This window comes from Rhynchophorus ferrugineus, unplaced genomic scaffold (assembly GCF_030347505.1).
Source record: "Rhynchophorus ferrugineus isolate W39M unplaced genomic scaffold, kcgeb_rfMv2 rfM8, whole genome shotgun sequence".
In the NCBI taxonomy this organism is placed as follows: domain Eukaryota; kingdom Metazoa; phylum Arthropoda; class Insecta; order Coleoptera; family Curculionidae; genus Rhynchophorus; species Rhynchophorus ferrugineus.
Genome location: NW_027472587.1, coordinates 12,516,864 through 13,046,514, shown reverse-complemented (window position 1 = coordinate 13,046,514; position 529,651 = coordinate 12,516,864). Strand labels below are relative to the sequence as shown.

General features: G+C 31.9%; 19 protein-coding genes and 3 long non-coding RNA genes across 29 annotated transcripts; 9 read left to right on the top strand and 13 right to left on the bottom strand.

Moving 5' to 3' along the window:
- Window positions 1–16,763: 16,763 nt before the first annotated feature.
- Window positions 16,764–17,216, bottom strand: LOC143200495 (uncharacterized). The gene is made up of 2 exons (XR_013006735.1): window positions 16,950–17,216; window positions 16,764–16,862 (listed from the first exon to the last, which is right to left on the bottom strand). It is a non-coding gene; the product is annotated as an uncharacterized LOC143200495 (long non-coding RNA).
- Window positions 17,217–20,113: 2,897 nt separating this feature from the next.
- On the bottom strand, window positions 20,114–21,913 carry LOC143201783 (uncharacterized). Of its 2 annotated transcripts, XR_013006997.1 has the most exons (3): window positions 21,899–21,913; window positions 21,320–21,587; window positions 20,114–20,213 (listed from the first exon to the last, which is right to left on the bottom strand). It is a non-coding gene; the product is annotated as an uncharacterized LOC143201783 (long non-coding RNA). The 2 variants fall into 2 exon arrangements; XR_013006996.1 differs by lacking the exon at window positions 21,899–21,913 and having other exon boundaries at window positions 21,320–21,802.
- A 2,320-nt stretch (window positions 21,914–24,233) lies between these two features.
- LOC143200842 (serine protease ea) lies at window positions 24,234–52,166 on the bottom strand. The gene is made up of 7 exons (XM_076411581.1): window positions 51,897–52,166; window positions 35,475–35,711; window positions 29,964–30,095; window positions 27,847–27,955; window positions 25,638–25,840; window positions 25,299–25,432; window positions 24,234–24,573 (listed from the first exon to the last, which is right to left on the bottom strand). The coding sequence occupies exons 1-7, from the start codon at window positions 51,961–51,963 to the stop codon at window positions 24,283–24,285; spliced, it is 1,173 nt and encodes a 390-aa protein (XP_076267696.1). The 5' UTR covers window positions 51,964–52,166; the 3' UTR covers window positions 24,234–24,282.
- Window positions 47,800–51,469, bottom strand: LOC143200854 (uncharacterized). Its single transcript, XR_013006829.1, has 2 exons — window positions 51,182–51,469; window positions 47,800–47,901 (listed from the first exon to the last, which is right to left on the bottom strand). It is a non-coding gene; the product is annotated as an uncharacterized LOC143200854 (long non-coding RNA).
- Window positions 52,167–56,048: 3,882 nt separating the features above from the next.
- LOC143200845 (spaetzle-processing enzyme) lies at window positions 56,049–61,496 on the bottom strand. The gene is made up of 5 exons (XM_076411584.1): window positions 61,308–61,496; window positions 59,624–59,867; window positions 57,715–57,905; window positions 57,418–57,645; window positions 56,049–56,286 (listed from the first exon to the last, which is right to left on the bottom strand). Exons 1-5 carry the CDS (start codon window positions 61,378–61,380, stop codon window positions 56,096–56,098), a joined length of 927 nt encoding a protein of 308 aa, XP_076267699.1. The 5' UTR covers window positions 61,381–61,496; the 3' UTR covers window positions 56,049–56,095.
- Window positions 61,497–65,663: 4,167 nt separating this feature from the next.
- On the top strand, window positions 65,664–68,099 carry Tssk (Testis-specific serine/threonine kinase). Its single transcript, XM_076411583.1, has 2 exons — window positions 65,664–66,120; window positions 67,252–68,099. The coding sequence occupies exons 1-2, from the start codon at window positions 65,816–65,818 to the stop codon at window positions 67,991–67,993; spliced, it is 1,047 nt and encodes a 348-aa protein (XP_076267698.1). The 5' UTR covers window positions 65,664–65,815; the 3' UTR covers window positions 67,994–68,099.
- A 256-nt stretch (window positions 68,100–68,355) lies between these two features.
- On the top strand, window positions 68,356–69,586 carry LOC143200849 (splicing regulator SDE2). The gene is made up of 4 exons (XM_076411589.1): window positions 68,356–68,517; window positions 68,569–68,798; window positions 68,856–69,098; window positions 69,156–69,586. Exons 1-4 carry the CDS (start codon window positions 68,428–68,430, stop codon window positions 69,325–69,327), a joined length of 735 nt encoding a protein of 244 aa, XP_076267704.1. The 5' UTR covers window positions 68,356–68,427; the 3' UTR covers window positions 69,328–69,586.
- Window positions 69,587–69,708: 122 nt separating this feature from the next.
- Window positions 69,709–70,568, bottom strand: LOC143200851 (splicing regulator SDE2). The gene is made up of 2 exons (XM_076411592.1): window positions 70,187–70,568; window positions 69,709–70,127 (listed from the first exon to the last, which is right to left on the bottom strand). The coding sequence occupies exons 1-2, from the start codon at window positions 70,426–70,428 to the stop codon at window positions 69,812–69,814; spliced, it is 558 nt and encodes a 185-aa protein (XP_076267707.1). The 5' UTR covers window positions 70,429–70,568; the 3' UTR covers window positions 69,709–69,811.
- Window positions 70,569–72,414: 1,846 nt separating this feature from the next.
- LOC143200835 (RNA helicase aquarius) lies at window positions 72,415–100,966 on the bottom strand. The gene is made up of 22 exons (XM_076411568.1): window positions 100,769–100,966; window positions 100,616–100,716; window positions 100,406–100,559; window positions 99,951–100,346; window positions 99,731–99,889; window positions 80,999–81,112; window positions 80,840–80,943; window positions 79,410–79,521; window positions 79,126–79,339; window positions 78,599–78,647; window positions 77,345–77,580; window positions 77,156–77,293; window positions 76,602–77,097; window positions 76,265–76,544; window positions 76,010–76,210; window positions 75,657–75,942; window positions 74,640–74,907; window positions 73,393–73,735; window positions 73,143–73,340; window positions 72,910–73,086; window positions 72,647–72,853; window positions 72,415–72,583 (listed from the first exon to the last, which is right to left on the bottom strand). The coding sequence occupies exons 1-22, from the start codon at window positions 100,844–100,846 to the stop codon at window positions 72,497–72,499; spliced, it is 4,398 nt and encodes a 1,465-aa protein (XP_076267683.1). The 5' UTR covers window positions 100,847–100,966; the 3' UTR covers window positions 72,415–72,496.
- On the top strand, window positions 80,692–96,571 carry LOC143200840 (G-protein coupled receptor Mth2). Of its 3 annotated transcripts, none has more exons than XM_076411579.1 (8): window positions 80,692–80,713; window positions 87,305–87,558; window positions 87,613–87,805; window positions 92,959–93,140; window positions 93,195–93,364; window positions 93,425–93,560; window positions 95,726–95,833; window positions 96,260–96,571. In XM_076411579.1, exons 2-8 carry the CDS (start codon window positions 87,317–87,319, stop codon window positions 96,480–96,482), a joined length of 1,254 nt encoding a protein of 417 aa, XP_076267694.1. In that variant the 5' UTR covers window positions 80,692–80,713; window positions 87,305–87,316; the 3' UTR covers window positions 96,483–96,571. The 3 variants fall into 3 exon arrangements, with proteins under 3 accessions (XP_076267694.1, XP_076267692.1, XP_076267691.1); XM_076411577.1 differs by lacking the exon at window positions 80,692–80,713 and adding an exon at window positions 87,060–87,168; XM_076411576.1 differs by lacking the exon at window positions 80,692–80,713 and adding an exon at window positions 87,070–87,203.
- Window positions 97,236–99,659, top strand: mthl5 (G-protein coupled receptor Mth-like 5). Its single transcript, XM_076411580.1, has 7 exons — window positions 97,236–97,775; window positions 97,832–98,048; window positions 98,113–98,401; window positions 98,489–98,567; window positions 98,628–98,800; window positions 98,861–98,996; window positions 99,049–99,659. The coding sequence occupies exons 1-7, from the start codon at window positions 97,555–97,557 to the stop codon at window positions 99,326–99,328; spliced, it is 1,395 nt and encodes a 464-aa protein (XP_076267695.1). The 5' UTR covers window positions 97,236–97,554; the 3' UTR covers window positions 99,329–99,659.
- Window positions 100,967–101,043: 77 nt separating the features above from the next.
- Window positions 101,044–102,685, top strand: LOC143200846 (brachyurin). Its single transcript, XM_076411585.1, has 6 exons — window positions 101,044–101,203; window positions 101,255–101,425; window positions 101,543–101,640; window positions 101,776–101,948; window positions 102,026–102,297; window positions 102,410–102,685. The coding sequence occupies exons 1-6, from the start codon at window positions 101,141–101,143 to the stop codon at window positions 102,515–102,517; spliced, it is 885 nt and encodes a 294-aa protein (XP_076267700.1). The 5' UTR covers window positions 101,044–101,140; the 3' UTR covers window positions 102,518–102,685.
- Window positions 102,686–103,458: 773 nt separating this feature from the next.
- LOC143200485 (chymotrypsin) lies at window positions 103,459–108,028 on the top strand. Of its 2 annotated transcripts, none has more exons than XM_076410922.1 (6): window positions 103,459–103,622; window positions 103,701–103,775; window positions 103,855–103,952; window positions 104,012–104,178; window positions 106,290–106,570; window positions 107,605–107,775. In XM_076410922.1, exons 1-6 carry the CDS (start codon window positions 103,569–103,571, stop codon window positions 107,758–107,760), a joined length of 831 nt encoding a protein of 276 aa, XP_076267037.1. In that variant the 5' UTR covers window positions 103,459–103,568; the 3' UTR covers window positions 107,761–107,775. The 2 variants fall into 2 exon arrangements, with proteins under 2 accessions (XP_076267037.1, XP_076267038.1); XM_076410923.1 differs by lacking the exon at window positions 107,605–107,775 and adding an exon at window positions 107,876–108,028 and having other exon boundaries at window positions 103,460–103,622.
- Window positions 108,029–111,827: 3,799 nt separating this feature from the next.
- Window positions 111,828–120,881, top strand: Ir40a (Ionotropic receptor 40a). Its single transcript, XM_076411575.1, has 15 exons — window positions 111,828–111,935; window positions 112,534–112,628; window positions 113,476–113,571; window positions 113,642–113,778; window positions 113,834–113,999; window positions 115,045–115,160; window positions 115,214–115,307; window positions 115,359–115,517; window positions 117,651–117,810; window positions 117,913–118,041; window positions 119,549–119,649; window positions 119,756–119,918; window positions 120,115–120,211; window positions 120,268–120,497; window positions 120,550–120,881. Exons 1-15 carry the CDS (start codon window positions 111,884–111,886, stop codon window positions 120,747–120,749), a joined length of 1,995 nt encoding a protein of 664 aa, XP_076267690.1. The 5' UTR covers window positions 111,828–111,883; the 3' UTR covers window positions 120,750–120,881.
- Window positions 120,882–123,978: 3,097 nt separating this feature from the next.
- On the bottom strand, window positions 123,979–130,291 carry LOC143200733 (uncharacterized). Its single transcript, XM_076411338.1, has 6 exons — window positions 130,141–130,291; window positions 129,910–130,084; window positions 126,344–126,527; window positions 126,135–126,287; window positions 124,520–124,714; window positions 123,979–124,463 (listed from the first exon to the last, which is right to left on the bottom strand). Exons 2-6 carry the CDS (start codon window positions 130,012–130,014, stop codon window positions 124,273–124,275), a joined length of 828 nt encoding a protein of 275 aa, XP_076267453.1. The 5' UTR covers window positions 130,015–130,084; window positions 130,141–130,291; the 3' UTR covers window positions 123,979–124,272.
- Window positions 130,292–135,231: 4,940 nt separating this feature from the next.
- On the top strand, window positions 135,232–137,667 carry Gstcd (glutathione S-transferase, C-terminal domain containing). The gene is made up of 2 exons (XM_076412416.1): window positions 135,232–135,384; window positions 135,526–137,667. Exon 2 carries the CDS (start codon window positions 135,937–135,939, stop codon window positions 137,614–137,616), a length of 1,680 nt encoding a protein of 559 aa, XP_076268531.1. The 5' UTR covers window positions 135,232–135,384; window positions 135,526–135,936; the 3' UTR covers window positions 137,617–137,667.
- Window positions 137,668–151,035: 13,368 nt separating this feature from the next.
- On the top strand, window positions 151,036–490,794 carry loh (thrombospondin type 1 domain containing lonely heart). 2 transcript variants are annotated; one of them, XM_076411574.1, is made up of 15 exons: window positions 151,036–151,405; window positions 265,351–265,453; window positions 299,520–299,671; window positions 316,052–316,142; window positions 325,723–325,822; window positions 342,464–342,627; window positions 483,188–483,392; window positions 486,048–486,214; window positions 486,269–486,785; window positions 486,844–487,022; window positions 488,513–488,753; window positions 488,823–488,942; window positions 489,000–489,152; window positions 489,209–489,436; window positions 489,518–490,794. In XM_076411574.1, the coding sequence occupies exons 1-15, from the start codon at window positions 151,380–151,382 to the stop codon at window positions 489,622–489,624; spliced, it is 2,553 nt and encodes an 850-aa protein (XP_076267689.1). In that variant the 5' UTR covers window positions 151,036–151,379; the 3' UTR covers window positions 489,625–490,794. The 2 variants fall into 2 exon arrangements, with proteins under 2 accessions (XP_076267689.1, XP_076267688.1); XM_076411573.1 differs by having other exon boundaries at window positions 489,494–490,794.
- Window positions 246,063–260,247, bottom strand: LOC143200486 (gustatory and odorant receptor 22). 2 transcript variants are annotated; one of them, XM_076410925.1, is made up of 7 exons: window positions 260,097–260,247; window positions 259,803–260,043; window positions 258,854–259,091; window positions 257,414–257,759; window positions 255,730–255,943; window positions 252,774–252,918; window positions 246,063–246,676 (listed from the first exon to the last, which is right to left on the bottom strand). In XM_076410925.1, the coding sequence occupies exons 1-7, from the start codon at window positions 260,113–260,115 to the stop codon at window positions 246,548–246,550; spliced, it is 1,332 nt and encodes a 443-aa protein (XP_076267040.1). In that variant the 5' UTR covers window positions 260,116–260,247; the 3' UTR covers window positions 246,063–246,547. The 2 variants fall into 2 exon arrangements, with proteins under 2 accessions (XP_076267040.1, XP_076267039.1); XM_076410924.1 differs by lacking the exon at window positions 246,063–246,676 and adding an exon at window positions 249,965–250,184.
- A 790-nt stretch (window positions 490,795–491,584) lies between the features above and the next one.
- LOC143200848 (transmembrane reductase CYB561D2) lies at window positions 491,585–498,638 on the bottom strand. Of its 2 annotated transcripts, none has more exons than XM_076411588.1 (3): window positions 498,341–498,638; window positions 492,039–492,237; window positions 491,585–491,980 (listed from the first exon to the last, which is right to left on the bottom strand). In XM_076411588.1, exons 1-3 carry the CDS (start codon window positions 498,524–498,526, stop codon window positions 491,670–491,672), a joined length of 696 nt encoding a protein of 231 aa, XP_076267703.1. In that variant the 5' UTR covers window positions 498,527–498,638; the 3' UTR covers window positions 491,585–491,669. The 2 variants fall into 2 exon arrangements, with proteins under 2 accessions (XP_076267703.1, XP_076267702.1); XM_076411587.1 differs by lacking the exon at window positions 498,341–498,638 and adding an exon at window positions 495,200–495,454.
- A 1,226-nt stretch (window positions 498,639–499,864) lies between these two features.
- Window positions 499,865–503,293, bottom strand: LOC143200853 (transmembrane reductase CYB561D2). Its single transcript, XM_076411594.1, has 3 exons — window positions 503,066–503,293; window positions 502,801–503,005; window positions 499,865–500,271 (listed from the first exon to the last, which is right to left on the bottom strand). Exons 1-3 carry the CDS (start codon window positions 503,234–503,236, stop codon window positions 499,988–499,990), a joined length of 660 nt encoding a protein of 219 aa, XP_076267709.1. The 5' UTR covers window positions 503,237–503,293; the 3' UTR covers window positions 499,865–499,987.
- Window positions 503,294–507,095: 3,802 nt separating this feature from the next.
- Window positions 507,096–511,526, bottom strand: LOC143200850 (uncharacterized). Its single transcript, XM_076411591.1, has 3 exons — window positions 511,154–511,526; window positions 509,793–509,997; window positions 507,096–507,448 (listed from the first exon to the last, which is right to left on the bottom strand). Exons 1-3 carry the CDS (start codon window positions 511,352–511,354, stop codon window positions 507,150–507,152), a joined length of 705 nt encoding a protein of 234 aa, XP_076267706.1. The 5' UTR covers window positions 511,355–511,526; the 3' UTR covers window positions 507,096–507,149.
- Window positions 511,527–522,169: 10,643 nt separating this feature from the next.
- LOC143200491 (uncharacterized) lies at window positions 522,170–525,178 on the bottom strand. The gene is made up of 3 exons (XM_076410930.1): window positions 524,718–525,178; window positions 524,458–524,662; window positions 522,170–522,620 (listed from the first exon to the last, which is right to left on the bottom strand). The coding sequence occupies exons 1-3, from the start codon at window positions 524,913–524,915 to the stop codon at window positions 522,322–522,324; spliced, it is 702 nt and encodes a 233-aa protein (XP_076267045.1). The 5' UTR covers window positions 524,916–525,178; the 3' UTR covers window positions 522,170–522,321.
- Window positions 525,179–529,651: the final 4,473 nt, after the last annotated feature.

Here is a 529,651-nt window from a genome sequence, read left to right as displayed (position 1 = left end):
TGATCCAATAGGTGCAATATCACCATGGCGTTCTTTCATAGATTCATCAAAAAGAAAGACTATGCCGGCTTTTATACTTTCATTGTTATCTGTCGTTCCGTACACCCCAAAGAAACCTACAAAACTATGAAGAGCAGGATTGACAATGTGGCGATTTTAAAATTTTATGCATGTTGCTCGGATAATAACCTGGGTTTACCAATTTCCCGTAATTTTTCTGTCAATGTGAGAGTAGAGACCAAGCAAATCACTGAAACAAAAAAATTTCACTGTTAATAAATATAACGTCCTCCAAGAAACATTGGTACCAGACATTAGACGACTTATGACCGATCTACACTTCATGAGGACTATGACGGATTTTGTGAATGAAGCTGAACGGTACAAGGTGAACGATTTTACCAGGATATGAAAAAAATGGAGAGAATATACCAAAGAAAATGGAGTTACTCAATAATATGTTATGACTGTATGTATAATAATATTATATAATTGTATAATATATTATATATTGTAGAATAACATATATAAATACTGTATGTACAATAATATGTTATGACTGACTTAACTACTGTTGGAGGTTTCAGACAGCAAAATTGTACAATGAAGATCTCTACTGGGAAAAATAGAAGCTTTTAGTATGTGCTAGTGAAGGTATATTAGATAAAAAAATATGTATCGTTAAGGATTTGTAAAGGAAATAACATTTTTCAAGTATATTCTCTTTTATTTTAATGTAATGACTATTAATATTAATAGCTAATAATTTAACATAGTTACTAAAATATCAAGACACGATTCCTCATATGATTAAAAGATCGTTTTCATATTCAGAACAAACAAAAACATAAAAATTACGCCACAATACCTAAACAGTTCTTAGAACGTTTTTGTTTCAGACTTGTATAATTATATTGCTGTCATGATATTAACATTAATATATGAAATATATTTAAGAACGATTTCCATAACCACTGAGGTATTATAAATACATCTTTTAAACAAAAAATCTACTTCAATAAAACTGAGTTTATGTAATAACATTGAATATTTTGAAATCACTTGTTTTCCTTTAATTAGTTATGTATTTTAACAATATGAAAGAGTATGAAGATATTGTAAAGACACTAACTTTTAACAAAATACAATTTTAACAAGAGACAAAGTCTCTTTAAATATTCTCGCGTAATTTTCATGCAACGAAATGAAAATCAATCAGTTTACAAGACCTGTGATTTATTTAGCATACACATTATTTTGCTTGAAATGTATATCAATTTGGTAGAGAACAAACAACATAAATACACAAAAACATAAAAACGAAATATTTTTTTTTATATTTCTACACGCATAGGAGAATAACAGATAGTTTAATGTCCATTTCAACTAATTTTATGAATAGGTAAGTAAGTAAAACTCCAGTGTTAACAACTGAATAACAAATATTTAAGATATAATGGGCAAAAGTAAGTAAACTATTTTACGTATTTATATACATATTAAATTAGATATCGATAATTATCAATCTTCAATCTAAGAAGTATTAATGGTCAAATAAATTATACTGTTAACAAATAAAGTATACAGAACTGATCGCGAAAGGTGAGTAAGCTTAAAATAACGAGAATATTTTCTGGTAACTGATTAGTCAGACATACTTGAGCTACATTAAATAATGAGTCTTAAATAAAGACCTAATTAATTTCGATAAGCTTACAATTTAGATACACCTAGCAAACCAACGGGATCTGTAAATAGACAGAAATATTTAATTGTAAATAGTAACAGTTTATTTAAAAATATGTCTTCAGTTCTAAAATATATCAGTCAATGGCACAGTTTATACAAAAAAATCAGCTTCTCCAATAATACTTTACGCATTAGAAGCATTTAATTTACAGAATTGGAAGAAAAGATGTAAATATATAGTGTATTCAAAAATTTTTTGTACGTACGTCGTCAAAATGTTTAATGTATTGCCATGTATTTATGTAAATTCGTTTCAGAATCAGACAATATTTTCTTTCTCATTTTATTCTAGTTAAAAAAGAGATACAATGCTGTCAGATTAGTTCGAACACGTAAACGAATGAGCCTTTCAAAGTGGTCCTCTTGTCAGACGTATGCAACATTCTTGAAATCAATAGTTATAAGAGTTTGTAATTCTAACCTATAAGCTATTGTGGCTTTATAATTAACTGTAGTTATTAGATGTACTATAATATTAAAATAAATTATATTTTGTAACTTTTTCATTCAATTTTTTTATTTAGATTAGAATGTTGTTGTGTATCAAAGCCCAACTGAACTAAAACTCAGAGTGGATGCGGCAACATTGCGACGTTTTGACGTAAAAAAATTAGATGTACGTCATAACAATATAACTTTTATTAAACTATATATTAAAATTTATTTTAAAAAACTTTATATTTTGCTAAAGTTATTATTCTAACTTTTGACTTATAAGTAATGATAATAAAAAAGTATTAATTATTGTTTAATAAATTATCATTATTTTTTGTCAAAACATGCATTTCATATTTTAATCAAAAGAAAAAAGCCGATGAAAGGCGTCGTTTGTTGGTAGGAACTTATGGTGAACATGTCCTAACCTTAAAAACATGTGAGGTGTAGTTTCAAAAATTCAAATGTGGTGATTTAGACCGAAAAAGTTTGAATATGCGAAACTGCAAGAGTTATTCTACTATTTTCTACTAGTTTCCAAAATTCATGCGGTGATTTCGATGTGTAAGACAAAGAAAGTTCTGGTAGACCGAAAAAGTTTGAACATGCGAAACAGCAAGATTTATTGGATGAAGAATTCAAAAACAATTAGCAGAAGCGTTAAATGTGACCCAACAAACGATTAGCGATGACCGATTATGAGAAATGGAGAAAATCCAAAACATGGGAAGATGGGCGCCACATCAATTGAATGACAGGCAAATGGAAAATCGAAAAATCATCTATCGGTCATTTCAATCAAGTCACTTCTGCATCAAATAGTGACGGGTGATGAAAAGTAGATATATCTTGGAGACCTTAAGCGCAAAAAATCATGGCCGATTAGTCGCCAAGGAAAAATCGTTTTGTTCGCAAGACAATGCTCTGTGTTTGGTAGGACCAGAGTCGCGTGGTATATTACGAACTGTTGAAACCTGGTGGACAGTTAATAGTGATCGCTACCAATAACAAATGATTCATTGGAACATTGAAGGTCAAAGAAGCATTGAAACCACTTGCATTGGACATATTATAGCACCCGCCGTACCCTCCAGACTTTTCTACGTACAACTATCAACTTTTCGCATCAATGGGACACGCTCTTGTAGAGCAACACTTCACTAATCTCGAAGAAGTTAGTAAACGGCTCAATTAATGATTTTGCTCAAAGCACAAATAGTTTTTTTGGAATGGTATCCATAAATTGCCTGAAAGATGGCCAATATATATAGAACCATATGGCCAATACTTTGAATAAATACATTTTTTCCAGTTTCTTGAAAATCATGTAGTTTTTTCTGAAAAAAAAAACACTAATTGCTTTCCAATAAATCTGGTAAGTGTTTGAAATGTATATGTATATAATTTCCTTTTGAACAACACGAAGTAAATCGAAATTACTTTTTCTCCAACCCATTATTTATAGTTACAAGACAAAAAAACCAAAATGAACTATAGGTAATAGAAAATTAGCATTTCGTAATCATAATTCAATTTTGCAAATAACTTTTTTGTCTCGCTCATAACCTGCATCTAATTAAGAAAATAAATTAATTTCTAACGATTTCCAATTAATTTGTTTTTTTCTTTCACAGCTCTCTAGCGGTTATATTAGGAACGAGCAAACCCGCTCTAACAACTAATTTAATACATTATTGGTTATAAGCGACTGTCAGTGGCTAGTCCCAAGATAAATTTTCTTAGATATAGTTATGGTTTGGTACTGCCCACTATATAGATAGTTAATAGGCCCCGGTTCAATTAGCGATTCCTATTAAAAACAAAAATGCTATCGCGATGATTTGCGAATCGGTCACCGCCTTATACACGAGGGTCCAATAACTCATCTGACCCATTATAGTATGGAATTACTTAATTAATTATCGGTGGAAAATCATAGTCGGTCGTATCAATCAGTCAGATAGGTGAATGAACGCTAAGTTCGCCACAAATCGGCAGCTTGTGTTAATTGTAGCTAGTTAACAAGCCTACCAATATTTTTATGCAGTTCCCGCACTGATTCTGTTCTATATAATCCATATATGTTCCCAAACATGGTGGGGTGTTAATGTGATAATGATCGTTATTTAAAATATTAATTTTTGATCTTAATTTTGCCCATCTCTCAAGCTATTTATGGATGTCATTCTAAAAGAATAGTTTCTCATTTGGGCTAAACCATTGGAATCATCGAATCGAAGGGATGCTCCGCAGTGGGATGAAGCTAGGTCTGAAAAGTACGGCGGCTGCGATAAAACTTCTTATCCAAGTGATTTCAACACTTTTTTGATTGGTTTTATTATGCCTTTGAGTGGACGTTTTTCAATCAATTTACTTTTCGGATTAACCATTTTTGTCAGTAGCAATCAGTACCAGATTTCAACAAAGCGATTTCATGGCCTTATAGTTGATGGACCTTTGTTTTTTTAAGACATCACAAGATATTCCCATCAGTTTTTCATTATTTTATTGCTAAAAGCCATTTCTAACATAGAACAGGATCCCTAGGAAAGCTGTGCCTACTACTTGAAACGGTATTACGGTAATCCTGGGACGCAACACCTGAGATGTCTTCAGATTTAAATAAACCATTTTAACTAAGAAATGACCATAAAAACACAATTAAGAAAATAAAAATATTTAACAAGTAAGTTTATAGGTTTTTTTAAGTTTGCTTTGTCAGCAGCCATGTTGAAAAATGCATCCAATTCGAAAGACACACTTTCAAAAAAAGCTTTATCGAAAACAATTAAACCGAAATCCTTTGTATATAAGTCAAATTGTTTCTATATCAAGTATATAACTACCAAAAAAGTCCAAAATATCCAGTAATTTCTTGATTATTTCCACCAAATATACACGTACTCTACGACTTCTTATCTTCTAGACCGGTCCTCTTAAAGCTGAATATGTCAAATTTAACTTTGCTGTCAAATTTAAAGTACAAGCCACCTAGCCACAAATGAACAAACTAAAACACTGTTTCGCATACGCCCACACACTTCTAAATTCTCAATATTTTGTAGACTTTCTCTTGGACTCTTCGATCGCAAGTTTAGGTGGAACTTGCAGGTTCAAAGGTCCCTCCAGAAAGATCAAGGTATTGTCAATTTGCTGTTCCTGCTCATCGACCGGGTCAGCATGCTTCCTCTCTCAATAAAATCTCTCCTATACAAGATGCTGGTTCGATCAGTCATTCTATACGGCTCCAGTGTCTATCTAAAATACGTCTCGCCTAGACAGGTGGAACGTCTTCAAGTCTTCAAAACAAAATTCTCAGGAGAATAATCAATACCCCTGGTTAGTCAGGAAGAATCAAATTCATAGAGAAACAGGCGTCCCCCAAGTTCCGATTTTATATCCGAGCTCTACTGGAGATTTTTCTCCACTCTTCGTCTCTCAAACAATAGATGTATTACCGAGATAGAGGATATTTTAGGCCAATAAATGATTTGGCTCTTCGTGGCCTTATTCTATCACAGTCGACACTACCCGGTCATGCTCTAACTCCTAAATTGTTTCTAACTTCTCCGGCGAGCGATTAACTCATGTACCGCTACGTGGTGTGATAACAACGCCATGTCCTTGCCTGTCCCTTGTGTCTCTTAGCGGTGGTACCGGTTACGGGCACCCTCCTTACTAACAGTAAGAAGGATCAGTTAGGGTCATAAGACCATCTGATCGGGGTGGGGTTTAGTGGGTAGCCCAGAGGCAGCGTCCACATAACTAGTCTAACTCGCTTATTCCTGCGGGTCTGCCCAATCAGGTGTCCGTAACAGGATTCCCCTTCTCGGTGCTCCTATTTTCATATAAGAGAAACAATGTTTTCGCTAAGCCAATTAATATATAAATTATACCAATTTCTCTAGAAAAAAAGCCACTTTAAAATGGAAAAGTGAACATAATACATCCAAGCACCCAATAAAAACCCAAACCTTTCACAATACCCAATCGATACCATCGAAAACCCGAAACAATCGCCCTCCAGTCGCAAAACAGGTGCTTATTTCAGACGAAAAAAGCCAGATGATGCCCGTTAATAAGCTACATCGTCGAACAGGTCCTTAAATTGATTTAGCGTGATTTTTTTTTGTTGAAAAAAATCCGATTTAGTCCAAGGCGCTCTCCGGATCGGAGGAGAGCGAAAGAAAGAGACGGCAATTAATTTTTTATCCTGCGTCTTGAAAAAGTTATTGATTTTCGTAATATGACAGGCGGCGATTATTACCACAGCGGAACATTCTAACTACCGTTCAGCGTTCCTTTAATAAACTTAATTGATTTGTTTAACTAACTTTTACCAATAAATGAGGATGGACCGACGGTATTTTTCATTAGATGAGATTTAACGTCCAAGGGCAATTCTAAGGTAAGGTAAGGCTTGATATCTTACTGCTATTTAACGTTTTTCAATAAAATGAAGCTATTTGGAGATTTAATTTTGTTTATTTTTTCAAAAATTGGTCGATCCGGCCGAAGTTCATCTTTACCATTGAAATTTGCTGTGAATAAAAACGAACAAACCAGTTCTGATACTGCAGTTAACTTAAACATCATTACCATAGACACCTCACAATTCTTGATAAACCTGCGCTTAATTTTTTCATTTTTCTGAGTAAAAAAAGCCAAAGTGGAACGAAAAGTCGTTTCTAGAAACGCTCTTTTCAAAGTGCATTAAGTTTTGACTGTGTGGCCTAATAATTCTACCTTATACTCTAATATACAGAATATTTTATGGATTGATGGCTTACTAACGCGCTATAGCATGTCTTCATCAAATAATATTACATTCATACAAGGAAAACCGAAATTACTTTTACCTCGTTCTATATTTTTATTGTTTATGATTTGTTCTATGTATATTCTACAGAAAATCAGTAGATAATGCAGATTGTGGTAGTTGAAAACGTATAGCTCAACCTGTTGAACATTTTACGGCTTCTGAGATGGCCTATCATAGCTTAAGAGAAACCCATCAAAGTAATAGCTAATGGATGGAACACGATGCCCGTCTTTTAATCACAATCAAGCCTATTTGAAGCCCATAATTGATATAATCTTCAAAACATTGAATACTTAGAAATCCAAATTTTTTGAAATGGTCATACCTCAAGTTGGTTTGCAAACAATTTATGGATATGAAGGAGAATAGCTTTTTTTTATTTATATATTACATTTTTACTAGTCATTGCTGACTAACCTAAATAAATCTAGGTATATATCTAGCCGGACCCACCGGCCATATCTTAGTCTCTGGAGTAATAACATTTATGTATTAACACTGCTCTTTTTCTATTAAATGCACCTCACTATACTACACAAGATCAAATAGTCCCCAATCAAGTGATTCTTTTGAGTATGTTTCCTGTTCTGGTGTTATACGTGAATTGTATTGCTTCGATACTGACATGAGAATGAAGTCTCTCTTCATATTTCCTTGTAATTCTCTTGAATTTTTAAGTGGGAGTTGGTATCTGAAAGCCTTGCTGTAAGAATTCGGTCCTGTAGTATGTCGGTGCACCTACAACGCTTCTCAGGACTTTCTGGAAAACTTGTATTTTATTTATGTTAGTCTTCGCGAAACATCTCCATAAGTGAATTCCGTATGTCCATATAGGTTCCAATACTTGCTTGTATAATAGCAACTTATTATGTACTGATAATTGTGATTTTCTTCCAATTAACCAATATATATTCCTAAATTTGAACTCCAGTTCTTTCCTTTTCTTTCTTACATGTTCCTTCCAGCGAAGCTGTGCATAAACCGAATAATAACGAAAAATTCAAGACCTAGATTCTAAGAACCAAGATACAACCAGCTAATATGTTTTAATAACAACCATAATATAACATTTTGATAATTTACTACATAAGAATTATCTTTAATATTTAAAGTGACAGAAGAACACACAGAGTTTGGTTGGATTGTCATCGATACAGAGATGATATGGTTAGGTCCTATAAAGACAAACAAGATGTTTATGAAGGATTCACTATAAATATATAAAATATGTTGTAGCTGAAATGTTATACGATATACATTCGTTAATGCAGATCTTCTAAGGGCCTGTTTTCTTTATTATCAGAGTAAATTTAAGATTGGCAACCTCACAAAGTTGGTCAGGTCTTTTAAAATGACCACTGAAGGCTTGCCCAAAGATGGAAATGAAAAAAAGCAATAAATAATCATCGTTGACTAGCACATGATTCCTAAAAGAGGCCTATATGATTTTAATGAATCGAGAAATGAAATAAATAATGACAAATATGGCTAATTCCAAAATATAGGTAATGTAATGTATATTTTTGGACATGGACAAGAAGCTCTTGAAACAGAAAAGGTACTGAAAACTATGCTGTACCATTGTAATATATATTAGTAATAATAAAAAGTTCCGTAGGACTTCAGTAGGTATGGAAAAATTAACTATATTTTAGCAAAAGAATTGCATTTACTTGATGAAGTACAAAAGTTACAAAAATGTTAACTAGTCGAAGGTGACAAAACTTATACATGGGAAACAGTTTGATATTTCTATTTATAACAATCATTATAAAGAAGAGGGCATTTCTTAACCGTTCTCAAGCCAAACGCAGGAAAGATGAAATCATATTTATTGAAATATTATTAACAGAAGATTATTGTAATAATTTAAAATATTAAAAACCATTCTAAAGCCGTCATTACTAATCAAAATTAGTATCAAAATTTATAAGCAATTAGTGAGGAACTGTTGGTGATTTGTTTTTTTGTTTAAACGTTTACATTTTTACTTGTATAAACAATAATAACTATTGGAATTAATAGATTGTAGCGCAAAACCATACAAAATCAAAAAAATACTGAGGGGACCTTCGTCTATTAGTAAATAGAACTAGACATACTTTTGCTTCGCTAAAAATAAATTGCTGAAATGAAAAAAAAATGACAGTCGGTGTGTTGTTGCTGCGATATGCGCAACTAATTTAATATAATTAGCTTAATAACTAGTCTAATTGATGGACGTCTAGAATTCTTTCTCTATATTTGTACAAATGTAAACAAGCCGCACAAAACTAACCCAAATAGTTTTTTTTTCGAATCGTATGTTTTTGTTTACCGAAAATAACTTACACATGTATTAATTAATGTCTTTAATTAGATTATCGTAAATCATTTTAATTAGTAATACAAATTTGTTTACTGATACCTATTAATCAAGTAAATACATAGTTCAAGATGCATTTGTAGTAGTAATAATTTCCGTAAAAGGTAAATTTTTAATGGAAAGGCAACTAAACTAACAAAATATATAACATATTTTTTAATATAATGAACTGGTCAATTAATTAAATTGGAAGACACATATGACGTAAATAAAATCTTACTTAATAGTAGACTAATTAATCGAAACAGTCGTAAATAAATTACTAAATTGACTTATATTTAAAAAATTTAAATAAATGATACATTTATATAGTTTATATAACGGTTATGTAAATTTTATAAGTGTTTTTTTTGGTCTATTATATATTAGGTGATTTTGTAGGAACGTTCGTCGGGTCGGTCGAAATGTATGGCTGCCGCTGCGATTATTTGTCCGAACACTCACTACTATTTTTGGAAGGAATTTGCACGAGAACTGAAAACACTGGTTGAAGAAATACTGCTTATTTTAATACTAAATGATACATGTGGTCGACGGGAGAATTGACAGGATATTAGGTTAGGTAGAGGAAGTACGGTAGCGCTGTGGAAGTGGTACTATTACAAGGGGATGGAGAAAAGAAAAGAGAGCGAGACGTCGTCGTGATGGTCTTTTATAGTCTGGAACTGCATGGTACCAATCCACCGGCGTTGCCAACCTTTGTACTTGTTGTTGGTGAATTCGTGGTGGCCTAAAGGGTCGTGGCGGTGGCCACAATTTCATTTTGATGAGCGATATCTATTGGTGAAACTACGAAGTATCAACGTAAACAAGCACTAAATTCGGTCGTTTCGACATACCTCTCCATGAAATAATAGTATTCAATTTAGTATTATTGAGATATTCAATGTATATAGACGCTAATCATACAAATCTCATTAATTTTATTGTGTGATTAATTATTAGCTGTATAAAATTTCAATGGCCAGTTTTGAACGATTTATAAGTGGTGGTTTTGGTGTAAATGATATAGAATGACCTGGAGGCGTAAAAATGTTCGATTGCCGGACTTATTGGACAAAAACCCAAACTCTGAAACTCGACAAACTTTAAATCAACTTTTAAACACTTGACTCATCAACTGCTTCCTTCCTTCCAACAAAAGAGTCAAGTACAAGGCATGTACAGAAATGCAACCAAATAACTTGACATGATATTTGATGTTAAACTCAGGTGAAAACCATATGCTGAGAAAAAAATGTGAAGAACTCAAGATGGAGTATAAAAAATGTACTCTTTATTGGGTAAATAATTAGCTTTGTTAGTAGATAACCAGCTTTTACTTTACCAAAAAGTCTTAAAGTATTTAAAAAAATGTCTAAAAGTCTTAGAAATAAAATATTATAGAAAGATTCCAAAGCAAGTTATTGCACGATATTGTTGATGCTCCATGGTACATTCGTAATAACAATCTAGACCTGAAGGTAGAAATTATCGATAACGTTATCAAGAACTATGCCCAAAGCCATGAAGAGAAGCTCAACAGCACATCAAGATTCTCCAGCTCTTAGATACTAGTGGCAAAGAAGTTCAAAGCATTTGATCTAGCCCAGTGAAGTTATTAGTAAAACTCAGTGAATAGATGAAAATAGATAGAAACATAGATGGCATAGATATTAAGTCCAAAGTGTCTATAGTAGAATAAGTACTTCGTAATTTTAAAACCGTAGAGAATTTTAGTTTAAGTTACTAGATAGCTATAATACATAATTTAAAAAATATATTAATAACAAAATTTCAAAGGACGATATAACTGATGATTTTGTGGTTTTCTAATCTGCAAAACCAAAAAGGAAGTGTAAAACTAAAATGTAAATTATTTTGTATAAGGTTTGTTGTATAAGTACTTTTAGTGCACTACCTATACCACCTTATAAGTAGAGTACGATTGAACTATTCTTAGCTCAGAAATATACCCAAAAAATATTTATTATGTAATCTTCACTAAATCGTTGGTTATAAAAATAATATAGGAACTAACATAACGATCACATTCAAACCTATCAGGTCTATAAATTAATTTTTAACGATTTACAACATATGGTTTAATTTGGCTTTCTGGTCGGTTTCACTTTTCTGTGTCATTTTGTCGAAGTGTGAACAAAGCAATTTCTCAGTGTGTCGAAAATGTCTGAAATTGTACCAAGTAAATCGCACTTGCGGGAGGTTATTATTTCTTACTTCAATTTGACCTCAAGACAAACGCAGAGAAAAGGTCATGGCTCTGTCTATGTGAAGCATGGCAGCCATTCTCCATCGATCTCCAGATGCTAGTACCCGTTTCTATATTTTGAAAGTGGTGATTTTAACACCGAAGACATAAAGTATTCTGGAGAGCTAAATAAATTTGAAGACGAGTATCTGAAAACATTACACGATTATGCTGCTTCAAGGGCAAAATTGGAAAGACTTTTTAGATTTTCATTCATTATGATAATTTAAAGTAAAATAATTATGGGGACCACCTTTGTCAGGAATCAACATTAACGGCAAATGCTATGTATTTGATGAGATGGGCTTTGTGTGGTTGAACTAGTAAAACCTAATGAAACCATCAATATGAATTAATATTGACTACAATAAATACGACAAAATCGGTGAAATCAAACTTGAAAACATAAAAATGGGTAGTGCTTCACCACCCACCGTATTCTCCACACTTTGCCCCTTCTGATTACTACTAGCTCCAACATATGAGTCGTGACCTGTCTGAGCAACGTTTCACTTCTTATGAAGATACCGAAAATTAGATCGACTCCAAAAACTGGATGGAATCCTAAATTGTCTGAAAGATGGGAAAAAGTAGCGGAAAAAGTAACTTTGAATAAAATACATGTAAAAAAATCCTTTAAAACTAATTTATATGCCTGATATAACGGAAAAAAAGTTGATGTAATAAGGACGATTTCAAAAACGAGGACAGCATACTAGCAGAAAATGTATATATCCGCCACTGTGAAGCAATCATTGTAGATTGTTGTTCTGGGAACATTTGAAACTTGTCCGGTTTTCACAGAACAATATTTCCTGCTTTATTAAAAGGATCCAAAATCCAATACGCGTATTCCTTGTAGAAGAATACAGTTACGGTCAAGAAGATTCTTCTGCAGATTAATCTATGATTAGATTTTAACGAACTCGATCATACCAAGACAATCTCCGATCAAATTGTATCGCGGAAGATTCCGATGGTCATTTATTCTATTCGATTGTCGATAGATCGTCGATAAGCGCGATGCCGAGCCATATAACAAAATAGAACAGTTAATTATCAGTTCACCGGCAAACAGAAGGCATGAACTAATAAAAAATTAACTGGTTACCGTCGCCTTTGAAGAATTACCTTCTGATTATTGACGGACAAATAATCCTCGATATATTCAGTGTAATTGAGCGTATTGCTCAGACAATACATGAGACTTTTTTTGTTATGGCTTTTGAGAACATAAAAATATATTTTCTATGTGATCAATTACATTCCAATATCAATATTAGGAAGTACACAAATTATTGATATAGTTTTGAAACTCATTTAATCAATATTTACTTATTAGGAATTACTTGTTACTATTAACCATTATATTTATATCATTTATGCAGGAATAAGTTTAATTTCAATTACAATTTTCCATGAAATGAAATTCTTAGTTTTACACAGTAATAAAGATAAATTCAAAAGTTGAATTTATTGGTTGTATGATTTAGAAATAACCAAGCCGCCAACACTGCTGCGATAAGGTTTTCATCGTATTCATTATTTTTTCTAAGTTTTATTATTTGTGGGCCAACAAAAATACCTTCTTTTAATATAGCATCACTTAATTTAGAGAAAACAGTTTTCAAATACAAGCATAATTTACCATTTTTATCCATGATATTGACAAATTTTTTCATTAAACAAGATTTTATATGTAAGGGTGGAAAAATCACATTTTCTTGTGGAATAAGGGGTTCATATTTAATGCTTGATTAACCAAAAACAAAGTCAATTCTTTTTGGTGAATCTTTACTTCATAGTGGTTTTTGTTGTCTTTACTCTCCCATAAACAGAGGAAACAATAATATTTCCTGAAAAATTCCTTTTGTCCTAGCAACAACTTTGAAATCAACACAAAATTTCGTGTTGTATTTTTTTGTATTTGATTAAGTCTAAAACTCGTTTCATGTTTTCATATGTTTCTAAAATCATTGTATATGCAATAGGTATTGACTGACATTGTGGAGTAATATACATTTTAAGCCTAAATAGTATTCACACTATTACTAAGGAATGTGAAGTGTTAGACAACCATATCATAGACAACGTTTTTAACAACGGAATAAGAAATTCAATAAACGTAATCCTACTTAGAACACAGATTGTAATTAATCCTGATACAGGGCATAGACAAAATTAATAAGGTATTGAACCACGCTTTGCTTCTAAAATAGCTGAAATCCTTCGGGTAATATATTCGTATAGCTGGAAGTATGTTGAGATATGCATTCGCAATAATTCAGCCATTGATGCCAGTAAGAGGACAGTTCAATAGCACGACCTTTCCGACCTAATTATAACAGAACCTCTTCCATGCTTGTGTTGGAAGTAAGCAAAGCAGTAAATGTGTTACTAAAAATTGAGATTTTTGGCTATTTTCAGATTGTTGCTTTCAACTATGATTTAAACCAAGGTACATTGCTGAAAATGTCATAACTTATGTATAATATTATAATGTATTGCGTGGCATAATACATTTTTTTCCAAAGGAAATACTTTTCGGGATATCGCTGTCATGATTTTTCAGCTAAAATTTATTTGAAACTTCACTTTTGCCCATCATTCAAAAATAATAGGTTTTCACATAAAATAGGTACTATTTTTGTTTTCTTGCGATTTTTGACCATTTTCACAATTTTTCTTATAAGTTTAATTGAAACCAAGATACATTTTTTAAAATATCAGGACTTATGTATAATATAATGGTGAACTGCATCGTAAAATTAATTTTCTTCCAAAGGAAATAATTTTCGTGATATTTCTACCATGATTTTTCAGCCAAAACTTGATTAAACTCTACTCTACCGACTTGGCTGGCGCAGTGATCAAGGCGACAGGACAGTCCTCCCACTATGACAGTAAATTTATAATTGTGATTGTCCATAACTCATAGAACCGACCTTAAACAGTAAGTCCAGTCCAGATAAACCCTAGTTGGTAATAGAGGACTCTAAAATATACCAAAAAGAGCTTTTAATTCACAAAAACTCATCGAAATGGCGAACCGAATTTTATTAACATACTGATTTCTAATCTAATATTTTATTTACTTGATATGATTCTTGACAAAATAATGAATCTCGAAAAAAACATATTTCATAAAAAGGGAGTGTAAATATTTTGAACAACATATTTCTTTCTATATAATTTACGGTACATCAATACTTAATATCTCATGACATAATCTTGACATATATATGTCGACACTTAAATTTTAATATTATTGATATATCCTCTTGTAAATAAGGATAAGAGATCACTTGATATTTTATCGCTAAAAAATTTAAAATATTTTTAATATCACATTTTTGTTAATTATTAAAACAATTGATAATTTGATTAAATTCAATTTTATATATCAATCCAATAAATTATATTATAGAATATGTTTTAATATGATTATAATAAGTGTAAATCAACTGGTAGTTCGTAATATTCTTTTAATATAGTAATTAATATATGTATATATTTAAGTTTAAATAAGTTGTATATACAAATTACCAAATTCAAATATATATATATATATATATATATATATATATATATATTATTTTATAATATAGGTGTTAACAACCTGAAAATGACCGAATTGACGAATGGTAAGTGTTTCATAACCAAAATACTTTTTAGTATCAAAATATTACTATATCTGCTACTTTGTCATAGAGAATGTGTAATGAGAGACATCACCAACACTTTGGTGCTACGATTTGGTGAATGCAAGAGTTTTACATACAGCGTAATGATATTTTCAAACTTGTGTGCCTTAACCAGAAATATGTGAAATATTTTGCTATAATGTCTCTTTTATTATTTTTGAGTAATCCCAGCAGAACTCCAGTCGAAATAAGTTTTATTGTTCAAATTCCCTTCATGAAGAATTTTGGATTATCTTTCGAAAGGATACGACGCCAGCAATTGAAGGTAATCTTGTGGTAACAATTTGCTCATCTTGTGAATTAGTCCCAGGTGTAATAAAATGTCTGTTAGACGTCAAGCAATGTTGGTAGGGCAGTATTTATTTTCTTGAAACACCTTTTCAATAACCGCTGTTACTCTATGAACTTGGTCGATTGCTGAATGGCGATTTATCAGTTTGTCAGGTTGTATGAACTTTTTGTTTGACGGTTTGTTTTTCTTAGTTTTTTAAGCAGAATTATTTGTGCCAACTTAAAATACCCCAGAAAATAATCCAGTCTCAAACAGGCATCAAATATGTATATCACCAAGGCGTAGTTATTGATATTGTTTTAAATAAGACATAATTTTCCATTTTTCTTGCAAGTACATTTATTTAAAAATGTATTTAACTCCAAAGACTTATTTATACTCCCAATATTGCATTGTAAACCTTTAAATTCAGCAGTAACTATCATGTGTGAATATAAGCGCAACTGAGATGGTTATTCCTTAACAAATTTTAGAAATTAAAATGAATAATAAGACCACACTACTGATGAAGGTTAAAGGAAGAAATCAACTAGAAAATCCCAGAGTGTATATAAAACAAGGACAAGGACCTGAAGAAGCCAAAAGGTCGGAAAGATGTATGTAGGTTAATGAAGAGGTACAAATAAAGAAGGAACAAAAAAAACTGAACAAGATTGGGGACCAAAATAAAAACCTGAAAATTGAATAAAACCGAATAATAAAATTAAGATGGAAATTAAGTGAATTTGTTTACACATAAGTCTTTGGAAAAGTGGGAAAGACGGTTTATTTAACAAAGTATCACATATTATCAAATATACTTAGTTGCTTTTGCTGATGTTAGTTTAAAGAAGAACACACTCAGGCACACTTCAATAACAATGCAGGCGCTAACTATATAATAACATTAATGGTATTAAAATATAATATTGTCTAACTATGAAAAATATGCTAATCAAAATAATGTCAACCAATGTATTATATAGTAAGTTTATTGTTTGTGTCCTTCATTTATTTACCCAGAAGTATTCTGAAATAGTCAAAGAAGAGACCATCTATTCCCCATCTTGACAATGCAGGCCTATATATACTTACATAATACTCGCAAGCTTAACATTATCTATCTATGACATATATATAAAAAAATAATAATGAAACCCAATATATTATTTAGTAAATTTATGTTTATTATTAAATAAATACAATAATAACAAGTTTAAATAATCTTAGAGTAATTATTCCAACAAATTAATAGTGTGGAGGTCCTGTAACGAAATATAAATCCATCAATATCAAAATATATAGTTATACTTTATTAACAAAGTATGATCTAATTCAAAAATATACATTACCAGGTGGTGGTGGACCTCCTGGTGGGGGTGGTCCTCCATAAGGTCCATGATGGTGAGGAGGTGGTGGTCCCCCGTATGGATCAAAATGCGGGGGTGGTGGTCCGCCATGGGGGGCAAAATGGTGCGGTGGTGGCGGTTCCTCGAAGGGTGGAGGTCCACCGGGTGGTGGTGGGCCACCGAACGGTGGTGGAGGTCCACCGGGGGGACCGCCGTAGTAAGGTGGGGGTGCCGACATACTTGATAATGTCAGAGAATCGACTGAACTCGTCTATATATTAGCGTTATCGCGGCCATGACAGATAAGATTAGGTTTCCTTGGTATAGATGTTGTGAGTCACATTTCCTCTATTACCTAATAGGTTATTTGAAATGCTATGTTCCAACAAGAAAAAACAATTAAATATACTGGTTCTTTGAATTTTATGTTTATATTATATTCGAACAGAATGTGAATATTATTTTGGTTAACATATCCTGTATTACTTATTTTTCTCACAATCTCATACGAAATAGATACAAGTCAAGTTGTATATGCGTTACGCCAAGTAAATTATATACCGCGGGTTCAATAAGATCGCGAAAATTAACTGTATTAAATAAAATTTTAATTAGTTTAAAAAGTTCCACTAATAAATTGAACTTTTTTTACCAGTTTGGATGCATTTGATGACTCACTCTGTGTTATTGGTCGAATTTTTAACGCAAATTCGCCTTAGAGCAAAATATTATGATGACAAATTTGATCTACATGTCTGATTATATTGAACCGATGTACAAAATCCTTTTAATCCATTTTAAAGTATCATTCGAGTATGGATACTTATTATATCGCTAGATAATACAAACTTTCAAACTAAATTATATGAAATCATGATATTTTATTTATTGTACTTATAACATATATATACTGGTCATTGAATTTGTTCAACAAGCTGGTATTAACAAAATATTACTTTAAAATAACTTCAACAAAAGCAACTTATAGCAAGTATATTTGATATTATGTGATACTTTGTTAAGTAAATATTTCTTTTGGGAGACCGGGATAAAAACAATAAAATAATATAATATATGGGTAATAAAATATATTAAGCTCTTGACAGTAAAGTTAGTTCCAGAAATAAAATTATCTGATTATAAACGAAATTCCATTATCGTTAATCATATAAATGATATTTTCTATCATAAAATTTAGAAAATTTAACTATCTTTCAAGGAAAAATTATCTCATATTTCTATAAGAATAAGACATTTAAAAAAAATTAAAAAACTAACACTCAATCAAAAGTTAAGTTAGTATTAAGTTAACTTAAGTTAATATATGCAACAGGAACACTTGGAATGATATGCTTCTTATGCTTCAATATTCTGATTTATTGCACACTTTCTGTAATTATATTGATGTGATTTAGTAAACTTCTTTCATATTTTAGAGAAAAATCTTGCATAAATTCGCAATCCATTTAGGTCAATCTTCGAGGTCATCGTGCAGTTCTTCGTTAATTAGGTAGCGAATAGTATTGATAATGACTTATTGCAACTCCACATTTATACTCCAAAAAGCTTTATTATTGACTGATAAACCAATCTTGCTGATCATAGGTCAAATTGCGAGTCTTTTAGTCAGCCAGTATAATTATTTTGTTCTGAGTCTTATCTGCGCAGATTTTTGTCTAACATAATGTTCCCCAAAATAATGTAAAATATATCTTTAGGCAGAAGAGAATGAAGTTTTTGTAAATTAATAAACTTCAATTATCTTTTAAAGTAAGTGATAGATGATTCCCAATCTATAAGGATGCAAAGACCAAAAGAATCATATAAACTATCTCAATAATAATGGTAGGAAGAAACATGTGTTTTTTCAATAAGGCCTGTATTCGTCAATATTAACTAGTTACTCTTGATTTATATCTACATAATGTCGTATTATCATTTATCAATCAAATTTATTAAGATAAATTTAAGTAAATGTTTATTTTGCTTATTTAAGGCTAATGCCATAGTGTAAATCTTAAGTAATTGAACATATTTTCATCCATATCAATGCAATTAAATGATGTTAAATTACCATAACCATAGTAATAAATCTAAATATCATTTACTCCACAGCCTGATGAAATATAATTGATCAAACTGTTAGGTCTACAAGACAACATCTATTATGCGAGATTAATCTGTTATAACTTGCCCATGATAGAGCTTGACTGACAGTTTCTGGAAGTGTCTGTATTTAAATTATTTTTTTGAACATTTTGTCGTGTTGTAGAAGTTGATAGAGTTAGAAGCTTTTTTTCTGTCTTGACATTGCTAAAGCAGATAGGATTATATTTTGGCTTCATGCACACTCGTAAACTCATCACATGAGATGCTATTGAATATAATCTGCCATATAATTTGATAAATTCATATATAGAGAGAAAGTACTGATAACAATAGGCAGTCAATTGCAAATTTCCATAGTTATTAGTTAAAATGAAGAATTAGTGAAAAATGACTAATTATTATGACTAAAAATGTATAATTGATACACAGTATAGAAAACAAAAAGATCACACTTATGATTATAAATCTTAACCTTATTTCTTGTTTTTTTATACATAATTTCTTTAAAATATGATATTTAGCGGAAGACCATTTTTATTTCTATTTTCTATTTTGTATTTTTTATAATAGTGTTTAAATCCGAAGCTGGAGTCACAATCTAACAATATTTTTATTCTGTGATGGTAACGACGCAACTACCCAGATAATCGACTGTATTAAGCTCCTAAGTGCTTATAAAAAAATAGTATTAATGTCATCATATCATTCGAATGAGGTACTAAATGCTTTCTTGTAAAAACTACAGATGAAAGCTTTTGAAGTTCATAAAGCTTTCACTTTTATGTTACCAAGCACTGAAATTATCAAAACAGCCGAAAATATTAGAAAGTTTATAATTAATAAAAATTATTTTATTACTTTATCATTTTATAAATGTAATTTATGACATCTATCATTTTATGAATAATTATTTGATGTCTGAATGAGTTTAGTTTATAAATGTGTAAACAAATTAAGATAATAAACATTTATTACCCCATATTACGATAAACATATACTTATAAACAATAAGTACGATATAATATCACAAAACAACTTGAAGCAATTAAAATACCATATAGAAGAAAAAAAAGTTAATTTATTCAATCTATAAATAACAAACAAAATATATTAATACAGCGAAAATACTTCAGTGATGTGGTGGATGGGGTCCAGGTCCTACAACAGAAAGAAAACAACCGTAAAAATAAAAACCAAAAACTACTAAAACGATTCATACATTTTTATTATTAATTTCATTGGGATAAAAATAAGTGCTTTGTAATACTATCTGAAAATTGATTGAAAACCCTGTCTGAAATTAATCTTTTGTCAACACCTGTTATCTCAAATGTTATCATGCCAACATAAAACTAATTAATATTCGAAATATATTGGTGTAAACAAATTGATGATTATTGATAATAAAATTATAATATGAACAATCGTATATTTAGAAATTTCAGGTTACAATTACAATAATAATTAAAAAATATCAGAAATAATGCGCACGTTTTGTTATCTTTTATCTTAATTCATGCATTTTGTAATTAAATATTTGAAAATATTAGTCTGTATATTTAAGTGGCTGAAGAAATAAATATATACATTTTTTTATATTCGAATTTTGAACCGAAGAACAGTGATTTTCAGATAAAGTTTAGTTTTCTTTATTTAAGTAATTTTGCTAAATAAAATATTCGATTATCTTCGAAAATCTATAGCAACTTAAATGGAAATATTTAAATGAAAAATATTGTATAAAAATACCAACAATTGAGGCCACAAATGGATAAAGAAATGTTTCATTTTATCAATGTTTCAATTACTAGATGAAAATGAGACAGAAACTGATTTATACTAACATATAATTAATTAGTATACAGTTCTGCATGTACAACATGGATCTAATAGTTCATAAAAAGTGAAAATTAATTCTAAACTCTAATATTTATTAAATAAAAAATATCACTATAATTTCAATTAAATTATTATTTGAAATATATAATAAATATATAAATATATATTTATTGAAAATTATAAACATTGAAAAAATGTATTATTTGTGATTTTAAAGATAAGTTAGTAAAAGAAATACATTTTTATGAATGAGTTTTTGAAACAAAAACAAGTGATAGTCGAGGAGATAATTGAAAAATGTAATGTAGAAAGTATGCTTGGAGACAAATCTGTATGAATTGCATCTATTAGAGTGAGAGTATTTTCAAATAATAATGTTTAAATATAAATATATTTAAAATAAAATAATATAAATAAAAATATACCTTTAGGTCCTGGTGGTGGGGCTCCTGGTCCTCCATGTGGTCCCTCATGGGGTTTGGGTCCATGGGGTTGGGGGGCGTGGGGATCATGTGGTGGTGGTGGTGGTGCCATTTCGTTAACAGACGAGTAAACAGTGCCTCACTGGACCGATATTCCCGCCTTATATTGCCGTAACTAGACAACCTGGCCGGTAGAGATAAGATAAATATTTGCCAAATTCCGATTGCTGCACGTAACTTTGGGTTTATCTCGATCCGGTGTTGATATTTACTAGATTCGTGGAAACTTCAATTAAAACATAATTGATGATGGATTATTTAGTTGGCTAGTACATTACCTGTTATATTGGGCAATTGAGAGACTGTCATAAAAATATTTTCGCGGTTGTTCATAGTACTACCGCATTTCCTTTAATTTTAATTTAAACTATTTACTTGCTAAGAAATAGTTATGACGACAACAAAAAAATCATAAAAATACTTGCTTATAATAATACTACAAGATACAGATATTCTAAAAAAATAGAAATGATTTTTAAAGTTTTATTTATGAATAACTAAACAGAATTGTAAAACACTTACACAATATAAACCCTAGTCATCAATTTGTATTCCTAGATGATCATGGAATAATAAGTACATATACAAGTACACTTGTAGACGTCATTCGTAGATGCCTAGAGAATGGACAGTACTAGTCTGCTACCTTTTTGGACATAAGTCAAGTCTTTGACAAGTTCTCACATGATGAACTAACACACAAACTGAAAAAGGCGCTTCCACATTCATACTGCCACATACTCTCATGCTATCTCAATCGAAGAAGCTTTATGATTAGATGTAATGATGAATATTCCGCTTTGTACAAAATACGTTCGGGTGTCTCACAAGGAAACGTACTGAAACCAGTATTATACACTAAGAAACTTCCATCTAATGAGAACATACTGTCAATGCATTTTTACTCAAAATCTACTTCATTCCATCTTCAATGCCATCTAAATAAAATAGAGAAATGGTTTAGTCAATAAAGAATAAAGACAAACCAAACCAAGTCCACCAATATTACTTACATCTTGAGAAGAGAAACCTGTCCAGCGATAAAATTATCTTACGAAAACATAAAAGTACTTAGGCTTTTACGTGTATCTTATTAACCTGGAAGAAACACACTTGGACCAAGCATAAATAATTTAACCGCAAACTCTGTAGTGTCCATTAGTTAACAGGTTCAAGTAATGACAGCAAAATGGTGTTATACAGATCCATCATCAAGCCAATTTGGACATACGGAATTCAACTATATTAAAAATATATTAAAAAGTTTCCGGAGCAAATATATTAAGGTACATGCTCGATATTCTCCAAACTATTACATACAGCCCCTAAAATCAGTACCTAGATCTCAATATACAAGTACAAATAAGTCAGCATAGCACAAAATGTATATCAGATCAAACATGCAATCACCTAATAAATAACCCAAGATTAACTTGTAATACTCTATATCAACCACAATATTATATAATTTTGTCGACTGTAAATAATGGATTTTAGAGTTTTTTATTCACATTATATTTTAGTTGTTAATTTAGTTATTCTAGTGGACTCTAGTAACAATAAATAAATCACTGTTGTTTATTATTATGTTAGTGATACCAAACACGATAGAGCAACATGTCGAAATGACAAAACATTATTCAATTTTATAACCAAAATAAAATATTATTAGCCGGCTTGGTGGCGCAGTGGTAAAGGCAATAAGGTCCTCCTACTGTTGCGATAGCCGCGGGTTCGAATACTCCTGGGGAATGGTCGTAAATTTATGTTTGTAATTGTTTAATATTTGTGAATATTCTAGGCAAGAGTGTAAAAACCGACAAGGAAAATGATCCCAGTCACGCCAGTAACCAGGCTGGGTAAGACCGGATGTCTTTTGGGATGATTTCTAAAGTTGGTCACTCGCCAGTCGGTAGGCTTAATGCTGAGGACCGTGGTTCGGTTGGTAAAAAAAGACTTTAAAAAATATATATATATATAAAAAAAATATTGTTAAATCTCAAGCAATTCTGGCCGATTTTTGATTCTAACTTTCAGCATCATTTTTTGTATTTTTCTCAAAAAGACATCGACATCTTTGGCTCATATATCGATATATCGATATTTTTGTCAGCCGATATATTTCAATTTTTTTTTCAAAAAAAAAATATAAATAAAAAGAAACCTTTTAATTATTTTTAATATAACTCTAAAATCGGTACATAATTTTAAAAGTTAAATGTATTTTGGTACTTAGCTTTAAAAGTTTATTAAAAATATCGCTACTCTTACAATATTTATCGATATTTTTTGGGTCGATATATTAATGTTTTCATATTTTTTCTAATTGTTGCAAAAAAAATTTCGATATTTTTTAAAATATCGATATTATTCTCGACTGCCGGTATACTTAGGCAGGGTATCAAATCTATAGATATTTGAGGATACGCTCTTCATTGTTCTTCTTTCTTTTATTTCAGCATACTAAATAACCCTACATATAAGGAACTCTAAATGGTATATAAACACTAAATTAAATAGTACTAATATGGTGTATTAGAATAGAATTAGATATTGAATATGGCATGGTAAATAGTAATTAATACTGATGTAATAATTTCAAAATTATAAATAAGTTCGATTTGGATATTCTTTGGGTATACAGAGATTAAATAGAATTTAGAATTTAGAATAGAACAAAAATTAATAGATCGGCTGTATATTTTCTTGTTAGAGCCTTGGTGGATTCAATTTGTCTCCAGTTTATTTAAATAAAAATTTCCAAGTAGATCTAAACTGGATTTTCATTTCTATATGAACCAAAACTTATACACCCAAATAATATAAACAGGGTTCCGAAATATCAAAGATTATAATATAAAAATCATTCTTTATTACACATTATCTAAAATTAACATCAATAAAACTTATGGCTTCAGTTTCTGTACAATCCATGGCATGTAGTTTGCTACTTTCGTGTATACACCCGGCCAGTTCTCCATACCGCATGGTGAAGGTCCGAAAGAGACGACACCGATCGAATACCAGTTTATTTCAGAACCACCGCTCGTGTCTAAAGTCATCAGTGGACCACCGCTGTCACCTCGGCAGGAATCCTGACCGCTTCGGCCTCCGGCACATATCTGGTAATCGCCATTTAGCTGGACCCTGGCTCTTGTATATGTATTGGTACAAACAGAGTCACTCTTAACCGGGACCTGTAATCAAAAAGAAAATTAGATATGGTGTGGCTAGGATATATTTATAAAAAAATGTCTGAATCATCCAAAATATGAGTATTTTTTGATAAGTATATGGTCTTGACAAGGAGCACTTTTATTGTGCAAAATATATTTATTATAGACATATTGTATCTAAACAGGATTTGTGCTAGAGATACGAGATGTGGAAAGTTTGCAATTGTTATTTTTATTAATTTTCGCTCTGCTTTCGACTACGTACACCGAGCCTCCCTTTGAGTAGCTTTGGAAGTTCAACATATTCCCCAAAAAATTATTAAACTTCTTCAGGCATCATAGTGCAAAAAGTTGAAAACAGATAGTGCGCTCAATATAGTGCTACAAACTCCTTGGTCGTAATGTTAATGTTCGTATCATATGACCTGGGAAGTAATGAAGAAAAGGCCAAAATGTGGTTCATCTGGAAGAGGAGGAATATTACAATCAATATTAAAATTCGTCTTTTCCGAACGCTTATCCTACTAATACATCTGTATGACTCCAAGCTTTGGACATTGTTACACAGTCTAACTTGAGGTCTTTCAAAGGCGATGCTTAAATAAAATTCTACATGTTTTCCTCCTAGATCGTGAAAAAATGAAGATGCGACAATTGAAGTAAAAATTCAAAGACACAAATTACAATCATTCAGACATGTTTGTCAAATGAAAGGTGTGATAATAACTAATCACTAAGATACATACCTCCAATTTCAATTTAATGTTGCTCTCAGATCTATTTTCAGTCTTACCCCATCCGGCAACAATCAGGTTCTTGTTCACGTAGGATTTACTTAATAAAGTAGGTACTCTTGGCAAACAAATTGGTCTGATGTAATCTAAAAAAAAACAATGATTTAACATTAAAGTTTTTCTAAGTATCTTGTCACTCCAGAGCAACCAACAAAAGAGAAAGAAACAATGTCACTAAATACAATTATTTTTTATTTCAACCTTCTTGTTGGCCCTTGTTAATCTTGTAACATATTTTCTGCTACCTATTTATACCTACCTATATTTAATTCAATAATAAGATTTACGTACCTGAAAATTTAACTTCTCTTGCTAAACGCAGAAGAGCAATATCGTGATATTGATTGATATCTTGCGGTTGGTATTCTTCGTGGGCTATGCGATCCTCTACGGGTACATTAACGGCTGGAGGAGCACATAGTTGCCGATTGTTCTTTGTAACGACGCAATCTACATCTGTATCTGTGTTATATTCTCCTAATCTTACGCTGACACTAAAAGAAATTAGATGAATTAAGAAATGCAAAAATCATAAATGATCATAATGGAGATTTATTGTCAACGGCCATATTAATACTATTCCATTGTGTAATTCTTTCAAATTACTTTCACTGAAATGCTTGAATTTCCAAAAATAGTATTCTGCCTATATAGAACCACTTGGACTCTTAGGATATCAAGGTATGAGAGCTTATTTTATGATGCTAACAAACATAATTAATTATAAAGAGATCGACATCTTTCTGTCAGTCTAAATAATATCCAAGTGTTATCATATGATTTATTATCAATTAAGCTACACTGGAAAGCGCATATGAAGAAGAAAAAATAACTGGATTACAAAAATATGTTGGATAATTAGAAGAAAACCCTGTCGACATGGAATAACATTCTGTATAAAATAACTTTTTAACAAGCCAAAGTATTGAGGAGTATTGTTAACGCCCTGTAGTCCCTCAAAAATAATGATCTCTCTATAGAAACTTATAAATGGATACCATTAAAAAATATACTAAAAGTCATCGACAGAAATTTCTTTATTACGTCAATATCGAGGCACTTCAGCTCTATTACAACACGGATCTGATAAGACAACTCAAGAGGACCAAAGGTTTGGAGTTGGTGTATTGCGGTGTCAGTGCAAAAGCAGAAAACCGCGCTAGGATACACAACAGGTTAATTGAAAAGTTCCCGACCTACCATAGTAAAACATATTTTTTGGCAAAATTAGTTTTTTCTGTTCAACATAATTCCCTTCAAGGGTGATACACTGATAATAGCGACCCTCCAACTTTTCCATGCCATTTTTTTTAATAGGCCTCAGTTTCGGTGATCACCTCTTCATTCGACGAAAATTTCTTCCCAGCGAGCATTCTTTTGAGATCTAAGAACAGAAAATAATCGCTGGTTGCCAGATCTGTAGAATACGGTGGATGAGGAAACAATTCGAAGCCCAATTCATGGATTTTTGCCATCGTTTTCACTGAATTCTGACACGGTGCATTGTCTTGGTGAAGCAGCACTTTCTTTTTCTTCAAATGCGGCTGTTTTTGGGCGATTTCGTCCTTCAAACGGTCCAGTAACGTTATGTAATAGTCGCTGTTGATGGTCCTTCCTTTTTCAAGGTAGTCAATAAAAATTATTCGATGCGCTTCACAAAATACAGACGCCATAACCTTGCCAGCACTTGTGCAGTCCACTCGGATGACTGCCGATTTGACTTCGCAGTGAAATGCTGGAGCCATGTTTCATCCATTGTCACACATCGATGCAAAAACTCCGGTTTATTACGCTTGATCATCTTCAAACACTGCTTCGAATAATCAACTCGTCGTTATTTTAACGTCTAAACTTAGAATACCAATCCTTGATGGTTGACTTTCCTGGGGCAGTGTCTTAATATGATATAATTCACAAACTAATGATCCGACAGCTGTCAAATTTATACACGCATCTTTTGAGAGTTAGGGCTAACTAAAAAACATATGGATTTAATTCTAGTAGCGCCATCTATTTATAAGGCCGGGGACATTTCAATTGTTATGTTATCAATATTGATTAACAAGTTATTACAACTAATTTAAAAATTAATAAGGAAATACGACTATTTATAACAAAAATAGAACTTGATTTCTTCAATTATGACATTGTATAAGGTAGGGGAAAAGTCCCGCTACCATTTTGATTTAACACTTAGGTAAGGCAAAAGTAATGCTACCATTTTGATTGCGCGCCATCTTGGTTATGTGACGTTTAGCTCAGTTTCGCTTCAACCATTTTATAGTGTAGACGTTCAAATTCAATTACGGATAAATATACGCCACAAGAACGAGCAGAAATAGTGACAATATTTATTGAAAATAATCGTTAGATTATTGGCACTCAGCGGAAATTGCACCAATGGTAGCGGGACTTTTGCCCTACGTTGTACAAACAGAACGGAATTTTTAGATAAATAAAAATTATGTGTCCGATACTCTATATAAATAATTATACTTACATTTGCCAATTCTTGGGTAGATCTTTTCCTTTCAAACAATGAGCGGCAGTAAGTATATATTTAGAATTAATTAAAACTCCACCACAATAGAAACCCTTTTGACCATTAGCTAAAAAAAAATATAGATATATCATTACTATCAAGAAAGACAAATGACGGTCATTATTTTTTTCGTGATAAAATATTAAGATATACTATAACTAACATTGCATTCGAATAATTATTTTCATTACGATTTTTACTGATAAAAACATCAAATTCCACTACAATCATTCATAGATTAGTATTGCGTTGAATTGATTTTCTAAGAAAAATTACTATCAGAAGGTGTGGAATGCTTATTACAAGTATTACTCGAGATTGTGATAAATCTGAAAGAATGACCCTTGAAAGAAAATTTACCTCAAATGATTAATGAATATTATTTTTATTTAATGCGTAAAATGATATTGACTCTTTTACATATTTTACAGAAAGACTTACAAAAAGTAATCTTCTAGCTGTGAGTATAGCAAAATCGCGGCTTCAGATTCTACCAGTGATTATTATTCGGTGTAATTTACGAATTACTAAAGTCTAAAACCGATCAGAAGCTTTGATTTTTCAGCAAAGAAAATTTAACTTCATCGGAAATTTTGGAGAAAGGTTTCGCGACGTCTAATATCTAGATATCACTACTTTGAACTTATTTGACGTTTGAATTTCTATGTTAAGAGCCGTGAAGACCTTTGATTGGTTCTATGGTGTGTTTTTTTTTCTTTTGGGCGTTATTTTCTGCGTTCAGAAGTAAAGAACAGTGCTTTTAGCATTTTCTACGTTTTTGTGATTAAATAATAATCAAAATTAGTTCGTTATGATGCATACTCGTTTCATGAATTGTAACCTAGTGTACAGAAAGCAAAATAATGAGACATCCTTTTCCTTTCGTACTCTTCGAAAAATAGATAAGTCATGTAAAAAATCCCAAATTATCTGGATTATTATCATGTGTGGTGTGTGACTCAAAATTGTTTTTACCTGATATGTAAACAATTATATAAATAGAGCTTTTGTATATTTATAAACATATACTGTTATTTTTTAGAAAGTTAACTTGTTTTTTCATCTTGATACCAACAAATGGGCGATAATTGTAAAAATATTGGTCAAAGTATAAAGCCCAAAACGTAGTTGAATGTGACAATCAAGGTAGATGTGACTCAATGAATATTCGAATAGTGTCAAATTGCATAGTATTTTAAAAATATGCTTATTAAAGTAAAGTCTGTTCAAAGTTACTTTATACATGCGTCATCAAAATTCGTGACGTCAAAACGTCGGAATGTTGCCGCATCATATCTGAATTTTAGTTCAGTTTGGCCTTGACATACAACAAAATTGTAATCTAAATAAAGTAGTTGAACAAAAATTTTATCAAATATAATTTATTTTAACACAATAGTACATCCAAAAACTACAGTTAACTATACAGCCACAATAGTTTATAGGTTCGAGTTATAACCACTTATCACTATTGCTTACAAAAATTTTGCGTAAGTCTGGCAACCGGACGACTTTGACAGGCTCATTCTTTTGCGTGTCCGAACTAATCAGACAGCATTGTCTCTTTTTAACTAAAATAAAATGAGAAGAAAAATATTCTCTGATTCTAAAACGAATTTACAAATTGCGTCAGGCATTATATTAAACATCTTGATGACGTATGTACAAAAAAACTTTGAATAGACTATAGCATCAATTTTTTAAAGAGTTTTCAATTTATGTACACGCCTCAACAACTATATATAAAAGAAAAAAAAGTTAAGTGAAATTTCTGTTTATAATCTGTTATGGGTAGCTCTCTAGACCAAGATAAAATAAAGTTTATAGAGGTGAGGAAATATATCATGCCACACTTTGGAACTCCCTCAAGATGGCTTTATTATATTAGTATAGATCTTTATGTTATCTGCTTTATTTTATTCTTAGATCCTGTCATATCAACAGCCTTTTAGTTGTATATTACGTAATACGTCGTATCTAATCATTCAAATTAATACAATAACGATCACAGTACCATCTGGATATTGGACATTGCGAAACTTTTCTATTACCTCTTACTCCATAGAATTACTCACGTTTTAAATATTCAACTAATGCCATCCATGGGAATTCGTCGAGTTGGGCTTTTTGTCCCCCATAAATCTTGTCTTGCGTCCCCGTACCACAAACATTGGTAGGTGGAAGGAGATTTGATTCAATAAATTCGCCTAAGAACATACAAAAAAACGTAATATTAAAAATACAAACTTGCCTCAGAGAAATTAGTCATATCCATAAAATGTAATACTATTACAGATTATTTGTTTTATCTAATAAGCCAGTACCAAATTTGTCTTTATGTTGGCTTCCTCTTGGGTATCCGCTTCCAACCTAGATTAGACTTGAAGTGAATTATAGAATATAGGGTTTGATAGTACTTAAACTAACCAGTATGTCTCATTGTATTGTACTTGTTTGTTTTATATGTGGTAACTAAAATATTTTATAGCTTTTACATGTATTTTACACATTATTGTAACATTTTTTTTATTTAAAAGCACATGAAACACATTAGATTCCTTTGTGCAATCTCATAAATCCAAAGCATTCAGATTATCGTCCAAACAATCATCTCATTTTTTTAAACTCCTAAAAGTTCAGCTCGCTTCTTTTTAACGAGCTATTAAAACTATTGTAATTTATCAAGAAAACATTGCTATTAGACATTAAATTTTGACATTGCTATTAGGGTTGAAGTAACCAAAAATGTAGATAAATGAATTAGACAAGTGTCTACAAATAGGTTCGTAAGCTCAACAAAGGATGCGATCAACTATGTAATGAAAAAATTATCAGATTTAAGACTCTATATGATAAGACATGACAGATATCTTGTATTAGAATCTTAAGTCGGATAAATGTTATTTGCTAGAAACTTTTATTTTAAAATTACAGCAACATTCAATGTCGCCAATTCTATAGGGAGGTTAGAAGTGGCGAAAAATATCCATATATCATCATGTAAAATAATATACTTTAAGTATAGTAATCAAAAAAATATTTTTGATCTGGAAAATGTATCGGATTATTATAGAATATCATTCTCGATGCATTTTCTGTATTCGGAAAAAATATCGGAAGAATATATCTATTCTTAATCACTTAATAGATTCAACAATATTTTTTCAGTCTTTCAATACTTTCTGCCACTTTTGTACAAGACGACACACTAACGGATCAATTGAAAAGTCCCCGGCCTGACACATAGATGGCGCTACTAGAATTAAATCCATGTGTTTTTTAGTTAGCCCTAACCCTCAAAAGAAGCGTGTATAAATTTGACAGCTGTCGGATCATTAGTTGGTGAAATGAGCACCAAAAACGGTGAACACAGTGGACGCCCAAAAGAGGTTGTTACCGAAGAAAATATTTAAAAAATCCACAAAATGATTCTGAGAAACAGTAAATTGAAAATGAATGAAGTAGCAGACACTCTAAAGATATCAACTGAACATGTATAATATATATGAGTATTTGGGTATGAGAAAGCTCTGTGCAAAGTGGGTGCCGCGAAAGCTCGCTTTTGACTGAAAACAACGACGAGTTGATGATTCGGAGCAGTGTTTGAAGATGATCAAGCCAGTTTTTGCATCGATATGTGACAATGGATAAAAAATGGCTCCATCATTTCAATCCGAAGTCCAATCGACAGTCATCCGAGTGAACTGCACACGATAAACCCGCTCCAAAGCGTGAGAAAACGCAACAGTCGGATGGCAAGGTTATGACACGTGTATTTTGGGATGCGCATGGAATAATTTTCATTGACTGCCTTGAAAATGGAAGGACCTTCAACAGAGACTATTACATAGCGTTATTGGACCGTTTCAAGGACGAAATCGCACAAAAACGGCCGCATTTGAGGAAAAAGAAGGTGCTGCTTCACCAAGACAATGCACCATGTCACAAGTCAGTGAAAACGATGGCAAAAATCCATGTATTGGCCTTCGAATTGCTTCCTCATCCACCGTATTCTCCAGGTCTGGCCCCCAGCTACTATTTTCTGTTCTCAGATCTCAAAAGAATGCTCACTGAGAGGAAATTTTTGTCGAATGAAGAGGTGATGGCCGAAACTGAGGCCTATTTTGAAGCAAAGAACAAATCGTACTACAAAAATGGTAGGCCGTATGGTAGGCCGGGGACTTTTCAATTGACCTCTTATTTATATGCTTTAGAATTCATAATTACGAAAAGAAATATTATCGATGATCTCACGACCGACTTTACAGTTTGCTAACTGCATACTGACATCATGGTGAACGTTTGGCGCGATCTTCGGTCATAAAATACAAAATACCGATTTCCTCTGTTACTCTATGCAACTGAAAATACTTGAAATGACATTTTAACACGTGGCATTTAAAAATCACTATGTCTGTTTTAATAGTGATACTATTTTAACGTCAAGAGACATTTTCAGTCATGAGTTGTGTGTATCTTCAATGCAAGGAACGAAAATAAATAATATCTCAATATTTAATCCACATAGCCAATATCAAGACCTTCAAGTTTCGTTCGTAAATTTATTTTAATTCTTTAATAATTTTTTAAAAAATAAGAACCTTGACAATGTATCGTTACTCAATAACACGCAGATAATTACTTGTTATTCAAACTTATTACTTAATAGAATAATTGTTTTCACATACATGTTCATACGAATAGCGGGAAAACATATTTATGTTGATTTAATTAAAAATTCAGGATGCTAGTGGAATCGTTTGAGGAAATTCGCATTTAGCGATGTTTTGAGAATCGCCATAACATTGGAAAAATTAGCTCGTACGCAATTAATATCTATTATCAACAGAAAATCTGAAACATGCACTGGTGATTTTCATATTCTTATGAAATGCGATTCTTTGAATGCTCTGTTTGTTTATGATATCAGATTTGTTATAATTGTACGAAGGAAGTGACTAATTTATCTAAAAGTAAACTAATAAGATAATTACAGTGTAGATGTTCCCAGCATATGATTTATTTTATTAAATAATGTTGATTTATGAATATTTATACTTTCCTTATGTGCACTTCTATTTCCATAATATCAAAATATGTTTGTATCTTTACGGTTTACAAAAGTGAATAATAACATTAATAACAATATTTTATAAACATGAAATACACAAATGTTTAAGACCAGTTTGCAACAACAACAATAAAATTCTAAATCTATTCGAAAATGGAGAATGAATGTTATGGAGGCAAATATATACAAGATCCCAGTTTAAAAAAATGACACAAACTCTCACTAAACTGGCGTTAATCAATTCTAATTAGTGATTATTAATGATATAGGACGAATTTGTGTTTAATTAGTATCGAAGAGCACATAACAGGTCAATTTAAAAGTCCCCGGCCTGACACATAGATAGCGTTACTAGAATTAAATCCATATGTTTTTAAGTAGCCCTAACCCTCAAAAGATGCGTGTATAAATTTGACAGCATCAATAGTTTGTGAATTATAGCATTTTGAGTGAAGCAACTTATGTGAAAAAATGGATAAAAGGAATTTCGAGTGTTGCTAAATTTTGCTTTTTGAAGGGAAAAAATACAGTTGAAGCAAAAACTTGGTTTGATGTCAAACTTGTCCCAGGAAAATCAACCATCAAGGATTGGTATGCTAAGTTTAGACGTGGTGAAATGATGGTGAACGCAGTGAACGCCCAAAAGAAGTTGTTACCGACGAAAACATTTAAAAATTCCACCAAATGATTTTGAATGACCGTAAATTGATATTGAATGAAACGGCAGATACTCTAGAGATATCACCTGAACGTGTACATCATTCACGAATATTTGGCTATGAGAAAGCTCTGTGCAAAGTGGGTGCCGCGCGAGCTCACTTTTGACCAAAAACAACAACGGGTTGATGATTCGGAGCAGTGTTTGAAGATGATCAAGCGTAATAAACCGGAGTTTTTGCGTCGATATCTTACAATGGATGAAACATCGCTCCATCATTTCACTCCGAGGTGCAATCGACAGTTATCCGAGTGGATTCCGCAGCGTGGGAAAACGCAACAGTCTGCTGGCAAGATTATAGCGTCTGTATTTTCGGAAGTGCATGGAATAATTTTCAATGACTACCTTGGATCTACTAAGGACCATCAACAGCGACTATTACATGACGTTATTTGACCGTTTGAAAAACGAAATCGCCGAAAAACGGCCGCATTTGAAGAAAAAGAAAGTGCTACTTCACCAAGACAATGCACCGTGTCACAAATCAATAAAAACGGTGGCAAAAGATCCAAAGAAGATCCTGTTCCAAGATCTCAAAAGAATGCTCGCTGAGAAAAAACTTTCGTCGAATAAACAACTGATCGCCGAAACTGAGGTCTATTTTGAAGCAAAGGACAAATCGTACTACAACAATGGTATCGAAAAGTTGGAGGGTCTCTATAATCAGTGTATCACACCTTGAAAGGAATTATGTTGAATAAAAAAAAACTTGCCAAAAAAATGTGTTTTACTATGGTAGGCCGGGGATTCTTCAATTGAAATCTTATTTAATACTAATCAAAATTGACTGGTTATTTCAAAGAAAATCTTTCACGAACGACAGTATCCATTGTAACAACAGTATACTTAAGACATGGTAAAAGAGGAATAGTAGAGGAATAGTCATCGAAGAAGAGGAATAGTAGGCGAAACCCAAAGTTAACTGACAGAAACTAACACACATTATAAAGGATAAGTGACAGCAGAACATAACACTCAATTGAGTAATATTGTTCCAATAAAAACGGTATAACGTAGCACGCACAAAGCTAATATTAACGGGAGAGCTACGATCTCAAACCCCTTTATAACCGAAGCCAACGCTAAGCTGCGAAAAAAAAGCGGTGAAACTATCATACAATGTCGACACATGTAGCATGGTCCGATGAATTGTTTTAACTTTATTTACAGGAAAAAGCCAGCTTTATATATATAGAACCCCAAGAGAAACCTGCGATCCATACTCTCTGCTTCCTACAGTTAACAGTCAAGCATTGTGGAGGCTCCATTATGATTTTCGCATCACAGGATAACGTTCTTATTATGACTATCATATTGCTATAAAACACTGCGATATTCCAAGATGATTGTGGATATGGCAGATATTAATATTACTTTCTCAATCTCCTGTACATGGTCTTCGTAGTAGGCCGAGATCTCCCGAATGACGAAAAAATATTCGAATTTTTAGTTGAACCGTTGCCAAATAGATAATACATGTCGAAATTATCGCACAGACTAATATATTACGTTTTCAGCCATAGTTAAATAATAATAATAGTGATAATATAATTCAAATAATCCTTGTATACTTTGTAATGACGGTAGATTAAGTAATCGATTTTAATTAATCCAATTGTTTCCATGTACGTTCACCAATCCTGTTTTATTGGTTGCATACATTTTCATGGTGTATATCATTGCTTTTCAAAAAATATTAGTTGATGATGTTTATTTTTTCGAGGAAGATGATAACAGATGTCATAAAAATAACGCTATGAAACTATAATATATGGATATATATAAAAGCATACGCACCTTCAGCAGGTGGTACAAACTCCGGTTCTTCCGTCGACGGCTGAACTGGCTGTGTCCCGAGGGGACAGCAAACTTTAGGTAAGGTTCCGACGAAACCACACTGGGACCTTCTCAACAAGTCAGCATTGTAGGAGCTGATCGGTCTTTCCTTAAGTATATTATACAAGGGTTCACAAGAGGTTATCACCATGCATTCTCCCTGTTCTCTGTTTGGGGTCCGGCAATAATCGGCAACTTCTGCAATAAAAGAAAATAATTGTTAAATATTGTTATTTGTATTGTTGCTTGAGCATAATATTTTATGAACTCAAAGAAAAGCATTCCTAGTTAAATGATATAATTTTAATATGATGTTAAATTCTAGTGAATTCGTTTGAATGGTTCTTATATAGGTTATTAGTTATTTTAAATAAAACTCCAATTTTTTATATAATTATTTATTCTATTCGAAATTTTATTATAAATATGTCTTCTTCATCCTGCAGATGGTGGTTAGAAACAGACACTTAAATCACTGACTGCCTGGATGAGTTGAAGAAGTGGTAGACCACTAAAACATTAATCACATTATTAATCTTATGATGGCTGTGATGTCAGAACTTAAGACACCATACCTTTTCTAGTTTTGGTTTAAGATTGTGCATGTAATATGATAGATAATATGAGAGTAACATCAACTGATAGAGCAAATAATTATCTTTGTAGGCGACCTTGAAAATAATTTCTCTACTCTCTATCCAAATGACAATGTAATCGTCTTCGTGTGACGAATTGTTTTATAACTTTGCTTGTAAAAGTACACTTAGTATTTTTCTGTTTTTGCTTTTGTGACTATATTATAATATATATAAATTATATATTATATATGTGCAGAAACCAAAAAATGACACATCGTTTTCCTTGGGAGAAATTATCTGGTAGACAAACAGTATATTATGCCCCAAATAGCTTAAAAGCAAATTATTATTTTACTCCTCACTGCCACACACTCAAAAACACAACTGTGGCTGAAAACATGGCGAATCAAAGCAAATGAAACAAATCTACCCAACGAACTTTCACGCTGCATACGATTACTCCTCGATTCTGCTATATTAATAGTATCACATCAATTTTGATAGATATCCTTTCAAAAAAACTATATCAATTTTAAACACCTTTTCATTCAATTCACTTAAACTTTTATATATTGTAACAGTATTGTTAACTAACTATAATTAGAAAGGAAACATCAATTCCGTTTTAGTAAATTGTACAATTATAAACTACGTTTAACAATAAACAACATTGGGACTATTAGAAAAAATATGTACCCTTTGCTAGCTAATTAATTGAAAATATCCATATGAAAAAAAAACTTATGATAAAAACAAGTTACTATTATAGTAGTCGATAACTAAATCCAATCAAATCTTTAAATATAAAACACGTCAGTGTTGTAAGTTGAAACACGTACAGGTATAATGAACCGAAATAGTTGCAAATAAATCTCGCTAAATATAGTTTCGTAGTCAGCTATATTTTGCTAACAACTCTTAAATGTTGATGTTTTGTTCTGTGAAATAGAATCACGAAGCTTTAGTAATTCTCTCACAGAAATATTGCCTTTTTTGTATTTTCCAGAATGTACTTAACATACATTACGTAAAATCATTGAGGAATTTGTTTTAACAACATTTAATTTCATCAAAAAATGCTATGTGATCATTCATTGTATTATTTTTCGTTCATATGACCTCATCTTATCTATGTTGTGGCTCTACTAACATTACAAAATATATTATTATAAAGGAAGGAACGTTATTCTAAAATAACTTAGTTATAAAATACTATCACCCAATATTCTACTCCACAAGCTCAAAAGTATTTCTCATACTCTTGTGTTTTCTTAATAGAAATAGATTGCAGTATCTCATGACAGTTTCCTTCGTTTTATTCTGCCATCTTTAAACTATTTTTATTGACCAGAATATTATTAATTGCCTGAAGATAACAACTTCTAAACAACTTGACAACCTTCAACAGTAGTTTCCTTAATATAAAATATTATACTAATGGCTAAAAATTCAGAATTTCAATAAATTACAGGGAATTCATCAACTTGTTCTGCCGACATCGGTAGACATCTGCAGTAACAGTTTCATTCGGTCTTAGTCCGGCTCATAATACGTTCTACCTTGCTGGTCCCACCATATGCACACCAAAACTTTATGCGACAGGAAATTCTTCTTTTTTGCTTCGCAGGTAATGAAACAGCAATACGAAATGGCGTTATCAGTCAATTCTTTTGGTTTCCAAATACGTTGCTTAAGAATCTTCATTAATTGATGTAAAAGCTAAATTATATTAGAAAAAGAAAATCTGAAAAAATACATTATGTCAACAATGTATCAAGAATTGATGATCCTCATGACCTTGGGCTTAGATTTGGGAGCACCGAGATGTTGATAGCAAGGCGACATCAACAAGGAATATTATCTGAGCGTTATTCGGCATTATAAAAAGCAAACACTATATAAACATTTTCCAAATTCACCTAATGTGGCTCTGGTCGCCTTCTTCTTCAACAGTTTTATTATTTATTAGCATTAGTGCCTGATACTTTTTTGATCGAATGTATAATTTTATAAATTTGCCCTCATCGCTTCAGATTGTTGTTTTGTAAACATTAAATAAAACCATATAAAATGTACTTGAGATAAAGCAGCATAAATCAAATATGTTTAATGTAAATATTATCAAGTATTTCAAAGATAAATAAGGTTAATCAATCAGTACACCTGCCATTAAAGATACAAAACGGTACTAATTTTATCATTTATTGAATAAATATTATTCGTATTTCATTTTCTTTAGCTATGCCGACTTACTTCTCTCTGTTAAATCCTTTTTTCGCAGGATTCTCAAAATCACAATATTATAAAACTAAAAATTATTAAAGTATATGATCGATAAGAAGTGCTAGTTTATTTAAAAAATTGGATATCAATCGAGAAAAAACGATTTATAAGTAATATCTTCATTTGAGCTGTATTTCGTTCTTGAAAACATATATTATAACTAAGAAATGCCATCCCAATAATGATCTTGGTCTTAATGTCGATCTGGAACCTCTTGTCATTGAAGCAACAGATCACAAATAAAAAATATATGAAATATCAAATAACAATAATTTCTCTTAACCAAATAACTTGTACTGAGATGCACAGCGACATACATTGGTAAAAATGAAAGTGTCAATGTATACATCTATTAAAACAGACTAATCTAATAATTAGTATCAAAGATTTTCACATTTCTTGTCAAAAGCACCATTTTCAATTTAGTATTATCGAGTTATTTGGTCAAAATTGCATTTTCGCCTGTGAAGTCCGTCAAATACATTTAGAAACATCTACTGATGCTGCTCCACCATATCCCAATTAACAGGTTTTATTTCAACCATTTGAAAGTGGTGGTTTTGATGTTAATGATGATGAACAACTTGGAGAACGAAAAAACGAAGACAAAAACCTACCAAAAATCTTCAAAACCCTTTCAAACAGATTATCAGTTTAGATATCAAGTGTTTCTAGACACGTACTGACCATTGGAAAAGATCCAAAAGAAGTAAAAAATGGCCACTTACACGAAATGACAGAAAACACAATTTCGAACTGTTTCAACAAGTGTTTTCGACAAACGACAATCGCATGTGTCATCCACATTGACATAAATGCGGAATATTCATGGCCAAGTGTTACTGAATGAAAGGTCTGAAGAATGAGGAATTTTGCGTGCTCTATCTCATGTTACAAAAGTTATGGACACACTGTTATAGCTCTATTGGTACCTTACCCAGCGTACCCACCAGAAATGGCGCTTTATGATTAGCACTTATTCTGAATAAGCAAATGCAGCATGGCGTTGGCTGAGCACAGTTTCGAAATGCTGAAGACATGCGAAAACCAACATCGTTCTTTCGAGAAAGTATTGCCATATAGTAAAAAATTATTAGAAAGTGACAGAAAGTACTTAGAATAGTTTTATCAATATACTAGTAAACTTAGTACTTAAACATTATAATATATTAATATGGATGTATTTCCCAATAAAATATAATTTATCGCATTACCTACACTACACATTATGATATTACCTATATAAATATATAAACGACAAAACAATTGATACATATCATGCCCAAGAACGTACGTGTGACGTCTAACGTGGGGAAATTTTGCTTTGCTCGAATTTTGTTGGGGATTCTGCACAAACTGGTAATCCCCAGCGCTAGAGCGAGAACAACCAATACTCGCTAGTCGTAAAAAGAGTTCAAAAAACAACGAGCAGTAAGGATCCGAATTATCTCCAAACCGGCGATCCTTTAATAAACAAGGCTAACGTGTTTAACATTATTTATAAATTAATTACGTCACATGATGGACTGGTCGTTATCTAATAACAAAATACATTAAACAAAGAATAGTTTTTAATAACTGTCAATGATGATATTATTATGTTTATATTTCGCGTAATTAAATATCAAAAATATGTCTTTGAACTATTGCATTTACAATGGGTTGGACAAAAAGTGACTGAACGAGAACTGAAAGTGCAAAGTAATGATGCTATTTTGATCCATGATCTATTCTGGTAAAATTACAATTCTGTCACTGTATAACTTCTGAGATTTCTAGGTTAAAAACAGAATTTTCACGAGCTTTTTCTGAAGTAGGCTTTACTACACTATTAGAGACCAAAAGAATTTACAGAGACAGGAGACAAGATACGGACAGCGAAGATCCGAGGTGTACGATGGAAGCATAAAAAATCCTTGTCACTACGTATATGTGTAACTGAGATTAATTCATAAAGGAAGAAGAATTAGAAGGGCAAGCTAAAGGGGAGACCTCGTGAGCTCCAGAATTACCAAAGAGACGTAGTTATAAAAGAGAACTAGATTTATTGGTTTGAAATTGTATAAGGTATATTTAGTTAAATTTGTTTGTAAATGATTTAAAAGAGAAAAATGGTAAACTTGGGATTTGCTTAACCAAGATAATAGTCCTAATTGAAATTAATAAGTTAATTAAAATACCTAATATAACAGGTGCGGCAAAAGTCCCGCTACTATTTTGATTGCCTATAACTTTGCTCAAAGGAAAAATAAGTAAGTTTCGTTTTCACAAAAAGTTGATGTGGTCTTTACATTGTTTTCCTTGTAATTAAAAAATTATTTCAGCTAAATGGTGACCGCGATTCGCTATGCAACTTTCAGCTCTTTTTAATGTATTTTTCATGATATACTGCATACATCTGAGGCTGAATTTCTTCAATTTCGTGACGAATATTATCTTTAAGATGTTGAATCGTTTGGGGCTTATTCACATAAACTATTGAAAAGAAGATCTGGCTGGCCATGCTAAATCGCCACTTCGCGAAATTAATGTTCAAGGAAAAACGTCATTCAATATTTAAATTGTTGAAAGAGTTGTGTATGCTGTGGCCCCATCTTGCTGAAATTACATGTTTTCTAGTCCTTGTTCTTCCCTTTCAAGCACAAGAAAATTTCGAATCATGTCTTGGTAACGGTTAACAGTAACAGTAACTGCAACATCTTGGTCATTTTCAAAAAAATAGGGACAAATGATGTTTCCAGCATGAATACCACACCATACAATTGTTTTAGTGGATGCAATGATCTTTTATGAATTAATTGAGGATTCTATGTTCCCCAAAACTGACTGTTCAGTTTATTGACGTGGCCACTGAGAAGAAAATGGGCTTTATCCCTCATTATGAATTTAGACGAAAAATATTCAATTTCACCACACAGCCTCAGAATTGCATTACTGTACTCAACTCGTCTCCATAATAAAATTTGGACGTCTACGTAACACAATGGTTAAAGCGAAACTGAGCTAAGTGTGTATGTGATGATAATAATTAAGTGTTCTTAGTTTTGGTGGCTGTGAAGTCACTAGATTTTCAAAAAATAGTTTTGCATGTATTTTCGTATTATATGTTTCATTAATGTTGGACGAATGGAATATGATTTTCTTATGTTACATTTAATGTTTTAAATAATGACATTTCTGTATATTCCCTTTTAAACTATTATTGTTCTTTTGATATTTTTTTAAATGAATTTAATATTCAAATGTCAAATAGTATTTATAATGTTATTATTATGTATATAACTTTATAAGTTCACGCTATAAATATTCCCTCTTGTCACGCTCTCTATTGATTTCGAAGCCCAAAACTTAGTCACGACCTTATATGTGGAAGATCGCCTTCTTTGTCTCATTTTTCACCACCGAATATTGTCCCGATGCCATCCGAAATAGACTCCAAGCCCAACTTAACCAGGTGATAGCGTGGTACAAGTTACGGCAAGTACAGATTTACCCGAGTACAACTCAGGTTTTACTGTTCCATCGTCGGAGTAAGTTCCGCAGTACCACCTTAATATCGAAAAAGTCTGTATCCCCTGGCTCCAGAAAGTCTCATTGATCGATATCCATTTCGACAGTAGGTTTCAGTGGCCATCACAAATTCAGATTGCCACCTACAAAAGCAATGACCTGTATAGCCTCCTATATCCACTACTCTGCAGAAAAAGCAACTCCCGAACAGCTAGAAGGCGACCCTGTGTAAAATGGTGATCCGATCAGCCTGATTTTATCTGCATCTAGGTGTTTCAATAGAAAGAAGTCCACACGTTCAACACCCATCTAGGGTCAGGCATCCCATTCTTGAAAACCCTCACGAATATGCTCAGTATGAGGTTCTCTCTTGACACCTTGTAGTACTTCACTACATAATATAAAACAAAGTCGCCTTTTCTGTCCCTATATCCCTATGTGCGCTTAAATCTTTAAAACTATGCAACGGATTTTGATGCGGTTTTTTTCAATAGATAGAGTGATTCAAGAGGAAGGTTTATATGTATAATACATGCATAATATATTAAGGCAACATTGCTAATTTTGGAGGTTTCTAACGTGATGTCGTAAATTAACCTATTTTTAGGCTTATTTAGCAATTAGCAAAAACGCTGCCTAACCCTACGAGTTAGATCAAATTAATGTACTACAGTATTGTACACCATAAAAAGGTCTACAAAAAAGTCCGTGATGGTATATGTTTATCTTTTAGGGATAACCCACATTAACCATTTTTATTGTTTACTTTTTACGTGAGAAAAGGGCTTATTTACGAAGCTATTTTAAGCAATACGGCATTAATCCTTATCGAATTAAGTACCTTAAATACAGTGTGCAATTAATATAGATCAATATGGTTCCTTACAGCATGTAAATTAAACAAATATTTTCGGAGATATTATAATTTAAAATTTGCGTTTAAAAATGTGTAATGTAATAAAAATTTTATGAATTTAGATATTCCAAAGATAGCAGGAAATCTTCATAGTAAGTATATGGGAAGAGGAATTGTTTTACTCCAAATGTAATGCGTGCAGGCCAAGGGCAGTAATGAATGAACCAAAAATACTGGATCAATTTTAATCATGTTTTCATTGAGTGACATAGGCATATATATTTTATGCCCGTGCAAAGTCGGAGCGGGCCGCTATGTTTTTATATACAACGTTCATATTTTTTCGGTAGTGTATTTAATTTAGTATCAGCATTGCACCCGTGCGAAGCCGGGGCGGGTCGCTAGTCAACAATATAATCAGTTGCCCTACCCTCTCAAAGGATTAAGGATTTGACCCGGTTCAACTAGCTCATGTTGGACAATTCCTTCTGAATCTCGACTTATTTGGTATCAATTCAGGCTTTGCAACTGTTTATGAAGTACAGCTTCAACGCGCTATAGTACAGCTTCATTAAATATACCATCATAATTTTGAAGCAAAAGAACAGATAAGGGACTCAAAAAATAGTGCGTATCTACTAACTGATCTGCGGATAGAAGTATTGCTATTACACTACTACTAGATTTACTCATGCATTAAAAAAAAAAGAAATTAGCCCTAAAAAATGTTTCGGGATAATTAGTAAAAATTAGAATGGCCACTTAATAATAATACATTAAATAATGATAATGATTCTATTAGAATTATACTAATACCATCATAATTTTAAAACAAAATAAGAGACTGAAAAAGTGATGTGAACCTTGTTATTCGACTTCAATACGATTTTGTCGTCAAAAATCACACAACAGAATATAAGCGCCAATTTTTTGGGAACTTATTTAATACCCTGGTAGATATATCGGTAAATAACATTAAAGAATGATTTAGGTGAAGAATTAGCAGCGACGCTTTGTATTTATGTATTGACCTTCGTCTTCCGCCATTATTGTTCTTTTATAGTTTTTATTTCTGCATATTAATACAAGTGCAACATATTCACCACTATCTTCATCAATCCACAGTTTTTATGATCATTCAAGAAATTTGTTTTTTTATCATTTACATTGGAATTACATAATCCTCTCGTAAATATTCTAAATATGGTTTTTGGATGCGGCCTCGTTAGTTCCTTGTTTATATCTATTTATAACAAAATAATTCTTAGTTATCTTTAAATTTTTAAGACGAAATTCTAGAAAAAAATATTGTTTTGTTATTTTAGTTGCTCGATAGCTAAGCATCAGAACAAATCGAACAAATGAACAGATATACGATGGACAGTGACTACCTGACCACTCAAAACATAGAAACTCGTTTTTCTCTAAACAATTTATTCAACATGGCGGCCATGGTGTCTCATGTTCCGGTTTTTCTTAGTTAGCTAAATTTTTTAACCACATATACGGTTCTACAATTTTTGTTCATTACTTAATAAAATTAGCTATTAGATGTTGTGGGTTCGAGTCCCAGAAACTGAATATACTTTATGTTTGTGATTATAGTTATTATCTACAAGTAATACCGAAAAATCCGATAAGAAACAGTTGCATATAACAGTCAATACTCAAATTGTGTAAAACCACGGATATCTTCTGGAATGGTCTACAAAGTTAAAAGTTCGAAGCCCACTGAAGTAGGTCCAATTCAAATAAAATCCAATTGATAAATAGAGACTCTAATATTCTGCAATGCGCTGCTAGTGCTACATACATGTTTACTCATCTTTTTGTCTGACGATATTATGTGATCATCTACTATTACTTTCTTTCATTGTACTTTCATTGATACTTAGTGACTTCTTCATAGCTGATGATCCACCATAGTTACTTCGATTTCACAATTCATCATTTAGCTGACGCCTTTTTGTTCGAGCTTTGAAGAACTCAAAAAGTATCACTTTTTTCCGACTTAGTAACCATGCGCTTTCAAAGAGATAGGAAAACTACAAATTTACACTCTTTCGCAATAAATATCCAATTCGGGATGAAAAACGACGAAGAGGCTTATTAGTACGGCCAATATAAAGTGATATTTAATGATGTTATAATGAATCTTGATCGTTCTACCTTTCTTTATAAATCATTGAACCCATGTATTTTTTCTAACATCAGAATCTAAGACAATTTCGCAAAATAAACAATATTTATAATAAACGATAATATATCGTCACATTTTACTTCATTCTTGACCGGATTCCCTCATTCCATCTTAAACAGCCAATATAAAAATGCTCTTATTTCAAACTAAACCAAGTAACTACAGCTTAAGCACAGCAAGCTGAAATATATTTTTTTAAAGGAACAGTGAACTACACCATCTGGTATTTACTCCAAATGTATGAATCGAATGTAGAAAATGAAACAGTGCAGAAAAAGAAGAACTAAAAAAGTCCTCTACTTCAATTTTGAAGGTACCACATAGAGAAGATTGATTTTTCACAAGAAAAGGGAGAGAGTCACGCTAGAGTCAAGGTTGAGGCAGAATGATATCAGGATTTTTGACAAGAACAAAACTAAAGGACATAGATTTAAAGATCCAGTATTTTTTCAAGAATTAAAAACGTATATAAAAAAGAACAGAAGAAATGTCGTTAGCAAAAGTAATTCATATTTCCAATTTTACAAAGTATATCACAATAACTAGAACAAATATAGAATGTTTATTTGGTTATTGGTTTATCTTATTTCAAAATTGGTTAAAATTAAATCATAAAGTGAAAATAAACATGCAAATTAAATTTTTTGTTGAAAAGTGTAATTGATAATCAATACCCTTAGAGTCCATTATTTATCTCCGAAGGTTTTCTTAATACTTCACATATGAGGTTTTTTAAAAATCTATAATAATAATTCAGGTAGATATTTCTGCAATATCATGGATAATAATAATACTTATTTTATAGTAATTACTGCAATGACTATTATATTTTGCTTTATTGTCATGTACGTATCACTATCTACATAGTAGCAAATATCACGGCGTAAGGTTTAACCACAAAGAAGATGCACGTCATATATTCTGTGGTTATATGCTTAATATAATTGCATGACTCACTTCTCACGGTAATATAATAATCAATGATGTTCTGAATGTTTAAATAGGTGTGACTGAGCTTTTCCAGAATTTTGTACAAAAAATAAACAAAAACATTTCTCTGACAGGGATCTAGCTTTTGAATGTGTTTCATTTTGTTTAAACGATTTTTGAGCAATTACCAACTGAGCTTCAACCTCTTGTTGCATGTGCGTTGAATCTTCTATCAGCAGGAGCTTTTAATTCCATATGTTCATAGAGAAATATAACAGTAATACTAGATATACACAGAAAAATATAAAAATATAGTAATAAAATACATAGAAAAAAATTAATTAATTAATTAACCAGAAAATTTTACTGAACAATTAGTAAATATTTAAGTGACATTATAATGATAATGCATTATATAATGATGATGATTCTATTACAATTATGTTAATATGAAAATTGAGTTTAAAACTCCATAATAAGAATAGATATTCTTATTACCATATTGGTTATTAATGACATAACAATTCAGTTAATGAAACAACAACAAAAAGGACGAACCGATACCGTAACACAGAAAATATCTAATTCAAAATACTTAATATTTGAGATGGTACTTAATAATAAAGTGTTCAAATTGCAAAAGAGCTACTGTTCACAGGTAGTCATTTCTGGCCTCGGATAATATTTCAGATCAGAAGATCGATGTTATCACAAAGCTTTATAAAGTTCGCCCTTCATTCAATGAATATGTGCACACCCTTGTAATCGATGTTTCTGGATTTATTCCTCAACTAAGTACTGATAATAGAATCTTAATGAAATCATTTCTTTTTTAAACAATCGCGGAGAAAAACAGCTGACATCAAGCAGTAGCATTATCCAAGTTTCGAAGCCATTAGAAAAGAACTGGTACATTAAACGTTCGAGAGAGATGGATATTAGTTTGATTATAATATGTCTACCACATGTACCATCTTACCAAGGACTGAAAGCTTGATCGATTCGGCTTATTACTACATTCGTGGATATCTCAAGCTTCTCCTGTGATACTGATCCTAGATATTGAAAATGCTTCTCTTACTACTAGGTACCATTAATATTTACAACAGCATGTCAGTCATTTATGTATACTTTGGTATTTCCTGCATTTATTCATTTGGTGAATCTTCTTTAGAAGCGTGAATCAGAGTTAAAGTAACCACTATAACTTTGATAAAAGCATTATCAACAATAATCTTAAAACTTTAAAAAGAACGTCGAAAGAAGAACACCCCAAATATGTCAGACCTACCAAGAAAGTTGATTTGTTGTACGATAACTATTGTTTAATTTTAAAAATCAGAACACACTGACGTATCTGTAATAAATATTCAAATAATAAAAATTAACTATCATTATTTTCACCAGAGCTGTCAATCCTACATCAGTGTAACCAATATAACAGTTTATATTTTAATCTTCGTTCTTTAAAAATAAAGTATTTTAAAGAACATATGAAACATTCAATAATTACTCACAAAACGAAATACTTGAAAAGTGGATTTATTTAAATTAAATAACGAATTCATATAATTCATATAAAATTCTACATATAAATGCAGTTTATCCTGTAAATTTGAAGCGTCATTCTTATTAGTCATTATATTATTTTTTATAATAATGTTATTTTTAGTATTTAAATCAATTTTTAAGTTTTAATATTCTGTCTTGCAACCAAAATTTGCTGTCGAAGCAACACAATTATACAAGGATACTAAATAAGCCCAACAAGTATAATTTCCTTTATCTTTAATACACTTATTCCAAGGAATCTTTACTCCATATTAAATACAACTTTTTTATAACGAATTTAATAACTGAATTGTGTTCATTTACTCATTCATTTGCATCGAAAATGAAGACTCCAGAAGGTCATTTTCCCTGTCCTTGCCCACTCGGTCTTGGATGATCACTTGGATTAGTTTTAGCGTTTAGAAAGCGTCAAGTTTATTAGACCAAAAGACATATGTGTGTTTGATTACCGTCTAAAATCTACAATATAGGAATAAATTTAAAGTTAATAAAGGTACATGAAAAAAACAAAAAAAAATGCTTCCCCGGCCATTTATTCAGAAAAATGCCGAAATACCATTTCATTTAGCAACCATGTTGTTTTTCCTTTTCTCTTATAACGACAATTTTACTAAGAATCAATCCCCTTATTTTACCAGCTAATAAGTTACTTAGATTTTTGCTTTTATCCTCTTTATTTCAATTTTACGATAATATCGAGTTCTAAATCTGAATCGACACCAAGTTATTAACATAAAGATATTACTAATTGCTTTTTAACCAAATTATATAAATGAAACAACATAAAACCGTTCTGCAAAATTTTCAGAAATATTGTATTTTTGGAAATAACATTAAAACATTAAAAATGTTAATAAAACCCATTAATGCGGAAAAATAATGAAGCCTAGATATTTTTACATTTAGAGATAATGTTTCGCCTGTTTGCAAAATATAAATTCACAGAACATGTAGATTTATCATCATTAGTTCAAAGAAAATTGTTGACGTTTATATATATATATATATATATATATATATATATATATATATATATACATAATAATAATAAAATAAATTACATTAAAAACACAACAACAATTTGTTATAGTGTTATTTTAAATTGCACTTTTTACACATAAATGATGATTTACCATTTTACAACGTCACAGTTCTATATAATAGTAAATAAATTAAATTAAAACGGATATGCATCCCATTTGTGGTTTACCAGCGATTTTTTCTTGTTAAGCCAACTCTACGAACAAATAGAATTGTAATTATTCACTGCCGTAAAATTAGATCAGTAATTTCATAATATTTCATTATCGTTATAAATGTCTACCAATATTTAATAACAATTAAATTACCATTAATATCAAACAGAGATATTCGAATAAACTATACTATAAATATTTTTACAATTAATAAAATTTTCTTACTCGTGGAATATATTAACGAATATTTTAATTGAAATCTAATTAAGACTCTGGTAATTAATTATAAGAGGCCTTTTTCATTATTTTCATTAACTTATCAGAAAAGTATGGCATTTGGGATTTTCGGACAACAAAAGAAACACTTATAGAACATTTTCCAGCGACACAATTATCATGGCAAACGATGTATCTCTGTCTAAGGCTATAGAAAAAGTACAAGGAGCGATCAACAAGATCTGTTAATGGACTAGAGACTGGAAAATACAACTTACTAGCATCAAATCTGTTCATGTTAATTTTGCATTGCGGCGAAATAATAAAAACTTAATTATATCACTCAATGGATGCCCGATTGCTCAAGTAGAATAAGCTAAATACCTCGGCATACATATTGATGGTAGATTAAATTGGAAACATTATGTTAGCCAAAAAGCAGAGCAAATTATACTCAAAGTCAAGCAACTGTACTGGTTAGTCGGAAGATACTCTCAACTTTATCTAAAGTCAAATAGATTGATTTATCAGTCAATCATAAAGCCTATTTGGACCTATGGAGTGCAAAAACTAAAGCATCAAACCAACTAGTAAGCCAACGCACCGAAAACAAATTTCCACGATTAATTACCAATGCTTATCGCTACGTAACCAAAGGTAATTGCACAATGATCTCGGACTTAAATGGATACACAAAGTGATCCAAGATTTCGCCCTAAAACTGGCCAACACGCAAGAAATCAGAAGATTGATGCGAACCAAACCACACGAACTAGTTTAGTGAATAAGGGTTTTTTAACTTTAAGTTAAGTAGATTAGTTTTATTCTAATTTGGGAAATACATACTGATGTATTAATCCCGTACACGCCTTGCTTGTATATTAATGCCAGTATAACAGAACAGTAGTAACAAATTAACTTGTAAATTAAGATTGTACTAAACATATCGAATATAATGTAAGTAACGAGAACCTTCGATCCTCATCCCAGGACAGCAGTTTCGTTTTTTATTCATTTGGTGTTTGTTAACTTTAACAGTTTAAAAATTAATATTGAGAATTATCTGATGAACTTAGTAGTTCTCGATAATATTTCCAAGACCACTGCAATCACGATACTACTATCGCTATAGCGAAAATTATATTCTAAGGCAAGATAGGTAATGATGCTAACAAAATTTTAGCTACTGCTCTTAATTCTAAACTAACCTTCCTGTTATGAGTTTTTATCTAATTATTCTTTCGCAAATGTCAGTTATATGCAGTAAATGACAATTTTCCTTTTTAGCACAGCAGCAAATCTTATGATTCTTGTCATGATTTTACTGGAAATAATTAATCACTGATTTACATATTATAAATATTTCACATTTCTTAATCGTCCCTTATGATTAAGTACCACCTAGAGAATACATAATTGTCCTAAAGATGATTTTAAATGATGATGAAACTATATGAGTAGACTAAAAATAAACAAACGAATTTACATGCAAAATCAAGTGATCCGTGACCTTTCGCAAAGGAAACGACGAAACAGGGAAATACATGTTTAAAAGAAATCCCAGCTGATATGGCATGGGAAGTTAGTACGAAGTAATTTAAATGCAATTACTCCAGTAGTCACTCGGCTCAGCTTTTACGAATCGGGCCGGATTATTCGACGAATTCAAAGAGTTAGACAAGGAATTTAGGTAAACTTAACGATTCATTCACAGACATTGGATTTTCCGATATCTTGTTATGAACACGACGTGTCAGGTGTGATATATAGTTATAGTTCCTGAAAAACACAAACAGATATAATCTAAATTCAAGGAATGATGAATATGGAAGGAATTTTATTAACATTATGATACCAAATAATATAAGACGATTATTAAAAATAAATTTTAATAAATTATCATCATTACCTTTCGAATACAATACTAGATTGACAACATTATCACAAAAAGAGAAGATGAATACCAAAAACATCTATAACATATATAGACGAAGAATGAAGGTGGTTCAAAATACAATATTCATTCCATTGTTTGAAATCTTTTTGTTTAAGAACCCTGAGTTAAATTTGGGGGATTTACTATAAATGACGTAGTGTTTGCAATATCGCAGGTATAATTTGTTAACTAGATTCATGTTAAAGTTTTAGAGTTTTTAGTAACCGTAAGAACTAAGTGCAAAGAAATAATTTTTCTCAATAATTTCTCTTAATTCCAGTAAAAAATCTGAGATTTATTGAGTGATCAATTATCGATTCCAATTGATGCCTCTGACACAGAATTGAGATAAAAAGCGTCAAAATTGGCAATGTAACAATTGTCAGCTTACATGTTGAAATATCCATAAATCTTCTTGGAATAATTTAATCTCCTGACATAGTTGTTTCTGATTATCATTTGTTTGTTGATTTTTAAACTCCAAAGACATTTATTAGGTATTTTTTGACAAGTATGGAAACCTAACGGCTTTACCACAATAAATCCAAACATTGATGAAGTAATCACCGTCAAAATTAATTTACAATCCCTATAAATACAATGTTATAATAATAATAATGTTAGTAATGTGTTTTAATATTGTTTTATTTACTAACTAATAATAATTAACATATAAAATGACTTGGTGGGGTGATTATGATAGAAATAATGTTACAAACACAAATATATAATAATTATTTTAGCGCATAACACAAAACGTAAAGTTCAAGACCAAAAAGTTCAAGGAAATCCCCAGAAAAATAACTACAAGAATCCCGTTTAACTACCAAAAAGCTGAATAAAAATACGAGCGATTTTAAATGGAAAAATCAAATTACTCATGATAATTCTATTGTAATAAAAACAGTCTATTAACATCGTGTTTACATACTAGATTATGTCGTGCATTATTGTAGACCTTAACCTAATAAAACGTTTCATTCTGTCTTATTAAACTACATACAAATAATTATATAATAATTCATTAATATTATTAGTAAGAATGAACGGAAGAAAACGGAAGGGTGTTAAAGGTTGTAAGTACTATTTAGAAACAAGCTACTTACGAGCAACACTAAATTTAAAAGTAAAAATAACTATCACAGACACAAACAGTGGATGATACATCATCATCGCTATTGGTTGAATACGGGCGTCCACAAAAACGAGGCCTCTCGACGTGGTGGCGTCGAGAAAACAACTGCTGGCTACAACAACAACGATAAAGCGTCTTCGACGATATTGTTTTATCTGCTTTGACCCATGTTAATCTGAGCGGTCGCTAGAAGTGGTACCAAGAGAGAACCGTGGTCAACCTTGAAAATCCCGGTTCAATTAAATCAAATTAACGTGTTGTGGCGGCGACAGCATACGTTATTTAGAAAACGATTTCGAATTTGGCGCATGCGCCAATCACGGGGCGCAAACAAGAATCTATTTTTGGAGAATCATGGGGTGCGCACAGGGATTTTAATTTGTAACGTTATCAATTATACGCATATTTTAAAAATGTAAAATGTCCTATAATGTAAAAAATAAAAATGAAAAACCTTCATCAAAATTATTTCATTTTAAAATAGGAGGATCATTTTGAAAGGAGAAAAGAGAAAATAAAACAATATGTGACTACTTATCAATATATAAACATTACAATAACAAACTAAAGTTATAGTTCTTAAAGTAAATTATTCTTAACAGGTCAATTGAAAAACACATTTTTTGGCAAAATTAGTTTTCTTTATTCAACATAATTCCCTTCAAGGGTGATACACTGATTATAGCGACCCTCCTACTTTTCGATGCCATTTTTGTAGTACGATTTGTTCTTTATTTCAAAATAGGCCTCGGTTTCGGCGATTACCTCTTCATTCGACGAAAATTTCTTCCCAGCTAGCATTCTTTTGAGAGCTGAGAACAGGAAATAGTCGCTGGGTGCGAGATCTACAGAATACGGTGGACAAGAAAGCAATTCGAAGCCTAGTTCATGGATTTTTGTCATTGATTTCATCGACTTGATGCATTGACTTGGTGAAGCAGCACTTTCTTTTTCTTCAAATGCGACCGTTTTCGGCGATTTCGTCCTTCAAACGATCAAATAACGCTATGTAATAGTGGTTGTTGATGGCTCTTCCTTTTTCAAGGTAGTCAATGAAAATTATTCTAGGTGCATCCCAAAATACAGACGCCATAATATTGCCAGCCGACTGTTGCGTTTTCCCACGCTTTGGAACGGGTTCATCGTATGCAGTTCACTCGACTGACCATCGATTGGATTTCGGAGTGAAATGATGAAGCCATGTTTAATCCATTTTAATTTTTTAATCATTTAATCATCAACTCGTCGTTGTTTTTCAAAAATGAGCTTGCGGGGCACCCAGTTTGCACAGAGCTTTCTCATACCCAAATATTCGTGAATGATATGATTTACACGTTCAATTGATATCTTTAGAGAGTCTGCTATTTCATTCAATTTTAATTTATGGTCATTCAAAATCATTTTGTTGATTTTGTTAATGTTTTCGTCGGTTACAACCTTTTTTGGCCGTTCACTGCGTTCACCGTTTTCGGTGCTCATTTCACCACTTCTAAACTTAGCATACCAGTCCTTGATCGTTGATTTTCCTGTGGCAGCGTCCGGAAACTCGGTATCAAGAAAAGTTTTTGCTTCAACTGTATTTTTTCCTGCTAAAAAACAATATTTTATTAACACACGAAATTCTTTTTTATCCATTTTTTTTTCACTACAAAAGTTGTTTTACTCAAAATGATATAATTCACAAACTAATGGTCCGACAACTGACAAATTTATAAACACATCTTTTGAGGGTTATGGTCAACTAAAAAACATATGGATTTAATTCTAGTAGCGCCATCTATGTGTCAAAGCCGGGGAGTTTTCAATTGGCTTGTTATGCAGTCTTTTAACATTTCATATTGCCCTTCATTCATTATGATTAACACAACATTTTCTTCTTTTAAAATAAGGTATCCGAAAACTGAGTTTGAGGCTTACGTACCAACACATATCCTGTATTTTCGATCTCATTTACCCATGATTCAACACTTGAAGCGCCCCTTTTAGGCTTTGCATATATGGAATTCAATAGGTTTGCTTGCTGAATATTACAGAAATCTTTACGAGTCAATAAATCTAGTTTTTCCAAATTGCCAACTATCTGGATTTTATCCAATATATAGCATCTATTGGAATTTTAGCAGTAAGTTTGGCTACAGTCATATTTTTATCATATTTTAATAAAAATATATTACTCGAACAATTTGTATGTCTTACATGTGTTTTAACACAATCTATTTCATTTTCAATTAACTTTATACCAGCCAGACAATAAGAAGTCATTTTAATTAACACTTCCCTAGAGTTTTGAATGCCTTGAATTTTAAAATTAGTTCCTGATCGATTACACTCGAAAGCTATGATTTTTATGAACTATATTAACATAAAGAGCATCGAATCATATTTATCTGTACTTTTTATAAAAGCTTTTATCCAATTTGCAAAATTAAAATAAAATTACTGTCTACTATTTATAATCAAAATATACATAGTACAGGAACAAATAAAAAATGTTGCTCTGCATATTGTGGAATCAGCAAGGCATAGTGAATTACAAACTGCTAAAACTGAATGAAATGCTATGCAAATTGAATGTTCACCTCGATAAGAATATTAAGGCTCACCGAAAAAAGCTCAACCAAACATTGCTGTAGAATGATGTAGAAGAAAAAGTTTAATTAATATACATTACACCGAATTTTCTCATGAAATTCCTTTCTAATGTGAAAAAGGTCAGAATACATACAAATACCCCTAAGTTCGTAAAGGCGTACCTTATATATTATTTAAGAAATTAAAATATTCACTAAAACCTAGTGATTCATTGTAATTGTTGAAATTTTCAAGATTCATCATACCTCTTTTTTTATTATTTAATTAATACATTGTTACTAGTCGTTTCCGTCTAACCTACAATTTGTCTTTATGATAACTTAAATCTAGGTATATAACTAGGAGGACCCATCGGCCCTAACTCAGTCTCTGGTGAAATAATGTTTATACATGTCACTACTGGATTTTTTAATATATGCACCTCACAACACAAGATCAGATGGTTTGATTCTTTTGAGTCTGTGTCCTGTTCTGGTGGTATCCAAAAGTTGCAATATTTCAATATTCGTATGAGAATGGAGTCTTTCCTCATGCCCCCTTGCAATTCTCTTGATTTCTTGACTGACTGTGGGTATCTGAAGGTCTCGATGTAGGTAATCACTTCTATAGTATTTGGGTGCACCCACAATACCTCTCAGGACTTTGTTTTGAAAAATTTGTATTTTATTAATGTTACTCTTTGCAGAACATCCCCATAATTGAACTCCGTATGTCCATATAGGTTTCAATATTTGCTTATATAATAGCAATTTATTATGTACTGATAATTGTGATTTTCTTCCAATTAGCCAGTACATTTTTACATCGAAGTTTTGCATCAAGATTCATTCCGAGATATTTAGCGTTGTTGCTATATGGAGTAATAGTATTATGTAATGTTATGGGCGCTGTACGGTCTGTTTATAGGTGAACTGCACATGTACAGATTAATTTTCATTAATTCTTATTTTCCAAGCTTGTGTCCAATATTGTCACTTGCTTGTTGTAATTTTCGTGAGGCTTCTTCACTATTGTTTCCGACAGCTATAATCGCAGTATCATCAGCAAATATAGCCATCGTAATATTCTCCATTTGTGGTATATAAGTGTAGAGTAGATAAAGCAGTGATCCCAGTACACTTTCTTGTGGTACATCTGCTTTAACTTCTTTTATTGTAGAGTAAGCTTCTTCTTGCTTGACTCTAAACATTCTGGTTGTAATGTATGATTTTAATAGTTCGGTGTGTTGTTTTGGTAGCATTTTCTATAGTTTATGAACAAAGCCTTCATGTTAAACATTATGGAAGGCTTGTACTACATCTAAGAATATAGCTGAGCATACTTTTCGACTTTCGAAGGCTTTTTCAATAACATCTGTTATTCCGTGAACCTGGTTAATTGTTGAGTACTTGTTAATAAACCCAAACTGGTGTACCTCTTAAATGAACATTAAATTTGCATTAGCAAACATTGAATATACTACCTCAGTATATTAGGGTAATAGTATACAGTTGATATTAAAGTACTTCAAAGTCAAAAATAAAACAATCGGAAATATTTATAATATATTGAATATCGTTTAGATACAACTTCATCTTATTATTGATCAATCCTATCCAAAATCCATTCCATATAATGCGATACGTTGGTATAAACGGCCCCAGCAGTGCCGCACCATTTCACGCCATAAGAAACAATAGCGACCAGGAAATATTTCGGTGGTCCATCTATAGAGAACGGTTTCATTACCGGACCTCCAGAATCGCCGACACAAGTATCTTTCCCCTTTTCTGGAAATTAAAACATAGATAAAGATTGTTTGATTCCGATTAGTTCTGCTTCTCATTAATTCTGCTTCCTTTCTTTTGTTGGTAGAGTATTTAGAGATGGGTACATGCAATTTCCCACACACGGTTTGGAATTTCATTAGCACCAGCAACAAACAAATAAAAAGGAAGCGGCAACGTTCGTCATCGAAACCACACATTTAGATGAATAGAATAGAAACCGCTTTATAAATTATTTCTTTCCGGTTTTGACGATAAACATTTATTTATTAGTAATCCTCCTTGGATGCGATGCATTTATGTCAACGTTTCAACTATAATTCTCCGTCCTAAACCCCAAATAATGTCATGAAAGTATTTTTTTATTTTAAGGAATTATGAAATGTCCAACGGGGGTAGATCTGGTTAATAGAACAGCTATGGAATGATATGCGTTTTATTTTTGATAATAAAACAAAAATTATCGATCTATAATTCCATCCTCACCTCAAACAGATAACACTCGAATAATATCTCTTGAAAAAACATTTTGGTTGTTTTAGAATCTTGGAAGAGCAAGAGTGCTTGGATTTGAATATTAAAAATAAACGTGGAAGTGATCTAAATAGTAAAGACAAGTACATAATGTTATATCACATACGTATGTAATGATATTAAGATACGTAATAGAGATTACATTATTCCACCACAATATTCACATAAAATGATAAGAATTTTTAAGAAAAAAAGTTCCTATCTCAAGACAAAAGAATTATAATTTGGGCGGAAATGTCCTCGCTATGACTAACAGATTGCTACCGGACACTGCCATATTTCAAGATTGTTATGCACCTATATACAGAGCCAAAAAGGATCAGTTGGAGGAGTATCAGAATGTCATGAAACATCATTCCTCTGCAGCATAATCGCCAGACCTCAACTTAATTGAACTGTTCTGGAGAGTTTTAGGATGTTTTTGGTACAAGAATGGGGCAACATTCCGTTAGAAACTATTCAGACGGTCTACGAATCTACTCCACAAAGAATTGAAGCTGTTTTAAAAGCAGATGGTGGCTCAGCACCTTATTATTAAATAAATGTTTTGTATAAGTCAGGAGTTCATATTATTTTGTCCAATCTAAAAGACGAATTTACCTTTTCCAATACATATCTGTGTGTCATCAATTTCATCATCATAAACTTCTTGACATTGTTCCAACGTTTCTATTTCCAACTGAACGTACATCAGTTTATCCGCAGCTGCCAACGTAATAGAATTCACAGCACCCCATCCCGCTACTTCAACCAATTCACCTTCTTTCAGTAAATCCGCGCTGTTGTCTACTATAGCGCTTGTTGGTAAACATATTGGTTGTACGAAATCTTAATATAATATAAACACATAAAACTGATCCATAAAAAAGCGGATTATTTTTAAAAGTAATACTGTACCATTGAAACGTATTGGATTCTTTAACCTGATCAGTGCTATATCCCCTATGACAGTCATACCCTCGATATTCGGATAGAATCGATGTTTGATGATGTTCTTCCATGATATATCCTGCGGCCTAGGTGCGCAAACGTCATCTTCACAATCGATGTCTTCATCGGCATAATTCTCACCGACTCTAACAAATAATCTAAAACATTTAGTTATGAAAAATTTCATAGTATTATTCGTATAACAATATGTCGCAATACATAAAACAATCATAGAATAAAAAACATGATGAAATCCTGAATACAATTAAGCACAGGAAATCCTGCTATCGAATGAAATCACTTGTTAAAGCCAAGAATGATATATCACAGGTAAACCAAGATGATTAACAATCGAAATCGTATGTACATCTCAATTCATGTCTTCAATGAATCAACAAAAAACTTATAGTAAAAAAGTATAATGCAGACTTATTAATCAAAACACGTCCAACTGAAAAGTTGCGAGTAATGGAATTATTATACAATTCAAAAAAAAACATAAATAAACAAGATTACGTTAATCTTTTTATAGAAAAATGAAATAAAGAATAGAGAACTAATATTAAAAAGTCTATTTTGATAATTTGTTCATAATGTATGATATTTAAACTCATAAAATAATACACACTGTAGTTTTAGAAAGAGTTATTAGAATACACATAGCTATCGAGTTCGGTTGATGAGTTTCAGAAAAATATTAAAGAGAAATGGCTGTTATAAAAATAGAAACATGACACAAGTTTTCAATATAACAGCACTTAATAGCAATTTACAAAATCCTTGAAATTCGGGTTTCGTTGCTTCTCCCATTTGCCTGCATTTTCTTAAGGTACTGAAAATAAAGACATTGAGATTAAACTCAAACGTTGCCAGAATAATAAATAATACTAGTTGCTAACAATGGACAATATTACCTGATGGATGACCATTATGCACATACTTTTCTATAGTGCTTCTTTGTAGTCCTTTCGGAACAAACATTTATTCATAATTCCTCATTATATTTGTTAATTAGATGGAACATGATTACCAGTAAACCATAGCTGTATCTATGTAATATTTATATGAATAGCAATACTAACCGTCTTTAAACGTAAGCGCCTCTAAAAATTGATTTTTTTGAAGTGTTGTAATAGAAAATGTGTAATGCGCTAAAGTCTTGTCGCGGATGTGCTGGAAGTGTTGCTTTTACTTTGAATTGTAACTTAAAGGCGTAGTATGATAATAGAGGCATATAATGATGAATATATTAGTGAAAAAGTCAGTAATGGTTCCAGATGGAAGATAAAGGGCCAGAGATCAGACAGTACAAAAGTCTGAAGATGCAGAATTGGAGAATCTAGTAAACGAAGATCGCTGCCAAGCTGAGAAAAAACCGCCAAAATCAGCCATTTCCCGTTGATTAAAGACATTGATGTGAAAAGTAGATTCACTGTAACAATCTCAATATGGGTTGGATGAAACAACTTACTTTGACTATTTTACAATCAATGGATAAAGGAATATTCAGGTGTTGATTAAACATTGTCTTTTGATGAGGAAAATATTGTGGACGCCAACAAAAAAACCTTTTATTTAACTGCAGACAAAAAACACCTGCAAAATTCTTCAAAATATTAGTGACAATAATTACAGGTTATTATTTTTTACATTGCGCCGTTTTGACGTCATAGATTTGGATGAAATGAATTTAGTGTTTTATTGAACTGGCTATATAACAGATTTCAATCACACCGAACCAAAAATAGCTACACGTCAGCGACTTACAACGCTTTTTGGAACTGTTAAGACGAAATGAAAGGAATTTTTTACATCGCTATGTTAAAATGGAGAAAATGTCCTAATTCCTTGCCAGAGCTGGACAGTTGATACTTACAGACGTGTCCTTAAAGATCCTACTATGCAATGGGCTGCGGTAATAATGAACCAATGATTTAGTATCGCTCCACCACATCCAAAAACGTAGTTAGACCTGTTGTTTCCGTTTTGGTACGCCAGTCGTGCCATCCAAGGGAACTGTCCCAAACTGGCTTCAACTCCGCCTATGATACGATCTGCTGAATTTCCAAATCCACATTCCTCAGGTAAATATTTCCAGTTTTCATGTTCATCAATGTTATCTACACATAACAGATGATCTTAAGAGATTATTCAAATATGTTCGAACAATTGTTAAATAGCCTAACCTAACTGTTGAAGTCGATGATTTTAATATTTCCCTACGTAAAATAACGGTTTTCCTTTCAACATTCTTGAATTATTCAGTATAAACAGACTCTAATCATGGAATGCTCAAAGTTGCATTTTCACGTTCATTAATTTTATTTTTAATTTTATTATAATTTTTATTGTTAAAAATGGTCTGGATGGCATGCTCGAAGACATTATAGTTTTATTAGACGAAAACCCAGCTCCAAACTCTCAAAGAAGTTTCAAACACTTTAGGTGTTGATGAATCAATTGCTTCCGGATGTTTAGATGAGATGAGAAAGATCCAAAAGGACGAGAAAATGGCTACCATACAAAGAAACCATGAATATTTTTTCCAAGCAAGAAATTAAAGTTTTCTGTGATATACTGGGACTAGAATAATCCTAAACGCAAAATATCATGGGTTAGACCGGGAAAGCTATCCATATTGGCACAGTCTTACTGTACATATAGTGACATCAGCATGATGTAGTGTATTACGAGTTAGGTTAGACCGGAAGTAACAAGTCACAGTCTCCAAAGTACACACTATTGCAGCTCAAATGATGACTCATACCGATATGTTCATATCGTTGCAGCATGGTTTGGCTCGCATACGGTTTCAAAATGGTGAAGAAGTGCGAAAAAGGGTCGATTATTGTATCCCTGCCAAGGCAAAATCGTTGTTTTAACATGGTTGCGCCACGTTGCCAGAAATATGGAAAAGTCGTACAAACAACATACATGCATTGTATCAATTTTCTCGATAAATGCCTTTTTAAAGCAAAAAATCATAAGGATACACGCAAGCACCTAATATATATCACATTTTGCACATCAAACCACCAGTTAATACATAGAAAATTGTTTGATTTAAAACATTATACCGTACGAATTAATATCTGTCAACAATGTTAAAAATTACATATTTGGCAAGCTGACTTTCATAAGCTTAGAGGTAGTCAAATTGTCGTCAAAATTCGAAATTGTAGTGAAAGGGAAACAAATTGTTAAAAAGACCCTAAATTAGACGTTCAAACCATACAAAATCATTAAAGAAAATTGTTATAAATTGAATATAATACATTTGAGTCAAATGTTACATCGTTATACAAGTAAAAATACTACGAATTGATTTTGCAACATGAGAACGTTTTGTTTGTCACAAAAATTGTTTCATAAAAAGACGAAGAATTTTTCAACGCTTTCAAAGATTTCCTATACTGCCTGAAATGAAATGAAAAATCCATAGCACTAAAGTAACAAAAATCCCTCAAAGCTTATATGTAACCCTATATATATCATTATCAATATCTTCTATTCTACTATAAGATCGTATAGCATAGAAAAACAAATATTATCATACTTACATGAAGAACCCCAAATAATTAACATAGAAACTAAAAAAATGGGACATATGAAATTACTCAGTTTCACCGCCATTATATATTTATGGTATGTTGCGATAATGTTTTATTAATTTGTTTTATAGATTTAACTTTTATTGTTAATGCGCAAACCATTGAATGTGAACTCATTTATTGCTGCGGCCTGAATAAGACCAGCATGTGTATATTTTATTATTATATATTGCTGATACCACGCAAAATTTAAGAAATCGATTAGCTGGATTAAAAAAATCCATTTTAATAATATACTTATAAAGGGCTACTCCTGGAGAGTAACAGTAACTTAGAGTAATAAATCTAATATACAGAATAAACATATTTATATGCACAATAATTAATAAATGGTGAATGCGACGCACCTTCACCATTATATAAAAATAGATATTATATAATAATACATGTATTATTAGAGTTCTTCGTGTTATTCCCCTGAACAATAATTCCCTTTGAAACTATCTCGTGACGTAAAAATTCCCCGTATAATGCCAAATTCACGAGTGACGTTTGATTATTTTAAATATCTTCATAGCATCTATATATTTTAAATTTTTGTACCAACTACTCAAATGGATACTGACAATACCGAAACTGAAGCCATGTGACATGTCACATGTGCGAACATGTGTATATTTTATTATCATATATTGCTGATACCACGCAAAATTAAAGAAACTGATTAGGAACTGATTAGGAATTAGAGACTGATTAGACTGGAACTAAAACAATCCATTTTCGTAATATATGTATAAAGAGCACCTTCTAGAGAATAACAGTAACTTATAATAATAAATCTTATATATAGAATAAACATATTTGCATCTAAAATAATTAAATAAATGGTGAATGCGAAACACCTTCGCCATTATATATAAAAATAGATATTATTTAGTAATTCATCCATTATTCGGATTATTTGTGTTTGTCAAAACATGTTTATTCAATTTATACGTTATAATCGATGACCTATCGACGATTTTTCTCCTTAAATTATAATTACACCACTGTAGAACTTCTTATTAAACTGGTATTTTATCTTTTAGTTTCATTCTGTATTTTAATTTAAGTTGTTTCATTATCAATATTTTAAAACTAAACCTAAACAAACCTGGGGATTAATTTGCGTAAGGAAAATAAAACAAAAATACACTTGCATTTTTAAAGTACCCTCTCCTACATCCTTCAATTATAACAAACTATACTAAGCATCATATCAAATTAACAAGAATTCCCTTTAAAACTATTTCGTGACGTAAAAATTCCCCGTATAATGTCAAATTCATGAGTGACGTTTGATTATTTAAATGTCTTCATAGCATCTATATATTTTAAATTTTTGTACCAACTATTCAAATGAATACTGACAATACCGAAACTGAAGCCACGTGACATGTCACATATGCGAACATGTGTATATTTTATTATTATATATTGCTGATACTACGTAAAATTAAAGAAACTGATTAGCTGGAATTAAAACAATCTATTTTTGTAATGTATTGGTATAAATGAATGTAATGAATTGAATAAATATATTTGCATGCACAATAATTAAATAAATGGTGAATGCGAAGCACCTTCGCCATTATATATAATAATAGATATTATTTAGTAAGTCATCCATTATTCGGGGTTTTTGTGTTTGCCAAAACATGTTTATTCAATTTATACGCTTTAAACGATGACCTATCGATGCTTTTTCTCGTAAAACTATAATTACACCACTGTAGAACTTCTTATAAAACATTGGTGTTTTACCTTTTAGTTTCATTCTGTATATTAATTTAGGTTGTTTCGTTATAAGTATTTTAAAACTAAACCTAAACAAGCCTGGGGATTAATTTGCGTAAGGAAAATAAAAAATACACTTGCATTTTTAATGTACCCTCTCCTACATCCTTCAACTATAACAAACTATATTAAGCATCATAGGAAATTAACAAAAATTCCCTTTGAAACTGTTTCGTGACGTAAAATTTCCCCGTATAAGAACATAGAAAAAATATAAGAACAATGTCAAATTCGTGAGTGACGTTTGATTATTTTAAATGTCTTCATAGCATCTATACGTTTAAAATTTTTATATCGACTATTCAAATGGATACTGACAGTACCGAAACTGAAAACATGTGACATGTCACATGTGCGAACATGTGTATATTTTATTATTATATATTGCTCATACCATGCAAAATTAAAGAAACTGATTAGCTGGAATTAAAACAATTTATTTTCGTAATATATTTATAAAGAGCACCTCGTAGAGAATAACGGTAACTTTTAGTAATATATTTTATATATAGAATAAACATATTTACAGGCACAATAATTAAATAAATGGTGAATACGAAGCACCTTCACTGTTTCGTGACGTAAAATTTCCCCGTATGAGAACAGTGTCAAATTCGTGAGTGACGTTTGATTATTTTAAATGTCTTCATAGCATCTATACGTTTAAAATTTTTATATCGACTATTCAAATGGATACTGACAATACCGAAACCGAAGAAGTCACGGAAGAGGGATTCGTTGTGATTACACCCGAGGACGAGGACCGAAACGACGAAGACCAAGAAACCAAGGAATCGAACGCATCCATATCGAAATCAAACGAATCCAAATCCGGATCCAAAGAGACCATAACACCCGATACGACTGAAAGCGTCAGATCGTTCAGTGCTATATGTACAAACGTGCTCTTCTCTATATATAACTCGAAGTACTACATGCAGATCGTTAAGAGCGTAATTGTATTCGCTGTGGCGCTGAAGATGGCACAAGAGAGCAAAATGTTAGCGATACCAATGAAAGAATATGAACCGTTCAAAAAACGATTTTAAAAAATAAATATTTAAACAAAAATATAGTATGTCAAATTATGTTTCCCACGAATTTTTTTTTACATATATTTCAAAGTCTCCTTTTACCAACTAGGGTTTAGACCATGCCCCAGCAGGATTCGAACCCGCGACAATAGCAACAGTTGGTGGACCGTCCTGTCGCTTTTACCACTGCGCCAGCAAGCCGGCCCCTCGAATTTTGTTACTTTAATTCACTTAATCTATTGAGACTCTTCAGGAAAAATATAATAAAGAAATTTCCCATCTCTAAATAATAAATGAAAATAAAAATAATAATTAATATTAAACGATATAACATATTCAATTTCAGACTGAGGATTCAATATAAATTGGGTGCACTTAGAAAAACAGTATACAACAGTAATAAGCTTCTTTAAATACAAGGTATTACTACAATTGCAAATATAATTAAATAAGTACTGCTTTTTACACAATACTCTTGTTTGGTTTGAATCAATGCAACGCTGGCAAACCGTGGATTATGTGTAGAAAGCAGTTTTAGTTAAATTACACAGGTCTGTAACAAAAAAAAAAGTTTTAGTATTTTCAATTGATTCTCCTATGTATTTGGATATACTGAAAAAATTTTTTATGACATCTTTATTAGATACGTTTAGTACAATATTAATTATAAGCAAGACGAGTGCGAGAAAATACATCAATATGTATTCCTCAATTATAAACTTATAATAACTTAAGCTATAGCTTACACTAAAGGTATACACTTTACATAAGTTCGTATGGTTTGGTTCGCTTCAATCTCCTGACATCCTGCGCGATGTCCAGCAGTTGTATTGCTTCCACGTTAGTATGATTTAGTAATCTTCTTTCGTGTTTCAATGCTAAATCTTAGATAACTTCGCAAATCTATTTGATTTCCAGGTCATCCTACAGTTCTTCGTTGGTTACGTAGCGATAGGGATTGGTAATCAATCGAAGAACCTTGTTTTGAGAGCCATATGCTTAAATAATATGGAAAAATAATGGGGAAAACATTCCAGAGAATTTAGGAGATTTTTTTTGTTAGTAATTGGAATTGGTTCTTCGTAAATTAAAATATGAAGACTAGGGCAGAAGTGAGACGATTTTAAGGTTTTGCACAAATTGCTTTAACAACAAGGTCGGTTTATCAAATTCCCTTGCCTTTCGAGTCTATGGAATAGAAAAGACCGAGCAAATCACTGAACCAAAAAACACACATAGAGTTGGGATTGATCTAATAACCGCGATAATTAAGTAAATAAAGCTGTACGCATGCGTGAAACTCGGATATTCTCTCTTTTAAAATTAAATGGAGCTCAATATGCGCGTGCACCAAATCTGGAGATAGTTTCGGAGTAACGTATGACTATTCCACGAACCCTTTACGTTTTCGCGCATGCCTCCCTGCCATGGAAATGCAACAAACAACTAAACTGACACAGTTGGTTATAATACCTGTCAAATCATATGCCAAACCGAACCCAAATTTCCGTACAACAAAAACAATATGATAAAATTAAAAATCAACTAGTTGAAATTCAATGTAACAGGCAACCAAGGGTACGTTAATCTGAATGGGTGGTATTAGCAAATTGGAAGTTGAGACAAATACTAGGCTGCCCGACTCACATGGCTGCTAGATTAAGCCCGCGAAATTCGGAGGTGAACGCGCTGGAACAAAGAGGATACCTGATCGGGAAGAAGATCGGACAGGGTTCGTACGCGACCGTCCATCTGGCCGACTATGTCGACAGCACCGGGCCGAAGAAGATGCGCCTGGCGTGCAAGATATTCGACAAAGAGAAGGCGCCCAAGGACTTCCTCGAGAAGTTCTTCCCCAGGGAGCTGGAGATCCTGACGAAGATCGAGAACCCGCACATCATACAGGTGCACAGCATTCTCCAGCGGGGTCCCCGTGTTTTTATTTTCATGAGGTAAAATGTCATCCTTATTCGACGGAAAAATTAATGTTTTTTGACCAAAATCAATATTTAATTGCCTATTATGTCTTCTTTGAGTTACAAGGTTGAAAAGTCCCCAGCCTACCATAGTAAAACATATTTTTTTTGGTAAAATTAGTTTATTTTATTCAACATAATTCCCTTCAAGGGTGATACATTGATTATAGTGATCCTCCAACCTTTCGATACCATTTTTGTAGAACGATTTATCCCTTGCTTCAAAATGGGCCTCAGTTTCCGCGATCATCTCTTGAAATGGGCCTGGAGAATACGGTGGATGAGAAAGCAATTCGAAACCCAACTCATGAATTTTTGCCATCGTTTTCACTGACTTGTGACACGGTGCATTGTCTTGGTGAAACAGCACTTTCTTTTTCTTTAAATGCGGCCGTTTTTCGCCGATTTCGTCCTTGAAATGGTCAAAAAACGCTATGTAATAGTCGCTGTTGATGGTCCTCATTGTCACATATCGACGCAAAAACTCGGGTTTATTATGCTTGATCATCTTCAAACACTGCTACGAATCATTAACTCGTCGTTAGTTTTACGTACGTTAGTGTAGTACACGTTCAGTTGATATATTTAGAGTGTCTGCTATTTCATTCGATTTCAATTTAGGGTCATTCAAAATCATTTTGTGGTTTTTTTTAATGTTTTCGTCGGTAAGAACCTCTTTTGGGCGTCCGCTGCGTTCACCGTCTTCGGTACTCATGTCTAAACTTAGCATACCAATCCTTTTTGGTTGATTTTCCTGGGGCAGTGCCCGGAAACTCGGCATCAAGCCAAGTTTTTGCTTCAACTGTATTTTTTCCCTTCAAAAATCAATATTTTATCAACACGCCAAATTCCTTTTTATCCATTTTTTCACAATAACAAAAGTTGCTTCACTCAAAATGCTATAATTCACAATCTAATGATCCGACAGCTGTCAAATTTATACACGCATCTTTTGAGGGTTAGGGCTAACTAAAAAACATATGGATTTAATTATCTAGTAGTGCCATCTATGTGTCAGGCCGGGGACTTTTCAATTGCCCTGTTATGAAAAATTAAGTTTAAATTTGCCCTATTTGTATTGTAATGACAATTTTTCAACTTTTTTAGATATGCTGACAACGGAGATCTCCTAGACTTTATCAAAAGAAACGGTGTAGTTCCCGAACAGCAAGCCAAAATATGGTTTCGTCAAATGGCCAGTGGCTTGCATTATCTGCACGGCAAGAACATAGCGCATCGAGACCTGAAATGCGAAAATATCCTGCTCAGCAGGAAATTCAACGTGAAACTGGCCGATTTCGGATTCGCGCGATTTTGCGTCGATAACGACAACCGAAGGATCCTCAGCCAGACCTACTGCGGTTCAGCAGCTTACGCGGCTCCCGAAGTGGTCAACGGTACCCCCTACAATCCGAAACTGTCCGATGTTTGGTCATTGGGAATCATTTTATTCATCATGTTGAACGCCTCGATGCCTTTCGACGACTCAGTCTTGCGAAAATTGTTGAAGGATCAGATGACGAAGAATTGGGTGTTTAGGTCACGCGTGCGGGAAACCCTGTCCTCTACTGCTAAATCTCTCGTGAGACACTTGCTGGAGCCGGATCTCACCCTGCGACTGACTCTCGATCGTGTTATGCAACACGAGTGGCTAAGAATTAGAAAAGATCGACCGGCATCGTTAATTGGACGTTTAGTACATTCCGCTCCGCATGGTCAAACTCCTGGTCAATCGGGTATTGTTGCGGGTGAATACAGGACAGAAACAGAACCGATTCCAGGAGATTTTAAAAATCCAGATATTAAAAAGAGTGAAATGAAGATAAACGTCAACGAAAACACATCTTAAAATACGCTTTGTAGTCGTTTTTAGAACTGTAAGGAATGTATTTAAAATCTTAAATGTATATTTTTTATAATAAAAGATATCTCTTTATATGTAATAAACTCATGCTCTCATAGATGGCACAGCATATTAGTTTAACATCAAAAATTTAAAATTTATTTCAATATTACTATAAAAGATAACATTCATAGAAAAATAACATTATATATAATATATACGTCCCATAACATAACAGTATACATCTAAAGTTCAGGAAATTATTTATATATGTATATATATATATATATATATATATATATATATATATATATATATATAAAATAAGTAAATAAGTGTATCTATGGTGGCATATATTACTTGCCATTAGTAAAAATTTTAAGGTTATTTTACTATTAACTATTACGTTTTGCTGTTATTAGAAATAATAAATAACAACAATGGATATTGTCATAGGAAAACATAATATTATCACCTTAGATCACTGTGTGAGTTTTGATGAAATACAGTCTCTTGTTGGAAAAACATTGGTAAGATCGTACATATTTATCCATAACAATAATGTAATTAAGCCTTTATAGCACTTAAGAAAAAATGAATTTTATCTGATGTCAAATGGAAGGTTGATGAAAGATGGGGTACCACAAGATTCCGCTCGTCAGATTGATGTGGTTTTATCTACTTTGGGCGGTAAAGGTGGTTTTGGCTCCATGCTACGAGCAATTGGAGCCCAAATAGAGAAAACCACAAACAGAGAAGCATGTAGAGATCTAAGTGGTAGAAGACTACGTGATATAAATGAAGAACAAAGGTATTAAAATAATGCTGGACAACTTAAAATATGTAACTAACATAAATCTAAATATAGGTTAAAAAAATGGGTTGCTCAACAAGCAGAAAGAGAAAAGGAGGCCAAAGAAAGAAAACAAAAAAAATTGGAAAAATTATGTGAACAACCTAAGCATGAATTTAATGATAAAGAATATGACAAGGAAAGGTCTGTTTTGCCAGAGAAAGTAGAGGATGCCGTTATCAAAGGGTTGGAGGTTTCAAGTAAAAGAAAACCTGAAGAAAAAACAGATGAGGTACCTAGAAAGAAAAAGAAACTGTGGTAAGATTTTTTTAGTAATTCATAGTAATCTATATATTTATATATCCATATTTACAGGCTAGATGACGAATTAGATGATCTGGATTCCTCAGAAGATATATCAGATGATGATACAAGCATAAATAAAAAAGAAGATAGTTCAAGTAATAATTCTGCAAATGAGGAAAGTTGTTCTGTATCCAATAATAATGCGAACGTAGATGTTCCAGAAAAAACTGCTGATAAGTGATTTTTAAGGTATTATTTATAGAAAAAAATTCGTTTTTCTAATATAACATTATTTTTGTTATGTATCCAATAATGAAGCAAAGATTACAATGAATAAGTACAACAAATAATATTGATTCAAATTTTTAGTGAATTTACTAATAAAATAGATGAATGTAACAAAACATTTCTTTTAATATTACATTGGAAATTTAGTACTAGTAAATAATTTATATTATATATTCAATGATTAATATAAATTAAAGTTTGAAAATATTTAATTAAGTTTGTTTATTTTTTGCAATAACATGATAAATTTTTCAAGATTAGATATGGTATTCAGGTTCATCAATCAGACTATGTGGTAATGTTGCGGGTAGTATATACCTTGAAAATAAACTCATTTATATACATCTAACATATTTATTAACAATTATTTATATGAAATATTATTATATAACATTCAAGTTAAGTTTTATCAATATGAGGTTCATATTTCATCACAATTATAACTGTATTTCCTCTTCTTCTTCATCCGACAACTCTTCTGATGAATCAAAAGCATCCAATTCATCTCCCCATAGTTTCTTTTTCTTTTTAACTAAATTATCTGCATTTTCTTCACTTTTCCTTTTGCGGGATGCCTCTAAGCCTTTGGTAACTGCATCTTCAATTTTCTCTCGTAATACGGACCTCTCCGTTTCGTACTCCTTATCGTTAAATTCGAACTTGGGAATTTGGCACATTTTTTCCAGTTTCTTCTGTTTCTTGTCTTTCGACTCCTTTTCTTGGTTCATATGTTGCTCACACAACGACCTTAATCTGTAATTGAAATTTATATATTAGACTCTTGCTTTGTTCAAAGTTAAATAGATTATTACCTTTTTTCTTCATTTACGTCGCGTAATCTCCTACCATCTAAATTTCTACAGGAATCTTTGTTAGTGTTTTTGGAGAATTGATGGCCCATGGAACGTAGCATCGATCCAAAACCACCTTTTCCTCCCAAAATCCTAAGAACGACTTCAACCTTTCCGGAAACAACATCCTCAAAGTTTCCCCACCTCTTCCCATTCGACAGTAAATAAAACTCACGTTTATCCAAGCCCTGAAACAAATACATTTACAGATGTTAAACAAGTGATATTGGAAATAAATTGACACTTTCCCTGAAATCTAACTAGGGAACGAACACAAAACAATAACTATATAAAAACTTACCAATGTTTTTGTTATAAGACCTTGGACATCAGATAAACTTGGAGAATAATCAAAATGATAAAGAGTTTGTCTTCCAAAAACAATATCCATCTTATATTTTTTAAAAAGTTCTAGAGATTGTGGAGATGATTCAATTTAAAAGTTTCTTGTATAAATGAAGAAGAAAAAAGAACGTTGGATATATATACCAAGGGAGGGCCATAAAATAATAAACAAAATTACCGCTATATAATAAAAATGGTCCAATATAGTAATTAATGAAGGGCATTACTACCTGACAAAGGTTTCTTTGAATTTATATATCCATAAATATATATATATATTTTTATAATTATTTGTCTATTTACAAATTATTAAAAAATAAATAAAGAATAAAATATATTTAAGAAATTTATATTGATTTATTATGTTTCTAAATAATTAAGATATATTTTAATACTTCTTTTTATTATGACATTTTTTTATACCTTAGAAATTATATTTTGTAAAAAGAACAACGTATCTAATATATTTTACTAGCGACCCGCCCCGGCTTCGCACGGGTGCAATGCTGATACTAAATTAAATACACTACAGAAAAAATATGAACGTTGTATATAAAAACATAGCGGCCCGCTCCGACTTTGCACGGGCATAAAATATATATGCCTATGTCACTCAATGAAAACATGATTAAAATCGATCCAGTATTTTTGGTTCATTCATTACTGCCCTTGGCCTGCACGCATTAAATTTGGAGTAAAACAATTCCTCTTCCCCTATACTTACTATGAAGATTTCCTGCTATCTGTGGAATATCTAAATTCATACAATTTTTATTACATTACACATTTTTAAACGCAAATTTTAAATTTGTAATATCTCCGAAAATATTTGTTTAATTTACATGCTGTAAGGAACCATATTGATCTATATTAATTGCACACTGTATTTAAGGTACTTAATTCGATAAGGATTAATGCCGTATTGCTTAAAATAGCTTCGTAAATAAGCCATTTTCTCACGTAAAAAGTAAACAATAAAAATGGTTAATGTGGGTTATCCCTAAAAGATAAACATATACCATCGCGGACTTTTTTGTAGACCTTTTTATGGTGTACAATACTGTAGTACATTAATTTGATCTAACTCGTAGGGTTAGGCAGCGTTTTTGCTAATTGCTAAATAAGCCTAAAAAAATAGGTTAATTTACGACATCACGTTAGAAACCTCTAAAATTAGCAATGTTGCCTTAGTATATTATGCATGTATTATACATATAAACCTTCCTCTTGAAACACTCTATCAATTGAAAAAAACCGCATCAAAATCCGTTGCGTAGTTTTAAAGATTTAAGCGCACATAGGGATATAGGGACAGAAAAGGCGACTTTGTTTTATACTATGTAGTGATTCATCATTTTCAACTTCACTAGTGTAAATTGTTTCATTTCTGCTAATATTATATTGTGTTTTCATCCTCTTCTTCTATGGTATACGACACAAATAATTGCTTTATCTAAAATATGCGTTAAACTTTACGGTGAACATTTACCGGAATGTTATCAGTACCGTCACTTTCTTGTGCTTTCATCACTGATGGTTCATTAAATGGCTCATCCTGTATTGTTTCGTCTTCACCCTCATGAATTTATTAATAGATGAAAGAAACAAAACTTACCTTAAACTTAAATATTAAACATAATTATCGCCATATAATAAGAATGGTCTAATATAGTAATTAATGAATGGCATTACTACCTGAAAAGGGTTTCTTTGAATTTATATACTTTTATAAATATATTTATCGTACCTATTTATAAATAAATATATTTACAAATAATAAAAAATATAAAAAGAAAGATGTATAAGAAATTTATATTGATTTATAATATGTTCTAAATAAAATATATTTTGGTACTTATTTTTATTATGACAATTTTTTATACATTAGAAATTATAGTATTTTGTAAAAAGAACAATTAAAATATATTATTCATCATTTTCAACTTCACCAGTGTCCATCGTTCCATTTCTGCTAGTATCATCTTCCATGTCTTCATCCTGTTCTTCTATGATCTACAACACAAGTAATGGGTTTTGTCTAAAATATATGTGAAACTCTACACTGTGAACATTTACCGGAATGTTATCAGTACTGTCACTTTCTTGAGCTTCCATCGCTGATGGTTCATCAACTGGCTCATCCTGTATTGGTACAGGCACTTGAGATTTTTCGTCTTCATCCTCACTATCTGTTTCTCTATCTTCCCCTGGATGTGACGCAATAAGGCCTTCATGTGGTTTAGTTTCTATTTCACCAGGCTTATTCCATGGTTTATTTGTTTGCTGTAATGTAAAGTAGTTTTAATTTCCCCAGTTAGGACTCTATATACAAAGCTTACTTCATAATGCATCTTTAAAGCTTTTACCCTTTCGATATAATACTGATAAACAAAATTTGCCATATGAGTCATGTCCTCAACAACCATTCTTTGTGCCGTGGGAATCTGATTATTATAACGCTGAGTTGGATAATGTTCATTCATGATTAAATGTAACTTATTGGGAGTTTTAGTGAGCTGAAAGACAACACAGTTATTTTTTTCTTAATTTAACTATTATTAGCAAATTATACTTGTTCAAACGCTGGAGTCAATTCAAAGCAATTTTGAAATAACGACACCCTGGCAAATATATATAATCCTAGTCTGGCACGAGACATTGCTACAACTAAACGTCGTACGTCCCGAATATGACCAACAGCTTTGGTTTTAACTAAAGATAGTAGGATATAATCATTCTGCTGTCCCTGATATTTATCAACTGTTGTAACCTGAAATAAGATCGTTTAAAAAGCTCTATAACTAATTGCGATAGAGAACTACCTTATGAGGTCTACCAATTAAAGGATTATTTGCACATCTCGCGTTGATAACGTCTCGTATTAAATGCTTCTGTCCATTGTACGTTGACAATATCGTTATTTTGCTTGCCGGATATCCGATCAATCGCATAAACATAAATACAGCGACGCAATATTCCGCTTCGGCCAAGTTTTGGTAGAAATACGGGTTCGGTTCGGATTCGCCTACACCATTGAAATCTTGCACGTCGATCATCTGGAAATCAAACTCAAATCCGGGATTGGCTCGCTGATATTCCGGCCAATTTTCGACGTGTTTTAAATTTCCCAAGTGTTTGTATCGCCATTTATATAAGTTACAGATGCTGGAAAATAAACGTAGTTTGCGATAATATATGTACTAGATGTACTATGATATTAAAATAAATTATGTTTGATAACATTTTTGTCCAATTATTTTATTTAGATTGGAATTTTCTTGTATGCCAAAGCGAAACTGAACTAAAACTCAGAGTTGACGCGGCAACATTGCGATGTTTTTACGTCACAAATTTCCATGACGCATATATAAAAAAACTTTGAATAGACTATATAATATGTATGCATATATTACGAGTATAAACTAATTTTAAAGGATGTACAACTATGTATTAAAGTATCAAACGAAATTATATTCAAAACGTTGGAAACGTATGAATTTGTACTGAGTAAATCGCAGTTTTGCTTTTTTAAAGGTGGCTGAAGGTCATCGAATAATATGAGAAGGTTATGGCAACCATGCTCTATCCATTTCAACATGTCAATACCGGTTTCGACGTTTTAAAAGTGGCGATTATTACAGCGAAGGTAAAGAGCGTTCTGGACAGTCAAAAAAATTTGAAGGTATTATTCGATAAAACCAATGGGGATAGCTATCGGCTACAATTGATGACACACAATGTTATTCTTCAGTAATGACAAAAATATACTTGGAAACATCAAAATAGCAAGTGCTACCCCACCCTCCATATCAACCAGACCTTGTTCCTTCTAATTACTACTTGTTCCAATATATGAGACCGTGACCTGTCTGAGCCGCGCCTTACTTCTTATAAAGATACCAAAAAATGACTAGATCCCCTGAAAATGGGAAACAGCAGCGGCTATCGATGGAAAATACATTGTACCGATTTTTCACAAAAAAACTTTAAAATAAAAAAAATCCTTTAAAACTAATTTATATCCTTGTAATTAATATTTTAATTAATATTGTTGAAGAATATAATTTACCTTGACCTGGCACGACCTTGACCGTCCAAATCTACAGTAGGAACGCCCAATCTGACCAATCTTGTAAACAGACTTTGTTCCATGTTGGAATATTTTTGGAATGCCATGTTTTTTATGACGGGCGGTAATTGATGATGATCGCCGATCATGATCCACCGTTTCAATCGGTTATAACCGTCTTGGGGGTTCTGAAGGAGTAGGGGGATGAATGTCTCGATCTCCAAGATTTGGGCCGACTCTTCCATAAGTATATTGTCATATTTGAAACCTATAAATGTATAAATATATAGCAACATATAGCATTTGTCAATTCGGACGGGTCGATGTTGGCAGTGCCTGTTTAATATTTTGTTTATTACTCGGTGTATTCGAACAGCCTACCTACTGTGACCAACTTAAGGCGGTACTTATGGAATCATTGTAAAAGGAAATTTTATTTGTTGATATTTTCTCGATATTTTTTTTCTTAAAACGCAAAGACATGTATCATTCAAAAAAATCAAAAATCGTTCCGATTATCTATGGTACTATCTATAGAATTCTCTCTGGTAGTCCTCTACATATTTATTTATTTATTTATCATTATCTATTTTATTATTTCTTTGTATCTTTCCCATAATTCTTAAATTACGGTAAATTAAAGATAATAGTTTTATGGTTGCAAATATAAATATAAATTATTACAATTTCATAAATAAGAAACTATCGCCAAAGTCGTCAAAGTTAATGATGTGTACTTATGATCTATTATTAACTTCAACTTCTTAACTTAATCACACTGATATTTACGTAGATATTTGAACAAAAAAAAATCGTGAATTCTCAACCACAGCCTGTATCTTTACCGAGATACCCTACATATCGAGATAATCCAGATTAAATAGTGACAATTTAAAATGAATCATATTTTACGCATTTTAACCAACCCAATGAGTATTATACAAACAACAAACACCATAGTATAAATATAATTCATGATTCCAAACACACGCCTATTGATGATTTGTAAATACGCACCTATTTCTACTAATTCTTTGCGTTTCAAGGCTGCATGCGTACACGTCATCGCAATTATCTTAGCTTCTTTAACTAAAAGGTATTTGGAACGGTCGAGGCCAGACCGCAAAAGTTCGAAGGCCCTGAATTCTTCCAATTCCTTGAATATGTGCTCTATATAGCGGAAACAACTTTCCGCCACATCTAGATCGGCTTCGAATGAGTCCCCTTTAAAGAGCGGCTGAGGAGCATTACTGAAGAACTCGTGGAAGGGAAATTCTTTTGATATCGTTTCAACTTGTACGGGCTGTAATTAGCGCACTGATTAATAAAATCATTCTTTGTTAATAACATTTTAATGATTATAATCTCACCTTTCCTGTTTTTGGTTTAACAATACTTAAGAAATGTTCCCATCTTGATAATATTTGATATAAATAGAAATAACCAGCTGTCTCACATGTATAAGCCTGGTCGCCTTCAACTTTTAAAGATTCCTGTAACTTTTGTACTTCACCAAGTAAATCCAATCGTTTTGCTAAAACATAGTTGACTCTCCCATACCTACTGAAATCCTACGGAAAGTATTATTATAATTATCATATATTACAATGTCACAGGTTTAGTACCTTTTCTGTTTCAAGAGCTTCTTCACCATGACCCAAACGAAGTAAATGCCTTTCGTCTATATCCAGCGCGACAATTTTATCAAACAACTGATTGAGAGCTTGATTGGAATGAGTTACTATAAGTGTGCGTTGATGAGGAAAATTATGATATAAATTTGAAATTATTTGAACGGCAACGTCAGTTTTTCCGGTTCCTGGAGGTCCAACAACCAACGTCAAACCCGGTTGCATTCCGGATTTGATCGCTTCAACCTGCATTGGTGTGAAAGGAATTATATTCCTAAAATATACATAAATTAGATATATTATGCCCTTAGTTCTAAACGTCGTTCTTTACTTTTTCGGTTCGTTAAAGTGATAGGGACCTCTTCTAGGTATTATGTGGGGTTCCACAATGATAATTTTTTGCTTTTCTTCATTTTCGTTCTTACCCAAGTCCTCAAAGGTTAACTTAAAAGGTCTGACCAACTTTGTGGGGTCGTCGGTCTTAAATTTGATCTGATAATCAGGAAAACAGGACCTTAAATGATCCACATCAATGAATGTATCATTATAATCAAGGGTGGAAATTTGGTTAGGCATTTTCTCGTAATGGGCAGCGCTGGGATCGCCGTAACCCAATATAATATCATGTAACCATTCAGGAACAACACATTCTGTGTTCATTAGTTCCCTTATCGTTTCTAAGACAGCTTTGAAGTTATTTTCTTTCGGCTTCCTTCTCATTATTATATTGAATCCTTCATAAACATCTTCTTTGCCTTTATTGGTCTCACTCATATCATCTCTGTATTGGTTACAATCCAACCAAACTCTGTATGTTCTTCTGTCACCTGAAATATAAAACGATACAGAAAGTTCAACATTATGGCTGTTTTTAAAGGATATTACCAGGTAGTACGGGCTTTGGATCTGGCCCATCTTCAATAACTCTGCCGTTACTATCGAGCATACCTTCGATTTCACATCCACGAATTGTTTGCAAACCGACTTGAGGAATAAACGATTCTTTATAATCATATTTAGTACCTAAAATTCAATATTTAGATTCCCCGGGTTCCGATAATTTAAAAATCATACCAATTGGATTGGATGGCTTAACTGTGATTAAAAAACAGACGTCGTGTTTCCTCAGATTTTCCCACTCGGCCTTAACTTCAGCTTTCACTGCCAAGTTAACTGTTACATCGGCTCTTACTCTGCTGGGTCTTTTTTCACCTATGTTAGGTTTAGCCACTTCAACTACCGCAAAATGTTCAATAGGCTGAGCCATACGTGCCCAACCACCCCAATAAGTACTACCATCTTCTGCTTTCCTGCAGAATATATATGGGATAATTTATAAACAATAAAAATGGTGGTGATAGCACCTCTACACCATGTATACAGCTCATCAACTGTTTCTATTGAATGCAAGCAATGCAATTTCATTTAATAAATGAGTGAATGAAATTATTATTACCCTATTTATTTTAAGCAATATTGTTTAAGCTTTTGTATTACTTTTAACTATTACTGGACTGTTGGAACTATGAAGTACTAAAGGTGAGTTTAGATTTAAAAAAAAACAATAGTGGACTTGGCGTAGACAACTATAAATATACGAGTCCAATTTTAAGATATTTGGACAGAGAAAAAAATTGTCTACTGCAGAAATGGTTCTGGTACCACGGTATTTTATTAGGATTAATTTTAAATTAATCTTAGATTCCTTAAGTAATCTCATATAGTACAAACTAAATTATTACTTCTATGTAATAGTGTTAAAGAAATAAAATTGACAAAAATGATGCCAAAATATGGAAATAAAGCTGTGAATTATGCTCTTTCATCTGTTTCCTTAAATCTGCTACCTATTACTGTCTCGCAACTAACGTCAACATAATATATCCGGACTCTTAGACTAAAACAATAATAAATATTTTGTATTACGAGTGTGTATATTTGCCTTGAATAACATATAGAAGATGACATTACTTCCCCTAACTCATCATTCATGTAACACGTTTGCTGAAGGATTTCATTATTATACACTGTACACTGGATATATTTAGATTCTAAATATTTTAGGATATAAATAGCTTTGATATTACAATTAATGACTTTTAGAAATGTAAACAGTCATAAATTTGGAAAAATACATACATCTGTTTCCATCTGGTCTAATTTAAAAAATCAACAAACAGCTATGTTTCGAGCTTTGCAAAGTATGTCTTATAAAAACAAGTAATTTTTGAATCTATAGAGGTTTTCAGAATCAAAAATGATGTTATATGTAAAATTGTTAATATATCTAAATATGTATCAAACATCGTCAAAAATTAATGTACTTACCAGGGACATAATCGACTAACTGCATCTTCAATATCTTGTCTAATTTCATCTATAAATTAATGCAAAGTATGTTGTTTATTATAAAAATACTGAGGTATCAAATATTGCAATTAAAAGAATAATAATAAGTATGGCTCTTGAATTAAAGTTTTTGTATGTATCAGACAACACTTTTAGAATATGCAATGATGAATAAATAACAATAACGCCCATCGTATTGAATGTCATGCTGTATTTATTTTTGTTCATTACATCAGAACTAAGAAATTATTGTTATACACTATTGTGGCTGTATAATTAACCGTAGTTGAAATTATTCGATAATATATCCATTAGATGTACTATAATGTTAAAATAAATTGTATTTGATAACATTTTTGTTGCAGTATTTTATTAAGACTAGAATTTTGAATGTCAGGGCCAAAACAAACTAAAACTCAGAGTTGATGCGCGTGTTTTGACGTCATAAGTTTAGATGACGTATGTTCACAGCAACTTTGGATACACTATATATAAACTATACTTACATGTTGACTCCAATCTAAATAAATTAAAATTTCTCAAAAGATAGTCATGTAGCGTGAGAAATTGTAAATTCAGTTTGGGTAGAGCCAGACAGCCTTCGCCTGAAAAATATGCAGTTGGTACGATATTTTCATCCCAGATTATATCTTCTGTTGGGTATAAAGGCATTTCGTTTAGAGCCTCCAGTTGCGATACTCTTCTCTCATGGCGAGATATCTAGAATATATCGAATGGTTGCAACAAATTATATCAATATAACGCGTTTAAAACGGAAAAAGGTACCCACCAGCAGTTCCCTCAAGAAAACTTCATCGACTCTACACCATTTAAATGTTTCTTCTTCACCGGGTGGTGGTACCAAGTTTAGATAGGTAGCAATCGACCTGAGTTTTTCTTGACTGAAATTATTGGTTTAAATATATAATTGATATATTTGTATACATTTTGTTTTATATATTATGTACGAAATTTTTCAATAACTGTATAAAAACTTAAAGAACAAACAAATACAAATAACAGTTATATAGTTAAGGAAATATTATTAGCTGCTTGCATATATTTTGATCATTTATTAACTTTAAAAAGGCATTTATTTTACGAAAATTATTTGACGGTATTTTGATGTATTTTCGTATTTTGAACCTGATGGGCTCATCAGACAGTTCTTTGGTATTAATATCAAAATCAGCACTTTTAAATCATCGAAACCAAACAACAAAAGTACTGAATTTTGAGTGTTTCATGATTAGCGTCTATATACACTGATTAACTCAATAGTACTAGGCGGAACGCTGTTGTTTTTATAGATAAATATTAAAACCATCGATTTAATAGTTATAGGTTAGGTTGTGTAACAGCTATCTACATTGATATTTCGCATTTTCACCACTAGATACCAGTGATCAAAATACAGAATAAATACAATTTTAACGTGACACTTCCTGTATTAAATACTTAAGTAAGTATGTAAGTATTTAGTCATTGAAAACATTCATAACATGTGTTGGTATTAAATTAGTTGGCTGTTAATTACTAAACCAGATTGCAATGTTTAATTTTTTTTATAAAACATCAAAACAAGATGTTTAGGTTACCAGATACCATTTTATTTCTAATATAAATGTGAAATACATGAAAATTAAAATTTTAGGGTGGCCGCAAAAGTATGCAACAAAGAAAGCTGAGAAAAACATCTTCCAGTGATGTTTAATACTTTCGATAACGATCTTTTAATTGTCTGTAATCGTTTTAAAAATAAGTTATTTATTAAAATTGGTCCAACATATTTCGAGAGAGATAAATGCAACTTATAGGGTGAGTAATGAAGAAATGATATTACCGAATGAAACGAATGTATTGTATCCTTTGTTTAGCTTTCTGGTCAACTAAATCTACAATATTATTACACAATTTATACATATGGTACAACGAAAATTTCAGTTACCTAATGGACCAATCATATGAAATAAATATCTTATCTTATGTTTGGTCTTATTATCAAAGAATTTCAGATTTCAAGGCCAATTTTCAGCAACGGCTTTTCAAATTTATAATAAGTGAGTTAGAAGTATTGTGGAGTTGTTTTAAAAGGTATAAGTTATAAATTTTCTATAATTTTACTAGTAAAATAATGAAATTTTAATATTTAGTAAATATATCAAAAAAATTACTAATAGTGACATTTTCACATTTACCATACATTCGCTTAAAATGTACCTTAATGATCCAAAGTGTTTCTCTAATGCTTTTCGTGTGTCAACGCTAGCCACGTTTGCCAAGGAGAAATCCTGCAGCTCCGGATACTTCGCGAATGCCGCCTTCTGCCGATAAAATAATAATTAAGTGAATTTTACCGCAGCGATGTCAATTATTTACCTGTAGCGAGGTAATTTTCGAATAATGAATCTCCATCATGTCGTGATCTGTCAAGGGATCTCCCGATTCATCGCTGATTTCAAATCTGGTGTAAAATTTCAACATATCCAGTAGCTAGAATAAAAAATAAGCGGTTTAGATATACATAATTATAATATCTCTTTCAGTAATTAATATTCGTTTATTGTGATCAAAAAACAAATCTCATCAAATAATATATTAACATGTTAATATAAGGATATTGAAATTATACTTTGTTAATTTTCATCCAATAAAATAGCCAATCAAATTTATGACGTCGTCAAATTTGGCTTTCGGTTTACATCGTTTGCCGGTTTATAACCTAAAATTTTTAATATATTGAAGAATTTTGCAGACACTGGCAACATGGCCCGCCAGTAACAATGCAAATCGAATTTTATAGGCAGATTATGTTACATGTTTGGATGACATAAATCGGTTGTTTTATTTGTCAGGCTATAGTTTGAATAATATTGTAGTATAATATAATTGTGATCGATAAGTTATAAAATAAGGTTAATTCGACATGTTATGGATAAGAGAATACCTTATCTTGATATGGTAAATAGTGTTTTTGTTGATTATTTACCTTATGATTAAATTATCCTTCGACTCAATATCGTGTTTTTTCCCCGCCATTGAATAGTACAAAAACGTACGTACTAAGAATTACGCGTTTTTTAAAGAATATAAACGAGAAGTGAGTTCCATTGAATATTTTAAATTCATTTTACGTTTACGTTATTATTTAATTCGCTTGTTAAAGTAACATAATGATGTCCTATGTAATAGACGAATTTAGCTCCCAGACAATATGAAAGTACCGTTTTAAATTTAAAAAAGCATGATACAATTAGCAATGAAATGCTGTCTTTGCATTTTTGTAGCTTTAACAGTTTATAAAGTTGTGTTTAATAAGGTGGTTACATTTCGAGGTGGTTCCATTGGAACCAAGTCAAGATCTGATGGTGGAATCTGGCAAATCGAGGGAAATTCTTAAATTTCAAAGGCACTTACAAAGTTTTGACATATTTTTTTTAATTTAAAATAATTAGATTCTTGTGTATAATGTTATTGCTCAATTGATGTGATGGAAGACCGAAATTCGTGCAGTGCAAAAGCCGTTTACTTTTTATTTTTCTTAATTTTTGACTTTTTAGTAAGTTCATTATTAATTTTTGGAAGTCGATTCATTTTTTTGTTACAAATATTTTATTTATATGTTTTTAAATAATAACATCAAATATGTCTATCCAGGCGCGTAATGGTATTATTGACGTCTGACAGATGTGTTTTTAATTAACACATTTTTTGGAGCGAAATATCAATAATCAAATAATGAATTAATAAATTATAATCAGCAGTCAGACTAATTCTACTGAACGCATCAATTTTGAGGTGTTGTATGTGAAAACGGTATGTGGTATTTGGTGTACAATAAATTTTACTTTAAACAATGAAGAAATGTAATATTGTCTGATTTAGAACGTTATTTTCGTGATATTAGGCAACAAAGTAAATAAAAGTAAAAATACCTTCATTACAAAATATTTTCCTATAGGTGCTTATAATTTAAACTACCAATCAATTTCGTCGAATGATGATCTCGATTACTCTATGGACCATAAGAATTAGTGGTTTTGTTTGTAATCAGCATTATATATTTTGTTCCTTTTGTTCTGTTCAAGTCTTTTTTTATTATTATTATTTAATTGTTACATTGTTATTAGTCGTTTCCGTCTAACCTACAATTTGTCTTTATGATAACGTAAATCTCGGTGTATAACTACGAGGACCCATCGGCCCTATCTCAGTCTCTGATGAAATAATGTTTATACATGTCACTGTTGTATTTTTTATTATATGCACCTCACTACACAACACTACACAAGATCAGATGGTTTGATTCCTTTGAGTCTGTGTCCTGTTCTGGTGGTATCCAAAAACTTCAATATTCTCATGAGAATGGAGTCTTTCCTCATACCCCCTTGCAATTTTCTTGATTTCTTGACTGACTGTGGGTATCTGAAGGTCTCGATGTAGGTAATCAGTCCTATAGTATTTGGGTGTGCCCACAATACCTCTCAGGACTTTGTTCTGAAAAATGTGTATTTTATTTATGTTACTCTTTGCAGAACATCCCCATAATTGAACTCCGTATGTCCATCTAGATTTCCGTATTTGCTTATATAATAGCAATTTATTATGTACTGATAATTATGATTTTCTTCCAATTAGCCAGTACATTTTCCTATATTTCAATTCCAGTTGTTTTCTTCTTTATATGTTCCTTCCAGCGAAGTTTTGCATCAAGATTCATTCCGAGATATTTAGCGTTGTTGCTATATGGAATGATAGTATATTTAATGTTATTGGCACTTGCACGGTCTGCTTATAGATGACCTGCACATGTACAGATTTACTTTCATTAATACTTTCTTTCTTGTTTGAGTCTAAACATTCTTGTTGTAATGTATGATTTTTATAGTCCACTGCGTTGTTTTGGTAGCATTTTCTGTAGTTTATGAACAAGGCCTTCATGCCAAACCTTATCGAAGGCTTGTGCTACATCTAAGAATATAGCTGAGCATACTTTTTTACTTTCGAAGGCTTCTTCAATAACATCTGTTATTCTGTGGACCTGGTCAATTTTTGAGTGCTTGTTAATAAACCCAAACTGGTCTGCTGGTATTAGATTTTTTCTCTCTATGATCGGTTTTATTCTTTTCAACAGGAGTTTTTCAAAAACCTTAGATATTATTGGCAGCAGTGATATTATTCTATAGGCTTTTATTTCGTTTGATGACTTTCCAGGTTTTGGGATCATTATAATTTCCGCAATCTTCCAAATGCCTGGGACATGTTTTAATCTAAATGCTGTATTGATCAAGTTGGTGAGTTTTATGATTCCCTTTCTTGGTAGTTTTTGCAGTAATTCTCCTGTTATTAAATCGTAGCCTGTAAGTCTAAAAATGAGTATAATTTGGTTCTTTAGTTCAAATAAATTCGCAGACCAGACATATTAACGGGCATAGTTTAACATGGAAAATTTTCGATTACACTCAACCCGCCATATTCACCGGTCACCGCTCCATCCGACTCCCACTTGTTTGTATCTCGTTCTATATAACTCATGGTCAAGAGATTATTTTCAAAAAGCATAAATCAATTATAATTTTAGACGGGTATCTTAAAACATGACGTTGGTGTGAGATATTTTTAGAACAATTATGTAAACTTAGTAGTTTCTTCGAATAACAAAACCAAATTAAAAATTAGTCGGATTAGAAGCCGCAGTGGTTAAGGCGACAGGGCGGTCCTCCTACTGTTGCGGTAGATGCGGGTTCGAACATCACAGGGCTTGGATGTACTTTACGTAAATATATTGAAATAATGGCGTAAAAGGCGGTAAAGAATAAACATCGTCACTAACAGTTTGTCATATTTTCACAACTTGATCCTTGAGAATATGTTTTAATTTATTTAAGAATTTTCCAAAAATTAATTAATTAATTTTCGGAGATATTACTGGTTTCTGTTAGTAGTATGATATCTCAAGTTCTACTGAACCCACTTAGTTGAAACTTGGTGGGAGCCTTCTCTATAGTATATGCTATAGTATCAAAGTAAATAAACTATCAGAAAATTTCGATTTTTGCTATCTATAGAAAAAAAAGGTGTTAATGAGGTCGTGAATTCGATTCCCAACAGGACAGCAACTTGTTTTTATTCTAGTTTGATTGGAAAAATTTTCAAATCACCTAGGTTAGGTAGGGACCCCAAGGCCTGAAACATGCCTTATTTTCAATCATTGTTTCTTTATTTCTATTTTTCCTCATACCGGCTGTACTTTTACTTGGGCTATCCGTTGTAATATTTAATAAAATAACTGCGTATTTTATTTAGTAAATATCTAACATTAAAAAGAGAAAAATACAATATTTTTAGCAAAGACAACTGAACCGACTTCAAAAAATGAATAAAAAACTCACTAAAAAGTAAAAACTATTTCATATATCAAACATGTATATATATATATATATATATATATATATATATATATAAATATATATATATATATATATATATATATATATATATATATATATATATATATATATACTTAAAAAAACGTTTTAAAATATAATATGTACATAATAATATGTACAAAATTAAATAGATAGATATATACATAGATAGATAGATAAATAGGTTTAGATAGGTATAAAGCTAAATTGTGTGTTTATAGTAGAATATAAAATACATGTAGTAGATAGGTTAAATAAGCGTTTTGTTTATTTTTGTTTAGTTATTAATTTAGTATCTAAGTCGGTTCAATTATTTTGTTAAAAATATTTTATACTTTCTTTATTTTATGTATTTTTAAACGATAATAAATATCTTGTAACAATGGATGGTAAAATATGTTCTTTAAATTAATGTTTATAGACTATAATACAATTTTAATGCCGACGAAGCATACAATTCGGAAATTCAATTAATTTTTCTACTTCTAATCAGACTCTGCATCTGCGTCATATCCTTAACAAATATATAGCTAGACGAATAAAGTTAATGTTATATAAAAATTATTTAAATTTGATTCCATACTCCTATAAATGGAATTAACGAATACGCAGATAGTTGTTTTCAAAAATTTAATATAAAAATATAGTAAAGCGTTTTGATAAACGACGATAAAACCTTGAAATTATTAAATAATATAAATACGTTAATGACCTCACTAAATTAAAAGAATTTTATATTGGGCATTAAATTAATTCATAAACATTCCAAAGGTTATCGTTATTATATCAGAAATCAAATGTCAAGAATTATCGAAAACCATTTTAGTTCTTTAATATCGACATTATTCGATCATTATTTATATCTCGTATTTGTCAGGATTTCTTAAGGGGGTACTCTAGGTTACAAATTTCGACAAATCGACGCGATGTTTCAAGCTCTTGATACAGTTTGACAAGGGCGTTCAAAGCATAAGATTAAAATGCATCTTGTTGATTTATATTCAGATTTAGAGTCATATATAACTTTCGACCGATATTTCAGAGACAAACAAGAAGATGCCTACTCTGACTTGATGAAAAAGCAAACAAATGTTACAGTCCTTTATCTCTTGTACACTCAGGACTAAGATAAACTTCTATATTCAATGAAAATGTTGTTGCTACATTTAGAACAGGTCAATTGAAAAGTCCCTGGCCTACTATAGTAAAACATATTTTTATTTGGCAAAATTATTGTTTTTTATTCAATATAATTCCCTTCAAGGATGTTTTGTAGTACGATTTGTCCTTTGATTCAAAATAGGCATCAGTTTCGGCGATCACCCCTTCATTCGACAAACATTTCTTTCCAGCGGGGATTCTTTTGAGATCTGAGAACAGGAAATAGTCGCTGGGACCCAGATCTGGAGAAGGCAGTGGATGAGGAAGCAATTCGAAGCCCAATTCATGAATTTTTGCCATCGTTTTCACTGACTTGTGACACGGTGCATTGTCTTGGTAAAGCAGCAGGTGATTTCGCCCTTCAAACGGTCCAATAACGCTATGTACTAGTCGCTGTTGATGGTTCAAAAAGCAATATTTTATCAATACGCGAAATTCCTTTTTATCCAATTTTTTCACAACAACAAAAGTTGTTTCACTCAAAATGCTATAATTCACAAACTAATGATCCGAGAGCTGTCAAATTTATACGCGCATCTTTTGAGGGTTGGGGGTAACTAAAAAACATATGTATTTAATTCTAGTAGCGCCATCTATGTATCAGGCTAGGGACTTTTCAATTACCCATTATTCTAATTCTATTAATATATATATATATATATATATATATATATATATATATATATATATATATATGTTTCTTTGTCGAATGCCGGGTTACTAATACAACTCTCTCTTAAGGGTCTATTCTTAAGGGGTTATACTTTGAAAATATGAAAAAAAAATGATTTTCACCAAATGTCTACACTAGAGTACCCTCTTAACAATTCAAATCTCATTCAAGAATAGTAGTAGGATACCAAACCAGTGCGCGAGAGATATTTATGAACCAGTCACAATCAGAGAATCGTGTCGTTCGCATGTTAACCAGCGATTGCAACAGAAATAGTTATATCTTTTGTAAATACTGTTTATAACAATGCAATAATAAACAAGTAACTATAACTTAGTAATTAACAATTTAATATAAATTATTAAAATATAATATTAATTAAATATTTAACTAATTGTTTAATTAATTATTTGTTGTTGTCAGTTCTAGTTCCACATGTTTTTGGTAGTAGTGTGTGGCTGTATATGGCTCACGACTGTATTTAGTGGCTGTAGTGCAAGACAGTGTTGTGCAGATACAAATCAATTTTTCTCGGATGATGGACGATGTGGCGGGAATGTCAAAATCGATTTTGACTGCGACGGTGTGCATATACCTCTTAATATAACAGATTTAGGTGAACTCGGCTTCAGTTTTTTAAATAACGGGAGTCTTATTGGTCAGGATGGGATCATACAGTTAGTATATGGTTTGGTATGTCATTATGTTATTAAAACGCAGCTTCATTCTAGATATTGTGAAACGACAATCCACGTACGAGATATTTCCTATGGTGGTCTTATTATTTGTTATATACCCGACACTACTTTCGTTGCTGAAGAGAACAAAATCAAAGTGGCGGCCATATTGGGATATGTTTCTCTTCCTTTTATTATCTGCACAATCTATATATACTGGTCCATACCCATACTGCATGACCTACAGGTTAGTATCGCAAAAAATGATTTCAATTTTGAACAAGCAGCGAAGAATGTTTCCTGTTATTTCTATCATTTTTGTCACCAAATCAGTTATTACGACGTGTCCTGTGTAGGGAGGTATATCGACTATCAACATTTTAAAAAAATATCGATATTTCCTTACAACATCCCTAATTTTTGACGCAGAAAGTTTTTGAACACGAAGACCCCTGAAAAACTTCAATATTTATTAATATTACCGATATTTCCTCGCAACATCCCTAATTCTCAAGGCAAACATCTTTTAAAAACAAAGGGAAATCTCCTGAAAAAAAGTTCAATATTTATTTAACATATCGATATTTCCTTCCAACATCCCTAATTTACGAGGCATATTTTTTTTAAACAAGGGGAAATCTCCTGAAAAAAAGTTCGATATTTTTTAACATATCGATATTTCCTTACAACATCCCTAATTTTCGACGCAAAAAGTTTTTGAAGAAAAGGGCAAAACCCCTGAAAAAAGTTCGATATTTATTAATATTACCGATATTTCCTCGCAACATCCCTAATTCTCAAGGCAAACATCTTTTAAAGACAAAGGGAAAGATCCTGAAAAAAGTTCGATATTTATTTAACAATATTGATATTTCCTTTCAACATTCCTAATTGTCGAGGCATATTTTTTTAAACAAAGGGAAAGCTACTGAAAAATAGTTTGTTATTTTTTAACATATCGATATTTCCTTACAACATCCCTAATTTTCGACGCAAAAAGTTTTTGAATAAAAAAGCCATATTCCTGAATATTCGATATTTATTTGACAATATCGATATTTCCTTGCAACATGCCTAATCTTCTCTAGACTAGATCAAAATATACAATGTTGAAGAATTGTTCCCAATATTTCTGATATATTTATTACTGAACAAGTGATTCGTTTAGGGATGTCGTCCGCCAAGAAAAAAAGTTCGATACTCTATTTTAAAACTATCGAATTTCGAAAAATATCGGATAAAATCATATCATTAATATCAATCAAAAACAGTCAAGAACAATATCGACATATCGGCCAAAAATATTGCTATTTCTTCAAAATCGATGTCGATATTGCTTCAAAATACTAGGTTTCAATATTCAAGGGGGGGGGGGGAATCTTCTGTTCGATACTCTATTTTGAAACTATCGATATGTTTTCGGCATCTTTAATCCTGTGTCTAGATGGCGATTGATGGAATCAAACTGATTGTAGCTGTCTTTTTGCAACATTTAAATCAAACAAAAACGAACTTACCATATTTTTATCAGAAAATATCGGTCAACAAATATATAGGTATTTTGGTAAAAAAATATCGATATTTCTTCAAAATAATATCGATATTGTTTTAAAAACAGTAGTTTTAATATCGATATATCAGCAAAACTATCGATATCGATTCTCCTTCAAAAAAAACTTAATATCTTAATATCAATACCATAGCATAGCATCTTTAATCCTGTGTCTAAATGGTGACTGATGGAATCAAACTGATTGTAGCTGTTTTCTTGCAACACTTAAGTCAAAAAATAAAAACGAACCATATTTTAACTAAATGATAAAAGAAGATGCCCAAGAACATTTCATAGGCGTCCCAAGTTAAGTATTCGATAAAACCATATAGGCAGGACAGTTCGAAATAATCCTAATAGAAAATAAGCTAAAATTGAATATCTTATAACAATGATATAATATTTTTATCCGTAGTATAGTATGTATGAGTAGACGGGATGAGTGACAAAGTGATTGGATTCTTATTAACCGATCTGTAGTAAACCGAATAATTACTCATGTTATCGGATTCCAAAAATTACCATTAATCAGTGATACAATTATTTGCTACACAAATACCTCATTATAACAGATACTAGGATGGAGACTTCAATAAGTTTGCGTAAACAGAATATAAATTAAATAATAGATTTATGGTTGTTTTAGTATAATTTTGCTAAAAACTAGTGAACTAGAAAATAATATCTGGGGCACCATGAATATTAAATTATTTTTAACAGGTCAGTTGAAAAGTCCCCGGTCTACCATAGTAAAACACTTTTTTTGGAAAAATTAGTTTTTTTTATTCAACATAATTCCCTTCAAACGTAATACACTGATTACGATACCATTTTTGTAATACGATTTGTTCTTTGCTTGAAAATGCGGCTGATTTTCCGCGATATCCTCCTTCAAACGGTCCAATAACGCTATTAATAGGTAGTCAATGAAAATAATTCCATGCGCATTCCTAATACAGACGCCACAACCTTACCAGCCGATTGTTACTTTTTCCCACAATTTGGAGTGGTTTCATTGTGTGCACTCGGATGACTGTCGATTGGACTTCGGAGTGAAATGATGGAGGCATGTTTCATCCAATGTCACATATCGACGCAAAAACTCGGGTTTATTACGCTTGATCATCTTCAAACACTGCTCCGAATCATCAACTCGTTGTTTTTAGTAAAAAGTGAGCTCCCGCGGCACTTACTTTGCACAGACTTTCTCATACCCAAATATCCGTGAATGATATGATGTACACATTCAGTTGATATTACTGCGTTCACCGTCTTCGGTGCACATTTCACCACGTCTAAACTTAGTGTATCAATCCTTGATACTTGATTTTCCTAGGGTAGTGTCCAAAAACTCGGCATCAACACGCGAAATTCCTTTTGATGATGCATTTTTTCACAATAACAAAAGGTGCTTCACTCAAAATGCTATAATTCACAAACTAAATATCCAACAGCTGTCAAATTTATACACGCATCTTTTGAGGGTTACGGCTAACTAACAAAACATATGGGTTTAATTCTAGTAGCGCCATCTATGGGTCAAGCCGGGGACTTTTCAATTGACCTGTTATTGAGTAACCTAGTATATCCGTTTAAGCTGATTAATTGCCTCCATATCAAATCAAAATGGTCAAAATACGTGGGTAGTTCTGTTTATAAACGAGGCACGTACTTATAACGTTATGACATTTTCAATTAGGAATATTAAACGTTAAAACATTCGAATCGAATGATAAACGATTATGGCCTAAATAAACAAGGAATATCGATTTGGACAGGAAAAACCGAACGAGTTCTTCTTCGGTAATGTCGCGAAAACATAGATATTCGATGATTGTGTGATCTATAAGGACTGTGAATTAATTTTGAAAAACTTATTTACTTATGGTGTTATCAAAAAATAGTATGACCAAATTTAAAGTGGTCATTTATTAGGTACAATATAGATATAGTCTATTCAAAGTTTTTTTGTACATACGTCATCAAGATGTTTAATGTAATGCCTGCCGCAATTTGTAAATTCGTTTCAGAATCAGACTATATTTTCCTTCTCAATTTAATAGGACAATTGAAAAGTCCTCGGCCTACCATAATAAAACACTTTTTTTTATTCAGCATAATTCCCTTCAAGGGTGATCCACTGATTATAGCGACCTTCCAACTTTTCGATAGCATTTTTATAGTATGACTTGTTCCTTTGCTTCAAAATAGGCCTCAGTTTCGGCGATCATCTCTTCATTCGGCGAAAATTTCTTCCCAGCGAGCATTCCTTTGAGATCTGAGAGCAGGAAATAGTCGCTGGAGGCCAGATCTGGGGAATACGGTAGATGAGGAAGCAATTCGAAGCCCAATTCATGATTTTTTGCAATCGTTTTCACTGACTTGTGACACGGTGCATTGTCTTGGTGAAGCAGCACTTTCCTTTTCATCAAATGCGGCCGTTTTTCGGCGAATTCGTCCTTCAAACGCTGTTGACGGGCTTTCCTTTTTTAAGGTAGTCAATGACAATTATTCCATGCACATCCCAAAATACAGACGCCACAACCTTGCCAGCCGACAGTTGCATTTTCCCACGCTTTGGAGCGGATTCATTGTGTGCAGTCCACTCGGATGACTGTCGATTGGACTTCGGAGTGAAATGATGGAGCCATGTTTCATCCATTCTCACATATAGACGCAAAAGCTTCGGTTTATTACACTTGATCATCTTCAAACAGTGCTCCGAATCATCAACTCGTCGTTGCTTTTGGTTAAAAGTGAGCTCGCGCGGCACCCACTTTGCACAGAGCTTTTTCATACGCAAATATTCATGAATGATGATATGATGTACACATTCAGTTGATATCTTTAGAGTGTCTGCTATTTAATTCAATTTACGGTCATTTAAAATCATTCTGTGGATTTTTTAAATGTTTTCGTCGGTAACAACCTTAATTCACCACGTCTAAACTTAGCGTACCAATCCTTGATGGTTGATTTTCCTGGGGTAGTGTTCGTAAACTCGGCATCAAGCTAAGTTTTTACTTCAACTGTATTTTTTCTCTTCAAAAAGCAAGATTTTATCACCACTCGAAATTCCTTTTTATCCATTTTTTTCACAATAACAAAATTTGCTTCACTCGAAATGCTATAATTCACAAACTAATGATCCGACAGCTGTTAAATTTATACACGCATCTTTTGAGGGTTAGGGCTAACTAAAAAACATATGGATTTAATTATAGTAGCGCCATCTATATGTCAGGCCGGGGACTTTTCAATTGGCCTGTTTATGTATCGAATCACAGCTAGTGCCATTTAAACCGGTTACAAAAACGGAAAAGTAATTATATCACGTCAGAATCTAAAAGCCTGAACGATTGACGGTGTGATCCTCTTGAAGAGGTTACATTAATTCCTACCAGTACCACTTTTACGTCTGACTAATTTTTTGCTCCCAGCAATATATTGTCATCAGCGGCGGTTCCTCAACATGCACATGTGTACCTGCAAGACGCTGCGATTGTACACGTTAATGCTAATGCACGCACGCTGACGTTGTGCACCCCCAAAGTAGGGATGTAGAAAAAATATCGTTATTTTCTGAAAACAATATCGATATATTTGGCCGATATATCGATATTTTTTTAGCCGATATTTTTCGCTATTTTTTCAAAATATATTAAATATGATTTGAATATGTTCAAAATATATTATATATATTATACATTAAAAATGATATTTTTTCGGTGCCCAACACCCCTACCTCAAAGATTATTCCAAAGATATTGAATGACGCGCCGCCGCTGATATACAAATACTACAGCTTTGTTTGTACTTATTGTTTTTCTTTTTTACTTTTCACCCAGGGTATCTGTATCATAAACTGCTTGACGGGCCTAGCGTTTGGTCAAACCTTTTTAGGAGTTCTGCAACTGGCGGATCTGTATCACGCCGCCTGCGAAACGTTTGCTTTAATAACGTACTCAGCTTTTATGTATATGTTTTTCTGGCTGACCATACTCTCATTTAACATTTGGAAGACCACAGTGTTAGTATCAAAGTATATTTCGATGATATATTTAAGAACAGGGGTTTCTTTCAGTGATCCTCAATATTTATCGGCGATAAGGAAATGGAAATTCGCGTACTACTATTTCGCGACAGGTGGTACCTTCATCCTCTTAACGGTGCTATTATTATCGCATTATAGCGATTGGATTATATTCGAAGGGATAAGACCGGGAATCGGAGAGACATCCTGTTGGTTTGTATGTAAGGATATAATATAAAATCGCAAATATATAAATATTATTTCACCACATTATCTTGCAGCTATACGGGAAACTCTCATTTATTTTTACGCCCCCATATCGGTATTACTATGTGTTAACATTATATGTTACGTGTGGACGGTAGTTATACTATCACAGAGGATACTACATAGCAGGAGTAAAGTATTAAAATACAGGTAAGTTATCAACAAATCATGAACTCATACCACATTCATCTATAATATATATAGTCCGTCCAAAGTTACTGTGAACATACGTCATCAAGATGTTTAATGTAGTGCCTGCCGCAATTTGTAAATTCGTTTCAAAATCGGACAATATTTTCCTTCTCATTTTATCCTACTTAAAAAGAGACACAATGCTGTCTGATGAGTTCGAACATGTAACCGAACCAGCCTGTCAAAGTCGTCCGGTTGTCAAACGTATGCAAAATTCTTGAAAACAATAGCAATAAGAGATTATAACTCTAACCTATAAACTATTGTGGCCGTATAATTAACTGTAGTTTTTAGATGTACTATAATGTTAAAATAAATTATATTTAATAACATTTTTGTATCATAATTATATTTAGACTAGAACTTTGTTTTGTAAGACAAAATAAACTAAAAATCACCAGTTGACGCGGCAACATTGCACCGTTTTAAAGTCATAAATTCAGATAACTTATGTTCACACCAATTTTGGATACAGTATAGTTATAATATATAAGGTTCTTTAAAACATATATGTATAGTCCTTCCAATAAAACAGCTAATGAACGTCATCAAAATTTATAATGCAACGTTAAATATCAATGTAAATAAAATAATGAAATAAAAATAACATCCTAAAATATAATTTATTTTAAATTTACAGTACATCTAATGCTAATGCAGTTACACTAAAATGTGACAACGGTTCCATCTAACGGTAAAGTTTCGTCTCGGCAAACAATGGAATTGAATCGTGAACATATTCGTGCGATGATTTTTTACCATTTCCGACGTAGATTATCACAATAAGAGTGCATCAATCAACTTAATTTGACTTTTGGCGATGAAGCTCCATCAAAAACCATCGTGTATCGCTGGTTTAGTGAATTCAATCGTGGTCCGATAGTTCGCTGTCCGAGGAGTTTCTTGAAAGTCGTCCAAAATTGTCTATTGTGCCAGAAAACATCGATGCTGTGTGTGAAATGATTAAGCAAGATCGTCATGTCACCTATTGTGAGATTGAGGCATCCCTAAGCATTAGTTCCATCGTCATATATGCGATATTACATGAACACTTAAAACAACGCTCAAAAAAAAAGGTTCGTGTTGGTTGGTGCAAAGAAATTCTTAAGAAATTAAATCGCGGTGTTTCGACAACTACTTGCGAAGACGTTTATAAAATCGTGACAGGTGACGAATCATGGATATATTCGTATGAGCTCGAAAGTAAGCAGCAGTCGACTGTATGTGTGTTCCAAGATGAACCCACCACGACAATGCGAGCTCTCAAACAAGATACTATTTGAGCACTCAAAACATCGAATTGATGGGTCTTCCACCGTACAGCCCTGATTTGGCACCCAATGACTTCTTTTTGTTCCCATCCGCGAAAAATAAACTGCGTGGTCAACGATTAACACACGAATTTACTGATTAACTGGTCACACACGAATATTTTCTATTGTTTTCTGGAATAATAATAATTGATTTTGATTAAATAACAGATGATTGATTAAACAATTAAAACATGACACACTGAGTAAATATCTGCTTGGAATCATCCTAGTGCTGAGTATTCACGGTGGAGAGGTACCAGAAGATTAAAAAGTCCCATCGAGCGAATGCGTCCGATAAAAAATGAGAATAGGAGCTGGGCCAAAGGTAATCAGAAGAAAGTTACAAGATCATAGTAATTATGATTTCTAAACCAGTCCACCTCATGAAACAACACCATATCGGTCAATATTACTATTGCTGGCAATGTCAAATTATTTGAAAAACTTCTACTGAAAAGGATAAAACCAATTATTGAGGAAAAACTGACCGATAGTTCAAAGTTAAACAAGAAGATGCCTTAGAAAAATGGCCCAGCAAGATGAATCAAAATAAATTAATGGCTTAGTCAGAAGATTAAAGAGACTAAAGCCATTTAATCTAGTTCAGTAAAGTTACAAGTAAAACTCAGTGCACATTAAAAACAGTGACCTAGAAGTTTGTGATTGGCACTATATTTCTCTTTACAAAACTCAAATTGCCGAAAACGTATTTTTTTAAATAATTCGTTCGTAAAAATAATTAACATAAAATAAATATGAATAAACAACCAACATTTTCCTTATTAACCCGGCACTTTTTGCTTTTCACAGATTAAAAGTATGCGTAAGACTTTGCATTATCATGGGAATAACATGGGTATTCGAAATAATCACTGCCCTTATCAAAAATCACGTCCAGTTCGTTGGAAAAGTCTTGATGTAAGTAGAAAGTATACTAAAATTATTGTTAATTTAAGTATCTAACACATGTATGTTTCGTATTCTATCAAAACAAAATTATATATCGAGAATAAAGTCTGGCTTGTTTTTGCAAACGGTGGCTCCTTATCGGACTTTTAAAAAAAGAAATCAGTCTGATTACAACTTGTTGAAAAGCATTGTATTCATTTCACAACATAAAATAACGAGAATTAATCTAAGATCTAAGAAATATATACTTATTAGGCAAATATGTTAATAGCATATATGACGAACAAAAGCGTTTTTAAGAGCAAGGATTTCCACTTTTAGTTGTTTGATTTGTTACTAAATGCAGTTGTTATTACTTTTCAACAAATTAACAATGGCATGTTTATAAAATATTCATCCAAGAATGACATAAAAACCTTTACATATTATTTGCAGTTATATTCTTGACATTATGAATATTCTACAAGGATTCTTAATCTTCCTCATACTAGTTGTGTTCAGGAAAAAAGTACGAAGAGCACTGGCTAACAGCAATCCATGTAACATTACTTTTCCTCGATCTTGGAAAAACCTAGAGGACGAAGAAACAGCATACGAAGACAGAACGCCGATTCCCACCGTTCAATATACCCAAACACAGCTAAATCAACTAATCTAACATCGCTACCTGTGATTTATATAAATGAAAAGACATACATGTTGATTTTCATTTTATTTTTTTTAACTGTAATATAGGAGAATTTATTTTGCGTGCGTTTTAGTTCCAAGGTAATAATTTCTTAAAATAAAACCAACGACCGTTTGGATTCGATTACATAGCGCACTACGATGTGTAATTAAATTTGTAACAAAAATAACATCCACAGTGAATTACTTATTACACATTAGTTCTTGGAAATTGACCACAACAGGAAAACGTATTAAAGGAAATACATATTCAGTTTAACTATTTGCAAGAAAATATTTAAAGAACATGAAATCTAAAAAATGTATTCAACACATTCAATATATGATTCCTATCTATTTTGACTTTTCTAGAAAGCAGAATGGGAAAACTGCATTTTCTTGGCAAATCAAAATATACTGAAAATCTAATTTAAATGAAAGGTGTCAACTGGCACGATAATATTGGAATCTAAATCATGCGAGACATGTAGGTTTTCCCACTACTATTATATGTTCTTTTAATTAGATATTATTATAATTTGAAAAATAAATGTAGGATGTATTAATGATATATTATAACAATATATAAAACCTACAGCGTAATGTATGTTATCTATGCTTCAGTATAACTAATTACAACAAAAATTGAATTCAAACAACAATTGAAATTATCCCACACAAATATTCAAAAAAGATGAATCATCTGGAATGTGGTTACACTACGAATAAATACCGATATTTTTTTTAAACATCCATATTTTTCTCAGCGGACGACACCCCTAGTAAACAAGCCTTAATATTTAAATTATACCATAATAGGCCAAAATATCAAGAAGAAGAAGAGGGCAATAGAACGTAAGTGGCAACGCCGCCCAACTAAAAAGAACGGAAATGATTAACCTCAAGAATTTTTGTTGTTATTAACCAATTTTACCTTCATCAGTGTTTTAGGATAATAGAAACTTGCACAATCAAATGTTTAATTTTGGGTATACTGTAATTTCTGCATTTTTTTTAACTACAGAATATAACCTTAAACAACCGATATATTTTTAACGGTAAAAATGTATACGGCTTTAGTTTTTGTTACGCTACTATCGTATTCAATATGTAACTCAGAGTTCAATTCAAACAACCCCAATAACTTAATTGTTAAAGTAAACAAATGTTGTAAAATTAATGAAATATACTTGGGTAGTTATTGTGTGATTGTAAACAAAACAAATCAATGGCATCCCATGTTTACATCTGAGAAAGGACAATCGAATTTACAATTAAACTATACGTAAATAAAATCCAACAGGGCAGTGTGACAATAAGTTAAGGCAAATATATTTTCAGGTTGATAACAGGTAAACCAAACTGTGGTCATATGCAACCTTGGTCAATATACCATTATCAAAATTCATCAGACAAACTAAGACTTTTACCCAATGGTGTGTTAAGACATTATTTTGACAATCAAATTCCGAATGAAAATGATTTTGATAGTGAATTTATTGAACATCAATCTAACATTTACCATGATTATGAGCCCGGTAAATATTGCCTCGATAAGGTAAGTAAACAATTATCAAATCAAAAATCAATTTGGTAACAATACAAATAAACACTTGTTGCAGAAAAGTGACAGTTTTACTAGTGAATTTGCAATAGTTTGTGCCCCTGCTCTTAAACAAGATTGGACAACAAATGAATTTTTAATGCACAATATTGTAAATCCTCTTACTCATGGTTTCACCATTATGTGCCTATTAACTGTAGCCATAATATACTTTGTTATACCAACTTTAAGAGATTTATCAGGAAATATTGTAACTACAATATGTATGTGCCTTATTATAAGCCAAACAGCGGATTTAGTTAGATTATTGACAGTTTTTAAAAGTCATATAAGTTTGCTTATTACAGGTATTGTGCTATTTACCATAATTATTATAGGTTACGAAATATATATTGCATTATATTAATTAAATACATTCATTTTTTTAATTTTAGAGACTATATGTTACATTAGTCTTCTGGGTGCTTTTTTTTGGTTAAATAGTTTAGGATATTACATATGGAAAACTTTTAAGTAAGTAAAATAATAATTTTGCTGCAAAATTATACTATTTTTAAATACTGTTCTATTTAGGTCACGAAACGTATTTTTACGCATCACTGATGGTAAAAAATATTGCTATTATAGTGTATATGCTTGGTCCTGCACAATTGTTTTGGGCTTAATGGCAGTTTTTGCACATTTTACAATGGATTATCCAGAATTTAAACCAACATCTTCTGTAGATCCAGAACAAGAACAAATAGGTAAATACATTGGTTTACCTATATGAAATGAAGTTTGCTTACATTTATTTTCTATTACAGGATCACTAGGAATGATAATATTTTTTGTACCTGTTGCTTTTACAGTATTAATTGATGTATTTTTCTTTGCAACTACTCTTAAGAAGATTAATAGAATGCACACGTATGGAAGAATTCATCATAAGTTGAGACACAGGTGACCATCATGAAATTATTCCAACTGTTATTACTTAATAACAATTCTTTAGTTTTAGAATGTTTTTACTACTACTGCTGGTCATGACGATTTGTTTACTCTTTCTTCTCTCGTCCTTTTCAAAATTTGAGGGACTAATCAACAGCCATATCATTGTAAATGGCTTACAAGGGCCATTAATTTTCTACATATGCGTTCTTAATCAAAAACATGTGTCGTATTTATTAAAGAAAACATGTTGTTATGAGAGTTGCATATGTCACTCTTGTCGACCCGAACCAGAAAATGACTGGGGAGATGAAATGACAGCTATGAACACCACCCCATACTGATATTAATTAATATGTTAGTGTGATTTTAGGCAGCTCATTATAGTGATTTTATATATGCATGATTTTTATACAAATTTTTGAACATTTATATTTTAATATGTATTTTTATTTATTAATTTAAAATATATTGAATCTCTCCTAAATCTCAAGTGTGTGTGTAGTATCACTTTAATTATTTCAATATGACGCCGTGCACAATAATGCCTTAATTATGTTGAATACTTAAGTTTTAATTTTCCATTTATATATTTCTAAATATACTTTCTTTGTTCTTAAATCATAAACGGCGTTCTTATTTTATGTAAGATAGTTAATATAAACTTAAAAATTTTACAGTGTTATTGATTGATTCACATTCACGATTCAGCACTAAATACAATTAATATTATAAATCAAACTTACCTGACTAAATAAATGTCCTTCAGGCCTTCTAACTAGCCCTGATAAAGAACATTGAACTACTACATGACAATCATCCAAAACTGTGTTGAAGAAACGTCTTGTAGGCAATAATGCCTCCAAATCAATTAATAGTTCCAAAAATCTCTCACAATAGTGGACCTATATGATAGCATTCATCAGTTTTAAATAATTAACAATTTGTATATATTATTTATTATACCTTATCAGTCGGACAAATTCCTTCCTCTCCAATTGTATTTAAAACTGAGAGAAACTTCAGCATAAGTTTATGCAAAAATGTCCTTTCCCATGTGAGTTTTTCAATTTGATCAGGCTTATCTTTTCTTTGAATTGCTCTCCAATATTTTTTCCATTTAGGATTCTTCTTAAACTCATATTCCCTTCTATTTGATTGTAATGAGACCCACATAGATAAAGACACTAATCTTTTGACTTGATCTCTACATAAAACTTCCTCCATGCTGTTGAAACAATGGTTAAGAAATACCAATAGGGCAGTTTGTTCTCTGAGATTAATAAGCAATTCATCTTCCAAACAAGCATGAAGAACTCTTTGGAAAAAATCACCGAAATGTTCACTTTGTTTTCTAAATGCCTAAAATGTGAATACATATTGATTCAAACATAATAATCATTTAATTATACTATACCAACCTGCCAGACTTGAACTCTTTCTCTAAATTTTTCATTAACCATTATAACAATTGATAAAATATGAGCTAGAGATGCACCAGGTTTATAATTTGGCCATAAAAAATTTTCTAAATATTGACTGAACTCTAAAACCATAATTCTTCTAATGGAAAAGCTAAAATTATAATAAATTATAAATATAAACAATAATATCGAGTTAAAATAACTAACTTGCTGCCACGTATATCCTGCATGTAAATATCTTCAACAACATTTGGTTCGAATTCAAAACGATGCTCTGCTGTGTGGGGAGCCCAATATTTCTCAGCTAACTATACAACCTCATTAATAATAATTATCTACGATTAACAAAATTAAAATTACCTGTGTTACTCTATCGGTTTGTATTTGTTGAACAGTTGGGGTGCTGATACTGCTTTGCAACGGTGGTGATGTAGTCATCCTTGCGTTTTTCAGATACTTATATGTATTTTATAACAAAAATTAAAATTACTCTTTCTATACCAAAACATCGGCATAAAACGCTCATGTAGAGTTAGGTTAGAGCGCTAAAAACATCTAAGGTTACATATATTTTTAGCAACAATTTCAAGTTGCCTATCTAGTGTTAGTTTTAGAATTAAATGATAATATCTTCTAATGAAATAAAATAAACTGTAAAAGATTAAATGTTGCACACATCTATAATATATATTTTATAAATCTAAATGTAATCATAATTTATACAGAAAGAAAATGTCGAAGCAGCAAATATATTTGATTTTGTTGCTTATTTCCAACATCCAGTCGCATAAAATCGTAAGTAGGCTCAGATATATATAAAATTAATATTTCAAATATATATTTTAGGACGAAAACACCTTTTTAAATGCTAAGCCAATGATTTTGGAAAATTATAATATTGTTCGTAATCTATTTCCACATTTAAAATATAAAAATATAGAACAAAAGCCACTAAATGATATAGATTTACGTATAGTTGGTGGGATAGAATCGATTCCTAATTCACGAAATTACCAAGTCAGTATTAAGTATATTATATTATACATATTTTTCTTGTTTTAATAACAGCTGTAATATAGACAACCTATTATTAGATGCATAAAAGTTCAAATAATTTCAGTTGAGTATTTACAGGTTGCGGTTTTTATGCACTTTAAGAATGCTACTGGTTTCTGCGGAGGATCACTTTTAAATAATCGCACAGTACTTACAGCCGCCCATTGTGTTGATTCGTAAGTTTGGTTGTATAACAAACCGAAACATATTTTTGAATTTCCGTAGAATTATTACTGTTTAATATTAACTACACTATGTAATTGAAATTTTGTAATTCTAACGGCAAGATGCAGAAAGACATAATATTTTAGAAACCATAGCAGCCTTACTCTAATTTTTGGTGGACATTATATGCCCCCAGCTAAAAATGATGGATCCATTATGAGAAATAATACCAATGTAACTGTACACCAGGGATGGAATATAAGTACTCTTGAAGATGATATCGCTATAGTAAGATTTGATCCGCCTGTTGAACTGAATGGTGAGGTTTAATCACTTAATGTTAATGATATTTAATGATATTCATTCAGTTATATTGGCACTTGCACGCATTTTTAGAACATATAAATGTTGTTAATCTACCGAACTGTAACGACAAAAGTTACTTGAATGAAACAGCATTGGTAAGCGGTTGGGGCCGACCATCTGACGATGCCAATATAATATCTCGTGTTTTACGAGAGGTGGAATCTGTTATTATTCCCAATTACCCTTGTAGATTAGCTTATTTGGGTTACGTAGCTCATACCCATATATGTCTCTCGGGTCTGGACGGGAAAGGAAGTTGTAATGGAGATTCCGGTGGACCATTAGTAGTGAACAGAACTCAGGTAAAATATGAAATTAACAATTGACAATCTCTATTCAGTTCCCTAATATTATATTTTGGAGTGGTATTTTTGTGATTTTTTCTAAATTGTGTCAAGTGTTTCTGTTTTTCAGGTTGGCATTGTTTCGTTTGGAACTTCTTATGGTTGCGCTGTAGGATGGCCGTCCGTGTACACTCGTGTTACAGCATATTTAGAATGGATTCGAACTAATTCTGCCTAATAATTTGTATCATGAAATATATATTGTAAGAATCGTTCCATTTTATCACTTAAGGCTTGTTTATTTTATATAAACAGTTAATATTCGTATTATTTTATCATAAAATAGTTTATATAATAGTTCTAACAATATCGTTTCGATAAAATAAAACTATATATAAAAAATCAACTTCCTTTTATTTGTATCTACAAAACTCGGACAGTAGTTGATTGATTAAAAATTTTTGCATAACGTACATATGCTTTTATTCGAATGACTTAACGAAAGACTTACCATAGAGTAATATACTCTATGGACTTAACGAAAACGAAAATTCCATGGTAACAATTGCTATGATAACAGTTGCCTTGGTAACCATTAGTATGATAACTGTAATCACAAAATATTTAAATATCTGTGAGTCTGTATATTTTGTGACTGTAATCATCTTAATTGTCATTATGAACTATTTTATATATAATTACGATTCCAGAATGATGAAGTAAGACTTTAAAATTACTTGAACACTAACTGGGAATACTAAAAATTAATTGCGGAACGAGCAAATACAAGTCATCAAGTCTAAGAGCGCTAATATTAGTCTATTTTTCATCTCATACCTTCAAAAAATCACTATTAAGAATCTGGCAAACTATTTCATTTTCTTTATAGTATTGAAATTTGAATATTTAAAATTCAGAATCGCCTAAAGAGATAGAGAATTGGGATTTTGCCAACGATGATATTCTGTATGGTTTTATAATGCCACGGAGTTTTATATTGATACATGATACATGACATGACATTTTAATATAAAATGTTATATTAATTTCATTTAAATGGCGAATGCGCAAGGTTAACAGGAATCTGAAATTATAAAAACAACTAAATGGCTAACTTATCTACACCCTTAAGAATTACTTATGATGATCTTAATTAATGATATTGTTTTTTGTTTGCTTAATTTAAGATAATAGAGTATCAATCGAAATAAATATTCACATAACAACTCTCAGTAATAACTAATCTGGTTTGGTTTGGTATTAATTTTATATTATTATAAAAAATTAAAATGTTTCGGAACATTTCCTATGCAGTTTTATTTCTTTTAGCACTCTTTTATATCGTAAGTATGATTTTGTACTATTAATTAAAACTATACTTAAAACGAAAATGTGGTAGCATTTTAATAAAACATTTGCAGGCTGAGGTTAATTGCGAAGAAAGTCTTGGTGTTGTAAATGGTGAGGTCGTAGAACCACACTCCCTGCCTTACCAAGTAAGTACTGGTACTAATTAATACAGAGACGAAACATCAAATTCGATTTAAGTGAGACAGAATGTCGAATATATTTTAGGTCGCTATAAAAACCATCATCAATGACCGTGAAATACTTTGTGGAGGATCTTTAATCAAAACGAATAAAGTTCTAACAGCTGCTTGGTGTGTTAGTGGGTAAATATTACACGTTTTGTTATTTAAAAGCAAACACATCATAGTAATGCATATTTTAGAGCTGACAGTGTTGAGGTAATACTGGGGGCTCATAATATTAGTGAAGTTGAGGAGACTCAAGTCCGCTTAAATTCTTCGACATTTGTTATACATGAAGAATATGACCCTGATACACATTTGAACGACATAGCTATAGTGGTGTTGCCTGAAGAGGTCGCTCTTACTGGTAGGTAAATAAAGTAATATAATTCAAACGTCACACGTCACTTTTATTTTTAATTAGTGAATATGATGAAATATATTTAGTTGTTTTTGTTAGATTTTTTGTTTAAGTAGATTTTTGTTATTCAATAGATTCCTTTTATATAAATCACGATAGATGTTGTAAATAAAAAATATGCAAGAATAATTAGCACATGTTAGATGATATTGCACATGAATTACTATGAAATATTTTTTATAATTCCTGGAATTACTAAAGTAATGGCGTTAGTTAAACTATAATAATGAGTATCTTGACTTTATACGGATATATAAGGGCGGAGAAAAAGTTTTTTTCGTTTTTTTTTCTGAAAAATGTTCTAAGGGGCCATATCTGCATTAATACTAATTCACTGAAGCTATGCTAAAGCCCATTTGATTGGTAACAGTTCGTAGAACATTCTAGGTATAAAGAAAGCCTGATTTATGCAGTCAAAAGTTATTGATCTTTAAATCTTGGTCGATTTCGAAATTCAATTCCTTTGATATTTTTTGAAAATTGTGTGGGGTCTATGATGTGTTTAAATGAACACCAATGGCAGAAATGTTTCGTGATGTTGGTTCTTGTTCCGGAAATTCCGATTTTAAAGATGAGCCTTGCTCTGGTCGCCTAATCGTTAGTCGATGAATTTCTTTAAAATATTGAGGTAAGACGACATATTTCATCCTAGCTACATATCTACAGATCTAAATATCGACTCAAAAACAATTTTGAACTATTTGCATGAGACTGGATACAAAAAGAAGCTCGATACTTGGGCTTCATAAAAATTAATTTTAAGCAATTAATTTTATGGACAGTGTTGAGTTGTAAAGGAGAAAAAACAATGTTGGACATAAAGTTCAATTTATTTTTTCTCTTCTTTGAATGAATAAGGTAAAAAATATACACAACGAAGGAAGTAAAATAGATATGATTGAATTGATTTGTATTGGCGACGGCCATACACACGTCATATAAGAAGTTCTTGATTTTTGATTTCAACTCTTGATAGTTTTTCTTCTTCCTTAATTCTGATTCTTCTTACACTTGACTGATTTTTAATTCATATTCTTTGACTAATTCTGATTCTGGAACTTCTGTTTCTTTTATTTCCTATTTGTCGACCTTGATCTGTTCTAACTTATTCTGTAATTCTGTTCTGACTGTTCATTTGTATCTTTCGTTCTGTTCTTATTTCGGTAATTCTTTAATTCTGATTATTATTCTCGATAAATCGTGTTTTATCGTCGAAGCTACTTCCTCGAGTTCTTGGTTCTATCACCCCCTTTCTGCTTCCTGATTCGTTCGGATATTTATATAACTTCTCATTCCGTCGATGGAACCCGTATATTACGGATTGTTAAGAATGCTCGAATATTCAACGATATCGGGCCTTCTTGAAGTTCATGGTTATAGTCACCATAAAAAGCCCTATACTGGAGCTAACTTCTTATACGCTCGTCTAGCTTAGGTAACAGGTCAATTAAAGTCCCCGCCTGACACATAGAAGGCGCTACTAGAATTAATTGCATATGTTTTTTAGTTAGCCCTAATCTTCAAAAGATACGTGTATACATTTGACAACTGTCGGATCATTAGTTTGTGAATTATAGCATTTTGAGTGAAGCAACTTTTGTTACTGTGAAAAAAATTGATAAAAGGGAATTTCGCGTGTTGATAAAGTATTGCTATTGAAGGTAAAAATTGGCTCGATGTCGAGTTTCTGGACACTGCCCCAGTAAAATCAACCATCAAGGAGTGGTATGCTAAGTTTAGGCGTGGTGAAATGATCGACGAAAGGACAAATAGTACTACAAAAATGGTATCGATAAGTTGGAGGGTCGTTATAATCAGTGTATCACCATTGAAGGGAATTATGTTGAATAAAAAAAAACTAGACCTATGCCAAACTAGACCACGTACATCTTTAGTCAATCAAAAATTGAGAAAAAAGTTCAGATATCATCCACCGTATAGTTCGGATCTTGCCCTGTTCGATTACCATTTGGCCCGATTTCTATAAAACTGTCCTAAAATCAAAAAATTCTTTTCTATCAACCCACTAGATTTTCAAATCAACAATTTATTTTCAGATGCCATTCAATTGATAGCAACCCCATCTCTCGGTGATATCCTCAAGAGTTATTCTGATGAATTGGGCCAGGTTGCCGGTTGGGGAAGGTTTGATGATAGCAGTCCTGCTTATTCGGACGTACTGAGGAGAATCCAAGCCACCATCATTCCAAATATAGCCTGTACTGTTCCTTATTTATTCAGTATACAACCTTACCAAATATGTCTTACCGGAGTACAGTTTCGTCAGAATATCTGTTTAGGAGATAGTGGAAGTCCATTAATCGCCGATAACATCCAGGTAAGGAATATGATCCGAAATTAATTTAATTTTTATTGCAGCAATATTGTCTATTGTACGTTGAATTACATCTTTGTTACTTGTACTATTTTTAACATGAAGTCGATATTCTAGTCTAGAAGTCGAAGAAAATCTTTTTTTTTCATATTTTCAAAGCTTAGCCCTTGTATTCTCACACCCTTAAGACAATTTTTCAAAATTTAGATTATTTTCGGAGATATAGCTGTTTAAGTGACGTGGCATCTAAAACGAAACGAGATAGTTGACACCATATCTTATTTGTAATTTAGTTTGAGATTTATCTATAGTCCTTCCAATAAAACTGTCAATGCACGTCATCAGCACTCTGGAACATGTTGCCAAATTTAGTTTATAAAATTATATTTTATGTTTGGGACGTGTTTCTTTCTCATTTTACTAATTAGCACTACAATAGTTGAAAAGAAACATAGTGAAGATTGATGTGCCCGAACATATAACCAAATTGATCTATAAAATTTGATTTGTGTTGGTACTGGTTGACACCATTGTCATATGTCAATATAAATATAATAAAACAATTCTCTACAAACTATTGTGGCAGTTTTATTAACTGTAGTTTAAGCCCTTCAATAAATATTCATTATATGTACTATAATATTAAAATAAATTATATTTTATAACGTTTTTTTTTCTTTATTTTAGTTAGTTTAGTATTTTGTTGTCAGAGTAAAAATAAATGAACAATTAAATTTGGCATTGCCTGTTTTATTGGAAGGACTATATACATTCTTCTGTTGTATCAAAGCAAAATTATAACAAAATTTAGATTTTTAATATTAAAAAAAAATCGGATATGTAAAAGGTAATGGTAAAAAAATCTCGATTTCTTTTACAGCCCTGATATATATAAAACTTTTTTTAATGTTTACATTTTAAAGAGCGTATAAATTATCTTAAAGGATTAAGCTGTGAAAATACGAAAACAAAATCGGCTTTTTCAAATATCTGGATTGGAATAGCCCCTTAAGTTTTCTTATTTGTTTTTGTTATAGGTTGGTATAGCCTCTTATGAATCGGATTTCGGTTGCTCGAATTTAGATTTTTATATTAAAAAAAAAATTAGATATGTAAAAGGTAATGGTAAAAAAATCTCGATTTCTTTTACAGCCCTGATATGTCGAAAACTTTTTTTAATGTTTGCATTTTAAAGAGGGTATAAATTATCTTAAAGGATTAAGCTGTGAAAATACGAAAAAAAATCGGCTTTATCAAATATCTGGATTGGAATACCCCCTTAAGTTTTCTTATTTGTTTTTGTTATAGGTTGGTATAGCCTCTTATGGATCGGATTTCGGTTGCTCGGCTGGATTTCCTGGAGTGTACACGAGACTTACGTCATTTTATTTCTGGTTGGAAACCCACGTGTAATAAACATATACTGTTGTAGCGTTAAAATTAAAGATATTGTGAAATAGACGTCATTTTTTATTCCAGAAACCATTAAAAACTCAATCCAATCACAAATCCAAAAACTCAATAATAACGAATTCATTTAATGGTAATAAATTAAAACAGGAACATTCGTTCAACAGATGTCGCTAGGCTAAGTATACAATGTTATGATTTGACACATATGTCAGTTTATCCTACTGACATCAAGTTTCAAAGCTATACATGTTATATTTTGCTTGTTGCTCTTGCATGTTATACATGGCTGAACGTGTGTGTTCAGGTTAGGGTTGGCAGCCACTTTCGAGCGATTATATTGCAAAAACTTCTTCGGTCAGCTCGTTTTTATCATCCAGATTTCAAGAGATAAGAAAAAGATAATTATTGTCTTCTTCTCTTGATAATGTGTGTGATCATTTGTTGTATCACTGTTAACTGTTTCATCAGTTTTCAACCGTTTGTAATACACCACGCCAATCTGATCCCATCAAACATAGAGCATTGTCTTGCGATCAAAACGATTTGGCCTTGCAGACGGTTTCGTCAGATGATAACCATTATATTTTGCACTTTAGATTTCCTAAATAAATACACTATTCTATGCAGAGATTAGTTCCGATCGTATCTTTGAAACAGCATTTTACAGAACACTTTTCGATTTTCCATTTGTCTGTCATTCAATTGATGTGGCACCCATCTTTCTATCCTTTGGATTTTCCCCATTGCTCTTAATCGGTCGCTAATCGTTTCCTGGGCCACATTTAACTCCTTTGCCAATTCTTTTTGAGTTTGTGTTGGTTCTTCACCCAATAACTTTTGCAGTTTCGCATTTTCAAGCTCTTTCGATCTACCAAACTGTTCTTTGCCTTGCATATCTAAATCACCATTTTTGAATTTTCGAAATCACGCTCGCATGTTGAAAACATTACAGTTGCAGGTTATAGCATGCTTTCAGAAAGTTTCTACCTATTAACAGGTCAATTGAAAAGTAGGTGGGACGGGGCTACCATAGTAAAACACATTTTTTTGGCAAAATTCGTTTTTTTATTCAAGGGTGATACACTGATTATAGCCACCCTCTAACTTTTTGATACCATTTTTGTAGTACGATTTGTTCTTTGTTTCAAAATAGGCTTCAGTTTCGGCGATCACCTCTTCGTTCGACGAAAATTTCTTCCCAGCGAGCGTTCTTTTTTCACCATCATCATCATTTTATCGTTTTCACTGACGTGTGATACGGTGCATTGTCTTGGTGAAGCAGCACTTTCTGTTTCTTCAAATGGGGGGATTTCATCCTTCAAACGGTCCAATAACGCTATGTAATAATCGCTGTTGATGGTCCTTCCTTTTTCAAGGTAGTCCATGAAAATTATTCCATGCGCATCCCAAAATACAAAAGCCATAATCTTGCTAGCCGACTGTTGCGTTTTCCCACGTTTTGGAGCATTTTCATCGTATGCATTCTCGGATGACTGTCGATTGGACTTCGGAGTGAAATGATGGAGCCATGTTTCATCCATTGTCACATATCAACGCAAAAACTCGGGTTTATTACGATTGATTATCTTCAAACACTGCTCCGAATCATCAACACGTCGTTGTTTTTTTTTCAAAAGTAAGCTCGCTCGGCACCCCCTTTGCACAGAACTTTCTCATACCCAAATATTCGTGAATGATATGATGTACATGTTCAGTTGTTATCTTTAGAATGTCTGCTATTTCATATTTCATTCAGTTTCAATTTACGGTCATTCAAAATCATTTTGTGGATTTTTTAAATATTTTCGTCGGTGACAACCTCTTTTGGGCGTCCAGCGCGCCCACCGTTTTCGGTACTCATTTCACCACGTCTAAACTTAGCATACCAATCCTTGATGGTTGATTTTCCTGGAACCGTGTCCACAAATTCGGCATCAAGCCAAGTTTTTGCTTCAACTGTATTTTTTCTCTTCAAAAAGCAAGATAGCAACACAAGAAATGTTTTTTATCCATTTTTTTTCACAATAACCAAAGTTGCTTCATTCAAAATGCTATAATTCAGAAACTAATGATCCGACAGCTGTCAAATTTATACACGCATATATTGAGGCTTAGGGACTTTTCAATAGACCTGTTAAATAAGAAGAAATACGTGCCGCAAATGCACAATTTTAGGTACAAAACGTAACATTTTGAAGGGGGTATAAATCTAGAACGGTGTTACTTTCGCAAAATACGAAATATATAATTTTGAAGCTTGATATCAGTAGAATAAATTGTGTTAATCAGTTGTTAGATTGTATCAAATCATTACATTGCATACTGAAGCAAATTCTGTTAGGTATACCTGGTACATCTGGTAGTATTTGTATAATATCTGTATGCAATCAGTCTAACTGAAGGATTAAGGCCTCACTTTCCTTTTATTGTCAACGACTTTAATTTCAACTTTTGCTTATTTTTCAATGGTATAGATACTTACTCAAGTCATCAGGCAATCTGGGGAATGACTGTGAACAATAGTTTTTTAGGATTTTGAATTTAAATTTATATTAGTGGATGATGAAAATCTTGTATCAATGGCAGATCATTTTTTTGACCATCTATCAGATTTTATTGAAGAAGTTAATACGAATTATGGGAATATAACAGATTAAGTGTCTTGTCAATCAAAGATGCCTCAAAATTATATTACGTGAGTGTTCGTCAGCATTGTCTGGAGCTATTGCGATGTTTAGAAGTCGACTCTCCATTGTTACATACTATTTAGTGATTATTAACGTCAGTCCCGCTAATAAGTTATTTATCGAAACATTTAAAATCATAAAGCTTATTAATTATTGCTATAGGTTACATTGTGACTGACGTTTAACCTAGTAATTCATAGGTCAGCGCAAATATCATGTTTTAATGTCAATATGTCAAATATCATGCATTTAATAAATTTCAGTGTTGGTTTCCTTTTGTTTTCCAGTAGCAGCGATGTCGAAATTATGTATGTTGCTATTATTTAGTTCTATACATTTAAGTTCACAAAAAATCATTCCGTTGTCTAAAAATGGTTAGTATTTTCTATTACATTTATTTTTTAAAATTACTAATTGCATTACATATGCTTAGTATAATCCTAAATTACAAATTCATTTATTATCATTGTTCTGTTGTACTTCTGTCGATACATGAGTAGAGTAACTATAAATAAGGGCAACACTTATACACTATACAAGTCTGTATGGTTTGGTTAACTCCAATTTTCTAATTACCCGCGTGTTGTCCAATAGCTGTATAGCTTCCAATCTGTCACTAAGAAACCTTATTTCATATTTTATAAAACAAAATCTGGTATAATCTTGTACATGTACTAGGATCAGTATATATTCCGTTATTGATGCTCCTCTGACTTTTTTAGTGATCTTGATGGTTTTAACTGGTTTAACCCCAGGACATTCTATGGTGTAGGATTTTTGTACTTCGTCGCAAGAATCTCTTCTTTTAAATAAATGGGAAAACGCCTCTCAGTGATTGTGGTTCATAAAGAAGACAATTTTCTTTTTTCGCTTATCATATCCAAGGCTTCTAGGTGTTTGTTTAATGTTGATAAGACACTTGCCAATAATTTTAATAATTATTGGTAGTCTTCTGCTGGTTGCAGGATCGTTCCTTTGTTTTGAAAATATTAATCGCTAATTGTAAAACAAATTATTTTGGACATCTTTATGTAGTTATACAGTGTATAAAATGTTTTTTTCATAGTTAAATGCCGCTACTATTTGATGATTAATATATTTATATCACTCTTATTTCAATAAATACATATACATTCAATAACTTTCATCATTTCTAGAGCCATTACAACAAGTCATTGTAGCTTATGGAGGAGATATAATTAGTGCCATATCCGACATGATTCATGGATTTAATGAAATGAAAGTCATTATTTGCTACAGTAATATAAGTGAGCAAACCTACAGTATATTCAAAGTTTTTCTGTATAAACGTCATCAAGATGTTTGATATATTACCTGCCGTAATTTGTAAATTCGTTTCAGAATTAGTTAATATATTCCTTCTCATTTTATTCTACTTAAAAAGATATACAATGCTGTCTGATTAGTTCGATTGCGTAAACGAATGAGCCTGTTAAAGTCGTCCGGTTGTCAGTTGTATTGAAATTTCAAAATTCTTGAAAGCAATAGTGATAAGAGGTTATACCTCTAACCTATAAACTATTGTGGCTATTTAATTAACTGTAGTCTTTAGATGTACCATAATGTTAAAATAAATTATGTTTGATAACAGCATTTTGTTCAATTATTTTATTTAGATTAGAATGTTGTTGTATGTCAAAGCCAAACTGAACTAAAACTCAGAATTGATGTGGCAACATTGCGATGTTTTGATGTCATAAATTTAAATGATGTTTCTACAAAATAACATTGAATAGACTATATACGTTAAGGGTGTTTTTTAGCTGTTATGCTTTCAATTATAAAATATAACTACTTTTATTTAGTTTTTACAACTTTTTTGTAATATATACATGTAATTTTTAGATAGAGATTTACTTCAGTTATTGATAAAACGGTTTAATATGGGGAAAATAAATGTAATGGCATTCAATTTAACAATAACTGAGATGCAAGAAAAGGTATTTTACTGTGTGTTTTTTTTGAAAAATTAATTGAATATCATTATCTGAAGACTCAATTGTGAAATATTGTATATATTATCGTCTTTCCCCAACCATTGCTTTGCCAAAACAACATGCTTTTGCTTTGCATATATTGGAAAAATAATTTGGTCAGTTTTTGCTTATATAAAGATTGTTTCTTTTCCAGTGCTCCGATGAAATGCTTTAATACAATTAATAGTGTCTTATCATGATGATTTCGTTTCATTTGAGCTTCCAATTCTTTGTTTTAGAATTGTTAGTTTTGATTGACCAAGGCTTCTTTTTAATTACATTAAAATCAACATTTCTGAATTAACAACAGCAATATTGTTATTATTGTATTATGCTCATCGCATATTCTGATGGCATTCGATCACTTTCTCCAGCAATTATCTCTATATTAAGTTCACTGACGTTTTATCGGATGGTAATCATTGGTTCTAAATATCTAATTCGTCTCGAAATCATTGTAGTTAAAAATATGATGTTTTCAATTATTTTCTTCAATAAAATGATGTATAATAGTATATACAGCCTAGAGATTTTAGATTTGAAAGTCTTCTTTATAAATGGTGAGTCATTTAAAAGTACAATCTTAATTTATAAATTAATAGGTCACTTGTCTTCTATTGTATTTGCATTAATTACAATAATTAAAGATGTTATTAATTTTTTTTGTGAAAATTGATATACTTGTGTGGATAATCTTGTCACAATTAACCTTCTTCACTAATGCTTTTTTTATATCATTTTAAAGTAGCAATTTTTCTAATTATATATATTTTTTCTTACCCTATATACAATGTTGTTTATTTATTTTTAGTATTTTGAAACAATACAAACTAAGATGGATAAAAGTCATTCCGTATATACTGTGTTTTTTACTCCCCATAAATTACATGAGCATATTATTATCGAGGTAAGTATTATTAGCAATTAATATTAATATTAATTAATACATAAATATTAATTAACGAATTTATCTATAGATTTATAATAGGAACTTAATCAGAAGAAATATATTTTATATATTTAACTGGAATCAGAAACCCTTCACTGACATTTTCGTCCAAAATGTTCACGAATCGATGCAAGTTTTACTCGTGAGTAATCCTAGGAATGACGTGTAAGTTAAATGTTGTATAGCAATTTCAGTTAACAGTTAGTAATACATATTTCAGCTTTAGACTATATTATAATCAAGCAACTTCTTATAAAGAGCATAATCTCGGATTGATCAACTGGTGGAATCAAAATAACGGGCTTTTCACACATCCTACGTTACCCTCGAAGAAATCTGTTTATAGAGATTTCCATGGAAGAACCGTCAAAGTCCCAGTATTACATGTAAATATTTGTCTATTTAAGCGTATATAGAACCACTGGTGCATGCACTTTGATCAATTTTATTTCAAAAAATCATTTATTGAGTAAGAACATTAATCAAGATATTTTACATCATTTTCTATAACTTTTTCCCATATTTGTGACAATATTATTATACACTGTTGAAAGAATGATGTTGGTTTGACAGCGATTGATTTGGCAGTCACTCGTCGATCTAATTTGCACTTCTTCAGCAGTTCGAAACAGTGTGACAACCAAGCCATGCTCTATCTATCTATCTATCTATCTATCGACAAGTGGTACTCAGAAGGCGATCAGACCGCTAAATTTGTACCTCAGTTAATAAACTGGTGACTCTGAAACATAACAAAAGACTTTGTAACCTATGGCCGAGAGTTACCATCCAGAGAGATGATTCTGACCCTGTTACTCATTGTTTCTGATTAAAAATTAAATGTTAATATAAAAAAGCTGCAACCTAATTGAGAACACTATATATCTCATGGAAATTGTAGTCAACATTGTCTATAGCGCCTTTTCCTTATTTGATACATTATAATCAAATAACAGCGATTATAATTAACTCACAAAAATGCTGAAGGTACTCTATATCAGGCACACAAAAATGGCGTCACAAACAAAGTGAAAGTAACCATAGAAGCAAACAATCGCGTTATAAAAATGAGCCAATCAAATGCCTTTGTAAGGCAATTTAAACGAGTGACTGCATTGGTAGCACCACGCAAAACATTTCCTTGGTTTCGCCTATTTAAGCTAAACCTCTATAGAATACTCTATAAATCATACAATAAAAGTAATGAATGTTGAAAATGTCATTTTGAGCGTTCCTTGGTAAACACCTGTATACACTGAGCAAGTCAATAATACTAAATGTACAGTGATATTTTGGGTAGAAACTATTGGGGTCAAAACAATCTAATTTCACCGTTGTTTTCATTGATAATTCACCATTTCATCAATAGATATCGTTGATCAAAATACATGCAAGTACCTAACATACTAATCATTAAATAAACATTTCCAGAAACCTCCATGGAATTTTGTAAAATACTATAACAGTAGTACCAGCAGCAGTTTTAAAGTTATCGGTGGGAGAGACCATCGCATTTTAGAGCTGATTTCAAGGAAATTAAATTTTCGGTATTAATTTTTTAACTTAATTTATTCGGTCTTTTTCAACCTTAATATCACAGAATCCATTACATCGATCCACTCCAACGCATTCAGGGATCGTCCATCTTGGAAAACGGTACATTCAATGGAGTTTTGGGATTAATATGGCAGAGGGTATGATAAAATGCGGCCAAAATTGATTTTGTATATCGTAACTGATTCCAGAAAGCCGATTTGTTCATCGGTGATGTTGGAATCACATACGAACGATCAAAAGCTGTGGAATTCTCCTTCATAACATTGGCTGACAGTGGGGCGTTTGTTACTCATGCTCCAAGTCGTCTGAATGAAGCTTTGGCGTTGCTCAGACCATTTCGTTGGCAAGTAAGAAAATTATTTGGATATATGCATAAGTTATCGTCGAATAGGTGGCTGTACATGTAAGAAATTCTTCACAGTGATAGCTATATTTCATAGCAGGTCAATTGAAATGGTCCCCGGCCTACGTAGTAAAACACATTTTTTTGGCAAAATTATTTTTTTATTCAACATAATTCCCTTCAAGGGTGATACATTTATTATAGCGACCGTTCTTTGCTTCAAAATCGGCATCAATTTCGGCGATCACCTTTTCATTCGACGAAAGTTTCTTCCCAGCGAGCATTCTGATCCAGGCCAGATCTGGAGAATACGGTGGATGAAGAAGCAATTGGAAGCCCAACTCATGGATTTTTGACACGGTGCATTCAGTGGAAATTCAGCATATTATTTGCAAAGGCAATGGCGTGTACTGCCTACTATTTCCACCCCTCTGCAGAAGAACAAACTCCCAATACCCCAGAAAGCGTCTCTGTACAAAGTGCTGGTACATCCTGTCTGCCTCTACGGAGCACAGGTGTGATACAGGTACATCTGCGAGAGACAACTTGCATTATTCTAAGTGTTCCAATCCAGCAAACTCCGCGCGTTACTCAATACCCCATGGTATACGAAGCACCTAAATACCCACCTAGAACCAGGCATCCCGATCATGAAAGAAGGCGTCTTAGAACACTATAATATTCTGATCAAAGCCCTGTCCATCTATAAACCCGGTTGTTAAACCAAATACGACAACCGCAGTCGTAATCCAGTAATCAGTAATCTTGTTGCCCGCAAAACGTGACAAACGCTTGAACAAAATACCATTTGGTTCTAGCTAGTCATCTTGGTAAAAGAACGAAATTAAAAAAATTACTGAATAGAAACTGTTATGTTTGTTCTTAAAATAGGCTTCAACTTGACCATTCTTTTTAGCTAGATTAGAGTTGACAATATTCAGTCAAGAGTACTCTTTAATGAGATCGCTGTTAAAAAATGTATTTTTATTAAAAAAGTTACACCCTTATTACTTTATGTCGACAATTTTTACAAAGATTCATTATTCTTGTGGAACTTTATGGGAACCATGTTATGGATGATACCACTTGTAGATATTGGGTTTTTACTCTTAGCACCAAATATGATGGTTTGATAAGGAACTAAAATAAAGGCAATAAAAAATAGGAGATATTGGTGTATGAGGATATATGCCAAATGAATTTACAAAATCAATAAATTCAATTATCAGTCCACCATTTAAAGTTCATTAGGATTATTTTGATAAAGCTCTCATTAAGCCTCTGCTGATAGAATGGAACTATATTATATCTTTGAGCTTAAAATAAACATATAATGGTTGGATATATTTTTTGACACTAAATATAAGAATCTCTTAGTAGAAGGAGAAGTAGCAGTTTGTAGATTAATTAATTGAAATAAAGCCATATGTCCAGAAACACCAGGAGTTTTTGCACTTTATTTTATGAAGTAATCCACCCATGTAACGTTTACCCTGTGTAGAAGTACCTGTCCACCAGTGAAGATCAATCATCGTCAACTCCCCCCAGCAGAGCAAGTTAAATATCTTGGTATGCACTTAGATCGACGCCTAACCAGGAAGAAGCACGTACTCTATAAACGAAAACAACTTCGACTGAAATTATATCAAATGTATTGGCTCATCGGACGCAAATCCAAGTTATCATTAGATAACAAGGTGTTGCAGTATGAGGCTATACTCAAGCCCATTTGGTCATATGGAATCCAACTATGGGGTACCGTTAGCTAATCTAATATATCAATCATTCAACGGTTCCAAAATAAAGAGTGTCAGTGCATCCCAATGTACTCGCTAATCAGCTAAATATGCGACGTGATAGTGAAGTGCGTAGACTAAAACGTTTAACACCACCTGATCTGATTACTGGACATATGTAGACTTTAGAATAGGCTTTAGAATAAGAGTAATTAATTAAAATAATGTTTTATACAGAAGATCGCTTAATGAAGTGATTTTCTGCATGCCATGTAAATATAATATAGACATCAGAAATACTTATTGCCTATAGGGCAGATTGTGGAATCACAAAGAGTAAAAAAAACAAAAAATTATGAAGTATTTGATCACGCGTTATTGCAACAGTGTTTTTATTATAGGTTTGGCCAGCAATAGGAGTAACTTTTATTTTGGTTGGGCCAGTATTTTACGTTTTGGTTGCTTTACCTAACACCTGGCAACCAAAGTTTCTTGTAAGGTCACACGTTCGATTATTTTTCGACTGTACATGGTTTACAATTACAATTCTGCTAAAACAAAGTAAGCATGATAAATTAATTAAACCGTACATTAATTTTAAGCGTTTTAGAGTGGTTGATATTAGTTACATTTTGTTATATGATAAATAATATTTAATTTTAGCAGGGCGAGAACTCAACGCCAGTAACAAAGCTCGTTTTTTCATTGTTCTACTGTCATTCTGTACAACATACGTTATAATCGACATGTACTCGGCGAATTTAACATCGCTTTTGGCTCGTCCAGGAAGAGGTATTCATTTAAGGGACTATACTCCCATGGCGCCATGGATCCCATGAAGATATTTTGGAATTTTTTCTCAGATGTAGCTGATTTTCATTGAACAATTTCTAAATCATTTTTATAGAAAAAAAATAGTTAAACAGAAAATAATAGCAAGAAATTATGATTAGTACTAAATAACAGGTCAAATGAAAAGTCCCTTGCCTACCATAGTAAAACAATTTTTTTGGCAAAATTAATTTTTTTTATTCAGCATAAAAACTGATTTCCATTTGACTGAAACCATTTTTGTAGTACGATTTGTCCTTTGCATCAAAATAGGCTTCAGTTTCGGCGATCACCTCTTCATTCAACGAAAATTTCTTCCTAGCGAGCATTCTCTTGAGATCTGAGAACAGAAAATAGTCAAGAAGAAGGATAGAAGAAGCAATTGGAAGCCCAATTCATGGATTTTTGACATGGTGCATTGTCTTGGTGAAGCAGCACATTATTTTTCTTCAAATGCTGCCGTTTTTTGGCGATTTCGTCCTTCAAACGGTTCAATAACGCTATGTAATAGTCGCTGTTGATGGTCCTTCCTTTTTAAAGGTAGTCAATGAAAATTATTCTATGCGCATCCAATATACAGGTTCATCGTGTGCAGTCCACTCGAATGACTGTCGATTGGACTTCGGAGTGAAATTATGGAGCCATGTTTCATCCATTGTTACATATTGACGTAAAAACTCCGGTTTATTATACTTGATAATCTTCAAACACTGCTCCGAATCATCAACTCGTCGTTATTTTTGGTCAAAATTAAGCTCGCGCGGCACCCACTTTGCACAGAGCATTCTCATACCCAAATATTCATCAATGATATGATGTACACGTTCAGTTGATATCTTTAGAGTATCTTCTATTTCAATCAGTTTCAATTTACGGTCATTCAAAATCATTTTGTGGATTTTTGAAATGTTTTCGTCGGTAACAACATTTTTTGGGCGTCCACTGCGTTCACCGTCTTCCGTATTCATTTCACCACGGTTAAACTTAGCATACCAATCCTTGATGGTTGATTTTCCTGGGGTAGTGTCCGGAAACTCGGGATACAGCCAAATTTTTGCTTCAACTGTATTTTTTCCTGTCAAAACGCAATATTTTATCAACACGCGAAATTCCTTTTTATCCATTTTTTTCACAATAACAAAAGTTGTTTCACTCAAAACGTTATAATTCAAAAACTAATGATCCGACAGCTGTCAAATTTATACACGCAACTTTTGAGCGTTAGGGCTAATTAAAACACATATGGATTTAATTCTAGTAGCGCCATCTATGTGTCAGGCTGGGGACTTTTTATTTGACCTGTTCTATAAGATATACTACTACTATTTATACAAATAGATAATTCTTGAAGTTTTTATGTATTAATTAAAATTATCTAAAAAATGAAAAACAAAAACCAAGGTAGTATTAGTCCTTAATAATTTGAAAAAGCAAACGAGCAATTAAACACTAATTTAATTTATTCTAGAAAGAGCTATTAATAATTTATATCAACTAAAAAATATAATGTCTTCGATGAATTATTATTTATATGTAGAGAAACACAGTCCTTCTTTCTCTTTATTGGAGGTGAGTTTTAAATGAATATCCTCCTTATCTTCTATATCATATATCTGTTCTCAATTGTATTATTCGAGGTTTACACTTTTTGAATATAAATATGTGGTATTTTTAGAACGGAACTGGCATATATGGAGATATATGGAATATCATGGAAAAGAAACAACAAAAATATGTTGTTGACTCGGTGGAAGAAGGAGTAAAACTAGTAAGAAACAGAAATAATGTTGCTGTGATGGCGGGTAGAGAAACGTTGTTCTTTGATATACAGAGATTTGGTAGGTTAATAAATTGAGTTTATTATAATTAAAACTTAAAAATTGACATGATTAATAGAAATAGTGATGCGATCAAAAAATAGTAAGACTTTGACAAAATGATAAATTCGGTATTTTTTAGTGTAGGATATAATTAAAATATAATAACATACAACAATACAGTAATACCCAATATCATTCTCAACTTATTTTTTAGGTTCCAAAAGTTTTCATTTAAGCGATAAACTGAATACTGCTTATTCAGCTGTTGCATTACAACTTGGATGCCCATATATCGAAGAAATTAACAAAATGTACGCGGTTCTCCCATAATTGCAGTAAATTGGTTTTATAGGCGTGACTATTTCAGTTTAATGGCTATATTCGAAGCTGGTATTATAACCAAGATGACTGAGGATGAGTACAGAAAGCTCGACATGCAGAAACAGGAACCGATTGCTGCTGAACATGGAAATTTGCCGGATAACGAGAAGAGCAAGATGGTGAGGGCCATCGAGGATAGCGATAAATCGACTCCCATCAACTTAAAAATGTTGCAAGGGGCATTTTATTTATTAATTGTCGGTAATTGTTTATCGGGTATAGTATTGTTGGATATTTTAGGAAACACTTATTATGTAAGACGTTTTAGGGTTGGTATTAGTCATCGAGATAATATGTAATAAACACTGCAGGCGCTTGAAGAATAAAAAGAAGAATAATAGCAATGTTTTAAAAATATTTTATAAAAAAACGATTAGTTATTTTAATGATTTACGGATGTATGTTAGAAGAGTTTATAACGATTTTATGCGCGAAGCATTTATACAAACTTTAGAGTATATTGAATAGTCTTTTGAATGGATTTAAAACATTAACAAGCACAAATAATGATTATTTAATATCATAAGTTCCTTTAAAATGATATTTAATATTTTTAGTTTTTAATTGTCACGAATTTAAGAAATATGTGTTATATCATACGACTACCTAAAGGGTGAACGAGTGAGATGAGTTAGTCTGTTTTACCCTCAGTTTCGCTTCGTATCGCCGTTCAACCAGTCGCCAATTCTTTCTTTAAATAAATAACTTTTTAGAGTAAATTAATATTTTTTGTGATTAAAAGCCTTTCACACATTATACCTTATTTATATCAAATGCTAGAACTTACTTATAAAACATATATAAGAAGGTTACATATACATGCGGTCTACTGCAAATCCAGGGTAGCAATTTTCTCATTTTGTAAATTAATACTAAATACCGTACCCGGTCAAATACTCGGGAGACGCCTAGGGATGATGTAGGACAGTATTTAACTGGTCAATTGAAAAGTCGCCGGCCTGACACATAGATGGCGCTACTGGAATTAAATCCATGTTTTTTAGTTAGCCCTAACCCTCAAAAGATGCGTGTGTAAATTTGACAGTTGTCGGATCATTAGTTGGTGAATTATAGCATTTCGAGTGAAGTAACATTTGTTAATGTGAAAAAAATTAATAAAAAGGAATTTCGCGTGTTGATAAAATATTGCCTTGTAAAGGGAAAAATACAGCTGAAGTTAAAACTTTGCTTGATGCCGAGTTTCCGGATGCTTCCCCAGGAAAATCAACCATCAAGAATTGGTATGCTAAGTTCAGACGTGGTGAAATGAGCACTGAAGTTAGTGAATGCAGTGGACGCCCAAAAGAGGTTGTTACCGACGAAAACATTAAAAAGATCCACAAAATGATTTTGAATGACCGCAAATTGAAATTGAATCAAATAGCAGACACTAAATATATTAACTGAACTGAACATCGACTGAACTGAACTACATCATATCATTCACGAATATTTAGACATGAGAAAGCTCTGTGCAAAGTGGCAGCGAGCACACTTTTGACCAAAAACAACGATGAAATGACGATTCGGAGCTATGTTTGAAGATTATCAAGTGTAATAAACCCGAGTTTTTGCCTCGATATGTGACAATGAATGAAACATGACTCCATTTCACTCCGAAGTCCAATCGACAGTCATCCGAGTGGGCTACAGATGATGGACCCACTCCAAAGGGTGGGAAAACGCAATAGTCGGCTAGCAAAGTTATGGCGTCTGTATTTTGGGACGCGAATGGAATAATTTTCATTGACTACCTTGAAAAACGTAGGACCATTAATAGCGACTATTATATAGCATTATTGGTCTGTTTGAAGGACGAAATCGCCGAAAAACGGCCGCATTTGAAGAAAAAAAGAGTGCTGCTTCACCAAGACGGACCAATGCATCAATTCAATCCGTGTCACAAGTCAGTGAAAACGATGGCAAAAATCCATGATTTGGGTTTGGAATTGCTTCCCCATCTACCGTATTCTCCAGATCTGGCTCCCACCAATTATTTCCTGTTCTCAGATCTCAAAAGAATGCTCGCTGGGAAGAAATTTTCGTCGAATGAAGAGGTGATCTCCGAAATTGAAACTGAGGCCGAACTATTTTGAAGTAAAGGATAAATCGTACTAGAAAAATGGTATCGAAAAGTTGGAGGGTCGCTATAATCAGTGTATCACCCTTGAAGGGAATTATGTTGAATAAAAAAAACTAATTTTGCCAAAAAAAAAATGTGTTTTATTATGGTAGGCCGAAGACTTTTCAATTGATCTGTTATTTTCTTCGAATATCTTTTCAACTGCCATTGTACTTTGTGCACTTGGTCGATTATCCAGTGATGATTTCGAAATCCAAAATTGGAAATCTGGTGTTTCTATAAATGGTTTTTAGTTTTCCAACTAATTTTGATATCGTAGGTAGAAGCCAAATAGGGCTGTAAGATCCAACTTGTTCTATTGGTTTTTTAAGCATAATTATTCGAGCAGGAATATGTTAATTCAGGAATATGCTTCAGTCTCAAACAGGCATTAAATATTTATGTCAGCACGATGATTGCTTTTTGTGGTAGCTCTTTAAATAACCCAGGTGAAATATCATCAATTTCAGGAGCCTTTTTAGGATTGAGGTTGTGGTCAATTTCTGTGGCAACTTCCATTGTATAAATCACTACCCGATTTACAGCTACATCGGGCTGATAAACGTGATTTGTATCTATTATAGGTTCTATGTCATACGGATTTATTCATGTATTCAGTTAGCTAAATGTTCTGTGAATAACTTTGCTTTTTCTGCGTTACGTCGAACCCATTCATTTCAATCATTGTAATAAACGGTACTTTAATAATTAGTCTTTTAAACTTTTAAATCTCAGACTTGCTTCCCATAGAGAGTAATCTGTGTCTTAGGTCTTAGTTTACATATTTTTCAACCCCGTTTAAGTAGTAAATATTATTTATTGTGTATTAAACAATATTAATTTTTTGATTCGTTGAATTCTATTAAATTTTATATATTACTATATATAGCTTGAGAGAGCTCATCATAATTAACGGGACCATCTTGGTAATCAAAATGATTCTTGGTTTTCGGAGTGCCCTGCCTGGTTTTAAGAGTTCTGCCAGTTCTAGAGAGTCATCTATGTAGCGTGTCCCTTCAACCATCTCTGGTATTTTAGATGTTAACAGACCTTGTAAACTTCGAAGGGTTTTCCATATATTTTGGGTCGAGGTTTGGGGGGTTTAAATTGGTGGTGAATTATATCCAGCATTTAGCTTTCGCCTGCCGGATTGTTTTCCTGGCTAAAGCTTTCAGACTCTGGAAAAATGAATTTGTAAAAAATGTATTTTTGTCTTTCCTTCAAAACCTATGGCAACTCAACACTGCGACTTAAAATCATTTGATCTTTTCTCAAATCATGACAGTATCATTATCACAAGTAAGAAAAATATTAGAATATAAGCAAGCACTGATATAGGGCTGTGGGGGTAAATTATATGGGCTCGGTGAATGGAGGTAAAAGGAAATGAAACAGTGGTGTTTACATTGTGACCCTTATTTGTTGACGATACAAAATAAAACGTGGAAAATACTAGTGGTAAAAAGAATCGGCACTAGGTTTACCTGCTGATGAGGCTTGGGCAGCCGATGGTGGCACGTTTAAACCAAACGATGGTCGGTTACTGAGATGAATGAACACAAATAAAACACTGTATTGAGATATGTAAATATAATATGCAGGTAAATACATGTATTACATTACGGCACAGAGCGATTCAAGATAATTCACAGTTCGTTTAAGAAAATAATTATATAAATTTGTAATTTATCAATTTTTAAATATATCCCCCTTTTGTTATCTTGAGCCACGCCGTGCCAAGTCAAAAACCTTCCACAATGCACGATTTAAAAAAAAAGACGTAAAATTTTAACTAGACGTATCAGACGATATACACTCCTGCCAAAACATTACACCACGTCGAGATGTTGGTCGGATGGACTCGAGACATCAGTTCAGGTAGGAATCCCGATAGTAATCTTCGCGTGACATGCACCTGGGCGAGTCGTCCTCCTGCTTGATGTTACATAAACAGTCGGGATTTCCGCACTCCACGTCGTCTTCTTCGAGAGACTGATGATTCTCCTGGCTGTGGTTGTTGCCGTTGTGATTAGCGGCGTTGCCGTTCTTGGTGTTGTGATCTAAACCAAATCGAAATCGTCATCGTGGGCTGCGAAATCAAGAGCGACGTGCTAACCTATTTTTTCCTGGTCGGATTTCCGTTTCTCCGCGGGTACGGTTCCGGAGGTTTCGTTCTGAGCAGACACCGATGAATCGCTGCTAACCTCGTGGTCGGTGGCGTGACGTCTGCCGCGTCTTCCTCGCCTGCGACCCTTCCTGCCTCGTCTTCGTCTACGTCTTCTTCTGCCTTTATCCATTGGTTCCGAGTTATCTAAGAGGATTTAATTATGAGTATTTTTCAAAAAAACATATTTATTTCAATTTTGTTATGCATTATTTAATTGTATGAAGGACTCTTTAGAAGCGGTAATATCTCTTCATAACGTACTTTGAAATCATTCATTAACCTTCAAGCAGACGCGTCGTCATTTGTAACGGCAGCAGTTGCACGTAACCTAAAAGCCCTAAGGGATTATATTAGAGAGAAATAACACTTGTTAATCAATATTACTTAATTTTTGATAATTAAGTATTTTTTTCATTTTCTAGGACATTACTTTATCGAATAAAAGAAATTTAACTTTAGATGAAAACTAACATACAAAATCAAAAAATACAACGGATTAAAAACCCAGATTAGGAACAAAAATCATCTTAGGTTTCTGTAACCAGCTATAAATATCTAGTAACATTAACAAAAACGAAATTATAAAATCAGTTGGCTTCATGGGATCAAATAATTAAACAACCATCATCTTAGGTTTAGTTTTCTTCAGAATCGGTGTTCTCACCAAGATGACAATCATTGCAAATGATGGTAATGTGGTATCTACAAATATTTCTATGACATGATGTGCGTTGAGTCTTCGATTGCCGCCTTTTTGCTGAACATATATTGCAGCGTCCTCTGTATGTTCTGCTGGAACTAGCACTTGTTTCATTACTAGTATCCCTCAACAACCACATATAAAAGTTCTTTTATGTTTCTTTTTAGCCTTTTTGAACGATTTACCATCAAAGATGCTCTTTGGACATACCCCTTTATTAGCTTCGTGCCCAATTAGCCTAAATACATTCCCCTTTTTTAAATCACAACTTTATTTGTTCCATTTTGTTTGACGATACGATTTTACATAAAAATGTAAGTATCTTTTGAAACTCAAGTGAAAAATAATGACATGTATATCAAATATGAACTATGTAATAACGGTAAAATTAGGTATTCCAATTTCGATCGAGTAAACATTTATCAAGAGTTAATTTGAAATATGAAGTGACTATTTATAGTAAAGCGTACCTTATAAATGTATTTCACTGTTATTAACCATTCCAAGTAAAATACGACCTAACGTTGAGGTTAATTAAATATGCATCGAGCTACTTCACGCGCTAAGCGCACTGATGCAAGAGTCAGAAATTGGTAATAGTCATATTGATCTGTCACAATTGCGTTCTATAGTGGCGGAAAATGAAGAGGGTAGGCTTAGAATGCAACGAGATCGTGCACATCAGGCAGAACAACAGCTAGAACGACACAATGAAATCGAGCGATTCTGCAGACGCACAATTTCCACCACGATAAGGAAATAGATTACGATCATAAACAGCAATTAATTTTTATATATACTGAACAAGAAAGAGACCAAATTACCACTTCCCAGCTCATTATTCGATTCGAATCAATCACTTACCATCTTCGTTGATACTATGCGAGGAATCGCTGTCGTCCGAAGCACCATTTTCTGCCGACAGATTCCTCTTGCGCCCATAACGCCTCCTGCTACGACGTCTACGCCCCCTCCTGCCTCTCCTGCCCCTGCCTCTGCGAGATCTCCTCCCGCACTCTGAAATTATTAACGGGTTCCAATAACGTAGGTCATCGAAAACTTATCGTCTTTACCGATCGGCTCGTTAACTTGTCTGAATCTCCGGAAAATAGCATAGTCCCGTTTATCCAAGCCCAGCGAGTATTTTCCGCTCTTCTGCTTGATCAGTCCGGAATGAAGACCGTGTTCGAGAGCCCTTCTGACTTGCATGGTCACATTTCGGATTCCGTTGTTGGATTTCTTCAATATATGCGTCAACTGCAAATAATGTCTTAATTATTTATAAGTTGCACGTTAGTACATGTATTGCGGATGTTATATAAGTTACTAATTGATATACCAGGTAATTACTTTCCGGATTTTGTAGCAGGTTTCATTAGTCATTAATCTCAAAACAAATTTCGTTCAATAGAAGAGACGTAGGACCTTAGAACTTAGGAGAATAGTAAGACTATGAATGATCAGATCGTGGAGATGTTTCACCAGCAAATTGCACCCAGATACCCCATCACAGACTATTTGGAGAAATATTCGGAAATTGAGGGGAATTCCCACTTCCGCAAATGCTTTAATAAAAAAAGTTTCGGCCGGTTTCGTTGGCTCAGTGGTCAAGGCAACAGGACTGTCGTCCTACTGTTGCGATAGTCGCGGGTTCGAATCCTGCTGCGGCGTGGATGCATTTTATGTTTGTAATTATAATTGTAAATGTCTTTATAGGAAACAGTGTAAACTCCAACAAGTAATAACCATACTAATCAGGCTAGTAACCAGGCTGGGTATGATCGGATGTCTTCTGGGATGGTAAGTCGGTCACTCGCCAGTCGGTAGGCTTAATAAAGAGGACCGTGGTTTGGAGCTCACGTTAAATTTGGTTCAGTACAGATAAACCCTCGTTGGTAAAAAAGAGACTTTAAAATGTTTAAAAACTGATTCGGAACTTGCACAAAATTCAGTCCGAATTCCTGTCTGCATTATTGGCGATAGATCACCTCCCTAGCAACTACCACCTGTAACTGTCGTTCTATCCATGAGGAATCTTCACAAGAGGAATTAAGACTCCCACAGTATTGGCTTGCTTTTAAAGCAAATAGAATTCTTAGATAATCTGAACATTTGTTTTATTTATACGAAGGGATGCAAGAGCAATGTGGGCGTTTCTTTTACATCAGCTTTAACAGAAAACCACATCAAGCTTTTCACTTTATTGGGTATATAACACCTGAACTACTAGCCATCTACAAAGTCTAAAGATAAAGAATATAGAAATAAACCTTATAGTGATCGCTCACAAATAAATGAGCTCCCTGGAAAGTCTTTATAAGACTTAAGACTGTAAATTGGAGGAGGCAATCGAGGGCAATGATAGAGCAGATTATCTAGCGGTGAAGACAGAGGGATCCTTCCCTTTATGGGCCAGAGATTTCAAATTCTTTGATGTTCTGTTCCTTAGGCAACTGAATCAGACTGAATGAGATCCGATAGAGAACAATAAATTATGGGAGTTGAAAGGAGAGTTACCAGGGTCCTAATACGTCTTCGAATCGGCCACTGTAGGTTCACTCATGAATTTCTTCTAAAGAGGGAGCTTCCACCGCCATGCGGTGAGTGCGGATCGTCAATGACCGTTTGGAATACATTAATTGAGTGCTGTATGTACCGTTTACAGAGAATAGAAAAGACAAGAAAAACTTTGATTGGCTAATGAACTTTCACCAATTGAAAGAACTCACTGAAGTTCACACATACAAATGTTGAGACTTCAACGTTTAAAACAAAGAACGACCAACAAAACGTTTGAAGATGCGGATACAGAAATGTTGACTGTCAGTCGAGTCAAAATTTGGGAACAATTACAAGCAATAAAAAAGACTAAATCGCTTTGGTGGCAAGATCATGCATTGCACTTGGTGGTATCAGTTTGGGAAAAATACGTAGGTTACAGTATTCGTTATTAGTAATGTTTACATTTATCCACGTTATTTGCTGAGCAATAAATAATGTGTTTCATAACACATTTGTGTGTCATATAAATAAAACAAGTGAACGAAAATCACCGATAAACTATTTGTAAAATAATGATTATTTTAAATCGGATTTTCACTAATAATGGAAAAAAGTTAAATCAAACCCTAAAGGTAAAAAATATTGCATCAATCCAGATGAAGGTAAAATATTCATAGCGCCAATATATATAAATATATATATATCATCATCAACAGATCATTATTTGGTTTCAATGGGGCACCTCGGAAGTGCACTCTTTCGAATAAAAAAGATTTTGAAAATCGACCCACAATTGACGGTGAAACGGTCAATTGTGGGTCAGTTAAAAAGGCAATTTGTTCACCTAAATTTCTAGACATGGCCCAAACCTTTGATAAAATATTGTGATATATCCAAATCAATGTGTATCAATGGTCAGATTTGCTGGTGATATTGTTCTATTCCCTATAGGTAGCAACATAGAGATAACTATCAATAACACTACTGTGTGGGTCAAGAAATGGTCAATAAAGTGAAATGCTACGAAGTCTACCATGAGGATTTCAAACTCAAGTAAAAAGTGTATACACTTTTAATATCGAGCAGGACTTGATATGATACATTTTAATGCCAGTGTGAACCAACTATGGGGTTAAACAACAAAACCCAGTGTCAATGTTATCCAAACTTATCAAAACAAATGTTTCCTACGAGAAAAATTAAACGAAAAATTCTGCAAAAAATTCATCATAAATTGAGATTGCGTTAGCATAAACACGTTGAAGTACTACAACAGTTGGATAACCAGGAGGTTAAAGAGACATAACATTTGAATTAGTATATGTTAGTGATATATGTGAAAACTGTGGCCCTATTTCAAACGTATGCAAAGTTCGTTCATCAGACGCTAATTTTTGTAAGTTTGGATCTGAAATCTTAGATCTAGACCTTAAGAACAATATTGAATTACAATTATCAGATGATACTTATTTAAACTGCTTGTTCAGATTGATGCAGCATGGATTAGTTGGGCACACAATTTCGAAATGTTGGAAAAAATGCGAAAATTCATCGACGATTGATTCGCTGCCATGCCCACGTCATTCTTTCGACATGGCATCACCATATTTCCAGAAATATGGGAGAAAATTGTGGAGAATGATGGGGAATATTTTGATTAACATATACTGTACCAATTTTTCCCATTAAATCTATTTTTAATATGAGGAAAATGGTCAGATTATATGAAATCACGTAATAATAGCAGTTCAAATTTAATAAATCAAAAAATTCCAATCTTCAAGTACTTGGTAAATAAAATTACCGAAATTTTTAAGATATTTGGGAATAAAAATATTATATGTTGTTGTCGTTATAATCTGTGATGTTTCGTTAAAATTTTTACAATTACTTGTTAAAAATAGTTTTGGTTAAAATATTTGGTTAGTGATTTTATTTAAATCTAGTTTGCAGGGATATCGATCGATATATGTGATAACGACGAAGACACACTAACAATGTGTGAATTAATGAGCTCGGGTGTTCGGTGTAATATGAAATTTAAGTAAATAACCTACAGTAAAAAAGAAAACTAGTTATTTATACTTGATCGGTTTCGGTAATAGTTTGATTCTAGTCGTGATTAGGTGAGACTTACGTGCTCTATAATTTGTTTCTGTGTAGAGCCCCGCCTTTCTTTCAAATTAGCAATGGCTTCCATCACGTTGGGCAAGAGTTTCGGTTCCTTCCCAATCCTCTTCATGTTGGATCATAGCCGGAGGACGATTTTACGAATAAAAAAAGAAGACGAAAAGCCCCTGTTCCCGGAATTTCTAAAATTTCGATGGGATTAGCGGCCAAAAAATCGTCGGAAACGAAGAAAACTTACCGATACGCCTTACATAAATTTTGACATTCTTAGTTTGGAAAATGTTGTCATTGCTATAAACAGAATTTTGTTTCTCCATGGCTTTCATGACTGTAATTAAAAAGAGACGTTTTGTCCTTTTGACGGATTCGTCATAAAATCATTCCGATCTGATGCTTGACAGTGACAAGTAATATTTCTTGGGATTGTTACGTGTTGCGTGTTAGTTGACCCGATAGATTTTATGGTTTACATTTCGGTGAATCATTCGAGTTTGTTGGTAATTTTTAGCACATTTTTACGTTATCCAACATCGCGCGAAAAAAATACCGACATTTTCCCGAAATCGGTCCGCTTGATTTACATTAATTTTTCAGTGAAATGAAGCGGATAATCCGATATAATTTGGTGTGTAATGACGAATGATTGCGTCATTAAATGATATTTTAAACTGCATAAACAATTAGATATGTATTTTGTACGTCGAATTGCATAATGTCTTGAAAATTAACACGATCTAAAATTAAATCCAAACTGAGTGAAACAAAAATATTGGAGCCGGGCTTGGTGGCCCAGTGGTAAAGGCGACAGGACGGTCCTCCTACTGTTGCGATAGCGACGGGTTCGAATCCTGCTGGGGCATGGTCGTAAATTTATGTTTGTGATTGTTTAATATTTGTGATTGTCTTAAGCAGAGTGTAAATCCGAAAAGGAAAATGATCCCAGTCACGCTAGTAACCAGGCTGGGTAAGACCGGATGTCTTCTGGGATGATTTATAAGCTGGTCACGGGCCGGTCGGTAGGCTTAATGTCGAGGATCGTGGTTCCGAGCCCACGTTAAACTGTAGGTCCGGTCCAGATAAACCGCTAGTTGGTAAAAGGAGACTTTAAAATATATATAAAAATATATTGGAAAGTAATTTGTTTTATTATTACTCTTAGTGATTCAGCAATCTGCTCGATGGGCCATAAGCATTTCTTATAGTAACCATTAGCCTTAGAAACTATCAATTGTTTAGTAAATGACTACTTTTTTTTTGAAAGAAGAGACCATCGAGTATCTTTCTTTTTTTGGGCCAGATTTACAGCTGAAAAGGTTTCCTTGTTAATGTTAACTCATTTTAGAAGAGAAGTGCCCGTGAAGGTGCTTTATTTCGGTCAAAGATGACGCTGAGATATGTGGGTTTTCGTGGAGATGCGAAATATGTGGAAATTGAGAGTTTTTCCAGCTGGTAGACGCGGTTGTCTCCCTGATTATGAAAGATTATGACCTGGGTTTTTTGTAGGTTGATTTGCAACCTCCAAAAATTTAACCATTGGACCGCGGCATTTAATTGAATTTGAAGTTTTTTCTAATCGGCATCTACAGAACGAGAACTGGTACAGAAAACTGTGCCATCCGCGTATTGGGCGGTTTCAACATCTTTCTTCATTCAGGTGACTAACATGAGGAGGTTGAATAATACTGGGGTTAATGGGGAACCTTGGGGGACTCCTGCTTTGACTGATTTAGGAAGACCGTCGAGTATCTGCATCGGGATTTTTATAGGTCCAGCTTCATCCTTGGTTCCTTGATAGAGGGCGGGACTTGGGTGTTTTCTCTTGAATTCGAAATGAAATTAGTGTTTGGAATTCCATAATTCTGTAAAAACCTTCTGTTTCCTGAGGAATACCGTACTACTTGCAAACACTAATTCAGATTATTATCGCTATTTGTTCTGATACAATATGGAACGTGGATTGCGTTTGAAAAGGGTGCGATGGTTAAATAAACCAACGAAAGTTTCAAGGAATGTTGGGAAAGAAATATGTACATCTCTGTCATACTTATAGTAATGTTGAAAAAAAAATTAGTAAGCACATGCTGGAGTGAAATAAAAATAAACAAATACCATTTTTCATTTTTACACTTAAACATGTAATTCTTACCGTTACTGCTGCAAAAATGATGTGATAAAACAACATACAAAAATAACTGAGTGTAAACATATTTAATTACATATATGTACCATTACCTTAATTGACCTATTAAAGAACCAAAATTTAAAGAAAAACATCGCTTGTTTTTGCTAACTCTAGTTACTAGAGGTCTTTTTGTTCGTACAAATTTTGAGTGCTTTTCTGGTCTGTTTATCATATTTAACAGTTTGTAGCCCCTTTCATATCAATTCTGACCTTGGTAGTGGTCACAAAATATTGAGAATCTAGAAGGGTATCTTAAATGGGCGCATGCAACTCAGTGTTTAAGTCTCTTAATTTGCCGCCAGGTGGCTCGAGGTATAACTTCGATAGCAAAGCTGAAATTTCACACTTTCTGCTTTCAGAAGGCTATTCTAAAAAATAAGAAGGCACAGTTTACGTATGTTTATATTTGGTGGAAATAATCAAAAATTTACTGGATATTTTGGACTTTTTTGGTAATTCTATGCTTCCTATAGAAACAATTTGATTTATACACAAAGAATTTAGGTTTAATTTTTTTTGACAAAGCTTTTGTTGAAAGCTCTTTCATTGCTGACAAAGTAAACATAAAAACTTATAAACTTACGTGTTAAATATTCTTATTTTGTTAACTGTGTCTTTATGGTTCTTTATTAGTTAAAATGATTTGTTTAAATCTTAAGATATCTCAAGTGTTGCATCCCTGGATGTAGTACCATTTCAAATAGAATACCCGGATAGGGATCCTGCTATGTCAGAAATGGCTTTTAGCAATAAATAATGAAAAACTGATGGGAATCTCTTGTGAGGTGTTAAATTAGAGCAAAAGGGCTTGTAATGTACATTTTACACAGGATAACTACAAACCGAAATGTAGAAGAGCATTGCTTAACAGGGATATGCTTTCCAGTTGTTATTTACATTGTAAGTCTTTTATAATGTTAATTATATGTAACTGATTTGTAAAATATAACAAGCCTCCATTTTAGCTATGGCATGGAAGAAAGAAAACATTGATCCAAATATGTTAGAAAATGTTAGTTGAACAGTGAAGTTGTTAAAGCCCGGCAGTATGATACATGCAATTTGACAAAGACAGAGACTTTTTTACTTTGTTGGTGAATGATATCTTGACTGTTCCATTTAATTCCCAGATTATACACAAAAGTTAACAGACTGCTTGTTAACTGTTTTGAGCATTTTGAACGAGACATAATTAGAAAGATCATAGTAGGTGTTGTTTGTTTTGGTGGATGAGAAAAGTGAACAGAATAGCAAAAGGCAAAAACATTTTTATTGCAATATTTAAATATAATACAGCTTATATGGATGATGTACAATTATATACTTGCAATAAATATTTGGCAAAGAAAATATTTAAATATACGTAAATATTATTAAAATATATTATATTTACGTATATTTAAATAAAATGTATTTTTAAGCTTATATTGCATTATTATTTATAAAATATTAAAAATTTCTATTCAAATTGTCAGTCACGCCCCCTGGTGGTAAATGAACGCTAAACATGTTTACAGGTAATATATGGGAGATACACTTCTACTTCCTCTGTGTTTTGTCGTAGTGGTTCCAAAGGTACTGCTTATTTAATTTAGTTATTAGTCCTTCGTCTGTGATACCTGTTTTCTCAATTACTGAGCATTTAATTGCGATTTATTTTAAGATGTTGCGAATGATAAAGAAAATAATTTAATAGCACTAAAAATAGACTGCAAGTTCCATATTTTTTTCGCACTAATCTTTAATAATCGCCACGCCGCCATACAACCTAACGTTTTACTTTTTAAAGTAAATAAACAACTTATTAATAGCCGGGCAGGACTGCAAGAATTTTCTCGACATAAAAAGAGCCCGGGCTGCAAATGGGAACCGTCAATATTATGTCAATTGTGTGCGTAAATGGCCATTGTTTCGGTAATTCGTTTTATTTGAACGACTCATTTGAGCCCGCCTGTTTTTATATGCCGAGTTAATTATGGGAATGGAATGTGCGTCAATCACTTACACCACATCGAGTTTCCGGTATAAAAGATCGCCGATAGATCGGATTGGAACAGAATCAGCTCAAACGCGGTCGAAATCTTACACGGATTCGTTGAATTAACTCCAAATCGCGATGTATAAAGTATACGTGGTCGCTGTTATCGTTATTGCATCAAGTCTCGTGATGCAGAACGAGGCAAGAAGTGTGGGTTTGGTCCGAGACATACAAGTCGAACTGCCAGCGAACGAAAAGATTTCCAAACGGGATGTAGCGGACGTTGAAGCGCTGGAAGTCCTGGGACTACATCCCGAAGAAGATTCGTTGGTTCGGGGTTCAGAAGAAGTGAGCAGTATCGTGAAGCAACGCGAGAAGAAATCCCTACCAGACACCAGCTTCTCCATGGGTGATGCCATGGGGAGATTATAAATGGACTGCTGCCTGGACTTAGGAGAGAATAGACTTTAACTGACTGATCTCGACGACTTGTGATTCACATCGATGTATTTATCCGTTTATTTGTTCTACTACTAGTCTTTTTTTATATAAAAATAGTCAAATATTTATTTATTTTTTGTTAATATATTTATTATTTAAATTTTTAAACTTCCTGTGTTTTTTATGCAAAATTTAAATCCCTGTCCTATTTAAAAGAACATTAATTAAAATAATGAGCGATACATTATTTGAAAATTGACTACTTTTAACCGTACTACCATTGCGACAGATATTTTAATACAAAAAACGATGTAAATATCTCACACGCAACTTATTCCATTTAAATTTTTACTCGTCCTTACTGAAAAACCCTAAACATATTATTTTAACCGCTCCATTTTTAAATTCTTTTAAAGATACTTATGCAACACCCACATACTTTTGTTAAATACAATGGAAATAATATATTATTAACACTGTTTGGTTTATTGGCAATTTTTAGTATATTAAAAATAGTGTGTCTGTTTTAGAACTTGTCGCCAGTAAAACAACTAAAACTCCTTTAAATAAAAGTTCTATTACATGTAACTTGTAATTAAATATTATATTAGGTATAAAAACAATTTAAATATTCCTCAAAATTTAATAATTGTGTTTATGCAACCCGCAATACATGCATTATAGAGTTTTGCTGATAGAAAATGAACTCATCTATACTATTTAATGATTGACTTTTCATTTTTTCGTCTCATGTTATACTGAATTTTTTAATGCATATTTTAGCACACGTCACTCTGACCTATACCTCATTCTTGAAGTGTGTCACAAAATATATATAACCTATAGAAGTTGCAAGTCTGTTTACTATTTAAATTTGAAAGGTAATAATTTACAATATGATTGAATCTTGTCCCAAAAAACGAATGCTGCTAGGAATATCATTTCTAGGAGTGTAAGTGGACTACATTAATTTATTTGATTTACTTAGTTATAAACTATTATTTACGAAAATGTGTTTTTAGGTTAACTTTCGTTGTATTAATAGTTGAGTCAAACTGGACCGAGAATAACAGAGCTCTTTCCCGAAGCAATAACTTTATCGTGGAGCAGAACTCTACGTGTTTTGAAAAAGAACCATTTGAAGTACTGAGAGATTGTGAACCTTGTACCCCATTTGAATTAAGAAGCAAAAGTATTGGAGTATGCATTCACACTCATTATAAAGAAGTGTTAAAATGTGCGAATGGTGAAACTGTCACCAGAAGTTGTGATCGCGCAGCTTTTTATGATGAACAAACATTTTGGAGATTTGAAGGTTTTATGTTAGTTCTCAGTATTATTTCAACTGTGTGTGTATCGGCCAGAAAGAGGGTTTTGAATAAGCGAATGATACAAAGAGTTCAAAGGCAACTTGCAAATTGTGTTTAATAAGTATGGCATTATTGTTTGTTGAGGTTTACCAGGAGAATGGTGAATATTTCGTTAATATAAAGACATTTATAATATTATATGTTTTAAAATTATGTGATTCACCAAATATTCAACTTAATATTCAAATTGTTAACACTAAACCCAATAATAGCTCACTAAAAATTGAATTGACTGAACTTGAACATTACATTACCTCTCACATTCCTGAATGTGCAACATTATCCAAGTGGCCAGTGATATTATCTGATAATTATGTAGTATCAGGTTTATGTTCTGTAGCACGACAGATATGTAAACTTAGTGACCAAGAATCTATTAGAAATTTATTAGGGTTTCGAGAGGCCTGTTTAGTAGCATGTGCTGAAAGTTCTGTATGGACCAAATTTTGTGAGATTGATATTACAGACACTATTGAAGAGCTGTTAAATAATAACTTTATCAATAATGATGAATGTACTATACCAGAAACTATTCTAAAATATGAAAATCATTTGACCCAACCAGTAAGAATTCATAATATTTATAAAATTGCTAGGAATAATGTTCAGGATAAAAGTTTAAAAAGTTCCACGCCACGTAAGGATTTAAATGTTCCTCATGATTTTGCTGAAGGACCATATATATCTTTAGCTGATGTTATTTTATATCCTTGCTATGCTATTGTATTCAAATATTTCAATTCCATTGAACTTTCAGCTATACCTTTAACAAAAGCTTGGTTTGGTAGGGTTCAAACTTTGAGTTTTCCTGAACCTAATGTAAAATTTATACCATCGGTTCGTAATGTTTCTAACATTATTATACCAGTGGTTAAAAATGTAAGCCTATATAATGCGGACCCAACCAGAATTATACCGGTTAAGCACACAAAGCAATATAAGATTGAGAATGCTTTAAATACTATACAAGATTTTGAAGATATTATTAAAAATGATATAATACCATATGGTTCATCTACAGACTTTAAGTGGCAGACAGTCCCAATGGAGGTAAATCCAAAAGGTGGTTCCCTACCTGTAAAGAGAGCTGATAGAAAATGTCAACAATTAGAAAATCTTACTAAAGCTGTTCTGAGAGTTGTTGGTGATAAAGAGTACAGGATCGTGGATTTCTGTAGTGGAAGTGGCCATCTGGGTTTACTAATTGCATATCTATTACCAAAGTGTTGTGTGATATTAGTAGAAAATAAAGAGAAATCACTTGCGAGGGCCAGAGAAACTGTTGATAAATTAAAACTTCAAAATGTTGTAGTGGTTCAATCCAATTTGGATTATTTTGTTGGCTCATTTCATTTAGGTGTAGCATTACATGCTTGTGGTCTTGCTAGTGATTTAGTAATGCAGATGTGTATCAAGAACCAAGCTGATTTTATCTGTTGTCCTTGTTGTTATGGTGGTATCAAGAATTGTCACGAGGTGTTATATCCTAGGAGTACAAGGTTTAGGGAAATATTCAGGTCAAACGAAGAACAGTATTTTAATTTAGCCCATGCGGCAGATCAAACTCATGAATCTGAAAATGCGAAAACGAAACAGGGTTATTTTTGTATGGACATAGTTGATACTGATAGGAGACTTTATGCAGAAGATTGTGGATACAAAGTATTTTTAGGAAAGTTACAACCAGTTTCATGTACAAATAAAAATAATCTCTTAGTAGGTCTGTATAACAATATAAGTTGAATTTGTTAACATATTTGTAAAATAAATGAAGTTTATATATTTAGTACACAAGTTATTTTTATTTCCAATGTTCAATCCGTTTTTTATTAACATATATATTTTTAAATTAATAATGCAACACTATTAACAATTTATTTCATTAAGAAAATAATAAAATGTCAATGCATTTTTATAATTACGTTTAGTAGTTTTAGTACAAAATATATTAAAGTTTGGCAATTAGAATCTTCAAAAAAAGTTAAATTTGTGTGCATAACCCAGTAAAAAAGATTTAGAACATTGCATCTTAAATAGATTAACACTATCTCAATCCATAAGCTACTAAAAGATATATCAACAGTTCAAAAACGTTAAAAATGAACTACTTTCAGTTTGATTCCACATGCCTTATATATTTTAAAATCACTTAATATTGAGCATCTCATTTATGATTTAATTAAAACTGTGTCACGAAATATCCCACGACCTCTTTTAGTTCAAAATGCATTAAAACTAATGCCAGAATAAATAAAACTGATTGTTATCATTCATACGGAGAATCCAAACCTACCTTTGCATACTGATCCAGATAAGCTGCTGATTCAGCAATAATTTTTAGCATTGTCAGGCCAAAATAGATTTCAGATAACTAGAATATACTCTCGTATCTGTTATTTATTCTTTCATCTACTTCTTTTTTATAGGATTGAGTCAGGTTGAATGTCAAAGTTCATTGTTTTCCATTTATGCATTATATACGGTTTTGCTATCGAGAAAGAGCGTAGTATTAGACCGTATTAGCTAGTTATCTATAAACGAAAATCATTATTTCAAATGCGGTTATGTTAATATAAATTTGTTCCTGTTTTAGTAGATTTTTAGTTAGTTATCCGTGAGTTAATATGAGGAAACTTCTACGAGTATATGTTTTTAAGAATTTGATTTGTGAAAGTGAAATTATTCAATTTTCTTAATTTGTTCCTTATATCGATTTGTTCGTTTTCTGCTAATTATAACATAGATTGGATTGGAAGTGATATTCATATATAAAATTATACAGGAAATGCTTCGTTGTTCATATTATAATTTAACAGGTTCTATTTGTAATAATGATGGCGATTATAATTGGCAACAATTTAAATAGGACAAGATATTAATAATACTATAATAATCGAATAAAGCAATACAACTTCGAAATGGATGGAACTCCGCATATCGAGCAGAATTACAGTTAAATAATTGCGACGCATTTCTGTTTTTAATTAAACTATAAATGTAAAATTCTCGTAACGCAATCCCCAGTTATTTATCTTTCATAGTTAAGTAAATTACATTTGTTTTATATTGTTTTTAACTCCTTTTATATTCATTTATATGAATATACTAGTTGAATTTATTGGATGATATAAAAGAAACTTATTAAGAAATATTGGAATAAAGAAAGTAAACACCTGCTCTGCAAATATATTGTTTTTTTCCATTGTTAAAGACTGCTGTTCCTATTTATTTATTATTCTAAAAATATATTGTTGTATTGTAATGTGTAGTAATACGTGTTGGATTTTTTATACAGTATTCTAATTATGTTTAGTGAATAATGTTTGATGAATTCAGCGGGTGGAGTATGAAATCCCATTTTACACGAGTGTAGCATAATTTTGTTAGGTCTTTTGATATATAGGAGCTCCAATAATTGACTCAGTTTTATATTATATGTAATACCCACAAATACATTTTTTCAAGACTAATACATAATCTAATTTGTGACAGTTTTTGATTGATGTTTTTTTAGATTCACTGTCAATTTGATTTCTTTGTTTTGTTGTTTTTGCAAAATCAAGTTTCATATGTGTATAGATTTTGTGTATGATTATGTGTACAGTTATTTTGTGTAAGTTCTCGTGTACAGATAAATATGACTCGATGTCCTTTATGTGACTATACGTTATCACAATCACAGCTTGTTGATCATATAGTCATTCCATGACATTAAAATTATACAAGAAACATTGAACTTGGCAGGAGGGCGTTTAAGGTTGCGAGTTTCTATTTTGGTAAAAATATTACTGTTTTGAAATTTGAGGGTAATCGACTAGGAATTCATAAATGTGTATTAAAGGGTGATAGGCGAGAGTTATTAAAATAAGACAAAAATATGAGACTCATAAAAATTTATATAATATTCATCAAGTAAACCAATTGGATTTTGCAGGCACAAAACATAAAAGTGACTCTACAAGTATTAAAGCATGGGCAAATGAACTCAAAAATATATAATGTGTGTTATATAAGCCACAATCTTAGTTTTTGGATACATATCCTACTACATGAATGCATTCTTTGTTTTTATTGAGTGAATTGAGAGAGGGGTTTCTGTTTGTGCATATTGAAGAGATACGATGAAGAAACTATGAACGTATCTTTTAGTGCCGCGCAGAAGATATTATGGAGTAATTCTAAATAGAAATGGATGCTTGTATTTTGTTATATCTGTTACCTTACAGGTTATTTTATTTTCTTATTTTTCTTTTAAAATAAAATATTTTTATAAGAGATTTTTCATATTACATCTTTTATATTGTAGGGGACAAAAAATATATATTACACAAACATTATATATATATATATATATATATATATTCTTCAAATATACGTATAATTTTCAACAACTAGCAACATTGCAAATTAAAATCCTTCTGCGCATACCAGGATTCTCCAGAACTAGTCTCTTGAGAATTAGGCTCTTGTAGTTGACAGAGTACCGGCGATGCGTGACGGTAGGTAGCAACTGATTTTTGGAAAACTGTTTTATAACAAACATCCTGTGGACTTAACCTGCAGGAAAAAAAGGTGCAGTAAAATCTCCAAACATTTTTATACACTTTTTTATATACTAATTTGCATTTCTTAGGGTTGTTATCAAAGCTGGGCAAATACATAAGTGTAAATAATATAAATATATATATAAACAAAAATCAACAAAAAAACAATTATGAACTCTATTCCAGGCAAAATTAAAATATCTATAATTCTTCTATAATGCCTTCCCATATTTGTTTAGTGCCATCAATTTTATGGGATCTATTAGAGTTCTAACTTATCTTGATATATTGAAGGTAAACTTTAAATCATTCCCTCTTGATATTGCATTAACTTCATTAAACCAAAAATACAATCGCACCTCATAATAACTTTTAAAATTTGGTCTTGGAAATCACTATGGATTGGACAGTTGAAACAGTAAAAATGTATGTGTTTTTTAAAGATATTTAGATTTTAGAGTATTTAATCTGTGGAACTACTTAATGTAGAATGTAGAGAAATATTGCTTGTTGTGTCTTTTTCAGAAGTTTTGTTAAATAGCCTGAAATAAGACTAAAACACAATATTAGACTCATCACAGCAAAGTTCTCTGGAACTGAAAATATAGACTCAACAGGTGATTTAACAATCTCAAGTGGTACTAAATCTCCCGTTAAAAAAGAATATAAGTTATCTAACATGTTCATCTTCTTTACAATTTTCTCCGGGAGAATGATGTGAAAAAATTGAAGTGATGATGAGCCCTTTTAAAGATTACTCGAACATATTAGGTGAAAGATGCTGTTTCTATCTTCATGACCTCTAATAGATCCAACAAAATTCTTTAAGCAATCTTGGTTAAGATTTGTTAAACAAATGTAGTTATTTGTAAATTTAGACACAATAGATTTCTTTAAGGTAATAAATCCCCTAAAAGTAGCAATTAAATTTTTAATTGATGGCACCGAACAAATATTTTCTTAACAAGACAATCAAATTTAAATATAAAAGAGCTCTACTATAAAATTATTGAACACTGATTGTTCTAAAAAATTAAAGTATTACAAATATTTTAGGGATATATTACAATTAAAAGTAGTATTTATTACTACTAATTATCCAATTATCTTAATTATTACCTTCTTGTAAGACTTCTTTATGTAGAGACATCACAGTGACAGTATACGAACAACTTGGTAGGTTAATTGAATTTTATAACCATTAATATCTTCATAAGTAGGTTTTGATTTTCTGTAAAGAAACAATACATAAACAGACATGTAGTAGATAGATAATTTTATATGGACCTGATAAAAACTATGTTGGAAGAATGAAGAATATAATATATATATATATATATATATATATATATATATATATATATATATATATATATATTATATTTTTCAAATATAATACAAACTGTAGGAAATCTTATTGTAGAGTGTGAAAGATTTATGTGCACATACTTGTATGTAATTGTTCAAAATATACATGAGAATTTGGTTAAAATGAGAGAAAAATACTAGCTGTTTTTGCAGGTATGGCAAGTGCATTGGGGAGAATGAAGTCATTAAATCTAGTTTTATTATGAAATATGTATACAGATAGTAACAGAACAAACTAAAGTAAAATAGAGTGATATCAAAATGACTTTACAAGGAAACACTGTACCGAAGGAAATAAAAACTAAGCGAAAAAGGTAAATATACTCTCTAACGAAAGTGAAATATATTACTTGGATATACAGTTGTTAATTAGGTGGGTTAGGCCTCCAGGGGATACCACTTCTACATAATAAAACGCGCCTGTAACTCCAATTCATAGGTGCTATGGAAAAAAATTCAATATAAATATAATGAAACACAACCCTGACCTACAAACTATTATAACTGTATAATTAATTGTAATCCTTCGATAATATATGCATTAAATGTACTGTAATGTTAAAATATATTATATTTTATAACGGTATTAGTTAATTTAATAATATAATTTTTTATTTTTAACAATTTCATTATTTTATTTACTCAGAGTTGATGCGGCAACATTGCGACATATTGATGACAAATTTCTGACGTCAATTCGCTGTTTTATTGAAGGGGCTTTATGTAGTCAATTCAAAGTTTTCTTTGTACAAGCGTCATCAGGCTATTTAATGTATTTCCTGTCGCAATTTTTAAATTCGTTTCAGAATCAGATAATATTTTCCTTCTCATTTTATTATAGTTATAAAGAGACGTAATGCTGTCTGATTATTTCGAACACTTAAACGAATGAGCACGTCAAAATCATTGGGTTGTCAGACGTATGCAAAATTCTGGAAAGTAATAGTAATAAGAAGTTTTAATTCTATCCTATAAACTATTGTGGCTGTATAATTAACTGTCAACTACAAGAACCTAATTCTCAAGAGACTAGTTCTGGAGAATCCTGGTATGCGCAGAAGGATTTTAATTTGCAATGTTGTTATATTCTTCAAATATACGTATAATTTTCAACAACTAGCAACATTGTAAATTAAAATCCTTCTGCGCATACCAGGATTCTCCAGAACTAGTCTCTTGAGAATTAGGCTCTTGTAGTTGACAGAGTACCGGCGATGCGTGACGGTAGGTAGCAACCGATTTTGGAAAACTGTTTTATAACAAATATCCTGTGGATTTAACCTGCAGGAAAAAAAGGAGCAGTAAAATCTCCAAACATTTTTATACACTTTTTTATATACTAATTTGCTTTTCTTAGGGTTGTTATCAAAGCTGGGCAAATACGGTTCTTTAGTCTAATTAAAATACAAATTACAAAGTACACTCAGATGTTAGGTTATGCAAATAGAATAGAATTAATTTAGACCAGCCTGTTACTCAGTAAAAGAAGAATTTTCTTTCATAAACACTATATTTTTATAAAAATCTACAAGTTCTGATGATCAAAAACTTGTATTTGAATTAATGAAATTAAGTAATTCAAATATTGGCCAGTCCTGGTTATTATTAAGATATTACACGTAACTTGTGTACAGTTTGTGTTGGAAAATTGCGAGAATTTATTCAAGATGTGTCAATAGTTTGGTCAGTCATATAGCGTCATGATCAACATAAAACACTAGAGCCGTTACAATTCATTGACTGCCTTATTGGGCGGTTTAATTTAAATTATACGGTATCATAATTAATATAACATACGACAATACAGAGATGACACGGAGGTATAAGATTACTGGTCAGCAACAATCATATATTGTGGACGGAGGTTGTATTTGTAGACCTGAGACGTGCTGGGAGAAAGTTAATTTGGGCGGATTGTCAGTACGCCATAGTAAATCGAATTTTAATTTGTTAATGTTCGTCAGCGAAAAGATGCGTTCCTCTTCAATACTTCGATACTGTCGATTCGAAAGGCTATAACAGCTGTTTTGCCTATTCCATTATGCCTATCTTGTTACGCAATCAGAATTCTTCTTATTGAAAACGTCCTTTCATCGAAAATTTGTAACGCTTCAGGGTCGATTTACATATATTATTTTAAGAGATTCTGAAATACCAACAGCGGGATGTGTTGCTAAGTTTTTGGGCGTGAATAATGACTTCGTTCCTTTATAATCAACTCATTAAAGTACTTAGGTTTTAAAAATCGGATAATAATATTCTATGCAAATAACTTCAAGATATTCAGATATTTGGATGGGAATATTCCCCTATTCTTTCTTAGACGTTTTACTTCGACTAAATGGGCAATGGTCAGCTAAGATCTGTATATGCGGACATATAGTCTATTCAAAGTAATTTTGTACATAAGTCATCTAAATTTGTGACGTCAAAAGGTGGCAATGTTGCCGTATCAACTATGAGTTTTAGTTCAGTTTGGCTTTGACATACAATAAAATTCTAATCTAAATAAAATAATTGAACTAAAATGTTATCAAATATAATTCATTTTAACATTATAGTACATCTAAAAACTACAGTTAATTATACAGCCACAATATTTTATAGGATAGAATTATAACTTCTTATCACTATTACTTTCAAGAATTTTGCATACGTCTGACAACCCGATGATTTTGACGGGCTCATTCGTTTAAGTGTTCGAAATAATCAAACAGCATTACGTCTCTTTATAACTATAATAAAATGAGAAGGAAAATATTATCTGATTCTGAAACGAATTTAAAAATTGTGACAGGAAATACATTAAATAACCTGATGACGCTTGTACAAAGAAAACGTTGAATTGACTACATAAAGTCCCTTCAATAAAACAGCGAGTTGATGTCAGCAATTTGTCATCAATATGTCGCAATGTTGCCGCATCAACTCTGAGTAAATAAAATAATAAAATTGTTAAAAATAAAAAAATATATTATTAAATTAAAAAATACCGTTATAAAATATAATTTATTTTAACATTACAGTACATTTAATGCATATATTATCGAAGGATTACAATTAATTATACAGTTATAATAGTTTGTAGGTCAGGGTTGTGTTTCATTATATTTATATTGAATTTTTTTCCATAGCACCTATGAATTGGAGTTACAGGCGCGTTTTTTTTTATGTAGAAGTGGTATCCCCTGGAGGCCTAACCCACCTAATTAACAACTGTATATCCAAGTAATATATTTCACTTTCGTTAGAGAGTATATTTACCTTTTTAGCTTAGTTCTTATTTCCTTCGGTACAGTGTTTCCTTGTAAAGTCATTTTGATATCACTGTATTTTACTTTAGTTTATTCTGTTACTATCTGTATACATATTTCTTAATAAAACTAGATTTAATCACTTTATTCTCCCCAATGCACTTGCTATACCTGCACTAACAGTTAGTATTTTTCTCTCATTTTAACCAAATGCTCATGTATATTTTGAACAATTACACACAAGTATGTGCACATAAAACTTTCACAATCTACAATAAGATTTCCTACACTTAGTATATATTAATTATATACTCATCTTTAGTTGTTTCCAACTCATCACCCTGTCTTGGAAATTGTCAGCATTGAGTCATAATCCAATATTCAGAAAGCTTCATTCAAGTAAATAACTAAGTTGTTAATTTCCAATCTATCTAACATTTTTCACAATTCCATCATTTGTCAATTTCTTCTTCAATGTGTCTGACCGAGTTTATCCAAACAGAAGGGGTTATTAACCATTCCTGTTTACAGCCTGAAGAACAACAAATTCCGACCGACAAATTAGTGTGGAAGTTCCATTAGACCTCTTCGTGGGATATCTTTATCTTTACACCACTTATAACCTGTATTACCTAGCAATCAATGAAAAGCTACTTTACATCCCTGAAAAAGCTGCATATCTCTGAGCTTTTTATGGATACTTTTCAGATAAATAGCTTCCTCTGAAACAATTGTATTCAATTATATTTATAGTGAAAACACTACTCACTGTTTTTATATATATCATATAATTGATCTTTGCTAGAGCTAATACCAAGCTGATCTTGATTCGTCATCCCCTTCGTATAGAGATGGTCTCTTTTCGGATATTCTAATATTATATTTTTAATTTTTTGAGATATTTCAGTTAGCGTGTCCATATCAATATTCAGTGCAACTGCAACACACTAAAATATTTTTAATAAAAACCGCAGCAACTTAATATTTAACAGTAAAATTGTTTACCCCTCTATCGAATTTTACTGACAAGAGTGGGTCTCCATTCTTCCACGCAAACTATTTTGTCTGGTTTAAAACGATTTAAAATGTATCAAAAAAAAAAAAAACAGAGCGTTAAAATAGCGTTTGCCGATTTATAACCTGTAGTTATTATAATTAATATTTTGAAGAACTTTGCAAACGTTTGACCAGCAGACTATTGCAGGCTGATTCTACATTTATCAGGCGTGAACCCGCTATATATTTTAAATTACTTAACTGTTTGTTTTATTATTAATATAAATTACGTATGCTGGAAAATAAAGATATAGTTTATACAAAGTTTTTTTGTACATACGTCATTAAGATGCTTAATGTATTGCCTGCCGCAATTTGTAACTTCTTTTTAGAATCGGATAATACTTTCCTTCTCATTTTATGCTAGTTAAAAAGAGACACAATGTTGTTTGATTGGTTCGAAGACGTAAACGAATGAGCCTGTCAAAGTCGTCCGGTTGTCAAACGTATGCAAAATTCTTGAAAGCAATAGTGATAAGAGGTTATAACTTGATAACCTATAAATTATTTTGGATGTATAATTAACTGTAGTTTTTAGATGTACCATAATATTAAAATAAATTATATTTGATAATATTTTAGTGCAATTATTTTATTTAGATTAGAATTTAGTTGTAAGTTAAGGCCAAACTAACAAACAAAATAACTTTGAACAGACTATACAGTATATTCAAAGTTATTTTATACATACGTCATTTAAATTTGTGACGTCAAAACGTCGCAATGTTGCCGCATTAAATCTGAGTTTTAGTTCAGTTGGGCTCCTTTCAAGGATTTTGCATACGTCTGATAACTGGACGACTTTGACAGGTTCATTCGTTTAAGTGTTCGAACTAATCAGCCAGCATTGTGTCTCTTTTTAACTAGAATAAAGTGAGAAGGAAAATATTGTCTGATTCTGAAACGAATTTACAAATTGCCGCATTCAATAGATTAAACATATTGACGAAGAATTAACAAAAAAAAATTTGGATAGACTATATAATACTTATGTATATATCACGTCTATAAATTAGTTTTAAAGAATTTACAGCAGATGGTATTACTGTGTGTTAAATTGCATCGGGTGCATTTTTAACTAACCTCATGTTGAAACTTCATTGATACATTTGTACCAAATAAGTCGCGTTTGTGGGAAGTTTTTACTTTTTTAGTTTGAAAAAAAGGTGGCTGAAGGTCATCGAATGCTTTGCGAAGTTTATTTCACGATGTGAATATTGGTGTTTTCCAAGCGTTTAAAGAACTTGAGAATGATCAGACATGGGAAAGTGATTTGACCATGTTTGAGATGCTGCTTTGACTGCAAAATCGGAACGGTCTTTTTCCATCGTATTGTCTTGGTGATGAAAAGTGTATTGATTACGTTAATCGAAAGCAAGAAAAATCACGGGTACCACCTGGTCGTGCATCAACATCAAGGGCAATTTAGAATATCCATGGCTCCATGTTAATGTTCTGTATTTGGGATCAGCTGAGTGTGATACACTATGAGGGGTTAAAAATTGATGAAACCATCAATGGGCATCGCTATGTTTCAACTGATGCATTTGCTGCATGAAAAATGGTTGGAATACCAGCAAAGACACAATAATGTTATTCTTCAACATGATAACGCTGGACCATATGTTGAAAGAACGGTATAAACATACTTGGAAATATTAAAATAGGAAGTGATACCCTACCCGCTGTATTATCCAGACTTTAGTCCTTGGTGTGCTTATAGGGATACCTAAAAATGGATCGATTCGTGGATAGCCTCAAAAGATAGATCGTTCTTTTGAGGTGGAATTCCTAGATTGCCTGAAAGACGGGTAAAAGTAGTAGTAATCGATGGACAATACTGGATGTGGATTATAATAATTGTACCGATTTTTACAATAAATAATTCTTTAAAACTTATAAGTTATTTTAACACATAGGGTATAAAAATAACCGACCAACTTCGTCTTTATTAACAAATTAAAAATACGTTTCATTAATAGTTTTTTTAATGAATTACACAATAGACACTGCTTGATGGTTTACAGTAACAAATGACTTTATTGTCACCATTTTTAAATACATTTCAGTCGCACACAGTGATTAGCAATAAACTACATATCGATAAACGGAAGTAATCATATAAACCCATAGGCTACGCCAGTTCATCCATATCGACAACAGAGAAATATTCATAATCAGCAAGGCATTGTTCGATTTTTAAGTACTTTAATTAGTTTGTTCTTCTAAACGGATGAAATAATTAATCGTACGTAGGGCACGCTGATACAAAACAACATCCTGCTATAGTTTTGAATCTTTTAAAATAATATTAGTAAACTAGAGAGATATTGGGTGTTTTAGAAGAGGTGAGTCTCAGTTTAAATGGTGAGAAACAAGTAATTAGCTCATTAGTAAAGCCACTAGTACGTCTGGACAATGTTTGAGTCACTTGTAGTTAATATTTGTAATTCAATAACTTCTTTAAAATGTTATTTGTAATTGCTATTTCAATTACCTGACGCTGAGGTAATTTCTAGTTAGTATTTCAAATACTTATGGAGTCAAAATGAATTTGAACATAAATATATTTATCATTCAGTGCACATTAGCTGATAACATAAGAAACTGTTATGGACATCAGTTAATGTACGTCCTACAAGAATGAATTCGCTTTACTATCCTATAGTGTAGTTTATGAGAAATAACTGAAAATTGAATTACTTATTTCATAAGTTGGGTTATACTAACTTTTTTCGACCATACAACTAGAATGCTTGGAGGAATTCATTGAAGCATTTCAATGATATGATTTAAATTTATACAGAATTAGATTATATTCAGGGCAACAATTATTACTATGGCAAACTTCTGCCCATTTTAATGTTAATGCGTTAGATGCAAATTGCAGAAAACATGAAATAATTCCTGCCAGTAACAGGGGTAGCAGTACTAGTAGTAAAGGCCGGCTTGGTTGGCGTAGTGGTAAAGGCGACAGGACGGTCTTCCTTTGTTGAGATAGTCAGGGGCATGGTCGTCCAGTTTGTGATTGTTTAATATATGTGATTGTCCTTAGGCAAGAGTGTAAAATCCGACAGGGAAAATGATCCTAGTCACGCCAGTAACCTGGCTGGATAAGACCGGATGTCTTCTGGAATGGTCTTTAATTTGGTCACTGGCTAGTCGGTAGGCTTAATGCCGGAACGGAGCCCACGTTAAACAGTAGGTCCAGTCCAGATAAACCCCAGTTTATTATTATTATTAAAGGAAACTCTAAAATATATTAAGAAAAAGTACTAGTAAAGAAGATGATTTTCTTACTGTTTTTGTGAACAGTGATAGTAATCAACAATGGAGTTAATTAGATTCTTGAATAATAAAAGCAAAAAGGTTACCATCCTTGAACATTATCCTAATATAAAAAATGTGGTCAGGACCTCTAGAAATATTGTTTTCTTTAGCAGGTTTTACTTAACCCTCAACAAGTGGCTGTTTGTTAGATAGTACCTTTAAAAATCTGGTGTTTATGAAAGGAAATTGATCTTTTATTGATTAATAGACTGGGTTGGATTAGTTTTATTCTATTTACATAACCTAACACTTAACCCTATTTGGTAATTTAAATTTTTTGCATTTTAATAAAAATAGTTAAAATATTGTGTCTTGTATTTCATATTTCAACTACACGACTTGAAAATATTTTGTATTTCGTATATTAAATACATGTGAGATAGTATCTTGCAATCTAATGGCTGGTATTCTGTTAATGTTCTCATTTTAAAGATGTATTTATTTAAGGAAATTTGTTACAATATTTATTAAAAATCAAAATATTTGAGTAGTGGCTATTTCTGGGAAAACCTTAACGATATTCCCTAAACTTCGGTAGTTTTCCCCTGATTTTGCGACGTTGCCATTTAAAAGCAATCGAGAGTTAAAACAAAATCGGTAGGGGACGAAAAATGTACCAAAACATTTTAATTTGGGTCTCAACCTAACAATTAAAGACAATTTTCAACATCTGGCAACGTTGCAAATTCAAATCCATTTGCCATCATTATCTACAACTTTTTCAAATATTTTCGTCAACATGGCGCCAAGACATCATGGTACATCGATTTGAAGGCGCTATGGCTAGTGAGTACGTACTCCTCGTGGTAGCCATTTTTACTCCTTTGGTTCGTCCCCTCTGTCCAAGCAGTTGATTTCATCAACTGCTCATCGTCTATGTCCTCAAATTTTTTTGCACATGAAAGTCACCTCTTTTAAATCGTTGAGAATTAAGATAAGACGAAGCAGCATCATCATCAAGTTTTTAAAAGGATCTGATGGACTTGGACAACAAATTTCTTCAAATCGGTCAATAATTACATTTGTTTAAATTTATCCTTCATATTTTTACTAATAGATAACGTTGATCGAAATACATGCAATTGACTAATAAAATTATTTTTTGTTAATTTTAAAATGTTGAGAAACACTGTTTTTACCAGGCAAACAACACGTCAAAGATACGTCTCCAGCCTAACAAAGAAAAAGAGATTTTTAAAGAAATTCAATCTTACCTTTATCCATTGATATACTCTTTTCGCTCAAATCATACTGATTTATTAATCTGACCAACTATCATCCCCTTATTATTGTCAAAAAAGATTGTTTCTTTGCTGCAATAAATAACCTTATGAATTCCAAGCATATTATAACATAAAAAACGTAAGGAACGAAAACGAAAAAACAGAAATTCGCCGTTACCATGGCAACTATTAAACAACGACAGTTTATCCGGATCTTCTTCTTCTCATATGACGGCTCGAATTAAAAAAGTCGATCGGTTTCTCGTGATGTCTCCTGATATTGTTTACACGGATTTATCCAAAGTTAAATTACACCCATCCTAGTCTGTTTTTTTCTATTGGCCAAATGATCGCAGTGTGCTTCGGGCTCTCGCTGTCTATCGGTTTAGTTGCGTACTGCTCTTCGGCGTGTTTGTTACACACCTCTCTCAAAACAGAGCGCGGTTCCAACGGATAAAGTATTCCGGCGTTTTTGAATTGGCGCACTTGCGATGGAACGTTCTTTCCCGATAGTTTTCCTTTTTGTCGGTCGAAAAAACGGATGATCGCACGTACGAATTTTTCGAGTAGGCCGAGACTTTTTGTTCATCTAGTGTCGGACGAGAAATGACAGCGGTTTAGGTTTTATTTATACCAGTTAATATTTCCCTTGTTTAATTAGCCATGTGTGAGTGCTTGTTGCTTTTATAATATTATAAAGAGACGTTATTTGAGTTGTGAACTTATGCAATATGCATCTTGGAAGGATAATCGTAAGGTAAGATTTTGTATTTACTAATATATAAAGAAGTCTTGACGTAAGAAATGACGCTATTTTGTGCAGGTTTTGTTGCGTGTTTATTTGTTTTTTTTCGACCATAGCACTACAAATTGGCATGACATTTACACCGACAATATTTAATATAATTATTATTAAGAAAAATTAAATAATGGCTATTATTATTGTTGTTTGACAATCGCGCGTTATTTGATGTATAATATAGAGGTGAATCCATTCAGTGTTGGAATAATATATCCCTGACCTTATTACGTATGTAACAATACTAATCTTGAACTATATACACCTTAAGTTGTTTTATTTTCCTTTATTTCTGATTGTGGCGGAATGATTCGAATCCGTACGCGGTTTATTTGAGGTTAGTTTGAACGTTACGACTTGTTTGCTATTTTTCAGGTGGGTTAAAACTAGTTAAGGTTATTTGGCAAATTTTATATTATTTGAACAATATAAATTCCGATTCAAATTTTAATTTTCAATGAAATATCTTAGTGTTCACGGTAGTTGTTTCTAGAATATTTATTTCAGGTTATTTTTAGAATATAAAGGTGTGTTTAAAGTGAATAATCATTTATAATAATTTTATTTTAAATGTAATTATATTAACATGTTGAGCTTCGTTTTTGGCTTTATTGATCAAGAATATTGGTCTCTAAATGAATTAACACGTAAATATTTTCAAGTAAATTTTTGGAAATGTAACGATGCTTCATGAATTTTTTTATTTCATTATTAAGATTTTCGAAAGTTTTCTTCAGATAGGCTGAATAAGCAACATGCAATCAAGTACAAGCATATTTGTTGAACATAATTTCTGTCTTATGCCTTTCACTACTATCTGTGTGTATAACAACAATTACTCAGGTTTTGATATAAATAGAAAATAGATTCTATTACTGTAATAAATTTTTTAATATATCATAAAGTGCATGTTATAATGTTATATATAGAATAGAACACATTCATCATCATTTTGCTTATGCGGCATTGAATATCCATAACCCCCTCCCGTCTTAATACACAAATGGTTGCGGACTTTGAAGGAAAAATATTAATATATTGGCCTAAAAACGTAGCAGTATTCTCTAAATATAATAAAAAGTATCGATATTTTTAATGTATTTTTAAAATTAATGAAAATATTAATAGATTAAATTAATGATCAATTACAGAGCTTTATTAAAAATAATTTTAAAAAATTTTTATAATGTTTAAAAAATATATTTAATTTTTTTTTGGAAAATATCGGCTAACAAAACTATCGATATATGGACACATCGAACAAAAATCGATATGTCGATATTTTTTCGACATCTCTATGCTAATTACTCGAATTTGTATAATTTGTACTTTTATATTTATGCATCAGACGGCACATTATATCATCGTAAAATGAAATAAATTCATTAAAAATAATAAAATCAAAATTTTTAACTGACAACATTTGGAATCAATGAAATGTGTGTACAAATTAAATTGAATGTATACAGTTACTCATAGTTGTTTTGTTGAAATTATTTTTTAATTTTTGTTAATCTAAATGAACCAGGGCTAAGGACAAAATGTTCATGAAAACTTTTTAAACCAATTTACATAATCGTATGTATTTTTGGGCACTGAAATCATTTTGATATTATTTTCTTTTATCACTGATAATATAACTTTTTTCCATGATATAATTCAAGAATAAGGAGTATTTGATCTATAGAAAATATTCGGATCCTTTCTTATGGATCATTGCTTTTTGGGTCAGTAGTTTTTGGATGATATATAAACCATGGAAATTTTGTTACTCCCTTTAATTTATGAGGATTGCATGGAGACTATTTTTAAATCTCCACAAAACATCCGATAATTAGTTGTTATCATTGATGGGTTTGTTGATTGAATGATATTATTTTCTATTATTATTGTTGGATTCAGAATACTAAATAATGCAATAAAATAGTTAATTTCTTTAGTTACGTTTTTTTCAGCCTAAATAATTGATGGTAAACAAATGTAAAAATGGATAAATTTGTTTAATAAAAACAAAGTGAACATAATTTTAATAAGAAGTGTATTGCACTTACAGTTTTATTATTCAGGTATATATTATTATGCTGTTACGTGTTAAAGTAGGGTTAGAATAAACAATGAATTCATTTTCACCAAATTTGAATATACAAGTTGTAGTGTTTTTTTTTTGTTTGCATATGTTAGATATATGATGATGTTGATAATAATGTCTTGCGGTTTTTGTAAGATGTTAATTGTTTCTTCAGCAATTTATTTTTTGGTTATTCTTAGTTTCGTTATTATTTTTTGTAGTGGTGGTGCGTTGCAGATGATTATTAATCTTCGTGTATTTTTGGAAGCTCGTATATCTATGGATAATTTGGCTCTTGGCGTAGTTTCTTCTTTATTAATTGAATTTGAGATGTTTGTATTCCTGTGTGTGTTTGTACTTTCCTCAAACTCTTTAAAGTTCTCTACTATATCCTCGTCATATGATTTGGGCTGAGTTTTGTAAGAGATGGGTAAATGATGGTTATACTTAAACTATTATTACTTAGTTGAATTTCTTGTGGATAGTTTTATCTGATTATATATTATGCTTATATAAATTTTAGTATCTCTATGATGTTTTGTGTTTCGATAATAGAAATTTTATTATTCACATTTTCTTCTGTTAGCTTTTTTTGCCTTGATTGGTTGCGTAGGTTGTTAACTTGGTACTAATATTAATTTCTAAGTTTTCATAGATTATTAATTATCTGTTTTTTTGTAGTTTTTCTCTTTTGGGTTCCGTCATGTCCCAGTGATTTGTAATATCATACTACGAATTGTACTATCAGAAAATCAATGGTTTCCAATTAAAAGGAGAGAAAATAGCTACTAAGCAAAGTAGCTGACAATGCTCTTTCGAGTTGTGTCAACATTGCGATTTCATTACGATTTCACGATGAAACATATCCACAAAATGATTTTGAATGACCGTGAATTGAAATTGAATGAAGTAGCAGACACTCTAAAGATATCAACTGAACATGTACATCATATCATTCACGAATATTTGGGCATGAGAAAGCTCTGTGCAAAGTGGGTGCCGCGCGAGCTCACTTTTGACCAAAAACAACGACGAGTTGATGATTCGGAGCAGTGTTTGAAGATGATCAAGCGTAATAAACCCGAGTTTTTGTGTCGATATGTGACAACGGATGAAACATGGCTCCATCATTTCACTCCGAAGTCCAATCAACAGTCATCCGAGTGGACTGCACACGATGAAATCGCTCCAAAGCGTGGGAAAACACAACAGTCGGCTGGCAAGGTTATGGCGTCTGTATTTTGGTATGCGCGTGGAATAATTTTCATTGACTACCTTGAAAACGGAAAGATCATCAACAGTGACTATTACATAATGTTATTGGACCGCTTGTAAGAGAAAATAGCCAAAAAAAAAACGGCCGCATTAAAAAAAACAAGAAAGTACTGCTTCACCAAGACAATGTACCGTGTCACAAGTCAGTGAAAACGATGGCAAAATTCCATGAATTGGACAAATTTCTTTCTCATCCACCGTATTCTCCAGATCTGACTCTTTTCTGTTCTCAGATCTCAAAAGAATACTCGCTGGGAAGAAATTTTCGTCGAATACTGAGGCTTATTTTGAAGCAAAGGACAAATCGTACTGCAAAATCACCCTTGAATAGAGACTTTTTAATTGACCAGTTAATACGTCACGTTCGCACACGCGATGATGTTAAATAAATTTCAAGCATTCCAGGATCGATGTTCAAGAATATTACTCGTCAGTTTATTTTAAAATTATATCTTTTTTTTTAAATCACTATAAATAGAAAAAGTTTTGGGAATCAGATCGATTAATTTGCGAATCTCTGGATACACCGTTTTATTATTATAAACACGGGCGGTCAAATTGCACCTCATAGTTGCCGTAGGTGTAAACAAGTTTTAAGTAGCTAGTTTCCCGTTTGCTGTGAATCAGATAATAGCGCGTTATTCTTCTTGATCGATTACGTATTGAATGAAACAAGACAACCGCCGATTTTTTTGTCTAATAAATTGAGCGTACAGATAATTACGACAACGGGCTGGTTTAGTGTTTTTTTTATTTTGATTTATCGGCGTGATGTCTAAAAGAAAATCTTCCTAAGTATGATACATTAATATATTAATGATTTTTCCGTGTTTTTCAACACGATTTGGTTCATATACATTTTCATAGGTGTGATGACGATGTTATCTGTTTCATGTGAGATTTTTTAATTATTTTCTTAGCATTCCACAATCTGCCCAATGGGCAATAAGTATTTGATGAAATTTATGTTATAAAATTACATGTAGAAGTTTCAATAAATGACCTGCTTTTCACACTTATAAATTAGTTTTAAACTTAATTTGGTTACTATTCTATGTTATTCTAACAACTATTCTATAGGTCTATTAATCAGGTTGAATGGTAGTAAGTGTTTTAACCTATGCACTTCATTTACTTCGCGCACATTTAATTCTTTTGCGAGTGCATTCGGATACATTAACACTATTTCAGACTATTTCAATTGTTACTGGAATAATATGGGGCATCAATGATGGCACGCAAAACTTTATTTTGGAATCTGTAAAGGATGACTTTGTTGGATGTGCTAGTAGTACTCCAAAGTTCGGTACCATATGTCCATGTGGGCCTAGGAATTGACTTATGCAGCAATATCTTACCAACCAAAGATAATTTGGATTTACGCCCTATGAGCCATGTGCTTCAGTTTAAGCTCAAGTTGTTTACGATTTCTTAGTACGTGTTTCTTCTAATTTAAGCGTCGATCCAGATATTTAACATTATCTGCTTATGGAAGTTCGTCTATTGCCCTATCGTCTGCATATGTTGCCACAGTAGTGTTGTTTGGTAGCCACAGTAGGTCGGTACGTCAGCTTTATACGGGAGATACACCTGCGGAACGTCTAAATGTATTTGAGGTATTTACAAATTTGCTCTAATGAGATATATAAGTGCTGTTTGGCTTGATGACCTTTTGTCAGTTTTCTATGTTTTTATTTTTCTTTAATTATTAACTTAAAGCAACTACAACATATTTTTTAATCCCTTTAAAATCAGGTCAATGAACAATTTTGTTCTAACTTAAATTAACACGTTTAATACTAAAGTTAACATGTAGCACAACTCGCACAATACTCTGTTTTGCGAGTTATGAAGCTTCACCTCCTGAGTCCTCTTATTGGGTTTGTGCTGTCCAGAAGCTGGATAGCCACGACGTTTACGTGGTTGAGTATCTTTTTAGTTCCTGTTGCAAATTTAACGACAGGTTAGTCAATAGCAATTATTTGAAGACCCCGATGGATGTCTGTAATTGACAATACTAGGGTGCATTAACGAGATTACTTAGTGCTTTATTATCATTATTTTGGCAGGAACAGTGGAGTTTAGCCTCTAACCTCATTTCTAGATACTTAGCTGAATTAGCAAGACTAATTTATCGTTATCGAGTATCGTTTATTCTATTTTATATGCACTGCTTTTGTTTATTGGTGAAATTTACGTATAAAAGGGTACTTTAACTTCGATCGTTGGTGACGACATTCCTTCGACAATAACTGTAAAGTTGTCGGAAAAAGTTACAATTATTTCGTATTCATAATTTGGAATTTCGCTGGTACACAGTAGACGAATGAATGAAAAACAGGCAATGGAGCGCCAATATTTATATTCGGTAATAATACATATTTTAAACGTGTTTAAATATTTAAATATTTAAACGCGCGAAAGTGAAAGGTGATACGACTTTTTAATATTATTTTTTGATATCGAACAAATACAAAAATAGATAAAAGTGTTTATTAATAGCTAACTGAATATAATTTTAATAATGAGTGTATTATATTTGCAGTGTTATTATGCAGGTATATAAAATATTATTACCCTATTAGATGTTAAAGTTTAAGTAGGGTTAGAATAAACATTGAATTCATATTAAAATTTGGTATATCAAAGCAGCGTTTTTTGTTTGCATCTGTCATATACGAGATATGATGATGATTTTAATGTCTTGTACTTTTTACGAAAGCTTCTTGTGTGCAAGATGTTAATTGTTTCTTCGGCAATTTATTTATTAGTTATTTTTAGTTTCATTCTCTCTCTCTGTTCTTCTTCATTAATGGAAATTGAGGATTTTAGCTTTTTTTTCAGTGCTGGTGCTTGGATCTGTACCTAATATTTGTATCTCCACTGTGTCATGCTCTTTAAAGTTCACTACGACTTTTACTTTTCCATTATTGAAACATTTTATGATTTTACCCTGCGTAATATTCATTCATTCATTTAATTCGTCGTATGATTTGGGCTGAATTTTACAAAAAATATGTTTATATAAAATATATAAATTTTGTTTATATAAATGTTGTTTATATAAATTTTAGCATCTCTATGATGTTTTGCTCCAATCATAGATGTTTGAATTCAGTTCATTCGGTTAATGCAGTCCATGAGTACCGGCCCTAATGTGTACCTTGTGGTATCCCTGCTGTGATTTCTTTTATATCAGAATAAATATCTTATTTTTTAGTTATTTCTGCTAAATAATATTGTAAAAGTTTTGCATATTATCATGGTAAGTTAGTCCATGAGCTTGGCTACATCGAGTTAGCAACAAAGTTCGTGATCTTCTAATAATAAAACTGATATTCACTGATCAAACACTACCTTTATATCCAGGATGTCTATCGAATAAGCATGAGACTGTAAAGCCTATTGGGAAAAATCGAAACCACCATTTTTCCAAAACTTATATCAGAAAATCTGTTCTATTTAATAGCAGCTATTTAATCTTATGATATATTTTATTGTTATAATACAGGGTAAATATTTATACAGAAAAATTTATCAGTTAAATTAGTGGCTATAAATTTCGGCATATGTGGCATTTCTTTTTATCATTAACGATTTTTTTACCTTTATAGCACCGTCATATACTCACGTTCCCGTAACTTAAAAATAAACCTTTTGTAATTTTGTGGTTTTATAAAGTCAATCTGTGTCACTGTCTCTGAATGAACCGGCTAAAAATAGTCATCAGCGTGCTTGACAAGACATTTTTAATTTACACAGTTTGACGATGGTCAATTAGTTTTTTTAAAAGGAAACCATTTTTTTGGTTGTTGTGATAATAGTGTCTAAAAGGTTTCGTATGTCTTTGCTTTATTGTTAATCTTAATAAACATGTGTACAAATATGTTTAAATGACAAAATGTTTACGAATCAATAAACTCTGTATAAAGTTTATTGTTAGTTTTTGCTAATTGTGCTGCATATTTAGAACGGCTTATAGTTGTGCAGCTGCTATGTAACATCTGCAATTGGAGTCGGTTCTTATTTATGCGAATATATTTTGAATGGATGCAAATAGTGTTTTCTTTCCATGTTCGTCCATCTGTATCTCATATAACGGTTTTGATTTACAAATAAAAAATATGTTGAGATTGTTTATGTATTTTGTTTATGTAATTGTTACATTATGTGTATGTATAGGGTATTTTAATATTTAGGTTTTTAATTTAAGGTAATTTGCGTAATAGTGATTCCAATGTAAGGTTCAAAAACAAGGGCTTTTAATTTACTTTAATTTTATTTTCATCCTATACCTTTTAGGACTTTGGAAAGCTTGTACTTTATTTATTATATTTTTCGCGGAACATTCGCACAAATGGATTTAGTAATTAATAATTGATAATTTCTTCCCATTAATTAACACGATTTATCTTTTATTTCAATTTAGTTTCTCTTCTTTTCTTTTTGTTCTTGAAAGAGACATTTTAAGTTATTTGAAAATACATTGCATTTTCATTCACATTCATAATGAAGATTTGACAGCTGCCTTTAATCAATTTTATACAAAATATGAAGTTGATTAAAAGTGGTGTAGATGGTACTACTATCGTTTTAAATTGAAACAAGAGTGATCCAGAGAGGCTCCTGAAAAAGAATAAGCCTCCACAGTATGTCACAATATTTGAATAATTCATAGTTTTAATTTGCAATAAACTAGTCACTAGTGAGTTTCTCTTTTTTTATTAAAAATTATATTATATTATGTTAAACTTACGGTAATTAATTAGATTTCTCTTTGTCGATCTCATATTGATGTAAGGCTACGAAGAATGAGTTAAAATAAATTTATTTTGTATTAATATACTAATGTCCTTTAGAATATTTTCTGACGTTAAATAACTAACATAGTCACCGTCAATTTTATTGACAAAAAGCACAATATTTTATTGATAAAATTTACCATATCTTGAAGATTATGGTTACCTATATCAAAATCTTAGATTCTAATGTACAGTAATGACGAAATAGTCGTTTTTTTACTGAACTTAGTAATACTCTCGAATATGTTGGTCATGTTTCATTGAGCATTGTATATTATATAAAATATTATTATGTAATATTAATATTAAATTGTTTTTTCAGTGACTTGTGATAGTTTTTTTGGTCGTAAAAATGATATCGTTATGATATTTAAATAGAGGTGAAAGAACTATTTTAAAATATTTTATTATTATTGAACCCGAGTAATTTGTATATAGATTTTATTTATCATATTATCAAGTACTGAAGAATACATACTGATGTATTTTCTCGCACTCGTCTTGCTTGTCAATTAATACAAGTACATAAGAAAAGTAGTAATAAATTAATTATAGATTAAGATTGTACTAAGCGTATCTAATAAAGATGTTATAAAAAAATATTATTAAGTGCTTGTAAAGATTTTGATCAGCGATATTAATCGGTGAAAATACGAAGTATTAGTGCGAATAAGTGTTCAAGAACCTAACCTAATTGTTGAATTCTTAACATCTTAACCAAGTAATCGTTCGTTATTGCATTTAATATTATTGAGTTATTTAGTGTTAATCGCTCAGAAGTACAGTTTCGACATTCACTACATTTGTTGTTTGATTTCAAGGAAGTTGTCTTGAAGCTCTTCACTTTCAGAAACTTGTGGTGGCGCTGTCGTATTCTAATAGTTATTTTTACGTTTCGATTATTTAAAAGTGGCGATTTTTATGTGGATAGAACGGCCTGGAGGACGAAAAAGTTTTAAAACAATGAATTACAAGACTTCTTGAAGAAAAATCCAGCTCAAAGTCTCAAAATAATAGACTCAAACGAGCGAAAATGCTGCAAATTGACATTAAGAATGTTATAGATTAGTGAAGTACCCACATCGACACCGAAGCAGAATATTAGAAAATTTAGTTGCTAAAAACTAATTAAATGGTTACAGTAGACGTTTGAAGGTGTTAATTGGCACAAATTCAATGAAATCCTCTTGTATGTTAGTCCTGAATCACCCCTTATTTCCAGTAAGCCTAAAATATGGAAAAAAAGTTTTTAAAATTAGAAGAAAATATGCAAGCACTACTGTAAAACAATAATTCCTTATTATTTCTAGTCACAATTTATGTTTAATTCTTATATATATATATATATATATATATATATATATATATATATATATATATATATATATATATATATATATATATAAAGATATGCCTTTAAAAAAAGTCTTTAAAATTAATCAATAAAAATAGAGAAAGAAAATGAATCGATATAACATCTTAAGAAATAACTTTCTTTCCTATTGAATTTTTAGTGATATAAGATCTTGCTGTATGGAATTAAACTAAAGATATTTTAATACGGACCTAGAACTTTCATAACGTTATTTTTCTATACATACGTGTGTATGTCTTTCCTATTGAATTTTTAGTGATATAAGATCTTGCTGTATGGAATTATACTAAAGATATTTTAATACAGACCTAGAAGTTTCATAACGTTATTTTTTTATACATACGTGTGTATGTCTTTCCTATTGAATTTTTAGTGATATAAGATCTTGCTGTATGGAATTAAACTAAAGATATTTTAATACAGACCTAGAAGTTTCATAACGTTATTTTTTTGTACATACGTGTGTATGTCTTTCCTATTGAATTTTTAGTGATATAAGATCTTGATGTATGGAATTAAACTAAAAATATTTTAACACAGGCCTAGAATCTTGATAACGTTATTTTTTTGTACATACGTGTGTATGTAATTTTTTATTAGCCTCATCTTTCGCCTTTGGGTCTATGAGCACATCCAACAATAAATTTATTGTAACCGAGCAGATACGCGACATAATCGAATGAAAAAATTCGCCATCGATATCGGAGAATATCAAAAAAGAAACCTTCGAACAATTGCCGGTCGATTATCTCTTCGCCGATCTTATTAATCACTGTCCACACCTGCGCGCCGGTCTACTGGGCCATACTGGACTAGGTTCGCGTGGGCCAACTCTTGTCAAAAACGCAAATTTATTTCGTAACTGTTACGTACGTAGGTACCGGCCTTTGAGATTTGACAGGGCCCGTGTAAAACAGTAGCGTAGATGCCAAAAAATATCGACATTATATGGCCAACATATTGAAATTTTTTCAATTCTTTTATAAATTTATATATTTAAGAAAATATGTTCAAGAAATATCGATATTTTTAATAAACCTTTAAAATTATGTTTTTGGTAAATGTAAAGTTTGTTTTTTTTTCTATAATTTCTTAAATATTTTTCATGGCCATCGCAAAATATATCGATAGATTCAAAAGGAAATATCGATACGTTTTATTTTCTTATATTAAAAATAAAATTAACATAGAAAATATATAACATATAAAAATATATAAGATGTGGATTATTAATAAATTATTCTAATTTTGTAGCACTAATTTTATAAATTGGTATGGAACAATGGAATATTTATGTTAAGTAACCTGAAAACAGGATTTGTTTGAAGATTATAGAACAAGTAGGTATTAAAAATGACTATAGTTGTATACGTACGATACGTTATACCTATTTATAACTTTTTATTTTGCAGTTGCAAAAAGTAGATGTTGAAATAAAATATCATGCATTTTTAGGATAGTGTAATTATAATATAAAGTAAAAAGTGTGAAATAAATTGATAACATAAGATTTGAAGTTTTGGGATATATTATTTCTTTGAGTTTATATAACTCTTTATATAGGAGCAGATAAGTAATGCAGAAAAATTTAAATTATAAATTCTTTAACAAATTTTACTGCAATAAATAGAACAAAATAAACAAAATAGTAATCTAAGTAAGGCACAAGTAAACATAAACACACATAAATAAAACAAAAATTAGAATAAATTCAATTTATTTTGACATGGTATTTATATCTAATACATTTTTTATAAAAGGAGAAAACTAAACCCATATATTGATGAATTAAAAGTGACAAAAATAACGAGGTTATATATTGGGCTTTTGTTAAAATATATTTACCTTTCTATATTTGGTTGTAAGAAAGTATCGTTGTGTTTTCATCTTACGTATTCGTTTCCGATTATTTTTTTTAATGAAATTTCTGAAGCATCATCTCGGTATTTTGTTTAAGAATCTTGATCCATTGATTCCAAAATGTTATATTTATTATATATTCTATTACTAATTAGTTTAATATTATAGTGCAACCCCATATTTGAACCTTATAAGTCAAAATAGGCTTTATAATGAACTGATAATAACAATTAACGCTACAGCTTTTTGATTTTGATAAGGTAAAATTAAAATATTTAAGCATTTATTTACTTATATAAACATAATATGTACGACTATGGTACTCGTATGCCCACTGTGCATATTGCTCCCATTTCAAATTTCAAAGAACTGATACCTTATTTTCTATTGAACAACTAATAACTGTTTGGTGAATGCATGTTTCATTCTTTCTATATTCTGGTGAATGAAATATGCTATTCCACCGTAGTAATAGATTGACACGTAATGGTATATCGGACAATGGTGATATTATGGCAGATGTGATACTGATTCGTATATAACAGAATATGTACAGAACATTATTTATGTCACCCCTTAAATAAATTCAACGAATTGCTGCATTTGTTCATTGATTTTCTTTTATATTTTAATATATCGAATTACTGTGTATATTAATATTATTTTTTAGTACGCATTAATAGAGATTAAGGTAGATTAGGTAGATTAATTAATTAAGGTCTCAAAACTTAAATAACCACTGCTTTATTTGAAAAGAAATCAAGTTTGAAAATATTGTTCTTCACTGACTATCACATTTTCCCAACTTTCTAAAGGTATTTATAACAGAATATGTACAGAACATTATTTACGAATTTGGATTTGGAATATATTATATTACGTTAGTTATTTTTGATAAGTTCTTAGTTGACTTACAATTATTATAGGAAAACGATTTGTAATTGTTTACAACTTGGTGTGATATACTGACACCCTTCAAACCTATTACATTTAGATATTTGTTAAACATTATAATGTCAGATGGCTTGCCGTTCATCGTTCTTGTCTTGCCGAGTTAATGTCACTATAATAATAGCTTTTACGAGTAGCAATTGTCTTTTATAACAGTCGAGCAGTAAAGCATTATTGCCACTTAAACGGTTCTGCGGGGTACTATAAATTTCTAGAAGTTCGCGACGTTTTACCCAATTTGTTTTAAATGATATTCCGAAACATATACTGTGTTTTAGCGTTCTTGGGACGAGTTGTGATCATACTATTGTTTCCTGCATTCTTATCTTTGTATATACATTACATTTAGCCTTTCTATTTTTGTTGACTGAATGTTCTTGTATATTATTGTATCTTAAAAGAAGAGTGTTTCGCCATACTTTATTCTAAAGTTTATACGAACTTATAACACAGATCAATAATAAAAGCTTTTTAAACCAATTTAGCTTTCAGAATTTGCTGTTTCAGATTGATGGACTGAAAAGATCGTCAAAAGTATTTGCAAAAAGCTGTTTATGTTTTATGACGAAATCTTTATGTTTTTGGGTGTGCTGAATCTGAAAATGGCTTCCTTTTTGTCATAGGGCGACACGTTTCTTAATAATTTAGTATATTACAATACGTATAATAATTTTGCCTTGCCTTATAATTTTACCAGTGAGGTTCTTTTTGTATATCTTGGATTGTGGGAAGAATAATGAAGGTCTCTGTGAAGCGTAAACAGTAAACATAATTAAGATGCTCCATTTCCTGGTGGAATCGTTCTTCTAGCTCTTTGCTCACATCTCTCAAAATTTCCGGAAACTAGTTGAGGTGGAAATGAAGAAAATATATTTTAAACTCCTTAGATATCATGGCAAATTAAGACCTGTATTGTTTTTAGCATTATTTTGACGATTTGTTTATAGTTACGGTCTTTATGAATGCCAAGACTTTTTTCTATGACCTCCTTAAAAATAATCCACCCTCAAAAGGAATTGAGGATTCGTCATAGTCTTAATGGTTTGTGGATAATTCGTCTAATGTCTGTTCCAGCGAAAACATCTTCCTTCATCGATGCTTCTTAGATTATTATGTTCTCAATCCTCAGACGAGTCAAAGGTCAATATTTAGTAGAGTATTGAATAGTAGAATTGAATCGAATTGGCAAATTTAAATTAAAAATGGATTTGCTACGCACTTGTTTTCATTAATGTTTTAAATACTCAGTAATATATTAGTAAATTAGAGCAACGTTGATTTTTTTGGATTATAGAACTGAATATATATGTATGTAATAATTAATTAATATAAAATAATATATATATATATATATATATATATATATATATATATTTCTATATTGTAATTTTTTTTTATAACATCTTTATTAGATACGCTTAGTACAATCTTAATTATTATTATTATTACAATTAATTTATTACTACTTTTCCTATATGCTTGGATTAATTAACAAGCAAGACGAGTGCGAGAAAATACATCAGTATGTATTCCTCAATTATAAAATTAATTATTAATTATTAACTTATAGCTATAGTTTACACTAATAATACACACTAAATGTTCACACAAGTTCGTATGGTTTTGTTCGTTTCAATCTCCTGACATCCTGTGCGCTGTCCAGCAGTTGTACTGCTTCCACGTTAGAATGATTTAGTAATCTTCTTTCGTGTTTCAAGGCGAAATCCTGCACAACTTCGCAAATCCGTTTGATTTCCAGGTCATCGTGCAGTTCTTCATTGGTTACATAGCGATAGGCATTGGTAATCAATCGAAGAATCTTGTTTTGACAGCGCTGTATGACTAACTGATTTGAATTTTTAGTGCAACCCCATATTTGCACCCCATAGGTCCAAATTGGCTTTATAATTGTATTATAGATCAACCTCTTTGATTTTAGATCAAGTTGAGAGTATCTTCCGACTAACCAGTATAGTTGTTTTATTTTGGTTCTAATGTGTTTTGTTTTTTGTCTAACGTGATGCTATATTGTAAATAATAAGGAACTTAATTGCTTAATTGCGCTTAATTGTGTAATTATACACTAATTATTCTCTTTACTTTATTATGAGAGAACCATGATTAACTTAACAGACTGTGGATTCGTGATACAGAATGATCACTAGTTATTAAGCATCTAAAAGTTTTTTTGTTGAACCGATTAATATTCATGAGATTAGGCTTTTTTGAGTACCAAACAGTTTTGATATTTACAAATGTTATGTTAGGAATTTTACACATATCCTAACTGTTGTAGGTCTATGGTGCAGTTACCAATTTTATCACAACATTTTGAGTTTTGAGATGATGTCTAACACAATGAGGCTGATTGAATTGACATTACCATAAGAATGTGCACGAGTTTCGTGTTTATAATATTGTCGGACGTTTTAGATACGATGACTACCTCTTTGAAACATTCATTAGACATCAAAACAAAGGCGTCGTCTGACCAAGGCGGACGCGGTTCTTTTCGCAGCGCCAGCGGACCTCCTTGTTATATTTTTTCTATCTCGTCTTCTCGATGGCGCGCATTGATTCTCAAGTAGATCGGCGTTTGAGTGACGTGCGTCTCGGCTCGAGATCATCCCGAATTATTATCAGACGTCGTCCGACGCATATTTATGCGTTTGGACGTATATTTACACTGGGCCCGATTGACGAGCACCTGGGGTTCACTGTTTGGGATCTTTGACGCGTCCGGCGGGTGGAGCTCCGACTAAATCTTCCGGCCTCGTGCACGGCCGACGGCCCGTGCTGTCGCCTTCGCGAGAATCGACCGCTCGAAGGGCGTTAAGCGGCAATTAGTGTCGTTTGTTGGATGGACAACAGCCCCTTGACGAATCGAACGCACGACAAGTTATCACGCCGGATTATACTGTATGATAACAAACGATTTAATAAATTTAATCTATTAGTAACATATATATGTGAATTGATAGGTCACCAGGGCTAAATAGTTTATCCAATAAAAAAACGAACACACACCATCAAAATTTCTGTACTTCTATCTCTTTTTCTGCACTGTATTTATCCTTAGTTGTTCGGATTCTACTTATATACATATTTCTTGATAAACCTAGACTGAATCACAGCATTCTCCCTAACGCATTTGCTATATCTGCAAGACAATTCGTATTATCTCTTTCCTTACAAATTTTACAAGTTTGCTCTGTTACTATCTGTATACATATTTCTTAATAAAACTAGATTTAATCACTTCATTCTCCCCAATGCACTTGCTATACCTGCACTAATAGTTAGTATTTTTTCTCTCCTCTCCCATTTTAACCAAATGCTCATGTATATTCGGAATAATTACACACATATTTCTGCATGTCAATCTTTCACACTTCACGCACAATACAATTTCCAACAATTATCGTATGAATCATAATCCTACATTCAATCATTGGTCAATTTGTTCTTCAATGTGTCTTATCGTATTCATCCAAATTAAAGGTGTTATGAACCAATCCTGTTTTCAGCATGGAGAACAATATATCTGCAACGAATTATTGATCTGTTCATTTGTTCTAAATTTTAACTTTTTTTTATAAACTTTTGTTGCCTTTACAATCTTCAAATTTCAGTTCTATCAAATCAATGTTCCATTTTGAAATATCCATGTATCGTTTAGATACACAGTTGGAAATAATAAATCTTCCTGAATCTTATTGATATACTTTTAAAGGCAATATCTGGAAGTTTCATGAACCCTCTTTGTGAGTTATCTTTACATTAATTAAATGTATATCTTGTATATTGAGCTGTGTATCTTTAAGTTTTCTATGGTTAGTACTGACTAACAGTTTTCTCTGAAATACTTGTGTTAAATTAAGTGTATATCGAAAAAGCACGCACTGCTTTTATACATTTCATAAGTAAACGCTTTTTTTTCGGTAAATCCAACATTAATTGTGTTTAAAGCGTTTCAATTTTTGAGAGAACTTAGCCACAGTGCTTATATTACTATTAAGTGCAGCGGCAACACGCTGAACATCTTTCCAACAAAACCGCAACTACTTAATATTTAACGGCATCATCAATACTTGCCTCTTTAACGTATTTTACCGGCTTACCATTGTCTGATTTCTGCTTGTAGTAATTGATAAGAGTTATAACCTCTAATTATTCTATAACTAATGTTTTGAAGAATTGTATAGACATTTGACAACGGATTCTACCAGCACCAACACAAACTGAATCGAACAGTATTCTGTCTATTTTTAACTAGGATAAAATGAAAAGGAAGCATCCGCTCTGAACTTAAAACGAATTTTACTTTTTTACAAACTACATTTCTCGGTATATTCGACGTTATCCATGACGTGTATTGGCTGGACTATACAACTTCTGCACTTACTATAACTGGATCTCGTTGATATTTACAATAGCATGCGACCTGTCAGTTGTCAGAACTTTGATCTTTGTTTTATTAATTCTCAAGCCATATGGCTCTGCAATGCGAACTATGTCATGAAGAATGCTAGAAAGTCTCAACGTCTGTACATTACTAGTTGAAAAGCAGTAAATATAAGCAACGAAAATAATATCTTCTTGGGGAACGTTGACTCCGAGCTGAAATGGACTTGATACGTCATTTCGCAGTCGCATATAGATAACGCAACCATCCTAAGAAGCCTTAAGTAGTTTAATAACTTTTAGGGGGACTTATTCAACTTCCAAATCTGCCTAAAGCGAGGGTCAGTGTATACAGTCGAAGGCAGAGCCAAAATCAATAAACACGACAATCGCTTTTAACATCCAATATGTTCTTTCATCAGCTGGTGTAGTACGAAAAATCCGCACACAGCCCTTCAATGTTAACTATCTTTTTCCAAATTTTCATATTTATTAATTCATCTAATAAATCCAGCCATCTATAGTAACCCTAGTGTTTATGGTTGTTTGATCTGTCGAAATCTGATGTTAAAGTCCATAAAACACTTTTAGAAAGTTATGGTTTGTTTTGGGTTTTAGCGAACTAAAAGCGGTAATTTGGTAGTTACAAAGAACGGCCTAAAGGTCTAAATAGTTCGAAGGCAGCAATTAAGTAGTAATTGTAAGACTTATTGGACTAAAACAATCAGGAACTCTGACATTGGGCTTCACTTAACCATCAAAATAAACGTAATTTTTCTGCAATTTTCTGAAGTCTGACCTGTATTTTTGTCATTTTCGAAATAGAAAATGTAAAATAAGTTTACTATGACCATCTAGAAACACAATTTTCTAAATTCACTACAAAGTATGGATGATGCTACCTTTATATATAGAATATTCTATGGACTGTCACTTTTAAAACGCGTTATAATATTGCTTTATTGAATAACTGTTACTAAATATATACAAATGTTAGTACTAGTAGGTAATGAAGACCTACCAAAATAAAAGTTTTTAATGTTTACAATGTAATTCCGTATATTCAAGTGGTTTTTGAAAATAACGGCACTTTCAATGGGCCGCCGAACAAGAACGTTTTATATCAGTATTTTTACGATTTAAGTGGATTACAGGCATCCTAACAAATACTCAAAGATGTTGAAATGGGTAAGGGGAAACTTAAGATATAAGCTAATAAAGATTAGGCGGATATAGATAATTACGAGTATCCCGGTGACATCCTAAGCTTTTTTGTGCTATTAAGTTTGTATTTTGCTCTTGTTTACACTGAATTAATTGATATCGGAAGACGAAGAGTAGGAAATATAATTTCGTGGTTCAATGTACAATAATAGAAATAATTTTAAAAAAAAGTTTTTTAGAATAGACATGATGATTGTAATAAAGAGTCACAAAATATTGATTTATACTAATTATAATATATCGTAGATATATTATAAGAAAATATTTATGTTTAAATTGTAAGTATTATTACTTAGATTACAAAGATGTTAGTAGAAATACTGTAGTTATGTTAATAGATAAGTCAAAACCTTACGAAACATTGACGTTACTCAACGTTTCCTAACCATAATTTCCATTTTCTACTGTTTGAACCTATTGACGCTTTTCAGCTTTATTTGGAATGTTTGGCTTATATTTCACAGTTGAAGAAATTAGTTTCGTGCTACCCCGGAAAGAAAAGATAAATGAAATCATTCAATTGGGTTAAACCAATGGGAAAATAATCTACTTTTGATCAGAATTGATTCGTTGATGATTCATGTACTGTGTGATTCTAACTGAAATAATGATTTTAAAAATAATACTATAACTTTTATATAATTGCAGTGAGTGCGTTTTCCAGGCACACCACCTATCAAATGTGGTAGAATATTGAGGAAATCAAATAAATATACCATCAGCAGGTATAATATTTTGAACAAAATTAAAACGTGCAACTAGCAACTGTAAAGAGTAACAGGTCAGTTGAAAAGTCGCCGGCCTGACACATAGATGGCGCTACTAGAATTAAATCCATATGTTTTTAGTTACCCCTAACCCGCAAAAGATGCGTGTATAAATTTGACAGCTGTCGGATCATTAGTTTGTGAATTATAGTATTTGGAGTGAAATAACTTTTGTTATTGTGAAAAAAATGTATTATAAAAAGAAATTTCGCGTGTTGATAAAGTATTGATTTTTGAAGGGAAAAATAAAGTTGAAGCAAAAACTTGGCTTGCTGCTAAGTTTCTGGACACCTCCCCAGGAATATCAACCATCAAGGATTGGTATGCTAAGTTTAGACGTGGTGAATGGAGCACCGAAGACGTTGAACGCAGTGGCCGATCAAAAGAGGTTGTTTCCGACGAAAACATTAAATTAATCCACAAAATGATTGTGAATGACCGTAAACTGAAATAGAATGAAATAGCAGACACTCTACAGATATTAACTGAATGTGTACATCCTATCATTCACGAATATTTGGGTATGAGAAAGCTCTGTGCAAAGTGGGTGCCGCGCGAGTCCATTTTTGACCAAAAACGACGACGAGTTGATGATTCTTATTCATTGTTGATGAAACTTATTAGTCAGTATATATTATTCGTAGTGATGCATATAATAATTATCATACTTATTAAACATTTTGGTGATTGTTAAATCATTAAGAATAATACAAGAATGGAAGTTCAATTCAATTATCATAAGGTTTTAAAACAGTTGATAATCACTGGGGGTCAGATCTGGACTATACGGTGATTGGTACAGCAATTTAAGGCAATCGTCAATTGTTTTATGGACTTATTTCAGGGTGAATTGTTTATTATTCTCAAGTTAAAGGGGATAATTCATTTCGACACTTACCAAAATCGTATTATTATATCGGTTTTAAGCAAATTTAAATTGGCCAGATGACTGTATGATGTCACTGGTGATTCCTTTTCATAATTTCGTATATTTTTTGTTGCCAGAACTTCTGACTAATTTATTTACATTAGCCTGTTACGCGAATAATTTCGGTGTTTAACTGCACTGAGTCTGCTTTGATTAAACTTAACAAAATCAAGAGCACATTTTAGTTACATGATAACAGTTCTATAATTAGTTCAGTTCCTTATGAACTCTGAAAATAAATCGAAAAGAAAAAAAAACTTCGGTGATGTTTTTATATTCATTATTTTTTCTTATTCTATTACGATTATATCTAGAAGTTTTTGTTAATTTTCTGAAGCCTGCCCAATATTGAAAATCTTATTAATAGTTTCGGATGTATTTTATAATTTGTATTTTTATTTTAGATAAGAATAGTTAATATACCGTATTTTATATTTTAAATATACAACTTTTATTTCATTTATTAAATTCTTGTATATATATATATATATATATATATATATATATATATATATATATTCACATTTCACATTTTCAACCTGCATCCTAATATTTTTTTCTGATTATAAACAGTAGAAATTAAAAATCATTTAAAATGACGTGTTATTCGTGATATTTGTATTTCATATGCGGATAATTTAATTTAAAACAAATCGTGAAGGATCTCGAAATATAGAGTCCGAGAGAATTATTTTAAATCACTTGTGTAATTGATGAGACTTGCGTTTCTATTTAAATTCAACTTTATTTCACTACGAAAGCGTCTAGCGCTAAAAAGTTGAGAATTATTTGAATAAAATTTATGTTTAGAGGTGTTAGAGGGCATGGCATTTATGTACGTGAATGCAGAAATGTGTACATTGTATTTAATGTATGTCTGGTAAGAGGTGACTATAGCTGACAGAATGATTGATAGTGTCGATGATGTATCTTAGATATTGTCGATTGGATAACTGGTTATAATATCACAGAGATGGTATGTAATAAAAATGTAATGGTTAAATTTAGAGTAATAACAGATGTACATATTTAATAGATTCTTAATTATTGAAATATTTGGCAATTTACTGTAATGATCTTTTTGTCATCAATATTAAGAGATTTTCATTTAATATTATAATAGTAAGAGATAAAAATCGCGATTTAAATATATAAAAATGTCTGGCTTTTTTTAACTCTGTTATTCAACAATCTGAATGTGAATTTTCGATCTCTCATTGATAAACCTTATTTCTCCTTTTAATATATATTTTTAAGTAATAATTACAACATGAAGTCGAATTCAACTGTTATTAATTTAGGATATTTGCATGTTATACATTTTCTGAGTCTTTTTTTGAACACTAGTGTCCCTTTTGATCGAGTCTATTGACTTCTGATTAACCATCAACTTACAGACCATCACATTTTGTCAGTTTTACCAAATATATTGACAGTATTTTCGTTTCAAATCAAGTCTACTGGGTTGATTTTTGGATATGATAATCACATACACTTATTAACTTAACAAATTATCTTTCTTTTATTTCTAGGACTTTTTGTGATATTTCCAAAGAATCCTTGATGCTGATGAGTGGTCATTATCTGTATTTTTCTTTTCTCCTTGGGGTTCTGTTTGGTTTTCTCATTCAAGAAGAATATCCAACGAAATTATTATGGTGGTCATATGGTGTTGAACATGTAATAAATATAATATATAACTAATTTCACTTCATTATTTTAATCGTAGCTTTCATTAATTCAAAATGTTCAGTTAGTCTTCAACTGATATTTTATACTAATATTTAATAATAATCTTTCCAACAATTGGTCTTAAGTAATCCATTGTATCGGATATGATCAATATCATGGCTTCATAGCTTGTCATGTAAAAAGAGATGAGTCTATAGCCTGTTATGACTGGTGATGAAAAGTGAAACTGTCACGACTTGTGTTTTACATCTATAAGTATTATATTTAATATAAACAAGACTTAGACTATGGTAATGTTATTCATGCTTCTACATTCCTTTTAGCAGTCGTATCCATCACCAGGTCTCATTATAAGTTCCTGTACGTTATACTTACTACATGGTTTATCGACTTTAAACCTTCATTTCAATGTATCATTACATTATACAGGAGAATCAGAACAGTTGATCATAATGCGTTCACAGCCGGTTTTAGTATATCTAGAGATCAATTATTGACTGTTAAAATTGTTTTACTCCTGAACATTTTTGAGATACGTTGAAATATTATTAAGTTGTCATTTTCGTCTCCAAAGTTAAGATGTTGACTTATAAGAAATGGCAGAGAAGATAATATTTTCTGATAAATATTAGTCTGTAATTAGTCCGTAATAAAAGTTGTATTTTATTGGCCAAGATAGTAATCTTAAATAGTAATCTTAATTTTTTTAATTCGTCAAGTTATCATAATAATGTATGATTTCAATAATGAGTTACTCAGATGTATTTTAACACTATAGTGTTTCACCATTGATGTAAATATTTCGTAAATAGACTATGACGGGCTAGAACATCAAATATATTTAAATCTTCATGCAGATTCAGTTCATTTATAATGCATTTCGTAAAATTTGTTTTTGTTGTAGGCGCCAATTGATTGTTCTATAACAGATTGTTTAAGCTTAACTGCGATGATTGCCTGTCTGAATTCTAAATACAACAGATTTGCAATTCGGGTAATTCGGTCGCATTTGTTTTCCTTTACCATTCTATTAAGTTTCATTACAGTGTTACGTTTATTTTAGATATAAACACCTGTGTTATGATCTCAGTATTGTTTACACGTCACGTTGAACTCAATTTCAAACTCCCAGGTTCACTGTTCGGAATTGTCTTGCGATGAGACGAGATAATAACAACCCTTTACATTAAAAATTATTAATTTAGAATTTTAATATATATGCACATGTGATACAGATGGCGGGATAGTCAGGACCGTTAGATAACACTTCCTTTCTAACGAAACGATCACTGAGATGTACGTGGCCGTTATTCCATCTGAACAGCTTATAGATGTGATGAAAATTGAAAGTTAAATTTTCATCACTTAAATCTATTTCGGCTGGAATTCCCTAGTATCTTGGGATCATTTCTGCATCTGCTCTACATTGCTGATATCCCAACAAAAACAAAAAAAGTACTTGGACATTTGCCGACGACACAGTTATCATGGCAAAAGATATATCTCTGTCTGTAGAAAAGGTACAAGTAGAAGTCAACAAGATATACTTTGGACTAGAGACTACTTAAGCAGAATCAGCTAAATACCTCGACATATATCTCGATGGTAGGAAACATCATGTTAGACAAAAAAAACAGAGCAGATTAAAATTAAAGTCAATCAATTGTACTGGTTAGTCGGAAGGTACTCTCAACTTGACTTAAAATCAAATAGATTGGTTTATTAGTCAATCACAAAGCCAATTTGGACACCCCGTATGTCAAAAAATATGGCATTGCACTAAAACATCAAGACAATTAATAACACAACGCAGCCAAGACAAAGTTCTAATGATTAATTAATTACCAATGCTTATCGTTACATAACCAACGAAGAGCTGCACGATGACCTCGAAATCAAATGGATATACGAAGTTATCCAAGATTTCGCTTTAGATCATGAAATAAGGATGCCAAATCACTATAAAGGTTACTGGACTTTAGTGTATAAGTATATTCTTAACTTTATCTTAAATAGTTTAGTTTTATTTTAATTTCGGACTTTTATTATATCTTTTTTTTATTTATATGCGAGGACAAGAGAACAGTAGTAATCAATTATTTTCTAAATTAAAATTGTACTAAACATATTGTAATGTAAGGCGTAATTTATAGTAAAAGAAGTCTCTGCCAGTTAACTTTGGATTTCGTCCGCTACTCTTCTTTCGATGTTTTACCATATATTGTATATGCTGTTATTACGGTGAATGTCTGCCGCTCGTGAAATGCTAAACAATTCAGTTGTTTCAATTTGTTGTATAAAATTCATTGGACTATGGCACTATTTATTTAGAAGCACTCTTGCCTATATTTTGTCTCTCTCCTGTATATATTTTTCTGGAGATTCTGTAGTTCTTTTTTTAGAGAAAAAGCAGTTAAACTAAACAACAATTTTCATAATAATTTGTGATATTTCTATCTTAATCACGCCATATTAGAATAAATGCTAATGGTTTGATGGTTCTGACTTCGTGGAACTCTAATTTTATATTAATATTATAATACGTCAAATATTTTCAGAAAATATCCATAACCATACCCTGGGAAGAATATATTTGTAAGACAACTAGACGCAGTATTGAATCGGACGTTGGCTTATCAGATTATATCGAAAATAGCCAATTTTATTTCCGAAACGTTTTAGCCAAGCGATCGTTTTATCTGCGGAATCGGGCAGTAAAAATATTTTCTTCGGCTACGGAGTCGGTTTCACGGCCACTTGAAGCGAGCCGAGTACGCTTGATGTTGATTCCCGATTGCCACATCGTTGAAAACGCGCGGTATTTTCTTGATTAAATAGTAAAAGTTTATCTTGGTCAATGTCAATAACGTATATTTTTATAACTGGGGCGTTAATAATTTTATTCGCAATTGTATTGAATTAGATTTCAGTAATTAGGTAGGTTTTAATTAGTTACGTCAATAAAATTAATAAGTTAATTCATTACACTTGAATACTTGAATTTTTTTTTACATTGCTATGCCGGGTATATTATTGGGCCTGATTTAGCCAATCAGCCAATCGGCCAATATAGCAGTTTATATTTTGTTTTGACTTTGGATAATTTCTTTTTGGTATGCTTCTTCTATTTTAATTTGACCTATAGTGTCCTCCCTGAATATTTAGTACATATTGTACTATAGCACCATTCAATTTCAAGACTTTTATTAAAATACTTTTTAATGGCTGTGTTAATAATATATAGTAAACTTCTATTGTTTTTAGATGCAGTTGTCTTTTGTATAGCTTTTCTATGCTATGTCCAACAAAGAGCTTTGTTTTTTGTTTATTGTCTCTGGCTCATGGTCCGTTGTTACTTGTTAAAGGTGGTATAGATGTTATTGCCTCTTAGTGTTCTTGATTACCCTCCAAAATCAGTAATCGACCTCTTTATATGCTGATAGTTCTTCAATATTGGTATTTATTGAATCTTGCTTTAGGTTTTGGATTTCTTGCCTAAGTCTTTAAGTCTTTATTTTATAGATTGTCTTATCTTCGGATCCCTAGTTGGTTACCACCTTCCTCTAGCTTTTCTTTTTTCTTTAACTAGTTCTCGAATTTGCGCTGGGTAATTTACATCTTCAGTTATGGCTCTAATAATTTTGGTATTTTGGTATTTCGGTCCTAAAACTGTAAAATCTAGATACTCATACTTTCCTGATTAGTGTTTTTGGTAGTGAGGGGTATTTGGTGTCCTTTTTATTATATTTTCGCAAAGGGTTACCCCAATGCATTTGAATAAAATTGGGAGTCATTTTTTTTCAATTTTGTCAATGTAACTAGGCCAATAGGGAGGCTTACCTGTTGAGTGATAATTATAGCCCCTTCCTTGAATTTGTTGTTGTAGCTCTTTGTTTTTGGTTGTGGTTAGTTGTGGAATAATTAAAGACTCCTTCAACAATTATCAACAATTATTCAACATTATCTCCAATGTGATTAAGTGTTCTTGAATGTTGTATAATTTTTTGTTTAGTCGACTTTATTCCAAATACTATTACTTCGTACGTATATATTCTTCCTTAAGGTGTATTAGTGTATTCTCGGATTCTTAAAATATGCTTAATAATTGTTATTAATCATCAATTCATACGACTAATTGAGAATTGCGATATTTTCGAATAGAACAATATCAATATTTACTGACCTATATTTGTAAAACCGAACATTTTTAAAAACAATTTCACAAATTCTTATTAATTGCTATGTCAAATATGTATGCTGTGTTGATATACAAATGTTATATACTATTTGTGATTTTGTAACTTAAGATACAAGTAATATAGTAATTAGATGATAATATTTTCTAATATTAATTTATTTAAATATGACAATTTTTATGATATGAGGGAAAGATGAAAAGTTATCGGTCTGACACAGTCTAGATAGGATTCTGCTTCTTTCATGACAGCCATTAAAAATTAGGCAACTTTCCTAAAGATCAGTCAAGTGAAGCATGACCAAAAACTTCAACCATACTAGAAATCATCGAAAAAGTCGGTTGTCCAGTGCTAAAGAATGCGATTAAATCTGCGGTAAATTCACCGCCAGCATGTTTTGATATGTGAAAAGGTCTCTCTTAATTCATTACTTCGAAGTGTTAGTGCGAAGTACTCTGAAAGACTATAGTAGAACGTAGACTCAAACGCAAACTACCATACGAACTTATTAATAGAAACATAGAGTGAGATTTAATAATCTCTAGATTAAGATAGCTTTTAGAATAAGTTAGAATAGTAGCTAGAATATGATTTAGATTATAAGTTGTACAGCAGATCATTTACTGAAGCGATCTTCTACATGTCAGGATAGTTGTATTATATAACGGAAATCATATAATAATACTTGTTGCCCGCGGGCAGATTGTTGAAGTTCCAAGAGATTATTACAAATATAATCAAAAAAAATGCATTGCTTTGATAAAGTTTGAAAAATCACGGGCAAATGTTACTTAAACCTTCTTAACCAGCTAGGTTCCAGCACTCGTGACGTTGGAGAAGCGGTAGACTAGGTCTGGAACTTTTCAGCAAGTAGTTCTAGTCATAGAGGGTAACAGATATCAGAACTAAAGTAATTCTCTTGTATGACAATCCCCACACATTGCAAAAATTGTGAAGAATACATTGTTGCAGCTGAAATTGGAAGTTCTACCCCGTCCAACGTACTCACCAGACATAGTGCCTTCTGTGTACGACTTGTTAAAGTAGATGCAGCATAGCTTGGCTGACGCCACGTACAACACGATATCGCCATGATGGGATGGAATGGGGTTGTACGAAATATGTGGAAAGTGGAAAATATTTTGATTAATATACATTGTATCAATTTTTCTCAATAAAAGGCTTTTTAAAGCTAAAACACTATTAGAATACAGACAATAACCTAATATAAAATAAATATAATAAACCAAACGGTGAAAACAGTTTTAACAAATATTGGGACATATATTATCAATATATTAACCATTATATGTCAACGCCTGATTTAAATTTTCTAAATTTCGTCATATTTAAAATATACGCGCCTAATATTAAGAGACTAACTCCTAAAACATTTAAGTGTCCATATTAATAATATCGCCATTTAATGCAATGAAATTGTTTATCTGAAATTGGATACGTTTGGTGGAATTAGACGGGAGGCAAGCTGTCTGCTCTTAAATGAAATGCGTGACATGGGCGCCAGCATAACTCAAGCTCGCTTTCGTAACCCATTATCTTAAATGCGCTTGTTTCTAGTTTTTGTTTCTTATTTCATAATAATATCGTGGGTAATATCATGGTATTTCTTATATTAATATACTTTTCTAGTTTTTGTTATAACCAAAAAATTACAAGATTAAAACTGTTTATAATTCAGGATAAGTTTGTTCGTTGTGAATTTAAGTAGTGATTATTCAGTTCTTCGTCACTCATGTATCAACAAATGAAAAAGGATTTTACTATTCGGAATATATATAAATACTTGTAGGCTTATAGGATTGGACATTTCAAGTTTTTTTCATGTAAGCTTTCATTACTGTTGCAACATGTAGCTGAACGTTATGACGTTGCAAGAATGCTACATGTATTCGATAAATGAATGACGACCTCCTATGATAGTTTACCTTTAATTTGCAATTCTTCATGCTGAAATTTCGTATGCAATAACTTGATGACTCAACGATGATCTGGATTGGAAAGTAAAACTCATTGTAGGTACCAAAACACCAACTTCCTCTTAAGTCAACCTCTTTGGAGTTTACAATATATTTTCTTTACAGTTACTAAGTTACAAAATAAAGTCCGAGGGCAGAAAATTAATTTAAATAGTACAATCTGATGAATATTTCTTGAAATTTGTGAAATTCGTTTATTTTTTAATTTGTAAAAAGGAATAATATCTGATGAAAACCAATGCAAAGGTTTTCATAGTTCTGCTTGTGTAATAACCATTTTTTTAATGCTTTGGTCAAAGATAAATAAACAGTCTAAAGTTTTCTCTAAGTAGGAGATAATGATTTTGTCTTTTCTTCTTCCTCGAACTCAGTATCCAACGGTACTTTATGACCTTCCGTACTATTTTGAAAAATAAAGTTTCTCGTACATGGTGTTAAATTGACTCGTCGAAGTCGATATCTTTGGAGCCGACAAAATATATTTTATTCTCACGTCACGTGACACTTGGTTAAAATTAAAGCCTTGGTCAAAACTGTTTATATACGATTGTATCCTAAAAAAACTCTGGTCCTGTTCTCTGGTGCATTTTTTGAACTAAAATTTTGGTTTAACATACTACCGTACAGAGTTACTAAAATACTTTACTGTTTTGAGTAATTTATATGTTTAATGATCATGATTTAGTGATGTTTTGTCTTTGATGTTTTCTATGAGGTGGCTATTATTTTGGAATTATTTAAATATCGTTGAAGATATCAACATCTCTAGATTAAATCGTATTTGTTCAGCTGACTTCGTAGCACAGTAGTCAAATCAATGTGACATTACAGTAGTTTTGTTAAGGCTGTACTTGTGGATTCGAAGTCTGCACGTGATATCGGTGTTTTTACTTATATTTATGATTACTTATAGTCCCTATGCTGTAGTTATCACTTGCCAGTTGGTAGGTTTAATACTACGGACCATAGTCCTGAGCCCACTTCAAGCAGTAGGTCCAGTCCAGGTAAATCAGTTAACAAGCCTAGTTTACAGTGATAATCATATTGGTTTCATATTTTTAAGGTTATATTCCTGTTCATTCTTAATTTTAATAGTTAAAAATGTAATTATTTTTAAACTGAGATATCAAGTGAGATGTTATTATGCATTTAGTTATTGGATGGTAGTTACTATTGGCTATTTTAACTACAAATAATAGTTCATATTGAAGTTCTGACATGTTAACCAAAATGGTTTAATTAATATAATTAATTTGTGTACTGTGTACTTAATATCCTATTTGGAATGAAATTAGACACTATCTTCTTTGCGTTTACGTCAAAATAACAATAATTTAAACTTTTAAGTATGTGTAGATATCAGATTAAGTTACTTCTTGTCTAAGAAACAGAAAACCAAGGGGTATATTTAGATATTTATTATGGGATGGAGAGAATATATTTCTAAGTACTTTTCAAAGATTTGAAAGCGTTTTTCGTATATTAAAATTTTTATCGTCATATTTATTTAATTATTTGTGATAGTATGGTATTATGTTAAAATACTCTTAGACTAACTATTATAATTGATACATTTGATATAAATTAAAATTTACGTGTTGATTACAATTGTTAACATTATAATAATGAAACAATTTGGATACAATAAAATTTACTTAATAGAATTGCTATTAGCTTGAACGTATAATTACTATTAATTATTTACAAATAAAGAGTGTAATATATAACAATTTACGTAGTAAATTTAGTGATTTAGTACAAGTTACCTAGTAATAAAGCGTTAATCGATAGCACTATTTATGAGGCTTGATTAGTATTCATTAATTCGCTACAAATCAAAGTATAGTTTCATTTTACATTGTTTATTTATATAATTATTTAAACAAACATTTCTGTTAGTTGCGATTTCAATTAGTTGATTAGTGATTATTATTTATTTTGTTGTTTTAATGTTCATTTGTTTCAATGGAGTGATGGCTGGGCTTCGTTGGCGCAGTGGCAAAGGCGACAGGATGGTCCACCTACTGTTGCGATATCCTGCTGGAGCATGGTTGTAGATTTATGTTTGTGATTGTTTAAAATTTGTTAATGTCCTAGGCAAAGTGTAAAATCCGACAAGGAAAATGATCTCAGTCACGCCAGTAACCAGGCTGGGTAAGACCGGATGTCTTCTGGGATCATTTCTAAAGTTGGTCGCTAGTCGGTAGGCTTAATGCCGAGAACCGTGGTCCGGAGCCCGAGTTAAACTGTAGGTCCAGTTCAGATAAACCCTCGTTAGTAAAAAGGATAGTATAAAATATAAAAAATAAGGCAATTAAAAAACTGATAATAAAACAAGTAAATTATGATTTATTACGTACACCCAAATCTTAATCAAGCTTTTCATTGGCATTTAGTTAAAGTTAATTAAATATACGTGGTACAACATACAAAAAAATGTAATACATTTTTCGTTAAACTTGAACATCGTCAAAATGACTACCCTTATTTTTAATTACCTATTCATAAATTTTACTCATCCTTTATATTAACTTAAATACTCTTAGTCCAGTGTTTCCCATTCATTGCGTAAGTGAATCCTTCCTACTACCATGAAAAAGGAAGGACCATCAACAGCAACTATTACATAGCGTTATTGGACCGTTTGAAGGATGAGAAACGGCCACATTTGAAGAAAAAGAAAGTGCTGCTTCACCAAAACAATGCACCGTGTCACAAGTCATTGAAAACGATGGCAAAAATCAAAGAACTGGGCTTCAAATTGCTACCTCATCTACCGTATTCTCCAGATCTGACCGCCAGCGACTATTTCCTGTTTCCAGATCTCAAAAGAATGCTCGCTGGAAAGAAATTTTCGTCGAATGACGATGTGATCGACGAAACGGAGGCCTATTTTGAAGCAAAGGACGAATCGTACTACAAAAATGTTATTGAAAAGTTGGAGGGTCGCTATAATCAATGCATCACACTTGAAGGGAATTATGTTGAATAAAAAAACTAATTTTGCCAAAAAGAGTGTTTTACTATGGTAGACCGGGGAATTTTTAATTGACGTGTTATTTGAATTGTTTATTATTTAATAAATAATGATTCATATCTCTTAATTCGGTAGCTCCAGCTCCTTTCTTGAAACCTGTTCGAGAACAAAAGCATGCGTCGCAGGGAAGACAAACAGACTGACATAAAATGATTGATCGTGCCATCTGACGGCGGGTCTTATATTTTAATATTGAAGGCATGATTCGACCATGCGGATCGTGTCCTGCTGGACCGCCAGAAGTCGTTTTCGTGGTACTCTCTCTTCTGGTTCAAATATAACCAAATCACGAACCGTCTTATATTCGTGATGACGCTTCGTGATAATAAATAGTTTATTGTGGGCCGCCGTGATAATTTATTAGTTTCTTAAACTATTTAGAATATGTATTATGCGGTGATATATTTATGTGCGTTGATTTATTTATTTTTAGTTACATAAATAATTTGCGCATATTAGTCCATTATATGCAAATAGTGCAGTATAATTTAGTATTAAGCTTGAAGGTATTTAGTTATTTTTTCCTATGAGTTAATGCGTTAAAATTATATGGTTTTATTGGAGTTCTATGAAATGTATCTCATTATTTATTCTTAATAAAGCGAGATGCTAATTTTATGAAATTATTAGCTGACCAGACAGACCGCCATCAGGTGTAGTCAGTGGGGGCTATGTCTGGTGAGAACGCTGGGAGTGGCAAAACTTCTTATTCGCAACTTTTGAGTTTCGTGAAGGTCGTCCAAAATCGGCTGTTGTGCCAGAAAACATCGATGTCGGGTGTAAAATGATTAAGCAAGATCGTCATGTCACCTATTGCATGCATAAGCATTAGTTCAACCAGCATATATGCGATTTTACACGAACCCTTATTCGCGTTGGATCCCACACAATTTGACAATCGCTCAAAAAAAGGCTCGTCTCGATTGGTTTAAAGAAATGCTTAAGAAATTCAATCGCGGTGCTTCGAAAGACGTTTATAAAATCGTGACAGGGGACGAATCATGGATATATTCGTATGAGCCTGAAAGTAATCAGCAATCAGCTGTATGGGTGTTCAAAGATGAACCAAATCCAATAAAACTTGGTCGCGCACGAAACACTTCAAAGAAAATGGTGGCTTGTTTCTTTGGATAAACTGGTCATATTGCAACAGTGTCTCTAGAGGGTCGTAAATTCTGATTGGCACACGACCACTTGTTTTCCAGAAGTCTTCGGTGAAATAAGGAAAACAAACAAGATACGGCGGATTGTTCCTCATCATGACAATACAAGTTACTATTTGAGTACTGAAAACATCAAATCCGTGAAGAATAAACTGCGTGGTCAACGATTTTTATCTCCCGAAGAAGCTATTGAAGCGCCCAAAAGTTATATTTTGAAGATACATCATTCGGAATGGAATAAATGCTTTGAAAATTGGTTTAAGCGTACGCAAAAGTGTATCGATCATCGTGGCGAGTACTTTGAAAAGCAATAAAAATATATTCGCAGCTTAACTATTTGTTTTTTTCTATAATATATCTTCATATTATGATATTTAAATTGTAAAAAACTTTTCTGTAAGCTTCTATGACTATTTTGTTCTACAAACCTTGTCTTGACAACAATGAATGCAATTTTATCTATATATAGATTGCTTGTATGCATTTATTACGTCAAATAAATTAATAAACAAATATAAAGTGTGTGTTCCGTTAAGAAACAATTGATTTGTTATTATTTCTGAAGAATTATTTCCGGATTACAGTGATGGGCAACTATTAATATAAATTGACAGGAACAAGAGAAAATTTAAAATTCAAATAGCAATTATCGCTTAGTGGACACATTACAAAATTCACTCCCACACCTGTCGTTCGCTATTCCGTCGCGATGGCTTGTTTATGGTTTTCGTCAAGTTCGCCGCGCTGGAAACAATTGACATAACAAAAACCGAATTTCGTTATTGTTGAATTTAAAATTATTTTATTTCGATATCGTTTATGTAACACTAAGTTTAGATTTCGGTGTTTTCAGTGGAATTTCACTGTTTTCGTTTTCGTATCGGCGTCTTCAATGTCAATTACTGACACAACCACGGAAACTGTCTGATGTATGGTTCGGTCCGAATTTGGGTCAATAACACATCCGGTCTAAATAGTAACAAAAACACTATTTAATTACCGAAATGTTTGTTGTAAGTAATAGTGGTATATATGTAAGCAATTAGTTTTAGTTTATGGTGCGAACATCTTGTACGGGAACTGTCAGTCAGAGTAATATTGACATTGAACCTATAAAGACAGTTAACTTTTTTTCTCGATTGAATGTTTTTTCTGTATCTTTTAAAACTATCTACGAATCGACTCATTTTTTAGTATCTTTGTAAGTGAAATGCTGTTCAGACAGGTCATGAGTCATATGTTTGAACAAGTATTAGTTGGACAGAGTAAGTTCTGTAGAATCCGGCGTATGGGGGTAGCACTTCCCACTTTAATGTTTCCATGTATATTTTTACCAGTTGCTGCTTCTCACGAAGTGCTTGGCTCAAACGTATCAATTGTAGTCAATAGAGATCCCAAGCTGAACCCACCAAATACAGAGCATCAGCATAGCTCCATGGGTATTCGGCTTTGGCGCTTATGTTGCATAACCAGGTGGTCCCCACCGTTTAAATCGTCGAAGCCAGTATTTACATGTTAAAATTGATGGAGCATAGTTCCTATAAGCTTGAAACAGCATTGGATGATCTGTAGCCGCTCATTTCCTCAAACTAAAGTAAAAAGTTAAGCTTCCCGCAAATACGATTTACTCGGGGCAAATCCAGATAATTTCAATGCACTAAAAAAGTGTTTTGTTCACACTTTGACGAAATGACATGCTGAAAAATCAAGCCAATGAGCTTTATTATTTGGCAAAGTGATACATAAAAAGAAAAACCTAAAAACAGAGATTTTTTATAAATATAGGTAGTGTCAAAAGCGAAATTGCATATGTAATGTCCATAATAAACTTTATAATAATAATTCTGTTTTGTTTGAGTATACGAAAAGGGATTGATAACTTAGTGACTTTTTTTAATGAGAATCTATTCTTTTTAACTCAATACATTTAGTTGCCGTTTTTCTAATTTATTTCTTCCCTATAATAAGTTAGGCGTCTTCTGTGATGACCATTTCATTTGACCCAAGTGCCTATTGACTCTCCAGCCTATTTTTCATATTAGGAAGTAGGAAATAGTCGCAGGGTTTTAAATCTGGTGAGTATGCTGGATAAAGTAGTGGTTTGTGGTTCATTTTATGGTTTTTTGTCACGATGACTATTCTGCCGTGCATCTGAGTACTACCTTGTTGTAATAATAACATTTTTTCTCTTACCTTTCTTTTACCTTCCTTATTTATCAATATGGAATCTCTACAAAAGCCAGCGCAATATCATTTCATGAATTTTATGATCGATTTCTGGCCTAGACGACTTCTTTTGGGCGAGCTGACCGTTCGGTGTCGGTACTACTACAACGGAGTTCAGTAAACCACTTGGTTCGGACCATTGAAATTGATGGTGCAGAAGTTCCATGGTATTTATCGAATATTTCCGTAGTTTTCGTGATTATTTTTGGCGATTAATCAGCACAGGAAAATCACTTGTTTGCATATTTATTTAAATTCAAAAACCTGGCTGGAGGTTTTTTTACTATCAATGACAAACAAAAAAGTACAAAATCAGTTAGCAACTTCTTAAACAGCTACTCTCAGTAACTTTCATTGAAAAAATATTTAATATTTAATGTCTTGTTTTGCGATCTGCTTAATATCTAGATGATTTTCGTAAATTTCGTTACACATTTATCAACTCTTGTCTTTCCGTTTTTTTTGAACCTGTGACAGTATTTGCTTGTGTTTTTTGTCAGGGAATAATTTCCCCTCTAGTGTTAGTTGAATTTCTTTCTTAATTACAGAGTATTGGTCAAACCTCGGTATGTTACTGTTTTATTTTCTTCTCTAATCTGTAATATCTTCGCTGATAAAAGTATGCTATTGACTTTACTAGAGTACTTTACACCGCTTTACACGGTACCGTTATCGGTACCGCACCCTTTTATACAGTTGCCCTGCAACTGCAAATATTATAAAACTAGTTTCGAACATTCATGGCATATTGATGTATTTCGAAACAACAAAAAATCGATTTATTTCTTGTTAGAGTCATCAAGCTTACGCGATATGTCACTCAAACCGCGAAATTCAAAACATTTTAGCGTCATTTGATACAGTAATTCCATTTTTTAGGTCTTAATGGTATCCCAAGAGCAATTACATTAAGTATGAGTTGTTAAGTCACTGTCTCAAATTTCCGCTGCCACTTTAATTTCAACTAGCAAAAAGACCAAAGAAAATAACATACGTTAAGATTCCTATTTATCGATATTAGTTGTTTTTTCATCAAAATAACAACTATTATTTGTTTAATAGTTGAGTTGAGTTTTAAATTATGAATATTTTACGTTTAATAAAGGAAGATGCCAACAGTTAAGTGATTGGAACATATTTTCGACCTTTAATTTGATAAAATATGCAAATGAAATGCGTTGGTTGTTTTTTGTACGATGTTTGTACATGGTGCTGTTGACGTGAGCTAAATAAGTTGTCAAGAGTCGTTTCAAAAGTTTAAATCCGATGAATTCGCTGTCCAAAACAAATAAAGGTAGTGGAAATACAGAAAGTGTGTGAGGACGCCTAATTAAAAGTTCAAATCAGAGTAAATAATCATAGTAGATGCATATAAATTAAAATGAAATGGCTCGAATCAAGCATTCAGTAAAAAACTGTCGTTATATAAGCAATAATACAGTTAAGTTATATTACAGTATGAGAATGTTGAGAATGAATGAGAAAATCAACAAACAGGTGCTTGAAAAGCTTGATAAGTAGAGGTATATCTTTGAGGATTGTTTTTGGATGGGCACGACTAGTAGACTATAGTTCAATCTCAGGCAACTCAACAAACCTAATAAGCTAATCGTCGTATTCACCTGATATAGTTCCATGTGATTTTTTCTGTTCTAGAAGGTAAAATTATTTCTTGACTACTTGTAGGGTAACTCTTTTGACGGCTTAAAAGAAGTTCAACAACTCTTATATTTTGTTTGGTACTAATATAATATTATATTTAATGTTTTATAGTTGTGAGGGTCTTAAAAATATATTAATAAACCTTATTACATATTTATGCAATTTTAAAACGTGTAGGTCTTTTTGGATATTAAAAATAGAGCCTTAAGTAATACTTTTATTATACATTCCCTTACCATATTTTCATTATATACTTAATGATTGTAAATCAAAGCTATTTATATTTTTAATAGTTTATTTTCTTTTCTAGGTAAGTACGTCTCAGATAACCACAACAAACGACGTAAATATTCACACAGTGAACAGGTAATTACAATAATTAATATAAATATTTTGTATTGACTATGAAAGAAATCTTTTAATAAGCGAAAAGAAATCTTAAAATTATTTGATATCTCGACGAAATTACCATTCGCCATATTAAGAACGTCGTTATTCAGTTAATGGAGCTTAATGTCTCTAATTATAGCTTATTTTGTTATAGCAAATAACGAAAATTTGCTTCTGTCTTTAGTAGGTTAAAACAATTATAAACTATTAAATATTTAACTTCCTAATTATATACGATGAGAAACATAGATAAAGATACAGTTAAATAAAAAATGAAAGTGTTAAAATTAGTAATCTATCACAAGAATCACGAGATTTCACTAGTTTTAACCAACAGTTACTGGTATAAGAACAAAGACAATAACTAAAATAAAATATTTCCAATAATATGTTACAGAGTATCGAAATTTTGTTTTATTTTAATATTTTAAAGGCTGAAAATGTTGAAACTAGAGTATTTAAAGCTCCATACTTATCCAGATGTGGAGGAAAATGTTTGGTAATTAAAAATTTTATTGACTATTAACATTGCAAGATTTTATGTATGAACTTTGAATCTTTGTAGTTATTTTTTGAATTATAGTAATATGAAATTGTAACATCAGTTTTGCTTAGATTCATTTTAAGTTCAATATAAATGTGTAGAATAATTAGTGTGGGATGAATAATATTATTTTTTATTGATTTTTCATATATTTTCGGCAAATTTCACTTCAAGCGGTCGATATATGATAAGTGCTGAAGCCTTTATTCTAGATACATTCGTAATTTGCATAAGTAGTTTGGGCTTTATAGCGAATATGTTGCAAGATAAATGTTCTCTTGTGTACTATTAATAGTAATTAGTATTATAAGGGAGTTTCTAAACTGAATGAAACTGAGTATCATTGCAATTGGTTGCACTGTATGGCCTTCTATAGCTTGTAGCTTCTATATAGATAATATTAGTACCAGCAGGTTCAAAACTTGGTTTTGTATACAAGATTGAAACTACCGTTAGTTGAACTTTGTTCAGTTCTGAACCAGTCAATTTAAACTTATTTTTATCCAACTAACACTTATTTCCAGTGGTCATAATTCTTGCTGATATTGGTTACATATTTCAATTGAGTTCCTCTATAGTTCTATAGTAATTTTTATAGCTATACATTTGTTTCTTTTTTCGGAAATTTGAATTACTAAACCCATGTAAGAAAATATACTTGTTTGTTATTTCAATTTCTACCACATGTAACGTTTTTTACGATTTAGTAACATACTTTCAACAAGTTATTTCGATCTCCCATAACGCAAATTTGAAGAAATGTACAGTTATTGCTGTGAAAAGGAGGCAAGAAGTCTAAAGGCTCAGCTCTATATCGTTGATGCCAATCATCTGAGATATTATATATTACTTTGTATATTAGAACTCTAATTGTCGTATCAATTAATAGTTTTCTACGCTGACCTAAATGCCAAAAGATATTGTTCGGCTGCTTTCCTAGACATATCTCAGGCTTTTGACAAAGTATGGCATACGGGCTTGCAGGTTAAACTAAAGAAACTTCTCCCTCATCCGGACTATCAGCTACTAAAATCGTATCTCACTGACAGATATTTTATTGTAAATCAAGGCGATGAATATACCGAACTAAATCCCATATATTCAGGAGTTCCGCAAGGTAGTGTACTGGGTCCAGTACTGTATCTTCTGTATACGGCTGATCTGCCCACCACAAAATTAACTACTGTGACAACATATACAGACGATACAGCAATCTTAGCATCCCATGAAGATCCAGTCACAGCATCAATAAACCTACAAACCCACCTGAAGCAAATACAATTATGGTTGAAGACATGGCGCATTAAAGCCAATGAATCAAAATCCACGCATATAACGTTTACCCTGCGTAGAAGAACATGTCCACCAGTAAATATCAATCATCGTCAACTCCCCCAAGCAGAGCATGTTAAATATCTTGGTATGCATTTAGATCGACGCCTAACCTGGAAGAAGCACATACTCTCTAAATGGAAACAACTAGGACTAAAATTATATCAAATGTATTGGCTCATTGGGCGCAAATCCAAGTTATCATTAGATAACAAGGTATTGCTGTATGAGTCTATACTCAAGCCCATTTGGACATATGGAATTCAACTATGGGGTACCGCTAGCAAATCTAATATATCCATCATTCAACGGTTCCAAAATAAGGTGTTGCGTGCAATTGTTGATGCTCCGTACTATTTTTCAAATAAAGTGATACAACGCGATATTCCTCTAGAACCTATAACGAGTGTAATCCAACATGTTTGTGTGAAGTACTTCGAAAGAGTGTCAGTGCATCCCAATGTACTCGCTAATCAGCTAAATATGGGACGTGATAGTGAAGTGCGTAGACTAAAACGTGTAACACCACCTGATCTGATTACTGGACATATGTAGAGTTTAGAATAAGCATTAGAATAAGACTAATTAATTAAGATAATATTTTATACAGAAGATTGCTTAATGAAGTGATTTTCTACATGCCATGTATATATAATATAAACAGAAGAAATACTTATTGCCAGTAGGGCAGATTGTGGACTCACGAAGAGTAATAAAAAAAAATTAATAGTTTTCTTCTTGGTATTGTTGGTACATAAGTGTTGGTCTTCCTGTTCTTCATTAAACTCTTATAATTTTTTCCATCTAATTTGCAATTTCTTGTGCTTAGTATTGCAAAGTCCCGATATAAACCTTTTTGATTAGAAAAACCTATTTGATTGTTTGAGTTTCTTTGACATTCGGGGTTCGCTTTCAATGTGGGTAAGACTAATTTCTTCATTATTTTGAAAACTGACCATACAGTCATTTTATAATTTGATATATTTCAAAACAAATTAATGAAAATAGATAATTATAATATGGTTGTTCGAAAAAAAAACGGTGTGTTAAGTCTAACTTGATATGTTATGAGTAAAGTGAGTCATTCCCTTCGTACTGTACGTCGTGTTGTTTTCTAGGTGGCGCACTAGATCTAGTGGTTCAAGAGCCCCGCTTTGTTCTAAGTTTAATTTTTAACGTTAATTTTTCATTTAGACGCATGCTTTCGGAAGAAGGAACATATTTCTGGTATAATACAATGTTACAACTGGACAACTTTATTGGTAAATACTGAAGGCACAAAAAACAGGCATTTCACAGATCTGAAGACCTGAGACCGAGAATATTAAATAAGACTGATGATAGTTAAATCTGCTCGTTTAAGACCACCGTCAGCTCACGGCTAATTTTAAATCAATCAAGGCCATATTTACTCCACATCTACGCTTTATCGTACAAAAATACACTTAGTTTTGTTCGCTTAAATCATCGATCTATTCATTCACAGCGGTCTGCGCGACGCGACGCCTTCGATTCTTGAAATTAGGCTACGAATGTCACCAGATACTCGCGAAAGGTTATCGACATCTAATTTATTTCTAATCGGATTTATGGACGATGCATTCGTTTCGGCAATTGAGCCGCCACTTATCGATCGGAGCCCAATTAATTCGCTCGAACGCAACTTATCGGACCTCCCGGCCTTGATCGGTTCTTGAAAAATAGCGACTCGCTGGAATTTAATAACAATTTAAAGCCCCGATCTATATTTATTAATTTCTAATAGAGATATCAGCTGTCAGGGACGTCGCTTGTTTTTGTGAAGAAAAATAATATATGTTCCTTTAGTGACCCGTGGAAAGGATAAATTAATTAATTACGTTTTTCTTTTGGTATACAAGGAATGTGAATTAATTTTGAGGGTTTAACAATATATGTAATATCTGTATATCTATGAATAGTAGTGACACGGGAAAGGTCACAATATTGTTGCAGCTACTTTGAGTTTTATTACATGTAGGCTCTGACATATATCAAAATTTTAATATAAATAAAATAATTGAACAAATATTCTATTAAATATAATTTATTTTAACATTATAGTACATCAAATGCATTTATTATCGAAGAACGTAAAACTACAATTAATTTTACAGCCACAGTAATTTATAGGTTAGAGTTATATATATATATATTGAGCTTTTTTCCACACAAATATCGGTAGGGTTCTAGACGCGTTTTTGTATGTAGTATCCGTAGGCCTAATCCACTTAATTGACAATTGTATATCTGAGTAATGTATTTTACTTTCATTAGAGACCATATTTAGGTTTTACGCTTAGTTCTTGTTTCTTTCGATGCAACGTATCCTTGTAAAGTCATTATGATATTACTATATATCTCCTTAGTTTGTCCTGTTACTATCTGTATACTTCTTTCTTGATAAAACTACATTTAATCACTGCATTCTCCTTAATGCATTTGCCATATCTGCTAAACAGTATTATTTCTCTATTCATACATGTTAACCAAACGTTTATGTATATTCTGAACAATAACACACATGCTTATAAAGCTTTCACCCTTTATAATACAATTCACTACAATTAAAGTATATTAATTTTATACTGACCTTTAGTGGTTTCCTCTTTTATCATCATGTCTTTTTAATCGTCAGCATTGAATCATTAACCAACATTCATAAAGTTTTATTCAATCACGGTCACTTTTAGAAATACTAGTCAAGTTAATAACCAAGCTGTTTATTTTAAATGAATCAAAAACTTGCCCAAGATTCTACTATTTGTTTAATTTCTTATTCAATGTGTCTGATCGATCTCATATAAACCGAAGGTGTTATTTTCGACAATGCCTCTTTCCATAAATCCAGACAGTTCTGGTTTGAATATCCTCTCAATTGGATTAAAAATGCAGTGGTAGGGAGGAAGACGTAATACTCTGTGGACATAACATTCAGTATTCTGATCTACTATGTATCTTTTCTCAGGCTTAATTCTAAAAAAGTAAATTACATAAAATGCAATCAAATATTTCATTTATATTTACCGAGTAATAATTTGAAATAGTTCATTCTTTAACATGATTTCCTCAAAACTTATTTTTTGTATCTTAAGCCATTCCTTAATTGCGATTATATTCTTTTAAAAACAATCCCTGGAAGGTCAATTAAACCCCTTCGTGGGTTATCTTTACACCACTTAAATCCTATATTATCCAACAATGTATGAACGGATGTTCTACATCTCTCAAATAGCTGTATATCTTTTAGATTTTTGTGGATACTTTCCAGACTAACCATTTTCTCCGAAATAATTGTATTAAATTATGTTACAATTAAAAAAACTATTTACTGTTTTATACATTTCGTATATTTGATCTCTGAAACACCAAGATTGATCTTGATTCGTCACCTATTTCACCTAAACAGGGTTTCTTTTCGGCGATTATTTTTTTAGATATTTTAGTAACCCTGTCCGTACTAATATAGAGTGCAACTGCAAGGCTACATATAATTGATAATATTTTATGTGTTTTCAAATGAAAATGTATTCATTACTATCAATACATAGTCACTTCTCGAGGAATTTGTCTTATTGTCATGTAATATTCTTACACCATATGGCCCTGTAATGCCTAATATATGCTGAGGAATCAGATGAAAAATCAATCGAGTACATCAGCATAAAGTTTTACTTAAAAACTTCATATATTAAGTAGTATTTAAGTAATAATTTCTAATTAAAAATGAGAAAACGCAACTTTAAATAATGGAAATTGAGTTAATAGTATAAATAGAATAATTCTAAATCAGTCAATTATATACCAACTGAGTTAGGGCAAAATTTGTATCAATTTTTTCTAATATTACTGGTTTATTAGGTTGGCAGTCAAGCTCGAATGCCGCAAGTTAATGTCACTTTCTTATAACATATTTAAGATTCCTTTTTCAGTTCTTTATGCTAGTTTTTTAGCTAGGTAAAGAAAAAGTATTGAGTAGTCACGAACAATTCTTTGAAAATTAATAATGTACATATTTTGTTATAGTGATACCAATAATTTCTATTTTTAGTAATGTTCTTTTAAAATTGAATGCTATAAAGAATTAAGAGCAACACAAAAAGGGAGAGCTAATAACCAATAGTGATTATAACATATTGTTTATAAAAAAAGTCAACTATATTTTAATCTAATAGGAATTTAATATAATGTGGCAGAATAAATATCCAACGATTACCCAATTTAGAAGCAAATTTCTACTATTTAAATATGAAACAAGCCATAAATCTATGATAAATATATCGTATGTTCTGTTGTAAACTGATTTTAGTTCAGTGATAAGTATTTTAGATTATATTCTATGAAGCCCACATTTATCGTAAGAATGGATTAACAATTTGTTGGGTTGTTTGGGCTGACATTGGAGATATGTTGTAATACCAGTTTTCAACAGTGTTACGTTTAACATAATAATGCAGCAATTTCGTTTAAGTGACATGTAAAATATAGTATATTCAGAGCTTTTATTAAGGATACGATGTGAACGTTATATATTTGTTAAGTCACAAGATGCGATCTCTGGTCATTTCGATAACATTATTATATAAAATTGTAGTTTAAACACAATATTTCATCATAAATTTTAAAATATAGTGGTATTTTATTTAATTTATGAAGTGATTTTTTAAGTAGATAACGTATCAACAATATTTGGTTTCTTTTTTGGTCATTTTGCATTTTTTTAAACAGGCATGATGATTGTAATAAAGGATCCCAAAAATATTGATTTATAATAATAATACAGGAATACATGTCTAAAATATACTTATTTTTAAGTGTGATAATTAAGATTTTAGTAGAAATAAAGCAACAAATTTAAAAATTTGCCATATAATGTCAGACACCAGTCAGTTTTAATCAATATGCAACATTTTTAGTCACAAAACGGATTTTCGAACGCAATGATTCGTGCTTGATATATAGTTCGGTGCTTTATGTTATGTTAGTACTACTATAGCACTACTAGTACTATTATTTCAAAACATGACAGTACTTGATGTTAATTCTACAATAATAAGCTCATACATTTAAAAAGTTCACAATATTTCAAAAGCAATAGTGGATTCGAAAATGAGTTTCTACGTTTGATTAAGACAAAAAGATATTTTTTGTATATGCATCATTGTATTTATTAATAACAAATTAATTAAAATCTGATAAAAATGATTTATTGTTATATCTGATACTCTATATTATTTTAGATCACTTACACTAATCCTAAATTAATATGAACCCTTTAAATTAATGTGGTACATGAGCCAATTTTGATTGTTGCCGGTAAAATAATGTAACTTTTATTATAGACTTATATTTATTATTGGTTGGTTTTTATAAGGAGAAATAATTCATGACAACTCACTCCACATAATCACAGAATAATATTCTACTTACATTGTTATCAATATGATACAAAAGAAGAATATCACTGCGTATATAAAATGTTCGTTACTTTGTTGAAAGTCATCTGGTATTTATTCGAGTCCAAGTAATACAATTTTTACACATTTGTATCTTATACCGAATATTTAATATCAATCATTAATTGTCTTGTCTCGAATAAAACTAGTTTAAAAGATAACATTTGTTTATGTTATTTCCCTAGTAAAAGCGTTGCATTATAACATATTTTACATATGTCAGTTAAATAAAATACATCGCATTGTTATGGTAAATATTACACTTCGGGAGTGTAGCTGATGTTGGCTGGTGCTCGTTCTGTCAGTTCCAGTCCGATGGTCCACTTGTAAATCCGGAATGCGCTTCTCTGAACATAATCTGAAAGTCTATCATCTAATCGAAATCAGTTTTCATCGGAATTTACGACGTAATTATAAATTTACTGCTTGTGTTCTCTTTTAAACAATGAAATTATTTGGTTTTAAAGTTCGAGCTATCGTTCGATATTTATATTATTCCAACCTGTAGGTAATATGCTTAATATGTAATTAGTGGAAAAAAACATTGTGTAGTCGTTATAATGGCCACTCCGTTTTGATGAATTACCTTTTCACTGAGAGTTTCTACCAGTATATTGTAATTATATATATTTTTAGATAGATCCGGTAGGATTTAAATTCGCGAAAACGGTTACTGTTACTTTAATTCGCCGGCAACCTAGTTTTTAAGGATTAAAATGTACGTTATCAATAAGCTGATGAAATATCTTGATGTTAAAATAAAGAGGTGTGGTATCTTAAAAGAGGAACTTGATTTAAACTTATTTCTCTGTAGAAGAATAGCGGAGATCCTGATGTGTTTACAAAAATATAAGTTTGGCAAGAAATAATTTTATGTTATGGTGTCTTTAAAGTGAAAATATTCGAAAACTTCACGGAGCAAGAGAAATACACTATATTCATGGACTATTAGAGATGCAACTCAATAGGGGACTCTGGCGCAAAGTTTTGCTTTGCCCAACATCCAGAGGGAGCCATAATGGGCCATTCAAGTAATTTTATTGGTCAATTTATATCTCCATTACAAACACCTGTAAGAAAAATATTTTACTGTAAAGACATTTGATTGGCTCATTAGTAATGTTTGGCACGTGACACCCTTGACGTCATGTTTAATTGACATATAAATATACATATAAATATAATATTTAAAAATAAATATAAATATAAACTGTAAAAATAAATAAATATAAATATAAACTATCAAATCAAATCAAAATTATTTCTTCCATCTGTCCATTAGTACTTTTAATATTTTATCCGAAAGATCATTATGGAATGTACAACTGAAGGGTTTTAAATTAACTTTTTCTTAAACATTTGATAAAAATTTTGCTATATTATCGACGTGGCAAAATCGCTGAATAAAATAACACATAGCTCAAAGACCCACTGACAGTGTAATAAAACAATTTTGTTAGAGTCTGGGGCACGAGATATTGGCTTGCCTTTATAAAATGAGTCTCAATTTCTGGGTCTACCCATTTATTCATAATTGTATGTAAACAAAAATCACACTTAATTTCTTTTTTAAAATGTTTTACTAAATAACTTGAGATGTACAGTACGGTACAACATAAAACTTTATTTGCTCTTGTATTTTTACTCTTAATTTTTTTCAATTATTTTTCAAAAAATCGTTTTAAGGATATTAAAATCACTTTTGGTTCGGTTCAATATTAACACTAAACCAAAATATAAATACAATGTATCAATAACCGAATGCTGTGTAGCAGAAGAGAAAAAGGAGATTATTAATTAAAATGAATCTTAAAAAATCAAAAATTATGTCAGTCATTAAATAATAGTTTTCCTTCATGCAATTTCATGTTGAGTTCTGACGATTTTACACATGTTTGATAATAGCTCGCAATACGATAATTGCCGCACTAACAGAGTAATTTTACTGCTGTTCAAACTGAGACAAACGTTATTTAACTGTCCCATTAAACAAAACGTTGTGTAATAAAACAAACTCATAAGGTGGTAATATTTGGAACAGACGCATTTGTTTTAAAATCGTCAAGATATCATCTATATTTTCTATATAATAGAAAATACAATTTAATTGTGGTTCAGGTACTTTTTAGAAATACTGAACAATAATACTTTTTATTATATATTACATTGTTACTAGTCGTTACCGACTAAACTACAATTCGTGTTTATAACAGTTTTAAACTATAGACTGTTCAGAGACTTTTTGTACATACGTCATGTTGCCGCATCAACTCTGAGTTTCAGATCAGTTTGGGTTTAACATGCAACAAAATTCTAATCTAAACAAAATAACAGGCCAATTGAAACGTCACCGGTCTGATACATAGATGGCGCTACTAGAATTAAATCCATATGTTTTTTAGTTAGCCCCAACTCTCAAAAGATGCGTGTATAAATTTGACAGCTGTCAATTTATACACGCAAGTGAAGCAATTTTTATTATTGTGAAATAAATGGTTAAAAAGGAATTTCGCGTGTTGGGAAAAGTACAGTTGAAGCAAAAACCTGGCTTGATGCCGAGTTTCCGGACACTGCCCCAGGAAAATCAACCATCAATGATTGATGTGCTAATTTTAGACGTGGTGAAATGAGCACCGAAGACGGTGAACGCAGTGGACGCCCAAAAGAGATTGTTAACAACGAAAACATATAAAAAATCCATAAAATGATTTTGAATGACCGTAAATTGAAATTGAATAAAATAGCAGACATTCTAAAGATATCAACTGAATATTTGGGTATGAGAAAGCTCTGTGCAAAGTGGGTGCCGCGCGAGTTCACTTTTGACCAAAAACAACGACGAGTTGATGATTCGGAGCAGTGTTTGAAGATGATCAAGCGTAATAAACCCGAGTTTTTGCATCGATATGTTACATTGGATGAAATATGACTGCATCATTTCACTCCGAAGTTCAATCGACAGGCATCCGAGTGGACTGCACACGATGAACCTGCTCCAAAGCGCGGGAAAACGCAACAGTCGGCTGGCAAGGTTATGGCGTCTGTGTTTTGGGATGTGCATGGAATAATTTTCATTGACTACCTTGAAAAAGGAAGGACCATCAACAGCGACTATTACGTAGCGTTATTGGACCGTTTGAAAAACGAAATCGCCGAAAACGGCCGCATTTGAAGAAAAAGAAACTGCTGCTTCACCAAAATAATGCACCGTATCACAAGTCAGTGAAAACGATGGCAAAAATCCATGAATTGGGCTTCGAATTGCTTCCTCATCCACCGTATTCTCCAGATCTGGCCCCCAGTGACTATTTCCTGTTCTCAGATCTCAAAGATAAAGAAAGAAATTTCTGGGAAGGGAAGAAATTTTCGTCGAATGAAGAGGTGATCGCCGAAACTGAAGCCTATTTTGAAGCAAAGGACAAATTGTACTACAACAACGGTATTGGAGGGTCGCTATAATGAGTGTATCACCCTTGAAGGAAATTAAGTTGAATAAAAAAAATAATTTTGCCCTGTTAATTGAACCTGTTAATTGAACAAAAATGTTCTCAAATATAATTTATTTTAACATTATAGTGCATCTAAAAACTACAATTAATTATACAGTCACATTAGTATATAGGTTAGAGTTATAACCTCTTATCACTATTACTTTCAAGAATTTTGCATACGTCTGACAACCGGACGTCTTTGACAGTCTCATTCGTTTACGTGTACGAACTAATCAAAGAGCATTGTGTCTCTTTTTAACTAGAATAAAGAGGGAAGGAAAATATTGTCTGAAACGAATATACAAATTGCAATTATTAAATTTTGCTTTATTTCTATTTAATATACCTCACTACACTGTACTATACAAGATCAAACGGTATGGTTATTTTGAGTCTGTGCCCTGTTCTGGAGTTATCCCAGTGTTTCAATACTTCGATATTAATATTAGGATAGATTCTGTCCTCACGTCTCATTGTGATTCTCTTCTTTGTCTGAGTGGCAGTCGGTATCTGAAGTCTCAGTTTAGGTTATCAGTCCTATATTATCTATTTATGCTTCTTAGGACTTTGTTCTGGAAAACTTCTGTTATAATATTACATAGCTTTTGGCGGAACATCAACATAATTGAATTCCATATGAATTACAGACTTAGCTATTTCTGATATCAGTGAAATAGGTCTAAAAGCTTTTACTTCATTTGATGATTTTTCCGATATTGGCAACCTTTCAAATGCTTGGATCACGATTTATTTTAAGTGCTACAGTAATCAAGTTGATGAGCTTTATAATTCCCTTTCTTGGTGGATTTTGGCGTAATTGTCCTATTATTAATTCATAGTGTGTTGATTTCATTCGATTGATCCCAATCTTGATAATGTTTGTGACTCATGAATTCACCATAATAACAGAAAGGCCCACAAGAAGTGCCCAAATTTATTATATAAGAAAACACCACGAACAAATTAAATATTGTATTTCTAGGTTAGTTTATAAATTTTTTTTTTGGTGTGTATCATCAAAAATTTCACCCTTTCGTTACGAGGCAAATGAACCATACAAAAATTTAAAGAAGTCGGTGGAGATATTTACGACTACATTAACTGTTGACCCAAATGGGTGGTTCCCTCTTAGCTATAATGTCTTAGTTCCATTATAGTAAACTTGAATTGAATAATATAGGTTAATTAAATTATATAGGTGGTCAGATTCGATACACAATTAAGCAATAAGGGTAATGATGATGTTCGGTTTAATCGACAGTTGATGATGAATCAAAAATTCGTCAATAACTGGTTTAATTTTATGTATAAAATGAATAAATTTTATTGTGGTTGGTTTTCTGTTATGACGGTGCAGCTTTTTTAAGTCGTATCAATTAGCATACGGGGGTTATTTATTTATAAAGCTATTATTTGTCAATGTGGCTTTATTATTTTGTAACAGTCTACTCTTCATTCTTGAGATTTACATTTAGTTTTTCCTTTTTCCAAATTTATTTCATCCCCTTCAAAGTATTTTATTTTTTTAGAACTATTTCTATTTTAAATTAAAAATATAAATTACAAAATACAGCTAGGTGTTAAGTTATGTAAATGGAACAGGACTAATCCAACCCAGCCTATTAATCAGATTTTTAAATGTATTGTCAACCAAACTTGTGGGGGTTTGAATAAAACCTGTTAAAACAACAAAACAACGTTCAAGTATGGTAAGCTTTTTGTTTTTATGGTATTATTTTTAGGAAGCTGACTAAAATTCTAACGCAAAAACAATAAAATGATCAAATCTTTTTTGCTAATACTGCTACCACTGTTACTTCCAGGAATTATTTCAGTTTTTGGATTATTTGCCTCTTTTTTGTTGTCATACTTTCTGACAACCAAATCATTTTGTAACTTTGGTATTAGTATGGCTAAAAAAATTAAAATTGGGAAGATCTATTATATTATCTATATTTATTATAATATATTATATGAAACACATTAAAATACAATAAAATATTTGTGGGGTAGTATTCCATTCCAGAGAAAAATTCCATTCCTTTTTACAGATCGACAGAATATAAAAGTAATTTTACTTCATTTAAAATTAAATTATAAAAATTGCATGTTATGTATTATTATAATAGTTTCAGTCATTATTTTTTTCCTTTTCTTTTTTAAAGTTTGTTCGTGAAGGAATTTATACATCTTCGTCTCGCTTATACTACTGTTGGAAAATATAACCACATATAAAATTAAGTGCTTCAAGCAATTATCTCTGTCCTTTCCTCTCTCACAATCTATACAGGAAAGGATTCGTACATCTTCCTCTGATATCATGAAATGAAAAAAAAAACAGTGTGCGCCGTGCATTTGACTGAAAATAGTAATTACTATTTTCAATCGCTAAGTTTTTGACTATGACTGTTTCGACGCTAGTTCTTACATATAGTAGGCAGAAGTTTGTCATGGTAACAATTAATGCAATGGATATAATCTAATGCTTTAGCAATTGGCTTCAACATTCCAATGAATTCCTCCAAATAATCTAGTTCTATGGTCGAGAAAGTGTTGTTTATCCAATTTATCAAATAAGTCATTTAATTTTGATACCTTTCTTATAAGCTGACTTGTAGTATGGAAACAGTAAGAGCAAAAACTACAGAAGAAATATTAAATTAAATCGTAACCCTCGTATACAGATTTACATATTAATGTGATTTAATAAAGGTAATACTTTATTTTAATCGATTTTTTTAACAGATGTTGTAACTGTCACTGTGTATTCGTTAATAATTAATTAATTAAATTAATAAAATTATTCTGATAGAGAAAGTATTTGATTGATCACTACAAAATCATTAGAATCTAATTAGACAATTAACAAAGACATCTTTTTAATTTAAATATATTTATTCTGCTTCGGTTTACATTATTTACTGAATTATGATTATACACACATCAATCAATCAACGGTACAAAACAGAATATTCTTGTTTTTATTATAAATGATAAAAGTCATAAAGTAAATGTATCTATAAATCAACGGCTGAAACTAACACTCTCTTGTTTTTAATAAATTTTGTATGTAAATGACTTTTAAATTGGCCTCAAGTTAATGCAGTCGAACATTTAGAGTTCAGAGCAAAAATAGATTTGGTTATTAATCCTTCTTATCAAGTAATATGCATTTTGCAACCTCGTTAAATTGAAATACTAGATGTAATTATGGGATATAAATATAGTTACATGTTACAAGACTGTCGAAATATTCACATATAATAGCAGTTAATTGTAATTAATTGTAAAATAAAATAAAACAAAGTTATCATTTTATATTACTGTTATATAAATTATTAATTATTATAGAAAACTGATATTGGGAACTTGCATAAACTTTCGCTGTTTTTTTGCATTTCAATGACTCATAATCCAATGAGCATTCGGTAGATAATATACTCGGTATTCTTTATTGATTTTTTGGTGGTAAACTCTTGGAGGTCCCCTGTATATTAGAACAGACCAAAATATAGGAATCGTCATTGATTTTACTTGCGGCATTTCGGAACTGGGAATGTCATCGTTAAACACGATGACATCACCGTGAATTCGACTAAAATAAAACCAATGATCCGAAAAGATATTGTGTAGCCTGTTAATGCGGAAAATGATCGCAAAATTGTATTTTTTCGTTGTATTTATCGTAATTATTAATTAACCCATCAGGACTTCATTATTTATGAGACATTGTTCTCATGGACCATTAGCTTCATTTAGGGGACATTTAATTTAATTGCAACCGAATTGGTTAATTGTCACATGGCGCATTGTCGCGAAATAATGAAGCCGCCATAAATATAAATAAAAACTGTATCAAATTGAAATCTGTGACTAATATTTCGCTAATAAATATATAGCTCTCAAAGTATTTATTATCATAATAAGCTGGTTATTGATGTTTGGAAATGATATATGGTTCAGCTCATAGACAAGTTATAATTTAAAGCAAATTTAGCGCATTATATCGTATAATATAAAGACATAATCACTACATGTTCACGTATGACCTTTATAAATAATCGATGTACAACTTAGCTTGGGCGTAGATTATATGGATTAAGTATTATTATCTATATATCTACCTAATGTGCACACCAACACTTACCATGGCCTTATTTTAAAGTTAATGCAGCTTCCATTAAGATTAATGTTGATTATTTCGTTATATTTTTATGATTTTATTAATACATTATGACTATCTGTTGTTAATTTATCATTATAATCAAATCATAATAATATTATTATATTAATTAAGATTAATTAACACTTTTCTGAATGTTTTCTATTAAATACTGATTCTTTTGAGATTGGTTTTCATTTAAAAGTAATATAAGAGCTTCAGTATTTCAGTGTTCAGTGTCAAGCTCAATAAGAGAAACAATTTCAGTACAATTAATTAGTCCTGTAGTTTAGGGCCATCAATAACAGTTCTTAGCATTTTACTCTGATATACTTGTATCATATTAATATTATTTTTTATTTATAAGTCAATTTACTTTTAATTTGTACTTGTATTAATCCAATTAATTGGAGTATGTATTTCTCAGATTAAAATCAATTTAATCTTGAGTTAAAATTAGTGGTAGCATATTCATATTAATTATAAATCGTACTTGAATTCACGGGGTTCAAATATGGGGTTTCACTGAAACATCAAACCAACTAGTAATCAAACGCACCCAAAACAAAGTTTCTACCTTAACTAAATTAAAACTAAACTCAAAATCAAAATAGTTTACGATGTTATCTAAGATTACAGGAATAGCTACTGTACAAGACGCAGGAAATCACAATCCCAAAATTGAACGGAACCAAACCAGACAAACTTGTAATAGGTCAATTGAAAAGTCCCCGGTCTCACATATAGATGGCGCTATTAGGATAAAATCCTTCATGTTTTTAGTTAGCCCTAACCCTTAAAAGATGCGTGTATAAATTTGACTGCTATCGGATCATTAGTTTATGAATTATAGCATTTTGAGTGAAGCAACTTTAGTTATTTTGAAAAAAATGGATAATTTCGCGTGAAGTAAAACTTGGCATCATGCCGAGTATCCCGACACTGCCCCAGGAAAATCAGCCATCAAGGATTGGTATGCTAAGTTTAGACGTGATGAAATGAGCACCGAAGACGGTGAACGCAGTGGACGCCCAAAAGAGGTTTTTACCGACGAAAACATTTAAAAAATCCACAAAATGATTTTGAACGGCCGTAAATTGCAATTGAATGAAATAGCAGACCCTCGAAAGATATCAACTGAAGGTGTAAATCATATCATTCACAAATATTTGGGTATGAGAAAGCTCTGCCAAGCTGGGTGCCGCACGAGCTCACTTGTGACCAAAAATAACGACGAGTTGATGATTCGGAGCAGTGTTTGAAGATGATCAAGCGTAATAAACCCAAGTTTTTCGTCGATATGTGACAATGGATGAAACATGGCTCCATCATTTCATCCCGAAGTCCAATCGACAGTCATCCGAGTGGACTGCACACGATGAACCCGCTCCAAAGCGTGGGAAAACGCAACAGTTGGCTTGCAAGATTATGGCGTCTGTATTTTGGAATGCCCGTGGAATAATTTTCAGTGACTACGTTGATAAAGGAATGACGATCAACAGTGACTATTACATAGCGTTATTGGACCGTTTGAAGGACGAAATCGCCGAAAAACCGCCGAAATTCAAGGATTGGTCTTCGGATTGCTTCCTCATCCACCGTGTACTCCAGATCTGCCCCCAGCGACTATTTCCTGTTCTCAGATCTTAAAGGAATGTTTGCTGGGAAGCAATTTTGATCGAATGAAGAGGTGATCGCCGAAACTGAGCCCTGTTTTGAAGCAAAGGACAAATCGTACTACAAAAATGGTTTTGAAAACTTGGAGGGTCGCTATAATTAGTGTATCACCCTTGAAGAAGATCATGTTGAATAAAAAAACTAATTTTATCAAAAATATGCTAGTAAAACGCAGGGGACTTTTCAATTGGCCTGTTATAAAGTGTATGTTTTTTTTCTCTAAGCAGAGTTATGGAAATTGCGAAAAAAGAGATACATGCATTTTGATTATAGAGACATTAATATACATTTATAGATTTTTATTCTCCAACCATTTTGATTTTTGTCTGGGTTCACTTATTTATATTGTTAATTACATGTTGCAGCTTTCTTATTGATTGTTCGCTATTATTTCTAACAGTAAGTCTCGCAGCGTCTTCAGCAGATATAACCATGGTGATATTTTCAATTTATGGTTTACCACATACGTATAAAGGATATTGAAACATACATTATTTCTTTCTTTTCTCTTTTGTCTCCAAACATCCTGAATTAAATGCAAGAGTTCAAGTATTATGGATAAGTTCTTCATACCAAGATTGTGTCAGAGATTTGGGCTATGGCAAAAATGTAACGTAGTATCAATTTTTCTCTTTTTCTTTATGAACGTTATGAACTTATTAAACCAGATTAATGTTTAGGAATTAATTATCGTCCTCTACCATTGGTTTGGTTGCCTTTCAAGAGGTACATTTTCAAATACTGTTCAACAATGGTTTACATACGAATTACTGGTTGATTATTTTTAACTTGATTTGATAGTTTCCTAATTTTTACGATTTTATTAGTTTTCAAAATTTGATATAGAAAATATCGAATTTAAATCTCCTCATATTGATATTCATAAAACTTTTATCCTTTCTACTATTCATTATGTAATAGAGTAGTACTGCATGCGAATTAACGTGCCCAGTTTGCTAATAAAGTGTTAGTGTCTGACCCCTTTTTTCCTAAATTCGTTGTTGTTAAGCAATTACAGTTTTGTAACGGAATGCACAGAATGCAGCCATTACACTTGGTGGTTCAAGGCCTTTATATATATTCAAGGCCTGTTATATCATTAGCACTTCATTTATATTTGCGCACATTCCTGATTCATTCCATCTGTTTTGTCGTGCATTTCATCACCACGATTATATATATTCCTACTTTCTTTCGAGATATGAGAAGAACCAATAGTTAGGAGTTGATTATGGAGAATGAAGTAAACAGTTTTTAGCCAGCGTTGAAGAATTGTGAAATTAAATGATAAAGTAAATACTTAATCTAGATTGCACGTATTAGCCTTTATCTTTTAAGTTGATTTGGTCAGTAATACTGATTTTAGTATGGGCTAGATTCTGTGAAGATAGTCGATCTCTCGCAGAAATTCAACAAATCGATCTCGATTCCTTCCTGCGTAACCTAGTCATAGTCCTAAGCTGAGTGACACATGAATAGTCACCCAGCATTTGGTAGACTGAGGTGAGACAAGGTGACAAAACTTGCAGTGGGAGTAGGTGGACTCGATGTCATCAAGTAACCGTACGAGAAATTAGAGTAACCCAAACTCAGTAGATTTAGTGTCATCGTATGGGGACAAAAGGAAGGAATGCGAAGAGAATAGAAAAAAAATCAGTTTTCATTCGATATAGTTTTATTGTGGTTGGCCTCCCTGAAACAACGAGTACCTCGTTCCTAGTGAAAAATAAAACTACTGGTATAAAATCAGCATGGATACAGAAATTTAAGATGGGGGGGGGGCTTTAAGGAAATTGTTTGCGCGCTCGATAGGATCCACACTAGAGTTGCCTTGTAGCCATTTAGAAAGAGACTACGGTGAATTGATAGTGAGTCAGTGATCAGGGGATGGTTGAGTTTTAGCTCCAAGAAACATTCGCGAGATATTCGTGAGGCAGTGAGGATAAGCCATTCTTTGGAAGATTGTGTTGAAATGTTGGATAAGTCTTTGAATATAGAGGACTTTTGCGGAAGTTTGAAATGCCCATCACACCAGTGTTGATGTATGGAAGTTCTCAGAACTTGGACCGAACGAGAGATGAACTGTGTTCTCCGAGGAGGATCGGAAGGTACCCATCAGCATCTAAGGGAATTGAGATACATTGCAGCAGCAGTGACAAATAGGAAGAAGCCATAGTCTAAGTTAGAGAATTTTGAGGGAGATATAGGGAATTTGCTGGAGGAGGACCAGGAAGTGAGACGGTTAAGTGCTCCTTGAAGGAGGATATATTATCTCTTAAAACAACATGAAAATTGTCCTTTAATTTTTAGACTTACTGTCGTTGGTTGAAATAAATTATCTTTCAGCGTCTATTTCATTATTTTCTATCCATACCACGTACGAATATCATTTTTTCCCCTAAATTACACATGTGAAACGGTTTAATTCATACAACGAAATCAAAGCATCGTAGAGGAATACGAAAATAAAGTTCTCGGTGATTAATAGCTGCCGTGAAATGAAATATAACGAGCGCAAGCACCATCGTAACCAAAAATAACAAATCGAACATAAATATTGTTCTTCGGAAACGTTTAATTGGGATAATCTACTGAGGACATTGGAAAAATAAATTTTTCGGATATACGGCGCTACTATTCTGATGTACGGCGATCGAACGCGGCCCGGAAAATCAATGACATCATCGAAAGAACGAAAATGGAGTTAATGGACCGAGAGAATGCTACGCGTTGCGTTACAGATGGGGATACAGAAATCTGTTTTCTGCTATAGTTGGTAATTAAGCCATCAGGGCGTGATTATTTATGATGCATTCTATTCTAGGGCTCGTCGGTTCCATTTAGGAATGTCATTTTGTCAGTTACTTATCATCGTATTGTACTAGGTTAAATAATTAAAACTAAATATTCAATCGGAACAACTTAGAACGATTACTTTTTAACGTAAACATGGATCAATACACAAAACAATTTATTTTCATGTTATTTATTTATTTATGTTATTATTTTTAGGAAGCTGATTAAAATTCTAACGCAAAAACAATAAAATGATCAAATCTTTTTTGCTAATACTGCTACCACTGTTACTTCCAGGGATTATTTCATGTTTTTCCATTATTTGCCTCTTTTTTGTTGTCATACTTTCTGACAACCAAATCATTTTGTAACTTTGGTATTAGTATGACTAAAAAAATAAAAATTGGGAAGTTCTATTATATTATCTATATTTATTATAGTATATTATATGAAACACATTAAAATACAATAAAATATTTGTGGGGTAGTATTTCATACCAGAGAAAAATTCCATTCCTTTTTACAGATCGACAGAACATTCAAATATAAAAGTAATTTTGCTTCATTTAAAATTAAATTATAAAAGTTGCATGTTTAATTGCAGTCATTATTTTTTTCCTTTTCTTTTTTAAAGTTTGTTCGTGAAGGAATTTATACATCTTCATCTTGCTTACACTAGTGTTGGAAAATATAACCACAAATAAAATTAAGTGCTTCAAGCAATTATCTCCGTTCTTTCCTCTCTCATAATCTATATAGGAAAGGATTCGTACATCTTCCTCTGACATCATGAAATGAAAAAAAAAACAGTGTACGCCGTGCATTTGACTGAAAATAGTAATTACTATTTTCAATCGCTAATTTTTTGACTATCGACTGTTTCGACTGTTTGTGTTTTCAGTCGATAGTTCCCAACGCTAGTTCTTACATATAGTGGGCAGAAGTTTGTCATGGTAACAATTAATGCAATGGATATAATCTAAAGCTTTAGCAATTGGTTTCAATATTCCAATGAATTCCTCCAAGTAATCTAATTCTATGGTCGAGAAAGTGTTGTTTTTCAATTTTTTTTAACATCTTTATTAGATACGCTTAGTACAATCCTAATTTACAATTAATTTATTACTACTTTTCCTATGTACTTGGATTAATTAACACTCGCAAGACGAGTGCGAGAAAATACATCAGTATGTATTCCTCAATTATAAAATTATAATTATTTATTAATTATTAACTTAAAGCTATAGCTTAAACTAATAATACACACTAAATGTTCACACAAGTTGGTATGGTTTTGTTCATTTCAATCTCCTGACATCCTGCGCGCTGTCCAGCAGTTGTATTGCTTCCACGTTAGTATGATTTACTAATCTTCTTTCGTGTTTCAAGGGGAAATCCTGCACAACTTCGCAAATCCATTTGATTTCCAGGTCATCGTGCAGTTCTTCATTGGTAACATAGCGATAGGCATGACGATAGGCAACTGATTTGAATTTTTAGTGCAATCCCATATTTGGACCCCATAGGTCCAAATTGGCTTTATAACTGTATTATAGATCAACCTCTTTGATTTTAGATCCAGTTGAGAGTATCTTCCTACTAACCAGTATAGTTGTTTTATTTTGGTTCTAATGTGTTTTGGTTTTTGTCTAACGTGATGCTATTTATCAAATAAGTCATTTAATTTTGATATCTTTCTTATAGCTGACTTATAGTATGGAAAGAGTAAGAGGAAAAACTACTACAGAAGAAATAATAAATTAAAACGTATAAAGATTTACATTAAATAATTAAAACTAAATATTCAATTGGAACAACTTAGAACGACTACTTTTTAACGTAAACATGGATCAATACACAAGCAAGACGGGTGAGTACTAAAATTAAAGGTAAGTACTTATAGACTATACAAATTCGTGTGGTTTCGTTCGTTTCAATCTTCGGATATCTTGGACTTTGTCCAGTGGTCGTTTCTCTTATGTTTTAGGACAAAATCGAGGAAAACTTTGTGGATTCGTTTGATTTCACGGTCATAATGCAGTTGATGATGGTGTTTTTATTTCCGGTTGAATAATACTTGAATCCTTTAAGCGATATTATTAGTTTTCTGCTTTTTATGATGTTGTAAATTTATACAGTTTTTATATAGCTGTAAACAGATACTTTCATAGTGGTTGTGTTGTCAGTAAACATTCAAAGAAGTCTTCCTTTTGTGGTTAATATATCTACGCTATGTCGGAGAAGTTAGTATCTTATTATCTTGAGGATTTCCAGCCGAAATAGGTTCTTTTTAAAAAATACACGACTCTGTCAATTAAGAATATTTCTAAAAAAAATCAATCAATCTTGTTATTTTAACATCTATCAATTTGTTTGTATTACTGCCCATGACATTTAAAACATTATTTAATAATTTTTACGAAATGTTTGGAACATTAAGGTGAACATTAGAAAATACCATACCAGCTAACAAAACATTAATATTAAAAATAGTATAACTATTGAATAATAAATAATAAATAAAATAATTATTAATTTACTTGAAATATATTTTTCAAATGCATTTCAAATAAGGAAATCAAGATATGTTGTCAAAATATAGTTATGTTTATGTTTATACTTATATAGCGAATCTGAGACGACAAATTGAGCTTATGAATTAAATTATCTGTTAGTGTACTATATGTTATTAGTACAAAATTCATTCAGATACTTAGCTAAAATTAATATATGAATTAATCCTACTTGTATAATATAATCCAGGTGTGATAATATCAACAAAATTACCAGCATAGGATAATTTTCAGAGCTCGTTTATGTCAGAGATCCTAATATTTTTAATTGTGTTAAAATGTAATTTGTATACATCGATGTTAGTGTCATTGTTTACAGTGGTTATTAAATAAATTGATATGTAGGCATGTACATTTGAAAAGAACTCATTAGGAAATGGTACTACTACTCTTGATGTTAGTACTTATATGTTTAGATGATACTAGTTTAAAAATGTGAAGTTTTTAGAGAAAAGTTCAGAAATACAAGGTACATTTAGAGTTCATGGGTAATGCGACAATAATCAAACGCAAAGGAAATACGAAAATGATACCTGAATATACACAAATATCAATATTGAAAAATTTGACATCAATTTTGTTTTATTTCTTTTGTTTTCAGTAATGTTTTCAATACTAGAATTTCATTAGAATTCATTAATGAATAATAAGATAAACCCTATAGCTAACTAAATGTACTCCTCAACAATATATCGACTTTTAAACAATAAGGACGTCATAATCAAACGAATTTGAAATGTTAGTCGTCTTATTTAAGTGCGCATCTGCCCAATTAGCCAAACGTACACTATATCTTGCTCGTTTCCATGTATTCGATATGTTAGTAGCAATAAATAAGCATGATGGCAGTTATAGTTTTAAAATAAACATAATATAAGGTATAAAACGTTTATCGAAGATTATTTACGGCTTTACGTTTGACACGAGGAAACACGCAATGAATACGGCACCAAGATTATTCCGGTCTCGCATCGCCATAAAAATACAATCAGGATTGTCTTCAGCAGGCGCCAACTGACGTTTCGCTTGCACTTGTTCAACGGTATTTTTTATTGCGCTAGCGACACGACCATTTTCTATTATGACCTCAGGTAAATTGTCTTCGGAGTGGTTATGCGATGTATTGGATGACTTAATGCTTATAACACTCAATTAATTTCCGGTCTAGCTCGTAAAATCTATATTTTCAAAGAAATTTTACTTTTTTTGAGGTTCGTCTAGATTTGGAGTTGTAAAATTTTTGATTCGCTAAAACAGCTCTAAAGAGGATCGTGAATCTTCAACGCGTTGTTGTTTTTATTCTGGTGTGAGTAAATTCAACTTGATAGCAACCTAAACCTTACATTCCAAGTGGGATAAGAAAATAAACACTTCTGTTATCTCTTTTTTACAAGATGTTTACTAACGTCTTAGGAATTGGGTATTCAACTGCTGAATTACTTGGTATAATTACTTGATATAATAAATTAATACGCGAGACCATGAATTTCCCTTTGGCCGGTCAATTCAATTCACCTTGAAGGACCAGGTTGAATTACAATGGGTAAAATAATAATTATACACTGGTACACCAGGGTTAATTATAAGTTGTCCTGAAAGATATCAGTGATCCGTGAAACTGATATATACTGGTTGTCGGGTATTCACTTTTTTTAAAAATAAAAGTAAACTGTATCTTAACTACATCTAGTATATTTTAATTATTACTACATTTACATTGAAATACCCAAACTTTGTTCGATCATACGGATCGATAATACTTGATATATTGATATGAGTAACAAGAATATTAAACTAAACTTATTGTAAATAGTAACGTGAATGAATGCGAGTCATTTTTTTCTTCTTATTCCAGATTGACCAATTAGAACCAAATGGTCTTTTGCTGGTGTCGCTTCGGGCTCGGAATAGGGTAGTGTCTTGCGGGTGACAGAAACTCTAGGTTACGACTGGGATTGTCGTTGTTGGTTTAGTTACCGGGGTTTATGGATGGGTAGGGATTTGATCAGATTGTTATTGGTATTGGTAGTTTACTTTTTGTGCAGAGGAGTGGAAATAATAGGCTGTACACGCCGTTGCCTTATAATAGCGTGCTGTATTTGGGCTGACCGTTCGAACCTGCGGACGAACTGGAGGCCGAGGTATGATACCTTTTGGATCCAGGGGATAGGAACTTTGTCGATTTGGAGGCGATAAGCGCGGAACTCCTTCTTGCGGTCGGAGTTTTGCTCGGGTTAATCTGCAGCCGCTAGAATTTGTACTTGGGAAATCAGCCATGTAAAGGTTGAACAGGGCAAGGGCTAGTGGAGCACCTTGTGGGACTCCTGCGAAGATCTATTTTCGAGAGGAGAGTGCGTCACCGATCCTCACTTGAAGGGATCTACCATCCAAGTATGAATCAGTCAGTGAGATTAGGTCATTGGGAAGACCTAGCTGTTTCCCTTTGAAGACTAGACCATTGTGCCATACTTGATCGAAAGCTTTAGAAACATTTAAAAGGATGGCTTCAGCTTTGTGACTTTTTTAGTGCCTGGTGGATGGTTGTGACGACGCGGGCAGCTTGACGAAGGCCAGAATGTTTGGCACGGAAACCGAATTGTTCATTTGGTATTAAGTGGTGTGCTTCTGTGAAACTTTTTAAAGCGTGTAATGCTGCTTTTTTGGCAAGTTTGGAAATGCGAGAATTTTGGTTCTGCTCTATATAAGGTGGCGTGTATGTCACATCCGTTCTGAAAGTATACTGTATCTGCCAATGACCTTTTCTTCGAACCAATAGTGAATTGTAATGGTTTTTTCCCTTTTCCAAATAAGCTAGACAGTCTGTGAGAGATCTAAAATACCAGGAAATGTGTGCACATATTATGAAAACGGTATTTTGGGAAACAAATATTAGAATTTACTGAACATATTTAATAATTTGGCTAATTTATCTCTATGGCATCATGAACATCAACTAATTTTAATTTCTGCTGAAAGAGCTGCAAGAATTCTAACTTAAATCAATAAAGATAACAATGATTTTGCAACAACAAAATAAATTGGCTTAGTAAAAAAAACTCTTCAGACCTATATAAGTAACTGCTTATAATATTATAAAACAAGCAAAAAAAAACAAGGAACAAAATATTTAATAATTAATGAGGATATTTTCACTAAAAATAAATTTAACAATAAATACTAACCAATCGCACTAAATCACATCTTATTTCCCTTTGTTAATTTGTGATTCATCTACTTCGCCATCATAACCGGCATTAACTATTCGTCTTTCGCCTCCAGACAGGCGTTTTACTCTGTATCACGTCCCAGTATGATCACGAATTCAGAACTTGTTCATCATTAACATTTCTCTAGTTCTTTCTGATTTCTTCGTTAATTGATTGAGTAAAGAGCGAGGAGAATTTTAACTAAACATACACACTTGAATATGATTGTTAACACTTCACTCGTCGCAACTCAAACCAAACTTAAACATACCGATTTTTCAGATAATCTGGTTTTTATATTTTGGGATTTGTGATAATATGAAATTAAAAAAAAAGTGTTTCCATGAAAAAACTATAGACTCATATTCATAAGTAATAACTTCAGTGACCAACAAACGGACAATTTGTAGTTAATTAGGAATAGATGGAGAAGAAAGTATTAATCCATGTGTTCTACTGAGAATATCTAATGACAACCTAATGTGTAATGACACAACTGCTAGTTAACAAATTTGCCAGTTTAGCACAATCCCAAGACATCCAAAAATAACATTGAGTCCGAGGTGTTCTTAAAATTCAATTCAAAACGTGACCATGAGAAATTGGAAATATCTTTTAAAAATGGACAATGGACAAATACTACTGATTATTTTACTGTACTACGTGCTAAACATAATGCAGCTAAATTAAAACATAGTGAGAACTTATACATATACACAATAAATTGTTAGTTCTACCTTGTGTTTAAAACAACGGATAATAATGAATACATTTTTATTTTTCGTATAATAATTTCATCTTATAGCTAACACGTTCAAATAAAATTAGGTTGGTGAATCTAGTCTAACGAACGCCTGGTATGTTATCAACAGCATGTCCACTTCGTACTAATAACATTCAATAATACAGTAAATATGTCAGCAACTACTTAATTCTTAAATAGAAGCTAATATACAACTAATAAATGTATCTATTGACCCAGTGTTTCAATTATGCCACAACTGTTCAGGACATTAGAGAATTACGAGTTGAATTAACACGTATTTAAATATATATTTTAAATATTTCGATTTAGTTTAGTCTATTGAACTTAATTTACGATGACCATCGAAATATTTCAAGTGTTTTATGGGTTGCTTGGTCAAAAATTGCGTGAAATATTACTAAATTACATTAATACTATTTTTAAACACAACCAGTCAAAATGTTTTCATCATCTAACAATGGCTAATATCATTATGAATATGATGGGAAGTGGGCGAAATTAAAAGAAAATCGGCTTCTAAATTAAGAAAGGCAAGACTAAGTGATCTTCAGGGATGTGCAACTCCAATGGTAAGTAGTGGGGCAATGTTTCGCTTAGTTCAATCATTGGCGGCGCTGACAACGTGAATTTGATTGGTTAGTTTAAAATAATTATGTAGAAACCTGTAAGGAAAATACTTTGCTTTGATTGGTCTGCCATTTCGCCTGATTACTTTGTGACGTCACATTTGTTGGCTAACAATATTTAAATGAAAATCAAATTTAATTTTTAAAATTAATTTATTAAAATAAAATCCTATACAAATATACATAAATGTAAATAATATTAATATAAATAAACAAGAAGCAAAAAAAACAAATATGAACTCTATTCTAGGCAAAATTAAAATATCTATAATTCTTCTATAACGCCTTCTCATATCTGTTTAGTGCCATCAATTTTATGGGATCTATTAGAGTTCTAACTTATCATGATATATTGAAGGTAAACTTTAAATCCTTCCCTGTTGCATTAACTTCATTAAACCAAAAATACAATCACATCTCATAGTAACTTTTAAAATTTGGCCTTGAAAATCATTATGGATTGGACTGTTGAAACACTAAAAATGTATGTGTTTTTTAAAGATATTTAGATTTTAGAGTATTTAATCTGTGGAACTATTTAATATAGAATGTAGATAAATATTGCATGTTGTCTCTTTTTCAAAAGTTTTGTTAGATAGCCTGAAATAAGACTAAAATACAATATTAAGGTCTTGTTTTCCTCAAAGTAAAGTTCTCTGGAACTGAAAATATAGGCTCAACTGGTGATTTAACAACCTCAAGTGGTACTAGATCTCCCGTTAAAAAAGATTATAAGTTATCTAACATGATTACAAGATTCCCCTTCTCAGTTTCAGGCGGAAGATTTAAAATAAAGCTGTAATACTTCGATATTAATATGAGAATATCAATGTTTTGATCTCTCCTTGCGATTGATTTCCTGATTTCCTTTGTGACAGTCGGTATTTCAAAGTGCACCTACAATACTTCTAAGGACTTTGTCCTGGACCACATAAAATAATCGAAGAAAATATCTGCAAAAATTAAGTCGTACACCAAATATAGGATAAACATATAGCCGATGAAATAGGGATATGATATTTATGTCGATAAACTCGAAACTAAACGACGTATAATGTCGTCATTATCTAATTAAGCTACCAATTCAGGACCGAAATCGACAACAATACGAATCAACGAACTATTCGATTCATCAAACTGGAACCGACCATGTCGTTCCGATTTAACTAAACGCACAATCGTAACTGGCTCGAATTGATCGAAGAGCAGATATCGGAGAGACAGATAGCGGACGGTAACAATTGGCGAATAAATCAACCGCGATCATTACCGCATTATTCATGGCTTTATAAGAATCGCTCTCCGAAGCCCATTACGATGATTTATACGGATCTGTCGATGACATTTCGCCGGCGTATGGTAATCCGAGAGGAAGAACGTTTCGGCGGCTAGCTGCGGGACAACGATGGCCATTGATTAATGGAAGAGACGGCGGTGGTTGATGTAAGCGCTGGTGTTGGCATTGGACGACATTAGCGAAGTCTTGTCGATCGGGTGCTGGTGTCAGCGCACTGCGTTAAGATTTAGTTCGTGCGGTTCCGTTCGGTTTTGCTGTCGACATTAATTGGTTAAAGGTGTTGACAAGATATATTGAATTTAAAGGTTTTAAATTTACATCTGACAACACATGGAAGCAATCTTGGTTTTAAAAGACTTTAGCAGATGATACTTATAAGATCATTCATGTTACTCTGTGTGTTGGCATTGGACGGAATTAGCGAAGTCTTGCCCACAATACTCTACTAACAGGTCAATTGAAAAGTCCCCGGCCTGACACATAGATTGCGCTACTAGAATAAAATCCATATGTTTTTTAGTTAGCCCTAACCCTTAAAAGACGCGTGTATAAATTTGACAGCTGTCGCATCATTAGTTTGTGAATTATAGCATTTTGAGTGAAGCAACTTTTGTTAATGTGAAAAAAATGGGTAAAAAGGAATTTTGCGTGTTGATAAAATATTACTTTTTGTAGGGAAAGAAAATACAGTTGAAGGAACAACTTGGCTTGATACCGAGTTTCCGGACACTTCTCCAGGAAAATAAACCATCAAGGATTGGTAAGCTAAGTTTAGACGTGATGAAATGAGCACCGAAGACGGTGAACATAGCGGACGCCCCCAAAAGAGATTGTTCCCGACGAATACATTTAAAAAATCCACAAAGTGATTTTGAATGACCATAAATTGAAATTGAGTGTAATAGCAGATACTCTAAAGATATCAACTGAGCGTGTAGATCATATCACTTACGAATATTTGGATATGAGAAAGCTCTGTGCAAAGAGGGTGCCACGCGGGCTCTCTTTTGACCAAAAACAACGACTAGTTGATGATTTGGAGCAGTGTTTAAAGATGATCATGCGTAATAAACCCAAGTTTTTGCATCGATATGCGACAATGGATGAAACATGGCTCCATCATTTCACTCCCAAGTCCAATCGACAGTCATTCGAATGGACTGCACACGATGAACCCGCTCCAAAGCGTGGTCGCAACAGTCAACTGGCAAGGTTATGGCGTTTGTATTTTGGGATGCGCATGGAATAATTTTTATTGACTACCTTGAAAAAGGAAGGACCATCAGCAGCGACTATTACATAGCATTATTGGGCCGTTCCAAGGATGAAATCGCCGAAAAACGGCCGCATTTGAAGAAAAAGCAAAAACTGCTGCACCAAGACAATACACGTGCCATAAATCAGTGAAAACGGTAGCAAAAATCCATGAATTGGACTTCGAATTTCTTCCTCATCCACCGTATTCTCCAAATCTGGACGCCAGTGATTATTTCCTGTTCTCAGATTTAAAAAGAATGTTTTCTGGGAAGAAATTTTTGTTGAATGAAGAGGCGATCGCCGAAACTGAAGGCTTTTTTGAAGCAAAGGACAAATCGTACTACAAAAATTGTATCGAAAAGTTGGAGGGTAGATATAATCAGTGTATCACCTTTGAAGGGAATTATGTTGAATAACAAAACTAATTTTGCCAATCACATGTGTTTTACTATGTTAGGCTGGGGACTTTTCAATTGACCTGTTATACTCTCTATAGAAGGGAATCTCCCATGCATTTATTGTCAAGAAATTGAGCTTTATTTTAGCACTATAAGGCCCGAGAGTCGTTATTATGAACATCGGGAAATTTAAGATATAATAATACATAATAATAATAGGGAAAAAGTAAAGATACAATAAAAGTATTAAATATATTTTATTCAAGCACGTCTAACATTTTACATAAAGGTTTGGAAAATACATGAAAAAATGCTATATAACTTTAAAATTATTTTATATCATATATTTTAAATGGGCATTTATAATTAGTGTTGATGAGAACGAGTAATTTGTAGGCAATTGTTCTGTTTCTGAAATTTATGTTAAATATATCGACGTAGAAAAACATATTTTATCTCTAAATAGTTAAACATGGACCATCGAACGGATTTGAATATACATTACATAAGAGTGGATACTTATAAAAGCTCTAGTGTGGATGATTTACTGGTTTCATCTGAGAATCGGAAGGAATGGTTTCAATATTGAAACTTATAAGCATTAGTGAACATGAAAAATAACGAAATTATTTTTTCATCTGTCTATTAGTTTCATGAGTGAAAATATATTTGAGTGTGAAAAAATTAAATAAAAGGATAAATTTTTAGCAGTACAGTCGAATTTTTATAATACACTGCTATAATAAAAAAATAAGGCGTAAAAATTGCGATTGAACTGTTATCAATTGCTTGTACGAAGCTATATACGAGTATCACACAATAACAGTGTTGGTTCCTAGAATTATTTCCATAAAAAAAATAAATACATCCTATTGAGTTGTCTTACTAGCCTGATTTAGCACGGTCCAATTTTTAGCTATATCCTTTTTTTAAATAGCCATAGGGTTGTGTGATTTTTTTTTGGTGGAAGATAGGTCATACGAAGATGGTATATAAAATAGTCTGTGAAATGCTGCTTCAAAGGTATTTTCGGAAGACATTTCTGCATCGAATAGTGATCAAATGAAAAATGAATTTATTTTCAAAAACCCTAAGTCCCTAAAAAATCATGGCTATCACCTGGCGAAGCCGGCCGATCGACACCAAGGCCAAATTGTTTTGGTTGCAAAACAATGCTCCGTGTTTGGTGGGATTAGCGTGGCGGGCTATATTACAAACTGTTAAAACCTGGTGAAACAGTTAGTAGTGATCGTTACCAGCAAGAATTAATCAATTTCAATCATGTATCGATCGAAAAACGCCCAGAATGGGTCTGAAGACACGGTAAAGTGATTTTTCAGCACGATAACGCACCGTCTCCTAAAGCAAACTGTTCAAAGAAGCGTTAAAAGCACTTGGACGAGACATATTATCGCATTTGCCGTACTTTCCATACCTTGTCCCGTCCGATTATCAGCTTTTCTTATCAACGGGACACGCGCTTGCAGAGCAGCACTTCGCCAATTTCGAATATATTAGAATCAAATGGCCAATACCTGGAATAAATAGATTTTTCTATTTTCTTGAAAATTAGGTAGATGTTTTCCGAAAAATAAACGGTAATGACTTTAAAAGTAATTGTGTTTTCTATATAATTCTAAATTAATTAAATTTGCCTAAAATATGAGACACTCTATAGTTATTAAGCGATGTATTTATGTACTAAATGAGAAGTATCTCTAGAATGTAAAACACGCTCAATTAAAAGCAGGATCTTTATTGTTTTTTCATCTAGCCAGCCTAATACAAGAGAAAAAAAAACAATTTCAATAAATTTCAATGTCGACTACGCCAGACACAGCTGAAGTGTAATGGGCATCGACATTCGACGGTTTTGTTTATAGCCCCACGGATATTTTTAAATGCGTCAATCACGTGGGAATACTCGGACAACGCTATATGGTAACGTCAAAATATTTTTATAAATTTCATCGGCTATTTTAAATTAGCGGAATCCAAAGAAACGGCCGATTTAAGATTCTCTATTTTATGGCTTTTGTTACCCGCTGAGCTCTGTATATTTAGCTTTGAGTTGGAATAAACGAAATATAAACACGAGAATTTTGATTTATTCACGTAGATGTGATCACAATGAATGTGACTGGTGTTATTTCTGTGGGCAAATGATATAAATTATAGTCAAAGAAGGTCCCGGTTTCAATCACGTTCTGTTTATATAACTAGGATAGATCAATTTTTTTAAATCACACGGTGTGATACAATTTTTCTAACATAAATAAGATTATGTGTTTTGAATACCTTATTCTATTGTTAAAGAAATTGTGTACTGATATGGTTGTCGTGTTTCTTAGTAATAGTGTGAATCCTATTTGTGCTTAAAAGCTGTATTACTCCACAATGGTAGCCGTTATCCTTCCAAACCTATTACACATTCAGTGATTTTAAAAGAAACTTTAAATGTTTTCTCTGTTTGTGGGTTAATAGAAACATCAAAAAGCAGTATGAAGTTAAAGATTGGCCTTTTGTGGTAAATCAAACGTTAAATATGAACCTCTTATTTCACAAGAAAATGTGATTCTTCCACCCTTACATACAAAATTTTGTTTAATGAAAGGCCATAGTTAAAATTGGTAAATGCTGTTTGTATTTTAAAACTGTTTTCAATGCCGAGTTTATAGTGAATTACTTGTTACAAAAATAGAAAACGATGGGGTACAGAATGTCTTTAAAAATACATTTCTAGTATTCCGATTTCGATTTTTTCCGCAAATATTCGAATGGTGAGTAAGGAACATGTTATATTGTACTGAAAGCCCTCACCAGGTTATAAAACAGATAGATGAGCGTTACGAAGGAATATGGAATGCTGAAATGTTAGATAAAATGCAGATTACTGCTATTTTGTAATGAAAGAGTATTCTGCTGTTCACAAGAGGAAAATTCAATATTTTGTCGTTTTCTTTCAGAATATAAGGCTAATTTTTTCTATTGACCACTTAATCATGAGCTATTTTGATTCATTGTCTATTTGTAAACATACATTACTATTTTTTAAATAAAAATAATAATATAAATAAATAATTTAGGCTCAGCTGTGTTAGTTCTATTCTGTTTACATGACCTAACACCTGATTGTATCTTCTAACAGATCAATTTAAAAGTCCCTTAGTAAAATACATTTTTTGACAAATTTTTTTTTTATTCAACATAATTCCCTTCAAGGATGATGCACTGATTATAGCGACCCTCTGAACTTTTTGATACCATTTTTGTAGTACAATTTGTCCTTTGCTTCAAAATAAGCCTCAGTTTCGTCGATCACCTCTTCATTCGACGAAAATATCTTCGAAATAGTTGCCGGGCCAGAGCTGCAGAATACCGTGGATGAGGAAGCAACTTGAAGCCCAATTCATGGAGTTTTGACACAGTGCATTGTCTTGGTGCAGCAGCATTTTCTATTTTTCAAATTCGGCTGTTTTTCGGCGATTTATCCTTCAAACGGTCCAATAACGCTATGTAATAGTGGCTTTTGATGGTCCTTCCTTTTTCAAGGTAGTCAATGAAAATTATTCCATGCGCATGCCAAAATACGGACGACATAACCTTGCCAGCCGACTGTTGTGTTTTCCCACGCTTTGGAGCGAGTTGATTGTGTGCAGTCCACTAGGATGATTGTCGATTGTACTTCGGAGTGAAATGATGGAGCCATGTTTTATCCATTGTCACATATCGATGCAAAAACTCGGGTTTATTACACTTTATCATCTCCAAACACTGCTCCCAATCATCTACTCGTCATTGTTTTTGTTCAAAAGTGAGCTCGCGCGGCACCCACTTTACACAGAGCTTTCAAATACCCAAATATTCGTTAATGATATGATGTACACCTTAACTTGATATGTTTAGAGTGTCTGCTATTCCATTCAATTTCAATTGTCATTCAAAATCATTTTGTGGATTTTTTTAATGTTTTCGTCGGTAACAACCTCTTTTGGGCGGCCACTGCGTTTACCGTCTTCGGTGCTCATTTCACCACGTCTAAACTTAGCATATATATATAGCATATAATCCTTGATGGCTGAGTTTCCTGGGAATGTGTCGGGAAACTCGGCATCAAGCCAAGTTTTGCTTCAACTCTATTTTTTCCCTTCAAAAAGCAATATTTTATCAACACGCGAAATTCCTTTTTATCCATTTTTTCACAATAACAAAAGTTGCTTCACCATTGATCCGACAGCTGTCAAATTTATACACGCATCTTTTGAGGGTTAGGGCTAACTAAAAGAAATATCTATATTTAATTCTACTAAGACACTACTTGGTATTTTGAACATATGCCAGGTAATATATTGTAAATTGATTTTTAATTAAAGCAAATCATGTATTTTACCCAACTCTGGATGCGATAAATTTAGATTACCAATCAACATATTGTGTTTTATTGAACAATTTCTTTTACAGGACGTATATTCCACTTGCTGATGAAAATGGATAAGACATTTATTAGCATAATCAGTGAAGTTCATTTAAAATCAATGAATATTTTATAGGCGCATTTAAAATAGAGTTAGTAAACTTTAATGAACAAAGCAAAATGGCTTTTCCGTGTAAACATTTGGACCATTAATCCATCCTGACGTGCGTCGGCCTTGGGGAACCCGCCCATTTTTACGACTTCATTCCGACGGATTGTTTTCGGATCGGAAACGACAGAAAGAACGGACCGCCACGCATAACAACCCGTATTTATGTCGATCGGACAACTTTTTAATCATCATCAGTCACTTGTCGAGGAAAACCTTTAGACGCCGTCCGCTGCCTTCGAAATTGTGTTGTGGATCCTTCTCGCTCTTAACACCTGATCTTAATTTAAGCGATTTGTCAAGGGGTACCATAAAATTAAGCCGTTGTTTGCCGCGACTCACGTCCTCTGGTTCGAATTAAAAGCCAAATGGGTGTTTTATGATAATTATATTTGATGTTCCTATGTATCTGATGTTCCTGTATTAACAGCCTTGATAGTTTTACAATAAAAAATATATTGACCAATAATATATCGATAATATGAACACCTGACATGTACACAATATTTATTTGTTAGTAAGGTGTTGAGGCAGACACCATATGCTTTTCATTTCCTGGCCCTTTGCTGTGAACTCACTATAACCGTTTAATTGTGTTGTGGTACCTGACGATTGTGTTAGCCAAGGAAGTTTGATTATAATCTGATACCAAGAGAACCTTCTTGGCTGTTTGTATGGGCGCATTTTAATAATTTGGAATAGTCTTCATCATTGATGGTGTTGATATATTGATTCGCAGTTAACAGGTCAGTCTTGTGAATGAGAGAGCCAGCTGAATACCACGATATTGCCACCCAAATTATAACCCAGTCAAGTATGTGGGAAGGTATACTTATATATAGGAAGCAAGTAGTCCGGAAGGTAGGCTTTTTTAGGGTTCTCTATATATAAACTAGGCCGTTTGTAGGAATCCAAATTTTCAGATTTTATAATGAACCAATTCAGCTCTTTTCGTCACAGTTCAGCGATATCTTGTTTTAATTGCCACAAAACAGAGCGTATAATACACGCGTATGAAATATAACCTATGGAAATTAATATATAACCTACGTGCAACATGATGTAATATACTGTATGGTATTCATAAAATTATATTTGCCTCTCGCATGTATTGTCGATATTAAAACAATTTCAAACGATTTTGTAAGCTGTGTTCCTTCTATAATTTTTTGTTAGGCTTTTTTGATCTAATTGTGTTAATTGGTTAGTCGGAAGATACTCTCAACTTGATCTAAAATCAAAGAGGTTGATGGGGTGCAAATATGGGGTTGCACTAAAAATTCAAATCAGTTAGTCATACAGCGCTGTCAAAACAAGGTTCTTCGATTGATTACCAATGCCTATCGCTATGTAACCAATGAAGAACTGCACGATGACCTGGAAATCAAATGGATTTGCGAAGTTGTTGCAGGATTTCGCCTTGAAACACGAAAGAAGATTACTAAATCATACTAACGTGGAAGCAATACAACTGCTGGACAGCGCGCAGGATGTCAGGAAATTGAAACGAACAAAACCATACGAACTTGTGTGAACATTTACTGTGTATTATTAGTGTAAACTATAGCTATAAGTTAATAATTAATAAATAATTATAATTGATTAATAATAATTTTATAATTGAGGAATACATTCTGATGTATTTTCTCGCACTCGTCTTGCTTGTTAATTAATCCAAGTACATAGGAAAAGGTTTAAAATATTATATATATATATATATATATATATATATATATATATATATATTTATATATAATATTTTAAACCTTTAAAATTTCTGTATTTAGCTAAATTAAGACATTATGATTAAAAGGTAACTATAATTTAGAACTTGGCATTTAAACTGTGCTTTATATAGTAAAAAGCATGCGCTAATTATATCATAATTTGACATAATTACTAATTTAAATTTAAAACCAAACTTTTAATATTTTGAATCGACATGACATCGATGACACCAGTTAAGAACCCTTCGGCACTTAAATCTAAAAATAGCGTTGCTTTTAGATAGCAAGTTATAGCGCTTTAGTGACGTTAACAGTCTATATTTTAAAAATATACCCGACCATTCCATATGGAACGGTACGCATGTATTATCTTACTTCTGACAATTGATTTTACGTTCTCTCTTAATTGCTCGTAAATTAACAACTACCAAATGTCCGATAGCGACTACAATATATTATGCACTCAACGTAAATTTAATAGACATCATTCGGTTCGGAAATAACCGATTTGTTATGAGACATAAATAACAGGGCTTCTTGTTTTATTTGTGATATTCATTATTACTAATTAAGTTTTCATTAACTGTGTGTATCTGTTGGAAATAAATCATCTACTAATATATGTCTAGTGATAATTGTTTCATTATTATTTTATTAGACATATTGGGAATCATTATTTACCGTGATAATCGGTGCTACAGCTTTACATTTACGGCAGCAAAAAAAACAGTTGTTACCCTGGCAAACTTCTGCCTACTTTGATGTCTGTATGAACCAAATTAGATAAGTTGCTGTTAGAGTATCAAAACTAAAAGAGGGCTTAGAAAGAATATTTGGTAAGTTTTTTAACACATGAGAGGGAAGCAATTCTAAATGTGGCAATTCATGGGTTGAAGCAAATTACAAAAAAACTTGAAATAATAATATTGGAAATAATAGAACTAGTAGCAGTTTTAGTAAAGAAAGAACAGGGACAGACTTCAAAAATGGAGTTGGAGTTAGTAAATTAGTATCTTAGTAAGTATCAGAACTTGTAGAAAGATTGTCTTTTTTGTAGGCTTTGTTAATTTCCTAACAAGAGATTATTTGTCTGATAATAGATCTCAAATCTCTAGGAATACTGAGTCAGTGAAATCATACTGTAGTGTGCATTATTTTACTCCATTTAACTAAAAATTATTGCGTTGTGAAAATGGACATTCTAATAGATCATCTTATTCATATTCTTTCGTATTTTTTCTTACGTCCGAAAAGGGAAGAAGACTCGTTAAACATGGAATGGTGTTTGCGGTGATGGGCACTGGTGAACGCCAGTATCATAATTGTTTGGTTTGTTCTCGTTCTGGACATTTTGGTGTTAAACATTGTCCTGGGATTATTACCATCTTCGGTTCGTTTGTAAAAAATATCAATATTGATCATAACACAATTTTTAATTATTTACATAATATTGCATACCAGAAGAGGTTTCTTTATAATGAAAATATGCTGCCGCAAAATCGAGCCAAATTTGATGCAATTGATTACGGTAATTGAAAAGTGGCTCACATCCGACAATAATGTGGGATAAAGAACATGATTGAAGCTCACGGAGTTTTTACAATCTCTAAATCTAGATGCAACCCAATATATTTACCATCTGCTGCCTGAGGAAGTTGGTAGTTATTAATATTCCTTTTGGGCATGTTATTTTACGCAAGATACAGGTTACATGGATGGATCTTGTTTCATTGGCTTTAATAGGCTATGCCAAGTTTCCAGTATTAGTTGCATTTTATTATTCATTGTTTGGAATCTTTGTGATGTTAAAAATTCCCTCGTGATAAGCTTATATTTTATGCTGTCTGCTTATGTTATTACAGCGGTAGTGATATTTGTGATCTAGAACACTGCCTTTTAGATATATGTGAGAACTTCAGTGCTCATGATCCTGTTTTATATTAAATTATATTTCTAAGCAGTAGAGGAAAGAGCCGATGAGGAAGAAACTCTTTTTTGCAGCCACACTTTATCAAAAACGTGAGATATATCCATCTGAGCAATATCTTTCTTAGTGTTCGTAGTTCCGTGTTTGTTTCTAGTTTTAGTTATCGTATTAGGTCTCTTGATGTACAGTTTCTCATTTTTTTTTCAGAATACATGCAATAAACTTATAGACTGGTAGTAGGTGATCTCTTTTTGTTTTTCAGGGTTTTAGAATCATAATAATTTCAGCCACTCTCCAGGTACTAAGAGAGTAATTCATTCCAAATACTGCACTAACGATAAATGTTATTGTACGCACATTGCTGGTAGTTCTTGTAGATTTTCTTCAGTTATTAGATTATATTCAGGAGCTCTTTTAAACTTAATGTTTCTCATTATTACTTGTTGAAGGTTGTTCTTCCAATGGGATCAATTTGATTATATTTTGGGTGTTATATGGCTCGATGAATGGGGGTAAGACGAAATAAAACATTTGTAAAATATTAAGAATATACAAATAGATAATAGGAAGCGGTGCTGGTTTTACCTGAAAAAGCGCTTGGGCACTCGATGGTGGCACGTCTGACCTGAACGATGAATCAACTCATCCGATTTGAACGTCAGCTCGACGTTTTGGGGTTGCCAGATCTTCGTTGCCGTTTACTGAACGTCGCTGCTGGTACCCCGCTCGTTTTCAACATCTGGAATAATATTTTCCGGGTATATTATAGGCGGCTATACTAAGATCGTTATAATATTATTTTCTAGAATTATTCTAATTCACCCTGGCACTTAATTAACGTTATACAGATGCATATTAAGCAAATGACTGATTTTTTGCAGTCGCATAAATGGAACAAAAACCGTTATAAATTAATAAATGCGACGACACGCACATTTCGATCAAACGGTCCCGCAATTGCATAAACGCATTCCTGAGCGCGTCTCGCGCATTTGTCGCAGTCTTTCCGATCTGCCCCCTCTGCCCCCCTTTACCGTCCGCCACCAATCAACGAAAACGGAGAACGAAACCTCCAATTAAGGAGCTTCGACGATCTGCTCGTTTTCAATCACAACCGTCTCATTGTTCGATCAACGTCACTGGGTCAACTCGATTTCGCCTTTCAATTCTTTTGTTTCGGACCGTGGGTAATCATCACCGACCCGGCCGCGTGACAACTACCGGCGTTTGTTTCAGTCGCATCGAACATCTGTGATTCAGTCTAATTGTATCAATTTACTTCTGAAACGTGCTTAATTGTGAGGAGAAGACGGATTGAAACTTAGGAAAAGACGGAATGCGTGTTGGAAAAATCATTGAAAGGGTGTTTAGCTTCATTATAACGACAAATTAGGGATAATTGCACTGTTGATTCAAAAATAACATATTATCACGTATTTTCATTTGTTGTATTAAGAAATCACCATAAAAGATACTGTAGTTTTAGCATATTGTAGATTTTCAGTTTTGTTTCCTTCCAAATTATAATTAACCTAGTTGTTTGAAAGATATAAACGGTAATCTAATTGTTGTAATCATCAACTATATACATGGAGCGATAGAGAGTCAACTCAGTAGGTTTCTCTGGTGAAAAGTTTTGCTTTGACCAATATCCAGATGGGGTTATATCGACTATTCAAGTAATCTGATTGGTCAGTTTAAATCTCCATTATAAGCACCGGTAAAAAAACATTTCGCTGTGAAAACACGTGACAGCACCGACGATACTTTTAATTGACCAATAAAATTTAAATAAAAAACAACTTAATTTCTGAAATAAATTTATTAATTCAACGAATGCAATAAATAAAATCTGTAAAAATAAATATATCTATGAAATATACATATTATACATATAAAATCATAAACAAAGAACTTTGGAACAAATCGAAATTACTTCTTCAGTCTTTTTCCTTTCCTATATTTGTTTAGTGCCATCAATTTAACCTTTCAAAGATCTATTATGGGTTTACCAAAAATAATATAGTACATTTTACTATTTATAATATTTATAATATTATCATATAATAATATTTTATAATATCTGGAAAATCATTATGTAGTGTATAATTAAAAGGTTTTAAATTTACATTTTTTAACGATATTTCACAAAAATACGTTATAATGTCGACGTGGCAATATCGCGGGTTAAAATTAAAGAGTTTAAAATAAAGAGACGTACTGACAGTATAATAAAACAATTTTCTGGGCCATAAGATATTGCCTTGACTTGTATATTAATATAGGAACATCTGGGATTGAAGTTATAGAGTCATCCCCCGTTAGTATATAATGTAAATTATTTAAAGAGCCCTCATGTTCATCATCTTCAAAATTTCCTAAAGGCCATTGAGATGAAAACATTAACTAATGTTGAGCGCTTCAAATGATTTTTAAAACATACTAGCCGAGGATGTATATTTCCGAATGCATGAGCTAGATCCAAAAAAATATCTTGGTTAAGTAGCTTTAAGCTAATATATTTATTTGGATAATTACACTTTTCTTCTTTAGTGAAATGAACCCCTCAAGGTAGTTATTTCATTGAGCCTTGATTACTTGGGCAATGAATTTTACACCAAAATTCCTCGTGTATTGAATATTGGTTAATCCTCTCCTAATAGATTTGCATTCAGGAGCTATTATTTTATTGGAGCTGCAACTATTGATCGAAGAAGAAAAATTTATAGCCGTTTGTATAGCTTCTTTCGGAAAGGGAGTAATTTCTAGAATTACAAAAATAAATATTTGATATGTATATATATGAATAATCTTATCTTCATATAATATCTTATATGAAGCAAGTAATAAGTTAAAAGTAGCGACATATAGATATTGAACGTCGCGAAACATTTCCCCAAAATTTCCTATAAAGTTAAATCTCTATTTCTCTATGACTATATATTATTTTAGTTCTAAATAGTTCAGGATATTTTTTATATTTACATAATACATAATTATAGAATATGTAATAATTATATATAACATATAAATATATAAAACATTTATATATGACCTAATACACCACGTAAATTTGTAAACTCAGTCAACAATTTCTGTAACACTTGTGGTGAAATATATTAAATTGTTCACACAGAAACTCTATTTGATAAATGCGATAACACGATATTCCTGCTCAGTTCTCGAGTATTTATTTTTAAATTCAAATTGGCGAATTGTGAATTGTGTTTGTCAGTCAGAATAAACAAGAAGAGTGAAAACCCAAACCTTGAAACTGCTATACCACATTCATTTTTGAATCTGTAAAACTTTCTATCAGTTCTGATACAAACATTGCTCAATCCAAGCTCAAAATTCTCAAATAAAGAATCTTTAGCTCGACGAATTGGGGTATAACACAACGAATTAATGATTTTACTTTAGGTAACCCTTATTCGTTGACTATATAACTATGAAGATACAAAGAAAATACGAGATGGAGTTACTTAAGATGCTTAAGTAGTTGATGGTGGTACGTCTGTTCTGACTGATGGTCAGTGGCAGCTTCATCCAAAAAACCTTTAATTTATATCTGAGATTAACATCTCTGGTTGTATGAAGATGCTCACTCATCCTCAAGATGAGGAAATTCCGACGCAAGAAATCGCTTACAAACTTGTAAATAATATGATTTAAAATTTATATTGTTTGTACGCAGCTCTTACTTAGGATTAATCAGTATCTAGAGATATAACCGTAATTGAATATCAATTACCCTCATCTGATTTGATAATAAATTTAATCACCTAACTAATTGTGGTAGAAACCAAAATGTAATATATCAGAACATCAACTATTTTCAAGTAAATTTGAACACCAATAAATACCGAACCGAATGTTATTCTTTAATTTTTCGACATGTGTGACAATGTGGTTGAGTGAAAACTAATTTTAAAGTGTTGGAGCTTGCATCAATTGACAGATGTACACATATCTTTCTGGTTACGGAACGTCAGTAGTGAAATACTTACAGTTATACAACTAATATTGATGGATGTGAGAAAACGCAAATGTTACTCAAACAGTTATAAGTGTATATTGGAACTATAAGGTGTACGACTTAATTTTTCATAATTTTTTCTTCGAACTTAAAAATGTATGCAAAAGACAAATATTTCCAGTTTCTAATATTGTAATAACAGTATATGATTATAACTTTAAAAGATCAAACGATGTTTGGAGTTTTTAGTTGGTGCTTTGTACAAATGTATTTGAAGAGGTGAATTTGATAATACATATTTAATAAAGGCTTTTTATCATTGGTATGACTATTGGTACGACAAATTGACAGCTTCGGGCTTAGTTGGTACACTATTTCGAAATGCTAAAGAAGTACGAAAATAAAGTGGTGATTGGGTCATTGCCAAACAAATTGTTCTCAATAAGTGCATTTTAAAAGTAAATTAAGTGATTAGTATGATTAGAATACACATAGTGCTTAGCTAACACGTACTATAATATTTACAATATTTTTATTATATTATTTATGTTCAAACTTGAAGTTAATTCGTTCTTCTAACTAATAAAAGAAGAAATGAAGAGAGATGAAGGGATTGGTATTTGAGTTATTTAATTTTTATATTAAAATTCTAACAAGTTCATGTCAGTTTGTTAAATTGGTGTTTGTGTAGTATAACGGGGCTATCAAAGACTGTGACATCTTTATTAGTATTCCAATTCGGTTTTGATTCTCCACATAATCCAATTTACTGATAACGTTCACCGATAAAGTTAAATAGTTTGTTCAGGAAAAACTACTTTACGGTTATTTTCATCTCGAGTTCAGATGGATTTTGAACAAATAAAAGTGTACTTGTACGTAAATTCTTAGTACATACTAGGTCGTTCAATAAGTTTAGTGTAATAAAAACAATAAAATGTTATGATTGAAGTTGGGTTTTCAGTAATTCTGAATTTTTAGTTTTATTACTCATTTCCAATTAATTTTGATGTCTGTATTCTAATTTGATTGTTCATTATTAAGGATTTTTTGAAAATCCCTTACAATTACTGTTAAACTATATAACTAGCAAGATTAACAACTTTATAATATCAATATTTAAACTATATATCATAATCTGTATACAGGTTATATCGCGAACTGATTTTCCCAGATGTTTTGAAAGTTGTTATTGAATGGAAATAGACATGATTGCATAGTATGAAAAAATAAATCAATACAATTTAATTCAAATAAAAAAGGTATATAAATATGTATTCTTTTAACTTTTTCAAGAGTCAACTGACGATAATTAACTGATTACAATTTATCATTCATCAGTGTTAAAAGCTTCTGCATGGGATAGGATAGATATCCTAATTAACCGACGAGGAACCCTTTCTCACATTCTCTTTTGCTCTCTCTCTCTCCGTCTTTCCTTTCCGCTCTATCTTGCTCCGCCCTCTCTCTCACTCTTTCTCACACACTCCCTCTCTCCGACTCTCTCTCTCTCTCTCGCTCTCTCTCTCTTTTTCTCTTTCTCTTTTTTCTTTATTTCCCTTAATTTCTTCTCACTCTCCAGACTCACTGTCACTCTATCTTTTCTCTTTCTCTCCCACATATATCATGTTAGGCTTTTCATTTCGGAAAAAAAAACTCCTATGGATTGTAAATTTGTTGTTCAGTTGGAATTTTGAAACTTTTAAAAAAATTAACTATTCTCTATATTTTTAATACTCTCTTATCTTTAATCCCATTATAAATGTATATCATTCAAAAATAATATATAATTTTAAAAGTTATAATTAAGAAGTCAAGGTAGTTATATAAATAAGCGATTTGTTGGTTACAAAGAAAATAAATAAGCAGAAGTCGCAACTTTAAATCCTTCTTTCAAACTTGTATTTGGCTTAGAAGTTAATGCAAACAATTTAGAGAAGTGTTAAGTATTAGGGCCTGTTATACCAAGTCCTTCAAATCCACGTTATTGTCTGGTCTAAATATAAAAATATTCTCCATGAATTATTTATGTAATTCATATATATTAAGTTATACTTAGATTTAAAATTGTTATATTAAAATTTCGTAATTGCCAATAAGACTGTTTACCTAATTAAATGTTGTTTTATATTCTGATAATTTCTTTGATTCGTAACATACTAAATTATACATGGAATTATGAATGGAAACAGATTTTCTTAGATTATATCTTTCGCCTTACAAGGGAAATGGTTCTTGATTTCGTTGGTCAGTACGGACGAATAAGGCAAAAGTTGGGTGGTGTACGATCTTCGTGTGTGGCATTTTTATTTGCTCGATATCATGACAGTTTTAAAAAGTGATGAATGCCGCTGGTAGTAAAATATATTACAGCTAATCTAGTTTCATCAAGTGTTTATGGTATCCAAATTAAAAGGGAACGCTCGTTAAACTTAACAGTGTCGTTGTTTCAGTTTTGTAAAAAGGCCACAATTGAAGGAGTCGTATTTCTTTTAATTCTGTGAACTATAGGAAAAGAAACTAATTTAGTTTGATGTAACTTTTTATTTATTATTAACTTTTCTGAATTTCTTATAAAATAAATTTCTTTATATTGATTTAATCCATGTTCATTTAATAATAGACACTTAAGAGATAAGAATGCTAGGGCAGAGAAAATATAAAAAAATAAAGAATTACAGTGTCTACTGAGAAAGTTGAACAACGAAAATACATCGGTTATAAAATAGTATGGAAAATTGTTAAAAAATAGGTCAGAAGGCTACCAAATTATTAGTCGAAATGCATAATGGACTATAGAATGTAGACTGAGCATGAAGCTAAGAGAATATGAATGATAAAAAATTAAAGTAGAATGTAAAAAATAAAAGTTATGATAATGGATAATCTCTGTATATAGAAGTCGATGGTAATGGCAGCCAACAAATGGAAATTAATATCTCAATTAGTAATACTATAAATATAGAGAGTGCAACAGTAGAGTGAAATATCTCAGAAGAATAAGGAGTGTAACAAGCATGAAGAAGATGAAAAGTAAAGATATAAGAAAAAATACGTCGATATTGAATCAGTAGAAGGCTATATAAAAGGAAATAACTCAGTTTGCGGGGTCACTTACAGCGCACTAAAGGGCACAAAACAGGTAAAGAGAACCTAAGAAGCAAAGAGGAGGAATACCAGGTGTCATAAGCAATGAGCATGGAGCAAAATAAAATAGACACTAAACATAACACACACCAATTAGTGATATTCAAATAAATCTTGATAATGGAAGATTTTAACAAGTGCTTACTATGAGAGGTGACTACTGTCGATGTGATAAGTCTCCTGGTGGATGACATTGAAACACAAACATTTTTGAATTTTTATCACTTATTTAATATTTATTATTTGATATATATATTTTTAAAATTATTTAATATAGCACTTTAGTAAATTGACACTAGTAAGCCATTTGTTTTGATCCTAGTTTGATTATACTACGATAGACGCTTTGGGCATAATATATATAGTCTATTCAAAGTTTTTTTGTACATACGTCATCAAGTTGTTTAATGTTTTGTCTGTCGCAGTTCGTAAATTCCTTTCAGAATCAGAGAGTATTTTCATTCTCATTTTATTCTACTTAAAGAGAAACACATAATGATCTCTGGTATCAGTTCGAATACGTAAACGATTGAGCCTGTCAAAGTCGTCCAGTTGTCGAGTATAAGTTATTGTGGCTATATAATTAGCTGTCGTTTTTAGATGTAGTATAATGTTAAAACATATTATATTTTATAACATTTTTGTTCAATTATTTTATTTAGATATTAGAATTTTGTTGCGTATCAAAACCCAAGTGAATTTCTGAGTTGATGCGGCGGCATTACGACGTTTTGACGTCACAAATTTGGATGACGTATGTTCGAAATAACTTTGAATAGACTATTTGTTACTGTCTTTAATTATGAACACTAATTTTTACTTATAACTTCACTGAACTAGATCAAACAATTTAATATCCTGCCTAAGCCAACATTATCTACGACCTGGAGGACATCTTTGGGCATAGATTTTTGACAGCGTTATTGACAGATTTTACTTTCAGGTCTTTATTCAGATTGCCGTTACCATGGAGCATCAACAATATCTCGCAGTACCTTGTTTGGCAAACTGTGTATGATATTTATATTGTTTTGGCTGGTGGTTGTACCTAAGATGAACTCCATAAATCCACACTGATTTCATAGACTTACTTGCATATACTGACAGTGCTGAATATCTACCCAATAACCTATACATTTTATTGTTCATCAACTTGGGTTGCAATTTGATTCTTTTGTTGGTGAAATCAATATGCACTGATTATTTTTGGTTTCTTTTTTTCTGTACGGCATTGTATTTCGGCAATATTTGAAATATGGAGGTAAAATATGTTTTTATATTTATTCTTTTACAATTATCAGTTGCTATATACTGTTAATTAAAAATTACTTTTATTCTAATAATGTTTATATTCTAAGAGATTACGAACACTGAAATATATTTTTAATGAACACATTCAGATTTGGCTAAATTATGAAACTATGGGAGGAGTGATTCAACGAATTCTTACTCATTAGCAAGGCAATTAAAATTCGGATACCAGTAACCACACACAATATATTAATAAGCCTGCGTTAATTAATTTTTGCATATTGCCTGCTTTATTTGTTTTCATTCCGCTGAATGTGGACTTTTTAACGACATTTTAATCTCCGGTTATGAAATCTTTAGTTAAACAAGAAGCCAAGTACGTTTAACATAATAATCGTGTACGGAGGAAAGCGTAGAGCGCCAGAGCCGCCAAGATCGTCAATCTCTAATCTCGCATTCCGTAATAGCCCGAGAGTTTAACATGTGTAGCTCTTGTAGTACACTTAAGGCATCACTATGGCTATAAATTAGCAGTTGACAGCGACTAAATCACTTTTTTTGTCCGTTATATTCCAATAATAACATGACGCGTACTTTGTGTTTTTTTTTTCATGTTCGAAAATATAGTATTAGAAATTTATTGTAGCATTGTTGGATTATTTTTGTGATTGGAGATGGGCTTGTTGATTTTTCTCTCATGCTCTTTAAGAAATTCGACCTTAGTCACCTAGAGATATTTCCTCATACTTTCCAATAATATATCACATAATTTTTATAAGGGGATTCTTACTAATCATATTTCAAAACGCTTGCTTGTATCATATATATTCACTTAATATGCAATTAGTAAACAATAGTTATAAAATAATTAATTTTAGTTGTTAAGTATAAATACTAAAGTATATAAGTGGTGTTTGGTGCTATTAAAAAGTAGGTAATACATTCAAAAATTTAGATTGTCGAAGTTTGCATAGAACAAAATGATGTTTGCTTCCTAGGTTTGTTGAAGAAACGTCGTTATGTCTATTTTTATATATTTTTTATAGATCGATTAATTCTTTTTCTTTAGCTAAATAAGATGTTCTAATGTAGTATAATCTGTTCTTCTGGTCTTCTAGAGGTGTAGCTTTAAGTTTTTAGGGTTTGAAGAGACAAATTGCGGTATAATAATGATCTATTATATATACATAGGTACCCATTGACTAAATTACCAGAATATTCAGTATAATCTTGATGAATTTTACTTATTCTTTGCGAAACAGCTCATTTGTCCATGCTGACGGTGTTCATACTGCTGTATCATGCTATATATATGGACAGTACAGTACTCTCGAATGTACTTATGATGTGTTAGTTGCTTATGAATTGCTTTATGAATTCCGAATATTTATATATATATATATATATATATATATATATATATATATTCTTTCGAATAAAAAATGTACACTTCTGAGGTGGTCCCATTGGAACCAAATCAGATGGGAAGGGGGAATCGAAGGAAACGGTCAAATTTTAAGGGCACGTAGAAAGTTTTCAGAAGAATATAAAATACGTGTACTAGATAGGTGAAATAAGGGTTTTGATTATTTTTATTTAGTTATCACAAAGATAATATCACAAGGATTAAGTTTTGTACATATTTTATTTAAAAAAGATTCTGTATTAAAACTCTAAGTTTGTTTATTCTTAAATTTTTTCCTTAGTTATTTGTTAAATTAGGTTCAATTTTTTGTTAAAAATATTGTATTTATATAGGGTTATATTACCCGAATTTATAAATTAATTTAATAGTTTCTAAATAGTGTTACGAAGCTTTGATTTTGATATTTGGTTTGTATTATTTTTACTCACTTGCTTTACATGTAGAGCAAAGTATTATATTGTTATTTGTTCTTGTACTGTTCAGTTTTTAGTTTTATATAGTAGGCAATAATGGAGAAATCATTTAATTGTGAATTTTGATCTTGTGAGGAATTATATTATTTTTATTATTTTATTATTTTAGACAAAATTGAGAGAGTAAATATGTGGAGAAATATCATTCGATGTGTTATATGTAACTGAGAAAATTTAAGAAGAAACCTTTAAATTTGACATAACTGAATATTGTGAAAGGTGTCAAGCAAATATTGAAAGAACCATAACGTTAGGGGTTGTAAAACAAACTATAAGTTAACATATTTAGTATAAGTTAAGATATGTAAGAGGTTTAAATAAAAAAAAACGTTTATTTTTCTTTAAAACAACTTTATTTTACAGAAGTGGCGACTTGTACAAAACGACGACGAGGGTTTAAATCTATTCTAACATAAACTTAATCTCTGTTTTTTCTAGATGTCTGACACATGGCCTTATTCCATTGACACAATTTTCGTTGCCAGCTCCGTATCAATCGCGGTATATAAAATATAGATACATATTAATATAGAAAGTAACTTTGGTTTGTTAATATAATGTTCATGCATAGATCCATAAGTTGTATTTGTCATTATACATGCAATAATACTTATATTATAATTGAATATGTTTAAAGGGAATTCAGGGAAATATATTTTGTATACCTTATATTCTTGGAATATACATATAATTTACAAGAACTGGCAACGTAGCCAAACCAAATCTTAATGCGCATGCCAGGCATGTCTATGGGTAGACTCTGGTCTCTCTAGGACCGTTGAAATCTTTGAAAGTTTATTAAAAAAAAATCTATACTGATCAGAAAGTATAATTCGGTAAATTTGTGTTATCTTAACAAATTTTATTATTTAATCGGTCCGAATTAATTGATGTGAGATGGTTGGAACTCCCATTAATTTTTTTTTCAATCAAAAGCCTTTTTACGGGCAATAACTAATTATAGCACTACAAATAATTTTTTATCAACTAAAACTAATCCAGGTAATTATAACATTCGTTAGCACATCCATAAAACGTCAATTAGCATGCGCGTTCTCCGATCTATTAAAACATAAACCGAATTTAATTATATGATCTTAATTAGACCCAATTTGTTTAGATGCTAGCGTACTGACGGTGTTTTGTAACTGGAAATGTCGAAATTTTAACCCAATTATCTCTTGAGGCTTTCATTGAGCAATTTTTTTTTAATTACTGCTTATCTAAACTTCGGTTGCATAACGTCGGGGCAGATAGATCATATCGCGTCCCCGAGTGATGGCAATCAAGATATGCAAATATGTTCAATTTTATTAGGTATCCGTGGTGTGAGGAAAAAAGACGACGCGATATTAATGAGAGAATATGGACTATTTGAGTTATGAGCGGCAGTTAGAGTTGTTTTATTAGATGCTTCGTTTTGATATTCCGTATGCAGTTATTTTTCAATTGGATACGGAATCATGATTAATAGCTTGATTTGATGGGCTTACACGTGTCGATGCCAATGAAATTGACGCCAAAAGAGAAACGACTAGAGATATTATGATCTCTGGTATCTGTAATACAGTGAGTAATTTAGTTGCTTTATTTTTTTTTGATAGTACGTGAGAAGTTTTATAATTTATTAATATAAAACAATTTCAAACATATCTGAATGGTTCAAGGAGTTGTTTTTAAAAGGACAAAAACTAATTGTTGAAGAAATAAAAATTATTCTGGCTCGCCAATTTGGACATAGAAATAAAGACCCTACGATTAATCAATTATATCGTATGTTTTAAACTTATGTAGAATTCACCAGTAGGAGTACTACCATTATCATGTTAATTAAGACTGAGTCTGAAACGTTAGACATTTATCAAACAATTCCTCCAATTTTTCATCACTCGGTGCCATTTCTTTGCATCATTTCTTAATCTGTGATTCAAAATGACCCTTTTCAAGTACAACTGTCTGAAAAAGACTTTAATAAAATAAATAGTCAAAAATATCAACTGAAGAAGACACCCTGTAACAGTTGTTTTATGAAGAATTAATTTTTTGTAAATAAAATGTTATCTATATCATTTTGTTGAATTTGTAAAACTCGCGAATTAACTTCAATGTCTAAAACTATATCCATTTCAAATTCGTTAAAAAAATTACCTTTCAAGTTCAACAATATTTATTTCAACAATAGAAGGTTTAGAATCAATTTCGTTATTTATTTATAAATGACACGTTTAATTCAGAAAACGATTTGTAAAGGTGAAGTTGCATAAACTGCAATAGTTGCAATAGTTGCAGAGCAATTGAGCAATTTTTTTTTAATTACTGCTTATCTAAACATCGGTTGCATAACGTCGGGGCAGATAGATCATATCGCGTCCCCGAGTGATGGCAATCAAGATATGCAAATATGTTCAATTTTATTAGGTATCCGTGGTGTGAGGAAAAAAGACGACGCGATGTTAATGAGATAATATGGACTATTTGAGTTATGAGCGGCAGTTGGAGTTGTTTTATTAGATGCTTCGTTTTGATATTCCGTATGCAGTTATTTTTCATTTCGATACGGAATCATGATTAATAGCTTGATTTGATGGGTTTACACGTGTCGATGCCAATGAAATTGATGCCAAAGGAGAAACGACTACAGATAAAATTATGATCTCTGGCATCTGTAATACAGTGAGAAATTTAGTTGCTTTATTTTTTTTTGATAATACGTGAGAAGTTTTATAATTTATTAATATAAAACAATTTCAAACATATCTGAATGGTTCAAGGAGTTGTTTTTAAAAGGACAAAAACTAATTGTTGAAGAAATGAAGCTTATTCTGACTCGCCAATAGAAATATAGACTCTACAATTAATCAGTTATATCGTATGTTTTAAACTTACGTTGAATTCACCAGTAGGAGTACAACCATTATTATGTTAATTAAGACTGAGTCTGAAATGTTAGACTTTTATCAAATAATTCCTCCAATTTTTCATCACTCGGTGCCATTTCTTTGCATCATTTCTTAATCTGTGATTCAAAATGACCCTTTTCAAGTACAACTGTCTGAAAAAGACTTTAATAAAATAAATAGTCAAAAATATCAACTGAAGAAGACACCCTGTAACAGTTGTTTTATGAAGAATTAATTTTTTGTAAATAAAATATTATCTATATCATTGTATTGGATTTGTAAAACTCGCGAATTAACTTCAATGTTTAAAACTATATTTATTTCAAATTCGTTAAAAAAAATCACCTTTCAAGTTCAATAATATTTATTTGAACAATAGAAGGTTTAGAATCAATTTGGTTATTTATTTATAAATGACACGTACTCTAAAAAATAAATTAACGTATTGCGCTCCCTATATTTGGTGTTTTTACTGGTTAAACATATTTTATTTCAGTTTAATTCAGAAAACGATTTGTAAAGGTGAAGTTGCATAAACTGCAATAGTTGCAATAGTTGCAGAGCAATTGAGCAATTTTTTTCTTAATTACTGCTTATCTAAACATCGGTTGCATAACGTCGGGGCAGATAGATCATATCGCGTCCCCGAGTGATGGCAATCAAGATATGCAAATATGTTCAATTTTATTAGGTATCCGTGGTGTGAGGAAAAAAGACGACGCGATATTAATGAGAGAATATGGATTATTTGAGTTATGAGCGGCAGTTAGAGTTGTTTTATTAGATGCTTCGTTTTGATATTCCGTATGCAGTTATTTTTCATTTCGATACGGAATCATGATTAATAGCTTGATTTGATGGGCTTACACGTGTCGATGCCAATGAAATTGACGCCAAAGGAGAAACGACTACAGATAAAATTATGATCTCTGGTATCTGTAATACAGTGAGAAATTTAGTTGCTTTATTTTTTTTTTCGATAATACGTGAGAAGTTTTATAATTTATTAATATAAAACAATTTCAAACATATCTTAATGGTTCAAGGAGTTGTTTTTAAAGGGACAAAAACTAATTGTTGAAGAAATGAAACTTATTCTGGCTCGCCAATTTGTATATAGAAATATAGACTCTACGATTAATCAGTTATATCGTATGTTTTAAACTTACGTAGAATTCACCAGTAGGAGTACTACCATTATCATGTTAATTAAGACTGAGTCTGAAATGTTAGACTTTTATCAAATAATTCCTCCAATTTTTCATCACTCCGTGCCATTTCTTTGGATTATTTCTTAATCTATGATTCAAAATAACCCTTTTCAAGTAAAACTGTCTGAAAAGGACTTTAATAAAATAAATAGTCAAAAATATCAACTGAAGAGGACACCCTGTAACAGTTGTTTTATGAAGAATTATTTTTTTGTAAATAACATATTATCTATATCATTGTATTGGATTTGTAAAACTCGCGAATTAACTTCAATGTCTAAAGCTATATTCATTTCAAATTCGTTAAAAAAATCACCTTTCAAGTTCAATAATATTTATTTGAACAATAGCAGGTTTAGAATCAATTTGGTTATTTATTTATAAATGACACGTACTCTAATGTACACGTAAAATAAATTAACGTATTGCGCTCCCTATATTTGGTGTTTTTACTGGTTAAACATATTTTATTTCAGTTTAATTCAGAAAACGATTTGTAAAGGTGAAGTTGCATAAACTGCAATAGTTGCAATAGTTGCAGAGCAATTGAGCAATTTTTTTCTTAATTACTGCTTATATAAACATCGGTTGCATAACATCGGGGCAGATAGATCATATCGCGTCCCCGAGTGATGGCAATCAAGATATGCAAATATGTTCAATTTTATTAGGTATCCGTGGTGTGAGGAAAAAAGACGACGCGATATTAATGAGAGAATATGGACTATTTGAGTTATGAGCGGCAGTTAGAGTTGTTTTATTAGATGCTTCGTTTTGATATTCCGTATGCAGTTATTTTTCATTTCGATACGGAATCATGATTAATAGCTTGATTTGATGGGCTTACACGTGTCGATGCCAATGAAATTGACGCCAAAAGAGAAACGACTACAGATATTATGATCTCTGGTATCTGTAATACGGTAAGAAATTTAGTTGCTTTATTTTTTTTTGATAATACGTGAGAAGTTTTATAATTTATTAATATAAAACAATTTCAAACATATCTTAATGGTTCAAGGAGTTGTTTTTAAAAGGACAAAAAATAATTGTTGAAGAAATGAAACTTATTCTGGCTCGCCAATTTGGATATAGAAATATAGACTCTACAATTAATCAGTTATATCGTATGTTTTAAACTTACGTAGAATTCACCAGTAGGAGTACAACCATTATCATGTTAATTAAGACTGAGTCTGAAATGTTAGACTTTTATCAAATAATTCCTCCAATTTTTCATCACTCGGTGCCATTTCTTTGGATCATTTCTTAATCTGTGATTCAAAATAACCCTTTTCAAGTAAAACTGAAAAGGACTTTAATAAAATAAATAGTCAAAAATATCAACCGAAGAGGACACCCTGTAACAGTTGTTTTATGAAGAATTATTTTTTTGTAAATAAAATATTATCTATATCATTGTATTGGATTTGTAAAACTCGCGAATTAACTTCAATGTCTAAAACTATATTCATTTCAAATTCGTTAAAAAAATCACCTTTCAAGTTCAACAATGTTTATTCGACAATAGAAGGTTTAGAATCAATTTCGTTATTTATTTATAAATGACACGTACTCTAAAAATAAATTAACGTATTGCGCACCCTATATTTGGTGTTTTTACTGGCTAAACATATTTTATTTCAGTTTAATTCAGAAAACGATTTGTAAAGTTGAAGTTGCATAAACTGCATTAGTTGCAATAGTTGCAGAGTTGCATAACTCTTTTAACATATTTTTATTATTATTACTCCATGTTGATCCTAAACTTGAATATTTGGTATATAAGATTTTTTTAGGTTCTTTGATTAAATTCCTAGAATTGGGCACGTCACATAGCAAATAAAATTAGCATAACAAGTGTTTATTTTTATAAAATTCCTTCGACTTATTATAATGAACATTTATCTTTAAAAAAATGTTAAAAGACAGTTTAACCTTGATATTCAATATATCCTGCAAAAAATACTATGAAGAAGTATATATTTTAAATCATATAAGTAAACAGATATAACCTCTATTAATTTTAGTGATATTATATATTGAATAATACTGTCTTGGTTAGGGAGTTTTGTTCATGTTTTACTTTCTAGAGACGTTAGACGTCTAGGTCTAGGGGTTTATATGAAAATATTAGTTTTGTACTTGCCATTCAAGGATCGCCACATAAAATTCGCGATTCTGCAACATAAAAGGGTTTTTTTAATATGAAATAAAATATTTTATTATTTTAAGCAGTGGTCTTTTGAATTCATTAATTTCACCGATATTAAACTAATTACAGTAATGACACAATTTTTATAACATAAATAAGATAACGTGTTTTGAGTTCCTTATCCCATTGTTAAGAACATTAAGCCTTCCATACCTATTGCATGTTTAATAATTGTAAAAGAAACGTATGAAAATATGAAACGAATTTTAGACTTTATCAAATGGTTTACAGGGAGCTTTCACGAAATATTGTTATTTTCTCTATTTTTGGGACAGTAGAGACACCAAAATCTACTATAAAGTTAAGGATTGGCAAAAATGTACTGACTTTGTGGTAGATCATACATTAAATATGAACCTCTTATTCCACAAGAAAATGTGATAACTATGATAACTATTATAATTACTATTTTTTAATAAAATTAATAATATAAATAAATATAATTTAAAATTTTCATACTGTCTTTATTTATTTATAGTACTTGTGTTCAGCAGGTACAAATTCACAAAAAAATCCGTTGTATCTGATGTAATAGAACAAAAAAAAATTGTCACGCAGTTTTATCAAGAAAAGAAGACATGTTGACGTTGGATTGGCAATCGTTCCGCAGTTGCTCTAAGCATTTCTTGATGTAGTTTTGTGGAGTTCGTGCAAAAGTATTGTTGCCGAAGCTGTACGGTCACAAAAGGTGGATTGAAAGTGCTCAAAGACCTCTAGCCATAAAAATGTAGCGAACGCTACAACTCTCTAGGACACCACGCATCCAGCTACATCGAAGTTAAAGGTTGGCAACGCTTGTGGATTGGTATACAGCTATAAAAGACCACCACGACGTCTCACCCTATTTTCTTTTCTCTGCCCCCCTGTAACAGTACCACTTGCACAAAATAGTAGTGAATTCCTACCACAAAATAGTAGTGAGTGTTCGGACAAACATTCCGACCGACCGATCAGACGAACATTCCTACAAACTATTCCAATTTGAAAATATTCAATGAAAATTCTAAAGAGTATTACTGAAAAGATATAGGGTACAAGGAAAGATGAGCTTGAGAAAAAACAATATATTAACGTATACCTATTCCAAATCGTAATCTAGACTAATAACTAATCAACTTATTAGACATTCAAATACTAATATCTAAAACTACAATAATTTGTCAATTATTCCGATATTGAAAGACCGTATAAAAATGGAAAGGGTTTTGTAACTACAAGAAGTTTACTTACAAATACCACTACTCTCCATTCGGAAGACTGGGGGCAATCCACAGACCAATCTTTCGAGGCTCGATGCTACAAATTCTAATAAGATTGTGAATATTACTTAATTTCTCGTGCTAGCACATACCGTACAGGGTACGATAAAAAAAAACGCTACATTAGCTCCTTTAGAAATTAGATTAGAAAAATGTAATTTTCCATACAATATTTTGATGAGGTAAAAAGTAGAGAAAAAAAGAACGAAAGGACGAGAATGAAAAAAGTAGAGAAAATGCAACAAAAAGGTGGATGACTTTACATTTACATAGACTTGATTTCTTAATGAATTTGCTGCTTTACATCTGCTGGATCCAAAATATTACAATAATAACCTGATTCTGTTTGAACAGTTTGGATGAACAATTTTCGTTGAATGAGAGATGGTGCCTCTCGTAGTTATTGAATAACCACTACATAAGCAAATAACAATAACCTCTACTAATTTTGAAAGCACTGATTCGTAAAAATGACCATTTATGTTCCGAGATATTTCGCTGCATCACGATAGCCTGCAGTTTTCCTGCGGTCATGGTTTCGTTGCCCGTCAGTTTCGGTCTGTACTGCATCACCATTACTAAATATGTCGTTTCCGACGTTATCGTTAGAAAAAAATTAAAAGATTATGAGTTTAATGAGGCGTGATTCTGATCGTGAAGAGGTACATCGAGCAACAATACGGAATAATGGAGAAAAACTGTTAAATTCGATCGACTCTGGTGGTCAAACTGTGCTCCAAGACGCTCTTATAGTGGGTGTGCAATCATGCGTCGATATTCCTTGTAGGCATTCATGATATTGTTCAGTATTTTAAAAATGCATTATTGCATATACGTCAAAACATTTTACTCTACTCGATATTCTCATGTATATCTTATAATATTTGTTATTGCTGTTACGTGTACAAATATGTTTAAAACGCCACTAATATCATGAAGTCTTGTTAGCTGATTGATCCGAAATAACACACCGGTTTTCCTTTCAATTTCAATTTTACATTGTTTTAATTATTTCTTTATTTATTATTTATTGTTAGAAATAATATATGATATCTATATATATATATCTATATATATATATATATATATATATATATGTATATATATATATATATATATATATATATATATATATATATATATAAATAAAGGTGCTGACATCTAATATATATATTATTTAAGGACTTAAACTATATTTAATTTCACACCTACATTTATTTTCTGGTGTAGGGTTCTTTTAATTCATTTACATAGAACCCATACTCTCATTTATTGCACTTGCTATATTATTTGAATTGAAGTTAGCTTCCTCTTTTCATATCTAATCCTTTGAACATGCTTACACAGCATATTTTTGTTTTATAATTCTGTAGACTTTGAAACATATCTATGCACACAAATCTTCTCTACAGCTATCCTCACATATATGGTTAAAACCGACATTGTATATATCATTTTGAGCCTTTATTTCAAATTTGCTGAATACTGTGAATCCATATTAATTATATAGTCATATTTACATCATACGTCTCATACTACATTAATTATATACTCGATATATTATACAGCGAGACAAATAGCTCCACAAAAGTTACCCCGACCTGTCACTTTAGCCCACATTTTTATTCATTCCTATTACAGTAATAAAAGTATATACTATAAAATAATCTTGTTACACCAATTTATAACACCTTTTATGGTTCCCGTAACTTTTGTCCAAGTATTACAATATTTTGGGTCATAAAATACTGAACTTTGAGCTCTTCCGTGAATACTTTATTTAAGCTCGTCTAAAAGAAGTGATAGTGTATGTTAGAAACATGACACATAGAAAGAAAGATTTCATGTTATAATATATGCATTTGTATTTAACATGTATTAATAAATAAATAATAAATCCATAGTTCTTTTATTTATTTTTGAGGATAGCCTTACAAATATAATGTCTGGATGTATTAAAGTATTTCTTCCTTTTATAGTACTAAGATATTTTTTGATTGTTCCTAACTTCCCAGTAATGTTCAATATCTACATGCTAGTTTCTCTTCGTCGTCCAAATACATACACTACCATTTAAAGGTTTGGGAACATACTACTTTTGGTTGATATAAAATACCCAAATAAATCTTTAAATAAACATGCTGATATTGGACTTTATAAAAATACTCAAGAATATTACTAGTTTCTTATCAGCTGTTCCTTATTTTGAAACAAAAACCAGCACAAGTATATTATGACCACAAAATTACAATGACTACATGGCTAATGGTTGATTTCTTAGAATTGATTCTTTTGATCATTAGTATAATCATGTCATAGTGATAACAATTACATGAGCGCATACAACAGCACTAATAAAATAAAATTTGCCATCTGTGCCAAACTGGAGAAAAGGTCGCAGTTTCATGTAAATATGTACGTTCAGTACAGTAAATACTCTTCCTTAGCAGGAGATAAGTTTGTAAAGTTATAGAAAAAAAATCCACATATTACTGCGCATCAAATTGTTGCTACTTTAGATGAAATGAAAAAAGCCAGACCAGAAAAATGCTGGGAAATCTCCTTCCAGCCTAAATTTTGTTCAGAACAAATCAGTTTGTGATTGCAACTGTACAATAGTACACTGCCACATCCAAGCCCAAATTAGGCTAACAAAAAAATCTCTGAGGAAACTGTAAATTGCTGACTATAGTGAAATAAGTTGTCCTGGAGTAGTTTGAAAAGCATGATAATGAAACACGATGCGAAATCTGTACAAATCTACACGAAAATGCTAAAATGTGACGTACCCATCTGGCTGTATTTACCGGACATTGCTCCTACAACATTTTTAAGATACTTTAGCTTCTATTCAAATAAAATATAACTAATATAGGGAAATCCGTAAGAAAACAAGGAACAAGTATGAGTAAACATATATTTATTATTGTATTGATTGAACACAGGTACGTAAACACTAGGCCTCTGTTAAAATATGTTATCGTTTTTAATAGTATAGATATTCTTATCGTGTAAGGTGTTACATATATCAATTGAATGTTTTGTTGCTGTTACTATTTGTTTTTTCTTGTGACTAAGTTTATATCAAAAATATTGTGATTATATTTATACTACTCGAATTTAAATCATCATTTATATATATATATATATATATATATCTTTCATAGTTATATCTAGATTGTTCACTACGAAAATTCGCGATACATAAAGTATCGTTTTATAATAATAATAAATTTATTCTGGTTTAACATATAGGCGTTAGTAATATAAATACAACATCTTTGATATTCTCTATTGAACATATTCTATTGTTATTGCATGTTATATTTGTTTGGTGGATAGTAGCTGATAACAGAGGCAGTAATTTATGAAGAAAGAATGTAATTTTACGTTGTCGTAGTATTCTGTTGCATCATAGCAATCTGTAATTTCCTTGCTGCTATGGCAGCATTCCTCATGAGACTCAGGCGAAATTGCATCAGCATCACCAGATATGTTGCACTCGATGTTAATGTCTGGAAAAAATCAGAATTTTAGCGTAAATTACCAGCAATATAATTAAGTAATGAGTTTAACTAAACAATTTATGGTTTATTGTTTGGAAAACCTGTGATCATCAGTCGTACAACTTAACTCCATTATTGGCCACTACGAAGAGTTGGTATAATGATTTAATCGTATCCGTAATTCACTCAAAGACGCCAGTTGTGAAGGTCCTTCAAAATCAGTTGTTGTGTCACTTGTTGATGATGAGTTGTTGATGTTATGCGCGAAATGATATTGCAAGATCGCTATGTGCCTGAGTTAACCATGGCCATTAGTATAACGAGCATGAATAAGATATTGCATGGACGTTTAGCTGTAATAAGGATTAGTTCACGTTGGATCCCGCATGATTTTACAAAAGTTCAAGAGGATATCCGTGCCAATTAGTACAAAAAAGTGGGCAAGATATAAAAATGCGTTGCATCAGGCCCTGTGTATAGCATCTAAAAAAGTGACGAATCAAAGATCTATACATATGAGTCCGCTGGATGAAACTTCCAAGACGAGCCAAATCCTACAAAAGTGAAACAAAAGATCCTGTTTCTTCGAGATAACTGGACATGCGTCAACCGTGTTAAATATAGAATGGTGAATTTCGAGTGATATCCAGCTATTTGTTTACCAGAAGAGCTTCGTGAAATATTAAAAACAGAAGCGACAAGGGGAGATTGTTCTTCATTAAGATAATACAAGCATCGATTGAAAAAGCCATCTTTTTGACTGGCCAAAAAATCGAATTGATGGGTAATCCTCTACACCACCCCAATTTGGCACCAAATGACTTTTTATTCCCGAATATCATAAATAAATTGCATGGTTAGTGGTTTCCTTTGAAGCGTCGTCATTTCAAAGCTCAATATATATAATAGCAACCCTCGTATTTACCAATGTATAAACAAACAACATTATTCTTATATATGATATATATAATGAACTAGAATATACTAGGTAATCCGATTAAATCATGTGTATATAAACTAATTATTATTAAATGAAATCAATGAAATTTCTTTCACTTCGCGCGAACACTTTAACAAGATATCATAATCAATGCCAACATCGATTTACCACAGTCTGACTTGTTTTGAATATCGCGAACGAACAACGGTTAATTAATTAAAAATGAACGATAATAATTTTGATGAATGAATACGTTTAACATGGTGTCGCGAAAATATGAATAATTTATATTACAACGTAAGAGATATGCGATAGCGTGATAATTTGCATAACAATATAATGTAAAGATTGGTTATCCTGGGGGTTAGTAGGCGAAGATATGACATATAATTTTTGAAATTTCAGATAAAGGGATCAGATTCGTCCTTTTTTAATATACATCGACCGATCGCGCTGGTAAAAATGATTTTGGTGTTAAAGGCGGATGCGGAAAAAATAGAACATTTTCAAACGCAATAAAGGGTAGAAATTTATTTTTTCATAAGAAACATAAAATCACGTTCTACTCAGATCTCAGTTCTATTAAGATATTTCAAAACACCCTTCAAAATCTAAAATGAATAAGGTAAAAGGAATACATATGCGTAGAGTGTCTTCCGTAAATGTGGGAAAGTGTATATATAACAGAAAAATAGATAAAAAAACATCAACAATGTGTAGACACACGATTTACTCAGCTTTGACTGAACAATGGATGGATACCGGCCACAACATTCACTTCAATTATATTATGATATTAGCCACTACGTAAGGTTATCTTGAGGAAATCGCCAAGAGGGTGTTGAGATTCATAAGCATCAAAATAGTTTCAACAAAGACCAACTTTATCCATATCGTTATCCATCCATAACATATCCAGAGTTATAAAATCCATGAATATCACTGTATCAATTTTCTATATTGGTTTGGTCTTAATCTTTTCAATTCATACATTTGCACGCTCTTTCATATGTTTATTCGAGTAATCCGATTATTCAAGATTACATAAATAGTAGTATAACTATTACTGGGCGACAGGAGCTATTGTTTCGGAAACTGCAGTGAAATGAGAGCAAACATCAGAATAAAATAGAAAATATTTAATGGTATTTGTAGAATTTTATTAGTTTTTCATGTAAATCATATTACTTTAATAATGTATAAAATTAGCAGACTCATTAGACGTTGTCTTGCTAGAACATTGTCTTTTTATTTTAGTTCCTTATTCAGATAAGTAAACAAGTATATAACATGATCCCAATAAAATCCAATTGGTAAGTCTGTTGTCATACGTTCTTATAATCAAAAAATATTGAATGAATCTAAACTATCCAACCGTTTAGTGTTCAGTGACGTACACTCGGACGGAAGATAAAACTATATATATATATATATATATATATATATATATATATATATATATATATAAATATAAATATAAAAATATTAATATATAATATATATATAAAAAATATATATATAAAAATATATATATAAAATATATATATATAATATATATATAAAAAAAATAACAACAACCTAATTAACATTGTTGTAGGTTTAATTAAGGTACTTCGTTTTGAATAAACAACTAGTGGTTTAATCAAGTAGTCGATTAAAGCTTTAATTAATAGTCGTGTTTCTAGATATAATTATCAAGAGCGTGCTGGTAATGAGGGTTGGTATTAGGATATCTTAGGACGAAGTACGATATCTAGGAAGTAGAAGTTAATTTACTGTGTTAATAAGGTTCCAAGATCTATGATATAAGAATTTGTATTCGTGAGGCCACCTAGTTTGAATTTAGTAGATGAATTGCCAAAGTTTATTTCAGGTTTTCAAGTAAATTCAATTCAATTTCTAATTGTCCGAAAATTCGGGTATGAGAAATGTTCGACCTTAAAAGAAAGTTATTATATAATTAGAATTATAATTAAGTAATTAAGTAATGTCTGTGAATTATCTTTTCAGATTGCAAATTGTTATAAAATTCAATTATTTCTGTTAATTCTGATGGTGTTCTCCTGGTTAGCGTCTTGGAACCACTTCTGTATATACGCTATACTGCACAACAACAAAAGAACCGTACTTGGAACATTTGTCGACATCACAGTTATCATCGGAAAATCATGGATATGTCTCTACCTAAGGCTGTAGTCAACAATATCTACAAATTTTTTTTATTTAATTAATATTTTGTTACTAGTCGTTTCCGTCTAACCTACAATTTGTCTTTATGATAACTTAAATCTAGGTTATATACCTAGACTAGGAGGACCCATCGGCCCTAACTCAGTCTCTAGTGAAATAATGTTTATACATGTCACTACTGAATTTTTTAATATATGCACCTCACTACACAACACTACACAAGATCAGATGGTTTCATTCTTTTGAGTCTGTGTCCTGTTCTGGTGGTATCCAAAAGTTGCAATATTTCAATATTAGTATAAGAATGGAGTCTTTCCTCATGCCTCGATGTAGGTAATCAGTCCTATAGTATTTGGGTGCACCCACAATAACTCTCAGGACTTTGTTCTGAAAAATTTGTATTTTATTAATGTTACTCTTTGCAGAACATCTCCATAATTGAACTCCGTATGTTCATATAGATTACAATATTTGCTTATATAATAGAAATTTATTATGTACTGATAATTGTGATTTTCTTCCAATTAGCCAGTACATTTTCCTATATTTCAATTCCAGTTCTTTTCTTTTCTTCCTTATATGTTCCTTCCAGCGAAGTTTTGCATCGAGATTCATTCCGAGATATTTAGCGTTGTTGCTATATGGAATTATAGTGTTATTTAATGTTATTGGTGCTTGTACGGTCTGTTTATAGGTGAACTGCACATGTACAGATTTACTTTCATTAATGCTTATTTTCCAAGCTTGTGTACAATTATTTATATTGTCACTTGCCTATTGTATTTTTCGTGAGGCTTCGTCACTACTGTCTCCGACAGCTATAATCGCAGCATCGTCAGCAAATGTAGCCATCGTGATATTTTCCATTTGTGGTATATCGCAAGTGTAAAGTAGATAAAGCATTGGTCCAATACACTTCCTTGTGGTACACCTGCTTTAGCTTCTTTTATTGTAAAGTAAGCCTCTTCTTGCTTGACTCTAAGAGATCTACAAATGAACTGGAGTCTGGAAAATGGAGCTTAATAACTTCAAATCTGTCCATGTTAATTTAGCGTTGCGGCGAAATGACGAGAACCTAATTATATCACTTGACCGATGCCCGATTTATCAGACAGAATCAGCTAAATACAGTTAGACAAAAATTTGAGCAGATTAGGCTCAAAGTTAAGTTATTTTACTGGTTAGTCGGAAGATTAATTAAATTAATTAAGCCAATTGGATCTATAAGATGCAAATATAGGATTGTTCTAAACATTAAATCAAAGTAAAGTTCTACGATTAATTACCAACGCTTACTGCTACGTGATCAATGAAGAGCTGTATGATGACCTCGAAATGACATAGATATATCAAGTGATCCGTGATCCACAGCTAAACCACAGCAACGTCAAAGCAATACAGCTACTAGACAACACGCAGGAAATCAGGAAATTGAAGTGAATCAAACTACACGAACTTGTAGTAGAGTACAAGTGTATTCCTAAATTAAGCTTAAGTATTTTTTTTTTAATTTGAGAAATATCCGTACTCACCTTCTTTGTCTATTAATGCAAGTACACTAAGAAAATAATTTATAAATTAAGATTGTGCTAAGCATATCGAATGAAAGATATTATTAATAAAAATACCTAATAAGTACTGTAAGAAGACAACATAGCTCAATAACAATGTCACCAAAAAGAATAATTCCTATGAATTAAAACGTGAAAATGTCTGTGTTACAAGGTGTAAATTGAACAAAAGAAGCCAAGTGAGCTTCGCTTCTTAGCTCCAAGACTGAATTATTGTAAATTATCAGGAATATAAATAACTAATGATTTTAAATAAATAATTTATGAATTATTGTTAATCATTGTGCATCGGGACCTGTGTCTAGCATCTAAAGAAGGTGACGAGTCATGGATCTAAGCATATGAGCTTCACATTAAACTACACTCCATTGTATGAGACTTCCGAAAAGAACGAATTCCAATAAAAGTGAAGTAAAAGATCCTGTTTCTTCGAAATAACTGGACACGTGTCAACCATGCTGTTAGAGGAACGTAGAATGCTGAATTCTGAACGGTACACAGCTAATTGTTTACCAGAAGAGCTTTGTGAAATATGAAAAATAGAAGCGGCAAGGAAGGAACGTTCTTCATCACGACAGTTCAAGCTCTCGCATATCGGTTGAAACAACCATCTATTTGATTAGACAAGATAACTAAGCTCAACGTCAAAAAAAGAAGAATTTTTATGAGCTAAAACGTGGCAGTATCTGTGTTAGGAAGAGTAAATTGAACAAAACAAGCCATAAAAGCCTTGCTTCTTAGCTTCAAGACTAAATTATTGAGACTAAATATCACATGTAGTGAAAAACTTGGCTACTGTAATTATATCATAAGGTAACTTGTAGACATGGTTTTAAAGGTATACAAATTTCCTAATGCCAGCTTTCATTGACAATATTTCATCACACAATACTTAAAATACATGAAAATTTTAAATTGGTGCTGAAAAAATTGATTACAATGAACATATATGACCAGTTTGTGTTGATTTAAAAATTGTTCTTTTTAAAATAAATACCCTTGCTCTATTTGTGTGTGCGTATGTGTATAGTAGGCCAAAGTGGATAAATTTCTTGATAACTTTGAACAATGAACAATGAACAACAACAAACCAATGTTGTGAGGAACAGAAAAAGATGTAGAAGTGATGGTATCAGGGTAGTAGATATCACGACAAAATTGCAGAATACTGGTAATTTCTAGAAATAGATCGTTCTCAAAAAGATTATAAAAGATGTTTCTCTGAACTATAACATGCAAGCTGAAACTTCTATCTACATTAATTAAACACTGAAACAAAATAACAGTAATAATATTCAATAAAAATTTGTTATATACTGTACGGTTTGACGGGTATACGGTCTTTTCCGAGTTTATTCCGAGTTCCATTTCACTCTCTAATAAAAATCAGCATGGGTATACTCACCGAGGTAATGAGCTTTCTATTGATGTTGGCATATCCATTTAAATTCATTATGGGTGGATTTTGATCGATGGCTGTTAGGAACATATTCACTTCTTCCATAGTCTTGTGGTCAATAGAGGCCAAATTGACATTCAACAGTCGCTCCCTACAGCAAGACGAACATAAATAAAGAAAGCATCCATCAAGAGTTAATAACTAATTAGGAAATCGCTTTCAACTAATACAACGACTGAGCGCCGGGAGCTGGAAGTGGGTCAGTGTATTAAGCGATCCTATACATTATTAATATGAATTCCGACGTAAATTTCTAATAAACACTTTACAAACTCGATTGATATTTAATTAATCGGTTCATGATTTCTTGATTATCAGAACTATGTTGAATGATTGGAGGAATTCGTTAAATGAATATAGGGCGTCGTATTCCCATCACTTACTGATATATTGATGCCCGTTATTATAAATTAGTTTTTTAGTTGTTAAAAATAAATATAAAATTAGCAGTCAGGTGAGTAGAAGTCGGATAGATAATCAGTAAAATGATTTAATGGGAAGAATGATTCGTGTTTACAAAGACCTAGCAGAGTTTGGGTAAGACAGCAAATTGTTGTAGAAAATGTAGTAAAATACATAACAATTCAATAGATAATGCTGAATTCTGGCTTAATGTAAATAATAAATATCTTATATCATCTAATTGTACATGGGGTGTACATTTTTATAACTATATATATATATATATATATATATATATATATATATATATATATATATATATATATGTATATATATGGAGAATCTATCAGAAATTCTTAAATGTCGGATAAAGTCTTAGTTAGGGTGAAAGCAAATTGAATAAATTGCAACAGAAAATATGATTTTTCTAGTTTAATATAGTTATGTTTCGAAAATACACTTCACTCCATAATTATATTACCATTTGATGAAACGTAAAGTTATTGATAATTTCTGTAATATTAACTGATTTGCGATTTTTTGAACACAACTAGAAAAAAATATTTGGGTATGATGAGGAATCGTATAATTATATAAAAAATTGTAAAATGAAGCGCAGAAAGTACAATTTTTTTATCTGCCAGATAAAGATAAAACTTTCATAATATATTTATTTTGAAGTGAAACAAATAAAAATCTGTGTTGCTTTATAATTTATAATATCTAATGTATTTGGAATAAACAGAAAACCAAGAGTTTTTTACATTGTATATATTATACAATATATACAATATATTATTTTCGTATAATTCAAAAACTAAATATTGTATTAAGTTATTATTATTTCCATTCTATTCCGCATAAAATTCTCTAAATTCTCTGTAATTTTAATCAACCTGTGTTTTTTTTTAAAGAAATAATTTGAAAAAGACCAAAAGTCGCAAAATTTTAGGACTATATGTGGAAAAAGTGCATGGAATGTAAAAATGTATATGGACTTTTTTATCTCTCGCATATAGACGAAACTCTCAAAATATAGGTATTTTGATGTAAAAGAAATGAAAATCTGTATTGCTTTATAATTTATAATGTCTAAGGTATTTGGAATAAACAGAAAACCACGAATTTTTTACATGGTATATATTATACAATATATACAATATATTATTTTCTTACAATTCCAAAAATTAAATATTGTATTAAGTTATTATTATTTCCATTCTATTCCGCATAAAATTCTCTAAATTCTCTGAAATTTTAATCAACCTGTGTTTTTTTTAATAATTTGAAAAAGACCAAAAGTCGCAAACTTTTAGGACTATATGTGGAAAAAGTGCATGGAATGTAAAAATGTATATGGTTTTTTTTACCTCCCGCATACACACGAAACTCTCAAAATATAGGTATTATATTTTGACGTAAACGAAATGAAAATCTGTTTTAAATTGCGTTAGAATTTATAATTTTTAACCCATGTGACATAAACAAAAAATAATTTGTTAAAATACACTTTCTTTCTTAAAATTTAAAAATTTGTATAAAATTAGTAACCACTATAAAACGTTCAATATATATATATATATATATATGTACTTTGGGGTGAAAGAAACGAATACTCATATTAAATTGATTTAGAGTTAAAATTTAAGAAGATTCAGATACACGCTCGTTTTTTGAAATTACGATTTTGATTGTATCGCTTGAGAAACTGAATATAATATTGAAACTATTATATTGCCATTCGATAGGACGTAAAATTGTAATCCCTGTAATAATCGTTAACTGATGCAATTATTTAAGAGAGAAAATCACTAGGAACCATTGAAATATTGATCCATTTAGAACATCATTTAGCGTCACAGAACGAAACATCGAACCAAGATAGTTTATTTTGGTGGTTTCAAAACTTTGGTGGACATCTGTTAACATTTCATGTTATCAGTTTAGTTTATGTTATTTTGAGATTTATTTAAAAGTCCTGCTTATAATTATTGTATTGATTTAATTGAAGATGCCAATTTCAGTGATAACTAAGAAGTTTTTGTTGTGTTTCTTAGGTAGGAAATAATGTGATTAATTACTTCGATTTCTTGTCCTGTTTTGTGATTTAAATAGCCCTGAATTATATGAGACACATATGTGATTCCAGTGACATTTACATATTTGAATACATTTTTTTCAGCAATTTTTTTCGTGATTTTTTTTTGCTTTAATTAAAATATAAAGTATTAATTACTATGACTAATTTATTCATTCAAAACTAACAAATCTACCAACACTATTTTGAATAGTCGATAGCGAATATATTGAGAATGAACATTTTAAATTATCAAATGTTTTATCACAGCATAATATAAAAGTCATGGTATTTATAAAAGAAATTCGTGGTAAAACCTGCAACCTATAACATTTACAAAATATTTAGGTAACCAAATTGATTGACGTCAAGTTCTCTTGCGTTGCTATAAGCAAAAATGTAATAAAGTTATATTTGTTTTACCTGAACTCCGGGCCCATTTTCCTAGATGCCGCGTGCGCTTCGTTACAAATGATGAAGAGCAAAGTTAAACAATAGAAGGAAATGATGAACAATCCGGCCTGTTTCAGGGATAGGCCATAATCGAGTATTTCTGTTAGACAACCGTAAGTTGCAACTATTGTTGTGAGTAAAACCAACAAACAGTAGAGAGCGTACATGCCGCTGTACGCCTTACCTAGAAGGAAAAAGGTTTGTTACTATAGAATTCTACCAGGAGCTAGCTTCTTTTAACGAAAGCATCTTTCAATTTATTTGTGCTAAGGTTCTTTACTTTAGTTTAATAAAATCATCAGCATTCAGGAATGCTATTGGTCAATGCAAACTGAAGACAAGAAATATACAAAATATTAATATAAGATAGTATCATATTTCTTTCATTGAACATACTAATGCTGAAATATTTCAACAATTATATCTTTTGCTGTTCTCTTTTGTTGTCATGTAAACATTCCGCAAAAATCAAAATAAATCAAAGTAAATCAGTGAATATTGATTTCATTAACAAAAGAGTCAAGAACAAACAAACAAACAAACATTAGAGAAGAAAAAGCTAACAAAAAAAATACATAAAATAAAATCCCCTCCAAATAATCTGGAAAGCTTCTTTCAATTTATTTGTGCTAAGGTCCTTTACTTTAGTTTAATAAAATAATCAGCATTCAGGAATGCTATTGATCAATGCAAACTGAAGACAAGAAATATACGAAATATTAATATAAGATAGTATCATATTTCTTTCATTGAACATACTAATATTGAAATATTTCAACAATTATATCTTTTGCTGTTCCCTTTTGTTGGCATGTAAACATTCCCCAAAAATCAAAATAAATCAAAGTAAATCAGTGCATATTGATTTCATTAATAAAAGAGTCAAGAACAAACAAACATACAAACAAACAATAGAGAAGAAAAAGCTAACAAAAGAAATACATAAAATAGAATCCACTCCAAATAATCTGAAAAGCTTCTTTCAGAAGCTAAGACACTCCTTCACAGTCCCTAATTCATTCTGTAATAACATAACAGTATATATAAATCAGTACTAGTCCCACATGGACATCCAGCGAAATATGACATGACTTTTATGATGTTAAACTCAAGTGGAAGTCATAGATTAAGAAAAATGTGAATAATTCGTGCTGAAGTACAAATAATTGTACTGGTTATTGGGGTATATATTCGGCTTAGTCGATATATAATAAGCTCTTACTTTAACAAGAAGTCTTGAAGCCAGTGTGGATTTATGGTATTCATCTCTGAGGTTGTTCCAGCCAAATCAATAGAAATATTATACAAAGATTCTAAAACAAGGGGCGTGGTATTGTTGAGTATGTGTATGAGCACTCATAACCATAAACATCTCATAACTTGAATGGGCTTGTGCTGCTTTTTTGCCTTTTCAGAATTAACAAGGCAAAATATAGCGAAAATTCTTCTCCAAGAATCTCTTTTTCCAAAGCGCGATAACGTTTGGCTGAATGAACCGAAAACATTCCCTTTATATAAAGAATGTTCTATATAATATTAGCTTTTCAACCGGCTATAGTATGGCTTTATTGAATTAGTATTACCTGATATATATTACTTTCCCCAACATTATTAATATTATTCTGCGTTAATTCTAGAATACAATTATACTTACCAAGTTGTTGCATCATGTGTGATAAATCCACCCACATCTCACGATAGTCGGCCAGTTTACTTGCCGAATCTTTCACCTGTAGGGCTTGATACAAATCGTCTGCTAGCCACACGGCAACTCTGCCTTTTGCCGTACAATTGATGAACCACAATGAGCAGAGACAGTTTAACATGGCCAGTATGTGATAATAACCAAACGTGTGCCACAACAACATATCTGGTTGTAAGTAGTATTGGGCAACCATTATAAAAATACCGATCACCCAAGAGATTATGCACAACGAGTATGTAATAAGGGTTAATCTATGAAATATTATTGGCCTACCAGTCATTTGGTAATATTTTAACTGAAATAAATGATAATTTAAGTTAGTAGTAATAGGTTGTATAAGGAGTAAAAAAACACAATGATTCAATTGTTAAAATACAGTAGGCATACGTGTATTTAAATTCTTCTATAAATAAACAATTACATTTATAAATAGGTTTAGTAAAACTTAATAAACATTTTTGTTGTGAAAATTGTTAAAAATATGTAGTTAATTCTACAATATCATCATTACTTGATAATATTATATATTATAAAATTATTTAAAAAACGAAAAATAAAAGGAAAAATTAAAGGTTAAAATAACTAGAGAGACAAATACAATAAGAAGAAGAAAACTATAACATTTGGAGTGAACCTCAAGAGATAAGAAACACATTATTCATAATAAATTAAATAATGGCAATTATAAAATTCATGGAGATAGATATAACAGATATATAGATATAAGATAATATATTGTAGAGAGTAAGAAATATCAACAAAATTAATAGATAAAAATACTAAAGACAAGAAAACTTCAAAAGAAGCCTAAATAAATTTTCAGAAATATCTAGACAACGAAATTAGAAATATTAGAACGGTAGTAAAGCCGTTTTTAATGGAATTAGGAGGATTAAATTGATTATTAATGGAGAAGGTTGGAGAATGGATGCGAGAGACGAGATAAAGAAAGAATTTGAAGAAAGATATAGCGAAGATAAGAGAAGGTAAATACTCAGCGATGTGGAAAAGCAAGAAGAAACAAAATAAGTTAAAAACCTGAGATTAAAAGACAAGGAAAACAAAGAGTTAGAGAGTACAGACAAAATAGTAAATAGAAGAAAGAAAAAATTTTTAATAATGAGAGAAAAGAAAACTAAGAAAAATGAAACAATGAAATGAAAACGAGTAAAACAACAAAATAAATAATTCTTGAATATTGACAGCAAACCCGATACAAAAATAAGATATCAATAGAGAAGAAAAAGTTAAAAAAAGAAATACATAAAATAGAAGCCACTGTAAATAATCTGGAAAGCTTCTTCAGAAACTACGATACTCCTTCACAGCCCATAATTCATTCTGTAATAACATAACATTTTACGAAAGAATTGATGTAATATTTCTTACTTGAAACTTAGTCCACATATTTTTAAATTTGGCCACTTCAGATCCGTTGGTCCAGGCTCCAACTGGAAGTAGAAAATGGGGTATAAGTATGCTCAGGAAGATAACCCCGTAGATATATTCATCGAATCGTTTTCCTGGTTTCAGTATCAGCTGCAAACGTTCCTTGAATATTATACTGACAAACAGGGTTTCCACCAAATATACAAAATAAGCCCAGCATGTCGTTGGTGAGTGCCATCTGAAATATTTTTTGTTATTATCAGAAAATTTAAAATATTATTTGTTTTTGTCATATTCTCAAAGATAAACTTTTTAGGAATATGTTCTTTAAAGGATTTTTCAAAATTCATTTCAACATTATTTTTCGAGATATAGACTGATGAAACTCTAAACGCGTTTTAGCAAACCTGACTCCGTCCAACTATCAACTTTTCGCATCAATAGGACACGCTAAGCACTTCGCTAATTTTGAAAATGGTTCGATAAATAAATTTGCTCAACAGACAAACATTTTTTGGGATGACATCTATAAATTGTCTGAGAGATGGGCAAGATGCATAGAATAAAATGGCCAATACTTTGAATAAATAAATATCTCCTTTTTTTTGACAAAGAGTTACATCAGCATCATCTCTACATCAAAGGAGAGGAAAAATCCCGAACGAAGCAAAAAGACAAAATAAATTGGAAGGAAATTACACCTGAAGGAAGGCAGAATAGAAAAAGGTGTTTTTCATTATATGTGGATACTATTCTCTTAATGATCTGGATTTTAATTTGCTGATATAACATATTAAATTAATTAACTCAAAATAATAAAAATATTTCTTTATATTATGGCATGCATAATTATTTTTTCTGACCAACAGCTCTACTTATTCTTCTGTGAAGTGGTTTTCTAATAGTACATTTAGATTTTAGAAATAATATATTTTTCTTGGCCACTTACCTAAAAATTGTTCCACCTTTCATCCGTTCTATTGGCATGACCCCCATAATTTGAAACAACACCAACAGACTCTTCGTCGTATCGTAAAAATTGTCGTATTTATCCAACAAACCAGGATCCGGATCTTTGTTACCTCTGGTCGGATCGCCGCTTTGTATTCGAATTCTTTGACTCGGTCTTCGGGCATCGTATTCGGGTATTGTCCCGTTCGCGGATTGTTCCCTCTGCGATTTCGAAAATGCTGAAAAAAAAAACAAGGATGTACATTAATTAACGTCGTAAAGTGCCGTTCACCTTTCTTGTCTGGAAACATCACAATAGAGACGCGTACTGCGGTTCAGGAAATGTTAATTATTTACACAAACGGTTTCTCGATGCAAAATAATGGCCGGTATTTTATCGACGAAATAAAAGGGAAAAATAGCGGGTCGATGCAGGTCTTTCATTTCGGTGCAGCTTTCCAACGAAATGTTTTCATGCGATTAATCAATGTTTCGTGAATAGTTAATAAAACGCAGTGTCGTAGATTTAAATTTGTGAAAGTTAAAGATAATAATTTTAGGTGAAGATTGAATTAATTGCAATTAGTTTTAAATAGGCAGCATTTATAAGTTTTAATATCTGGATTTTTTTCTTGTTTCTTTTTTTTTGTTATATTTTGGAGTCTGCGTTTTGCCAACTAGGGTATATATGGAATGGACTACTGACCTACTGGTTAACTTGGGCAGTGGCCGACTTGGAGATTATTTCTGCCGACATTCGATCTTACTGAGCTTCAGTACTTATGGATCACAAACATTAATGTACGACCATGCCCTAGCAGGATTCGAACCCGCGACTATCACAAGAATAGGAGAACCTTCCTATCGCCTTGACGCCTAAAAGCGTTAACTTTTTTGTTTCTAAAAACTACTACGAAATACAATAAAATATTGTAGTTTGTGCATTAAAGCTGCCACTTTAGAAGAACACCTAACAGGTTAATTAAAAAGTCCCCAGCCTACCATAGGAAAACGCATTTTTTTGGCAAAATTAGTTTTTTTTCAATATAATTCCCTTCAAGAGTAATACACTGATTATAGCGACCATCCAACTTTCCGATACCATTTTTATAGTGCGATTTGTCCTTTGCTTCAAAATAGGCCTCAGTTTCGGCGATCACCTCTTCGTTCGACGAAAATTTCTTCCCAGTCAGCATTCTGTTGAGATCTGAAAACAGGAAATAGTCGCGGGGGGCAAGCCCACTTCATGGATTTTTGCCATCGTTTTCAGTGACTTGTGACACGGTGCATTGTCTTGGTGAAGCAGCACATTCTTTTTCTTCAAATGCGGCGGTTTTTCGGCGATTTCGTCCTTTAAACGGTCTAATAACGATATGTAATAGTCGCTGTTGTTGATGGTCCTTCCTTTTTCAAGGTAGTCAATGAAAATTATTCCATGCGCATCCCAAAATACAGACGCCATAATCTTGCCAGCCGACTGTTCCGTTTTCCCACGCTTTGGAGTGGGTTCATCGTGTGCATTGCACTCGGATGACTGTCGATTACTGATTGTCTGGATCCTTAGTCATGTGGGTATAGAAGGTAGCAAGAGAGCAGACTCAGAAGCCACTCTAATTGTTAGAATTAATCCTATCCTCTTATAGTATATGTAACTTTATTTCATCATTACAACTAAAATAAATAATTTGGTCCAACTTGAATGGGGTTTGCCGAAGAACTATAATAAATTATTGTTCGTTAAGCAAGATTTTTGCTTCTTTAATATTGCACATTTCTATGACTAGCTATGTTCCTCCGTTGTATAACCATTGTACCATCATACAAAGCTCTAAAGCCTATTCGATATATACATCCAGTAATGCCGAAGTTCTCTTTATTACAAACCATATTAATAAATTCTTCGATTATCTACGTGAATAATATTCATAATATTTTAGAACAGTCTGATTTGATTTTTGTAACTTGTATATTATATTTTATTTATATATTATGATAAAAAATGATATTTTTTTAAATTATCGCTTAATTAAAATTTATTTGACCAATAGATTACTTTACTTATAGGATGGGGCAAAAGTACCGCTACCATTTTGATTGCGCACCATCTTGGTTATGTAACGTTTACCTCAATTTCGCTTTAACAATTGTATTGTGTTGAAGTCCAAATTTTATTGTGGACAAATATACGCCACAAGAACGAGCAGATAGTCACGTCACAATAGTCACAATATTTATTGAAGATAATCGTTCCATTATTGCCACTTAGCGAAAATTGCGTTAATGGTAGCAGAACTTTTGCACCACATTGTAGTAACGTCTTATTTAAGGGATTGTTTGTTTGAAATTGATTGGAAAGATTTGTCTCCAATAGGATGATTTGAATTACGTCCAATATGTTCTTTCTCCAAGACTTCGAGGCATATACTAGAGGTTTTGTTAATTGTTAAGATCCGTTGGTGGTCATATAATAATCTTAATAATTGTCTTAATAATGGTCTTTAATATTTTAATTTATTGGAATTAAGGCCTTAAATTTTCAGTCATATTTGTATATACTATCGTAAGTACAACTCTAGTTATTCGATATGGTCATACTGTAGTAGGGAGTGAAGATACATCAAGAACTCCCACAGCAGGCTTGGTTGGCGCAATGGTCAGGGCGACAGAACTATCCCTCTACTGTAGCGGTAGTCACGGGTTTGAATGCAAGAGTGTCACGCCAGTAACCAAGCTTAAGACCAAATGTATTCTGGTATGATCTCCAAGTGGGATACTCGCCAGTCGGTAAGCTTAATGCCGAGGACCCTGGTTCAGAGCCCACGTTAAGCAGTAGGCCCAGTCTAGATAAATACTGGTTGGTAAAAAGGAGTCTTTAAAATATAACAAATAAAAGAGTTCACATGAAAATGTAGGTTATAAGATTTATTTGTTTAATGATAATATCCATATGTATTAAATTTGAAAAATAGGATGATTAAAAGTCACATTTATGTAAATAAAAGCACTTATTCCGATATATTACATAACAGTGTCTAAATTACAAACCGTATCTTATTGAGTTTAGTTCTATATGAGCATGACTCAGTTATAATCGTACAAGTAATTGTCACAATCACATGAATCATATTCTCCGTATTCTTTTCCTGTGTGTTAATTTTGGTCGAAATTTAAAGCACATACGTGATATTGGAATAGCGTTAGTGGCTCCGGTCTAACATAAATACACACGCACAAGTTCGGCTTTAATCGGTATGGATCAAGACGCGGACGCCAATGGAGGTGTCAGTTAAAAAATGCGGATTAATTATTTCAAAACTTTAATGCCTTCGTCTCAGGTGGTGATCAATCATGTTTACTGTTAGTCAATAGCTAGCACGCCCTTGAAATCGAACATTAATAACGAATGGAAATGGGTTTGCGATAGGGAAAATGGGCTTCACTTCGTTTTAATTATTCGTTGTTGTCGGTGGAGTAGAACAGATGGATTTCGAATCCGTTTTTGGTGTGGCCGAAGATCTTAGGAGATCAAATAATTTTTTTATATATATTCATTATATAAATTATAAAGCGTTGGGTCTTATAAACAACTAGTGATCGCCCTGTGGCCGAATTTCGACACCAGTTAATTAAGTTAAGTAAGATTAAGTTTGTTAGTTAAACTTCAATATAATATCAGAAATGTACTTGATATATAATAATAATTAAGGCAACTAATGTCTGTATATTAAAATATATGCAACAGGTCAATGGAAAAGTCCCTGGCCTACCATAATAAAATACATTTTTTTTTGGCAAAATTATTTTTTTTTATTAAACATAATTCCCTTCAAGGGTGATACACTGATTATAGCGACCCTCCAACTATTCGATACTATTTTTGTAGTACGATTTGTCCTTTGATTCAAAATAGGCCTCAGTTTCGGCGACCACCTATTCATTCGACGAAAATTTCTTCTTAGCGAGCATTCTTTTGAGATTTGAGAACAGGAAATAGTCGCTGGGGGCCAGATCTGTAGAATACGGTGGATGAGAAAGCAATTCGAAGCCCAATTCATGGATTTTTGCCATCGTCTTCACTGACTTGTGACATGGTGCATTGTCTTGGTGAAGCAGAGCTTTCTTTTTCTACAAATGCGGCCGTTTTCCGGCGATTTCGTCTTTTAAGCGGTCCAATAATGCTATGCAATAGTCGCTGTTGATGGTCCTTCCTTTTTCAAGGTAGACATTGAAAATTATTCCATGCGCAACCCAAAATACAGAAGCCATAACCTTGCCAGTCGACTTTTGCGTTTTCCCACTTTTTTGAGCGGGATAATCGTATGCTGTCCACTCGGATGACTGTCGATTGGACTTGGGAGTGAAATGATGGAGCCATGTTTCATCCATTGTCACATATCAACTAAAAAAATCGGGTTTATTACGCTTGATCATCTTCAAACATTGCTCCGAATCATCAACTAGTCGTTTTTTTTTGGCCAAAAGTAAGCACGGTATCCACTTTGCACAGAGCTTTCTTATACCCAAATATCCGTGAATGATATGATGTACATGTTTAGTGGATATCTTTAGACTGTCTGCTATTTTATTCAATTTCAATTTACGGTCATTCACAATAATTTGTGGATTTTTTAATGTTTTCGTCGGTAACAAACTCTTTTGGGCGTCCACTGCGTTCACCGTCTTCGGTGCTCATTTCACCACGTCTGATCTTAGCATACCAATCCTTGATGGTTGATTTTCCTGTGGCAGTGTCCGGAAACTCGGCATCAAGCCAAGTTTTTGCTTCAACTGTATTTTTCCCTTCAAAGGCAATATTTCATCAACACGCGAAATTCCGTTTTATCCATTTTTTCACAATAACAAAAGTTGCTTCACTCAAAATGCTATTATTCACAAACTAATGATCCGATAGCTATTAAATTTATACACACATATTTTGAGGGTTAGGGCTAACTAAAAACGTATGGATTTAATTCTAGTAGCGCCATCTATGTGTCAGACCGGGGACTTTTCAATTAACATTCTTAGCCTTGTCACTACTCTTTAATAGTTAAATTTTAGTTTAAATTTTTTAAAAATAGCCTAAATTTAAATATCATTAAAGTTTGTTTTTAATGTTTTAAAACACTCGCTTTCCATGCCTACAAGCCTTTTCATGCTTTGAACCCTTTCCATGCCTTTCACGTCTCCAAGTTCCCCCATTTTATCCAAAATGGGAGGCAAAATGTTGATTAAGATTAATATATAGATTGTACCAATTTTTCTTTATAAATGCCTTTCTAAAGTGAAAAATTATCTGAATGTATGCAAACACAATGAAAATAAACATTTGAAGAAAGTATCTCATACGTTTAGTAGTTACTTTATTTAAGCCTAATTAATTCTTAATAATTTAATTTAATTAATTTTATTTAATTAATTCTTAATTTTCTTAATAAAAGCCTTTCTAAAGTGAAAAAGTATCTGAATGTATGCAAACACAATGATCTCATACGTTCACTAATTACTTTATTTAAGCTTAATTAATTCGTTATAATTTGTTACAGAACTGCAACTGTCCTTGCCGTACTTCTAAGCACTTATGTGGCCCAAACGTCCGATTCTCATCCTGTGAAAAAGGACAAGCGTTTGGGAAGATACCCAGCCAAAGTAAGTACCGAACTCATACCCGTTTTTTTTCCTGTTAATTATTCCCAATCTGTAATCGATATGAGTTAATGAGATAATAGGCATTTATTACTTCATTTGTCCTCTATTCGGGAATTAATTTATTGGGTTATATATGGCGGTTCTTTGTACAGGCTTATTAACTCTAATCGGTATAATAAATGACTTTTTAAGTGTCAGCAATAATGTTTTTGACAGTAAAAAACGATATAATTGGGGTACTTAGAAATTCGCATTTAAACGTTAATTTTTAAACTGTTTGAGGTTAATTATTTAATCTTCATGGGTCCTAAAGAGTATACAATAAATCAGATATAATATAATTGAATGTCTTCAGCAATTATGAAGGAACAGCTAGTAATAAAACATAATTATACATGGTATCAGTTTTATTTAACCAATAGTATTTTAATATAAATTAAAAAGTTATTTTTCCAGATGTTTATTTTTTGTAGTTTCTTTCATTTTTCTCAATACAATTCCTGGCATAGATTTTTCTATTAACACAAATAATTATAATGATATTGGTCATTGTCTCACGCATGATTACTCCATTTCTAGACCTCATTAAACCATTCGGGAAACAAACAGAGATGATTTTGCACGGAGGTCTATCAGACACTGAACAATTTTGGACGAATGTTTCATATCATTTTAAATGATCTACTATAAGTTTATAGTTAAGGGCCTTTCACAGTGTTCAAAAATTCTTTATGTTTAGTCTAACAATCACTACTTTTAAATAAAGCTGTTACAAATAGTTTCATTATTATATATAGTCGTGGTTGAAGAATATGCTAAAGAATCAACTAATGATTTTTGTACTGTGTTTTTTTTTGTTGGATCCCCTGCTCTTGGAGGGAACATTTACTCTGGATAAGTATTTGATAGATTCACATATAAGACTGTATAAATCTCTCTTCTTCTTTAGGAAACATGAAGGCAACTTTTAAATCGTCATACAGCGTTCTTTCATAGCAGTAGTTAATGTTCCGTAAAATTATTTTAATATTTTCGTAAGATTCTTTTATAGGGCTGAATGAGTGACGTATTTCCATTGTGTAATAAAACACATATTAAGATAGATTAATAAAAATTTGAATATTGTTTAAAATTTTAACAAATGAGTAGGTAGTATTGTATATATAACTTAAAATACTCTAAAAAATATTTCCAACGACTTAATTCTGAAGCTGAAGCTTAACAATACCCAATTATTATTATCGATATAATAAAATAAAAATATATGGTTTTTAAATTGAGTTTTAAATAGTATCTCTCAATTGACCATAGTATTTGATGTTTATTTGCCAATTAATTGAACCAATCTAAATATCGTTTAGCATGTAATAAACCCACTGTAGAGAAACAATGTCGTTACTAAGATGCAGAAGACCTCAATTGGACTTCAATTGAACTATGAGGATTCGTTAAATTTATTTTGAGTTTATGTGTAAAAATAGTACTGCGTCAAAAAAATTTAAGTACGTAAAATTAATCGTGTCCTTTGTTGTTCTCAGGTCTCTTGATTGAGGAAAAACTAATTCACGTTTTCCATTTTCATTTCGGACTTGTTAAAGTTGAATATCGCCCTAGCCAGCCAATCGTTGGGAAAATCATTGAAATTCCTAAACATGTTTATGTAAATCGACATCCTCCATGTTGTAGCAATGCTACGGATCTAAATATCGTGCATACATATTTTTGATTCATTTCCATAGGGCTAGATACCAAAAGAAGCAGGATACTTTATCTTCACATGAATTAATAGTGAAAATTTTAATGGACTGGGTTTCTATTTGCCAATCACTATTAGAAAAAAACAAAAATAGAGTCATTTTTGAAATGCATGATTACGGGTGATGAAAGAGGTTGGTGTCAAAGCCCGAAGGAGCTTTGACGGCTGCAAGAATATTTTGACATTTTGACACTTTGGCACTTTGACAAGTATTTGGTGAGATTGGGAAGGAACTATGCATTATGAGCTTCTTACACCATCAATTGGTATGGGATTAAAGCAGTCCAAAATTGTCAGAAATCAGTTACGAGTTGTCAAGAACCGAGAGATATTAATGGTGTTTAGCTGGCTTCGAAAGGGGCTTGTGAAAATCACTTAACACTAAAGAGACATATCAGATCTACAGGGAAACAGGCAAAATATATCCGGCATATATATGGAATAAAATATGTCCGGCCATGTCCTTATTATAAATAGACCTAATTTACACACAAAGTTATATATTTCCAGTTGATTAGGGAATATAAAATACTATAAAATACAATTCATGTTTTGAAAATACGTGGAGGACATATAGACATAGATTAAATAAATACACTCATAGGACATAAAGAGTCATCATTAATCTTCGTTAAGTATGTGTCATACCATCGTCAGCTTACCACCCTAAATACTACATCCCAGGAAATTTGTAGTGCCACTTTTAATTGTTATTTTAAAATTTAATTGATAATTAACACAGCATTTCATTCATATTTATTTTGTTTATAAGGTTTCAGTAACTTTATTTTACATAAAAAACAAACGATAATGAAATTTTTGTGTATGTAAAATTGTATGAATGTATTGAATCCTCTTTAAACCATCTACACATTTGCAGTATATTGGTCGCTTTCCTTATGGTGTTCTGCACTGACTGTTCGACAAAGGGTTGCCGGATGGAGCCAAGTTTGGTGAATATGTCGCGTGTGTGAGAACTTGAGGACGGTTTTTGTTGTCACGTTGATTATAGCATTACACTGTTATTGTCAGGATAGCTTCCTGTGGCAAATAATGATAGGAAAGTGAAAACTATGCATATATTCTAATATAATATAGGTTTTTTATAATAGATGAATCGCTTGTTAAAAATAATTTAAATTCCTTTTAAAGACTTTCAAACCATAGAACATAAATTAAAAATATCTGGAATGGCCACATAAGATAATAGTTTAAAATAAATATATTTACAAATAAATAGGAAAATAATATATGAGAGCTATTGTTTCAAAAAGTGTGGATTAAATAAGTAAAAAATAATATAATTTTATTTAGAAATTTAGGTAAAGAAATTATTCTTTTTTCAGATAAGCCTGCTATATTTATTGTTTTTCAATGTATACTTTAGGTGAGAGATTTGAACTAATGGATAAAGATAATATGAATACATGAATGAAATAATGAAAATATGTAGAAAAAAAATACACTCTCGATAAAGCTGTTGATACATTTTAAGTTATTTAAATTTTAAGGTGTTATATCTAATCAATAAGTCTAATCAATAAGTTAATAGATTATTTAATAGTTACTAAATAAACTTCCTCTAATATTATTTTGTAAACTGTAAAAAAACTACCTATTTTTGGTTATTTTGATATGTTTTAAGATACATATATTTTATTATATACATTATATATCATAAAAGAAAAGAAAACATATATATATATATATATATATATATATATATATATATATATATATATATATATATATAAAAGAAACATGATTAATTTGTGGTTGAATTTCCATCACTGGGCGACCACTACTGTACAGTATCTTAAAATAATGAAAAAAAAATATGATTTTTATTAAAATTACTTTTACCACCTGAAGAGCTTTCTCTGTGATGTAAAAAATAAGTCATACACCTAATTTATGAGAAAAAAATACGAGAACAAACACTGTATCAGGTCTAGCTTAATCTTCAACTATATCTCTGGGTAAATATATCCCTATAAGAATTTCAATAAATTAAAAACCTATGTTGTAAATCGATTCATTTTATCGGCAACTCTAATCTGATTTCGTTTTTCAATGGAATAAATCCAAACCGTTATCGTGTGGAACATCACTAATAGAGATTATGTGGACTCAGAAAACCATTGATGGGATCAATGAGTTGATAAGAATTTGTTCGTTGTTATCGGCGTATTGGAGACCTGTCGTTTATATCTTCTTGCCGTGTAGTTGGTATTGCTCATGGTACGACATTAAGGGTTATATTGGGTTTTATTGATATAAAACTCCATTTAAAAATAGATAGAGTTGTTCTCTATAGTTTATATGTTTTAATGAAGTTGTACGTGTTGATGTTATTGGCAATTTAAGGTCATAATGTCAAGGAAAGATGTTGTTTTTCAGTTAAATTTAACATGACAATCTTCTATATGTATAAAAATGAATTGCTGTTAGTTAGTCTCGCTAAAGCTCGGAACGGTTGGACCGGTTTGGCAAATTTTAGTTTTGATATATTTTCAGAAGTCCAGGGACCAGGTTTAATGATCCAGGTTTAAATGATCAAAAGGTATGAAGTAATTGTGAGGAAAATAGTAAAAACAACAGTTCTGTTTTTTCATACAAGGTGTCACTATCAGAGTCATCAATAATTGCACTGTCGCAAAGGATCAACATTTTTGTTGGTTGTCAAATTTTTATGGGTGCGATCCTAAATTTGTTGTGGGACTATTTGTAGGAAAGCATACTAGTAATATATAAAGCATACAATTTAGTTAAACTTAAAATGTTAAGGATAAAACGATATGACTTAGATCGTTAGAGTTAATTCACAACTTCTAATCGAAGGAAAGTGATAATAATTGTATTGGTAATTACAATTGCATTCGAGAGTGACTGAAATAGAGTGGATAGGTTTGTAATGCAACGAAATTGTGCACATCAAGCACAACAGCAGTTATCGTGACCCAGGAACGAGCGGTATTCCACTACGATTTGACAATAATTATGCAGAATACTCTAGTAGAATCAGCTAAATACCTCGGAATATATCTCGATGGTAGGTTAAAGTGGAAACATCATGTTAGACAAAAAACAGAGTACATTAGACTCAAAGTCAAACAACTGTACTGGTTAGTCGGAATATATTCTCAACTTGGCCTAAAATCAATAAGATTGGTTTATGAGTACAAGCACAACAGAACAGTAGTAATAAATTAATTTGTAAATTAAGATTGTACTAAGTATATCTAATATAAGATGAAATTAACAAAAAAAATATAACCATAGTTCAAAGCAAGTGTTCTCGAAAAATTTTATTTTGAAACCATTTATTCATGTACAAAAAAGCTTTTTAAAGCCTTATTTTATTTTACTGAAGCCTAACAATTTTAGACACGACTCTATTTGTTTTGAATAAGACTCTGAATGAATTATTAAAATATATTCAAAAAAATTAATATATTCTTACGATGATACATTCGAAGACAATTTGCTGTTTTTATTTTAACTCAGTGTTTTTATTTGTATTCAATTATCAATTATGAAAAATTTCTCCAACTGTTTTTATTTAATTACCAATTATGAAGGCGATTTTTTACGAATATTGCATTAAACGTTGCGCTATTGCATAACATATTTCTTTGCGTATTGCCATCTTCAACATCTGGTTGTTCTAAGGCTATAAAACGGCAGAGTTGAATAGTTTTCTTTCGACAAGCTAGTAAGTACTTGCTGCTAGCTTACTATTTATGCTAATCCATATATAAACTTCCATTCCGTTTACAAATCGCCGCATTTATGGTTTCTCTTAAAGTTAATAAGTTATTACATTACAATCTATTTGCTAGTAATGATATATATTGCTTATATAACTAGCATTATCGTAAATATATTTATTAAGTAATACGAATCTTTATAGAGAAACATTGACAGTAGTAATAAATTAATTTGTAAATTAAGATTGTACTAAGTATATCTGATATAAGATGTAATTAACAAAAAAAAATATAACCATAGTTCAAAGCAGGTGTTCTCGAAAAATGTTATTTTAAAACCATTTATTCATGTACGAAAAAGCTTTTTAAAGCGTTAAATTATTAGACATTAATACAAACCACTTTATTTTACTGAAGCCTAACAATTTTGGACACTCTATTTGTTCTGAATAAGACTTGTATTTAATCATCAATTATGAAAAATGTGTTCAACTGTTTTTATTTAATTAGCAATTATGAAGGCGATTTTTTTGAATATTGCATTAAGCGTTGCGTAATTGCATAACATATTTCTTTGCATATTCCCATTTTCATCATCTGGTTGTTATAATGCTATAAAACGGCAGAGTTGAATAGTTTTCTTTCGACAAGCTGGTAAGTATTTGCTGCTAGCTTATTATTTATGCTAATCCATATATATACTTCCATTCCGTTTACAAATCGCCGCATTTATGGTTTCTCTTAAAGTTAATAAGTTATTACATTACAATCTATTTGCTAGTAATGATATATATTGCTTATATAACCAGCATTATCGTAAATATATTTATTAAGTAATACGAAAGATACATATACAAGTGTTATTTACGTATATGTCTCCAATCATAGTCATGCTGAAACCTTTATGTGAATTGCGATTTCTTACCAAGAAAAATGCTGATATTACGATCATTAGAGCATCTGTACTATGCACAACGGTACCCATTCTTCTGATCTTTGTACACCAACCATCTTCCATCACTAGTTATAACATGTTTCGTATTCCCAACTTATGAGAGACCTACACATCAAGCTTCTTTTTGTATCTAGCTTTATATCATTTTGTAAATAGTTTAAGTTAGTTCTCCATCCATCCAATATTGGCCATGTTGATATGATTATATTGCTTGGCCTTTTCAATTTTTGTTCTTATTTTTATAACAAAATTTTAAAATATAACGTAATTTTTCATTATGTGTGTTCATTTTCAAATGAACACTATATTCTAATAACTGTACCATTTTCAATGTTATCATAGTATATATTTTCACGTAATGTGTATGTCCTATTATCTGTTTATGCATCCTTAATTTATTTTTCTACGAATGTTTATTCTTCTCATTCTATATCATTGCATCATATTAGACACATTAGAACCAAAATAAAACAACTATACTGGTTAGTCGGAAGATACTCTCAACTTGATCTAAAATCAAAGAGATTGATTTATCAGACAATCATAAAGCTAATTTGGGCCTATATGGTGCCAATATCGGGTTGCGCTAAATACAAAAATCAACTACTCATCCAACGCTGCCAAAACAAAATTCTTCGAATCAGAAAATTGAAGCGAACCAAACCATATGAACTTATATAAAGTGTATACCTTTAGTGTAAATTGTAGCTTAAGTTATTATAATTTTATAATTGAGGAATACATATTGATGTATTTTCTCGCACTCGTCGTGCTTGTGAATTATTCCAAGTACAAATGAAAAGTAGTAATACATTAATTTATAATTAATATTATACTAAACATATCTAATAAAGATGTTATGTTTAGATTTTAGCTAGCAACTGAGTTCGAATTTCTCCACACACTAGACAATAGCACTGTTACAACTTTTAAAGAATTTTTTTACCTGACAAACAGAATAAATAAGAAAAATGAAAAAATTACAAAATTTTAACTGGATTTTCCTGCAATAAGTCTTGCAAGTTATTATTCTATTGAACTTCTTTGGTTTTTGTCATTAATGCTTTATGATAATTTTTAAATTTTTTCAGTGCATTGAAAATTTGCTTGAATTTGTACAGAGTAAATCGTATTTGCTGGAAGTTTTACTTTTTAGATGAAAATAGTCAGACATAAATAAAAAAATATTTTGTTCCAAAATAAGAGAAACTATGATTTATTATCTCGTGGAGACTTGTAATGTAACCTAAAACATGTACCCACCAATATACACGCAAAAATCAAGGCGTGTCCTATTTGACAGCAACATACATATGGCGTAGCCAGAAAGAAAAAAGGCCCACCAGTTCGTAATAAAAGTAATAAAGTATTAATCATATTAATGATGATGACTGGTATAGTGTTAATTTATCCGAAAAAGACCCCACAACAAGCGTTTTAGTCGAACGTTTCCAGCTTAACTAGCCGGATCTAACACAAATTTCTTCGGGTTTGATTCTCCGGCAATTGTTCTCGCCGTTGAATTCTAATAAAAATATTTAACGTTAATCACTGGCTGGTGGATGCGAGCCAGCGACGGAACGCTGTAATTTAATTAGGTATTACGGCATCGCATGCAATTTTCGTATAGTTTCGAATTCCTTGTACCGTTTGACATAAAAATATAATTCTACTACTACGGGTGAGTCTCACTCATTTACATTTTACGATTATATTAATTAATTAATAGCTTAATGAATATTTTAAAATGCTGTTTTTTTAAATAAGTTTAAGTGACGTGGTGGTAACAGGAAAAGTTACTGAACTCAGAAGGGTTTTAAACTCTATAATATTTTATAATTGGTGTGTTCTAATTGATGACCATGGTACTACTTATTAAGGGAACCACCACCAGGTTACAGAATATGTGGCCTTTCTATATGAATTATAAAAATTCCTACGTTAGTTGTATAGACAAAAATTTGCTTAAAATCAAGTTAAATATTTGATGACACAAATAGTGAATAATACATCTACCTTGGGTACATATTTATTGATTTGTATTACGCTCATTTATATTTGAAAGTAAGTGTGCACATCATTTGTTTTTATAATACGCTACCATTTTGATTGCCTATAACTTTGTTCAAAGAAGTTATAAGTAAGTTTACATTTCATAAAAAGTTTATTTGGTCTTTTCCTTTTTCTTTTCGTTATAATTGAAAAATTATATCGGCTTAATGGTGACCGCGATGCAACTTTCGGCTCTATTTAAGACATTTTTCATGACATCCTACAACGTCTAAGGCTGAATTTCTTCAATTTCGCGAAGAATATTGTCTTTAAGATATTGAATCGTTTGGGGTTTATTCACATAATGTTTTGATTTTAAATAATCCCTTCATGAAAGTCTGATGCTGTTAAATCTGGAGATCTGGCTGGCTATGCTATACGCCACTTCGCGAAATTAGTCTTCGTGGAAAAACGTCACTCAATAATTGAATTGTTGAATGAGTTGTGTGATCTGTGGCCCCATCTTGCTGAAACCGTATGTCCTCTAGTCCCTTCTCTTCGATTTCAGGCACAACAAAATTTCGAATCATGTCTTGGTACCATTCAGTAGTAACAGTAACGGCAACGTCTTGGTCATTTACATACAAATAGGGACCAATAATGTTTCCAGCATGAATACCACACCATACAGTTGTTTTTAGTGGATGCAATTATTTTTCATGAGTTAATTGAGGATTCCGTGTACCCCAAAACCGACTGTTCTGTTTATTGACGTTCTCAGTTGCCAGAGAAGAAAATGGGCTTCGTCGCTCTTTATCAATTTAGACGAAAAATCTTCAATTTCACCAGACAGCCTTAGGATTCCCATACTGTATTCAACTTGTAGGTCAGGATCTCTCGGTAGATATTTTTGGACTAATTGAATTTTGCACGGGAACATTTTCAAGTCAGTTTTCAAAATTCGCCTTAAACTACGCGCAGAACTGTGTAAGTGGGAACCAAGTCTCCGAATTGATGTTTCTGCAGGCTCTAGAGCCACATTTTCAGCGTTACGAAATGTCAGTTGCGAGCGAGACCATTACGTTGTCTTCCACTACGCCTGTCTGCTGTCGTACCGTACTGTCGAAAATTGGCATGTAGACAATAAATTGTGGTTTTGTGAGGCACTGGACGATTAAAATATGTTGACGCAATTTCCGCTGAGTGGCAATAATGGAACGATTATTTTCAATAAATATTGTCACTACTTCTGTTCGTTGTTGTGGCTTATATTTATCCATAATACAATTTAGACATCCACTCAACACAATGGTTAAAGCGAAACTGAGCTAAACGTCACATAACTAAGATGGAGTAAAATATATAAAATACTGAATAATGTATTAAAGCCCGCTTATTAGTATAATGGTTTTATGTCCACTCCAATAGCTCCATTTCACACAAACAGCAGTTGTTATTTTAAATAAATATTTTATATAAAAATCATTTTAAAATAAATTAATAGGGAATACATTTATATCAATAACATCTAATATAAAAATATGTATCAAATATGCTAATTTTAGAGCTAATATCTTTAAATGTTCTAAAATAAAGTGAACCAGATGTTCGGTATTATTCCGTAAGATTTGTTATGATTCGAAAATAAACTGAAGTTATTTTCTAATCCACGCGCAATATGAATTAACGGTTACTCAATATAAACAAATTTATTGTCTATTTTTAAACAAAAAATATCCTCAATCATAAACAAAAAAATTCATTTTTAAAAGCAACATGTATAGCGATTGTATATCAAGATTTTTTCAGAATGAATGAAATATTTTTTCTGGTGATTATTTATTTCTTCTCTCTATTTTATTTCTTATTTCTTCTCTCTATAATAGCTTTGCAGATTGAAAAGTCGACGTTTTTAAAACGATAAAGCTATTTTAAAATATAATTAACGTCTTAAAGATCGGAAAGAAATCATATATATATATATATATATATATATATATATATATATATATATATATAATGTTGAATTCTGGTGAAACTATGTTATTTAACCACTTCCACCTTTTTGAATTATTTGGAAAACATCAAAAATTGTTTCCAAAACTAGAGTAATTTAATGACTAAATTTACTGACATTCTCTGAAGGTTATTAGAAAAAAGCTCTGGAGAAAAACTTAGTTGATGATGAAGGATGGAAACAAAAGTATTTTGCTTTTTATTACGAGGAAACGTGATGATGGTTTAACCTTGGTGAACTTAAAATAGTAAAAAGTATAAAGTAAATTTGTAATCAAACTTATAACTGCATATCAATCCCACTATTTATAGTACTACTGCAGTTGTATAAACAACATTCACCAATTATAGTGAATATACGTGGCGTGTTCAAGAATTAATGGATATCTTAATTTTTTAATACGAATTTTAATTATTCATCTACATGTTGTTCCTAGAGAGAATTTTTATTTATTATATAAACTATTTTCTATTAGTTATTATGGACCAGTGCTTCTTCCGATCTCTGACGCACAGCATTTTTGAGATACATATTCAAGAAAATAATAATGTTGGGGGACAAATAAGAAAACACAGTCTTTCTTAGAAATTTGGTGTTCTATGAGGTCGGTGTTTTTGATATAAAATTTTAGGTACAACATTGGTATTGAGGTTATTTTTTATATTTTGAGATTGCCGGTTTTGCAATTTTAATTTATTTATTACATTGTTACTAGCCGTTACCGATTAATCTACAATTTATCTTTACAATACCTTACATCTAGGTATATATCTAGGAGGACCCTAATTTAGCCTCTAGTGTAATAATGTTTATGTATTACACTGCTCTTTTTCTATTAAGTGGACTTCATTACACTGCACTGAACATAATCAAATAGTTTGATTCTTTTGACTCTGTGTCTTCTCGTATTATCCAAGAGTTGTATTACTTCGATATTAACATAACTGTGAAGTCTGTCTTCATGTCTCTTTGCAATTATTTTGCTTTGCTGGGTGACAGTTGGTATCAGAAGGTCTCCGTACCTTATGGAAAGTCATACCTTATCAAAAGCTGGTCCTACATCTTAGAATATAGCTGAACATACCATTTACCTTCATAGGCATTTTGTATTGTCGAGTGTTTGTTAACAAACCCAAACTCATATGTGGGTATTAGGTTTCTTCTCTCTATAATAGCTTCGCAGATTGAAAAGTCGACGTTTTTAAAACGATAAAGCTATTTTAAAATATAATTAACGTCTTAAAGATCGGAAAGAAATCATATATATATATATATATATATATATATATATATATATATATATATATATATATATATATATATATATATATATATATATATATATATATATATATAATGTTGAATTCTGGTGAAACTATGTTATTTAACCACTTCCACCTTTTTGAATTATTTGGAAAACATCAAAATTGTTTCCAAAACTAGAGTAATTTAATGACTAAATTTACTGACATTCTCTGAAGGTTATTAGAAAAAAGCTCTGGAAAAAAACTTAGTTGATGATGAAGGATGGAAACAAAAGTATTTTGCTTTTTATTACGAGGAAACGTGATGATGGTTTAACCTTGGTGAACTTAAAATAGTAAAAAGTATAAAGTAAATTTGTAATCAAACTTATAACTGCATATCAATCCCACTATTTATAGTACTACTGCAGTTGTATAAACAACATTCACCAATTATAGTGAATATACGTGGCGTGTTCAAGAATTAATGGATATCTTAATTTTTTAATACGAATTTTAATTATTCATCTACATGTTGTTCCTAGAGAGAATTTTTATTTATTATATAAACTATTTTCTATTAGTTATTATGGACCAGTGCTTCTTCCGATCTCCAAAATACGTCTGGAACTTCTTGGGCCCTTTTTATTTTTAATCTCAACTTTGCTCGCAAACTGACACCTCTATATGACTTTGCTTTATTCTTGGGGACAGGAAAATGTCAGACCGATCCATGTCTGGTGAGATTTTAATACGTCAAGATTTTAAAACATGCAATGAATTATGAATGAATTATTATGGTGATGCAAAATCCCTGAATTTTTCCACAACATCTCTAATTATAATTCGATGGTCATTCATGGGCAATTCTTTGCGAAGCCAATCGACTACCCAAGTGTTTCCACTGATAACATTTCACTGTTATATATTTTTATATATAACGTTAATAAATAACAGTTACATACTCTAATCATCACCCCCCAACAAAATTAAAAATATTCAACAGTTTCAAAACACGTACTATAATTTCAAAAATAAATATATATTACATTGAAATTGCTAATTCAATTCAACACTCCTCGTATGTTTCTCGGAGTACTGGAGTTAGAATTACCAGCAGATGTTGTAAAATATTTCATTCAATTGGATTTTCGCATTTCAGCAACTAAGAATAGCCAGACTTTATGGCCTTGACACAATAGAATGATCCGTTTAAAGTCCCAGTCAATGACCTTCAATTTTCTTTGATTTAATATTCCATTATTAATAGAAATGGACGGAATTTCACGCGACCCTGATACATTGTCTAGGAATGCCAATTACACTGTTCGTTTGAGATTTGTTTAGTTTTTATCGCTTTCGAACGTTTCAGTTATATTTCGCAAAAACAATGACACCAACACGGTGAGATCGTTACCAAGTTCAACGACCATTATTTGTTTTTTAAAACAAAAACAGCAAGTCTGAGATTAATTATTTTTTAAATATATTTTAAAGTCTCCTTTTACCAACTATGGGTTTATTTGGACTGGACCTACAGTTTAACGTGGACTGCGAACCACTGTCTTCAGCATTAAGCCTGACTGGCGAATGACCAACTTTAGAAATCATCCCAGAAGACATCCGGTCTTACCCAGCCTGGTTACTGGCGTGACTGGGATCATTTTCCTTGTCGGATTTTACATTCTTGCCTAGGACAATCACAAATTTTAAACAATCACAAGCATATATTTACTACCATGCCCCAGCACTGCCAGCCAGCTTTACCACTGCGCCTGAACCTGAACTTCAAATAAACTCTTGCCAAGCAGCATATGTTTTATAGTAAAAATTATATGTTCTAAATCATTATATTTTTCAATTAATGTCTTTCTCTGTTTATTACGAATATGTGGTAGTACTGTAGAGTTTGGTATTAACTTTTTCCTATCTGATCTATATTTCTATTTATATCACATTCAAAACACAGAATATTCCATTCCGCGAAAATTGGCAACATCGCTTGTCAACTAAAAATTAGATAAGATACCCATTAAGACACAAGATAAAATGGTGAATGCATTCAACAAACGAAATATGACCTCAAAAGTGCTTGAATCTATAACTACATTAAGTTAAACAAACCAACACTTATTAACACATTTAAGTTATACGAATTGTGTTTTTGTACGGGATATAAATAAATAAATAATTTGCAAGTATCGCATTTATAAAGTAGCTAAAGGAACAAAACCCAAAATACTGCATTGCGGTAGCGCCTGCCTTTGTTTATGTCATTGTTGAATAAGCTTCTTATTGTTTGATTCTAAACATTCTGGCAGAGATGTAGGAGTTTAAAAGTTCAATGTATTGTTGGGTGACATTTTATGGAGTTTATGAGTAGTGCGCTACGTCAAAGAATATAGCTGAGTACTTTCTATGTTCGTAGGTTTTTTCAATATGTCTACGGCCCTGGTGTTGTTTGAATTGCTGATTATTTGTTCATCCAAACCAAACTAATATGCAGATATCAGATTTTTCCTATTTATGATTGATCTTATCCTCTTTAAGCGGATTTTTTCAAATACCTTTGGTGAAGCGAAATTGGTCGATAATATTTTAATTCATTTGGTGTTTTTCCAGTAATCTTAATAAATAAGTTATAAGGTTAATAAGTCATAACCCATCATAAACCTGTTATTATCGGTTCATTAGGCGAGTTTTTTTAAATTGAATTATTTTGACATTACTTTTTTCAACAGTTGTTTTTATATGGTTAAGAAGTAGTAAATATATTGAAATATTATAGAACAAGTTTTCACAAATAATCATCAAGCCTATTCGAAAAAATATATTTGATTTATTGTTTTGGTAACCTGCCAAACAATATATTATTGTAATAGTCCATAAATATATGCGTGGTTTTATATGACATCCTTAAAACATATGGCAGTTAAATAATCTAAATAAATCATAAAATGCATTCCTTGATTCCATATAAGCATATGTTCGGTTAATATGTACGGCTGCAATAACACCCAGTTAACTGCTATAACTGCCACAATGTTACAGTATATGCTATGCAAATAGTCACTACAAAATAATACTATTCTTCATAATATTTATTAGACTAAATAACAAATTCAAGTACTTAAGTAATAAATTATACCGAATAATTGGATTTCAAGTTATATAGTTATAACAACACCTTCAAACCACTTATTATTTATCTACATATTCCCCTCTAAGATAGAAAAAAATCCTCAGACTATGCGTCACGAAATACATTGACACCAAAAAGGGCGAACCAAAAAACCGAGAGAGCCGGCTTGGTTGGCGCAGTGGTAAAGGCGGCGGCAGGACGGTCAACAGGTAGTCGCGGGTTCGAATCCTGCTGGGGCGTATATATATATATATATAAATCACCGCTATAATATTATAGGAGAATATTTGACTTAAAATTAGCAAACTTAACTTTAACATTAAAATGTGTAGATTTAAAAAAAAACAATTTTTTCTAAGATCAGCTAGAACGATATGGTTTGCTGTTTAAGTGGATAAATAATATCTAGAAGACTAATTTCCATAATTCCCTGTCCAAATCTAACAAATCGTTTTAATGATTGTCTAATGAGCTAACAAATTAAACTTCAGGAGTGTCTACTTACACAAAAGATATACATATTCAGAAAGAATTAACATTAAGGAAATATCGATAAAACTGACGATACGACTTCAATAATGATTGATTAAAAAAATACCGAAATAAACTTTTTTGAACACCAAGATGTAGCAGCACCCTGTAAAAATCAGTATTAATGTATTTTGAGGAAATATTATTAATTAGCAATAAACAAATACAAATTTTCATAATCATTATCAAACAGCTACTGTTTAGCAAACTATAAACGGAAACTTGGTCCGAATTAAGTCGTTGTAAGACATTAAATGACACTCGGATGGAATATCAACGAGTTTTTCTCGTGTGGGATTTGTGTGTTGATGCCGCAGCGATCGTCTTTGCCAAGACCGCCGCTCCTTGTCACTCGTTAGACATAAATAATCGGCTCATTGTGAGTCGATTTAGCTAACGCGTATGTTTATATGTATACGACTAGTTGAACTGGAAATATTAGTAATTTAATGAAATATGGAGCGGTTTCCTATTCAGGTGGCGCCTCGAAATTCTCCTATCCCCGATCGTCTCGACTTTGGAATATCTCGAACCTTAAAACTCGCGATGATTTTCAATTTCAATATTAGAAATCATATGAAATAATAAGACTAACTTTATTTAATAATTTTAATAATTGGTAGTTAGTAGTAGTATAGATAGGCCTCTCAGTATAACAGTACACTCACGACATCAATCTGTATGAGGTCGCAATGTTGCCGTATCAACTTTGGTTCTTAGTTTACTTTGGCTTTCACATATAATGAATATTTCATATATTTTAATCTAAGCCACACATCATCTATCTTTCTCTGGCAGCAATTATGGAGGAGCAAGTTTTATCTTGATAGAGGAACCGGCGATAACCCCCTAAAATAATAATAATAATTTTTGTTCGAATAACAATTACTGTATGTTACATCATATCTACTATTCCTGAAAACATTCACTAATGCTCCAAGCGCAGTCATTTATAACCAATGAAACTATTCAAGTCTCAAAGAAAATTTCAATTATTTTCTCGGTAAAGATAATTTTAATTTTTTTTTTGGCGTTCCTGGGTCAAATATTATCATCATTTTAAATATCCTTTAACTGTTTTCCAGAGTTAATATATCGTTACATATAATGTATCGCTAGTATTAGGTGGCTGATATTGTTTTTTTTTGTTTGTTACCAAGTCTATAGTAGTTTCCCTTTTTCTGTGATTTCTCTGCTATCGCTTTGAATGATGATGTGTTGAATTTCTTGCTGCTTGTTCTGATTACATCTCGGTATATATGAACATTGATCTGTCTAGTTTCTTTCTAAGAAATTACCGGTTGCTTTTGGTTCTGCCGTGAATTTTTATTTTTTCTGTAAATTTTTGAATAAATTCGTATAATTATTTGGAGTTAAATATTTTAGGGTAAATGATATGGCTCGGTGAATGGAGGTAAAACGAAATGAAACAGTGGTGTTTACATTATGTGACCGTTATTTATTGAAGTAATATAAAACTATAAAAATGCAAATGATAAGACGGATGGCAGCGGTGTTACCTGGTAACGAGGCTCAGGCAGTCGATGGTGCCACGTCTAAACCAAACGCTAGTCGAGTACTGAATGAATCGAAGTACCCTTCAATAACATCCCAGATAAACGTCTCGGGGTTGCCACCAGCTATTCGTTGTCGGGTTCTAGTTGGCGCTGCTGGCACCCCGCCCACGTTCAACATCTGGGATTATATTTCTGGGTATTTTGTAGACCGTTATTCCACGATGTAAAATTCAACATCCCTCAAGGTCGCTACAATATGACCAATAAAAGCATGATTTAGGTTTAGACTTTTTGGTATCAATATATTTAGTGACCCATGGGTTCAGGAACTTTTTTTCCGTCTAAGGGAGTACATGTTGGCTCTGTTGTGGAGATATGTTGTAGATTAATTGTCTTCATTGTTTTAATTCTTCACCTTTTGATCATTGGTTTAAAATTGAAATTGTTAAATAAATATATTATGCAGATATATTTTTGAATACCTTTATTACTATTTATATAAACCAAATAAATGTGTAATCTAATAGATAAATCCTCTATTTGCAGTACAGTAGTGGTGTTAATAGAACACCTGGTGTGATAAAGTTGTTCGAACAGGCCCATCCATTTCAAATATTAATTATAGAGTACGGTAGGTCGGCGAAGAGTTATGCCAACCCACCGACTGCGGTAATAATGAAATAGACACGATTTTGCTGGGATTATGATTCGACTCGAGACTAAATAAACTTGTTCGCTCAAATACGGAGCGGACGTTAGGTGTCTAAATATTTATTTAATTGGGTTCGAAAATAATTATTATCAAATTTAGCCACTTATATCCTTAAAAATTTAAAGTGTATTCTATTTTATTGATAAATGATGCAATATTTCTTGTAAATAGCATATTCTTGTACTTTCTACAAGTCCATTGAAATTTAAATTGGATGTACGTATGTTAGTACAATCTTAGTTTATAAAATCAATTTATTGGTACTGTTCTGTTGTTCTTGCACGAACTCTCTTCTTCTTATATAGAAGAAAGAGTATGGGATAAATAGATCAGTATGTATTTCCTAAATTAAGTAAAAAAGAAAATTTCTAAATTAGAAGTTCATGTTGTTCGGTTCACTTCAATCTTCTGATTTCCCGCGTATTGTTCACTAGCATAGTTGCTTCCAGGTTACTATAATTTCGCAACCTTTTTATGTTTTAAGGCGAAATCTTGGATCAGTTCGTGTATCCATTTGATTCCAAGGTCATCGTGCTGCACTTCGGTGCTTACATAGCAATAAGCATTGGTAATTAACCCTAGAACTTTGTTTTGGTAGGGTTAGTTAGCCTGTTGATTTGATCTTTTTGGTCCAACTGCTTATTTGCACCCCATAGGTCCAAATAAACCAATATCTTTATTTTTAGTTCAAGTTGAGAATATTCTTATTTTCACTTCGATTTGCTCTGCTTTTTATTTAACGTAATGTTTCTGCTTTAATCTATAATCGGGATGGATGTCAAGGTATTTCGCTGGTTCTGCTCGAGGACTGGCGCTTCCTTTAAGTGATATAATTTGGTTTTTATGATTCCACCGTCACACAAATTTAACATGGACAGATATTGAGCTATTCGGTTGTATTTTCTAATCACCAGTCCCTTCGTGGGCCTTGTTGTGTATTATTTGTACTTTTTCGACAGGCCTATGCAGAGATATTGTCTTTTGTCAAAGGAGCTGTCATTTTCAAATGTTTCATAGACTATGTCTTTAATTGTTGGGCATCAGTAATTGTAAAGTGTAGTGTGGTGTGGCGAAAGTGTACAGCAGGTACAGATATGATCCCGAGACACTACCCTGAACTCTAGCCGAAATAGATTTAAATGATTGAAATGCCTCATCATGCAAAACCCTAAATTTTGTAAAGATGCGATTCCTGAAATTGAGACTAGTTTTAACGCTGTAACAATTTACTGATCTTGTAGATTATTCCCAAATACCGTCCCGGTTAAAAGCTTTTGAGAAGTCTGGATATATTGCAGGGCATTATTTACTTTCTTCAAACGCCTTTTTAATAATCGCTGTTACTCTATATACTTGGTCTATTGTTGAATGGCAATTTTTGAAATCCAAATTGGAAATCTGGTATTTTTATAAGCAGTTTAACAAGTTTTAATAGCAGTTTCTCAAATAATTTGCTTGCAGCGAGATGGGTCTATAAGATTCGACTGATTTTGTCGTTTTATCAGTTTTTTAAGTATAATTATTTGTGCCACATCCTGAAACATGATTTAGTTTCAAATAGGCATTAAAATTGTATGTCAATATGATGATAGCTTCTCTCAGTAGTTTTCTCAATGATCAATGATCTTTAAGTATTAGTTTTAAGTAACTATCAATGCCTGTGGCAACTTCCCCTGGAGAAACCACTTTATAACTTTTCAGGCTGGTAAACAGGTATTTTTTCCATAGTATCATTAGACTGAAAAACGTTGGATAAATGTTGTGCGAATTATTCAGCTTTTTCGTCATTGCATCGAACCCATAGAAGAATGAATAGAGAAGGCTTACCCCTTAATAGAACTTGAGATATCACGTCAACCGTTGCAGGAAAAGTAGTTTTGAGGAAAAAGTATTTAAAGCTTCGTTTTGAGATGCCGCGTCGCTGTAACCGCTATATCCCCGAAAATCTTACATATACTAAAGGATTAGACTTCAAAAAATATGAGAAAACATCGTTTTTGCTTCAAAGTTCTAAACTAGAATATCCCCTTAAAAATAGTCAGTCGACTGATTCTCACGATTTTGATGGGGAACCCATCCCGCACCGATGACTCCACAAAAAATCAGACACAGACTCGCGAGACTAAGGCCTGGGTCACATTAGAACGGGCTGATGGCCGTACCATGCCGACGTCGCTCTCAATGGCCATTCAAATGAGGATAAATTCTCAATTTTACGCGCAGTTAACCGCGCTAATTCGACAACAAATTGCATCGGCGGGGAAGCGTTCTCTTTCGTCATTGGCGACGTTTATTGCGGATGGCCAGTTACGGTCATATGAGTATGCATAGCCACAGAAATTGAAACGCCAAATCGAATTGTCGGTGAAATAATTCACTATAACGATTAATTTCCATCGCCCGCCGGTAATATAGATATAGAAATACTCATGCTGGTATAATTAAGCAGCATAATTTAAAAACCATTAAGATTCCTCGAAATGAAATAGTCGCGATGGCGCTATTGATAAACAGATGGGAAATGACTGCAAACTGGGTCTATTATGCTGGGACTTATAATTTCAATCAATGATATTTCCTGATTTTTTACTTTCAAACTTCTATGTAGATAAAAATGAAATAGGGTGGGATAAACGTCCCGCTATCATTGACGCAATTTCCGCCGAGTGGCAATAATGGAACGATTATTTTCAATAAATATCGTCACTATTTTCGCTCGTTCTTGTGGATTGTATTTATCCGTAATTTGGACGTCTACACAACACAATGGTTAAAGCGAAACCGAGCTAAACGTCACATAACCAAGATGGTACGCAATCAAAATGGTAGCGGGAGTTTTGCTCCGCCCTATATATCTAGATATCACTATGTATCAAAAATAATGTTCGAAATTCGAATTATATACTAATTGCGGTCGAGTAAACATTAACCAAATAGAGTTAAAATATATAGTCACTGTTTATGGCAAAGCATATTTTGTTCACACTTTCTATCTACTTTTTGGACAACATTAAAAAAATATGACGGTTGTTTCCTAAAAATATCTTTTGTCACAAAACATATTGTACAATACAAGTTATGGCTACTTTCACGGTATCAAACTATCTTTTTTGGTGACATTAACATTTGTATCAAAAATAAGCTAGCAAAGTCTTAAACAATTGCATATACAAAGCTAGATGTAGCATATATCACTACTAGATGGAGGTCTTCAATTGTTACACATTTATTTTCCGGCCAATTCGAATGCGGAAATTGATAAACGTTGTATTCAACAGTGAAGCGAACTATTCTCGAAGAAGATCAGCGATAAAATGTTCAAAATATAGTATATTCAAAGTAACAGCGAACTGACGTCATAACGTCGAATGTATTGCCTATCGAAATGTATAAATTCGTTTTAAAATCAGACGATAGTTTCCTTTTTATTTTATTCTAGTCAAAAAATAGATAGAATGCGGTCTGATAAGTTCGAACATGTAACCGTATTAACTTACCAATTCGCCTCGTTGTAAAAGGTTCACGACTTTAGTGATAATAATGTGTTGAAGATGTGGTGTATTACGAGCTACAAGAGTCAGATGAAACTGTTACTGCAGATGTTCACCGATGCCAATTGAACAAATTGAAGTACGTGTTATTGGAGTAAAAACCGGCAATAGAGAGTACCAATTAGGACAGAAATTTTATTTTATCAAGTCAATGCTAAGCAGGATTGATTACAAGCTTCTTAGACGCCCACCTTATAGTCCGGTCCTGACACTAAGCGGTTATTCCAACCAATATTCAAAATAACAATAAATTATCGATGAAAACTGGGCATATTTGATCTAAATAAGATCGTACAATATTAAATTAATTGACAGATTGTTTAATTTAATTAAGCCTTACCATATGACTTAAAACTTACAAATTACATGGCTCTAAATCTGGCTAAACCTTGGAAAATTATGTTAAAAAGACAGAGAGTCGCTAATATTTCAAGTATGTATGAGACAATAAACCCTTAAATAGAAATGTCTTCTCAAGTAGCATGCTCTAAATATTTTTTTTCTGTTAACTATAAATATTCGAGCATAATTTTAAATTGTAACTGTTTATTTTGATCATCAGGTATGCTATATTTTATACGTTGTACAATTTACACCATGGAAAGCATCTTTGATATTTTTGTTTCAAAATATTTTCCGCCTTTTTTATGGCCTTGTTAACCTACTAACTTGAAGCGAATCTAGATCTTCGAGACAGATAACTCAATTTATTTTCTAGTTCGTTAGTACAGTTTTTCTGAATTTTTGTTTCGCATAACTTTTAACTATAACATAAATATATTTAACTGTCACATATTTGAACGCTGGCTGGCTCTTATTCCTTCGTTCTATGTATAGTTAAATTTACAACTTTAATTAAAAATAACTGAATTAATACCGAGAGATTTTTTGCCCAGTAAGTCCTTATTGAAGACATTTGTATGAAAAGTGTGTTAACATCAAAACAAAGAAAAAGAACCAGGGCCCATTTGGATGGATGATATTATTATCTTCATATTTATGATCTATAGTAAATCACCTTCAATTATAATTCATAACATCATCTTCATATTTTAGACAAAATAAATATTCATAGGTTAAAATGTTGAAACCAAGTTAATGTTCCCTTAAATTTAGTTGTGTATATCTATTCCAATTTATTTTTATAGTAATGTTCACTGCTCACTTTCTCTCTCAAATATATCTACTACATAAATTCTAACTGCTCATTTCGAAAGACATATATGGCAGAAAGTGCCTCACCATAACGAACATTCTCCCATGTGTTCAACTCCAGTCCAGTACGTTGTTGCTCACTGAATAGAAAGTACCCTTGATATTTCCGGTTAAAAATATTTTTCTCCGATTTTTTTAGATTCTCATTAACCCACTATATAGAACCAACTCTAAAATATATTTTTTTTAGCATATGAAAAAACTTTTTCTAGTTCGTTAATGTCATGTTTGTATTAATTTTCTGATTTTTATCTTGTTTAAAATTACTAATTATCGTCAAGAAGCAATTCTGAGGTTAATGAATTTTAATAAGTTATTTTTTAATATATATAATTAATGCCATTGCCAAAAAAGTGAGAGTGTCGATACAAAACTTATCGATACAATCCTATAAATTAGTTTTAAAAGATTTGTTGTAATTTGAAGCTTTACTGTGAAAAATCTGCACAATGTATTTTATTCAAAACATTGCCCATCGATAGCCGCTACTTCTTCCCATGTTTCAGACAAATTACTGATTCCATCTCTAGAGCGCGATATATCTTTTAAGACTATCTTTAACGACCTATTTATTGGTATCTTCATAAGAAACGAAGCGCTACTCAGACAGGTCAAGACTCATATATCGGAACAACTAGCAATCAGAAATGGCAAGGTCTGGAAAATACGGCGGATGTTCTAGTATTTCCCATTTTAATGTTTCCATGTATTTTTCATTTAATCGGTATAAATTCAGACATGTTTAACGCAATGAAAAAATGTGTTCTTCACACTTCATCGAAATAACACATATTGAAAAGTGTCAGTGAGGCTTCAACATGAAGTGGATTAAAGATGTATCCAATCAGATTTAATACACATTAACACACTCAGTTTTAAATCCTTGAAATTAATTTATAGGTCTGATAGGTTAATGGTTGACATATACCTCACATGAGTTCAGACTAGCGTTGGGAACTATCGACTGTTTTCAGTCGCAAAACAGTCGAAACATTCGATAATCAAAAAACTACAGAATGAACATGGTAATTACTATTTTCAGTCAAATGTACGGTTCGACTGTTTTTTTCTTCAGTTCGTGATGTCAGCAGAGGATGTGCGAATCCTTTTCTGTATAAATTGTGAGAGAGGAAGGGACGGAGATAATTGCTTGGGGCAGTTAGTTTTATATGTGGTTATATTTTCCAACTGTAGTATAAGCGAGACGGAGATGTATAAATTCCTTCACAAGCTAACTTTAAAAAAGAAAAAGAAAAAAATAATTACTGAATACAATTATAATAATAAATACACAAAATGCAATTTGTAATTTAATTTTAAACGAGGTAGAATTACTTTTATATTTGAATGTTCTGTGGATCTGTAAAAGGGAATGGAATTTTTCTATGGAATGGAATAATATCCCACAAATGTTTTATTGTATTTTGATGTGTTAATTGCTATTTTTAAATAATATACCATAATAAATATACAACAAAGGATTTAAACAAAACCTAAAATCTGAAAATGTACGATAACCATAAATACTATGTAAATATTAACCGTAGGGTTATAAATATATCATAAAAAAAACTAATCCATGACATAATTAAAAATTATTCGAATAAAATGACATAAATGCTTTATTTATTATTGAACGGATATATTTTTTAACAAAAATGGAGAGAGTCATCCAAATAGTACCTATTATTGCCATAAAAACAGTCAAAAATATTTTACTATATATCATTCACAATATTAATCTTTTTACCCTATTACATTAACAATCTTGAAAAATATTGTAATAAAATGCTATAATATTAATATACAATATATTGTTACTTACCAGAAAACTAACAAAAAAATCATAAAACTACATATATTACATATAAATAAGCATAAATTGGGTACATTTTTGTCAAGGTCACGGCTAGAACGACAGATCCAGAATGTTAAATATCACTCACAAAAATAGTAACTTAAAGTACGACTGAAACAGTCGATAGTAAATAGTAACAAAATCAGTCAGACCGAAAATAGCGACTGAAAACAGTCGACTGAAACAGTCAATGGTAAAAAGTAGTAAAAGCAGTCGAACCAAAAATAGCGACTGAAATAGTCGATAGTAAGAAGTAGTCAATTACTAAACAGTCGATAGTCAATTTCAGTCGATAGTTCCCAACACTAGTTGAGATATAACAACAAAGTGTTTTCAATGGATATTCATATCAAATCATTATAAATTGATTTATATTTGAGATCTTGTATCTTTTACTTTTACTTATGATGGTGTGACTCTGCTACTATCGTAAGAGTGAATTTACTGAAGTGCAAACAAACAAGAAATGTTTGAAGAATGGATAAAATATTCAGTTGAAAACGTTTTAAACGTTAAAAAGTTTCTAAGAAATAACAAACTTAACAACGTTAGTTTTTATATCTTTGTGGATATATTACAATGCCTTGAACATTTTCACATTATTGTAAACGCAAGTTTACTAATAGGATCGTTTAAAATATATTCACAGTTCTTGAACTTCTATTTTTTAATTTTTTTTTCTTACTCAAGAACATCCATCATGTGCTGCTGGCGGTGACATAATCTTAAAAAACTCTAAAACGTAATCCGATCTTAATAAGATTCATTGTGCTCATTATACTCACACATCATCACAAATCTTATATCATTATAAAGTAGTACAGACAAATCGTTCCCGTCTTGTTTCCTCGCCTGTTCTCTCCCCCACAACCATCGAATTTATTCTTCGAAATCTTTCTTAAATAAACATCACTAATGATCCATGAATCCATGCGACGCGTTCAGAGAATAGTGAAACGTTTAAAAATCTACGGCTCAATCCAACACACCTTCGAATTCAATCTTCATTGTCTTATCTCGTATAGATCGAAGGATTACAATATAAATAATACAATTTTTATTGTTTGTTAATAGATTTTTGGTTAAGTAAGTGGTTACGCAATTTTAAAGTAGATTTTTTTATGGGCTAGGTTTTTCTTCTCTTTATCGTTTTTGATTTTATTGACCGAATATAGGTTCGTGCTTTGTTATGGGTTATTAGGTTGTTCAATTAGTCTGGTCCTTTTTTATGGACTTGACAGTTTTATAATCAAATATCTTCTGATGTTACGAAAATTACAATCTGAATATATAATTATTCATTTGGTAATTTTGTTCAGTTCTAAGTTACTGGAAATTAAAAAAACTGATATATCATTAGACTTTAAGGTTCCAATGACTCTTATCCTCCTAAGTCCTTTCCCTCTTGATGCGGAAATAATATTCTTTGATTAATTGCCAATGCTTATCGCTACGTAACCAACAGCTACTGGACTACACACAGGAAATTAGAAGATTAAAGTGAACTAAACCACATGAACTTGTATAGTGTATAAGTGTTTAGTTTTATTATTAGTAAGTAGGCGTAATTTTTAATGTTAATTTGGGAAATATATACTGATGTATTGATCCTGCACTTGTCCTGCTTGTATACAATTACAGTTCAACAATAGTAATAATTAAATTTATAAATTATGATTGTACTATGCATATCTAATGCAAGATATAACTAATAAAGAAAAGAAGCTGCATTGCCTCGACATTAAACAAATCTTTATTCGTGACTCTTGGCAAATTTATATTTGTTCTGCTTGTATATTGATACAATTATAGCTCAACAATAGTAATAAATTAATTTTATAAATTAATGTAAGATATAATTAATAAAGGAAATAATCTGTATTGCCTGGACATTAAACAAATCTTTGTTCGTCACTCTTGGCAAATTTGCACTTGTTCTGCCTTGTATATTGATACAATTACAGCTCAACAATGGTAATAAATCAATTTTATAAATTATGATTGTACTAAGCATATCTAATGTTAGTTTTAATTAATAAAAAAAGAAGTTGGATTCCCTCGACATTAATCAAATCTTTCTTCGTGACCCTTGGCACATATTTTAATGATCTGGTTAATGGTATCAATTTCTAAATGTCTATGAAGGTGATTCCAAACCTCCACATCACTAATGCGTTAACTCATTACTTTGTTCTGTAAGCATTAAATTTTGTGTATTGTTTGAGCAAACAAATGTTTATAACTCATGCTGGACTTTACCTAAAATTTGTGTCAATTAATAAAAACGATGAATATTTAACTAAACGACAGACTATTCTTTTCTCATAGGCTATTACAATTCAGCCAATCCTATTTGGTTTATAGTTGAGTATTTTTCCCTGAATCTATTACATTTTTTTCAAATAATTTTGAAATTACCGTAATAAAAGGATTGATTTATCTGAGATATGAGACTTTATTTATGATTAGGTATCATTATCACTTCTGCTATTTCCCATATCATTGGTACATCTTTTAATCTAAGAAAAGTATTAATTAAATGTGTAACGCAATTATTATACAGTGCTTCTGAAACTCAAAATTTGTAGTTCATACAAGTATTTTCTTTACGAAACTTGGTGTTACACAGTTGAATGCTGATTTTCTGAAAAGGGCAAGAAGAGAAGGGGCGTGTGGTTATGGAGATATTCTTATTGAAAGTGATTTTATGTAAATTTACTCCATATTGTGTATGTGTTTGTCGTCGAGTCTAGATTATCATCTAGCACCAAATAAGTCAGCAACACTTTCAAGGTTCTCTTCTGAAGACGCTTTAGTTTATAGTTTATTCCACATTGCGTATATTTTGTTGCTGACTCTTCAAGATTTCAAAATTTTCTTCTGAAAAGATTTCAGTTTATAGTTTATTCCACATTGCGTATGTTTTGTTGCTGACTCTTGAATTTCATCTGGCACCAAATAAGTCAGCAAAGGTTTCAAAATTTTCTTCTGAAAAGATTTCAGTTTATAGTTTATTCCACATTGCTTATGTTTTAGTTGCTGACTCTAGATTTTCATTTGACACCAAATAAATCAGCAATATTTCCATAGCTCTTCTCAGTGCACTTCAATTTATAGTTTATTCCACATTTCGTATGTTTTGTTGCTGACTCTTGAATTTCATCTGGCACCAAATAAGTCAGCAAAGGTTTCAAAATTTTCTTCTGAAAAGATTTCAGTTTATAGTTTATTCCACATTGCGGATGTTTTAGTTGCTGACTCTAGATTTTCATCTGGCACTAAATAAGTCAGCAAAGGTTTCAAAATTTTCTTCTGAAAAGATTTCAGTTTATAGTTTATACCACATTGCGTATGTTTTAGTTGCTGACTCTAGATTTTCATCTGGCACTAAATAAGTCAGCAAAGGTTTCAAAATTTTCTTCTGAAAAGATTTCAGTTTATAGTTTATACCACATTTCGTATGTTTTTGTTGCTGACTCTTGAAATTCATCTGGCACCAAGTAAGTCTGCAAAGGTTTCAAAATTTTCTTCTGAAAAGATTTCAGTTTATAGTTTATTCCACATTGCGTATGTTTTAGTTGCTGACTCTAGATTTTCATTTGACACCAAGTAAATCAGCAATATTTCCATAGCTCTTCTCAGTTATTCTCGTTCTCTCGTTTATTCCACATTTCGTATGTTTTTGTTGCGACTTAAAGGGATTTACTGCCAAAAATAACAGTTGATAGTTTAACACAGTCTTGTGATGTCAACGAATAGCACAAAAACATTCATCCAAAACCATTACTTTTTAAATTAGAAAAGTTTCAATAAATGCCATTTCAAATAACGAAGCAACTATATATTCTATTTAAAATTAATTAGTTCCAGATGTACTATATAATATAATAATTAAAATATAATTAACACTAAAAAATAGTAAAGAAAAAAGTGGACGTATCACTATTCAATTTAATCCGAAACCGAAACAACGGAACCATATAAATAAGTTGTATGCATAATTAACCGCGCGCATACTTGATATTTTAATTAACAGGCGCCGGGACGGGTAAACTTGCACGACGCGGGCCGGGTCGAAAGAAGAAAGGGAGAAACGTTGCGAATCGCTGGCGACACACGTGTGAGAAAAAAGACTAACGTCCACCACGCAGGAGACTCGTTATTTTAACGATTTATATGGAAAACGGATAATTAACAATAAATTTAAACCGGCGACCGAGCGATGTATCATATAGGTATGAGTAATTTGAGGTGGACACGCCCATTGGACATGGTTCGGGACCACGACTTTATGAAATCGTTAATTGGTCGACCATATGGTGGGAAGTAGTGGAAAATGTGCTCCGTTTAAGGATACGTTGGGGATGTACGATCATTAATCGTAATTGTAGGACGGGCAAACGATTTACATATTATTATTAGAGGCATATATTAAACTGGTTCGAGGAATTGTTCATTGCATGAGTCTTCAAAATGTGGCTTTTGTCAATTATATTTGATCAGAACCCCCGTCTTATTACGTCAAATTTATTGTTCAAAAATGATGGGCAACAATAGTGAGATGATTTGTTAGAAAAGCTTTTAAAGCATATATAACAGGTCAATTGAAAATTCCCCGGCCTGGCACATAGATGGCGCTACTAGAATTAAATCCATATGTTTTTTAGTTAGCCATAACCCTCAAAAGCTGCTTGTATAAATTTGACAGCTGTCGGATCAGTAGTTTGTGAATTATAGCATTTTGAGTGAAGCAACTTTGGTTATTGTGAAAAAAAAATGGATAAAAAAAATTTCTTATGTTTATAAAATATTGCTTTTTGAAGGGAAAAAATGCAGTTGAAGCAAAAACTTCAGCCGAGTTTGATCCACAACATAATTTTTAATGATAGTAAATTGAAATTGAATGAAATAGCAGACACACTAAAGATATCAACTGAACGTGTACAGCATATCATTCACGAATATTAGGGTATTAGAAAGCTCTGTACAAAGTGGGTGCCGCGCGGGCTCACTTTTGACGAAATACGATATGTGACAATGAATGAAACATGGCTCCATCATTTCACGAAGTCGAATCGACAGTCATCCGAGTGGACTGCAAACGATGAACCCGCTCCAAAGCCTGGGAAAATGCAACAGTCGGCTGGCACGGTTATGGCGTCTGTATTTTGGAATGCGCATGGAATAATTTTAATTGACTACCTTGAAAAAAGAAAGACCATCAACAGTGACTGTTACATATCGTTATTGAACCGTTTGAAGGACAAAATCGCCGGAAAACGGCCGCATTTGTAGAAAAATAAAGTGCTGCTTCACCAAGACAATGCACCGTGTCACAAGTCAGTGAAAACGATGGCAAAAATCCATGAATTGGGCTTCGAATTACTTCCTCATTCACATTATTCTCCAGATCTGGCCCCAGCGACTATTTCCTGTTCTCCGATCTGAAAAGAATGCTCGCTGGAAAGAAATTTTCGTCGAATGAAGAGGTGATCGCCGAAACTGAGGCCTATTTTGAAGCAAAGGACAAATCGTACTACAAAAATGGTATCGAGAAGTTGGAGAGTCGCTAAAATCAGTGTATCACCCTTGAAGGGAATTATATTGATTAAAAAAAAATTATTTTGCCAAAAAATGTGTTTTACTATTGTAGGCCGGGGACTTTTCAGTTGACCTGCTATGTCATTACATAATGTCATTATAGTTCACTATAATGAACTTATTATTGTAATTTATAATAAAATCTGGTAAGGCCTTCATTTTAGTGAAATAATAAATGGCCATGCTATGTAGAGCTTTATTTGCTAACTAATATTTTGTATCTTGCTTTTCATGTTATGTCGCTTGTTTCAATAAAACAAAAGTTACGTAAGTTCCCCAGACTTAAACTATTAATGTGTTGACACTGAATTGTAGACGAAAATACGGTGTTTATAGTTATATGTTGACATAAATTATATTTAATCCATAAATATATTTAATTAACTATTTTTAATAAATACGACCCTAACGCTCATATACTAGATAGAATATGATATGCAAATAATGATAGAATGTGGTAAAGTAATACTAAGTACTACTCACTGAACATACAGGAATTACTAAATAAGTGACTGAGTATGAAAATGACCCTACCTTTATAAAGATTTCTCTACTGTTACCTTTCAAACTTGCTATAGTACTTAAAGAGATATACTACCAGAGATATGTGACTTAAAGTTATTAGAATAAAACCGAAAATAATTATTTGCCAATATTATACTATTGCTTTGTATGCAAATCTGTAAGTACATTATAGGAAACATTGCAATCATATTAATGAGACACAGGTTACGAGTACTTTACTGTTAATTAAATATGCACCTGACTTATTTATATATTTATCATTGCATCTTTATAGTGTGACTATTTTTTAAACTAAATTGTATAACAGTCATCTATACGATAGGTGTAATTTAAATAGTTTTAATCACAGGTATATCACAATAATTTATATAATAGTTATTAGTAGTTCGTATTAAGCTTCATTTATTATACGTTGATGGATATTAAGCAAATTTTTAAATTTCACTACTTCTTTAACAATAGCGTCTTCTTTGGCAAATATGTGTATTATTATAATTATTACTTATAATTAACTAGTACATAGTGTATGTTAAAATTAAGTGCTAAACATTTTCTTAATTTATTAATGAATTTAGTTTTTAGAAGATCATAAAAACTTGGTAGGTAATAGAATTTTAAATGGTAATTAACATAAACTGTGCGATTGAATGCATTTTACCTTCGAATACATTGTAATGTATTGTATTATGGTAAATGTTGTTCTTCGGTTATCGACCAATAAGTCAGTTTATACAGTGTTAAAAGAGGCTGAATTAAAATTAATTGAAAGTTTTATGTAATATGATATCGTGGTTTATATTTCTTTAAATATATTATTGCTTTAATATTCTCCAAGAATAGCAATTACTTCAGAAAATGCATGAATCTACCTTGCAGATTCATTCTTCTGACAATGCAAATCTTGATGGTCGATGATGACCAAACCAAGTTTAAAATCATCACTCATGTTTGTGATGTTGTTAAAGTAAGAGGTTACCAAATAATGCCCAAAATTATAATTTCAAAATTGTAAATTACACATGAAAATGTAAATGGACGTGGAAAGTTGAAAGTAACTTCGAATACCCAGGAATCGCATCTGATGCAATCGCTCTGAGTACATCTATAATATTGATTAGGACTAGATTATGTAGATATTACTTCTTCTACAACTTCCCTATATCTGAATTCTATAGGTACAAATAGGTTCTAGTATCTGCAACAATTGTTTTACGGGTAATTTAGATTTTCTTTCAAGCAACCAAGACATTTTCTTTTATATTATAATTCGAATTCTTTGTGAAAATCCAGAATTTCTTCAGCTGTTAGTTGGACAATGTATTCGCATACGTTTGCAGACTGAAAAGAAAAACTTGTAAACTTTTGCGATAATATGCGTTTGGATCTAATATAGAGTAGGAGAGCAGATATATAAAATATTGTTGGATGAACTATAGTTATGTGATCTCATAATTGTTAGGAATACATTAATAGAAGACCAGTTTTAACAATTTAATGAAACAACGATAAAATAATTTTAAAAAGACGGAATCATGTTTGTAATGATAATTAAACTTTATAATCCATTTGGTGATAAACCATCTACCTTGATATATCCTTCCTTAAAAGTAATATATATTTCCAATAAAAATCTGCAACCTTTTACTCACAGCTTTACCCTATCTTAATTAATATAAATGACTAGTCAGCCATCGTCTGAGATTTGCGAGTTTTTTTCCTACATTTACATTAGTGACTATCGTAATGAGTCTACATCCAAGCCCTCGTTAATTAAGACGTTCAAGTGTATTCAGGGCTAATTAAGTAAATTATTTAATTCATTTATGTCATTGCGTTTTTTTTTATTTTATGTTGAATTTGAGAGCAGGAATATAAATAAAATTCGTACTAAGTAGCTAATAGGGTCATCAAAACAGAAAACCATACTCGTTTATCGGTTTAAAACTACGGTAATATTCTTTTATGATGATGTTAAGGTCAATATAAAGTGTCGTAAATTAGTCGGTAATATACCTGATAAAATAATTACGGATAATTGCCAATTTATCACGTAAAATAAACAAGTAAGATTTATTTTAACTCTGGTACCTTTTCCATTGCTTTTGTAAGAGCTGAATCATTAAGTTACTTGATTTTGTTAATGAATTGTCACTTAAAAATAATTAACAATTGTAAATGGCATTGACTGATTAATATAGTACTATGATATAAAGTTACTGTATAGTTGTAAATAACTAGTTGTAATATGTGTGCCATGTGGTTTTTAAATTTAAAAAAGTACTAGTTTTAAATTACCGAAATATATGTTTATTTTAAAGTGTTTCGTTGCTTAAACTCAACTATAAACATTTGCATCGATATATTTACATGCTTGTAATTACTATGTAAATGTTTTAGTACATGTTTGACATCGATGTATTTACAAGTGTGCATGCTCGACTTCGGCCCATTGCAAATATCAAGTCAAATATGGAGTTAATACCATAGAACAAACATTTAATACGTATATGCAGCTTTAAACTATATAATATAACATCTTACTATTTCTTCAGACATCATAAATGTGGCAGGATTAAGTCTGCTTATAGTTGCACCCACTCAGTGCTGTTTTCTTATGCGTCTTTAAATATTTAGTTATATTTAAAGAACACAATCCTTTATTTTACATTTCACTCGGTTAACGAATATTATTAAATATTATATTATAGTTTTATTATTAATATTTATATTAATTATATTATAGTCTCAGCAAAATACCATTTCAATTTACTAGCATTTTTGATATTCTGAATTAATTTCATATATCACATTTTCTATTAATAATATGTCAATTAATTTTCATAAATACATTCACTATATCACTCAGATACAATCATTTAATTTAGGGATACAGAGACCATTGCTGAAGTGATTTTTATCATATATTTTCATGTAAAAAGTTACTCAATGGATATTTAATCGTTTGCTTATAGAACACTTAATGTATTGTGTATTTTGTATGTAGAATTATTGACTTATTGAGGATATACAGATGTTAATCATAGAATATTCACAATTACAATTTAGATATTCATTGCTTTTACTGTTAAAAAATCTTCTGCTGAAAAGCACTGTTTGAAATATATCTACGTTCTCGGGGATAGATCACCTCCTTGTAATTATCACCTGTAACTGTCGATCATTCCATGAGGAACCTTCCTAAGAGAAGTTATAACCTCCATAGAATGGGGTCCCTCTTTAACTAAATAAAAACTGGAAAATACCCTGAATAGTTTTAATGCACTTCTTTAAAATCTCTTCATCGGGCATATTATCGGCCATGTATACTGGACTAGTGGAATCGAAGGCAGCGCGAGCGCAGATTATCCGTCGGGGAAAAGAGAGGGAGGCTTATCGAAGAACTGCCATTTCTGGAGCAGAGCTTTGACATTATTTCCTGCCCTGCTCTTTAAGCAACTGGATCAGTTTGGATAGGACCTGAACGTTAATGAGCTGTCTGGAGAGAGAAAAAGTTCGAACATAAAGAAACAAAGCATATTGGACATATATAAAAAGAAAGATAGGAGAAAGTTCTACAAAATGATGGAATTTTTTTTAATTAATATATATTATACCAATTTTTCTCAATAAATGCAATAAAACATATATACACTTAATAAATATATTGCATAATTAGAAAAACAAGTGTTTATTGTCTCATTTAAATTGACCTATTTTAATATTAATATCTTGTTTTCCAGGTATATGATCTATATCAAAACCAAATAGAGAAGAAACCAAAACTATTGGGAGAATGGTCCTCCTGGAGTCCTTGGAGTAGTTGTTCAAGGTCCTGCGGAGGAGGTGTATCCCAACAAGTCCGACACTGCATCAGTCGTCCTGCCGATACGAGGTACGTAATAAAGATATCGTCGAGATAATATTAAACCATTCGAATATCCAATCGATGTCAATCTAATTGGCCCACTAATAATCGGATAAAAATATATATCAGTTTGATAAATTGGTTCAATTTAAAAAGCTTTACATCGGTTGAAAAGAATCCCATAACACGTCGTGGCTCATCAACGAATACGGCTCGAGGCTTATAATGTATTTGACAGGGAAATATACACAGTCATCAAATTTAAAAGGGTGAATAGGGTGGTTAAGGCCAATGAAACAATACCGCCATAGAGGCAAGGATGATAATATTTCTTCCGTTTCGTCTCCATCAATCATGTTAATTAAGCAAACAATCAACACCCCTCACAATGTAAATAATTGTTTTGTGTATTTCTGAATTATATTTTTGTTCGTAGACAAATTTATCAAGACGGCCGATGAAAATAATTAATTTGTACCTAATTAGGGTTGAAGAAAAAGCTGTATTTCGATTTTTAAACGTCAATTTATATGAATCAGAGCTTGTTGATGTTGAAGTATCATTATTGTTTCATACTCGAATTATTTATTATAAAGGCAGGATTCTAGGCCTAATCCACTTAATTAATAATTGTATATCTGAGTAATGTATTTTACTTTTATTAGAGAGCATATTTACCTTTTACGCTTAGTTCTCGTTTCCTTCGATGCAATGTATCCTTGTAAAGTCATTATGATATTACTATATTTCTCTTTAGTTTCTCCTGTTACTACCTGTATACATCTTTCTTGATAAAACTACATTTAATTGCTGCATTCTCCGTAATGCATTTGCCATATCTGCAAAACAGTTAGTATTTTTTCTCTCCTCATACAAGTTAACCAAATATTCATGTATATTCTGTGTATTGTTCATATGCTGATAAAGCGTTCACACTCTGTAATACAATTTCCTACAATTAACGTATATTAATTGTATACTGACCTTTAGTTGTTTCTTGTTTCATCACCCTGTCTTGGTAGTTGTCAGCATTGAATCATAAACCAACTTTCATTAGGTTTTATTCAATCACTGTCACTTTCACAAACATTAATCAAGTTAATAACTAAGCTGTTTATTTGCAATCTATCAAAAACTTCCTCAATATTCTACCATTTGTAAATTTCGTCTAATCGAGCTCACACAAACCGAAGGTGTTATTTTCGACAATGCCTCTTTCCTTATATCTCATCAGTAATCTCTTTTCTCAGGCTTATTTCTAAAAAATTAAATTACATAAAATTCAATTAAATATTTCATATATTTCTACCGAGTAATAATTTGAAATAGTTCATTCTTTAACATGATTTCCTCGAAACTTGTTTTATGAACTTTAAGCCATTCCTTAATTGCAACCTTTGTTGATGCACTTGTTGGGATTTTCCCCACCAGTGTACTATATATGGTAGATATTCTTAGATTAAGTTCTTTAAAAGCTGAAAATATTTAATCCAACGTTTTTACAATTTTTTATACCTTTTAATTAATAGATTTTATCAACACCTTCCAAATAGGTGTTTGTTTGAAACAGGGAATAGTCGCAGGAGAGTAAATCTGGATGGGTATCAGTTCGTAGCCCAACTTGTGGACTTTTTCCATGGCCACCATATGGGGTCGTTTTGCTTCAAATACATGTAAAAGCTAATCTTTAGTGCACTTTCACCCGGAGAAACACACTGTTTCGGTTATCTCTTGCTCTCTGGGGTCCCTCTACATGTTTGGATCCTGCCCAAAAGTTCGTTCGAATTGTCCTGAATATCGCCAAAGAATTCCTCTCATGAAGAGGCATCAATCATGCGGATGCCATTTTTATATGCAAATATTCATGTAAAATGTGACGCGTACTTTCATTCCATGAATTTTATTGACAATTTCTAGTTTCACTAGCTCTTTTGGAAGATTTGATTTTTCAACGTTATTTGTGCTGGCATGATTGGTCACCTGACAATGCCTGTCAGGTGGTAGTTGAAGACACCTTGTGATGTATTTAAAGTTACTATGCGGGAAACGCATCAACTTATCAAACTTCCCTCGTACCAGATGAGTATATGTAGAAAATAATTTTAATTATATCCAATTAATCGCGATCTAAGACCCGGAGCTTCAAGAAACGTATGCTTTACCCCAATAACAATATAATTAATAGCTCCAGCGGCTATATAATTAAATCAGATTTATTTCCAATTAATAATGAGAGATCGCTTAAACCGACAAGCTCTGTAAACAACTAGTAAGCATCTTTCATCCGTCCTATTAAAACGCGCATCATGATATTGTTTTGTCATGATCGTTATTATAAATATGCTTTAACGACACGATACAAGAATCAATCGTCGATCTTTTGCGGAAATGACGTTCACATATGGCTTCGCCACTTGGTTGGCTCTGAACAATGGAACGTTATATCACCGGGCCTAAAAATATTTCCCGCTGTCTAAGCCGCCCCTGTTGAAAAAGCAAAACAATATAATAAACTGCAAATACTATGGTACTGTATAATAACACTAACTGTATATACGCAAAAACAACGTAATGGTCAGATGTAGTGAAAGACAAGTACGCAATTGACGATCTTATGACATCATTATTCCTGTTGAACACAGATATAGAAATCAATAGTTTCATCATGTTAATCTTCTTTTATTCCACCTATTTTATAATTTGAAAAACCCTCCATCTTCTCAAACTTTCTCTCTCTTGGTCTTCTTTAGCTAATTTTTTAGTTAATCTACCCCACTATTATCAATTTTCTCTTTATGCATGCTCCAGTTTCCAACATGATTTAATTCCCCACCTATTATTCAGAAAGATCTAACAGGTGAGGTTGTATTGGTTATTTTCGGTTAACTTTATGTTTATTAAATGAATGAAATCATGATTATAGAGAAACAACTACACACCAGTATGAATTTATTAATAAGCATTCAAAAAATAGGCCAGGTGCATAGAATAACAGATGTAATTCAAAATGCCTATGAAGGTAAAAAGTATGTTCAGCTATATTCTTAAAACCGTTGGGAACTATCGACTGAAAACAGTCGAAACAGTCGATGGTCAAAAAAATAGCGACAGAAAATAGTAATTACTATTTTTTGAATGTTCTGTGGATCTGTAAAAAGAATGGAATTTTTCTATGGAATGGAATAATACCCCACAAATGTTTTATCGTATTTAAATATGTTAATTGCTATTTATAAATTATATACTATAATATATATAGACAATACAATAGAACTTAAACAAAACCTAAAAACTAAAGATGTACAAAGACCATAAATACTAAATAAAAATTAAACATATATCTAATCATAGAATAACATACATTTTTGTGAAGGTCGCGGTTAGAACGCCAGAGCCAGAACGTTAAAAATCAGTCGAATGAAAATAGTAGAACCAAAAATAGTAACTAAAAGTACACGACTGAAATAGTCGATAGTAAGTAGTAACAAAATCAGTAGGACCGAAAATAGCGACTGAAACAGTCGATAGTAAAAAGTAGACAATTACTAAACAGTCGATAGTCAATTTCGGTCGAAAGTTCCCAACGCTAATTCTTAAACTACAAGCCTTCGATAAAGTATAGCATGACGGACTTAAACTTTCTTATATTACAGCCAGAATATTTAGAGTCAAACGAGAAGAAGCTTACAATAAAAGAAGCTAAACTAGGTATACCACAAAAAACTGTATTGGAGCTAATTCATTACCTATTCTATATGTGTGATATCCAACAAATGGAAAATGTCACCATGGCTACATTTGCTGATAATACTGCGATTCTTGCTATTTGAGACAATACGAAAATTGCAAATGGCAAGTGACAATATAAATAATTGGACCCAAGCCTGTAAAAAATTAACGAAAATAAATCTGTGCATGTGCAGTTCACGTATAATCAGACCGCACAAGCATGAATAACTATAAATAATACTATCATTCTATATAACAACAATACTAGGTATCTGCAAAAAAATCGTAATACAAAACTTTGCTGGAGTTAAAATATAGGAAAATGTATTGGTTAATTACATGAAAATCACAATTATCAGTACATAATAAATTATTATTATTCAAGAAAGTATTGAGACCTATATGGACATACAAATAATATAAATATAGGAAAAGTAATATAAATAAGCCCTGAGAGTATTGTAGGAGCACCCAGATACTACTGGACTTGCACTGATAGGGACTGCTGCTCAGGAAATCAAAAGAATAGCAAGGAGACATGAGGAGAGGCTCCATTCAGTACTTTAACTTTAATAACAATTAGCATGAACATGATACATGGTCAATGTACGATAATAACTTGATAACAGTGGATTTAATTAGAAGCTACAGAGACAAAAGCTCTTCGAGCTGGTGTAGTTTAGGTGGGAGAATAATTATATTAAAATAAAATTTAGTTAAAAAGTTATTTTTTTATGCTATGTGTATCTAAATAAAAATCAATTTTACTACCAAAAAGTGATATTTTCATAAAGTCGTGTTTTTTAATACGTTCGCTAAAACAAGCAGCAAGTGTTAAGGTGTGAACAAGTGTTAAATAACCTAACCTATAATTCTTCCAATAAAACAGCCAATGCACGTCATAGATGACGTCGAATATACTGCCAAATGTAGTTGTTAAAATGTAAAATTCATTTTAAACTCATTCAAACTAACTAACATTTTATCTTAGTTAAAGAGAGATAGAATTCACTCAAAGGCTTCTGAACATGTAACCGAATTTATAATATTCGATTTCTGTTGGTATTGGTCGACTCTGTTGTCAAGTGTACAAAGTTCTCTAAAACAGTAGTGATAATAATTAGAGGCTACAAAACGGTAAACATAAACCAAAATTCTAAGTTAATGTGGCAACATTGCACCATGTTGACGTCATAATATTTTATTTATACGTGCGTTGGCTGTTTTATTGGATAGACTATAACTGCTAATTGAATGGTTGTGAAATGAATGTTTCCAAGAGTTTACATGATGATGCAAGGATCCAAAAGGTGGACGAATGGTGACCAGACGAATTATTTTTTGTGGCGTATTGTCACTAGCAATCAAAAAGTTCCGAATTAGTCCAGGGGGGGATCCACATCGGAATATTCATGGTCATAAATCTTTACTGTGCAGTTATAGCTGTTTGTCCCCATATAGTGCGGAAAGATTATGAGTTGTAGGAAAGACCAGCAATACTGAACGAGAGTACTAATTTTTTTCAATAAATACTTTGCATTAAAATCAAAAGCGATATCTGATCAAAATACGTGCAAGCGCCTAATAGTTAAAATATTTATAAATTTTTGATGCTGAAATAAAATTCAATAATTTACTGAAAACTTACTGATATAATACTAACTTACTTATTCAATAAACTTACTGAAAGAGATAAAATAGTGTTATGATTGATAAGTTATTAATTTTCTAGTATACTAACAACTTTTCGATTCATACAAACTTCATTAAAGACTTAACATTCTGAGCACGTTAAAAAACTTTTGACAGGTATATTGGCTGTTTGAAATAAGAGACCCTGGATATTTAAGTGGGTGTTTTATAGCCCATTATAACGATCGTGCCGTACACACAAAATTGAACGTTAAAAATAGATATTAATCCATGCCGCCGACTGCAGTTTTAAGAGCAACAATAAACAATCATCTCGCATTCGACATGGTAATGTGCGAATAACGAATGCGCATTTTCTTCTCGATATTCCTTCACCTCGACAATAGTCAACATTACGAGCTTTAGAACGGTTTTGAAACACACAAATAATGGAGGTTAGTCATCTAGAGCGGAATTCGCGATAATTAATTTTCATTAATTGAACTGTTTCATTTGTTATGACAAATGTAGTGGTAATTCAGTGAAAGCTTCGTCTTGATGTAGTATATAATGGAAATTCTATTGAAAATGAGTTCATTACTTGTGATCTATTTATTTTATCAGATATAATTTAAAGTAATAGCTTAAAGCTATTAAGTTGGTATTTTAAACAAATCTTGTTTTGGTTCTTGTCCATATATAATTCTTATGTTGGGGAAAAAGGTATTATGTTTTTGTTTCACCTCTTTCAACACAACTTTTTTATAACTTATTACCCTTATTATTTCTTATGATAACTAATATATACATGTCATGTAGAAAATCACTTTATTAAGAGGTTTCCTGTTTAAAATATCTTGTACACATATATATACTGTAGAGTAAGGTTTATTTAGTTAATCTAAAGTATATGTGTTCATTAATCATATAAGATGTCATTAAACGTTTTAGTCTACACACTTTACTATCTGTCACACATTTAGATGATTAGGAGGTTTGGAGGTTTTATTTACACTTTTTATGAGTTCTAGCGGGATCCATAATGGCATACAACACTTTGTTTTGGAACCGTTGTATGATGTCTATATTAGACTTGCTAGCAGTTCACCATGGTTGGATTCCATATAACAAAATAAGCTTAAGTGTTGATTCGTATAGCAATATGTTGTTATCTAGTGAGAGTTTCAGTGATGATAATCACTGGTGGTTTATATAATGTAAAAGTTATAAGGGCAGGTTTTATTTCATTCTCATTGATTCGCCATATTTTCAGTCATAACTGTATTTTATTCAGGTACTTTTATACAAAACTCAACAACTTTAAACTTCTTAAATGAATATCGTTACCTTTATGTCTGTAATATTCTATGGACGGTTTTAATATTCACTAAATAACTTTTTACAATAACAAATTACAAGAGATATACAACTTTAAAGCCTTCTATTTGAACTGCGATTATTTTCCCTAAGTTCTAAAACTTTGTCAGGAATTAGATGTAGTAATGAAGTTCCTGGAATATAAAAAATATATTTTGTGGTGGAACCAATTTAAATTCATAACAATAAATCATAGCTATCGAAGAGTTTGTACTATAGTGTTTATATGCTAAAAATACAACAAACCAATGCTTCAAGATCAATATGGCGATAAAATAGTCTGACCTTAAACATATATAACACCACTTTGACATGTTCGACCTATTTTCTATTCTTATAAATATCCTCTGAATCATACATTTCAAATAGTTATAGGTAATATCGCCTATTGAAATTAGCATTATTGTTACACATTCACTTTAGTTTTTGATACTCTACAAAGGGCTTCTTGTAGATTCTGTAACAGGTGTACAGATTCTAAATTCGTCCGGTCCATGCATTATTACTGCTTTCATTTTTTGTTTATACACACATCCGTTTCAGTAAAATACTTGTTGATAAGATAAAATGTTGACGAAAAAAGCTGCTTGCTGTATTATTCTATATACTCTATACTAATAAAATATTATATAATATACATTTTGCAGTCATTTTGCGTTAAATACTTATTAAAAGCTTCGTCCATTTGTATAATATATTAATATATCATAATTAAAATAGGTCTTATTGTAACCTAACTAAAGTCATTAATATTTGTCTTATAAAATATCTTTTTTTAAATTGTATTCAGAATTCTTTTATTTTTTATGAACTTCGCACTATATATACTTTTTAATATATTTGACATTTCATTCCTCAAGTCATACAATCACGCTTTTGTTCCTGCAGATAAGATATTTCTGTTGACATTATAAAACATATATGTTCTCGTAAACATTTTACACAGAGGGGATAGTAAAGGTCTGGCAAATAATATAAATATATATAAACATTTTATTATTATTATTATTATTTTATATATATATTTTAAAGTCTCCTTTTACCAACTATGGGTTTATCTGGACTGGGCCTAAAGTTTAACGTGCGCTCCGAACCACGGTCCTCAGCATTAAGCTTACCGACTGGCGAGTGACCAACTTTAGAAATCATCCCAGAAGACATCAGGTCTTACCCAGCCTGATTACTGGCGTAACTGGGATTATTTTCCTTGTCGGATCTTACACTCTTGCCTAGAACATTCACAAACATTAAACAATCACAAACATAAATTATTTTATTTTATTATTTTTAACTCAAAATACAAATGAATTATTTATTTTTGCAAAATTATTTCATTATCAAAGTAATTGTTTGAACAATATATTTTTTGCTGTCATTTTCTTTCAAATAATCGCAGGCTAATGAAATTTGCAGAAGTTATAAAGAATTTTACGCACGTTCGAATAATGTAATATTTATTATACAGTTTTTGCCCATTTGTATTAATTATTGATTTTAAAGCAATTTTCATCGATTTTATTTATTTGTTTTGCCTCAAAATAAATATATATTGAGAGTTTTATCTTTATCCGAGAGTCCATATTATATATATGTAAAATATATTGATGAATTTTGCAGGGTTTATAAAGAAGTTTATGCGGAACCGAATGGTAGAATAATAGTTCTTATACAAGCATTAGGTTTTAAATTCTACAAAGAGAAGTGTATATTCCGAAAATAGGTGGATTTGTGTTTTTGTCACAATATTTAAGAAACTATAGACTTTAAGGCAATTTAACATGGCTTTTCGTTTCTTTTACCCTAACATACATACATATAGTCTATTAAAAGATTTCCACATACGTCATCAAGATGTTTAATGTATTGATTGCCACAATTTGTAAATTCGTTAGATCAGTTTAGATCTATGGGGTGCAAATATGAGATTGCATTAAAACATCAAGCAAAGTTCTACGATTCATTACCAATGCTTATCGCTATGTAATCAACGAAGAGCTGCACGATGACCTCGAAATCAAATGGATTTACGATGCTACTCAAGGTTTTCCCTCAACATATGGAATAAGGGTATCAGTATCAAGTATAAATAACACCAATGTGGAAACAACACAGCTACTGGACAAAACGTGAGAATATTACATTCCTATATATGTATTTTCAAATAGCCAGTTTTTTTATCGTTTCAGATCTATTCAAAAAGATAATTTGGCTATGACCTTTTTTTGCTAGATCATATACTTTCCTCGGATTGTTTAATCTCGAAAGCAAATAAAAAAATTGTTCATATTACCACCTTTGAACTCTTGTATCAACTATTCGCGGCAGGTGACCGATTTTTCGATTCCGAACCTCTTCTCATTACAAGCCGCGTGAAAATTGGCGTAAATTTATTTTACCGCCGTCTGCCAGTGATTCTTCTTTCCTTTTCTGTTTGTTTTTTTCTCTGTTCCGCTTGGCCTTCTCCGATATCGCAGCGTAGACAGACTGTATAAGGGTCGTCGTTGTTTTTTTTCTCTTAAAAATTAATCGACCATCGTTAATCTTCGAGAATTAACGAGCTATAAAACGGTATTCGATCGGGGTGTGAAATGCTTTTCGTAAAACAATTTGTTCGGTGTCTTTGGATGATTACCTTAAAAGTTAATGTTTGTTTTTGTGGCTTATCATTGGTGGGCTGCGGACGTTAATAGACTCGGACCGTGAATTATGTTGCCACTAAAATCGGTATTTTTATTGTTCGCAACTAAAATCAAAAATTATGTAGATGACCGGGATGATTAATTCGCAGTAAATTTCATGAGCAAAGTATGAATTTAGAAGAAGAAGAAGAACCAGTTTGAAGTCAAATTTCAAGTAAACCTTTAGTCAACCACCTAGAGGTATCTTTATGTTTCCTTTTTCCTTTTTATAGGCCTATAAATTAGTGTTAAAGGTTTTTTTTTTGTTTTGAAGCTTATTCGCGAAAAGTCGGTACAGTTATTCAAAGTATTGTCTATCGATGGATAATCGAAAGAGCGATGTATCTTTTTAAATAATTCTTAACCGACTTCTAAAAAGGAGGAGGTTCTATGTTAAGCTGTAGAAGTAGTATATATATATATATATATATATATATATATATATATATATATATATATATATATATATATATATATATAATGTATGTTCCACGAATTCATTTTGTGATTGTTTTCAAAATTATTTTTTTATTCGAAAGAGTGCCCTCCAACCAAATCAGGACTTGTTGTGGGGAAGGGGGGATAATCGAAGGTAACCCTCAAATTTCAAAGGCACGTACAAAGTTTTCACAAGTTTTTATCTAAAATAATCAGATATTTGTGTATAATGTTATTTATATTATACCGCTATTATATTATTATATATAAATATTGTTTATATTATTCGCTGCCTCTATTGTGTAATGGTTAAAGCGTTTAGCTTCCAAACGGAGGTCGTGGGCTCGATTCCTGGCACAGAGAAGGCCATCATTTCCTATTTTATGCTTTCCAATTACGTTTCCAATTATTATTATTAACAATACGATTCAAAGTCCTATCCAATTTTCAGCTTTTTCCGCTTTTTACTCATGACAAAACGCCTCATGATAAAAAGTCTCTTGACTCCCATTCATACTCGTAATAATTCTGCATATTCTTCTTCCGTTTCACATATATTACGGATAACGATTTTAAATCTTTTGGACTGTCCAAAGCGCTCTCTGTCTTCATTATCAAAATAACCACTTTTAAATTGTCGAAACTTGTAATCACATGTTGAATTTGATGGAGCATGATCGTCATAATCTTAACACAGCATTCGATAACACTCAGTTGCCCTTTTTTTTAAATTAAAGTAAAAAAAATTGCGTAAAAATGCGATTTACTCGCTACAAATTCATATATTTTCAACACACTGATAATTTTTTTTGTTCATACTTCGACAAAATCATACTGAAAAAATATATATTGAAAAGGCAAGCCAGAAGCATAGTTAGTGAAAATACACGCTCTTGGAGACAAATTGTATAAAATGTGGAAAAAAAAATTAATACAAAACAAAGCTGAATGTATGTGTGCCATACGAGTCGAACCAAAAAATCTTCATTGATCGGAAACCGACTATGATGTGGGTTTGATACGATTGGAAGAAATCATACTATGAGCTCACATATGGCCAAACTCAAACCCAAGCAATATATTGACCACTAGACCAGGAATTGTGTTCCTTTAAGACAACCTCAATATTCCTGTCTATAATGAATTATTTTGCTTCTGAATCATTCGATATAAAAGATACATAAAAGGAAAATACAATGTCTCACTTTTTTGAAAATAAGTACAAGAAATGTTATTAGATGTGCCGCTTGTTTGATCTAAATCGAATCATTCTAAATATGTAAAACCTTTAATTTCATACAAAATGGTGTAATTATTATTACAGCACCTATGACATTGTCGATGTCAGTGTCCATGAAGATATCCGATAAATAGTGAACATTTGAACAACTCTGAAGTTTAATATCATTCTAGATATAAAATTCGAATCATGCTAAAACTATAGAATGCTTAGTTATGAACAAAAACGATAACGTAAAACAAATCACACAAAAATAAATTTTCAAAAAAGTACCCCATAATTTTATAATGAAATATTTACCAGTAATAAAAGTCTTATTTAGTAAAAATAGCGGTAATAGTGATTTCTATGAAAAAGATGAGAGTTTACCATTCCATCCTATCTCCACTACTAATAACATGTAGGTCATAAATAATTTTACTGCCTATAATAAGGCAAAAATGATTGACGTTGTTTATTTTTATTTACGTTTAAAGAATTACAACTGTTTTATAGCCAAATACATTAAATCTACATATCACACATAGAAAATTGTTTATATAGGTCATTGTCAATTTATTTAAATTTTTTAAATAGATCTGATTCAACGGTCTGGCTGTTTAGAAAACACATACATAGGAATATAATAATTTTACTGGCAAATGATGAGAAAAAGTTAATATTGATTATGCGAACATCGTTGGACATTTACTATTTCCTTCAAAAACTATCGATATTTGAAAATCAAAAAGGAATTATTTTGATAGATTTTACCTGTTGCTATTCTTGTAAGATCTTAAAAAAAAGAAAATTATTTAGTATGACGGTGTTAGAGTCACAAATTAAGCTGCCATTTAATAAATACCTCATTTTTATATTATGAACTAATTAATCTTGTTTAAATATATTGCTATACATATAAGGAGCCGAAATGTTTCCCTTTTTTATTTTGTTATACATTTATTATGGAAATGAGAATCAATTCAGTCTTCTCACTCGACGTACCGTAATATATTCACCAGTACGACGACTTTCTTAAGTTACATGCAGCTAAACAACATCAAAAGCGTGAAGACGTAATCGATGCATGTAGTTTGTTTTATTTACTTGATTGGTTTGACATTGTTGTTTTGGAAATGGCTGGCTAAAACATTAATCTTACAGAGACAAGGAGAGAGTTTCTGTTCTACGTTGTTAAACAATGATTGAAGTCAAACATATTATCAATCACAAGAATTAGCATTATTTAATTAAATATTAAGTATTCTAATTATTGTATTGTACAACTTTCATTTATTAATCAGTCATTAAAATATATTATTATATCAATTAATTGATTGTTTATATTTAAATGTTCATTTAATTTTTTTTTTAGTTATTATACTATAGTATATATTATACTATAGTTATCCAATAATAATATATACGTTCTGCGCTCTTTCAGAATTGTTACATTTAGTCTGTAGTTTGTTTGATCACTGTAGACTCAATCTGGAGCATACGGTGATCATCGTTCTCTAATAATAGAGTAAAGAAAATAAAATTTATCAATATAAGATTACAAATATATATGATATATAACATTAAAATCTGTAACAAATGTTTATATATTGCGAACTATCTATACATGCGAACTATCTAAAGAACTAACACTTTTTTAAGTGGTATTTAATTCAATCTAGTTTTCATTACTACATCACTGCTGCAACTAACTGCAACGACTTCAGACCATCAAATAAAAGTATATATGATTTTTATTTACTTTTTTGTTATAACCTTAAACATGGAATATTACCTGAAGTAATACATATTAATTAAAACAAATACGACTACAAATAGGAGCTTACAATATTGACAATATCAAAATTATACTAAAATAATTATCTATAATCATTAAATGAACTATTCATTTTCCAAAACATAAGTCTATGAAGTAAATAACTAAAATAATTGATAAAAGATGCTAAGAATAAACTGTCACATAGTTACTTATTTTATTGTATTAATCATTAAACATCCTTATATTGACCAGCTGCTTAAAATATTGAGTAAACATTATTAGTTACAGCACTGCTACGAAATACATTTACAAATGAAACCTGAAAGAGATTAGAAGATAATACCAATAAAATATAAAGGCAAATCTTAATAAACCCTCTCCAGAATGTCTACAGAGCCTAACGTATAATCTACTGTATCGAAAATAGAGCCTAAAATATTTGTTTATAACAGATCAATTGAAAAGTCCCCGGCCTAACACATAAATGGCGCTACTAGAATTATATCCATATGTTTTTTAGTTAGTCCTAACCCTCAAAAGATGCGTGTATAAATTTGACAGCTGTCGGATCATTAGTTTGTGAATTATAGCAATTTTTGTTATTGTGAAAAAATTTATAAAAATGAATTTCGCGTGTTGATAAAATATTGCTTTTTAAAGGGAAAAAATAGAGTCGAAGCAAAAAACTTGGCTTGATGCCGAATTTCCGGACACTGCCCCAGGAAAATCGACCATCAAGGATTGGTATGCTAAGTTTAGACGTGGTGAAATGAGCAGTGGACGCCCAAAATAGGTTATTAACCGTTGGACCGTAAATTGAAATTGAATGAAATAGCAGACGCTCTAAAGATATCAAACTGAACGTGTATATCATATTATTCACGAATATTTGGGTGTGAGAAAGCTCTATGCAAATTGGGTGCTGCGCGAGCTCACTTTTGACCAAAACCAACAACGAGTGGCTGATTCGGAGCAGTGTTAGAAGATGATCAAGCATAATAAACCCGAGTTTTTGCGTCGTTATGTGACAATGGATGAAACATGGCTCCATCTTTTCACTTCGAATTCCAACCGGCAGTCATCCGAGTAGACTGTACACGGTGAACCTGCTCCAAAACGTGGGAAAACGCAACAGTCGGCTGACAAGGTTTTGGCGCCTGTATTTTGGGATGCGCATGGAATAATTTTCATTGACTACCTTCAAAAAGGAAGGACCATCAACTGCGACTATTACATAGCGTTATAGGACCGTTTGAAGGACGAAATCGCCGAAAAACGGCTGCACTTGAAGAAAAAGAATTTCCTGCTTCACCAAGACAATTCACCGTGTCAAAAATCCATGAATTGGGCTTCGAATTGCTTCCTCGTCCACCGTATTCTTCAGATCTGGCCTCCAGCAACTATTTCCTGTTCTCAGATCTCAAAAGAATGCACGCTGGGAAGATATGTTTGTGGAATGAAGAGATGATCGCCGAAACTGAGGCCTATTTTGAGGAAAAGGACAAATGGTACTACAAAAATGGTATCGAAAAGTTGGAGGGTCGCTATAATCACTGTATCACCCTTGAAGGGAATTAAGTTGAATAAAAAAAACTAATTTTGCCAACAATTATATTTTACTATGGTAGGCCGGGGACTTTTCAATTGACCTGTTATATTATATTTCACCGATCTGACGGTTATACCTGGTTATTTCGGCGTATTTCAATTTATTGAAATTTACTTATTTGTAGGGCATATTACATAAACATTTTAGGTCTAAAAATTTTTTCTGCGTATCATCAGAAAAGGAGGCAAAATTTTTGTTAATTCGATTAATATATAAAAGATTAAAAAATTTAGATAATATCACCAACATGGTTTGGTTTACAAACTATAGAGGAGAACTGTAGTGAATTTTAAACAATTTAAGACATATTTACTTTACTTTTCCAATCCAATACAGGATTTCCGCCAGTTGTCATTCCCGTAATGTTATTGGTATAGGCGATGTAATAGCGTGTGCGACCATGACAGCGGTGATTTATACATTCGACTCCAGCTCGCAGATTATAAGGAACTTGCCCCCTGGTGCAACTTTACTTAATTACGTTGATTGCCGTGGTTTATTGGGGGTAGAGCAAGGTCAAAGCGTACGGAATTAGGAGTATCGTAATCCGAAACAAACAGGTTAATACATTACAGATGCCCAGCGGGTGGATCGACGTACTCGCTTGATAAAGACAAAGGGCATCTTTACTTATATTTTTTCAGTTTTAAATTATCAGCCTAAGAAAAACGTAGCTTTGCACGATCTTTGCTGTTATTGGGTTGGCAGGCTTTTAGAGAAAGTACCCACAAATGCTCGGCCTTATTGATTCTTGTAACATTTCTTCCAGCTGATCTGGGCGATTTCATTTTCTATAACTAATTGATATACCAGCTGCCATTAAGTTATTACCAAAGTATGTGCCAGTCATTCAATTGATGTGGCATCCATCTTCCCATCTTTGGGATTTTCTTCATTGCTTGAAATCACTCGCTAGTCATTTCTTCATCCAATAACTGTTGCAGTTTCGCATCATTAAAATTCTTTTGTCTACCAGAACTTTCTTTGCCTCGCACACCGAAATTACAACTTTTGAAATTTTGTAACCACGCCTCATATGTTTTTAAGGTTAGATTATGCTCACCATAAAATTATACCAGCAAACGATGACTTTCAGCGGCTTTTTTCTTTCCATTAAATAAGAAAAGTAATGTGTGCAATGTGTGTTATGCAAATGCACGTTTTCAGACACTTAACTTAACACAGGAAACTTAACATATTCAAAGAGGTATAAATTTATGACGGTGTTACTTTCACAAAATATAATATGTATAGCCTTGAAACTTGATGACAGAAGAATAAAATGACATATATGTCAAATCATAACATTGAATGCTTAAACCTAGCGGCATCTGTTATAAAAATGGTAATTACTTTCTGGTACATTTGGTAGTATTAATATATTAAGTTTTAAACAATAAGTATAATGGTATAACCATTTAATTAATATAAAATAATTATTATAATAATAATTAATATAATTTAATTTGCTTAATATAAGTCTTAAAAATATGCCTTTTTGATATTTTTAATGATATTTTCAATAAAAACCGCAGCAACTTAATATTTAACAGGAAAAATGCTTACCTCTCTAACGAATTTTAGGACAAGATGCAGCTTCCATTATCTCATTACTGTTCGAAATAACTGATTAGAGATACAGTGTTGTTCTGGCAGGCATCGGTATTTGTAATCAGAGTAATAATGACGTTTAAACAACGTTTGGCGATTTATAATCTCTAGTTTTTATAACTAATATTTTGAAGAATTTTGCAGAAATTTGACAACCGATCGACTTTTGCAGGTTGATTTCTTTACGTGTTCAAATGTATCAGGCAGCACTGTATCTCTTCTAAACTAGAATAAAATGTGAAAGAAAATATCGTCTGATTCTAAAACGAATTAATTACTTTGTATATACTATATATTTCTGATTTACCTATTCACATTTATTTTTGTATTTCAGATTCATGAAGTCACGACGTAGAAGGCAATACGCATTACTATCAACTGGATGTATTGGCTTGTACAAGAGGATTCATTTATGTAATACTCAGGTATGTTATTCTTTTAATTTATTAGCATATGGTTAAAAATCTATGATTTATTTAAAGGCCTAAAAACTATAAATTAAAAATTAACAATTTACAAAAAAAAAACAATTACAGACAGCGATCTAATATTGGGTAATATTTGGTCTGAATATTGGTTTTAACTAAATATGTATGCATTATAATTTGTTTGGTTCTTTATAAAAATAATTATATTGTATTAAAAATGTAAGTGAAAATATGCTGCAAATATATATACAAAACTATAATATTTTAAAGTAGTTTTATATTTATGAGCCGGTTTGGTGGCGCAGTGGTAAAGGCGACAGGACGTTCCTCCTACTGTTGCGATAGTCGCGAGTTTGAATTCTGTTGAGGCATGGTCGTGAATTTATGTTTGCGATTGTTCTAGGCAAGAATGTAAAGTTTTTTGTGGGACAGAGACGCCAAAAACCATTACCAGGTTAAAGATTGGCCAAAAAAAATGACTTTATTAGTTGTAAATCAACCTTAAGTACGAACCTCTCATTCCATAAGCAAATGTGATTCCTCCACACTTACATGGTTTGATGAAAACAACTTGGTTTAATGAAAACATTTTGTCAAAGCCATGGATAAAAATGAGTTTGATCTAAATTAAGTGATGCTAAATTACTAGAAGGCATTTTTGTTGGCCTATAAATAAGATAACTTATAGGGTACAATTGATTCGATGGTTAACGGCTCTACACAGAGTCATTCATGGATCTTTAGGTAAGCTTAGAGCTGAAAATGCTGAGTTGTCAGTGAATGACTTGTGACAAAAATTTTAAACGATGGGGTGCAGAATGTTTAAAATCATCTTTGAAAGGTGAGCGAACAAGTGAATGTCTTTACCAGGATATAAAACAATTACAAGAGCGTTATCGAGGAAGATGGAATGCGAAAGTGATAGCAGATTACTGCTGGTTTACAATAAATGAGGATTCTATTGTTCACAAGAGGACGAGTTAATATTTCATCATTTTCATTCAGAATATATGGCTAATTTTTTCTGTAGGTCACTTAAACTTGACCTATTTTCATTCGTTGTCTATTTGTAAATATATATTACTATTATTATTTCTATAAAATTAATAATATAAATTAATATGATTTAAAATTTTCATACTGTACTTTAATTTCTCATAACTTTAACATGGTACGCGTTACATAAAATCCGTTTAATTTTTTGTGTTTAGCAGGTACAATTTAACAATTAAAAACCGTTTTATTTATTATTATTGAAAAAAATTGTCACACAGGGTTATTACTAATCGGTTAAAATTATATAAGTTTGACGCGAGATCGTATCTATATTACAACATAGAACCCCTATCTCTTTTATACATCAACGACTTAAATGAGCCGCAAGAGTAACATTTAACTAAGTCGTCCACTAAGTACGAGTCCTATACGTACGGCCAAGTCTCAAGCATTAATACTCCACACGCTAATTTACATGAAGAAATAGAGAAGTAATTAGCCGTATTTCGTATGTCCGAGCACGAGACTTCCAGATAAGCTGCCACCTACGTGGGTTTGTGCCTAATTATTTATGGTGTTACGTTGAAGATTTGTTTGGTAATTGTTCTTGAATATTAAGTTGCTCGACGCGCAGAATATACTCTCTTGCTTTTTGACGTACGAAGTCGTTCATTAAGAGTTGCGGTAACGGAGAGTGGTGTTTATTTTACGCTTCCATGTCTGTGTTACAACATTTTCTGCAAATTATTTTAGATTGGTGTGTATGATGAATTAAAATATTTTATGGCTAGTCATGTGCAGTTTTTTTTAGGATGTCAGTTCGTTTGCGTTATCTTATTATGCATTTCACACTTGTATCAGCAGTAAATGAGTAAATTTGTTTAGTTCTACGTCTTCATAGACTTGTCTACCCATAAGCACCTTCTCCATGATTTACTTTTATATAACCATAAATACATTTTTTTATTAATTGCATCTTACATTAGATGTATATGCCAATGTAAAATAAAACTAAACTACTTCAGTTAAAGTTAAGAATACACTTATACATTAAACAAGTCCGTGTGGTTTGGTTTGCTTCAATCTTCTCATTTCTTGCGTGTTGTCTAGTAGCTGTATTGCTTCCACGTTGCTGTTATTTAGCAACCTTATTTCATGTTTTATGGTGAAGTCTTGGATCACTTCATATATCCATTTGATTCCGAGCTTTATCGAGCAGCCCTCCGTTATTTACGTAGCGATAAGCATTGGCAATTAATCGTAGAGCTTTGTTTTAGGTGCGTTGGATTACTAGTTGGTTTGATGATTTAGCGCAACCCGATATTTGTACCCCATATGTCCAAATTGGCTTTATGATCGACTGATAAACCAATATCCTTGATTTTGGGATAGTTGCTTGACTGTGGTTCTAGTTTGCTGTACTTTTTGTCTAACATAAATACAGTGACAAAATATATATACAAAATTGCTTATAAAAATATTTTTATTAACGGTTTTACAAAATTGTTTTCAAGACATTCATGCATTTAGTTTAAAGTAGGATTTGTTTTTCTCATTACTAACAAGTTTGGACAGTATTTGAATTACTTATAGTTAAAACACTTAATTAAAATATAAATACATATTTGGTATTTGTAATACAATGACATGTTAAAATTTTAATTGGTTATTGGTATTTTAATTACCCTTTGATGGTATTTCAAATTATGTATGAACATAAATAGTTCTTGGGCATCGCTTAATATATCTCTATCTTACAAGATGGAACTCTAGGTGAATAAAATTAAAAGTAAATAAATAATCCCTAAGAAAATGTGCATTTTACATTTTAGGCAATAATTGTGACTGTGGCAAACTTCTTCCTAGTTTAATGTCTGTAAGAACCAGATTATATCGACTGCAGAATTGCGATTTGAGGCATTTTACTGTTATTGGAGTATAACTAAAAGAGAGTTTAGAAGGAAGGTTTACAGAATTTTATTGAAGGGTTACCAGAAACAAATAGAGCCATATTAGACTCATGCTACCACCTTTGTTGCAAAATACATTAATTGATAACACATGAATTAACAGGAGTAACACTACTAGTGAAGATGATTATTTTATTCTTTTTTTGCAAACAGGGACCGTGATTCACCACAAACATCAAAAATGGAGCTAGAGATCGTTAGTTTTTTAAACAACAAAATGATGAAAAAATTTTTTTTAACGATATTTACCTGAATTTGTATATTTTATTTCAAAACATTATATTTGCGAATATAATAAAGCATCAGAATTATTATAGATCTTATCATATACAACCATCTTCATAACTATATGCCAAGTTAATTTTATCCATAAAAGTCACCGCATTTATTATAACCCCTAAGAAATTTTTACAGTCCTTGCGCTTAGGTGTTGGTTTCAATATATGATCACGGGAAAGGTACAAAACATCTAACGTAACTATCTTTTCAGTTGTAATGCTAATATCAAAAATAAATAATATTGATGTTATCTTAGAAGCTCATCTTTCTTCGCATGCCTACTCTACAGTCGTTTTTTATTATTGTGCCTTATGTAGGCGTTTATATTAAGATGTTTCGTAATATGATTTATTTACTCTTTCATATAAAAAATGTCTTTATTAAAACGACTTATTATTCTTATTAAAATCATGATTTCAAAAAGATTTAATGTTGTGTATAACTAAAAAAGCATCGACAAAAATATATTTTTAAACCAATCTTATTAGTATTTTTTGTGAAATCATTTTTATTTTTTATTTTACATACTTAAAATTGTATATGTATATATATATATATATATATATATATATATATATATATATATATATATATATATATATATATATATATATATATATATATAGATAGATATATAAAATCTGTACAATTTTCATCCAAATATTTAACACCATCTATATTTAGGCAAGAACAATTTTAGCAATTTTACTTTAGTTTAGTGAAGAGAAATCTTTATAAGATCCACTAAAGATTTATGAAAAAGGTTAGTTATCAAATGGTGTTGTCTGTTTCTTACTGTCCGTTGATTTTTGGATTAGTACTGCTGTGTTGTCCTGCTCTCATATAAAAATTGGAAGCTATATAACTCCCTTTTGTTAGCAAATGAGTGTGGAAACTACTTTTAAATATCTATTCATGGGCTATATAGTTAATTTTCTATAACATTTTATTAATATTTTCTTAACTTTCTATCATTTGTTCCAAATGCCAGCTTTCATATAAGACTTCCTGTTAGGAATTGAAAGAAATTAAAGTAGGTGTATCGTAATGTAGTGTGTTGGTACCAGTGATATTCCTGATATAAATTCTACTATAATTATTGCAGGTAAAGAACAAGATGCACCAGCAATGAACTTGTGGTACTTTAGGAATAGTGGTCTCTATCGTGATTTGGAAATGGGTACTATTAACCAAACCTTAAAAACTTTTCCAATCCAGAGTCATGAATAAAGACTTTTTCAACATTTAATTGTTGGGGCAACTTTTTGAGCTAATGTATTGTGTTACTAGTATGTGTGTGTGTTACTTCAAGATATTTTAATATGCAAATATTTAGTTTTTTAGTAATTTAGGACAGCATAAAATTACCGATTTTGTAAACATTGTTATTAAAATGCGAATGATAGGATTTTTTATCATATTTTTTTAGAATTAAAATCCTTCATCTGTATCAGCACGTAAAGTAATGACAACATTGGTTCAAATTCAACAACATCGGTTCAAGTTCGTTGACAAAGTTCACCCGAGAATTTTTATTTCTTTCTACATGTTAATTAGAGGACAATATATTATCAAACATCATTGAGGATCATTAAACGTTTTGTACCTTAAGTAAATGGTTACCTTAACCCTCCAATATCAGGTACTAAAACCCACACGACTATATTCTCTCGAGTTCTTAAAATGTTTATAATGCCCTTTTATGCTGGGAGAAATCATTTAACCCAATTTGGTCTAAAACATAAAAGTATAGAGGCAATGGTCATCTTATCAATAACCGACCGTTTTTATGAATCTTTTTGTCGGTCTGGACGCATTAATTTTACGTCTAAAAAGGAATATTTTAATTAAAGCTTAAGATTCATCTGACGTCTTATTCCAACTTACGGTTTTAATAGGTGTTCAACAGTTTAATGACGATTATTTAGTTTTAATTATCCACGTAATTTTAATTTTGTTAGTATTGATTTTTAAATTACTTTGAATATAATATACTACTATAAAATGGAATTAAGGAATTATTTTTCGTTAACTTAGTTTCAACAGATAATCGTCCTTGGACAAAATTTATTCATGCCAACTATTGCTGTTGGATCTGATTTCTGGAAGGATATTTTATGCCTCCTATTTATTTTTATTTTTCACTAGATTCAAAACAATACCTTTGTTGTGGAACTCTGACAAAGCTATATCAGGCAAATAAGCTTATTGCGAAGTTATGAGTTTTATTGTTCACGACTGTAATAGCTGTATTACAAGTTCTGGTACTATTCTTCAAATATGGGAATTTTTTTTTATAACATCTTTATTAGATACGCTTATTACAATCTTAATTATTATTATTACAATTAATTTATTACTACTTTTCCTATGTGCTTGGATTAATTAACAAGCAAGACGAGTACGAGAAAATACATCAGTATGTATTCCTCAATTATAAAATTATAATTATTTATTAATTATTAACTTATAGCTATAGTTTACACTAATAATACACACTAAATGTTCACACAAGTTCCTATCGTTTTGTTCGTTTCAGTCTCCTGACATCCTGTGCGCTGTCCAGCAGTTGTATTGCTTCCACGTTAGAATGATTTAGTAATCTTCTTTCGTGTTTCAAGGCGAAATCCTGCACAACTTCGCAAATCCATTTGATTTCCAGGTCATTGTGCAGTTCTTCATTGGTTACATAGCGATAGGCATTGGTAATCAATCGAAGAATCTTGTTTTGACAGCGCTGTATGACTAACTGATTTGAATATTTAGTGCAACCCCATATTTGCACCCTATAGGTACAAATTGGCTTTATAATTGTATTATAGATCAACCTCTTTGATTTTAGATCAAGTTGGGAGTATCATCCGACTAACCAGTATAGTTGTTTTATTTTGGTTCTAATGTGTTTTGCTTTTTGTCTAACGTGATGCTAAATATGGGAATGAAATAGAAAATTAATAAGATAATAAAATTTTTATGATAATGTACGAAAACGACACAGTTCATTTTTTGCTAAATTAGAAAAAAATATAAGATAAAATATAAATAAAATAGATAGATAATAAAATAGATAATATAATATAAAATATAATAAGACCGGATATCTTCTGGCATGATTTCTATGCTGATGACCATATTTTGGAACCCACGTTAAACAGTAGGTCCAGTCCGGATAAGCCCTCGTTAGTAAAAGGGGGCTTGTATGTAATAAGGATAATTATAAAGCTCCTTATAAGGAGCTTTATATATATATATATATATATTTATATATATATATATATATATATATATATATTTTCAAAACTGCCTGATTTGAAGATGATATGATGAGCACTCAATATATAATATGCAATATGATTACATCTAATAAAACTAATTATTGCAATAAGTTTACAGTTGTGATCAGTTGACTGGAAAATGTTCAAAAAACACAGAAAAATCTTTAAAAAAAAAAGAAAAACAGAAAAGCAGTCTTATTATTTCATTTGTTGTGATGAAATTTATATTATATTTACTTTATATATATTCTCTATTATATTTTTATTATGGACTAAAGATCCTTATAAGGAGCTTTATATATATATATATATATATATATATATATATATATATATATATATATATATATATATATATATATATAAAGAAATAATCAAATAATAACAAAAATATATAAAATCTTTTCAAAACTGCCTGATTTGCAGATGCTATGATGAGCACTCAATATATAATATGCAATATGATTACATCTAATAAAACTAATTATTGCAATAAGTTTATAGTTGTGTTCAGTTGACTGGAAAATGTTCAAAAAACACAGAAAAATCTTTAAAAAAAAAGAAAAACAGAAAAGCAGTCTTATTATTTCATTTGTTGTGATGAAATTTATATTATATTTACTTTATATATATTCTCTATTATATTTTTATTATGGACTAAAGATCCTTATAAGGAGCTTTATATATATATATATATATATATATATATATATATATATATATATATATATATATATATATAAAGAAATAATCAAATAATAACAAAAATATATAAAATCTTTTCAAAACTGCCTGATTTGCAGATGATATGATGAGCACTCAATATATAATATGCAATATGATTACATCTAATAAAACTACTTGAAATTGAAATAAAAAACATATTTGGTAGATGTTGTAGTTGTACTGTACGTCAATTTCAAGTTAAGTTTCTTGTCAGTTATCATTGTCGCTACTAAACAGTTATTTTCATGAAACGTATGTATATTAGAACGAAAATTGTTACTAGTTTTGGCAACAACTTTTGTGAATGGATCGCTACTAAAAGAGAGCTTTTAACCGTTACCTGAAATAAATGAAGCCAAATTGCTAAGAGTTTAGCTCGCCAACAAGCTTTTTAAAAAAGTTTATAAATAATAAGAAAAAGCATAATGAAAACAAATTTATGTGTCCGCTTTACGTACCCAACATAGATTAACAAAATTCGAGAATAACAAGAATCGACAGTTTTATTTGCTTGCAAGATATTTAGATTTTCGAAATTTTCATTTAATGTTTCACGAAGAAAAAGAAAAAAAGAAAAATTATTCTTGCTTAAGGACTGTTATTAATTGATAAGTTTCAGGACATCTAGTATATCTATCATTAGGTCAGAGATAATTCAAGGGTTGATAAGAATTTTCTAAAAAAATTTATTAGTAAATGCATTTCTTAACAAAGCACTACTCGAATATTGCCGATAATAAATACCGTAATTTTTGAATCAAGAGTTAATATGAATGCTCTATAGAATATTAACAGTTAGTTAGTTCCCACGCGGGACATAAGACAAACTAGAAAGCAATAGATAAATGAAAGTCGTAGAAGACAAACTAAACATGAGCTATCTGCACGAGTGAAATTGAAGAATGAAATAAATAACCAAAGACCGATGCAATTTTATTTAAAAATTTAGTTAAAGAATTTATTCTTTTAATCAGCCTGGTGTATTTATTGGTTTTGTAATATATATTTTCGGTGAGAGATATGGATAAGAGATAAGGACTATATAAGTACATAAATAACGTAATGAAAATATGCAAGAGTTAATATGCAAGTAACTACATAATTTGCATGATTTACATGATAACACATAGGACAAATAGAAGAAATTATTAATTATTAATAGTACATTTGTAAACATTTTAAAGTATTAATATATATAAAGGTATTTAATGATTAATACAATAATATATGTGATTATATGACATTTTATTCTTTAAACCTAGTATCACTTGTTTTGATTATTTACTTTATAAACATCAGAAAAATCAATAGTTAACTCAATGATTGTAAAGACGTTTAATACACATTTCCAAATTGTAAAAAATAAATTACTTAATTCTGTTCGTTAATGTTTTAATATACATGATAAAATCAAATATCAATTTCAAAACTGTTTTAATCTATGTTCTATGTTTTAATATATAAACATGTATATTATTCAAGATCATGTACACTTATAATTGATCCTCTGAAGTTCTGAAAACAATCTTACTTATGATACTTTGTTATAATGTTCAGTAGCGTAGTGATTTACACCTATTAATACTGTTTTATTAAATGTTAGTGACTGTTAATTCTTAAGACAGTTTGCATATATTTTAATATGTTTAGTTATTTTTGCTATGTATCAAATATATTTCTGATATAACATTGAAAATACTGTGAAAGCAAGTTTTAGTAACACATCATTTTCAAATTGGTCCCGTTACTCAATATTCAATATTGATCTTCATTGAGCAAGGTGCTTCAAATTTTAGTTCTTTTTCGTTAATGAAGCTCGCCGTCTATTAAGAATCAAATAAAAAGCAACTGTAAAGGATCATCCCACGACGAGATACAAAAAAAGGAAAAAGAAATGGGTGTATTTACGACACCAGAAGAAAAAAACAACAAAATAAGTAAAATGAAATAGGATTTATGGCCGATCGCTGGCATCAAGAGGCAATAATCTAAATAACCGGCAGCGTCCGAAGCCGAACAACGCCACAACTGTAAGTATTAATGCTTCACCTTCGCTAGAACAGTAGGTGTTTGATAAGAAATGAATGTTTCCCGACGGTAAAGCAATAGTATCTTGGCCGCGCGAGCTATGAAGACGCTAAGCGAACGAATCAAATACGGGAGACCCCCACGTAGATCGGATACCGGCCGGCCTTACCCTGTGCGGTTTCGAACAACAAAGACGGCGTCTTTAATTGAACCGGACATGGGAATCGATAACAAATGCTTTTCCTTGTTCAAATTAATTATCGTAATCAGACCGTTCATTAATTTCGTTCGGTTTTGTTGCAGGACTGTCCAGGAGATCGAGATTTCCGATACGAACAATGCGCGGCCTTTAACAATCGCCCTTTCAAAGGAAAGCTGTTCAACTGGGAACCGTTCTATCAAGGTAAGGTTATGTTTGGCTTCGATTTCTATAATTATCTGGTCCGAGTATGGTAAAATGTTCAATTTTTTATGAAGGAATCCTTAGAACAACTAGAAATAAAGTTGTAGTGAACATAGTTTTTTGTTCTAATTTCGGCACTACTTTTATTATTCAAAACGCAAATTAATATGTCCCCCGTGATTACAAACCTAGTGCGTCGATTATTGTAATAGAATAATTTGCAATAAAACCAAGAGGTCATGTCCATAGAGAAATAGAGATTTAACTTTATAGGAAATTTTGGGGAAATGTTTCGCGACGTCCAACATCTAGATGTCATTACTTTTGACTTATTACTTGGTTTACTCGTTACGCTATAAGCCGCAACGGGATCTGATTGGCTCACTTTCTGTCTATGTTGTGGTACGTTTGTTGGTTATTTATTTTCAGTATGGCTGACATAAGGAATAGTTCCTTTAGAGATTAAATTCATTAAATTAAGTTCATTAGTATATATACGTCGACAGTACACAAAAGTAAAGTGAATTTTCAATCTGAGAAGTGTTGTGTACCCGGAACGGCTATGTACTTTTCTTCTGGGATCAATAGTTACAGCTCCAATAAAATAATAGCTCCCGAATGGCAGTCTATTAAGAGGGGATTAACCGATATTCAACACACGAGGAATTTTGGTGTAAAATGTATTGTCCAAGTAAGAACAAATTTGTTAAAGTGCCATCAATTTAATAACTTCCTTGAGTTCATTTCATTAAAAAAAAGTATCTTAATGCTACTTCACCAAGATAATTTTTTTTGGATCTAGCTCATGGATTCAGGAATATACATCATCGGCTAGTATGTTTTAAAAATCTTTTGAAACATTCAACATAAGTCTATACTAACGGGGGATGACTCTATCATTTCAATTCCAGTTGTTCCTGTATGAACAAAAGAGCCAAGGCAATATTTCAGGCCACAGAAAATTGTTTTGTTATACTGTCAGCAGGTCTCTATGTTTTAAACTCCTATTTTATTCCGCGTTATTGCCATGTCGATATTATAACATATTTTTGTCAAATATCTTTAAAAAGTGTGTATTTAAACATTCAAACATTTTTGTTGTGCACTACATAGTGCTTTTCCACAAAAAATATTACAAATAATAAAATGTACTATATACTTTTGGGTAAATTCATAATAGATCTCTAAAAGCTTAAATTGGTGGCAATAAACAAATGTAAAAAAGGGAAAAGACTGAAGAACTAATTTCGATTTGTTCCAAAGTTCTTTGTTTATGATTTTATTATTATAATATTTATATTTTATACATATATTTAGTTTCACAGATTATATTTATTGCATTCGTTGAATTAATACATTTATTTCAGAAATTAAATTGCTTTTTATTTAAATTTTATTGGTCAATTAAAAGTAACGTCGGGGCTGTCATGTGCCGCACCAGCATGGCAAACTTTATCAAACTTCATCAACTGTCTTCGCTGCGAAATTTGTACAGGCGCCTATAATGTAGATATAAATTAGCCAATCAAAATACTTGAATAGCCGATATAACGCCATCTGGATATTGGGTAAAGCAAAAATGTTCACCAGAGATCTCTATTCAGATGACCCTCTAATACTCTATGGTCAGGTCATCTAAATTAAATAATGAAACAAAAATGTTATCAAATATAATTTATTTTAGCATTATAGTACATCCAATTCATACATTATCGAAGGACTTAAACTATAATTAATTATACAGTGATAATTAGTTTTTCGGTTAGGGTTAGGCTTTATTATATTTACATTTAACTCGTTTCCACGCCACCTGTGGGTACCGGCCGCGTTTTTTTATGTAGTGGTACCTCTGGCAGCCTAATCCAACTAATCAACAGTTGTATACCTAAGTAATGCATTTTACTTTCATTAAAAGGCATATTTACCATTTACGTCTAATTTTTATATCCTTCGGTGCAGTTTTTCCTTATAAAGTAATTTTTATATCACTGTATTTCTCCTTAATTTGTTCTGTTACTGCCTGTATACATATGTCTTGATAAAACTAGATTTAATTAGTGTATTCTCCTAATACATTTGCCATATCTGCAAAACAGTTGGTATTCTTTCTCTACTCATACATTTTAGCCAAATGCTCATGTATATTCTGAACAGTTATACACATATCTATGCACATACATATTTGACACTCTGCAATACGATTTCCTAGAGTTATTATATATTAATCATATACTCACCTTTAGTTGTTTCCATTCTCATCACCCTGTCTAGGTAATTATCAGCATTGAATCGCAATCCCACCTTTAGAAAGTTTCATTCAATCACTGTCACTTTCTGAATCGCTACACAAGTAAATAAATGAGTTCTTAATTTTTAATCTATCTAACAGTTGTTCACGATTCCACCATTTGTCAGCTTCTTCTTCAATGTCTCTGATCAAGTTCATCCAAACCTAATGTGTTATTGTAGATAACGCTTCTTTCCACATATCCAAACTTGCCAGACCATATCCTTGCTTCTATATCATTCTCGACCTCAATGTCTATGGTAATAATTCTTTGCCACCCCCATAAAGTGTGGATGGCGCAATACTCTGTTATCATATTGTTCAGCAATCTAATCTACCCTGTATCTTTTTTCAATCGTATTTTATAATAAGTAAATTACAAAAAACCCAATTAAATATTTCATTTATATTTACTGAGTAACACTGAAATGGTTCACTCGTTAGCATGGCTTCTTCAGCACTATGTAATATCAGTAGCATGTACTGTAAGCAATTCCTTAATTGCAGCTTTTATCGATACACTTGTTGGTATACTATATGCACTGAAAAACTCAATAATACTAAAGGCAAAACTTATTTTTCCTAGAGAAATGCCAAAATAAGCAAGTTTAACTATTGTTTAATAGGTCAATTAAAAAGTCCCCGGTCTGACACATAGATGGCGCTGCTATTATTAAATCCATATGTTTTTTAGTTAGCCCTAACTAAATAACATATAGTATAATAAGTATAAATTGGCAGTGTATTGATAAAATATTGCTTTTTGAAGGAAAAAAATACAGTTGAAGCAAAAACTTGGCTTGATGTGGAGTTTCCGGACACTGCCACAGGAAAATCAATCATCAAGGATTGGTATGCTAAGTTTAGACGTGATGAAATAAGCACCGAAGACGGTGAACGCAGCGGATGCCCAAAAAAGATTGTTACCGACGAAAACATTTAAAAAATCCACAAAATGATTTTGAATGAAATAGCAGACACTCTAAAGATATCAACTGAACATGTATATCATATCATTCATGAATATTACGGTATGAGAAAGCTCTATGCAAAGTGGGTGTCGCGCGAGCTCACTTTTGACCAAAAATAACGACGAGTTGATGATTCGGAGTAGCATTTTGCGTCGATATGTGACAATGGATGAAACATGGCTCCATCATTTCAATCTGAAGTCCAATCGGCAGTCATCCGAGTGGACTGCATCACGATGAAGCCACTCCAGAGCGTTGGAAAACGCAACAGTCGGCTGGCAAGATTATGGCGTCTGTATTTTGGGATGCGCATGGAATAATTTTCATTGACTACCTTGAAAAAGGAAGGTCCTTCAACAGCGACTATTACATAGCATTATCGGACCGTTTGAGGAACGAAATCGCCGAAAAACTGCAGCATTTGAAGGAAAAGAAAATGCTAAATCGAGGGAAAAACTTAAGTTTTCACGTGCCCCAATTGTACGCACGTTAGCGTTGAATGACTCAGAGCTGCCATGAAAAATTTCAATCGTAATCCATAAAAATCAGGTTAATTTACTCATCAAGAGACACACAAATAAACGCTTCTTTAAATTCCCCTGGTTCGTATTAAAAGTCGACAAATGTGTGCTTCTTTTTCGGGACTAACCGTTTACGGTTAGTGGCGGCTAGCTTGGAACTCGGACAAGAGATAAATGAAGTGGCAGCATTTAAACGATGCCGACAGAATCTCAAATCAAGCCCGAACTAAAGAAAGCCAAAACCGAGTTACGAAATTTGGTCTTAACGCTTAGACGCCTTATAAATCAGCGTCGTCCTGTCGGATTTTTTATGCGTGTGCGGTTGTTCGCTTCTCGATATCCTTTTTCACGGCCAATTAATTAATACGTTCAGTGATTAGCGTTCGATTTTGACTGGCCGGTGAATAATTCCAGCTCGCGTCGGTGATATTTAATTTTAATGGGTTTTCTTCTTAAGCTCGTTGACGTTTCAATGGGCTTCTACACGCACCTCTTTGTTCCGCGCAAGAAGAAATATGATCGCGGTTTTCTATCTTACACGTTTATCCACTTAGTCGGATGTCAATAGTTATTAATAGCCGGATTCTTTTCTAGCATTCATTCTCATTATTCCCAAAGAAAACGATTTTTTTCCCTTTCTTCCGAGTGGAATTAAATTTAAGTCCTTGTACCCGTTTTTAATGGTGAAAATAACATCTTCGTGAATGTTTATATAAGGAATATAACATCGAACTACTGAGAATGTGGTAGTCCAAGATATAAAGAATGTCATCAGTCATAGTTGGGCAATTTCGTTCAACGTAAAAGCGTAGAAAACACAAGTATTCGATTACCTTCAGTCAAAAATACGGTGCATTGGTTAATATAAAATATTTTTAACAAACAAATTCAACCCACATCAAAAAATAAATAAGGAACTCCCCAAAAAGTAAAAAGTAATCTTACTTAACAGGTCAATTAAATAGTCCCCGTCCTACCATAGTAAAACATATTTTTTGACAAAATTAGTTTTTTTCTTTCAACATAATTCCCTTCAAGGGTGAAAAACTGATTACAACGACCCTCCAACTTTTTAGTACCATTTTTGTAGTACGATTTGTCCTTTGCTTCAAAATAGGTCTCAGTTTCGGCGATCACCTCTTCATTCGACGAAATAGTTGCTGGAGCCATATCTGGAAAACAAGATGGATGAGGAAGAAATTCGAAGCCCAATTCTTGGATTTTTGTCATCGTTTTCACTGACTTGTTACACGATGCATTGTCTTGATGAAGCAGCACTTTTTTTCCTTCAAATGCGAAGATTTCGTCCTTCAAACGATCCAATAACGCTATGTAATAGTCGCGGTCGATGGTCCTTTCTTTTTCAAGGTAGTCAATGAAAATTATTCCACGCGCATCCCAAAATACAGACGCCATAACCTTGCCAGCCGACTGTTGTGTTTTCCCACGCTTTGGAGCGGGTTCATCGTGTGTAGTCCACTCGGATGACTGTCGATTGGACTTCGGAGTGAAATAATGGAGCCATGTTTCATGCATTGTCATATATCGAAGCAAAAACTCGGGTTTATTACGCTTGATCATCTTCAAATACTGCTCCCAATCATCAACTCGTCGTTGTTTTTGGTCAAAAGTGAGCTCGCGCGGCATCCACTTTACACAGAGCTTTCTCATACACAAATAACCGTGAATGATATGATGTACACATTCCGTTGATATCTTTAGAGTGTCTGCTATTTCATTCATTTTCAATTTACGGTAATTCGAAATCATTTTGTGGATTTTTAAAATATTTTCGTCGTTGAAATAAATATAAACCCTCGTTGGTATAAAGGAGACTTAAAAAGAAATTCTAATAGTTTACTTGGCGAAAGGAATTTTTAAAGAATAATGCCAATATTTAGGTATAATATATTTATCACAGTAGTAATTATAATATGAGACCATAATTAGTTTATGTTAATTTGTTCAAATAAATATTTTATTACTTATTATACCGAATGGGTTTACCCAAAACGCACGTTAAGGAAATTATTTATCGGATTACCGTGAAAATCCGATAAATATTTACATTAAACGACAGATAAAATTCCGATATAACAAGGATTTGGAATGTTTTTAAATGAAATGTAATGTATGAAATCATAAATACGTCGAAGACATAATGATCAAAGCCGTTTCGGTCAGATTTAAAGAATATATTACTCAATTAAGCCACAAAAACGGGCGTTTCTTAAAATATTTATGAAGTTGGTCACAAAATAGACTTAAATGACATAAAAAATACTTTTGTACGTAAAAATGTCGGATTATTTTATTATTTTGAAAGTTGCAAACAAATATTACCACAGTGGTAATGATTATATTCAGGTATTAGTTAATTAACACAATTTATTTTAATATGACATATTTATCAGCCAGTATAAAATTAGCTTTGATACATATGTAAAGTTGTTCCTACTAAGTTCGTTGGAAGTGGTAAATCTTAATATAATTCTAATTTAAACTAAAATGAACCTAAAATACTCACAATATTTTATTAAAGACTCATATTTAAACTAAAAAAAAATATATATATATATATATATATATATATTTATATTATGTTAGGTTCATTAATTATAACATCTTATTTATCGATTTTGATAAATGTCATTCACTACATTGCGAGTTGCATATGTTTAAAAAATCGATTATTTCTATTATTATAACGATTTTTTAAAATTATATCTATTATTGAAACTTTTTCAAAAATATTTTAAAGTTTCCTTTTACCAACGAGGGTTTATCTGGACTAAACCTACAGTTTCAACGTGAACTTCGAACCACGGTCTTCGGCATTAAGTCTACCGACATTCGGTCTTACCCAGCCTGGTTACTGGCGTCACTGAGATCATTTTCCTTATCGGATTTTGCAGTCTTACTTAAGAACAATCACGAATATTAAACAATCACAAACATAAAAAAACGACCCTGCCCCATTAGGATTCGAACCGTTCTGTTACTTTTACCACTGCTTCAACCAAGCCGGCATTAGCACTTTGAACATTAAGATTTTATTTTCCATTAAAATATTCTTGTGTTTCATTTCAAACTGTTTTCGCATATATTGCGGCTAAACTGAAAGGAGACGAAACTTTGCGAAAATGAGAAAAAATTACACAGACCTATAAAAAAAATCTAAAAGCTGTTTAGGTTCTTGAAGTAATCTTTATGTTTTTGGTCGTGCAGAATCCGAAAATGACTTCCTCTTTGTCATGGAATGAAATTTGTAATACAAGGTTGCCGAATCAAATTTAATTTTGGCTTATTCTGACTCTGACTTAAGAAAATACTAATGTAACTGAAACAATGAAAAAACATAAATAAGGTTAAAGTATATAATAAATTTTAACATTATAGGATATCAATGTATTATTGCATTTAATGCTTATATTCCTTTCCACGCCACCTATGAGATAGAGTTGTAGGCTCTGGAAGTCTAATGTACCTAATAATAAGAATTGTATATCACAGTAATGTATTTTATTTCATTAGAGATTATATTTACCTTTTTACGATTGGTTAGTGTTTCCTTCGTTCCTGTGTTCCCTTGTGAAGTCGTTTTGATATCACTGTATCTATCCTTAGTTTTTTCTGTTGGTGTCTGTGTACAATTTCTTTATTAGATTAAATAACTTAATTCTCTCTAAGGGACTCCTATGCTCTATTCTATTCTACGTAACGCGCATGTATATTCATGTAAGGATCATGATTAAGTAGTTGATGAAAAAGTACGCTAGAAATATTTAGTAAACATATCGAAATATATAAAATATATAAATAACTTTACTTCAAAATTAAACTGTTATTTTGGACGTAAAATCTTTGACAGTAATTATATCTTTCCTTTTTTTTCAAATGAAGTTCGAAAAGGAACACGTATATATCCGTCTTACTTATAGCAGGGTTGAAAAAAACAAATTAGATTTCTTTTGTTCGTAATTTAATTTTGTATATATCATATTTTGTGTCAGAAACTTATATTATTATTTTTGTATTCTTTTGCTCGGCATCGACTTCAAACTGATCAGTCAGTAGTAGTTAAATAATATTGTAAAGAGATAATAATCTATATTGTATGTATATAGTAGAATATAAAATACGTGTAGTAGATAGGTTAAATAAGGTTTTTGATTATTTTTATTTAGTTGTTACAACCGTTATTATTTACGTTTTTTCTTTTAAAACGTTTTTTTTTGTGTTGTATCTAAGTTTGATTATGTTTTACTTTTTAGTGAGTTTCTTATTTAATTCTTGAAGTCCGTACAATTTTTTCTTGTAAATTTTTCTCTTTTTGGTGTTAGATATTTACTCAATAAGTTACGCAGTTATTTCATTAAGTATTACAATGGGGAGGCTAAGTAAAGGTGCACGTCCGAGAAAAATTAAAAATGAAGAAACAACAGATTGAAAATAAAGAACGCTTCACGCCCCGGGGTGCGTCTAGGTGATTTGACAATGGTTCTAATCAAACTAGAATAATAAAAAGTTGTTGTCCCCATCGGGAATCGAACCCGCGACCACCACTATGAGCTGAACGCTCTCACCATTACACCATAGAAGCAGACTCTTGACTGGGTTCCAATGAGACGACCAAGACGTTCCAAGTGCACTCTTTCGAATAAAAAATAAATAAAATCAGTCCATAATTGACGGAGAAATCGGCGAACATACGTTAAAAAATATATACAGCCGAACGTTAAACGATTAAACATAGAAATAAACCAAACACTTTTATTATATTATGTCACTGTTACTTTCCGAATATTAGAATGTGATCAAATATATTTGGAATCGTTATTTCCTTCCTTTTTTCACACTGCCACTTGCCTATTTAAAATTATTTCAAATGAACAGATCTGTACAGCATAGAGAATCAGTTATCTCCGTCCTTTACTCTTTAAAAATTAATACGAGAAGGAATTCGTACATCTCTGTCTGTTATCGTTTGTTCTTTTTTTTTACTTTTTACTGTCGATTGTTTGGATTATTTTCAGTCCATAATTCCCAACGCTAATATTAAGATATCAGCGGTGTAAAAATATCGAATATTCGAAGGTGGCGGAAATCTTTAATCGTCGAGGAATCAACCAGAGAGTAAATTATGCGGACGTAATCTCATTACCTGGTCCGAGTCTATCCAGATTTTACGGTCTACGGTCCGATATGAATCGCCGTGCTTATTTCACCATTTCATTTAGACCCAGGCCGTATAATTGGATTAGACAGTCTCGCTGGCCGCCAGCGTCGCTATTATCGATATTAATTTAAGGGAATTGATGGCCCAGTTGTGCTACGCAATGGGTTGTTAGATTAGGTGTGTGTGCCGTAACGATGGAAATCGATTTGGTTAGATAATCAATGGACCGCAATAATATTTATTGTTTTATGGAAATACAGACGTATATGGTTCCTAAAAGGCTGCTGTTAATGGCGTGGACAGGTATACGTTCTACTGCTATTTATTCGATTTTAATTTAAATCCGAAACGTCTTATTCTGTATGTTTTATGTCCAATTAGGTGGACATATATTTCGACCTACATATCAATTATTTTCATTTTTAGCTCTTACTTTCTGTCAAGAATACGCTATTAAATGTTTCTGTAAACAGATAGTTAAGAATATATTAAAGATAATGGGTTGTAATAGACAAAAACTCTCAGTGTCGTTTTGCATGGCCACTCAACAAGTCGTCCTCTCAATCCATGAAATAAAATTGTTTTTTTTTTAAGTCAAATTAATTTATTTCACAATTCACTATTTCATATCATCATTTTGATTTTCTTCACTTAACCCGAGTGAAATTAATTATCAAGAAAATAGGACAGTTGATTGACAATTATTTTGCAGTTACTTGAAGTATTTCTTGGTGGAGTTAAGTGGAGTTCGGGTAAAAGTACCGCTGCTACAGTTGTTAAAGTCCCAAAAGGTGGATTGATGGTGCCCAATAACCCATAGCTATAAAATATTCTAATTAGGCAATATTAAAGCTTTGAAAAACACCACTAGTCCATAGATTCCTGACAGAAGCATTACAGTTCAAGGTGTTATACCACCAAAGATTGACGTTGCTGGGAACTGACGTAGTCTATTAGAACTAAAAAAAATCTTGAGATCAAGATCTTGTAGAACGGCCACCAAAGTCGGATAGCAGTAGTTCAGTTTCTCCTCCGTAGACTGTTATAGAATTTGATGTTACCAAACCATGGGAAATCATTCCACGCAAGGATACTATGGAAATTTAAATAGAAACAGTGCATGACGACGTTTTTAAAGTAAAATGACAGTTTATGGTATTATAAACAATTGCGTATATATTATGTATTTTCATTTAATAGTTTGGGTACAATTTGGTACAATTTTGTATGAAAGAAAAACTAAACAAAAACTCAGACTTATATTTTTAAAGGGCACCCACGTAACAGATAAAAAGAATACGAATTTAACCAAAATATGAACTAAAACTGACAGAAATACCAGGTTTATATTTACATTTTTTGACCAATCGAATAAATCAGCAAGTTCAGGAAATATTTTTAGGAATTCCTTGAAACCTGCAACATTTCTTTCAGTATCTCAAGTTTCTAACATAATGTATTACCTCTCTCAATGGAAAGATTCAACAAGAACTCCAAACTCAGTATTTTATGAGCTATGATGACAATATTTTAACACCTGGGCAAAAGTTATGGGGATCATAAGTTGGTGTAACGAGAAACTGAATTTTGAGATTATATGTACAAGTATATTGTTTTATTGACGTTACCAACTTATTTTATATTGACTTATTTTATTATGTTATATGACGTTAAAATGCACAAGCAAATTTACAAAAATACTAAAGACTCCTAATAATATTTGCAGGAACAAGAGAAGGAAAATACTAAATCACTAAGTGTCAAAATTACGGTAATTATAAACCAGATGGAGTAACAAAGAATAAGACATATAAAACCATAGAATGGGAAAGATCCATCAAAAAGGATAGCTCAGTCACTTTAACGCTAAAACTAACAATAACTGTAGATAAAAATTGGATAATTATTAGTAGAAATGGAGAGGGGTAGAAAATAAAATGACTAGAGAGAGGTAAATTACAGAAATGTATACAGAATATTAGGAAGAATAAAGACAAAATTTTAAAAATAAAAAAGTGAGTATAAAAAGGAAAGAAGACAAAAAATGTTTCATATCTTAACACCAAAAAATACAGTGAATAAAACATAGGACAAAGGAAAAAACTAATAGTAAAGATTTTAATGAGAAACCAAGAAGATTTTTTATTATTTATTGAATTGTTACTATTCGTTACCAACTAACCTACATTGGTCTTTACAATAGCTTAAATCTGGGTATATATTTAGGAGGATCCATCCGTCGTAACTAGTCTGTATTAACACTGATGCTATTTTCAATTAAAGCACCTCACCACACTATACTACACAACAGCAAATTGGTTGATTCTTTCGAGCCTGTGTCCTCTTCTGGTGTTATCCAAGACTCTTCTCATGTCTTCTTGCGATTCTCATGTTTTCATGAGAATCTACTATAGAATTTGGGTGCCATTACTATGCTTCTTAGGATTTTGTTTTGGAATAAATAAAATTATTAATATTTACATTCCTTTTTGAGGAACATCCTCACAATTGAATTCCTTAGATCCATATAGGTTTTAACATTCACTTGTATAATAGTAACTCATTATATATTGATTATTGTGATTTTCTCCCAATTAACCAATACATTTTCCTATATATTGACTCCATTTGTTTCCTTTTTTTTTAACATATTCTTTTCAGCGAAATCTTGCATCAAGAATCACCCCGAGATACTTATCGTTATTAGTTTCATTTCTTGGTAGATTTTGCTGTAATTGTTCTGTTATAATCATAACCTAATAATGGCTTTGTAACCCAGCAGAATGGACTAAAAACTATAAAGGGTTTGACCAATATAGATGACAAAACACCAAATAGAAGAGATCACTATGGCAGATATAATTATGAAACAAAAATTGTGAAATAAACTGTAAACGTTCAAATGTGTTTCCACAAAAAAATATAAAATATTAATTTACTCGCATTCTGACAATAAAAAAAACGCGATGCAAATAACAGTTATGTTAGAATTAAATACAAAGAAGGCTGACTAACTCATAATCTAAACTAAACTCTAGACAGCAAAACTACCTGTTGGGATAGTTTCTTTTATACGCCAACCGTGTGTTTTTTCAAGACGATGGCGTTATCATACTTGTTAACGTGATATTATCGACGTGCATGAGTACACTTAATAATAATAGAGTTCGAAGATCGAGCGCTGCCTGGTTTTTCTTAAGTTTCCCGTCATATTATCATATTACCTTATAGGCTTGGTATGGTCTTCAGTAAGTTTGCGGAAGTGAAATGAGAAAAAGGATTTATAGATGTAACACAATATTTTTAACAAAAGAAAATTGAACCGACTTCAAGAAATAAATAAGGAACTCCCTAAAAAGTAAAAAAATAAGCAAACATAGATTTTCAACACAAAAAATAACAAAATAAAACAAAACCTTATTTAACTTATTTGCTACACGTATTTTATATTCTACTATATACACACAATTTAGCTTAATACCCACCTAAACCTATTTATCTATTTACAATATTATTTTAACTACTACCAAGTGATTAGCTTGAAGTTGGCATCGAGCCCAAACAATACAATTTTTTTTATTATTACTCTTTGTGGATCCACAATCTGCCCTATAGGCAATAAGTATTTCTTATGTCTATATTATATATACATGGCATGTAGAAAATCACTTCATTAAGCTATCTCATGTATAAAATATTATCTTAATTAATTAGTTTTATTCTAAAGCTTATTCTAAAGTCTATATATGTCCAGTAATCAGATCAGGTTAAACGTTTTAGTCTACGCACTTAACTATCATGTCGCATATTTAGCTGGTTAGTGAGTATGTTGGGATGCACTGACACTCTTTCGAAGTACTTTACACAAACAAGTTGAATTACACTCGTTATAGTTTTTGGAGGAATATCGCGTCGTATCACTTTATTTGAAATATAGTAGGGAGCAGGGAGCATCAACAATGGCACGCAACACTTTATTTTGAAACCGTTGAATGGTGGATATGTTAGATTTGCTAGCGGTACCCCATAGTTGAATTCCATGTGACCAAATAGGCTTAAGTATAGACTCATACAGCAATACCTTGTTATCTAATGATAACCGATGGGCCAATATATTTTATATAATTTAAGTCCAAGTTGTTTTCGATTAGACAGTATGTGCTTCTTCCAGGTTAGGCGTCAATTTAAGTGCATACCAAGATGTTTAATATGCTCTGCTTGGGGGAGTTGACGATGATTGATATTCACTCACACCACACCATTTTCGATAAGTTAACAACATCCGAAGATGATCATACTTAAGTTAACGGCATCATTTTCATCGTTAGTACAAAGGAGATTATTCAAACATTTTTGAATCGTTTTTTCATAGAACATTTCGAGCCATACCGAAATTTAAAATAGCTTCTCATACTGCCACCTGTTTCAGAGCCTGATATATGCTTTCAGGATTCCTTGATATGACATATGCAAGCAGAAACTAAGTTCAGTTTAGTAGTGTTTCAGTAGTATAGCTTGTTCAGTCTTGTTATGTTGTAGTTCATTGGTTGGACTAATAGAGTTACTTTCGGTTGCAGATACGGTTGCAGATACATGACAAAAATTGACATTGTCGCGTCTAATTTGCTGTTCTGGGAAATGAATAGGTGCACCATCTAACAGTATTGGAAGGTTCTGTTCTATAGGAACATATTTTACATATCAATTGAATACATATATCCCATTAAAATATGAAATGTACTGGTACTTTACTACTTTTTTATTTTTTTTGTACTTTATCTACTCTACACTTGTGATATACAACAAATGGAGAATATTACGATGGCTACATTTACTAACTACGATACTGCGATTATAGCTGTCGGAGACAATAGTAAAGAAGCCTCACGAAAATTACAACAGGCAAGTGACAATATAAATAATTGGACACAAGCTTGGAGAATAAAAATTAATGAAAGTAAATATGTGCATGTGCAGTTCACCTATAAACAGACCGTACAAACATCAATAACATTAAATAATACTATCATTCCATATAGCAACAACGCTAAATATCTCGGAATGAATCTTGATGAAAAATTTTGCTGGAAGGAACATATAAAGAAGAAAAGAAAAGAAATGGAGTTGAAGTATAGGAAAATGTACTGGCTAGTTGGAAGAAAATCACATTTATCAGTACATAATAAATTGCTATTATATAAGAAAATACTGAAACCTATATGGACATACGGGAGTTCAATTATGGGGACGTTCAGCAAAAACTAACATAAATAAATTACAAATTATTCAGAACAAAGTCCTGAGAGGTATTGTGGGCGCACCCAAATACTATAAGACTGACTACCTACTTCAAGACCTTCAGATACCCACAGTCAGTCAAGAAATCAAGAGTATTCCAAGGGGGCATGAGGAAAGACTTCATCATAAAGACAAATTGTAGGTTAGTCAGAAACGACTATTAACAATGTAATAGTTAAATAATAATAAAAATAAACTTATTGAAGAACCTGGTACTATAGTCACTGTGTTAGTAAAAACCTAACCTTTCGGTATGCGATTGAAGAATTACAAAATTGCTATTAAATTAATAATTTTCTTTGATCTCTCGACGTACAGCCTACAAGCTCATTTTTCTTTATGTACACAATCTTTGATTCTAATCGCATAAAGCAATTTTATTTAAATGTCAATATTGTATACTGTAATTGCTTTACAAGAAAAACTATCCATTCTTTTGTTCCCTAATCAATTTGTTAAATACTTTCAATTAAACGAATGCTCTACGAATATTTATGAATCTTTGGTTGTTATTTAAAAAATTAATTAATATATTTTTTGTTCAGATAGTATACAATATACAAGCTATAAAAAAGTAAATTTTTGGTTTAATTTGTTATTTTCTGTATTCATTAACGTTAAACTATTTAAACATATTCCATAAGTCTTCATTGTTTATTTATTCACACATTTACTGGGGTTGGGATGACAGTTGTAACTTATTGCAATATATCAACTAATTCTAAAAATCCATTGTAAATAAAAACATGGTTTTGGCATTAAGTAAGTTTTAATATTAAAATTTTTCTAATTTATGATACTTACAAAGTCAAATCCAATTATAGAATTTGCAAAAACAAGCAAATCAAGTTTTAGATACTTGGTGCGAATACAAATTATCAATTTATAACTAGCAGAGAACCTATTCTAAGTACTAAATTCGGTGGTTTTAATATTTCTCTATATAAATAATAGTGTTGCAATAAAATTTATTCCCAGCGGGAAAAAGTTGTAGAAAATGATGGAAAATGTACAATATAACACGTAAATTGAAAAGTCCCCGGCCTACCATAGTAAAACACATTCTTTTGAGATCTGAGAACAACTTTTCGATGCCATTTTTGTAGTACGATTTGTCCTTTGCTTGAAATCGTCACCGGGGGCCAGATTTGGAGAATGCGGTTGATGAGGAAGCCCAATTTATGAATTTTTGCCATCGTTTTCACTGACTTGTGACACGGTGCATTGTCTTGGTGAAGCAGCACTTTCTTTCTCCTCAAATACGGTCGTTTTTCGGCGATTTAATCCTTCAAACGGTCCAATAAGGCTATGTAGTAGTAGCTGTTGATGGTCCTTCCTTTCTCAGGGTGGTCAATGAAATGAATTCCATGCGCATCCCAAAAGACAGACGCCATAACCTTGCCAGCCGACTGATGCGTTTTCCCACGCTTTGGAGTGAGTTCATCATGTGCAGTCCACTCGGATGACTGTCGATTGGACGTCGGAGTCAAATGATGGAGCCATGTTTCATCCATTGTCACATATCGATCCGAATCGTCAACTCGTCCTTGTTTTTGGTCAAAAGTGAGCTCGTATGGCACCCACTTTGCAGAGAGCTTTCTGATACCCGAATATTCGTGAATGTCTGCTATTTCATTCAATTTCAATTTACGGTCATTCAAAATCATTTTGTGGATTTTTAAATTTTTTCTTCGGTAACAACCTCTTTTGAGCGTCCACTGCGTTCACTGTCTTCGGTGCTCATTTCACCACGTCTAAACTTAGCATACCAATTCTTGATGGTTGATTTTTCTGGGGCAGTGTCCGAAAACTCGGCATCAAGCCGGGTTTTTGCTTCAACTGTATTTTTCCCTTCAAGAAGCAATATTTTATCAACACGCGAAATTCCTTTATATCTTAATAAAATATTTTATATGTTAATAAAATTCAAACTCAAATAAAGTAAAATATAATTATAAATCTGTATGTCAGGTCGGAGACTTTTCAATAAATAAATAAATAAATAAATATATATATGTATATATATATATATATATATATATATATATATATATATATATATATATAATATACTTTAACTCAAGAGTTTATCTATCTCTATGTTCTTTACTGATTGAAATACATTCTCTCTTGGGCTAGTCAACCATCATATCAATACTTCTTTCAGCAAATTTTAACAAATAATATGTTTGTATATCACGGGACTAATTTTCTTTTTTTATGTACAAATCAAAAGGAATCAATCCTCAAAATTAATTCACAGTTCTAGTATAATTAAGAAAAATTATTTTAAAATGTATCAAAACAGATATAAAACAGCTAAAAAAGATTACATAATTACGTAATATTGTTTAAACCTGATTCTTATGTTCATATTTTTATTAGCTCAAACCGAATGCATCCTTAATTGCCGACCTAGAGGACAGAATTTCTATGCTACCCTCAATAAGACTGTAATCGATGGCACACCTTGTAATCATCCCATGACGGCAACTGGAAAAGCGGCACCCAGAGGAACTAGAGGTGTTTGCATAGAGGGTTATTGTAAGGTAAGATTTTCATTTCATTTAAAGAAAACATACTCAGAATTAATGAAAATTATTTTTGTTTGCTTTCATTTCTTAAATATATTCCATTTTTATCAAAGTATATCATAAGTTATATCAATAATTGTGATAAACTAATAATTGTTTAATAAATAGCATTAAAAATGCGTAATAAACATATTTAGTGAAAATAAGCACGAGTAAAGTAACTTAAAAAATTAAATAAACCGATACTTGGAATTAGAGCGCATCCCAAACGTTTCTTGACAAAATGCTGAACAAAATTCTCTTCTAACGTCACCATTTGATTTTGGTAACTATTTTCGGCTATGGTAATATGTGTTGCCTATACATTCGACTTAAACATATACGTTTATTCGTCTATTACAAATCTAAGACATTTATTGTTTAAATAAAATTAGAACTTAGAGAAAATATTAGAAATAATTTAAACCATTAATGTTTTATTATAAATATTAACGAAAGTAAACATTTTAATATATTGCAGTAGAATAAATATATTCCTTACTTATATACGTATATTGATTCTTTTTGAAAACACATGTAAGTACAATAGAACAATAATAATTTTGTACATAATTAATTTGTATATTATAATTGTACTAAGCATGTAAGATATGATAAAAATTATGAAATATGAAAGGGTTTACAACAACACAAACTTTTATTTTACTTTAAAGAACAAAGATACAAAACCACACTGAGTACCCAATTCCTTCATAACCCAAACCTAAACCTTATCTGTACGTTTATTTTACTGATTTTGACTAATTATAGCAAAATTAATTCGATGTAAAATATTAATTTTAAAATTATTATGTAAGTAATAACTGTATAGAAAATGAAATGCTTACAATCACTTAGTACAGTGATTCAAATCTTCCATTCTCAATTGATCAATATGATTTTCTTTGAGAAGCTTTAAAACTGATGGATGATCAAACTGTGCATTAAGCTGATAAGCTGATATATCTGATAACGATTGTCATCCCGTGAATGTAATCATAGTTTCATAGATTGATTGTCAATTACTGTTATGTGATTATTGATTGTTTCTCTAATTCATTTTATAGTACGCGCGGGTTAACAGAAAATATATCATTGTTTTCTCCGTTATGACATAAATCTTTCCAACTCATTAATTGACAGATTCGTCTGATTCTATCTGCAACATTCCGGAAGACGGTTTCCTTTTCTAACCTGCAATTTACAATAAACTTAGTGAAAGTGTTAATAAGGTATTTCTTTACCATCTATGTTCCACTTTTGATACCTATTGTTTTTTAATTATTTTTATTGTTTCGTAGGTAGTATAGCGTTGATCAGTTAAAACGTTAATTAGTCTGTTTGTCGATTTTATTGCTTAATAATCCACTCGCTGACTTCGGAATCTGATGCTTAATTACACCAAAAATGTTGTGTAGGCTGTGTGTTAAATAACAAAACTTGACAGTTGTATTCAAAAAATTCTAGTCAAATAAAAATATCCTAGTAACACTAACATACATCACGTTAGATAAAAGGCGGATCAGATCTCTTAGTTAGTTGGTTTATCAGCCAATTACAACGTTTGTTTGGATTTACGGGGTGTAAATATGAGGGTGCACTAAAATATCAAACCCACTGGTAATCCAATGCTGCCAAAACAAAATTCTTTGATTAATTAACAATGCTTAAAGCTACTAAATCAAGTAGATTTACGAAGATATCACTATCCAAGATGTCACTTTCAACAATGAAATAAGATTACACAAAAATTATAAATGTTTTACCCTTAATTTTAGCTTAAGTAGCAAGAGAACAATAATAATATATTAATGTGTCTACTAAGATTGTACTAAGTATATCTAAAATAAGATATAATAAAAAGATTAACCCTAACACTGAGTATATTGAAAATGCATTTTGTTTTCGCTGTTTTTCTGATCGTCAAGTAGTTTAAATAATATTTACAAGATGCAATGTTTGTTTCAAAAAAACTGTAACTTAAAAACATATAATTCTTATATTATTTAACAAACACATGTCTCTTCAATTAACTTAGAAAACTAGGATTCTAATTCTCTTTCAGCTTTACCATTCATCAATTCTGCTTCTTTTTCAATGATGATAATCAGAGAGAATGGTGAGTGATAACATAATAATGAAGATTTGTTTTTATGTTCTTTGGGACAAGTGGATTTTGATCGTTCAGATCATTCAGAAAAATACACAAAAGGAATACCTGGAATAAATAATAACATAATTTGGTCCATTCCGACTCTGCTACCATGATAATATTTTACAGGCTGTTGTCATTTTGACAAGCCTCTATTGAGACAAATTTTTCACCAGCAAAATAGTTCTGAATGGACTAGAACAGATGGTAATCACCTAGTGTCGGATCCGGACAATAAGGTACTCCCATAATCGACAGTAACCTATAGACCTATAGACAAATTAACGAACGTCTTTGACTCAACCTCTAGGATTCCTACCCAATCAGATGAGAAGACGCATTTAAGGAGAATGGATAACGTATTGCTTTAGATGGTCCGGTCAACTTTTCTACCAATAACAATAACCACTTGTTGTGTACCACCAGGTGTTTTGTCAAGTCTGATGACGATATTATAGATGTCAGATGACATCCCATCCAATTCTACTTTGAATATTTTGGCCAAATCGTTGTTCTGACGAAGAGACCTATGTACTTCTTAGACAGTAGTTCGCTTCACTGTTGGACCATGAGTATAACGTCATCAACTCTCATATCCGGATTATTAATAAAGTCAATTTGTTAGAATGAATGACCTGCATCTGGTAATGTTAACAGTGCTTGTGGTAAATGAAAAATTTATCCTTGTATCTGCAATTGTTTGAACATTGTTGATTTGTTGAGATTATTTCTGATACAAATTTAAAGACACCAGAAAATGTTTATAATATAATTTTTACGCTAAACGACGTTATTTGGACAACTTTATAATTTTCGAATGTTGGCCAAGAAGATTAGTGGTTAGAATAATTTCCCGCCCCAGAAACTAATAAGCGCAATGAATCTGATGTTGTGGCCAACTTTATATATTCTAATCGCGACAATATTGAACGGTTTTAATCAATATTTATTTTTTTGTCCCCAAAATTATTATATATAGCTACATGGTCACAATAAATGAATCTGAAGAGAAGTCTTAATAAGCTTAATATACAAAATATCATATTTTGATTGATTCAAATTGCAATATTGTAATTTATACGACACAAGCCCGCCATAAACGTCACGAAAACAAATATGTTTTAATTCGAAACTATCTTTAGATGGTGAAATAACAGCAACTGCACTTAAAACCCACTCTCCAGCGCCACATCGAACTCGAAATAATGATTATTGCATCGAATTACTATCCAACAATCGATTGTGTTAATGTTACACATTGAGAGGTCAGCTAATAATATTGATCACTAATAGCCCATATACACTGGACGAGCGGCAATTGGAAATATCAGTCATAAATATGACAGAACCGTAATGAAGTTGATCAAAGCCAATAGTAATTTTCAGATACGGCTCATTGATTTATGGATTATTGCAGTGGATGATTTATTGTCTCGAATTGAAGATGTTTCGTTTATACAAAAGATTATTCAATTAAAATTGTGCCGATAAATACGCTTTTCCATTGCGCATTGTTCGATTGTTTTAAGCGTTTACTAATAAACGAAATAATGCATATTTTGTCAGAGTTATACAAAGCTATGAGCAATAAGTATCATTAAGAAATATTTTTAACAAAAAAAAATGAACCGACTTCAAAATAATAAATAAGGTTTTAAAATAAAATATGTATAAAGTAATCCTTGTAATAACTAAATAAAAATTAAAAAAATCTTAATTAACCTATCTACTACACGTATTTTATATTCTGTATTATTATTAACTATTATTAACTAGCTTATATTATTATATAATTATATTTATTATATTATATTATTAATTAACTAAATTATATAATTATTTTTGTATTGTTTAAGCTCGGCACCGACCTGAAACTGATCTGTTGGTAGTAGTTCAAATAATATTGCAAATAGATAAATAGGTTTAGGTAGGTATTATATTTTACTTTTTAGTGTGTAAAAAAGACAAATAAAAATTATACTGACGAGCGATAACGTCCATGATTGACGGAGAAATCGGCGAACATATATTTAAAAAAATAGTCGAACATAGGAGTTATGACACGTGTATTGATGTACTTTTAATTTAACAATTTTTTAGAAACCTACATTTTATTTTAATGGATAGAAGCGGCGACATATTGAATCGACTAAACAAACAACATTAATGTTTTTATCTAATAGTTGTTATTACATTGTAGTTACTGTCAGTGATGTGACAACACAGTTAAATTTAATAAAAATTATGTATTTACCATTGGTGGTTTTCTGGATTGCACTGTTTCTACAAAAATTCCATGGTACAGTCTATTTGAAATGGTTTCCCCCGTTTTAACGTTTCCAAGCTCCAATACTCTACTGCTTTGGTGGCCATATACATAGAACTGAAAGCTTCTGTCCAAATTGCAATAGATTGTGTTAGTTCTCAGCAACTTCAGTCCCCCTTTGGTGATCTTATATCCTGAACTTCGATGCTTACGCTAGGAATTCATCACGGATTATTGATGAATTCACTTCAATATTTATGTAATTCTACTAAATAGCTGTGGTGGATAGATAACTATGGTTAAGTTATCAGTTCATAATGCCTGACATCAACCGACCGAGGAAGTCGGTATGAAAGATAATCATCAAAAAAGTCAATTCCAAATTTTACTGACATTTTTGTAACAATGTTAATAATTTGATTTAATATAAATAATATATAAAAATTATTTACAAACTATAATTTATTTGAGTATATCTTTTCATATTCAATAATTTATTATATAAGTAAGGATATATAACATATTTGATAATAACATGTAAAAAATGAGTGCTGATACTTTGTAGACAACATTTTACACATATTTTATATTATATTGGGATGGCGTACAAAACTGATAAGTTTTTTGGTTTTATCTTTAAGGAAACTGATTAATCCTACCTTTATTTTTGATGTATGTGGTTGATTATTGCACCTGTTCGTAAAAAGAATAAAATTTTCATATTTATTAATATTGCTACTTCTGTTACTACCAGGAATTATTTTATGTTTCTTTTATAATAACCATCTAAGGCATGATACAATCCAATAGCTAATTTAATCCGGTTCATATAAACGGTGTAGTAGGCAGAAGTCTTTGATAGTAACAATTGTTAAAACTGTAGTGGTTGGTTTCTATACTTCAATGAATTCCTTCAAATATTCTAGTTCCTTGGCCCAGAAAGTGTAAGCTTAACAACCCTACTCAGAATCGATTAGCGATCGATTACTAGATAATAGAACTGAAAGCTTCTGTCCAAATTCTAATAGATTGTGTTATTTCTCAGCAACTTCAGTCGCCCCTTAATGATCTTATATCCTAAACTTCGATGCTTACGCCAGGAATTCATCACATGATTCAATATTTATGTAGTTCTACCAAATAGCTGTGGTTGATAGAATCAAATTGGTGTTATGTCTATATTATTAAGTATTGTTATCAGTTCCATAATGCCTGACATCAACCGACGAGGAAGTCGGTATGAAATATTATCATCAAAAAAGTTAATTCCAATTATACTGACATTTTTGTCACAATGTTAATAATTTGATTTAATATAAATAATATATAAAAATTATTTACAAACTATAATTTACTTGAATATATCTTTTCATATTTAATAATAATATATAAGTAAGGATGTATAACATATTTGATAATAACATGTAAAAATGGGTGCTGATACTTTGTAGACAATATTTTACACATTTGTAGTACAATCCTATAGCCAATCTAATTCGGTTCATACAAACAGTGGAGTAGTAGTCTTTGATAGTAACAATCGTTAAAACTGTAGTGAATGAATGTAAATGAATTCCGTCAAATATTCTAGTTCCTTGGCCCAGAAAGTATTAGTTTAACCATCCTACTCAACAAAGATTAGCGATCGATTACGAGCAATGGTGAAAATCCAAAAGATGAGAAGATAGTAATTTCTGAATCGAATAGTGACCGGTAAAGAAAAGCGGTTATTACCTGGTGAGGGACCGGGACCATAGTGGCGTGGTATATTATGAACTATTGAAACCTGGTGAAACAATAAATAGTGATAGCTACCCACAATAAATGATCAATTTGAACCGTGAACCGAAAATGGTCCAAAATTGACCAGAAGACATGGTCAAGTGACTTTACAATACGATAATACACCGTCTCATAAAGAAAAACTGACCAAGGAAGCGTTGAATGCACTTGAATTGGACATATTAGCGCACCCGCCGTACTCTCCAATCCTTGCACCATCCGACTATCAACTTTTCGCGCCAATGGGACACGCGCTTGCAGAGCAGCACTTCGTCAGTTTTAAAAAGTTAGAAAATGGCTCGACGATTGGTTTTGCTCAAAGACGAAACATTTTTTTTTGGGATGGCATCTATAAATAAATACATTTTTCCATTTTTCTTGAAAATTATGTAGTTTTTTTTATATTATAACTTTATATTATAACGTGCACTTACAATTAGTTAATCACGCTTTCAAAAAGACAAATAAACCACCATAAAATATAATAATATAAAAATGAATTAAAGAAAATTTTAAACTCGTTTTCGACCGGTACAATCGACGTGCTTTTACTTAATTAGCTATCGACGGATCAAGCCGCATTTCCATTCATTCCGTCGAAACCCACGTCGCTTATCTGAAATTACCGACATTAAACAATCTCTTTTATTATCTGAGTCGCGAATGTGTAATACCAGTCATTATACCCACGTTGATATATCAATTTGTCGATGGTCCCTTGGGGATATTTGTTCAGTACCGTAAATGTAGTCACACTTGGAACCGTTACGATCAGATACGAGATAGGGAGTTCTTTTTATTGCCCTTTCAACAGTTCGGAAATTACGGCTTAGAATTGTTAACTGTTGAATAATCCTAAGGTATATAACAAATAGGTACCCTCGGGATAAGTATGAGTGAGAAAGATTTATGTAGCTATACGAGGTATTCAATCAATTAATTTTATTAATCTATTAGGAACTTTTAACTACTGTTTGTTTTTATGTTTAGTGGACGTAGGTGTCCAACTATTTGATGATGACATAAAAATTTTCCTTTCTCATTATATTAATACCTTAAAACATGTCACCTATTACCAACATCTATATCTATATGAGTTATTTATCTATATTGTTTGGTGAAAGAGTTCAGACAACAAAAACTATTAATTTAGCTGTAAATGATGATTATTTAACGGAAAGAAGAGGGACTTGTATCTGGACAGGTTATAGTTATTGTAAAATTATGTTCAAGTATCGTCCATACCTTTGCCAATTTGCCTTTGAGGAATCTATAGAATGGCTTCCCAGCTTTGGTGACTCCAGATTCCAATAGTCTACGGCTAAGTCACTGATCTACTATAATCCGCACTAGGAGGATACATTACTTCACAACTATCTCCGGATTTATATCTAAACTATATCAAAACTATATTGTCTTCCTTTTCTAATGGCGGTCCATTCTTTTCGAGTCAATCATATCAAAACAACAACAAAATCTAGAATATTTAGATTTAACACATTAATAATTCTATAGTAATAATAATTAAATTGTTGTGTTATTCTTGGTGGCCTAACATACATTCGTTTTAAAATATGGAAGAAAAAGGGTAAGTGTGGAATGTAAAGTTAAATTTGTAAAAGTTATAAAATCTAAATAGCACCAATTTTATTTACAGTGGCCAAATTTATAACATTATTTTCAACGCCATCGAAATAGGTATCAACATATGCCAAAATTTATTGATAACAAGAACAGAGAAGAAAAGGATTCTTGTTGTGTTTTAAGTAGTCAAGTCATTAATCAGGTTTGTCTATCAAGAATACTAGCAAAAATTGTAGTAGCTGGTAATAATTGGACATTTATTTTGAACATAATATATTTCAGTAATGATTTTAGTTTATAGCTAAAATGTAGCTAGAATTTGTTGAGAGTGAAAGTTGAAGAATGCGAAATCCAGAGAATCAGAGAAAAAGAAATTAGGCACGATTTTGCTAAAACTTAAGAACAGTGTAGTGATACTACGAAATAATTGAATTTGCTAATAAAAATAGACCTGGATCAAATATACAAAATATGAAACTATCAACGACACCCTAATGATCTAATGACAACGAAAATACAATGCATTATTATATAAGGGAATAGGTAAATAAATTATTGTTTTGTAAAAATAATGTATTGACTGTATTGACTATCCATTCATTTTAGACTCGTAAATGTACAATATGTTAATCGAAAACTCGAGGTAGTCAATTCTTTAATGGGCTTTATGGATCAAGAATAGTACCAATCATAGTACTAACTATATTGGCTGTATTTGATCTTAACGATTTTGCTATTTTTTATGTTATGTGTATTTATATGGTTCTTGGAGTTCTTGTTAATTTTTCAAACATGTGTTTTTATAAAAATAGAAAGGCATATAGAAATTATTTTTATTATTTCGTTTTCTTCTCCACATTAAATGTAATAATCACGATAAAAAATTGTAAGTAAATCAAGCTGTATGTACACATGCGCCAAACTCGGATTATTCTGTTTTAAAATTAAATAGAGCTCAATATGCGCATACACCAAATCTGGAGAGAGTTGTGAAGTAACGTATCCTCCCACTTGGTGGCCGTTTACCCTGAACTACATGCTTCTGTTCAAGTTCCAGTAAACTATATTAATTCACAGCAACTTCAATCCGCTTTTGGTGGCCTTACACCTTGAACTTTGATGCATCTGTCGGTAATCCACAGACTAGGGGTGTTTTGTCAAAGCTTGAATGTTTCCTTACTTAAATTATTACTGTTACTCCATCGACCCTTTGTGCTCTTACACCTTCAGCTACTTTTTACTTTTGCCAGAACTCCACTTAACTACACCAAGAAATGCTCCGAGTAACTGCGATACTATTACTAATATAACGTCAGCCGGTCTTCTTTTCTTGATAATTAATTTGATTCCGGTTAATAAAATTAATCCAAAAGGGAATGATCTCCCCTGATCTCTTTAACTCTATGCACTTGATCGATTGTTGAGTAAAAAGTGTAAGTTAGAGCAGTTAAGACATAATAATCTAACAAGAAGAAGCTCAAATGACCTGTCGATTAAACTTTTACTGTTATTCTAACCGAAATAATATAAAAACAGAAAAGAGTTGGTGGAAGTCTTGGATCTCTGAGTACTATTCCATATCAGAAAGGAGTGAATGCCCTAGCTTGTTATGTATAACTACAAACAGAATATGTATTGTTTTATTCGTAGTATACAGTACGAGTAGATATGTTACTATATATGAAATGGGTTAAATAGAGGTTTATTGCAACGTGAAAATACTATATAATTGTTTGTGTAAACACGTGCTTCCAATATCCCTTTTTTTTCTTATGCGTACTACTTTTAATGTCCATTGCCTTTCGAATTACGTGCATTCTTCAACGTTTACCAAAATTCTTTTATATTCGATGTCTTTTCTTACATTATTTATTTAAATAATGAACAATATAATTTATGGACTGTTATTTGTGGGGAAGTGAAACAATTTTCCTAACATTATATCAATATTTTTTAATGTTTTATTAAAAATAATATACTAAAAACTCTCGATTTATATTTTAGAGTTCCACATTTTTGGTAATATAAAGAATCTCATAAAAACTTTTAATATAATGATTTTAATGAAAGTTTAATGAAAAGTTGTTAGATATTTTTCTGTTATGTCCGTTCTAGATTAATATGCAAATGTATTTATAAGAAATTTATTATTAAGAATATGAACTATCCGTAGTCTGTATAATGAACTATGTAAAAATGTTAATCAATTTGATCTAGAAGATCTAGATCTAGTCACAGATAGGGTTTCAGAAATAAAGATAGAAAAGAACGATTTTGGTGTAAATAGCATGTTGGTTAGATCTACTGATACCATCACGTGTTTTCATGATAGGAAATCGTTTAAATTTGAAGAATAACATTGGAATAATTCGGGGAATATTAGCAACCTCACTACACAAGAATGGCTGACAAAATCATAGATGCGTGCTATAGACTTTACACAACGCGTTTTATGATCACTTAAGTCTTATAATACACAAAATTTTAATATCCTAACATGTCAGAAAGCATTCCTTCATATGCTACTACAGTACTCCAACAGTGAGGTTATATTTACGGAGAGTTTTAAGTTTCTCTATAGAAGTAGGTGCTGTAATACATTATAGGTCTCGCAATAAACTCTTCTTCATTTCTCTCTTCTTCTTCTATTTCCATTACCTTTATAGCTGAGAATTTCGCAACAAAGGTGTCATTAAACCTCATATTGTCTCTTAATAGTTATGCTAAAATCTCAACTACTAGTTCAACCCCTAGTGGTGCAAATTCCCGAATTATACAGTCTGGTTATCTATTGACAAAACAGTCTGGTTATCTATTGACAAAACAGTATCGTATTCATCTGGCTTTCCTACTATAGGGAACGATCGAAGGCCTTTTCCCATTGGTAGATCTTAAGATAGATAGTCTGGTGCAGCTTGAGTAGGATGTACTGAAGGAGAAAAACTTTGTTCCGTTAAAAAGAACTTGTTATCTCAATAGGAAAGCGATATATACAAATAAAATTAAACAAACTACTGATTGATCACTACCAATTTACCCATTCCTTCCTAGGGGATCAATTTGAGAGACATCTGTGTCCCAATAGTGAGGAACCAATGTCAGTCTCCCATGTTATGGTGAAATCCAGATATTTATTAACTATCCAAAAAGTCATTGTTATTGATTTCATTTATTTTTTAATTCTAAATAGTATAAACACGCATTTTATTTTAAAACGTTTTTTTTCTGTATTAAAAGTCTAAGTTTATTATATTATTTTTAACATTTTAGTGAGTTCCTTATTTATTTTTTGAAGTTGGTTCATTTTTTTGTAAAAATATTTTATATATTTTATAAAACAATAATTTTTATTAGACATCGTAAACTAATATATTCCTTTTAAGATATTCTACAAGTTATAATAATGACGATGTGATAATAATGTATAGAAAATTGTTTATTTTATAACCATTTTATGATCACGAAACATCAACAGCTATTTTATTGTTTATTGATGACGGTTTTAAATCATCGAAACTATTTCTACTATATAATCAAAAGGTATAAAATTTAAATAAATCACAAATTCTTTAAAAATAGGATATTCTTTAATAGTTCTCGGGAAAAAACGCGTTAATTTTCTTGGTTGAACGTGAAATATTGTTATTAGTTTCCCACGGTCTATTTTTTTCCGTTAAATATCACGACGGGATGTCCATTATTCATACAAAAAATTAACTGCCTTACGTTTTTTCTTTATTTTTTATTAATAATTGTTTTGAGTTTTCATTTTTGACAGAATTTTAATAATTATATTGTGTTACATGTTTGTTTTCGTGTGTATTTTATCTCGTTTGTGTTAATAAGCCACAGTTGTTTTATATATACAGGGTGTTCATATTTTATTATTGGCTCACACATGTTGTCTTTTTAGTAGAGTAATTTTGACTAAATACAGCACTACGATATCGTTCGTTCCTCAATTTACCTCTATAGTAACTTAAAACTAGGTACTAATCTAGCAAGGCGTACTGGCAATGCTGTGCAATGCCTATTCATGGGCGATGAATTGAAATTACTTAAATATATAATTCAATATTACCTTGTCAAAATTCAATTATTGTATATTATTCTGCGATTCATATTAGCTACTTCATTCTTAACAAGAAAAAAATATAGATATATACAGATTCAAATTAAGTTTTTGCCCATAACTCTTCTTGACTTATCGTAATCTACTTAAAATTAGTTCATAAGAATATATATACATATAGACAATACTTTTGTAGAAATTAAGACCTTGACAATTACTCCTTACACAGTTGTATATTAAGCTTCTTGACTTCTTGAAACTTCTTGTTCCCTGAAAAATTCTTTAAGAGAGAATATTTTTTATCGTCCTGTGACTTCCAACTTTCAAAGCTGTTTTTCTTTCTTTCTTTTTTTTTTCTTTCAGTATGTACGGATACTAAAACCATTAAGTTGAGGACCGAGAGAGGGCAGATGATCCTTTTTGTTATCGGCCTTAGTTAAGCAGCAACCTCATGGTAAATTTTCGCATATGTTTGTTTCTTTCCCTTGCTGCTAAATATGTCTTAATACAAACTTGACTTATTAATTTATTTTCACTGCGAAAGTTATGTCATTTGATTAATTTATCCTATTTGTAACAACTGTAACTACTTTGACTCTCCATTTGTAATCCATTTGTAAATCCTGTTAAAACGCTGGAGTGTTAAATTAAAAGGCGTTCTTTTTAAGTAAAAAGGGACGTCAAAAAATAACTTTATAAAAAGCCATATCAAACGCTTTAAGAGTTAAACAAATAAATGCCCAACATTATATCACAGCAATACCGTTTATCGCCATTTCTTTTGAGGAATGCCTAGCTTGCAGTACTCTGCAGTGTTGGCAAATCCAAAGGCGTGGACTATATATTGTACTAAATAGTAAGAAACGTATCTACTCTATTATTACTTTTTGTTTCAAACCAAAATATAAAAGTTAATTTCGGAAAGTCCTGTTAAATAAATAATGTTTCTAAAATAAATTATACCCGTACAGCAAATAACCTAATGGTAAATAAAATTGAAGTTAGTTGCACTTTTCAGTGTTTTACCAATTAGTACACTACACTACATAAACACGAGATCATACGATTTGATTCTCTTGAGTCTATATCCCAGTTCAGGGTTATCCAAGTCTTGTAGCACTTCAGTATTAACATGCCAGTGGAGCGTTTCCTCATGTCTTGTTGCGCATAGAGATTCCAAATTTATTTTCCTCTGTCACAGTTGAAATGCGAAGATCTCGATGTAAATAGTTTCTCAGGACTTTATCCTGAAATACTTGTATTATGTTGCTATTACCGCTCCCAGGTCCATACCTAACAATTCATCCCAAGGTACTTAGCATTAGTGCTATGTGAGATAATATTATTATTCATATTTATTAATTGACACAGTTTGGTTTGTTTGAGTCCACTTGTTTATAGTATTACTTGTGTGTTTTCACATTTCATCACTTTTCTGCTGAATTATTGGCTATAATCTGCCATAACAAGTAACAGGTCATCGGCAAATATATCATTTTCTATTTATTGTATGTTACATGTATTGAGTTGATAATGAGCACTGCCTTGTAGTACACCGGCTTTGTTGCTGTCATTGCTGAGAAAGCTTTTTCTGATTTAATTCAAAACATCCTGGCTGATATGGAGAAGTTTAAGAGCCCACTGTACTGCTTCGGTAACCTTTTATGGAGTTTATAAATGGTGCCCTTATGCCAAACCTTATCGGAAACTTCTATTTGGAATGACTAAGATATTGGAGAAATGCTGTATTAGGTTTGTTGAGATGGAATAAGATTATGTTGAGAAATATAACACTTGTCTGCCGAAAGAAATATTTCTGATTCAAAATATCAAGGATCTATCAAACTGTCTTCATAATAAAACATCATACATACTAAAATAGAAGCTGCCGATGGGATTTTCTTAGTTTAAATAAATACATCAATATTTATAAAGCAAGTATTTTAAATATGAACCGCTACAATTAATAGAATTTATCATCAATATGACGTAACACATTTCACATTTTTATATACAAAAAATATCGAACTATAAACATATAAATCATTCGTCAAATTTTTCGAAATTCAAGGACGAGCCTTAAAAATAATTTTCAAAAATTTTATAACGATATGAAGAAATTCAAATATAGAACCGATGATCGTAAAGTTCCTTAACAAAGGACTCTCATTTGAAATATTCAAGAGCAATAATTCCTTTCCAACAAACGGAAAAAAAAACAGCTGTATCTCGATACCATCAGCAATACGAAGACAGCAACGATATTTTCGTATCGGAATAAAATACGATGAATATGAAGCTGAAATATTACGGCGCCAGCAGAGACGACTTACGTCAATCATAGTTTTAATTTAGTTCTATGGAAAACAGCTTGAATTTATAATTAAGACGAAGTGCGAGTACGCTTCGGAGACGGTTAAAGAGCTTCCGTATTTATGGCGTTTTGTTGGCTTTATTTCGTCTTGGTTGTAATATAATTAAACCGTATCGTGTGTAATATGTTTAAGATGGGGGTAACTTTATATTGTTGGAGATTAATCTTACATTAGCTACGCTATTATTAAGATAAATATTGTATAACTCTAATTAGGATTTCAGATTGGGAAGTTTAATTTCTTTATACACTTACTATTTATTAACAGCTACTAAAAACTTGTGCTCGATTATGAGATATATTATCAGCATATATCGATTATATAGTGTCACTAGCGACCCGCCCCGGCTTCGCACGGATGCAATGCTGATACTAAATTAAATACACTACAGAAAAAATATGAACGTTGTATATAAAAACATAGCGGCCCGCTCCGACTTTGCACGGGCATAAAATATATATGCCTATGTCACTCAATGAAAACATGATTAAAATCGATCCAGTATTTTTGATTCATTCATTACTGCCCTTGGCCTGCACGCATTAAATTTGGAGTAAAACAATTCCTCTTCCCCTATACTTACTATGAAGATTTCCTGCTATCTTTGGAATATCTAAATTCATACAATTTTTATTACATTACACATTTTTAAACGCAAATTTTAAATTTGTAATATCTCCGAAAATATTTGTTTAATTTACATGCTGTAAGGAACCATATTGATCTATATTAATTGCACACTGTATTTAAGGTACTTAATTCGATAAGGATTAATGCCGTATTGCTTAAAATAGCTTCGTAAATAAGCCATTTTCTCACGTAAAAATTAAACAATAAAAATGATTAATGTGGGTTATCCCTAAAAGATAAACATATACCATCGCGGACTTTTTTGTAGACCTTTTTATGGTGTACAATACTGTAGTATATTAATTTGATCTAACTCGTAGGGTTAGGCAGCGTTTTTGCTAATTGCTAAATAAGCCTAAAAAAATAGGTTAATTTACGACATCACGTTAGAAACCTCTAAAATTAGCAATGTTGCCTTAGTATATTATGCATGTATTATACATATAAACCTTCCTCTTGAATCACTCTATCTATTGAAAAAAACCGCATCAAAATCCGTTGTTTTAAAGATTTAAGCGCACATAGGGATATAGGGACAGAAAAGGCGACTTTGTTTTATACTATGTAGTGATAATGAATAACAATATCTTTTAAATCATTGAAAATGTGCATCAAATAAAAAATTAAATAGGTATAATTATTAACTAATATATGAGTATATGACTGTTCAATAAGTAATATTATACAGTTCTAAATTACTAATGTAGGAATCTTCGTTTTGTCGGTCAGTTGGAATGTGTGGCTGTCGATGCGACTGTTTGTCCGGACACTCACTACTATTTTGTGGAAGATATTCACAGGGAAACTGAAAACACTGGTTGAATAAAACTTGTTTATTGCGATAGTAAATGATACATGTAGTCGACGGGAGAATGACAGGATATTAGGTTAGGTAGAGGAAGTACGGTAGCGCTGTACAGTTACAAGGGGGTAGAGAAAAGAAAAAAAGAGAGACATCGTCGTGGTGCTCTTTCATAGCTGGGAACCGCATGGTACCAATCCACCAGCGTTGTCAACCTTTGAAATTGCTGTAGGTGAATGCGTGCAAAAAAGAGCATTAAAATTTCTCTCGACTTGTTTACACTAATATTAATGTGTACACTGCACTTTGCAAGTACAAGAGCTAGTACTAGCTAACACTACACTACACCAGCTCAAAAGACTAGAATCATCCTGACGTATGGGCGCCGATGAGAACCTGAAAGACATCAACATTGCCATGACGAAGACGTATTTGTTCATAACTCTGAACAAGTGTTTTGATAGACTGGTTAATGGTATCCCTTTTCAAATCGCTATGCCGATTACTATATCTGAAGTATTAAGGGATATCAATAGCACTCCTCAATGCGTTCTTCTGAAAACTCTGAAGAACCAAGAAGAAACATTCTGAAGTATGGCCAGATTGTTTTCTTACCACAATCCCATATCTAGATAGCATATGTCCATATGTTCTTTAGAATTTATTATATCCCAGTATTTATTATAATAACATTTATTAAACATTATAAAGTTAGTTATATATTATAAGCAAAAATAATAAATACTTACACCAAAATTATCCTCACTTATAGTTCTTGGATTGACGCAAAAGGATTGAAATCAAAAAGAATAAAACTTGTAAGCATACAAATTATTGAGTGTTTTCTGTCTATGCGTTACGAGTCACTTATGATTCGGGATGGGACGGAATTATAACAACACTTATGGCTTTGGAATAAAAAAGAAACTTTATTTACATCGTCGGTATTTTATAACATTTCTGAACAGATGCGATACATACTACAATGCCCTCTACTTGTGGTTTTTTTTCGTTTATACGTACTAGGGATTGGATCTTGTATCGACATGAATAATATTTTAAACCAACTTCGAAAAAGGAGGAAGGAATTCGAAAGGAATTCTTCTTTTACTCGAAAGCGTACACTTCCGAGGTGGTTCCATTGGAACCAAATGAAGATATGTTGGGGGAAGGGGGGAAATCAAGGGAAACGCTCAAATTTCAAAAGCGCCTACAAAGCTTTTACAAATTTTTCATCTAAAATAATCAGATATTTGTGTATAATATTATTGTTGAGAGGATATTACGGAAAATCGGAAGTCGTTCAGTGCAAAAGCCATTCAGTTTGCTTTTTAAGCACTAATTATGGCATATAAGACCTCGTAAAAATTCTGTAAACAACTGCTTCTATAGTGTAATGGCTAAAGCGTTTAGCTCCCAAACCGAGCTCGCGGGTTCGATTCCCAGCGGGGACAATAACTTTTTGTGATCGTTTAGTTAGAACCTTAATTTCCTTAATTTCAATCATTGTTTCTTTATTCCAATTTTTGGGCTGCACCTTTACTTGGTCTACGCGTGTTTTATATTCTAGTATATACACACAATGTAGCTTAATACCTACCTAAACCTATTTATCTATTTACTATATTATTTTAACTACTACCAACTGAAAAGTTGTGCAGTAGATAGGTGAAATAAGGTTTTTGATTATTTTTATTTAATTATTACAACGATTATTATGTGCATATTTTATTTTAAAATGTTTTTTCTGTGCTAAAAATTAAGTTTATTTATGAGTTGCTTATATATTTTTTGAAGTCGGTACAATTTTTTTGTTAAAAATATTTTATTATAACATTATATTCTCTAATTGCGCCAATATTAGTCATCAGAGGTGTTCTACGTAATCTGTCAAAAACACTGTTCTCGATAGTGCTAAAAATTTATATCATCGAACTCAGTCGGATGGCGTAGTGCAGATGGAAAAACTTACAACTTAATTCCTTCGGTATAGCCGACTCGTTACTCACGAAGCGATGGCGTGTCCATAAATCCGGAACGCACCGACACAGAGCCGGGTCCCGGTATCCCGTCACCATCATATCTTAATTCAATACGTCGACTAATTAAGGCCTTATCGCGATACTCCCAAATCGACCGGAGACTAATTGCCGCGTATCGAGCCACTGGTGTTGGGAGCGCGATACGAACAAAAACAAACCAAAATGGCGGAAAAAAGCGCATCTGGTCCGATGGTTCCTCTCGCAATTAACGCAAAGAAATGCCGAGAAGGAAGAATGCCGATGCCGATCGAACGATTACGCGTTGACGCCACCGTTTAAGCCGTCCGATTGTCCGTTACCAGGGTCGCTTGAAAACTGTAATATGCCACCTATTGACAGGATTGGGCAGTATTTCAATTACCTGAGGCTGACGCTGAGGTATTTTGTAGCTAGTATATGAAATACTTAAGCTTCAAACTCCATTTTTATATAAATATATTTATAATTCCAGCCAGATTGTCTTGGAAATCAGTTAATATATTCCTGTCCCACAAGATGGAACTCTCACAAAATTACTACAATTTTATAGTAGAGCTTATAAGGAGAAAATCAAAGTTCAATGACTTATTTGATAAGTTGTGTAACACTGACACTTTATCAGCCATGGGACTAGAGTAGTTGTAAGAATTCATTAAATTATTGAAACCTATTACTGAAGCTTTAGATTATATTCATGATAACAGTTGTTACTATGATATTATATTAGATCCTCTGAAGGATTAAAATTTGAGACTTTTACTATTGATTAGTTTATAAATATTTGATAAGTTTTCAAACCGTCATCTCAAATAAATGAAGTCATATTTGTGTAATACTATCACACTATTTACAAAATGCGTTGATTTTCAGACATCATCTCCATCCATCAAAGAATCACTTAGAGGAATTATAAAAACTAACCTACAAATTATCTTCATGATAACTTAAATCTAGGTATATAACTAAGAGGGCCCATCGGCCTTATCTCAGTCTCACTATCGCACCTCACTATACAACACTACACAAGATCAGATGGTTTGACTCTTTTGAGTCTGTGTCCTGTTCTGGTGGTATCCAAAAGCTATTCTCATATTCTAATAAGAATCTCTCTCTTCCTCATGCCCCCTTGCAATCATCTTGATTTATTGACTGACTGTGGGTATGTGAAGGTCCCGATGTAGGTAATCAGTCATATAGTATTTGGGTGCGCCCACAATATTTCTCAGGACTTCGTTCTCAAATTTTTTATTTTATTTATGTTACTCTTTGCAGAACACCCCGTCATTGAGCTGTCCATATAGGTTTCTATATTTGCTTATAAGATAGCAATTTATTATATACTGATAATTGTGATTTTCTTCCAATTAGCCAGTACATTTTTCTATATTTCATTTCCAGTTCATTCCTTTTCTTCTTTATATGTTACTTCCAGCGAAGTTTTACATCACGATTTATTCCGAGATATTAAGCGTTGTTGCTATATGGAATGATAGTATTATTTAATGTTATTGGTGCTTGTACGGTCTGTTTATAGGTGAACTGCACATGTACAGATTTACTTTCATTAATTTTAAAATAATATTGTAAATAGATAAATAGGTTTAGGGAGGTATTAAGCTAAATTTATATATATTATGTTAGAATATAAAATACGTTTACTAAATAGGTTAAATAATGTTTTTATATTTGTTTTATTTTGTTTGTAGTTATTATGTTCATATTTTATTTTAAAACAATTTTTATTGTGTTAAAAATCTAAGTTTAATTATTTTTTACGTTTTAGAGATTTCCTTATTTATTATTATTAATTTATTAATTATCCAGAATCGACCTGACTTGAAGAAAATGAAGAGACTATCAACAAATGAAGACTGTTTGCTCAAAAAAATTAATTTCCCCAAGAAGGTGCTTAGTTTCAAGCTATACCTTGAAAATTGGTGTAATGACAGTGCAATTCAAATGTTCGTTAAATCATCACCACAAAATCATCAAAAGCAAACTCGCGAACAAGTACATATAACATTAATAGAGCTATGAGCTATCTAGGCCCAACAACCTCCAGGTACATCTTTTCGGCCGCTTTTTTCAGCAAGAACATGTTATATTACGTTAGCAAGGTGTTTAGACATAAGGGTTTGGTGTATGTTAGGATAGGATATATTTTTTTTCCATAATTTATGTACTTGTTATCTCAATTACTTTTAACAGTGGTTCAACATAGGGCCTACAAATTAGTCTAAAGGATTTTTTAAAATTCAAGTTTTATTGTGATGCAAAAAAACTTTCTGATTTTGCCGTTGAAGCTGCATGTCACACCTGACCAAACGCCTATATATACGGTACAAAATATCCAAGCTTCTGGATCATTGCTATGTTCTTCAAGGGACTGGAAATTATTTCTTGTGTTATCTCTAACAATTCTGCATATTGTTCTTACAGTTTACATGGCTCGTAATTGAATAATGGCTTCAAATCTTTTTGGCTGTTCCGTACGCTTTTTGTTTTCGGTGTAAAAATTACTCCTTTTAAAAGATCGAAACTAGCATTCGCATGTTAAAGCCGATGGAGCAGGGTTGCCATAAACTCCACAAAGCATTCGATGACCATCAGCTACTTTTATCTTCAAATTGAAATATGAAAGTAAAGTTTGCCGCAAATGCGACTTAGTCGTGATAAATTCAGATATTTTCGACCACCAAAAACTTGTTTCTTGTTCATACTTAGAGGGATTCACACAATTACACATACTGAAAAGTGAAGTTTTCAGCATGAAATTGGTTTCATAGATAGCCAATGTCACTCAATACACAGTAACATCACTTGCTGTAAATCCTTTAAAATTAATTTATAAGCCTGATATAATTTTGCAAACAGCAAATCTATTAAAACCTAATAATAATAAATATTAGCGTGTACAATTTGAATTTAATTTATTTAATATCGATGTTGACATTTCTATGTATTTACTGTTCGAAAAACATCCCATAACATCGTTACTCTTCGGTTACAAAATTCGTCGAGGAATACCTAACACTGCTTGATCTAAAGTAATTATATAAGAAACTTGAAAGAGTAAGCCGTCTGTGTATCCCTCATCGGTTATGAAACCTGCATCTAAAAGGATCTAACAATGACGAAAAAAATGTGTACATAGGATACACTGTGGGTCAATGAGCAAATCGATTATGCAACCGATACGTTCACAATTACCCCGCGGGCCAAAACGCACTGATAATCGAAATTTTTACACATTCTTCCGCTAATCGACCAGCAACGCTCGTAATAATAACCGTTTACAACGCGCGGTTAATCTACCGTATCGCTTCTGTATCCCCGAGCGTTATGCCTTGTGGCTCCAAGAGACACAATCAGCGAATGGACCGTCAAAGATAAATCGAACTCGAGAAAACAATAGTCGCGAGTAATTTACGTAATCGTTATCTTCAGGTGCTTCTGGATGACTCGCTTTCAACTATTACGTACTAACGATCAAGATACCACCATACCATTTTTCTCGTATATTATTAGCACAATATTATTAGTATCATTACATGCTTTACTCATTTTCCACCTTAAAAATACATTTAATAAGAAAATCGCAAATATTTCATCACCAATCGCAATACGCAACAGAAATACACGGTTTTGAATACTTTCATCATATTTAAACAACTGAAACAGTTAATTCATCAACTGTTAACAGATAGATGACGCTACTAGAATTAAACCCATATGTTTTTTAACCAAACTGGAAATATGGTATTGTCACCAAATGTTTAACACGTTTAAATATCAGTTTCTCAAATAGCTTTGATATTACAGGTAGTAGCGAAATAGGCCTGTAAGATTCCACTTGTTCTGCAGATTTGTCAGGTTTCTTGTGCATAGTTATTTGTGCAACTTTAAAGCATTCCGGGACATGCTTTAGCCTTAAACAGGCATTAAATATATATATATGTCAACATGATGATTGCTCTTCGTGGCAGTTCTTTCAATAATCCAGGTGAAATGTCATCTATACCAGGTGCCTTTTTACGATTGAGGTTATCAATTTCGGTGGCAACTTCCAGTGCAGAAATTAGATTTAGATCTACATCGGGTTGATAAACAGGAGATGTGTTGAAAAAATGTTGCTTTTTAAAGGAAAAAAATACTGTTGAAGCAAAAAGTGCCACGCGAGCTTACTTTTGACAAAAAACAACGACGAGTTAATGATTCGGAGTAGTGTTTTAAGATGACCAACCGTAATAAACCCCAGTTTTTGCGTCGATATATGATATACTGTTGAAGCAAAAAGTGCCACGCGAGCTTACTTTTGACAAAAAACAGCGACGAGTTAATGATTCGGAGTAGTGTTTTAAGATGACCAACCGTAATAAACCCCAGTTTTTGCGTCGATATGTGACAATGGATGAAACATGGCTCCTTCATTTCACTCCGAAGTCTAATCGACAGTCACCCGAATGGACTGCATACGATGAACACGCTTCAAAGCATGAGAAAACGCAACTGTCTGTTTCATTGACTACCTTGTAAAAGGAAGGACCTTCAGCAGCGACTATTACATAGTCTGATTGAACCGTTTGAAGGACAAATTCGTCCAAAAGCGGCTGGATTTGAAGAAAAAGAAATTACTACTTCACCGTGTCACAAGTCAGTAAAAACGATGGCAAAAATACATGAATTGGGCTTCGAATAGCTTCCTCATCCACTGTATTCTCCATATCTGGCCACCAGCGACCATTTCCTGCTCTCACATCTCAAAAGAATGCTCGCTGGGAAGAAATTTTCCTCAAATCAAGAGGTGATCGCCAAAATTGAGGCCTATTTTGAAGCAAAGGTTAAATCGTACTACAAAAATGGTATCGAAAAGTTGGAGTGTTGCTATAAGCAGTGAAGGGAATTATGTTGAATAAAAAAACTAATTTTGCCAAAAAAATGTGTTTTACTATCGTAGGCCGGGGACTTTCAAATTGACCTGTTACTTTGATTAAACTATAGAAATCAGTAAAAATACTCAAACAGCTTTATTATTGCACATCTGTGTTGCGAACAAACGATTACATAATCAACACTGTATTAATCATAGAATTTCCTATTGAAAGAAAACAAGCAGAAACTATTAATAATACGTTTAATATCGTTTCGTTCACATATACCCGGTGACTATCTCCACCTCAATCAGTATTATTACCGAAACAAAAAAGGCAAAGCAGGCCTTATTAAATAGCATTTTACCAAGACGGTTTGCAGCGAGATAAGTGTATAGGGGCGCTAGCCGCATTTTTTTCAGAATAATTCAATAACCATAATACAGATCTTAAGATAAAGCTTATTATATTGTTATAAATAGCGATGAAAAGATTGACCACCAATTGCAACTTCCCTTATTAATATAAGGATAAGTTGTTTGTCGGCGATCTATGGCTGTTGGGTAATAGAGAACGATCTTCGCGCACAATTGCCTCGTCTTGGTAATAACCAGTTTGATTAATATCGTCAAATGGTGACCTGTTCATAAAAAATAGCACAGTTTTGTAATTATCAGGCCTATAAAGCGATTTTAAAGGCCTTAGAACACATGGTGTTGCAGTATATTAAATCGCACCGGGTACATTTGCATCCAACTTCATGTTGAAGCCCCACAGATGTCAAAAATATTTGTCAGTGCGTTGAAAGTATCTGAATGTCGACTGAGCAAACCTCATTTGTAGGACGTTTTTCGTTTTTGCTAAAATTTGAAGAAAAAGGCGGGTGAAGGTCATCCAAGACGGCGTGAAGCTTATGGCAATCATGCTCCATCTATTTCAACATGTGTATGCCGGTTTCGACGTTTTAAAAGCAGTGATTTTGATTCCGAAAATAAAATGCGTTCTGGAAAGCCAAAAAAATTTGAAGACGTGGATTTGTAATCATTACTTCATGATGATCAGTGTAAAACGCAAGAAAAATACGCAGAATTGTTGGGAGTAACACAAGGACACATTTCCAATCGCTTAAAGATTGATTAAACATGAAAATGATTTACAAAATTCGACACTTTGTGACATATTAATTGAAAAGATCTATTAAACACAAAGCGAAAATTATCATGGTGGCCACTTGGTCATGCATCAACATCAGCAACAAAGCCAAATATCTATATATAGATCCAAACTAATGCTCTGTATTTGGTATATTTGACTCTGAGTCGCTAAAACCTAACGAAACTATCTATGGGAGTCACTATCGACTACGATTGTTACGCGAATCGACTGGTATACGAGCAGAGGCATAATAAAGTTATTCTTGAGCATGACAACGCTCGAATACATATTGAAGAAACTAGTAACACATACTTGGAAATATTAAAATAGGAAGTATTACCCCACCCGCCGTATTCTTCAGACCTTGCTCCTAATTACTACTTATTTCGACATATGAGCTAATCCCTATCTGGATGACGGACAATACTTTGACTAAAATACATTATATCGATTTTTCGCAATATAAAAGTGATAAAAGTACATATATCAGTGAAGGCGTATTTTCAACATTCAACATCTCGAAAATTAAAAAATATACCCGCTATACTATAAACCCATAAGCTGACCGAAGAGACAACTTGTCTAGACTTACGAATTTAAATACCTTCTTTCAAATTCCACATGAAAGCTTTAAATATATGGTTTAGGCCTTTTTCCGTTATTATATATTCGGAAATCTATACTGTCTAATTCTACTCACGTATCTGTCGAAATAAGTGAATATACTTAGGATACCTAGAAGTTAAATCTTGGTCAATACTGTCATACAATTTTAAAATTTATTCTTAAGCTAATTTTACATTTAATCCTTCAAAAGGCAAGGATTTTTTTAACGCAGATTACTACCTGAAGTATGAGGAAAGCCGTAACTAACAATTCACAATACTTTGTATAAAATACACTATACTTTCTACAATAATTATAACTTGAACATATATTTTCACTAATACAATTAATTAATTTCAAAAATAAACTAATTAGACCTTAAATATAACTGATATCTGTTTTAATATACACGAAATGTTTTTGTAGGTTAAGTAATTCTAAACTAGACAGTTTCATAACCTAAAATAACTTAGTTTAACCGTAAAAATATGTCTATTGATAAATCATGACTAATACCTATTTTACAAAAATATGTACAATAATTTACAAGAGACCAGCAACGTATTGGTTTAAATATTAAGTAGAACCTTGATAAATTTTCTTTTATATGCTTAATTTGTTATTATTTACTGTTTCTATTTACATCTACTTACTCGTCGAAACTGGATATACATTCTACGTTTACTTAATCATAAAATCCCTCAAGGTCTTTAATATTCACCGTATTGTACTTATTTAATGTGTATAATTCATACGCTGTTAAAGGTATTTCTATTTGTTTTGTATCTAATTAATTATTTGTGTACTATTATTTTTTCCCATCACATTTGAACAGTCTAGCTCCCTAAGAGCTACTTGAGGGTTTGAGCTGAGTTTTCATCCAATAATTCATTATCTTCGGAGTGTTTTTATCCTCCAAGCTTTCCCTTGTTATTAACGCCAAAACCAGTACGTTTAAACAGTTGGAACCAAAACCAACAATCGGGATATGTCGGAGCAGTATCACCATAAATAAATAAAAGTTTTTTATGAGTTTCGGCAGCTTATTTCTTCAACTAAAACAATAGAATTAGTGTTTTGTTGCTTGTCCATAGTTTTAAGTCGTATATTTAAGTTGATTTATTCCTTTATTAACTTATTATAATTAATTAGGCAATTATTTATTTATTAAAGTTGTTCCAGTCAGTATATGTTTAAGTAAGATTTGGTTTGCCAATTTTTTGAATTTTCCCCCAATTTTTACAATATTGGAGTGCAATCCGATGTTAGATACAAAGACAATGTATAATAAATATATAGTAGATACAATATTTCGACCACAATTTTTTAAGTTAATCATGTTTTTCTTGTAACAGAGTAAAGGTAATAATTTCAACTTTATATGTCACTAAGACTTTTTTTCACTGTATTTTCAATATAAAATCACAAATGTCTATAATATAATGATATATAGCATTAATTAGAATAGTAAATGTCTGTATTTTAAAATAGTGATGCAGAAAAAATATCGATATATCGATATTTCTGGCCGATATTTTTTTCCCGATATATCGATATGTTTTTAGGTTTGGTCAATTTTTTAAAATTTTATAAAAGAAGTTTAGAAATAATATATATTTTTTTAGACCAGTATTTAGCTATTTTTGTTTTTTCTTAAAAATATCGATATTTTTTTCCCGATATATCGATAAATCGAAATTTTCTAAAAAATATCAAAAACGATATATCGATATTTTTTAGAATATCAATATAACGAAATATAGATATTTTTTCGGTGCCCAACACTCTTATTTTAAAACATACTAAAATTACTATCTCCAGAACTGTCACTCACTAATGTTTTAGGCATTTAATTAAATCTAATTCGCTCTAAATTTCTTTTTCTAATATCTTTTGTGATTTTTTTCTCTGTAACATCAATTCCATTAAGTTTCGATAATAAACAAAGAAATTATAAGTTAAAATCACTACTCCACTAAACATTATGACAAATAATCATATGTAAGATTATTTTCAAAACTTAACAGCATTAAAATAAGTATACATAATAAATAATAATTAATTTATTAATTATAATAATAATTCATATATAATACATGTTTGTTAAAAAATACTATGTTGTTAAATTAAAACAGGGAGTAAATGAACAAAACAAACATTAAATTGATTACTGTTTTTTCAAAACTTAGTCTATAAAGTAAATAATCAAAATAATTGATATATATATTTTTTTTAATGGGTATTTAAAATTAAGTACCAAAATTCACCAAACCTTTAAAAATGTTTAAAAACAATTTTGAAAATTATATTTAATTTATTTTGAAAAAATATCGAGAAATATGGATATTTTTTCTGTATCTTTATAACACACTCTTAAAAACCTACAGACGTTATTATTAAACATTCCTATGTTCGAATCTTATAATTTAAGACAATATAACAAGACAATAAATTGATCAAGACCATTAATTTATATGCAGCAGTAAAAATGATGTAAAACAAATTAATCGATTCGGATTTTTGAAATATTTTCAAAACGGTTAAGAGTTAATCAAACACATCGATCCGGTAATGAATTCTAATTGACTCGTAAACATTTTATGGCAAAATAAATTAATGATTTGACCTGAGCCTTAAGAACGCTCGTTATTTGCTCGGAATCCTAAATCATTCCACTTTCGATTTTGTCTTTGAGCTCGCTAGAAATTATTGCGTATAAATCAACGTCGTGAAAAAAACGAACGTAAATTTATTGTCTAATATTAATTGAAAGGACATTATTCAATCTAATTGAGCGTAAGACAAACAGCAATAAATCATAGATATAATGTTTATGTAAAATGGTTTCTATTGTTGCATTTATTATTTGAATCATGATAAAAATACATGGGGTACCGATTTATGTAAAATATGGTTGCAGAAAAATATCTACGGTTCAAAGTCGTATATTTCTAGTAATACTTATTCAATTATCACTCACTAGGTTATTAAAAGTCATTGTGATTTAAAGATGGAGGTTTCGGGAGGTTATCTTCGTCATATTTTGCATTCTTACCTCCGAAAAGAAAAAATACAGCGCTGTTTCATCGAAAATTGGGTAATATAATCCATATGTCATCTCATAATATCGGTAAAGAACTAAAAATCAACCACAAAATAGTATTGAAACGTTTACATAAGATTGGATACCAAAAAACTCGATTCCCTTTAAGTGCTTGAAATAAACAATATTGAACCCTTTTTTTGAAACGAATGATTTTAGGCGATAAATAGTGCTCAAGAGGTACTAGTCAATTTCTGAAGACGCTTACTACGCACAAATAGTTTCAAAGCCTGCTTTGGGGCAAATGAAGGCGATTCTATTAGCGGTGTTTAGTAAGATTGAAAAGGAATTGGTGAAGCCAAACCATCAGATTGACACCGTACTGTCAATAACTAATACGATGAAGGCAGTTAGTTATAGAAAAAATAGCCAGTATTGATCAATAAGAATGGCGTTATCTTCCACTTAGAGCTGGGCAAAATACGAGAGTCACTATTTATATTTCGGGAATTGGCAACACTGTTGTCAGAAGAGTCCAGCTGACGGTTCCATCGTAAAGTTTGACATTTTTGACGATATACGTGCTCAGAACATTTTGTCGCACGGACGCTATTTGTTTATTTTATATTCAGTTGAAAGTTTCGTCTCGGCAAAAAATGGAACTGAATCATGAACATTTTCGTGCGATGATTTTTTACGATTTTTGACATGGATTATCACAACCGGTTGGTATCAATCAACTTAATTTGAGTTTTGGCGATGAAGCTCCATTAAAAATTACCGTGTATCGCTGGTTTAGTGAATTCAATCGTGGTCGTAGTTCGCTGTTGTGCCAGAAAACGTCAATGCTGTGCGAAATGATTAAGCAAGATCGTCATGTCATCTATTGTGAGATTGAGGCATCCCTAAGCATTAGTTCCACCAGCATATATGCGATTTTACATGAACACTTAGCTATGCGAAAGTTATGTTCGCGTTGTATCCCACACAATTTGACAATCGCTCAAAAAAAGGCTGGTGTTGATTGGTGCAAAGAAATGCTTAAGAAATTCAATTGCGATGCTTCGAAAGACGTTTATAAAATCGTGACAGGTGAGGATTCATGGATATATTCATATGAGCCCGAAAATAAGCAATATGAATCAAATCCAACAAAAGATTTTCGCGCACGAAGCACTTCAAAGAAAATGGTGGCCTGTTTCTTCTGAAAAACTGGTCATATTGCAACAGTGCCTCCAGAGGACCGTAGTAAATTCTAATTGGTACACAACTATTTGTTTGCCAGAAGTCTTCGGTGAAATAAGCAAAACAAACAAGAGATGCCGGATTTTTCTTCATCATGATAATGCGAGCTCTCACATACCGGCACAAACAAGAGACTATTTGAGCACTCAAAACATCGAATTGGTGGGTCATCCGCCGTACAGCGCTGATTTGGCACCCATTAACTTCTTTTCGTTTCCATCCGTGAAGAATAAGCTGCGTGGCTAACGATTTTCATCGCCCGAAGAAGCTATTGAAGCGTTCAAAAATCATGTTTTGAAGATACGTCATTCGGAATGGAATAAATGCTTTGAGAATTGGTTTCAGATTATGCAAAAGTGTATCGATCATCTTGGCTTTGACTGAAGTACTTTGACAAACAATAAAAATATAATCGCAGCTTAGCTATTTGTTTTTTTCCTATTCCCTATTTTTTCTTATTCCCTAAACCTCGTACAGCTTTTGCTTTAGTTACAATACAAATTAAAACATATTATCTCACGTGGATTTAAAATGCGAAATATAAAATACAGTATTGTTATTTAACATACAAAATACGAATTACAAAAGTCAGGTGTTGTCTAATTATGTAAATAGAATACTAGTTCTATGTCAGCTCCAATAACAGTAACTTGAACCATGAACAGTAACTTTTTCTAATCAGACAAACAGCTACCTGTTGGAGAATAAAACCTGCAAAAGTAAGAACCTTCCTACAAGTTCCGATAAGCATAAACTGGTGTTATATTGTATGAACAATTTTTTTTATATTTGGATAGAATTCAAGAATACTTTTTGCTTTTATGGTTTAGGAAGTTGATTAAATCCAGTTTTTATGTCTGTAGTTGATCACTGTCCCTATTCGCAAAACAATAAATCATCTTCTTCTTTACTAATACTGCCATTCCTACTACTCCCAGCCATTATATCGTGTTTTTGTAAATTACCTTTAAGGTATGAATTGCAAGATCTTATATTTTTTGCCTTTCATCTGTTATGATGGTTTGTGGCAACTGACTAGGATAGTAGTATGACCACCATTTATTGCAGGTGCCAAGATTAAATGAAACCTTGCCCAGTAAAATGCTTCAAATTGCTGCCTTTAAAGATAATTTAATAATTATAATAAGTAGCCGATATATTTTTGATAGAGTATAATTTGGTTTATTTCTAATATTATAAGAGCAGAATAATTTAGTAATGATTTATAGATAACAAACTTCAGACAGTTATATCTAAGAAAATATTTAATTTAGGTAAAAGAATTCAAAAAATGTTATTGTTTTCATTCTATTTTAGTGATCATCCAGCTTAAAATACGTATTATAGCGGTTTTATAGCCCATAAAATAAAACTCTTCAAGTTATATGCCAACAACGTCGATTGTCATTATTTAATACGTCTATTAGTTTTTGCAACTTTTCAAGTATAAGACTGAAAACGTTATTCTTTAAAAGATACTTCTATTTGGTACCTGCATGTATTTTGATCATCTATATCTATTGGTAAAAATGTTATGTATGAACGTGTTAAAGAATCCCTACAAAATCAGTTTCCCATTTAGTAGTATTCTCGAGTTATTTAGAGTATATAGACGATAATTATGCGACGCCCCAGATCCATCCAAATCACCCATTTTCTACATTCCTTGTCGTTTTTCCTAACAACCCCAATTTTTCCTTTAAACCTTAGCTAATGTTACTCTAGCTTTTACCTTCTTCAATCAACTTTTACTGTCTTTACAGTCGTTTTATTAACATCTTGTCAAGGGTGGGCTGTAGAGAAATCGAAATCTCCCTTAATCTTATTATATGCTCAGCAAATGCTTAATTGTATTTTGATTTAAAGGTCATATCTAGAAGTTACATAGTGATGACTTATATCCCTCAAAGAGCTGCATATCCCTAAGTTTTCTATGAGTACTTTCCATACTAATGGTTATCTCTCGATCAGAATTATTATCAAGGAATACGCTTTCTTTTTCGGTATATCCAAAATTATATTGGTTTTCTTTTTTTGAGAGATTTTAGCCATGGTTTGTATACATTGTCTGTTTATAAACTCTTATTATCTCTAATGTTTTAAAGAATTTTACCGACATTTGACAACTGCACATGTTCGAACATATCAGACAGCATTGTATCTCTTTTTAACTAGAATAGGAAGAAAATTCTTGACAGGTATTAAAAAAAATTTACAAACTGCGATAGGCAATATATTATACAACTTGATGACGTGAGTTCACTGCTACTTTGGATAGACTATATAACCTATTATGTAGTCGTTAACAAAATGATTTACCTATTTTATTATTTATTTACCCAGGTAACAAATAAATTCAAACATCGTTTGGATTACTATAAAAATACTCTTGAATAAAAGAAATGTTAACACATCTATTGATTTACTGATAAAATCCATATTTATTGTTACATACTAACAACAAATTATTTACAGTTTATTACAGTGGCCACAAATTACACCTCACGCGATATACTGAGTGTGCATACCATCCTATCGTCTATCTCTTTGTCGTCGTTATATATGAGACCACATTTAAATCAAAATACGGTTATTTTAGACAGAATTTAGCCTGTTTTACATCAGGCTGGATATACGCGATCCCCGCGATATTGACACAAATAAATATTTGCCGTAAATAAATTGTACGTCGGGTGTATGGGATGCATTTAATGGCGTCGTGGAAACAAATCCGTAAATATTTTACGTCGAACCGAATTGATATATGAAAATGTTAAAACCTGGCGCTGTTTCAAAGGTGCCTAATGCTCACGACTGATTTATTTATACTCTTCTTATAAGTTGTTTTGTAAACTTTTAATTTTTACGACTTTTCATATTATGTGAAGGAATGTAAATTGACATCTCTCACGTTCAAACACAACGAATTGTATAAGGAGCAAACTTAGATCCTACAAAACTTTATTTATAAATATTGTCATTTGCCGGCTTGGTGGCGCATTGGTAAAGGCGATAGGACGGTCCTCTTACTGTGGCGATAGCCGCGGGTTCGAATCCTGCTGGGGCATGGTCGTAAATTTATGTTTGTGATTGTCCTAGAGTGTAAAATCCGATAAGGAAAATAATCCCAGTCACGCCAGCAACCAGGCTGGGTAAGACCGGATGTCTTCTGGGATGATTTCTAAAGTTAGTCACTCGCCAGTCGGTAGGCTTAATGCTGAGGACCGTGGTTCGGATCCCACGTTAAACTGCAGGTCCAATCTAGATAAACCCATTATAGGTAAAAGGAGACTTTAAAATATATTAAAAAAATATTGTCATTCCTTTAAAAAACATTATTTTTTTCTTTATTGGTTTTATTGTTACATCTGTAAATTAGTTTCAAAGATTTGTTTTAATTTGAAGCCTTATTGTGAATTGGTACGAAATATTTTATTCAAAGTATCTTCTCCAAAGAATTCCATCCCGAAATAACGATGTAATAATCAGAAGGCGCATGGTATGGAGAATAAGGAGGGTGAGGTAGCGCTTCCTATTTTAATATTTCCAAGTATGTTCTCACCGGTTTTGCAACAAATTGTCGAGCGTTGTTATGCTGAAGAATAACATTATCCTGCTCATATTCCGGTCGTATTTCGCGCAGTGTTCGCATCAGTTGTAGCCGAGAGCAGTCCCTATTCATAGTTTCATGAAATAATAACAAATCCGCGTTTTAACATTTTTTAGTCTGTCCAAAAGGCTCTTTGTCTTCGCTGTCAAAATCACCACTTTTGAAATGTCGAAACTAGTGTTCACATATCATTCGATGGCCTTCAGCTGCCTTTTTGATGTCATGACTTAAAGTATGGAAACTTAATTTAATCATAACCATACAACCACCTACATAACCATAATATTAGAAAGATTCACGAAATAATTATAAATGGCCCTGGATAATATTGAACAATATAGCCGCTGCTCATTTCACAACAGAGTAACAGTGATTATTAAGGAACCGTTTGAATGTAAGAAATACTGTATAATTTCTAAAGAAAATGTAGTATATTATGTGAAGTAATATCATGAAAATTAAATTACTGTAGTGTTTTGGAACAACTTCTATATATACAATGACAGCATTCAAATAATTAAAGAAACAGTACTTGGAACATTTTCTAATAGCATAATTCTTATGGCAACATATGCAAGATCTACAAATGGAAAATGGACTGGAAAATATATTCCATGTCAATTTTGCGTTGAGGCGAAAAGACAGAATCTTATTTATTCAACTTGGGGGATGACCACTTCCTCAAACAGAATCAACGAAATGCCTTAGCATTCATCTCGATGGCAGACTGAATTGGAAACACCATGCTCGTCAAACAACTGAACTTCTCTCGTCATATTCCAAAGAAAGCTACTGAATTATAGCAACATGGGATCATTGACAAACTATAAAATATTTATTAAAATGTGACGATATTGAAAATTGAATTTCCATTAAAAATCTTTGTTTTTTTAGAAATAATATTTATTTGAGTAAAATAAATGAGCAAAAACAGTGTGGAGTAGTTTTAGGACTAAATAACGCAGTTCACAACAAAGTTTCTGTTATTTTTGTCTTGTTAGGTCCTGTAGTATCAATCCTTTTGCGATTCCATGTTATTCTTACACTTTCGGTGACTCTTTTCTTGCGCATATTACATAAGCTTACAAATTCAGGTTAACTTTTGGACCCCAGCAGATGAGAACGATTCTTAATCATAGATTCTAATCAGTAGACGATGTTGCATTAAACATCATTTCGAACTTGTTCTTGTGCAATGATTGTTCTTAGAATACGTCAAAATGCAGAGATAACGTTACAAAGTGCCTTTGATACGTTTGTGAATGCTCTATGCTCGATAAATGTGGGAAAATTATTACAAATGCATTCAAAGATTCGTATTTATAGTACTTAGTACTTTGCAGTAAACACTCACGAGCCATGGGCACTGAAATTGTAATGCAAATTCAAATACAAATGTTTGTTCTGCATGCATTGTAATGCATGCAGAACAAAGTTATAAATGGCTGATGAAGCTATATCTCTTCAAAGTGTTCACAACTTCCTCAGTAACTACAAATCACCAGCTCACAAGCACGTAATTCTAAATTTGTTGCAAAACTACCACAAGACTGGAACTCGAATGTATCCCAAAATACATTTGGTACATTCAACTGTCGTTAAAGTTGTTGAATATTTCGAAAACAAGAATCAGTTTAAAAAACTGGCTAGTAATTTTAATTCAGCCCCTAACTTATTTTATAACTAGCCTTTGGTAACTCAGATCCAAAACTATGTTACTAACAAAAGATACAAATTATAATATTACTAATCGAATGCCAATATTTAAACTGTAACCAAAACCTCTCAAGCCTCATTAACTAAAATACCTTTTTTCGTCATACGAATTCTTGTCTGACGTCTACGTGGGTGACTACACTAACAAAATCATCCCGCACGATATCCTGTTACCAAATAATCAATCGGAACGTATTTTTGTATGTAAATAGAAAACGAAAATGATTGTACGGGACCCTTACGTCTTGAGAAATTACGTTCGTAATGTACTGTTCACACCTTCCTTCAATGAAGGCTTTGTGTTTTCGGATGTAATAATTTTGTTCGCGGCCATCACAATAGATTTCGCTGTCTCATCTAGGTCAGAATGAAAACAGTCTTTGCGCGAGATGTTAACCGACGTATGTTGATATTGTTTAAGTTAATTTACTCTATGGGTATTATGATTTATGAGTTAATTATAATTGTTCGTGCTTCTTAAAATATTCAGTTCAGAAATGCGGTCATCATTCATCTGACACAGACGTAACATTAGAGGTGAATGATATAGAACGCCCAGTAGTAATATCTCGGCTTGATATAACATATATTTGTCTAATATTCGGTTATTATTTAGTTACAGTATTTTTGTAGACAGAACATAAACATTTCCATGTTCCCATTACTATCTCCTCATTTTTATTAATCTATAGCCGGTATATATATAGCCAAATATATTTTATTCGCTGCGTTTTCCACCCAAGAGGTCTGTGAGCAATGTGTTTAACATTTATTCTACAAATATGTCTAAACCATTGTAGTCTGCGTCTCTGAATTTGTCAAGTAGGAACTTATTATCGCATTTTAAACGAATGGCTACATTTCCTTGTTCTAAACTATGGCTTACGTGTTCCGCAAAAAATATATATGGCTAATTAGGGATACTAATGATCATTATTTAAAGTATATACTCGATAATCTAGGTAGATAACAGGTGAGTTGAAATGTCCCTAGCCTACCATAGTAGAACACATTTTTTGGCAAAATTAGTTTTTTTTATTCAACATAATTCCCTTCAAGGGGGATACACTGATTATAGCGACCCTCTAACTTTTCGATACCATTTTTGTTTCTGTAGGCCCCAGTTTCGTCGATCACCTCTTCGATCGACGAAAATTTCCGACGAGAGCAGGAAATAGTCGCTGGAAGACCAGATCTGGAGAATACGGTGGATGGACCGATTTTTGCCATCGTTTTCACCGACTTATGACACGGTGCATTGTCTTGATGAAGCAGCACTTTCTTTTTCTTCAAATACGGCCGTTTTTTTTGGCGATTTCGTCCTTGAAACGATCCAGTAACACTACGTAAAAGTCGCTGTTGATGGTCCTTCCTTTTTTAAGGCAATCAATGAAAATTATTCCATGCGCATCTCAAAATTCAGACATAAACTTGCCAGCCGATTGTTGCCTTTTCCCACGCCTTAGAGCGGGTTCATCCTGTGCAGTGTTCTCTGATGACTGTCGATTATACTTCAGAGTGAAATGATTGAACCATGTTTCATCCATTGTCACATATCGTCGCAAAACTCGGGTTCATTATGCTTGATCATCTTCAAACCCTACTCCGGATCACAAACTCGTTGTTGTTTTTGGTCAAAAGTGAGCTCGCGCGGCACCCACTTGTGAATTTTTTAAATGTTTTCGTCGGTAACAACCTCTTTTGGGCGTCCACTGCGTTCACCGCCTTCGGTGCTCATTTCACCACATCTAAACTTAGCATACCAATCCTTGATGATTGATTTTCCTGGGGCAGTGTACGGAAAAAAAGTTTTTGCTTCAACTGTATTTTTTCCCTTCAAAAAGCAATATTTTATCAACACGCGAAATTCCTTTTTATCCATTTTTTTTTTCATTTTTTCCATTCTTTCTAGTAGCGCCATGTATTTGTCAGGGCGGGGACTGTTCAATTGACCTGTTATACCGACGTTTCTTAGGGGCATGTAAGCTTAACCCCTAATTTGGCCATTATCATTATTAACCGATTTTTCTTTATCAAAAATTTTATGGAAGAGACCTACGTATATATACGACATATTACATCACTGTTGCCAGTACTGAAGCGATTTACAATGCTTTATAAATCTGTGACAGTAAAAACATTAGATGACAAGTTACTAGTTTATGCTATACTTTAGATTTTAATCAACATGGGCTTGGACTTCACGAGGGTAACACCTTCAATGTGAATGTTGCTGGGGTAAAGGGTTGAGAGACTGGCTCAGCCCAGCGATCTTTTTAACACATTTTTCGTAGAATAATTCATATTTACTTACTTTACTTACTTTACTTTCAAGATAACCTTCAATCTTGGCAATCATTTTTCTATTTCATCCATATTTCTTTCCCTGAAGCCTGCAAGTGGTTATTTGCTGGACCTGGACTATATGATGAGGAAGGATATAATTTCTTCAATATGATCATCGTTTTCATCAACTCCTACTCGTTATTAATCTTAAATAATATTAATAAGTGTGACTTTTTAATGTTTATGATTTAGACTGCTAACTAATCCCATCTTTCATCAATCGACACACATAAAATGAACTAATAATCGATGTCGATGTTGAATAGACGAAGAGAAAAACAGGGGAGAGTACTTCTTATTGCATGTTGGTAACACTGCTTCCGTGTAACTAATGGGACGCATATGTACTGCTCAATGTATTATACGTTTTGTTCTGCTGTTCAGATGTTTGTTTGTTTTTGATGTTTGATCTCTCAGACTTCGAAATAGAACAGATCGTTACATGAGCAACAGTATCCACGATAATTACAGCTTACTCATCTACGAAGAGGAATAGTAGGCGAAGTTAACTGGCAGTCTGTTAACTGTTAAACCAACATTAAAAATTATTGTGACCAGATAACATAAACATCATATGGGCGACAACATAGTGGTATTCTGCTGGTCCAACTGTAACTAACATATTGCTGTCATATTCACAACACTGTCACATTCTAAGATGATAATTTGTCCATAAATAAAGTCGTAAAGGTTTAGTCTTGGTTTGAGGAGTATTAGAATATGACCAAACGTCTTCCCTGGCCAGCACAATCGCCAGGACTCAACATTATGGAGAGATTTAGAACAAAAATCAGATATAGACTTCCATTTCCAACATCATTGAAGCAATTTGCGGATGTTATGGTACAAGAATGATACAACAGTCCGTTGGAAACTATACATACACTTTACGAATCTGTTCTCAACACCTTACCAATAGATAAATATTGCATATATATCAGTTGTTCATATTATTTTCTCTATCCACTACATATGCACGAATTATTACATATACAAATATACGCCGATGTTATAAACTGATTTATAATGGTTGATCAAAAGAAAAGACATTTAATAGCCAATAACAGTCGTAAAATATTTTCCTCTACGACGGAGCCCGACCACATATAGCGAGTCCTTGAACGTAACAGTGTTAGAACGCGAATGGGATGTTCTTCCACACCCAACTTATTCTTCAGACGCGGCGCCATCGGATTACCACATTTTTTTCTCTACGGTCCGCGTCCGAACACGCGTCTGTTGACACACATTTCACTAATTAAGAATAAGTTCGGAAATCGGCCGACGAATAGATCGCTCGGATAAATAATGCAATCAATAATATTTATACGAAAGATAAAAGACATTTTCTAAACTTATTACGGTAATCGCTTTTCCCCATTCGCTACACGTCAAAGTGACTGACGTGGATACGTGAAACGCTTTATTGTTTTGGATATTTTCGATATTCTTTTTTTTTTGTTTAATATTTATTGTGTCAGAAGAATTAACTCTACCACATCGGGTTTTTGCTTACAGTTTCCTGTGTACCGTTTAACATCGGTCTATTATCTTGTTAGGCACTACCTAATATGTCTTCATCTGTATTATCTGAAAGCAATACATGTCAAATTTACGAAGAGTCCATATTTGAATGCAGCAATTTCTATTAGTTTTTCAACAAAAGACATATTTTGTGCCACATAGTAGTGTAAATGTGTTAAATATAGTGTTTGTTTTTGCTCCATGTATACATTCCATACATTTTTTTTCTGTCTCTGCTCAGTCTTCTTGCTTCAGCCTGGGTTCTTCCTGTCTTCTGAAATATTTCTCTGTTATACCCCAGGTTCTATTAGGTTACCGTATGGTTTTCCTCATCTCCGTCCTTGCTTCCCATATTCTCCTTACCTCCGTTGTGTGCTCCATGTGCTGAAGTGTCCCCAACAACTGTGTTGTTTCATTTCTATGCATTCTTCCAGTGATTCAATAATGAGGTCTTGTTTTGCTTCATTACCTTTCACCCTGTCCATCTTTATTACACCGCTGATTCTTTTGAAATATTTGTTTACTTGATATTTCCTTTTTTAAGCATTTTTCAGTTATAGCGAATTGCAAATTCATGGTTTCCCATCTTCTGTCTTTCATTATTTTCGATTTCTATACCCAGATACTTATTGCATTTACTTGTTCTATTTTTACATCCGAAATTTAGATATTTATTATTTCTAACTCACACATCACCATGACTTTTACTTTCATTTTATTCACCATCATTTCAAATTCTCTTAACATCATATTTCATCTATTTAAGATTTTTCTATGGATGGTTTTCTTACTTCATCAATTAATGTTATAAACAGGCTTGGTCTTCCACCTTGTCTTAATCCTGCTTAAGGTTTTTAAATTCATGTTTTTCGCAATGACGGCATTGATATTTAGGTCTTGTTTTGCTTCATTACTTTTTACCCTGTCCATCTTTATTACACCGCTGATTCTTTTGAAGTATTTCATTACTGCTGCTTTGTATCTTACTTGTATCCCTTTTTGACAATACCCACGTCTTGCATCGGAATGTTCGTATAATGTTTTGTACACTTTCGTTCTAGTTTTTACTTGATATTTCCTTTTTTAAGGATTTTCCATTTATAGCGAATTGCAAATTCATGGTTTCCCATCTCCTGTCTTTCATTATTTTCGATTTCTATTTCCAGATATTTAATTGCATTTATTTGTTCTATTTTTACATCCGCAATTTCGATATTTGTTATTCCTAACTCACACATCACCATGACTTTTACTTTGATTTTATTCATCATCATTTCGAATTCTCTTAACATCATATTTCATCTATTTCAGATTTTTCTATGGATGGTCTTGTTACTTCATCAATTAATGTTATAAACAGGCTTGGTCTTCCACCTTGTCTTAATCCTGCTTAAGGTTTTTAAATTCATGTTTTTCGCAATGACGGCATTGATATTTAGGTCTTGTTTTGCTTCATTACTTTTTACCCTGTCCATCTTTATTACACCGCTGATTCTTTTGAAGTATTTCATTACTGCTGCTTTGTATCTTACTTGTATCCCTTTTTGACAATACCCACGTCTTGCATCGGAATGTTCGTATAATGTTTTGTACACTTTCGTTCTAGTTTTTACTTGATATTTCCTTTTTTAAGCATTTTCCATTTATAGCGAATTGCAAATTCATGGTTTCCCATCTCCTGTCTTGCATTATTTTCGATTTCTATACCCAGATATTTAATTGCATTTACTTGTTCTATTTTTACATCCGCAATTTCGATATTTGTTATTCCTAACTCACACATCACCATGACTTTTACTTTGATTTTATTCATCATCATTTCGAATTCTCTTAACATCATATTTCATCTATTTAAGATTTTTCTATGGATGGTCTTCTTACTTCATCAATTAATGTTATAAACATTTATCCTGTATATTTTTTGAATTATTCATTAAAATTATATATTTTTTACTTTATTCTAGTATAGCCCATAGTGTTTCTCCTCTAACTTAGTCAAATGCCTTTTCCAACTTAATAAAAGGTAAATTTATCAGTTTTTTATAATTTTCTTATATATCTTGATAGCTGGGCACAACACTGCCAATCTCTCTATAATTATTAGTCCCTTGACCGTTTTTGTATATGGGAATTCCGTCCGGGTTTGTTCCGTCATTCTTGAAATTTTTAGTTATGATTCAGTACTTTTCGGATCCATTTTTCCAGCATTTCCGGTGCTATTTTATGTTGACTTGGAATGTCTTTGGAATTCATTTATAACTAGTAGGAACTGAAATTGTTTATTATTAAACTGTTAAATATTTCCAGAGCTAGAAATTGAAATATTTGTCCGTATTGAATTTGAATATAAGACTCTTCATGGGATAGTATTAATTATTTATAGTTTTAAAGGATTTTTTTTTTAATTTAAATATTTATTGTGAAAAATCGATACAATGTATTTTATTCAAAATGTTGTCCATCGATAGCCAATACTTTTAAACTCTTTCAGTGAGGTAACAAGATATTTAACATTTTTGCCGGAGGACAAACTCCTACTACTATGTGTACCGAAAAATCATTACCAGTTTTTCTAACAGATATCGCTGGGCTTAAGTATGTAATGTTATAATTTGACACATATATCATTGTATTACACTGACATCCAGTTTTAAAGCTACTCATGTTAATCAAAAGAAGACAGCCCTAACCTAAAAAGCATATGAAGCGTGGTTTCGAAAATTCAAAAATGGTGATTTCGACATGCAAGACAAAGAATATTTTGGTAGACCGAAAGAGTTTCAAAGTGCGAAACCGCAAGAGTTATTGAATAAAGATCCAACCCAAACTAAAATTGACAGAACCGTTAAATGTGGCCCAAGAAACTATTAGCGACGGATTACGATTATTGGGGAAACCCCAAAAGATGGTAATGGATGTCACATTAATTGAATGAAAGACAAATGGAAAATCGTCTGTGAAATGCTGCTTCCAAGGTATGGTCGGAAGTCATTTCTGCATCGAATTGTGAGGGGTGATGAAAAGTGGATTCATTTGGAAAGCTCTAAGCGTAAAAAATCATGGTTAACACCTGATGAAGCCGGCCGATCGACTCCAAGTCCAAATCGTCTTGGTCACAAGACAATGCTCTATGTTTGGTGGAACCAGGTGTATTACAATGCACTGAAACCTGGTGAAACAGTTAATAGTGATCACTACCAGCAACAAGTGATCAATTTAAAGCGTGCATTGATCGAAAAACGTTCAGAATGGACATGGCAAGAAAATAAGAAGAAGAGGGCATGGTAAAGTGATTTACCGATCAAGGAAACGTTGAAATCACTTGGATGAGGCATATTATCACACCCGCCGTAACCTCTAGACTTTGCTCCGTCCGACTACCAACTTTTCGCATAGGTGGGATACACCCCGGCAGAACATCACAGAAGTTAGAAAATGGCTCGATGAATGGTTTTTCTCAAAGGACAGTCAGTTTTTTTGGGTTGGCATCCATAAATTGCCTGTAACATTGCAAATATGTATAGAACTAAATGGCTAATGCTTTGAATAAGTAAATTTTTCCATTTTCTTGAAAATTATGAAAACTGATAATGACTTTCCGGTACATACGGTATAAGGCACCAATAATTATATTGTTTTTACGCACTAATAAATACATTTACAAAAGATAAGAGCGACTCTTATGCAAGAAAACAATCACGCGCCTTTTTTGCAGCACAATCATTGTGCACTGCGGTTAATAAATTGAATTTACGACCGGCTTATGACATTTTTATTTAAATGGCCGCGTAACGGACATAATTGCTAGTTAATTATTTATTTTGTCGCCGAGATGAAAGGGATCGATTAAGATTCGCACCTGCAGCCGGCGTCAACATCATAAATTATTCAAATCCCATGGCTTGTTTGGTTAATTATGGTGGCCGATGTATCCAATCCGAAGCCTTAATTAAATGATGATCATATCTTCTGCTTCATTTGGTCTCATGGGCGAGTGATAAGAATTTCCAGTGCGATTTTATCGATTGCGTGTTAAGTCAAATCGCGCGAAGATAATATGCCATCTCGGTAAACAGGATGAAGCGGAATGATATGTTAGATTCTTATCTAGTAATAAAATTATATGTATTTTTGGATATTTGTAGGTTTTTTTTGCTTTCTAGAGTATTTACAAAAACAAAAATCAATATTAATTAACATTGTCTTTTTCGTCATCATCTATACATCTCAAACTTCATCAGTTATTCTATGTACTCGACACAAAACTCTCCAAACTACATCTTCAATCTAACCACCTTCAAAAAAAATCTTGTATAAAATTTACAAAAAATGTTATATTTCAGATGCTTATAAATAAAGGCTTCAAAATCCATATGAACATGAATACATTAAAATCGCTAATTTTATTAACACGTCCGCTGCCAATAACGCGCTAGCGCGTAATGATGTGCTTTCATTGGACGCCAATTACTCTCCAACGAGTTATATGTGCGGTGGTTTTTCTAAGCCTTGTATTTAGTTCGGCACTAGCAGTGTACCCGGACAGGTGTATCGGCTTGGTAAAACGTGCTTGGTTTGGATTTTTTATTTTTGATTCATATGTATGGAAACAATATCGATATGTCAGGACCGTCCAATAAATATTCAGGCAATCGTGTTCCAATTTACAACTTTTGTTTGTCTGTCATAGAAAGGTTTCTAAAGGCTCCGTCCACACCTATTGTCAGAGCGGTTATGAGCGAACATGTTTTGAAAATACGAGAGAAGAAGAAAGCAGGAAATATAATGAGAAAGCAATGTAAAAAAATTGTTATTTACAAAAAAAAACAGAAAAGAAACTATTTATGTATGCAGTGCATGTCCTGGATATCCTGGTTACTGTTTAGACTACGCAAAAATTAGTCAGGAGTGTATGTATACTTATGATTTATCTGAATAGGGTTTTTATTTATTTTGTGAGTTTTAGTGAACATTTGTATTAGCTCATTTATTTATATTGACTTCTCAATTTACTTGAATGGATATTTGGTTTGTTTGTAGTAACATTTACTTAGTTATTTCTTTCTCGTTTTTATGATGAATATTTTTATTTTAGTATTTATATCTTATTTTATTACTTGATTCATTCCCATTATATATATATATATATATATATATATATATATATATATATATAATGAAATATTAATATATTGTTTGCAACACTACTCCTGTACTGTACGTCAAATTGTCAAGTATCTTGTCAATTACTATTTACATTCTTGAATGGTTATTTTCATGGTGTGTTAATTAACATTAGTCATGGGTGTTAATTAGTAAAAGCGATAGTCATTATAGAGTGAATTATTCATAGTCATTATAGAAGACCTGGAAGCAATAGGAATAACAGTACCGATAAAGAAGATGATGATTTTGTAGCGATCTTGAGGCACGTCGAATTTTACATCGTGGAATAACGGTCAACAAAGTACCCAGAAATATAATCCCAGATGTTGAACACGGGCGGGGTGCCAGCAGCGACAACTAGAACACGGTAACCAATAACTGGCAACCCCGAGACGTTTATCTGGGATGTTATTGAAGGGTATTTCCATGGGTCAGTAACCGACCATCGTTTGGTTTACACGTGCCACCATCGACTGCCCAAGCTTCGTCTCCAGGTAACACCGCTGCCGTCCGTTTTATCTATTTTGTATTTTCTATATTTTTTATCCTGCCAATAAATAACGGTCGCATATTGTAAACACCACTGTTTCGTTTCGTTTTACCTCCATTCACTGAGCCACATCTAATTTACCCTAAAATTTTATTGTTTTTGCGAACAGAGAGAGTGATCAACCACAGACATCAAAAATGGAGTTAGAATTAGTCAGCTTCCTGACCCAAAAAAGCAAAAAGCTTACCATCTTTGAACGATATCCAAATATATAAATTGTGTCCGTCAGGACCTGTAGCAAGATTTTTCTCTTTAGCAGGTTTTATTCATTCCTCAACAAGGAGCTGTTAATCTGAGAGTACATTAAAAATCTAATATTCATGGAAGGACATTATTATTTTACTGATAAATAGGCCAAGCTGAGTTAGTTCTATTCTATTTACATAACCTAATACCTAACTGTATTATAGCTAAAATGCTGTATTTTGTATTTCATATTTCAAATAATCGGCTTAAACATGTTGTGTGTTTCCTATTTTAAATACATGCGAGATTCTGCTTCTATGTATAAAACTAACTTGAACTGATAATAAGACAATGAAAGAAATAAAACTCAGTTACTCTGAAAAAATACACTTGAATAATTTTTTTCAGTTTTTAGTGCAAAGTGACAATGTTTTTTTGTAATGTAAAATTACTTGTTAGAGCTGTTTAAGTCTTGTGACGTTCTTGGGTGTGCTTTGAAAACCACTTCGTTGTTATCATAGGACAAAACGACGTTTCTTGACAACTCGTTTAAATCACCCATATTATCAGGATTATAATAAGTCGTTTTGGTTTCCCAAATTATTACATTCAAATAAAGGAGAATAGACTTAAAAAATATTATTTTAATTAAAAACCAGTAACGTTACATATTTTTTTAACTAATATAGGTCCTAGCACACAATAAATTTTTTTCTTTTTCCCAGTGATGCTTCTGTGCATTTTTGCTTGTGGGAAAGATCTGGGAGGTCTATATGAAGTCTCCAACAGTAGTCTAATGTAATTGAGACGTTCGGTTTTCCTTGGTATCTATTCTCTATGCCTCTAATATCCTTGTAAAATCATTCACCTTCTCAGGGGAAGGCACTGCTAGTATAAGTGAGTTCCGGCTTGTGAGCCTTGAGCCAAGTAACTCATACATCTTTCAGGTGTAGCATTAACTGCTCCCATTTTGGGTTACATCCTCTCACAACTTTAGGATAGATTCTAAAATATCTCTTATTTTGTTAAAAACCTAACATCTTGGAATTCTTCTATTCTTGTAAAACTGCATGTTCAATCTAACCAACTTCAGAAAGTAATCTTTTTATGCAGAGTTGAGCAGTATAAGGTATTTATAACCCAATTACTTCTGAGAAAAATTTAATTTGTAATTATTTCAAAGAGCTTTTTATTGCAGACCTATATAATTAGAAAAATAAAGGAAAATCATCTTAGATCCAAGGCCAATTTGTTATATTAACATATTCACAATAACATATCAGGTTTCTTCCTTGACATTTCGATAATTTGAACAAATTAATTTCACGATTTTCCGAAGATTATAGTAACTGAACGCACCTAAATATTACTGAAGTAAACAAACAAGTTTCCTAAGGAAAATGGCAATCGACTTTCGGTTCAGTTATATTTATCCATCTTGTTACGATTGAGTGGTGGATTGTTATGATGACAGTAAGCCGTAAATAAGTAAAAACCAGGATCAGACTTCTGATCGGCTGGGGACGTTTAAAAATAGGCATATTTACGGCACGTAACAATATCGATAAACAACAATCAAGTCGGTAATGTTTCTTCTCCTCGTTCATGACAACGTCCGGACTAGAATTTTAAACAGATATTTACTGCTTTTCCTACTTTTCAAATGTCTATCGGCCGGGCATTACGCATTTCATCAATTTGTATGGATATTTTATACGACGAATAATATATTTTAAAGAATTTTATGTGTACTCACAACGTACTAACGATTTTATCTAGTCATGCTTAGGAGAATAGAATGGAAAATAAAATATTTTTAACAAAAAATTGAACCGACTTCAATAAATAAATAAGGAACTTGCCGGCTTGGTGGCGCAGTGGTAAAGGCGATAAGTCCTCCTACTGTTGTGATAGCCGTGGGTTCGAATCCTGCTAGGGCATCGTCGTAAATCTATGTTTGTGATTGGTTAAAATTTGTGATTGTTCTAGGCAAGAGTGTAAAATCCGACAGGGAAAATGATCCCAGTCACGCTAGTAACCGTCGGTAGGCTTAATACTTAGGACCGTGGTTCGGAGCCTACGTTAAACGTTAGGCCCTGTCGAGATAAACCCATAGCTAGTAAAAGGATACTTTAAAATATATTTAAAAAAAAAGGAACTCACTAAAAATTAAAAAATAATCAAACTTAGATTTTTAACACAAAGAAAAACGTTTTAAATTAAAATATGTACATAATGATCCTTGTAATAACTAACTAAAAATAAATAAAAACCTTATTTCACTTATCTACTACACATATTGTATAATCTACTGTATACACACAATACCTATTTATCTATGTAGACTATTTTAACCAGCTAATCACTTTGAACTCGGTACGAGCAACAAATTAGATTTGTTTGTTGGTAATTTAATTTTGTCTATATGACACAAAATAGGTAATAAGGTAGTAAAAATAGGTTTAGGTAGGTATTAAGCTATATTGTGTGTATATAGTCGAATATAAAATACGTGTAGTAGATAGGTAGATATAAATGGATAGGATAACAAATGCGATTTATTTATCAACTAACCACCCGCCTCAGTTAAACATATTATGTTTAAACTATAGCTTCAGTGGCCTCATTATGTCAGACACACCCTAGAACTTATTTTAGTGCCCGATGGTTTTTATTTTGCATTTCTATTTTTTCACAGTTTATGATCTTTATTTAAATTATATGGTGTGAAATGCTTAAAGTAACACTATAACAATATCAACAATGTCACTGTAGGATCATTGCAGGAAAAACTTTGTTCACTAACATTCTACGAAACATTCTGTAAATTTTATTAGTTTATAAGTTTGCAATATAATTGAAATTCGTTTTGTTAATTACTATGTATGTATTTACTCTCTCGGATATAACATGTGACATAGAATAATCAATTCAATTACAACAGTAAGACGAACTTCTTCAACAATTCCAAACCGTGTGAAACCACCAATTCATGGTGCATTGATCTGAATAAATAGAAATCAGAAGGCACTATGTCTGGTGAGTACGCGGTTGACTCAGAACTTCTTAGTCCAACTGCAACAGTATATTTTACGTTTAATAGCAGCAGCTGACACGTTTCACCCTTTTTCAAAAACTAACACTAACATTTTATTTTGTTGTTGTTTTGATTTTGTTAAAGCATCTATTTGTTAACACAGTTTCTACGTTAAGTTAAAACCGAACATGTTTGGATAGACGTAAACTATAGTAGTTCTCTTTATCCCGTGGAATCGATTACCACTTGTTCCTCTAATAGTAAAAAAAAATTATTATTACTGTTAGAAATAATTACCAAGCCCTTGATTTTTGATACAGGTATTTCAAATGTCGAACCCAATTTAATATTTGATGTTTTATTTTCAGGTAAGATCCGTTTGCTTCACTTGTATGTGCCTTGGTAAGTTCCTATATATGTTTGTGTTCATTTTCAACAGGTTGAGTATAAATCAGCTCGCTTATTTCACATCACCCATATTTTATTTCGTGTATACAGATTATTATTATACTGTCAGTTACACAGATTTAGTTTACCGAATCGTGGTTATTAAACCATGTTAGTTTTATTGAGGCAAGTGATGAAGTATACATGACTTTGATTGTTCGAACTGATAAATTTAAAATTAACTTAACAATCAAACTGAAAGCAAAACAATTTATTTCTAAATTTATTTCTCACTCACGAACTGGGCGAATAAATATTTCTTCATCGATTTCATGATGCCGCTTTTATGATGGTGAAAACAAGTCCTACTTTTATGAAGTTAATTATTAAATAACGATAATGAACTAATTTGATGTCGTGTAACAAGTTATATATATTCTGTTCAAAGTTACTTTGTACATACGTCATTTAAATTTGTGACATCAAATCGTCACATTGAGTTTTAGTTCAGTTTGGCTTTGACATATAACAAAATCCTAATCTAAATAAAATAATAAACAAAAATGTTATCAAATATAATTTATTTTAACATTATAATACATCTAAAAACTACAGTTTATACAGCAACAATAGTTTATTGGTTAGAGTTATAACCTCTCATCAGTATTGCTTTCAATAATTTTGTATATGTATGGCAACCGGACAACTTTGACAGGTTCATTCGTTTACATGTTCGAACTAATCAGACAGCATTGTGTCTCTTTTTAACTGGATTATTGAGGCAAGTGATGAAGTATACATGACTTTGATTGTTCGAACTGATAAATTTAAAATTAACTTAACAATCAAACTGAAAGCAAAACAATTTATTTCTAAATTTATTTCTCACTCACGAACTGGGCGAATAAATATTTCTTCATCGATTTCATGATGCCGCTTTTATGATGGTGAAAACAAGTCCTACTTTTATGAAGTTAATTATTAAATAACGATAATGAACTAATTTGATGTCGTGTAACAAGTTATATATAGTCTATTCAAAGTTACTTTGTACATACGTCATTTAAATTTGTGACATCAAAACGTCACAATGTTGCCGGATCAACTCTGAGTTTTAGTTCAAGTTGGCTTTGACATATAACAAAATTCTAATCTAAATAAAATAATAAACAAAAATTTTATCAAATATAATTTATTTTAACATTATAATACATCTAAAAAATACAGTTAATTATACAGCAATAATAGTTTATTGGTTAGAGTTATATTTACTTTGTACATACGTCATTTAAATTTGTGACATCAAAACATCACAATGTTGCCGCATCAACTCTGAGTTTTAGTTCAGTTTGGCTGTGACATACAACAAAATTCTAATCTAAATGAAATAATTGAACAAAAATGTTATCAAATATAATTTATTTTAACATTATAATACATCTAAAATCTACAGTTACCAATAATATACAGCCACAATAGTTTATTGGTTAGAGTTATAACCTCTTATCAGTATTGCTTTCAAGAATTTTGCATACGTATGGCAACCGGACGACTTTGACAGGCTCATTCGTTTACATGTTCGAACTAATCAGACAGCATTGTGTCTCTTTTTAACTGGATTAAAATGAGAAGGAAAATATTGTCCAATTCTAAAACGGATTTACATATTGCGGCAGGCTGTACATTAAACATCTTGATGACGTACGTACAAAAAACTTTGAATATACTATAGTTTTGGACTACATATTTTTCTTAATTTATCTTCTATAATGTACCATATATTAACTTTTTTACCAGATTTGCCAATTTCAAGTCAGTCAATCGACTTATTTGCAAATTTTGCTAAATTTATATAAATTATATATAATTTAAAAATAAAAAAAATACAAATAAATTTAGAGTTTCAAACCTTAACTAATAAAACGAGACTAAAAATATTTTAATATTTACAGCCTTTAGCCACTGGGCTTTTCAAGGGATCCCATATGCAGCTTATTATACTTTGAACCACACCAGAGCGATTATTTACTGACTTAGGAAAGATCCTAGACCAATTGAAATACCTTATCGTATAATCCTTAATTTCCGTTATTCGTATAGAATGTGTTTAGTGCAACCTTTTCGCAGCTTAACTAATTTTATGCCCCATTCAAAAATCTCGTGTCCTTCTTTTATTATGCTTTGAAGACCGTATAAAACGTCTTTATGCTTTAATTTTGGTAAATATCTAAAAGGAAAACAACAGAAACAAATATAAAGCTTCGTAAAATGCATATGTTATGTACGAAGATACTAAAATTAAAACACGTTGACTTTATTAATGATTGTTTTTAGCAGTTATTGTTCATTCGACACATCATGTTAAACAATGCATCTTATAATATTTATGTTGCAGATTCGCACTTTCTTGTCATTGTATGTACTTGTGTCATAACTTTAAATAAACCAAAAAAGTGGAAAAGACAGTTCTCACTTGATATGAATGAAAAAGCGTGTAAAAAACATCATGTAGTTATAAAAAACTAGCAGGTATACAAATAAAATGAAGGATAAGATTGAATATTCACAAAGAACATTATAATTATGCTTAATTCTTGTCAGTAATGACTCTCATAATGTGGGTTATACAGAGTTTTTACAGTTTAACTAATACATTTCAAAGGCAAAATATATTATTATTAAAACTCTTTCAAAGTTTTGTCAATCTAACCAGTATTTCCTGTAAAATATGCTTAAGAAATAACAATACAATATATATTTTCCCGGTGTTTGTTTCTCAATGTTAATTTTCTTTCAGGTTCTTTTTCATCTTAACAGTTTTCTATTACATATTGTTAGCTGATTGTCTAAAAATATTTTTCTCATTTTAATTTAGCATTTAGCACATAAAGATCCATTGTTGCGCTCTATTTATGATTTATCTATATTATTGTATCTATATTCTATATATTTACCAATTTCAGGTCAGTCACTTAGTCGACTTATTTTCAAGTTTTGCTAAATTTATATAAATTAATTATATATAATTTAAAAATAAAAAAAATTACAAATAAATTTAGAGTTTCAAATCTTAACAACTAATAAAACGAGACTAAAAATATTTTAATATTTACAGCCTTTAGCCACTGGGATTTTCAAGGGGTCCCGTATGCAGCTTATTATACTTTGAACCATACCAGAGCGATTATTTACGGACTTAGGAAAGATCCTAGACCAATTGAAATACCTTATCGTGCAATCCTTGATTTCCGTAATTCGTACAGAATGTGTTTAATGCAATCTTTTCGCAGCTTAACTAATTTTATGCCCCATTCAAAAATCTCTGTCTTTCTTTTAATATGCTTTGAAGACCGTATAAACGTCTTTATGTTTTAATTTTGGTAAATATCTGAAAGGAAAACAACAGAAACAATTATAAAGCTTCGTAAAATGCATATGTTATGTACGAAGATACTAAAATTAAAACGCGTTGACTTTATTAATGATTGTTTTTAGCAGTTATTGTTCATTCGACACATCATGTTAAACAATGCATCTTATAATATTTATGTTGCAGATTCGCACTTTCTTGTCATTGTATGTACTTGTGTCATAACTTTAAATAAACCAAAAAAGAGGAAAAGACAGTTCCCACTTGATATGAATGAAAAAACATCATGTAGTTATAAAAAACTAGCAGGTATACAAATAAAATGAAGGATAAGATTGAATATTCACAAAGAACATTATAATTATGCTTCTTTCTTGTCAGTAATGACTCTCATAATGTGGGTTATACAGAGTTTTTACAGTTTAACTAATAGATTTCAAAGGCAAAATATATTATTATTAAAACCCTTTCAAGGTTTTGTCAATCTAACCAGTATTTCCTGTAAAATATGCTTAAGAAATAACAATACAATATATATTTTCCCGGTGTTTGTTTCTCAATGTTAATTTTCTTTCAGGTTCTTTTTCATCTTAACAGTATTCTATTACATATTGTTAGCTGATTGTCTAAAAATATTTTTCTCATTTTAATTTAGCATTTAGCACATAAAGATCCATTGATACGCTCTATTTATTATTTATCTATATTATTCCATCTATATTCTATATATTTACCAATTTCAAGTCAGTCACTTAGTCGACTTATTTGCAAGTTTTTCTAAATTTATATAAATTAATTATATATAATTTAAAAATAAACAAAATTACAAGTTTGGAGTTTGTAGTTTCAAACTTTAAAGAGTAATAAAACGAGACTAAAAATATTTTAATATTTACAGCATTTAGCCATTGGGCTTTTCAAGGGATGCCGTATGCAGCTTTTTATACAGATGTACCAAACTAGAGCGATTATTTACGGACTTTTATTATTTATCTATATTATTCTATCTATATTCTATATATTTACCAATTTCAAGTCAGTCACTTAGTCGACTTATTTGCAAGTTTTGCAAAATTTATATAAATTAATTATATATAATTTAAAAATAAACAAAATTACAAGTTTGGAGTTTGGAGTTTCAAACTTTAAAAACTAATAAAACGAGACTAAAAATCTTTTAATATTTACAGCATTTAGCCATTGGGCTTTTCAAGGGATGCCGTATGCAGCTTTTTATACAGATGAACCAAACTAGAGCGATTATTTACGGACTTTTATTATTTATCTATATTATTCTATCTATATTCTATATATTTACCAATTTCAAGTCAGTCACTTAGTCGACTTATTTGCAAGTTTTGCTAAATTTATATAAATTAATTATATATAATTTAAAAATAAACAAAATTACAAGTTTGGAGTTTGGAGTTTCAAACTTTAAAAACTAATAAAACGAAACTAAAAATCTTTTAATATTTACAGCGTTTAGCCATTGGGCTTTTCAAGGGATGCCGTATTTACGGACTTAGGAAAGATCCCAGACCAATTCAAATACCTTATCGCACAATCCTTGATTTCTGTTATTCGTACAGAATGTATTTAATGCAACCTTTTCACAGTTTAACTAATTTGATGCCCCATTCAATTGTTTTTCTCGTCAGGAATGACTCCCATAATGTTGGTTGTGCTGAGTTTTTACAGTTTAACTATTACTTTTCAATGTTCAATGTTCGCGGTCGACGATCATGCGGCCCATTTTCGACGGTTTCTCGGCCATCCTTGAAGGCTTTGGCCCATTTAAACACTGCGGCTCTACTAAGACACTCACTACCGAACTGATTTCGCAAACGCAGAAAAATTTCCGTCTTTTTAATGCCTTCCAACACTAAAAAACGAATAACTATATGTTGCGTTACAGCGGTCGGCACTTGACGTTCACTCATGGTGGTAGCATTATAAAATGTAAAGCTATGACATTGTTGGTAAAGGACCCAGTTATCACATACTCAAGCCACGATCTTCGAAACGTACATCCGTGCGTTTGTCTTCACCATAATTGAACCATCCTCGTATCTGAGTACAGAAAACAATACTTTCACGTTGCTTCTTCGATATTTATTGCTATCATCTTATCAAATTTAGCCATATTACCATTTTCTAACTGTGGAATGTCACATATATGAAGTAAATAAAGGACAGGACCCAAAACACTACCTTACAGTAATACTTTTGTTTTTTCTTCTTATTTAACTTTAAAATCGTAACTGATTTGGGCTGCATAACTATGACTTAATTAACTTACACTAATCAAGTTGTAATCAAGTTGGCGGGTGTTATAATTGCCTCTCTTGAGAGGTTTTTCAGCACAGTCTGATTATTAAGTCATGCCCTGATTCTTGCTTTGGACTGTGTCAGTTTTTATAACTTTGAAGATTAATCTTAAAATTTTTACACTCCCTGATGGGTACATTCAATAGTCAACTGTATTTTTAAAGTTTATTTCAACAATAATAACAAAAAAAATTAAAAACTCTACTATATTAGAGTTTTGAGAGTTCTTATAATAGTAAATTTGGAACAATGCAAAACGGTCAAGGAATTTCAGTTTGCCAATCTCGAAAAACAAAAGGAAACTATTAGAAACGATTGTGCGCCATCCGATTTTAAGAACGGACGCATAACTTACTCGTTGACCGACGCGTTTATAATTAAAATAACACGATATCGGTCCGAGCGGCACTCATCTCCAGCCTCGTTCCATCGAAGCCAGTTTGTTTATCGACGATTTTCAGTTGCCGATACCGTAAATTTTTGCGTAAACCTACGTCCGATAGATTTCATTAATCCCGCTATTTTTCTATTTACGTTCCCGTGACGCCACAAGTGGAATCGAGAATTTTGATTGATTGGACTCGGTGGCCGTAACAACGCTCAACATTCGTTTGAGGCGGCTTCGAAAACGAATAAAGCGATATTGATTTTTGAGTGATGGCGAATCCGTTCGCACCGGACACATTTACATTTATTATCCGATTAATAGTCGGGTAATTAATACGTGTCTGTCTAAAATTAGATCATTCGGAAGGATGAAGCACTCGCTAAAATACGTTCCCAACCTTGTCACGAAGTCCAGCTGCTGATTGATAAAGGATACTCTATGTTTATAAATGTTATTTTTAATGAAGATCGTCACTTTTGATAATGGGAATGATTTTAAACATGTAAAAGTGTTTTTATTTTTCGATATCATCATCACTAAAAATATATTCGAAATGTTATAACATAAACTATGGTTAGATTTTAATTTGATACCATTTATGGAGCGAAATGTTATCGAGTACCAGAAACATTTCTTAGAATATTCGGTGCTGCATTAGTCAGGATATATAACATCCTGATGTCCTGAAAAATTGATCAAAGGAACGTGATCTTTGACCCATCTGCACCTTATAGTTGTTAAATTAGTTGTGAGTATCGCCTGTACATTCGTCTTCCAATTTTTCTTCAATGATATTCTAGAATGTACTCTTTTTTTTTTCACAAATTTCCATGGTTTAGGCCATATCAGTGGCGGATTTACCAACAGGCTGGAGTCATACTTTCCTTTAATTAATATACAAATTACTACTACGATCTCGCATATATTTGAAATACGAAATACAACACCTTTTAAAGCCGTTGAGGTTATGTAAATAGAATAAAGCTACAGTTCAGTCTATTAGTCAGTAAAAGAAGAATTTTCATTCATGAGCACTAGATCTTAAAATGCACTGTCAGAAAACAGCCTCTTCTCAAAAGAAAACAATCTTTCAACAGGTCCTGATATTGTTGTTAAACAGGTTTTTTTTATATATGTGTAGCGTTCAAGGATAATAAGTTTTTTGCCTTTATCGTTTAAGAAGCTGAGTAACTCTAACTCCATTTTTGATATCTGTGGTTGATGACTTTCCCTGGTCGCAAAACTATAAAAGCATCGTATTCTCTAATAGTATGTTAGTGCTATTCCTGTTACTGCCAGACATTTTTTATTGTTTTTATAATTTATCTGTAAGGCATGAACTCCAAGATTTTATATTTTGTATTCTTTGCCTCTCATCTGTTGTGATCCTTTCCGGCATTTTATAATTAGCCAATATGGCTCCACTTAATTTAGATGACGGTTTAAGAAACTTATAAAATCTTCTTTCTAAGTTCACTTTTAGATGTAATGCGATAACAGTAAAATGTCTCAAATCACAACCCTGGATATGTCTCAGTATTTATATGACTCGTTCCATCGCCACCATTGTATTGAAAATAATCGCATAAAAATAAAAATAAGAATTGACAAGATATATTTTGTCTAAATATATTTTTTTGTCTTAACAAAATAATTAACGAACAAAAACATTATTAATATTTTAGTCCTTCAACATTATGGAGATGATAAAAATTTTATATTCTTAAATTTTCAATCAAAATTATTTTCACCCTAATGGCTTCACGTATTAATTAAAATTACCACATTTGTGGTTCAAAGAACAATGGAGAAAAATGGCAAAAGTTCTAAAGTGAGAACAAACAGAACTATAGATGTCATCTAAAAATAACCCATCAGAGCCTATATCAGGCAACATTACAATCTCCTATGGTAGTAGTTTGAGGTTCCATATCAAGTCAAGGAGTGATTGGTCCACCCTTTTCTCGGACTTTAATAATTTAACTGCCGTATGGTGACAATAACATATGGCCAGATGCGGACATGTTTTTTTCTTTATAATTAAGGGCGTAATTTGGAACTAAATCATAATACACCGTTTATTTTATTGAATTTTAGATTTTTGTTGTCATTTTTGACATATGACACTAATCCCTGGCATGAGCGTGTGACGAAATGATAAAAAACATATTTGTTGTAATAATAAACAAACACAAACAGACAAAAACCGAACATGTATATTCACTAAAAACTAAATTTATAAAATAAAGATTTATCCCAAAATCCATTCATAAATTATTTCGGTAAAACGTACTATAAAATAAAATAAACAAAACATATTCTGGTAAAAATAGCAAAAAATAAATGTATTGAACATAATTTACGTATATATATATATATATATATATATATATATATGACATATATATATATATATATATATATATATATATATATATATATATATATATGACATATATTTCTTTGATATGATTTTGTGATGATATTTCTTTTAAAAATCGTCTCTATATATATCTTCCAAAATAGTCAATAACTCAGCATCTATAAAAGATTTCTCATTTATCCCAGACGGGGCGACCCCACTGGCGTTCATTTTGTCCAAAATAAAAACGAAGACAGTTTTCCAACGCCCGGAACCTTTTACTACATGATACTCGACGCGCGATGCTGTCTTCTCACCCCTGGCTTTATACTAGTCATAGTAACATTGGTATTACAAGGGACACGGATCCGTGCCATGAGCACTCAAATTGTTAACTCAAATAAAATTGTCATATTGTGAGAACTTATTTGATAATCACGATGCAAAACCAGAGTCACATTTTCACTTTTCACAAATTATTACGCCTGATTTTTTCATTTATTCTCGGTTCTTCGTCAGCAGCAGCAATAAGCATTAGCTAGCCCCAGATACCTCGCAGAACAGCGTCGGATACGTCCTGCTGCTTCGCGTGATAAATAAAATCGTACTATTAAACGCATGTTCGAAGCAGAGAGAAGCAATATGTTTTAATCAAAGTAGAAGGCGAAGATTTATTGGCGATGTTTTTATACGCTTGTTATTTGCACTCTTAACGCTGCGACAGGGTCGACCATGGTCGATGGGGTATCCGGCTCCGGTAATTTGTAGTTTACGCCATCCATCGGTGGCATCATTTACTGAGACTGAAAAATACCACGCATCATATAGTGGGTTAATGAAGAAGTAGGGTTTTGCGGTTATATGCGTTTCGGAATATCTCCAATCGCCTACATAACTTTCTTAAGAACTAAATAGAGCATATAATGTGCGACTTATCAAGTACGAAGTTGGAAAATACGAAATAGTATTATTTAATGACCTATATAAACAGCGGATATAACCCATCTAATAAAACAGCCAATGCACCTCTCAAAAGGTATGACGTCAGCACGTCGCGATGTTGCCGCATCAAATTTGGCTTTTAGTCTGTTTTAATTCAGACAAAACAACGCTTTCGCATTTCTTTAAAAACTATCAACACAGACCAAGAATTATCAACGAAAATCAAAGCTAAATATGCTCCGTCCGTTGCCTATTCCAAGGACTTACAAAATAATAAGCCAATCAACGATGCCTATAATATGATAAATGACTAAATGATTCAGCAACCAAACCTAACAACAAACATAGGCTCAAAACAAATAAATAATAAAATTGGGTCTATACCCAATAGACTTCTATAAGTCATCTATATTCATATAAGTCATATAAGTCATCCTAAAATAAAGCTGAGTATAGGCTAAAATTAGATTTTAAAATACAGACAGATATATTTGAGGAAATCGAACAATTTGGGTATATGTTGACGCTAGAACATATCCCCCAATGAATCAAGTAATAACTTCTTCTGACAGTTAATATATGCTTGCCTTTCCCCAATACATGGGAGACTGACATTGAAGCATCTGAGCTCGATTCATTAGGAACGAATGGGTAAATTGGTAGTGACCAATCAGCAGCCTATTTAATTTTTCTTGCACATCTCCATTCCCTAAAGAGATAATAGTGGAAAAGAAGTCCTTTTAATGAGCCAAAACTTGTTTTCTTCATCCAGCAGGTTCCACTCAAGTGGCACCACGCTGTCTACCCTACGATCTATAAATGGAAAAAGATCATTATAATATAAAGTATTTATAGCTTGTTTTGGAAAATACATTATCTATAGCTTGAAATGAGTTTCGTGAGTCAGAACATAATAGTCAGGTTTTAGCATGGTTATTAAGTAATATTTTAAGATTTAGGCCCTTTATTGCGAAAATTTCAGCTATAATTATATGAGAAATATAAGGCAGATTAAATAGTTTATTTTGAGATCTATTATGTATTGCAGCGCCTTCCCATAAACCATCTCACAATTCGCAATAATCTCCGAAATCCTCTAAAGTCCGAATTATTTTCCATGGCGGCATTTCAAAGTCCATGACGGCTCAAATGTAAAATATACTGGCTCCTGTATGATAGGAGATATCTCAATTGTTTTTGATAGCTTTGTAATAAAATGTTTACGCCCATTGGAGGCAGATATTATATAGCGTCTGTGACTTCAGAGCTATCACCAGTCGCGGAATGATTCTTATATTTTTATATTTTCTTTGAGAGCCAGTCTCAGTCTTCGAAATTTAAGTAGTTCTATAGAAATGAAGCATTGTAAAAGAGTTATCGAACTAGATTTTCTTCTGTTACTATATGTATACATTTTTCTTGATGAAAGTCTACAGATTTTTCTATAAAACAATTAGTGTTCATTTTCTCCTCATACATAATAACCAAATGTTCATGTAAATTTTACATACTCTAAAACATAATTTTCTATAGTTATCCTATATTAATTTTAACTCTCATGTAGTTGTTTCCGCTCTCATCACTTTGTATTAGCAATTATTCTTGTCTTGATAACAATTCGTACTTAAATTAACCGATTTTAGTAATTTTTTATAACTGTGTGAGCGGGTAAGTTGTATTGGTGAAATAGCATTGCTCTTATATTAAAAGTAATATAACTTTAAAAATTATCCATTACGAATTCAGAATATACCTTCATTAATTCGCAAAATTTGAATAAATTCTTGACACTGCAGTTTAAGCATGTTATTTCATTAAATGAAAATGCATAATATCAATATGAATGAGTAAAGGTCAGCTGTTGTTATTGGGAAGTTCGGAATAGTTTTCGTAATCTGACATAACACTGATTCGTTCATTTATTTGTTTATATAGTTTAGCTTTACTTTCAATACCAATTTGACTGGACACATTTTATATTTATATATACATTTTATTTTAACAATTTATTTAAATATAATTTTAATATTTTAACTATAAAGCGGAACTTTTTACATCAATCAAAGTGATATAATTAGTTATTGGGAACCAAAAGAACATTCAAGAACATTATAACGTTGGTTTGAAAGAAATAACAAAGTTTGAATTGCGAAATGTATACGATTATGTATAATAAACAGAAGACAGTTGACAAAATAGTCACAAACATATGTAACTAAATTAATTCGGTCAGTCTAGAACAAAAAATGAAGGAAAAGATTTAAAAGTGCTGTTAGGAATAAACAGTTTAAACAAACATATTCAAAAAATTATAAACCGTTGCTTTATAATATATTAACGTTATAATAAAATATTAAACGTATATAAAGCATACCATGTGTTGTTCATATTTTTTCTACCTATATTCATTCGAAAAGATATAGTGTTATCACGAAGGTCTGTACTCAAAAAATCATAAACATTTTGATCTGAAAGTTGAAAGAAAAACAATTAATGGAAATACAGATATCTCAGGTCAATTAGTAACGTTAGTTTTCTTATCAGTAACAAATATATGATGGCACCAGAACAATTTAACTAAGATCAAAGCTAAAAATACATATTCGAAAACAATTGATCTCCATATCACGAAAATATCAATATAATTTATGGTTAAACAGTGTAACATAGTAAGAAGTGACTATTTGTATTGTCCGAAAAGAATTAGACGTAGCCAAACAAATATATATATTGTATATTTTCTTACTATACCAAGTGGTCGTTTTTATTCAGAACGGTTTTTCCACACCTACTCAAAATAAATTATATTTATAAGTTGTTCAAATAAAAGAAGGTTTCGAACAGACGTCAAACACTATATATAATCGTTATGATAATAATTTTATTTTAAAAATAAGAAGTGGCAACTTGTTGAGTCCGCCTGCACAGAACAGAATGTGACAGAATTTCCAGCACCGTGTCATATTACATCCATACAAGAATTCTATCAAAATTGGTTCAACTAATCATGTATAGTCTATCCAAATTATTTTCTATATACATCAACTATATTTGTGACGTCAAGACGTCGCCATGTTGCCGTATCAACTGGTACCGTAACAGCCTTTGACTTACAACAAAATTCTAATCTAATCTACTGTTATCAAATATAATTTATTGTAACATCATAGTAAATCTAATGCATATATTATCAGAGGACTTAAAACTACAATTAAGTTCACATTTATAATAGTTTGTAGGTTAGGGTTGTGTTTAATTCTACATACATTGAACTGTTTTTCATACCATCTATGAATTAGAGTTCTACGCTCTTTTATAGTTGTATCTCGTGGAAGCCTAATCCACTTAATTAACAATTGTATATCCAAGTAATAATATTTTACTTTCATTAGAGAGCATATATTATGTTTAGTTCTTGGGTCCTTCGGTATAGTGTTTCCTTGTAAAGACAATTTGATATCACTGTATTTCTTCTTCGTTCTGTTAATACCTATATACATATTTCTTTATAAGTCTAGATTTAATCACTGCATTCTTCTTAACGCATCTGCCATATCTGCAAAACAGTTAATATTCTTTCTCTCCTCACACATTTCAGAAAAGTTCCAATCGATCGAACATTTGTTCACAGTTCTATCATTTGCCAATTTCTTCTCGAATGTGTCTTATCGAATACATACATACACTGAAGGTATTATTAATCAATCGTGTTTCCAGCATGAAGTACAATATATCTGCAATGAATTATTAATAAATGTTATGACTAATAAAGCCTAATCAATTGTTACTTCAACGTTTACCTTTTTCCATCAACTTTTACTGTCATAACACTATTTCTATTATCATCTTGCCATGAGCGATCATCCATGACTCATTTAAGTACATACATTTAAATAGTATGTCTTCGTTGATTACATTATATGCTTTTAGAAATTGTATTCCTTTAAAAACAATATTCGGAACTTCGATTTGACCTCTTCGATACTTTTCAGAGTTTCCTTTGAAATAATTGTATTAAATTATGTTTGTATTAAAAAACTACTCACTATTTTTATACATTTCATATATTTAATCTCTGATAGAGCTAACATCCAGCTGATCTTGATTTGTCACCTGCTTCATATGATGATGATTTTTTTTCAGTCAATTCAAGATCATATTTTTCGTTTTTTGAGATATCTTAGCACAGTTAAAATATTTTCAATAAAAATCGCAAAGCAAATTAATACTTAACAGTAAAAATGCTTACCTCTCTAACGAATTTTACTAGCAAGAGGGGATCTCCATTATCTCGTTCCTGTTCAAAGTAACTGAAGAGAGACGCAATCTGTCCTGTCGCTTTAGAATCTTCAATCGAAGTTATAATAAGCAGCGATTTGAAATTTATCAAAACAACCAACGCATTAAAACAAGTTTGCCGGTTTATAACCTCTTATCACTATTGTTTTGAAGAAGTCTGTATACGATTGACAACCTTCCTAGAGCTAGAAACTAGAAAACAATGAGAAGGAAAATATTGTGTGATTCTAAAACGCATTTACAAATTACGGCAGGCAATACATTAAACATCTTGTTGACTTATGTACAAAAAAACTTTGTATAGGCTATCCATTTCTTAGACATTAATCTGAAACTTTTATTATCCATTATTTTTACGATACGCTTATTGAAAAAACAGTTCTTGAAATTATCATTCGTCCATTTAAACTAACCTAACTGTTAATAAACTGTAATTTTGCATAATAATATATCTCGGTAAAAATATATATAAGTGTTAAACAATTTAACCTATTTGTTAAATTCGATGGTTTGTTACAATCCTCTACATGAATTTCATTTAGTATTGTTGAGTTATTCAGTGTATACATACTCTAATTATAGAGTCTGAGTTAATGTTTTTCAATCTGGAGTTTGTTGAATCTAATTAAAATGTTTCATAAACTTTCACTAAGCTCTTACAAATATATCAGGTTACAAATATCCATTCATGTTTTGTAAGTAAAACGCAGATTTTTTTTTGAATGAGTCTTATTGTTTTATAGATAACAAATGTCCCTCAGATTCCAAACAAAGATGGCACAGAACTATTAATTAGCAAGTGTGTGAGTGATTGCTTTCTACATCATATATGTATAGTTTTAAGGTAACTGTTTAATAGTAAACACCCACATGGCTTTTTAAATAAGAACTATATTAATTAATATATTAATACTGTAAACTGGTTGAGGCATCAGGTACACATTAATTATGAATGATGGACACGTGCTTGTGTGTGTGTAGCACTGGTTTGTTTACTATAAACGCTTTGAGGAGATTATGAGTTTAGTAAAAGATTAATTTTGCTTGCCCATCGTATGATGTTCGTTTCAACTAATATTTTATGATTAATTATCATTGGACATTAATTACCGTTTACATTATTTTAATGTCGACGCATAAATTAGAATCCCTCTTTTTCTGAATATGATTATGTACACCAAATAAATTAACATTCATTATACTCCCACGATTTTTTCAAATTATGGTGCCGAAAATCTAGTCTCGAGAACCTATACAACTCGCAATCATCAAAATAGTATCATTTTTTAACATTATAGTTTTTTACAAAGCTTACTTATATGATAGCATATTTTTGATAGCGAATTTAACAATAGATAATACGTATTACTGAAATTGTAAACGTCATTGGGCAACAGTTTAAAACCCGATCTGATAAAACGAGGATCTCATTGGGGGGTCTCTAATCTGGAGCCCAGTTTTACCCAGATAGGTTTAGTCCAGATAAAAACTGTTTGGTATAAAGGAGACATTACAAATATTAAAAAAAAGATATTCTTGTTAGAATAATAGAAATATTATATTATATATAAAGTGTTAAACCTTCGATATGTTTTGGCATGAAGGCCTTATTCATAAACTACAGAAAATGTTACCAAAAGAACACACCGAAATACTAAAACCGTACATTACAGCCAGATATTTAGAGTTAGACAAGAAGAAGCTTACTCTACAATAAAAGAAGCTAAAGCAGGTGTACCTCAAGGAAATGTACTGGGACCAATGCTTTATCTACTCTGCACATGTGATATACCACAAATGGAGAATATTACGATGGCTACATTTGCTAATGATACAGCGATTATAGCTTTCGGAGACAATAGTGAAGAAACTACACGAAAATTACAACCGGCAAGTGACAATATAAATAATTGGACACAAGCTTGGAAAATAAAAATTAACGAAAATAAATCTGTGCATATGAAGTTCACCTACAATCAGACCGTACAAGCATCAACAACATTAAATAATACTATCATTCCATATAGCAACAACGCTAAATACTTCATAAATCTTGATGCAAACTTCGCTGGAAGGAACATATAAAGAAGAAAAGAAAAGAACCGGAATTGAAATATAGGAAAATGTATTGGAAGAAAATCACAATTATCAGTACATAATGAGTTGCTACGCTATAAGCAAATACTGAAACCTATAGGGATGTTCTGCAAAGAGTAATATAAATAAAATACAAATTTTTCAGAACGAAGTCCTGAGAAGAATTGTAGGCGCACCCAAATACTACAGGACTGACTACCTACATCGAGACCTTCAGATACCCACAGTCAGTCAAAAAACTAAGATAATTGTAAGAAAGTATGGGGAAAGACTCCATTCTCATGAGAATATTGAAGTATTGCAACTTTTGTATACCACCAGAGCAGGACACACACTCAAAGGAATCAAACTATCTGATCTTGTGTAGTATTATGTAGTCAGGTATAGTTAATTAAAAATACAGCAGTGGTGTATAAACATTATTTCACCAGAGACTGAGAAAGGGCCGATGGGTCCTCTTAGTTATATATCTAGATTTAAGTTATCAAGACAGATTGTAGGTTAGTCGAAAACGACTGGTAACAATGTAATAATTAAATAATAAAGAATTATATAAAATATTATATTATTGTAAATAAGAAATAAAGAATCAGTTTTAAGCTCAACTAATTCAAAATAATATTCTTCTTATATTATTTATACGGAGCTAATTCAGGCCATTAAGGCGATAGCTATATGATGCTGAGTAGAACTACATTATATAATATTTGTGAATATTGCGAATATATACTTGGGTCAAGTTTTCGTTTATATTGTTCTTTTATTAGGTAGCAAAATTATGATATAATCTGACTAAATATATGCTTGACAAACCACAACAATTGGCCACAGCCACAAAGTTTACTATTTATTACGTATAATAAGATTTGCGAAAAAATTGTACAAAAATATCTGTTAAAAGTAAATCACTGTACCCAACAGGTAGGACCAAATACAATTTGCTTAAAAAATATAATGAAAGTAATAATTTTAAATCCTTATACTCAAGTATCTTTACTCCTTTCCTATCTTTTTTTTCCTACCTTTTCTCCTGTTGGAGATAACCAAAAAGAAAGTACTATTGCCTTTGCTCTTTAGAAGATAGACAGAGTTTACTCTTAAATTCTAAAAGTTTAACTGACTATTTTATATCTGATAATAACAACAGAATATCAGAAAGAATAAATCTATAAATAATATAATATTTATAATATTAATAATATTATATTATCTAAAATAATATTTTCATATATTAAAATAGTTATTAACTTAATGTAAATTTAATTAATGTAATGTATATGATTAACAAATTCTAATATTTTATTCTAGAATTCTGACAAAATCTAATTCAATTAATCAAGATATACTCCTAACACTTGATGTGGTTTAACTAATTTTTTTCATCCTATCCACTAGAATAAAATGTTACTAAATGAACAGGAAAAATCATATATAATAGGTTAAAGCTTCGTAACTTCTATGCAGCATTATCGAACAACAATTATTACAACATACAGATAAACAAAAATGCAAATTAGATACTTGCATGTATTCTCATATTTTTTTACTTTAAGAAGACGTTTATTAACGAAAATTGGTTGTTTTGAATAAATAGTACTCATAAGGTGCTATATTTTGTGAGTATGCTGAGTACATTCTTGACAATACTTGCAACGTGTTGCGTGTGCTGAGTCATAAAACAGGATGAGTTTCGTCTATTATTCAATTCAATTTTGCAACACTACGTCGCTCAATATGGTCAATTGGCGTCAGTAGACATGCAGAAAGAGTTTTATTCAGTTCTAACAGCTCGTAATACTCTACATATTGCTGATCCTACTAGATACACAGCAAGACTTCACTGCTTCGGATGGATCTGGATGGGTCTTCTACACTAATCTATGGCTTTTTGCGTTTGGGTTTACCAAAGTACTTCCTATTCTCATAATCAGGCACAATAAGCCACGGAACCCATTCTTTTTTTGCTTGACAAGCAAAAAATTCGCAATGTTGAAACGGTTCCAAATAACATTTTCATTGTGGTAACTCTTTTCCTTCCTTTTGAATCTTACCCATTACATATACATGTCTGAAAACAGTTAACATCAGTTACCAAAGTACCTAAATGTTCTTTGGGGATTCTCAGATGGGCTTTAGTTCAATAAGTTAGTTCGAATTAATTATCCTCGAACTTTTTTCATCCCCCAGTCCATTCTTCAAATCAACATCAAAATCAAAATCACCACTTAGGGGAAGGAAAGGAATTAGGATATCACAGAGCAGCATCATCAAATGTATTCATTAGGCTAAACGATGCTAAAAAAATGAAAGAGATGAAATAAATGATGACTAAATTAAAGATATTTTTTTAATACTCTTGGTAGTTCCACAAGAAGGCAATTAGTATTTGTTATGTTTATATTATATACAGATGGCAAGTGGCAAATCATTTCATTAAGTGATCTCCTGTATAAAATACTATTTTAGTTAGTTAGTTTTATTCTAAAGTCTATAGACGTTTTAGTCTACGCACTTCACTGTCACTTCGCATATTTAGCTGATTAGCGCATACATTGGGATGCACTGATACACTTTCGAAGTACTTCACACAAACTCGTTTAATTACACTCGTTATTGGTTCGAGAAGAATATCGCGTTGTATCACTTCATTTGAAACATAATACGGAACATCGACAAAGGCACGCAGCACTTTATTTTGGAACCATTGTATGATGAATATATTATTATTGCTGTCAGTTCCTCATAGTTGGATTCCATATGACCAAATAAGCTTGAGTATAGTTTTATACAATAACATCTTGTTACCTAATAAGCCAATACATTTGGTAGAGTTTAAATCCAAATTCTTTACGTTTGTCGAGTATGCGCTTCCTCCAACTTAGGCGTCGATCTAGGTACATATCAAGGCATTTATTATTTATATAGACTGGTGGACATGTTCTTCTACTGGGCGTAAAAATTATATGACTGGATTTCGTTTCATTGGTCTTTACACGACATCTTTTCAGAGACATTTGTGTCTTATTTAGGTGTATTTGTAAGTTCATTGATGCTATGACTGGATCTTCATGAGAGGCTAACACTGATGTGTATGTTGTACTGGGTATGTTGCCACAGTTGTTATTTTTGTTGTGGGTAGATCGGCTGTATACAGAAGATATAATTCTGGAGTCAGTACACTACCTTGTGGAACTCCCGAATATATTACATGTAATTCATCATTTCGTTCATCGAAGGGCAAAATAATTGAATATGTGCCGATGACGAAACTTTGTTCGATATTTTCCGAGCCATTTACACCTCTCGAACCGAAACTTCCATTAAGGACGCGCCCCGTTCATAAAACAACGAACAATTCATCGTTTATAGGTGATCTCGATCGTTCTGTGACCTCAACAGAAACCATGGCGCCCCGTTCGAGCAATAAAACTCCAAGTGAATTATGCCATATTCCGGCAATAAAACCGAATTATAAAACCATAAAATCGAATTCGATGATGGCATCGCGCACATCGGAATATGGGTTAATTTGTTCTTCGACGTCTCTCCTCCTCTATCATTCCCCCCTCTCTCTCTCTCCCCCGCAATTTCGTTGGTACGTCGAATGAATGAACGCGACGCGTACTACGTAATCCGAATATGTTAAACGTTAATCCGCCATACGGTAATCCAGTACTGATAAATTAATTTACAGAGTTTCTATTGATATTTAAATATTGAATCTGTTTACAACAAGTGCGTTGTTATTTGAGGGCAATTGACATGTATAATTCGGAATTTTATTGTCGAAAATTAGGTTAAATAATGTTTCTGAATAAATACGTTGCTAATCTTATCTATCGCTATATTCCACAATAAACAAAATAAAAATCCAAAATATCGAATAGAGAATGAATACAAACAAGCAAAAAAAAGCTAAGAGACTGTTGCAATATATCCAATGAATAGTCATCAATAATGACACACAAATTTAATTTAATACTTATCTAAATTAATTCAATGAATGCACAAACACATCGAAATTTCCAAAAAGAAAACCAACCAATTCGGACAGTGATCCACATAAAATCATCACATTACAAGCTACAAATTTTCTATGATCCTGCAGTATAGTTTCGTCCTCTTTTAAAATATAATCTACTTGCAAAATATATTTTTTTCATCGTAAATATTCATTTTCAAGGCGCAATAACTTTTCGCTCGGTGAGTTTTAAACTGATCTATTAATAAGAACCGAAATTAATTTTTCCCAAACCTATCGTATAAGTATGAAAAATTATTCAGAAATATAGTTACAAATTAATTTATTGTCATTATATATAGAATTTATATAAGAAATTATATATTCACTCCTCTAGCGCTAAATAATAATGGAAAATATAAGTTCCAATTTAATTATAAATTCCTGATATATCAAACCAAATATTAGTAGAGGCAGTTATGCTAAATGATACTAAACTGCTTATTTCTTAACGTTATATATTTTTGTGGGCTAGTAAAAACTGAGAATAATTTCTTATATTCCAACAACTTGAGCCAAACTTACTAGCTTCAGTGTATTACCAACTGTATCTATGTCACATATTTATCATTGATGCTCCTATTTTTTAATATCTAAATTGATCAACAAAAGTTCTGAACGATCATCTTATTTTATTCTAAGTTTGTCATTAGTAAACAGCATCAGGCCTTAAACAACTTCAAAAATTAGAAGATGGAGATGCAAGCTCTTCTGGAGGAACACTCGATGCAAATTTTCTGAAAAATTATGTCATATATTAAGTATATTAAGTATAGGCATGTATTCTGATCATTTTCTACATTAAAAAGGTATTTATAGACAAAAATTTGTACAATATATATCAGAATATTATCTAAATCTTTATTTCTACATGGTAATACCGCGTATAAAGTTTGATGTTGGTTTGGTAGCCATTCAATCTTTGATCTACTTCTGCACTTCAAGCAATCGATTGAAACAGTTCATAATCAGAAGGGGCTATGTCTGGCGACCACGCTGGGTGTAGCCGAACTCCCCACTACAACTGCAACAATTATTATTGATAAATCTTGCTATATATGACCGCGGGTTTTCATGAAAGAGGATGCATGCGTTACTAGCTATTACTGGGCTGTTTTTCAACAATACGTTAAGAAAAAGTATTCAATTGAAATCGGTAGACATCTGAACTATGAATGGCCTTATATATTTCACTTTGGTATCGATGAGGATCGCTATTCTGACCTACTACATGCCGTTCTCTTGATGAGATTGTCACAGTAGATCCATTTCTCATCGCCAGTCACAATATACCAAAAAGTGTATTCTTTTTTCTGACAAGCAATGAACCGATGTTTGAAGTAGAATATTTTTCCTCTTTTGGATCTTTCCCATCGCATGTGAACATTTGGAAAAAGTCGATTCATCAACTGCTGAGCTGTCTAGCTACTGTAGTTCTAATTAACATGAACTTGAATGCATAGATTCATCTGTTTCGAAAGGATCTGCGGATAAACATCTATTACAATTTACAGTTTTCAACCTCTCAATTTACTTCCTTCAAATAAAAATTGTACTTAATTATAATTCTTTTTAAAATTCTAATGTAGCTTGTATTGTATTCTAATTAACTTGTAGCCATATTTTCTTTTTGGATAGATTAAGGTAAGTGTAAATCAACTGTCGATGTAGATTTTAGTCAAAATCTTTCTGTTAAAATTAAAATTAGGAATTACTTTTAGAAAATGTTTCTGCGCTAGAACTGAATCTTTTGGAAAATAATTAAGTTTATTTAAACCTTCACCTTCTGGAAAACATCATTCCTATTATGTTTTTGTATCTAAACAAATAATATTCATTTTTAGTGCTAAGAAAATTACGTCTTAACAATAATTCTCCATAAAACTATACACAAAAATAGAAAAATTCAAATATAAGCCAAGACGTCAAACAAAATATCAATGGGGCGATATTTCCTTCCTTATAAAACCTTCCGCCCTTTAGTGATTCGGACGTTCATTCTATATTTCTATCATCACAACACATCAACAACAACAACAACAACAAAAAATAAATAACATAACTATGCGGAAAAATATTAAAACTATTTTTAGCGTTAAAATTTATGACATATACAAACACCGAACTCTAGACCCATACCGGCCCGCTTGCATTCCACCTAAATATCCGTCACCTATCAATGTATCACGTCAAACTGATTTTTCCTTTCGGCGTTCCCCGTCAACGGCCCGACGTTCTAAATATATGAACCACGAAAGAGCCGCTACATTTGCTCCTTTGTCAGATCTCCTCCACGGGCGATATTTTTTATTCCTTAATGGTTCACCCACATCGTTAATCTTCACATTTTATTGTACTTTAACGGCCTCAAGTCCGTATTTGTTTTCGTCCGTCCTCTACTTTTTAATCCGTGTATATTCGGTGCTGGATGTGATCGTAAAATCGCTACGTCGCTTGATGAAATGTCTGTACGGCACGCAAACTAGCGATAATACCGAACCAGAAGAGTGGAAATAGGTGTAGAGGCTTCAAAAAATTCATTTTTTGTCATGAGTCAACGGTACAACTACTCGAGAATATACTCTGAACTTCTCAAAGTAAGATTTCAAACCTTTTAATAGTTATGAGCGTTTTAGTCAACGTCCTCCGGTCTAATGGGTGAAGCATAGTATGGGGTGGTCTTGGAGGGATTCTTTGTTTCTTTTAACACTAGAGATTTTTGGTGTAAATGCACAGTAATGTCACAATATTAGTGACACATCAAGGATATTTACATTTTAAAATGAGTTTTCGTATCCGAAAAACGGGCATGGTTCAAGCCGTAGTAATAGACCTCGTAAAAATCAATTCACGGATATCAGTATACAAATCGCCAGTCAAATAACTGTAGGAAAAATGGAGAAGAAGAAAATGCGAATGAAAAAGAAGAAAAATAAAAGAAACACGAAGAAAGTGAAAATGAAACTATATCGAGAAATTGTTTACTTGATGAAATGTTTGAGCGGTCATACTCAGAATGTAAATGAAAGCTTCAATTCAACAGGTTAGCGATTGGCTACAAAACATTTGTATTTTGGTTTAAAAATCGTTGAGGTCTCAGCACATTTGACTGCGTGCTTATTTACTGAAGGAACTTCCGGAATTTGAACCATTCTGAACGACCTTAATGTTACCAGTGGTAGCAGAAGCTTCAATTAGGTCCAACAAGTTAACAATCGCCGCATAATTCGACAAAATCGACGCACAGTAAAGTTGCTCAAACAGCAAGCCGAGTTTTAGTGAACGTCCTCCGGTCTAATGGGTGAAGCATAGTACGGGGTGGTCTTGGAAGGATTATTTGTTTCTTTTAACAATAGAGATTCTCGGTGTAAATGCACAGGAATATTAGTGATCAAGGATATTTACATTTTAAAATGAGTTCATACTTAACTTTGATAGTGTGCATTTCATTTATACAAGAAATGTCTTCGTATCCGAAAAACGGGCATGGTTCAAGCCGTAGTAATAAACCTCGTAAAAAATCATTTCACGGATACAAACTGGCAGTATACAAATCGGCAGTCAAATAACTGTAGTAAAAATGGAGAACAAGAAGAAAAAGCGCAAGAAAAAGAAGAAAAATACATATATGAAATCGACCAAGGATTGCAATATGATGTTGGGATACCTGAATAATTGGTAAGTTGTTTAAGTTAATTAATTAAAAACTGCCGTAAACTTAACTCTACAGTTACTCTAACTTTCAAAAGCATGTTTCGAAATATGTTTTTCGCATTTCTGTACATTCTAGCTCTTAGAGTTTTTAACCAATCGTTATGACAATTTACCCATATCTTTTTTCTACATATAGCCTCTCTGAGAACTAGGATCTAAGAAAATTATTCAATTTTACTTTTTTTTTACTGCATGTAAATGTAAGAAGTGGTAAAAAACACGTACTTTATTTTCACATTCCGAAAAAAATTAATTTTTGTTTTTTCACATAGAACAGATACTTTGAAAAATACTTTTTTTTTAAACTTATTTCAGATGAAAAGTGTGAACTCCAGTATGTACACAACCACCTACCTGGATGTTAAATCACAACGCGAATCAGCTTATGCCTTCATTGTGTGATTAAAAAAACTTTTGAAATTGTTATTCCTTGTTTTCTTTGTCTATGGAATAGCAGAGACAGAACAAATTGCTGGATAGGAAATTGTTGGCCGACCAGAGAGCTTGAAATTGACGAAAAGAACGAACTAAGACGGCTTAGGTCTGACCCACAATTCATCACGTCGATGAAGCTTGATTGATTTTAAGGAGGTAATAGGGAAAGATCAAGGCTTTAGTTTGCCTGATGACTCTAAAATTATATTGTCTTTGCTCCCACCTCGATTATTTTCCGGAAAATTTGGAAGATGAAAGTAGAGAGCGAAGTGAACGAGTTCACCAGGATATTAAAAAGATGAAGAACACATGTCAAGGAAAATGGAGCATCCTAATGATCCGACATCAAACTACAGTTGGACTCTTCAGAGAGTCTTTCCAGATTTTTCCCATAAATGAAAATTTACAAGGAGGACTAGTGAATGTATTTTAGATAAACAATTGTATTGTTTTGTAAATAAAATGATATTTTTTAAGTATATTCTCGTCAAAAAAACCTAGATGGCTCTTAAAAGTGTCTTTTTGTAGAATGTAACTAAAATTATTTTCATTTTCACTTTCGTTATTTTTCGCGTCACTAAAACATCTATATCTCCAAAAATTATTTAAAGGACATATTCTTAATAGGTTAAGCTTTGAAAATATGAAAAACAAGATCGATTTTTTTAATGTCTAGTCTAGTATATCCCCTTAAAACAAGCGACACACGACAAGGTTCTATTCTATCCGAATCGTACATGTTCAAATCTCACCATGACAGAAACTATTAATAGCTCGCGTAATATTTTCGTTGTCATTTTATCCCAATTCGATGTAGAGAAAGCGCATTTTTTTAAAACATCGCAGACCTTCAAGCATAGGATGGCTATTTAATGTGGTAAATGATCGTTATAGTTTTACCAACAAGTAGTTCATAAAACCAGATACACAAAGAAAATGTAGAACAAAGATATTCCTTTCAACGTACATGAATTAACTTATATTTTCTCCGCTCTATAATAGAATTTATAATCAGATAATTCTTCTTCTACGTAGTTATAACTTTTCTTATCGAACTATACACCTTCATCTTCAATATCTACGCATAAGATCCTTAATCATATTTTTTATTCAAATGGTACATGCTACACATATTACAACTACTTGCTCACTGTCTAATAATGTGTCCTTAATATTGTTCTTAATACCTAGATCTGAGATTTCAGACACAAACTTAATTAACACTGCGACATCGCAAGTTTTTATATCAAATTATATTTTATATTTATTTGAAGCCACTATGATATATTTTATCAAAGACGTGGGCTAGGTCTGAAAATATATCTGAACAAAATTGCTTTGGTTCAATAGTTTTCTCAATTACCATCGGATGTACCTAATCAATTGTCGAGCATTTGAATCTACTTCTTATCTAGCTTTTATACTTACTCAATGAGATTTTGATCTAAGCTAAATATTCACTCAAATGATCATCAGATAATTATGGGACATTAGTCATTCAAATAAACTACTCAAGGTTGATATAATTCAATCATATCGAACTTAAAATTCTTCTTTACAACATCATGAAATTAAATGTTTTTTCAATAATGCCTATTGATTATTATTTAGTATGTAAAGAGTCGTTTATTTTGCCGTGTTTTTTCCTATTAAATAACATCACTGTACATAAAGGGCTTTTAAGTTTGCCTTGTAATGTAAAGTAAAAAGTTGTAGAAAATGATGAAAAATATTTTGATTAATATTTATCTTATTGCAATAAATGCTTTTTGAAAATCTAATACTATAAATTCCTTTAAATTAATTAAACCTTCTCTATGGATATTGCATAAGATGTTATTGCTGTTTTCTGTTTCATTAAATTATTTAGTATACTGCAAGTTATAACGACCAATGATTGTAGTTTTCGTTTACGCCGCTTATGTAATAGCTGCTGTATCCATTCTGTAAAACCCAATGAATCTCTGTCCTACTAAAACGCCATTAAAATGCATAGTTCCATTCCGCATAACCTCTTTCTTTTTTACCTATATCTATATCTATATATATATGTTTATCTATACTTGCTTTTGTTTCTCGATATCTCAGATACAATTGGCCATTTAATACCCGATATATGCATAACTGTACCAATAAATTCGTTGTAATAGGTTGATTTATAGCGCGACAAAGCCATGTGATGCTCGTTCATAAACTACGCAGCTGATTTTGTTGGTAGCCTACCATATTTCAGAACATAATGGCCCAACGTAGCCATCAAGTCTCCATATTGGACTCTTACATTGTATTGCAATTAGCATATTAAGATGTACGGACCTGGTCTTTGGTTAATTATGAAAACTGGGTATTGCTAAAGATTCTCAGCATCTTTATACGAGTATTACATTTTTCTATTTACAATAACATCAGTAAAACTATGATGATTCCCTATTATTACCTATTACCTTTAGATTTTTTTCGTCTAGCACTAAAGAGTTTGTTTTTGAATTCACTTTTATTATTAAAACTAGTTGATAAGTATTAATTAGTTTTTTCTCTGTCTTAATATACCAAGAAATAACTATGACTATAAAGACATTTTCCACTTAATCACTTAGTGTTACTGAATCACTCAAGATATTAGTGAATGTGACGCGCTTAATGGAATCAACCACAGTTAGGGGCCTGGACGATTTCGCTTTAACATAGTTCTTCTTTAATATCAATCGGCATATCTTTTGATTTCAATTTTTACGTCACGATGAAGGTCGCAAAAGAATACATGCCAAAGAAAATTCACAGTACAGTTCAGCACTTTATTTTGGAACCACTTAATCACTTTGTTAATTGAATTTGTTGAGTCTAAACTGGCCTTAGTATTTGCATAAATTAAATAATCTTTTTGTAAATTGATAAATAAGTTGATGTTATATAAATATATGTTTATCGATTTTGATTAAATTTAATTTAATGTGTTATTTTTAATCCAACACATATTTATTATTTTTCTTATTGCAATCTCCTATACAATGCTAACTAGCAGAATAATAAAATGGTATATAATAGTTCTAACCTGAAATAGTAACACACACATATATCTTAGCATTTAATCTTTTTCTACTAAACCTACTAAATCAATAATAAACAACTGCCAGCTTGGTTGGCGCAATGGTAAAGGCGACAGGACGGTCCACCTACTGTTGCGATAGTCGCGGGTTCGAATCCTGCTAGTGATCGTAAATTTATGTTTGTGATTGTTTAATATTTGTGCTTGTCCTAGGCAAGAGCGCAAAATCCGACAAGGAAAATGATCCCAGGCACTCCAGTATCCAGGCTGATTAAGACCGGATGTCTTCTGGGATGATTTCAAGTTGGGTCACTCGCCAGTCGGTAGGCTTAATGCCGAGGAAAGTGGTTTGGAGCCCACGTTAAACTGTAGGTCCAGTCCGGATAAAACCTCGTCGGTAAAAAGAGACTTAAAATTATATGTATAAAAAAATAAACAACCAACATTAATAAACGCTATATAATTTCATACCAACGCAAGGGCAAAAAAAGACAAATATGTGAATTATCCTGTCTTTTATAACTTCTGTCCTCTGTTGTTCTTTCACCGTCGGGTCACCCTTTTATGATACCCTTCTAAACATAGTTTTTTTGTTACGGTATTATAGAGCAAAAATCTATCATTGCAGCAAGAATGTTTTAGAGTCAAACAAGAGGTAGCCTATTTAACAATAGATGAAAAGAAGCTAAAGCTACTGTACCACAAGGAAGTGAATTGAGTCCAATACCTACTCTAAACATGTGATATACCACAAATGGAAAATATCATGATGCCAACCTTTGCTAATGACCCTGCAATTTTTGCTATCGAAGACAACTGCAGAAGAAACAACAGAAACATAAAAAGAACATAAATAATTGGACCCAGATCTGGAAAATTAAAGTTAACGGAAGTAAATCTATTCATGTGCAGTTCACGTATAATCAGACAGCACAAGCACTAGTATCAATAAATAATACTCATCATTCTCTATAGCAACAACGCTAAGTATCTCGAAATGGATCTTGATGCACATCAGTAGAAGGAACATGTAAAGAAAAAGGAAAGAACTGGAGTAAAATATATATAGCAAAAAGTAATTGGTTATCAGTATATAATAAATTGTTATTATACAAGCAAGTGTTGAATCGTCCTGAGAAGTATTGTACGTGTACCCAGACACTACAGGGCTCAAAATAATGAAATCTGTGATCTCGTGCTGTGTAGTATTGTGAGGTACAGCAGTGTTAATATATAAAAGTTATTAGACCAATGACTACGATAGGACCGACGGGTCCTCTTAGTTATATACCTAAGGTTATCGTAAAGACAGGTTATAGTATATTTAAATACTGGATACATTTTGGGACATCTTTTAGTATAAGATTAATGACAATGCCAACTTCGTCTTCGCTACAATATTTATCAAATATCGAAACCATCTTGCGGTTTTCATGTGGTTCGTAAAAATAATGGCGTAGATATTTTTATATCTATTTCGGAAATTAGATAAATCAATACGATAATAATAATTGGAATCAAGGTCGATGAGGTTCCGGTGGGAAACGTCAACGAGACCCGCTACTTTCCAAACAACCTAAATAAAGTCGTAATTAAAAAAGCTCATCAAACCCATAACCGAAAAACGAACTTTAATTTATGCAAACATAATTAAGAATAATTTATAATAGTTTTATAACGTTGAGTTGCATAAACATTCATGCCGAAGACTAATGACCGTTATTTATCCACAGTTTTAATATTAATTTGCGTACGTCTTGTTAGTTATGATTTAATGTTATAAATATGCAGAAAAACCGAATGGTTCGAATACGAATTTATATGTTATACTGGCTGAAAAAATGTTATTAAGAAGAGAATAATCGTCTAGCTATTAAAACTAGACATATAGTGGCAATTTTCTATAAATTATTCGTCTTAGAGATGATTTAAGCTCTAATGTTGCTAAGTAATAAATTTTAAGTAATAGGTAAATGTCAAGTGACGTCGTACGATGCTAGTAATACTTAATAAATAAATCGGTTAAATGGGCAACGATTCTCTATATACTAGGTTGTTCGATGAGTTGATGGACCCTCATCTTTTGGTCACTAATATATGGTCGATAACCACAGAATAATCAGACAAAGAAAACGATCTCCAAATATAAGAATTGTAACAAAATTAACAGGTCAATTGGCCTCAATTTCGGCGATCACCTCATTCGACAAAAATTTCTTCCCAGCGAGCATTCTTTTGAGATCTGAGAACAGGAAATGGTGGCTGGGGACCGATCTGGAAAATACGGTGGATGAGGAAACAATTCGAGGCCCAATTTATGGATTTTTACCATCGTTTCACTGACTTGTGACACGGTGCATAGTGAAGCATTCTTCAAATGCGGCAGTTTTTCGGCGATTTCGTCCTTCAAACGGTCCAATAACGCTATGTAATAGTCGCCGTTGATGGTCCTTCCTTTTTCAAGGTAGTCAATGAAAATTATTCCATGCGCATCCCAAAATACAGACGCCATAACCTTGCCAGCCGATTGTTGTATTTTCCCACGTTTTGGAGCGAGTTCATCGTGTGTCCGAGTCCTCTCGGAGGACTGTCGATTGGACCTCGGAGTGAAATGATGAATCTTCAAACACTGCTCCGAATCATCAAAATGAGCTCGTGCGGCACCCATTTTGCACAGACCTTTCTCATACCCAAATATTCGTGAATGATATGATGCACACGTTCAGTTGATATCTTTAGAGTGTCTGCTATTTCATTCAGTTTTAATTTACGGTCTTTCAAAATTATTTTGTGGATTTTTTTAATGTTTTCGTCGGTAACAACCTCTTTGGGAGTCCACTCCGTTCCCTGTCTTCGGTGCTCATTTCACCAGGTCTAAACATAGCATACCAATCCTTTATGGTTGATTTTCCTGGGGTAGTGCCCGGAAACTCGGCATCAAGTCAAGTTTTTGCTTTAACTGTATTTTTTCCCTTCCAAAAACAATATTTTATCAACACGCGATATATCCTTTTTATCCATTTTTTTCCCAATAACAATAGTTGCTTCACTCAAAATGCTCAAATCCATAAACTAATAATCCGACAGCTGTCAAATTTGTACACGCATCTTTTGAGTTTTAGGGCTAACTAAAAAACATATGGATTTAATTCTAGTAGCGCCATCTATGTGTCAGTCCGGGGACTTTTCAATTGACATGTTAATTGATGCTAAACAAGCAAATAGCAAATAGGTTTATTGTGATATTCTGTGGGAAGTAATACTAACACAATACAAGTATTTCAAATTACAGTAATAAGAAGTATCGTGGATGCACCCAGATACTATAGAAACGATAACTCACAACGAGACCTTCGGATTCCAACTGTCATCAAAATAATTAAGATATGAGGAGATACTTCACTCCCAGGTTAACATCGAAGTGTTGTAACTCTTTGATAACACTTAACTAGAAAATAAACTGAAGAAAACCAAACCCTGTGAATTTTTGTATTTGGTAGTGAAATGCACTAAATTGTAGAAACACTGAAAAGTGCTACTAGTTTGTTACCAACATATTATAAATTAATATAGAAAATAAGCAAGAATCGGCGGATTCTCCAAGTTATTGACAAACAAATTGTAGGTTAACCGACAACGACTAGTAATAACGTCTTAATAACAATAAAAAAATAAGTAAAATAACTATCAAATATATAGATAATTTCGTTGTGAGTGTATATTACTGATAAAGCAATTTAATTCATATATAATCCAATCAATGAATACAATTTTTAATTGAATGGCGCTCATCGAATGAATCATCAGCATTGTTTATAAAACACCTCGTTGTCCTCCCTCCTTTCTGTATCAGTGGAAAACGACGAGCGAACCTCCAATCATATGACGCTCGCCTGCAGTTACTCGAACGGGCATCTAACCGAATAGAAGTCCGATTTCTTTAACTGTGGCAACAGCGAGTGGGTTTAGACGACGAAAAAGTGGCGTGCGTCGTTCAAATACAAGAGGGTTGGAAGCGATTTAGGGAGGTGTAACTGTTGCTAAAACGGTGATTATTTCATTTATATTTATTCAATTAAAAATAATATAAAAGGACGATATAGAATTAAATATTTTTTATTATGTACCATTAAACTTTTAACACTAACAAATACTAATTCCAATTAATTATCATAGAAAGACTTACATCTTAGTAAATAATTCTAAATATAACGAAATTGATTTGTTTTTACGTTTTACATTTAAATAATTATTTTATCGAAAGATTAATATTAATATTAGTTTGTTCAACTTTTGTCAAATAATTTTGAAGTTTCTTTCTATATCTTCGTTACCAAATTCTGAGAATAATTATATTGTTCTTCTTTATTCAAAGAGGAATAATAGCTACGTTAGTGTTATAAATGGAAAATAAAGCATTTCACTATCTTTCATATTCTAAAAGAATATTTTATTTACAAAATTAATTTGTTTATTTTCTAAAATATATCATAAATTTAAATAAAATAGCTACGGTTATATCATCGTTTAAAGTAGAATACAGAAAACATCATTCAGTATACTAAAATATTTATAACCGAATTTTTTCTAAAGTATTTTTTTTAAATTAAGCCATCGCATACTCTCTTGAACAACCATTCTAATATCTATTAAGAGTATTAAGTAATATCTTAAGCGTTATTACTTGATACTCCAAATAATTTTGCACAAAAATAATCTTTTCCAGATCGGTTTCTTTTCTTTTAAACCGAAATTAACTCACCTAAGATACAAATTAGGTCAATAATTTTAATAGTCGTATTGTTAGCAAACACAGCGCACTTATGTGGGTCTAATATCTACATTGACAAATACATTACTAGAACTGTTTCTAAATCATCAAGTGCCCTCTAGTACCAAATCCAGAATTTTTCTACCATTGATGCACTTTTTCGGGGTTTTCTACCATCGATGCATTTAAATAGGTGTCTAAACATCCTAAACATTAATTATAACAAAAATACGTTCTATTTTATATATCCTTTTGTTTTTTATTTTATATTTAAATATAAAAAAAGTATTTTTGTTTGTCTAAATCTTTAAAAAATATATATTAAATATACCAAAAAAGTGTTTCATGATATTTAAAAAGGTTTGTTTACTTTTATGTTTTACTCACAAATAATGGGTGTTTTTCAAGTCAAAATAAATATTTAAAATTAAATGATTGCTGTCTAAAAAACGTATTTTATGTGGTAAATTTTTAATATTTTTTAAAGTCTCATTTTTACCAACGTGGGTTTATCTGGACTGGACCTACTGTTTAACGTGGGCTCAGAACCACGGTCCTCGGCATTAAGCCTACCGACTGGCAAGTGACCAATTTAGAAATCATCCCAGAAGACATCCGGTCTTACACAGCCTGGTTACTGGCGTGACTGGAGATCATTTCCCTTCTCAGATTTTACGCCCTTGCCTAGGACAAGCATATATTTTAAACAATCACAAACATAAATTTACACCCTAGTAGAATTCGAACCCGCGACTATCGCAACAGTAGGTGGACTGTCCTGTCGCCTGTTATTATTATTTACAAACTATTTATCTAATATTATATATTATGTTAATCAACAAAATATATTTTTGATATAAAAATCATTAAAATAGTTTAGAATTTTTGTAACAAATAGATTTAACTATATTCCTTGTCTATCTTCATATTGTTTTAGTCATATTTTTTATATTTCATAAAAAATATTCATATTACCATTGATGCACTTTTTGATGCTATTCATGTGAATTAACAAAAAAAACTTATTAAACTCTTTATTATTTAATAATAATACAGCATCGCTTTATCAAAATGGTATCATTTAGTGACTTCATTTTGTATAGTGTATGTTCTTAAATCACCCAATATTACTAATTAGTTTCTCATTATATATATAAGATTAGGTACTCTTAGTGCAATCTTATTTTACAAATTAATTTATTACTACTGTTCAGTTATACTTCAATCAAAATACAAGCAGTACAAGTGGGGGATATGCTACACTACGAGGGTGCTAGGATAGGTTTGCTTCAATCTTCTGGTTTCCTGCGCGTTGTACAATAGATATATCTTGAATGACTCCGTTTGTCCATTTGATTTCGTGGTGATCCTTGTTGGTTATCTAGCGATAAACATTGGTATTTCATAAAATATCTCGCTTAATTTCAGATAAGATAGTTATAACACAGCAATTTCATTCAGAAAAGTAATAAAGCAACTTGTTTAATATATAATACAATCAATGAACGTACTTTTTTAAATGAATAGAGCTCATAAAGTAAAATTGACTCACTAAACCTGCGCGTTGTCCTATAGACATATTTCTCCCAAGTTAATGTGATTTAGTTATCTTCTTTCATGCTTTATGGCGAAATCTTGGATGTCTTCGTATATTCCTTTGATTTTTAGGTTGTAGCGATAAGCATCGCTACATAATCAAGGAACTCACTTATACATGTTATTATACCGCTATAAATTCATTCAGAATACTGATAACCAACTTGTTTCATATAGAATCCAATCAATGAAGGTACTTCTTAAATAAATAGAGCTCATAAAGTGAAATTGACTCATCAATCCCTATCTATCTCCACTAAAATCCCCCCTTCCTTACGTCCCCCCTCTATTATGTCCCCACTCCTTCTATTTTTCACTGGCAAATAAGCCACACCATCAATGCTACCTGTTCTTTGACTGTGGCTCAGCGATCGGGTTTAGTTGACGGAAAATAGCAATCGCGATTTTCGGAAAAGTCGAAGTAGTGTCCGTCGCTCAGAAAGACGAAGGTTCGAGGCGATTTAGAGAGGTGCAGCGTTTACTTGAGATGGTGATTGTTTTATCAAATCATTTTTTAAAATTAATCTATTGAAATAAATAGATATCGCTCATAAGGTAAAATACATTTCAAAAAATTTCAGTATTATCATGATACACATATATATAATTTTAGTTGTCCCAAAAACTAAATTAAATAAGCCATATTCCATAATAATAATGATTACATTAATTTAAATATAAATTTAATACTTTTCAACTTCAGTCAGCAAATATTAATAAATTATTCAATAGATAACGAAAGCACTTACTCAAATATTGCATTTAATTATTGGCAATGAGCTTTTAATGTTGAATCTGTTTGATATAATATTATTTTAGGACAATAATAATTATTGATAGTAACCCAATAATTCTAATAATGAATTTATTAGACTTGTAAGGATGTAAAATCATTAATTTTAAAATATTATAATTGTTAATTCAAAATATATGAACTATTTGTATTTCTATTTGATTCAATATAAAAAATTATATACTATTGAAATATAATTTAAAATAACAGTCAATTTTTGTCATTTTATATTTTACTAATTTAAAAATTGTTTTATTAATTATCAGTCTACACTCAATATCAATATTAGTTTTCTTATTGAATATCCAGTCATACATTTTATATATTTTTATAAATAATTATAAAATATAAATGTATTATACATTTTTTGTTACGATACGATACGATTTACAATAATAAAATATTAGTATTAACAATAGTTTGTACAATTTATGTCAAACAACTGCCACAATAAGTATCAATTGCTATGAGAGAAGTTTGTTACTTTTATGTTTTACTAACATAAAATCCTAAATATGTTTTTATTAAAATATATAAAACGAAATTAATCGAATATAAAACAATATATTATATATAGTAATGTTTTCTATACGCTGACTAGATTATTTAAAAAATTATATATAAATAGAAAAGTGCATTTTCAGTAATTAAAATATTTTTATATAATTTGAAATACAACAAAATATACTACAATGTTTGTAAAAAATATATTTAGCATTGATCTTCGCATTGTTTTAAAATCTTCTTAATAACTCATAAAACACATTCTATTGGCAATCGCAGATGACTTGAGAAACTTTTAATCTGATTTCCTGGCGCTATTTTTCATAAATTTCGCGAATCCCATAAAAAATACGTAATAGACTAGCTAGAAAACCAACAAAATGTTTTAACAAAAACAATAGTTTGTAAAATTTATGTCTAATAACCTATCACAATAAGTATCAATTGCTCTTAGACTAGTTTGTTACTTTTATGTTTTACTAACTTATAATCCTAAATATGTTTTTATTAAAATATATAAAACGAACTTAATCGAATATAAAACAATATATTATATATAGTAATGTTTTCTATACGCTAACTAGATTATTTAAAAAATTATATATAAATAGAAAAGTGCATTTTCAGTAATTAAAATATTTTTTATATAATTTGAAATACAACAAAATATACTACAATGTTTATAAAAATATATTTGGCATTGATCTTCGCATTGTTTTAATAACTCATAAAGCACATTCTATTGGCAATCGCAGATGACTTGAGAAACCTTTAGTCTGATTTCCTGGCTCTATTTTTCTTAAATTTTGCGAATCCCATAAAAAATACGTAATAGACTAGCTAGAAAACAAACAAAATGTTTTAACAAAAACAATAGATTGTAAAATTTATGTCTAATAACCTATCACAATAAGTATCAATTGTTATGAGACTAGTTTGTTACTTTTATGTTTTACTAACATATAATCCTAAATATGTTTTTATTGAAATATATAAAACGAAATTAATCGAATATAAAATAATATATTATATATAGTAATGTTTTCTATACGCTGACTAGATTATTTAAAAAATTATATATAAATAAAAAAGTGTATTTTCAGTAATTAAAATATTTTTTATATAATTTGAAATACAAGAAAATATACCACAATGTTTATAAAAAATATATTTGGCATTGATCTTCATATTGTTTTAGCAACCTTCTTAATAACTCACCAAACACATTCTATTGGCAATCACAGATGACTTGAGAAACCTTTAGTCTGATTTCCTGGCGCTATTTTTCATAAATTTTGTGAATCCCATAAAAAATACGTAATAGACTAGCTAGAAAACAAACAAAATGTTTTAACAAAAACAATAGATTGTAAAATTTATGTCTAATAACCTATCACAAGAAGTATCAATTGTTATGAGACTAGTTTGTTACTTTTATGTTTTACTAACATATAATCCTAAATATGTTTTTATTAAAATATATAAAACGAACTTAATCGAATATAAAACAATATATTATATATAGTAATGTTTTCTATACGCTAACTAGATTATTTAAAAAATTATATATAAATAGAAAAGTGCATTTTCAGTAATTAAAATATTTTTTATATAATTTGAAATACAAGAAAATATACTACAATGTTTGTAAAAAATATATTTGACATTGATCTTCGCATTGTTTTAGCAATCTTCTTAATGACTCATAAAACACATTCTATTGGCAATCACAGATGACTTGAGAAACCTTTAGTCTGATTTCCTGGCGCTATTTTTCATAAATTTTGCGAATCCCATAAAAAATACGTAATAGACTAGCTAGAAAACAAACAAAATGTTTTAACAAAAACAATAGATTGTAAAATTTATGCCTAATAACCTATCACAATAAGTATCATTTGTTATGAGACTAGTTTGTTACTTTTATGTTTTACTAATATATAATCCTAAATATGTTTTTATTAAAATATATAAAACGAAATTAATCGAATATAAAACAATATATTATAAATAGTAATGTTTTCTATACGCTGACTGGATTATTTAAAAAATTATATATAAATAAAAATATAATTTGAAATACAAGAAAATATACCACAATGTTTATAAAAATATATTTGGCATTGATCTTCATATTGTTTTAGCAACCTTCTTAATAACTCACCAAACACATTCTATTGGCAATCACAGATGACTTGAGAAACCTTTAGTCTGATTTCCTGGCGCTATTTTTCATAAATTTCACGAATCCCATAAAATAATACGTAATGGAGTGGCTAGAAAACAAACAAAATATTTTAACAAAAAGAATAGTTTGTAAAATGTATGTCTAAAAATCTATCACAATATGTATCAATTGTTAAAGAGATTTAAATAACATAGGTATATAAACATTCTAGACATTAATTATAATAAGTTAGTTTATATTTTACTAATAAATAATAAGTTTTTCAAATTAAACTAAATGATTTCTAACAAAAACTTATATAGTAATGTTTTTGTATGTTGACTTATTACTTATTATTTAAAAACTACTATATAAAACCTATTGTTATATTTTATATTAGTCAATAAAATATATTTTTGATACAAAGAAAACAATAAATTACTTTAAATTTTGTAGAAATTTTGTAACAAGTAGATTTAACTATCATCTTCACATTATTTTAGTCACCTTTTTAATATCTCGTAAACATATTCTTTTGATATTCGCAGAAGACTTGAGAAACCTTCAGTCTGTTTCATAAAATTCACGAAATCCATAAAATGGTCATATAATAGAATGGTTATAAAACAAACCAAATATTTTTAAAACAATTAAGCCAAACCAAAACGTATAAGTACTAAATTATAAGCTTGCGAAATGTGAATGATCGAAGATATATTATTTTTCTTTAATCGATAGTTAAAAAATAATATTATTTAAAATATATGCTACTTAAAACTGAAAAATGTATTGTGGATTAATTATAAATTGTCAAGTTATTATAAAAAGTTATACATATATCCTAAATATTTGAAAAAGTTTATTTAATAATAGCATTAATTTTTATTGTCAAATCTGAAAACGTAGTATAAATTTGATTGCTGATTTCATAACAATAAATTTTCAGTTCATGGACTATTACGCGTACAGTCAAAATTATAAAATATTGATTAATTATATTAGTCGAACCTATAACCATAACATATTTTCGTGCTATTGATCAGGCATATAAAGTGTTCCAGATATTTCGGATCTATTCTTAGTGGTGATTCAAATGATTCTACAAATTATTCCATTCAATATCAGATGTATTAAAAAAAAGTTCGAACAATTTAAAAACACACTTTATCTTCATTGTTCGATTTCCAGTTCTAATTTAATTTATTTTGCTGGCAACAATTTACTTTAATTATGACATTATACTGGAATATCATTTATGGACCGTTTACGCTTAATAATTTTTTTACGTCGTACTGGGTTTTATTTCTATTCAAGTTGGGAAAAAAATAATTTCGGTTTTTTTACGTCTCTGGATGTCTGTAAAATATTAGTTATTATGTGTAGCACTGTAGAAAATCTGATAATTCTGGCTATTAACTTCCCAACCAATCTCTATCAGTACTTACCTGGTCACTAAATATGTCTGTGGCGAATATTACCCTGTTGGTGATCGGTTGGGAAAAACACTGGTACTACTTCTTTCTGCCACTCAATATTTTTGGATAAAAACTATGCTAGTCGAACTGGGTTTTATTTCTGTTTGGGTTGGAGAAAAAAGGTTTTCGGTTTTTAATGTTTCTGAATGTGTAAAACATTAATTAATATGTGTTGGTTTTATCGAATATATTTTACCATTTTTCTTGTGAAAATATAATTCTGTCACTGTAGAAGATCTAATAATTCTGGCTATTAACTTACCAACCTATCTCTTTCAGTATTTATATCCTCAGAAGCCTCTCCAAACTTGGTTGGTTTAACTCAATAACTTCTGACCAAGTAAACGAATGACACAACACATACATCTAAGACGCTATTATATGATTTCATTAAATAAATATTTATATACATAAAGATAACGAATTATAAAGCCACCTGTTGGTATTACGTCTTTCTCCAAGTCACTATTTTTGTATAAAAACTGTGATTATTAATAACATGTTAGTTTGACAAGGCCTGTTAATAGGTCCAACTCCATCGCCCCTTATTTAGTGCCTAACAAAATAAAATAAAAATTAATAACAATTTTCGGTGTTTCTATCTCTTAGTGTTACTTCACTGTATAATGTAGTTATGCATACAATATCACACGATTTGGCTTAAGTCATCGTCCTGGTTCATTGATGCTCAAAAGTTGTAACACTTTGACGTTTATATGGGAGTGGAGTCTTTCCTCCTTTCCCTAATTCCCTATAAGATAGTTGGAATACGATAGTAACGGTTCTAGCAATTGTTCCTCTAGTGTCTGGATACGTCCACTACTAGTACTTCTCAGGACTTTATTCTAAAATACTTGTATTATGTTGTTTTACTTTTAGCAGGATTCATAGATTCAGATTGGGTTTAGTATCTTCTTGAACAACAGCAACTTCTTATGTAGGAATAATTTAAATTTTTTTCCAATTAACTTATACACTTTTTTGTAGTCCTTTTCTTTTCTTATTCAAAAGATCTATCCCCATGTACTTACTGTTGTTAGTGTATAAGGTAATAGTATTATTCACATTTATTGGTATATGAACAGTATGGTTGTAGGTGAACACTTGTTTGCATCTAGATACAGATGTACAGTGATGGTAGCACATATCAAATCTTTTACATTTCATACAATACTACAATTAAATCAAGGAAATGTGTTTGTTTTAGAACAGCCAAAAAATATTGTTGCTATTTGAAATAGGGACCGTAAAGTGGGATAATGATGGATGAAAATAACTCCTGAGCTTGGATCAAAGCAATTTTAAATTATGTGGTCATGACATGGGGCTTATTATGAAACCTCAAAGTATTATGGATCATTTTAATGACAAAGTATTTTTATTTGGAGGTACAAAACTTTAAAACGGAATAAAACGTAAATAAATTAAATAAATTTGCTTGAAATTAACCTTATTGAAAATATATTGTCATTTTGTCAACCTTTTTTCAAGTTGGAATATTTGGGGTAACATAGACACTGTGCGAAAAAACGACCGGAATCCAATGGAAAGTGCTATACCACACGCCATATTCTCCAGACCTTACTCCTTGTGATTACTACTTGTTCCGATGTAACAGGTCAATTGAAAATTAACCGGCCTGACAAATAGATGGCGCTACTATACTACATAAGTTTTTAGTTAGCCCTAACCCTCGAAAGATGCGTGTATAAATTTGACAGCCGTCGGATCATTAGTTTGTGAATTATATCATTTTGAGTGAAGAAAGTTTTGTTATTGTGAAAAAAATGTATATAAAGGAATTTCGCGTGTTGATAAAATATTGCTTTTTCAAAGGAAAAAATACGGTTGAAGGAAAAACTTGGCTTGATGTCGAGTTTCCGGTCACTGCCCCAGGAAAATCAACCATCAAGGATTGGCATACTAAATTTAGACGTGGTGTAATGAGCGCCGAATACGGTGAACATAGTAGACGCCCAAAAGAGTTTGTTACCGACGAAAACATTAGCAAAATCCACAAAATAATTTTGAATGAGCGTAAATTGAAACTGAATGAAATACCAGATACTCCAAATTTATCAACTGAACGTGTACATCATATAATTTACGAATATTTGGGTAAGGGAAAACTCTGTGCAAAGTGGGTGAACTCACTTTTGACCAAAAACAACGGCGGGTTGATGATTCGGAGCAATGTTTGAAGATGATCAAGTGTAATAAATCCGAGTTTTGCATTGATATGTGATAGTGGATGAAACATGGCTCCATCATTTTACTCCAAAGTCTAATCGACAGTCATCCGAGTGGACTACACACAATGAACCTTCTCCAAAGCGTGGGAAAACGCAACAGTCGACTGGCAAGATTATTATGTCTGTATTTTGGGATGCGCATGGAATAATTTTCATTGACTACCTTGAAAAAGGAAAAACCATCAACCATCACATAGCGTTATAGGACCGTTTGAAGGACGAAATCGCCGAAAAACGGCCGCATTTGAAGAAAAAGGAAGTGCTGCTTCACCAAGACAATGCACCGTGTTAAAAGTCCATGAATTGGGCTTCGACCTGCTTCCTCATTCACTGTATTCTCCAGATCTGGCCCCCAGCGACTATTTCCTGTTCTCAGATCTCAAAAGAATGCTCGCTGACTTGTCGGGGACTTTTCAATTGACCTGTTATGAGTCGGGGCCTTTAAAAGCAGCGCTTCACTTCTTATGGCGACACCACAAATGGGTCGATTCATGGATAGTATCAAAAGACACATCGTTTTTTCGAGGTGGAATCCGTAAATTGCCTGAAAGAGGACAAAAACTAGCGGCTATCGATTGACAATACTTTGAATAAAATACATTGTACCGATTTCATATTAAAAAAAAACTCCTTCAAAACTAATTTACAGGCCAATAATTACATTTTACTATATCACTTATAAAATAAATCAACTGTTTAAATAAATAGGATGCATCTATTGCACCACATTACCGAATTTCCAACTGTATAAGATCAACAACCAATGGACGTTTGTAAATATCAAAAAATCAATTGTCAAACAGGCAACATTTTTCTGAGAATCATATCCTTGAAAATTTCGGCTAAATTTAGAATAACGTCCACTACATAGTCGTATTTTTATAACATATAAATAGCATTTGATTTTGTCGTGGATTAGTTGTTCGAAATTTTCAAAGGAATTAAAGTCGTACATTCTCTCGAAATAAACATAGTTCTTTTTATATGTGTTTTATATAAAATAGTTCGGTAGTTTTTATAAATTATGTTCGGAACAGACGGCTATCCTTGGACGGGACGCTATATCACACGTGAATTATCTCATTGTGGTTTTTATTTTGGCATTCTTGTCTGATGTACTGATTTAGTTTTTTTTTCGCTAAGAAAAACACGTTATTTACAATGGATAGTTAATATGTACTTATTCAGAGTATTAGGCTTTTGATTCTATACATTTTGTCCATCTCTCAGGCAATTTATTGGTGCCATTCTAAAATAACTGTTCCTCCTTTAATGTAGACCATTAATCAAGTCATTTTTTGAAATACTGCGAAATTGGAGAAGTGCTGTTCTGTAAGCGCATGACATATCGATGCGAAAAGGCGGTAGTCGGATGGAGAAAGATCTGGAGAGTACGGCGGGTACGAAAAAACTTCCTATCCCAGTGATTTCAACACTTTTTTTTACTGATTTTGTCCATTCTGTCCATCTCTCAGGCAATTTATTGGTGCCATTCTAAAATAACTGTTCCTGCTTTAAAGTCAACCATTAATCGAGTAATTTTTGAAATACTGCGAAATTGGAGAAGTGCTGTTCTGTAAACGCATGACCTGTCGATGCGAGAAGGCGGTAGTCGGATGGAGAAAGATCTGGAGAGTACGGCGGGTACGAAAAAACTTCCTATCCCAGTGATTTCAACACTTTTTTTTACTGCTTTTGTCCATTCTGTCCATCTCTCTGATATAAAATTGCAATACGAGAAACGGAAACATGTAAAGGACAATATATAAACATAGGAAAAGAGCAACCATATCCCTATGAGCATCCATATTCATATAGGAAAACATCGCACAGATATACGAGAATATAAAATGATGATAAATTCATGGCAATAAACTTCTGATATCGCTGTTACAATTTTCTGATAGCTATAATAATATGTTTATTATATTTTAAGGTTTATTTTTTCAAGTGTTATGTTAATATTATTATACGAAAAAGAGAGAATACGCGCTCTACAAGTTACAACCTGTTTGGGTAATGATTTAGTTTGTAAACGTTACCAATACATGACATAACAGGTCAAGTGAAAATTCCCCAGCCTACCACAGCAAAACACATTTTTTCGGCAAAATTATTTTTTTTATTCAACATAATTCCCTTCAAGGGTGATTCCCTTCAACACTGATTATAGCGACCCTCCAACTTTTCGATACCATTTCTGTAATACGATTTGTCCTTTGCTTCAAAATAGGCCTCAGTTTCGACGATCTCCTCTTCATTCGACGAAAAGAACAGGACATAGTCGCTGGGGACCATATCTGGAGAATACGGTAGATAGATGGATTATTGCCGTCGCTTTCACCGACCTGTGACACGGCACATTTTCTTGGTGCAGCGGCATATTTTTTTTCTTCAAATGCGGCCGTTTTTCGCCGATTTCGTCTTTTAAACGGTCCTTGATAATCCTTCCATTTTCAAGTTAGTCAATGAGAATTATTCCATGCGCATCACATAATACAGACGCCCTAACCTTACCAGCCAATTGTTGCGTTTTCCGACGCTTTGGAGAGAGTTCATCGTGGGCAGTCCACTCGGATGACTGTCGATTGGACTTCGGAGTGAAATGATGGAGCCATGTTTCATCCAGTGTCACATATCGATGCAAAAACTCGGGTTTATTACGCTTGATTATCTTCAAACACTGTTCCGAATCATCAACTCGCCGTTGTTTTCAGTCACAAGTGAGCTCGCGCAGCACCCACTTTGCACAGAGCTTTCTCATACCCAAATATTCGTGAATGATATGATGTACACGTTCAGTTGATATTTTTAGAGTGTCCACTATTTCATTCAATTTCAATTTACGGTCATTGAAAATCATTTTGTGGATTTTTTTAATGTTTTCGTCGGCAACAACCTCTTTTGGGCGTCCACTGCGTTCACCGTCTTCGGTGCTCATTTCACCACGTCTAAACTTGACATACCAATCTATGATGGTTGATTTTCCTGGGGCAGTGTCCGGAAACTCGCCATCAAGCCAAGTTTTTGCTTCAACTGTATTTTTTCCCTTCAAAAAACAATATGTTATCAACACGCGAAATTCTTTTGTATCAATTTTTTTCATAATAACAAAAGATGCTTCACTCAAAATGCTATAATTCACAAACTAATGATCCGACAGCTGTCAAATTTATACACGCATCTTTTTTGCTAGCTCAAAAACATATTGATTTAATTCTAGTAGCGCCATCTATGTATTAGGCCGGGAACTTTTGAATTGACCTGTTATATAGAACGAAATCAACTCACATATTTTTGTTTCTGAATTCGAATGTCAAATATCAATCGACGTCCAAATCAGAATAACTCAAATCAACGTTACACACAACTCACTCATTCATATCACAATAGGCCCGTTCACAAAAACCAAAATAATATAATATCAAATACAAAAATAATGTATCGAAAAATTACCTAACTGATCTTAAATAATTAATTTCTGATTTGTTTTTTTTTTCTGGCGTCGCTTATCTCTTTGACATTTACTCCCATGGCGCGAGCAATTGAAACAAAAGAAATTGAACGTTACAATAATCGTAATGAAACAACTAATAAATTAGGTAGTTGTAATTTCACTCCCACATCTGGCGAAAACTATTCAAAGTATGTTCATTTCCGTAGGCAGTGTTTTTTTTTTATCAAATAATTTAACGTGCCCCAAGGAAGGTTAGACTGTTTTTAGAATCGGTCGATGCTAAACTAACGCTATTTAAATTAGTTTTAACTAAACTGCTGACCTGTTGAATGTAACACTACGTAATGTTCTTAATGCCACTACTTAAGGCAATGAAATATGTTAAAATATTAGCAAAACATTTTCTTTTGTAGTTTAATACATTGTTCAAGTATCTGATTAACAGTGAAATGAATGTATATAGACTGAAAATGTATTCATACATCATTCAATTGACAGGCTGTGTACTAAAATATTTTCACTATTGATATTCAACAAAAAAATTCTCAGGCTTCCTCGATGGAATCTGTAGCCGGTCATGTGATATTTGTATCGTGATGAATGATTATTGCAGATGAAACCGACAGCCATCGCAAGCCACAGAATCGATTAGGGAATTGTCAACAGACAGTCTCGAATTTTTTTGATATCGAAGTGCTGATAAATGTGTTCTTTTTTTCTCATGTAACGATAGAATGCAGTTTGAAAATAGGGAGTCTGACTATTTTTGATGGCATTGATAGGTTTTCCAAGATTGTCAACATAAAATTCAAGTACTGAAGTCAGAACATTATCCAAAAATCGGTTTTTTATTGACACAATAATTACATTTTTATAAAATAGTTAATCAAATATGTAAGAAAATAAACTTCAATAAAACGCAACTTAACAGTCAATCGACATTCAATATAACATTCAAAACTTCAATGTGACATTGGAGTGATTAGTTCTGATATTTAATGAGACACCTAATTTGGAACGATACTTTTGCAAAGTACGAATATCTTCCATCAAAAAGATCCATTTTACTATAGAAGTTTGTAAGAGATTAGTTCACTTTTCATTCAACGGACATGTCTCAACCATCGTAATCTTCCAACACAATCTCTGAGAAAAACATGTAGAATTTGTAACAGTGTCCAATTCTTAATCATTCTCGTCATTTTTAATGCTATTAATTCAGATTTTAATTTATTCTTTATTTTATAATTGTTTCTCTTTACATAAATATACAAACAAACATATAATAATAAAAATCATACAAGAACAAGAGAATACAACTTTATTATATTGCGTTGGTAGCATAATTATGACATAGATGATTAAGTCTTTAATAAAATGTATAATAATTCCAGAATATTTTTGTTTTCTAATACTGTAAGATTTAAAAACTTTGACAATTTCCATGTTAAAATTCTATTAACATGTAAAAATATATTGAACTCCTTATGATTATTTTCATCATTTAATTAAGAGGTCTTTCAAGATTACTGTGAAATTATTAATTCATACGAATCGAGCAGTCTCTATCGAAGTATTGTAGCCTCTATAAATTCAATCCCAGCTTGGGTTGGTTGGTTATTGAGTTTGTTGCAACAAAATGTATACAAAAATTGTATTTAGTCACCAAATAGCCTCTTGGCTATCTACGGTATAGCATAATTGTTTTGTTTTTCGGATAAGAACATCATTAGGAACAACACTGGAAGATGACACAGACTGAAAATAATAAAACCATTTGAACTTGTAATGTGAAGTATAACAGGTCAATTGAAAAGTCCCCGACCTGGCACATAGATGGCGATACTAAAATTAAATCCATATGTTTCTTAGTTAGCCGTAACCCTCAAAAGATGCATGTATAAATTTGGCAGCTGTCGGATTATTAGTTTGTGAATTTATAGCATTTTGAGTGAAGCAACTTTTGTTATTGTGAAAAAATGGATAAAAAGGAATTTCGTGTGGTAATAAAATATTGCTTTTCGAAGGGAAAAAATACAGTTGAAGCAAAAACTTGGCTTGACATCGAGTTTCCGGACAATGCCCCAGGAAAATTAACCATCAAGGATTGGTATGCTAAGTTTAAACGTAGTGAAATGAGCACCGAAGACGGTGAACGCAGTGGACACCCGAAAGAGGTTGTTACCAACGAAATCATGTGAAAAATCAACAAAATAATTTTGAATGACAGTAAATTGAAATTGAATGAAATAGCAGACATTCTGAATATATCAACTGAACGTGTACATCAAATCATTCACGAATATTTGGGTACGAGAAAGCTCTGTGCAAAGTGGGTGCCGCGCGAGCTCACTTTTGACCAAAAACAACGAAGTTGATGATTCGAAGCAGTGTTTGAAGATGATCAAGCATAATAAACCCGAGTTTTTGCATCGATATGTGACAATGGATGAAACATGGCTCCATCATTTCACTACGAAGTCCAATCGACAGTCATCCGAGTGGACTGCACACGTGAACCCTCTCCAAAGCGTCGGAAGACGCAACAATCTGCTGGTAAGGTTATGGCGTCTATATTTTGGGATGCACATGGAATAATTTTCATTGACTACCTTGAAAAAGGAAGGACAATCAACAGCGACTATTACATAGAGTTATTGGGCCGTTTGTAGGACGAAATCACCGAAAAACGGCCGCATTTGACGAAAAAGAAGGTGCTGCTCCACGAAGACAATGCACCGTGTCACAAGTAAGTGAAAACGATGGCAAAAATCTATGAATTGGACATAGAATTCTCATCCACCACATTCTCCAGATCTGACCCCCGACTATTTCCTGCTCTCAGATCTCAAAAGAATACTCGCTGGGAAGAAATTTTCGTCAAATGAGGAGAAATCGCTGAGATGATCACCGGAACTGGGGCCTATTTTGCAGCAAAAGACAAATCGTACTACAAAAATGGTATCGAAAAGTTGGAGGGTCGCTATAATCACTGTATCACCCTTGAAAGGAATTATGCTGAATAAAAAAACTAATTTTCCCAAAAAAAGCGTTTTACTATGGTAGGCCGGGGACTTTTCAAATGACCTGTAATATTTAACAGAAAAAAAAGCAAGACTAAGTAAGAACCGATGATCCTCCTAGATAAATTCATAGTTTTTAAGGTATTGTAAAAACAAATTGTAAGTTAACCGACATCGACATTAATAAAAAAATATATAAAGTCGTAACTAAAAATCCACTGCATTCTTTTTCGTCAAATAATAATCAAAGACAATTAGACGGGTACGCTGAAAGTTCACGACCTCGCAAATTTGTTACGCATTAACGCCAATAAAACAATTAGATCTCCCAAGATAGTTCTAATCATATGAATAATGGGCTCCAGTCTCAAAAATCAAGACCACAAGCTGACTTAGATGTCACACACGATGCGGTCACAGCACATCAATCAAATCCGATACTTTTATTATTAACAGTGACGTAGATATCATGTAATGACAGGGTCAGATTTTCATTTCTATCAACTGTGGGACCACCTAACTGTAAACAACGCTCGATTAGTGCTAATTTTGAAGAGGTCGTGTAAGTCTGTCGTGCTCTATCGAATGAATTTTTTTAAAAAACACCTGAATGATTGACGATATAGAAAACGACGTATATTAATAATTTTTTTTTCATATTTTATTTAAACTGTTTCCCTCTTTTACATGGTATATTCAAAACTTTTTCAACATTATTTTTCAAACTACATTTTGCAATCCGTCCCTTAATTATACTCTTCGTCTATACAGTTTTCCCTAGTGTGCTGTAACGGTTCATTGTCCATAACAATAAATGATGGTTCCTCCAAGTCCTTCAACAATTAATTTACAAACCAGATCAAAGAAATGTTATATTTTACAAAGCAGAACATATTTTTTAAAAAAATTACTGTTTCCGACAGGAAGAATGATATATTTGCGATGAATTATTAAAAAAGAATATGCTTAACAAAAAAATTCTTTTACTTTTTCTGTCAACTTTTGTTGTCTTTACACTCTTTTTACTAGTATCCTGCCATGAAGCACATACCACGGTGTGTATATTAATATTCAGTGCAATTACAACATGCTAAAGCATATTTTCAATAAAACCCCCAGCAATATTTAGTAGTATCAATTCCTCTTGCACTATCTCATTCCAGCTCGAAGTAACTAATCAGAGACGACCGTTCATAATATCTACTTGTTATCACTAATATTTTTAAAAATTTTGTAGATATTTGATGACATGACTCACCAGTACTAACCTAAATCGAATTTTGTAATACGATTTGGTTACATATTCCAACACATCAGACAGTACATATTTTAACTAGTATAAAATAAGAAGGAAAAATGCAAGAGGTGCTAGGTTTTTAAAAGCATGTTTATCAGTATCAGATAGATCAGAAAATCTCAAAAACATTTTTTATAACATCTTTATTAGATACTCTTACAATACACTTACAATTTTAATTATAAATTAATTTATTACTACTTTTCATTTATATTTGGATTAATTCACAAGCAAGACGGGTGCGAGAAAATACATCAATATGTATTCCTCAATTATAAAATTATAATAACTTATAGCTGTAGTTTACACTAAAGATATACACTTTATGTAAGTTCGTATGGTTTGGTTCGCTTCAATCTCCTGACATCCTGCGCGCTATCCAGCAGGTGTATTGCTTCCACGTATGATTTAATAATCTTCTTTCGTGTTTCAAGGCGAAATCTTGAATAACTTCGCAAATGCAATTGATTTCCAGGTCATCGTGCAGTTCTTCGTTGGTTACGTAGTGACCAACTTTAGTGATTAAGTGACCAAGTGATTAAGCCTACCGACTGACGAGTGACCAACTTTAGAAATCATCTCAGAAGACATCCGGTCTTACCCAGCCTGTTTACTGGCGTGACTGGGATCATTTTCCTTATATGATTGTACACTCTTGCCTAAGACAATCACAAATATTAAACAATCACAAGCATAAATTTACGACCATGCCCCAGCAGGATTCGAACCTGCAGCTATCGCAACAGTAGGACGACCGTCCTGTTGCCTTTACCACTGCGCCACCAAGCTGTTCTTTTAATGTTCAATGGTGTAGTAATTTAAATTTATGATATTGAAATATCATAAATATATATAATTGAATATTATATACACACACACACACACACACACACACACACACACACACACACACACACATATATATATATATATATATATATATATATATATATATATATATATATATATGACCTTATATTTAAATTATATTTATATTTAAAGACAAATTTTAGTAACATTAACTATCATTTTTAAATTATTCCCTTTACACTATTATAAGCAAAGCATGATTAACTTAACAAATTGTGGTCAAATATCAACCACAGTGATCACTAGTACATATAAAGAATAGTAAAATCTACGATTTCTTACTTTAGAACTAAATCTATACATCTATATTTAACGGCACAAGAACCATTCAATAAATTGACTCATTAATCCTACATCTAACTGGTTAAATCTACTACAGGAAACGTTTATACACTTATACTTGACAGCGACAAGAGCAAATAAAGTTTTTTTTTAATCTCAATATATTCCCGAGTTTTTATGCACTGTCGAACACTAAAATTCCCATGCCGTTTATCTTAATCGAGTACAATTACAAACATAAAACTTTCTCCTTGCGTTTCATTTGTTTTTTTTTCTATTCTTTCGGATTCGGACATCTTGATGCCGACGTTAAAAGAGACGGCCAGAAAGTAGTTTATACCCTAAACAGTTCTTAATATACCAGAAAACGTCTGGTTCATTCCGTGTCAGTAAAATAGCTAACATATGGTTGTGAATGTACCTAGTTAAAATGAAATAAATATGTAACATGTTCGAGAAAAAGTAATTTCGTTTTTTTTTTCATTTTTTGGTTTTATGGTAGGAAAGAAATCCAAAGAATGGATTTTTGGACGAGATATCTCAAGAATGGTATAAAGACTTATCTTGATTACAACACTGCAACATCACTACGGTTGCAGAGTCGGAATGGGCCGAATTAACGTATTAGTGATGCTGGAAATCCTTTTTCTGAACTTTTCGGTGATTTTGTTTGTGAATTTAGAGACTAATGACATTCTCTATATTGTTTCTGATATACTATGAGACATTCAGAATCATCCTCAACATCTTATTTTGGAATACTTAAATTTTTTATCTTAGACGGCTTGAAGAATCGAAACTATACTTGCCAACCACATAGACAAACGGAACGTACCATAGTCTGATAGCATAGATGAGGATTTTAATAGATACTGGTGGTTTACTTGAACTACAGAAAATAGCATTCTCGATACACATAACCCTTCACAGTGTCTTGCTGTGGTACTGTGCTAAATGTGGCTTTGGTGCGCTATATTGTTGCAGAGTCTCCAGAAACATCAATTTGGCGACCTGGTTCCCAGTTACACATTTCTGCATGCAGTTTAAGGCGAATTTTGAAAACTGATTTGAAAATGTTACCGTACAAAATTCAGTTAGTCCAAAAATTGCTACCGAGAGATCCTGATCAACGAGTCGAGTACAGTAATGCAATCCTAAGGCTATCTGGTGCCCATTTTCTTCTCAGCCACATCAATAAACAGAACAGTCCTCAATTAATTCATGAAACAGTATTGCATCCACCAGAAATAAGTGTATGGTGTATGCGGAAAACATCATTGATCCCGATTTTTTTTAAATGACCAAGGTGTTAACAATTACTGTTACTGCTGAACGGCACCAAGACATGATTCGAAATTTTCTTGTGGCTGAAATGGATGAGCAAGGACTAGAGTATATGAGGTTTCAGCAAGATGGGGCCACCGCACACGCAGCTCGTTCAACAATTCAATTATTGAATGACGTTCTTCCACGACTCGATTTAGCATGGTCAGTCAGATCTCCGGATTTAACAGTACCAGACTTTTTCTTATGAAGTTTTTTAAAATCAAAAGTTTATGTGAATAAGCCCCAAACGATTCAACATCTTAAAGACATTATTCGTCACGAAATTGAAGAAATTCAGCCTCAGATGTTGCAGGATGTCATGGAAAATGCCTTAAAAAGAACCGAAAGTTGCATAGCGAATCACGGTCACCATTTAGCCGATATAATTTCTCAATCATAACGTACAAAAATTTAAAGACCAAATAAACTTTTTGTGAAAACCAAAGTTACTTATCTTTTCATTGAGCAAAGTTATAGGCAATCAAAATGGTAGCGGGACTTTTGCAGGACGTTGTATCTTTGAGGGTATTGTGGACATTTTTCGGTTAATGCACAGCTCAAATATATGATTTGCTGTCAGTATCCATTGTATTAACTATTTCGCTATTAGCAGCTTATCTAATATATCACCAGGCCTTCTATTTTACTGTCATACAATTAGTGTTATCGCATCTTACCATATTTCGGATCTTTCCTATCGCTTACAATCGTCCCCAAATAGCGGCTATGTAAAACTCGGCTAACATTCAACTTTCCTGCCAATTGATTTTGAGTTTGTATTGGGTTCTCACCCCATAACTTCTGCATTTCTGCATATTCATCTTTCGGCCAACCAAGACGTTCTCTAACTTAAATATTGAAATCAACATATTCATTCATATCACACATTGTTATGGTTGTAGCCTGCTTATCATAATTATCTACCAGCAAATAATCCAAATCTTTGAAGTCTACAATCAGTCAGTATTCACATGGAGCCAGAACTGGGCTATACGACGAGTAATAAATCTACTTGAAGCGGAATTCGTTTACGAATCCAAACGTATCAAAACAAGGCTCTTCGGAGCTGTTGCTCTATGGTATATTAAAAATATTATATATATATATATATATATATATATATATATATATATATATATATATATATATATATATATGAAATAGACAGTGAATAAATTGCGAGACATCGGACATTTATATTGAGACTTACGTAAATATTGGATAACTATAAACAACGCATCAAACAAGAAAGGAGTTACGCAAAAGTCCGATGTTAAAAGACATAAAGTTTACGGATACATTGGCTTCGGTTTCGATAGCGAACAGTAGGACGTCCGTAGAATTTTTAACATACCATGGCGATCAAAACAAATTGTTCACGCGTCAATATCATAAACGAGTGACAGGTTCGGCATAGGAGGTTCGAACCTTTCGTATAAACACGACACGAAAACCTGTGACGTTGATTTCGGTTTCGGACATTTTCGAAATACTCGGTGGATAATATAAACAGAAATGTGAAACAATAATATCCATACGTATGTGTCGGCGATGTTTTCGACCTTTAAAATGGTTTTATAGTCGTTTTATAATACAAATTTCATATAGTTAACAAACTGCTGGTGCCCAAAATATTCATCGCTACTATATTTTTTTTATTTAAAAAGCACACAATACATATTACAACTAGTTATTCAGTATCTAGTAATTTTTCCATAATATTGTTCTTAGAGTATTCAGTCCCAAACTTAATTGACATTTGATGGATGTACTCACATTGGTAAACTCCACATAAGTTTAAAGTACGATACAGTTTTCACAAATAACTTAACCCTATTAGTTCAATGAGTTTTTCTACTTTGAACCTCTGACTAAGTCCACTATTGTCGAATAATTTTAGAACTTGTTTTAATATTTTAATATTCACACAATCACACTTGGTATTTGACCGTTGGTGCTCTTACATTTCTGGGCATATGCTCATTTCTAGTATAGAATGGTGGCTTACCAATGTTCTAAAGAACTTTTTTTATACATTTTTGTACATCCCTTATCCACCATAGAGTAATAGGGAGAAAATATAACAGGAGTCTCTGGAGAAAAGTTGCCCAATTTGATTGGTGAATTTAAATCTCCTTTACAGGCATCTGTAAGGGAATCATTTCGCAGTGAAGACATTTGATTGGTTCTTTGATAAAGTTTGCCACGTGATAGCTCTGACATCACATGTAATTGACCAATAAAATTTAAATAAAAAACAATTTAATTTCTGAAATAAATTTATTAAATAAAATGCAATGGATAAAATAAATATAATTTGTAAAAATAAATAAATATATGTAATTTAAATTATATAGAAAATGGGAATGTAATATAAAAATAAATATATCTAAAAAATTATAAACAAAGAACTTTAGAAGAAATCATAATTAGTTCTTCTCTCTTTTCCCTTTTTCATATTTGTTTAGTGCCATCAATTTAATAGGACCTATAAGACTTTATGTCTACATGTCTTTTGGTTGTATTATACTAAAAAACAAACTTAGAGTCTTTCCCTGTTAAAATTTTGTTTATCTGTTTTATCCAAAAGTATATGGTGTACCTTATAATTTTTAATATTCTGTCTGGAAGATCATTCTCTAGTATTCAATTAAAAGGTTTAAAATTTACATTTTTTAAAGATATTTGGCAAAAAATATGTTATATACATTAACATCGGGACAGTATCGCGAGATCAAATAAACCAGATAGCTCAAAGATCTACCTACAGTGAAGGTATAGAGTTAAGTGGCAATTTCTCAACTCCTGGTAATACATCCCTCGATAGTATTGAACGTACTTATGATGAGCACTTTAAATGATTTCTCAAACGTACTAGCCGAAGGATGTATACTCCAGAATTCAGGAGCTCTAATAGATCAAAAACAATTTCTAACTATCCTGGTTACATAGACTTAAGCCAATATAATTTATTAATTGATGGCCCTTTAACAAAAGTGTTCTTATTTTGACAATAAATACTATTCAAATCCTGATTTAATTACGATTAATAATCTCTTACATATCTAGCATTGAGTAGCTATGAGTTCAGTGGTTGTTCAACTATCAAATAATTGATCCAAGAATAAAAGTATATCGCCATTTGCAGAGATTCTTTCGAAAGGGAAAGAAATTTCTAAAATTAAAATATAAATATTTGATATGTTATATGATTGTTAATGTGAATAAACTTATCTCAACTTACAACAAAACATGCTGTAACGATCATAAAGGTCTTTGATAATTAATCCAGTCAGTTTAGGATTTTTAACATTATCAACCATTTTTTAAAGATAACCAAATACTTCTTCGAAGTTAAACGATTCTGAATTTCTTTAGTATCTATGCATTCCGGTAAAGAACACTTTCTAGATCGAGAATTTATTTTAGTTATTGTACTACCGACTTATACATACTAATGAAATATTAAGTTTAATTAGCTCACGTTATAAAAATCTAATCGGACTATTCCTTACATCATAAATGCTCCATAGAACCTAAGTGAGCAAAAGTGAAGTTAAATTTCTATTTCTCTGTGATAACCACCCCACTATTTAGCACTATACACAGTTCTAAATCTTTCTTTTATACATGCTCTTGCTTTTTCTTATTTTTATTCTTTGACTTTTTACTGTCTTTAAACGTCTTTTATTGTCTTTTAAATTTCTTAAGGATTGTTAAATCCAATGAGGAACGGTCATCCTAATTATGCCACGGCCAGTTGTTCTACCAGTTTGTCTTTTATTTAATTAATTCGTTTCAAAAAATAAATGAAAACATAAATAAAATTCAATTATTTTTCTTTTTATTTAATCATCATGTCTTTATCATTACTTCATCGGATCGAATTATAATTAATTATGAATCGATTGGTCAATGTTTGTAACAAACTAATCAAAGTCAATTTAACCGATATGTTGAAAGATCACGACCGCTTGAATCTATCTATTATGCACTAACATCAATAAAATTAGCCATACAGATTAGTCCTAATCATATGAATGATGGCTATCGGAAAATCTGACCCGCAACTGTGAAGTTAACTGTCCCCAACAATCAACTCTGGATACATCAATCAAACGCGATGTTTTAGCGGCGTGGATTACGTGAAATAAATCCCGATTTCGATTCGTATCAGCTGTTGGTCCATCTGACTTGGAAATAGGTCTGTGTTCGAGATACTGTTGCGAATATTTACCGGTTAGTTAATTTTTCAACGGATTTTACACGACGCTTTTATCTAATTATATTGCAAGTGGACCAGACCAATGGACACAATTATTTTTGGTTTTTATTTCTGCGGAGGAATGAGGTCGGTATTTTTGCAAATATACCCTCTATGCTATATCAGTAAAAACGCATTTAATGTTTTTTCTTGATTCTTTCAATGGTCAATCGATTTTTTTTTTGTATATTTTAAAATCTACTTTTTACCAACGAGGGTTTATCTGGACTGTACCTACTGTTTAACGTGGGCTCCAAACCACGACCCTCGGCATTAAGCCTACCGACTGGCGAGTGATCAACTCTAGAAATCATCCCGGAAGACATCCGGTCTAAACCAGCTTGGTTACTGGGATGACTGGAATCATTTTCATTGTCGGATTTTAGACTCTTGCCTTCAACAGTCACAAACATAAATTTACGACTATGCCCCAGGATTTGAACCCGTGACTATCGCGGCAGTGGGTGGTTATGATAAAAAATCAGAAGTATTAAAATAAAAAGTCATGGAATGCGATCTCTGCATAAAGTTTTGTTTAGTTTTACGTGGTTATATTTATTATAAAAGGAAATTGAATAATATGATTTTAATAAAATATATTATTTAAATACTGATTTGCCAACTGATACCATAGTTCTAATTGTACATTGTTATTGCCACAAATATTGCAACACAATACAACACATTTTACTTCTATAAGTATATCCTACTAATATTTGTATGTTCAAATCATATTTAAAAATACAAGGTTGAAATATATCGAAGGAAATAGCATACTTCAATTTGGTTTGTAAACCTTATATATATATATATATATATATATATGTATATATATATATATATATATATATATATATATATATATGTCACAAGCGAGATAAAAACATCAGTATGTTTCTTCCACGTTAGTATGATTTAGTAATCTTCTTTCGTTTTTTAAGACGAAATCTTGGATAATTTCGAAAATCTATTCGATTTCCAGGTCATCGTGCATTTCTTCGTTGGTTACGTAGCGATAGGCATTGGTAATTAATCGAAAAAGTTTGTTCTGGCGCCGATAACTGGTTGGTTTGAATTTTTAGTGGAATCCCATATTTGCACCCCATAGATCCAAATTGGCTTTATGATTGACTGATAAACCAATCTCTTTGATTTTAGATCAAGTTGAGAGTATCTTCCGACTAACCAGTATACTTGTTTTTGATTCTAATGTGTTTGGTTTTTGTCTAAGATTATGTTTCCAATTTAATCTACCATCAAGATGGATGCCGAGGTATTTAGCTTATTTTGCTTGAGGAATCGAGCATCCATTGAGTGATATAATTAGGTTTTTATTATTTCACCATTCACAAGTTGAATTTTCCAATCTTTAGTTCAATTGTAGGTTTTGTTGACTGCCACTTGTACTTTTTCTACTGCCCTAGACAGAGATATGTCGTCTGTCATAATAATTCTGTCGTCAGCAAATGTTCTAAGTTGTGTTTGTTATTGGCATGTTAGCATATATTTCTTATATGTCTATAATTGGACACTATCCATTTTCATTTTTACCCTTTCAAATCTTATTGATTTTTTTATTCACCAGAACAAGCAACATCTAATTTTCTTTTATTAAATTAACTTTTTTATTTTCGTCAAATTTTGTTGTATATAATTTTGGCAATAAATAAAAAGTTTAGAAATAGCTTTACTAATTAAAATAAGTTCTTAGTAGTGTTAAATAACACTTAGATAACAATAGTTCTTAGTATCTTTAGTATTGTACTGCATGGTTCCTATCTACTAGCAGTTGAGGCACACATTGGTCTATTTCAAAACAGTGTGTGAAGAAACACACGTTATAATGTTCAATTTTCAAACTATTTGGAAATGTAATGTAGAAGCTCATAAGAGCTTTCCTTAAGTTTATCATTGTTTACTTTTAAAAACCCATTTCTGAACTAGAGCAGCCTCCTTTGAAAAATAATTAATTGTATTGAATAATTGAATTGACTTTGTTATATAAAAAATTATACACACAATTTTTTAGCAGCCACCCTATTCGTTTGTTTCAGCTCCGTTGGTTCTCCAGTGATTCCCCAAACTAAATTTGCTGGCTTGAAGAACATCGTTTTGAGTCTCTTAAGATATTAAAACTGAATGGGAGAAAACTTCTTCAGAAGAAGAATGTCAATCTGTACATATTTAATGTACAATATAACCATCCAAATTCTTATAATTTATATCTGAGGAATATTTTTCTAAGCTCTCGTATACTCAAAATCCATTAATTTACGTCGGTCAGTTCGCTTCAATAAACTAAGAGATATTTTAAGCAACTTTTGAGCGAGTGACGATTCAATATGAAACTATTCTCTTCATTTTTCTTTAAATTGTACGATTCTGGCGAATTAGATAAATTTAAGAGTAACAACCGAGTAATATCCCCAGAAATAATTAAATCCAATAAAATCCATGTATCATCTATTTCACAGAAGCATCAGTTTTCTCACATTACTACCTGAAATCTTTACACCAAATTAATCCCAAAAAGAAAGATCAACATCCAACAGTTATTAAAAACAATCGTAATACTACAACGTTCTAATATTAATGATCATCACTCAACATTAACAACATCCTAGTCCTAATAAAATTAACATATCAATTTCATTATATTAACATATCTTCGACTCTAACATCGAACAGTAGGATATCAATTGAATATTATGTATACAACGTATCGAAAACAAATCGTTAATGCCTGAGTAGTAACAACAAAATTGTTCAACACGAATGAAAGGATTCATAAATTGAACAGCAGGAAACATGGCGCTAATTTTCATTACCAGTTATCTAAGATTTACCTGCTCAGGTTTAGTGTTAAAAATGATGTAAACTTTAATCATATTTTCATTTTAAATAGTTATTTATTGAGAAAAGTTAGTACGATATACATTAATCAATATACTCTCCATCATTTTCCACGAATGTTCCCTTATTCCTGAAGACATGGTGATATCGTGTTGTAAAAACGATCTTGGTTTAGTAGCGATCCATTTTAGCGCTTCTTAATCATTTCGAAACTTGTATACTGCATAGATCTGATGATCAGTAGGCGCGACGTCTGGGAGTATGCTAGTTGTGGGAAAACATCCCATTCAAGCAACAACAGTGTACCGTTCAGAACTCTTGCATTCCATAAAAGTACATTCCTTAAATAATAGATCAGTTATAACATATACAATCAATTCCGTAGGAGAATACAATAATAGACTGAGTTTATCATTGTGGTTTGAAGATAATTCGCGAACATATTTATTTTTGTATCACAATAAAACAATATTCTTGACCCTAACACTATACTTTTTATGTTCCTGTTTTGACCCAGAAAAACAAAACGTAAAGATATCTACTATCATTTTCTTCGACGATATGTCGACTGCAGGAACTGGAATATAGGTTAGGGTTAAGATTATAATATTCTGGAAACAGAGAAGAGAAAAAGACATAGTCATCTTAATATTTTATACCTTTTGGCTGTATGGTCAATCTTCACGCATTACCAAACGTTGGTTCTTCACTAATGAATGTTGTCTCACATGCCACAGCCACAAACCTAATAGCGCTTTCTCTTATCGAATGTTTTCATGTCTCACATATTGACTAAAATAAAAGTCTAACAACCAATTTGTTTCTTCTACAAGAAGTTGATACCAAAGATGACCTGAAATACGTGACACTCAATGTTTTAATATCTATTATTAGTAATATGATTCCATGTTCATTGAGAATCTAAAAAAAGTTAATAATATCAATAAAAACTAAACTTTATATTAGTGCAGGTACTAGTGCTTCTAATGTATATTTACTGAAGGACGTAACCTACAGTAGTCTGTAGTAGAGTCGTTTTATCATATTGACATTGACATATGATAACGGTGTCGACCAGTACTACAAAACGAATCGAATTTGTGTGCATTGGCTGTTTTATTTAATGGTCTATACAAGAATATAGTCCATCCAAAGAAGCAGTGAACTTACGTCGTCAAGATGTTTTATGTATTTTTCGCCGCAATTTGTAAATTCCTTTTATAATAAGTTAAAAAGAGACAGTATGCTGTCTGATACGTTCGAATAGGTAAACGAATGAGCTGGAAAAGTCGTTTGGTTGTCAAATGTCTGTAAAATTCTCCAAAATATACTGATATAACAACTACAGGTTCTAAATCGTAAAACGTTGTTTTAACTCATTACTTATTTTGATAAAGTTGAAATGGCTGGTCATTATTACTTCGTTTAAAAAGCCAAAGCCAGACGGAAAATATTGTATCTCTAATCAGTTACTTAGGGCGGGAGCGAGATAATGGGGTCTCCACAAATCGCTTCCCACAAATAGATCTCTAACGATTCACAGCAAGGATAATTTTGGTCCTAGAATCTTTCAAGGGCCTGTTTGGTCATCTTCGATCGCTGTACCCAAGTTATAAAGTTTTGTACACGGATGGTTCCAAGTCATCCGAGGGAGTAGGCGCAGCTATTTATGGCTCCTCTAGAATAGAAACTCACAAGCTTTATAAACATTCATCCATACTATCGACAGAATTAACAGCTATCTGAAAGGTTCTACAGATTGTATTGGAGATTGAGTCCGGCGATTGGTTGATTTGTACTGATTCCCTGAACTCAATCCTGACAATTTAAAATGCAACTTTTAGCCACTCTATTATCGTTCGCATCTATACGTCTGTCACAATTTTGTTGAACGCAAAAGAAGAATATAAATTGTTTGGGTCCCCGATCATGTGGGCATAGAGGGTAATAAGAGATCAGACAAAGCAACTAAAGAAGCCACTCTAAGTGGTAGATAGATTCCTAGCTTTCCATATTATAAGGATCTATATCGCATTATTACGATTGAATGGGGCTGGAGGGCGACAATAAAAAGTGGTTTATTAAACAAGACTTTTTTACTTCTATAACATTATCTACTAATAGGTATAAGCGGGTCCCGTTAAATAGGCTAATGATCGGGCATTGTCAGTTCTGAAATTCATATCTTATGACTGGCGATGTTCGTCCGTTTTGTGACTATTGTGGACTAGTAAATGGAGTCCGACATGTTTTACAGTCATGTGAAGCTCTACGGTCTCTTCGAGATAGACATAACATACCTAGAAATCTGGAAACTCTTTTCACTTCAATCCACATCGATAAAATATTTGATTATTTACATGAAATTAATTATTTTTTATACTATTCTTGTTTTATGTGTGCTTTTAAGTTAATGTTATTATTTTATTTTATATATAATTTTATATTTATCCACTGTGTTACATATTCTACTTATTATATTGATATATTTTAACTGTATAATATTTATTTATGTTTTATCTCGTTTTATGTATTGATTGATTATTATTTTATATATATACAATTTGTGTTTATATCGTATATGTTTTTATACATGTTTATTCTGTTTTGGTTTTGTCAACTAGGTATATAATAAACTAGCGACCCGCGCCGGGTGCAATGCTGATACTAAATTAAATACACTACAGAAAAAATATGAACGTTGTATATAAAAACATAGCGGCCCGCTCCGACTTTGCACGGGCATAAAATATATATGCCTATGTCACTCAATGAAAACATGATTAAAATCGATCCAGTATTTTTGGTTCATTCATTACTGCCCTTGGCCTGCACGCATTAAATTTGGAGTAAAACAATTCCTCTTCCCCTATACTTACTATGAAGATTTCCTGCTATCTTTGGAATATCTAAATTCATACAATTTTTATTACATTACACATTTTTAAACGCAAATTTTAAATTTGTAATATCTCCGAAAATATTTGTTTAATTTACATGCTGTAAGGAACCATATTGATCTATATTAATTGCACACTGTATTTAAGGTACTTAATTCGATAAGGATTAATGCCGTATTGCTTAAAATAGCTTCGTAAATAAGCCATTTTCTCACGTAAAAAGTAAACAGTAAAAATGGTTAATGTGGGTTATCCCTAAAAGATAAACATATACCATCGCGGACTTTTTTGTAGACCTTTTTATGGTGTACAATACTGTAGTACATTAATTTGATCTAACTCGTAGGGTTAGGCAGCGTTTTTGCTAATTGCTAAATAAGCCTAAAAAAATAGGTTAATTTACGACATCACGTTAGAAACCTCTAAAATTAGCAATGTTGCCTTAGTATATTATGCATGTATTATACATATAAACCTTCCTCTTGAATCACTCTATCTATTGAACCGCATCAAAATCCGTTGCGAAGTTTTAAAGATTTAAGCGCACATAGGGATATAGGGACAGAAAAGGCGACTTTGTTTTATACTATGTAGTGATGATATATATCACAGTCCTAATAAAATAAATATACGTTTAGGTCACCAAATAACACAACAGTGTTGAAGTGACTATAATTAAAAAAAAACAACCTGACCGCCAAGGTTAAAATTACGAACAACAAAAAAGAAATACGAAAAACGTAAGCCGCATCGACTGCTTATAGATTAATATTTACAATTCCTTAATTAACATAGCAGCGAATAAAGCAAATATTAGCGAAAAGTTTAAATTTATTGTTGCAGTTGTTACAAAAGCGCTCAAACAATATATAGCTAATAAAAGAGTCATAAAATTCAATTTAACGCTCGCTGTGTGTGTCTTACAGTACGTACGTATCGACCGGCACAATTATCGGTACTAATAAAAGATTAATACGAATTAAGACGAGATTTCTAATACATCGCCATCGTCGTTTTTTCCTTGCAGTTTTATTAATGCTATTTCTAAACCGAACTGGAACAGATGTTTGTTTATGCGACTGAATTGAACACCTCTCATCGCTCAACTAGTTTTGGATCGGTACAGGGCTTTACGACTACTTGTTTGACGCGTCCGTATCCGATATAGGAGAGAATGTCAGCTTTTTATTGACTGGGCTTTTATTTTTATTGATTCTGACTGTGTTTTAGTTAAAGTTTTTGTGAGTGTGCGTGTAGTATCAGCCATAAGATGGCCCTCTTCAGATTGTTCTGTTTAGTGCTATTTGTCACCTTATACCTGGTAAGTTATTGTTATTTCATTTATACTTTTTTTCTTATTAGTTAGTTATATTATATAATAAAGGACCCTCCTTTACACTGTGACACTCTTACACATTGCGTAAGAAGATAGCTTAATTTAATAGAATTGCTAATAATTAGAGTACAACTAACAGGAAAACTTATTATTAATATACCTCCTTTTTTTATTTGACCCTACAATGTATTTCAATCAGTGTAATGTATTTTATTCAATATTATCCATCGACAACTGCTATTTTCCCTCTCTTTCTAAGTAGCAATCGAAAAGAGCAAGGTCTAGAAGATAAGGCTGAGGTAACCCTTCACATTTTACTACGTCCAACCATGCTTTCACCGGTTTTGCAACCTGTCAAGCTTTGTCATGCTGAAGAATAAAATTGTTGGGTCCTTGCTCGTATTCCAGCCTTTTTTCGCGCAATGCTCAGCTCAAACGCATCAATTGTAATCGATACATGCATAGAGTAATGCCTTTAAATCCTCGTTTTCAAATGTATGTGACTGTCCGGAAAATTCTTTGTCTTTTCGAATGTCAAACCCAGTACGGAAGGATCTTTATAGTCCTAATTTTTTTTCCATTTTTCATGTTTCGAGAATCAAATCCTACAACCACCTTCATCGTCATTCACAATACGCCAAAGAAAACACTCTTTTTATGCAACAAATAATAAAGTGCCGTCTTGTTGGATACCCTCCTTGTCCACTACACCAATTTTCCCCCTTGGTCCTTTACTACTCCCTTCATATAGATATTTTTATGTCAATTTTATAAAAGGGGACTTGGTCCTTACTTTATTCGGTCCAAGTTCTGTGAACTTCTCCATCTCTCTTATCCTGGCTGCAAGCATATATATACCCGTGGCTCCAAATCAGCTGCTCCAAATCTCGGAGCGGGCTTGCTGAACTCTTCGCGATATTCAAACCTTTACTTTACCTTACATCACAACACAATCCTCCAAAGAATGGCTAATTCTGACCAACTCCCGAAAAGCTCTCGAATATTTCCTGCAACAGGTGTTCAACTGACTCGCTATCAATCAAAATCGGCAGCCTCCCCTGCCTTCCCCATCATAGATGTTTGTATCCATGCTGACCTTATCCCATTCGATTCTTGTTTCACAAAGAACGAGGTACAACGTCGTTAGGCCCATCATGCCCCTATTTCAGTGTACCACATACTGAACATCCACGGCTCACACAGAGAGAGATTTTAGAAATGCCTTAACAGGAGAAAATACTGAAAAACTCCTCGGATTTCTTCGAGAAAGCGATTTTCTCCATAGAATCTAGCCTATGTACTGAGAAATTGAATACGTAATCGACAAAATTACCATATAAATTAGAACATTTGATTTTAAATATTAAATAATAATAATGATGAAATGGAAATTGTTGAATAATTTCCAGGTATTATAATGTTTAATTAGCGCTATCAGGATTTACGATGTCATTATCAGTATTTGCTTAAATCGTGTAAAAAATATTGGAGACAGATTACGCGATCATTGCCATTAAATTAATTAAATAACGAATGAAATATTTTAGCAGTTTACCCACCCATCTTAGATTTGCGCTAGTGTCGAACCAATAGACCGATATATCTCGATTAATTGGTTTTTAATGGTCAATTTAACATATGTGGATTACGAGAATAATCTAAAAATGTTTCGGTCTTGACCTTAATGAATAATACACTTTAACGAAACATATCTTTTGTATCGTTTAACCATATATTATAACTACTCTATGTGACGGATAAAATACGTTAAAATTTAAATAATTAATTAATTAATTATAATTTTATAAATTTCGGCATTAATTTTCTAATTCATAATCTTTAAGCATTTTCAGTTTTATCATGGTGTATAAATGATTTACTGACAAAATCTCAGGCTTTTTAATCAAATATATTCAAAAACACCTTTTGTACCACTTAGTGGTGTAGGTGTGTTAAGTTAATTATTCTCTCTTTCTCCATATATACATTGCTTCCATTTTCCTTTCTGTCTTTGCTCAGTCTTTTTGCCTCTGTTGGGGTTTTTCATCTCTTCTGAAATTTTTCTCTGATACATTCATCCCTCTCTTCTTTTTCCTCTTCTTCTTTCATTCTCCTCTCCGTCTTTGTTTCCCATATTCTAGTGTATATGTACTTCCACTGATTAAATTTTTTAGTGTTTTTTTATTTCTTGATTTTTACTCCTATCCATATTTGTTCTACACCTGACACTTCTAAGATATTTAATTTCTGATGCTTGTATCTTACTTCTATCTCTCTTTGACCATACCCACGTCTCCAACCGACAATTAGAATTGGTCTATATATAGTAGGTATAAAAAAGTACAAATTCCTGGTTGTTCCAATTCTAGCGTTAATTTCCATCTTCTAACTTTCATTAATTTCAATATCTATACTCAGATACCTAAATCTGAATTACTTTATTGTTTACTTCTGACTCTGGCACATTATCTTCGAATTCTGCCCTATCAATTGTTATTATTACATCATCTGCAAAAGCTCCTACCGACATTTCTAATTTTCTACATGTTTATACCCTATATGTAGTCCTGTTTTGTCTATTTGATATTTCTTTATTATTTCCTTATTATTACTTAAGATTATAAAGCAAGTTGGGCATAGACTTCCGCTTGTCTCAGTCCTGCTTGAGTTTTGAAGGTTTTACAAATTATTTACAGCTAAAATTGAGTCATCATCTTCTAAAAATATATCCGCTTGTATTAATGTCCCATGCTTATTTAAACATTGTAACATCAAAAACTACAAATATTAAAACATTCCAATGAACATTTTATTATCTGCTATTGTTTTAACTTTATATTTAACAGTAATTATTACTAGCTCGTTAAGAAAACAATTAAAACAATAAAACGAATATAGCGTATGAGAAAATCATAGGTTTTTAGGCGTTAAATCGAGTTAGTAAAATTGATACTTTGTTGATATATAACAAGTTGGTCAATATAATTATATATATATATATATATATATATATATATAATTATACATGTTAAAAATCGTACTCTAATAAACAGTTATCATACCATGCAGTAGTTTTTTGGTGGCATGAATTAATAGATAAATGCGAATGTAATAGATAAATACTTGTATTTTGTTATTTATTTCATTTATTTCTTTATTACTAGTTGTTTTTCGACTAATTTACAGTTCGACTTCTGTAGCGAAATCGACCTTTAAACTTGAAGATACAGCGAACAAGACATAGCCAAGGTCATAGAAAGCGATATGAAAAATAAAAGACTAACGTCGTCCAAGACTAGAACATCTGGGACCTGTAGCACCAACAATTTACAGCCAGCTATGGCATGATATTTCCGGTAATTGTAACTTAAAATAGTTGTAGCTACATATCTAAATTGGACGCTAAATAATGCCAGATATTGACAGTCTAATAAATGTATTATTTCAAGTTTCAACAACTTAACACATAGATTACAAATTCAATTAATATCTTACCACAAAACAAGTTTTAGGCCACATTTGCATATAGTTTTTGTCTACATGCCGTTCATTATTCTTATATGTACTGACATTAAACAGAAAATTGCAGTTTACATATTTAAATTACGTATTAGATACGATTTACAATGAGACAGGTCAAGATTAATGTTTTCTATTTCTGGCCATTGTTTTAAAAAAACATTTGTACACACATACTATTTAAAGGCGGGTGTTTATATATAAATAGGATAAATACAATATATTAGTTAACAAAATTCAGCGGCGCAACAATAAGAATAGGTTTGCCTGCTGTAATAAAAAAATTACAAAATATAATGAATAATGATTTAGTTCCACATTACAAGTATGATTATTAATATTTTAGTAGAAATAGAAGCAGAACATTTGCCATATTAAGTCAAACACCAATCAAAAACTTTACGAAACATTGACGTCACTTAACGTTTCCTCTCCATCATTTCCGCATTCCAACGTCTGTACTTTTTGACACGCATTAACTTTATTTGGATTGTTTTATTTATCTTTCACAGTTTTGCGCTACCAAGGGGGAAAAAACGAAAAATTGAACTGGGTTTTATATACTGGACAAATAATCTGAATTTGCCCTGAATCTATTCGTTTATAATGCCTGTACTCTGTATCTGTAACTAAAACAATAATTTTAAAAGAATACTCGAGCTCAATTACTTGACTTCAGTGAGAACATTTGTTACGTTTAGTTCAGTGTCGCTTTAACCATTGTCTTGTGTCCAAATTCTAATATATATAAATAATGAGTGATGAAGCCCATTTTCTTCTCAGTGGCCACGACAATAAACAGAACAATCGGTTTTGGGAAACACAGAATCCGCAATTAATTCATGAAACATGATTGCATCCACTAAAAATAAATGTATGGTGTGGTATTCATGCTGGAGACATCATTGGTCCCTATTTTATTGAAAATGACCAAGGGATTGAAGTCACTGTTAATGCTGAACGGTACGAAGACATGATTCGAAATTTTCCTTTGCCTGAAATGAAAGAGCAAGGGCTAGGGCATATGGTTTCAGCAAGATGGGGCCACAGCATACACATGCTCGTTCAACAATTCAATTGTTGAATGACGTTTTTCGAAGAAAACTAATTTCGCGAAGTGTCGATTTAGTACGGCCAGCCAGAATTCCGGATTTAACAGCTCCAGACTATTTCGTATAGAGCTTTTTAAAATCAAAAGTTTATGTGAATAAGCCCCAAACGATTCAACAACTTAAAGACAACATTCGTCACGAAATTTAATAAATTCAGCATCAGATGTTGGAGGATATCATGAAAAATGCCTTAAAAAGAGCCGAAAGTTGCATAGCTAATCGCGGTCACCGTTTAGCCGAAATGATTTTTCAATGATAACAAAAAAGAGATGTAAAGACCAAATAAACTTTTTATGAAAACCAAACTTAATTATCTTTTCTTTGAGCAAAGTTATAGGCATTCAGAATGGCAATCTAACCATAATAGGGTTTGACTCTCACTCGATGGATGCTTCTATATCCAATTCTTATTTTTCTTTATATCTTGAGAATATATGGTTGTTATAAGTCCATTATCATCTATCTGGTTGGCATTCAAATCTTGTAGGAACATATGCTGACTTCATGCACACTTGTAAAACTAAGCTCACCACCTTATATTAAATATAATTTTACATATTATTTGGTAGCTGAAAAAAGAAATAACTGATTTTTGACAAAGAATTTTTTTTTAAACAAATTTTATTCTGTGAAAAGTGAATACTTAGAATTGTCATAAACTTGTTTTTCAAAATTAATCGTCAGTCCTATTCAGACGCAGACGTAAAGTACGTTCAAAATAGAGAGGTAATATATTTATATCTAGTGGCGAACGATTCGAAGTATCAACATCGATAAGCCGAGATAATTGATCTTCGGCTTCTTGTCATGGAGAAATATCGGATTAATATTTATAGGTCTAGAAGGGAACATGATTTCTAATGTAATGCAAAATGTTGATAATTATAGGTTCCCGCTCATATATGTTGATTTGTCGTTCGATTTTGTATAATGATTATGTTTTTTTTCCCAATACCAAACAAATATTTCTACAATTTCGCCTTTCATTACTTCATTTTCTCTCACTAATGCAAGCAATTTTGCAATTGAGTGTTTACAATTTTTCGTAATACCTTATAATTCTACATTCCCAAATAGTATTAATAAATTAATAACTAATTTTGATTAAATATAGAGATTATTTTAGAGAATTTATTTATTATTATTAGTAGTGATTTATTTTATTTTTAATTTATTTTTATCAGCAAGTATCAAGTATAAGTACTAAGTAAGTATAAGTATCAAGTAGTATCAACGCTTGAAATTCATAATTTCTTCAGTTTTTCCTATACGTTCCATCTATGCAAATTATGTAGTTAGTTTCATTTTAACCCTTGCATATTCTTATTACCTGATTATATATTCGTATAGTCTTTATCTTTTATCCTAATATATATTGTAAAATATATATTGCAAAAACAATAAATACAGCAGACTGAGACTGAGAAAACAATAATTTATTAATAACGGTTATGCTACTGTAGCTACTGTGAAAGAGTACTAAAGAATGTTCTGCCTTGTTGTTCTTGTTGTTGTGTTTATATGGACAATATATAGCAAACGCTGTTTTTATTCAAAAAATGTATAGTACGTGGTGAAAGAAATGATCAGCGGAAGTACATCACACTAGGATTTAGTTTATGTACTTGGTATAGATAGAAATCATTTTCAGTCAAGATTTCCTTGAGTAGATCAAACCATTTGGTCAGGTTTTCACACAAGAACACATCGTTCAATGAATCCAATAAGCTATAACTTGTTCTGACGGTTAATAAATATCTGCACTTCACCAAAACATGGGAGGTCCTCGCAATTGAGGCACAGAGATCCTCAGTTGGATCCATTAGGAAGAAATGGGTAAATTGGCAGTGACTAATCAGCAGCCTGTTTAACTTTACTTGCAATTCTCTCTTCCCTAAAGATGTACGATAGAAGAGGGAATAGAAGTCCTTTTTAATGAGCCGACGCTTATTTTCCTCTTCTAGGAGGTCCCACTCAAGTTGCACTATCTATCTTACGATCTATTAGTACAAAAGATCTTTATAATAAAAATTATTTATAACTTGTTGACAACAAGCAATAGCGTCCTCAGCGAGGTCGTCAGACAATTGGTTCCCAGGTATGCCCATGTGGCTGACGATCCAGATGTATACAATGTTGTTTTGTTGGATCTGCTTCACTAGCGGATGAGGAAAATACAGAGTCGATAGCTTGAAGCAAGTTTCGTGAGTCAAAGTATATAAGCCAGGTTTTAACATGGCTATATTAAGTGATATTAAAAGGTTTAGGGTCTCCTTTATTGCTCAAAGTTGTTGTTGTTGAGAAACAAAAGGTTTTTTATTATAAAATGAATATTTCATTTAAAAAATCACTAACTTATCAACTATCCTCGTACATTATCTTCTTAATTTCACTCTTATGTACGCAAGTCCATTTTCCTCTTCCAGGAAGTCTCCATTCCTCTTCCAGGAAGTCCTCTTCCATGCCAAGTTTTAGCATGGTTATATCATGTGATATTATAAGCTTTAGGGTTTCCCCTATTGCTTGTTGTTGAGAAATAAAACGCTTTTTGGTAGAAAGAACACCTCATTCAAAAAGCCACTAAACTTATCAACAATCCTCGTTCATTGTCTTCTTAATTTCACTCTTATGTACGCAAGTCCATTTTCCTCTTCCAGGAAGTCTCCATTCCTCTACCAGGAAGTCCTCTTCCATGCCAAGTTTTAGCATGGTTATATCATGTGATATTATAAGCTTTAGGGTTTCCCTTATTGCTTGTTGTTGAGAAATAAAACGCTTTTTGGTAGAAAGAACACCTCATTCAAAAAGCCACTAAACTTATCAACAATCCTCGTTCATTGTCTTCTTAATTTCACTCTTATGTACGCAAGTCCATTTTCCTCTTCCAGGAAGTCTCCATTCCTCTTCCAGGAAGTCCTCTTCCATGCCAAGTTTTAGCATGGTTATATCATGTGATATTATAAGCTTTAGGGTTTCCCCTATTGCTTGTTGTTGAGAAATAAAACGCTTTTTGGTAGAAAGAACACCTCATTCAAAAAGCCACTAAACTTATCAACAATCCTCGTTCATTGTCTTCTTAATTTCACTCTTATGTACGCAAGTCCATTTTCCTCTTCCAGGAAGTCTCCATTCCTCTTCCAGGAAGTCCTCTTCCATGCCAAGTTTTAGCATGGTTATATCATGTGATATTATAAGCTTTAGGGTTTCCCTTATTGCTTGTTGTTGAGAAATAAAACGCTTTTTGGTAGAAAGAACACCTCATTCAAAAAGCCACTAAACTTATCAACAATCCTCGTTCATTGTCTTCTTAATTTCACTCTTATGTACGCAAGTCCATTTTCCTCTTCCAGGAAGTCTCCATTCCTCTTCCAGGAAGTCCTCTTCCATGCCAAGTTTTAGCATGGTTATATCATGTGATATTATAAGCTTTAGGGTTTCCCTTATTGCTTGTTGTTGAGAAATAAAACGCTTTTTGGTAGAAAGAACACCTCATTCAAAAAGCCACTAAACTTATCAACAATCCTCGTTCATTGTCTTCTTAATTTCACTCTTATGTACGCAAGTCCATTTTCCTCTTCCAGGAAGTCTCCATTCCTCTTCCAGGAAGTCCTCTTCCATGCCAAATTTTAGCATGGTTATATCATGTGATATTATAAGCTTTAGGGTTTCCCTTATTGCTTGTTGTTGAGAAATAAAACGCTTTTTGGTAGAAAGAACACCTCATTCAAAAAGCCACTAAACTTATCAACAATCCTCGTTCATTGTCTTCTTAATTTCACTCTTATGTACGCAAGTCCATTTTCCTCTTCCAGGAAGTCTCCATTCCTCTACCAGGAAGTCCTCTTCCATGCCAAGTTTTAGCATGGTTATATCATGTGATATTATAAGCTTTAGGGTTTCCCTTATTGCTTGTTGTTGAGAAATAAAACGCTTTTTGGTAGAAAGAACACCTCATTCAAAAAGCCACTAAACTTATCAACAATCCTCGTTCATTGTCTTCTTAATTTCACTCTTATGTACGCAAGTCCATTTTCCTCTTCCAGGAAGTCTGCATTCCTCTTCCAGGAAGTCCTCTTCCATGCCAAGTTTTAGCATGGTTATATCATGTGATATTATAAGCTTTAGGGTTTCCCCTATTGCTTGTTGTTGAGAAATAAAACGCTTTTTGGTAGAAAGAACACCTCATTCAAAAAGCCACTAAACTTATCAACAATCCTCGTTCATTGTCTTCTTAATTTCACTCTTATGTACGCAAGTCCATTTTCCTCTTCCAGGAAGTCTCCATTCCTCTTCCAGGAAGTCCTCTTCCATGCCAAGTTTTAGCATGGTTATATCATGTGATATTATAAGCTTTAGGGTTTCCCTTATTGCTTGTTGTTGAGAAATAAAACGCTTTTTGGTAGAAAGAACACCTCATTCAAAAAGCCACTAAACTTATCAACAATCCTCGTTCATTGTCTTCTTAATTTCACTCTTATGTACGCAAGTCCATTTTCCTCTTCCAGGAAGTCTCCATTCCTCTTCCAGGAAGTCCTCTTCCATGCCAAGTTTTAGCATGGTTATATCATGTGATATTATAAGCTTTAGGGTTTCCCTTATTGCTTGTTGTTGAGAAATAAAACGCTTTTTGGTAGAAAGAACACCTCATTCAAAAAGCCACTAAACTTATCAACAATCCTCGTTCATTGTCTTCTTAATTTCACTCTTATGTACGCAAGTCCATTTTCCTCTTCCAGGAAGTCTCCATTCCTCTTCCAGGAAGTCCTCTTCCATGCCAAATTTTAGCATGGTTATATCATGTGATATTATAAGCTTTAGGGTTTCCCTTATTGCTTGTTGTTGAGAAATAAAACGCTTTTTGGTAGAAAGAACACCTCATTCAAAAAGCCACTAAACTTATCAACAATCCTCGTTCATTGTCTTCTTAATTTCACTCTTATGTACGCAAGTCCATTTTCCTCTTCCAGGAAGTCTCCATTCCTCTACCAGGAAGTCCTCTTCCATGCCAAGTTTTAGCATGGTTATATCATGTGATATTATAAGCTTTAGGGTTTCCCTTATTGCTTGTTGTTGAGAAATAAAACGCTTTTTGGTAGAAAGAACACCTCATTCAAAAAGCCACTAAACTTATCAACAATCCTCGTTCATTGTCTTCTTAATTTCACTCTTATGTACGCAAGTCCATTTTCCTCTTCCAGGAAGTCTGCATTCCTCTTCCAGGAAGTCCTCTTCCATGCCAAGTTTTAGCATGGTTATATCATGTGATATTATAAGCTTTAGGGTTTCCCCTATTGCTTGTTGTTGAGAAATAAAACGCTTTTTGGTAGAAAGAACACCTCATTCAAAAAGCCACTAAACTTATCAACAATCCTCGTTCATTGTCTTCTTAATTTCACTCTTATGTACGCAAGTCCATTTTCCTCTTCCAGGAAGTCTCCATTCCTCTTCCAGGAAGTCCTCTTCCATGCCAAGTTTTAGCATGGTTATATCATGTGATATTATAAGCTTTAGGGTTTCCCTTATTGCTTGTTGTTGAGAAATAAAACGCTTTTTGGTAGAAAGAACACCTCATTCAAAAAGCCACTAAACTTATCAACAATCCTCGTTCATTGTCTTCTTAATTTCACTCTTATGTACGCAAGTCCATTTTCCTCTTCCAGGAAGTCTCCATTCCTCTTCCAGGAAGTCCTCTTCCATGCCAAGTTTTAGCATGGTTATATCATGTGATATTATAAGCTTTAGGGTTTCCCTTATTGCTTGTTGTTGAGAAATAAAACGCTTTTTGGTAGAAAGAACACCTCATTCAAAAAGCCACTAAACTTATCAACAATCCTCGTTCATTGTCTTCTTAATTTCACTCTTATGTACGCAAGTCCATTTTCCTCTTCCAGGAAGTCTCCATTCCTCTTCCAGGAAGTCCTCTTCCATGCCAAGTTTTAGCATGGTTATATCATGTGATATTATAAGCTTTAGGGTTTCCCCTATTGCTTGTTGTTGAGAAATAAAACGCTTTTTGGTAGAAAGAACACCTCATTCAAAAAGCCACTAAACTTATCAACAATCCTCGTTCATTGTCTTCTTAATTTCACTCTTATGTACGCAAGTCCATTTTCCTCTTCCAGGAAGTCTCCATTCCTCTTCCAGGAAGTCCTCTTCCATGCCAAGTTTTAGCATGGTTATATCATGTGATATTATAAGCTTTAGGGTTTCCCTTATTGCTTGTTGTTGAGAAATAAAACGCTTTTTGGTAGAAAGAACACCTCATTCAAAAAGCCACTAAACTTATCAACAATCCTCGTTCATTGTCTTCTTAATTTCACTCTTATGTACGCAAGTCCATTTTCCTCTTCCAGGAAGTCTCCATTCCTCTACCAGGAAGTCCTCTTCCATGCCAAGTTTTAGCATGGTTATATCATGTGATATTATAAGCTTTAGGGTTTCCCTTATTGCTTGTTGTTGAGAAATAAAACGCTTTTTGGTAGAAAGAACACCTCATTCAAAAAGCCACTAAACTTATCAACAATCCTCGTTCATTGTCTTCTTAATTTCACTCTTATGTACGCAAGTCCATTTTCCTCTTCCAGGAAGTCTCCATTCCTCTTCCAGGAAGTCCTCTTCCATGCCAAGTTTTAGCATGGTTATATCATGTGATATTATAAGCTTTAGGGTTTCCCTTATTGCTTGTTGTTGAGAAATAAAACGCTTTTTGGTAGAAAGAACACCTCATTCAAAAAGCCACTAAACTTATCAACAATCCTCGTTCATTGTCTTCTTAATTTCACTCTTATGTACGCAAGTCCATTTTCCTCTTCCAGGAAGTCTCCATTCCTCTACCAGGAAGTCCTCTTCCATGCCAAGTTTTAGCATGGTTATATCATGTGATATTATAAGCTTTAGGGTTTCCCTTATTGCTTGTTGTTGAGAAATAAAACGCTTTTTGGTAGAAAGAACACCTCATTCAAAAAGCCACTAAACTTATCAACAATCCTCGTTCATTGTCTTCTTAATTTCACTCTTATGTACGCAAGTCCATTTTCCTCTTCCAGGAAGTCTCCATTCCTCTTCCAGGAAGTCCTCTTCCATGCCAAGTTTTAGCATGGTTATATCATGTGATATTATAAGCTTTAGGGTTTCCCCTATTGCTTGTTGTTGAGAAATAAAACGCTTTTTGGTAGAAAGAACACCTCATTCAAAAAGCCACTAAACTTATCAACAATCCTCGTTCATTGTCTTCTTAATTTCACTCTTATGTACGCAAGTCCATTTTCCTCTTCCAGGAAGTCTCCATTCCTCTTCCAGGAAGTCCTCTTCCATGCCAAGTTTTAGCATGGTTATATCATGTGATATTATAAGCTTTAGGGTTTCCCCTATTGCTTGTTGTTGAGAAATAAAACGCTTTTTGGTAGAAAGAACACCTCATTCAAAAAGCCACTAAACTTATCAACAATCCTCGTTCATTGTCTTCTTAATTTCACTCTTATGTACGCAAGTCCATTTTCCTCTTCCAGGAAGTCTCCATTCCTCTTCCAGGAAGTCCTCTTCCATGCCAAGTTTTAGCATGGTTATATCATGTGATATTATAAGCTTTAGGGTTTCCCTTATTGCTTGTTGTTGAGAAATAAAACGCTTTTTGGTAGAAAGAACACCTCATTCAAAAAGCCACTAAACTTATCAACAATCCTCGTTCATTGTCTTCTTAATTTCACTCTTATGTACGCAAGTCCATTTTCCTCTTCCAGGAAGTCTCCATTCCTCTTCCAGGAAGTCCTCTTCCATGCCAAGTTTTAGCATGGTTATATCATGTGATATTATAAGCTTTAGGGTTTCCCCTATTGCTTGTTGTTGAGAAATAAAACGCTTTTTGGTAGAAAGAACACCTCATTCAAAAAGCCACTAAACTTATCAACAATCCTCGTTCATTGTCTTCTTAATTTCACTCTTATGTACGCAAGTCCATTTTCCTCTTCCAGGAAGTCTCCATTCCTCTTCCAGGAAGTCCTCTTCCATGCCAAGTTTTAGCATGGTTATATCATGTGATATTATAAGCTTTAGGGTTTCCCTTATTGCTTGTTGTTGAGAAATAAAACGCTTTTTGGTAGAAAGAACACCTCATTCAAAAAGCCACTAAACTTATCAACAATCCTCGTTCATTGTCTTCTTAATTTCACTCTTATGTACGCAAGTCCATTTTCCTCTTCCAGGAAGTCTCCATTCCTCTTCCAGGAAGTCCTCTTCCATGCCAAGTTTTAGCATGGTTATATCATGTGATATTATAAGCTTTAGGGTTTCCCCTATTGCTTGTTGTTGAGAAATAAAACGCTTTTTGGTAGAAAGAACACCTCATTCAAAAAGCCACTAAACTTATCAACAATCCTCGTTCATTGTCTTCTTAATTTCACTCTTATGTACGCAAGTCCATTTTCCTCTTCCAGGAAGTCTCCATTCCTCTTCCAGGAAGTCCTCTTCCATGCCAAGTTTTAGCATGGTTATATCATGTGATATTATAAGCTTTAGGGTTTCCCCTATTGCTTGTTGTTGAGAAATAAAACGCTTTTTGGTAGAAAGAACACCTCATTCAAAAAGCCACTAAACTTATCAACAATCCTCGTTCATTGTCTTCTTAATTTCACTCTTATGTACGCAAGTCCATTTTCCTCTTCCAGGAAGTCTCCATTCCTCTTCCAGGAAGTCCTCTTCCATGCCAAGTTTTAGCATGGTTATATCATGTGATATTATAAGCTTTAGGGTTTCCCCTATTGCTTGTTGTTGAGAAATAAAACGCTTTTTGGTAGAAAGAACACCTCATTCAAAAAGCCACTAAACTTATCAACAATCCTCGTTCATTGTCTTCTTAATTTCACTCTTATGTACGCAAGTCCATTTTCCTCTTCCAGGAAGTCTCCATTCCTCTTCCAGGAAGTCCTCTTCCATGCCAAGTTTTAGCATGGTTATATCATGTGATATTATAAGCTTTAGGGTTTCCCCTATTGCTTGTTGTTGAGAAATAAAACGCTTTTTGGTAGAAAGAACACCTCATTCAAAAAGCCACTAAACTTATCAACAATCCTCGTTCATTGTCTTCTTAATTTCACTCTTATGTACGCAAGTCCATTTTCCACTTCCAGGAAGTCTCCATTCCTCTTCCAGGAAGTCCTCTTCCATGCCAAGTTTTAGCATGGTTATATCATGTGATATTATAAGCTTTAGGGTTTCCCCTATTGCTTGTTGTTGAGAAATAAAACGCTTTTTGGTAGAAAGAACACCTCATTCAAAAAGCCACTAAACTTATCAACAATCCTCGTTCATTGTCTTCTTAATTTCACTCTTATGTACGCAAGTCCATTTTCCTCTTCCAGGAAGTCTCCATTCCTCTTCCAGGAAGTCCTCTTCCATGCCAAGTTTTAGCATGGTTATATCATGTGATATTATAAGCTTTAGGGTTTCCCCTATTGCTTGTTGTTGAGAAATAAAACGCTTTTTGGTAGAAAGAACACCTCATTCAAAAAGCCACTAAACTTATCAACAATCCTCGTTCATTGTCTTCTTAATTTCACTCTTATGTACGCAAGTCCATTTTCCTCTTCCAGGAAGTCTCCATTCCTCTTCCAGGAAGTCCTCTTCCATGCCAAGTTTTAGCATGGTTATATCATGTGATATTATAAGCTTTAGGGTTTCCCCTATTGCTTGTTGTTGAGAAATAAAACGCTTTTTGGTAGAAAGAACACCTCATTCAAAAAGCCACTAAACTTATCAACAATCCTCGTTCATTGTCTTCTTAATTTCACTCTTATGTACGCAAGTCCATTTTCCTCTTCCAGGAAGTCTCCATTCCTCTTCCAGGAAGTCCTCTTCCATGCCAAGTTTTAGCATGGTTATATCATGTGATATTATAAGCTTTAGGGTTTCCCCTATTGCTCAAAGTTGTTGTTGTTGAGAAATAAAACGCTTTTTGGTAGAAAGAACACCTCATTCAAAAAGCCACTAAACTTATCAACAATCCTCATACATTGTCTTCTTAATTTCACTCTTATGTACGCAAGTCCATTTTCCTCTTCCAGGAAGTCTCCATTCCTCTTCCAGGAAGTCCTCTTCCATGCCAAGTTTTAGCATGGTTATATCATGTGATATTATAAGCTTTAGGGTTTCCCCTATTGCTTGTTGTTGAGAAATAAAACGCTTTTTGGTAGAAAGAACACCTCATTCAAAAAGCCACTAAACTTATCAACAATCCTCGTACATTGTCTTCTTAATTTATCTCTTATCTACACAAATCACCGCACGTGTTCGTACAATTTAACGTTAAACGTGAACAAATGTGGAAATTAAAGCTTAAGAGATAGCTCAGAGCCCTGTCAAATAAATAAGACCTTCGCGGATGTCTTTGGACCCGTGGTTGTCGATCTCCGCTGACAACTACTCGAATCGGTACAAGAATCGAATGAAAACAAGTTTTAAATTTCGCCCTATCTGGTTCGGAAATCTCCATCAATTTACATCGATATTCATCTAAAGCTTGGTCATATAAAAGACTATGTTAAACAGTGAGGTAATTTGAATTTACTACACTTCCTTTTTTGGACTTCATTCACGACAAAATTGGTGGGCGGGGTTATGGGTGTTTATCACCTTTTTTTTTCCTTAGCCGACCTCTCCGATTAATTGAGATGTAAAATATTTTCTATATAATCTAAAAAAGGCGTTAGCAGTTATTTAAATAAGGTCATAAAAGTGTCGAACGTAAAATGTGTATAATGGTAAGAGCGTGACTGATCTGAAACATTTTCTGATGGCAGTTATATGGCGTTTAACGTTTGTTGTGTTAGGTTGAGCCATGTTCGGAGAGTTATTATATTAATTGCAGACTATCCCTAACCATTTTCGATTATCACATGATATTGTTCGGGTTTCACGAGACTCCGTACATGTTATGAAATAAACTGATGGAATAATTGCGGATTAATGTGAAACACAATGAGGAAGATTAAGTACCATATTATACACTTAAATAACTTTCAGTTTTTTGCGTTGTTTAATAATGCATATAAGTTCTTAAACAACTTTCTATATGACTGCTATTACGTCAAAGAAAATTAAAAAGAGTCGGTTTTATTCTTATATTTTAACGGATTTTTTGGATAGCATGTAAAATATTAAGTGAGACCCTGTATACATGTTTATAATATTAGGCCCTTAAATTAGTTTTAAAGGATTTTTGTCTTCAATTTTAAGTTTGATTATGACAAATCGGTACTATGTATTTTATTCTATCTCGAAAGAACGATGTATCGTTTGGGGCTATCCACAAATCGACCCATTTCTTTGGTATCTTCATAAGTGAAGCGCTCCTCAGACAGGTCCACCAAACCACTAAAAGAAGAATGGACTGGAGAATACTGCGGGTGGATTAGCACTTCCCATTTTAATGTCTCCCAGCATGTTTTCACCAGTTTTTCAACATGTGGTCGAGCACTGCCATGCTGAAAAGTAACGTTGTTGTATCTTTGCTCATATTCCGGCCGTTCTTCGCGCAACGATCGGCTCAAATGCATTAATTGCAGTCGATAGCGATGGCCGTTGATGGGTTCATCGAGTAATACCCTCAAATCCTCGTTGTCGGTATCAAAATAGCCACTTTTAAAACATCGAAGCATAATTACCATAGGATTCACACAGCATACGTTGACCTTCAGGCGCCTTTTGTTTCTAATTTAAGGAAAAAAACCTAAAAATTCCCCGTAAATACGATTTACTGTGTACAAATTCGGACATTTTCCACGTTTTCAAAAAGTTTCTTGTTCACAATTCTGCGAAACAACATACCGAAAGGTGGAATCTGTTAGTCAGGTAAAACATTTGTTTGTAGTTTAAAAAAAAACATTTTAGCAGTCCATTCTGGAGGTTCCAGTTTTCCTCGAACCACATGTATTTTTTTATGGTCATTTTATACAGGGTCGAATATTGAAATGTTCAATTTTCCGTAATGTTTCTATTAAGTACAATAAGTAGATTTCTAATAATACAATAAAACGAAAGAAGTGTGTATAGCTCATCATATGACAATTTTTTTTAAATATTAAGTGAGATGCTGGATACATGCTTATAACATTTTATAATATCTGGCCTATAAACTTAACGTTTTTAATATAAATGGGTCCATTTCTTGAGGGTTCGAAATTTCCTCGAACCATATGTGTTTTTTATGTTCATTTTGTTCAAATACATTTTTTTAATAATGTTAAAATAACTCACTTTTACAAATTTTATGACTTAACATCAGGGTCACATATTGAGAAATTTTCAATTGGCCATAACATTTCAACTTAGAAAAACGGTAAGTAGGTTTCTAATAATATATATAAAACCTGACCCCGCTCTCCCTCGATCAAAAGCGAATAAGTTCGACCTCCTCTAACTCTTAATGGATAGTATCAGGGACACGGGCAGGCGGAATTGGCGCCAATACTTTTTAAAATTGACGCGCAGCGTTAAAATGCACATAAAATTTTAATATACGACTGTCATTTAGATAAACTCGAGATTTTTTCCTCGGCCATGTGCGCCGACTATGCCGGTTAGGTGGTCGGAAAATCGACAGGCCAACTGAAAAATGGAGACGCAAATCCCACGACGACCTCTAGATAATCGGAAATCCAGGGTCAGAGGCTGTTCCGAGTTATTTTCAAGATAGCAATATGTAAGGTGATGTTCGATAAAGAAATGCGCTTATATACGCTCCAGTATGGGTCTGCATAATGTCTGTTTTTATATTCTAAGTGTAACATCGTCGATAATAATTAAGAGTCGGTACATTCCTATCTTTGATCTTTCGCAAACAAACGTTATAATCCCGAGTGTGAATAACTCATTTGTATTTTACATGTGATGCACATTCAGTAATAAACATTTCTAATTTATAAAACTGGCGTTTTTTCGACGTGACGCCAATATTATTTTTAAATCAGAGTCGATTTTTACTTTTAAACGTTATATTAAATTTTTCTGGCTTCCAGTTTAACGTGACAAGCAACGGAACTCGTGACACATGTATCCTTTATTTCTACCATATGCTGTTCGATAAATAAAAATTAAATTATCCCTACGTTTTGTAGTACTGAAGTTATGTTGCATGTTTAGAGTTCTTAGTTTATTTAAATAAATGTAAACAGTTATTTTTTACTTTTTTTCTTGGGTGATATTTTAATTTTATTTTCTTAAAAATAACGATTGGTATTTCAAAATTTTTTAAATTTCAAACTCTAATAAATGGTATATATGGTCTATTCAAAGTTTATTTGTATATGCGTCATCGAAATTTGTGACGTCAAAACGTCGCAGTGTTGCCGTGTGACCTTTAGTTGTTGCCACTCTTATCATTCTGTCTCAGGAATTTCCAGTAGTGCACAGCATTATCACATATCCTGAAAGTTTGCTTTAGACACTGCCACTTTCTGAGTCACAGTTCAAATTAATCACTAAACTGTTAATTTCCAATTTCCTTAAAACATATTCATAATTCCACCATTTATCAATTACTTCCTCTGTATCTCTTATCGAATTCATCCAAACAGGTCTAATGGTCGACAATGCTTCCTTTCACATATCCCAATAGTTCTTGATGAAATATCCTTCTCGACCAGCATGTCTTAAACCAGTCTTAGACCAGCAGTATCATAAGTCTTTGCTACCCCCCATATCAACTTGATTGGATTGAATATACAGTGATAGAAGGGAAGTCGTAATACTATATGACCATATTGTTCAGCCATCGATCTACTGTATATCTTCTTTCGGACTTATTTATAAAAAAAGGAAATTGCAAAAAACGCAATGAAACATCTCATTTGTATTTACCTAGTAACAATTTAAAATAGTTCATTTTTTAACATAGTTTCTTCAAAACTTATTTCATGTACTTTAAGACATTCCTTAAATGCAGCCTCTGTTGATGCACTTGTTGGAATCTTCTCCACCAGTGTACTATCATATGATGAATTGTCAATAACAATAACTGATGGTTCCTCCAAGTTCTTTAAAAGCTGATTTTCAAACCACTGCAAAAACAAGTTATGGTTCATTTCTCCATGGTAGTCACCCTGGGAAAAATATTTCATTTATAACAGGAATATAAAGCATGAAGTAGTTCTTCGTATCATATAATTATGTCTAGCAATGAATTTATTAATAAATGATATGACTAACAAAACCTAATCGATAGTTATTCCCATGTTTACCTTTTTCCATCCACTTTTGTTGCCTTTACTCTAAATTTATTATCATCTTGCAATGAGTGACCCAATGTACCATTCTGAAATATCCACGTCTCATCTAAATATACAAATTGATATAATAATTCTTGCTTAATTTTATTGTATCTTTTTAAAAATTGTAGTTTTAAAAGCGATGTCTGGAAGCTCGATTAAACCCCTTCGTTGGTTATCTTTACATCACTGAAATCCTATATTACTCAACAGTGTACAAAGGGATGTTCAACATCCCTCAAATAGCTGTATATCTTTCAGCTTTTTATGGATACTTTCAACGCCAATTTTCTCTGAAATAATTGTGTTAAATTATGTCTCGATTGAAAATACTACTTACTGTGTACTCGCCCGTTTCCCATAAAGAAGGTTTCTTTTTGGTGATTTAAGGTCATATTGTTTTGTATTTTTGAAATATTTTAGATACCGTACCAAAATTATTTATTAATCTTATTAAACCTATTACTCTATTTATCTATTATTTTAACTACTATCAAATGATTACTTTGAAGTCGATGCCGAACCCAAACAGTATAATTTTATGTTTATGTTATAAAATTATTTATAATAGTGTAAAAAGAGAAATAAAGAAACAATTATTGAGAGTAAGGAATGCTTGGGGCCCAGGGGTCCGCTACCTAGTCTAGGTGATGCAACAAATGTTCTAACTAAACAACAACAAAAATTCATCGTCCCGGCTGGGAATCGAACCCGCGACCTGCCTTTGGGAACAAAACCCTTTAACCATTACTCCAAGAAGCAGTTGTCTACAATTTGTTTTCATTTTAACGGGGTCCTATATGCTATAGTTAGTGCTTAAAAAGCGAACTGAATGGCTTTTGCACTGAACGACTTCCGATTTTCGGTCACATCAGCTTATTATGCTCTCTGATTATTTAAAATATAAAATATGTGAAAACTTTACACCTGCTTTGAAATTTGAGCGTTTCCCTCGATTTACAGATACCCCCTACCCCCAACAGATCCTGGTTTTGTTTCAGTGGGACTACCCCGGAAATGCACTCTTTCGAATAAAAAAAAGAATTTTGAAAATCGGAATATATATATATATATATATATATATATATATATATATATATATATAATTTTAAGACACCAAAAACTGCGAACATTTCATATCATGATTTTTTAAACAGTTTACGACCAAAAAAACACCTCGAAGTGTCTTATTTCACTCATCGCAACTTTACGTTAATAATTTACACACATTCTTATATAATTATCAAACAAAAATGAGTAACTATGAATCCTGTTCGAAATTCCAATAACCATTAATCAAACCCAATAAAAAATCCGGACACTTACGGCTTAATCTTCTTATTTATGCTGTCGAACAGTGATCGGAGAAAAACTCCACCGGTTCGGCATGGCTTAAGATCCGAATTAGATTTGTTCTAAACGCGCATCAATTAAATCAAAATATCATTTTGACACACCTTAATCATCACCGGGTCAAATTCACGAACTGATAAACGCCATATTACCATTTAAATTGACGGAGATTGTGGAGTGAGATTAGCACGTTGATAGTTTTTATTTCGAAATTCCACCGACTTGTCCAACAGATGATAAAAAAAAGATGTCCACCAGTACCACGGTCAAAAAGAAATATATGGGAAAATCAGTTAATAAACCCGAGATATCTCTAATTGACTATTAAAAACATGTTAATTAAATCATATATATCTCGTCAATGGGGCCTAATGACAGAGGAAACCTATCAGTAAGTCGTGTTATTCGCTATTTAATTAGTTGATTCGTATTCATTGATTAATCTTTTGTCAATATTTTAATTAACAAAAGGTACGTTATGTGGTGATCGGTCTTTGATAGGCCGCCAAAGCTTCACTTTATACGTTTAATAAGTTATTAATTAGAAATGATATGAAATGAGACGGCAACATTTCCTTCAAGGAACACCGATATCGTCATATATTCACGGTATGTCGTTGGATTTATGTGATATTTAATTAGTTTGAACAGTTGGTTTTCACTCGAAATTGTTTTGAAAATAAAAACGGTATTTTAACCGATAGAAAATTGAGCAGTGCGTAGGCTAGAATAAATAATAAATTATTTGCGATATGGTTTCTAAAATTTCTCTCCTTTCGTATTTTATTATTTTATGTGACTGCAGGTATTTTGATCAACATGTAAAATAACAGTTTTCATTATTTGTTGTTTGATTTGGAAAAATCTGCTCCAGAAACTCATGAAACACTTTTAGAAACTTTAGTGACTCTGTTCCATTATATCCCAATAGTCGGTTTTGGTTTCAACAATTTAACAGTGATGATGTTCACGTCACTGACAAAAAACGGCCTGGGGGACCAAAATAATTCGAAGACAATAAATAACAATATTTATTGGATGAAAACTCGGATCAAACTCTCGAGGAACTTTCAGACAGCTTAACAGTTGGTGAAGTAATTATTTCAACATTCATATCATATGACCAAACCAGTTTTCCCCAATAAATACGACGTGGGATAAAAGTCCCGCTACCATTTTGATTGCCTATAACTTTGCTCAAAGAAAAGATAAGTAAGTTTGGTTTTCATAAAAAGTTTACTTGGTTTCTATATCTTTTCTTGGTTATGATGAAAAATTATATCGGCTAAATGGTGACCGCGATTCCCTATGCAACTTTCGGCCCCTTTTAAGGAACTTTTCATGACATGCGGCAACATCTGAGGCTTAATTTCCTCAATTTCGTGTCGAATATTATCTTTAAGATTGTGAGCCGTTTGCTTATTCACATAGACTTTTGATTTTTCATCTGGATATCTGGCTGACCATGCTAAATCGCCATATCGCGGAATTACGCTTCGTGTGAAAACGTTATTCAATAATTGAATTTCAAATCATGTCTTGGTACCATTCAGCAGTCACAGAAACTGCAACATTTTGGTCAATTTCAAAAAAATAAGGACCAATGATGGTTCCAGCATGAATACCACACCATTCAGTTGTTTTAATGGATACAATGACGTTTCATGAATTAATTGAGGATTCTGTGTTCCTCAAAACTGACTGTTCTGTTTACTGACATGGCCACTGAGACTAAAAGAGGCATTATTGCTCACTATCGCGTACCAGTCCATTGTCTTCCAAAACGAGGCCTGTTTGCTGTCGTGCCATACTGTGGCAATAATGGCACGATTATTTTAAATAGATCTTGTCACTATTTCTGCTCATTCTTGGGTCGTATATGTATCCAGAATAAAATTTGGACGTCTACACAACATAACGGCTGAAGCGAAATTGAACTAAACATCACATAACCAAGATGGCGCGCAATCAAAATTGTAGCGGGACTTTTGCTCGACCTGTTACCTTTTTAAAGTGAATAAATCATCAGAATGCATGCAAATACCTAACATTTCAATATTACTACGGGCTCGAATTTTTTTGGTTGTAATTTTTCGTGTTATGTCTCCTTAAGCTACTAAAAAAATGACAATATCTAGTGAATATGGACAGATCAATCACCATCATCATCAATCCAAAGCTGATGCCTTTGTTACTAATATTCTTCATCAACTCTAACTCTGACCTTCTATATTGTTATTCCATTCCATTGACCTTCCATTCTTCAAATGTATCCATATTCTTTCTAACTAATCGAACTGACCGTTATACCTTCTATCCAAGAGGTCAACTTCACCACAAAATCTGTAAGGAATGAATGATATTTAACCAAAGTCCATGGAGTAAGAGAATACATTCAAAAATGGACATGCAATGATTATGAACTTTTTATAGGATGTGTAAATATCCTAGAAGCTTAAAAGAAACAAAAAGACTATCTTAAATTTTGAAAACAATATTTTGTTGGGCATAGTCTAAGTTTGATGTGTCGTCTGAGTAACTTTAACTTCTTTAACTGTTTGTTTTTTCCAAACTGTATCTATTGTCTCTTTTTGTCTCTTCTATCATTCATTTTACTCGTTTTGCTTTTACTTTACGTTTTACTCTAGTATTTTCGTAGTTTTCAGTCGATTTTTTGTTCAGATAGTTTCACCAATTTTTCTTTATATATTTTATTACCACTCTTTTTTCTTCAGATCACTATGCTGTTTGTTTTTGTGCTAATCACATTTCTGAGTTAATAGTTCTGCATATTTTCTCTATTTTGTAACTTATACACCCTTATAATTTGAAAACTGTGTATCCCTCTTTGCTGACTGTTTTTGTTTCATTGATTCATTGTCTAGATGTACTGTAATCACCACTCAATAGTGATCACTTCCTATTTCTGCTCTACGCCACACTGTTTTATCCGCAATCTCTCTCCTGTTTTATATTTCTACCAACATCTATTCTATGGTTTATATTCCATATTTCCTATTTACTTTTCTAGTAGATGAAAGAGACAAACAGTATAAACACCATGTACAATACAGTACATCTTGTTGCTTGTTTCACAACACTTCCGTGTAAATAATACGGTTCCGACAATATAAATCTACCGTGGCAAAAGTGACACTAGATCACACTCACTTACTCACTCTTCAGCTGGTACACTCACTCACATCACTCGCCAAATTACTGCGAATGAATATCTTAACATGCTCACTAGTGACTCACTGACTAGCATATTGCTACCAAACCCTGGCATCCAAAATAATAATGCACCCATATAAACAGCCAATTTATTCAGTCAATCTCAGATAGGCATTAAAATATCTTAAACCATTTTTCCTAGTCAGTATAATTGCCAAATCTCAATATAATTGAACTGTTATGAATTGGCTAATGTTTTTGTACAAAAATGGGACAACATTTCGTTAAAAATTATTCAGACACTCTATGAATCTATTCCAAGAAGAATTACAGCTGTTTTAAAACAAATGGTGGCTCCACATCTTATTACTAAATTAACATTTTATGTATGTCGGGTATTCTTATTATTTTGTTCATCCCCTGTATATACACAGAACACTAAATCTTATAACTACGGAAAACAAGGAAAAACCCTATACTTAGTTACAGATATATTGGATTAAAAAAGATAATTAATTAAATTATAGATAATCCTCAAACAGGTGTTACAATGTAATAAACTAATAATCGCTAATAGAAAAAAGAACCTCTCAATGTTACGATGTAATTAATACCAGAGAGAGAGAGAAAGAGAAAGAGAGAGAGAGATCTAATTGAATTATGCTGATTATATGGAGATAACCATGTAAATGTTCTGTTCCTATGACTGAAAATATTCCTTTCATAACGACAATTTTTTGTTGATACATACATAAATTATCCGACAAAGTAAGTAAATTATCTCCCAACATAACGGGAACAAAGGTATCAATTATCTAATTAACACTGCTAATATATTATCGTTGTCAATCAAGTAATTGCTTCAAGCGATCGCTCTCGCCTCTGGTGTTCCCGTTTAGCAGCACGTTTTATTTTGCCCTAATTGCTTTATGCAGCAATACATTAAATCCAACTGAAAATGGTAATTACGGCGATCAGATATATTTTATGCTGTCGTGGCTGTCATAGTACGAAATATTTGCTCTCGCTGGACATATCTATGTTTTATACTATCTTTTAAGTATTTATTTGTTTATATTTTACTTGTCCCGAACAACCAAAGCCGAATTAATCTCTCTCTATAACACTTTCTGCAAAAGAAATGTACAGAAATATACAAATATTTATACCAAAGGAATATACGTGTCATTGTCCCGTCAGACAGCTTGTAATTGTAGTAAAATTATGTATGAGTATCCCCTGCGCCTTCTTCCACTAGCTTGCCTTTGATGATCCCCTTAGTTGCACTCTTTTCTCAGCTTCTAGACTTGTTTTCCAACATTTCGTGCCGTCAACTTCCAATAGTCCACCACTGAGCAACTGAGCTGCTGAAATTGGCCTTTGGTAGCCGAACGCTCTGAACTTCAGGCTTCTCTTACATTTCTGAAAACTAGGAAACTTCAATACACCTTTGGTTATGTTACAGCCTGAATTGCGATGCTTTTAGCTGGAATTCTTTAAGACTTACCAACATTAACATGTCTTTCTTTTTTCTAAATTATTTTAAGTTTGTTAAAATTTAAGTTTAAATTACTAACTATTAATACTAACAAACGAAAAAAATCTGCTAACAAAAATATCGGTATATCGCAATTAGGCCAATTTTTTGTTTTAAATTTCGCCTAATTACGTTCACTACTATTTATTATTGAACTATCGTAAGTTTTTTTAATTATTTATCATATCAATCTAGTAAATTAACACTAATAAGCCATTTGTTTTATCCTAATTTGATCTTAATATTACAAAGTACTTATTCTACGATAGACACTTTGTCTTAACATTTATGTCACTGTTTTCTGATTAAGCCATCATTATCTATTAGCTGGAGAACCTCAATATTGAGGTGCTGGTAGAACTTCTATTCATGTCCTGATAACGTTGTTGTCGACAGTTTCTACCTTCAGATCCTTTTGAAGATTGCTTTTACGAATATACCGTGGATCTTGTTATGGAATATTTGTATGATATTTCTATTGTTTTGGCTAAAAGAACTACACCATAAGTCCATATTGGTTTCAATACTTGATGACAAAGCAATAGCTTATTATATACTGATATGGCCAAATATCTACCCAATAACCAGTACTCCAAGTACAGTTCTTCAATTTTTTTCTTACTATGTGGCTTCCGCTTAAGTTTAAGATCAATTATCATGCCAAACTATTTGGCAGTACGGGACTACTTACTGATTTCGCCTCTGGTGTTCCCATTTAGCAGCACGTTTTATTTTGCCCTAATTGCTTTATGCAGCAATACATTAAATCCAACTGAAAATGGTAATTACGGCGATCAGATATATTTTATGCTGTCGTGGCTGTCATAATACGAAATATTTGCTCTCGCTGGACATATCTATGTTTTATACTATCTTTTAAGTATTTATTTGTTTATATTTTACTTGTCCCGAACAACCAAAGCCGAATTAATCGCTCTCTATAACACTTTCTGAAGAAGAAATATGTAGAAATATACAAATATATATACCAAAGGGATATACGTGGTCATTGTCCCGTCTAGACAGCTTGTAATTGTAGTAAAATTATGTATGAGTATCCCCTGCACCTTCTTCCACTAGCTTGCCTTTGATGATCCCCTTAGTTGCACTCTTTTCTCAGCTTCTAGACTTGTTTTCCAACATTTGGTGCCCTCAACTTCCAATAGTCCACCACTGAGCAACTGAGCTGCTGCAATTGGCCTTTGGTAGCCGAACGCCCTGATCTGCAGGCTTCTCTTACATTTCTGAAAACTAGGAAACATCAAAACACCTTTGGTTATGTTACAGCCTGAATTGCGATGCTTTCAGCTGGAATACTTTGAGACTTATCAACATTAACATGTCTTTCTTTCTTCTAAATTATTTTAAGTTTGTAAAAAGTAAAATCTGCTAACAAACGAAAAAAATCTGCTAACAAAAATATCGGTATATCGCAATTAGGCCAATTTTTTGTTTTAAATTTCGCCTTAATGCGTTCACTACTATTTATTATTGAACTATCGTAAGTTTTTTTAAATTATTTATCATATCAGTCTAGTAAATTAACACTAACAAGCCGTTTGTTTTATCCTAATTTGATCTTCATATTACAAAGTACTTATTCTACGATAGACACTTTGTCTTAATATTTATGCCACTGTATTCTGTTCTGAGAACCTCAATATTGAGTTGCTGGTGGAACTTCTATTCATGTCCTGATAACGTTGTTGTCAACAGTTTCTACCTTCAGATCCTTTTGCAGATTGCTTTTACGAATATACCATGGATCTTGTTATGGAATATTTGTATGATATTTCTATTGTTTTGGCTCATATAGCACCAGAGCTACACCATAAGTCCATATTGGTTTCAATACTTGATGACAAAGCAATAGCTTATTATATACTGACATGGCCAAATATCTACCCAATAACCAGTACTCCAAGTACAGTTCTTCAATTTTTTTCTTAGTATGTGGCTTCCGCTTGAGTTTAACATCAAGTATCATGCCAAACTATTTGGCAGTACGGGACTACTTACAGATTTATATATATTAGCTTAGGTTTGACTCTTTTGTTGGTGAAGTCAATATATACTGATTTAATTTTGATCCGCCATTGCTCTATCCAACATTTCTCTATTCATAATAGATGTGTGTAACTTTTCGCTGCATTCAGTATTGTTATCTCCAATGGCTACAATTGCAGTGTAATCCGCAAATGTAGCTACGGCATTTTCATTGAATGTAGGAAAGTCCTGAGTGTAAAGATCTGCTCCCAATACACTTCCATGTGGCACACCTGCTTGTATTTTTCTGAAGTCAATTTTATTTTATTTTCTTCTAGTGACTTTCTATAACATTGGTGATTCTGTAAATGTGGTGAAACCAAATTGATGAATAATATATATATTTCAATAGAAGTACTTTAAAATAATTTGGACCTTATGGGCAATAATAATATTGACCGGTATGACGCTGTTTTATGACGTGGCTTTCCTGGTTTAGTAATCAACCCTACCGGATCAGATATGGAATTGGTACAATATGATGTGTTGAGTAAAAGTTCATACACTATAACTACCGTACCTTTTAAAGTTACTGTTAGATTGTAATGATAATTTGACACGTGTTATTAAGGTTTATGAAGGTTAGAAAGCGGCGATTTCCCTTTCATTTGTTCGTTCTTTTTAAATTTTCGATCAGCACATTATTATCGAATCCATTATGCCCAAAACCCTTCATTACCAACACTTTTTCAATGGTTATTTTTCAATTTACGATAATAGCAGCTCATCACCAATCATTTAATAAAAATCTGACGGCATCAGTAATCGATATTAAGCCCGATCTTCGGACGGACATCGCGAAATAAGACGACGAAACATTAATCGACGTTATGGACAAATTGTGATGTAATTTTATATGAAAAACGACAAGTAAAAGACGAAAATTTAGCGGGGCTTAATTTAAAGGCGGCGCCTTAAGAGCCGAGGCGACGTTTTTTTCAGCGATTACGATCCAGGAGGAATTCCTTTGATATTTGGTCGAATGCGATCGCATAATGAAGGCATTATTACGATCGGGCATGGTTAATATGCGAAAAATCCTCCATATCGAGAACAATTTATTTTATTGAAACACCTTGACTATCGGCGCGCAATGCTCGATCAACCAAAAACAAAGAGCTTTTGTTTTATAACAAAATAATAACCATACATCGTTGAACACACTAAGTATAGGCGTACGGATTTGGATGAGATTTTTTTAAAGATTTTTTTTCTTGAACTTTCATTTCATACCTAATGGGCGACGTAGGGATGTCGGCCCGTGAGAAATATATCGATATTTGGAAAGATAATATCGATACTAATTTCAAAACAAAAGTTCGATACATGTATCGAACTTTTTCCGGCCCTATTTTTCCATACAAAATTCACTTGAAGATTGGAGTGGGAGAAATCCCAAAATAAAAGTGTAAAAACTCTTTTACTCGCATTTATTATTTATTCAATCTCCATTAATTATTTTCTAATTATCGCTATTACCTGTATTGAGGATTCTAGCATTCTTTCTGATATAGTCCACTACAAAGAGTCATATAGCTTGTGAATTAATCAAAAATAGACCGAAGTATTGACAAGTGACAGATTACCCGCTATCGTAAATCTCAACGGGATCCACTTGGAACAAATGCATCAGTTCAAAGCACCAGCAGCTTTGGGTTCACCAAAATCAGCCCTTTTCAATCTCTTATCTTGTGAATCGTTCTGTATGGCTCCAAGACTTACACTCTGAGATCATTAGAAATGATAATTTCCTAACAATTTTCACTAGATTTCCTTCTAGATTAACAGATTAGCCAAACCTACGAGAATGAAGAATATAAATCATATTAACTTGCAAATTTGTTAGCTCTATTTTGCGTAATGAATTGCTTCAAACCATCTCATAATTTTTCAATTGAATTTAAACCTAAGTACTGTAATGGCCATGTTGACATGGACATTTTCTCTGGCATTAAAATTTTTTGATCACTTTGCATGTAGGTTTTACCCATTTTATTCTCATGATTTACGCCACAACCATTCCATCTATTGCGAAATTTACCTATCTGTTCTTTAAAAAAGAACATTCATTAAACAATTTTTTTTCATTTAACATTTATTACTGTAGATATGCGGCTTTAAAAATATCTATTAAAAAAAACCGAAATGACTTTTGACCAGCCATTACATTACCGATTATCCATATCCATATAGATAATTTCAAAGAAATACCATCAACCCCCTTCAGTAAAAATCGCAGTCCTGTCAGAAACCTAAGGAACATTAATTGCTTGTCATTAAATGCGACGGGAACATTATTGTAATATGGTATAGTCGAAAACCATCTGTTTATATCATAACTCAGCATATTATGTTTCCGAAGAATAAATTTACTTGAGAAATATACACGTTGGAGATAATATTAGGAGAATTTACCTTTTAATACACCATTCGTAACATATTTGCATTTTAAACCGTTAATAATATTGATTTTTACGTTTGGTCCTGCGAATTAATTAAAATAAAATAACAAAATCACATATATCATTTTCAAAATGTATCAATAAACTTACCTCTTAAATAAAAAACATTAGGTTCCGAAAATGCATAAAAAAGTATTGGCTCGTTATCTATACACATAAAAATGAGTAGCCTAAATAACACGTCAATTGCAAAGTCACCGGCCGATACATAGATAGCGCGACTAGAATTAAATCCGTATCTTGAGTCTCAACAAAAATATTAGGTTAATTTGTGAATTAAAAATAATTAATTCTATTTGTATTACATATTTTAAATGTAAGTATAATTTGCAAGAACTGACAACGTGCATAACGAACACAACAAAAGAAAATTATCCTATTTGGTGCAGTACTTCTGAAGTTAGGTGTTTATGTATAACAGGTCAATTGACAAATCCCCGGCCTATCATCGTAAAACACATTTTTTTGTCAAAATTCGTTTTTTTTTAATCACCATAATTCCCTTCAAGGGTGATACACTAATTATAGTGACCCTCCAACTTTTCGATACCATTTTTGTAGTACGATTTGTCCTTTGCTTCAAAATAGGCCCCAGTTACGGCGATCACATTTTTGAATGCTTTCGTCGGTAACATCTTTTGGGCGTCCACTGCGATCACCGTCTTCGGTGCTCATTTCACAACGTCTAAACTTGCCATGCCAATCCTTGATGGTTGATTTTCATGGGCAGTATTCGGAAACTCGGCACCAAGCCAAGTTTTTGCTTCAACTGTATTTTTCCCTTCAAAAAGCAATATTTTATCAACACGCCAAATTCCTTTTTATCCATTTTTTTTACAATAACAAAAGTTGCTTCACTCAAAATGTCAAAGTAATGATCCGATAGCTGTCAAGTTTATACACGCATCTTTTGGGGGTTAGAGCTAACTAAAAAATATGGGTTTAATTGTAGTAGTGTCATCTATGTGTCAAACTGGGGACTTTTCATTTGACCTGTGACATTCATGGGTATATTCTTTTAACATTTCATATTGACTTTAATTCATTGCGATTAACATAAAATATTCTTCTTTTAAAGTAGGGTAGGTATCCATAATCTAAGATTGTGGCTTATATAACATCAGACATCATGTATTTTTTACCTCATTTACCCATGCATCAACCGTTGTAGCGCCACTTTTAGGTTTTGTACCTGTAAAATTCAATTGGTTTGTTTGCTGAATGTTATATACATGTTAGGAGTCATTAAATCTAATCTTTTCAAATTGGCACTGCTTATGTTAGCTCAGGTTTCATCCAATATAGCATCCATTGGAATTTTAACAGCTAGTTTGGCTGCAATCATATTTTTATCTTATTTTAATAAATCTCTCACTCTTTCATACGCTCTAATAAAGTATTTTTATCAAAATAGGAACCGCCAACAACCAAAAAACATTTACGCAAAAGCTTCTTACTTTAAATTTCATAATATGAAGAGAGTGACACAGAAGACAGTTGATAAAACATGGACAGATTGAGTTTTTTTTAATTGGTAAAAGAGAGAGAGAGAGAGGAAGAGTCTTTCATTACTTTTGTTTTTTGAATTCAAAAAATCTGGTGGTAAAGCTCATGAAACACAGAATAAACAAACTGGTAGGATGATAAAAACAGTATTAACTTTACCAATTTTTCTCTTTTTAAAATTAAAAAAAATATCACAATACATACAAACGCCTACAAGAATATTTAAAGTTTATATAAAATGTATTATACAATATATATTATTTTTGTTGCAGAGTGTAAATTCTCAAGGTATCGTTGGAGGTAGTGACGACAATCAACCGGAAATATGTCAGTTGTGCGTTAGGGGAGCTTGCAAAGGAATCAACGGTATTTACACACGTCCAGAGCTACCAAAAGGATATTCTCTAATAGTACAAATACCGTCAGGAGCATGCGGTCTGCATATCCAACAATTGAAACAAACAGAGAATATTATAGGTAAGTTATCTCGTTACTATTGAGCAGACAATTTGTTGCCAGCTCTTTTTACTTTTCTTCTTCTCTAATTGACGACTTGGCAAGACATAACTTAATTTTATTTGTATATTGTTCTCCATTTAGTTGCACTATGTGTCTCATCAATATCTCACTATCCTATAACATCACTTTTTTACATATTTACACTAAAACTTCTTGGTAAAAAACGGTCCGAACTAATTTGTATTTGTACTCAATTCATATAAAATATGTTGTTAATATGCAACCCTCTATACCGAGATCTAAACGAATATTTCCATTGTACGTCAATTTATTATTACAGAAGCAAGGTTGAAAATCAATATTAAATAACTTATTTCATAAGTTGGGTAAACTAACATTTTTTTGTCCATAAGACCAGAATACTTATAACCAGAATATTATAAGAACCAGATTAAACCAGCTGCAAGATTGAAATGTGGCATTTTACTGTTAGTACATCGGATCTAAAAGAAAACTTCTAAAAAAGATTTGATAAGTTTTTTTAAACTGTCATCTGAAATAAATAGAACCATAGTTAAAGGCAAGTTACAAAAAAAACATGTAATTATGCCTAGGGATAACAGGAGTAGCTGTATTAGTAAAAAAAGATCAAATTTTGTTGTTTTTGTGAACAGGGATAGTGATCAACTATTCTTTTTATGAAATTATTCTTTTACTGACTAATATCACTGGATTAGTTGTATTCTATTTACATAACCTAAGACCTAATTGTATTTTATAATTTGTATTTTAATTAAAGCAAAACATGTATTTTGCCCAACTCAGTCTAGAAGTAATATCTTTTTTATACAAGTAATCTCATATATTATATTATTTTTTATACTATCTAATAGTAATAAATTTTAAAATTATTTTCCAACATATCGATTATGTCATCTATTTTCTCTGTTTATTCAAACTAAGCAGTATTGGTTATTACACGACCTAATATCGAGATAATTATCATTTTACTTTCTTGGAGGTCCACTTATCCCAGATAATTTAGATAATAGCACCAACTTTACATACATAATAATATGTTAGTCTACGAATTAAGTACGAGTCAGCTAAATATGTAAATTCGCCGGCATTCATTACTATTTATTTCTTGTTTCCACGCATAATGAAGCTATATGTTTATTGAAGTACAATGCTGTTAACGGTAACAGCTTCGTTTATATTCTCTATGTTGCAGTTCTGCGCCAGTATTCTAACATGAAACCAAACCTAATATTTATGTAATATATTAAATAATGGATGAATAAAATTAGAATATTAGATTTACATTATTCAATGCATATAGTTTCAAATCATAACAAGACTAACTGTCAATTGTTACTATCAATTCCCAGAATAGCCATTAACATTTTGTCCTATGAAACGTGTAATTATAACTACAAATGTGTGACCATTTTAATGTATGTAAAAATCAGTCAAATAGCTATTTCCGAGTATTTGCACCAAACAAAAAACATTGAATATGGCTCTAACATATCTTAATCGAGCATAGTCTAGATTAGTTTTGACTTGAACAATTGAAGTAAACCTAATAAATAAACAGTTGTCGATGATTTAATCATCATGAGGATTGCATGTTACCTTTACGAGAGCTTTTCTACTATATATTGGTGAAGATCAGTGGGTTATTAAGCAAATGAAAGGGTTATTAAAAGCTTAAATCAACTTTCAAGTTCATACATATATTTTATTTTTGCCTCGGTCTTTTAAGAAATAAATACACTTAATTAATATGTAACTAGTTATGTAAAATGTTGACATACTCTTTAAACAATCGCTTACAATGTCAAAAAATAGCTCAGCATTTTAACAACCTTTGTTATGTACATCAATACTTATGTTTTTTAAAGATAGAATTATACGACCAACATTACATTACAAATTAGATTCGTCAATTACCTATTCAAAGACTAAACCATTTGGGCGACTCCGCAAAAAAATAAAATAGCGATATTACACACCATTTTTCAAAGTTTAATTTCAATATCTATATCGCAATATCACAAACTGGTGAAGGTGCAGGGACTTAATTTGTTCCTAATTATCCTTGTTTAATAAAACAAATAAATTTATATCAGGAGGAATAATCTACAGGACCTCTTCTGTTTTATTTAAGGATTAAAGAGATTTCTGAGAACATTTTTAAATTGTATTTTGACTTTAACACTGCTGCCGCTATAAATAAAGCTTTGGCGTAAAATTAATTTTGTTTAATATAACATTTTTTACTTTTACTATAATACCTAAAATACAGCTTAATACTGCAAATACGTTACTTACGATGATTATCTAAAGATATACAGCCAGCAATGTCCTTTTTAAACCTGTAATTGTAGAAAAGATAGATAGTAAAGGAAAACGTTGAAAAGATAAAATAGACTTTCTTGTAAATGACTAGTGTTATTAAAAATAATTTATTTTAGAAAAAATTATAAAAAATTAATTTTTGGTTCATGGGTATTTTAAGAAAATGTGTAATAATGTGTAAATGAGTAAAATGTAATAATAATATAACTCTATCTAAAACTAATTAAAAGTTTATTTCGCCAAATGATCAAGAAGTTTTAAAAGAATTTCGTTTAATGCCAATAATATTTAATTCACAATTTTTTGCAGCATTAAAATTATCCAATGGAACCTACATTCTTAATGGTGACTGGAGATTCAGCCCTAGCAGGTCTTTCGAAGTGGCAGGCATACGAATAACGTATACAAGTCAGGATAGTTCATCACTAGAAACCATCACATCACCTGGGCCTTTACCCGTCCCAGTAGACATAATGGTAATTTGTGACGTTATATTTTATTTATGATTTAACTCGATCGCTTTTCCTAAGATTGTCGGAAAGCAGCTTAATCCCGGCATCAAGTATAGTTACTCGATTCCCATCGATGATAAACTACCTATAGCTCCACACCTGCTTCGCCGCCCTACGCCATACCAACCGTCCAGTGTGGATACGCGAAGATTGGATAGCAAATCGCCGAACGTGATTTACAGCAACCAACTAGACGAACCGAAATCCACAACCAATTACCCGTCGCTTCGCCGAACCCGAATCCGAAGAAAGTATCTCCATTGGAAAGTCACCGGATTAACGCCCTGTACTAAATCCTGCGGCGGCGGTACTCAAAACTACATTCGCGCCTGTTACCGCATATTAAATTCCACCAACCAAATGCAGGTAAACGAGAAACGCTGCGCTCATTTAGATGCTCGCGCTTTGGCACCCATAGCTTGTAACATCGAGCCCTGCAGTACCGCCAGTTGGAATGGATTTTGGGGACAATGTTCAGTGTCCTGCGGTGAGGGCGTCCAGCAGTTCATTCCGCAATGTAAAACTAAAGTTAACGGTAAGAAACATCTTTTATCCCCTCATCGGTAAATCAATAATTATTCCCCGTTTCGTAGAAAAATTAGTGGTGGTCAGTGACGCTCAGTGTCCAAAACCAAAGCCAAGCTTACAATCCAGAGCCTGTCAAGAGAGAGAATGTGACTATTTCAAAGGAATTACAAATAACGAGTTACCCCAATCCCTTGATCCACCAACATTAAAACCAAAAGAATGGACCTTAGGTTCATGGTCACAAGTGAGTATATTAAAAATGTGTGTTTTTACATTTATTCCCTGCAATAACTCCTTTCTTCTGAAACAGTGGAAAATGCACAATTAACTACCTTCTCAGATTCTTTGTCAGCTTTATGTTATTAAAAATATTAATGTATCAAATAAACACTAATAACAGGTCAATTGAAATGTACCCGGCCTGACACATAGATGATGCTACTAAAATTAAATCCATATATTTTTTAGTTAACCCCAACCCTCAAAAGATGCGTGTATAAATTTGACAGCTGTCGGATCATTAGTTTGTGAACTATAGCATTTTGAGTGAAGCAGCTTTTGTTATCGTGAAAAAAAGGATATAAAGGAATTTCGCGTGTTGATAAAATATTGCTTTTTGAAGGGAAAAAATACAGTTGAAGCAAAAACTTGGTTTGATGCCGAGTTTCCGGACACTGCCCCAGGAAAATCAAGCATCAAGGATTGATGTGCTAAGTTTAGATGTGGTGAAATGAGCGCCGAAGGCGGTGAACGCAGTGGACGCCCAAAAGAGGTTGTTACCGACGAAAACATTTAAAAAATCCACAAAATGATTTTGAATGACCGTAAATTGAAACTAAATGAAATAGCAGACTGTAAAGATATCAACTGAATGTGTACATAATATCATTCGAATTTGGGTATGAAAAAGCTCTGTGCAAAATGGGTGCCGCGCGAGCTCACTTGACCAAAAACAACGACTAGTTGATGATTCGCAGCAGTACTTGAAGATGATCAAGCGTAATAAACCCGAGGTTTTGCGTCGATATGTGACATTGGATGAAACATGGCTCCATCATTTCACTTCGAAGTTCAATCGACTGTCATCCGAGTGGACTGTACACGATGAACCCGCTCCAAAGCGTGGGAAAACGCAACAGTCGGCTGGAAAAGTTTTGGCGTTTGTATTGTGGGATGCGCATGGAATAATTTTTATTGACTACCTTGAAAAAGGAAGGACCATCAACAGCGACTATTAAATAGCGTTATTAGACCGTTCAAAGGGCGCAATCGCCGAAAAACAGCCGCATTTGAAGAAAAAGAAAGTGCTGTGTCACCAAGACAATGTGCCGTGGCGATCTGGCCCCCAGCTACTATTTCCTGTTCTCAGATCTCAAAAGAATGCTCGCTGGAAAAAAATTTCATCGAATGAAAAGGTGATCGACGAAACTGAGGCCTATTTTGAAGCAAAGGATAAATCGTACTACATAAATGGTATCGAAAAGTTGGAGGGTCGCTATAATCAGTGTATCACCCTTGAAGGGAATTATGTTGAATAGAAAAAAAAATTACCAAAAAAATGTGTTTTACTATGGTAGGCCGGGGACTTTTCAATTAACCTGTTATACTTATTAAAATTATTAAAATACATGATGAAATGGCGAAGGTATATATATAAAAACTTGTTAGAAAAATTAGATTGGTTTTATGTGTTTAAAATAAATAAATCGACTCTAAATAAACTACCTATTCCAGTGTTCAGCATCGTGTGGTAGGGCTCATCGAACGCGTTCTGTAACGTGCCCTTCAGGTCGGTGTTCTCCTGAAAATCGCCCGCCTCACGTTGAATACTGCGATCAAGAACCTTGCGACAACAACATCGACGGTATTCAATCGCAATCGAAAGTATCAATTTTGCCGTCGTATGTGGACTACCACGCGGACTACGATAACCCTTGGTTAAAGTCAGAATGGTCTCGCTGTTCAGAACAATGCGGTAACGAATAATACGTCCCCATTATTTTCCATCGGTGAATTAAACGCTGTTTTAAATATTTTTCCGCAGGAACAGGAAATCAAACAAGATACGTCCTCTGTGATACAGATAATTGCAAGCCCGAATCTAAACCTGAAACCGAAAGAGCCTGTTCCAGTGACAAGAAATGTAACGCCCAATGGTTCGCAGGTAATGTATATCCCCCATGATCCATCGATTCGGCGCATTCATTCGGTAATTTCGTAGGACCATGGGGTGAGTGTTCTGATTCCTGTAATGGCCCGGCAAGAAGAAAACGAGAAGTGTTGTGTATAGCAAAACTAAATGGAATGTCTCACATTACAACTGATATGGTATGCTCTATTGGCTTGAAACCATACGAAGAAGAAGCTTGTCCTGGTAATTTTGTCCTCTATATGTTTTGCTGTATGGTATATTTTTTAAATATTATATAGGGAGTTGTCCGCCACGTTGGTTCACTGGTGAATGGGGTAGATGCCAAGGAAATTGCCCCACCGGCGTTCAAAAACGAGAAGTAAAATGTCTGTACATAGACAAAGCACCTTCAAGTGCCTGCCCCGAGAATGAGATTCCTCCATCGAAACGACCGTGTACTTGCGAGAATTACAGAGAGACTCGTGACAAGTTCACGTTCAATCTAGCTCAAGACCAACCAGCAGACCGTAAGTGTGTTTTAAAGTTTCAAATCACTTTCGAGAACTGATCATTGTTTCTTACAGCTATAGAGAACCATATTCTTTCAGGTTCCTGCGTCGACTCACTATCCCACTGCAAGATAGCAGTACAAGCACGACTATGTAATTATTCTCACTATACAATGAAATGTTGCAAATCCTGCAGGGGTTCCTAAGAATGAGAGAATAGTGAATGAGTTAATAGTTTAAGGAATGAAGCTCCATTCACATGACAAGCAATGATAGTGGGCTAATGAACTGATTTGAATTTCTAATTTTTTACTTAACACTAGTCCGTTAACTCACTCTTTGGATTCATTTCGCAAAGACGGCTGTAATATAAAAGGATAACATATATAAAAAAAATTAGCAATGCATGTACATATGTATGGATTCTTAATTGTACCTTCATTATTAACCCTGACAATAAATAATGTTACCAGATAATAATCATAGAGTAATAGACAACGTCGTCTACTTACTAGATGGTATTTTAATCGCCATTCGATAAATTTGATTGGTTAATTTAAATGTCTAATAAAGGTTCATCAATCGATCCGGGTAATTAGAGATTTTTAACTTGATCAGTAAATATTCGAAACAAAACCTAATTCTTCCAAAGAAACCGATGTCTCATATTTTCCTTTTTTATACATGTTGACGACACAACATCCTCTAAATCAAGAAGCATTATGATCACGTAATGTCGTACGTTGAACTGGATAACAAAAATTCAAATGAACCAAACAAATCGGTTAATTTATTTTATTCATGATGACTCTCTCGACCAGCCGCCCTTACTTACTTTTCAGTGTTTTTAGAAAAAAAATATACAATATAGTAATAGTATATTTCATAAATGCATTTAATTTGTTGGTATTATTCCGGCAAATATTGTTTTCTTAATTTATTTCGCCAAAAGAGCCAAAAATACTCTACAAAATGTTTTTAAATCTGTGATCGAATATGTATTAAGAAGCAATTCATATGTTGATAGCTTGATTATTTTGATGTAAAAGGTAACAGAATTTGAATTTCCAATCATTTTGTACTTGTTTTCATCAATTTTTGCTTAAAAATCTAACGCGAACTGCCAAAATTAGATATAAATTTAGATGTAAATTGTAGGGATGGTTGAATAATATTTTGGATAAAAAAAGCTGGCGAAGTTGGAACGTGTAACATAATCTGAGTATATTGATGCTTTGTTGAGCTACTTTTCTTTTACAGTCGAAAATGACGATTATTTATTGTGCTCTATGAAAAGGTACTCCTGTACAAATTAAGAAAGCGCAAAGTATTATTTGTTTAATTTTAGCATATTTAAATAAATCGAATACATTTTATGGTTGTATATTTAATTATTACCTATATTATTATTATAAACATTCGTTATTCCTTATTTGTTCCTTAGTAATGTTTTCAGATTATTTGTGCCTAATATTAATGGTTAAAATAATAAAGAAATGCTAGATCGAAAAGACAGATATAAGATATAACAATATAAAAAATAAATATTACAAGGTGCTTTTGTTGATGATATACTCATAGCAACTGATGATCTAGACTTTCTACAGAAGCAAAGCAATCTAAATATAGAATGATACAAAAGCAGGCAAAAGAAAAATAAAAGCAAAATGGAATGTCATAGTTATGAGTGGCTGGACAAAATAAATTGAAATTGAAAAAGTAAAGATAAAACCAATAAGTTCACTTAAATATCTAGGGTTTTCCAACCTTGAAATGTCATACGTTGCCATGAATTATTAACGTTCATTTATTAACGTTGTTGATAAAGGTGGATAAAGGTGATTTGTGGGTAACCAGTTTGATTTTAAAAGATGAGCAAAAGGAGAAAGATGTCAGAAATGCTTTTTTGCTTTTGGGTAATTACCCCTGTTATATCATCATGCACAAAATATTGAGAATATATATTTTGTGAGTAAATGCTTGACATGAGCACTAATTATTGCTTTAAAGGCTACCTGCACATTCATATCCTATTCAGCTAGAACATACGTCCTCCCTATATTACCGATGAAGTAGATACATCGTATCTTCCTCCACGTTATACATATAAATGCTAAACTTAGGCCTCTACCAATACGTATCTCAGATGTGTGTCAAAATGGCGAGTAAAAAGGTACAAAATAACATTTATTATCAAATAACATGTTCACAATTATGACTTCTTAAATAAAATAGGATACATGTAATATGTTCAGGACGCCACAGATTTTATTTGATTGTATAAAGACACAAGGGCGCCATTTAACGTCCAAAGTGTAGCAATTACTGTTACAATGAATCCTAGTAATCGGGATTCATAAGACGTGTAATACACAAACCAGTGTGTGTAGTAACCGTAACACAAACTTATAATGCCTATAATATATCCTAATAATCCCAGGGTGTTGTGGGTAAGTTTCCATACTATAAGTCTACCTGGTACACGCGACTTAACTTCCTTGTGGTACTTAATTGCTAAGCCTACTGGAATAGAGATTATAACGAAAATCATGGAAATTAGACCTGAAACATTTCAACATCAGATAATATATTCTTTGCTACATTACGTATATATATTTACCAGTTATTCCGTGAGCTGTATTAAAATGGTATCCTGGTTCGAAATAATGAAATACTACTGCGTTACCTCCTGTAAGCATCAACGTACCAATTAAGACTATAATTCCGTGTATTGTGTATTTCGCCGTTCTTGATAGTTCCCTCGACCATATCTCATCTGGTAGAAAGAGCAACAAAGATTCTGCCATCAAGGGTAAGTACTGTAAAATTAATACAATTGATAAATTCTAAATTTAAAGTTTGTTACTTAAACCGCATTATAGAACAAAGATAAAAATATATAGCCCGTCCAATAAAACAGAAGACCTAGATTTTTAGAACCTGTAATTATTGACACAAATATTTTGCAGAATTTTGCGGACATTTGGCAACATGACCCATCAGCACCAACCCAAATAGAATTTTATAGGATGATTTTATAGAGACTCTATCTCTTTTTAACTAGGATAAAAAGAAAAGGAAAAATTATCTGGGAGTTTTTATTAGATACGTTTAGTACAATTTTAATTATAAATTAATTTATTAATACTTTTCCTATGTACTTGGATTAATTCACGAGCAAGACTAGTGCGAGAAAATACATCAATATATATTCCTCAATTATAAAATTATAATAACTTATAGCTATAGTTTACTCTAAAGGTATATACACTTTATGTAAGTTCGTATGGTTTTGTTCGCTTCAATCTCGTGACATCCTGCTCGCTGTCCAGCAGTTGTATTGCTTCCACGTTAGAATGATTTAGTAATCTTCTTTCGTGTTTCAAGGCGAAATCTTGGATAACTTCGCAAATTCATTTGATTTCCAGGTCATTGTGCAGTTCTTCATTGGTTACATAGCGGTAGGCATTGGTAATCAACCGAAGAACCTTGTTTTGACAGCGTTGTATGACTAGTTGATTTGAATTTTTCGTGCAACCCCATATTTGCACCCCATAGGTCCAAATTGGCTTTATAGTTGTATTATAAATCAACCTCTTTGATTTTAGATCAAGTCTTCCGACTAACCAGCATAGTTGTTTTATTTCTGTTGTCTAACGTGATGTTTCCAATTTAATCTACCGTGACATGTAAAATAAACGTGGACAGATTTGGAGCTAATAACTCAAATCTTTCGTCCATTTGTAGATTTTGTTGATTGCCACTTATAGTTTTTCTATTGTCCTAGGCAGAGATATATCTTTTGGCATAATAATTATACCGTCAGAAAAGGTTCTAAGTACTGTCTCTTTTGTTGTTGGAATATCAGCACTGTAGAGCAGATATAGGAGAGGTCCTAAAACGCTACCTTGTGGAACTCCAACCGAAATAGTTTTCAATATCGAGAACGCCATTTCGTGCGATACTCTAAATTTTCTTCTGAAAAGATATGACTCCAGGAATTGACAATAGTTGCGCGGTAACAATTTGCTTATCTTATAGATTAATTACAAATTCCAAACTCGATCATAAGCTTGTGAGACATCCAGGAATATTGCAGCGCAGTATTTCTTTTCCTCAAACGCTTTTTCAATAGCCGCAGTTACTCTGTACACTTGATCGATTGTTGAATGGTGATTTACAAAATTTTTAATACGTTTAAATATTAGTTTTTCAAATAGCTTTGATATTGCAGGTAGTAGCGAAATAGGCCTGTAAGATCTGCAGATTTGTCAGGCTATTTTTAGAAACTGTAATTGTTAATATATTTGACGTCATCCATGACGTGAGTTTATTGAACGGGCTATAGACTACTCATCGGCCAAAATTGACGAGTTAGAATATAATATACAATATATGTTAATATAATAATGCTGAATTAAGTTTAAGTTCAACAGTAATAAGTGTGGAAATCTTCTAAGAGTAAACTTTGGTCAATTAATAGACGTATAATGATAATATAATTCATATGAAAATGACGCGGTGTATTTCTCACAATCACATCTATTACATATTTTGTAGTTCAAAGCACGCTAATTAATATTTATTTTGCGGGATTTTGAATCATTTCTTTTAGAAATGTTGAAACAAAAATTGAAGCTTCCACCGCAACCACATTCACTGTCCTTTTTTCTATAATCCATCTGGGATTTATGAGTTTTCAAAGACTTTCAACTGTTTAAAAATGATTATTCTTATTTTTGAAGTAGAATTTCAAATGTCATTTTCAATGTTATTTGTCAAATTTTTTTTTGTTTTTTGAAAAGTTAGTAGCTTGAATTCGACGTTCCATGGTATAATTATATAATTCTAAGTTAAACATCTCTTACAAAATGAAAAACGTCTCGTTCGTCACCTACTTGACCATCTTGATGGCTCTATTCGAGATCAAATTTATGAAATGTATAAGAACAGTGAGTACACAAACTGTTTTATCGATATAAACATAGTTAAATAAAATTATTTCAGAGAAAATTAAACGGTTTAGGAACATGCAGCTTCATACACTCTCATATAATTCGAAGAGGTCCAATGGAACTTCCCAACATTGCCTTAAGAAGAATTTAATTTTTAAAGCCGTACAATAAAATCAAGGAAGATAAATTGTTTGACTCTGTGTATCTTGATTAAACTTGGATATTTCAAAATGATTCATTGACTAAAGGAAACTTTCAGGATATATGATAATGCTGTGCAATGCTTAAAATTCATGAGATAAAGTGATGAGAGTATAAAGAACTAATGGTATACACATAATTAATAAAGTATCACTGTAGAAAATAGTATTGTAGGGTTTGAAAGATTTGTGTGCATAAATATGATTGTAATTGTTCAGAATTAAACATGAGCATTAGGTGAGAATATATGAGGTGAGAATGAATACCAACTGTTTTGTAGATATGGTTAATGTATTAGGCAGAACTCAGTGATTAATTTCATCAAGAATAGTGTACACAGATAGCAGCAGAAGAAGTACACAGGTAGCAGCAAGAAAACAAGAACTAAAGGTAAAAAGGTTTATAACGTAAAAATATGATATCTAATGAAAGTAAAATACATTATTTTGATATATAATTGTTAATTAGGTGGATTAGGCCTCCAGGGGGATACCACTACATAAAAAAACGCGCCTAGAACTCTACCTCAGGGGTGGTGTGGAAAAGAGTTCAATGTAAATATACAAATTTAGATGACATATGTACAAAATAACTTTGAATAGAGTATAAGTTTCGTATCACTTACCCCAAAAGTACATAATATGACATGCCATGAAAACCAATAATGATAATGCTCTATAGCTATCCAGCAAACGTAAACAACAACGCCAGCGATGCCAAATCTGGTCAGATAATTTAAGCAAAAACGAATAATATGTGTTTTGATATACGCGTTATTATCACCATTCGAAAATTGTTTTTCTCCGATTTTAATTTGCGGACTGTCGCAATCAGCCATCTCGCTCGACATACTTAAGCAACTAAACCTGTAGTCGCACACAAAATGTTAATTTTCTTACTATACGGCTGGTTGGGTATTCCCCATGCAGTGCAATTCTCGATAATGTTGGGAAAAAAAGATGAAGCGTGGTCATCGCAGAATAATAAATATTGATTGGTGTGTAATATGTAGTTTATTTTTAAAATAGAAATAGTAATTAATTAAAATGTTCATTGTTACTTTACCATTGATAGTCCAGTCTAAATAGGCATGCAAGGTTACAAAAACTCGCATAAAGCCATACATTGGTAGCACATTAGAACCTCAAAACATTACACCATGATATGTGAAAAGTCCTGCAAAAAAGTTTGTTTTGTGTTTTCCAGCCAAACGGTAAGTTCTACAATAATAATAGCTTAGAAGAAAATGGTAGATCGTCTATAAAATTGTCTTTACAAATTTCTTTGTAAGAGTCGTCATTTCGAAAATATAATAATTTAAAAAGTTGAAGTTCGCCCTGTTCATAACAGGTCAATTGAAAAGTCCTGACATATAGATGGCGCTACTAGCAATCCTCAAAAGATGCGTGTATAGATTTGACAGCTGTCGGATCATTAGTTTGTGAATTATAGCATTTTGAGTGAAGCAAATTTTGTTATTGTGAAAAAAATGGATAAAAAGGAATTTCGCATGTTGATAAAATATTGCTTTTTGAAGGGAAAAAATGCAGTTGAAGCAAAAACTTGACTTGATGCCGAGTTTCCAGACACTGTCCCAGGAATTCACCGTATTCTCCAGATCTCACCCCCAGCGACTATTTCCTGTTATCAGATCTGAAAAGGATGCTCGCCGGGAAGAAATTTTCGTCGAATGAAAAGGTGATCGCCGAAACTGAGGCCTGTTTTGTAGCAAAGGACAAATCGTACTATAAAAATGGTATCGAAAAGTTGCAGGGTCGCTATAATCAGTGTATCACCCTTGAAGGGAATTATGTTGAATTAAATAAACTAATTTTGCCAAATAATGTGTTTTAGCACTATACTTATATCTTACATTAGATTTACTTAGTACACTCTTAATTTACAAATTAATGTATTACTACTGTTTTGTTGTACTTGTATTAATACACAAGTATGTATGGGATTAATACATCAGTATGTATTTACCACATTAAAATAAAACTAAACTACTTAAGGTAAAGTTGAGAATAACACTTATACACTATACAAGTTCGTGTGGTTTGGTTCGCTTCAATCTTCTGATTTCCTGCGTGTTGTTCAGTAGCTGTATTGCTTGATTTCGAGGTCATCGAATAAGCATTGGTAATTAATCGTAGAACATTGTTTTGGCAGCGTTGAATAACTAGTTAGAATAACATAGGTCCAAATTGGTTTTATGATTGGCTTCCACTTAACTAGTACAATTGTTTTATTTAACATGATGTTTCCAATTTAAACTACCATCGAGGTCGATGCCGAGGTATTTAGCTGATTGTGCTTGAGGAATCGAGCATCCGTCAAGTGATATAATAATAATAGGTAATGATAATTAGGTTTCTGTCATTTCGCCGTAACGCAAAATTAACGAGGACAGAATTGGAGCTATTCAAGCTCCTTTAAAGTATTTAGTCTGTATATATAATATAATAAGAGTACAGTCCTTTTTATACTCCAGTGTAACCTTGAATAACTTATACCTATGCCTCCTGTTGAAATGTCGGCATGCTTGTAGGTACTCTGATCTCCTTTTCATTTTAAAAAGGCGTTTGTTGAGAAAAATTTCTATTAATCGATATATTTTCTATCAATTTCTGTGAACACAACTTCAGATTTGAACTGCAACAGAGTATCCTTTACAACGTTCCTGGTATCCTGTGCCTAAATGTTTTAATGCAAGGGGATGGCTTTGTGTCTGTTTACCCATTGCTTCCAATAAGATTCACAAAAATTTATTTCAGCGTTGGCTATACTCTGGTCAAAATAACTGGTAGTCAGAAGTAGTAATACCTAGTGAATTCGGCGGAGAGGGAGTATACTTTAGAAGATTTATATTGTTTTCTAATCAGGGACATAAATAGCTGGAGTTGGGAAACTGTAAGTTAACTGATAATATATATGCAGTTCCAGATTATATTCTTATCAGAGGAATAAAAAATGTACATTGTGCTCTAGTTTATATACCACTTGCAATCTTTATTCGCATCTATTACTTTACATCATCTTTGTTTATATCTACAATGACAAATCCGAAGACTGATACGTTGGTATAGATTTTACACAGAGGCAAAGTAGTATCTCATGTGCCAGTTTTCCACTTTATCAATCTTGTTTTATTATAGTGTTAGTACAAAGCTATGATTTCAATTAACTGGAACCAACTTACTTATCTTGTAAAACATATATTTCGCAGTACTCGAAGCATTCCTTGATGTAGTTAAGTGCAGTTCAAACAAAAGCGTCGCAGTGTAAGGCCGCCAAAGGTGGGCTGAAGTTGCTGTGAGTTAACATAGTCCAGTGGAATTTGGAAAGAATCTTGCAGTTCACTGGTACGGCCAGTAAAGGCGGATTGTAATAGCTCAGTTTCTCGATTGTAGAGTATTGAAAATTTGGGTAAAAAAGTGCAATTCAGAGGCAAATTGACGGACGAAGGTACAGCCGATACTATTTAATTACAACTATAAGCTGTCCAGATGGGACAACAACCACGCAAGTTTTGATCCTTTGTTTAAGAGGAAAGAGTTATATCGCGCGACTGATACGGTTCTAGTTGTTCCCATAATAAGATGGTTTGTGTAATCATGTTAGATAGCGTATTTAGTTGTTATTTTAGATTGGAACATGTGTTGAGTGAGATATTTATAGAGACTAGGGGTTTCGTTCAATTTCACTAATTTAAAAAATGCAAAATAAAATGTACTAAATTAGAGGTTCGAAAATATTCACTTACCCCAAAAGTACATAATATGACATGCCAAGAGAACCAGTAATGATAATTCTCTATAGCTATCCAACATACGTAAACTACAACACCAGCAATACCAAACCTGGTCAAGTAATTTAAACAGAAACGAATAATATGTGTCGTGGGGTTCTCCCGTGAAAAACTTGCCACTTCATCCTCTTGAACTACCATTTCTATCAATATAATAGAGAAAACAACAACTTCTTCACTAACTGTGTAAATATTACATCTCTTGGACAGGAAATAGAATTATACGACACATAATTTATAATTAGATTTAAATCGACTAAATATTATTTGTATTACAAGCTGTTATACGAAACTGATAAGATAATTACTTTTTGGAACATATTTTATTTAATAGAAATCAAAATATGTACATTCAATCGAATTTTAGATAACAAATAATGTTATTTAGGAGAATTAGATAAAGTGTACATGCCTTTCACATTTATTTTACGAATGGGATAAACCAATTTAATTATCTAAGTACAGAATCTGGTTAATTACAGTATTTATCAGCCAAGAACGGCTGGACCCATTTTAATGACCTGTGTAAAATTATTGTACATACGTGGAGTCAATGTTGTTAATGTGTTATTCTTCATTTATTGTGTTTGTTTTGATTTGAGTTTGAAGTCTTTTTTTATAAAATGAAATGTTTTTGTGACAAATTCTCATTAAAGTGCCAAAAGCCAAAAGGTAACACGACACCTAACTAATGAGTTAGGCGGTACATAGTTCGCAGGTTTAGCTGGTTTAATATATATCTTTATAAATATTACTTAATATTTAAAATTTTTAAGAAGTTAAGACATAATAATGAATGAATTTTTGACTCTGGCGTGAATGAGACATAGTTCTTCAAACTCTTAACAACCTATACTTCTAACAACCATTACCATATGTTTCTAACAATATTCGAAGGCTTTTATCTGTAGATGATGCTTACTAGCAGCTAAAAGCTCAAATAGAAGAAATGTTTTCTATTTTCCGATGATGCAATGTCGCCAGTACTTGAAGGTTATGTTGATAACCACTGTCGCCTTCTTTTTTGAATGGAAATGACCTATTTGCACATCATATAGCTTGAGTATATCAAAATCACATACTTTATTTTCATCGAATTCTTCTTATCGCAACAATGCATCAACTAATTGGAGTTCATTTATGTCGACTTGGTTGGCGCAATGGTCAAGGTAACACGGACGGTCCGGGGGCATGGTTGTAAATTTGCGTTTGTGATTGTCCATTTGGCAAGATCTGACAGAGAACATCATCCCAGTCACGCCAGTAACCAGGCTGGGTAAGACCGGATGTCTTCTGGGATGATTTCTAAGTTGGCCAATGGCCAGTCGGTAGGCTTAATGCCGAGGACCGTGGTTTGGAGCCCATGTTAAACAGTAGGTCCAGTCCAGATAAACCCTACTTGGTGTAAAAAGGAGACGCTAAAATATACCAAAAAACTCGTTTATTATTAATTAATTATTATCTTTAATAAAACTACTATTGAGATATTAACCAGATCATTTTATTAACAATTTCAGAAGCTATACAAAAATACAAAAATATTATTGTTTACATGTATTAAAGATAATTTAAGTATATATTATATAATTATATTGTATTTATTTAAATTCTTAAAAGATGTATTAAAGGACCTAGTAAATTCAAACACCCATACAGGGTCATTATAACAATGAGACCCGTATTCGTCTTATAAGAAACATCAGAAAAATATTGTCTTAAACCATAACCTAAGGAGATAGAGCCAAGAATATAAGCGGAGATTCCCAAAAAGTTATGGAGTTTCTTCACCCAAAGAGGCTTAATGCCGATTCTGTAAACAATTTTCGGAAAAGCCGCCAGAAAACCCAACAAAAATGACATCATCGTTAATAAAAATGCCAAAAGACCTGAAACAAAATATATTATGTATGAATTAAAAAGAATATAAATATAAACTCCAATAAAACAACCATAGCCCGTCATAAATTACGTTCTTATTTTATCACAATTAAAAACGGATAGAATGTTGTCTGATGCGTCTAAACATGAAATCAAATCAGTCTATCAAACTTTTTTTGGGTTAGTACCAACAGTAGATGGGCCATGTTGCCAAATGTCCACAAAATTCTTCAAAACATTAGTCATAATAATAAGAGGTTATAGACCGGCAACATTGTAAACCAAATTTCAATATGACGCGCACGTGTTTTTGGACCGGCTACATTTATGTATATCGAGTATCAACTATTAAAGAGATATTTATCTATTCTTAATGTTTTAATAGTTTAACTTTTACGTAACTGCAAAAAATGGTTGAGTTTTATTAATATCATATAATTTGGTAAAAATCAATGTCTAAAATAATATTATTAATAATTCAAAAAGTTATCGACCTGACGCCAAAATGTTTCAATCATTAAGAATATATGTTTCCTATCTGGTTACACGTGTCATTAGTTGGTATGAAGTTTCGACTTGTCCTCTCAAGTAGTTTGTTTACATAGTTTTTACAGTGCACGTCGTGCGTGTTTTTCCTTAAAATTGATAAAATTTAATGTAATGACATCATAAAATTCTTCGTTTTACACAATTCTTCGACCAAAGTTTACGGAGACTTTGCTCCTTTCATCCTTTCATGTTTTATGCGTTGCACGATAAATCAGTGAATGTGTGGGTATATCATCTTGTACAAAGAATTAGGAACGCGTAAGCTCTACGCCAGATGGCTGTTCCACTTGCTGAATGCTGGTTAAAATCAAATGTCCAAACGATTTTCGAAGCAATATGTTGCAACTGCAGTCAAAACAGTAGTTGCAACTTGGAAAAGTCATGGCCTGCATGTTTTCGTAGAACAAATACAGATGAATTTGAAATGAATACAAATGAATACAGAAAGAAGAAAACATCATCTTTCATCATTGGGATAATTCGTCTGTGCTAACTGATACACTGGCGATAGAAAAAATGCGATACGAGGGTATGAGTTGCTCAGCTTTTCCCTTTATTCATTCGATTTGGCACTTTCAGAATTCCATATCCATAACACCACTGTTCATACAGCGTACACTGAATGGACTACCCTTCAAATGGTACATGGCAATAATGTCATATCATTCTAACTGTTTTATTGACGATGGTTTTATTTAGACGACTTGACGTGAAACTTTCAAAACAATTTCCTATGTTGATTAACCTTTTATGGAAAAATAAATGTTAAAGCCAAACACTGTCTAGCATTAGTAATGTTGAACTCCAAAAGAGCTCCTCACATAGAAAATAAAAAGTGCTGCTTCTCTATTACAAGACACCATGCCTCAAAAATTTAATGAATTACGCTTGAAATTACTTGCCAGATTTACCCTATAGAGTCTATGACCTTTTTGATGATTTTAATGATCATTCTACACAAATTCTATCGAAAAGTTTAGCTGTTGATGGAGTTTATGAATCGAAGTTGAATTTCTTAAGATTTTTCTATCAGACCACATTTTTCACCTTAATAAGACATTTATTCAGAAAAACTGATATAATTTATATTGACCCGAATATTTTCCACTGTTTGCTACAACTTCTTCCCATTTTCCTGGAAACATAGCGACACCGTGTCGAAAGAACGATTGTTGGTTTGGTAGAATCGATTCGGCAGCCAAGCCACACTATATCGATCCAAACAATGGGTAATCAGAACGTGTTATGTTTTCTGAGTATGTTGAGTGCGGCGGAACACTTTCATCCAGTTTTAAAAGCTCATAATACATTCCATCTAGCTGATCCCATAATATGCACAACATTACTTTATGTGGATAGCTCCCCTGGACTAACCCATAGCATTCTGTGCTTGGGATTGTCGTAATAGACCCACTTTTCATCGGTGAATTTGTATCATAACTATTTCTCCTTTTGGGTATCTATCACCCCATTTAAATGTCTGGAGACTAATAGATTGATTCATCATCAACTGCTTAGGTTGTTTAACAATTATCTAAATTTTTAATATATATCGCTGATTAAAATACATTCATACATCTAATATTTTAATCCCTAGTCTACATAACAATCTGATATATTTAATCAGCGAGACAAGCAGTTTAACCACTTAGTCGCATCATCAATATACGTCTTTAATACGGTATAGATATGATTTGGTTTTATCTACCTTGAATAAGTTGAAAAACTTTTGATATCAGATGTAAACATTAATGTTATAGTTAATTTATTTAGTAGTACCACACATAAAGTAGTTTTCAAGTAGACATTCTAGTCTATAATATTAACCAATAAGCTCTTAAGAATATATCATTCACCGATTACCTATGGCTGACGCGAATATTTCTTAAAACTTCTATTGTTTAGCTGTGTTGACATAACATCAAATTCCACTTTTGCCTTTTTATGTTATATATTGTACTGATATATTAATAAAACATTAAAATTACCTGTGATGCTGTGTGTTGTATCAAAATGACTATATTTATTGTTAGTTTTATCCTGAATTTTGACGGATACTCCTGCTATAATAGCGATAGTAGCAAACGTCATTATAACACCGTGCAGAAGCCCTCTAGATAGTTTCCCGAATCCCAACACAAACACGTTGCCAGGGCTAAAAACAGCTACAGCTTCAGCCATGAAAAATGAGAACTAAAATTACAAAATTAAAAGTTTGTTTTGTATATTATACTGAATTGGGCCAATACTTACGCCAACTGTGCTTAAAAATACATGCCATGTGTGATATTCCTGCCAATTGTCACTTATTGCCACAACCCATACGGTGGAAGTAACGAACACTGCTAGTAGAAACTGGAAAACTCCCTGTGAAATCAGGAAAATTCTTTGTTTCGTTGAAATTATTTCAGTGTTTGGAGACATTGTTTTGAAAGGATGATTATCTCGATTGAGACTGCTGGAAAATTCATAGTAGCGATTTTTTGATAAAGGTTTTATCAGTTTAGATCCGATAAGTGTTTTAGTGTAATAAATTACTTCCGATCTATTGTAGCGTGAATATGATATGAATCATCGTTTATTATTATACCAATTGTTAATGTGTCAATAAGATATATGGTATTAATATTATCAAAAGAGGATTCCGAAAAGATTATATCTGAATTATTGAAAATACCAATGTTATTGTACATTTCTTTTTTCAGCTGACTGAGGATACATTACTCCACATCACATCTCCGGATTTGGCGCATGCGCATATACAGCTTTTTTTATCGTGATTATTAGATTTAATGTCGAAGATATTAAGCAGGTAAATAGCAAGTAAGTAGCAAGTTCAGCAAGTAAATAAAAATGGTAAAATTTTGAAAACATTTTATTTAAAAAAGTATTGAATAAAACGAAATAATAAAAATATAATTAATATATATCCAGCTACTCTATTTTTATAAAAACATCATATTACACATCGTCATTATTTTTATAAATAAAAATACACAAGTATAATAAATAATTGACTTAGTGTTGAAACTATATATAAAGAGAGAAATAAATATTGAAATATTTTTGAAGTAACACAGTTTATAGGTAAAATATCCTGCTATCAATATAACTTGTTTAAAATGGAAAAATCAAAAACATAACCACCAGCACTGCCCTTAAGAAAACTTCATTGAACCTACATCATTTAAATGTTTCTTCATCGCCTGGCGATGCTATCAAATTCGTGTGGTGTGGTTTTCATGACTGAAACTGTATCAATATACTCTATCCAAAGAAGCAGTGAACATACGTCATCAAGATGTTTAATGTATTGCCTGTCGCAACTTGTAAATTCGTTCTAGAATCAGACAATGTTTTCCTTGTCATTTTATTCCATTTAAAAAAAGATACAATATCTGATACGTTTGGACATGTAAACGAATGTATCTGCAAAAGTCGTTCGGTTGTCAAATGCTTGTAAAATTCTTTAAAAAATTAGAGGATGCATTTGGTAAATGCATTATAGAAAATTCAGTGATTAAATTTATCAAGAATAGTATAGACTAGGTACTATACAATGGTAGGCTGTAACAGGAGAAAGAAAAAAAAATACAGTAAAATCGAAATGACTTGATAAGGAAATACACTATCAAGGAAACTAAGAACTAAACGTAACAAGGTAAATATGCTCTCTAATGAACGTAAAATACCTTACTTGGATATCCAATTGTTATTAGACTTCCAGGGCATACCACTCCATAAAGAACGCGCCTAGAACTCTACCTCATGGGTGGTGTGGAAAAGAGTTTATTGTAAATTTAATTATATATTAGATGTACTATAATGTTAAAATCAATTATATTTATAGACTGTAATTGCTAATACTAATATTGAATAGTTTTAAATAATTACGAAAGAAGAATACGTAAAAAATGTATCATTAATATATCGTAAGGTGTACAAAAAGGATGTTAGAGTTTTAGCTCTGAAACAAACACAATATTAATGATTCAAATGATACTACCTAATACCCACATTTGGTCAATAGGAAATCCCTTATCGATACATTGAACCTTCTTGTGCTTCAAAATTAATAATTTCTGAAGTTATTCCAGTTTCTTTGAAAGCAGCAGAAAACGACAGTTCTGAGCGGTCAGTTCAAACTTCGTTACTTCTGATAGCAAATAAGTTCGTAATATTCAAATTTGGTAAAGCGTGCTTCCAGCGTGTTCTCCAACTTTACAACAAAAGCCCAAATAAATTATTCATTATTGTTTTGGGCACCTGAGTATATATAGAGTTAATATATATAGAATACAGAACAGTTTGCCGAGAAAATTCGTACTGAGGTAGCCGAGAAAGCAAGGACTGCCATTTATTGTTAGATTCGCTCCAGACAACTGTAACAAAAATCCTTAGAACTTCGAAAAATAAAGTAGGAAAATATTTAAAATAAAGGATTCTCACTCAAATTTCTAGACAATAATACCCCGTGAAACCCCATAAATGTTAGTTATATTTCAAAACATTCAAAGTATTATAAAAAATGTATGAGATGCGACTAAAGATCAAATGAAATTAACTATTATAATTTTAACTTTTCGGCGAAGGTGCTGGTATCTATAAAAGTCATGATCTTTTGGTGAAGGACTTTTTATACACAAAATATAGAAATGTTTGAATGAGAGCAGTATTGAGGTGATTGATAAACAAGATTGTCAAACAAGTTGAATTTATGATTTATAAATCGTTTTCGATTTAATTATTTAGATAAACCTACAAACCCACCTGGAGCAAATACAATTATGGTTGAAGACATGGCGCATTAAAGCCAATGAAACAAAATCCACGCATATAAAGTTTACCCTGCGTAGAAGAATATGTTGTCCACCAGTGAATATCAATCATCGTCAACTCCCCCAAGCAGGGCATGTTAAATATCTTGGTATGCACTTAGATCGACGCCTAATCTGGAAGAAGCACATACTCTCCAAACGGAAACAACTAGGACTAAAATTATATCAAATGTATTGGCTCATCCGGCGCAAATCCAAGTTATCATTAGATAACAAGGTATTTTTGTATGAGTCTATACTCAAGCCCATTTGGGCATATGGAATCCAACTATGGGGTACCGCTAGCAAATCTAATATATCCATCATTCAACGGTTCCAAAATAAGGTGTTGTGTGCCATTGTTCATACTCCGTACTATATTTCAAATAAAGTGATACAACGCGACATTCCTGTAGAACCCATAACGAGTGTAATTCAACCTGTTTGTATGAAGTACTTCGAAAGAGTGTCAGTGCATCCCAATGTACTCGCTAATCAGCTAAATATGCGATGTGATAGTGAAGTGCGTAGACTAAAACGTTTAACACCACCTGATCTGATTACTGGACATATGTAGACTTTAGAATAAGCTTCAGAATAAGACTAATTAATTAAGATAATATTTTATACAGAAGATCGCTTAATGAAGTGATTTTCTACATGCCATGTATATATAATATAGACATAAGAAATACTTATTGCCAATAGGGCAGATTGTGGACTCACGAAGAGTAATAAAAAAAATATTTATATATTTGTATACAATATAACTATATTTTTGTTCTATATAAAAATATTACTTATATTATGACAAAAGCTACTAAAAGTATAATAAAGTTTTTTAAACATAGTAAAAGCCACATCTGAGTATATATAGAAATTGAATATAACATAACAACATTGAAATCATATATGCATATTACATACAAAAATATTTTTATATATACAATTTTTAAACTATATGATTAAACTAATTCAAATATATAACAAATTATTAACATCACAGGTTAGTCTATATGAAAGTAGCCTTTAAACTACTTAATATAAATAATACATTTATAATGTATCATATTGGAATGCTTGCCTTTTATTAGAAATATTTATTAATGAGTATTAAATGGTGTTATTGTTACCGGTACAGTTTTATAGCCAAAAACATGTTCTTAGGATAAATAAAAACTATTTTTTATGGACAAATGTTGAAGTAATGTTGAATCTGTGCTATTCTTTTTAACGCCTAAAGATTCCTCAGCTTCGGAATAAATCACATGTCTCTCACACGTTATTTACAAAAATAATAAATTTTTTTAAAATCAGTAGTATTGTATAATGTTGCAATATATACAATGATGTCCCTAGAATCAACTCGCGTACACTCAAAAATGTCAAAATTTACGATATGTACATTAAGTATCAAATAAGACAAGTTTAGCATAATCCCAAAATATAAAAGGCAACCTCATTGCTACTTTATTTTATCAGTTTTTATTTGTTGATGTAATGTTTACAAGATACACGAATCAACAAAATATATTAGTGAGCTGTTCTTTTAATGATGCCACGGCTGTTAAAACACTCCAAGCAGCAACAATCCAAGTGGCATAACAACTCGCTTCGTAGACACTCTGAGAAACGTACCGCTCCATGAAGGATATCTTGGTATAGAAACTACCAACACCGATCAAGAAGGCGGCAATTCCCAAGAAGTTGTGGATGAATTTGATAACTACAGGCTTAACATAGTTGTGGAACGTTCGTGTATTGGAAGCAAGTAAACCCAGTAGTACCGATACAAATATCAGCAGCCATGATACCAAACCTAAAAATATTTTTTAAATGTTAGCGTTTTATGATCATAACGCGTTAGTGCAAATGAAAAAATTAAATGGATAAAATGATATAATTTATGGGTTTTTATAATATGTAATTGGCGGATATTTTAATACAAGAATAGGAAAAAAATCTAATCAAAATAAAATAATTGAACAAAAATGTTATCGAATATAATTTATTTTAACATTATAATGTATCTAAAAATCACAGTTAATTATACAGCCAGAAAAATGTATAGGCAAGAGTTAAAACACCTTATCCACTATTGCTTTCAAGAATTATGCAAAATATTAGTTATCATTACTACAGGTTATAAACCGGCAATTATTTTAGCGCTTTGATTATTTTTTTGTTTCACATTGTTTGAAAATTCCGAAAACAATAGATATTCAGGGTCACAAATGGATTGTGGCTTTAATAGGTTATTTGGAAAAGGAATGAAATAATGAAAGCCCCCTTTGCCTACTATAGGTTGTTGCAATTATATTGAAAATATTTTGAACGTGTTACTGCTGAGGTGAATATTAGTGTAGGTACTATGACTAACGTTACAAAAAGAAGAACAATAAGTTAGATTCAACCAAGAAAACTTGACCATCTTGATATTGACTCTATTCGAGATCAAATATACGAAATGTGTAAGAACAGTGAGTACACAAACTATTTTATCGATATAACCATAATTTAATAAAATTATATTAGAGAAAATTGTTAGTTTGGAAAGTATACATAAAAGAGTTAGGGACATGCAGCTTTCTGTGGGATATAAGACATTTAAATGGTGTAAAGATAACCCTCGAAGAGGTCTAATGGAACTTCCAGACATTGCCTTCAATTCAAAAAGAATTCAATTTTTAAAGGTACACATATACAGTACTACACATACAGGTACAGGTACAGAATAGAATATAACTGCAGAAAATGGAATTGTAGGGTGTGAAAGATTTGTGTGCACATATATGATTGTAATTGTTTAAAATTAAACCTGAGCATTAGGTGAATGAATACTAACTGTTTTGTAGATTTGGTATATGCATTAAGCAGAATTTAGTGATTAATTTTATCAAGAATGGTGCACACAGGTGGTAGCAGAAGAAAAAATACAGTGATATCAAAATGACATGACAAGTAAACATACCATCAAAGGAAACAAGAACTAAATGTAAAAAGTTAGATATGCTCTCAAATAAAAGTAAAATATATTACTTTTATATATAATTGTTAATTAGGTTAATTAGGCCTCCTTAGAACTCTACTTTAAAGGTGGTGTGAAAAAGAGTTCAATTTAAATATAATAAAACAATTCTAACCTACAAAATATTATATATTTGTTCTAAATTGGAGTGTAAGTGCTTCGATAATATATGCATTAGATGTACCATAATGTTAAAATAAGTTATAGTTGAAAACAGTATTTTTGTTTAATTATTTTATTTATATTAAAATGTTGTTATACACAAAGACAAACTGAACTAAAACTCAGAGTTGATACGGCAACATTGCGACGTTTTGACGTCACAAATTTCGATGACGCATATATAAAAAAAACTTGAATAGACTATAGACACCTTACTCTACGAATCTATTCCGAGAAGAATTGCAGTGATTTTAAAAGCAGATGATGGCTAAACACCTTATTAATAAATAAATATTATGAATATGCTAGGTGTTCATATTATTTTGTCAATCCCTGCATATATGCACAGGTTTTAAATAACAATTTCAAAAAATAAAACAAAAATTGGAACAGAGATTGAGCTATCATAAAATCTAACATTTTTTCTATAGAAAACTGTCATATATAAAGACATAATGTATATGAAAAGAAAAATTACAAAACTAAACGGTTCATAGACTTATCAAAAATGAAAAAAGAAGAGCAACATTGGTAACCTGCAGATATTTCAAAGGCGATGCTTGAGGACCGTTCTTCGTTGCATACTGTTAAACAATAAATATAAAAATATATATCGTAATGGTGTTTATATATGTATCAGGTCTTTTGTTTCATCAGGTGTTTTGAGTAGTAGGTATTCTTCAGAAATATATCGATTATAAAATAGGGTAATAGAATAACAGTCTCTAAAATCTCTCTGCCAATAATCTACTTAAAATAATAATAATCTAGTTTTTAATAAAATGGAAATTAGTGCTAACTTTATTTGAATATGGTGTCCCATATTTTACGCAAAAAGTGTCTAACTTTTATACATACAGTCTTAAATCATGTAAATGCATCAAATTTCAAATATGTGTATTGTGGGATACTTTATGTTATTAATTAAGATGACATCAAAAATTAAACTTAATAACTTATTAAATTAACTTACCTAAAATGGCATGATCACTCTCAAAATGGGCTCTACCCCTTTTTCGTTTCGAATCAACTTCCACACTTATGCCAATAGTCACAGCGAGACAACTAAGTGTAAGTAATACACCGTGTATCCAATATCTTCTTGTTCTTGGTATGAATAATGTCAATAAATTATCTTCAGAAAATAAGATAATTGCAACACCCATCAATGGTATATACTATAAATAAATGTTTTATATTAAACAGTAATAATAACATTATAGTAACAGATCAATTGAAAAGTTTATTTAAATTTTTTTTTATTCAACATATTTCGCTTCAAGGGTGATACACTGATTATAGCGACCCTCCAATTTTTCGGTACCATTTTTGTAGTACGATTTGTCCTTAGTTTGAAAATAGGCCTCAGTTTTGTGGATCACCTCTTCATTCGACGAAAATTTCTTCCCAGCGAGCATTCCCTTGAGATCTGAGAACTGGGGGCCAGATCTGGAGAATACGGTGGCTGAGGAAGCAATTCGAAGAATTCATGGATTTTTGCCATCGTTTTCACGTGACTTGTGATACGGAGCATTGTCTTGGTGAAGCAGCACTTTCTTTTTCTTCCAATGCGGCCGTTCTTCGGCGATTTCGTCCGCGAAACAACATTCGCCAAATAATAGGCCAATTGAAAAGATAAAAATAATATTATATTCTATTAAAATGCATTTAATTTCATAATTGCTTTCATTAATTTAGCTTATTTGTATTAATTACAATTATTATTAAAGAATGTTTTAAAAAAGACCTTAAATAACAATTAACGTCAGCTTTCTAATAGCAAAAAACGATGCATATAGATATTTACATAATGATTATGTAAGTAAATATTTTATTTAAACTAAACGTAACTGTATCACTTCATATTACATCTAATAATAATTAATAAATATTAATAAAATGCAGTTTTGTTAATGGTAAGATAAAATTAAAATTATATATTCGATAAATTCCATTAAAATGCATTTTATTTTATAATTTATTTCATTAATTTAGCTTTATCATTAATTGAGATGCTTAAATAAATTTATTTAAGAAAAAAGTAAAGCAATGCATTAAATAACAATTAACGTCAGCCTTATAATAAAAAAAATGCTTACAGGTACTTACATAATGATTATATAACTAAATATTTTATTTGAACTAAAGGTAAATCTCACATATTACCTCTAATAATAATTAATAAAGATAATGAAAATGCATTTTTATTATATGTCGTTGCATAATATTTTTTAGAAATACCATTATTTTCATTGACCTTTCTAGAATGTGAATACCCGTACGTTCAGAAAATTATATCCAACTATTATTTAACGAAAATTATTTATTACTTACTGCAAATGTTGACAAGAATATATGCCAGAAAAACGAACTGCTTTTATCATAATTCTCGAACATAATCCATATAAAAATTACTGTTAACAATGTTAAAGCTTGGTGGTATATATGATTGAGAACCCATAATGTCCTTCTCAAGGTAGTAATTGTTTTGGTTCGTACAATCAATGACGAAGTTGACACGGTTTTCTGCTCCATCTTATTCAAACTACCGCACTTCACTGACCGAACTAAAGAGTAATAGAGGGAAACTTAACCATCGTTAATAATAACCTTTATTATAATAAGGCCGCGTTAGGTTTTACAAGCGATAAGCTGTCTGAAATGATCGCGAGATATGGTTTATTTTATTATTGGTGGATTCTCACTGAACGTTTACCATTGGCTGTGTCGTAGGTGATCGCGAAAACCAGTTCGTCGTCTTGAAATGGGTTCCAAGAATTTCACTATTGAGAACGAGGGCGGAATATAATGTACGAATGATTTATTTGGTAAATCGTACATCGTCGTAATTTAAATACAAATACATATTTAGTATTTGTAATTACTTCTTATTTGTAATTAATATTTTGTAGTTAGTATTTCAAATATTTATTAATGGTATTATTAATGGTGATATTAATGGATGCGTTCTGCACAAAATAACGCTCGGTAGCTTATGAAATGAAAATGGCGATCGCTAAATATGAATCACTATCTGCCTCATCAGAAGATCAAACTAGGTAGATATTTTATTTACCCAAGCACCCAAGATGTGCCAACTCTTTTGTTCACACTACAGATATGAACAATTTCATCAAAGATTCTCACATTAGCATGGTTCATTACTCAGAGATGAAGTCATAAAATACTCTCTTGGACATCAGTTTATAAATCCCGGTGCCACCAGATGAACAAAGAACTTGAGAAGGCCAAATCACAGTCAGTAATAACGCAATTTTTCCTTTCTACTTCTAACGAGGTATAACGAAATGAACAACAATTATACTCAGCTTGGCAAACTGCTGAAGCTGGAAAACGAAAAATCTCATGGAATTCTTAAGAAAACTAACAGTATAGAGACGTCAGAGTGATGATTAAAAATACTCATCACTCCTTTCAACTTCTCCTTTCTTTACAAAGCGTGAGGATGTGGGTATATATATATATATATATATATATATATATATATATATATATATATAATATTAAAACGATCTATAATGGAAATTAAGTTACTGTTGAGGTACCAAAAAGTAATTAAATTAGTACCACGGTGCAAAACATGTCAATCAATTGAACACACCCAAAACTATTTTAACAAACCATTGAAATGCGTCAAGTGTACTTGAGCTCACTTAATATTTGTCAGAAAATGTGTCACCAAAATGCTGCCAAACCAAACCAAACCATCCCACAAATTATCAAGGATGTGAGGTCCTTTAAGAACTACAAAATAAAAGAGATGCTGAAAATAAACCTAAAATAGAGACAAAAGCTTCTAAAGCCAGCAAGGCCATGAAAAAGATTCAAACTCAAAGTTCCAAACTATATAGACCAGTCGTGGATACAAGGGTCATTTATTGGTGAATTGTCACCTCCTATGTGGGACATAAAATAAAGTAGGTACCAGTAAATAAACGAAAGTCATAGAAGACAAATTAAAGATGAGCTATATGCAAGGATGAGATCGAAGAGAGGAATAAATAAGCAAGGAATAGGATAAATAGAAGAAATTATGAATTATTAATAGTAAGTCTGTATACATTTCAAAGCACAGATAAACATTAAGATATTTAACGATTAATGCAATAAGATTTGTAATTATACATATTTTTTTAATTAATCTCCTAGAACGTTAACAATTTGCCCGTGAGCAATAAGTATTGTAATATGATTTCAGCTATATAATATAACTATCCTGACATGTAGTAGATGACTTCAGTAAGTAATCAACTGTACAACTTATAATCTATATCTTATTCTGGATACTATTCTAACTTATCTTAAAGTATATCCTAATTTATTCTAAAAATTATTCTAGCTTATTTTAGAGATATTAAATCTCACGCACTTCACTGTCATCGCGCACATTTAATATCGATATTTAATATCGATAATAAATCGGCGATGACTCGCAACACTTTATTTTGGAACCTTGGGAGGATATTTATATTAGATTTGCTAGTAATACCCCACAGTTCAATACCATAGGTCCAAATGGACTAAACCTTATTATCTAATGATAATTTAGATTTACGCCCTCATTCAGCCAATACATTTGGTTAAGTTTAAACCCAAACTGTTTGCTTTTTGTCACTATATGTTTTTTCCATGTCAAACATTTATTATTCCATATTTATGTTTACAATATAAAAGTAAAGAAAGATCATATATACTTATAATTAATGCTCTGAACCTATTACAGTTCTGAAAATAATCTTGCTTATGATAATTTTGTTATAATGTTATAATAAAATTGTTACAATTTTGTTATATAATATTTTGTTGATTATTTTAATGGAAATTTGATTTAATCAAATGCAATTTAAATAATTTAGTGATTATTAAATCATGCGATAGTTGCATATATTTTAATATATTTCAATATATATATATATATATATATATATATATATATATATATATATATATATATATATATATTGTTTTAATTAATATTATATGTCAAATATATATCTGATCTTAGTTATATCTTGATCTAGTTATATTAAATAATTAATTTTTCGATTTAAAAGAGACAAATTAAAATAGTTTTTGTTTCAATATATAATAACATACAAATATTATAACGTTAATTAACAATTACAATTCATTGAATTAATTTCTTCCATTTATTACAATCTAATACGATAGTTCCGTATACGCATGTTTAATAATCTCTCTAATTAGTACAGAGAGGAATAATTATATGTTTCGCCATTCATCATTCGTGTCGGATAAAAGGTATTTAGATAACCTCACATATTTTACTTAAGTGGTATCAGAGTTTATTTTCGCAATTATCAATTTTTCTGAATGAGCGACACTTCTAAATTCTTTAATATTTTGTTTTGTTTCATTAAGCTGGATCAAGTGGTAATGTATTTTGGTGATTAAGCATTTTTAGGAAGGTTTATTATATCATAATGATATATTGGTTATTTCAGGTTTTATTATAGTCTATATTTTATGGATATTATTATTATATCACCTACTGTCAAGGTAGCAGGTTTTACGTCTTTACTTTATCAAATAGTTTTCATACATATATCCACATTCCTTAGCTATTTGTATTTAATAACTTAATACATATCTAATGTTTGATAAATATTTAAATAAAGCTACATTGACGTGTTTGATATTATTAGTTTTACCGTCTGCATCTGTACACATAGTATTTTTAAATATATATTGTTTTATATATATTATAAGTATCGAGTAGTGCATGTGGATGGCATTGTTGACAGGCCTATGTAATATCCATATAGTACTATCCAATATCCAATACATTTGGTTTAGTTTAAGCCCAAGCTATTTGCGTTTTGTAATTATATGTTTTCTTCATGTCAAATGTTGGATCGAAATACATTCACAGATATTTAACGTTATCTGGTTACGGAAGTTCATGATTATTCAATTTTACTGAGGGGCATGTTCTTCTACAAAGGGTGAATGTCACATGGGTAAATTTTGTCTCATTTGCTTTGATACGCCACATTGTCAACCACAATTGGACTTTGCTAAGATGAAGTTGGAAGTTTCTTGTGGCTGATATTGGATTCTCGTGTGATCATAAAACCGCTGTATCGTCAGCATATGTTGCAACAGTAGTGTTTCTTGAGGTCGGTAGGTCAGATGTACACATAAGATAACAATGGGTCAGGAACACTGCCCTGCCTGGATCAAATGCTAATACATTTTGGTGATTAAGCATTTCTAGGAAGATTTATTATATCATAGTGATATATTGGTTATTTCAGGTTTTATTATAGGCTATATTTTATGGATATTATTATTATATCACCTACTGTCAAGGTAGCAGGTTTTACGTCTTTATTTTATCAAATAGTTTTCATACATATATCCACATTCCTTAGCTATTTGTATTTAATAACTTAATACATATCTAATGTTTGATAAATATTTAAATAAAGCTACATTGACGTGTTTGATATTATTAGTTTTACCGTCCGCATCTGTACACATATTATTTTTAAATATATATTGTTTTATATATATTATAAGTATCGAGGAGTGCATGTGGATGGCACTGTTGACAGGCCTATGTAATATCCATATAGTACTATCCAATATCCAATACATTTGGTTTAGTTTAAGCCCAAGCTATTTGCGTTTTGTAATTATATGTTTTCTTCATGTCAAACGTTCGATCGAAAAACATTCACAGATATTTAACGTTATCTGGTTACGGAAGTTCATGATTATTCAATTTTACTGAGGGACATGTTCTTCTACAAAGGGTGAATGTCACATGGGTAAATTTTGTCTCATTTGCTTTGATACGCCACATTGTCAACCACAATTGGACTTTGCTAAGATGAAGTTGGAAGTTTCTTGTGGCTGATATTGGATTCTCGTGTGATCATAAAACTGCTGTATCGTCAGCATATGTTGCAACAGTAGTGTTTCTTGAGGTCGGTAGGTCAGATGTACACATAAGATAACAATGGGTCAGGAACACTGCCCTGCCTGGATCAAATGCTAATACATTTTGGTGATTAAGCATTTCTAGGAAGATTTATTATATCATAATGATATATTGGTTATTTCAGGTTTTATTATAGTCTATATTTTATGGATATTATTATTATATCACCTACTGTCAAGGTAGCAGGTTTTACGTCTTTACTTTATCAAATAGTTTTCATACATATATCCACATTCCTTAGCTATTTGTATTTAATAACTTAATACATATCTAATGTTTGATAAATATTTAAATAAAGCTACATTGACGTGTTTGATATTATTAGTTTTACCGTCTGCATCTGTACACATAGTATTTTTAAATATATATTGTTTTATATATATTATAAGTATCGAGTAGTGCATGTGGATGGCATTGTTGACAGGCCTATGTAATATCCATATAGTACTATCCAATATCCAATACATTTGGTTTAGTTTAAGCCCAAGCTCTTTACGTTTTGTAACTATATGTTTTCCCATGTCAAACGTCGATCGAAATGTATTCCAAGATATTTAACGTTGTCTGCTTACGGAAGTTCATGATTATTCAATTTTACTGAGGGATATGTTCTTCTACAAAGGGTGAATGTCACATGGGTATATTTTGTCCCATTTGCTTTGATACGCCACGTTTTCAACCACAATTCGACTTTGCTAAGATGAAGTTGGAGGTTTCTTGTGGCTGATATTGGATCTTCGTGTGATGATAAAACCGCTGTATCGTCAGCATCTTGCAACAGTAGTGTTTCTTGAGGTCGGTAGGTCCAGCTGTATACATAAGTTATAATAATGGGTCAAGAACACTGCCCTGTCTGGATCAAATGCTAATATATTTTGGTGATTAAGCATTTTTAGAAAGATTTATCATATCATAATGATATATTGGTTATTTCAGGTTTTATTTTAGTCTATATTTTATGGATATTATTATTATATCAGCTACTGTCAAGGTAGTAGGTTTTACGTCTTTATTTTATCAAATAGTTTTCATACATATATCTACATTCCTCAGCTATTTGTATTTAGTAACTTAATACGTTTCTAATTTTTGATACAATATTTAAATAAATCTACATTGACGTGTTTGATATTATTAGTTTTACCGTCCGTTTCTGTACACATAGTATTTCTAAATATATATTGTTTAAACTAATACACATAATTAACTAAGACATCATTCACAAATTATCGAATAGTACATGCGGATGGCACTATTGAAAGGCCCATGTAATATCCTTATAGTACTATCCAGTATAGAAGCTAATGGATATAATTTTATATCATCAAAAAAATAATTTTCAATAATCGATATATAATTTGATTATTTTAGGTCCTTGCAATCCGCAAAACACTGCTATTATAATCCAAATCTGCCAAATAGTCTTAATAAATTATTAGGAAAATTAAGATGTTATCTTTAATGTATCTATCCTAACATAATTGTTTTAATTTGTTGTTTTACCAAGAAAAACAAAAGGTTTTAATATATATTTGTATATATGAAGTAAATTTTGTTTAAACGTGACTAAGAGATAAAAAATATAAGAAATAATATAAATCATTTTATATAAAACTGAAAATGTTTCTCTGTTTACTAAAAACTAGCGACCCGCCCCGGCTTCGCACGGGTGCAATGCTGATACTAAATTAAATACACTACAGAAAAAATATGAACGTTGTATATAAAAACATAACGGCCCGCTCCGACTTTGCACGGGCATAAAATATATATGCCTATGTCACTCAATGAAAACATGATTAAAATCGATCCAGTATTTTTGGTTCATTCATTACTGCCCTTGGCCTGCACGCATTAAATTTGGAGTAAAACAATTCCTCTTCCCCTATACTTACTATGAAGATTTCCTGCTATCTTTGGAATATCTAAATTCATACAATTTTTATTACATTACACATTTTTAAACGCAAATTTTAAATTTGTAATATCTCCGAAAATATTTGTTTAATTTACATGCTGTAAGGAACCATATTGATCTATATTAATTGCACACTGTATTTAAGGTACTTAATTCGATAAGGATTAATGCCGTATTGCTTAAAATAGCTTCGTAAATAAGCCATTTTCTCACGTAAAAAGTAAACAATAAAAATGGTTAATGTGGGTTATCCCTAGAAGATAAACATATACCATCGCGGACTTTTTTGTAGACCTTTTATGGTGTACAATACTGTAGTACATTAATTTGATCTAACTCGTAGGGTTAGGCAGCGTTTTTGCTAATTGCTAAATAAGCCTAAAAAAATAGGTTAATTTACGACATCACGTTAGAAACCTCTAAAATTAGCAATGTTGCTTTAGTATATTATGCATGTATTATACATATAAACCTTCCTCTTGAATCACTCTATCTATTGAAAAAAACCGCATCAAAATCCGTTGCGTAGTTTTAAAGATTTAAGCGCACATAGGGATATAGGGACAGAAAAGGCGACTTTGTTTTATACTATGTAGTGAGTAGTGATTACTAATTTAGGATTTATATAATTTAAATATTTCAGAAAGCGTCTTTATTGCTTTTAATGCTTTAGAGTCTCCTTTATATCCAACTAGGGTTAATCTCGACTGTGCTACCAATTAGCGGTTAACCAACTTAGGGATCGTCACAAAATACATCCAGTCCTACCCAGCCCGGTCACTGACTGGGATCACTTCCCTTGTCGCATTTTGCCTTGCCGTGTGGTCAATCTCAGGCATAAACGTAAGTTTAAGGTTATGCCCCAGCAGGATTCGAACCTGCAACTATCGCAATAATAGAGCGACAGTTCTACTGCATATTATTATTCGTAAGCCAAAAATGAAATAAAAGTGGTTTCTCAACATAGCAAAACAAGTTCTAACAAATATTGTGGTAGCATAATTACAGCTTTGGTTGTAGATGGAAAAGTTACTGAATTTGTTAAATATTTGAAGCTTTCCGAGCTATACAAGTTCTTAAAAAATCCATTTCTCCACATGTTAAATAACAATTTCAAATGTAGAACCTAAAACTGCAGCTTTTGGGGACGTTTTATCTGTTTTATAACCACTAAGTTATTTATTTATTATTATTTGAAAAGTTTGAAAGGAAATTTTAAGGAAAGCGTCCTCGTATCATCCATCTATTTAACAATTCTCCAAAAAAAAAAACGAAGGAGATGATAAAAACATAAATTTCAACAATTTGACACTTAAACTTCAGATCGCTCCTTGTATACGATTTCCTATTTTACAAATAATAATATTTTAAGTGATACTCGACCTGATCTTTAGATTTTTATCACGTCTACTGGAGAATTATTGTCTGATACTTAAAGTGAATTTATTTGATACCCATCAGTACTATTCTGGTTTTTACGACATGATTATTTCTGCAGAACTATTTACTATGAGATCCGCATGATTAAAAATAAACTTGATTAAAGTAATGTGTTATCTTCATACGTGAGAAAAAGCTCGTTGATAATATCCAGAATATATAATATCTAAATTTAATACCTAATATAAAACATTTACTTATTACAAATTTTAATGATAACCGTTTGACAATACAATATATGATGGGTATAACACTAATTTCAAAACAATTATAAATATTAATTTACTGTTTGTACATATATAATCAAAAAAAGTTTTGTACTAATAAGTGGCGTAGGTGTGTTATGGTTCGTGTCTGGTCTGCTTTGTTCAATGTACCAATTCTGTCTATTTTTTCTGTCTCTGCTTAGTCTACTCTCAATCCTCCTCTCAAGTCCTTCCTTCTCATATTCTCTTAATCTGTCTTGTGTCCTCTGTCATGTTCTCCCCTGGCACCAACTTTATTTAATATTTTTCTTTCAGATATCCCTAAGAGACTACAAGTTGAGGCAGATTTTTACGCAGACGACACTGCTTACTTTGCTTCTTCAAGAGTAGCACCACACATCCAAGGCAGACTTCAAAAATAACTCGATGAGAAGGGGGTTACATTTCTGGAGGTTGCAAGTCAACCCACAGAAAACCCAGCCCATCTCCTTCCATCAGAAGCGTTTTGCACCGAGCATTTCGCGTCTTAAAATCGAGAACGCCGAAATTCCTTGGTCAGAAGAAACCACCTATCTCGGTCTTGTTTTCGATCGCACATTTAGGTGGAATTCCTGCATTCAAAATTCCCTCCATAAAGCTCAAGGTATTGTTAATTTGCTGTTCCCGCTTATCAACCGGGCCAGCAGGCTTCCTCTTACTATAAAATCTCTCCTGTACAAGATGCTGGTTCGATCAGTCGTTCTATACGGCTCCAGTGTCTATCCAAAATAGGTCTCACCTAGCCAGATGGAACGTCTTCAAGTCTTTCAAAACAAAATTCTCAGGAGAATAATCAATGCCCCCTGGTTCGTTAGGAACAATCAAATTCATAGAGAAGCAGACGTCCCCCAAGTTCACGATTTTATATCCGAGGTTTATTCGAGATATATCTCCACTCTTCGTCTCTCGGACAATAGATGTATTACCGAGCTGGCCGATATTTTAGGCCAATAATACATTCGGCTCTTCGTGACCTTATTCTGTCATAGTCGACCCTGCTCTGTCGTCCTCTAACTGCAAATTGCGTCGACCTTCTCCGGCGAGCGATTAAATCAGGTACCGCGAGTTGCATGCTGTGATAACGACGCCATTTCCTTGCCTGGCCCTTGTGCCTCTTAACGGCGTTACCGGTTACGAGAACTCTTCTTACTAACAGTAAAAAGTATCAGTTAGGGTCATAGGATCAGCTGTTATTCTGGAATAGGAATCTGTAACAGAATTCCCCTTCCCAGTTTCAGGCCAAAAAAAGTAGTGTCCTCTATGCGTTGTAACTGTCCCCACCAACTGAGTTATCTATTTCTCTTCCAATTATTCGATACAGAGGTATTTTATTATTTATTTACTTATTTATTACTTTATTTATTATCCTATCCTTCTTTGTTAGTCCTGACTTTTATCCCTCCTTGACAATATCCATTTTTCACAACCCAATATTAGGGTTGGTCTGTAAATTGCTTTGTACATTTCCATTTTAGTTTTTCTTAATAGTTTTAAGTTTGTATGCTTTCCCACTGACTGTTTATTAGTTTAGTGTGTTTGTTAGATAGATAAGAAAATAAGAACTATACATTAAAGTTAGTTGTTTTAAGAAGCTGATAATATCTGGAGTACGAAAAGAAGAGATGAAAAACTGATTCTGTATTAAGAAACAAAATCATATAAATTATATTGAAAAAAATATGGAAAACAAAAAGTAGTTACAGAGTATAATAAAGCTAAAAAACGGAAGATACAATAAATAAAATAAAGCATCAAATGAGTGAAAAAAACGAGAGAAAAAAACATAAATACATTACAAGAATTACAGAGAGAGAAAATGGGAAAAGATAGGAACCAAAGACACACAAAAAGAAAATAATAAAATAAAAATTAATGAAGGATGAAAAAATAAAAATGTAAAAAACAGAATAAGTATCTAAAATATAAGGACAATGTTGAAAGTTGGTAAAATTAAATAAATATCAAACTGATAAGGTGGGGTTTAGTGGGTAGCCCAGAGGCAGTCTCCACCTAACCGGTCCAACTCGCTTATTCCTCGACCAGGTATCTGTAACAGAATTCCCCTTCCCAGTTTCAGGCCAAAAAAAGTAGTATCCTCAATGCGTTGTAACTGTCCCCACCAACTGAGTTATCCATTTCGATACAGAGGTATTTTATTATTTATTTACGTATTTATTACTTTATTTATTATCCTATCCTTCTTTATTAGCCCTGACCTTTATCCCTGCTTGACAATACTGATTCCTCCTGACCCACTGATTGTTTATCAGTTTAGTGTGTTTGTTAGATAGATAAGAAAATAAGAACTATACATTAAAGTTAGTTGTTTGATTTTAGTTACAATCTTATTTTAGATAAAATTTATGTTGCATCTAGGGATGCTGACTAGGGATTTTTAAAATACTTTTATTTATATTTTTTAATTCCTAATTTGGTACTTGATTTATTAAAAATATCGCTACTTTTTAAAATGTTAAGAGAGTATCAATATTTTTTGGCCCGATTATTATTTTTTCTTAAAAATATCGATATATTTTTGGCAATATATCAATATATTTCCTGGTTGTTGTGAAAAAGTATCGATATATTTTTTTAAAATACGAAATCGACATATCGAGCATCATTGGTATTCTATACTCTACGTGGAATGAAATATGATAATATATAGAAATACATATATATTTCAGATAATACTCTAATACTATAATGATTCTTTAACTATGAGGATATGAGCTGTTTATAACGAAAATTAAAACAAATAACCATAAAATTATATTTATTTGCAAAGTATTGGTTATATTGGATTTAAGAACATTGAGACCATTTATTATGCCCCTACTTGCATTACATTCATATCACAAATCACAATGATATTACCGAGAGATTCACATCATCAATCAAAAATATTAATTTAAAACAAGATGTTCGTAATTTGTTCCTTTAGTGATTTCAACGCATTTATAACGCTCCAAACTGCAACTATCCAAGTGGCGTAACGACTAATGTCGAAAGCGTGTTCGGATAAACTTGATTTGAAATGATTGATTTCCTTGTAGAAGCTGGCCACTCCTAATATAAAGGCGGCTATTCCCAAAAAGTTGTGAACGAATTTAGCGACAACTGGTTTGATATAATTAGAAAAGGTCCTGGTATTAGCGGCGACCAAACCAATCACCACCGACAACAGTACTAACACCCAAGATACCAGACCTAAAAAAAATAAACTTATATCATAGAACGTATTATTTATGTTTACATAAGCAACTACAAATATATTTCATATTAAGGTCTGTTTTATATTAGAATAAATTTAAATCCTCAATATTGCTTTTTTGTTCACTGTTATATGTAAAATGTTCAAGTATGTTCAATAGTAAAATAAAAGTTTTTTGTGTTTTAATTCTTTCACATGTCATAACTGAAACAGTTGGTAGGATCTGAGATCATAAGGCTGTTCTTCTTATGAAGATGAAGCCAGGTTGACGTTGGATTGGCAATCGTTACGTAGTTACTCGAAGCATGTCTTGGCGTAGTTAAGTGGAATACAGACAAAATTATCGCAGCTGAAGCTGTAAAGTCACCAAAGGTGGATTGAACTGCTGGGAAAACCAACTAGTCATACGCTATTCCAATTGGAGCCATTCAAGCTTTGAAAAGCGTCCCTCAGAGGCAGACTGATGCATTTTTACTATTCATTTGTTTAGAGTATTTACCAAAAAAATCATAAAAACACATATTCAAGGAGTTACGGCTAAAAAATGTTCGTCCTATTCAATACCTTTACAACTTTTACAGTCTTCTGAGTTAAAAAAATGCAAAAAATTCCTTGGTTGTAAAGATGTAGTTATAACCCAGATTTCGAGAAGATTTTTTTAATTACAAAATGGCGAGGATTTAAAAAATATCCAGTTTTTCTAACTTTCTAAATTTTAGAAATTGTAGAAAAAATGGTCGAGTTGTAGTAAATTAAATGTCCAAAACTCAAAGGGGTACTAGCATTCCTTGATATATTTTAGTGGAATTCGGTCAAAAGTGTCGTAGTTGAAACTATAAGGTCACAAATGGTGTATTGTAGCTGCTCATTGATCCCTAAACATCTCTAGCTCGTGGATTCCTTGCCTAACATACATATTACAGTTCAGTTTGTTAGAGCACTAGACCACTAGTAGTGTACTAAAAGTTGGACAGAGCTTGCAGTTCAAGGTGTAGAGCCATCAATGACGAATTGAAGTAGCTGAGCTGCACAATCTTATATTATTGGATTTTGGTATACCAGGGATCCTTCCATTCAGAGAAACTTAAACGATTGTCAAAAGAAAGCTTGGTAGATCCACCATTACATACCAACATAATCCATAAATATATCTATTTTTCAAGATACAACACTACTAAAAACATGTTTATCAACATTTCAACTAACGACTGTACAGAATATTACTCTGAATTGATATCAACAGGCAATGTGACTTCAATCGTGATATTTCTTATAAAGTTAATACTATAGTGAGGGTTGTTAATCCACAAATATTATTAAAATAATAATTTTATAATTATAGAAAAAAACAATTCTATATTCTGAACTAAAATAAACACAAGCAGGTGTGCCACAAGGCAGCACCCTGGGCCCTATCCTCTATCTGTCTAACATCCCTGACATACCAAAACTCAAAGGAATTACGATAGTTACATTTGCAGATGATGCAGTACTGTTAGTAGTGGGCAAAAACCAAGAAGCACCCATAAAAAGACTACAAGCTAACGATAGATTAATAGATTAAACCAAACAATGGAGAATAAAATGAACTGAAAATGTATATTCCTAGTTCACCAATCTGGAAACTAAATGGTGCTATAGTACCATATGTAAATAGTGCTTAGTATTTGGGCATGACACTAGATATCAAATTAAAATGGTAGCAGATTATGAAGACATGGCAAAAAGAAATTAGTCGAACTCAAAATAAAGTATAAAGAGATACTATCTACAATATAATCACATGTTACATGACTTTCTAATGTCTAAACTATATAGTATGTGTATACTTACCCAAAATTGCGTGATCACTTTTAAAATGTTTAGAACCCCTTTTATTTTTCGAATGAACCTCCAAAGATATTCCAATAGTAACGAACAAAGCACTCACGCCAAGCAACACGCCATGGATAAAGTATTTCTTCGTCCTTGTTATATAAAGTGTTATCAAATTGTCTTCCGAGAACAATATTATAGCACTAGCCATCAGAGGAATATACTACAAAGAAAATTAAATTATAAAATACGTATATGGCGATATGTTATTTACTCACCGCGGCTGTTGATAGGAATATATGCCAGAAAAATGAATTGCTTTTGTCGGAATTTTCGTACATTACCCATAAAAATATAACACTCAGCACGGTTAGAGCCTGATGGTAAATATGATTCAAAATCCATAACGTCCGTCTTATCACGGTTATTTTCTTCGTCCGCGTGATTAACTTGCTGGTTGATTCGGTTTTCTGCATTCTGATGTTGTTGTATAGACAAATTGAACTATACGATTACGTTTAATTATTGCAAAAACGATGATTTATAGGCGATTGTGTTGAACTGTAGCCGGAACGAAACAGGCCGAAAGCGATCTGTGTGATATGATTGGTCGCTCTTCTAAGCATCTACTTGTTATTGGTCGGTAGAAACGAAACTGACATGTTTGGCCATATTCTAAAGCGTAGCATTATTATCGAGTTTTTGTAGTACCACTTAACTAAGAGAGGCCTAATTAACAATTAATATTATTAATAAGCGACGAAATATTACAAAATATGATTAACGGTTTTCTATGAAAAATTATTTCGTGTTTTATATAAAATATATAAATTATTATACTAGATTATATATTTGTTGATAAAGATAGATGATATTATCTAAACAATGTTAATATGTGTGTAAATTTCGAATATAAATGTACAGGGCTATAAATTAGTTTTAAAAGTTTTTTTTAATTTCAAGCTATATCGTGAATAATCGGTACAATGTATTTTATTCAAAGTATTCTCCATCGATAGCTCCTTTTCTTTCCCATCTTTCAGACAATTTATTGATTCCATCTCGGAAGCACGATTTACCTTTTGAAGCCTCTTCGTAAGGACTGAAGCGCTGCTCAGACACGTCACGAATCATATATCGGAACAAGTCGTAATCAGAAGGAGCGAGGTTTTGAGAATACGGCGGGTGGGGTAGCACTTCGTACTTTAAAGTTTCCAAGTATGATTTCACCGGTTTTTCACCGACTTCGAAAAAGGAGGGGATTCTGTGTTCGGCTGTATATATTTTTCTAATTTATGTTCGTCGATTTCTCCGTCAATTGTGGGCCGATTTCCAAAATTTTATTTTTATTCGAAAGAGTGCACTTCCGAGGTGGTCCCATTGAAACCAAGTCAGGATCTGTTGGGGGTAAGGGGGGAAATAGAGGGAAACGTTCAAATTTAAAAGGGACGTACAAAGTTTTCACATATTTTTATCTAAAATAATCAGTTATTTATGCATAATGTTACTGCTGAGCTGCTGTGATGGAGAATCGTTCAGTGTAGAAGCCATTCAGTTTGTTTTTAAGCACTAACTATTGCATATAAGCCCTCATAGAAATATTGTAGGCATCTACTTATATGGCGTAGTGATTAAAACGTTTAGCTTCCAAACGGAGGTCGCGGGTTCGATTCTCCGCGGGGACAATAACTTTTTGTTATTGATAATTAGAACATTTGTCAAATCACCTAGGCTTGGTTAGAGAGCCCCAGGGCCTGAAGCGTTCCTTATTTTCAGTCATTGTTTCTTTATTCTCCTATTTTCCTCATACGGGCTGCACCTTTACTTGGCCTACCCAGTGCAATATTAAATAAAATAACTGCGTAATTTTTTGAGTAAATATCTAACACTAAAAAGAGAAAAATAAAATATTTTAACAAAAAAAAACGAAATTAGAAAAATATCAAACATGGATTTTTAAAACAAAAATAACATTTTAAAATAAAATATGTATATAATAATCGTTGTAATAACAAAATAACAATAAACAAAAACCTTACCTAGCCTACTACTGGGGCTTTTAAAAATGTAAAATTAAAAGCAAATTTACTATCAATTTTTTACAAGATTCACAAAAAAAATGTCATCAGAAAATAAAAACTTTGCACTCTTAAAAAATTGAATAAAAAATACAAAAAGTCCTTGATTAATAAAGCCATATGAAACATATGAGTCGGACCCTTAGAAGAGAATTTTTTGAAATCGCAAAATAACGATAGAAAAATTTGTCCCTGTTTTTTAACCTTTCTACATTTTTTTGGAATTGTAAAAATAATACAAGCTCGCAGATATAATATAACTCACCTCATCTATATATTAGTCCGTTCTTCTACTTTAAAATTAAAATTTTATAAAATTATTTTAGCTCAGAAAGCTATTCTAGTTTCTTTTGAAGCAGCAGAGAGCTATGTATGAGCTGCATTGCTAATGATGTGTGGTGATATTCATTACTGTACTATTTTCTCAGTATATATGGAGATAACTATATATGTACTATAAAGGTGTTTCCTAAACCAATAACACAACCGTTGACATGTCACTAAAGTCGTCGCAAATTTAAAAATAAATTAAAACGTGAACACGCGCAAAAATAAGAAATAATCAGATTTGAGGTTCGTTATTTTCCGATATATCCAAGAGTTTGACGTTTTGCACAACTAATTTCACAAATTATAATTAGGTTTAAATCTGCTTTTGTACGAAACTCAAATAGTCCAATATCTGAAACTAAATGGAACTCTGGGCAGTTGAAAGCGGACTCTGATTTCGGAAATTGATAACAACCCACTGTTTTTGTGTATTTCTGGAATACGTAGGTTAACCAATATGAAGAGGACGCTACTATAACTATTGCCAGATAAAGAGATAGAGGCCGATCATATTCCATTTTTATGGATAAAATTGGACAGTAAAATATCTCAAAGACATGTTACATAAAAAAACTCATCAACTTTCCCCAAATCTTGATCGTACCTTAGCGGAGACCGATATTCAGATAAACATATTTAGCAACGTACAGCAAAAAATTCACATATCTTAAAAAAAACTAATCTTTATATCTTTTCGAGTTTGCAATACTTATATTATTTGCGATCTTAATTTAAACATATCGGTTTGGTGACAGAGCATTTTTCACCTTTTTTTTAAATCATAATCGTTTAACCACTTAAAAAAGTGTTTGGTTTGATTTATTATATATTTAATATGCCAAAAATAAGGACTTTTATATACTTGGTTAAAACTGAAACATACGTTGTTATATTTTCAAATGAATTTGTTTGAAAAATAAGTAACAGTATATGCATAACTTGACGTATTAATATTGTGTTTTACTATTAACTTCCATACCAATTAACAGTTTTAAATTAGATACAGATAATTGATCTATTTTTGTTGGCCAAGAAGTTTAGAAATCACTATTTGACTCTCTTAAGCTAAAGGACCTTGTTAATCCTCTTCTTACAAGAGATTCACATTCTGGACAGTAACTATTTAATGGATATAATATTATACATATAATGATTCTAGATCAGTCTCCGTTTAATTTCCATGATTTAGTGTTTGTTTTGCTGGTATCATGATTTATTTGTTCTCTTGTTTATTTACTGCACCATTATTTTGTTATAAAAGCGCTATTTATTACTTTTTCCTCACTTTTTATATTATTGGATCCTTCCTTCCTCCTAACTTCTCTTTGTTCTTCCGCTATCACCTCCGTCAACTTCTTGTATTTGTCATCTCTCGCTATTCATGTCCTTTATTTTTTATTGTTGTTCTGACTGAAAAAAAAGGTCTTCTCTCGTTACAAATATTATCTACCCGGCCCCCATATTTTCTAAAGCATCAGGAATTTTCTTGCAAGTTGATGGCATTTTGTCTCGATTTTTTTTATGGTGTTAGATGAGCTTCAGTTCCAGTTCAACTCAATAATGCTAAATAGAAAACTGTTACTTTATATAAAGTAATGTTAAAACGGTCAGGCGAAACAGTTAATTCATCGGATTTACGGACAATACAGGAAAGCAATCCAGTCCCACAGGCATTACATTTAATGTTTTCATCGATTCTTCCCCAAAATAGGCTTTGCCTATAATTGTTTATACATCATTTGATCCAAAAAAATATCCAAGAACCATAGAATAGTAACCTCAGAAAATGTATTTTAAAAATTATAGCATAAATTCTCACTAGATACAACCTCATGGGAAATTCACAACTTCCTTTTCTCCTTACTGCAACCGCTATTGTTGTTATTTAGACGCTGATCCAAATCAATGAATTTCAAGTGGATTATTGCTATTGTTTTTAAGTGGGAATCCTACAAATAACTAAATCTGAAGTACATTAAGTTTTGCATGTACCCTGATAACGAATTCGTTATCTGGATATTTCAAAATATGAATGTCATCGCTTTATCTTATGTGAAGGAACTTACAGATTAGTAAGACATAGTAGGATATGCAAAAACATTATTTCTAAACAATGTTACAAGATCGGGATATTTTTATCATTTACCTATAATTACAATTTAATACTTATCTCTACGTGTACGGATAAGACAATATCTAGAAACCGATTTTAAGTGTATTATTGAGTAGTAATTGTTATATTTATATTAGTCACTGATAATTAGAATATCCGCAACAATTAAAAATTAAGCAATGAAAAGTTAATTTTGCTTCTGTCTAGAATTTATTATAAACAATAATGTGAAATAACAACGGAAATTACCAGACTACTTATAAATATCTTAAAAGTCATGAAGCAATCTAGCCTTCGATGATTACGAGTTACAAGAACACTGACATCAAAGAATGAGTTTCTAGAGTTAATAATCACTAAGTCTCCTTACTTACCTTTAGTGTCAGTCTACTATGTCATATGACCAAATATCAGTTACAGTGATTAATAGATTAATGTAGAATTCTGATTAAAACATATCCCGGATGTGTCCCGGAAACCTGGAAAATCACCAAATGAAACATAATTTTATCGACCAATTTTAGTGCTACCTATTAAAAAGTTTAAAACCAATCATAGGTAAAAAAATCTAATGCCTGCATATTAGTTTGGTTTTTTGAGTAAACATTCAATAATTAACCAGGTACATCGAATCATAGACATTATATTACGAAGAGAAAAATAGTCTGTAAAATATTACCGAAGAAATATG

Bases quoted from the DNA above. Each gene is read 5' to 3' on its own strand.
- LOC143200842 (XM_076411581.1), bottom strand. From the start codon at position 51,963: ATGATGATGTATCATCCACTGTTTGTGTCTGTGATAGTTATTTTTACT. The intron at 35,712-51,896 runs GTAAGTAGCTTG...CTTTTATTGCAG, and splicing joins TTTTAAATTTAGTGTTGCTC to AAGTTGCCGATTATTGCCGG. The intron at 24,574-25,298 runs GTATGTATCTTA...TTTTGATTACAG, and splicing joins ACATTAAATTGAAATTGGAG to GTCCCGGTTAAGAGTGACTC.
- LOC143200845 (XM_076411584.1), bottom strand. From the start codon at position 61,380: ATGGCGGTGAAACTGAGTAATTTCATATGTCCCATTTTTTTAGTTTCT. The intron at 57,906-59,623 runs GTAAGTATCAAC...TAAATGTTTTAG, and splicing joins GGATCTTTAAGGACACGTCT to ATTATTTGTTAGAGTCGGTG. The intron at 56,287-57,417 runs GTAAATTCGTCT...TTTAATTTCCAG, and splicing joins ACAGATATGTATTGGAAAAG to AAAAGGGGAAAGATACTTGT.
- Tssk (XM_076411583.1), top strand. From the start codon at position 65,816: ATGGCTGCTAGATTAAGCCCGCGAAATTCGGAGGTGAACGCGCTGGAA. The intron at 66,121-67,251 runs GTAAAATGTCAT...CAACTTTTTTAG, and splicing joins CGTGTTTTTATTTTCATGAG to ATATGCTGACAACGGAGATC.
- LOC143200849 (XM_076411589.1), top strand. From the start codon at position 68,428: ATGGATATTGTCATAGGAAAACATAATATTATCACCTTAGATCACTGT. The intron at 68,799-68,855 runs GTATTAAAATAA...ATCTAAATATAG, and splicing joins GATATAAATGAAGAACAAAG to GTTAAAAAAATGGGTTGCTC. The intron at 69,099-69,155 runs GTAAGATTTTTT...CCATATTTACAG, and splicing joins AGAAAGAAAAAGAAACTGTG to GCTAGATGACGAATTAGATG.
- LOC143200851 (XM_076411592.1), bottom strand. From the start codon at position 70,428: ATGTATTTGTTTCAGGGCTTGGATAAACGTGAGTTTTATTTACTGTCG. The intron at 70,128-70,186 runs GTAATAATCTAT...TTTCAATTACAG, and splicing joins GACGTAAATGAAGAAAAAAG to ATTAAGGTCGTTGTGTGAGC.
- LOC143200840 (XM_076411579.1), top strand. From the start codon at position 87,317: ATGTTTTTGGTAGTAGTGTGTGGCTGTATATGGCTCACGACTGTATTT. The intron at 93,141-93,194 runs GTTAGTATCAAA...GGTTTCTTTCAG, and splicing joins AACATTTGGAAGACCACAGT to TGATCCTCAATATTTATCGG. The intron at 95,834-96,259 runs GTAAGTAGAAAG...TATTATTTGCAG, and splicing joins TTCGTTGGAAAAGTCTTGAT to TTATATTCTTGACATTATGA.
- mthl5 (XM_076411580.1), top strand. From the start codon at position 97,555: ATGTATACGGCTTTAGTTTTTGTTACGCTACTATCGTATTCAATATGT. The intron at 98,402-98,488 runs GTATTGTGCTAT...TTTTAATTTTAG, and splicing joins TATAAGTTTGCTTATTACAG to AGACTATATGTTACATTAGT. The intron at 98,801-98,860 runs GTAAATACATTG...TTTCTATTACAG, and splicing joins TCCAGAACAAGAACAAATAG to GATCACTAGGAATGATAATA.
- LOC143200835 (XM_076411568.1), bottom strand. From the start codon at position 100,846: ATGACTACATCACCACCGTTGCAAAGCAGTATCAGCACCCCAACTGTT. The intron at 100,347-100,405 runs GTTGGTATAGTA...TTCACATTTTAG, and splicing joins AAAGAGTTCAAGTCTGGCAG to GCATTTAGAAAACAAAGTGA. The intron at 99,890-99,950 runs GTATAATAAATA...GCTATCATATAG, and splicing joins GAATTTGTCCGACTGATAAG to GTCCACTATTGTGAGAGATT.
- LOC143200846 (XM_076411585.1), top strand. From the start codon at position 101,141: ATGTCGAAGCAGCAAATATATTTGATTTTGTTGCTTATTTCCAACATC. The intron at 101,426-101,542 runs GTCAGTATTAAG...GAGTATTTACAG, and splicing joins CTAATTCACGAAATTACCAA to GTTGCGGTTTTTATGCACTT. The intron at 101,949-102,025 runs GTGAGGTTTAAT...ACGCATTTTTAG, and splicing joins TCCGCCTGTTGAACTGAATG to AACATATAAATGTTGTTAAT.
- LOC143200485 (XM_076410922.1), top strand. From the start codon at position 103,569: ATGTTTCGGAACATTTCCTATGCAGTTTTATTTCTTTTAGCACTCTTT. The intron at 104,179-106,289 runs GTAGGTAAATAA...ATTTATTTTCAG, and splicing joins TGAAGAGGTCGCTCTTACTG to ATGCCATTCAATTGATAGCA. The intron at 106,571-107,604 runs GTAAGGAATATG...TTTTTGTTATAG, and splicing joins TAATCGCCGATAACATCCAG to GTTGGTATAGCCTCTTATGA.
- Ir40a (XM_076411575.1), top strand. From the start codon at position 111,884: ATGATTCATGGATTTAATGAAATGAAAGTCATTATTTGCTACAGTAAT. The intron at 118,042-119,548 runs GTATTCATTTAA...AATTTATTCTAG, and splicing joins TTTGGCTCGTCCAGGAAGAG to AAAGAGCTATTAATAATTTA. The intron at 120,498-120,549 runs GTATAGTATTGT...AAGACGTTTTAG, and splicing joins TGTCGGTAATTGTTTATCGG to GGTTGGTATTAGTCATCGAG.
- LOC143200733 (XM_076411338.1), bottom strand. From the start codon at position 130,014: ATGAAGAGGATTGGGAAGGAACCGAAACTCTTGCCCAACGTGATGGAA. The intron at 124,715-126,134 runs GTAAGTGATTGA...AAATCCTCTTAG, and splicing joins GCATAGTATCAACGAAGATG to ATAACTCGGAACCAATGGAT. The intron at 124,464-124,519 runs GTTAGCACGTCG...GATTTGGTTTAG, and splicing joins ATCCGACCAGGAAAAAATAG to ATCACAACACCAAGAACGGC.
- Gstcd (XM_076412416.1), top strand. From the start codon at position 135,937: ATGGCATTATTGTTTGTTGAGGTTTACCAGGAGAATGGTGAATATTTC.
- loh (XM_076411573.1), top strand. From the start codon at position 151,380: ATGCATCTTGGAAGGATAATCGTAAG. The intron at 299,672-316,051 runs GTACGTAATAAA...TTTGTATTTCAG, and splicing joins AGTCGTCCTGCCGATACGAG to ATTCATGAAGTCACGACGTA. The intron at 325,823-342,463 runs GTAAGGTTATGT...TATTTTTATTAG, and splicing joins CTGGGAACCGTTCTATCAAG to CTCAAACCGAATGCATCCTT.
- LOC143200486 (XM_076410924.1), bottom strand. The intron at 257,760-258,853 runs GTAAGAAATATT...CATTTATTTCAG, and splicing joins ATATGTGGACTAAGTTTCAA to TTAAAATATTACCAAATGAC. The intron at 252,919-255,729 runs GTAAAACAAATA...GTCTTGCTGTAG, and splicing joins AAAATGGGCCCGGAGTTCAG to GGAGCGACTGTTGAATGTCA.
- LOC143200848 (XM_076411587.1), bottom strand. From the start codon at position 495,424: ATGTCGAGCGAGATGGCTGATTGCGACAGTCCGCAAATTAAAATCGGA. The intron at 492,238-495,199 runs GTAAGTGATACG...TTAATTTTACAG, and splicing joins TCATATTATGTACTTTTGGG to TACTTACCCTTGATGGCAGA. The intron at 491,981-492,038 runs GTAAATATATAT...GAAATGTTTCAG, and splicing joins TACAGCTCACGGAATAACTG to GTCTAATTTCCATGATTTTC.
- LOC143200853 (XM_076411594.1), bottom strand. From the start codon at position 503,236: ATGTCTCCAAACACTGAAATAATTTCAACGAAACAAAGAATTTTCCTG. The intron at 503,006-503,065 runs GTAAGTATTGGC...TTGTAATTTTAG, and splicing joins TATTTTTAAGCACAGTTGGC to TTCTCATTTTTCATGGCTGA. The intron at 500,272-502,800 runs GTAATTTTAATG...ATTTTGTTTCAG, and splicing joins TACAACACACAGCATCACAG to GTCTTTTGGCATTTTTATTA.
- LOC143200850 (XM_076411591.1), bottom strand. From the start codon at position 511,354: ATGGAGCAGAAAACCGTGTCAACTTCGTCATTGATTGTACGAACCAAA. The intron at 509,998-511,153 runs GTAAGTAATAAA...ATTTATTTATAG, and splicing joins TATTCTTGTCAACATTTGCA to TATATACCATTGATGGGTGT. The intron at 507,449-509,792 runs GTAAGTTAATTT...AAATATTTTTAG, and splicing joins GAGTGATCATGCCATTTTAG to GTTTGGTATCATGGCTGCTG.
- LOC143200491 (XM_076410930.1), bottom strand. From the start codon at position 524,915: ATGCAGAAAACCGAATCAACCAGCAAGTTAATCACGCGGACGAAGAAA. The intron at 524,663-524,717 runs GTGAGTAAATAA...TTTTCTTTGTAG, and splicing joins TATTCCTATCAACAGCCGCG to TATATTCCTCTGATGGCTAG. The intron at 522,621-524,457 runs GTAAGTATACAC...TATTTTTTTTAG, and splicing joins AAGTGATCACGCAATTTTGG to GTCTGGTATCTTGGGTGTTA.